This window comes from Macaca fascicularis, chromosome 9 (genome assembly GCF_037993035.2).
Source record: "Macaca fascicularis isolate 582-1 chromosome 9, T2T-MFA8v1.1".
Taxonomy (NCBI): domain Eukaryota; kingdom Metazoa; phylum Chordata; class Mammalia; order Primates; family Cercopithecidae; genus Macaca; species Macaca fascicularis.
In genome coordinates, this window is record NC_088383.1 from 102,706,696 (window position 1) to 103,161,127 (window position 454,432).

The following is a 454,432-nucleotide window of genomic DNA, read 5'->3' on the forward strand; positions in this document are numbered from 1 at the left end:
CAAACATTTGTTTACCTGTGATGTGCCAGGCTCTGAGCAGGCGGTGGTTAATGTTTTCTCATCTAACCCGCCCTGAGTCTCCATGAGTTGGGGATCACTGGCTTGCTTTGTTTTACAAATGAGGAAACTGAGGCTCAGAGATGTTAAAAATTACCTCAGCTAGGATTATACAGGTAATAGATAAAATCTATGGAACTCCAAGGAGATCCTGGGAAACAAGTCACCCTTACAAAATAATCCTGTAAAATACTTCTTAGTATTTTATTATTATTTTAAAGATAAAAAAGAGTTGACTGTAAACTACTTATATGTACTGGTCACAAACAATGGAACCAGCTCTTGGTATTGGAGAAAACAAATCAGTAAGTAAATAAACAAGCCTGGAAATTGAAGAAAAAGTACGATGAAAGAATAAATCTTAGAAAACAGCAGGAACTAAGGGGTTCAGAGACTCTTAATAGAAACAAATAAGCATTACCCTTCAAGATAAGTAGGTTTGATGATTTTCAGCCATTTTAAAACTTTTCCTACTCTACTCCATTCAAATTTCAGACAGTGAATATTGGAATGATTTAGTTTGGGACTTCCGCCCATGCCTTGGTCAAGGGAGGGACACTTGACATGTATGCTGGATCTATGTTATTTCTGATTGGAGGTGAGTGTTGGTTTTCGTAAGCGAAAGTTGGGTGTTGTTATCAGGAGAAGAGAGTGGAGAGGCCAAGCGGGCAAAACAACAGATGTCCATGAACCTGATGCCAGGAATGTGGCCTCTCCATCCCCTTGGAGGGATCTATGACATGGGCTTGAGGCTAGGGGCAGATATAAACCATGAATAGAAATAAAGATAAACCCTGGATCAAAGCTATAGCCCAGGCCAGGAAGGGGCAGGCCTGAGCCAGGGGAGATGGATGACAGAGAGGGCACTTGGAGTTCTGAGGGGTGAGCAGCTGTATTTTCTGATCTGCACTTCATCTAGCCGCCGGCACTGAGAATGCACCACATGGTCAGTAGAATGGAATGTAGGGCAGACACCAGCCCCTCAGAAGCACACAGAAACCTGATACAGTGGCTTCAGCCGGATGCCTAATTCCCTGTGGTGTCCAACGTACGGAAATACGAGGCTGGTCAGGCCAGGTCAGAGGGTAAGACCAGCCAAGTGAGAGTTATCAGGGCCAAACTGCACCTTTAGGTGAGACCAGGGAGGTTAGCCGAGGCACTGAGAAACTGCCGCATTCTCTTTCTCAAGCGGAGGCTGACCCAGCTAGCAGCAGAGAGGGGTCCTTGTCGGGGTAGAAAGTGCTGGTACCGGAGAGGGTAGAGGAAACTCCTGTGATAGACACATGAAGTACAGTCTCATTTGGAGCCAACAGCTGGGCCAAAGAAGCAATATGAGCTGCCAGATACAAGAGGTCAGTTTGAGACTGTGGTCAAGAATGAGGCAAGAGACCAGGAGCTTTGATCAGAAACAGGTCTAGAAACACAGTGGGAAGTAGGATGGCTTGAGAAAGTTCAGCATACAAACTGAACAGCCCAAGAGACCAAAGCCTTGTTCTCGCTGGGTGCTGGTCACATGACAGGGGGCCAGGCAACCAATCAGACCACTTAATAGTATAGAGCTGGGCTGGAAAAAAATAGGTCTACCTGGGCACCTTGTCCAGAGAGGACATCCACTGAAGTGAACTGCAGGCAGGAAACAGAGGTCTGAAGGGGAGAAGCCAGGGTCCTAGAGTCAGAGAACCAGCCAGGTGGGCACTAGCCAGTAAGATAGATCTCTGCTCCCAGTGCAGATACCCGTCGAGGGAGGACACCGGGTCGCTGGACTTGGTTATGTTTATTCAGTGTGAGCCATTGTCTAATTGGGCAAGTGTCAATGCTTAAAAGTGAGATGATGTTTTCGTCAAACAGTGGTTCTCAGCCATGGGTCACATTGGAATCACCTGAGATTTATTTGCTGTTGTTTTGTTTTAAAATGGGAGTGTCACTAGGTTGCCTCAGCCTCCCAAGTAGCTGGGATTATAAGTGCCACATCCAGCTTTCACCTGGGATATAAACAGCTTCCTTGGCTCCACTGGTGAGTGTAATTTATTTAGACTGAGGTGCAGCTTGGACTTTAGAAGGTCTGAAAAGCTCCTCCGGTGATTCCGATGAGCAGTCAGAGCTGAGAAGGGCTGTACTAGAGCATTGGGTCCCAGTGAGCATTCATCTGGACATTGGCCCAGCAGGCTTTTGTTGAAAACTAGGTTTCTCATCCAAAAAAAAAAAATTAGAGAAGTAATACATAAAGTGTAATTTTTTTTTTTTTATTTGGAGACTTCACTAATTCTGAGAAGTTATTCAGTAAAACAGCTTTTCCTCCACTTTATTTATTAAGGTAACATTTACATCCAGATTTGAAGCTTATGGTTCAATTAATTTCAGCAAATACATACACCCAATAGTTGGGGAACCTAGATGCAGAATACGGAAGTTCTTGTCCTGGCTTTGCAAGTTTTCTGTAAATTGAAAATTATGTACATCAAAATTAGAAGTTAAAAAAAATACACTTGTATTACCATCACCTAAATTAAGAGAGAGAACATTTCCATTACACCACAAAGCTCCTGGTATTCCTCTGTAGTTACCCCAAGACCTTCCCTAGAGGCAATTATTCTAAATGATTTCTGTCACCGTAGCTTAGTTTCACATATTCTTATAGTAAATACTAGTTTGTGCCTGCTTCTTTCCTTTGATACAATGTTTCTGTTGTTTTGTGAATCACACTAGTTCATGTACACTGTGTGAACTAGTAGTTCATTCCCATTATAAATAAAGCTGCTATGAACATTCTTTATACCAGTATTTTTGTGGACATACTCTTTTATTCCTCTTGGGTGCAGCAAGGTTTTCACTCTGTGTGTGTGTGTGTGTGTGTGTGTGTGTGTGTGTGTGTATCAGATAATATATATAAATATACAGATGCTGAGAAGTTCAACTCAGAGTGGAATTATTGCTACCAGTAGCTATCTGTTTAGTGGCAAACTCTTTTCCAAAGTGGTCATACCACTTTATATTCCTGCTATCAATGTATCACAGCCAGTTCATATATTTTCTGATGCTTGGCATTTACATCTTATTTAGTCTCATTGCAGTTGATGTGAAGTGGTACTATATCATGGTTTTAATTGCACGTTCTTGATTACTGTTAATGTTAAGCACCATTTCATGTACTTATTGAGTGTTTATATATTTTTTATGTCAAGTATCTCTTCAAGCCTTTTGCCTGATCTTTTTTAGTTTTGTCTTTTTTATTATTAAGTTGTAGTTCTTTATATATTCTGGTATCACTACTTTGATGTGAGTACTTTGTCAGATATATGTATTGTGAATATTTCCTCATAGTCTATGAATTGCCTTTCATTTTAACTATTTCTTTAAAAAAGGAAAGCTACGTCTTTTGATTAATGTTTTTAATTTTGTTGAAGTCAAATTTGTCCTTTTTTGATGTCCTAAGAAATCTTTGCGTACCTCATGGTCATGAAAATATTTTCCTACATTTTCTTCTAGAGGCTTGATAGATTTAACTTCCACATTTAGGTTGATCACTCGTCAAACAATTGATTTTGTATTCTATATGATTGTTTAACATAGAATTTCCCAAACATTTCTGGCCATAAAATCTATTTCCCTATATAGCACCTATCTCCAGTCCAAGAAACTAACATAATGTACACTGAGAAATGACTGTTTTGTTAGAGGAATCAGTGTAACTAAATATGTCCGGATACCATCAAATCCATTAGCTACAATCTGGGCCCAATGAACAAGCCACAAAAGGCAGTAAGTTAAAAAGAGGTTGTAGTAGACTTTGACATACCTGGGAGAGAACTCTTTTCAATTGAGCTTAAAACCCATAAATATTCAAAATGTGGAAAATTAACAACTATCAACTAACTTTTCTATGAACAAACTAGGCCCTGATCAATAAGATGAATACCTTATTTGTAAGCCCTTGGGAGATGAAGACTATGCTTCATTCATCTCTCTTTCTCTCAGCACCCAAAACAGTTCTGCAAATACATTTGCAGTTGAAATCCAATATTTTATAAAGGATACACATTAAAATGTTAAATTATTCTTTTGATGGTGAGACTACAGGTTACTTTTATGTCCATTATTTTCGTCTTTATTTTGTATTTCAACAATGATTGCACTATATACGGTTTACTAAACAGATCAACAGATAAATATGTATCATTTTACTGTACTCTGTATCTTTTTTGCATTTTATATTTAAAAGTGAGCTTTGTTTATAAGAAAATAAACAAGGAAAACTGCTTAACATTCTAATGGGAAATCACCTTTAAGTTGTAAAATGAACTTCCTTTAAATTTTAAAAAGATTTAATTTAAAAATACCTCTTGGGAAAGACTATTAAGTTTCCATTAGGAGAAAAGAGAGAAGATTTAGTCTCATCATTTCTTAAATATTCTTCAATTAAGTAATTTAACATTAACAATAAGACCTTGGAGGTTGTGCTTGAATTTGAGAAACTAATAATTGATGGGACTAATGACCAGGAGCCAGGATGTATGTTATGCAAATGCCTATAGGCAGCAACAGCAGATAAGAAAAAACATAACTGAAAGCTTTATAAAATGGGCGTGAGGTATTGTTTACTGGTGGATGAGAACAGCTGAATATTTGGTCTGCTGCTTCAAAATCTAATTTACCTTGAAACATCAAATACTTAGCTTCTAAATTGATGGTTGAAGAATACCAAAAGAAGTAGCTCATTAAAATTCCCCCATCTCAAGGAATTCCTTTAAAAAACTGAGAATTTGTTTTTACATTTTTATAATCTACAGTGGCTCTAACCAAGGATAACCAAATCAGGGACCAGTGTATTTTTTGTGTTTAATCTGTCACTGAAACTGTTGTGTCTTTTCAAATATTATTAGATTTGTGGGATTTGTTTGTTTGTTTTTGAGACAGAGTCTTACTCTGTTGCCCAGGCTGGAGTGCAGTGGCATGATCTTAGCTCACTGCAACCTCCGCCTCCCAGGTTCAAGTGATTCTTGTGCCTCAGCCTCCCGAGTAGCTGGGATTACAGGTGTGAGCCACCACACCTGGCCTGTGTTTGCTTTTTTGTTTAGACAGTTCATCCTTTACTTATACTAACTACAAACCCCTGCACTCTCAGACAACACAGTAGAGAGAGAGTGTTCACAGTAAAACGTCTGTTAATAAGGATTCTATGACACAGGACAACTCATCACCATAAACGAAAATTTTACAGCTACATGTGAGAGGATTTCTTTTCGCCTCAGAATGTGAAGCAGTTTTCTTTACTTATTTTCTTATAAACAAAGCACACTTTTAAATCTACAATGAAAAAAACACATAACATGCAGTAAAATGATATGTGTTTATCTGTTGTTTTGTTTTGTAAACTGTATGTAGTGCAGTCATTGTTGGGATACCTAAGTGGTTGCTATTTATTGTTTTGATTAACATGAAAAATGAAAAGAGAGAATACTTTTAGATCTGAAAGGAGCATTGCAGATGACAGACTTCAGTAATTGCTCCAGTAGACTGCAAAGGGCTAGTTTTACAGCAAGAAACTGGATAACCTGGCTAAATGTTTCATTCATATGACCCATCGGATTAGGGGTGGGCTGGTTGGGATCTGCTGGGCCTGGAGTTAATTTCTCCCTCATTGCCTCAGAGGATGACAGAACAACCTCTTCAAGCCCTGTGCTCTGCTGTGGAATTTGTGATCCTGCCCCTCAGGTCAAAGCTATCTCAAAATGGCAAGAATAGCAGCAGTACTGAGTGAGGCGTTCAAAAGGAGGAGAGCTGGCTGGCCCAGGCTGCTGGTGTGAGAGAGAGATGAAGATGTTCTTGTCAAAAGCCCAGCTAGGATCCTTTCAAATTTTATTATCATAAATGCCCTGCATACAGCCATCCTGCTTTCATCCAGTGGAGTGGGTGGGAAGCAGAGAATCAGGAAGAAACGAGAACACTCAGGACCTGGAGAGTGAGGAGGGCTTCAGTACAGGATATACTTTCTCTGGATCTCAGATCTCAAAGTGATCTAGGGCCCATAATCCCTGAGTCCTCGTTTGGGTTCAACAAACTGACCTGAGGGATCCATATAAGTGTCTTCTAAATTTTTTTGAATACTCTGAAAAAAATACTCTCTAGACTCACACAACATTTCTAACACCAAATGTGGGGCATGGGGGGTTCCCCACATGAAGCAAGTCTCCCGACATGGGGGTGGGGTGAGGCGGAGCAGGGGAGGGACTGGGGTCCTACAATTTAATTCAATCCTGACACTATGTACTGGACGGGTAGCCTCAGATCCCACAAGTGAAAAGTCTCAGTCCCACAGACTGCCCCTACTTCAGATGCCAGATGAAAGTCCGGGCCTTCCTTACTTCTGACCAATCCTCTATAAACCGAGGGTTTCTAAGACCCCCTCCCCTCAGGTTTGGTAATTTGCTAGAATAGTTCAGAACTCAGGGAAACACTTTGCTTACATTTATTAGTCTATTTTACAGGCTATAGCTCAGGAACAGCCCGATGGAAGAGATGCACAGGGCAAGGTATGGGGTACAAAGTGAGGAGTGCAGAGCTTCCATGCCTTCTCCAGGTGCCCACCCTCCCATCACCTCCATGTGTTCACCTACCTGGAAATTCATCAAATCTTGTTGTTTGAGAGTTTTTAACAGTTTGAATTCCATTCCTCATCCCCTCCCGAAAGGTAGGTGAATTGGGCTGAAAGTCCCAAGTTTCTATAATCTTCTGGTGACTGGCCCCATCCTGACACTATCTGGGCCCCACTCTAAATTCCCTCATTAGCATAAACTCAGGCATGTTCAAAAGGGGCTCCTTGCGAAGAATCAAAGATACTCCTGTCATTCAGGAAATTCCAAGGGCTTTACGAGCTCTGAGCCAAGAACTGGGACAAAGACCAAACATATTTCTTTTCACACTACAAACACTTTTTTTGATGATGGAACATTTTTGCTTTCAGGGAATACATCTGAATTTTGGAAATAGCCAAGCCCATTCAATTCTAATCAAGCTGGACCAATGATGGCTTTCATTTGGATAGCGTGTTTCATTTCACAAGGTGTTATCACAATGCCTTGTATTATTTAATCTTCAGGACAACTCCTGGAGCAGGTACAGTCATGCACCACACAATGACATTTCAGTCAGTGATAAACCACATATGTGACAGTGGTGCCATAAGATTATAATGGAGCTGAAAAATTCTTGTCACCTAGTATTTACTATACTATACTTTTTATCATTATTTTAAAGTATACTCCGTCTACTCATTATGTTTTTTTAGAACTGTAAAATAGCCTCAGGCAGGTCCTTCAGGAGGCTTCGACAAGAAGGCATTGCTATCACAGGAGACGACAGCTCCATGCATTTTCCTGTCCCTGAAGAGCTTCCAGTGAGTCGAGATATGGAGGTGGAAGACAGTGATATTGATGATTCTGACCCTGGTAGGTTAGTGTGTGTGTTTGTGTCTTGGTTTTTAACAAAAAAGTTTAAAAGGTAAATAAAATAAAAAACAATAAAAATAGAAAAAAGGCTTACAGAATGTATTACTCTGTTCTCAATGCTGCTAATAAAGACATACCAGCGACTGGGTAATGTATAAAAGAAAGAGGTTTAATTGACTCACAGTTCCACATGGCTGAGGAGGCCTCACAATCATGGCGGAAGGCGAATGAGGAGCAAAGTCTTGTCTTACATGGGGGTGGCAGGAGAGCTTAGGCAGGGGAACTCCCATTTATAAAAGCATCGGAGCCTGTGAGACTTCTTCACTACCATGAGAACAGTATGGGGGAAATTGCCCTGATGATTCAATTATCTCTACCTCGCCCCGCCCTTGACACGTGGGGATTATTACCATTCAAGGTGAGATTGGGGTGGGAATGCAAAGCCTAACCATATCACAGAATAAGGATATAAAGAAAATATTTTGTACAACTGTACAATGTGTTTGTGTTTTAAGCTGTGTGATTATAAGAGTTAAAAAGTTAATAAAATAAATATTTATAAAGTAAAAAAACTATAGTAAGCTAAGCTGAATTTATTACTGAAGAAAGGAATTTTTAAAAATAAATTTAGTGTAGCCTAAGTGTATAGTGTTTATAGTCTACCATAGTGTACAGTCATGTCCTAGGCCTTCACATTCACTCACCACTCACTCACTGACTCACCCAGAGCAACTTCTAGTCCTGCAGGCTCCATTCATGATACATGCCCTATTCAGATGTACCATTTTGTATTGATTATACATATTTTTACTGCACCTTTTCTATACTGAGATATGTTTAGATACACAAACACCACTTATCATTGTGCTACAATTGCCTACAGTATTCAGAACATGCTGTACAGGTTTGTAGCCCAGAAGCAATAGGCTATACCATCTAGCCTAAGTGTTTGGTAGGCTATACCATCTAGGCTGTGTAAGTAAACTCTATGATGTTCACACAACAATGAAGTCACCTAACAATGTGTTTCTCAGAACACATCCCTGTCGTTAAGCGACACATGAGTGTACTTTCATCTCAAATTGAGGGAGGAAAGTAAGGTTAGGAGCAGTTAAGGGATATGCAGAGTACAAGACGAGTAGGTGGCAGAGGTTAAACTTGAATACAGATCTTCTGAATCAACATCCAATGCTCATTACCCTTTATCAGAGGTTGTATTTTATAATTTTAATTAGAAAAATATGAAGCACCACTATTAGGGCAGTGAAACTAATATTCATCCATACTGCATAATCTTGTGCCAAAGGCAATTCCTAAAGAGAATTTCCAAAACATTTTAAGCAATGGCATCCTCATTAGCATGAGTGTGTGGTCTTCTAAAAAATAAATGAATGGTGTTCCTATATTTCCAGATACGTGGTTGGATTTTAAAGTCTCATTATTTCAATGTCACAACTGGTAAGACTTTAAAATGCTTACTGTATTAGCTTCCATAAAAAAACCATTATGCAGGAAAATATATTGAAGGCATAAGTGATTTAACAGCTGCAAAAGGGAAAATTGCAAAGAATACCTAATGAATATTAACATAACATAAAACCAGACTTGTGGGCTACTTTATTTTTATCTAGGAAAAGAAAAAATGTTAGCATAATACTGATACCTACATATATAGAGAAGAATTTCATCATACTTGGAGGTTATAAGCTAGAATTTCCTCTTATAAATAAATATGAGAGAGACGTTCTCTAATTCACTTTTCCCCACATTTTTTGGTTTTGGGTCATTCGTTCCATTATAGCTTTCTTTTAGGTGCAGTGACTACATGTATGAAATAAGCCTACAAGAGTGTTATATCAAGATAAAAGGGTCATATATGTGCCATAATTGGTCATCGAATGACTTGACACTGATGTGTTAGAACAGTTCAAAGTCAATTGTTAAATATCAGGAAATTTTGTGAGCCAATCGTGGAGCATTTACCCAATGGAAATCAGTAAACACGACACACCAGGGGTTCCCCTCACTCCCACCCAAGCCAGTTTACCAGCACCCTGCTGACTTGAGGTGGGAGTAACAGTGGAGGGAGGTTGCTATTTACAACTTTACAAATGTTGGAAACCACAAATTGAGATTTCTCTGTACCGGCAGAGAAGACCAAAGATTATGCCAGTGTCTCTGGTTACTTTGGATTTAATTTATAAATAGAGTTTTACTAAAGCTGGGACAATAAGGCTGCATTTAAGGACATTTCCATTGTGCCAAACCAACACTGGGAGTTACAAAAAAAATCCAAAATCTTCGCAGTGGATCGTTTAATTTACCTTCTGCTTAAAATAATGTAAGGTGGCCACTATACTTATATAGTTGGAAAGAAAAAGGAAAGTTAAGACTATAGATATACACTTTCTCTTTAAGAAAGAGAAATGAATTTTAGACATATATTTTTGGACAAGCAGACACTAAATGGATGATCTCTTAGGAGAGTAGAGATGGGATTAATGGGAATGTTTATTAATGTCCAAATTTTCTTTGTTGCTTTTAAAAAAAAAAAAGTGGTGTTTAATTTTCTGTTTTCTTTTCTTTTCTTTTTTTTTTTTTTTGAGACACGGTCTTGGCAAGATCATAGTTCACCACAGCCTCCATCTCCCAGGCTCAAGTGATCCTCCCACCTCAGCCTCCCAAGTAGCTGGGACTACAGGCTCATGCCACCATGTTCAACTAATTTTTTTACTTTTAGCAGAGATAAGGTCTCGCCATGTTGCCCACGTTGGTCTCAAACTCCTGAGCTCAAGCAGTCCTCCAGCCTCAGTCTCGCCAAGTGCTGAGATTACAGGCATGAGCCGCTGCACCAGCCAGCATTTAATATTCTTATAACTAAATAGTATTTTTAAAAGAAAGAAAAGAACCAAATAATATCAGATAAATGTGGTCATACTGACCATTTGGTAATGACTGAAAACTTTTCCAATTGATCATTTCCATTCTCATTCTTCTAGTCTCAACCTATTTTTCATTTCTTAATTGACTTGACTTTTCTTCAGAGATAAATGGGTTTGTTTCTTGTTGAACTCAGGATTTTCAGTTATTGTGCTTGGTTCAAAATGCTTTAAAATTAGTCCCTGCATTGCATTGAGAGACATATCAACTGAACTCTAAGGAGTGGTGAGGTCTTGCAAGCCCACCACTGCTTTCATTTGTTTGCAAACCCATGGGACTCCTATTTCCAAGTGCTGGCAGCAGACAGAGCTGGCAAAATTTTGTTCTGACAGACTACTTTGTTCTTTTCAAGGAAAGTTTGTCAGTGGAAAGTATGTCAGGAGAGGAGCTTCTGGAGAACTCCAGCATCAAGGGCACTGGGTTGTTATTTCTGGCTTGGCTGTAGAATGAACCCTGGGACTTTGGACAAGTCACTTAATCTTTTAAAGCCTTACCTGAAAATAGGAACAATACCGTGATTCTGTGACTCAAAGATACACATTTTCCCTGCATTTTATTATTCTCGAAATGGAATGTGTCTAAATAAATTTACCAGCTTCCAGGCCCAGTATGGATACCCCAGTATGAGACATAAGTGACATTTGTGAATGTAGGTGAACTTGGAGTGTTACACAGAAGGTATCTGTTTGTTTGATATCACATGAGATGAGTGATTTGCATTGATAGCATCACACATGTTTATTTGTATTTCATGTTAAATAAGTCAAAATTTACATTTATTCTAATCAAAGCAAATCTTTGTCTCTAGAGGACTGAAGAAATATTTTCCTATTAACAAGCAACAGCCTCTAATAACTGTTATTAAATTGATAGTCCTCAACTGATGACGTGTTATAATCAAGGAAAAGGGAAAATAATACCAGCAGGTTAATGTTGAAGATTCAATAAGATTAAGCTCATAAAATGCTTAGCATAGTGCCTGGTGCATAGGAAGCACTCAAGAAATATCATCATCATTGTCATCATCATCATCACCACCATACTTTATAACACATTAGTCAGCAATCGCTTTCCATAGCCATATTTCATTCACAACCGCTGTGTAAGGAAGGCAGTAAATTCTGATGCACCTTGTGACACTGGGTAAGTCACTTAGTCTGAATTGGTGGTTCTCAACTTTTGCTGAATTTCAGAATTACCTTGAGAGCTTTTGAAAAATATCAGTACCTGAGTCCCAGGCCAATTAAATTAGAATCTTTAGTGGTTGGGTCCAGGTATCTGACAAGTTATGAAAGCTTCCTGGTGATTCTAATGTGTATTATTTTATGTTAGTGGTTCTCAACACTAGCTGCACATGAGAGATCACACAACTCAGATGAAGGGGGCAGATTTAGGCATCGGGATTTCTTTTCTAAGTAGTGGATCCCAAACATCAGAAACATCTGGGGCACTTGTAATTTAATCCAAATTCATGTGCTCCAGTCCCCCCAAATTTTATTTAAGTCTGGGCCTACAATCTGTATTTTTAACAAGTTCCTCCATTTTTTATGTAAGTCTGGCCCTACAATCTGTATTTTTAATAAGTTCCCCTGTTTTCTCTGGTACAGAGTTTAAGAATTGCCAGTCTGATAAGCCTCCGACTGGTGGTGATGGTTGCCAGTCTGACAAGGCCCCACCTCCAACACTGGGGATCATATTTTGATGTGATATTTGGAGGGGGAAAATATCCAAACTATATCAGAGACTGTTCATTCAGCAAGCACTATAATGTTGTTTACCTGAAGCACCCTACGCTGTACCTGGCACACAGGAGATGCCCAGTGAATATTTTTGAATGAATGAAATGCCTGCTGTATTAGGGTTCTCTTAGAGGGACAGAACGAATAGGATATGTATATATCTATATCTATATCTATATATGAGTTTATTAAGTATTAACTCACACAATCACAAGGCCCCACAATAGGCTGTCTGCAAGCTGAGGAGCAAAGAGAGCCAGTCTGAATCCCCTTACTGGAGAACTTGGAGTCCAATGTTCAAGGGCAAGAAGCATCCAGCAGGGGAGAAACATGTAGGCTGGGAGGCTAGACCCATCTCTTCCTTTCATGTTTTTCTGCCTGCTTTATATTCACTGGAAGCTGATTAGATTGTGCCCACCAGTTTAAGGGTAGATGTGCCTTCCCCAGCCCACTGACTCCAATGTTAATCTCTTTTGGCAACACCCAAACAGACACACCCAGGACTAACACTTTGTATCCCTCAATCCAATCAAGTTGACACTCAGTATTAACCATCACACCTGCTATAAGCCAGGTATGATACCAGGTCCTGGGGATACAGAGATCAATATAATAGGTCAGTTTCTGAACAAATCATCTGACAAGGGACTCCAAATTATTTTTTAAAAAGATAGTAATGGAGTACAGCAGCTCACGTAATAGGAAGATGCAAAACTGAATTGGGTGAACACTAGAGGAGGAGTTCTGAGGAAAGCACTACTGAGACTGCAGATGAGGGGGATCAGGAAAGACATCCAAGCAGGCTAACACAAGCCAAGTCTAGAAGGACCAGCAGAGAGTCAGTCTGGCACAGAAGTGAGGTGTGAATGTTCCAGCTGAGCAACAGCCTGGACCAGGCACAGAAGCATGACCATCACCATGGTTTTGTGAAACCAACAGAAGATGAACATGCTAACTGTTGGTGGGTAGAGAGACCACAGGACCAGCATGTCCAGGGCTGGAGTGGGAAGGAATCTACATTTTCCCCTCCTTCCAGCACATAGGTTCGCTGAGTGCTCAAGAGCCGTGGTCTTCTGGTATAGATGTCACTGAATGGCAGGAACACTAGACAGGAGAGTGAAGGCCCCTGTTCTCAGCTTCAAGGAAAATTTCTGATTCATTTTTGTTCTTTAGGGCCAAGTTCAAGCTTCTGCAAAGACTGGGTGTTCCCCAAATGCTTCAGACAGACTGGCAGGGCAGCGACACAGACAGCCAAAATTGTGAACAGGCTCCCCAATTGTTCCGGGGACTTGCTGTTCTCCAGCCCTTTCCCCTGAGGGCCTCTGGAGGCTGGGGTGTGCAGGCCTGGTATTATCTGCCTCAACTGAAATAGATTTTCTGGCATATAAAGAGAGGCCACGAAGGAAGACATATACCCAGCTACATGGGTGTGTATCCCTAGATGCATTTTTACCCTTGAAGTCAAGATCGGATATTTCTGACTGCTTTTCACAAAGCTAAACTTGGACAAAAACTGCATGTAAACACATTAGTTTCCCCAAATCACTGTCTTTCATCATCTAACAATTAGATTACAATTTATTGGTTTCCAGAATTAGATTAAAGCAGTCGGTAGACAATTAGACTTATTAAAATAATATCTGCTAAAAGGAAAGCTTCCAAGTTGGTTTGAACTCTGAATTATTCAAAATATAACATCCACATCTTTTCCCTGACCTCCCTTTTCTAATCCTATTAAACTCTGTCTTAATTTTGTATACAGTTTATTCATCTTGATCAGAAGCTTAATAGACTAAACCCGAATTACTATGTTTAAGATACATGGCTCTTAAGGGGACTAAAACTTGTTTTCTTCCTTAGATTTAAAATAAAGTCAATTTCAACTTAATTGGCTAATTTCAAGAGCTTTATTTTTCTTCTTTCCTGGGGAGGGCAAGTGTGTTTCAACTGTAAAGTAAACAAAAGCAATTCTCTTTCATTAAGAAAGTGTAAGGTTAACAAAATTAAAGCCCCCACATCTGGGTGAATTGGTCTCTCAGAACAAACCAACTATTTCTACATGATAACAATAGTTTGCAAGTGGTTGTTTGGTTGTTTTGGCGCCTCCCCATGTATAGTAACAAGCAAATATAATAACTTGAAGAAATAAATGGTGCATAAATATGTCTAGAAAGGAGAGAATCATTTAGTGAGTTCAAATCCCAGCTCTAGCCTCATCAGAAAACCTCAAGAAAAGTCACTAAAATGTCTAGATCTCCCTTTCCTCACTTTTACATGGGGAATGAAAGTACCTATGTTGAAAGTTAATTAGTGGTTGCTAAGGGCTGGGAGAGGCGGGATGGTGAGTGACTGCTAGAGAATGTTGGCGTTTCTCTTTCAGGGTGATGAAATGTTTTTGAATTAGATAGTGGTGATGGCTGCACACCTTGTCCTGCATCCTAGGAAACTCCTTAGTCTCAGGCAAACCAGGACAGTTGAACACTCTAAGCCAGTTGTTTTTATTCAGGGTTCATGGACTATAAGAGACCCATTTGAGTTCAGTATTATCAAGCATGGCCATTGGACTGTCTTATGCAGTAGCTCTCACACTTTAGCCTACATCAGAATCAGCTGGAGGTCTTCTTAAAACACAGGTTACTGGATCCAACCTCCAGAGTTTCTAATTCAGTAGTTCTGAGGTGGGGCCTGAGAACTGGTGTTTCAAACAAGTTCCCAAGTAATACTAATGCCGCTGGTTCTGAGACCATACTTTGAGAAGTGCTGGTGTATGCGTTTAAAAATAGATAACATTGGGAAAAGGCCTTATGCAAATAAATAAATAATAAAATTGAAAAAAATTGATATCTTATGGGCAAAGAAATAAATTGTACCTGAACAGAATTTAAATTTCAGCTGCCATGATGAGCAAGGGTGAAATTCCACAAGTATTTCAGTTTATCTGAGCTACCCAAATTGGTGTTAAGGTGGAAATATTGTGGAGGAAGATATGTTAATAGTTGTGCTAAGAAAATAAGCTTGCATGTTTAGCCAATAAACAGTAAAATGAGTTTATTTGAGTTAATCTTTATTTATTCATTTTTATTTATTATTATTTTTTTGAGACAGAGTCTCGCTCTATCAGCCAGGCTGGCGTGCAGTGCCGCAATCTTGGCTCACTGCAAGCTCCGCCTCCCGAGTTCACACCATTCTCCTGTCTCAGCCTCCAGAGCAGCTGCAACTACAGGCACCTGCCACCACACCAGGCTAATTTTTCGTATTTTTAATAGAGACAGGGTTTCACCGTGTTAGCCAGGATGGTCTCGATCTCCTGATCTTGTGATCTACCCTCCTCAGCCTCCCAAAGTGCTGGGATTATAGGCATGAGCCACTGTGCCCGGCCGAGCTAATCTTTAATATAGTAATATAGTAATATGAGATGTAAATTCCTGAAAGATATGTTATATTTCCAAAACTTTTTTGTTTTGAGACGGAGTCTTGCTCTGTAGCCCAGGCTGGAGTGCAGTGGTGTGATCTTGGCTCGCTGCAACCTCCACCTCCTGGGTTCAAGCGATTCTCCTGCCTCAGCCTCCTGCCTCAGCCTCCCAAATAGCTGGGACTACAGGTGCGTGCTACCACTCCTAGCTAATTTTTGTATTTTTAGTAGAGATGGAGTTTCACCATGTTGGTTAGGCTGGTCTCGAACTCCTGACCTCAAATGACATGCCCTTCTTGGCCTCCCAGAGTGCTGGGATTACAGGCGTGAGCCACTGTGTGTCCAGTCTTATTTACACTTTTATTTTCAAAGTTGAAATCACATTCTTTTTTTTGAAAGAATGAAACAATAGCCATAAGCTTTTTTTTTGGAAGTCTTAAAACCCATGTTCAATGCTTGCATAATACTCCATCCAGTGGTGGAGCAAAATTTCCTAAACCTAACCCTTATTACTAGACATTTAGATTGTTTTCATTTTCAATTTTCCGGACTTTTTTTTTTTCCTTTTTCAACCTAATTCCTTGAAAAGAATCCTCAGGACAATGCCTGCCTCAGCCAGCATGGAAGTGTTCCTGTGTTTGATAAACATGGCTGCACGCTGGCCCGTGCAGGCTGAGCCGTGGTCATGCCACTGGTAATTCACTGTACCAGCTTCCTCATGACCTTGGCAGCACTGGATGTTATTTCAAAACACAAACTACAGTGAGGTGGGAGGAACTGGTTTAATAAGCAGAAAATGTTTGTTTTTCTTGAACTGTTTACTTTTCTATTATTACTTTCCCCAACTTATTTGGAAAATTTTTAAGCTGACAGAGAAATTGAGTCTCATATCCTCTTCACCGAGATGCAATTGTTAATATTTTGCCGTATGTGCTTTCTTTATCTTAATACACACACACAACTTTTTGCTGAGCCATTTGAAAGTTGCAAACATGACACTTCACCCCTAAATACCCCAACATGAGTCCTCTACATAATCCAAATAACCATCATCAAACACCGCATACACAATAAATTTAACATTGATACAAAATAGTATCTATTATGGAGTACATATGCAGATTTCCCTAATAATCCCAAAATATCTTATACAGCTGTTTTTTAAAATCTAGGATTCAATCAAGATTCACACGTAGCATTTGTTCGTCACATCTCTTCACTCTCTTTTGGCCTAGAAAACTGCACTGATGTATGTATTTATTTTTGAGACAGGGTCTCGCTCTGTCACCTAGGCTGGTGTGCAATGGCGCTATCTTGGCTCACTACAACTTCTGCCTCCCAGGTTCGAGCAATTCTCGTGCCTTAGCCTCCTGAGTAGCTGGGACTACAGGCATATGCTACCACGCCCAGCTAATTTTTGTATTCTTAGTAGAGAAGGGGTTTTGCCATGTTGGCCAGGCTGGTCTTGAACTCCTGGCCTCAAGTGATCCACCTGCCTCAGCCTCCCAAATGGCTGGGATTACAGGTGTGAGCCACCATGCCCGGCCTCCTGGTGTATTCTTAACTCTTTCATAACACTGAATGTTTTTGAAGAGTACTGTCCAATTGTTTTATGATATATCCCACATTCTGGATTTGCCACATCATATTTTCTTAACTAAATTTAAGTCAAACATTTTTGGTCAAGAACACTGCATATGTGATGATGTGTACTTCCCATTGCACCCCATCAAGAGGCACACGATGTCAGGTTGTCCAATTACTAGCAGGGCTGAATTTTATCACTGGGTTAAAGCAGTGTCTGCTGTAAAAGCATATTTTCCTTTTGTAATTAATCAGTAGTGTGTGGGGGTGGGAACTGAAGACTGTGAACATCATGTTCCCCAACATTTCACTCAGAGGATTTTGGGTCCATTGATGATTCTTCCTAATTAGTTATTACATTGTTGGCTACAAAGTGATGATTTCTAATTTAATTATGATTCCTTTTTATATATTAGCAGATATTCTTCTGTATAAGTCAGCTATATTCCCCTTTTAAAATATCTGGACTTCTGGCCTCATGAACTCATGGATTCTCTTTTAGATACAGTATTATAATCCATTAACACTGCTATTCTTTTTGAAGCTCAGATTGTCCAAACTTTGGCCAATAAAAGCTCCTTTAGTGCTGCATTGGTGATATAATGGTGAGTGTAGCTGCCTTCCAATAAAAGCGCCTTCAGGCTGGCTCCTGTGTCCTTTTGACACGTCCTCATTAGTCTTTCAGCAATTCTTCACTTTTCAGCAGACTAAGATATTCCAGGCTCTGCTTCTACTTTCACTACCCTAGATCTGGAATGAGCAATTTCTCCAAGGAAACCTGGTTCCTTTTTGTGGGAAATCGTATTTATTAATAGTAACCAAGGTCTGGGTGGTGGTTATGCTCATTGCTACTGAGTACCATTGCTTCTAGTCCTTGTCTGGAAAGAGCTAAACGTGTGTGTGTGTGTGTTTGTGTGTGTGTGTGTGTGTCTGTCTGTCTGTCTGTCTGTGTGCAGCTATTTATAAAATAGTGACTTCACACTGATACCTCCAATTCCCTTCAATTCAATATAATGTCATAAGGTTCTTCCTTACCTTCCCGTACTCCACATTTGTATTTCCCTTTTACCACAGTGAGAGTCCTGGATCCCTAAAATACCAATATATTTACTCTTTCATACAGTATACATGAAATAGCTTCATAATTAGCATGCCAATAATACGCCAAAATAAAACCTACTAAGTAAAATTCAATATTTTCTTGAAGCTTTTTTTGGTCTGTAGAATATATCCTCCAATCCCAACTGAAATGAGCAAAGATAAATAAAAATTAAAAAATTAAACAGATGGAATATATCCTACAAAAGGCATACTATTGGATTGTTATATTCAAAAGTTTCTTGGATTATTTCTTGTGTGCGGGTATATGATCAATTTAATATCTATTTGCATTTATTTGTATCAGTTTGTATTCATTTTTATGGTTTGCTCTTTCCACCACTGTAATTTTATTTTTTTGAAAATGTAGACCATGTATGTGGTTCAAAGGTGAAAAACTATATATAAAGTATGATACACTGTTATACTGGTGGCTGTCAATGAGCCGTGCCTTCTGGTATTCACGCCTTGTGTAGTCTCCTCTCCCACTGATACTAGAATGACCATGGGACTTGCTTTGGTCAATGAGACATAAGTAAATATAACTGAGTAGAGGCTTGATTAGCTCTTGCATTGAGGCTTGTCTTCTGGGAACGCTCCCTCTTGGAGCCCAGCTGTCAACTGTAGAGAATCCAGGCTATTCTTCAGGAGACAGAGGCTGGGTAGAGAGATCTGGGAGAATGAGACAGCATGTGGAGAGAGGCCAAGGGGAGGAGAACTGAGTTACCCCAGCTGAAGTTCCAGCTGCAGACAGCCCATGAATGATTCCAGCTGACACCACGTGGAGCAAAAGCACCACCCCACAATGGTGAGAAATTATAGTCATTAAGGCACTAAATTTGGGATAGTTTGTTGCATTGTAATAGATAAGTAAAACAAAAGATACACTCAAATGAGTGCAACCTCATCTATTTCAATTGGATATTGTTGCATTAAAAACTACCCTAAGGCCAGGTGCAGTGGCACACGCCTGTAATCCCAGCACTTTGGGAGGCAGAGGTGGGTGGATCATGAGGTCAGGAGATAGAGACCATCGTGGCCAACATGGTGAAACCCTGTCTCTCTTAAAAGTACAAAAAAAAAAAAAAAAAAAATTAGCCAGGCATGGTGGTATACACTTGTAGTCCCAGCTACTCAGGAGGCTGAGACAGAAGAATCTCTTGAACCCGGAGGCAGAGGTTGCAGTAAGCCAAGATCGCACCACTGCACTCCAGCCTGGGAGACAGAATGAGACTCCAACTCAAAATAAAAAAACAAAAATAAACTATCCCGAAACTTAGAGGTTTAAATCAATAATTAATTGTTACTACATCTCATTATTAATGGGTCAAGAATGCAGTAAGAGTACAGCAGGAAAGCCTTGACTCTGTTCTACAATTTCTGAGGCCGCAGCTGGGATTCTCTGAGCCCTGGATGCTAAAGAGCTGGGTGCTGTTTGGTATCTCTCTCTCTCTGTCTCTATATCATCATCCCTCAGTATCCACAGGGGACTGGTTCCAGTACCCCCATGGATATCAAATTCTGAGGATACTCAAGTCACTGATTATATAAAATGGCATAGTATACCAGCCTGGCCAACGTGGTGAAACCCCTTCTCTACAAAAATACAAAAATTAGCTGGGCGTGGTGATGCATGCCTGTAATCCCAGCTACTCAGGAGGCTAAAGCAGAAGAATCCCTTTAACCCGGGAAGTGTAGGTTACAGTGAACTGAGATCATACCATCGCACTCCAGGCTGGGTAACAGAGTGAGACTACATCTCAAATAAACAAACAAAAATGGCATAGTATTTGCAGGTAACCTATGCGCATCCTTTGTTATAATTTAAATCCTCTCTATGTTCCTTCTAATACCTAATACTATGTAAATAGTTGTTACACTGTATTTTTTTAATTTATATTTTTCCTTTTTCCTCAAATATTTTCAATCCAAGGTTGGCTGAATCCACAGACAGGGAATAGCTTCTCCACACAACTATCTTAAGCTTTCTCCCAGCATGGCAACTTCATCCTCATTACTTCTCACATGATATTTCAGGGCTCAAAGAGCAAGTGTTCAAAGAGACAAGAAGTAGCAGCTCTCTTTTTCTTAAGGCTCTAACCTGAAAACTGGCGGCGTCACTTCCACTGTATTCTGTTAGTGAAAGCAGTCGCAGAATCTAGCTATATTCAAGGGCCAGGAACATAGACCCCACATTTTGATGAGAAGATATCAAAGAATTTATGGCCATCCTTAATGTGCTGCACTGTCCCCTATCCCTTCTTTTTCATTTCATTCTCTCCTTCCTTACAGGGCACTTAAAAAAATTTAAACCCACAAGTTTTGTTTCCCTTTTTCTCCCTTTGCAACAGATAACATTATTTAACTATTTTCTTGTACATTGCTTTTTTTCTAGACAGCTTTATTGAGGTATTGTTGTCGCACAATGCACTATGCATATAAAAATGTACAATTTGATAAAATTTTACTTGTGCATATATCTGTGCATCACCAACACAATCAAGATAATGAACAGCTCCATCACCCCCAAAGGTTTCTGTTTGTAATCTTTCCCTCCTACCCCTTTCCACCCTCTCCCCAGGCAACCCTGATCTCCTTTCTATCACTATACATTAGTTTACACTTTCTAGAATTATATATCAATGCAATAACCCTGTATATACTCTTTTTATGGTGGTTCTTTTGTGAGGTCTGGCTTCTTAGACTCAGCATCATTATTTTGAGCTGCAACCACATCGTTGCATATATCACTAGTTTGTTCCTTTTCATTGTTGAATAGTATTTCATTGTATGGCTATATCTCAATTTGTTATCCAATCATCTGTTAATTGGAGTTCAGGTTGTTTCCAGTTTGGAGTTTGTCTTAGCTGCTATGGTAAAATACCATAGCCTGGGTAGCTGAAACAAAACAAACTTATTTCTCGCAGATCTGGAGGCTGAGAAGTTCAAGGTTAAGGTACTGGCTGGCTGATTTCGCTTCTGGTGAGGACCCTCCTCCTGGCTTGCGGATAGCTGCCTTCTCACTGTGTCTTCACATCAGAGAGGGAGAGAGAGAGACAGAGAGAGAGTGAGCATACACATGCTGTCATCTTTTCTCTTATAAAAAAACTAATCCCATCACGAAGACCCCATCCTCACAACCTCACGTGAAACTAATTACCTCCCAAAGGCTGCACCTGTGAATACCATAACACTGGGGGTTAGGGATTTAACATATGAATTTTGGGGGAACACAGGTTTTTGGTTCATAACAAGGCTATTGCAAATAAGGGCCTGAGGGAGCTGGTTTGTCCCTTCTGCCATGTGAGGACACCTAGACTGTCCATGTAGGAGGAGGAGGGCCCTCATCAGACATCACATCTGCATGTACATTGATCTTGGACTTTCCAGCCACCTGAACTGTGAGCAATAAATTCCTGTTGTTTATAAATTACCCAGTTTAAGGTATTTTGTTATGGCAGTCTGAATAGACTAAGACAATGGCTTTGGCTAACAGAGGTGGTAAGAAATGAACATCATCTCTGCAGCACATAGGTGAGCCTCACTGTTTGTTTCCTGGTGGCTCTTGAGTCTTGAAACCCATCACTGACCAATAAGTGCATGTATGGGTTATGTGAAGCCTACCTATGTATTTCTCAAGTGTCCATGGTCAGATTAGAAACTCATGGGTTAACGGAAGTATCTAGTCGGAGTAGCAGCTCTGTGTTGGCTGACTTACCAAACCGTGTTTACTTAATATAGATGAATAATGAAAAACTTTAATGAACTGTGGCAGCACCTCCAGCTTCTAATAGATCTGAGCATGACTGCTCTTCCAATAGTGAAATTATGCTCAGAGTTCAGACAAAATTGCATTAACTGCTGCTTCCATGTTCTCAATAAAAAACAGAAGCAGGAGTCACATTCCCATTTATAAAAGTAATACTTTTCTATACTGTAGTAAAGGCTGCAGAAATGTGTCTGGCTAGACCTCAAGAAATGATTCCTCCTGGAGTTACCATGGTCAAGGGCGGATCCTTGACTTTGAGGGGTCAGAGATTTAATGTGGTCAGTTGACCTGAAGCCACCCAGGGACAGAAGGAGGCTCCTGTCCTAACTGAGGGTATATCTGGCCCAAAGCAGAGGCCACATTGGTGTATCCCTGTGGGAGCCAGAGTCTGAGAGGATGTTGTGAGGTGTCAGACAGCTTAACTGATATGACACAATCAGTGCCAGGGAACTCAGGAGGAAGGTGGGTGATTGCAAAGACCAGACAGTATAGTTATTAACTCCATGGAGCAACTTCCTAAGTTCGAATCCTGATTCTGTTACTAGCTGGGGTAAATTACTTAATCTTTCTGTACCTACATTAAGTGAGTAAAAATCTATGAAGTACATAAAATAGTGCCTGGCACTTCGCATTATTATATGATAGTAATTACTTAGTTAAGGGATGAACAAAGACGAGGTAAGTCAGGACAGTTACCTTATCAGATTGGAAAAAAAAGAAAATGGTATTTTACAAAGGAAGGCCCAAGACTCCCTGGTTAAGGTCTGTCTGAATAGTGGCCCCCTAATAACATCCACATGCTGACCTCCAGAACCTGTCACTATGTTTCCCTAGGTTGCAAAAGGGACTTTGCATATCTGTTTAAGTTACAGATCTTGAGATGGAGAGTTTATCCTACATTGTCCAGGAAGCCTGAAGCTCATCACAAGGGTCTTTATAAAGGGAGACAGAAGGGTCAGAGGAGGAACTGTTTCAACCAAAGCAAAGATCAGATTGACTGAGGCCAAGAGCCAAGACATGCAGACAACCTCGAGGCTGGAAAAGGTAAGGAAATGGATGCTCCCCTACAGCCTCCTGAAGGAACCAGTCCTGATGGTATCTTCACTTGAGCCCACTAAGATTGAACTTGGACTTTTTTTCTCACTCTGTCGCCCAGGTTGGAGTGCAGTGGCGTGATTGGCTCACTGCAAGCTCTACCTCCTGGGTTCACACCATTTTCCTGCCTCAGCCTCCCGAGTAGCTGGGACTATAGGTGCCTGCCACCACGCCCAGCTAATTTTTTGTATTTTTAGTAGAGACGGGGTTTCACCATGTTCACCAAGATGGTCTCGATCTCCTGACCTTGTGATCTGCCCGCCTCGGCCTCCCAAAGTGCTGGGATTACAGGCGTGAGCCACCGCACCCGGCCAAGTTATGTGTTTTTAAGGATTAGCGGAACTATTTAAAAATATACTACAATTAGTCCTTTTGAAATGTTAGTAATAGCATTCTTTCTCAATTTTCTAAATCAAGATTTTGATTTGTTTAATTGGGAGTAGACTTGTATTGTGCCGTATCTTTAAACTGTAGATTCCACTTACGATCTTCACTCATTTATACATTCATTCTTCCAACCCCTCTTTGTGGAGATGCCATTTAGTGCCAGCCTCTATCCTAGGAGCTAGGAAAACAGCATGATAATGAAAGGAGCCAGAGAATAAACAAATACTCAGGAAAATATGTCAGGCTGTTAAAAAGGCTATGAAGAAACTAAAATAGGGTGATGTGGTAAAATTGAAATAAGCTTTAAAAACTCATTACTGATTTCCTTGTGGTGATCCACACATTGGGAAGGTGTCTTGAGAAATGCCTTTCCATCTGTGAAACCCTTAGTGTAGCTCAAAGAGAGAATCTGGGTGGAGCCTGGAGTGTTTTCTTCCCCTATAACTCTGAAGATTAACTTATTTATCCCGTCGAAAGTAAAAGAAGAGAGTGTTAAAAGACTCTCACACAGCAGACACACAGTAAATATTTATTTTTATTATTCCTTATTTGTTATTGCCCAGCCCTCTGTGGTGGTCTCAGTTCACTGGGCAAGTAAAGTTACAAATACACAGCAATTAGTCTCACTTATCGGGGCAATGGTCTGCTCCAAGTATTCGTGTTTAGAAGGCAGAGGGTTGGAAGGGAACACTGAGAAGTGTTCGTTCCTCAGAGGAAGTTTGCTGCACACAGTCACCTGCCTGGCCCCAGGATGTCTGCCTGGTATGTATGAGCTGCTCGGCAGAAAAGGCATCCAGTGTCCCCCCAGCATGGCACAGGGGAGACACGGTCCCATGACTGCGGAAGCCCTTCAAGTCCCTTGTCTTCAAGTACAAGTAGGGAGCTTTCCATATATGAACTCACTGTTTGCTACCTTAGTCCTAAAGACCCTTCTCCTGGCTGCTCACTCTTCCATTTTGGTTCTTGTCCCCAACTTTGCAATTGACCTTCAGGACCACTTTCACAGCAATGGCCTTGGATCTTGCAGCAACAGTTCTTGTTCTCCACCCTAGCTGTGCTGTTGCCTCACAGGTCAGATAAATCCCCACTCTGAGTTCATGTCAACCCTTCCGAAGCAGTTTTTTTTTCCAGGGACTGCTCAAGTGAACAGCCTCCCAGCTTCCGCGCTTTCCCTATCCCATTTTATGAGCTTGAAAACTAAACATTCAGAGTGTATCTCAGACAAATTAGCCAAAGGCAGTATAGTAGTAGAGGTTAACCATGCAAGTTTAAAGCATAACTTTGAAAAGGAGATCTTCCACTTAGTAGCTATTAAAAATTGGGAAAATGACCCTCTCTAAGGCTCTACCTTCTCATCTATAAAATGGGGCTAATGATTCAATGATTCAGTGAGATGATGTCCAAGGCCTGGCACACAGTAACTAAATGTGAGCCACCACTGCTGCCTCTCCTCGTCCTTTAGCTCAGGTTGACTCAGTGGCATCATGTGACCTTAAAGCATTTAAGGGTGCCTAATTTTCCACTAGAGCATAGTGAAACATAAAACATAAAGCACAAACTTCATAAATCTTGATTATAAGAGCGGGATCCTACTTCTTGAAAATCAAAATGGAAAAACATGGGATGGTGTGGTTCAGGTAAAAGATGACACAGTGACTTTATGGTGGTCACTTATTTAGTAGATGTGAAAGGTTACAAGTGGCAGAAAGAGTCTGATCCAAGGCTTGACCTCAGAACACTCTGAGAAAATGTGTAAAGAAGGTAGTGCATGGCTGAGAGAAAGAAATGGAGAGTAAGCCTGGAAAGATAAGAAGAGGAAGGTGTGGAGAGCCTTGAATGCCAGGGTGAACAGCAAGTCATGAAAATGCTGGGCTATGGGCTTTAGAGATCCATGGGCTCGGTGTGAATTCTCATTCCACATCATACTAAGTAAGGTAATGGTGTTCAAATTTTTTTGATGATGACACACACTAAGAAAAATGTTTTACATTGTGTTCCAGGACACATGCCCACATATACACAAATGCACACACACCTGTGAATCAAAGGTGAATGAAATAGTTTTTATCCTAAGTATGCATGACATATTCTGATATTTTCTCTTCCACTTCATTTCTTAAAGCTGCTAGCTATGGACACGAAATTGATCTCACTGTCCATTAATGGGCTGTATCTCACAGGTGAATTAGATAATCTTGGGAAAACTACTTCCTGGCTGGAAGTAGTTGGTGGCTCATGCCTGTAATCCCAGCATTTTGGGAGGCCAACATGGAAGGATCGCTTGAGCCCGGGAGTTTGGGACCAGCCTGGGCAATAGTGTGGGACCCCATCTCTACCAAAAATTTAAAAATTAGCCAGGCATGGTGGAGCATCTCTATCAAAAGTAAAAAAATTAGCCAGGCATAGTCCCAGCTATTTGGGAGGCTTAGGTGGGAGGATCAATTGAGCTCAGGAGGTCAAGGCTGCAGAGAGCTATGATCACACCACTGCACTCCAGTCTGGGCCACAGAGTAAGACCCTGTCTCAAAAAAAAAAAAAAAAAAACAAAAAAAAGGAAAGAAAGAAAAAAGAAAAAACACTTCCTAGCTCTGAACTTTAGATTCCTTATCTATGAAGAAGAGGTAATGCCACTCTGATAGAGCTGAGGACTAAATAAAACAGCTCTTAAAGCACCTGACACAGAGCTTGACACATAGTGTATATTCAGTACATACAGTGGAAAATATTTTTGCCAATTTATTGATGGGGATGAAGAGAAGGATTTTGAACAGTCAAAAGTTCCTGGAAATTTTTAGTATGGTGATTAGGAAACACTGTGCAGTGACATTAACTGGATGAGGAGACAGGATAAGGCTAACTAGGGGACATTTTAAGGTTTTATTGCATGGTTTCAGTTTTGCTTTTATTTTCAGACTATAAAAAATCATAATAGCTCATTACACAGTTTGGTTTCTGTATTTTTAATTGTTTGATGCCTTAATATACAAAGGTTTTAATTATTTATGTATTTTAAACTTTCAACGTCTTCCTATTGCTTTAGACTTGGAAAGCCCCTCCCCACTATTAGAAAAGTTAAATATTCACCTTCATTTTGTTTTACTTGTTTATGTTAATGATTTTATTTTAACATTTAGCTATTAATTCTTCTGAAATTTATTTAATGTATATATGCATAAGGTGAAGTTCTTACTTGATATTTTTCCAAATAACTAGCCAATTTCCCCATGCCATTGTTTAATAATCTATCCCTTTCCAATTGCCTTGTCCTATATTATCATGTATTACATCCATGTGTATTATATACATATCCAGTTATGTGTATATTTGGATCAACTTTTTGATTATTTTGTTCGGTTTATTCTTGCAGTCATATCATATGTTTTTTGTTTTTGTCGAATTGTGCAAGTTTTCAAACATATAGCAAAATACAGAAAGTAATTAACACTATGTGCCGAACTCCCAGAATTAACAAATAATTAGCATATGTGGTTCAGATATTTTTAAATTAATAAACTTTATCTTTTAATAAAGTGTAAAATAGAATAGTCTTAAGTTCATAGCAAAATTGAGTAGAAGGTACAGAGATTTCTCATATACTGCCTGCCCCCACACATGCATAACCTCCTTCACTAGAAATATCCACCTCCATAGCTCTGGAGGCTGAGGCAGGAGGATCACTTGAGCACAGTGTTTGAGGCTGCAGTGACCTATGATAGGGCCACCGCACTCCAGCCTCAGCAACAGAGCAAGACCCCATCTCTAAAAAAGAAAAAAATCCCCCACTAGAGTCCTACACAATGAACCTACGTTGATACATCATTATCACCCAAAGGCCATAGTTTATATTAGGGTTCACTCTTGGTGCTGTACATCATATGAGTTTTGACAAGTATATAATGACATGTATCCACTATTATAGTATCTTACAGTAGTTTCACTGCCCTAAAAATCCTCTGTGCTCTGCCTATTCACCCCTCCCCTGCCCCGAATCCCTGGCAACCACTGATCTTCTTGCTGTCTTCATAGTTTTGCCTTTTCCAGAATGTCATATAGTTGGGATCATACAGTATGTAGTCTTCCAGGCTGGCTTCCTTCACTTAGCAATGTGTATTTAAGGTTCCTCCATGTCTTTTCATGGCTTAATAGTTAAAACTTTTTTTTTTAGCACTAATATTTCATTGTATGAATGTGCCACAGTGTATTTATCCATTCACCTGTTGAAGGACGTCTGGGTTGCTTCTAAGTTTTGACAATTATGAATAAAGCTGCTATAAATATCTATAATTTATAATGGACATAATTTTTGAATTATAAATATCTATGTGTGAGTTTTTTTGTGGACATTAATTTTTGATTTATATGAATAGTCTGATTGCTTGTTCATATGGTAAGAGCGTGTTTAATTTTATAAGAAACTGGCAAACCATCTTCCAAAGTGGTTGTACCATTTTGCATTTTTATCGGCAATGAATGAGAGTTTCTGTTGCTGCACATCTTCATCAGCATTTGGTGTTGTCATTGTTTAGGATTTTGGCCGTTCTAGTAGGTGTATAGTGGTATCTCATTGTTATTTCAAATTTGCAATTCCCTAATGACATATGATGTTGAGTATCTTTTCACATGCTTATTTGCCATCTATATGTCTTCTCTGGCAAGGTGTCTGTTCAGGTCTTTTGTGCATTTTAAAATCAGGTTGTTCATTTTATTATCGTTGGTTTTAAGAGTTCTTTGTATACTTTGGATAACAGTCCTTTATCAGATGTATCTTTTGAAAATATTTTCTCCTAGTCTATGGGTTGTTTTCTCATTCTCTTGACATTATCTTTCCCAAAGCAGAAGTTTTTAATTTTAATGAAGTCCAGCTTCAGATATTTTTAAAGACCAAGAATCACTACAGATATAATTGAGGTAATTTTGTACCTTTTCTCACTCTCTTTTATTTCCTTACTCATCTAGAGGTGAATCACTGTCATGAAGCTCATGAGCGCACGTACCATTCATGTTTTTACACTTATATTTCATATATACCCATGAACCAGATAAAATCTTATTTTGTTTATTTTTAAAGTTTACAGCCGTGACTGGCCAGGCATGGTGGCTCACACCTATACTCCCAGTGCTTTGTGAGGCCAAGAAAGGAGGATTGTGTGAGTCCACAAGTTCAAGAACAGTCTGGGCAACATAGCGAGACCTGTCTTTACAAAAACTTTAAAAATTACCTAGGTGTGGTGGTGCATGCCTGTAGAGGTTGAGGCAGGAGGATCCCTTGAGCCCAGGAGTTAGAGGCTACAGTGAGCTATGATCATGCCACTGCACTCCAGGCTGGGTGACAGAGAGAGACCCTGTCTCTAAAAATAACATAATTAATTTTAACTAATTAATTAAAATGTATGCAATGGCATTATACTGTGCATATTATTCTGCAACTTTTTCAACATTATATTTTTGAAATATATCCATGTTGATACTTATACATCTAATTCATCTACTTAAAATGCAATTGCATTGCGTTCTATCATGAGTAAACAAAAAAGGGTATTAATTCATTCCTCAATAGATGGACATTCAGACTTGTTTCAATCTGTTGGTTTTTGTTTTGGCAATTACCAACAAAGCTGCAAAGGACTTATAGTACACCTCTTTATGCATATATGTAGACATTGAATACAGACACAGAAGTGGAACTGGAGTTTGTAGTATAAGAATCTCTTCAGTTTTACTAGATATTGCCTAACTGTTCTTCAGAGTGGTTTGCCAATTTACACTCCCACCAACAGTATATTAATTCCCATATTTTTTAATTCTAGCATTTGTTCTTGCCAGACTTGAAATTCTGTGTGTGTGCTGGGGGGAGGAAGGGGGCGTGGCTAAGTAGCTGGTGTAAAAAGCCATCTCATTGAACAATTTTTAATTTGTTTTTCCCAGATTATAAATGAAGTTAAACATGCTTTGATATGTTTATATAATTTGCTCATTTTCCATTTTTCCTACTTCCATTCTTTAAGGATACGGATGATTTATCTGTTATGCATGTTGCAACTTTCTTCTCTTGATTTTGGATTTTTTTTAACTTTGTTAATAATGCTTATGGTTATACAAGTTATATGGTTAAAGCCAAATTTGCCGATTTTCTCTTATTCATTAGAGTTTTAAAAATCATTAAGAACTCCTTTTCTCCCCTGAGACTACAGAGATAATATCTTATATTTTTGTCTAGAAGTTCTAAAGCTTGTATTTTGGTAGAGTATGTCTCCTTCCTTTATCCACTGTGCAAGAGTGGCTCTTGTATATCAGACCTCAAAGAAAACTAAACAGTCCTTTGGGCACCCAGGGAAAAGATCACATCATCTAAAAGAAGAAATAAATTAAGGTTGGCCTCAGATACCTCTCTCTTTCTCTTTTTTTTTTTTCTGATACAGGGTCTCACTTTGTCACCCAAGCTGGAGTGCAGTGACACTATCATGGCTTACTACGGCCTTGACTTTCTGGGTCAGGTAATCTCCTACCTCAGCCTCCCAAGTAGCTGGGACTACAGGGATGCGCCACCACGCCCTGCTAGGTTTTTGTTGTTGTTGTTGTTTGTTTGTTTGTATTTCTTGTAAAGACTGGGTTTCGCCATATGGCCCAGGGGGGTCTCAAACTCCTGGGCTCAAGTGATCTGCCCACCTCAGCCTCCCAAAGTGCTGGGATTATAGGTGTGAGCCACCATGCCTGGCCCTCAGTTCTCTCTTAAATACATGAAGAAAGGATACCAAATACACCGAAGCCTAAACAGGTGTGGGAATGTCCCTAGCGAGGACACCCCAGCCTCCACTGGACACTCGCTGCCACCACACGGGCTCTTCCAGTGGACAGTCACTGGTGGTGCTGAAATGTTATCTCTGTGCCCACCTTATTGTCTTTCTTTTATAACATTGTTTTAACTAATCATTTATTTTTTAAGTTTTTAAAAATTTTTCAGTCATGTTTTTAAAAATGCTTAATATGGAAATTTTTTAACAAAAGCAAAAATAGAATTTCATTATAATGAAATTCAATGTAGTCACCTTAGTTTCAGCAAACTAACTTGCATTTTCTAGTGAGTTTTTAAAAATCCCATTGGGATTTTGTTGAATGTTAGATATTAATTTAATAGAAACTGGCATTTTTAATCTTTAGGTCTTTCTATGAAGGTATATTGTATCTCTCCCTATTTATTCAAATCTCCCTAATTTCTCCAAATTAATCATATACACACACAAGTATATACATCATTATGATTATTCCTAATTTCCATTTTTAAATTTCTGTTGCTACCATTGCTTATATGTTTTAGTGTTTTGGTTGAAGTATCCCAATATATTGCTAAGTAGATAGCAGTGTTGTGTAGAAAAGCTGTTGATATTTGAATATTTGTCTGTATCTAGGCTCTATACCAAGCTCTCATTAATTCTGAGTATTTTTTAAATAATTGTCTTGGATTATCTTAGGTGCATAATCACATTTTCTGCATGTAATTATAATTTTATTTCCCCCTTTTCAGGAGGTATATTTCTATTTTCTGTTTTGTGTCTTACTATATTGAATAAAACATTCAGACTATATTGAATAATAGTTATAATTGGGCATTTTTGTCTGGCATTAATTTTAATATGTTTGCCTCTAAGTAGTTCACCATTTGTATGGTGATGGCTATTATTTGTAATTTTATTACGAGCATGCACTTCTATTATTTGTTTTAATAAGGCTTTGAAAATCAGGAAGAAAGTGATATTTAATTTTATGAAATGTCTTTCAGTTGTTTGACAATTTGATTCTTTGATTTATTGGTAATAATTCTTTTATTAATAGATTAGCTAATATTCAACTATCTTTAAAACGTGTGATATATCTTAATTGGTCAGAGTAGTAGATTTTATAGTGTGTTACTGAATTCGGCTTGATTGTACTATAAGATTTTCATGTCTAGACTCATAAATGATCAGGATTTATGGTAGCACTTTTTGTGCTATGTTTGCTATTAATACGTTCTGGAATCAGGTTTATGTCACTTCTTAAAAGAATTTTGAAATATATTTTTTTCTTTGGGAAATATTTTATAAGCATTTTATTTATGTCAATTGAAAGTTTGGAAGAACCAAATGGTAAAATTATCTGGCCCATGGGCAGCATTTCACAGCAAGAATTCCGTGCAATGCTTTATAAATTAGGGAATTTCTGGATTAAATGCAGTTTAATCACTTACTCTGGAACTTCTCAGAGTTATGTCATTGTACCTTGTAAACCTCCAGCATATTCAAATTTATTTGGCCACAGAGTTCCTTTATATTGATGAACTAGTATTGGGTGAAAATACTTCAGGTACACCACAGTAGAGCTTTTTTTTGGTGAGGATTCTTTGATAAATACTTCATTAGATTATGTCAGTACTTGTTACTGCTGTTTTCTCAGTATCTTGCATAGAGTCACTCAGTAAATATTTAATTAATGAGTTAAATATTTTCATTTATTTCACTGATTATTGGGCCAGTGTTCTCAGGTGAAAGCAACAGAAAGTAATTTAGGCTGGAAAGCAATTTCTTAAAGGAATTTGAGTAGCCTGGAGACAGACTTCCAAGAACAATTCCTCAAGCCACGTCCTAGACACTGAAAGTATATTTTAGCACTGTTACCAGGAGCTCTTTCTTCTGGAGTCTCCTGCTACCAGCCCTGAAGCCGGAAGCCCTGGCACCAAAAATCCAGCTTTATGGTTGCTCTCAAAAGCTCATGAGTGTCTTTGCTGTCATTCTCAACAGCAAAATGTATTTTGTACATTTTCAAATTGTTCACTTTTTTTTTTTTTTTTTTTTTTTTTTTTTGAGACAGAGTCTCACTCTGTCACCCAGGCTGGAATACAGTGGCATGATCTTGGCTCACTGCAACCTCTCCCACCCAGGTTCAAGCGATTCTCCTGCCTCAGCCCCCTGAATAGCTGGGATTACAGGTACCTGCCACTGTGCCTGGCTCATTTTTGTGGTTTTAGTAGAGACAGGGTTTCACCATATCAGTCAGGCTGGTCTTGAACTCCTGACCTCGTGATTCACCCGCTTCCGCCTCCCAAAGTGCTGGGATTACAGGCATGAGCCACCACGCCTGGCCTGTTCATTTCTTTAGTGGGTCACGCTTATAATCCCAGCACTTTGGGAGGCCAAGGCTGGCGGTTCATTTGAGGTCAGGAGTTCGAGACCAGCCTGGCCAACATGGTGAAACCCCCATCTCTACTAAAAAGAAATACAAAAAATTAGCCAGGCTGATGGTGGGCACCTGTAATCCCAGCTACTCAGGAGGCTGAGGCAGGAAAATTGCTTGAACCTGGGAGGCAGAGGTTGCAGTGAGCTGAGATCATGCCACTGCACTCCAGCCTGGGCAACAGAACAAGACTCCATCTCAAAATAATAATAATAATAAATATATATATTTTTTCTCCATATCTATATCTATATATCTCTATATATATCAATATCTATAACTATCTATCTACATATATATATATAGAGAGAGAGAGAGAGAGAATTTATTTGGGCTAAAAGTTTGAGGACTGCTACTGGGGAGCATAAACTCAAATTGCCCTGAATATACACTTTGATTAGCAGCAGTTACAAGTCCAAATACTTCAGTTCTGAATTTAAATTTCGCATGGGTATGCCTGGCTGATGGTGCTGGGTAATCTGTCACTATCTTAGCTGCAGAGAAGGCTGGGCAAATGTAGTTAATGGCTAATAACTTGAGAAAACAAAATTATAAAAAATTCTCCAAACCCAGCAATAATGTTAAAAAAATACATATTTTTCTATTTCTTGGATCAATTGTGATAAAAATTCTCAGAATATTATACATTCATCCAGATTTTAAAACTTCATTAGCTTAGACTTTATTTTAGTATACTTTTATAATTGAAGTGTTACATATCTATGCAGAATTCTCTTTTTCTTTTATAATTTTGCAAGTGCTCTTATTTTTGGTTATATATTCTGGAAGTGTTATTCTTTTTTAATGCTCACATCACTCCCCATCCTCCTCCTTGCCCCTGCCAAAAAAAAAAAAAAAAAAAAAAGCATTTTATGTTTTTTCGAAGAACCAGCTCTTGGATTTATCTTCTAGTTGGTTAAGGCTTTCATCTTTTCTATTTTTGTTTTATTTTTTTCTTAGAATTGTTTTGGTGTTTTTAATTTAAATTTTCAGTTCGTATATTTTTGCTTTCTTGTTTAGTAATAAAAAATATTTGAGATACACATTTGCTGTTGATTACTGTTTGACCATATTTCATTAATTTGGATTATGCAATATTTTCATTTTGTTATGTTCCAAAACACCTCTAATTATAATTTGGGTTTCCTTTGTGATCCAATAATTATTTAGGAGACTGTGTCTTAATTGTCGAGCAGCTGATGCTTTTTGGTTTTAAATGTTTAGTATTAATTTCTAGTTTTCTTGCATTTTAGTCAGAGAATATGGCCTATATATTTCTTGGAATTCCTTGAGATTTTCTGAACCCATTTTTGTAAATGTTCATGAAACTTGGAAGAGAAAATATATTATCTCTGTGTAGACTGTAAAGGTTATAAAGAGTTTAGATGTTGTTTCTTCACTTTTTTTTTCTTTTTTGAGATGGAGTCTGTTGCCCAGGCTGGAGTACAGTGGTGTTATCTCCTCTCACTGCAACCTCCGCCTCCCAGGTTCAAGTGATTCTCCTGCCTCAGCCTCCCGAATAGCTGGGACTGCAGGTGTGTGCCACCAAGCCCGGCTAATTTTTGTATTTTTAGTATAGGTGGGGTTTCACCATGTTGGCCAGGCTAGTCTCCAACTTCTGACCTCAAGTGAACCGCCAGCCTTGGCCTCCCAAAGTGCTGGGATTACAGGCATAAGCCGCTGTGCCCAGCCCACTTTTTTGTTATATTAGTAAAAATCTACGCTAAAATCATGAACAAATTCAGGCCAAAAAGTTAGTTATAAAAGCATGTGGCATGAACAAGACCCATTAGCAGGAGAGGTAGCTATTTCAAGGTAAAAAGAGAGATCCGAAGGACATCAGAAGGGCGGGAGGGTAGGCGGAAAAGATAAGCAGAAGGGAGAAAGAAAGAATAGAAATGCGGATTATAGATGCTCAGGAGCACAGGTTTGGGACCCATTTCACAAACACTGGGCTCTGGTTGATGGAGTCATTCTTTTATACACTGCATGCAACGTCTTTGTCAGGGTGAGATAGATACAGCATAGGGTGAGAAGCTGCTTCTGGAAAATAAGGCTAAAAAAAAAAAAAAGACATGTCAGACTAAGAATGGAAGCAGAAGGGAATATTGTGGTCAGTGAAGGGAATTTCAGAAGGGAGACCCTAGAGGGCTCAGGTATGACCTCACTTGCAAACTCTCCGCTGAGTTTGAATAGAAATAAGAGCACTGAGGCAAGAGGTTCCCAGATTGACTGAGAACCTATCATTTTGCAGGTCCGGTTTTCCAGGCTAAGATACACTGTGCACAAGTCCCTGCTCTCATGGAAGACACTACATGTTCTCAATATGGTAGGGGGCAGGGAGGTAGAACTCCTTTACAATAAAGCCAGAAACAGCCTGGAGAGGAAGCTAAGAGATAGGATGTTGGTAAGTCTTCAGTGAAGACAGGAAGAAAGTGGAATATGCAAGTGTCCTAAGTTTTGAAAGCAGAAAGACTTTCCTGGGAAGGCCATGGGAAAAGTGGCGGTGGGGCAGCAAGAGCTAGGCAGCCCTTCCTCTTTCTACCTTCATAGCTAGCTTTCCCTGTAGAAGACTCAAGGAACGATGTGGTGTTGGGGTCAGCAAGGTGAACTCAGTGTGGAAGAAGCTATTTCAGATGTCCAGGGAAGGCTGGGGTAAGTAGATGGCTCTAGGACCAGATTAAGTTCAAATCTAGGTATCTGTGTAAACTTGGGCAAGTTATTTAACCTTTCTGAGCTTCTGATTTCCTTATCTTTAAAATAGAAATGATAACAGTGTCTACTCGTAGGTTTTTGTGAAGATACATACAACAAATTGTTGTACAAAACTTTTAGCACAGTGTGTTGTAAACCTCACCTTTAGCTATGAGGATTCTAACCATCCTCATGTCTTCACTTTCTTCCTTTCCTGGTTTAATGTTATCGTCAATCACTATAAACAGTCCCTTGCATGTATCCTAAGCCCTTGACCCTTTCTTGCCTTGTTAACAACCCTACTTAAATCCAACTCTCCATTGTTTCTTTTCCTGTACCTATGCAGCTAAACCTGGCAGAAGAAAAATGTACAATCATTGTGACTGGGCTCACTGTACGCTGGTGAGCATTTAATACCTGGCATTGCATTTCCCTATTCCATTTGCTCTCTCACTTTCCTAGATGATTACTTCATACCTTTTCTCTTAAACCTTCTGCATGTCCTACCCCATTCTCACTCTCACCTGATGACTTTGTTTACCATTTCATTGTGAAAATACAGGCAAACAGAAGAATACTTTCACGAACTTCAACTAACTCTACCTACCTCCCAACATTCATTCCTATTGTTCCAATTATGAAAGCTATGTAAGGAACTATCCCAAAACTTATGACCTAAAAGACTGACCATTTATTTGGCTCAAAACCCAGAAATTTGGGCAGGGCATGGCAGGGATAGCTTTGATCTGCTCTACTTACTATTGCTGGGCTGGCTTGAAGGTTAGTGACTAGAATCCCTTGAAGTCACATTCACCCACATGTTCAAGGTTGATGCTGGTTGTCAGCTGGGATCATACATGCCTCCCCAGGTCTGGGCTTCCTTACAACATGGCGTCTGAGTTCTTGGGTGAGAGTTTTGAAGCAAGATAGGCAAACAAAAGCTGTCTCAATTTCCATTACATAGGTACTCTAGTCACAAAACATCACTTCTACGTCATTCTATTGTCTCTGACATAGAATTGTCAGAGGGGCTGTCCATATTCAAGAGAAGGGGAATTAGACTTCACCTGATATCAATGGCGAGGTTCTAGAAGAGGATGTGGGACTGGAAATATAGCTGCATCTACTTTTGAAAAATACTTTCTGTATTCTCTCCTGTTTCTTTAAATAAACTGCATTTTGGCTACTGAGAACACCACAAAACCTTAAAAACTGCATATAGAGAAGTCTCCACACCTGAGGCCAGGAGTTCAAGACCAGCCTGGGCAACATAGCAAGACATCATCTCTACTAAAAATTTTTTTTTAATTAGCTGGGCATGGTTGTGCTTGCCTGTGGTCCTAGCTACTCAGGAGGCTGAGGAGGGAGGATCGCTTGAGCCCAAGAGTTCTAGGTTACAGTGAGCTATGATCACACTACTGCACTCTAGCCTGGCTGACAGAGCAAGACCCTATCTCGAAAAGAAAAACAAGAAGTTTCTAATGTGTATGCTTTGGAATTCCAGTGTAGCTAAAACATTTTTTAAAAATTGTGCTTTTATAATATTTCATTATGGCTCCTTGAAACAATCTGAGCTAGTCCCACCTTTTGCTGACAGCAACTCTGAACCAGGTATTACAATAAGATTCCTGAATGTTTCAAGAAGAAAAAACGGTCTGTCAAAAGATTGACAAGATTTTTGGAATATTCAAAGGAGTTTATAGCCTTTAAATACCATAAGTCTAAATGAAAATAAAGATCTTAGTTTTATTTGTTTAAGTAATAAACCTTTACATGTTCTAAGTGTTTCATATACACTGGCTCATTTAATCCTCATAATGACACTGAGGGGTACTGTATTAGTCTGTTCTCACACTGCTAATAAAGGCATACCCAAGACTGGATAATTTATAAAGAAAAAGAGATTTAATGGAATCACAGTTCCATGTGGCTGGGGAGGCCTCACAATCATGGCAGAAGGCAAGGAGGAACAAAGTCACAGCTTACGTGGCAGCAGATAAGAGAGATACAGCATGTGCAGGAAAACTCCACTTTATAAAACCATCAGATCTTGTGAGACTTACTCACTATCACGACAACAACACGGGAAAGGCCCATCCACATGCTTAAGTACCTCCCACCAGGTCCCTCCCACGACATGTGGGAATTATGGGAGCTACAATTTGAGATTTGGGTAGGGAGACAGCCAAACCATATCAGGTAGGTACAATTTACCTAGAGGAAAATGAGGCACAGTGAAGTAAGTAACCTGTCCGAGGATTTACAGCTTGGGGGTGGATCTGAGCGTCCAACTCAAGTGGTCCTACACCAAATTCTGTTCCCCTAACACCGGCTGCACTGAGAGAGGATGTTTAGGATCATCTTTCCCTGCTTTGCTTACTATTCCCTTGGGACCCTCACTTCTAACCATGCCATACAGGTAGAGGTACCTACTGCTTTAACAAGCTGGTTGTTTTTCATCAACCTCAACTGCCTTAGGACATCTAACCTCACATACAAGACAACTCTAGGAAGCGTGTTTTTGACTCTCTGCTCACCGTCTGAACACACTAGTCTATTTGCAGACAGCTAGTAAGTCCAGCACAGTTTGATACAGTGACTTCGAAAGGGAGGAAACGGCAACTGGAAAAGCTAAGGTCTGGCTTGTTCCTTCAGTCCTTCTTTGGCCTTTGTGCTACCCAGATGTCTGTTGGCAAATTCCTCTGTTTGACGATCAGCAGCTGTTTAACAAAGATCAATGCATTAGTCAATGGCGCCCACACTGACTACTCAGTTCCCAACCTAATGGTTTGTTTATGAATGGGTTAACTGATGGCTGGCTTGTTGAGTGTGGCAAAGCGCCAATCCTTCTTCTGTAATATGTGCAGTAGAGGGTGTGGGGCCTCCTGTTGGCAGCCACCACCATGAAGTCAGAGACCACTGCCCCCACCTCCTTTCTGAAAATTACAGGATAGGGGAGGCAGAAAGAAAGAGGGAAGATGGTTCCGTTTCTTAAAATAATTTTACTACTTAAATTCCCTAATCTCTATGCTTATCATGTATTTAAATCAATTTCCATTGACTAGAGACCGTTATGTAATGTAATAAGCTCAAAAGACATGTGTGCTTTCTTCTGAAATTTCAAACATAGATGCACTCTATTGAAATAAAGTCTCCACAGCATTGTTTCTTGGGGCTGCTGCTGTTGTCTATGCAGAATGGTCTTGTATAAAGAGATGCATAACTTAGTTTACTGAAGCTGAATTTTCCATGGAAATTATCCAGTGCTTTCCCAATTCTCAGGCGCTTTATCTGACAGTCTTTCTTCCTCTAGATAATGGCTGGCAGCAGCCCACAGAGTGGAGGTTAGATGGTGCACTTCTGAAAAAGTCTTGAATGGAGCCATTGTTCCCCTGAGATGGTCTGTGTGTTTCACTGAACAGAGAGCAGGGTGTAAAAAAGGCACCTTGTGTGCAACTGTTGGCGAGGTTGGGGAGTGAATTAAAATCTCCAGAAAGTCTGGGCAGTGCTGTTCAGAGGAGCAGTGAACACTCTGGAAGTACTGTTAGCTCAGACATTCCAATGCGGTGAGGCAGCCTCGGGGACACGACTTCCCTCCAGTCTCATTTAGAGAGGGAGCCATGGGGCGAGCAAAGGACACTGATCTGGACCTGCTCTCTTTGCAAAGATTTGAGGAAGGCGCCCCTTTCTAGGGATGGGGCCACAATGATTATCACACTTGGATAACTTTCCTGCACAACAGACCTAGATTTGCCTTGCTTACTAATCACGCAATGACTCATTTGAAGGATTCAATGTTAACCGCTTGTGCATCTACCGGTTTGTAGCTATCTATTCCCACGTGCCAAATAAAAAAAAAAGTCTTTGGGGGTGCCAGGTGATGGATGAAGTTTGATATTATTCGGTCATTAAATGAATAATAAAACCATAATATAATACTGTATATTAAATAAATAGCCTACCTTGTTTATTGTCAGTGATTCTACCTGTGTCCTTAGCCCTTTATTTACTTGTTCAGGATAACATAGCCTCAGGGATTGAGTGAATTACCACTTCTCATTGTCCTAGTGGTAAAATCCCAAGATCTCAAGGAACAAAGAATTTCTTTAGAGCCCTCTGCAGAGACCTTTCTGAAATCAGCTCTCCAGGGAGGCAGTCATGTTAGTTTTCATTAAAGTCCTAGTGGTGAGAAAACAGCAAGACAGTTTAAGGACCAGACAGGCAGATTTTTCTTAACAGCAGGATTCTTTGGGCCTCCTGTGCATTCTTGCTCCAACCTCTCCTGTGTTCTGGAGCATCCAAGAAGGGGAGATCACTTTTAAGAGGGACCAGAAAGAAAGGGTCAAACATGAGCAGGAGGAAAGTGTGTGGGAGGAGGCGGTGATGCTCCGGGTAGAAGGCTCAGCTTAAGTTCAGGTACAGAGCTGGAGTGGGAGAGACATTCTGTTGGGTGATCCTTATTAGCCAGGGCATGCTGGGTTACTATAGCCATGAGGAGTTAGTCTGGAGGGCAACAGGGAGCCAATGAATGTTTCTGCATAGATTAAAGTTGTAAAAGAGGAAGAATAATACAGAGGTGGTTTGAAGAATTGATATGGTCCAAGGGAGAGGACAGTCGGAGGCGATATGGGCCACAGGAATGGGTCCTGATCAGATGTAGGAGAAGAGGTCAGGCCTAGGGAAGGGTCTTCCATTAGAACAGGTAGAGGCAGGAGGAACAGGTTTAAGGGAAAGGGAGGAGGATGATGATTTGATTTTTTTTCAGGTCCTAGGCTCTCGTAAGACTCATAAAAGCCGCTCCAGCGGCTAAGGAGGTTCTGTGCAGAGCCTATGGTTTCTAGCTGTTAAGATCTTCAGGTGTGCTTGAGCAATGAAAGAGTACTGGATTAGGAGTCCGCAGGCCTGGATGGCCCCGCATTACCAGCAAAAGGAGTATTTCCGGAGCCTGGCACAACGCTGGGCACATTGATGGGGCTCAATGAATATGTATTAAATGAACGAGTGACAGAACAGATTCGAGACTTGGTGCTGCCATCTACTACAGAGACCTTGATCGTGTCATTTATCTGCCGTGAGACTCAGTTTCCATATCTGTCAACCAGGGATGGTTCCCTGGGGTAGTGTGAGAGTACATTCCCGCCGCCTGAGGTGTGCAGAGTTCCCGCCCTTCCCGGAGCCGCGCGCCCCAAGAGCGCTCTCTCTGGCTCCCGCCAGAAAGGATGGCTCCTAGGGGCCAGGGTCAGGGGTCTGGGAAGGGGTCGTGCCGCCAGCCGCTAGCTCTGGGGAGGCGGCCGGGTCCTCGCTCCGCGCCCGCCTTCCCCGCACGGCGGGAGCCGGGGGCGGGCCCGGCACAGGCCGCTCCCCCGGCCGCTCGGCCGCCCGCGGCGGCGCTAGCGGCCTCTCACCCGGGGCGGGCGAGTTCTGGGAAAGCCCGGCCCAGGGCGGGGGCCCCGCTGCCGCCCGCGCAGCCGCCGCCGTCCGGGCAGCGCGCACAGCTCCGCGGGCGCGGACTGGGAACTGCGCGGGTCCACACGGTAACGCTGGGCAACGTGGGCAACGCGGCGGGCGGCGGGAGGGGCAGCGGCGGCGCGCCCGGGCTCTGCCTCCCGGGCTCTGCCTCTCGGGCACTTGCCTGGCTCCTGCGCGTTCCTGGGCATCGGCTCTGCAGCTGACACACAGTAGCGGGGACACCCGGCGCCGCTAGCGACAGGCGCGCGGACGGCGGGTCCCAGAGGGACTTAGCGCTTGGGGACGCCGGCGAAACTCGCCAGGAGCGAAGAGGTGAGGAAGCGACTCTGTAACTCGGTTCCTGAGGACTGGAGAAGGGGAAGGATGGGCTCATTCTCTCCCAAGGCAGTCGACCCGCCGAAGGGAGCAGCCCGACCCCGCGTACCTGGCGGAAGAGTGTCCTCGCCCTCCCGGGGGACCCGAGGCGGGTGGTACCCCAGGGCATGCAGGCCGCCCTCGCAGGGGCTAAAAGACACCCTGCCAGTACCTTCACTCCAGACGTCTGCCTCAGGTCACCCCTCCGTGTTGTGAGTGCGGTGTGGAGGGGCCAGTGCAAAGAAAATCATAAGCTCTTTTTGTGGCAGTGCTTAGCAGCAGTATTTCAAGGAAAGTGCTCAAGAGATTGTTCCTGGAGAGATTTGTGTACATCAAGTCCTAGAAAATACAATATTGGACCTGGTCCCGCTCTAACTGGTAACTAGAAGAATAGCTAGCTTTTCCTTCAAGTCCTTTAATGCCACAGTAATAAATAACACTAGAGCAAGAGGTCTTCTGTCGTGGCGAATGTTAGGTGCACAGCGTAAATTTGTGGGAGCTTTCGCCCCCTTGCTTTGTATTGAAGCCATGAGACACTTGGTTCAGCCGACTTAACCAACTATTCAGTGTAAGACTCATTTAGTGATTAATCAGTATCATTTTAAATAGTGAGTTCCCTGAATACATGTTAAGTAGGATTCACTTAAAACTTTTCACTCTTCGAAAAGTTATTTGCACGAAGGTCATAATTTCAGTTGCATTATGCAAAATTTGCCTGTAGGTCTTTTAGATCTCTGCAGGATTGGTGTGTTTTCATATTTCTTATACCCCCGAAGAGGTAAGGCAGGGCCACTGCCACAGAATGGGCGCTACTGTGGCCAAGAATGCTTGACCCCCCTAGGGAGAATTTTTGAGAGCCTGACTTGGGAGGTGGAAGCAGGTGACCCCATCGATGCTTGTACAGGTGCCCAGTTGTCATTGAGGAGAGAGGTGGACTAACTCTAGGTTACTGCATGCATCTATGTCTTCATGAATACTTTTCTGAAGAATGTCTCATGGTGTAGTCTTCTAAACCATATGATGGCACATCTTCTCCCACATCCACCACTCTAAAGTCTAACCATCCTTCAAACTGTGTTTTGCTGGTGTTGTGCGGCTTTTCCTGAAACAGCCAAACTCCGCCTGCTCTGATTCCTGCAGGATTTTTTCTCCAGGGCCCTTTCTGCTCTCCACCTTCTGAGAGTTATTTATGTAGATGTCTCATTTTCCCTACTAAAGGTATTTGCTGTGGCTTTCATGGCAAAATGCTTGCACCTAGAAGACTCTTTAGAGATAATTGTGGGCCAGTATTAAATCTTAAGATTTTGGTTTTACAACATAAATATCTACTTTGGAGAAGGAGACAATATAATTGAAAGGAGCTAGAGGAATGTATAATGTTTACCATTAACACTATCCTTTATTTACAGCCCCATGGGGGAAATTCCTTTTATACCTGGGAGCCTTGTCTAATAATCATCTTTGGTTCATGCCTTGGGACCAGGTAAGAGGTGAGATTGAACTGGAGGGACATTCTTCCAGTCCTCTTAGTAACATAAACTCCTGGGATGTGCTCCAAGTTTGACCTGTCATTAAAAATTCCATACTCCAGTGGGTTAGAAGCTAGATTCCAATGAAGGCAGCTGGTTTTCTTTTTCTATTTACAACCGTTCTTAGTCACATTCTTCGCTGGGCTTTTGTTGTATACTCAAAAAAAAAAAAAATCGTTTGATGTGCAATTTGTTACCTGTAACTTTCTAAATGAATAAAAGAAGATTGAAAAACTACTGTGTATGGTGGAAGAGTTTTCTAAAGTAGGCAGCAGGGGATGTTTCCCATGCCTGGGCAAGAGGAGGGATTTGCACAGAGTGAGGCTGTGCTGCACGTGTGTGCGCGTGCATGTGTGTTCCACACGCCTGGCTGACAGGTGTCTATACAGGACAGTTGCTATGGTCCTAATGCCTTCTCTCTCTGCTGGAACTACTTCTGCGGTGGAAGAACAACAAAACAGAGCTTCTGGGTTCAGAAGCAGAGAAAAAGCCAAAAGCAGTAGAAGCAGCTTAGAGTGTGAATTTGTTTGCTGAAGTTGCTTTCCTCCCAACGTTCAGTTGAGATGTGTGGCATTGAGCAAGTAGGGGTTTGGTTGAGGGGAGGGAAGACAGGTGATTGGGGAGTATGGTGCTTCTGGAGGAGGGCTGGAAGGTTCTGATAGGGTTTTAGGGAAGCGTGTGATTTAATTATGTAAGGCCCAAAGAGGAGAGTTGGAGATGGAGGAGTAGGGAATGAAGAAAGAGAGGAAGAAGATATCAAAGATGCATTTTGTTATAGGCCGACCATGTGGCCTACAAAGAAGGGCAGAACTCTTTCTAGCGTCTTGTGTTCCTCTCTGCTCCCTGGATGCAGAATGCAGGGTTTTTACGGAGGCTATAATTCATCTGTGTTATGGCTTGAATAGATTTTTATGGGCCAGATTGGGAACCAAGCCCTTGGAGGCTGCATTGTCCAATATGGTAGTCACTAGCCACATATGGCTATTTACATTTGAATTGAAATTAGTTAAATGAAATTAACCAGCCATATTTCAAGTGCTTGAAAGCTACATGCAGCTAGTGGCTACTGTATTGGACAGTGCAGATATAGAACATTTTCACCATCTCAGAAAATCCTTCCCTAGAGGATTGTTTCAAAGGGGTAATACCTATTAATCTCCAAAGTGTACTGGTTTCCAAATGAAATTTAGTCATAACTTTAAAGCTTCCAAATTTTACATGAAAATAATAGAAGTGGTTGTTGGTAACACTATGGTGCCTACTACATGCCAGGCACCACTCCAAGCACTTTTATCAATTAACTCATTTAATTTTTATATATTAGGCAGTCAGTGTGAGAGATCTTATCCCTTACCTGTATTTCCAAAATCAAAAAAGCTCTGAAAACTGTGGTTTTCATAAATTTGGCTACAAAACTTGGTCTGAACTGATGTGAGGTTATGACAGTCTTTATTTTTCTCACTTGGTGAGAACTACATGTACATTTTTACTTCAGAAATTATGGGCATGTTTTATTTGCTGCAGATACCATTGGAGGTGTTATGTAATATATGGCATATGCACTTTTACCGTTACAAAATCCATAAAGCTGCTGAATCACAGTTGGCTGGCTGCTCAGAATTTGGATTAGGGAGTGTGGACTTCCATGATTATGCCCATTTTGAAGATGGGAAAACTGAAGCGACGAAAGGTCAAGTGACTTGTGTAAAGTCACAGCAAGGAAGTGCTAGTGTCAGGAACCACTCAAAGTGGGCTGTCTCCAGAGTCTGTTCTCTTGACCACTGTGCTAGCCTACATTAACCTCTGGGTTCATGACCCAAAACAAATAACCGTCTTTTTTTGTTTGTTTGTTTTTTGTTTTTGGCTAGGTGAAACCTAATAGCTTTAACTCAGCTCATTAGAAAGTTTCACATAGTGATCTGGCTAAATTGTTTAGCAGTTGAGGTTTTGAAATGCTGTGGATGGTTCAACCACCGTAATAGATGTGCTTAGCAATTGTTTAGCTTGCCCCTTTCCACCCTGTGTCAGCCACACTTGCTTTTGAGCATTCACTGTGTAAGAACTGGTAGGAAAAGAGGTGGGTGCTGGTGAAACCATTGGGCTCCTGTTGAAATCTTTGGCACCTGGGGACTTACATATTCATAACTGTTGTGGCGTGGAGGGTGGCCGGCAGTTTGGTCCTAGTGTAGATCAACTGTTACAGGCGGGGGCCATTTGGTGGACTACCAGGATTGTAAGCCTTCCTGGCATGTTTTCAGAGGGTCTGCATCAATCTGACTCAGTCGGAAGTCTTTCTAGGGAAACTGTGAATTCCTCTTTTCTTGTGGGAGTTTGACTGGAACTGCAATACTGGTCTGGGGGCAAGAATGGACTTTTCATTTCCCCTCCCCAAGTAATGGGAAGCCCCAGTGATCGCTTCTTAGATTTTTAGTCCAAACCTGCCTTTGAAGAAATTATTGAGTAACCCCAAGGTTTCTCCTTTGAGTAGGAGGAGATGTTCTAGACATTTGACCTTTTGTGTGTAGTTTAGCATGGCCTCTGCAGGACCCCCTGTCTCTTTGCAGCCAGGGGCATGTGTACCTCTTGTGGCACAATCTCTGAGGCCCTTAATGATCCTTCCCCACCCAACTCCCCGAATCCAGTTATCATGGCTTAAGGTATGGAGCCTGGACACTCTATTTGTCAAATTCAAGATTCTCTAGAATCAAATTTCCCTGGGGTTTACATAGTACAACCTTGGAGGAGCAACTGACCTTTGCGTAAAATAGCAATAGTAATTGTACAGGGTTGCTTTGAGGCCACAGTGAGATAGTTCACCTAAAACACTTTGCATGGAGACAGACACCTCCTGAGTGCTCAAAATTAGCTACTAATATTAGCTAACTAGCATTAAGAAACTAATGTTTCTTCCCCCAGGGCTCCTCAAGTCTTTCCAGTCTGCAATGTTAGGCTTTGGGGAGGTGTAGATGATAGGCTAGATCATGATCTCCCAAAGATGTCCAAGTCTGAATGCCTGGAACCTGTGAATATGTTAGTTTACATGACAAAAGGGACTTTTACAGATGTGATTAAATTAAAGCTCTTGAGATGATCCCGGATGATCTGGGTGGGCTCTGACTAATCTCGAGTATACTTAGAAGAGGGAGACAGGAGTGATGTGAGGAAGGGGTCATGAGCCAAGCCTCTAGAAGCTGGAAAAGGAGAGAAAATGAGTTCTTTCCTAGAGCCTCTGGAAGGAATGTAGCCCTACTAACCCATTTTAGACTTCTGACCTCCAGAACTGTAGGGTAGCACATTGCTATTATTTAAACTACTAAGTTTGTGGTCATTTGTCACAGCAGCTGTAGGAAACTAATACAGCATAGAAGAATAAAGAGGAAGCAGTCAGAGTGAGAAGAAAGCTATAAAAATCAGAGAATGATAATAGCTAGCATTTAGTGAGAGCTTTGTACTAGGTATTGTTCTAAGCACTTTATAGGTACTAACTTGTTTAATCCCCACAATCACTTTCTAGGTAGGTACTTTTGTTATCTGCATGTCACAGATGAGGAAACTGAGGCACTGAGAGGTTAACTAACTTGCCCAATGTCACACAGCTAGTATGCAGCAGATCTGGGATGTGAGTCCAAGCATTCTGGCACTCTTAACTGTCACCCAAACTACTCCCAAAGGCAGGCATTTCTGGCTGTTGAGTCTGACGCTATCAGCCACTGAACGGTACGTGACTGTTCGTGGGGAAAATGCAATGTTGGAATTGGAGAGAAAGAGGGCAATGTAGTTGTTTGTTTCTTCCCCAGAACACTGGTTATTGAAATACTCGTAAGTTTTCACTGTTGCCATCTCCTAGACTGCATCTGGACAGCCTGAAGCTGTGGGAGCGGTTCCTGGGCTGGCCTCCCTCTCGCTCCCACCTCTGTTCCTACAGCCGCCTTGCTCACCACAGACCGCTGGCCCCGGCGCCCTGTTGGCTCTGCTTCCGCCTCTGCCTGTTTATTGGATTTGCCTCATTCCTGACTCTCTGCTCCAGCCCGGAATTCCACCACCTCTGGGCCCTCCAGTGCTCAGACTTGAGCTGGTTAGTGTCAGTGCCCAGATTGGAATGGCCCTCTGTGACTGCCAGTGAGGGATTATTTTGCCTTTTTCCTTTGATTATGCTGGCTGTTGTTAGTGTTCTAGCTGGGCTGCTTTTGTCTCTCAAGCACATAATTCAGAGTGATATTGGTTTGGAGCAGGGGTTTTCAAACTGTGTTCCAGGAGTGTTTGGGGCCTCTGCAGGGTGAGGGAGATGCTGGGGAATGAAGATCTCAGTCGTTTACTTCGGCTTCTACTGAGTAGTCCTGCTCTTATTTGTCTTATATACTGGTGCTCTGTTTTAGATTTTGCGTGAAACAGGGGCTCTATTGTTACATAAAGAGACAAGTTTGAGAAGAACTAAATAGACTTGCCATAGACTTGGATGTACAAGAAATATAACTCTGTATTTTCCCTCATTTCATTTTATAAGTTTGGGATCTGGAGTCAGGTTGCTTAGGTTCATTTATATCCTGCCTCTACCACTCATAATCTTCATGACCTTGTGCAAGATACTTGGCCTATTTGGGCTTAATCATCCTCATTTACATTATAGAGGGGTTACAGTAGTACCTACCAAATAGGTTTTGTAAGAATTAAATGAAATAACTCATGTCGGAGGCTTAGAACTGTACATGGTCTAGAATAAGAATTCTAACAAATATTAGCTTCTTTGATAATTTTTATTGTTGCTACTGAGTCTCCCAGTTGAATGGCAGGAAAAGAATTTAGCCTCCTATCTTCATGGGGTTCCCTTCTACTGCTCTCTGAGTGGTGTTGCAGCAGCAGGTCTTACTTCCTCTCTCCCTGGCTGCCACTGAAATAGCCACTGTCCTTGTCTGTGGGTGATTTCATATACAGTGCCACTGAGCTGCCTCTCATGGGTGCAGCAGCCACAGCGCCCTGAAGTCTCTGAGGTCTCATTGCCTTCTGCCAGGAAGCGAGGTTCCTTCTGCTTTCGGGACTTACAAGACGTTTTGTCTTTTCTACCCTGACTACCAGCCAGTAGGAGTTGGAATAGGGGCAAGGGTCAGAGTAAAGCTCCAGTCTCCTCCCTATTTCTGCTCAATATTGGGTCTATGATACAGATTTAATGCCCTTTAACCCTTTCCTCTGTGCTCTTAGGGTTTAAGTTTTTAAAACAAAAGCCAAAAAGGCTCACGGGTCTGCTCCCAGCCCCCCATATCCCTCCTCTGAAGCAGTGAGTACAGGGCTACTTGCTTGAATGGGGGAGGAAGAAGATATCTGGAGAAAATAAAACAAAACATAGATAGGGTGCCTAATCTTGACAGGGCTATTAGTCAAACAGTACTGGCCAGTGTCATCAGTGATGTTTGCCCAAAACCTCTTATCTCTTCTTAGTAGTGGCATCACTGCTGGCTGTGTGGTTGTATGGTAACCTCCAGGAAGTGTGCTCCATTTGTAAAAATAATGAAAGGTGTCCTTTAGAGGGGCTGATGATGGGTGCACACAAGTTCAGAGCTATAACAAAACTCAGCTAGCATTTGTGTATTTTCATTGCTTTATAGGACTAGCCACATAATAATAATAAAACAGTAAGGCTGCTATATTCAGAATTAAGGAAGAGGCAGATATAAGGAGAGACTCTGTTTTGATGACTTCACTTTAGGTTTAAACTATATAATATTACTGACTATGGAAAATCTGGAGAATGGAAAAAAATCATTTGGGAAAAAAACGTGACGAAGTACATGCTATACAAATCTGGGATTAAAATATCACATAACATGGCTTAATTTGGATATCACAGGAGTTGTTTCAAGTTACTGTCATTTCTAAAGAAAGTTTCGATTCATTTGTTGTTATTAATAACACAAACTCAGATTTCATTGATTGAGCATGTTTTTCACATATGAAATGTTTCCCTGGAAGAACTTAAGCCCTCTCTAGTAGCCTGTTTTGTCAATCTCAGAAAAGTGGATAAAATTCACAAAAGCTAAATACTCTGGGCATGAAATTGTATTCCTTTTCCCTCTACAAAGGCAGAGTGAATTTGGATGACAGAGCAGAGCTTGAGCAGTTTGGGTAACTGCCGGGGTCTGAGTGGATTCACTTCTCTACTACTCAGCAGGCTAATTTGCTTCTAACCCAGTTTGGCTTACTGTGCTTGAGGTTTTTCTTTCATCATGGCTTGGGCACTGTTTTAAAATTTACAGTGGTAGGGATTGGTAAATCTAGAGGTAGTTGTGAAAAAAACATGCTCAATTATTATTTGAATCTAAGAGAAGAAGGCAGGAACTGTTGAGCTATGCGTAGAAGCTATATAAGTTTGCAAAAAGAACTCCAAAAATCAATTTCCTGCACCGTCAGTGCAACACAGACATCAGACAACCTTGCATGCTCTCTTGTGACACTCTTGGATCTAGGCTTTTGACTGCCTTTTGCTGGCTGAGAATGGTCCGGGTGTCTCTAATGCCAAGTCATGGGATGGCTGACAACAGGTGGAGGGTGTTCCTGTTGCAGGCAGGCAAGCCTAGATCAAATTAGTCAGAGAAGTTAGGAGAGTGTGCTCATTTCTCGCCATGCTATGTATTTCTAATGAACTATCACTGTCTAAGTGGTCAGATATAAAATATATCACCTATTTAGGAGATATTCGTTTTTAAAAAAATCTTTAATCCAAAACCTAAGTTTGCTTTAACAACTAAAATTCTATATTTTATCTTAAATTATTAATACAGACATACTTCTGTTTATATTTGTTTATTAATTTTTGGTTATGTGCTGTTATCCAATACTTAAAATTGAGGGGAAGAAAGGAGAAGGGTCCAAGCTTGGCCCTCTTGCTTTTGGAGGAGTTGAAGGTACCTGTCTCCTAAGAGACTGATGGATTTGTCCTAAGCTACCTAGCTGGGGAGCGGTAGAACAGGGACTTTTGTTTTTTTGAATAAAATTGGGATCACATGGTAAATACATCATACCCAATTTTGGATCCTAGATTCCTTGCTTAACATTCTATCATGAAGATTGTCAACTTTAAGTAATGAGATTCAGAAAATATGATTAAGTATAGAGTTTATTTGAGCACAAATCTTGCAGATGACCACTCGAGGAATACCCGTTCTGAAATGAATGGGGTCAGTGGTCCATAGTGGAGAAGTTCTATGTCTTACTCATTGTTTTCTAAAGGTTTTATATTTTTTTATTTAATCAACTTAACTTTTTAGTAGATTCTCCTGCACTCTTTAGGTAAGGAATTGTATTACCCACAAATAATGATTACTTCTCTTTTAAATCAGAAATTCCAGAACATTAATAACTGAGTGAGGATAATAGACTGTTTTGTTTTATTCCTGATTTTAATGGAAATGCTTTTCATACTTTCTAGAAGGCATAATGTTGGCTTTTGGTTTAAAATAGTTTAAATTACTTTGAAGAAGTAGTTTTGTATTCCTGGGTTTAAGCAAAAGATGAAAGGGAGTTGAACTTTATCAAATGCCAAAAAGGTAATCTTTGAGATGATTTTATGCTTTTTCGCATTTGACCTACTGATGTGTTCTATCAGGTTCACAAATTTCCCATCATTAAACCATGTTTGCAATCCTGCTGTGGCAGTTCATTGTCTGTTTGTTAATCAGTTGTATCTCTAAAATAGAGATATTAATCTAGAAGCCACTTAGATTTTACTTTGAACTTAAAAAATTAGCTCTACTTTAGCCATGGTCATCAAAGGCAAGAATTAAAATTAGCTTGCTGCTCCTGAGTGTGCATAGATTGAATTCCTGGAGACCCCGTGTGCTTTCCTAAGAGTGACAGGTGCAGCTTCAGATGTGGTAAGGAGCTAACACTGTTTATGTGGGCGAGTATAAGGAGAATGAAGTGTGCACCATGGATTGGGTAATTGGGGCTTGTGCTCTTCTAAGAAGTTTTGGTGTTAAATCAAGGGTAGCCTCTAAAATGGCCTTTCTGTGAGATGAAAATGAAATGCCTTTTTAAAAAAATTATAAGCTGGGCACGGTGACTCATGCCTGTAATCCCAGCACTTTGGGAGGCTGAGGCAAGTGGATCACAAGGTCAGGAGTTCAAGACCAGCCTGACCAAGGTGGTGAAACCGTCTCTACTAACAATACAAAAGTTAGCCGGGCATGGTGGTGGGCGCCTGTAATCCCAGCTACTTGGGAGGCTGAGGCAGGAAATTCCTTGAAGCCAGGAGGCGGAGGTTGCAGTGAGCCGAGATTGTATCACTGTACTCCAGCCTGGGCGACAAAGTGAGACTCCATCTGAAAAAAAAAAAAAAAAATTGTAAGCAAGGATGCTCTCATTTCTTTGTGTTCCTCTCAAGACAGGCAGAATTGGAACTCTACCATCAGATGGATAGACACCATCCTTAAGGATTCTGGACACGCAGTGTGGACTTCCTTTTCTGGAGTAAAACATTAAATAGCAGAGCAGTAAACCTGCAAGATGAAGCTTGATCCAAATCATGACCTTAGAATCTAGTAATAGTCTAATTCAATGTCAAGTTTTAGTTTAGGTGAAAGCTAAGGGGGGAGAAAGTGTTCCTAAGGCAAATAGAAAGGAAAATAGAAAGCAGGTATAAAACGTAAATGTCAAATACTTTAAGTTTGCATTTGACAGCACCTATGTGACTCAGAAACTGACCCAAAGATTTAGCTACTGTGTGGGTGTCTTTATGGAGAAAGTGAGGAGAATCTGAGCCCAAGATGTAAGAAGGTGGTTGGTTGCCTTCTTCACATTCTTGTTACTTATGTGTTACCCCTCATCCTTGTCTCCTTTTTGCCCACAATTTTGGACTTTTTTTCAGCCATCTTTTCTTATCCGTTCATCACTGATCCATTCAGCAGTTATTTGGAGTCACTTTCCTGTGTTAGGCACTATGCTGGCTGGTGGGGGCAATAGTGAGCAAGGTCCCCATAGCAACTGCCCACCTGAGTTTACCTGAGCCAGATGACCATGCAGGTGAGGACCTGACACTTTCGGACATTTGTGAAACACGATATTGCTCACTCTCTGTTTCTCAGGGTTTCAGACATTTATTTATTTATGGAAGGATAGAACAAAGCATTATAAGTGAGGAATCATTTGTAAGTTGTAAATTTTGACAATGTTTTGTTAAAGGGGCTTAGTTAAAACTCTGTAACTTCACTCATGGGAAAGAGGCTTTTGTTGCTGTTACCTGGTGTTTTCTTTTGCTAAACATTTCCATCCTCATTCCTTCCTTTTTGAAGAAATTTATTTTTAATTTGAAGAATTAGCACATTGCAAGGAATCAAACTAGAATGTACAAGGAGAGGCAGCAAATGCTCACCTTGTGACCAGTTCTATTCAGTGGGAAGACTCAGCAAAAACTTGGGAGGATGCCCAGGACATTGGTTACTCTTGTATTGAGGAAGCCATTCAGGTTAATCTGGAGTAACTAGTTCACATAAATGCTCTACTATTGATTTATGGCTTTGTTACTCGTTTTGAAATGAAGGACTTTTGTTTGTTCTGTAAATGGAATGTTTACTGCATTCCTTGTTCTATATCTAGGATTTGCCATCAAAGATGTTTCAGTTAGTTAGAAAGACATGGCGCAAATACCTGAACTTCTCAGCATCTTTACCAAGAAATGTCTGGTAAGGACATCCACCTCTGTGAGTGCAGTTGCACCTCTACACCAATGATTCCACGCCTCTCCACAGTCTACTTCTCACTTCTGAGCTCCAAAGCTGCATATCGGGTTGGCTGGGTAGCATCTCCCCAAAACTCATGTCCCAAACTGAATGCGTCTTTTCCTAAACCCATTTCTCCTGTGATCTCCCATCGTGAATAGAACCTTAATCAAACCACTTGCTGAGACCAAAACCCTCACCTGATTGAGTCTGTGGTTTCTTAGCACTGAAGGCCTCACCTTCCCAGTCATGACACGCTGCTGCCTTCACTTCTAATGTTTGTCTTTCCCAATAGAGTGTGTGCCCTATGAAGCCAAGGCCAGGGACTTTTGCTGGTTGTTCATTTCTATTATCTCCAGCCCTCACACAATATTGAACATGTGATAAAGGTCTCAAGAAGTACATGCTGATAGATTGAACAAATGGGAATTCCTGTCCATTCTGACTCCTAAATATCTCTCGAATCAGGCATACCCAGGTTTGATCCAGCTTTGCTGTTTTCTAACTGGGTGGACCTTGATGAAGCTATTCTTAAGAAATTATTTTTAGATAATTTCTGATTTACAGATTAAGCTATTTTTAATCTCTCTATGCCTCAGTTTCTGAATCTGTAAAATGGACGTAATCACAGCGCTTACTTCATGGGGTTGTGGTGAGGATTAAATGAAATAGAGCATGTAAAACTTATTACTGTGTTTGACATGTAGTGTAATCTATTATTATGAAGACAAGTTTGGAGCTAGAATGTGAAAGACGTTCAGTGCAGATTAAGAGACATGTGCTTTATCTTTTAGAAGGTAAGGATCCAGCAAAGGTTTCTACTGTGTGGTGGAAAAACCGTGAGCTATGGAATCAACAGACAAGTTCAAATGACAAGTCTACCATTTAATAACTGTGAGACTTTTTCACATGTTTACCTAGCCATTCTCAGCCTCAGTTTCAAAGACTCTAAAATTTGGGGTAACGATACCTCCTACAAGGGGATTGTTGTAAGGTATAAATGAGATGGTGTCAAAAACATGCAACGATACCTTTTTTTTTTTTTTAATTTACTTTCTTTAGTACTAAGCTCTAGGTTTCCTTGGAAACAGATCTGTAGTCAGAACCTTGTTCTTGTCTCAGCTCACTTTAACGTTTTTTATCAGATACTTGGAGAAGGCATAAAGCCATATTTCCCAAATTGGCAAATGACTCAAAGCTGGGAACATAGCTAATACAATAGGTGATGGAATGAAGGCTCAAAATGACTGTGGCAGGCTGGAATGTTGATCCTTTACCAAATGGGACATCTAGTTAATGGGTCAAAGCAGTTAAGAACAGGGAGACCACTTAGGGTGATTCTCCTAGTCCTGATGATGTATGGAAAGGATCTGAATTGAGGTGGTATCAGTGGCAACACAGGGAGTTATTAGTTGGAAAGAACCTTTTCAAAAACTCATTAGAATGTGACAGCTAATTGGATACTTGGGGGTGGGTGTGTTGATAAAGAGGACTACGGAGAACTACAGATGATTAGGAAGTTTCCTTTCTGGGTTTCTAGGGGAAAAAAGAGGTGCCCGTTCAAAGGAAGTAGAAAGTTAGGCAGAAGAGCTGAATTAGGGAGAGGGGGATGACAGGAGTCTAGTTTTGTACATCATGTGTTGGCTCTACTGAAGAGGAAGTTGGAAAGTCAGGACTGTAGCTCCAAGGAAAGGCTGTGTCTGGAAAGAGGCATTTGGAAGTCATCCACATAGAGGTGATAGTTGAATCTGTGGGTGGGAGGGGAGGGGATGGCCAAGGAGTGGCTGGTGCTATTCAGAATCATTAGCATTGTTGGCTCTAACTTTAGATAAGCAGTGTAAACAAACCCTTGCCCAAGTGGGAACTAGTTCCACTGCCTTTCTGGTGCTAGTATGTAAGTCATTAAAGCAAAGTTCTACAGGATAAAAAGAATCTGATAACAATTTCAAGTTTAAAAAATTATATTTTTAATTACTGAAGTGATATGCAAATACATTCTCTCTCTCTCTCTCTCTCTCTCTTTTTTTTTTTTTGCTACTGGTGTTTCCAGAAGAGTGAATGCATTCTTGTTTCTAAATATTGTAAACTACATATAGGATAAAAGCCCTGTTAGTCCCCATCAAAGCCTTTCTTGTTTTTGAAGTTATTTGGTCTGGTGGGTATTCTTACAGACTTTTTTCTATGTATTTACATAGTTACACATGTGCACATGCACATAAAGATATATTTTTGTTTTTGTACGTGGTTTTCTTTTGTTTTCTATAAATGAGCTCATACTATGTTTTGTTCGGTTTATTTTTATTTTTAATAATACAGCCAGTCATGGTGGCTTATGCTGTAATCCCAGCACTTTGGCAGGCCAAAGTGGGAGGATTGCTTGAGGCCAGGAGTTCGAGGCTGGCCTGGGCAACATAGTGAAACCCCCATCTCTACACACACACACAAAAAAAAAAGAAAGAAAAATTATCTGGACATGGTGGCACACACCTATAGTCCTAACTACATGAGAGGCTGAGGTAGGAGGATTGCTTGAGCCTGGGAGTTTGAGGCTGCAGTGAGCGGTGATTGTGCCACTGCACTCCAGACTAGACAACAGAGTGAGACACTGTCTCAAAACAAAACAAAACAAAAAAAGTAACAATATACTCTGAAAATCTTTCCAGGTAACTTTATCTGGATCTAAGTCACAAAAACAATAAAACCTGTTTTCTGGGTACAAATGTACCATATTTTACTTTGTTTGTTTTTGACATGGAGTTTCGCTCCTTTGCCCAGGCTGGAGTGCAATGGCATGATCTCAGCTCACTGCAACCTCCGCCTCCCTGGTTCAGGCAATTCTTCTGCCTTAGCCTGCTGAGTAACTGGGATTACAGGTGCGTGCCACCACACCTGGCTAAGTTTTGCATTTTTAATAAAGACAGGGTTTCACTACATTGGCCAGGCTGATCTTGAACTCCTGACCTCAAGTGCTCTGCCCGCCTCGGCCTCCCAAAGTGCTGGGATTACAGGCATGAGCCATCACACCTGGTGAACGTATGATGTTTTATTTAATCATTCCACTATTGTTAGAATATACCTTGCATCTCTCCATCCTACAGGAATTTACTTCTAGGAGACTGCTGAAGTACCCCAGAGGCTGGAATACTTTGGTAAATAGTAAGCCAGGAGGTAACAAGCTATCTGGGGCAACGAGAGGCACATAAGAAGAAAGGAAGTAGAAAATGCTGCTTCTTAATGTTGCTGCCATGGCTTAGAGGAAGGAGACCTATTCTTTTTGGGGACTCGGAAGTAGATGAGAGAGGCTGAGCCATGTGCATGCTTTTTGCAGGGCGGAAACATGGGTGGATGCTAGAGGTGAACTCTCAGTACTGCTCCTTACTGCCGAGGAGGAGCCAGCATGTCACATGGCAAGAGCGGGGGCAAGAGACAGAGAAGGGGGAGGTCTCAGACTCTTTCAAACAACCAGATCTCATGTGAACTAATGGAGTAAGAACTCACTCATCACCAAGGGGATGGCACTAAGCCATTCATGAGGGATCCACCCTCATGATCTAAACACCTTCCACTAGGTCCCACCTCTAATATTGGAGGTCACAATTCAACATGGGATTTGGAGGGCACAAACATCCAAACTATGTCATTCTGCCCTTGGCCCCCCAAATCTCATGTTCTTCTTATATTGCAAAATATAATCATCCCTTCCTAATAGTCCTTAAAGTTTTAACTCATTCCACCATCAAGTACAAATTCCTAAGCCTCATCTAAGACTCATCTCCTTCTGCCTATGAGTCTGTAAGATCAAAACAAGTTATTTACTTCCAATATACAATTGTGGTACAGGCATTTGGTAAGCATTCCCATTCCAAAAGGGAGAAATTGGCCCAAAGAAAGGGGCAAGAGGCCCCAAGCAAGTCTGAAACCAAACAGGGCAGGCATTAAACCTTAAGGCTCCAATATAATCCTTGACTCCATGTCCCACATTCAGAGCACACTGGTGCTTTATGGCTTTGCAGGGTGCAGTACCTGTGGCTGCTGTCACAGGTTGGAGTCTGGTGTCTGTAGCTTTTCCAGGCTTGAAGAGTTTAAGTTGCTGGTGGCTCTACCATTCTGGGGTCTGGAGGGTGGCAGCCAGCTTTCCACTGCTCCACTAGGTATGAAACACTTTGTGGGGCTCCCACTCTGCATTTCCTTTAGCACTGCCCTAGTAGAGTCTCTTTATGTGGGGGCCCTGCCTCTATGGCAGGCTTCTGCCTGGGCACCCAGACTTTCTGATACATCCTCTGAAATCTAGGGTGAAGCTGCCGGCCTGTGTCACACTTGCATCCTGTGCACCTGCACACTTAACACTGCATGGAAGCCACCAGGGCATATGGCAATTTGTACTCTCAGAAGAGGCAGCCTGAGCTGTACATGGAATCTTTTCAGCCACAGCTGGAGCTAGGGCAGCCGTGTCCTGAGGCTAAACATGGCAGGAGTGTCCAGAGTCTGGCCTCTGAAACCATTCTTACCTCATTAGCCTCTGAGCCTGTGATGGGAGGGGCAGCTTGGAAGATCTGAAATGCTTCAAGGCCTTTTTCCTGTTGTCTAGGATATTAGCACTTGGCTCTCGTTTAGTCAGGCCATTGTCTTTAGCAAGTGGTTGCTCTGCAGCCCTTTTTAATTGCTCCCCTGAAAACAGGCTTTTCTTTTGTACCACAATGCCAGGCTGTGAATTTTCCCAACTTTTATACTCTGCTTCCCTTTTAAATATAAGTTCCAACTTTAAGTCATTCCTTAGACTAATCACACCTGATTGCAGGCTATTAGAAGCAGTCAGGCTACCTCTTGAATGCTTTGCTGCTTAGAAATTTCTTCTGCCAGATATCCCAAGTCATCATTCTTAAGTTCAAACTTTCACAGATCCCAAGGACTTGGACACAATGGAGCCAAGTTCTTTGCTAGGGTATAACAAAGTGACCTTCACTGCAGTTCCAGTAACTTCCTAATTTCCGTCTGAGACCTCATCAGCCTTGACTTTGCTGCCCATATTTCTATCAGCATTTTGGTCATGACCATTTAACCAGTCTGTCTAAGAAGTAGCAAACTTTCCCCCATCTTTCTTTTTCTGAGCCCTCCAACTCTTCCAACCTCTGCCCATTCCCCATTTCCAAAGCCACTTCCATATTTTCAGGTATTTTTATAGCAATGCCCCAGTCCTCAGTACTGATTTTCTGTGTTACTCATTCTTGCATTGCTATAAAGAAATGCCTGAGGCTGGGTTACTTATAAAGAAAAGAAGTTTAATTGGCTCACAGTTCTGCAGGCTATACCAGTATGGCACTGGCATCTGCTTGGCTTTTACTGAGGCTTTGGAGTTTTTACTTATGCTGGAAGGTGAAGTGGAAGCAGGCATGTCACTTTACCAAAGAGCAAGCAAAAGACAGAGAAGGGGGGAGGTTCCAGACTCGTTTTTTTTTTTCTTTTTTCATTTCTTTCTTTTTTTTTTTTTTTTTTTTTTTTTTTGAGATGGAGTCTTGCTCTGTCGCCCAGTCTGGAGTGCAGTGGCGTGATTGTGGCTCACTGCAACCTCCCGGGTTCACGCCATTCTCCTGCCTCAGCCTCCCGAGTAGCTGGGACTACAGGCGCCCGCCACCACGCCCAGCTATTTTTTTGTATTTTTAGTAGAGACAGGGTTTCACCATGTTAGGACGGTCTCGATCTCCTGGCCTCGTGATCCGCCCGCCTCAGTCTCCCAAAGTGCTGGGATTACAGGTTTGAGCCACCGTGCCCAGCAGTTCCAGACTCTTTTAAACAACCAGATCTTGTGTGAACTAACTGAGTGAGAACTCATCAATCACCATCACGAAGGAGATGGCACTAAACCGTTCAATAGAGAATACACCCCATAATTCAGTATCTCCCACTAGGCCGCTCCACCTCCAACATTGGAGGTCACATTTCAACATGAGATTTGGAGGGGACAAACATCAAACATCCAAACCATATCACCTCTTATGACAGGGAAGCCACTTGCTGTGCTTAACCACAACAGGACCCTCTCAGTGCGATTAAGCTGGAAGAGCTGGAGGCTATAGGGAGGAATGGGAAAAGTGAGTGTGCTAATGAGATAAGGATTTTCACCTCTGTCCCCAGGTCCTGACCAAAGCTGGAGTGATTGATTTGGGGAGGGGTGGGTTGGATTTGAAAACATTTTTCTTTTTACAAATATTATCCAAATGAATATACAAAGTTTAAAATTCTTATTTGGCAGCCCCTGAAACTATAACCCCAGGTGAGCAACTGTTAGCCTCTTCATTTCCTTTTTTTAAGTGCATGGGATTGAGGCAGCTCCAGTGTCAGCGACAGCAGGGAAAAGAAATGGAAGGACCCTCTTCTCTCTCCTCTCTCCCTCTCTACCTCTGGTTTTCCTGCCTTTCATGCTCTGAATCATATCATACCAGGTGAGCTAATTTTGGGCATAAGCATTTTACTAAAACCCCAGGGCTCTACTCCTTCTGTTCATTTCTGCTGCCTTCACTCAGGGCTCAGAAGAGTTTCCATGTTGGGCTAACTGCAGCACCTCTCTGTCAGCACTGATGTATCAGCTGCCCTGCCCTGCCAGGTGTTAAGGAAGCTGCCCCGTCCCGGGGTGAGACTGCCTGGTGCACAACTTCCTAGGCAACTGTGAATCAGTGACATGGCCAATGTTTTCCAGCATGTGAGCCTGGGAATTTCTTCCCTTGATACCTCTCTCCAGTTCCCCAGGTCTCACCCCTCCGCACTCAAGTCCTCCTGTTTGCAGCACAGGGAACTCTGGTTTATCTTTTGATGCCTCTAGTTTCAGTCACATGCCTATGGAATTCTGCCCAGGATGAGCCCATTCATTGGTCCAGTAGCCAATAGAGCAAGTCAAGCTTGGCTGGGAGTAGAAACAGGTGACACTCAAAAGACAAACTAGACTTCCCTGTGCTCAAACAGGGAGGAGTTGAGTTTGGAGGGGTGAGGCTTAGGGAAACTGGAGAGAGGTATCAAGGGAAGGAATTCCCAGCCTCACATGCCGGAAGACATCGGCCACGTCACTAATTCATGATTGCCTGAGAAGTTGTGCATCAGGCAGTCTCACCCTGGACAGTACAGCTTCCTCATCACCTGGCAGGGCAGGGCAGCACAGCAGCTACATCAGTGCTGACAGAGGTGCTGCAGTTAGCCCACAGTGGGAGAGTGGCTGCTGCCCACCTCTCCAGGTACATCTTCTGGTCCCCTTCCCTCCCCTGCACCCCAACCTTTTCACAACACACTAGATACTCCAGCAATAAATACCCAAAGCTTTCACTACTTGGAACTCCCTAAACTCTGTGTAGTCTTTCTATTCTGTGTCTTACCTTGGCCACTCACTCTTCCCCAACCCCTCTTTCCCCTATCCTTTATACTTTAAATTCATTTAGGCATCAATCACTCTAGAAAGCCTTCGTTGACTAGTGTAGGCCATATTTACCACACTGATTTTGAGTTTTCTGTTTAGTAACTGTCTCCCCCACTGCACTGTGACAATCTCAGTCACCTCTCTCTCTATCCTTGGGACTGAGCCCAGGACCTGCAATATACCAGCAACTCACTCAATTCATACTTGTGTAGCCCAACTAAACCAAGGCAGGAAGCATCTTTGTGTTCTTCCCGTAAGTTTGCCCTCCTGGCAGATCCCTGACTTCATAAGTATCATCTTGTTATTTGAGCCCCGTAGTGAGAAAACTCTCTGAGAGGCCTCACCTTGTAATAATTTGGTTGCATTCTGTTTGAATGGTCTGCAGAGTGGAGCATTGTCATTTTTAGATTCCAGACAAATCTCCACCTAAGAGGAGTGGAGAAGGGAGGAGGGAGCACATCACTATGCCAAGGTCACAGAAGGAGGCCTTGTAAGGCACTCAGGGTTTTGTGAACCGCCCCACTCTGTGCCAAGCACAATAATAACCCTACCATGTATGTGACACCTTTCCTTTTGCAACACTTTGGTGTATCTGATCTCATTTGACCCTTCCTAGAAATCACCTTGTGAGGTAGAAAGAACCCTTTATACAAAAGAAAACAAATGAGACTGATTCATTTATTTATTCTACAAATACTTATTGGGTTCCCACTATGTCTCAAGTGAGGCCTTGAGAATGGGCAGTAAACACAAGTAGCACATTCTCAGCTCTCAGGAAGTTCTGGTTCTAGTCCGGGGAGGCAAACAAGTTACTGGTGTGGAAATAAGTAATAAGTATTTCCAGTGGTGGTGCATGCTCAAACGACAACCAGGCAGAGTAATATTATAGAAAGTAACGGGTGTGGAGGAGGGGCTGCTTTCAAGCAGGCAAAGCCTTTCTAAGGAGATGATATTTGAGCCAAAATCAGAATGGCCTGAAGTACTAGTAGGTGATCCCCGGGGGAGCTGACACTGGAAACCTGAAGAAGGCTCTTTCCCTACCATCCTTTGGGCTCCTCTCTTCCCTCTGTCCCATATCCGTGGACATCTATGGGTTATGTTAGGGACTGGACATTGGTTTGTTTCACGGTGGGCAGGCAGGGGATGAGGCGTGATGCAGTATCTTGGGAACTCGTACAAGCACAGCCCTGTCCCCTCAATCTGAGTGTACACAGCCAGCTCAAAACTGAAGAGGGACCACACAGGGCCAACTGTGCTTCACCTTTTGCCTTTTAGTAGTCCCTTTCTCAAGTGATCCCTTAGGATTAAACTTCACTTCTCTCTGGGTCAACAGGAGGGCGTGTCAGAGACACCTTCCCTAAGGCAGCTGAGAGGTTAGGATCCTGCCATCTTAGAAATTGTTTTAAAATATACATAACAAAATGGATCATCTTAACCATTTTAAAGTGTACAGGTCAGGTGGAGTGGCTCAAGCCTGTAATCTCAGCACTTTGGGAGGCTGAGGCAGGAGGATTGCTTGAGGCCAAGAGTTTAAGACCAACCTGAGCAACATAGAGAAATCCTGTCTCTAAAAAAAAAAAAAAATTAAAAAAAAAAATTAGCTGGGTGTGGTGGTGCATGTCTGTAGTCCCAGCTGAATGAGATCATGTCTCTAAAAAATAAAAAATAAAGTGTACAGTTCCGTGGCATTAAGTACATTCACATTGTTTTGCAATTGTCACCATTGCCTCTCTCCCAAGCTTTCTCATCATTCTAAGCTGAAGCTCCATACCCATTAAACAATAACTTCCTGCCATTTTTAAAGCCCTGATGGATCATGGGTAATTAGCAAATTTTACAAAAGCCTCTGCTCTGATGTGTAGGATCCTCTTATGCTCAATGCAATATCTTTAAATATATGCTGAAGACAAGAATCACCTAGCAATGAGGTGATAGGAGAGGTGCCTGCTAAAAATGCAGATCTCTCATCCCCTTCCTGAATCAAAATCTCTTGGGTTCCACCCTAGTAAGGATAGTTTTACCAAGTCCCTGCCATGATTCTGATGCTGATATAAATGTGAGAATCACTAGCCTCAACCTCATGGGAAGAAAAAGTGAGGAAGACTATTAGCCAGGGTGGATGGGTTAACTCACAGAAAAGGCTTGTATGGGGAGGCAGCTGCCTGGATTTGAATCTTCACTTCACCAGTGGCTCACTGTATGACTTAATCTCTCAAAACCTCAGTTTTCTTATCTCTAAATTGGAAATTGTCATCTTGGTACATACCTCACCGCAGTTCCTGTGAAGATTGAATAAAATTATACACACGAGGTGCTCAAAACAGGGCATGGAGTCAAACAGAGGTCTTGATATAGTATGGGGCTGCTGTGTGCAAGGTAGTTATGTTTTCCTCAGGAGTTATGGGTAAAGTGAATCAAATTTTACTACCTCAAAGCTGCTTTATCTTAGCTGTCATCCAGTGCAGGAAAGCAACCAAGGTTATTAGGATAGAAAAAAAAAAAAATGGCAGTAGCAACTGAAAGGGTAGAATGCTTTTCTTGAAAAATCTTTTCAGAGTTGGATTCAGATAGAGAAGTTCCTGAGATGAATGATTAAGGGACTAGTAATATGCATTGCATCTATTGTTTAGCTGTGGGAAATAGTAAAGAAAACAAGGGATTGGCGCCTGAACCAGATGCTTAGCACAGACCCACTGGGAACAGGGCAGTCAGGGTTGTTTAAAGAATATTCTGGATGATTGGTGCCCCAGTCGTTTGAGAGTAAGGCTTATAGACGCTGGTCAGAAAAGCTTCCTGAATAGAACGTGGCTCAGCAGAAAGGAAGGTAATGGGGCCTTGGCAATGATAAACAGGACTCAGAAAAGGGAATGAATAGGCCAGGTTCAGGGAATAGGGGGCTAGTGCACCCTGACTGAAATGAGTGTCAGACTAGTGGGTTGGAGAGGCTAGTGTTGATCAGAGCAGCCTCAAACCCAGCTCTATTTGGCTGAATGAAATATAAACTATCACCTAACTCTAGTAAATTTCCCTTTGATAAATATCAATTAGGCCAATTAGAGTAGTTTTATGGGCCATTTTTACTTGGTGCCTACTACATAGTAGGTGTTAAAATTTATTTGTTGAATGAGTGAATGAATCATACCCGTTGGTTGATCAGCCGTTAGAGGAAACATTGAGCAATCTGGAAGCCACTATATGTCCAAGGATGTGTTTACAAATACATAAAACAGCTGAGAGTATGTGTGGTTTCAAGGGGCAAGGCAGTATGATTTTCCATGATCGCCTCCTTTTAAAACATAACATTTAGAACTTTGGGAAAGAGATTGCTGCTATTTATGTAGGTTTTATTATGTCCAGAAATTATTCCTTTAGACAGTATAATATCATTATGTATTATTATATTTAGACAATATTACTAGGTTGAGTGTCCCTTATCTGAAATACTTGGGACCAGAAGTGTTTCAGATTTTGGACTTTTTTGTATTTTGGAATATTTGCATTATACATAATGAGCTATCTTGGGGATAGGACCTAAAACATTAAATTCATTTATGTTTCATACATACCTTATATGTATAGTCCAAAGGTAATTTTATATAATATTCAGAATAATTTTGTGCATAAAGCAAAGTTTTGACTGCAGTTTGACTCTGACCGTAACATGATATCCGGTATGGAATTTTCCACTTGTGGTGTCATGTCAGCACTCAAAAAGTTTCAGATTTGTAAGCATTTTTGGATTTCAGGTTTGCAAGTTAGGGATGCTTAACCTGTGTTTTGTCTAATGAAGCAGGATAAAAACAGTATCTAGTGTAATTTCAATTCTGTAAAAGATCTGTACTTATGGGGAAAAAGCTGGAAGGAAGTTATAACAAAATTAGAATTTACTGATGGTATCATTTCTTTTGTTTATCAGCCCTTTTCTCAAATTTTCCTCAGTAAATGTGTAAGTATGTATTGCTTTTATAATCAGAAAAATATATAATAGCGTGTTTTATTTGTTAAGAAGTTAGTGTAGAATGTGGTACAGCACTTTGGCCAAAGCTTGCTTTGTTTTTTTAATCCCTGGTACCCATAAAATCACAACGGATATTTGAAATGATGACATAATGCTATAAAAAAATGAACTATACTTAACATGCTTCCTATGCTAGTCAAGTCTAATACTACCCGTGTTCTGTGATGCAGTTGATTTGCTGAGGAGCCCACACCATTCAGGTCCTGGGATGTGCTTCATCCCCTACACCTGCATTTCCCTCCACCTTCCTGGGTAGCCCCACCCTCAACCCGCTTCAGAGCCTCAGAAATGGCCTGAAGGCTGGTAGGGGACAGGTCAGAGCCACCCTTCTTGCTTCAGACTGTGGACTCTGAAAACAGTTCTGTCTGTTTTATTTGGGGTTACACCATCCAGAAAAATAGCAAAAGTGCTACAGTATTGGCCTGCAGATTAAACACTTTAAAAAACAAAAACTAACGCTGAAACTTGTTTGCTTCATTTTTTCTTTCCAATTAGGTAAGATGTGTAATATTGTGTCCTTCCTTTGGATGATGAATTCTCAGTGGTAAATCAGAGGCACAGCTAAAATGAACTTTGAGTTTTAACGAGGTGTTCTATTTGCATTTTTAACTCTATCCAAAATAAGCCATTAGAATGACATCAAGTGTTTGAGTCAGCTGTTGCCTTGGGGCATCCACCCAGAATTTGATGTCATTGATGGGCATCCGTGAGAATAAGGAATAGTTTTTAAGCTTGTTAACTGGAGGGCTACTGAAGGCCTTCAATTGGTGTCGGTGTTGATTATAATACAAATATAAAAAAGAAAATGGCTAGAAATCACCATCTTATATGACATAATACTTACACATTAAGTGTATATGGATTTAAAATGCTTTCCATCTGCTACGGCTTTGTGGGGGAATCTCTGTGAGACTGGAGAGTTATTTAGTCTGGAAAATGTTTTGCTTGGTGTAATGATAAAATGTAGGCTAGACATCAGATGTAGGGGATCCAGATATGAGGGGATCATCAGACACAGGAGATCCAGACAGGAGGCACAGCCTGAAGAAAAGAGTTGCAGAAGCCGAATCATATCTTCTTTTGATTAAATCGGGATCATTTTACTGAGAGACTGTAACGTAAGAATGTGTGAGGGTGGTAGAGTGGTTCTATTATGTTTATCTCGTCCAGAGTGAGTTTTCATCTTATGAGTTTTTAATTCTTTTGAAGACAATTACCTTAATTAAGGAATGACTTGTAGAGTGCTGGTTTGAAAAAACATTTAGCAAACAGGTGTGTTGATGTTGCCTGTCAATTAATTTAAAATTGCTTATAATACGAGCTTGAGTTACCCCAGCTAATTGGAGGCAACTGGCTGCTTGAGGAAGCTTGTTGTGTTTTTGATGCATGGATGTGTCATGCAATGTGTTCAAGGAAGCATCTCAGGGCCCTTCCCACTTTTCTTTTCCTTCTCGTTGCCACGCTTCCGAAATGTACTATCCTACTTTGACCTGCTATGAGAACTTTCCTGGGCTTGCCCAGGATAGTTCTACTGCTTTTGCTGATAGAGGCTACTCTGCCCTTGCTAAACAGAGGGCAAGGCCAACCCACGACCTTCCATCCCAGCTCCAATAAATGACTGTGATTCCCTCTCTGTTCTGTTTTCTCCTGACTTTACTTCCCAGGGCAGGTCCTCTTCTACAGACTATGACATTCTCTGGAAAGTCTTCACTGATGACTTGAGTTCGTGCTGATTTCTACCATCTCTATCTGCACTTTTGATCTGTTGCACAATTAGTATGCTTACAATTGAATGATTCTCTCACTTTTTCACTACCTGAACCATACTATTGAGTATTTTGTGGTATTAGTTCATATCCTAATTTTTTTCTTTATGACTCTGTAGTAAGTAATGATTTCCTTATGGGAGGGATTCTGTCTTTCTCTTCTTGTGAACTCATCTGGTACCTTTCTCATGTGCTAAGCACCCAGTAAACTTGTAGAAATTTTAAGAATCATTTAGCTGCCGGCACTGGATGAGATAAGGAAAATGATCACATATAACATACAATAATATCCTACACAAAACAGTAAGTGTACAGATATTTGAGCCTTTATTATTATAGTGCTGAAGGGGTGATTTAAAAGAAATGGACATAGTCCTATATCAGGAAATAATATTTGATGACTCTGGAGAGGTTTTTATAATGGTAAGAATAAAAGGTACTACTTTTCGAGAGATTGCTATTTCATAGGATCATTATGAGAATTACATGAGAAACTATTATTTTCCCCCATTTTACAGATATGAAAACTAAGCCTCAGCAAGGTTGAGTTGCCTAAGATAAACCTGTTAAGTGGTGAAGGCGGGATATGAAGCCAGACAGATTGATTCTGCCATTCCGGTGCTATGTATTCATTTGAGATTTTCAGCATCAGATCTGTACAGTTGAGAAGGTTGTTTGCTGCTCAGAGGTGCCCAGCTAAAGGAGCAAATGGGATTGAAATGCAGCCTGTGGTCCAGTTGAAAAGTTGATATGATATGGGTGGTAAAGTATACATCTGTATAGCCACCACCTCAATCAAGAGAGAACATTTCCAATATTTCTCAAAAAGTGGCTTTGGGATATGTTACAGTCTTTCCAGTCCACCCTCCTCATCACCCACCCTGCTTCCAGCAATAACTGATCCAGTTGTATCTCCATAGCTTGATTTTGCATGTTTTAGAGCAGCACTGTCCCATAGAACTTTATGCGATGATGAAAATGTTCTATGTATCTACACTGTCCATTATGTTTACCACTAGCCACATGTGACTCTTAGAACACTTGAAATGTGGCTAGCACAATGGAAGAACTGAATTTTAAAATTCTACTTAATTTATTTAATTTAAATTTAGATAACTGTGTGTGGCTAGTGCCTACGGTATTAGACAGCACAGGTCTAAACTTCAAATAAATGGATGCATTCAGTGTGTGGCTTCTTTCATGCAATGTGATGTTTTTGAGATTCATCCATGTTTGTTACATAATGAAAATCATTCCTTTTATTGCTGAGTAGAATTTAGTTTTATGAATATACTACAAGTTATTTATTTGTCTGCTGGTAGACTTTTGGATTGTTTTCAGTTTGGGGCTATTGTGAATAAAGTTGTTATAAACATTTTTGTACAAGTCTGCTTATGGATGTATGCTTTTACTTTTCTTCTAAGAGTAGAGTTTTTGGATTGTGAAATGTATTTAAGTATATGCTTACTTTATAAGAAACTGCCAAAGTGTTTTCCAAAGTGGCTGTACCACTTTATATTCTGACCAGCAATGTTGCAGTTGCTCCCTGTTTTTACCAACTTTGGTATGGCTGGTCATTTTAATTTTAGCTAGTCTAGTGGGTGTGAAGTACTATCTCATTGTGATTTTAATTGCTATTTTCCTGATGACTAGTGATATTGATTATCTTTTCGAGTACTTCTAGACCATTTGTACTTCTTCTTCAATAAAGTGCTTATTCAAACCTTTGTCCATTTAAAAAAATACAGTAATTTGTCTTCTTATGATTTATAGGGATTCTTTGTGTATTCTGGATGTAAATCCCTCGTTAGATGTTTGTATTACAAATTTTTTTTAATCATTCTATGGCTTGCCTTTTGAAGAGGAGATGTTTTTAATTTTGATTAATTCAGTTTACCATTTTTTTCTTCTGTGATTTGTATTCAGCCTAAGAAGTTTCTGTTTACTCCAATACTGTGAAAATTTTCTCTTATGTTTTCTTTTAGAAGTTTTATAATTTTATCTTTTATGTGTTGGACTATTATCTATTTTGAGTTAATTATTGTGTGTGGTGTGAGATAGGGGTTGAGGTTCATTTTTTTTTTTCATGAAGAAGTTTTTTGATCCATCACAATATGGTTGTAAGCTGTTTGCATTTATTATTTTGTGGGAAATGTCTGTTCAAGTCTTCTGCACATTTCTTTAAAACTTGGGTTGTTTGCTTATTATTGAGCAGTAATAGTTTTTTTTATTGTTGTTTGTTTCTGTTTTTGAGACAGAGTCTCACTCTGTTACCCACACTGGGGTACAGTAGCATAATCTTGGCTCACTGCAGTTTCCACCTCCTGGCTTCAAGTGATTCTTGTGCCTCAGCCTCCCGAGTAGCTGGGATTACAGGTGTGCACCACCATACCCCACTAATTTTTTGTATTTTTAGTAGAGATGAGGTTTTGCTGTGTTGGCCAGGCTGGTCTTGAACTCCTGGCCTCAAGTGATCCACTCATCTCAGTCTCCCAAAGTGATGGGATTACAGGCTATGAGCCATTGCACCTGCCAATAACAGTTTCTTATATTTTCAAATACAAGAACCTTTTTCGGTATGTGTACTGTGAATATTTTCTCCCAGTCTGTGTCTTTTTCCTTCTTAATTTTTTTTTTTTGAAGACCAGAAGTTTTAAATTTTGATTAAGTTCATTTTATTGTGTTTTTAATGGTTAGTGCTTTTAGTGTCTTAAGCAAATTTTCTGTATCCCAAGGTCTTGAATATTTTTTCTGTTTCCTTCTAGAAATTTTTGTTGTTTTATATTTTATATTCTGGCCTATATCTATTATGAATTAATATTTGTGCATGGTATGACATGGGGGTTGATGTTCATTTCTGTTGTTATTTGAATCCAGCACCATTTAGTGACTGCCCTTTCCCCACTGAATTACATTTGCACCTTTGTTGACAACTCAATTGACAATATATATGTAAATCTATTTCTAGACTATATTCTATTTCGTTGATATAAATTTCTATCCTTATGCCAGTATCACATTGTAAAGATTATTGTAGCTTTGTAGTATCTTGAAATTAGTGCCGACAGCATTAGACACCACAGGTCTAAACTTCAAATAAATGGATGCATTCAGTGTCTGGCTTCTTTCATGCAATGTGATGTTTTTGAGATTCATCCATGTTTGTTACATAATGGAAATCATTCCTTTTATTGCTGAGTAGAAGTTAGTTTTATGAATATACTACAAGTTATTTATTTGTCTGCTGGTAGGTTAACTTCTCCAATTTTTCTCTCTTCTAAAAATTATTCTGACTATTCTAAAGCCTTTATGTTTTCCACAAATTTGCTAGATTGTTTCAAGATTTTTCAATTTGAAAAATTAGTTGATATAGTTCACGATGTTAACCTATTAAAAGAGGAAAAATCATATTATCTCACTAAATGCAGAAGAATATTGGGAAATCCTCATTTGTGATAAAAATTTTCAGCAACTTCAGTTTAGTAAAGGGCATTTATTAAGACACCTACAGCTAATATATTAAATAGTGATGTATTGAATATTTTCCCCATATGAATGAGAACAAAGTAAAGATATATGCTCTTAGTACTTAGCATCATAATTGAAGATTCTAGCTACTAGAGTAAGGCAAGAAAAAGAAATAAAAGATATACCTTTGGAAAGAAAGAAGTACAACTTTATTTGAAGATGAGATGATTGTCTATGTAGAAAATTTTAAGTCACCTAAAAAATATTTGCTAGAAGTAATAATTGAATTTAACAAGGATACAATTTATGATGTCTATAAACAACAATTGTATTTCTGTGTATTAGCAACAAACAACTGAAAAATAACATTTAAGATAATTTTATTTACAAGACCACCACTAACATAAAATATTTAGGAACAAACTTAAAAGATGTGTAGACCTCTATACAGATAAGTAAAAAACATTGCTTAGGTAAATTAAAGAAGATATGTATATATGCATATGTATATGTGTGTATTCATATGTCTATGTGTATATATGCATATATTTTTTCTTTGCATATATATAAATATATATGTAAATCTATGTAGAGAGAGAAAGATAGCAGAAAGTGTACTAGCACTGGCTAACTATATTATAGAGTAGAAGCCTCAATATAGTTAAGATGTTATTTTTTCCAAAATTGATATACTGATTTAAGTCAATCTTATCAGAGTCTGTATAGGTCCCCCTTCTTTTTAAGAAATTGATTTTCTTACTGATCAAGGTAAATGGTTTGGATTTATCACACTAGATAATATGGAACTCTGTTCCTTCTCAGGTAAAGTGATGTGATGAAAATCGTATTTGGAGAAGATTTTTCTGAAAATTATATGGAATGGATTCAAACAGGAGGAAGTTAGTTTCAGAGACTTGAAGGCCTTAAGTAATCCAGATCTTAATGAACAAGGATTGGGCTCATATAGCCATGGAAGGAAAGCAGCGGGTCAAATGTTTATTGAGACTAACTATATGTCTTGGTATAGTTGGAAATGGAAATGGAAATGGAAATGTAAAGTGTAGTGTATTTATAAAACTCTTTCAGTTTAAAGATGCGTGTTCTTCAGGGGCTCTCAATCCATAAGGGGGCCCTATATAATCAATAGTTACAAAATAATGTGCCATGTCGTGATGTGGTAGTGGAAGGTAGGAAGAGCTACAGGAAACAGATGATAGCAATTAATGCGGACAGGTGGGTGTCAGGGAGGGCTGCAGAACAAAGATGGCATTTAAGCTGAATGATGGAGTCAACAGAGTTAGAAAATAGTGGGAAGGGAAATGCACAGAGGCATTAAGTGCTAGGCTGATTCAATAAATTGCACAAAATCCAATGTGACTGCTTAACTCTTCTTTGGGGATTGGCCAGAGATGAAGCTGGAAAAAATAGACTAGAATTGACTTTTGGTGGGTCTAGTGCCATCTAAAATCTTCTGTTGCCCACTTTTCTCTCTTTTCGTATCATCAAAGATGTGCATCTCTGTGTTTGTGCGTGCCTGCACACACACATAACTCCAGAATCTTGACATTGTTATACAACGAAGGAGAGGGAGTCCTATGAGCATCACAACATCACAATTCTATCCACTTCCACTCTTGGCTTAAAGTTACATTCTACTAACATCAATGACCCATATTTCTGGGATAGATGTGATGATTTGCACGCTGATTAGAGACTGTCTTTACAGGGAAGATTTCCTTTCCTTGTGAGTTTTGCAATTGGGAATTAACCTGTTATGGACAAACTTTTTTGTGATCCTCTATTTTACTGTATTGGCAGCCTTGTCAATGTATTAGTTCAAAAATATTTGTGTAGCCTTCTCATCTACTTATTAGTCAACTCCTGATATCTAATATACACAAAGTATAAAGATTAGGGTATCTGGGTTTTCTGGGTCTGAAGCCTCACATTCCAGATTCAGAAACTTTTCTAATAAAGGGAGTTAAAGGCCCAAAGGGTTAAATCTTTGTGGTCTTGGAAAAGAACTCAGATGAGTACACCAGTGCCTTTAGGGAATGTTTTAAGAGGTTTGTTTCCTTGTGAGTTATGGAATTTTCATCATAATAGTTCAGAGAAAGGAGGTCAGGAGGGAGTGGAGCAGCAGATATTCGGGAGAAGAAAAAGCGAAGACTGACTCATATTATGTAGGGTTTGCATGTGGGTGTATACAAACTTAAATCCATGTGCACCATGTGCACGTGATAAGGGAAAAGGGAGGAAAGGATTGCTTAAGCAAAATGTTTTCTTTAATCTGTTTGCTGAGTGGGCCTTGGAGAAGAGAATGCATAAGAAAATAACTGACCAATGGTTGGTTGATTGTTATATACAGATACTCAAAGGGACTCTATAAAACTCTAAAGAAGCAAATAGGGATATTAAATTCTATTACCAGCTTTGGCAGTTACTTTAGTGTATCTTTTCCATGATGGTGAAATTACTGAGTAACTTTTACTGTCTTTGATTGGATGAAATATTCTTCTGAGGACTTCAGATGAATTCATGGTTATGCATTGTGTTTTCCTACTTTATCTTTTGTTACATCGTTCCCTTTATCTAAAGTCTCCTTTCCTTTCCATGGATACAGGTAATTACTACTTTACTATAAAGTCCCAGCTCAAATACCCTATCATTAGACTTTACTGATCTCTTGGTTCATAGCCATCTTACCTTCTAAACTGTATAGAATTCAACAGGCGCTTAACCAATAGACAGTTGACTGACAAATTAGTTTTTGTTATTGTTAAGCCACACCTCCTTTAAACATCTATAATATGCTTGTATTTCATATTTTTCTAACTTAACTATTCTTTAGAATTCCGTCTGGCTTAAGAGGATAAAATTGGAAACTTTCTAGGAATTAGTGAATATAACTTTCCCACCAATGCAGGAATTTTCTATAGAGGTTTCTTGTTATGTCATTCTTCTGTACTCTTGGACAAGTCATTCAAGCATTCAGAGCCTTATTCATAAAATAGGTATGATAATAGTACCATCCCCACCTTTTTAGTTTTAGTTAGGAAAATATTTAGATGTGAGTGACAGAAAACCCAAGACAATGGTGGCTTAAACAAGATAGAATTTTATTTTTCCCTCCCCTAAATCCCGAAAACAGGCAGTCAGATTTCTGTCTTGTTTTTTTTTTTTTCTATGCATGACATTCATTCTCATGTTCACCTCACAACCTAAGATGGCTGCTTCAGCTCTGGCCATCATGCCTTTCTTCCAACCAGCAGCAGAAGAAAGAGGGGCAGGAAAAGGTCACACTCTGTTCCGTCAAGCATTCTTTCCGGAAATTGCAAACCACTTTGTGTATATCTCATCAGCTGTAACTTAGTCCCATGGCCACATCTAGCTGTAAAGGAAGCCAATAAAGAAATATCCATATGCTTAGGTCAAATTCAGAGGTTCTACTACTGAGGGAATAAGAACAGATTTTGGAGGGAAATTAGGAGTCTCCGCCACCCTACTGATAATGTTGTTGTAAAGATTAAATGAGATAATACATATTCTGTGCTTAGAACATATGTGATAGATAATACACGCTCACCATTAGGTCATTGTTTTTATAATTACCTGTGGTAGACAGTCATCCATTTTCACTCTGTCATTCTAAATTCTCTCTGTTTATTTGTTCAGCATATATTGAGCATCCCTGATGCTGAATAATGTGCCTTTGTTTAAATCTATCAGTAACTGAAAGAAGACCATCATCCAAGATAGCTCATCCTTTGTTGAAAAGCTCTAAAAGTTCGGGAATTCTTTATCGGACTGATCCAAAGCTTACCTCCCTTATAATTTATGTCTTAGCCCTGATCTTACCTTTTGAAACAATATGAGATGAGCCCATTTCCTCATCTCAATTCTTCAAATAAATAAAGATGGCTATCAAGCCTCCCACATAGTTTTCTTGCTCTAACCATGCATTTCATTAATTCGTTATTTATCTAGTACATGGGCTGGCAAACTTTTCTGTAAAGAGCCAGATGGCAAATATTTTCGGCTTTGTAGACCATATGGTGTTTGTCACCACTTTTCAGCTCTACTATTAAAATGCAAAAGCAGCCACAGACATGACATAAATAAATAGATGTGGCTGTGTTCCAATAAAATTTCATTTACAAAAACAGATGGCTCACCAGATTTGGAACTCAGAATGTAGTTTTCCAGCCCTTGATTTAGCCCATGAAAACATCCATCAGCAGGATTATTCCTGGCCCATGGTCCCCTCTCCTGAAGCTGGAAACTTACCCTGTCACTCCTGATTCTGCTTATACCTTTCATTTCTTTTTCTTGTCTTAATGCTTTGGCTAGAATTTCCAGCAATTCCTGCATCTCCGTAGATCTACTTCCTGGTCAGTCATTTCTTTAGTCATAGTCTTTAGCCTATCCCCAAATACCTCAAGATTGGACATACTATCTTGACAAGTACCCTCTTGTTCTGCCATATTTTTAGCCCACACATCCTTTGACCTCTCCCAGGCTAGCACTTATCCAATTTCCCCCACAAACCTGTTCACACTAAGAAAAGAAGAATCCCTTTTTCCATCTTTTTCTTCTTCAAACCCACTAGACTATGATCTTCATTCAGTGCTTCAGGTTTTCTTTAGCCAACAGTCTAATGCCACTGTAACTCTAACCCTAACCTAACCCAGCCAGCTTCCCTTAAAAACAACCTAGAACTGACCAAGAGTCAGTAAATAGAAAGTTAAGTTAACAGTTATTGATGGATTGGCTGCTGCTGACATATTTTTTATATATATATATATGTATTTCATCTCAATATTATAGATGTGGAAAGTATATCTCAAAATTGATAATTTAACCAGCTCAGGATCATGCAGCTTAGATTTAAGGAGTTGATCCCCGATATAGAACTGAAATTAAAATTGGAGTGGACCTAGTCAAGGGAGTGTGTGCATCTAGTACAGTAAATTCAATGCCATGTCACTGATACAACAGAGCTGCCGAACCTTGGTTGTTCTTTCTTACCATAATATTTCAAGGCATAGAATAATAAGCATTTGCCTTGAATTTTTGGATTTCAAAGTATTTCCTTCACAACCTGATGGAGTAGGTGATTTAATTTCTATTTTACAGGAGAAGAAATCAAACCCCAAAGTGGTTAAAATTTTTACCTGAGATACCAGACCCCAATGTCTGACTATTTCTTTTTATGACTGCCCACATTTGCTCTTCCCTGAAAACTCCACCCCACCTCTTTATCTAACTACTTCCTACTTATCTTTTGAAACTCAACTCAGTTGTCTTTTTCTGAAGGAAACCCTCTCTGGAAATCACTCCCACCTCATCAGCACTATCTGCTTTAGATGTTCTTCCTCTGTGTTAATGCAGATTATAGCTTTATTTACACTGTACTTTGGTGACTTATCAGCTGGTATGGAAATCCAGGACAAGATCCCTGCCTTATTTAATTTTGTACTCAGCAAATATTTGCTAAATAAAGGAATGGTCTGAAATTGAACCAAGTCTAGTGCTCTAAAAAGTCTGCTCCCTGTAATGTTGCTCATCCGTGATTCATGAGAGTAAACTGGAGGCAAAGCAAAGACCATTGCTTTGATGTCTGTGTATATCCTCAGCCTTCCAGAGACAAAGCCACATATAAGATAGCCTTCTCGGCTGGGCTCAGTGGCTCATGCCTGTAATCCCAGCACTTTGGGAGGCCAATGTGGGTGGATCACGAGGTCAGGAGATCAAAACCAGCCTGGCTAACATGGGGAAACCCTGTCTCTACTAAAAATACAAAAAATTAACCGGGCGTGGTGGCACATGCCTGTAGTCCCAGCTACTCGGGAGACTGAGGCAGGAGAATCACTTGAACCCATGAAGTGGAGGTTGTAGTAAGCCAAGATCACACCACTACACTCCAGCCTGGCAACAGAGGGAGACTCTGTCTCAAAAAAAAAAAAAAAAAAAAAAAAAAAAAAAAAAAAAAAAAAAGGGTTCTCCCAGCAGCCATGGGTCTTCATAGCTGGATGACTTCAGAAACCCAAACCATAGGGCTTCAGACTAGATGGAAAATAAAGCATCATAATCTATGGTTAAGAGAAGAGATTCTGTAATCAGTCTTCTTGGATTTGAATCCTGTCTCAATCATTTTCCAGTGGAGGGATCTTTGGCAATTCACTTAACTTTTCTGTGCTTTGGTTTCTAATCTTTCGAATGTGGATAGCAGAAATTAGTTGTATTAGTTATCCATCACTGTGTAACATATTGGCCCAAAACGTAGTGGGTCAAAGCAATAAACATTTATCATCTCACAGTTTCTGTGGTCAGGAATTTAGGACAAGGTTTATCTGTCTGAGGGTCTGTCATGTGGTTGCAGTCAAGATATAGGTTGCAGGTACAATCATCTGAAGTCTTGACTACAGCTGGAGGATCCACTTCCAAGATGGCTCACTCACATGGGTGTTGTCAAGAGTCCTCCATACTTGCCATGGGGATCTCTCCTTACAATATGGCAGCAGATTACCCTCAGAGCATGCAAGAGAGGAGTAGCAAGAAGGCAGCTCCAATGATTTTCATGACTGATTCTCAGTAGTCATGTACTGTTCCTTCTACCATATTCCATACGTTAGAGGGAAGCCACTAAATATAACCCACATTCAAAGAGTGGGGAATTAGGCTCCTCCTTGTGAAGAGAGGAGTGTCAAAGAATTTGTGGACATATGGTAAAACCATCATGCTATCTTGTAGTGTTGAGTGAGAAGTATACAAGATAATAATTGCAAAGTGGCCAGGCACAGTGGCTCACACCTGTAATTCCAGCAGTTTGGGAGGCTAAGGTGAGAGGATCGCTTGAGCCCAGAAGTTCAAGACCAGACTGGGCAACATGGTGAATCCCTGTCTTTACAAAAAATACAAAAATTAGCCAAGCACAGTGCTATAGTCTCAGCTACTTGGGAGGCTGAGGTGAGAGGACCACTTGAACCCAGGCTGGTTTTAAAATATGCCCAGAAATTCTTTGATACTTCTCCCTTCAAAAGGTGGACCCTAATTCCCCTCCCCTTGAATGTGGGTTATACTTAGTAATTCCCACTAACATATAGAATATGATAGAAGGAACAGTATATGACTGCTGAATCCAGGAGGCAGAGGTTGCAGTGAGCAGTGATTGTGCCACTGCACTTCAGCCTGGTAACAGAACGAGACTCTGTCTCAAAATTATGGTGATGATGATAATTATAATTATAATAATAACAATAATTGCAAAGTCCTTAGAACAGGACCTAAGCATCACCAAAAATGTTTTCCCCTTCTCCTATTTTGAATTACTTACCTCATGGGTAAGAAAGGACATATTAGCTGTCAATCTGAAGGCTTTGGCCTGAAAATCTCTTTAAAAAATAGAACAAATATTTGAATTCAAGTTAATGCCATATGCCATTAAAATTGTCTGTATAATTCTTGACTGAAAAGTTGTTCATAGTATGCTTTGAATTTTTAAAAGCAGGTACAGAACAGAATGACCAATATTATCTGGTATTTGCATAGTTATATACATATACCTCTATGTATGTTGATGCATAGGGAGTGTTCTGGAAGGAGGTTTCTTAAAGTATTGATAATAGTTACTGCTGTGTGGTAGGATTTGTTAGGGTGTTGAGCTAGGACACTGCTGCTCTGTTTGGGCTGGTTTATTCCCTATAAAGAATATGATTTCTAGACTTTCCAGTGATTTTTCAGTGTAGTTATAGAGATATGCATATACTGGGAGCCTCTCACCTGAGAGGCTGTGTTTGTGCTTGAGGGAACACATATAGAAGGGAATAAGGGATAGTTGATGACTCTTTGGGACAAGGGGGTATGGGAGAAGCAAGGGGAAGAAAGACTTCTATTGTCAAAGAGCAGAGGCAAGGCAAAGCTGGTGCTGACAGCAGTGTGACTGCTGATTAGTTGTCTCGGGAACAACTGCTTTACCTGCAAAGGAATGATATGATCATGATGGGTACCCTCTAGTCCCATAGTGCCTTGTATATCCTTTATAATTGTGTTTCCACATTGGATAGAAATTTGTTCAATTCCCTCTCTCTATTAATAGAGTTACAAGCAGTGCAGGCTTGTTAGTGATAAATTATTTCAGCCTTATATGCCTGGAAAAGTTTTTACTTAATTTTCATTTGCAGAAGATATTTTTGCTGGGTGTAGAATTTGAAGTTGACAGTAGTTTTTCTTTCAGTACTTTAAACATTTACTCCACTCTCTTCTGGATTGCATTGTTTCTGATTAAAAGTCTGCTGTCATTCTTATTTTTGTGCCTCTTTGCTTAATATGCCTTATTTCTCTAGCTTCCTTGGCCTCCCTGAAGTCTCAACTTTTTCTCTTCTACTCAGGTAAATTGTTGGATTTTACCTGAGTTTCCTTTCCCTGCCTTGTCACCTGGAAACTTTCTAAGCAGTAAACTAGGGCATTTATAGGGCTTACTTCATTGTTTTTTCTTTTTCTTTTTCTTTTTTTTTTTTTTGAGACAGAGTCTAGCTCTGTTGCTCAGGCTGGAGTGCAGTGGTGTGATCTCTGCCCACTGCAAGCTCCGCCTCCCAGGTTCATGACTCTCCTGCCTCAGCCTCCTGAGTAGCTGGGACTACAGGCGCCCGCCACCATGCCAGCTAATTTTTTGTATTTTTAGTAGATACAGGGTTTCACCATGTTAGCCAGGATGGTCTCAATCTCCTGACCTCGTGATCTGCCTGCCTTGGCCTCCCAAAGTGCTGGGATTACAGGTGTAAGCCACTGCGCCTGGCCCATTTTTTTTCTTCTTTCAGAGATCAATGTCTGTGTTACCTGTTGTTCAATATCTGGAAACCATTGTTTTTTTTTCTGATTTTCTTTTTAGTTATTTAAAGTGGATGAATAAATCTTGCCCTTGTTACTCCATTTTGGCTGGAAGCAGAAGTTCTGAAATATTAAATCAAAAAATAAATGCCAAAAACATAAAAACCAACTTCTGATTGCAAAAAAAAAAAAACAACCTTTTTTGTCTGTATCTTAGGATAGTGAGATCATGTTTTTAAAAAAACTCACTGAGTGCCACAGTGTTTGACATTATCTCTTTTCTTACAGGAAACAGGAATCATTCAAACTGAATTTTAAAATCATTGCAAATCAGTGATGGATCAGAAGTTGCAGAGTGCAATCCCGAGTAAAAGTCTTCAAAAATTTTTGCTTCAGGTAACAGAGGAAGGAAAATTGATCTACCACCTTAAAACCCTGATCTAGAAAAAATATATATTCATGATAGAAAGTTACAACTGAGAAAATTTATTTGCCTCTCAATGCTCCTGAATGAAAGGAATTATCCCTTTGTTCCTTGGGAGGACTTGTGTATCTGAGATTGTTGTAATAATCAATAATTTTATTAAAACCTTGACATGATCATCAGGGAGGAGAAATAGAGCAATAGTCAAAACCTGTGTGTAGTCCAAGATGACTTCTGAAGAAATTACAGCTTCTGTTCTCATACCTGTGACTCAGAGAAAAGTGGTTTCTGCCCAGTCAGCTGCAGATGAAAGTAGTGAAAAGGTCTCAGACATCAATATTTCAAAAGCACATACTGTCAGACAAAGTGGGGAGACTTCTCATACCATCTCACGACTGAACAAACTTAAAGAAGAACCTTCTGGAAGCAACTTGCCAAAGATTCTCTCAATAACAAGGGAGAAAATAGTGAGTGATGAGAACAGTAATGAAAAATGCTGGGAGAAAAGCATGCCAGATTCTGTGAAAAACCTTAACATTAACTGCAACAACATATTGAGAAACCATCAGCATGGCCTTCCTCAAAGACAGTTTTATGAAATGTACAACTCTGTTGTTGAGGAAGACCTGTGTTTAGAAACTGGAATTCTGTCTCCACTGGAAAGAAAGGTGTTCCCTGGAATTCAACTGGAACTAGACAGACCTTCCATGGGCATTAATCCTTTAGGAAATCAGTCAGCAATCATAGAGACAGGCAGAGCAGACCCTGACAGCAGCACGGCAGTATTTCATTTTCATTATGAAGTTGACAGAAGAATGTCAGACACTTTCTGTACCCTATCAGAAAACTTAATTTTAGACGATTGTGGAAATTGTGTACCACTACCTGGGGGTGAGGAGAAGCAAAAGGAAAACTACATGGCATATACCTGTAAACTGATGGAATTGGCCAAAAATTGTGATAATAAGAATGAACAGCTGCAGTGTGATCATTGTGACACCTTGAATGATAAATACTTTTGCTTTGAAGGCTCTTGCCAGAAGGTGGACATGGTATATTCAAGTCATAGTTTTTGTAAGGAAGATTTTACTGACAGTCAAACTGCCAAGACCTTTTTGAGCCATTTTGAGGACTTCCCTGATAATTGTGAAGATGTAGAAGAAGATGCTTTTAAAAGCAAAAAGGAGCGGTCCACTTTGTTAGTCAGGAGATTCTGTAAAAATGACAGAGAAGTTAAGAAATCTGTGTATACCGGAACAAGAGCAATTGTGAGGACTCTGCCTTCTGGCCACATTGGGCTGATTGCATGGAGTTACATAGATCAGAAGAGAAATGGTCCCTTACTGCCTTGTGGGAGAGTAATGGAACCCCTATCAACAGTGGAGATAAAGCAAGGTGGGAGCCGACGTCTGTCAGAAGCCCAGTGGTATCCTGTAAGCATTTGAGTTTCTTTTTCATTTCTTTAAACTTGCTTTTTTAAAAAAAATCCAACTTTCAATAGTCTTAATTCATGAGAAATTTTAAGATCTGTCAAATTATGATTCTTAGGGTAAGCATTTGTAGTTATTAAAAACATATACTCCAATTGATAGCTATCAAGATTGAGTTGATACTGCAACAACATAAAAGTATGTCAGAAAATATTGGAGGAATTAGAGAGATTTCCTGGTAGTGGAAAAATGGCTCAATTTGTTGATTATCTGTTTGTGTTCTTTTGAGATAAATGCCTGGGTCCTCTTCTATGGTGTAGTTCATTATTGTTTTTAGGTTTCTAGACCTGATGGAACTTAATTCTGATTTTTTACATTTTCCAACTAATGGCCCCACTTCCTTTCCTCTTAAACTTTTTTATGCTATGGATTGCTTTGGGAAAGTAATGAAACCTACGGATTCAGAATAATGTTTTTAATAGAAATAGAAATCATCATAGAGGACAAGTTATGTTGATACACATATATCAAGATTTTAAAAAAATTAACATGGCAATTTAGGTGCTTCTTTATTAATACATTAAATAATAATATCTAGTTATGTGATAACTGTCATAATTTCAAAATAGAATTGGCCCACTCTATCCTTAGTTTCTATATCCACAGATTCAACCAACTGGATATTGAAAATATTTTTGTAGGAAACAAAAAATAATAATATAACAATAAAAAATAACACAAAATTTAAAAACCAATACACTGTAACACTATTTACATAGTGTAAGGTATTTTAAGTAATCTAGAAAAGATTTAAAGTATACAGGAAATGCAGGTATGTTATATGCAAATACTAGGCCATCTTTTTTTATTTATTTCTTTTTTATTATAGTTTATGTTCTAGGGTACATGTGCACAATGTACAGGTTTGTTACATATGTACACATTTGCCATGTTTGTTTGCTGCACCCATCAACTGGTCATTTACATTAGGTATTTCTCCTAATGCTATCCCTCCCCCATCCCCCCACCCCACAACAGGTCCCAGTGTGTGATGTTCCTCTTCCTGTGTCCAAGTGATCTCATTGTTCAGTTCCCACCTATGAGTGAGAACATGCGGTGTTTGGTTTTCTGTTCTTGCGATAGTTTGCTGAGAATGATGGTTTCCAGCTGCATCCACGTCCCTACAAACGACATGAATTCATCCTTTTTTATGGCTGCTTAGTATTCCATGATGTATATGTGCCACATTTTCTTAATCCAGTCTGTCATTGATGGACATTTGGGTTGGTTCCAAGTCTTTGCTATTGTGAATAGTGCCGCAATAAATATACGTGTGCATGTGTCTTTATAGCAGCATGATTTATAATCCTTTGGGTATATCCCCAGTATGGGATGGCTGGGTCATATGGTATTTCTAGTTCTAGATTCTTGAGGAATCGCCACACTGTCTTCCACATTGGTTAAACTAGTATACAGTCCCACCAACAGTGTAAAAGTGTTCCTATTTCTCCACATCCTCTCCAGGACCTATTGTTTCCTGATTTTTTAATGATAGCCATTCTAACTGATGTGAGAAAGTATCTCATTGTAGTTTTGATTTGCATTTCTTTGATGGCTAGTGATGATGAGCATTTTTTCATGTGTCTCTTGGCTGTATAAATGTCTTCTTTTGAGAAGTGTCTGTTCATTTCCTTTGCCCACTTTTTGATGGGGTTGTTTATTTTTTTCTTGTAAATTTGTTTGAGTTCTTTGTAGGTTCTGGATATTAGCCCTTTGCAGATGAGTAGATTGCAAAAATTTTCTCCCATTCTGTAGGTTGCCTGTTCACTCTGATGGTAGTTTCTTTTGCTGTGCAGAAGCTCTTTAGTTTAATTAGATCCCATTTGTCAATTTTGGCTTTTGTTGCCATTGCTTTTGGTGTTTTAGATATGAAGTTCTTGCCCATGCCTATGTCCTGAATAGTATTGCCTAGGTTTTCTTCTAGGGTTTTTATGGTTTTAGGTCTAACATTTAAGTATCTAATCCATCTTGAATTAATATTTGTATAAGGAGTGAGGAAGGGATCCAGTTTCAGCTTTCTACTTATGGCTAGCCAATTTTCCCAGCACCATTTATTAAATAGGGAATCCTTTCCCCATTTCTTGTTTTTGTCAGGTTTGTCAAAGATCAGATGGTTGTAGATGTGTGGTATTATTTCTGAGGGCTCTATTCTGTTCCGTTGGTCTATATCTCTGTTGTGGTACCAGTACCATGCTGTTTTGGTTACTGTACCCTTGTAGTATAGTTTGAAATCAGGTAGCATGATGCCTCCAGCTTTGTTCTTTTGACTTAGGATTGTCTTGGCAATGTGGGCTCTTTTTCAGTTCCATATGAACTTTAAAGTAATTTTTTCCAATTCTGTGAAGAAAGTCATTGGTAGCTTAATGGGGATGGCATTGAATCTATAAATTACCTTGGGCAGTATGGCCATTTTCATGATATTGATTCTTCCTATCCATGAGCATGGAATGTTCTTCCATTTGTTTGTCCTCTTTTATTTCACTGAGCAGTGGTTTGTAGTTCTCCTTGAAGAGGTCCTTCACATCCCTTGTACGTTGGATTCCTAGGTATTTTATTCTCTTTGAAGCTATTGTGAATGGGAGTTCATTGGTTATTTGGCTCTCTGTTTGTCTATTATTGGTGTATAAGAATGCTTGTGATTTTTGCACATTGATTTTGTGTCCTGAGACTTTGCTGAAATTGCTTATCAGCTTGAGGAGATTTTGGGCTGAGATGATGGGGTTTTCTAAATATACAATCATGTCATCTGCAAACAGGGATAATTTGACTTCCTTTTGTACTAATTGAATACCCTTTATTTCTTTCTCTTGCCCGATTGCCCTGGCCAGAACTTCCAACACTATGTTGAATAGGAGTGATGAGAGAGGGCATCCCTGTCTTGTGCCAGTTTTCAAAGGGAATGCTTCCAGTTTTTGCCCATTCAGTATGATATTGGCTGTGGGTTTGTCATAAATAGCTCTTATTATTTTGAGGTACATTCCATCAATACCAAATTTATTGAGAGTTTTTAGCATGAAGGGCTGTTGAATTTTGTCAAAGGCCTTTTCTGCATCTATTGAGATAATCGTGTGGTTTTTGTCTTTGGTTCTTTTTATATGCTGGATTACGTTTATTGATTTGCATATGTTGAACCAGTCTTGCATCCCAGGGATGAAGCTGACTGGATCATGGTGGAAAAGATTTTTGATCTGCTGCTGGATTCGGTTTGCCAGTGTTTTGTTGAGGATTTTTGCATCAATGTTCATCAGGGATATTGGTCTAAAATTCTCTTTTTTTGTCGTATCTCTGCCAGGCTTTGGTATCAGGATGATGTTGGCCCATAAAATGAGTTAGGGAGGATTCCCTCTTTTTCTATTGATTGGAATAATTTCAGATCAATATTCAGAATGGTACCAGCTCCTTCTTGTACCTCTGGTGGAATTCAGCTGTGAATCCGTCTGGTCCTTGACTTTTTTTGGTTGGTAGACAATTAATTATGGCCTCAATTTCAGAGCCTGCTATTGGTCTACTCAGGGATTCAGCCATCTTACATAAGGGACTTGAGCATCCTTGAACTTTGGTATTCGAGGGGGTAGGTGGCAGTTCTGGAACCAGTTCCTCTCAGATACTGAGGGATAATTGTAGTGATGAATATAAGTCCTTGTATTCATAAGTATAGATTGTATACTTTTGTGTATATTGGATTATGTATATATACTTGTGTATATATTGCCTGAAATTTTCTCAATTTTAGCACTGTAAATTCCACATCCTGGAAAACCATTCAGACCAAACCAGGGCAGTTGGTCACCCTAAATATCAATAACAGTTTAGGACATCTGTCACAACTGTAATAGGATATGGAAATATCTGTGACTTCTATTGGTAACAAGATCACAGTTACTATTACTGCTACTGAAGGTTGTTGCCTATTTTCAGAATTAAAGGAAGTGCTAAATTTCCTTTGAGATTAATGAAAATAATGAATCATTTTTTTTTCCTCAACCAGATTTTCAGGTCCTCTGAATTCTGTACATGGTCTCCCCTCTGTAAGAATCCTGCTCTAGAAATACACATGGTCAGGCTGCCTGCCCTCAGACCTTATCTGTACATCTGAGGACAGTGCCATATGCCATCTTGGATTTTTTTATCCTGAAAACTCTTGCTTCCTTCAGTCATTCTCTATATGAAACTGTTTCTAGAACTCTCACATTCCAATTCTTCACAAGTCCTTTAAAACCTGGCCCTAGATATAAGCACCTGGTCTGGAGAAACATCCTTTTTATTGAAATATAAGTGCTATATTTTTACTTTCATCATCATCATTATTGTATTTAGTCTGTTCTCATGATGCTAATAAAGACATACCCAAGACTGGGTAATTTACAGAGAAACAGAGGTTCAATAGACTCAGTTCCACATGGTTGGGGAAGCCAAACAGTCATGGTGGAAGGCAGAGGAGGAGCAAAGACATGTCTTACATGGTGGCAGGCAAGAAATCATGTGCAGGGGAACTCCCATGTAGGAAACCATCATATCTTATGAGACTTATTCACTACCATGAGAAAACTATGGGGGAAACTGCCCCCATGATTCAATTATCTCCACCTGACCCTGCCCTTGACACATGGGGATTATTACAATTCAAGGTGAGATTTGGGTGGGGACACAGCCCAACCATATGAGTCATCAGTCAGCGTAACTAACATTTATTGAGCATTCAACAAATGCCAGATATTGAGCTAAATAATTTACATATTCCACGTTGTACAGTCATCTTAACTACCTTATGATTTTGGTATGATAATTAACCCTATTGTATTGCTAACCAAACTGATTTCCTGGGAAATTATGTACCTCATCCAAGGTTACTTAGCTAGTAAGTGAAATAACTAAGATTTAATCCAGGCAGCTGACACTCTTAAGTAGTTTCTTAAGATCCAGACAGGAATAAAATTCAGAGGAAGCTTTTAAAAGAATGGGAGAATTCTGTTCATTTCAGCATCTGTTGATTGAGTGATCCCATTCACTGATGCTCATAGCATCTCAGACTTGGCCATGTTAGATATGGTGATTGTAACCCTGCTTACACATCACAGTCACTGTCCAGACCCCTCCCCAGGCCCTTTGAATCAGAATCACCGGGGTAGGGCACAGCGTGAGTATTTTTTTCAAAGTTCTTTTGGTGATTCTATAGATTCTATGGAGTTGAGAACCATTGGCTAGGAGTTTAAACAGAGTTCTTTGCTTTTTGATCAGGACATTTCAGGAATATTTGCCCTTCCCTAAAATCCCTGACATTGCTTGGGTTCTTAGGAACATTTGGGCTGACCTGGGAACCTGCCTGAAAAGTGAAAGCCCACAGGTTCTTCTCTATACAGTTGACCACTCACCCCGTCCAGTGTCTAGGATGTGTTTCTGTGTCTCTTGACCTGATTCCACATGAAACCTGAATCACAGACAAGGAGCCTGTCACCAGCATGCCTGTCCTGCTCAACACTAGATGACTTGCACAGCATCTCCCTGCCATGAAACTGCTGCTGAGAGCAACATGTCATCTTAGTTAAAAATGCAGTGGTTTAAAAAATCATGTACACTCGAACATTAAGAGCACAATCAAAATTTAAATATAGCAAAGTGAATGGAAATAGATTGCTTTAGAACCTTTATCATGGTTTCCCTATGAGGGTTGTGAATCGGGTGTAAATTTCAGAACAATTTTTGGTATGCCCATACTCTTCTCCAGTTTTTCGTTTTCTATAGCCCTGCTGCTATTTCTTCTGAACTTGTTCACTGATCCTCAGCTCAAACCTGCCATTGTTCATCAAAGGCCCTGTGATGGTTAATTTCTAATTAAAAAGGACCAAAGGGATGATGCAAATTGTCTCTTCCCTGCTTCTTAGTCTCTGGAGGCTGGGAGAGGTTGCCACACCTCTGTCAGAGTAGACTCCAGGAACTTTTATCCCCTTGGTCTGAGCAGGCTTGGAGGAGGTTATTGGCATTTTTATTAACCATTAAGATGCAGCTGGGGAATAGGCTGGTTGTCCTGCCCTTTCTTAAGGGGGATTTCTAAAGGGGGGCCCTTTCTGAATATTCAAACCACATCATATCAGGAATGAATCAGTATTTTCTAAGGTATGGTATTCTGTATATCTTGTTTTTTAGTTTAGAAACTGGTAGAAATTCTCAAAAGTTGTACAGGTGGATTATAACTAGTTTCCCCCAGCTCCTATCAATTACTTTCTTCAAAGATGCAGATCTTAATGATATGCTCCTTTTCCTATGTTTTCATTATTTCGTATGTGTCCATTCTAGTTCCTCAATCAGATTGTAAGTCGATTAAGGGCAAGAAATAGGTTCTGCATTTTTTCACTCATATTGCAAGCATAATGCCAAGTACATAGAGAATAAAGGCAATATCATGTTTAGAAATAGTCTCTGGAGTCAGTTGACTTGAATTTAAATTGTGACCCTCACTCCATCACTGACTGGCCATGTGAATTCTGGTACACGGTTTGACCTTTGTTCCTAATTACCCTTTTTAAAAACTGAGAATAATGGTGTTATTGTGGCTTTAAATGAGATGCTACTCACCACACAGTTCTAGCAAGGAGTGAGTGCTGCTCTGCTCACTCTGGCCATTGTGGATATGCTTTGTCGAGAACACATTTCCACCACCTTCTGCTGTTTGTCTTCTCACTCAGGGATGTTTACAGTGGTATGAATTTGAATTCATGCTTCTCAATCTATAGTGTGGTGGTTTGAACAATCCTTCCCACACATTTAAAGAATGTGCTATCTGTCCAATTAATTCCTTGACCCTCGCATTAAACATGTTTTTTTCTAGGATGCCTTGGTCAGAATGACCCATTTAATTTATATTTGCACAGCTGTGTAGAGAAGAATGGATTCGAATAGAAAACATTAATGAAGATTAATGCTTGCTGACATACTAACTACTGGTATCCTCCTTCTCCTCCTCATAAGAAATTAAAACCCTATCCCTTATCCAGTTACAGTCATACTCCCTCTCTCCTGCTCTGAAATAAGACAGGATATTTTGATGGGTGGCTAAAGTCCCCAGGTTAAAGATTGGTTAGGGGTGTTTTTCCTTTTAAAAAAAAATTCTCAATCTGCCTGAATTTTGAGGAGTTTAGATACATATAGTTATCTTGAATGTGAAGTACAAGAAGTTTCTGCTTCTGCCTTGCTGGAATTGCTCATGTAACCCGAGCTCCACATGCACTCAGAGAATGTGAAGGTGCCAGGGCAGAAATTCCACTGGCTCCTGTATTATCACTTCACTTATTTCCCTTCTTTGTTCCACAAGAAGATTTACTGTACAAGAATATGTATGACAAAATAGAAAAAAAAACTCAGATAAAATAAAGAGTAAAAAACAAAGAATAAAAATGAAAAGTAAAGAATGAATAAAAAAATTTTAAATCAGTCTAGAAAAGCTATAATTTAAAAAGGAAGGTCAAAAGTAGCTTCTGTATTGCTGCTTCTTATTTTACTTTCTTCCTTTTAAAATGTGCCTTTCTTCTTCATACTTCACTCTCAAGAACAGAAAATTAAACCTAAGAGGCAATTATTTTTTGAGTGTTTCACAAAAATACCTTTGTTGGTATACATGTCCTTGATTCTAAATTTTGTCTCTTTCAAATTGAAGAGACCTGAACCTTAGGGGAGAGCCAATGTCTGTTACATGTAAAGGGGCCAACCAGTAATAAATTCATCTTCTAAGTGGTAGTTTTTATGGATGATAAAATATCCATCAAGCCACACTGTTCAATGTTGTCAGGGATTGCTGTTGAGATAGCAACATGTCTTGTTTTCTGGTCTGGAAATTTGGTTGCCCTGGAGCTAGGATACAGTTTGGACCTTGAGATAATTAAAATTTCGTGGGGTGCTTAGGCTTAGCTGGAAGCCTGTGCTTGGTGAATTGCCAGGCTGCCCCTTTCATCACAAAGGGTAGTGCTGGGTTGATGACATGGGTATAGGATGATGCTGGTCCCTTCCTGTTGAGCACAGTGAAAGGGAATCCAGCTTCCTCTCAGCTCCTGTGCAGTTTCGTCACGTCTAGTGCCTCAGTGGAAAATATGATGACTGTCAGAGTCCAGCTTTGTGATGATTGGACTGCTTTCCCTTATTAGCTGCATGGTGCACTATGGGATAAATGTCCCCCTGCATATCTGTAGTTATACCAGCCCTTTGGCTAAGATTTGGTAAGAGCGGGAGTGAAAAACCTTGACTCTGGATTCCAGTGTAAGGTAAATGCACTGTGGCCACTGTTATTCTCATAGTAGTCTTGGGACAGTATCAGCATTAGGATTATTATTATTTTTCTTTTCCCTAGATGTCCTACACAATGGGAATTGGCAGCTGGAGAGGCCCCATCCCTGAAATTGGGCCATGGTAGTATGTGGCCTGAAAAGAATTAGATCCAATGGGCGAGGATAAAACCATCTGGTGAAACCCTAATCTGCTCTACAACCTGTATTTTACAGAGTGGGGACTCAAGCTGCCCTCTGAATGACCTCTGAAAAGTCATGAGTCATAGAAGTGGCCCCGTCTGAGCTTAATGGAGTCCTGGGGTTAGAGAGGAGGTTTATCACCCTGTTGCCCAAATGATTCAGCATTCAAGGATTTGAAGCATCAGTGGGGGGGCAGGTGCACCCACTGACCCCCATGACTAGACTAACTGGTGGCTCAGACAGGGTCCTCTCTCAAAAGCTGTTCTCAGACAGCAGGGCTGGGCTTATTTTCTGGCACCATGACAGCCAATGGTGCCCCTTTCAGTGGTTCTTTATTCTAGTGGCTTGCCTGAACACATTCAGAGCCTCATATTAAATATGGGTCTTCTAGAGCTCAGGCACCAGAACCCTGAACCCCTAACCCCAAGGCTCAGTCCCCTACAAAGAACCCCAAACCCTTCCTTCTTGTTTAGGCCATCACTTCTCAAACCCTCAGAAAGCTCAGCAGAAAACCCCCTCAGCCTTCAGCAACACAAAGTCATGCTCTCATCTTTTAAGGATAGGGAAAGCCAGTCCTTTGAAACACAATAGCAGATTTCCTTGAAGGGGAGGAGAAATGCTTTGGTTTCTTCTTATTTTTTTTGTAACAGCTTTATTGACATATAATTCACATACCATACAATTCACCCAGTTAAATTATACAATTCAGTAGTTTTAAATATGTTCACAGATATATGCAGGCATCACTATAGTCAATTTTAGAACATTTTCATCATCTCAAAAGGCAACCCTGTTTCTTTTAGCTACTCCATCGCCCCATCCTGTGCCTCTCTCCCAGCCCTAAGCAATCACTAATCCACTTTCTGTCTCTATAGATTTCTCTATTCTGGATGTTTATATGAATGGACTTTTATAGTGTTTGGTCTTGTGACTGGCTTCTTTCACTTAGCATAATCTTTTCAAGGTTAAAGTTTCATTTATACTGTAGCATGAATCAGTACTTCATACTTTTCACTGCTGAATAATATTTCATTGTATGATTATGCCCCATTTTATTGATCTATTCATAAATTGTTGGACATTGACTTGTTTCCACTTTTGGATTATTATGAATAATACTGCTGTGAGCATTCTAGCAGAAGTTTTTGTGTGGATAAAATTTCCATTGCTTTTGGATAAATACCGAGGATTGGAATTGCTGGGTCACTTGATAACTCTGTTTAATCTTTTCAGCAATGGCCAGACTGTTTTCCAAAACAGCTGCACATTTTACGTTCCCACCAGCAATGTAAAAGTGTTCTGGTTTCTCCATATCTTTTTTTTTTTTTTCCTGGAGACACAGTCTTGCTCTGTTGCCCAGGCTGGAGTGCAGTGCCACGATCTGGACTCACTGCAACCTCCGCCTCCTGGGTTCAAGCAATTCTCCTGCCTCAGCTTCCCGAGTATTTGGGATTACAGGTGAGTGCCACCACGCCCTGCTAATTTTTATATTTTTAGTAGAGACAGGGTGTCGCCATATTGGCCAGGCTGGTCTCAAACTCCTGACCTCAGGTGATCCACCCACTTTGGCCTCCCAAAGTGGTGGAATTACAGGTGTGAGCCACTGCACCCAGCCCAATTTCTCCACATCTTGAACAATGTTTCTTATTGTCTGTCTTTTGGTTATAGCCATCCTAGTGGGTATAAACTGATATTTCATTGTTTTGATTTGCATCTTCCTGAAGGCAAATGATGCTGAACATCCTTTCATGTGCTCTTAGCCATAGGTGAAATTCTTTGCTCATTTTTAAATTGAGGTGTCTTTTATATTTTTGATATATATTCTGGATATAAGTTCATTATCAGATATATGATTTGCAAAATAGATTTAGATATATGTATAGGTATAGATATATGAATGAAGATAAAGTGGCAAAGGAGGTTTACACTTTTATTTACAGTGGAGATTGTTAAACATGTCCCTTGGACATTCATCTCCTTCTCAATGTTTCTCACATTATTCTACCAGCAACAACTTTCAAATATGATTAAAATATATATATTTTTTGTAGTGGCAAGATCTTGCTGTGTTGCCCAGGCTAGTCTCCAACTTCTGGCCTCAAATGATCCTCCTGCCTCAGCCTCGGAAAGTACTGGGATTACAGGCATGCGCCACTGTGCCTGGCCCCAAATATGATTTTAAAAATTTTCCAACTTCTCCAGATTCTCCCAAACTCCAGTCCACATAGCTTTTCTTTTTTTTCCCTCCTCCCTTTCTGCCTAAATGTTATTATCTAAATTGTTTTTCTTATTATCCAAACTCTGCACCCCAGTACAGTGGCTGGGAATGAGATTGTCAGTCCACAACCTTGGGCACAAGGATATCATCCAACACAGTGATGGTTAAGGAAGAGGTCGCCACATCACAATAATGCACTCTGTTATGCACAGGTACAAGCAGGGCCATCACTAGGGTGAGATGAGTGTCTCACCCTTGTGCACCTTCTCTCAGGGTCTCAGAAGTGCCACCCATATACTTCTTAGTGAGTGCCTCCTTAAATTGTGAGTGCTAGGCAGCTCTCTTGTCTCACTCTAGTCCCAGCCTTGGTACAAGGGCCTAAGGGAGTCCATGGTTTAGAAATGAATACCATCTTCCTAGTTCAGGAATGACCTTGACTGAACCCTCATATACATCAATACAGATATTTGTAAAATAAAAGCTAAGAGTGGCTTCTGCATTTTTAAATGGTTGAAAAAATCAAAAGAAGAATACTATTTCATGACATGAAAATTATATAGAATGGAAATTTTATTGTTCATTAATAAGGGTTATGGAACACAGCCACACTCATTCTTTTATGTATTGTCTGTTGGTGCTTTTACCCTCTAATGGCAAAGTTAAATAGCTGCCAGACACTGTGTGACCTGCAGAAACTAAAATATTTGTTATCTTGTCCTTTACATGAAACCTTTGCCTATCCTTGGCTTAGAACATTCCTCGCTACCTGGCTAACTCCTATTCAGGTTTCAGGCCTGAGCTTAGTTTCACATTCTCTTGGTGGTTTTCTCCGCCAGCCCCCAACTCGCATCCTGGACCCTAGGCCAGAGTTTCTGACAGTCAGTGCTCAATATGTATTTCTCAAATGAATCTTTGAATTATAAATGAAGAAGGACGGTTTCCACCCACTTCTGCTGTCTCCTTCTTTCCTTCTTCAGAACCACTGCAGGCTTGTTAGCTGTCCTCCCCTTGACCCTCAGAGCTTGGAACTAGTTCTTTTGTGCAATACCTGTAGGACAGAATCAGGATTTTCCATTGAAATTTAAAAGGGTCTTTTTCAGTCCTGCAAACCCAGAAATCCATGCTTGTCATCTCCCCAGACTTGGCCTGAAAGGTCATGTTTTCATCTCCTTGTCCCTGGCTCCCCATTTCATCTGACTGTTAGAACCCTTGAGAAAGTTTCTGGATCCTTTTTGCTTCCAAGGGATCACCTGAGACTGCTGTGTGCTTCAGTGGGCCAAGAAGGAAAGATGCCCCGCGATCTCAAGACCCCAGAGCTCTGTCTCTGCTCTTCAGAACCCCCAGTGCTTCCTAGAGAGCGTTTTCCCCATGGACTGGAGGGAGTCTAGCTTCTGTCAGTGGGAGTTCGGGGATGGGCGTGATGGTGAAGGGATAGGGACAGCATGCTGTCGTTATAAGTTGGGGAGATCATTTCATTCCTGGGTGTTGGAAGTTGTTTGTCTAGTTCCTTCAAGCCATTTGACACCAATACTCTTGACAATAGACCTGAAACGGCACCCGTCTCTTCTAAAAAGATCCAGGTGCCAAATCCAGCTCTGCCAATGGCTGTTTGTGTGACTTGAGCAAATCACTTTAGGGCCGAGAATTTTAGGTGTTTTTCAGTATTAAAAAAAGAGGGAGGACAGACATGTATTCATTGTCTGCTATATGTCAGACACTGTGTCTATAATTTGCATATAGTAATTTAACAGATTATAAATTATATACTTCCTCTTAAGTCTAAAATTGTACCAGTCTGTGGCTTCCTGATTTAAATCCTGACCCTGAGTTTCAGGTTGAGTGAATATTCTACCTCCCCCAGCAATGCCTCCGTGAGGTTTGATTTGGAATGAGTCTTGTGACTCACTCCCTGACACTCTGTGTAGTAGAAGGGCAGAGGATTTGGCTAAGCCTGGAAATGTCTGTAGAAGTAAGATGGTAAGTACTGGCTGGATGCTCACTGTGTCTTATACTGGGCTTCCCAGATGTCTTGTCTTTTATCTTCTCTTTCCTTTCATTCTCATGGCGACTGTCTATGAGGTTAAACACCCCCATTTCATTGGTCACTGTGTGACCAATGTCACACTGTGTCAGCACTTGAACCCAGGTCTGGCGACGTCTAAAGTCCATGCTCATAACTGCTCCTAAGTTCCTCTGGAAGATTCTGATGCAACTTACCCCTATAACTTGGCAGAAATTCTGTTCTCTTATTAAATGTGCAAATGTTGAGCTGGATAAGTCCCTGAGCTCTTTTTTTTTCTTCAAATGCGAACTGGGTGTGACTTTTGGATGAAATGGGAGATGCAGGGAACAATACCAATTCTTAATGCGAGGGGTGTGTTGTCTATTGAACTGGCTGAGATTTATTTTTTATGACTCAGCCTGCTAGGAGGAGAAAACCAAGCCCCAAGGTTTGAATGTTTTATGGAATTGCTATAATTTAGAAGTACAGTTAAGAAGTTTTATAAGTAAGTAAGCAAGAACAAAGTCCAAAGCAAACTGCACACATCTTGAGTCAGAACCTATAGCTTATTCACTCTCATGCTGAGATACCCAAAACTACTGGGAACATATGTTAGTATTTTTCCATTTTAATTTAGTTTTCTGTGATCTCCCAGGGTTCTGACCAACTGACCTAAGTATGAAAGACATGACTCAGTACCATTTCTTTCCATAGTCACACCATTAAAATGAAGTTTTCACCTACTTCACAAGGTTGTGAGGCGGGAGGAAAAAAAATCTAAGCATGTTGTATATTAAAGTGCTTGGAAAACACTATTTAAACCTCCCTGCAAGTATAACTTTTCTCCCCTTACTCCATGCTCTAAAGGATTCAGAGTGAGGCACCCAGAGGAAAAACAGACACAAAACTACAGAGGAGGCAACAAAACAAAACCAGAGGCAGCCTGTTTTCCTTTCATAAAGGCTGCAAGCGCAGAGTCGAACCCGCTATGGAAACCCGACGCTTTGGTTTCCCTTTCAGGGTGCTGGCATGAATGAATAATAACTTCATTTTCAACTTGAGGTTAGATAACTTTTATCACCAACACCCACTTCATTTTCTCCCTATGTTTTAATAGAATAAGGAATAGGGAATCAATTTGTTGGTAGACCATGTTGAGTAGCTTAGCTTCAGAAAGATTTAGCACCAAATTGTAAATGGTGACACTTTAATAGCAACTGTGATGTGCATTGGGAGCCAGCCTGTGGGAGTTTGGCAGTTGGAAAGCCCCATAGCTTCATTTTTTCCAGATTTTTGTACCCTTCCATCAGATAGTAACTCCTTAGCCTTGAGAAACTCTCTTCCAGGACAAGGGGAAAGTTTATTTGAGTTTGAATTCTAAATTGTTTAATAGCAAATGCATTATTTGTCTCTTTAATGAGACCAAGAAAATGGCCTCAGACCCTGGTTGAACCAGCCAGTTCTCCTTTTGATGGCCACAAACCAAATATGGGCAGTGTAATGATGGTATGACTCTGGCCTGACTAATATTTTTGTGAGGAGAATGCCATTATTATGGTGACCATATTTTCCAAATAAAAAATTGGGAACTTTTTATTCAGAGGAAAGAGGGGCAGAATATTTGAAATTGAGACTGACCCAGGAAATCCAGAATGAATGGTCTTGGTAGCTATTGATCACAGCATAAAGGAAAAAGAATGTGAATGAACCAGTGCAAATCTAATTGGTTGCTAGAAAAGTCAGGAGCCTCAAAATGAATGACTTGCTAGTAGTGGCAAAGAACCACTATCTACATGTAAAGACAACACATTAGATGCCCAGATAATCCAGTGACTTGTTTTTCTCAGAGTTTTCATTTTTCTATATTTTTTCCAAGTACATTTAGCAGCTACCATGTTTTGGAAATGTGAAAGTAATGAAATAGATTTATTTTAAACTCCAGGTCTTGCTCAGCTAAATAAGGGTTGTCCCTTTCCAAGGAATCACCTTGAAAGGTTGCCCCCACTTTCCATTTATGCTGCCATTATGCACAATGTCTCAACCCTTGGATTGAGATTTTTAGAAACAATCCATTCAAGCATCCTGACTAGTGCTGGTTTGGGTCCATACTGACATGTGATTATAAAGGACAGAATTGGTTTTATTGGAGATCTTAAAAACTGAATGGAGGTGAAAGGAGGTGTCTGGAAATATTTTAAGCAAAGGTAAAACTACATGTTTTGTATACAAAACACAAACTTGAACACAGACTTGGCCATTGCTTCGCAGTCCTGGCCATGGCTCTCTTCAGTGTTGATGGACAGTTCAGAGGCACTCACAAACTCAGAATGCAGCTTTGGTTTGTACTGAGCCTCGTGGGCACAAAGCTCATGCCAAAGGGCAGTTTGGAATTTAGCCCTATCTCCTCCACCTTCTTTGGCTAGATGCCCTTCTACAGGGCACAACATGCCCAGCCCTGTATGGTCATGCTAGCTAGTAGCACATGGAACAGAAGCAGAAGAGCTTCTGAAACCCAAAACTTCGATTGTTTTTTTCTTGGATTCATACATTATGTGCTCAGAATAGTGGAGTCCGTTGAGTTCCAATGGCCTAAAATATGAAGACATTAAATTAATTCAGGTGAATGGTTTTCTACATGAATATAAAATAATTATTTGGTAACTTTATGAACTATAGATTCTTGAACTGGCTCACCTTTTAAAAAAATTTTTTTTATTATTATTATTTTTTCTTTAGAGACAGGGTCTTGTTCAGTCTCTAGGCTGAAGTATAGTGGTACAATAATAGCTCACTGCAGTCTGGAGCTCCTGGGCTCAAGCAGTCCTCCTGCCTCAGCCTCCTGAGAAGCTAGGATTATAGATGCATACCACCATGCCCAGATAATTTTTAAAAAAATTTTTCTAGAGACTACATCTTGCTTTGTTGCCCAGGTTGGCCTCAAGTAATCCTCTTGCCTCAGCCTCCTGAGAAGCTGGGAATACGGGCTCGTGCCACCACACCTGGCTAATTAAAAAAAAAAAAAAAATATATATATATATATATTTTTGTAGAGGTGGGGTCTCACGTTGTTGCCCAGGTTTGTCTCAAGCTCCTGGCCTCAAGCGATCTTTCCTCCTTGACCTCTCAAAGTGTTGGGATTACAGGCACGAGCCGTGGTGTCTGGCCTGGCCCATCTTCTCTAATCATGTTCAGCCCCTTGGTTTATGGATAACTGGCCAAGGCACTAGAGAGGTGAAGTTACTTGAACAGGTCTACATAGCTAATGATGGAAGATCCAGAACTGGAATCAAGGTCTCTATAGACTCTCTCTCCTCACCTCTAAAATAGTATAAAGATACATTTCTGATACAAATAACTGTGTCACCTAGTAGGTTCTCTGTTGATGTTGGCAGATTCTGAACCCTAATGCCTTTACAGTTCCTGGGATGCACAGTTTCCTGAAACACAGCACCAGCCCTGGAAGAGTTCATGGTGGGATAGTGGAGGCAGACATGTCTGTCTCATTTATTTCATCCTCTTCCCAGGCTGTAAATAACCTTGGTTGGTGCATAGTTTATCAGGTTTGTCCTGCCTTCTCTGATCCATTCCGGTCTTCCTGGATGATCCTGTCTTCATTTCTTTAAGAAACTGGCACATCTTGTTGCAATAACATTGTCAATTCTTTAAGTGCTCAGAGATGCCCTTTTAATTTGGATGTAGCCAGGTTTTGTGAGTTCATTTCTCCCTTTAGTCTAGTTTCTTTCCATCCTTCACTTGGCAGGTAGTTCTCTCTGGTTAATGAGTGTGAGTGCTTCAAAGCATACAGAGCAGCCATGGGATCCCTCCCAGTCTCTCAGGAGGATATTTCCCGTTGTTCTTTTTCTTTTATTTGTGAGAAGCAGAGCCAAATGCAAGACACTGAGCCCAGCAGGAGGGGCCAGACCTGGCCCAGGAAGAGCCAGTATGGTCTGGGCTGCAAGGAATTGAGCCAGGAATCCCAGGCTCATAAAACATCAGCACTGCAAGGGCCTTAGAGACCATCGGGTCCAACCCTTCATTTTCAGAATAGGCAACTGAGGCTCAAAGAGACAATGGCCTTTCACATGTCCAGTCAGGCATCAGTTTCAGAGCCAGGCCTGGAGCCCAGGTTGTTCTCAGATCAACTTTCCTGCCCTGTGCCAGGATGCCAAATGCTACTTCTGACCCATTGGGCGTGGAGCTGAACTGATCAAATTATAACATCTAAGTAATCGAGGGCTTGGGGCTCCATAATGATTAAGGGTATGAGGTTAGAGGTATGCCTAGTTTCAAATTCTGACCCTGCACTTACTATTTATAGCTTGGAGGCTTAATGCAAGTTACTTACCCTCTCTCTGTCTCTATTTATTTCTAAATAGTTGTACTTGCCTCTTAGAGTTGTTGTAAAGATTAGTAGACTTTTATATGTTAAATGTTAACATAAGTTAACAAACATGTTACAAATTTTTCAGTATTTAGAACAGTAGCTGACACTATGTACCTGTTGTTGTTTCCTTTTATTCTTTTTTAAAATTTTGTTATTTTTTATAAATAACCTTTTTAAAAATAAATAACCTTTTAAAAAATAAAAAGCCAAATTTAGCAGTGGATTTTGTATATCAACTTTAGTGACACAGTTAATAAGTTCTGATAACCCACTACCATTGGACCAGCCTTCTCTGATTCCTGTCTTGATTTTTAACCACAATGCTATATTACCTCCAGGTAAATAAAGATTTTTCTCTAGGGACCCTGACAGAATAGCTGTAAAACATGGGATACTGTCTGTTAAGTGCTATATGAGTGGCAGGCGGATTTGGGTAGTCTTAGAAGGCTTCATGGGAGACGTGGGATATTAGTTCTGCCAGGGGCCAAAATTGCTTGTCTCCCTACCAGTGAGAAGGCAAAGTGTTCTGCCATAAGAAAATTCATCACCATTTTCTTTCACAGGAGTCCGTGGGACTTATTCCAAAAATAATATTGATTTCTGAGGCCCTTTTGCCATTTTGTTTTAGCCAGTTCTTTTCCTCCCCCCTTTTATGACTTCATATAAAATTTAAAGGAATATAATTACTCTCAATAGAATTGAAATTTTCCTGTTTTGTTTTCAAAGCATCTATTGTAAAAATTGCCTTCTATACTTTGCAGAAATTGTTGCCAGCATCTGTTGATGTGAGGCAAAGGGGACCAATGTATTTATTTTTATTTGGTTTTTTGTTTATATAGTTGGTCATTTTCAGTAGTGAGATAAGCACCGATGAACTTAACAGCCAAGAGTAAAACTAGAACCTTGATAAACCCTATGCCTAGCCGTGTGGTTCCCCCTTCTTGGCCACCCTAAACCTCTGCCTGTCCCTCCCTTCCCAGGTACCATCTTCCTTAATTCTGTTTCTGTCATTCCCTTACTTTCCTTTTTATACAGTGTTATTGCATCTACATGTATTCTTAAGAACTGTACATTTTTAATAAATGCCACTGAATTGTACACTTCAAAATGGTGATTACTATGTGAATTCACATCAATAAAAAACTATAGATTTTAAATTTTAGTTGTTTTGAAGTTTATATAAAGGTATACTATGTACAATCTTTTGGGACTTATTTTACACTGTATTATATTCCTAAGATTATTTTATACTTTTGTAGGTTGCTGTAGTTCATTTGTTTTGATTGCTGTATTATATTCCTGTATGTGAATATATCATACTTTACTGGTGCATTCTCCAGTTGATAGACATTTTAAGTGTTTCTATGTTTTTGGTATTTTAAACAATCCACCCATGAATATTTTTGATGTTCTTTGTTATATGTGTACAAAATTTTCTCTTGGATATATCCCTAGAAGGCAAACTGTTGAAACACAGGGTATGTGAATGTTCAAATTTAGGAGATAGTAGTAAACTGTTTTCTAAAGTGGTTGCAACAGTTTACACACCCCCCAACCCCTGCCACCATGATGTACAAAATAGTCTTTGGATCTACATTTTCTCTAATAATTTATATGTTTAAACTTGTTATTTTGCCAATCAAATGGATTAAAAATATTTATCTGTTTAATTTTGCATTTTCCTGATCACTGATGATGTTTACCATATTGTCGTGTTTTAAATGGCCATGTAGTTTTTTTGTGTGTAAAATGCCCATTTTCTGTTGGGTTCCTTGTGCTTCTTTATTGATTTGTAGGATTTATTAAATCTCTCTCTCTCTATATATATATCTATATATCTATATATAATACATTTATATATTTAATATAGTATATATATTATATGTGTGTGTATATATATATATAGAGAGAGAGAGAGACAGAGTCTTACTCTGTTACCCATGCTAGAGTGCAGTGGCAGGATCATGGCTTATTACAGTCTCAAACTTTTGTGTTCAAAAGATCCTCCCCACTTCAGCCTCCCAAGTAGCTGGGACTACAGGCATGCATGCCTGGCTATTTTTTTTTAAATTATTTTTTGTAGGGATGGGGTCTCACTCTGTTGCCTAGGCTGGTCTTGAACTCCTGAGCTCAAGCTATGCTCCTGCCTCAGCCTCCCAGACTACTGGGATTACAGGCATGAGTCAGTGTGCCTGGCCAGATATATTCTTAATATTATCTTTTTTTGTTTGTGTATATTGTTAATACTTTCTCCTAGATTTAAATTGTCTTCGCTTTTTTTGTAAGATTTTGAATAAACACAATTCTTAAATTTTATAGTCAAATTTATTAAAGTTTAATGATCACTGCTTTTTGTTTATTAAATGTTTTCTCTCTACCTAAAGTCTAAGATACTCACTTATATTTTTCTGCTAGAAGCTTTAAAGTTTTATTTTTGACATCTAATTCCCTAACCCATTTAAATCTTTGATTTTGTATATGGTGTGAGGTAGGGAGGAGTCCATTGTCATTTTCTGTGTCAGTATCCATTTTCCAGCTCTAATCCGACATGTCACCTCTGTCATATACCAAAATTCCATGCATGCGTGGGCCTTCTCTGAGCCGTTTAATTTAGTTCATTGGTTAATTTATCCATCACTGTGCCAGTAACATTAGGAAGTCCTAACAACTTTTTTAAAGAAGTGTCTTTACTATTCTTGGCCCTTTAGTTACCCTGTCTGTCTGTCTGTCTGTCTGTCTCTCTCTCTCTCATAATTATTGTTGAAGTATAACACATCCACAGAAAAATACACAAATCACACAAGGTGTACAGGTCAATGTATTTCACAAAGTAAACACAGATTTAACCAGCACCCAAGCCAACAAATGGAATATTGGCACCCCAGAAGCCTTCGTTGTATCTCCTTTAAGTGTCCCTTTCCTTCCCACAAAACAAACTAGTATTGTCTTCTAACACCATTCGCTTGGCCTATTTTTAAACATAATATAAAAGAATTCATAGTTGGTACATTTTGTATGTCTTCTTTTACCCAACGTTATATCTGTAAGATTCATCCATGTTGCTGCATGTAGTTATAGTTTGTGCATTCTCATTGCTATTTCCCATTTCATTTCATGAATATTCCACTCTTTATTCATTCCCCTGTTAACAGTCATTTGGTTTGTTCACAATTTGGGGCTACTATGAATAGTGCTAGTCTGCTTCCTACCAGCCTTTAAGTCCTTGCCTGAGCTAGTTACCTCTTCTTGTCATGTCTCTATTTATTACACATATTAGTCCGTTTTCACACTGCTATAGAGATACTACTGGAGACTGGGTAATTTATAAACAAAGGAGGTTTAATTGACTCACAGTTCCACATGGCTGGGGAGGCCTTAGGAAACTTGCAATCATGGCGGAAGGGGAAGAGGCACCTTCTTCACAAGGTGGCAGGGGAGAGAGAAAGCATGCGAAGGAGGAACTGTCAAACACTTATAAAACCGTCAGATCTCATGAGAACTTATTCACTACCATGAGAACAGCATGGGGGAAACTTCCCCCATGATTCAATCTCCAGTCATCTCCCACCAGAACCCTCCCTCAACAGGTGGGGTCTATGGGGATTACAGTTAGAGATGAGATTTGGGTGGGGACACAGAGCCAAACTATATCACTCCCCTACTTAAGATCCTGGCCATTTTACAAAACCTAAGTAAGTACATCCCATCCCTTTTGTGAAGAACTCTTAGACTACCCTAATCTACCAAGTTCTTCCCTGTCAGGGTGTCTAACCTTGTAGCTTATGAGTTGAACTATAAGTGTAATACTTGGAAGGTTTTTTTGCAAAAAATAAAAATTAAGAAAAAAACAAAAAAATAATTTTCTAGCACATATGAATTAAGAAAAGTTTTTCCTAAACATGTAAACACTGGGTTTACTTGTAGTCATATGCAAGGAAAGGAGGGAAGAAACAGCTTCCAAGAGTTTGTTCAATTCAAAGAGGTGATTGACATAACCAACTTCCATTTCATCTTTCTTCAGAAGAAAGTGTAGGCTAGGTTCACAGCATGAAGTGATGGAGAAAATGATCAAGATTGTTGACTTACATGGTTCTGCTCCTAACTCTGGCCAGTTTATGGGATGGGATACTTGTAAGAGCTGAAGCAGAGTATTAATATTTAGTTTATGAAGCTGTCAGATCACTAGGCAATGGAAACTTGAAAAGGTCTCCTCAACTACTTTTTCAGATTAAGGATTTTGGGGTACCAAAAAGCCATGTGACTTAGTAGTGGTTTGAAATGCATCATTTTCTTACCTATGGGACAAGATATCTGAATACACTGAATTAGAAAATGTTAAGATAAAAGCAAAATTCAAGCCAAACAAATAAGACTTTCAGAGTTACTTAGAAGAAATGGAAATTGCAGAAGAGATTTGCAGTTTGCATGTGTAAGAACCATGCATGAAGATTTTGCCAGCTGCTCCGGTCTAGTTAGATGATTAAACATCTGCTTCATCATTGAAGCTCATTGTAAAAGAAACTGATCCATCTAAAAAAGAAGCCATGCCCATCCAAAGGATACATCATGCAAATAATTTTGTAGATAAGTATATGCATCCCAAAACTAGCCGGAAATTTCTGATTATGTGGTCAAACACTTGGCAATGTTGGAGGCCAGTGGGCATTGTAAAATTACTGCTAAGATTGAAACTTAAAGTGGCTGTTAGTAAAATAGGCCTGGATTCAGAATTGAAATGTGCTGGAACTGAATATAGTCCACAGTTTCTAAACCTGCTAAACATCAGTATTCTCATCAATGTGATTAAAATTGAACAGTGACAAGTACACACCTACATACCTACTTGTGATCATGTTACTCACTACTTGGATGCCTTCATTTGTATTTGTTTAATCTTACCTAACTTGGCTTTCAACTTAAAACTACAAAAGTAATACACTCTCCTTGTAAAGAAAAATCGGTGTATAAAACGTTTAAAGTGACCTCTTCTTCTCCAATTTCTCCTACCAGGTGAACAAACAGTTCATTGGTTCTGGTTTCACACTTTCCCATGAATTCTGTCTAGGTTTTCAGCTTCTTCAGGGCATGAATTTCTTATTTAATTTTGTAATCCTTTTTATGCAGAATAGTGCTTTGCACAAAACAAGTTCTCAGTACATAACTTATTTGACTAATGATTGATCGAATAAGGATTGGAGGGGAGAATGCCCACATGGAAACCTACAGGCATGTAACCAAGCCAAAAAGCAATGTTTTCATAGTTCAATTCAGTTGCATTTGACAAGAAGTATTACTAATAACCTTTAAAGGAGCACTCTAGTTGCTACTTTTCTACTTCCTCCTTCCCCCTAAATACCAACTCACAAAGAGATAATAAACAAATCTTCGAGAAAAGGGAAGTGTGAGTCCCTCCTCCCTACTTCAGTACCCTTCTTAGAGTAAGGGACATGAGGCAGGAGAGCCTGGGGAAGACAGGAGAGGTGTCCTCGCAGTAGATAAATCTGTTTCTTTGTATTACCTGACTGTAAAATTTGCTGTGGAGCATTTTTATTGGTAATTTCTTTTGCAGATGTTTCTGGAGAAAGTTGAAATTATGCTGGTAAAAGCATATCTAGACTCCACATTGCGAATTTAAACATAATGTATTTTATTTCCTTAAGCAAAAAAGGAACTATTTTTCCCCTCCTTCTTTTCTTTCTTTCTTTTTTTAGCAAAAAAAAAGGAATGAGGAAAGTCCAAAGTTTTTTTTCCTATTTGGACTGAAAAATTAATTATTGCTTTGGGAATAAAGGTAGTGAGCATCATATCTCATTTCTAGTTAACTAGTAGTTCCCTTTATATACAAAGAGCAATTACTTTTGAAGACTAAAAAAATATATAGTCTTAAGGTGTGCTTCATATTATTTCCCCATGGTTTCATTTTTATTGTATTATCCTCTGACTCCATGACAAAATGTTTATTTGGTGCTTGCAAATTGAAAAAATCTGGAGTGGAATAAGCCACTTGCCGTTTCTGATTAATTGCCTTGGATATGCTTTTAAATCCTCCTGCTGAACCTGAAGCGTACTGTCCCAAATAACGCTTTTTGAAGAGAAAACTTTTGGAATGCCCTTCATTTCTTTGAGTTTTCATAAGAGTGGAATGTGTTATACAGGCGGCCTAGTGAGCAGTTAAGAGCTGGGCTCTGGAAGGAGTCCCGGCTCCACTGTTAACTAGCAGTGGAGCCTTCAGCAATTTACTTAATCTCTCTAAGCCTCAGTTTTTCTCACCTGTATAATGAGAATCATGAAAATAACATCTAATCTAGAGAGTCATGAGGATTGGGTATCTGAAAAAGCAACATGGCACATATAAATTGTTCAATAGATTTTAGCTGCTGCTATTGTCATTATGATCTCTATGACTACTAATCATAAGAATGAATTGTGAAGATCTTTAGTACAGGAATGTGCTCTTTATGTCTGAGCAAATATTTTGCACATTGCCACAGTCTTTATTTGTTAGCACGCATGACATTTTTACTTTGCTATGTGGTCATTTATAGTCGGTTGCCCCTCCTAGATTGTAAGCCTCCTGGCCGAAGGGAGCAGCTCTTCTAGATTAGCCTTTGCATGCTCCGGTAGACTCAGAATGCCTTGCATTTAGCAGGTCCTCAAGAAAGGTTTATTGAATGCACTGGGAAGTTATAGGTGGAGGGCTGGGATCCAGCTTGCTCCAGAATGAGGTCTCTGTCTCAGAAATGTCCTCACAGCAGTTGAATAAGGGCCAGGACTAGGGTTTGGGATTTCACATTTCAACCAGGAATTGGAGCTGCCAAGATGCTAGTCACAATAGTGAGAGCCAGCCTTCCAGTCGCTGAATGAAGTTGAAAAGTAGAACAGATTTGGAAAACAGAAGTTATTTCATTTTTCAGGGTGGCCAGATTAGTTTTTCTTCATTTTTTAAAATTGTATATTTTAAATTATTAAAAAGTAAATGGTTCAGAACTTGAGATTCAGATTTGTAAACTGCCGGAATCCAGGTTGAAGAAACAGGCAGTAAGAGTGTCAGTAGAAATTATCAAATCATCAAGGGAAAAATGCAAGCCTGAGAGTCTCCTGACATAATTAAGGAAGTGAGTCTTACAACTTGAGGGATGGGAACAGGCAACTCCCCGAGCTTCAGCTGCAGATGAAGTCAGCGCTGCTGATCTTCCCACCAATGAGAATGAAATTAAACCTCAGCAAGTCAAAACAATGCAAGTTCTGCGTACAGTTCTGTAAACAAAGAGGTGACAGATCCTCCCTGCTAAGCCCTGGGCTCCAGGAAGGGTTTGGAGAAAGAGAAACCCACATTCGGGCCAACTTCACAGTTACTCCTCTTCCCCTCTGATGGCCAGTGCTATCTTTACCCGAGCTCATCTTTACTGAATCTTCCATTTCTTTATTCCCCCCAAACCTCTGCTTTTCAGTGAAATCAAACTATGATTGCAGTTAGGAATTCCAGATGTCCCCACTGTCATTCTCAAACACAACAGTGTTTAATAATGTTGACCAGATAGATACCTTCTGTATGTCCAGCACTGTATAGGAAGGCTGTTTGATTATGACCTCTGTCTACCCCATGATGCATTCTTACTTTTGAAGCCCTTCTCCATACCCTATAAGCCATTTAAAATATAACTTTGCTTTATGTTTTTGAAGGAATTTTTATAATTTTGAGGTCTTCTTAACAATAATTTATTTGGTTCCTGTGATTTCAATTGTGTTAAGTTTCCAACCAACCAGGTAGAGTGAACTTGTGGTTAAGTAGCTCACATAAATGTTACCTTTAGGGGGAATTTCGTTTGTTAATCTTGATACTGTTGTTTTCCTTTAATATTTTAGCTAATAAGTTATTTCTTTGGTTCTTAATCACAGGCCCTTATGATTGTTATCTCTATGAGTACTTTAATGAACAAGACAAAGCAGATCTGATTTTTGCTGTGGTGGAGCTTATGGTCTAGTGGGGCCTTCCTTCTGTCACGGCAATTAAAGACACATCGCTAAGTGCAAAAAGACGTCACATGGAAAGATGGAGAGCCCTCATTTCTCTAGTCTTTTAATACAGCAGAAAAGAAACAGTACATAATGTGGTGGTCTGCTTGGTAAAGGAGTCTGATTAGCTATTTAACCAAACCTATTTTCTCTTCCTCTTCAGCGCCCAGCTAGACCATATTTCCAGACTCCCTCGCAGTTGGATGCATCCATGTGCCTGAATTTTGGCCACTGGAATATGGAAAGAAGTGAAGTACACCATGTTCTAGGCCTAGTCAATCCTATGCCCTCCCTCTTCCCATCAGCCTGCTGGAAGGGAAGGATTGGAGTTTCTGGAATAGATGGCGGGCAAGATCTAAGAAGCCTGCTTCCTGAATCTGAGCACCTCCAGGTGACTCAGAGAACAAGAACTAAACTACTTTGTGAAGCCTCTGGGAGAGTTCAGGGTTTATCTCTTATAGTTGTTCGAATTAATAACATTCCCTCAGTCATTAATAACATTCCCTTATAGTGCTTTGCATCTGTTGGGGTGGACAGATACAAAGTAATCACCCAAATTATTTAGGCAAAAGAAAAATGCCCTGTTCCGGCCAGGTGCAGTGACTCACGTCTGTAATCCCAGCACTTTGGGAGGCCAAGGCAGGCGGATCATGAGTTCAGGAGATCAAGACCATCCTGGCTAACACCATGAAACCCCATCTCTACTAAAAGTACAAAAAATTAGCTGGGTGTGGTGGCAGACGCCTGTAGTCCAGCTATTTGGGAAGCTGAGGCAGGAGAATGGCGTGAACTGGGAGGCGGAGCTTGCAATGAGTGACAGAGCGAGACTCCCATCTTAAAAAAAAAAAAAGACAAACGCCCTGTTCAGTAAGACAATACAAGGGCAAGCCTAAATAGATTATAGAGTCGCTTTTAAGAAGTTGAAATTTCAACTGTGATCTGAAAGAGGAAAATGAATTATTTTATTATAAAGGAGGCAGTATAATAATGAAGATAATAATTGGTCCCATATGATAGAGTTGTTCTAAGGATTAAGTTAATGTTATGTTTTAAATAAGCTAATATTAATTATGTATATTAATAAATTAATCAAATGCACAGAACATTGCCTAAATTGTAAATGTTTATTATTTTTGTTGTCTGACTTTTATTTTTTGGAGATGGAGTCTCGCTCTGTCACTTGGACTAGAGTTCAGTGACGCGATCTCCGCTCACTGCAGCCTCCGCGCTGCCACCCATCCTCCCCCACCCCCCCCCACCCCGTTCAAGTGATTCTCCGGCCTCTGCCTCCCGAGTAGCTGGGATTACAGGCACCCACTGTCACACTCGGCTAATATTTTGTATTTTTAGTAGCGTCGGGGTTTCACCATGTTGGCCAGGCTGGTGTCAAACTCCTGACCTCAAGTGATCTGCTCGTCTTGGCCTCCCAAAGTTCTGGGATTACAGGAGTGAATCACCGTGCCCAGTTATTGTCTTACTTTTGAGTTGTACTTCCTAGGTTTAAGTCCCAGCTCTGCCTCCTACTTGTTGTAACCTTGGGTAGGGTACTTAATCTCTCTGATTCTCATTTCTTCACCCATAAAGTATTGATGGTAATGGTACGTACTTTGCAGAGTTATTTATGGATCCTTCCTCAGGGCCCAACGTAATATGTAACAAATTTATGGCCTTTTCACTTGAAGTTGTTTTAGGCTCCATAGAGATACTCCAAGATCCCTGTTCAGAGAGACCTTGCTGTCATAGGCACAAGGATTAAATAACCATTCAAGGCATTGTGTAATTTCATGTGAATAAGAGTGCTTGTATCACTGTTGTGGTCATACGTCAATCTGAATGATCAAAGGACCTTTGACTCCCTTCTGAGGTGCTGCTCAGTTGAATAGTCTACATGCCAGTAGATTACTGTAGTATGGCTATTCTATGGATATCTGTAGAGCAAGATCATCTTTTTTAGCAAACCCTTTTCTGTGTCAGTTGGTTTGAATTCTCTAAAAACTAGAGATTTATTATTTTGGTTTCATTTTAAAAATGCAGCCTCTTGTGTTTAAATTTATACAAATTACTCTTAGATTTAGTCCATTTTTAAAAGAGGATTGAAAAAAAGAGAGAGTTGGATTAGATAAGTGGTTTTCAGATGGGGTTGGAAGAGCCCCTAGAATTTATGGTTCTCTTTGTCAAACACCATGTAATATAAAATAAATAACAGTACAATTATGTACTAAAGTACATACCTTATTATTCTTTTAAAGTAATTGATTTTTCAGATTTTAATATGTTGTGTCTCTATTCAAAAAAATTAAAAATACAAAAGAGAGAAAAAAATCTGTAATCCAACCACTAAAGGATGCTTAGTGTTAATATTTGGTAAATTTTCTTTCAATTTTCATTTTATGCATATATTTTTTTTCCCACAAAATTTGAGTCTTACCAAATATAATGCTTTTTTTCTTAGCCTTTAAAAAATAATGACATTAGTGAGATAACTCACATAATATAAAAAATTCACCCCTTTTAAAGTGTACAATTCAGTGATTTAATTTAGCATATTCATGGAGTTGTACAATCACAATCGTAATTAATTTTAGAATATTTTCATCATGCCAAAGAGAAACTCCATACCCATTAGCGGTCACCCCCATCCTCTCCTTTCCCCCCACCCGCCAGTCCCTGGTAACTGGTAATCTGTTTTTTGTCTTTATGGATTTGCCTATTCTGGACATTTCATATATGGAATCACACAATGTTTGGCCTTTTGTGACGGGCATTTTTCACTTAGTGTAATGTTTCTAAAGTTCATCATGTTACAGCATATGTTAGTACTTCACTACTTTTTATGGCTGAATACTACCCGGTTGTGTGGATATACCACTTTTTATGTATCCATTCATCAGGTGATAGACATTTGGATTGTTTCCACCTTTTGACTGTTAAGAACAGTGCTTCTGTGAACATTCATATGCAAATTTTTGTGTGGATATATGTTTTCAATTCTCCTTTTATATATACATCTAGGAGTAGAAATGCTGGGTCATTTGGTAATTCCATGTTTAATATTTTGAGAAATTACCAAACAATTTTTTAAAAATGGCTGCACTTCTTCATTTTTATAGGCTGTTTTTTCATCTACCGTAATATCATGATCATTTATATATGTCATTAAATTTTCTTTGAAAAAATTTATTTTCCTTAAAATGCTCATGACAGATTATGAAAATATGTTTAATAACTGACCTACAGTCCGTCATATGGTTATGCAAGCAAATTAATCATTTTCCTAATTTTGGACATTTTACATTATTATTATAAACAATGATACAATGACATTTGTATGCATGTCTATTTCTTTAGAGTATGTAGAGGTGTAGTTATGGGGTCAAAGGGTATAGACATATTTAATATCCTTGATACTTTGATGCCACACTTTTCTTCCAGAAGAATTATCAACCTATACTTCCACAAAACTGTGTCCTTTGCTAACTTTTCTAAAGAGAACTTAACAAAAACTTATATGTATTAGTTCTGTTACTGTATAACAAATGACCTCAAGTGTAGTGGCTTTAAACAATAGAAATCTATCATCTCAGTCTCTGTAGAACAGAAATCTGGCATGGTGTGGCTGTAATCTTTGCTCGGGGCTAAAATCAAGGTGTCAGCTGGGGTTGCACTTCTCACTCGGGGCTGGGATCTTCTTCCAAGCTCACTTGTTGGCAGGGTTCATTTCCTTCTCCTACTTTCTATTCATTAAGTTATGTTCTTTTTCTGTGAATTAGGAAAAGGTACACTTTTATTCTATTCACCTTTAGTAGTTAAATACCTATGCTCTGCAGGCATGACATCTGAGAACCAGTGAACTAGATTAATTTTAAGAACCTTCTAGGTATCATATTTTCAGTTTGTTAGCTATGTGGCCGTCTTTTTGCAATAGAAACCCAACCTTAACTGAATTGCTGGTCCTTCAGGGGGACTCCTACAATTAACAATGTCAAAGAGACATTTTTTAAATGGAGAGTTAACATTTCTTTTGCTTGTTACTGCATGTTGAAATACTTTTTTAAATTATCAAGTGCTCCATAAACATTAGCTGTCATTGTTGTTGGCATGTATATTTTGGGGGAGTAGTGTGCAGTCTCACTCTCATCCCCTTTTAGGATTGTGCCTGTCTCAGAATTAGAAATGTCAACAGCAGAGATACCAATAATGATAACAACCTTTCACAAGTGTGTTCTGTGGAACTCTAGCCCTGCAAAGTATTTTCTTGAGCAAAGCATTCCATGATAATCAAGTTTGGGAAACATCATATTTCATATTCCTATTCCTTCCACACCCCTCTGAAAAGTCATAGGCGTATGAAAAAATTTGTTTTAATTAGTAGAGCAAGTTTTCCTTGACCATGGAATGAGCATGCTGTGCGCAATGCTGACTTATGCGTCTCCCTCCCTTCATTGGTCAGGTTAAGCAGAGTTGACTGGGTCATCTAAATGCTGGGTGATGATTAAGAGCTCAAAGTCCTGGGTTCTGGTGTCCTAGAGCAAATCACCTAATTTGTCTAGGATGCTAATTCACCCTTGGTAAAATGATGATGGGGAATTAATTACACATTTTAAAGCCTCAGTTCTAACATTATGGGATTCTATCATTTATTACAAAAGTATAAAGGAAAAATTTCTCATAAACACAACCTTGCAAAAAATAAAATAATAACAAAAACCATGGCAAAACCAAAAAATAAAAATCATCTGTTGGACCTCTCAGGAGTGATTGGATCGTGAGAATCTTTACTCATGAATTTTTGCATAGTCACATAGTGTAGACACACGTACCTGTGGGCATATAGTTTGTGATGTTCTGTCTAAAATTTAGAGGTAAAGTGAAAGTTTTACTTCTAAATTTTACTAGATGCATTGAGATCTGGAGGGGCAATGAGGCAGACAAATGGAACTGGTCAGGCACGCACATGGGAAGTGGGACTGAGAAAATCACGGTTGCTTTGCATATCAGAAATATGTGTGTTACATGCTAATCTTATTTACTCATGCACTAATGCACTGGGCAGGTACCTCTCTACTCCATTTAACATAACTTCTACCTTGTTTGAGGGTAAATTTATTAGTGTTTCAAAACATCTGACATTTATACTACTTTTCTAGCCCTATTCTATTTCTCTTTTAGTGAATGTAGTGAGTGGTTCCTGTTTCAACCCAAGCACTTGGCATTCACGTCTTGCTTGCTCCTTGGTGGCTTCTGTTTGTTAGTTTCTATTGTGGCTTTTGAAGAAAGTACCTGGGTTTGATTAAATTTGGTGCACTCTTGGATTATATCAAATTACAGTGGAAGTGTTATTCGTGTTTTTTGTTTGCTGTCTTAAAAAGGCAGCTAAAAACAATATCCACACGGACAGGTCTTTAACTTTCATGATTTTGATGGTGTGTGGTATGTAGGTCAGGATTAGGTGATGTGAGAGGCAGTGTGGCTTTTCATTAAGGCTTGCTACATACTGGTCTTGGTCAAGTTTTTTGTTTTTTGTTTTTTTTGGTCTAAGCTTCTGCTCTTTAAGCTGTGTAATGGAGATACTCATGCTACTTATTTCATTATGTGTTCTAAGACTTCAGTGAGGTGATACATGGATACTGTGCTAAAGGCACACAGTTCTTGGTATCAAGTAAGTATTCAATACATTGGGAATACTATTTTTATTATTATTGGAAACGGAATTATGTGAGGCCCACAACTGATAGAACTGGTTAGAAATTTTAATTTGTATAGAAAAGAGTAAAGATATGAAAAATAAAAGAGAGGGTGGGAAGCAAGCTTAGCTTGCTCTAAATGTCTGTTTCTTAGTTTTGTGAGCTTGGCAAGACTTTACTTCCCTGTGCCTTGAATGAGTACTCTTGTGGCTTGCCTTACAAAAAAATTCCAAGGATTAGTGAATTTATATTGAACTCCTAGACTCTCTGATTGCAAAGTAGGAAATATTTTTTGCAGCTGTGATACATTAACGTTAGCATGAACCCAGGCACAATTACTGGACTTAGGTATTTTTTTCTGCTGTTATTTAACTTTTTTTTTCTTTTCTTTTTTTGAGGGAGAATCTCACTGTGTCACTCAGGCTAGAGTGCAGTGGTATGATCAAAGCTCACTGCAGCCTCAACCTCCCAGGCTCAAGTGGTCCTCCTACCTCATCCTCCCAAGTAGCTGGGACTACAGGCGCATGTCACCACACCCAACTAATTTTTGTATTTTTTGTAGAGATGGGGTTTTGCCATGTTGCCCAGCCTGGTCGCGAACTCCAGGGCTCAAGCGATCATCCACCCACATCGGCCTCCCAAAATGCTGGGATTACAGGTGTAAGCCACCACGCTTATCCTGCCCTTATTTAACTTATGAAGCCTTTCAGCATTTCTTAGTGTCCATACTGAGACTAAGCAGGTACTGTACTGCCTCCCAGGGGTTCAGCGAGGAGGAAACTGTGGGGCAAGGGCACTGGATGCTCAGCATGTCAGGTTTCGAGCAAAACCTGCTTTTTTGTTGTATTTTGTTTCTTTCTGATCAGAGCGAAATTTCCACAAAACTTCCTTCTCACTTAGACAAAGCTCAGGAAACCAGTTGTGTAAGAAGATTATAACAGGATGTACTGCAACTGAAGCTCTTCTATTGGAGATGTAAAGATTAGCTTAAGCAGGTAATCAAATGACAGTTCCCCAGGAGTCCATGGAAATGGAAAAGACAATAGCAAACTCATACTATGAATCTGTGGATGGGGACTGAAATGTACTAAGGGCCAGGCCCTTAAGGAAGGTGTCCAGGACAAATGAGAAGCTCCTTGATGGTTTTTCATTAACATTACACCAAACAATAACCAGACTTTCTTATGATGTCTATACCATTAGCCAAAGAGAAACTGACTTTTATACTTACATGATCAAGAAGATAACTCACTGTCTAGGCATGGCTCATGCCTGTAGTCCCAACGCTTTAGGAGGCTGAGGCGAGTGGATGACTTGTCAGGCCAGGAGTTTGAGACCAGCCTGGGCAGCATAGTGCAACCTTGTTTTTACTAAAAAAGAATTAATAAAAGAAAGAAAGAAAAGAAAGAGAGAAAGAGAGAAAGAAAGGAAAGGAAGAAAGAAAGAGAGAGAGAGCGAGAAAGAAAGAAAGGAAGGAAGGAAGGAAGGAAGGAAGGAAGGAAGGAAGGAAAGAAGGAAAGGAAGGAAGGAAGGAAGGAAGGAAGGAAGGAAGGAAGGAAGGAAGGAGTTAATCCTTAGGATTTCCTGTCTACTTTTTGTTCAGGCAAGTAAGGAAGTGAGAGTTTTATCCAATGTACTTAAATTGTAGCACACTGAAAGCTCAAGTGCAGAAACTAGTTTTTGCTGTTACATGCCTCTCATGACACCATTTGGAGGGACAGCTCATGGGAGGAGTCAGCAACCCGAGTTAGACCAAAAACCCCTGAGCCAAACTGCCTGAGATTGAATCCAAGCTTGACCTCTTCCAACTGTGTGCCGTTGGGCAAGTTTCTTGACCTCTTTGTGTCTCAGTTTCCAAATCTTTAAAATGGAAGAACAGCAGTATCTATCTCAGAGTTATAAGGATTAAAAGGATTAATAAATGTATAATGTTAAGAACACTACTTGATGTACATAGTAAGCACTAGATGCGAGTTAGCTACTATTATTTTGATAGCTTGGTGATTACAGGTGTTGGTACTGGACTCAGATGGCCTGAATTTGTATCCTTGCTCTCTTACTTGTGAGCTGGCTTCACACAGTTACCTAACTTTTTAGTCTTTATATTCGTTAAATGGTTAGACTTCTTCCTTATTCTTTTTTCATTTTTGGAGGGGGGATCTCATGATGTTGCCCAGATTGGAGTGCAGTGGCTATTCACAGATGTAATCTTAGTACACTACAGGCTTAAACTCCTGGGCTCAAGCAATCCTCCTGCCTCAGTCTCCCAAGTAGCTGGGACTGCAGTTGCACTCTAGTCTGCCCAACTCAAATGGTTAGACTTTTTGTGCCTATTTTATTGGACTTATGTGAGAATTAAATGAGAATTTGCAGAGCACTTCATAATTCACACCATGTCTGGTATATATTAAACATTCAATAAGTGTTAGTTATTGGTTTCTTGTTTTTTTGTGTGTTTTTTGTTTTTTAGATTTCAGAGATAACACAATTAGCCCTCAAGCAGAATATTGGAAAATCTGAGAGTAACAACTTTTGGGGGCTTATCTCCACCTTCCATTGCTGGAAGATTGTTCCCAGATTTGTGTGCTAGCCACTGAACGACATAGTCAACTGTTGTCTTTCTGAGTTCACCCTCCAGAACATGGTGTTCTGTAGCAGATCTTGGCAACACATCAGGTTCCAGGAAAGTACATGAATCATGATGGGACCCTTTAATCTGTACCTCTGAACTTCATAAAAAACATGTGATTCTATTAGCAGATCCCTAGCTAAGTTCCATCTTCCATGCTGTTCTTACATCCTTTCATCTCCTCTGTTCGCCCACTGGCACCCACTTTCCATTGCTTTCTCAACACTTCGCTGGTCTCCATGTCCAAGCCTCTCTTCCTGCTGGCTTTGACCCAATCTCCAATCCTTTCCCACCTGGACTCCTCTCCCACATGCTCCCTTCCCAATGCCTCTTCTTCCCATTCTTCAGAACACCTCCTATGCTATGCACAAGCTCTGTGTACTTCTGCCTCACTCACCACTCTCCTTCCTACTCTTTTCCTTTATGGTGCTTTTGTTTTTAACTGAAGACATCACATACTCTGCTGTCTTCCCACTTGGAAGTCCCACCTTCTTCTATGGGAAAGGGGGGAGGATTTTAGTTCCTCATCGCTCTGTGCTGAGAGTGGATGATTGAACTGTCACCTTCTCCCTAACTCTCATGGGATGTTCATGTCATTTTCTGAGGCCCTTGCTATGGCATTGCCACATCTCGTTTCCACCATCCTAGATGGAATATTGACAACAGAGCCTGGCACATAGTAGGCATTCTAATATGTACCATGTGAACATAATAAATGAGTGAGTGAATAATTGATTCTTCCTAAAACGTTTTAGCAGCTGCCACACTTCTTTTTGCCTATCCTAAGCACATTTTCTTGTTCTTATTTATTGATTCACTGAATAAACATTTATAGAGATGCTAGGTATGGCTTGCCTCTGGGAGTACAGTGGCAAACATGATGTGGTTCTTCTCTTGGAGCATGCCATTTAGTGAAGGGAAGATATATTACATACATAAATTAATTACAGTTGTGAGAAGTATTTGAAGAAAAAAATGCAGGGTTTTATGGGGCCTAACATGTGGGTGATAAGGGTAGCCAGTGAGGGCTTTTGTTAGGGAGTGAGGTTCAAATCTGTACTTGGGAGGCACTAGTAATTAGTTAAAGTCAAGGAGGGTGGAGAAGGAGGAAAAGGAAAGAGAAAGAGTGTTTCAGGCAGAGCAAGTTGCATGTACAAAGGTCCTGAGGAGTGAAGGAGCATGGTACACATTGAAAGAGCTGAAAGAGGACCAGAGATGCAGGGGCAGGAATCGGGGGAGCAGGTGAGGGTACTGAGAGGTGGATAGGGGTCAGGCCTAGGGGCTTCAGCACTCATTTTGTTAACCTTGATATTTCTTAACATCATGGCTGTCCACTGTGTACAAAGGACTTTTGCTCTCCATGTTTTTACACATTATACATTTCTATCCCTGTAAAAACTCTTTGTCTTACCTTCAACTCAGAGTGATCACAATGGTGAGTTTGGAAACAAATTAGTCATAATAAATCAGGATAGTTGGACAATTAAGAACATGAGCTTTGTCCAGACCCGGGGGCTCAGGCCTATAATTCTAGCACTTTGGGAGGCTGAGGTAGGTGGATCACTTGAGCCCAGGAGTTCAAGACCAGCCCAGGCAACATGGCAAAACCCTCTCTCTACAAAAAAATTAGCTGGGCATAGTAGTGCACACTGTAGCCCCAACTACTCAGGAGGCTGAGATGGGAGAATCGCTTGATCCCAGGAGGTGGAGGTTGCAGTGAGCCGAGATTGTACCACTGCATTTCAGCCTGGGTGACAGAGCGAGACTCTGTCTCAAAAATAATAATTAAAAAAAAGAGCATGAGCCTTGCAGAGGCAAAGCTGGGTTTCAGGTCCTAGCCTCGTCACCTTGCTGCTAGGTGATCCTGGGCAGGTTTGACCTGTCTGAGCTTTCCTCTGAAAATGAGGACAATAATCTTTACCATATGGATTTGATAAGATTAAATAAACAAATGTGGTAAAAGTGCTGAGTACAGAACTTGGGTTGCATGAATTGTTCATTACATGGCTGTGCTTATTGAAGGTCAGGGAGCATTCAGAGTCCCTGTGCAGTAAGAAACAGAGTAGCCCAAGCCTTTTTTCAGCTGTGTCCCACCTTTTCCTGGCAGAGCCCTGAGCAATAACTGGGGTGGGAGTTCAGGTTTATTGATGTTTTATTCTGTGACTGCTTTCTTAGGGTATGAGCCAAAGACTTTTTCTCATTCTTTGTTCTAAACTCAAGAGTATTTGGCACCAAGTTTAGTCCTAGCCTTTGTTTCTCACTCCTTAGGGAAACTATCTATTCTTCCTGTTAGCTTGTGTCTGCCTCCTCCTATTTTTACTGTCTCTGGCTCTCACATCACCTAAGCCTGACTCCCCATATTTTTATTTCCCACCCCAGCTTCTCACCCAACTCCTGCCTTCACCTGTCCTGGATTCTGGACCTTTGTATCCCCTGGTCACTGGAACCTGATTGTCTTTGTTTCAACTATCCACCAATCTAGTCCCAGACTCTTGGATTGTACTGGATTGGTGTTACCATTTATTCCTTTTCTTCCCTTTAACCTCTCGGCTCTGGAGCCACAGCTCATGTCTGACACTTGCTTTATGGAGAAACTTAAACCTTGTTTTCCAATCTTAGACCCAGAATTATGGCCAATCTTCTCTTGGCCTTATGTGCTATGTGCAAAACCTTATGCTGTTGCTGCTTTTATTTCTTCCTGGATGAGAAAGACATGACCTGTGGATTCTCATCATGAATTCTACAAGCCTCATTCTGCTGTACTTTAGTCAGATTCCAGGCATGAGGCTTATTGCATCGTATTTGCCTACCCCCATGAAATTATGAAATCTCTGCAGACAGCAGTTGTCCTTAATTATCTTTGTGTCTCCAGTATTTTGTTCAGGGCCTGTAATACAAAAGAAGGCCTTTAATTAATGGTTTTCAATATTAATTGGAAATTGTCACTCTGCCAGAAAAGACAAGGTCAACCCACAGCATCAGGGAGGAGCAGGACCATTGGCTGTTAGAGGGCAGCAGGGACCTTGGAATAATTCCAGAAATGGTATCTCAGCATCAAGTTATTTGGGGGAATGTCCCATGGTCATCTGACAGAGTCAGTGAGGTGACCAACCTCTCTGCTTGGGGAAGACTTTCTAGATAACCATTAAGGCACAAAAATTAAATTGCTGTGTTTATAGCCTTTCCCCCTCCTTTAACCTGTTAAGGATAAGTATGTGTTTGCTTTGTCAGTGTCCTCTCTTTAAAGAGGCAGTATTTTGGCTAGCTGAGAGAGAGAAGCTAAGTTCATCTATAGAACAATCTATACTCTCAAGGGGAGAAGAAGAGGCACAAAAATCACAAAGATCTATGTGGAGACAGCAAACTTGGGGGAGGTCATTTTGCAGGAGAGTATTCTGCAGCAGCTAAAGGATGACAAGGAATTGGAGAGGAAAGGGAAAGGGTGAATAGGCCCCTCTGATGTTCTCTAGCAAAAGGAAATAAAAGATTTAGCTTGGGAATTAGCTTTCTCTATCTTTTTCATTGTTCTGTCCCTTGCACCAGGTACAATGCTTGGCACATAGATAGCTCTCAGTTAATATTTATTCAATTAATTCCTTAAATAATGTTTGTGGCTGTTGGAATTGTATCCTTCAACAAATGATGCTGCCCAGACTACAAGACCTATACATAGTCACATGATTCACAGTGTTATGGGGCTTGGAGCATGATCTTTTGAGACCCTAACTCTGGTATGGTGGAAGTATTAATGGAGAGGCAAGGTAACGTGTACCAGCTCACTCCCAACTTCACAGGGAAGTGGCCATGCCCTTCTGTGCGTTAGTTCAGGACCAAGGACAGCATTCCTTGGATGTTCCCCTCACATTTTAATGCAGTTATTCCCATGCTTGTGTGTGATTTCAACATCCTGGGCCCCTTGTCTTTCCATTACACCTGCTCTGCAGCTTCCCAACTGGGATCAATCCAATACTGACTTCTCCACTTCTAGATATAGAGTGCTAAGTACTTCTGGAGAGAAATGACAAAACTAAACTTTTGGATGACACATAATTTCATGGTCTGTTATCTCAGCTCCACCAAGCAGTCCTAAAATGTCCCTTGTAATCACTTGTACCCTATGCCCACAATAGTATTCCAAACCTGCATCACTCCATCTATTCGCATCATTGCCTTTCTGTTCCGTCTCCATATATGACTTTGCCTCCTATTTCCAGGAGGAATTGAGGTTACAAGGTGTGAATTCCTTCAACTTCCTTTTTACACTCACTTTGCTTTCTTTGTTCACCCTTAAAGGAAAAGGTGTCCCTTGGCCTCTTCAAAACAAAACCCCCATCTCTGCTTCTGATTTTCCTCCCCAACCCTCAGGTCCTCTAGGACCAGACCCTGTCACCTCAGATATTCTCCCCTTCTTCTTGATCTCTGCTGGATCTTCCCAATATACTGGTTAGTGACCTGGACAACCATGAAATCCTGTCATAATCACAAGAACTTCTTATATAAAGATAGAGATTTGGGGACCCTATTTCTAGCTGACTGAATCAGAGTGTTTGGAGGTGGGACCTGGAATCTACATATTTAAACAGGATTCCTGGTTCAGAAAGCACCATTAAAAGCTCTGCCTTTACTCTTGCTGCCCCCAAACATCCTCCACCCAGGAGTCAGAAAGACTTCTTCATAATGCAAATCTGATCATCTCGTTCATTGCTTGTTAAAAGCCAGAGGTTTTGTTTTCTTTAAATAAGTTCAAGGCAGGGCACATGGCACATCAAACTGGACAATATGAAGAGAGTTTAATGCTGGTGATATTTACAAAAGTGTGGCAGGATGTGGGACACAAATGAGGCCTGAGCAACACCCCAGGGCTAGCAGCAATGGGCCTGAAGGGAGAAGGGGAGGGAGCAGTTATTTGTGCAATGAGAGAGGGCTGCTTGGCCAGATGTGAAATTAGTGGAAAGCGGCATCTAGCCTGCAGCAAGTGGCAGGAAAGTACAGAGTAAAAGAAATACTCCTCCCTCTGCTTCCTCCTTCTGAACCTGGGTTAGTGCTGGCCATTGGGTGAGGATAAGGGAGACTGTGGTACTGTGTTTACAGGCTAGCCTCCAGCCTCCAAAGCATGGAGCAGGTGGAGAAGGGAGGAGTATGGGTCTTGGGAAGGGGAACATGCAAACAGAAGTTACATACCATGGTTTCTAATCAGCGCTCCTAAGATAGGGGCTGAACCCTCATGTTGGCATATAATGCCCTCTTCCAGCAGGCTTTGTCCTCCTGCCTTGCACCCACCCCTGTAACCTCTATGCAGACTGTCAGGCTCTGCCAGTCTCAGGCTGTTTCCTTGCTCACATCTGTTTCATCTCTTTGCTCGTGCAGTCTCCTATGTCTGAAATGCCCACTCTGCTTTTGTTCACCTAAAAACTCCCAAACTTCCTGCAAAACTTAACCCAAGTGACACTATCTCCATGAAGCCTGTCTTTAGCCTTCTCAGCAATAGAATTGGCCACTGCTTCCTTCGTGCTCCCATCATACTCCATGCTTCTCCACCATCGTAATAGCAGAGTTGACCCTCTGTTCTGCATCCTCAGATTCAAGCAATCACAGATATAAAATATTTGAGGGAAAAATAACAATTCAACAATAAAAAATAATACAAATAAAACAATGCAACATAGGAACTATTTACATAACATTTGCATTGTATGGTGTATTATAAGTAATCTAGAGATGATTTAAACTATACAAGAGGACATGTGTGGATTTTTGCGAATAGCCACTTTATATAAGGAACTTAAGCATTGTGGATTTGGGTATCTGAGGGGATCCTGGAACCAGTGTCCCATGGATACCGAGGAATGACTGTATTAACATGTATGGAATGCTTACTATATGCCTGGCACTCAGAAGTTTGCATGTGTTAACTAATTACATACTCACAATAACTATATTACCCCCATTTTACAGGTAAGGAAACTGAGGCACAGAGTGGTTTAGTAAGGTTTCACTGGATTACCAAGCTAATAATTAGTAGAGCCAGGATTTAGAGCCAGGCAGTCCGTTTAACAACTCTGCTATAAAGTTTCATGGCACTAGTACCACTCAACTGTATTAATTTGTTAAATGCCTATCTTCCCCTACTCAACCACAAACTCACCAAGGACAGGACGGTGTTTTATTTACCTCTTACTCACTACCCTCTTGCCCTGCCCCTGTGCTTAGCACGGAACTTGGCAAATAGGGAGTATCCAGTAGATGAATGAGGGAAATGAATGAGGAGTGAAAGAAAAGCAATCTTTTACAAACATTCCTTCTTTATGGTTGAGAAGGCTGCAACTCAGATAAGCTAAATGATTTGCCCTAAGTCCTAGCCTATGCTATAATTTCGATCCTGGTCTTCCCCACTACAATGCATGTCTTTTTACCCACCATATCAGGCTGCTTTCAAAAGGAACACAAAATTTTAATGCTATTCAATTGTCCCCAAATAAAAAATATGGCAAGCTGGCAAAATATTGGTTCAGTTCATGGAATTGAGGTCAAGATCCAAAGCAGAAACTCTACCTAGTGGCCAGGCATGGTGTTTCATGCCTGTAATTCCAGCACTTTGGGAGGCCAAAACAGGCAGATCACTTGAGGTCAGGAGTTCAAGACCAGCCTGGCCAACACAGTGAAAACCCATCTCTATTAAAAATACACACACACAAAAATTAACCAGGCGTGGTGGCACACACCTGTACTCAGGAGCCTGAGGCAGGAGAATCACTTGAACCTGGGAGGAAGAGGTTGCAGTGAGCAGAGAACACGCCACTCCCCTCCAGCCTGGGCAACAGAGTGAAACTCTGTCTAAACAAACAAACAAACAAACAAAACTCTACCCAGGAGTAAGAAGCTAGAGCTGGTGGGTGAGGCTAGGGATATGGAACAGAAAGAAAGTTCTAGGTCAGAATTCAGGTTAATATCCAAAGAGTTGGGGTTTAAGAACCACAGTTCTGGAAGCAGAGGACAGACATTTGCAGTGGAATAGTTTGACGGCATCTGAGACAACCCTGCCTCTCTTTGAAGCTATCACTTGAGCAAACAGAGGGTGGCCAGGATTTAAGGAGTATGTCTTCTGAGGAGCGGGGTGGGGTCTAACCAAAGCCAGGTCTATAGGACAGCTCTCTGGGGGCTCCAGTTCTGTTATTGGAAATAAAGTACTAGTTAACTCAGAGCTCCACTGGCAACTCCTAAAATGAATAGAGAAAGAGGAATTTCTCCTTTCTCATAGAAGCCTCCTTCCTTCCATTAAAAACTGTTTTAAAGCATGCTCATCAAGGTTGGCCACTCTCCAAGGAGTGAAGTAATGTGTTGTACCCTACAGCCACAGGCATATACCAGCCAGTGGTCAGCTGTCACTGTGAGGTACTGTCAGCCGATTTTAAAATTGAAAAATATATGCTGTGATAATGACTTATCATCTTATCTGAATTTTAAATAGTTAAGATGCCTGGCTTGGAGTAGTAATGTATGCAATCAATCAATAATCCCTTATTTTAAAACATAAAGAAGGAGGCATACATGTTCTTATTAATAGAGGATCCGTTTTTATCCTTGCCCCACAATGAGTAAATGTTCAGCGTATATGTTAAGAACATTAGTGTAAGGGGTCCCCAGATGTTTGCTATTCCACTCACTCAACCCACCCCTCTCTGATAGTGGCTCCATCCTAAGGAGAAAGAGATGGGCTTCCCTGTCTTTCCCAGGAATGCTCATCTCCCAGCACAGGCCAGTTTGTTCTTCCTAGTGCCTCTCAGATGGCCCCTTCTCTCTTTCCTTTATTACCTTCTCAGTCTAGACTCTTAATTGTTCAGTTACTGGGTCAATTGCCTCCAAGGCATTTTCAGCATGGAGATATGCTTTTTGAGCAAAACTTCCAAGCCTGTCCACAATTTGATGCCTCTACACATTGAACAATTTTCTTGACTTTTCCTGCTATTCACTTTAATTGGGGGATGTTTTCACCATGGTTCTTACAACAGAAGATCTGGGTTCATTGTTTTTTCTATGCCTTCAAGCCACGTTTCCCCAGCTTCCATCTTTCCCCAACATACATGCTCAATTCCCGTATCTCTTTTTTCTTCAAATCCTCCCCATCTCTAGGGCACTCTTTTGCCATGAAGCTTTTCTTGACTGTACTGGCCAACATTAATCCGCTTCTTCTGATGGCGACCTTGTACATGCCAGGCACCATGCTAGACACTTCATACCCAACCGCATGCTTAATCTTGCCAACAAATCTGGGAGGAGAGCTTCCCCTTTCACAGATGAACAAAGTGAAATTCAGGGAGGCTAAGCAGCTTGCTCAAGACCTGATAGCTAGTAAGTGCTGTGGCTGAGCCCTGATCCTGGAGTTACTGTGAAATTAACCCCTATTCCACCAAGACATAGCCATCCAGCTTGGGCCTGACCCATGCATGGACCAGAAGGGCTGGAAGGAGTGTCCTGCTCACACCCTGCTTCCCTGTCCCTCTCACACCATCCTGACTAGGGATAGTTTTCTCCAAGCCAGAGGCATCACTAAAGCTCTTCATTTTTTTTTCTCCTCTGGGAAGAGGAGTTCGTTACCTCACTTCTTACTCCCTGCACATTCCACCTCAGGTAGACGTTCCTGAAATATATGAACACATCTTAAGCCTCCTTTACTTTCTTTCTACCTTTGTCTAGTTACATAGAAGGTCTTCCTGGGTTTTGTGTGTGTTTGTGTTTGGTTTTCATTTTTTGTTTTGTTTTGTTTGAGTCACTTTCACTCTGTGGCCCAGGCTGGAGAGCAGTAGTGCAATCATAGTTCACTGCAGACTTGAAGTCCTGGGCTCAAGTGATCCTCCCGCTACTCATCCTCCCCAGTAGCTGGGACTACAGGTGCATGCCACCATGCCCAGCTAATTTTTTTTTTTTTTAATTTGTAGGGATGAGCTAGTTCTGTCTTGCCCAGGCTGGTTTCAGGCTGGTTTCAAACTCCTGGCCCCAAGTGATTCTCCCACCTCAGCCTCTGAAAGTGCTGGGAATACAGGGGTGAACCAGTGTGCCTAGCCTTCCTGTTTCTGTCCCCCTCACTGCTCCCCTCCCCCTCTATTTGTTATCACTCTTATTTGGTCCTCTCCTCTCTCTCAGTATTAACTCTTGTCTTCCCGTTTTTGTCTCTTTTAACCTTTCTCTTTCATTTCATTGCATTGAGGAGCTGAAAAACCCTGGATGGTGGTCGAGTAAGAGCTGCGCTCCAGGGCACTGTTCAGGAGGTGCAGCATCATTCTGCCTGCATTTGGCTCCCAGTTCTGTCAGTTTCTTACCTTAGACAAATGGCTAAAACTCTTTCTCATTTTTCCCATCTATAAAATGTGCATGAGAGAAGTTACTGAGGCTGAAGTGATACTCCTTTCATGTTTGGCTGTTGTTATTGTTTGCATTTGAATTTGAATGTTCTTGGACAGGGCCCATGGTCTCTACTCTTTACCTTTCCTGTTTCCACCACTTTGCCTGAATTACCCATTTCTTTTATTTGCTTGACTCCTATAGATATCTGAGTTTGTGACCTATATAGACAAAAGGGTAGGAACTCTTCAGAATGTCTCTTTAAAATTGCCATTTATTTCTTTATTCTCCTACAAATAGACCAGCTTATTTTCAAGCATCAATAGTGGCACTTACTTACATTATTTTTTGTTATGTTTCATCCCTAGAATTTCAATAAGAGTTTTCTGTCTTTGTTTCTCATGTAATGAAGAGGGTTAGATGAGTCTGACCCAATGGCACCAGGTGGCCTTCCTATTTGAGCTCTCACCGGAAGTGTCTACTCACACAGATGCACGGGTGAGCGACGTGGAGATCACTGAAGAGCCCGTGATGCTGATGGGGGAGAGGGCGTTCATCACCTTCCCTCTCAGTAACGGCTTGGGCCCCTCCTCTAGCGTTTCCAGCTACAGAGCCTCCTTTGTCAAGGAGCACAGGGTGTTTTCTTCCCCTCTCTGCCTCCTACTTCCTGCCCCATGGCGCACCATTTATCCTGGCTCCTGTCTTCATCCTTCCATATCCAGTTTCCCACCCCAAACTTCAAGCATTTTCTAGGAGTGTAACCGCTTCCCCCTCCCCTCCCCACCCCCTGCCCCGCTGCCAACCCCAGGCGGTTCATCATTGTTTCTCTTTAAATGAACGTTCTGGCACATACTTTTTTTTTCGTCATGTCATTACTTAGATTTTTATAGACTAGCATAGTATACTAATCAGCATTTATATTACCTTTTCCATGAGCAAACATGTTCTGAATTCCAAATAACCAACTTACTTTATAAACTTCTAAGTGTTACGTCTAAAGTTATATGGAGCTCAGTGAAGACTGGAAATTGTCAGGAATGGCTTCATGGAAAGTGGGGCTTGAGTTAGACCTGGAGGGGTCTGTAGAAGATCAGACAGAGAAATATTCCAGGTAGAAGGGTGAAGATACAGAAGCAGAATTGAGACAAGACAGTTAAAAGCAGTATGGAGGAGACAGCATTTTAGATTCAATAAATAGAAGCCGATCGATCAGTTTAGTTCATTTTCTCCTCCCTTCCACTTTAGGGTTTTAAGTGAAGAATGGCAATACTGGGCACATGTGCTATCCCCAGCCCACTGCACCCATGGCAGATGCTACTCATCATGACACTTGTTTTTCAGGAGTTTGTTACCGAAACACCAGAGGTTTGATTTAGGTCCTGCTGCTCCCACACAGAATGCCAATCACTGAATCAGCAAGCATTGCCAGGGAAGAAGGCTTTAATCAGTGCTGCAGTCAAGGAGATGGGAGATGAGGTTTCAAATCCAGCTCCTGGACTGACCAAAATTTATATAGCACAGAAGGCAGGAAAACAGGAATTAGGGAATTAATTATGGTGAATGAGGGATTTGGTGTCTCACTCTCTGGTTGTGGTGACCTAGTGAGTTTCAGTCCCTTGTCTGCGGGTTCAGTTCCTGAGGAAGGCACTCAGTTAAGACAAATACAAGTTTCAAGTGTTAAGGTGGAGGGTCAATTTTTATGTTTATTCAATGACCCATAAATATCGTTTCTATGGGAAAATTGGGTCAGTTTTAAGTTCAGACATGGCCTAAAAACTTTTCATAATGTATCATACCAAGCAATTATTTTTTCTTTTATCTTTTTTGTTTTTTGGGGTTTTTTTTGTGGTTTTTTTTGTAGACAGAGTCTCCCTCTGTAGCCAGGCTCACCGCAGCCTCAAACTCCTTGGCTCAAGTGATACTCCCAACATCAGCCTACTGAGTAGCTGGAACCACAGATATGCACCACCACACCTGGCTAATTTCTATTTTTTATTTTTTTGTAGAGACATGGTCTCCCTGTGTTGCCCAGGATGGTCTCAAACTCCTGAGCTCAAGCTGTCCTCCAAAGTGGTAGGACTATAGGTGTGAGCAATAACACAGGGCCCATCCCAAACAGTTCTACCAGTTGATCAGAGTTGACACGCAATGTGAAATCCATTTTCTTTTGTTTGTTTGTTTGTTTTTTCGTTTGCTTTTTTTAATTGTACTTTAAGTTCTAGGGTACATGAGCACAACGTGCAGGTTTGTTACATACGTACACACATGCCATGTTGGTGTACTGCACCCATTAACTCGTGATTTACATTAGGTATATCTCCTAATGCTATCCCTCCCCACTGCCCCCACCCCACGACAGGCCCCAGTGTGCGATGTTCCCCACCCTGTGTCCAAGTGTTCTCATTGTTCAGTTTCCACCTATGAGTGAGAACATGCAATGTTTGGTTTTCTGTCTTTGCGATGGTTTGCTGAGAATGACGGTTTCTGGCTTCATCCATGTCCCTACAAAGGACACAAACTCATCCTTTTTATGGCTGCATAGTATTCCATGGTGTATATGTGCCACATTTTCTTAATCCAGTCTATCACTGATGGACATTTGGGTTGGTTCCAAGTCTTTGCTATTGTGAATAGTGCCGCAGTAAACATACGTGTGCATGTGTCTTTATAGCAGCATGATTTATAATCCTTTGGCTATATCCCCAGTAATGGGATGGCTGGGTCAAAAGGTATTTCTAGTTCTAGATCGTTGAGGAATCACCACACTGTCTTCCACAATGGTTGAACTAGTTTACAGTCCCACCAACAGCGTAAAAGTGTTCCCATTTCTCCACATCCTCTGCAGCACCTGTTGTTTCCTGACTTTTTAATGATCGCCATTGTAACTGGTGTGAGATGGTATCTCATTGTGGTTTAGATTTGCATTTCTCTGATGGCCATGATGATGAGCATTTTTTCATGTGTCTGTTGGCTGCATAAATGTCTTCTTTTGAGAAGTGTCTGTTCATATATCCTTTGCCACTTTTCGATGGGGTTGTTTGATTTTTTCTTGTAAATTTGTTTGAGTTCTTTGTAGATTCTGGATATTAGCCGTTTGTCAGATGGGTAGATTGTAAAAATTTTCTCCCATTCTGTAGGTTGCCTGTTCACTCTGATGGTAGTTTCTTTTGCTGTGCAGAAGCTCTTTAGTTTAATTAGATCCCATTTGTCAATTTTGGCTTTTATTGCCATTGCTTTTGGCGTTTTAGTCATGAAGTCCTTGCCCATGCCTATGTCCTGAATGGTATTGCCTAGGTTTTCTTCGAGGGTTTTTATGGTTTTAGGTCTAACATTTAAGTCTTTAATCCATCTTGAATTAATTTTTGTATAAGGTGTAAGGAAGGGATCCAGTTTCAGCTTTCTACTTATGGCTACCCAGTTTTCCCAGCACCATTTATTAAATGGGGAATCCTTTCCCCATTTCTTGTTTTTGTCAGGTTTGTCAAAGATCAGATGGTTGTAGATGTATGGTATTATTTCTGAGGGCTCTATTCTGTTCCATTGGTCTGTATCTCTGTTTTGGCACCAGTACTATGCTGTTTTGGTTACTGTACCCTTGTACTGTAGTTTGAAGTCATGTAGCATGATGCCTCCAACTTTGTTCTTTTGGCTTAGGATTATCTTGGCAATGTAGGCTCTTTTTCGGTTCCATATGAACTTTAAAGTAGTCTTTTCCAATTCTGTGAAGAAAGTCATTGGTAGCTTAATGGGGATGGCATTGAATCTATAAATTACCTTGGGCAGTATGGCCATTTTCACAATATTGATTTTTCCTATCCATGAGCGTGGAATGTCCTCCCATTTGTTTGTGTCCTCTTTTATTTCGCTAAGCAGTGTTTTGTAGTTCTCCTTGAAGAGGTCCTTTACATCCCTTGTTAGTTGGATTCCTAGGTATTTTATTCTCTTTGAAGCAATTGTGAATGGGAGTTCACTCATGATTTGGCTCTCTGTTTGTCTGTTATTGGTGTATAAGAATGCTTGTGATTTTTGCACATTGATTTTGTATTCTGAGACTTTGCTGAAGTTGCTTATCAGCTTAAGGAGATTTTGGGCTGAGACGATGGGGTTTTCAAAATATACAATCATGTCATTTGCAAACGGATAGTTTGACTTCCTTTTGTCCTAATTGAATACCTTTTATTTCTTTCTCTTGCCTGATTGCCCTGGCCAGAACTTCCAACACTATGTTGAATAGGAGTGGTGAGGGAGGGCATCCCTGTCTTGTGCCAGTTTTTAAAGGAATGCTTTCAGTTTTTGCCCATTCAGTATGATATTAGCTGTGGGTTTGTCATAAATAGCTCTTATTAATTTGAAATATGTCCCATCAATACCTAGTTTGTTGAAAGTTTTTAGCACGAAGGGCTGTTGAATTATGTTGAAGGCCTTTTCTGCATCTATTGAGATAATCATGTGGCTTTTGTCTTTGATTCTGTTTATATGATGGATCATGTTTATTGATTTGCATATGTTGAACCAGCCTTGCATCCCAGGGATGAAGCCAACTTGATCGTGGTGGATAAGCTTTTTGATGTGCTGCTGGATACGGTTTCCCAGTATTTTATTGCATCAATGTTCATCAGGGGTATTGGTCTAAAATTCTCTTTTTTTGTTGTATCTCTGCCAGGCTTTGGTATCAGGATGATGTTGGCCTCATACAATGAGTTAGGGAGGATTCCCTCTTTTTCTATTGATTGGAAGAGTTTCAGAAGGAATGGTACCAGCTGCTCTTTGTACCTCTGGTAGAATTCGGCTGTGAATCCATCTGGTCCTGGACTTTTTTTGGTTGGTAGGCTATTAATTATTGCCTCAATTTCAGAACCTGTTATTGGTCTATTCAGGGATTCAACTCCTCCCTCCTAGTCTTGGGAGGGTGTATATGTCTAGGAATTCATCCATTTCTTCTAGATTTTCTAGTTTATTTGCATAGAGGTATTTACAGTGTTCTCTGATGGTGGTTTGTATTTCTGTGGGGTCGGTGGTGATATCCCCTTTATCATTTTTTATTGTGTCTATTTGATTCTTCTCTCTTTTCTTCTTTATTAGTCTTGCTAGCGGTCTGTCAATTTTGTTGATCTTTTCAAAAAACCAGCTCCTAGATTCATTGATTTTTTTGAAGGGTGTTTTGTGTCTCTATCTCCTTCAGTTCTGCTTTGATCTTAGTTATTTCTTGCCTTCTGCTAGCTTTTGAATGTGTTTGCTCTTGCTTCTCTAGTTCTTTTAATTGTGATGTTAGGGTGTCAATTTTAGATCTTTCCTGCTTTCTCTTATGGGCATTTAGTGCTATAAATTTCCCTCTACACACGACTTTAAATGTGTTCCAGAGACTGTGGTATGTTGTGTCTTTTCCTTTCCATGTTTAGTGCTTCCTTCAGGAAGGCTTGTAAGGTAGGCCTGGTGGTGACAAAATCTCTCAGCATTTGTTTGTCTGTAAAGGATTTTATTTCTCCTTCACTTATGAAGCTTAGTTTGGCTGGATATGTAATTCTGGATTGACAATTATTTTCTTTAAGAGTGTTGAATATTGGCCCCCACTCTTCTGGCTTGTAGAGTTTCTGCCGAGAGATCCGCTGTTAGTCTGATGGGCTTCCCTTTGTGGGTAACCCGACCTTCCTCTCTGGCTGCCCTTAACATTTTTTTCCTTCATTTCAACTTTGGTGAATCTGACAATTATGTGTCTTGGAGTTGCTCTTCTCGAGGGGTATCTTTGTGGTGTTCTCTGTATTTCCTGAATTTGAATGTTGGTCTGCCTCACTAGGTTGCTGAAGTTCTCCTGGATTATATCCTGAAGAATGTTTTCCAACTTGGTTTCATTCTCCCTGTCACTTTCGGGTACACCAATCGGACGTAGATTTGGTCTTTTCACATAGTCCCATATTTCTTGGAGGCTTTGTTCATTTCTTTTTACTCTTTTTTCTCTAAACTTCTCTTCTCACTTCATTTCATTTATTTGATCTTCAATCATTGATACCCTTTCTTCCATTTGATCAAGTCAGCTACTGAAGCTTGTGCATGCATCACATAATTCTCGTGCCATGGTTTTCAGTTCCATCAGGTCATTTAAGGACTTCTCTACACTGTTAATCTAGTTAACCATTCATCTAATCTTTTTTCAAGGTTTTTAACTTCTTTGCAATGGGTTTGGACATCCTCCTTTAGCTGGGAGAAGTTTGTTATTACCGATCGTCTGAAGCCTTCTTCTCGCAACTCGTCAAAGTCATTCCCCGTCCAGGTTTGTTCCACTGCTGGCAAGGAGCTGCAATCCTTTGGAGGAGAAGAGGCACTCTGATTTTTAGAACTTTCGGCTTTTCTGCTCTGGTTTCTCCCCATCTTTGTGGTTTTATCTACTTTTGGTCTTTGATTATGGTGATGTACACATGGGGTTTTGGTGTGGATGTCCTTTCTGTTAGTTAGTTTTCCTTCTAACAGTCAAGATCCTCAGCTGCAGGTCTGTTGGAGTTTGCTGGAGGTCCACTTCATACCGTTTGCCTGGGTATCACCAGTGGAGGCTGCAGAACAGTAAATGTTGCTACCTGATCCTTCCTCTGGAAGCTTCATCTCAGAGGGACATCTGGCTGTGTGAGGTGTCAGTCAGCCCCTACTGGGAGGTGTCTCCCAGTTAGGCTACTCGGGGGTCAGGGACCCACTTGAGGAGGCAGTCTGTCCGTTCTCAGACCTGAAACTCCGTGCTGGGATAAGTACTACTCTCTTCAGAGCTGTCAGACAGGGACGTTTAAGTCTGCAGAAGTTTCTGCTGCCTTTTGTTCAGCTATGCCCTGCCCCCAGAGGTGGAGTCTATAGAGGCAGGCAGGCTCCTTGAGCTGCGGTGGGCTTCACGCAGTTGGAGCTTCCAGGCTGCTTTGTTTACCTACTCAAGCCTCAGCAATGGCGGATGCCCCTCCCCCAGCCTTGCTGCCACCTTGCAGTTAGATCTCAGACTGCTGTGCTAGCAGTGAGTGAGGCTCCGTGGGCATGGGACCCTCTGAGCCAGGCACAGGATATAATCTCCTGGTGTGCCGTTTGCTAAGGCCGTTGGAAAAGTGCAGTATTAGGGTGGGAGTGTCCCAATTTTCCAGGTACCTTCTGTCACAGCTTCCCTTTGCTGGGAAAGGGAATTCCCAATCCCTTGCACTTCCTGGGTGAGGCGATGCCCCACCCTGCTCCGTGGGCTGCACCCACTGTCTGACAAACCCCAGTGAGATGAACGTGGTACCTCAATTGGAAATGCAGAAATCACCCGTCTTCTGCATTGCTCACGCTGGGAGCTGCAGACTGGAGCTGTTCCTATTTGGCCATCTTGGAACCTACCCCCGTGAAATCCATTTTCTATTCACGTCCTGAGTTTAGTCAATCTGGAGATTTTTATAAATGGAACTGCTTTATGAGTATCTTTTTTAAGTCAGAAATGTAAACAGCCATTTATAACAACATTAATATAATTACTCAAATGCTACATGATACTGTCTTGCCAGAACATACATTCATAGTGATAAACCAAAACCCTCTTAACAATGCTTAAATATATTTGCTTTTAAAAGGTGTCATTGGTCCAGTTACTAATGATATTAATTGCTTTATTTCCTCAAATCCCAATTTTGCACGATCCATTTTCCAGAGCTTAGTATTGATTTTTTAAAGAATAATTGGTATAATATTAAGTGAGACAGCCATGTCAATCAATTATAGTCCTCTCATCAAATGGACAATTTATGCCTTGCAAGCATGGGTCTACACATAATGTTTTCTACAATGTCAGTAGGATTTCATGTGACTGGGGTTCTGCTCTTGCCTTTTTGGATTCCCTTCTCTGCCTGCCTTCTTCCCCTTCTCTTCTTGGCTTTAATTATTATCTTTCACGAACTAGCACAGGAATTACCTTTCTGTGAGATCTTTCCGGAATCCCCACATTTAACGTCACAATTAGTCTCTCTCTTCTCTCAGTTCCATAGCACTTTGTTTTTGAACCTTTAGCAGAATGACTAGTCGGGGACATGCCCATGTCCCCAGCTAGACTTGGAGCTCCTTGAGGGCAGTACGTGTCTTTTCACCTTCTTCTCCTCTCCATTAATGCAAAGTAGGTGGCAGATGCATCCTTTCCGAATGATTGACATCAATAAGACATCAAAAAAATATTGGGCTAGTAGAATTTTCATTTTGTTTGAACAGGTTAATGTCCATGTTGATTTACTTGAGAACACATAATTGGTGTAAAATTAGGTGACAAATTTGTAAATGTGGCTTTAGGGAGTCATTCACATTGGAAGATTGAATTCTACTGCTGACTTCTACTGACTAAACTGCTGGCATTCTGTTCTTTACAGTAAAAGTGACATTGGGTGAAAGCATTGGTATTGGTGTCTAGCTGTTTTGAGCGGAGGCTACCTTTGTTTGAGTGAAGGGAATATTTGGATCATCTGAGTGGAAATATGCATGTCATGAGACAAATATGCTGGCATTTCTGTTATGACAACAGATGATATCCTCTTCCTGAGTAACTTGGGAAAGGCAGGGAGTTTGGGGAGGCCTGCAGCATGACCTGGGTCACATTCAGAATGCGTTCTGCTGTTCAGAGTTTCCTTGCTCTTGAGTATCACCGTTTGCCTCAGTTTTTCAGATGGAAAATGGGTGGAAGTCAGTGGAATTATTGTGTAATAAAAACAGCTAATGTTTATTTCCTATGCATCAAGTACCATACGAATACATGAGCTCGTTTAATCCTGACAACAGCCCTGTGAGGTGGTACTATTAGGATCCCCACTTTACAGGAGAGGAAATGGCATCTTGGAGAGGTTAAGTGATGTGCTCAAGGCCAACTGCTAGTCAGTGGAAAAGTCTGAGACCCAAATTCATCTTTCTGACCATTGGGCCTGTGTATGTGTGTGTGCGTGTGTGTGTGTGTGTGTGTGTGTGTGTGTGTGTGTGTGTTTTACCTCCATGCTAAGCTGCTTCTGCGATCGCTCTGGAGAGCCTCATAAAAGAACTAAATAAATCAAAGGGGCATGGGATATCCTTCTTAGGGAGAAGAGTGTTTAGTAGGAGGTTATTATATGTTTTCTTGAGGAAATTCTCGGCCTAGAGTAAAGACAGATGGTATAAAAACTGTACCGTGGTTGATTTGATTGACACCTCAAGATGTTTTGAATCTAGTTACACTTACATTACCGTCAGGTGATTTCTGAGATGTTGCTTCATTGCAGTACAAGTTCAGAGGACAAAGGTCTTCCACGGTTGGAGGGGTCAGTGTGAATGGAGCATTGGAGGTTGTGCTGCCTTTTCTGAGCTGTGCGTGGTTGTCTTTTTTCCTGCCAGTAGGTGGAAATAGAACTGAATCTTTCAGCACTTGCTCTTTCAGCTGAATACTGGCAGTATTGGAGCTTCCAGGCTGCTTTGTTGATTATGGTGACGTACACATGGGGTTTGTTGATTTTAATTTCTGCCGTGAAGGAAAAAAATAAAAAACCTCAGGAGATGTTTGGAGTGTTCAGTTGGAGGACTGTTACTCTGCAGACTGGAATACTTCCAGTCTGATGGTCAGATAATGGTTTCAGCCTCCTAGAAGGCCAGGGTGCTGGAAGCAGCTGCTGGCAGCCGTGGGTGTCCCATGAGCTCTGCTGGACACCCACCTCGAGGGGGGCTTTTCCTATCCTGACCACACATCCTTTTACTCCTCCTGTCCCACCCATTTAAACCTTTGTCTTTACTGTCAAATTGTGTATCATGTTTATTTTCAGAAACTACATTTCTGAAATTAAAATCTACCAAGCTGAAACAGCACATAAATGGATAAAGTACAAGAGGAAAGCCTCCCACAGTTCCCCCACCTTCTCATTGTATTAACATACGTTTTTTGCATACCTATCCAGACTTTTTCTATAACATAAACAACTATATATCTCATCAAAATAAAACTGGCATTATGTAACAAATGTTGTTCTATGTCTTGCTTTTTGCACTTTTGAGTGTATCGGGGCTGCCCGTGAATGTGATTAGCTCTGGTGTTTCCCAGCTGGGGGCAGTTTGGCCCCCAAGGTGACACTTGGCAATGTCTGGAGACATTTTCAGTTGTCAACAACTGGAGTGATGAGATGCTACTGGCATCTAGTGGGTAGAGACCAGAGATGTTGCTAAATATTCCACAAGGCACAGGACAGCACCTCACAAAGCATTATCCAGCCCCTAATGTTTAGTACTGAGGTTGAGAAACCCTTTGCTAGGTAACCTCATTCTTTGCAATGGCGCACTGTATTCTATAGTGTGAATTTCTCATCCTGTGTTAATGTTTTCCTACAGGCAGTCACGTAAGGTTGTTTCCAACTCATCTCACCTATAATCCCAGCCCTTTGGGAGGCCGAGGTGAGAGAATCACTTAAGGCCAGTGGTTTGAGACCAGCCCAGGCAACACAGTGAGACCCCAAGTCTGCCAAAAAAAAAAATTAGCTGGGTGTGATGGTGCGCATCTGTAGTACTAGCTACTCTAGAGACTGAGGCGGGAGGATCACTTGAGCCCAGGAGTTCAAGGCTATAGTGAACTATGATTGTGCCACTGTACTGCAGCCTGGGTGACCGAGCAAGACCCTGTTTCAAAAAAACAACAAAACAAACAAACAAAAAAACCAGTATTGGAATAAATATTGGTTTACATCTTTGTGCACTTTGAGATTTTGTTTCCATGAGATAAAGACACAAAATTAAAATATCTGAGGATAGGGACTTTATTTTAAAAGTAAAAAGTGCTATTTTACACCCAGAATCCCTAATTCACAGTTCCAAAAAGCAAAAGACCTAAAAACAAAGTTTAAAAATTAACAGCAAACTCAGAATTTGGTGGCAAAACCTTACTTGAACTTGTGTGAGGCTAGTCTTTATTTATTACATTTAATGTGAATATTTAGACATCTGTTGCAGAAATCTTTGTTTGATTATGGGATACTGTCTCAGTCTCTGATGATGTAGTTACATAATATGGCACCTTATTGACTTTTTAAAAATATCTGAATTGAATTCCAAAGCTCTTTCAGCTTTTTGGCAAACATTGCTATCTGATAGATTTGTTTGCATTAGAATGGCAGCCTCAGGAATTTAATATTATAGTGATGTGCAGCATTTAGTCCTTAATAATTCTTATATGTTGAAATGAGCAGGTTGTGTGACTTCAGTGATTTTGTTTTCAGCATCTATAACCCCCTTTTAAAGGTGATTTTAGTCCTATAAAGAAAAATTGCATGTTTTCAGGTCACAATTTTTGCCTTGTGCTTTTCCATACAAATTAGCCCCTCAGAAAACATGAAGCATGGTCTTGAAAATCACTTTTTGCTCATTCTTTTTTTTTTTTTTTTTTTTTTTTTTTTTTGAGACAGAGTCTCGCTCTGTCACCCAGGCTAGAATGTAATGGTGCAATCTTGGCTCACTGCAGCCTCTGCCTCCCAGGTTCAAGCAGTTCTCTGCCTCAGCCTCCTGAGTAGCTGGGATTACAGGTGCCCACCACCAGGCCCTTATAATTTTTGTATTTTTAGTAGAGATGAGTTTTACCATCTTGGCCAGGCTGGTCTTGAACTCCTGACCTCATGATCCACCCACCTTGGCCTCCCAAAGTGCTGGGATTATAGGCGTGAGCCACCATGCCTGGCCTGCTCATTCTTTAAAAGACTGGCAATAGCTAAAACATTTTGCATGCTTGCTCTGTTTCATGCTTAGTAAACATTACCAAATCTGAGCTCCACAACAATACTTGTAGGAGGTAGTCTTTTTATCTTAGTTTATCTGCAGGGAATGGGCTTCTGGAAGTTGAGGATGTGTGCAGAGTAACATCTGGGAAGAGGCAGAACCCAAATCTGCAGTTGTATGTGCTACATCCCTCCCCGGTGTAATTAGAATTCACTTTCCCCCATGTGGACAGAGTTTTAATATTTCTATTAAATTGTAATTAAATTAATTAAATTGTAATTGGTAGCCATGCTTTTTCTCTCAAGGGGCTACAGTTGGACTTGACAGCAAATAGGCAAATGTCACACTTGAGTCAAGTGGATGTTTTCATCACAACATTAAGAGAAAGCATTGGAGCAAATCTGAGGTCACAAAGCTCTCCCACCAAAGAACTAAGCATTATTTGAAATGAGGAAACATTAATGTCCTCCCTGGAGCCTGGAATTGACATGAAATTAGGGAAAAGCATCGAGTTATATTTATTTCTTTTGGTTTAATCCCAAGAAGATGTCGGTTTTCATTATGAAAGGGGAGGGAAACATCACACACCAGGGCCTGTCGTGGGTTGGGGGGCTAAGGGAGGGATAGCATTAGGAGAAATACATAACGTAGATGACAGGTTGATGGGTGCAGCAAACCACCATGGCATGTGTATACCTATGTAATAAAACTGCACGTTCTGCACATGTATCCCAGAACTTAAAGTGTAATTTTAAAAAAGAAATTCAATTTAATGTAAAAAAAATTTAAAAACATATTATCTTCTATTATTTACAGCAGAGCCAATTCAAGAACCCCCAGGAAAAATTCTTGCCCCAAGCCAACTGGAATTTCTGACTCCTGAATTTTTTGTGTGTGACAAGCTTAGCCTGGGGTAAAGTCCAGGAAGGATGCTTCTATGTTGGTTTTTTAGCTGTTGCTGACATGATTCCCTTTGCTGCCTCCTAGCTCTCGAGGTTTCTCCAAAAAGCATATGCAAGAAATTTTCATATTCCTTCCTTGGAGGAGTTTCTGATGTTTCTTCTCCACTGTGTCCTCTGCAACTCAATCTACTGATTTGTTTTAACATTTCAAGTTTATAGCTGATTTTACTATTGTGATGGGGAATCCCAGGGTATGAACTGTGTGCAAGCCAGTTAACTACTCCTGTTATTTCTTGGCTTGGTAGGCTTTTATTGTTACTTTCAGCTGTCTTTCAGCTTTTTACCCACGGTCCTTCACCTTTGATGAGTTCTCTCTGGTTCTTTGGTCTTTGAGAAAGACCTAAGTACACTCCCCTTAGTCCCTCATTTTAATGCCCATTCTCACAGCACCCCTGAACCTTGAGGTGTCTTTAGGTTCTGCATGAACACCTCACAGGTCGAAACTCCTCTCTGCCTCAGGCCCTTTGTATGTGCTAGTCCCTCTGTCTGGGACACACTTTCGTAGCTACCAGCCGCTTTTTACCCGGTTGTTAACTTCAATTTATGTTCTAAAGGAAGCCTTCCTAGACCACCACACCCCTTCTCCTAGCTAAGATCAGCTATTAGTTGTGATTATTTCATAAGTCAGTCTCTACCATGAGATTGGATATGCTGTTAGCCCAGGGACCAAGTAAAATGTTTCAGTGCGATAACTATTTGTGCAGTGAATGAACAAATGCGGCTTGTACTTCTCTGGATTCCCTGTCAGCCTCTCTGCTTTTAGACTTTATTTTCCAGACCTACATTTTTACTAAAATACGTATGTTTCCTCACATCATTCACTGGCCCCGTTCCCCAGCCTTTACACTGTTCCCATTCTAGGCCCAGCCTGCGCTCTCAAAAACAGACTTATTAAGGCACTTCTCTATTCTGTTGTTTCTTAATATCAACAAGTTGTTTCAGAGATAGTTTGTTTGCTTGTGTTTATTTATTACGGATATTTCAAGAATACGAGGAAAGCACAAGGAGCTTATGACAAATAGCCACGTACCCACTGCCCAGACTTGCAGGTGGAAACATTTGCCATGTTTGCTTCAAAGAAATAAAATGTTACAGAAACAGTTGAGGCTCCCACTCTCTCCTCTCCCTTCAGAGCTAACCACTGTGTGGACAATTGCCAGATGAATTGTTGGAATACCTGCAAATGAAAGTAAATAGGAAACTTGACATTTTGGCTAGATTATGGGTGGGAAATGTTATCTCACTCTTGTTTTTTTAAATATTTAACTGATTTCTAGTAAAGTTGAGCATTTTTAATGTTTGTTGGCTATCTGGGCTGCTTCGATGAATTACATGTTTATATCTTTTTCTGTTTTATCTATTTGCCATTTTTCTATTTATTTATCTTTCTTCTTGGTTTGTAAAGATCTCTGTATATTTGGAGTATTCTGTTGCCTGTAATATGTGTTACAAATACCAACTTCTAATCCATAACTTTTCATTTAGTTTTGTTTATATTATCATGTGTTGTGTAGAAATTTTAAATGTCTTTGTGATCTGATGAACATTTTTCTTTAAGATTTCTGCTTTTTATATTTTAGGAAACCCTTATGCTGAGATTGTGAAGGTATTCTCATCAAAATGTTTTAAATGTTTTGTTTTTTACATTTTAACCTTTCATTTGGAATTTATTTTTGTAATTAGGTAGAAATCTAATTTATTTTAACCAAGCTGCAGTATGCAGTTGAGTATATTTATTCTTTTGCTTATCTTTATACCACTGGCTTGTTTTTCATGTCTTATTACACTGCCTAGTACTTCTAGTATGGTATTAAATAGACATGTCATCAGGCATTTGCTAAACCTTGTTTAACTTGATTACATGAATAATCAATAATGTAGGTCTATATCAGCTTTATAGATGAGGTGACCGAAGCTTACAGTAGTTAAGTAACCTTTCCAGAATCATACAGCTAGGAGGTAAATAACAGAGCCTGGGGTCAAACCCCAGTCTCAGTGACTTCAGAGTCTAACTGCCTATACTGCCTCTTGGTCTCAGATGACTTGGGGGAAAGGTATCCCCTTCCACCTTGCCTGCTTGTGCAGGCATGAAATTTTACTGAAGTGATGCCAGAGAAGCACTTCCAGTGTGTCTGGAGAAAACTAATAGACTTTGTTTAATTTAGACCTGCCAAGAGGAGATTAAAGAACCTTATAAGTATGAAACAGTTCTTATTCCAGATAATATAAGCATTCACTCAGGTAATATAATCACATCTCAGTGGAACTTCAGCTATAGGGAGTAGATCTTCATAGTAAGTTAACATTCTGAGGAATATTAACAAGTAACTGCAATGCCTTCCTTCCCAGCCTCTCTCTATGAAAAACCTGAGGCACCTTACAAAGATTGGCCTAAAACAAGGTGAAATAAGAAGATGAGAAAATTAGGACAAAGAGAAATAAATATGGTAAAACAGAAAATAATTCTTGCCTTAGTGTCATTGGCTAGAGTTTGGCCACAACATAATCCTAAGCTTCCTAGCAACTGAAGCAAAGAAAACCTGTCCAGCTCTACAATTCACAGTGGGCACGAGATGAAAATAGAATGGTTGCTAGGGGGATACGCAGTGCTTCCTGCTCCTGAGACTGGAGAGAAAATTGCTCTTTGGCCTCCAGAGAGGGACCCTGTGCAATCACAGGGACAGTGCTTACAGCATCTTCTCAGTGGTGGGAGTGCACCTCATGGGACTGCATTCCCCTACTTTACCTCAAGCTCCTTGAGGGGTGAGCACCATATCTATTGTGTTCTTCATCATATATCAGGGCCCACCACAGTGTCTGAGACATAATAGGTGCTCATAATGTATTTTTGAATGAATGAATGTTATTTGTAATTTCTATCAATAAAAGCCAGTGGGTGGATACAAGATCACTACACAAAAATTAGTAATTTTTTCCATAAACTAGCAATGAACAATCTGCAAATAAAATTTCTAAAGATTCTACTTATAATATCATCAAAACAATAAAATACTTAAGAGTAAATTTATCAAAAGAGATGTAAGACGTATTCACTGAAAACTACAGGACATTATAGAAAAACCAATGGCAAAACATTTGAACAAATTCATTAAAAGCAATTCTATGTGAAGTAACACTACAGAGATTTCTAGGTATGTGGCTTTCTGATGATCTGACTTGATCAAAAGGTGTAATTTTAAATTTTAAGAGGAATATTTAAGCTGAACATCGTTTTGGCCGTTCTCTATGATTATTTCTTTTTGCAACCAAGCTCCTGGTAAGAAGGAATCATAGAGAATTGGAGTTTGCATTCTCTGTTTGCATTGCATCAGATTCTTGGTCAAGAATCTGAATGTTGCCAATAAACGGTGCTGTTAGGAATTAAGTTGAGCCCATAATGTATGGTACCATAATTACTTTGTGAATTGGAAAGGTGTGTATTGGATAAAATAACATCAGGGTGTGTGTGAAAAATGGGACGTTGCCTCAAATGTTTAGCAGTACCTAATTAAAGACCCTTAATATTACTGATTCCAATAATTAATCTGTATTCTGATGTCTAAATATGTCTGTCGTTTTCATCAGCCCATTTTTCTTGGGTCCACAGCATATGCTTGCCAGTTCCCCAAACAAGTCTATGAAGGAGGCACTGTTATCATCTCCTTTTACAGAAGAGAAAACTGAGGGCTAGGGAAGATAAGCCATTTGCCTAGGGTTCCACCCTAGCATGTGACGGACCAGAACCTGCACCCAGCACACCCATTTGCCCTGCTGTGCAGCCCTTCTCATTTCTGGCCTGAAGATAGCCAACATCAGTTTTCTCTGATTCGCTACAAGTATTTTTCCTGTTTGGTATAGTGTGTGCTTGGACTTCGGAGGCTTCATTTTGATGTTGTGCTCAGTATGCCACAATTAAAGAATTATCCTAATTTTAAGATCATCTTTCCAGAGAGTCTCTCAGAAATTCAGGATAACCAAGTACAGTCTGAATGACATTTGCCAAGTGTTGGCCTCGGAAAATTTATTGCTTCAACAGGGGCCTGTTGCCAGTAACGATTAGCCGACTTTTTTCTTGCCTAGCAAAGACGTTCATTCTGTGAAGGTAACTGAGAGTTTGTAGTTAAGATCTTGGACTCTGGACTCAGTGGACACGGTTCAAGTTCTGGCTTAATAATAGAACCTTCCACATAGTATTATTGGGAGGATTAAAGGAGGCTATCACGTAGGGCACTTAGCACCATGGGGTGCTTAGAAAGCTTTTAAGAATGGTAGCTGCTAGAACATACAATCCTTTAAAGCTGGACTTCGGGGTAAGGAGTGCGCTTCGGCAACCAGCAGTAGCTGCCAACAGTTTAGATTGAGAGTGGCTCCATGCAGCCAAGCCTCCTAAAGCCACCTGGAAGCTCTCCAGTCTGGACTTTGAAAATTTAAATATTTTTCAAATTTCTTTTTGACCCAGTTTAAAGAAAAGGGATTCCACAGTGTGAGAGGGGCTGCCATAGCTTTGCCATTTCCCCTGAGGAAGGGCCTGAGGGAAGCTTCCTTTTGTTGGTGGAAGAAATGAGGGGAGAGGGCAAGAGTTTGGGGTAGGGAAGAACTGGACTGGAAGCTGAGTCTGGTCCTCTTTAGTCTGCCTCTTCAGGCCCCCATCCCAGCCACCTGTTCTTCTTCTGTAAAACCAGGGGGCTAGACTAAGAGGCCCTTCCTGTGCTGACATTCTGTGAAACCATAAACACTTGCCTTGAGCTACAGTTTAATGTGAGCCCTCAGGGCCGTTGTAAGTCATGTCTCTGCATCTTTCATGTGAGTCAAGAGGTGGCTTTGTCTTTTATCTTGTCTGGTGTCCATACATCCCAGCTTTAAATTCCTCTTAAAATTTGGAGCCAGGGAAAATTTCTCTTGCTGCTTGAATCTTCACACTGTTTCTGATTGGACAATGCCAATGATACACCTCAGGGTATTTCTGTTATTGTTTCATTTGCCAAGATTCTCAGAGCTAAATGCAGTGACCAGCAATTGTGGCTTCCCTCAAACAAGTCAGGTCTCAAAACCTGTCTTAAAACTGAATGTTGTTGTTTAATTTTATGTACTTTAATGGAGAAGCCACATCAAATCAATTTGTGGCATTAAACAGGATAAATCACCCATGCAGAATGACATAGTAAATAAATGCAGAAATGCATGAATACCCCCCCTCACTGTCAGCTACACCCATCATCTGGCCCCTTCTCCGCTCCTAGTGAGTATGAAATTACAACAACAGTAACAAATAAAATGTATAAAGGACCTACGCTGGACCAGTCACTGTTCTAAGTGGTTTTTATATATTTTCTCTTTCAACAATCTTGTGTTTGGGGGTACTATTATTGTATTTATTTTAAAATGAGGATAGGCAGGATTTGGGGGGACATTAGACCCCACAAAATTCCTTTGGCCTCGGGGGTCCTAGTGGCAGGGTGGCTTTGCCCCATCTGGTACTGGCTTGTTTATGTGGCTAACTAGTAAGCTAACCAAAGTCAAACAACCAAGAGAAAGACAAGGAGGAGGAGGGGAGAATTGATGACCATAGAAGGCAGGAAAACCCTCTCTGGCTTCTGACTATCCTGAGATCTACTCTGAACTCCGGTACTGACTTGAGGAATCTGTGGAGTCCCAGAGGCAGTCCGTATTTTGGAATGTGTATGGAGGTAGAGCTGTGCTTGGAGGAGTCATCCTGAGTTCCTGCAGACGGGTCTGTTAGGAGGCCAGCTGGGCTGCAGGGTGTTCCACATGTCCATTGAGGCACCCTGCCTACCTGATGAGTCTGTAGAAATATTCCCCAGGGGTTGCCTGACTTCCAGGGCTGGCACTAAAGGAGGAACTAGTCAGCCCATTTGACCACAAATCCTAAACAGTTCCCATGGAATATTCAGTGCTCTGCACTTACTTCTCTTAGCCCTGAATGCCAGAACGGCCACTAGCAGGGGCAGGATGGGAAACTGCAGTGGCCTGTCACAAGCAGGCTGATCACCCAGGGCCTGGCCTGGAAGACAGACTGGGTAAGTATAGTCTTAATTTGGCCACTGTGCTCAACTGGCAATGTGCCCACAGTCAATATGCAGATGTCTAGATGTGGCCAAGTAGTAAGACAATTTTAAGAAACAAATAGTTGAGAATTTGCATGTTCAAAAGTATCTCTTAGTCACCCCCCGTGCCTAGTATGATGCCAGATCCTGGGGGTACAGCAGCAAGCAAGCTCACTGGGGACCTGCTGATTGGGAGCTCACAGCGAGCAGGCAGGCATGTGATTATTCCACAGGCCATGACTTCTGGTGTGGTTAAGTGCTGTGCTGGGGAAGCCTTGTGTTTTGGAATCGCTTTGGGTGGCTCTTTCTTTTATCTGGAGATGGTATCATTGCTTGAAACATTTTTGGAACTGCCCTTTAGGAATTGCCTTTGGAGCTGATTTGGGTCACACAGGAAAATCTATCTCACTTTTATTTTATAGCCACACCTAGCTTGTGACCAAAAATGGTATTGCCCAGCTTGACGACCCATTTTATATTCCAGTCTTGGCTCTGACTTTCTTGTGAGCCAAAATTACATCCACCCTGTAAAGATGGATATTTATGACCACTGAGCATATTAGCAGTAATTTTGATAATTTTGAAGCAATTTCTCACTTGCCCAAGCTTCCATTGTCCTTTATATCTCTGTTGTAAACACTGTCCAATCTCTCTTGCAACTGAATTACCTCCTCCTGCCTGTGTTTTCCCCACTAGGGTGGGGGCATTGGAGGATAGGCCCATATGTCTACACTCTCTACAGTGCCCAGCACGGAGCAGATGTTCAAAATGTGTATTTATTATAATTGAATGTATGGGTTGAATTGAAAGGAATCCAAGAGGTGTCTCAGGATTGCTCTGAGTAACAGGAGCACTGTTGGAATGATGGGCAGCCCAGTGGGCTGCGGAATCTCACAGGTCTTGCTCCAATCCCTATTTGTCCCCTTGAGCAGCTGTGTGGCCCTATGCAAATCATTCATTCCCTCAGATCCTTCATTTCCTCATCTGTGGAATAGAGGTAATAATACTTGCCTTACTCGGGCTATTATAAGGACAAGTGGAATATTCACATAGTGCCCTAAGCATAGTGCCTAAATGGAGGTGATTAGTATTCTTATAATATTGGAGCAAATTCTCATTTGGATGCATAATTCTGATTTAAAAAACTAACTTACCCAGAAGTCACATTATTTAAAATCATTTGCTGGCCAAGCACAGTGGCTCATGCCTGTAATCCCAGCACTTTGGGAGGCCAAGGCGTGAGGATTACTTGAGCCCGGGAGTTCAAGACCAGCCTGGGAAACATAGTGAGACCCTGTGGCTATAAATTTTTTTAAAAAATTAGCCAGGTGTAGTGGCTTGCACCTGTGGTCCTAGCTACTTAGGAGGCTGAGGTGGGAAAATCACTTGAGCTTGGGAGATCGAGTCTGCAGTGAGCTGTGATCACGCCACTGCACTCCAGCCTGGATGACAGAGTGAGACCCTGTCTCAAAAAAAAAAAAAAAAGAAAGAAAGAAAAGAAAAAGAAAAATCATGTATCATAGAAAATGTATTCTGCAAGGAACCCTAGAGCCCATCTAAGTCCAACCTCCTAATTTTCTTTTTCTTTTGTAGAGAGAGGGTCTTGCTCTGACATCCAGGCTGGAGTGCAGTGGTGCGATCACAGCTTTAACCTCAAACTCCTGGGCTCAAGTTATCCTCCTACCTCAGCCTGTCAAGTAGCTGAGACTACAGGCACACACCACCACACCCAGCTAATTTTAATTTTTGTAGAGGCAGGGGTGGGGGGGGTCTCACCATGTTGCCCAGGAAGGTCTTGAACTCCTGAGCTCAAGCCATCCTCCCACCTCATCCTCCCAAAGTGTTGGGATTACAGGCATGAGCCACCTTGCCTGGCCCCAACCTCCTAATATTAATGAGATTCAAAATGGGAAATGGACTGACTAAAGTCATTGGTTCATGGCAGAACTGGGCCAGGCCAGAGCTGTTTTCATGTGATGTTTGGTACTTACCCCTACATTTGGAGGTCCCACCTTCCTTGCAAGGGCCTTGCATTTAGGCTAAGAGCTCTGGATACTGGCACTTCTGGACAATGGTAGCTAAGAATTTAGGATATGCACTTGGGGAGCCACAACACATGCTTTGCACACCCTTTTGCAGCAACACTTTGTCCCTCTGTGGAGTGCTGAGCATGCTGTGGTTGTGTATCTCACAAAGCTGGCATAAGCAATACAAATTGGTGGTTAGGAAGCATGCCCGACAAACCTGGTACCATTACTTACCAGCTTACCACTGCTTGACCTCTCTGAGCTTCACCTTCTTCACCTGTAGCATAGGAACAATAATGGTATCCACCCATAGGATTGTTGTGAGGGTTAAATGAGATAATGCATGAAAGTGCTTACACATTGCCTGGCACAGGATAAACACTTCTTAAAATTTACTGTTATGATCTGTAATACATCCAAACCAAATATTCTGCCTCTGGCATCTCCACTAGTCTCAAGCTAACCTCTAATCTGCCATGAAGCCTTACCTGGTCTCTCTTCCAAGCAGGTGCTGTTGACAGACTTTTACCCCTCCCTTCACCCCGCCCCTCACCCAACAGTAACATGACCTCTCACATCTGTTTCACCCCAACCGTGGACCACAAGATCCTAAAGTAATCAATAGCAGTTGCCCATCAATATATAGGGCTAGGAACTCCTGGGTTTTCTTGTTCATCATCAGTTATAGGAAGAAAAATTGACCGCTGGCTTAAACAAGTACTGCCTCTCTTAGAAGTTGTCTTGACTTTGAAGGCACTTAAACCTTTGGGAGGCTCTGCTATTCTGCAGCGTGGCAGGTGCCCACATGCCTGGATGGCTGCCTTCTTTTGTTATTCCCTTGATACTGGGTTCTTCGCACATGCATACACTTTGAGTTCTATTTGCTACCCTTTTTTAAAACCTTGACTTAAACAATGAGTAATTGGGAAGTTCTGAATTTCTATTTGGAAAACAAATTGATGAGATCAGAAAAATCCAAGTAATCCTAAATTTACAGAAGCCAGATTACTAAAACCCAAGGGCATTTTTTTAAATGTAGAAAAGTTGTATTTCACAGAGGTTTTTGCAATGCCCTGACTCTGGATTGCAGCCCTCCCTCGATTCTGGGTATTACATCATTTCATTTCAGCTAATGTAAACACTCATCACCCTGCATGTTGCAGGATTTTTCACTACGATTTGAATTGGGCTTCATTCAGTGGGTCGTTGTGGTGATTAATGGTTTCAGAAGGAAGTGCAGCAGGAAGAGACTTTGCAGGAATGGAAGAGGTGAGGCAGCTCCATGTGAGATTCTGCAAAAGGATTAAGATTTGGCACCAGGCTTGGTTTCTGTGCAGCCTCTTAGGCAGAGAGCCCCAGGAGAGGGAAACAGGCTGTCAGCTGTGCCTTTGCACGCTCTCAGCTGCCTTGAAGGTTGGTTGGCTCTTCCCGCTCTCTGGGGTACCCAATTTTACCTTGTTAAAGGATGGATGTGGATGCTGGAGGCTTAAAGAAGACCAGGTAAGGGTTCTTGTTGTCTAAGAAATCTCCCAGCGTTCTTAATGCATGGAATCCTGGGGACTGTTTCTTTACTAGCACCATCGTGCAGTGTTAGCCAAAATACAATTCCTCTGAGACATTTTACAAAGAGGATCAGAGAAGTTTCTTTCCTTGTTAAGAAAGTTTCTAAAACGTTTTAACCCAAAATGCTTAACTATAGAGATACAAATAATTTTTCTTGCTGTGCATTTCAGCTTTGAGATTTTTTTTTTTTTTTGGCATGTTAATCTACAAGATCTCTATAGGTATCCTGAGAGTTTATTAGATGTTGGTTTTCATTCCTTTTGCAATGGCTTATGGTATATTGTGTATTAACATTTAATGGGATGAAAACTTCTCACTCATTATATTCTTCAGGATACTTGCTTTTGAATAAGTTGCTCTTCTTTTTGCAGATTTGGTTTGTTGCTTTCTTTTTCACCTTTTGGCTTTTGTGATTATAATACTAGTAAGGAATATCCTGAAGTAGAACTAATTTCTAAGAGGAAAAAACTATACTCAGGATTTAAATGCAAACATTTGATAGCATCCCTGATTAAAATGGACTACATGTTTTTTGGTGTTTCAAATATGCTTTTTAAAAAATATTCAGTGTAAATGTCCATAGTTTGTGGGAAAGGTAATGCAGTTTATCTGAGTGGTCATTTACTTACAAACATTAAAAGGATATTAGACCTTTGATAAGATTAGCTGAAGAAGAGGTCATTGAAAGGAGTAGTTTTCTGCTAACCACCAACTCAATTCCAAATTCTGTTTCTTTTCTTTAAAAAAATGGAGTTAAAAATAACCCAGAATAAAACTTGAAAACTGTTTTGTTTCTCTGTATTTGGCTAACTTCATCGCAAAGTACTGTGTTTAAGGAATTCAAGCTATGAAGACTACTCTTGAAATGGTTCACATAATTCTATCTGTGAATTTCCATAATCCTTTTCAAGAGCATATGATATTTTATGAGTATTAGGGTTAAAATTTTCAATTAAGTGTTCATTCCTTCTACAACCCTGAGAGATGGATAACAACCCTCAGAAAAATAACATGAGAAATTGTGTCAGTGTCCTGACACAGGCTCAGTTTTCCTGTACAAAGTAGTGTGGAAAGGGAACATTTGGCATATCTCCTTCCTTATGGAAGGTGTGGGGTGTCTTGGTAGAAGTGAATGTCTGTGGTTGTTGTGATAGATGGATAGATGCAGGGACTCCTGGTCACTTTAATTTATTGGAAATTAAATGTTTTCATTAGACGTAGGGGACTCTGACTTTCCAGCTTTGGTTGAGTGAGACAAGGTCTATGCACCCAGTGATTCTTCTTGTTTTTGTTCAGTGAGCCCTTTCAGTCCATGTCGTCCTGTTTTTCTTTTTGGAAACAGACTGGCAGCAGTCTCTTGCGTTTTGTATTACTTTAATCTAGCATTTTAACCATTGTATTTTCTTTTAGTGGGATGGCTAATAATAAGGTTGGCTTAAGCCTCAATTTGAGAAGGTGTGAGAGTAGCTGTAATCTTTAGGAAAAGAAAATCATTCCAAGAGTTAAAACATGCAGACTCTTAATTGTGCTGTGTCCATTCTCCTATTTTGGGGGAATCTAGACAAGCTATTGTTACAAATGCTTTTCCTAAAATGTTTTCAGAAGACCGAAACAAAATAGAATTTTTTGTCAATGTATTACATTATCCTCATTCTGTCTTCTTTCTCCTCATCTGTCATTTTGGACAGAGGGAAAATTGTTCAGGTAAACAATTGAGGAACAATTGCCAGGAACATCTGGGAACAGTTGCCATGAATTATCTTTTCCTTCTTAATGTGATCTTGATGAAGGTTTTACTTGTTTACTCTTTTTATTTCTATTAAAATGGTAAGACATGTGCATGGTTGAAAAAAATTCAAACAGTATAAAAAGGGTAAACAATGAAAAGCCTCCTCCATGGCGTCTTAACACTCAGTTCTTCCCTCAGCAGTAAACGATGCTTTAGACCCGTGCTTTTCAAACTTCCGTATGCATAAGCAACACCTGCAGAGTTGGTTACAGCACAATTTCTTAGGCTCTTTGGGGTGCGAGGAGTAGATTGAGAGGGGAGAGAAAGATATCTATAGTTCATTATATAGCTATAGTCTATAGTACCTAAGAGACAGGTGGAATTTGAGTATTCTAGTGACAGCAGGAGACAGGGGTACAAAGAAAAAAAGACTGTTGAGTTTAAGAATTGAAAATGCTCTTGAGACAGTTGTCAGTGAAGAGTAAGAAGCCACGGTCATGAAATAGAGTATTAGAGTAGTGAAGAAATCCAAGGAGCGTCAGCATAAAAATGCCATCGGGAGAGGCCCAGTGGGTGGAAATAGGGAAATAGTCCATAGTTAATGGAAAATATAGCAATAGAAGGGGGTTATGGGCCACCTGACAAGGATAATGAGATTGAGCTGGAAACTGGAATAGGACTGGCCAAGCTAAAAAAAAAAATCAGGCCAATTAGCAATAATGAGAGTGTTTATTCACTTGTAGATTGGCAAAATACCTCCCTGGAATGAATTAGGACAAATGATCACTTCCTGTGCTAATGATTTTATAGCAGAAAAGAAAAAGAAATACCGTAGAAGGTACAGGGAGGTGTCTGTGTGTTAGCCACTGTAATTTAATAACCCTAAGAAATGTAAGATTAATGGCCTGATGCAAGGAACGGAAAACCAAGATAATGTATAACTGATGAGAATTTTTAAAGCATGAATAGTAATTATGAAAAATAGCAAGCCTCAAGGATCTTGTCAATTAATTTTTTTAAAAGGTTAACTACCAAACACCTTTTCGGAAACACAAGATATGACAAGATTCTAAACATCTTTTTGAGAGGCACAGGTGAGAAGAACTAGGTTTTTTTCCCTACCCCACCTTCTTTGTCCAATAAAGTAAGAATCAACAGCCAACGCTAAACACTTTCTTTGTGGCAGGTATTGTGTGAAATCCTTTATGTGCCTTAATTTATTTTGCCCTTATAGCTCTGGAGGTTGGGATCATAATTATTATTTACAGATACAGTGCAAAGAGGATTGCTCACGGAAGAGCATATTCCTTCATAAGGAAGGGACATCTTTGAAAAAAATAGGAAGTTCAGTTGGAAAACCAGAGAAACGTACCTAGAAAGCCCGGTAAAAAGGTTCACACAATTTAAGGAGCATTCTATAAGAAACTGACATTAAAGCAAAAATAAGAGAGACTTTTATAGGAATCGAAGTGAAGGAGCCAGGCAAAAATAAGGAAGAGACTTCATAAGGAAGGGACATCTTTGAAAAAAATAGGAAGTTCAGTTGGAAAACCAGAGAAACCCACCTAGAAAGCCCGGTAAAAAGGCTCACACATAATTTAAGGAGCATTCTATAAGAAACTGACATTAAAGCAAAATAGGAGAGACTTTTTATAGGAATCAAAGTGAAGCAACCAGGCAAAGAGCCAGCAGAACCTTTGCAGATGCTCAGAATACTCCTGGGGCGATAGAAAAAGGAGCCAGCAGACACAATAAATTATTTGCCTTAGTCTTTTCAGAAAAATATATCAAAATCATCTTTAGAAGCAGAGGTACTAGATCAAATGGTAGTAAATGAACAGAATGTTCTAGACTGAGTTGACAAACTGGATATGGATAAATCACAGGGACAGGTTGGCCTTCATCCAAGAGTTCTAAAGGAATTCAAGGGTGAAATCATGGGGCTGTTGTTAAAAGCAACTAATTTTTACTTTCGAAAGTCTAGCAACCCCCTAAACCTTGGTTGCCTGGTAAAATTGCCCAGCTCCATCTCCCTGCAGTACATTATTTAAACATAAATTATAATATGTATGTAAAATATAAAATATAATAAATCAAACAATATGTTTTCAATAACTGTGATTTTGAATTCCCAAACCATGTCACATCACTGTTTTGAAAGTCTTTGTGAACGTTTCATTCTTGAAATTACTGAGCATTACCAGCCCCTTAGAATCATGTAAAATAAGCTTATCATAATTCGTGTGAACTCAGTAGCAAAAGCACAAAGAAACAAATGGGCAGAGACTCAGTTTCAAGAAAGGATTCATCATACAACGTTACTTCACTAAAGGGGGAAAAGAATCCTGCAGCCTCAGAAACAGACACTCAGTGTCCGTTAGTTAAATAAATGCCACGTGAAGGATTTGAAAACTAATGAGCTTTTGAGCTCCTAGCTGCACAGTCCCACTGCCCAATTTGCCTGGTGGTCTGGCCCTGCTCTCATTTGTCTCAGGCCTTCTTCTATTTCTTGAGGTCTTGACTCCGCCTAGCCCTGCAGCCCAGGTGCTCTGTTCTCTGCTTTACTGCAGGTGGCCCTAGTTTTCTATCACCCATGACCTGCACTCTGTGTCGTACAGTAGAATAATGATGAGGGCCTGGGTAAGACAGAATTGGTGCTGGGTAAGACAGAGAGCCAAGTACAGGTTGTCAGGATCAAAAGCTAGCAGTAAACCAGAGATGTGGAATGGAGATGGTCATTCAGTCATTTAATCGGTATTTCTTTTGAGCTCCTAGAATGTACCGGGCATTGTACTGGGGATATAAATATGAACAAGGTAGCCACCGTGATAAAGAGAAACCAGTAAACAATTACAGTAGAGCAAGATTTCTCAATCTGGACACTAGGTTGACATCCAACTATTTCCTAGAGGCAAAATTGCCCCTGTTTGAGAACCACTGTGGGAGAGTATGATAGGTGCGTGAATGGAGAAAGAATAGGCCCATTATGGGAGATCACAGCAGGGCTTCCTAATGCAGACCTGGAGGTGAAGGAAGAATGCCTAGAGGAAGTCATATCCTACAAGGCATCTGCAGGGTGAGTAGCCCTCACTTGGAAGTTGGAAGAGGACAGTCAAGGAAGGGAAAGGCTAGACCTGGAGACCAGAGGGAGGAAACCCTGGGTCAGCCATGGGTAGCTACCATGGGTAGCTACTCTTACCAGTGGTGGATGCTCCTTTTGGTGCTAGCCTTATCAGTCCCCAAGGGCCAGAGTTTCACACCCGGCATCTGACAGCATGCTTTCGGAGGCCGTGCTCATGCGCATAGCTGCCACTAGATGAGGAGTGATGTTGGTTTAGAGACCCTTAGGCTTTGTGGTCTTCGGTGCAAAAGGGAAGGAAATCAGTATCTAATTCCATAGAAGTAGAATTCTCACGAAATTACTCCTTTCAGCCCCAATGCCTATTTTTGATTAGCTAAAACTAAGTTCGTTTGACCAAGATTAAAAATTTATTAGCAAAAAAACTTACATGGCTACTCCACAAACTGTTTCCAACTGCTGGTAACTGCAGACCGTTTTGGCAACTGTGTAACAAAGAATACATTGTAATCATCCTTAAAATACCTCCCTTTTCCCTCTATTTGCTCTATACCTGGCTCCTTTCTAGAGAGAGACTGGTCTGTATTTCTACCAGCAAAGGCCCGTTGGCCACATGCTGGGTCAGCCCCAGGACTCATGCAATGACAGGCACATTCAGGAAAGATGCGCTTTGTGTCTTCACATGGTAGGATCCCCTCTGCAGCATGTCTTTTCCTCTTGGCTCCTTGATCCCCTTGTCCCTCAGGGGCCCTTCAGTTTCTTTCTTTCTTTCTTGTTTTTAATTGTTTTGCTTTGGTTTTGGTTTTGAGACAGGATCTCTCTCTGTCACCCAGGCTGGAGTGCAGTGTCACAATCTTGGCTCACTGTAACCTCCGCCTCCCAGGTTCAAGCGATCCTCTCACCTCAGCCTCCTGAGTAGCGGGGACTACAGGCATGCACCACCGCGCCTGGCTAATTTTTGTAGAAATGAGGTTTCATTGTGTTGCCCAGGCTGGAAATTTCTTAAAAACAATGATTGACATTGAGCACTTGCTTGTGTCACCAGCCACAGGGCTGCATGGGAGAGGAGAGAGAGACACTAAAAGGTAGGGGAAAAGAAAATTACTAAGCCTAGCACCATACTAGCCACTTCAAGTAAGCTATTTCCCTTAATACTCCCAGAAAACCCTTAATGGGTGGTGTCTTCCTCACTTTACAGATGAGGACCAGGCCTGATTTTATACAGCTATAAAGGGGTACAGGTGGGATCTGAGCCCTTTGTCAGACCCCGAAGCCCATGTTCCTTCTACTTCTGTGTTCTGGGGGAACTATCCAGGCCAGTGGGCCTTTTTGTGGCCCAGCTCCCAGGCCATTAGGACAATATCATCAGGGTCTTCAGGCTACAAGGCAGATCTGGACTTGAGGGAGACTGTCATCTTCAGCTGTTGTTGGGGGCTTCTTGTGATCTACATACATCCTTATTTGGGCCATCGCTTCATTGCCCATTCCCAGATTGCTGAGATGGCTTCAAAAGCAAGGACCCCAGTTCTCCTTACCCTCACAGCTGTCCTGCTGCCTGTTCCTAGGGCATGATGGAATGATGTTAAAGATTCCAGAACCAGAATTTAGGAAATCTGGAGACTAGGTACCACTACCTTCCACTTGCTAACACACTGAAGACCAAGCAACAAGTAAATCTGTTGCTTATCCAACAGATGCTTTTGCAAAATGATAAACCAGTTATATTAGTCCATTCTCACCCTGCTAATAAAGACATACTGAAGACTAGGTAATTTATAAAGGAAAGAGATTTAAGTGACTCACAGTTCCGAAGGGCTGGGGAGGCCTCATGAAACTTAATCATAGCAGAAGGGGAAGCAAACATGTCCTTCACCTGGTGGCAGCAAGGAGAAGTGCCAAGCAAAAGGGGGAAAAGCCCTTTATAAAACCATCAGATCTCATGAGAAATCACTCACTATCATGAGAACAGCATGAGGGTGACTGCCCCCATGATTCAATTACCTCCCACCAGGTCCCTCCCACGACATGTAGGGATTATAGGAACTACAATTCAAGATGAGATTTGAGTGGGGACACAACCAAACCATATCACCAACTATAAACCCTACCTGATTGTCTCAACTGGTTGCCCTGGGCATGAAATCACATAATGGTTATGAAGACAGGCTGAAAAGATGCACAATTTACCATCGTAAAGAGATACTGTGTCAACAATAAAGGGGAAAAGTTCCTCATTGAATTGGCTTATAGGAGAGACATGTTTGTTAAGCAAAGGGATGAAGGTGACTCCATAAGAAGGTGAGTTCCAGAGAGAAACATTCATATCAGCGAGTCTGACTTCTGCATCAGGCTAGCAATTGGAACTTGTAATAAAGGGAAACTTTCTATACTTAGGTAATATGACATTTTGGGCACACGGCATTGTGACTTCTATGAAGGAAAGTACCAAGAAGGTTATAACTGAAAGAATCACACTGATTACCCAACTACCCCTCTCCTTTAACTGATGATGAAACTGAGGACCAGAGACATGGATGGGTAGACCAAGTTCATGTGTAGTCAGAGCTAAAGCTAAGGTTACTCGACCTATAAATAGAGGTTTGTTTACACTGTGTATGTGGGAGAAGGGAAACCATAAAATCTCTTTTATTTAGATTTTACTTGAAAATTATCTTTGTAAGGAGATTATGTCTCCCTCCAGAGGCTCTTAAAGATTTGGTCATCATGGACTGCAGGTATGCTGTGCTGAAAAGATTAGGACCTGTGCTGAAGAAAGCACCACATAGGCACACATCAAGGGGAAAAAAAATGATTTTTTTTCACAGAATTTATTCATTAATAAATCTATTCTTTCATTCAACCAATATTTACTTGCACCCACAACAGTGTGCCAAGCATGATGCTAAGTGCCGGGATATAGGGGTAGACAGACAAGCCTCTTTCCCTTTGAGCTTCCAGTCTAACTGTGACCAGATTTATTCTGAAATGATTAAGGAAGGTATTCAGTGAGCTATGAAAGGTGGTAAGGTGGAGCTTAACCATAAGAACTCCTGAGCATCCTATTTGATACAGGGATTTAACAAATGGGTTTCAGAATGAGTGATTCCAAGTAAAAGCATTAAGCTTGGTGGTCTAGTGTTTTGGAAAGTTCGGCTGTTTGCACAGAAAGGAAAAAGGTTGAAATAAGGGAACCCACCAGGAGCCTGCTGCCATAGTCCAAGTATGTGGTGCTGAGGTTTAGCCAGAGCTGGAGCAGTCAGAATGGAGAGGAAAGGTGTCATCTGAGTCATGCTCCAAAGCAGCATTGGCTGCCTGGCCTAGGGGTTGAAGGAGAGCAAAGAGACTAAGGTGGTGCCGAGGTTTCTGATCTACAGCAGCAGACAGGAGATAGAGATGAGATTATGGAGACAGTGTGCATATTTGGGGGAAAGTGACAAGGTCAGTTTGAAGCAGCCTGATTCAGAAGGGACCGGGGAATGGCCCAGGTGAGCTGTCCTCGCAACAGCTGCTTAGCCCTCACTTGGACAAGTACATTTAGGAACCTTAGGAAGAGAATGACTTTTCATGTCGTCAAGGAGACTGAACTCTCGTGGAAGACAAGTAGTTGCAGAACAAAACGGAAGATTGCTGGCGATTCACCATTCCTTCCTTTTTTAACAAAAACTTCTTATTGTGTAAATTTTTAAACAAACAGAAATACAGAGAATAGTATAATGGCCCCCTATGCACCCATCACCTAGCTTCAACATTTATAAACATTGCCGATACTGTTTTATCAATCTCCCCCCAGGAGTATTTCCTCTCTACCTTGCTGAAGTATTTAAATCCTAGATTTTATATCACTTCATGCATAAATACTTCATGGTATATTTTTAATAAATAGAGACTTTATAAAAAAGGAATGCAATATTATCATACCTAAATAAATATTTCCAAATTACGATTTAATGACAAGCCTATATTCAGACTTCCCTGGTTGTCTTTAAAATGGCTTTTAATATTTGGTTTTTGGAACAGGAATCAGATGAGGTCCAAATATTACATTTGACTGATATTTCTTATGAATCTTTTCATCTCTAATAGATTATCTCTTTTTATTCTCTCTTTTATACACTCTTTACTTACTGAAGAATCTGTGGTGATGGACCTGTAAGACATTCAGCTTTCTTTGGAACACCTTGAGTTAGTGTTTGAGGCTTAATTCTTATGAGTACAATAAGCATAAAATTGTTAGGTAGTTCTGGAATGACCTATCTTGTATTCCTTCTGTTTTAGGATTCTCAGTCCTCCATAGCTGGTTCTAGGGAGCTGAGTGCAAGGCTGTGCAAGGGCAGCAAGGATTTTCTTTACTAACGGCATATTGAGAACACAGCACAAGCGAGGCCATGCCAGGCCATCTGGGAAATACAGGCAAAGTAGAAGTGCCTTTGCTTGGCTCCGAGGAGCTTATCACGAATTTGGAAGAAAGAAGATTGCCTGAAACTAACAGATTAACACAGGCAGCTCAGTGTTGGGAAGTCAAGTAAAGCTACACTTGGCTCCAACCCCAGCCTTGACTCTTTAACAGCTGGGTGTTGGTGAGCAAGTCATTTTATATTTCTGAACCTAATTCCTCTTCTTTAAAATAGCAAGGAAAAACTCTGCCTACTTCAGGATTATATGAAAAGCAGGCAGCATGGGCCCTGGAGTTAGACTTTAAGCCCTGCTTCCTTCTGATATTAAGTACCTGCAGTCATGGGCTACTTTACTCCATGCCAGTCCTGTGCTCAGTACTTCATACACATTACCTCAGTTTAGGCCTCTCAGCAACCCTGTTTTACAGATCACAAAACTGAGGCTTAGAGAAGCAGTTTCTGTACATTTACCTACTTAGTGAATTAGGATTTAAATGCAGACAAAGTCGAAGCTCAAATGTTAAACTGCCAAGATATATTATTTCTCTCAAATACATATGTCAAGGTTCAATATTCTTGTTTATAAGGAGGGAGCTATCGTATAGACTTTATGGAATTACTATGGAAATTAAATAAGACAAAAGGTACCCAACAGATAACAAATGCACAAAAGTATTTGTTTTCATGGTTGTTATTATATCAATGGTTGAACAAGTCTGTAAAACATGAAATTGTACAGAACCATCTATAAACACAATAGGAATATGGAAAATGGAGACATTAACTTGCATTGAGGCACTTATGGTGAGAGAGGGGGCAGGGAGGATCCAGTGGGTCTTTGGTTATCACAGGAGATAAAAGCACATTCTAGGATGGGAGAGCAGCCCAAGCAGGGAGACTACATGAATGGGGTGTTAAAAATACCCTCTTTAAACTTCCTATTTGTCCAGTTAATGCCACTGAGGTTTTAATGGTCAGGGAGAACACACAGGTACACCCCTGGCGCCGTTAAGAAGACTGAGTGGGAAATTACAAAAAGAGGCTGTAATGAAGAGCCTGGTGCTCTGGTGGGTCTCAGCACAACCTCTGTTTGGTCCTATGGTCTCAGCAAGTTACCAAACTTCTTTGCATCTCGCTGTTTCTTTCTAGGTAAAATGGAGATCATAAAGGACTTAATGATATAGGCTATCTAGGGATGTTTGGGGAATTAGATGAAATAATATGGGGAAAGATAGTGCCGGAAAGACCCAGGGCAGAAACGAAGAGAAGTCAAGAACTTAAGTCCTTCCATTCCCACATCTATGTCACCTTCCCTGCTTCTATTGGGGTTGCAGTCTTCCCTACCCCTTCACCCTCCCCATCTCAGGGGTACCACAGAGTTAGGCTGCTAAAGTGACAAAGTGAAAATGTTCTCAGGGGCTCCCTGCTTTCTGCAGAAAGAGGATCCTGGCTAATACATGTGAGAATCAAGAGGAGAGAGGTTGGATGTGCTCATCTAGGCTGGCTACTTGCTTTTGCTCCCCAAATTTTCTTAAGAAGTTTATTCCCAATTTCTTGGAAAATTTAGAGGAGGGATATTTGGTGTAAAGCAATGACATCATTGGTCTTTGGGATGTTGATTGCATCTCTTTTGGGGAAAGAGAAAGCAGGGAAGGTGACGCAGAGGTGGGAATGGAAGAACTTCAGTTCTTGACTTCTCTTGGTTCTTCCATGGGTCTTCCTGCAGGTAAGAGAGATTTTCAAGTCACTAACACTTTGTTGTGAGTTAATTGTGTCTGCTCTTCCTCATACTGTGTGCAGACCACTATGGAAGATGGATGCAAACAGGAATGACCTGTTGTAAGACTGGTGAGCAATACCAGCTTGGGAGGGTATACAAGTTTCTGCAGGGGCCGCAGGGGAGGGTTCCCTGTCTGGAATTGGAGGCTCAGAAGGGGCTTCCTCCAGGAAGCATTTAGAGAAGGAGTGTGACTTAGCTGTAGTTACCACAAAGAGGGAACAGCATTTGCAGAAGCCTAGAAGTGAAAGAGAGGAGTGAGTCCACGATGGGTTGGGGACCCCTGTGGGGAGCTATTTCTGCAGATTCACAGGCCCCTCAGAGCTCTCCACAGAGGAAATATGGTCATTGTTTGTCAGAAGCCCTGCTGAGGCGGCATGAGGCTTATGAGGAAATGGGGCATGAGACAGCGAGGTGATAGAAGAGTACTTCCTAGCAGTCTCTCACCTGCGCACCTCACCCATGTGTGCACAGCACACAGCTCACCCCTTGGGGCTTCAGTGTTTTCATGAATGAAATGAGGACTAACGAAGTCCTTTCAGTTCCTCAGCTCTTTGGCTCTCTGAAAATATTTTTAAAGCTGAGGAAAAAAAAATCAAGTAATACTGAAAACAGATTTCAGTCCTTATTAGGTTGCAAAATGGAAACAGAGACAGAACCTGGTATTGAGAAAGAATTCAAAGAAGCATTTAAGAAGAGGCATCTTTGATATTGAGTAGATAAAGAATTTATGGCAATTTTAGTCTACACTGGGCTTGAGTTTCCAACAAACAAGAAATAAATCAAAGGAGAAACCTGAGGAAGAGGAGAAAACCCCCCCAGAAGCAAGTGGGCATTTGAAAACAAGTGACTCAGGTGACCTCCTGTCGGTGGGATGAGCTACTCAGTAAAGACAGGGCCTGTGGCTGGCGTGGGGAGACATGCCAGAGTGATGGTGGCAGCAGGTGTGAGTCAGAGAGGCTGAGCTCTCTGGAGGGGCTGGCTTGCCTTTGCCTGGAGGGAGATGGGGGCAAAGGTTGTGGGCACAGAAGGATGTTGCCCCCTGCTCTGTGTGGAGGCACTGAAGGGGTCTGGCCTGGAAGGCCATTTGTACAGCTGAGTGAATGCCACCTGGGCTGGGCAGAACTGGCATCTCTTGTGCGGTGGTGGGCATGTGATAGGAGACATGTACCCAGGACATGTACCCAGAGTTGCCTGGGGACCTCTGGGGCTATGGGTCAGAACCACTCGGAGGAGTGGGGCTGCAGACGGGAGGCTCTCTGCTCTGCCTGCTGAGAAGTCAGATTCGGACAGGGAAACTGAGACAGGGAGGCAAATGGGTTTTCTCTCCTTGGCATTATAACGTGAGCCAGATGCATTGAATCAGGCATCAGCATTGTCACATCGGTAGTGACAATAAGCATCTGTTCTATGCCAAGCATTAGGCTCTGCCCATTATCTACATTATTCCCAGACCTCACAACAACCTGTCTAGGGGGCATTGTTTTTAATCCCCATTTTACCCCATATTCCAGTGAGCCCGAGAAACATTGAGCCTTAAAACTAGTGCATTGTGGCCGGGCGCGGTGGCTCAAGCCTGTAATCCCAGCACTTTGGGAGGCCGAGACGGGTGGATCACGAGGTCAGGAGATCGAGACCATCCTGGCGAACACGGTGAAACCCCGTCTCTACTAAAAAATACAAAAAACTAGCCGGGCGAGGTGGCGGGTGCCTGTAGTCCCAGCTACTCGGGAGGCTGAGGCAGGAGAATGGCGTAAACCCGGGAGGCGGAGCTTGCAGTGAGCTGAGATCCGGCCACTGCACTCCAGCCTGGGCGACAGAGCCAGACTCCATCTCAAAAAAAAAAAAAAAAACAAAAACTAGTGCATTGCAGAGATGGGGAACCACACCCAAGTGTACCTGTTTCTCTTACATGAGAGAGACATAGTCTAAGTTGTGTTTTCCAATCCCAAGCAGTTGTACCAATGCTGTACTCACAGTAATGTAAAACATAAGCAACATTGAGTATTATTGTTTTTAAGTTTTCACTTTAATAAATGTAAAAATGATACTTTTGTCCCCTTTTGCATTTTGTTGATAACTAGTGAAAGTGAACAACGTGTCTGCCATCTGCCTCCTGGGTGGATTATCTTCTTGGCTTTGCCCATTGCTAGGCAACTCATGTCATGTCACACATGAGGACAATATGGTCCAGTGTGTTTGAGTGACCTGACCAAGGTCACACAGCTGCTTATCAGAGGGGCCTAGGCCAGAACTTGTGCCAGCGCCTCTTCCATGGCTATCCTGTCTGCATCCTCCATACCCCAGCCCCGGGCTGCACTCCCAGCTTCTCATCTTGGTGCCATGGCAGGTGGTATGAGAAGCCCACCCATTCCCAGGGGCTATCCAGCAGGAAGACACAATAGGACAGGCAGCTCTTTGACGAAAGCATCCCAATGTGAAATCCTTCTACAAAAAGCCCTGGAATCTCTTCTGATGAATAATAGGTAACCACTGAGGCATAGTTTAAAATAGTTTGGTTTGTTTTGAAATTTTTTAAAAATACAAAGGAGAAAAATGGTGGAGGAGGCAGATGGCATGTTTTAAAAGAGTTACTGCTGGAGATTTTAAAAGCCAATATAAAAACTAGCTAATAAACTGTCCATCACAATCTAAAGATAGATATACCTAAAATTTCACTGGAGCACTTGAGGACGAGAACAGCTGTTACTGTGAATCTACTGTTTATTAGGCACTGACTGTCAGGCATCATGCTGAGTTTCTGAGTATTCTCACTTATTCTTCACAACCACCTGATGAGACAGATACTGTTATTGTCATTATCACCATTTTACAGATAGGCAAACTGAGGCTTATTTTTACAAGTGGCAAAGCTGGGGCTTGAACCTTGGGCCTGACTCCAGTGTTTGTGCTATTAATTACTGATGCTACCAGACACCCTGAGGAAGCATCTAAGCCAGGGGAGTGGCAGCAGCCCTCTGACCTGCAAGAGAGCAATCCTTGTAAAAACACATTATCCCAGCCACTTTGAATAATAGTTCTTGATCCAGAAAAAAGCACCCAAAAGACCACTTTTCAAGATCCTTCCCTTCTTTTAGATGAACATCAGTGCCATGTTTCAGTTTCAGTAATTGAGGCTCAAGAAATTGGCTGTACAAACCACCGTGGCACTTGTGTACCTATGTAACAAAACAGCATGCTCTGCACATGTACCCCAGAACTTAAAGTATAATAAAAAAAAAAAAAAAAGAAAGAAATTTGCCGTAGGCGACTCTAAGTGTTGAGCTGAAATGACCCAAACTCAAGCATCTTGCCTCCTCCCAGGAGGGCTTCTATCCTTATCCGCACTGTGTGTTGTGCATGCACATGCACACACAATGCAACTCACACACCAAAACAGCTAAGAATAAAATGGGTTTGAATAACTCAAGCAAACAGTTGGTTGAAATTACAGACTCCAAGGCGAGTAGGCAGCAGGCCAGGACATTCTCATTGCATGTCTACCAATAAACTATCTCCTTTTTAAAGAGAAATGTCATTCTGATTTCAGCCATCCTTGCAGGAGGTTTTTCAGTGTAAATTCCTCTTGGCCTTCCTAAGTAAAAATGAAGAACAGCTGATCCTTGTCTTGTCCAATGTATGGTTTTCCCTGGAACTTTTATGAGCTGAGTGGGATGAGCAAGAGAGGAAGTGTTCTTTAAGAGAGTCAATGTGCTGCCACTCTCAGCTGCCTGGTGTTGCCTCTAGCAACTAAGATTTATTTTACAAACACGTATATGGTCCTTATTGTACAGCAGGCACTGCTCAAAGCAGTGTACAAATAGTAACATCCTCTTCACAACCCTATGAAGGGGAAAGTGAGGCAGAAAGGAGCTAATTAACTGGCCCAAAGTCACATCGCTAGAGTGGCAGGTGGGATCAGGGCTCAGGTAGCTTGCCTTTGGTGTGCATTACTCGTGGTTAATAGTGTTGCCAATTTCTTCTCACATAGAGTTGATTATCTTCATGCTTTTTTTCTCACGCAGAGGTTAAGCCTGAAGTTCACATATTCCATGACCCTGGGGAGAAAAAGAAACCTAACTACAATAAGCAATGGGAAATGAGTCAGAGCCTGTTGACTTTGATGATTGATTTTGTGAGAACGATTTGTCAAATGAATGAACAAATGAATGATGGCCTTTTGCAGCTTCTGTTTGCCACTTTGATATTCCATGATTTATTTCTTTTGATCTTCTAAGCCATCTAATTTAAATACCCACAAATTCAGATATTATGATTTTTCTTTTTTTTGAGACGGAGTCTTGCTCAGTCGCCCAGGCTGGAGTGCAGTGGCGCGATCTCGGCTCACTGCAAGTTCCACCTCCCAGGTTCACGCCATTCTCCTGCTTCAGCCTCCTGAGTAGCTGGGACTACAGGTGCCCGCCACCACACCTGGCTAATTATTTTGTATTTTTAGTAGAGATGGGGTTTCACCGTGTTAGCCAGGATGGTCTCAATCTCCTAACCTCATGATCTACCCGCCTCAGCCTCCCAAAGTGCTGGGATTACAGGCATGAGCCACCGCACCCAGCCCAGATATTACGATTTATATTTGGCCTCAGTCCCCTGTCTGTATCTGGCACAGTGGACTCAACTACAATTCACCTCTTGTGCATTTGACCTCTCACTCTAAAAATAAGGGCCAGATGAATGTTCATATTCCTTATAGAACAGATGATGGTTTTACTAGATGAGTGTGGTTTATACTTTAGAACAGCAGCTGCACATATGGAATGAAATTATTTGAGTAACCTATTTTCAAACCTTGACACATACATTTGGCTTAAAATTCAACATGCGCTTTCTTAAAAAGGAAGCAAATGTAAACAGTCTTCTCATACATTCTCCTGCACATCTGAATCCTATGTTTTATTTATTGGTTTCTCTTTTGAGTCTGGAATATAATCAGTTGGAAACGAGAAAGAAAGCCCCGTTCATTCACCTCTTTGTGATGCCATGAAAATGACAGAATGTTCGAGCTGATGAGGGCCCTGGAAATAATCAGAGGAGACCCTCTTATTTTATAGAAGGATTCTCAGGCCCAGAGAAGTGCAGTTTGCCTGGTTCCTCCAGTCAAAGGTGGTGAACATGGGCTTGGAACCAGGTTGCCTGACTCTAGGCCAACTGAGTTGGACAGTGTTGAGGTAAACTCTGAAAAGCTGGTGTTCAGGGGTTCTCCTGCCCACCACAGCTCCCCACCTGACCCCTCCAACCTCGGTCAACACCCAGATACCAGGGATCACCTGTCTGTTATCTCAGACCAGAGATATCTCTTCAAGCTTCAGGCCTGTATTCCCTTTGTGTATCAGGCACTTATCACCACTCATCCAAACAATACATTGACTGATAGCGCCTCCCCGTCTTCCTGATCATCTCTCCCAAACACACACTCACACAAAACACTTTTAAGGCACAGACCCGTTGTTCTCAAAAAGCAGTCTTGATTACCTTGTCCTTTTCTAAAATGTTGCCATTGTCCACTTCACTCACTCCCACTCTTGTATCCTAGTTTCGATGTTGGCACACGGAAAGCACTCAATAAATATGTCTTGAATGAATGAAAGTCTCCTCATTTCCTGCTAAAGAATTAATCTGCATTTCTTAGCTTGGTGGTAAAGGCCCTTTATCATCTGGCACTAATCTTTTCCCATTTTGCTCCCTTCCTCCCTTCTGTTCTCTGCTAATTAAACAACCGAATAGCTGTTTTTTAAGGTAAAAATGTATTGTGTACCAATAAACACTCAACTTATTGAGTGTTTATGTCAAGCCTTTTTTAACCTTTTTATGAGTGTTAACTCATTTAATTCACACAACAAACCTATAAGGTTGGTACTATCATTATTACCATTTTACAAATAAGGCAACTGAGCCACAGGTTAAGTTACCTCTCTGTGATCACACTTTTAAGACGAGGCAGAGCTGGGATTCAAATTCAGGAAGTGTGGCTTCACATCCCACGCATGTAGCCACTATGCCATGGCTAGCTTTCCTGTTGCTTTATTTTTAGTTAAAAACTTCAACGGTCTGGAAGTATATAAAAAGTAACAATTTTTCACCCACTTCAAAAAGAATTTAGATAATCAATGTGTGTTCTTCCAGATGGTTTTCTTATGTTAACTAGTATATTTACATAATTTTAAAACCAAAATTATACATACTACAACATGCCTTTTAAATTTACTATATTTTTGAGATCTTTCCATAAATATTGCTACGCATATCTCTTACATATATCACTGCCTCATTATTTTTCATTGTTCCCTAGTATACTCTTGTACGGATACACCCCATAATTTATTTTTTCAGTCCCTGTTGATGAACACTTCAGCTATTCCCAAGATTTTTCCCTTAGGAACAATGCTGGAGTGAGCATCTTTATATATCTATGTGTGTAATGCTAAATATTTCTGTAATTCAGATTCCTAGAAATGTGATTGCTGAGTCTGGGGGTATACACACTTAAAACTGTGATAGATACTGATAAATGGCCCCCTCAAAATGCTGTCCTCCCACAAATAATGTCTTGCAGTTTGCCAATTTATCCTCCCACAAATAGTATCTTGCAGTTTGCCAATTTATCCTCCCACAAATAGTGTCTTGCAGTTTGCCATGATTCCCTTTTCCTCTGCACACACATTCAGGAATTGAATGCTTCTGTCTTAACTGTTCCAGTCCTTTCCTCTCTGGGAGCTCATACTCTCTGCTTGTCTTGCCTTTATGCCTCTCTTTTTGCACAATGAATGTATTTTTTCTTCCCATGCTGCTCCATAATATCGAATCCTCCTTATTCACTCAGTGGTGCTCATGTTGTCTCTGTCTCTGTCTGTCTGTCTCTCTCTCTCCCACACACCCCTTTCTCCTTCCCCCTCCCCTCTACCTCCTTGGTTATATAAAACCGTAGTGGTTTCTTTGATACAATATTCACAGCAAGGCGTCTCAGAGGCTACCTAGAGAAGAGTGAGTTCTGATTGTTCCTGGCAGTGGTGACGCTTTATGTGGTGCCAATTGGGTTGATATTTGTAGCGTCAGTATTCGGCTGTGTTGTTAAAGATGACCCCATTTTGTACCCATTATTTAGGGCACAGCAGCGAGCGTGATTAAGAAAGGAACAAAGAGTTTTAAAGGAAAGCAAAACTGGAGAAGAGCCTTTAAATGATGAAGGAGATGAGAAAAAGGAAGGTAAAGGCAAGATGTTGCTGAACTCCTCCTTCATGCCACCCCCCTAGCTTGGTGCTTTACATACATTATTGCATTTAATCCCCCAGTGAGAACAGACTAAACAGATTAGAAATGGTCTGTCTAGAAGACAGGAGGAGGATGTGAACAAAGTTTCTAAAGTCATAAATAGTTCTAGTGTAAAACTACAAAGATACCCCTTGAAGTTACAGCAGAGTGAGTTTAGGACAAGAGAAAGGTAGTAAGTAGTACTTCCAAATGGGGCTAGTAAACAGTGGACTCTGTAGCCAGAAGTGTGAACAGATGGACAATTTAAATAGCTTTTAAAAAAGGTTTTAGACGACTGCATGGTAATTCATTGCTACTGGATTTCCAATTAGAGTTAGGATGCTTGGAGTCTTTAGCCATTCATATTGAGGTCAAGGAGTCTAACGGTATGTACAGCCCTGTAGTCCATGAAGGCATCTGGGGGAGCAGAAGAGATGACATTCGGGGCTTCCATCATCCCTCTTTAAACCAGAATCTCTCTACTTCTTATCTGTTGAAAGTTCTGGGCTGCTACATGAGATTTCCTTTGTGAGGGACAAAAAAAAAAAATTGTTATTTTTTTTTAAAGTCTACAAACCATTGCATTAGTTGTTTGACTCCACTATTGGAGACAAGTGCTGGGCTGGATGGACTGTAGATCTAACCGACGGAAGGAAATTTCACTCACAGACCAAGGCTCCACCATTGCTTCTCTCAATTCCATAGTACAAGCGAGAGTCTGACAGCCTTGTAGCTCAGCCCTGACCTCAGTGGGGTGAGGACTCAGTGAGGTGAGAGAAGGCAAGGGCAGCAGCAAGAACTGCTCCTGTTTGTGAAAGAACATCCCAGTCCATTGGTAAGGCCTCCTGGCCCCATTCCACCCTATCACAAGCAAGGTGGGAGCTCCCCTGCAGCCAGTGCCCCCAGGTGCCTTGCCTACTGTGTGCCTTTGAAGGAAGAGTCAGGGAGGCCAGGAGCCTCAGCCTCTGCTCTGGCTCACAGGTTCTGTGCTGTCACTGAGGTACTTACTTCACCCCTACTCTTGCCTGGTCTTTCCTTTGAGCTTTGATTCAGAAGACAGTGGTTGAAGTCTCTGCTTACCTAACATTTTGCAGCCGTAAGATTCTCTAGCACTCTCAACCTCTTTCTAACCCATGTCTCATCTGTGTTTCTGTAACAACTCCTACTAATCAGGCTGTTAGGAGGACTGACTGAGATAATGCAAGCTAAACACTTTTCAGGGTGCCTGCTGCGTGGTAAAGCCTCAGTAAATGGTAGTATTGGTGGTGGTAGTTGGGTCATTTTTATACCCCCTCTACCCCTTGCTTCCCTGCTGATATCCTGGTTCCTAACCCTGTGACTTGGAGGGACTTGGGCTTCTGCCATGATACCTGCTTCTGAGCCAGTAATCCCTGACCCTGACATCTTCCTGCTGCCTTCCAGTCCCACGGCTCACTCATCAATACTGATTTTCTGTCCCTGATTGTACCTGCAGTGACATCACAAAGCACAATACATTATACACAATGATACCCAGTAACAGCCCTCTTTGTATGTTACTGCATTTAGAAAAGTACTGTGTCTTTTAAGAGCACTTCACATATGTCATTTCATATTTGATAGTCTTCCTTTTCTGCAATCGAAATGTAGAAATATCAATGATTTGTCCTAAGCTGCAGGCTTGCTAGTGGCCTAAGGTGCGGGCTTGCTAGTGGTATAGACAGGCAGAAACCTAGGTCCTCTGAATCCCAACTTCTTGTTACCATTTCCTGCCATCCTTTGAGTTTATGTATTTAGATATATTGGCCTTTGCTTTGATTTATATAAACTTGTAGGTTTCCCTGTGAATCTGGGAGCAGGATGAAGGTAAGAGTTTAACTTCTGCTTTGCAGTTATAGTGTAGTCAGCTGCTAAAATGTAAGAATACTATCTAGGTGTTAATGAAAAAAATATTATGTGTTAATGAAAAAAATATTATATTTGACCATTTTTGTTTCAAAATGTTCTGGACTTATCTCAATAAACAGCTGTTAAGATGTTTATCAAATTTATTGCATTCCCCAAAATCTAAATACCTGAGATAAAGAGAAAATGGGACCCACTTGAGGTTAGGAGTTTGAGACCAGCCTGGCCAACATGGTAAAACCCCATCTTTACTAAAAATACAAAAATTAGCCAGGCATGGTGGCACGCACCTATTGTTCCAGCTACTTGGGAGGCTGAGGCAGGAGAATTGCTTGAACCTGGGAGGCAGAGGTTACAGTGAGCCAAGATTGTGCCACTGTACTCCAGCCTGGGTGACAGAGCAAGACTCTGTCTCAAAGGAGAAAATATGGCCAAAAAATTAAGTTAAATAAAGCTAAACTGCCTTAATAAACAGAAAATGGCATAGGCTTGTAAGAAAGGTATTCTACATAAAATATTTTGCCTCTGCAACCAGCAAATTAAAGACGTAGCAGTTTTGTCTCTCTGTGCCAAAAATCACAAGAACTTTTATTCTTGTTCTCATGATCCACTGCAATGTTCTCTAGTCAGAAAGCTCTGGGATGGTTTTTTTTTTTTTTTTAATTTTTTTAATTTTTTTCTGGCTCTTTTGATGTTCCTCAGACAAAGACTCTTGAGGTTGCAGATTTGATGTATGTTTTTACCAGTGCAGAGATGGGGTTCAGGGGGACATTCCACATGGGCTTTGATGTTAGAATCCTTTGGCAAATCCTGTTTGCCTTTCAAAATGATATCAGAATGATAGACCTTTTCCTTTTTCTCTTTTTTTTTTTTTTTTGAGATGGAGTCTCACTCTGTTGCCCAGGCTGGAGTGCAGTGGTGCAATCTCGGCTCACTGCAAGCTCCGCTTCCTGAGTTCACAGCGTTCTCCTGCCTCAGCCTTCTGAGTAGCTGGGACTACAGGCACACGGCCGAATTTCTTGTATTTTCAGTAGAGACGGGGTTTCACCAAGTTGGCCAGGATGGTCTCGATCTCCTGACCTCGTGATCCACCTGCCTCAGCCTCCCAAAGTGCTGGGATTACAGGCATGAGCCACCGCGTCCGGCCAAGGATAGACCTTTTCTAAGGGTTGTCAAGGAAATAACCTCATGCGCAGAAAAAGTTTTATGCACAAATATGTGTATCATAACAGCTTTACAATAGTGAAAACCTGGAAACAAATTAACAGTAATAAGAGAATGGTTACTTACACTGTTGTTAAATCATGAGGAGGAATCTCACATAGAATTAAAAGTGAGGTCTAAATAACTTTGCAGTAATACAGAGAAAAGCTTGGTTAATACATTATGTAGAAAAAGATTATAAATTGTGTGTTATATGACATCACAACTATGGAAAACTACACAGTGGTAGTGATATCACAGGTGATCTTTTGCTTTTCTTTATTTTCCAGTTTTTCTGTAATGAGCATGAATTTTGAAAATTGGAATGGGAAAAGGGTGTTTTACTGGAAACAGAAGCATCATCCTTCTCTGTTGGTAATTTTCAGCTTGATTTGGTTTGTAGTGCTGCAGAAAGTGCTTTTGATTTCTCTGGAACAGTGTTTCTCAACCTCAGCTAGTTGTGGGAGCAGCCCTGTGCACTGGACAATGTTTAGCAGCATCATTGGCCTCAACGCACAAGATGCCTGTAGCATGCATGCCCTCAGTTGTGACAGCCAAAAATATCTCCACACATTGCCAAATGTCCCCGGTGTGGGTGGTCGTGATAAAATAATGTCTGGTTGAGAAGTGCTGTAGAATCATGCACTGATACATCCCAAATACCCACTCTCTGGGAGACCCAGCAAGAGGTGGTAGTGGGTATTCAGTTGTACACAGTAATGGAGTATGTAGAAATCTAGAAATTCATCCACTCATTCATGAGACATTTGTTTTCCAGAAAGGTGTCTGGCATGAGAAAATTGCGGCAATAGGAAGCAGGGTTCCTTCCAGCTGTAGGGTGGGATTCAGTGGGAGGAATTCAGCCCCTTGCAGGCAGAGGTAGAGTGAAGAAAGGGCCTGGCAAGAAACAAGGCTCATTAGCACTGAGACACCAGCAGTTTTGGTCACAAAAGGAGGTGGAAGCCAAATTCCCAGCCTGAGATGGGAATGAAAGCAGAAATGCAGTTGACTAGACATTGTGGAGCCTGCACCAGAGAACTAAAGCTCCTTAAATTCCTCCTGACAGGGAACAGGATTGTCCTCAGAGCCTAGGGCAGCCCTCAGCTTGCTGGTGGAAGGAATGGGGTCTTGGATAAGGAATTGGAAGAGTGGGTGACTAGAGAGCCCCTGCAAAGCACTGCCCACTCAGTAGTGATACTGTGAAGGGCCGTGGGTCTAGACTGAGACATTTATACTTGGTTCTGGAAGAGAGGAAAGAAACCAAACCAGTTTTCCTATAGGAAAGATCTCTAGAAGTAGATCAAAGAATGTACACTTTTTGAATTTTGATGGATAGTACTCAGTTGCCTTTCTAAATGCCAGTATAATGATCAATGGATTGGGTATAATTTTGGCATTTTATAGTGCTTGAATAATAAGTTTATTATTTTAAATGTTTGCAGTGCTGCGGAAGGTTTATAAAGGTTTATGGCTGTTGCAGTTTTGCTTTCATGACCTGTTGTTGATCGTATCTTTGATTTATGTGAGGCCTAGACAGGAACAGAATCCCTAATCATGAAATTTTTCCTATGGGAAAATATATCTTGCTTTATGACAATCTACTTTATGACGTGCTTTCCAGAAATAATGTGTGGCAAAATGTAGAGGTCATCTATAAAGTTTGTGTTTGTTTTATCTGTTGTGAATTTCCATGATTTTTGTCCCCCTTTGATGGCTAATTTATTTTCCATCCTCTATTAGAGATATATATTTAATAAAATTTAAAATGTTCTTTTTTTAAAATGCATGAAGCACAAGGAAGGTGAATGGGTGATTAATAAGATAGTGATTCAGATTGAATATTAAATGTATCTCATTTCATGAAATAAATGCATTCAGTTAGGTTGAATGATATGAAATTTTCATTTTTCTAGGTCAAAAACAGTCAAGTATCAGCAATTTTATATGGCTCAGTGTAATAGTAATGTTGGCTATAAAGAAAATTTTTGTGAAATGAATATTCTGTTTTTTATTGCTTTCTTAAAAATTCTGAGGTTCATTTCCCTGAAGACAGAGTTGAAAACTTTGGCTGTGTATCATTCTGGGCATGGCTGGAATTCAACAAATTATTCTTGCTTTGAACGATTGTTTCCATTGGAACAAGAGTTCCCAACGAACCCTGGCTGCTCATAGAATCACTGGGGAAACTTTAAAAGATATAATCCATGGCTCCAAACAGATAAATCAGTACATTGGATATGGTATGCAGTGGGGCAGGGCTCAGGCCTCAGTATTTTTTTGTTCCCCAGGTGACTCTAAGGTGCAGCCAGTTTGAGAACCACTGCACTAGCATTTCATTTTAAGGAGTCTCAATGGAGCTTTTGTATACCTTAGAAAAACACAATGCCTTTGTTCCTCACCTACTTCTCTATCTTGCTTTGGACCAATAAGGTCCTAAAGATGAAACGTGAAAAAAATATATTTAACTTGATCAACCCCGTGCTTTGGTTGTCATTCAACAGAACATTTCTTGGCTAGCTACTATGTGCCTGGTCCTAGGGCTGGGGATTTTGATGAAACAGATGAATGCTGAGTTAAAGAAGAATTTTGCCTCTTAAAAAAGCCAGAAGTTTATATGAAATGTCCCAAACAGGCAAATCTATAGCGATAGAAGGTACATTCATGGTGGTTGCCTAGGGCTAGTGAGGATGGGAAAATAGGGAGTGACTTTAAACGGGTATGAGACTTACCTTGGAGGTGAAAAAAGGGCCTAAAATTGATTGTGGTGTAACTATATTAAAAACTATTGGCCGGGCGCGGTGGCTCAAGCCTGTAATCCCAGCACTTTGGGAGGCTGAGACGGGTGGATCACGAGGTCAGGAGATCGAGACCATCCTGGCTAACACGGTGAAACCCCGTCTCTACTAAAAAAATACAAAAAAATAGCCGGGCGAGGTGGTGGGCGCCTGTAGTCCCAGCTACTCGGGAGGCTGAGGCAGGAGAATGGCGTGAACCCGGAAGGCAGAGCTTGCAGTGAGCTGAGATCCGGCCACTGCACTCCAGCCTGGGCGACAGAGCAAGACTCCGTCTCAAAAAAAAACCAAAACAAACAAAAAAAAACTATTGACTTGTATACTTTAAATGAGTGAATTGTATGGAATGTGAATTATATCTCAATAAAGCTGCTGTTTAAAAGAAAAAAAAAGCCAAGAGTTCCTTTCGGCACGAGGACTTCACACTGAATAAGTAAATTAGGAACAGCAGAGAGGAAACTCAGTACTGTACACCCATTCCTTTCAAAACTAATAGACAATAAAATGGGGAAAATAACTGAGGGCAAAATTGAGTAAATCCTGGTTGGAGATGTTTAATTATCACCTGTATTCCAAATAGCACCTGAGTGTTCAGAGGGTGGATGGGCTGGGAGCCGTCGGTGAGAGAAAGACAAGAACTTTCATAGAACTTACTGTGTGCCAGGCACTATGCTAAGTGCTTTGCATGTATTCATTCATTCAGTTATCACACAGCTATCCCCGTTTTACTATTTTGAAATGGAAGCACAGAGAAGTAACTGCCCTAAGGTCATATAGTAGTTAAGCAGTGACATTAAGACTGCCTTAAAGAGTGGAAGTATTCTAACAGCAATGCAACAGTGTGGGAATGGGAGTGGCAGTGGGCAGGGAAGCTTGGGCTTGTTGAGGGGATGGATAGTTGTCACAATGTGTTCAACTAGGGTAATAATGGAGGAGGGGGTAGAAGGGTGGACAGTGAGGGGTTACTGAGGAACTCCCTTGACCATGCTAAGGAAACAAAATGCAGCAGATGGGCATCGTTGAAGATAACTGAATCAAAGCAAGGCTTAAGAAGTCCAAGTTCAGTTTTCTAAATGCACAGATATATGCATGTCTGAATGAGTGTCTCTCTGGGTCTGTTCCCTGGGTCTCACTATGACCTGGGCTCTGGGAAGAAGTTAGTAAGAGAAGTCACAGGGACCTAGGGAAATTGAAAAGCCTCCATAGGACCTGCCTTAGAACCTTACATTCTTTGAATGGTTGCGAAGTCGTGGCCCAAGGCGACTAGCCCAAAATGCTCAGAACATTTGGCATCAAACCTAGACTAGAAGGTAAACCTCTAGAGGGGAAGGAAAAGTCTATTGTCCCCTAACCTCCTCACTTCCCCCAAAGTGAAGCAAATTGGGCTCCCCAGCTTTTCTTTTCCTTCTCAGTGAGACAGATGAGCACAGACAATAACTGTGCAGGGGCAGAGGAGGAGGGAGGGACATTGGAGACTGTGTCCACCCAGGCTTTCAGGCTAACAGTCTGATCTCTAAGCCAAATGCTGCACTTCAGAGCCAGCAACTTTTCGTCCCCACGAATACATTCTCCTTGACCTTTCGACGTTTGCTTTGTCCTCTCAGGGCTCAGTTCATTCATGAAGATTTTTCCAAGATCTGTCCCTGTTCTAACTTCCTTTTATGCTTGGATTTTTATACCAAGCCTCATAGCACCTCCCATGTAGGTAGCGTTTCCTACTATTATAATCTCCACATTACCCCCAAATAATCAAGAGTTCACAGTATAGCTGTTCTTTTCTTATTGTGTTGTGCCCTAGACCTCACAATAGGTTAATCCTCTTATGCCCTATGTTTTTTTTGTTGTTGTTGTTCTTGCACGATTCTAGGTGCCAGTAGCCATTCATGTCCCAAAGAAGTCAGCCTGTTCCCAGTGCCTCTGGCTTCCTCTTGACTCCTGGAGTCCCAGCTGCCTGAATCTCTCTCTTCTCACTTATTATTTCCTGCCTCGTGTTAACTTTCCCTCTTACCTGCCTGCCTTCCAGCCATCCTTGGTCATGTGAGAGACACTCAATGAAACAGGAATGAGTCACAGATTAATCAGCAAGCACTTTATAGGGCCATGATGCAGGGTGATAACTGGTCTGATGACAGACACTGGGGAGAACAGCGGGCATCTCCGGGACATACTCATCTTTGGGACTTGCTCATCTCTGACCTGCTGCCCTCGATCCTTCCTCCTGCTCCTTCTTCTCTCCATCCTTTGTGTCAAAATTCTATCTTTCTGTCTTTCTGTGATTCTGTCCTCATCGCCTTCCTCTCCTGCCACAGATACCCCTGAGTTCCTTAACTACTCACAATTTAGATCTCATTTATCCTTTTATTTGCTCTATCTATAGAACTTGGCTTTTCTTGTTTTCTGTGTCTTGTGTCTGAATATAATAATGATGTTTAACATTCTGTGCATGGCCTCTGACTGATTTTGGAAATGGGGAAAGGATCCATGGCATTGGTAGGAAAAGGTTGCCAAGTCTGCCTTAAGAATTTAGGAATGGCAGGGTGTGGTGGCTCACGCCTGTAATCCCAGCACTTTGGGAGGCTGAGGCACGTGGATCACCTGAGGTTAGGAGTTCAAGACCAGCCTGGCCAACATGGTGAAACCCCATATCTACTAAAAATACAAAAATTAGCTGGGAGTGGTGGCAGGTCCCTGTAGTCCCAGCTACTCAGGAGGCTGAGGCAGGAGAATTGCTTAAACCTGGGAGGCAGAGGTTGCCGTGAGCCAAGATCGCACCACTGCACTCCAGCCTGGGTGACAGAGTGAGACTCTGTCTCAAAAAAAAAAAAAAAAAAAAAAAAATTAAGAAAATTTGCAGGGTAAAACATAAAAGAGCTGATGATGAAACCTGTTGGGTGAACTGATGAAACCCCAAATTTACCCAGCCAGTAATGGCCATGCCCTTCACCTTCCAAAAGAAGTGCATTTGCTTCTCCCTGGCCTCATGTTAAAGAATTGAAAAGGAGCAATTTGGAGAGAGGGCAATAAAAGAAAAGACAAAGAGCTTCTGCTATTATTCCTACATCTCTGACTTCCCACAGCCTGTTTTTCAGCTGTTCCCTGTCCACTCCCAGGACCTCTGCCTCCTGTCTTATAGTGTATCATGATCTCCACTGAATAATAGATAAGCAACGTTGAGTCATCTGATATGTTCATCCCTGGATGTGGACTTTCTCCTCCAGTCATGAGCACAACAAATAGAGCTCTCTTCCTCTCTCTTTCACTCTCATGAAGTGAATGGCTAAGCAAGGTTGGGACTCTTGTGATGAGACCAGAAGATCTTGAGAAGAGTATGAGGAACGAGCTTCCCAGTGAATAAAAGGTGACAAGACTTTTGGGCCATGAGTGACAGAACCCTCCAGCTGAATCCTCATTTGCTGCTGAAAAGGTACCTTATTCAAAGTAGCTACAGAAGTGATTTAAACAGAGATGTGGCCCCCGCAAAAGCCCTTTTCTTCCAGCTCAGCATCACATTCACTGTCTTCTTTGGCTCCTACCAGCTCTGCTGGGAGTGAGACTCAATGACCTTTCCCTTCCCTGTAGCCTACCCAGCCCACAGATTCTTGCCAAACACTTGTTGCACTGATTTCATTTGTCCCCTGTCTTTGACATTACTGGCAATGTCCAGTATATGCAGATGCCAAAGACCAGCTAAAATCAGTTCAAGGAATATTTCAGGAGTTCCACCTGTATACAATACAATATACAATGAATCACTAGATCATGGTGGGTACAAAAGAGAGAAAATCCTTGGAACACCCATAAGCAGTTGATCCCAGTGGGTTGGTTATAGCTGTAGTTAGTATATACATTGCTGTTGACACTGCCTTTAATTATGTGTAGTCACATCTGCATTGTGTCCTTTATGAGGTCTTAGAAAATAATGAATGCACCCAATTGTTTAGGGCTCCCACATAGTGAAGGACAACATTATTTCAAATTACTGCAAGAAGTCCAGGGTATCTGGAGACAGGGAAAGCTCTTAAGTCTACTTTTTGTACAATAGAGCTTCATACCATTATTCTATATATAATCTTTTCACCAAAACACTGTCGCCTGATTGTTTCAACAAAAGACCTCTTTGTTTTGATAGCCAAGAAAAACCTTAAGCTCAGTAGAGACATGAGAACAAGCTTTTCAAATTACAAAATGTAAGTGCTAAAACCATATTTTTAGAATGTAAATTGGAAGATTTTTTTAAAAAGTTTTGTTAACTTTAAAAGAAGTTACAGTTTTTTTAAACTCAAGTTTTTAACCTAAGTTTTTTTTAAGTTTTAAAATTTTGATTAATTTAGCATTTTTTTCTTTTTTCTTTTTTATTTTTTATTTTTATTTTTATTTTTTTAATTTATTTATTATTATTATACTTTAAGTTGTAGGGTACATGTGCATAACGTGCAGGTTTGTTACATATGTATACTTGTGCCTTGTTGCTGTGCTGCACCCATCAACTCGTCATTTACATCAGGTATAACTCCCAATGCAATCCCTCCCCCCTCCCCCCTCCCCCTTCCCCCCTCCCCCCTCCCCATGATAGGCCCCGGTGTGTGATGTTCCCCTTCCTGAGTCCGAGTGATCTCATTGTTCAGTTCCCACCTATGAGTGAGAACATGCGGTGTTTGGTTTTCTGTTCTTGTGATAGTTTGCTAAGAATGATGGTTTCCAGCTGCATCCATGTCCCTACAAAGGACACAAACTCATCCTTTTTGATGGCTGCATAGTATTCCATGGTGTATATGTGCCACATTTTCTTAATCCAATCTGTAACTGATGGACATTTGGGTTGATTCCAAGTCTTTGCTATTGTGAATAGTGCCGCAATAAACATACGTGTGCATGTGTCTTTATAGCAGCATAATTTATAATCCTTTGGGTATATACCCAGTAATGGGATGGCTGGGTCATATGGTACATCTAGTTCTAGATCCTTGAGGAATCGCCATACTGTTTTCCATAATGGTTGAACTAGTTTACAATCCCACCAACAGTGTAAAAGTGTTCCTATTTCTCCACATCCTCTCCAGCACCTGTTGTTTCCTGACTTTTTAATGATCGCCATTCTAACTGGTGTGAGATGGTATCTCATTGTGGTTTTGATTTGCATTTCTCTGATGGCCAGTGATGATGAGCATTTTTTCATGTGTCTGTTGGCTGTATGAATGTCTTCTTTTGAGAAATGTCTGTTCATATCCTTTGCCCACTTTTTGATGGGGTTGTTTGTTTTTTTCTTGTAAATTTGTTTGAGTTCTTTGTAGGTTCTGGATATTAGCCCTTTGTCAGATGAGTAGATTGCAAAAATTTTCTCCCATTCTGTAGGTTGCCTGTTCACTCTGATGGTAGTTTCTTTTGCTGTGCAGAAGCTCTTTAGTTTAATGAGATCCCATTTGTCAATTTTGGCTTTTGCTGCCGTTGCTTTTGGTGTTTTAGACATGAAGTCTTTGCCCATGCCTATGTCCTGAATGGTACTACCTAGGTTTTCCTCTAGGATTTTTATGGTATTAGGTCTAACATTTAAGTCTCTAATCCATCTTGAATTAATTTTCGTATAAGGAGTAAGGAAAGGATCCAGTTTCAGCTTTCTACTTACGGCTAGCCAATTTTCCCAGCACCATTTATTAAATAGGGAATCCTTTCCCCATTTCTTGTTTCTCTCAGGTTTGTCAAAGATCAGATGGCTGTAGATGTGTGGTATTATTTCTGAGGACTCTGTTCTGTTCCATTGGTCTATATCTCTGTTTTGGTACCAGTACCATGCTGTTTTGGTTACTGTAGCTTTGTAGTATAGTTTGAAGTCAGGTAGCGTGATGCCTCCAGCTTTGTTCTTTTGACTTAGGATTGTCTTGGAGATGCGGGCTCTTTTTTGGTTCCATATGAACTTTAAAGCAGTTTTTTCCAATTCCGTGAAGAAACTCGTTGGTAGCTTGATGGGGATGGCATTGAATCTATAAATAACCTTGGGCAGTATGGCCATTTTCACGATATTGATTCTTCCTATCCATGAGCATGGTATGTTCTTCCATTTGTTTGTGTCCTCTTTGATTTCACTGAGCAGTGGTTTGTAGTTCTCCTTGAAGAGGTCCTTTACATCCCTTGTAAGTTGGATTCCTAGGTATTTGATTCTCTTTGAAGCAATTGTGAATGGAAGTTCATTCCTGATTTGGCTCTCTGTTTGTCTGTTACTGGTGTATAAGAATGCTTGTGATTTTTGCACATTAATTTTGTATCCTGAGACTTTGCTGAAATTGCTTATCAGCTTAAGGAGATTTTGGGCTGAGACAATGGGGTTTTCTAAATATACAATCATGTCATCTGCAAACAGGGACAATTTGACTTCTTCTTTTCCTAACTGAATACCCTTGATTTCTTTCTCTTGCCTAATTGCCCTAGCCAGAACTTCCAACACTATGTTGAATAGGAGTGGTGAGAGAGGGCATCCCTGTCTTGTGCCAGTTTTCAAAAGGAATTTTTCCAGTTTTTGCCCATTCAGTATGATATTGGCTGTGGGTTTGTCATAGATAGCTCTTATTATTTTGAGGTACGTTCCATCAATACCGAATTTATTGAGCGTTTTTAGCATGAAGGGCTGTTGAATTTTGTCAAAAGCCTTTTCTGCATCTATTGAGATAATCATGTGGTTCTTGTCTTTGGTTCTGTTTATATGCTGGATTATGTTTATTGATTTGCGAATGTTGAACCAGCCTTGCATCCCAGGGATGAAGCCCACTTGATCATGGTGGATAAGCTTTTTGATGTGTTGCTGAACCCGGTTTGCCAGTATTTTATTGAGGATTTTTGCATCGATGTTCATCAGGGATATTGGTCTAAAATTCTCTTTTTTTGTTGTGTCTCTGCCAGGCTTTGGTATCAGAATGATGTTGGCCTCATAAAATGAGTTAGGGAGGATTCCCTCTTTTTCTATTGATTGGAATAGTTTCAGAAGGAATGGTACCAACTCCTCCTTGTACCTCTGGTAGAATTCAGCTGTGAATCCATCTGGTCCTGGACTTTTTTTGGTTGGTAGGCTATTAATTATTGCCTCAATTTCAGAGCCTACTATTGGTCTATTCAGGGATTCAACTTCTTCCTGGTTTAGTCTTGGAAGAGTGTAAGTGTCCAGGAAATTATCCATTTCTTCTAGATTTTCCAGTTTATTTGCGTAGAGGTGTTTATAGTATTCTCTGATGGTAGTTTGTATTTCTGTGGGGTCGGTGGTGATATCCCCTTTATCATTTTTAATTGCGTCGATTTGATTCTTCTCTCTTTTCTTCTTTATTAGTCTGGCTAGTGGTCTGTCAATTTTGTTGATCTTTTCAAAAAACCAACTCCTAGATTCATTGATTTTTTGGAGAGTTTTTTGTGTCTCTATCTCCTTCAGTTCTGCTCTGATCTTAGTTATTTCTTGCCTTCTGCTAGCTTTCGAATGTGTTTGCTCTTGCTTCTCTAGCTCTTTTAATTGTGATGTTAGAGTGTCAATTTTAGATCTTTCCTGCTTTCTCTTGTGGGCATTTAGTGCTATAAATTTCCCTCTACACACTGCTTTAAATGTGTCCCAGAGATTCTGGTATGTTGTATCTTTGTTCTCATTGGTTTCAAAGAACATCTTTATTTCTGCCTTCATTTCGTTATGTACCCAGTAGTCATTCAGGAGCAGGTTGTTCAGTTTCCATGTAGTTGAGCGGTTTTGATTGAGTTTCTTAGTCCTGAGTTCTAGTTTGATTGCACTGTGGTCTGAGAGACAGTTTGTTATAATTTCTGTTCTTGTACATTTGCTGAGGAGTGCTTTACTTCCAATTACGTGGTCAATTTTGGAGTAAGTACGATGTGGTGCTGAGAAGAATGTATATTCTGTTGATTTGGGGTGGAGAGTTCTGTAGATGTCTATTAGGTCTGCTTGCTGCAGAGATGAGTTCAATTCCTGGATATCCTTGTTAACTTTCTGTCTCGTTGATCTGTCTAATGTTGACAGTGGAGTGTTGAAGTCTCCCATTATTATTGTATGGGAGTCTAAGTCTCTTTGTAAGTCTCTAAGGACTTGCTTTATGAATCTGGGTGCTCCTGTATTGTGTGCGTATATATTTAGGATAGTTAGCTCTTCCTGTTGAATTGATCCCTTTACCATTATGTAATGGCCTTCTTTGTCTCTTTTGATCTTTGATGGTTTAAAGTCTGTTTTATCAGAGACTAGTATAGCAACCCCCGCTTTTTTTTGTTCTCCATTTGCTTGGTAAATCTTCCTCCATCCCTTTATTTTGAGCCTATGTATGTCTCTGCGTGTGAGATGGGTCTCCTGAATACAGCAGACTGATGGGTCTTGACTCTTTATCCAGTTTGCCAGTCTGTGTCTTTTCATTGGAGCATTTAGTCCATTTACATTTAAGGTTAAGATTGTTATGTGTGAACTTGATCCTGCCATTATGATATTAACTGGTTATTTTGGTCGTTAGTTGATGCAGTTTCTTCCTAGCCTCGATGGTCTTTACATTTTGGCATGTTTTTGCAATGGCTGGTACCGGTTGTTCCTTTCCATGTTGAGTGCTTCCTTCAGGATCTCTTGTAAGGCAGGCCTAGTGGTGACAAAATCTCTAAGCATTTGCTTATCTGTAAAGGATTTTATTTCTCCTTCACTTATGAAACTTAGTTTGGCTGGATATGAAATTCTGGGTTTAAAATTCTTTTCTTTAAGAATGTTGAATATTGGCCCCCACTCTCTTCTGGCTTGGAGAGTTTCTGCCGAGAGATCTGCTGTTAGTCTGATGGGCTTCCCTTTGTGGGTAACCCGACCTTTCTCTCTGGCTGCTCTTAAGATTTTTTCCTTCATTTCAACTTTGGTGAATCTGGCAATTATGTGTCTTGGAGTTGCTCTTCTCGAGGAGTATCTTTGTGGCGTTCTCTGTATTTCCTGGATTTGAATGTTGGCCTGCCCTACTAGGTTGGGGAAGTTCTCCTGGATGATATCCTGAAGAGTGTTTTCCAACTTGGTTCCATTTTCCCCCTCACTTTCAGGCACCCCAATCAGACGTAGATTTGGTCTTTTTACATAATCCCATACTTCTTGCAGGCTTTGTTCATTTCTTTTTCTTCTTTTTTCTTTTGGTTTCTCTTCTCGCTTCATTTCATTCATTTGATCCTCAATCGCTGATACTCTTTCTTCCAGTTGATCGAGTCGGTTACTGAAGCTTGTGCATTTGTCACGTATTTCTCGTGTCATGGTTTTCATCTCTTTCATTTCGTTTAGGACCTTCTCTGCATAAAAATATGGAACGCTTCACGAATTTGCGTGTCATCCTTGCGCAGGGGCCATGCTAATCTTCTCTGTATCGTTCCAATTTTAGTATATGTGCTGCCGAAGCGAGCACCTTTTTTCTTTTTTAATGATTTCCATGGAGTTCTTTGACATGCAGCTCAGGGTGACCATATCTTTCTTATCTGACTATAGGGTAGGCCCAGGTAAGCTGGAAGGTGATAAGTTTCCCATACTCCTGAGCCCCCTGAAAGTCAAATATATTGTGTTAGATGCTCAACGTCTCAGGATAATCCTAGCCCTGAACGTAGGCTGATACAGTTTGGCTCTGTGTCCCCACCCAAATCTTATCCTGTAGCTCCCATAATTCCCATGTGTTGTGGGAGGGACCCAGTGAGAGATGACTGAATCATGGGGGCAGGTCTTTCTTCTGCTGTTCTCATGAGAGTGAATGGGTCTCATAAGATTTGATGGTTTTAAAAATGGGAGTTTCTCTGCACAAGCTCTCTCTTTGCCTGCTGCCATCCATATATGATGTGACTTGCTCCTCCTTGCCTTCTGCCATGATTGTGAGGCCTCCCCAGTCATGTGGAACTGTAAGTCCAATAAACCTCTTTCTTTCACAAATTGCCCAGTGTTGGGTATGTCTTTATTAGCACCCTGAAAACGCACTAATACATATGCTCTGCTACACACACATAGCTGAGAGTCTCTATAACAGGACAGAGGTAGTCCATCTGGGGATAGATTGAAAGTCCCTGAGTCATCCTATGAACTTGAGTGCAATTTTAATGCCATGACCTGTCCATTTTTTTGTAACCTCTTTGAAGGCTTACCTTTCCAGTGCTATCTTACAAAAGTGGAGAGAAAGGTGACATTTCCTATAAGATGTTCCATCTCTTTTCAGATCTATACCTCCAACTAGACAGCATAAGTCCTAAGTCCTCACCCACCCTGTGGGATGCTTCTGAAAGTTGTTACTTACCTTGTGAGTACAAATGAAGTAGATGTTCTCTCTCCTATTCCAGGCTGGTAGGTAATGTGTACTTTGTCCTTTCTCATTGGTTTTTGTTAATAAAAGGAAACTACCAAGCTATAAGAAATCTTAGAAGTCATCATCTTGGTTCCATTGGTGCCTTAAGAGAAGAGGCTGTGTCTTGTTTGAGGTTACAGCTTCAATACTTAGCACAATACCTCTGGAAGGCAATGGACGTCCTCAGGCATAGGAGATACAACCCTCCAGCTTGTATGCATGTCCATACAGCTTGCATAGGTAGTTTGCTTAGGAAATGTTTGTGAACAGAAATGGTTCTGGCCTAGAATTGCATCTACTTATAAGGACTCAAAAGGTTCCTGTTTATCTCCTCAAACTCACTGCTCAATCTCTTAGCTTCACCTATATGGAAACTGTTTTGCACACACTGTTCCCTTTGCTTAGAACATTTCCCCCTCTCTTACCCTTCCTCAACTTTGCCCTAGCTGACTCTTACTGTCTTTAGGTTGTGTCTTAGATGTTACCTCCTAGAAGAACTTTCCATGGCCTTCTAAGACCCTCCTCTGTGTATCTGAAACACTGTATGCCCACACCACTGTAGAATTTTATGCTGTAATAACATTGCCCATTATCTTGCTTACCTTCCCTGATGCTCAGTAACTTTCTTAAAGACAACAAGCTGTTTTATTCATTATTTTATCTCTGGCTACTAGCAACCTATTTTGCACAAAATAGACATTCAGTAAATATTTGTTGACTGAATGAATGAATGAACAAAGTCCAAACAAGGAATATATTCTTAGGCATAGATGGCTTATCTTTCAGAAATTAAAGTGCAGCTACTTTGTGTCTGCATTGAATGCCAGTCCAAGCTTCTCAGAGGATTCCTCTGGATAGGCACCCCAGTGTGGGGCCTAGCTGTTGCTTAGGGCCTCCCAGGGCTGGCCTTTCCCTGGGTGTAGGGCCCAGGATTTTCCCCACTAGGCTGGGCTTTCCTACTATTATCTACTGTTACTCAACTCCTCCATCCTGTCTGGGAGACTCAACAATTCTTCTTTCAGGCTTCATGTCCTCCTGACCTGCCTAAACTTGATGACAACTCTAGCTCCTGGGAATCTTGTGATCTGTATTCACCCACCACTACCTATTTCACTTGCTCTGCCTCAGGTGTGTTCACTAACAGGTTGTTGAGTATGGCTCTACCCTTGGATGAAACTTGAAGGTCTGTACTGCTTGTCTTAAACAGCTTTCATTCTTATTGGTAGGCATGAGGCTCTGCAGCTGCTCAATTAATCAGGACCAGAAGCCAACTTATGTTGGGTCCTGTCTCTGAGAGTAAGTCCACATTGGCTCAACTACTGAGTTCGTGATCCTTGGGGGATTTGGGGAGGAATGTCCCTAACTCCTCTCTGGTGGTCATTCACTTGGGTCCCCTTGGAAGAGAAACCTTTAAAAATTAAATCACTGAAGTTTTCCAGTAGAAGAAATACAATGCATTCAATAAGGATAAATAACTGTCTGCTAATAATTAGAGGAGGATCTCTGCTTGCAGACCCTACTAATTCACACTCTGTCCTCATTCTCATCCCCTCCCTTTGCCCATGGAAGTGATGCTCAAAGGATCAAGATCAAAAGGCAGTGGAAAGAAATGAAGGATGCAGGAGAAAGATGGACATTGGGAATAAAGGGAAGAGACAGAGGGATGGTGAGGAAGGTAGGAAGATCAGGACAGAGCAAGAAACAACAGGATGAGATTCAAAAGAAAGCAACATGGGGAATATGCAAGTGGTGAGGGCTCAGAAATTTTAATAATGAAGAAACCATAGGGACCAAAAGGAAATTGAAGAAAGCTCCTGGAGCAACCTAGAGAGACAGAAGAGAGCAGAGAAGTGAGTGAAAGGAATAAACCTGGGATGAGAGAGAGGATCTGCACTGTAACTCTGATATTGACCAAGAGGATTGACAACCTCACTTTTGTTAAATGCCACATACATGCCAAGCGCTGTGCTGAGGCTTCGCATTTATTATAGCATAGTGGGCTCACTACCCCAGAATGGAATCCAGAGTTGGGCTGTTTATGGAGCTGTGCACCAGAAAACACTTAGATGTCTACACATAAGTTCACATTCAGGAGACTAGGAGAGGGTTGTTCTCTCCACCTCCAGTCTCAGCCCGGGAGGGCAGAGCCTGGCCAGCCACAGAGCCCAGTCCAGGTACTTCAACAAGGAGAGCTGAGTGGAAGAACAGAAGCGAACTTATCCCTGAGCATAGGAGGGGCTCCATCACCTTCAGAATGCTAGCAAATAGTTAGGAGGGGTGAAGGTGGATGGTGGTGGCTTTTGGGGGTAGGAAGTTACCTGAGGTCCTCAGGCCAGCAGGCACGGCCTTGGAGATCTAAAGATTCAGGTATTAATGCTATTATGACCATTTGGGTATTCAGGGCTGGTGAAACTAGAAACAGAACTCACAGATTTCTTATCTCTTTGAATTCTTGTTTATAACAACGCTATTATATCTCCATTAAAGAAACACTAGTTACTTCCCCCATGCTACTGGATGGTGGCACTACGTACAACATGATCAGTGTGACACAAAGACCATACTCTTTCCACTCTACCCTAAGGCATCTCATTAGAGATGGCATCTCTGCTGTCCCATCTCTGCTATCCCATGTCTGGTTGTCAGAGCAATATGTTCTGGGAGGTCAGCCTCAGCCTCAGGCCATCTTTAGGCAGACAGGAAGTTAAGAGAAGGGAGATGCAGTGCTGGTCCAGAAGCAATGACCAAGGCAGAAAGGGGCCTGGGGAGCCGTGAAGATAGAGGCCACACTGGACATTTCCAGCTGGGCAGAGAGAGGAAGGCTGGAAACCAGGAAAAGTTGAGCAGGAGTTCAGCCAGTGGAGGCTTGGGGCACAGGAAGCAAAAAGCCTGGTCCTATAGGTTGGCATTGGTCCCCTCCACCTGTTGGGGACATGCAGAAGCCTGGAGCCACAAGACGTCAGGAACTTTCCATCCCTTTCAGCTTCACACATGCACAGCTTAGTGAGAACATTACCCTTGATCCTCTGAGCCAGGGATCACAGTCTATGGGATTTGTGAAAATTTGGTTTTGTCTTTCAGGGAATTTGTCCCCATGTGATTCATTAATTGACCCATTGCTCCTTAGAGCTGCAAGGAGCCTGGTAGTTCAGGCCATTAAGTCCCTTCTGTAGGCCTAATTCATGGCCTGACATCACAATCCTAACAACATAATCCATTTGTCCTGATTTGATTTTTTCTTTTCGAGAGGCTCCCTTGGCAGCCAGGATTTCTCATTATGATATGATTCATCCATATGGTAATTACCATTAGAATTAGTATCTCCAATGTGATTCATCTTTGGAAATATTAAGCTGGAAGCATCACTTACAGAAAGGCCTGCTCCATTTACAGCCATGGGGAATTTCTGCAGAGATGCTCCTTCATCCAGCTAGCATTTGTTGACTTTTGCCCCGTACTGGATTCTGAACTAGGGTCCTTGAGGTGTATAGAGATGAATAGGCCCTAGGCTGTGCCCTCAGTAGCTTCCATTCTAGAAGGGAGATGATAGGGACGTAAGTGCTTGTCAGATGGATGGTACAGTCGGAGATGAAAGGTAACATTTTCTCCTTAAAGTCTAGGATACAGGTTTTCAAACTCTAGCAGGAATCAAAATCACCTGAAGGGCTTGCTAAAACGCAGATTGCTGGGTCCCAGCCCAGAGTTTTTGGTTCGGTAGGCCTGTGATGGAGCCCAAGAATTTGCAGTTCTGACAAATTCCTGGGTGAGGAGGATGATGCTGGTCTGGGGACCACACTTTGAGGAACATAGCTCTAAGTCTTCTATTATTTCTCCACTGTGCCCTTTCTTCATTGCTTGCGGCGTGCTAAGCAGCACCCTGTGCTGGGGACAAAATGTTTATTAAAGCTTGGTCCCTGTCCTGGTGGGGACATAATAGGAGAGTAAACAGTGATTTCTGTACTTCACAGGAAGTACCACTAGAGCTTTGCTTAAGGTGTCATTGGATCACCAAAAAGAAAATGATTATTTCTTGCTGGAACCCAGGGAATGCCACATGGAGGAGGGAAAATTTTAATAAAAGGGATATGGATTGGAAGAAGTTGTATGGAAAGGCATTTGCAGCTGTGAAATTCACAAATTTTCAAATGTCCTGGGGCTTCCTCTAACTCCTGAGATGTTCCCCTGAAGTGGCAAAGGTTCAGCTTACTTCCCATAGAAACCTCTGGCACAGTTCTGGTTAATTGGCCTGGTTTTCGCAAAGCTTTTATTTTTGACTTTCTGGGGTTCTGTGTCAGTGTCTCGCTCATGCATGGTGTGAATACTCTCAGTAGAATGGAATTCTCTGCACAGGCATTTGAATGGAATGTGGAATCATGAGCAGAGGAAACGACAGCCTGCTACCAAAATTCTCCTCCCCATCCCTGCCATTTAAGTCTCCAAGCCACTCCAACTACCCCCTCCGACAGCCTCACTGTTTTTGTTGACTCTTCAGGAAATTCGACAGTTCTTATATCATTGCATTTTGTTTATCTACAGACACCCATCAGACATGAAACTTCTACTATATTCAACCTTTTAGAACACTGCTTGTAGATTCCAAAGTTAGAAAAGAGGCTCATGAGACTAGTAAAGGGGTTTCCAAAGCATAGTGCAGAGCTCTTACACTTTGTGCCGTGAGAGGCATTGTTACCGCCTATTAACTCACAGGTGACACCGTTAAAATAAATGTCATTGTTTTTCTAGCTCAGGGCACTTTAAGAACCACATTATGAGGAGGATAAGGGTCCTATTAGAAGCACATATATAGTCACTATTGAGAAATGGCCGCTGATACTGAAGGAGAATAGTAATAAGAGAGAGGGAACAGGAGAAGCTAATGTATTAGAGAATAATGATCATCAAAATAATCATCAAAATTAAGTTTAATTATACCCTCCATCTGCCACTCAAGAAGGGACTGGGTATGATGGAGGGTAAAATTCCAGCACTTTGGGAGGCTGGAGGTGGGAGGCTGCTTGAGCTCAGGAGTTTGAGACCAGCATGGGCAACATAGTAAGACCCCATCTCTACAAATAATATAAAATTAGCCTGGCATAGTGGTGGTGCCTGTAGTCCCAGCTACTCAGGAGGCTGAGGTGGGAAGATCACTTGAGCCCAAGAGGTCAAGGCTGCAGTGAGCTGTGATTCTGCCACTGCACTCCAGCCTGGGCAACAGAGTGAGACCTTGTCTCAGAAAAAGAAAGAAAGAAGGAAAGAGAGAGAGAAAGAAGGAAAGAAAGAGCAAGGAAGTATGGATTATAGAACAGTAACACTGAAAGGGACTTTGGAGATAATAACTGGCCAGCCTCTTCATGATAAAGATAAGAAAACTGGGGCAAAGGGTGGGTTATGAGGAAGAGGGTTTCAGTTATTTGCCCAGTATTATACAATTACACAGTACAGACTGTGGGTCTCTCCAGGGCAGTCTGTCTTTTTTCTTTCTAAAATCATTGTTCTCCAGCATCTACCATAGTCGATGTAACTGCACTCAATGTTTATTTAAATTGATTGAGCAGAGTCAATACATGAATCCATATCTTGGTTTCTTTTAAGCCCCATGATCCTTTCAAATGATCAATTTCATGAAAAATTAGTAGGGAGAATAGATCAGATTAAGTCCTTTGACTCTAAGCCAATCAGCAAATGATAATGGAATATTGTTAAACTATTGGTGAATTTCTCAGAAATGGCCAAGTTTGGTTAGTCGAAATTAAATCCTCATTTGGCTACAGCTATTCTGAATACTTTGTAAAGATTTTATGCCATTTTGTATGATTTATGTTATCTAGTTTTCAGCAGGTACAGGTGACAATGCAATTCGCCTGTCGTTCAAATGAATCCAATATATTCAGGGCCAAAAAAACAGAGAATTCTAGCCAAGTTTTTGGTGAAGACATAGAATTGAGAAATTCATTTATTCACTCAAGAACTGTTCGTTGAGAACTTATAATGCCAAACACTGTTCTAGACCCTGCAGATACAGCAGTGAAAAAAGAAAATCTCATGAAGCTGAAATTCTAGTGGAAGGAACAGACAACAAACAAACAAAAAGTGATGGAGGGATTGTGACTACAATTACCCCTTTCTTGAAAGTGCTTCCTTTGACATCTGTATTAGGATTCTCTGTTTGGTTTGGTAGTTAACAGCACTGGCTTAGAGATGGAGAGTCTTGATGTTAAGTCCTAGCTGTGTGCACATTAGTGCCTTATTTTTAAATGCTGATAACAGTAGAACCTCTTCATAGAGCTCTTCTGTGGTTTAATTGAAATCATGTCCCACTACTCAGGGCCTAGTTCATTTTAAGCATTCAACAAATGATGTAATTATTATTATTATTATTATTGAGTCAATGGACCTCTAAGTAACACACTTTCTTCCTGTTGAAAGATTTCAGAAGATATGCCATCAGATCTTAGAACCTCATGATTTTTCATAAGTGATCTCAAAAAGATAGCTTCTGAAACAGAGCAAGTACAAAATGACTCCCCTTGACAATACCCTTTTTGACTTTAGTAGAAGTCAAGTCAAGAAAAAGCTCTGGCTATTCCAAGGAGCTTTCCTTCTGGGTGAGTGCTGTGGATGTGGTGTGTCTGGTTGCTTCACGCCTTTTAGTGCATGCAAGTCTTTGCCTTTGTCTCCATCTGAATTACCCCAACTCTCTTCAGCCTCAGTATGCTTGTTTTCTTTTGTTTTGGAACTGAACTCCACATCCCAGTACTGGCTTCTACATGGCATCCCTCTTTCATGAGTCACGAGGAACTGCAAATGCCTTTTTAAGTGTTTATGCAAGTGTTATCTAAGCATTGCTTGCTTTTCTCTAAGTCACTTTATCATGTCAAATCATTTTGCCCAAACCACTCCAGGCCACAGCACCTACCATAATGGGAGGAGCATAATCCCATGGAAAGGATCCATTAACAGTTTGCAACAATGATCTATATAGCTCTCTATATAAAGCCTAAATCTCTAAAAACTTGGCAATGACCAAATATAAAAATTTTGACTCCTTTCCTTTCCTCCCAATGACTTCAGCAAGTCCTGTAGAAATATATCTTGACAGTATATAATAGCCTACAATTTTTTACTAATTTATTTGGTCTACTTGTTTATTGTCTGCCTTTCCCATGAAAATGAAGCTCATCTTGCTCACTGGTAGAACCCCAGCAGCTGGACTTAGCACAATGTATGTGCTCAGTAAATATAAATCACTTGTTGAATAAATGAATGCTCACATAGCTGTCTAGCAAGTGTGGATGCCATGTTGTGATGTGTTGGATTTTGTTTCAAAAAAGATATTGGCCTGTGTAGGGCACTAGTCTGTCTAGTTTTCAGCACTTTCCATCACCATAATAACCTTGAGTTTCTCTCATTTGTGACTGTATAATTTAAAACTATAAATCTCCACATAAAGGAAGCATATTTGGTTATTCATTAGACTTAACTTGACTATTTTCAAAAGTAATTGAGAGTGACCACGAAAGGAATTATCATGAATAAAAACAATAACAACAGCATTGTAAACATCACCTAAACCTCTTGCCAAGATCACCCCTAACAGTGTGATCTTTATCCCACTGTTGGGCTTTGAGTGTGACAATGGATAGTGCAATGGATAAAGCTGGACCACAGAGTTAGAGAAATCTGGGTTTCTATCCTGGCATAGCCTCTTACTAGGTGTGTAAGGCTGACTGTATTTCTCTACTTCTCTAGGCTTACTTTCCCATCTACAAAATGAATCAACTTTATAGATTAGTGTGTGGATTCAATTGTTATGTAATTAAAATTCTTATTATGGTTCCAAACACATCATCATTGTGTCAGTTAACTTCTGCTGTGTGGCAAAGCACTCCCAAAACCTACTGACTTTTCACAACAATCATTTATTTAGTCCACGATTCTGTAAATTGGTTGGGTAGTTCTAGTCTGGATCAACTGATCTCTGCTGGGCTTTCTCATGCATCTGTGGCAGCAGTTGGACTGGTAAGTGGATGATATAAGAGCTAGGATGGTTTCACTATGTGTCTGGCTGTTGGCAAGTTATCAGCCAAGGTGACAGGGGTGACTGGGCCATGGTCTTTCATCCTCCTGCAATCTAGTTCAGGCTTCTTCACATGGCAGTTGTTGCAGAGTGCCCAAAAGCAACAAGAGAGAGCAAGCTCCAATGTACAGGTATTTTTCAAGACTGCTTGCATCATATTTGCTAAATTTCCATTAGTTAAGGAAATCACAGTTCCAGCCCAGTGTCAGTGAAGGAAATAATTCGTGGCCATTTTTGTAGCCTGCCACAATCCTCCTCATCCTCACTGTCATCATATAAACCAGTATTTGTTGAGCATTTACTAAGTGTCAGATGCTGTTCTAATCATACTACATTTATCAAAGCTTGTAATTCTAGCCACAACCTTATGAAGCAGATACTATTATATCCTATATTGGAGAAAAGGAAACTGAGGCACAGAATGGCAAAGCAACTTACCCAAGGTCACACAGCTGGGAAGCATGGGCGCTGGAATTCAAACCAATGCTCCAGAGCCATACTTGTAATGACTGTTCTCTACTGTCTCTTCTTCATACGCTATGTGTGGGCTTTTCCATGATTTCTTCTTTTTTATAAGTGAGTGATCTAGGAAGAGATGATACCTTGATTTTTTTTTTTTTTTTTTTTTTGAGATTGAGTCTCACTCTGTCGCCAGGCTGGAGTGCAGTGGTGCAATCTCGGCTCACTGCAACCTTCGCCTCCTGGGTTCAAGCGATTCTCATGCCTCGGCCTCCCGAGTAACTGGGATTACAGGCACATGCCACCACACCCAGCTAATTTTTGTATTTTTAGTAGAGACGGGGTTTCATCATGTTGGTCAGGCTGGTCTTGATCTTCTGACCTCGTGATCCACCCAACTCGTCCTCCCAATGTGCTAAGATTACAGGTGTGAGCCACTGTGCCTGGTCAATAACTTGATTTTGACAGGTTCCCTGAACATTGCCATATCTATCACCACTTTGTCGACACTTCAGCATTTTTCCAACAAAGCACCTTGAGTTTTTCTCATCCAGGATTGGTGTGACTGGGATGCGTTATTCCAGATCTTGGTAGTAACTTTTGACCTCTTCCTGGTTCTTTGTGGTGAGGGTATTGGCAATGGTAACGGCAGTTCAGAGCTTCATTCGTAGAGCACTTCATCTTTTATTTCTTTTTTTTTTTTTTTTTTTTTTTTGAGACGGAGTCTCGCTCTGTCACCCAGGCTGGAGTGCAGTGGCCGGATCTCAGCTCACTGCAAGCTCCGCCCCCCGGGTTTACGCCATTCTCCTGCCTCAGCCTCCCAAGTAGCTGGGACTACAGGTGCCCACCACCTCGCCCGGCTAGTTTTTTGTATTTTTTTTTAGTAGAGACAGGGTTTCACCGTGTTGGCCAGGATGGTCTCGATCTCCTGACCTCGTGATCCGCCCGTCTCGGCCTCCCAAAGTGCTGGGATTACAGGCTTGAGCCACTGCGCCCGGCCAATCTTTTATTTCTTCAGACAAGTTTGGGGGCTTGGAAACATGTGGCTGAAAACAATGTTGAAATATTACTTAATATATACATAGCATTTATATATGTTTATTAATAGTTTCTCGGAGGTGATTTACAATACCTTTTGATATCAGAGACTATGGCTTTCTCTCTATCCTCAGCAACTAGCACAGGCAAGAGCACACAGAGGACACACTGGAGGAGCTCAGTACATGTTTGTTGTAAATATCTACATCCATATCTGTATTTTATTAAGACAGGGTAACAAACACATATACACACATATACTAATGGTGACCAGATATTGGCCAGGTGTGATCACTAAAGAATGGTGGACACTGGCATCCAGTAAAGAACTCATGCCCCATCTAGCCATTTGATACCATGTAGGAATGCTCAGTGTTACCAGATTGTTTCATTATTCAGGAGATGCTGGAACTTCAGATGTATATGTAAAACTTTTCTGAATGTAAACAGTGTATGTCAGATGAAACAGGTCTGTTGCCTGAATCTGGCCCATGGTCAATTGATTTGTGACTTCCCTACATTAGGCACTTGTTGGCACCTTTCTATTGCATTATAACTGTCCTGAAGGCCCGAGGTGGAAGGGGAGACACAGAATAAGGCAGAGATGGAACAGTGAGATGACAAGAGATGAAAGACTTTGAGAAGGATGGATGATTGCCTATTTCAGAGATTCTGCAGAGGTCAAAGAAATGGGAATAAGAAAAGGCTATTAGATTAAAGCAAATTAATTATTTGGCACAGCACTACATCTACAGGCTGTGTTCTTTTAAAAAATGATCAAATAACATGGGAAATACTCAGTTAAGCAAATGAAAATAATTTCTTTACTCTGACCCTTCTAATTGTCTTTAATATTCTATTATGCAATGTAAATCTCCAAAAGGAGAAGAGATTTACTGAGATTTTTTAAACTTTCATGATTAAGGAGTCCTTAGGTCATACAATCCCTTGTATATAGAATGCTTTGAGGAAAGCACCTTGGAAAAGCTGGATAAGAGACTGAATGAGTCATTGGGAATCTATGGAGGCCTGATGTGGAGACTGGAATGCACATGGCAGTGAGCAAATGCACAATGAGCCAGCAAAGCAGCTTGGCAAGTAAAGAAAGTAGGCCAACCTATCAGGAACTAGGAATTGCCAGCTTAGTAATCTTTTTAAGACAAAACCGTTTTAGCATCATTGCTGAAAACAAACCAGCAAAAAAACAAAACAAAACAAAACAAAACAAAACAAAAAAACACAAAAAAAACCATCAAGGGGTGCCCTCCTCTGATGGGTGAAAGCTCTTTGCTTTAACAATCCAGGTCTCGTTTATCAGGCCAACTGACCTTTCTCATTCCCCAGTTGTTCCCTGGCCTTTCTCATTCCCCAGTTGTTTCCTACGCTCACTCCCTGCTCTAAACACTCTACTCCACTGGCTGTCCTTATTGCTTGCATGGTGAGTTGTCTCCCCACCTGCTCCGGTTAGAGACATGCCTGCTTTCCAAGGCACAAGTGAAACCCTCCTTTCCCTATTAAGCCTTCCTTAGCCATCAAGCTGCCAGTCAGTTCTTTTCCTTACACAACTGGAGCAGTTACTTCTGAAGGACTTGCATGGGACTTACTGTGTTGGAGACAGCCTGTATGATTTGGAGCCAAGAGAATAAAACTGCGTCTTGAGATCTGCAGCTCTCTACCCGCACTTGTCCTCACAGTACACCCAAATAAGATTAGCATAATATTGCCCAGAAACACAGAAGAGCAAGGGCATAACTCCAATCACATTGCATTTCATAGATTGTGGTCTATAGTTATACAACCACCTATTATTCACTGAGGGTAAAAGAGTGTATTCTCTTTTATAGACTTGCTCAACACTAAAAACCATCATTTCTAGACACTAGGCTGAGTATATTACATCTTTATCTTGGTGAATCTCACAGGCTCCCTAAGAAGAGTGTTATTATCCCCATTTTACAGAGGAGGGAGATGTCTTGAAACATTCAACTCAGCTTGTTCACACTTACGACCAGCTCGCTATCTGGTGAAGGTAGAGTCAGGTGTACAACCTCATGTACCTGACCCCAAACCTGGGCTCTTTCTGTCCCAGCACACCATCTCCATGGCCATGCTGGCCACTGGAAATTTAATGACAGAGAATTAAAGGTAAGAATCACACTGTGCCTTCAAGTGGCAAATATATACCACTAGACAGAGGAAGACAGACAAAATCTAGTTAGGGTCTACACAGTTTGAATATCACAGAACTCAGTGCATTCTGGGGTATCACAAGGACCTAGCACAGCTCAAGAGAGGCCCTCTTGAGTGAGATTTGGAGGTTGCAACATTATGGGGGCACATGCATGGCCCGCAGGGCAGTGAGAGTCTTCTACTCCCTGGCCATTCGTCAATGTCACCGAAGGAGGTGACCTTCATTTCCACCCTACTCTAAGCTCGTGGCTTTTCTTTGTGTCTCCTTTACTAGACTGTGGACTCTGAGGAGAGGAACTATTTTATTTATCCAGCCCCGTCACAGTTTCTGGTATATAAGCAGTAACTATTTGTTGGTTTGATGAATGAATGACAAGTCAGCCAAGGCAAGGTGCTCAAGGTGACCCGATAGAGACAGCACAATGTATACAACCTTATTCCCCCATCAGAGAACTGGATTACCTCACTGCATGTTATGTGTCTCCCCTGTTTGTTTATACACTATCCAGAAGTCTCTGGCTTCTCAGAATGCTTGACAAATTCCAAGTCCTCCCTTCAATAACGTCAAACCTTATAATTTTCAGGCCTCATCGAAGATTGTGAAATCCTGCAGCAGCACAGGAGGTGTGTGCTGCCCCTTGCACTTTCCCCACATCTTCTGACACAGTACCTTGCACAGAGCAGGGTCTATACACATGCACATTGAATGACTGCATTGAAATAGATTGGAGGCATGGTTAGGAACCTGTCCTAACAGTGCAATCTTGTTGAGAAAATGCTTGGTGAATTCAGGTGATAAAGGGAGAAGAAACCAGGATAGTGACAGTGACATAGATGGGGCAAAAAGAGTGAGCAGGATCTGTCAACATTGGATATGGGAGGTGGGGGAGGAGGAAGAGAAAAAATGATTCAAATACTTCGATCTCAGCTGACAGTTTGAAGGATTATGCCCAAGGGGGAAATAGGGAAGTTCTCTTTCCCCATAACCCTCTCATCCTCACTTCAGTTTAAGCATGGAGAAAAGATTTCCCATAAAAGTCAGGCTGAAACACTCCGTGGAGGGAGACAGACCCGGGACAGTCATTCAGGAGTGTCCAGGAAAACAAGAAGGAAAGGTTTGCCCTCATCTCTCTGCAGAAGAGCTTTGCTCTGCTGAGGAGGAGAAATTTGAGCTGAATGTATTTTTGGTTGGTATGACTTGTAAGTTCTCTGTTTGATAGCAGAGTTGTTTGAATGACCTATTTTATAACTACACAGAGCTTTTCCAAATAGTTGGTGTCTGTAGAATGTTCAGGTTAATGCATGAGCCCAGTGCTCAGAGTGTTTGCACTTGGAGCATCTGAGCCTTCTTTCTTAATAAGTCATCTTGGCATTTTGTCAACAAGTTAATTTGCTTTCCTAAGAAACTAGATTAATACTTCCTGTACTTTGTGCTATTCACAGATCTACAATGCAGTGAGAAGAGGAGAAGAAACAGAAAATACAGTTGGATCTCTACTCCATTTCTTCACCAAGCTCCCAGCCTCCGAGACAGCCCATGGAAGAATAAGTGTTGGTCCATGCTTAAAGCAATGTGTCCGAGACACTGTATATGAGTATCGCGCCACCCTCCAAAGGACTTCAATATCGCAGTACATCACCGGTTCTCTCCTAGAAGCAACCACATCTTTGGGAGCAAGAAGTGGCCTTCTCAGTACTTTTGGAGGATCCACTGGACGAATGATGCTGAAAGGTAATGCCTGAAATTTCACTTTTAACTTTTTATCTTTGACTAGAGAGAAGGATCTAAGTTAAGATTTATGCATTCCTGATGGAAAATTGAGTTCACTTTTCAGTGACTTTAAGTAAAAGTCACTCCTTTAAGAGAATATAAAAAGGTGCTCCCTTCTTAAAATCCCCTAAGGTATCAACATTCCAAATAGTAATCATTAAGATTTTGAAACTTTTTTTCAAATGAAGTAAATGGTTAAAATGCTATCTTTAATTTTTTTTTTAATGATTCAGGCAGGTAGTTTCTCCTAGTGGTAGTTTATGTCAAATGTCAATTACTATGATAAGATGCTAGGAAATAAATATGGTCAAGCAGTCATATTGAAAACCCACTGTGGTTGGGAGCAGAGTGAGATATAGATCTCCTTCATACACAGAATTGATAGGTCTCCATTGACCAGAAGAGCCAAAGGCCATCTTCCAGCTACTCCCATCTTAAAGGACAAGATAGGCAGGCATCCCACTGAAAAATGAAAACCAATGGAAAGTGGGATCCCTTGGCATTTGAACTTCCCAGCTACTTCCCACGAGCAGCAGACAGGCAGGTCAGAAATGGCAGTGCATCAAAGAACCTCAGAAACTTGTACACGGCACTTCTGTCATAAGCTGCTTGGCAGCCTTCCCTGGCAGGAAGCTGCCAACCAGACAGGGACCATGCAAAGCAGCATTCCATTGCCTGGGGGTTGCTAGAACTCAATCTGACAGCAGCTATTGTCCCTCCATGACAAGTCCTGAGACCCAAAGCCAGCAGGCCAGTGATCTTTCTCCTTGATCCTCAGCCTTCTCCATTCCTACCGCCATACGCACCCCTAGACAGGCCTAAGAGGAATATCATAACCTCCTTGTGTACTATGTTGGGTGCCAAGTTGGTTTGTTTTCTGTAGTCGCCCAAACTTCAGGGGATTGGTTATAAATGAATGAAGAATAACAGAAGATGTGGGAACACTAATCCAAGAAACTAATGGCTTCATGTTTTTCAGCCATTCAACACATTTTTTGAGCCCCTATTAGATGTTAGGTGCTGGAAAGGGAACAAAACATAATTCCTGCCCTCATGGAGTTTATAGTCTCTAGGTGGTAAGCTGTTTTCCCTACACACAGGATTCAAGGTTTCTCCCCTCTGATGTGGCTCCTAGAGAGTGCCAAGCCTGCGTTCTTCATCATACTCCTCTCAGGAAGTTGGGCTGAGATTGGCATGTGGAATTGGCATTGTTTTAATGCTTGTGATTATATGCCAGGGCCTTATCCCATGAGTTAATTAACATGTGTTGATTAAACCCCTCAACCCCTCCCATTTGGTTTTCAAAGTGTTTTTTTAAATTATTATTATTATACTTTAAGTTCTAGGGTACATGTGCACAACGTGCAGGTTTCTTACATATGTATACATGTGCCATGTTGGTGTGCTACACCCATTAACTCATCATTTACATTAGGTATATCTCCTAATGCTATCCCTCCCCCCTCCTCCCCACAATAGGACCTGCTGTGTGATGTTCCCCTTCCTGTGTCCAAGTGATCTCATTGTTCAATACCCACCTATGAGTGAGAACATGCGGTACTTGGTTTTCTGTTCTTGCGATAGTTTGCTGAGAATGATGGTTTCCAGCTGCATCCATGACCCTACAAAGGACACGAACTCATCCTTTTTTATGGCTGCATAGTATTCCATGGTGTATATGTGCCACATTTTCTTAATCCAGTCTGTCACTGATGTACATTTGGGTTGATTCCAAGTCTTTGCTATTGTGAATAGTGTCGCAATAAACATACGTGTGCTTGTGTCTTTATAGCAGCATGACTTATAATCCTTTGGGTATATCCCCAGTAATGGGATGGCTGGATCAAAAGGTATTTCTAGTTCTAGATCCTTGAGGAATCGCCACACTGTCTTCCACAATGGTTGAACTAGTTTACAGTCCCACCAACAGTGGAAAAGTGTTCCTATTTCTCCACATCCTCTCCAGCACCTGTTGTTTCCTGACTTTTTAATGATTGCCATTCTAACTGGTGTGGGATGGTATCTCATTGTGGTTTTGATTTGCATTTCTCTGATGGCCAGTGATGATGAGCATTTTTTCATGTGTCTGTTGGCTGTATAAATGTCTTCTTTTGAGAAGTGTCTGTTGATATCCTTTGCCTACTTTTTGATGGGGTTGTTTGTTTTTTTCCTGTAAATTTGGTTAGTTCTTTATAGGTTCTGGATATTAGCCCTTTGTCAGATGAGTAGTTTGCAAAAATTTTCTCCCATTCTGTAGGTTGCCTGTTCACTCTGATGGTAGTTTCTTTTGCTGTGCAGAAGCTCTTTAGTTTAATGAGATCCCATTTGTCAATTTTGGCTTTTGTTGCCGTTGCTTTTGGTGTTTTAGACATGAAGTCCTTGCCCATGCCTATGTCCTGAATGGTATTACCTAGGTTTTCTTCTAGGGTTTTTATGGTTTTAGGTCTAACATTTAAGTCTTTAATCCATCTTGAATTAATTTTCGTATAAGGAGTTAGAAAGGATCCAGTTTCAGCTTTCTACTTATGGCTAGCCAATTTTCCCAGCACCATTTATTAAATAGGGAATCCTTTCCCCATTTCTTGTTTTTGTCAGATTTGTCAAAGATCAGATGGCTATAGATGTGTGGTATTATTTCTGAGGGCTCTGTTCTATTCCATTGGTCTATATCTCTGTGTGGTACCAGTACCGTGCTGTTTTGGTTACTGTAGCCTTGTAATATAGTTTGAAGTCAGGTAGCATGATGCCTCCAGCTTTATTCTTTTGGCTTAGGATTGTCTTGGCAATGCGGGGTCTTTTTTGGTTCCATATGAGCTTTAAAGCAGTTTTTTCCAATTCTGTGAAGAAAGTCATTGGTAGCTTAATGGGGATGGCATTGAATCTATAAATTATCTTGGGCAGTATGGCCATTTTCACAATATTGATTCTTCGTATCCAGGAGCATGGTATGTTCTTCCATTTGTTTGTGTCCTCTTTTATTTCACTGAGCAGAGGTTTGTAGTTCTCCTTGAAGAGGTCCTTTACATCTCTTGTAAGTTGGATTCCTAAGTATTTTATTCTCTTTGAAGCTATTGTGAATGGGAGTTCATTCAAGATTTGGCTCTCTGTTTGTGTCTGTTACTGGTGTATAAGAATGCTTGTGATTTTTGCACATTGATTTTGTGTCCTGAGACTTTGCTGAAGTTTCTTATCAGCTTAAGGAGATTTTGGGCTGAGACAATGGGGTTTTCTAAATATACAATCATGTCATCTGCAAACAGGGACAATTTGACTTCTTTTCCTAACTGAATACCCTTTATTTCTTTCTCTTGCCTGATTGCCCTGGCCAGAACTTCCAACACTATGTTGAATAGGAGTGGTGAGAGAGGGCATCCCTGTCTCGTGCCAGTTTTCAAAGGGAATGCTTCCAGTTTTTGCCCATTCAGTATGATATTGGCTGTGGGTTTGTCATAAATAGCTCTTATTATTTTGAGATACATTCCATCAATACCGAATTTATTGAGCGTTTTTAGCATGAAGGGCTGTTGAGTTTTGTCGAAGGCCTTTTCTGCATCTATTGAGATAATCATGTGGTTTTTGTCTTTGGTTCTGTTTATATGCTGGATTACGTTTATTGATTTGCATATGTTGAACCAGCCTTGCATCCCAGGGATGAAGCCCACTTGATCATGGTGGATAAGCTTTTTGATGTGCTGCTGGAGTCATTTTGCCAGTATTTTATTGAGGATTTTTGCATCGATGTTCATCAGGGATATTGGTCTAAAATTCTCTTTTTTTGTTGTATCTCTGTCAGGCTTTGGTATCAGGATGATATTGGCCTCGTAAAATGAGTTAGGGAGAATTCCCTCTTTTTCTATTGATTGGAATTTCAGAAGGAATGGTACCAACTCCTCCTTGTACTTCTGGTAGAATTTGGCTGTGAATCCATCTGGTTCTGGACTTTTTTTTGATTGGTAGGCTATTAATTATTGCCTCAATTTCAGAGCCTGCTATTGGTCTATTCAGGGATTCAACTTCTTCCTGGTTTAGTCTTGGGAGAGTGTGAGTGTCCAGGAAATTATCGATTTCTTCTAGATTTTCTAATTTATTTGCATAGAGGTGTTTATAGTATTCTCTGATGGTAGTTTGTATTTCTGTGGGGCGGTGATGATATCTCCTTTATCATTTTTTATTGCATCTATTTGATTCTTCTTTTCTTCTTTATTAGTCTTGCTAGTGGTCTATCAATTTTGTTGATCTTTTCAATAAACCAGCTCCTGAATTCATTGATTTTTTTGGAGGGTTTTTTGTGTCTGTATCTCCTTCAGTTCTGCTCTGATCTTAGCTATTTCTTGCCTTCTGCCAGCTTTTGAATGTTTTTGCTCTTGCTTCTCTAGTTCTTTTAATTGTGATGTTAGAGTGTCAATTTTAGATCTTTCCTGCTTTCTCTTAGGGGCATTTAGTGCTATAAATTTCCCTCTATACACTGCTTTAAATGTGTCCCAGAGATTCTAGTATGTTGTATCTTTGTTCTCATTGGTTTCAAAGAACATCTTTATTTCTGCCTTCATTTCGTTAGGTACTCAGTAGTCATTCAGGAGCAGGTTGTTCAGTTTCCACATAGTTGAGCAGTTTTGATTGAGTTTCTTAGTCCTGAGTTCTAGTTTGATTGCACTGTGGTCTGAGAGACAGTTTGTTATAATTTCTGTTCTTTGACATTTGCTGAGGAGTGCTTTACTTCCAACTATGTGGTCAATTTTGGAATAAGTGCGATGTGGTGCTGAGAAGAATGTATATTCTGTTGATTTGGGGTGGAGAGTTCTGTAGATGTCTATTAGGTCTGCTTGGTGCAGAGTTGAGTTCAATTCCTGGATATCCTTGTTAACTTTCTGTCTCATTGATCTGTCTAATGTTGACAGTGGGGTATTAAAGTCTCCCATTATTATTGTATGGGAATCTAAGTCTGTTTGTAAGTCTCTAAGTACTTGCTTTATGAATCTGGGTGCTCCTGTATTGGGTGCATATATATTTATGCACCTTCCTGATGTTAGCTCTTCCTGATGTATTGATCCCTTTACCATTATGTAATGGCCTTCTTTGTCTCTTTTGATCTTTGATGGTTTAAAGTCTGTTTTATCAGAGACTAGGATTGCAACTCCTGCTTTTTTTTGTTTTCCATTTGCTTGGTAGATCTTCCTCCATCCCTTTATTTTGAGCCTCTTTGTGTCTCTGCATGTGAGATGGGTCTCCTGAATACAGCAAACTGACGGGTCTTGACTCTTTATCCAATTTGCCAGTCTGTGTCTTTTAATTGGACCATTTAGTCCATTTACATTTAAGGTTAATATTGTTATGTGTGAACTTGATCCTGTCATTATGATATTAGCTGGTTATTTTGCTCGCTAGTTGATGCAGTTTCTTCCTAGCATCGATGGACTTTACATTTTGACATGTTTTTGCAATGGCTGGTACCTGTTGTTCCTTTCCACATTTAGTGCTTCCTTCAGGATCTCTTGTAGGGCAGGCCTGGTGGTGACAAAATCTCTAAGCATTTGCTTGTCTGTAAAGGATTTTATTTCTCCTTCACTTATGAAACTTAGTTTGGCTGGATATTAAATTCTGGGTTGAAAATTCTTTCCTTTAAGAATGTTGAATATTGGCCCCCACTCTATTCTGGCTTGGAGAGTTTCTGCTGAGAGATCTGTTGTTAGTCTGATGGGTTTCCCTTTGTGTGTAACCCGACCTTTCTCTCTGGTTTCCCTTAACATTTTTTCCTTCATTTCTACTTTGGTGAATCTGACTATTATGTGTCTTGGAGTTGCTCTTCTCGAGGAGTATCTTTGTGGCCTTCTCTGTATTTCCTGAATTTGAATGTTGGCCTGCCTTACTAGGTTGGGGAAGTTCTCCTGGATGATATCCTGCAGACTGTTTTCCAACTGGGTTCCATTTTCCCCATCACCTTCAGTCACACCAATGAGACGTAGATTTCACATAATCCCATATTTCTTGCAGGCTTTGTTCATTTCTTTTTACTCTTTTTTCTCTACACTTCTTGCTTTTTTTCATTAATTTGATCTTCAATCGCTGATACTCTTTCTTCCAGTTGATTGAGTCGGTTACTGAAGCTTGGGCATTTGTCACGGAGTTCTATTGTTATGGTTTTCATCTCTATCAGTTCTTTTAAGATCTTTTCTGCATTGATTGTTCTAGTTATCCATTCATCCATTCTTTTTTCAAGGTTTTTAGTTTCTTTGCGCTGGTTATGTATTTCCTCCTTTAGCTCTGAGAAATTCGATCGACTGAAGCCTTCTTCTCTCAACTCATCAAAGTCATTCTCCATCCAGCTTTGTTCCGTTGCTGGTGATGAGCTGCATTCCTTTGGAGGGGGAGATGCACTCTGATTTTTTGAATTTCCAGCTTTTCTGCACTGCTTTTTCCCCATCTTTGTAGTTTTATCTGCCTTTGGTCTTTGATGATGGTGACGTACTGATGGGGTTTTGGTGTGGGTGTCCTTTCTGTTTGTGAGTTTTCCTTCTAACAGTCAGGACCCTCAGCTGTAGGTCTGTTGGAGTTTGCTTGAGGTCCACTCCAGACCCTGTCTGCCTGGGTATCAGCAGCAGAGGCTGCAGAAGATAGAATATTGCTGAACAGTGAGTGTTGCTGTTTGATTCTTGCTCTGGAAGCTTCATCTCAGGGGTGTATCCTGCCTTAAGAGGTGTGAGATGTCGGTCTGTACCCAGTGGGGCATGTCTCCCAGTTAGGCTACTCAGGGGTCAGGGACCCACTTGAGCAGGCAGTCTGTCCGTTCTCAGATCTCAACCTCCGTGCTGGGAGATCCACTGCTCTCTTCAAAGCTGTCAGACGGGGCATTTACCTCTGCCGAGGTTTCTGCTGCTTTTTGTTTAGCTGTGCCCTGTCTCCAGAGGAGGAGACTACAGAGACAGGCCGGCCTCATTGAACTGCAGTGGGCTCCACCCAATTCGAGCTTCCCGGTGGCTTTGTTTACCTACTTAAGCCTCAGCGATGGCGGGCTCCCCTCCCCCAGCCTTGCTGCCACCTTACAGTTAGATCTCAGACTGCTGTGCTAGCAATGAGGGAGGCTCTGTGGGCATCGGACCCTCTGGGCCAGGTGTGGGATATAATCTCCTGGTATGCCATTTGCTAAGACCCTTGGTAAAGCGCAGTATTAGGGTGGGAGTTACCCAAATTTCCAGGTTTGAGTGTCTCAATTTCCTTTGGCTAGGAAAAGGAATTCCCTTCCCCCTTGCGCTTCCCACGTGAGGCAATGCCTCGCCCTGCTTCAGCTCTTGCTGGCCAGGCTGCACCGGTGGACCAGCACCAACTGTCCGACACACCCCATGAGTTGAACCTGTACCTCAGTTGAAAATGCAGAAGTCACCCATCTTCTGTGTTGCTCACACTGGGAGCTGGAGGCTGGAGCTGTTCCTATTTGGCCATCTTGGGTGCACCCCCCCCCTTTTTTTTTTTCTGAGATACAGTCTTACTCTTTCACCCAGGCTGGAGTGCCAATGATCTTGGCTCACTGCAGCCTCTGCCTCCTAAGTTCAAGTGATTCTCGTGCCTCAGCCTCCCAAATAGCTGAGACCACAGACACACGCCACCTTGCCTGGCTAATTTTTGTATTTTTAGTAGAGACAGGGTTTTGCCATGTTGACCAGGCTAGTCTCAGACTTCTGATGTCAGGTGATCTGCCCATCTCAGCTTCTCAAAATGCTGGGATTATAGGTGTGCGCCACTGCATGTGGCCTCAAAGTCTTTATGTGCCTCAGTTAAACATATTTCTTTAACAATCAGTGGAATAAAATGCATTAAAAAACCAGATGGGTTTCTCACCACAAACAGTGATATGTAAAGCATATGTTAGTTAGCTCAACTGAACCATTCCACAAGGTATACATATTTCAAAACATCATGTTTTACATGACAAATATATACAGTTTTTATTTACTCATTTTGTGGTCAGTAGTGTGTAGGTGTTATGGGGGAACCTAATGAAGTGTAAGTCAGTTTACTTGCCTTTAAGGTGTTCATCCTCTTAATGAGGAGGCCAGATTTTCATGCACCAAGTAATCAAATAATAATATAGGAAACTGCAGAGAAATAAGTGCCAAATAATGTGGAAGTGGCTCCTAAGTGTACAAAGAGTTTGGATAGCAATTTAATGTTCTATATGAGAAATGGCTTGGCCTGAAATATGAAACCTCAAACAAATAAAAGTCAGTAAAAGCCACATTCTTTCTTCTACATGAATTGTTAAGAAACAAATCTCCAGGCTGCCCAACCAAGGCAGGCATACCTCCAATCTTCCACAGATCTGTGAAGAGAAATGAGGCTGCTGGTGTGTGCATCTGTGGCCCTGATCGTAATTTGACTTCAATTGTATTTGCACTTCCCTGTTCGAAATAGAGCCTCATAGATCAATATTTCTGGCTCTGACACTCACCAGACTGTCAGCTAATGTGTTATCTTTAAATTGGTGTTTTATGCAAGAGTTGGAAGCTTTTTTATCTTTTTGTTTTGCAGCTCTTTGATGATTTCTGAGAACCCTCTAGAAACTCCTGCTGAATAATACAATTAGCTGGCTGCCTTCTGCTCCAAGCTTATTTCTGTAGTTGTGATTTACTCTCTTGTAAACCTTTTTCAATTTCAGCATCCTCTCCCATTTGGTTTTCAAAGTCTTTCCGTGCCTCAGTTAAACATATTCCTTTAACATGCAGTGGAAGAAAATGCATTAGAAAACCAGATGCATTTCTCACCACCAAAAATGATAAGCATGTGAGGTAAAGCATATGTTAGTTAGCTCAATTGAATCATTCCACAATGTGTACATATTACAAAACATCATGTTGTACATGACAAATATATATAATTTATATTTGTCAACTTAAAAAAATAAGTAAAAAAAAAGAGAGAGAGATGGGTCTTCAAGGTCAAAGAGTGTTTACAGAATCTGTAGGATCAGCATATTTGTTAGTGGGTCTTGAACTCTGATGGCCATGTACTCTGCCAGGGGATCAGGAGAACATGCAGCTGCTGTGATGTGGTTGTCAGCTTTTTTTCTTCTTCAGTATGTGTCCTGTGGCATAGATTTGGCCAACAACTTTTATCTATTGGGGAATATATAATACACTCTTAGTCTTCAGTTTATAAATGGGTTATATTCTACAGGTTCATTTCCCAGGAGCGATATAGAGCTTAGAACACTTTCCTGGATAAGCAGTATTAAATGTTGTGATTTGGTTCCCAGACTCTAGACCTCAAAAACCTCTGTAACCCATAACACAGTTGTAATCTGCACATTTCCCATGAAATAAAGAGGAAAACAGTATTATTGGAATACTGAGCATTAGCCTCAAAGAAAAAGCAATACAAGTGAGTTAGAAGACATTCCTTGTTGAAGAGCAATAATTTTATTAAAGATGAGTAAAGAGTTAAAACTTTTATGGAGATTTCAAAAAGGACTTTTAGCCATTTCTGAGATTTTAGACATTGACAGCTGTAGCTTTTATTATGGCTAATTACACTTCAAAACTTGTACCTATATGAAAGAGTCATAGAATTACCCCAGTAACTTTTTCCCTAATGTTTTTTAACGAGTTGCTTATAAATGGTATGAAGGGTAGAAGGAGGTAGCACAAGATTTAAATTTTTTCCTCAGAGATAAGAAAAAAGAATAAGTTCAAAAGAATAACCTCTTCCATAAGAGAAACCATGTTTGAAGTGGATTACATGGAATTTGTAAAGGTAGAGAAAAAGGAACAGGGAAAGACAAATGCTGTATGATTTCACTTTTATGAAGTACTTGGGGTAGTCAAAAATCATAGAGACCTTAAGTAGAAAGGTGGTTACCAGGGGATGAGGAAGGGGAATGGGAATGGGGAGTTAGTGTTTAAGGGCTATAGAGTTTCTCTTTTGCCAGATGAAGAGTTCTGGAGCTTACTGGTGGTGATAGTTGCACAGCAATATGAATTTACTTAATACCACTGAATTGTACCCTTAAAAATGTTGAGATAGTAAATTTTATGTTGTATGTATTTTTTCATAAGAAGAAATAATTGGGGAAAAGGGAATGTTGTGTAGGTCTTTCATCCCCCTCCCTAGTCTATTAGGATGTAAGAAAGAACCAAAGTGCTCCTCTTCTGGAAGTGGTTATGATTATGAGATGGGGGTCGCAGTCGCCTATACTAGGAGAGACTAGAAGAAAATGTCCAACAAGTTGATCGTTATTCACAAGTCAAGAATTGGTAACTCAAGGCTAGCTTGTCCAGAATTCTACAGCCATGAGGCTTTATGGATTGATACAGAAGGTCAACAATCGGAACACAAACATGCCTGCTTTTCTGCCTTCAGTGCCACCAAAGGTCATCTGCCTATAAAGCTGAAAGTTTGCCAATTAACGAGAGACACTTTCTTATAACGAAGCATTGATCCACAAAGGTATGCCCTTATCATAATGGCGTGCTGTCTCAAAGTGGAAAAATAGAGCACCTTTACCTTTCAGTCAGGGACTTCCACTAGTTTGATACATTAAGATCCTTCCGGTCGGGTGTGGTGGCTCACGCCTGTAATCCCAGCACTTTGGGAGGCCTAGGCAGGCAGACCATGAGGTCAGGAGATCAAGACCATCCTGGCTAACATGGTGAAACCCTCTCTCTACTAAAAATACAAAAACATTAGCCAGGCATGGTGGCGGGCGCCTGTAGTCCCAGTTACTCGGGAGGCTGAGGCAGGAGAATGGCGTAAACCCAGGAGGCGGAGCTTGCAGTGAGCCGAGATCGCACCACTGCACTCCAGCCTGGGCGACAGAGCAAGACTCCATCTCAAAAAAATAAATAAATAAATAAATCCTTCCACTTCCTGTCCCTGTGTCCCTTTCCCTCTCTCCATTAATCTTGTTAGAATCTCAGGACTAACACCTTACAGCAGTGGCAGTCAAAAAAATTATTGACTTCAATAATTAGGAAGAAATTTTCAAAGTTATCACCTGCTTTTTCTTTTCTTTTAATGTTTTACCTACTGAAAATTGTAAAAACAAGATAAAGTTAAAAGGGAGAGAGAAAATTGAGATAACTGATGGTAATGTGAAGTACTAAAAATGGCAAAATTAGAAAAATACAGTGATGACAAGAGGATTTTTCATATAAGGCAGCAAAGTGTTTTCAAATGTGCGTATTGTACCAGCCAACATAATAAATAGAGTGTGTTAAACTCAATTTTTCCTTCTCAAATTGTTGCTGAGTAAAGCACATAAGTTAAAGGATTAAGTATTACATATATCCAGGACAAAACATGGTTATTCTTATTTAAATTGTGTGATAGAGGGGAGGGCAGATGGACCTGCTGAGGCCAGCAAGACATCTGCCATCTTTCTGACAGACGGAGGCCAGCAAGATAGTGCGGACACAGGGTGCCAGGAGGAAAGTCTGTTACTACCATGATGAGGATGTTGGACAAGACCACCCAATGAAGCTTTACCAATTCCGCATAAGTCATAATTTGCTGTTCAACTACAGTCTCCAATGAAAAATGAAGATCTATTGCCCTCACGAAGCCGATGCTGAGGAGAAGACCAAGTACCACAGTGATGACTGCATTAAATCCTTGTACTCCATTCATCCAGATAACATGTCTGAGTACAGCCAGCAGGCACAGAGATTCAACATTGGTGAGGACTGTCCAGTATTTGATGGCCTCTTTGAGTTTTGTCAGTTGTCTGTTGGCGGCTCTGTGGCAAGTTCTGTGAAACTTAATTAGCAGCAGACAGACATCACCATGAACCAGACTGAACCATGCAAAGAAGTCTGAGGCATCTGGCTTCTGTTATGTCAGTGATACAGTCTTGGCCCTACTGGACCTGCTAGAGAATCACCAGGGGGTGCTGCATATTAACCTTGATATTCCATGGTGCATATTGTGCGTATTGACCTTCCATGCCATGGTGATGGCATGGAAGAGGCCTTCTATGCCACAGACTGGGTCATGACTGTGTCCTGAGCCAGGACATAAATGAGGAGAGTACTGTGTCATAAATGAGGAGTACTTCCAAGAACTGGGGACCTATGGGATATTAGGGCTGAAAAAGGCAAGTATTATGCTATTAACTACCCACTCTGAGATGGGATTGATAATGAATCCTGTGAAGCCATTTCAAGCCAGATACGTCCGAAGTAAAGGAGATATTCCAGCCTAGTGCTGTGGTCATACAGCGTGACTCAGACTCCATCTGGGGATCAGTTAGGTTGCTTCAATCTGAACATCAAAGGGCATGTCAAGTGTGTGGAATTTGTTATGAGCTTCATCTTGCTGATGCTGATGCTGGGAGGAGGTGTTACATCATTCGTGATGTCACCTGGTGCTGAACATAGGAAACAACTGTGGCCCTGGGTGCAGAGATCCATAATGAGTTCCCATATAATGACTACTTCAAATACTTTGGAACAAGTTTCAAGCTTCATATCAGTCTTTCCAATATAACTAACCAGATCAGTAATGATGCCTGGAGAAGATCAAACAGCAACTGTCTGGGAACCCGAGAATGCTGCCCCACACTCCTAGGACCCAAATGTGGGCTCTTGCTAGGATGTAACCCCTGAGGAGAGTGACAACAAGGATGAAGACTCTGACAAGTGCATCTCCATCTGTTCCTCTGACAAACAAATTGCCTGTGAGGCCAGGCACGGTGGCTCACGCCTGTAATCCCAGCACTTTGGGAGGCTGAGGCGGCGGATCACGAGGTCAGGAGATCGGGACCATGGTGAAACCCCATCTCTACTAAAAGTACAAAAAATTAGCCGGGCATGGTGGTGGGTGCCTGTAGTCCCAGCTACTTGGGAGGCTGAGGCAGGAGAATGACGTGAACCGGGAGGCAGAGTTTGCAGTGAGCCGAGATCGCGCCACTGCACTCCAGCCTGGGCGACAGCGAGACTCCGTCTCAAAAAAAAAGAAAAAAGAAAAAAGAAAAATTGCCTGTGAGGCCAGGCATGATGGCTCACACTTGTAATCCCAGCACTTTAGGAGACTGAGGCAAGTGGATCACCTGAGGTCAGGAGTTCAAGGCCAAACTGGTCAACATGGTGAAACCACGTCTCTACTAAAAATACAAAAGTTAGCTGTGCATGGTGGTGGGGGCCTGTAATCCCAGCTACTCAGGAGGCTAAGGCAGGAGAATCACTTGAACCTGGGAGGCAGAGGTTGCAGTGAGCCGAGATTGTGCCACTACACTCCAGCCTTCGTGATAGAGCGAGACTCCATCTCAAAAAACAAACAAAACACAAATTGTCTGTGAGGACGAATTCTCCGACTCTGATGAAGAGGGAGAGGGTGGCTGCAAGAATTCTTCCAACTTCAAAAAAGCCAAGAAGCTCTAAACAGGATGAAAGAGAGAAAGACCCAGAAGAGAAGAAGTCACAGCAGAGGAGAAAACGAAGGAGAAGAAGCCAGAGGCCAAAGGGTCCCAGGAAGAGGTCAAGTTGGCTGAGCAGGCCTTTCCAGCTCTGGCTTCTTGTTGGGTCCTCCAACTTAGATTTTATATTTTCTATTTCTCTATTTATATTTTCTATTTATATTTCTCTAGACTATTAGTCTATTTTCTATTTCTCTAGGCTATTAGTCAGTTTTCTATTTATTTATTTTTTATTATACTTTAAGTTCTAGGGTACATGTGCACAATGTGCAGGTTTGTTGCGTATGTATACATGTGCCATGTTGGTGTGCTGCACCCATTAACTCATCATTTACATTAGGTGTATCTCCTAATGCTATCCCTCCTCACTGCCCCCACCCTACAACAGGCCCCGGTGTGTGATGTTCCCCACCCTGTGTCCAAGTGTTCTCATTGTTCAATTCCCAACTATGAGTGAGAACATGCAGTGTTTGGTTTTCTGTTCTTGTGATAGTTTGCTGAGAATGATGGTTTCTGGCTTCATCCATGTCCCTACAAAGGACATGAACTCATCCTTTTTTATGGCTGCATAGTATTCCATGGTATATATGTGCCACATTTTCTTAATCTAGTCTATCATTGATGGACATTTGGGTTGGTTCCAAGTCTTTTTTATTGTGAATAGTGCCACAGTAAACATACGTGTGCATGTGTCTTTATAGCAGCATGATTTATAATCCTTTGTGTATGTATCCAGTAATGGGATGGCTGGGTCAAATGTTATTTCTAGTTCTAGATCGTTGAGGAATTGCCACACTGTTTTCCACAATGGTTGAACTAGTTTACAGTCCCACCAACAGTGTAAAAGTGTTCTTATTTGTCCACATCCTCTGTAACACCTGTTGTTTCCTGACTTTTTAATGATTGCCATTCTAACTGGTGTGAGATGGTATCTCATTGTGGTTTTGATTTGTGACTATTAGTCAATTTTTATTTACTAAATATAAATATCTTGGGGACTAGAGTGAAAGACAGAAACCAGGGTCCTGAACCCAAGGCAGCTGTGCTGGGTGAGCTCTTCCTGGAGCTGCCTTGCCCCACTTTCCTCCCCAGTTCTTAACTTTGAACCATAAAGGGAGCCAGGTCTGGGTGGAAGGGATACTTATAGGTAGCCATATAGTAGTTTTGGAAAGGTGTCCTTATTCGCATTCTAGAAGGGGTGGCTGGATCTCCAAGGACCCTCTGTTCTTTCCAGGTTCCTAAGGTAATATTAGATGCTTTTAGATTGGTTCTGTTCTCACACCTCTCCACTGGCCTCGAGTAAGCCAAGAGGCTCACACTGCCTGCCTTCTGTGTTCTTCCAATTCTGCAGGTGCAGATTGGTCGTCTAGTTTCCTTTTTTGGATGCTATTTTCTTTTTGTGAGACTTTGTAATAAAATGGTACATTTCTATTTTTAAAAATAATAATACATTAGATATTAGAAAAGAAAACTCAACTGTTCATTTTTAACCAGTCTGAGTGTATGGTATGTATGTCTGTAGACTATATTTAACTATATTAAAGTTATTTATCATATGTAGGCTATAAATAGAATATTGATATGAAAACAAAAATATCTTACAGATACAATATTTTTATTTGAAAATAGGGAATATTTTATTTCAGATACAAAAGTCTACCAGCACTTTGAGAGGTTGAGGCGAGCAGATCACTTGAGGTCCGAAGTTTGAGACCAGCCTGGCCAACATGATGAAACCCCATCTCTACTGAAAAAAAAAATTAGCCGGGTGGTGGCATACACCTGTAGTCCTAGCTACTTAGGAGGCTGTGGCACAAGAATTGCTTGAACCCGGGAGAATGAGTTTGCAATGAGCCAAGAACACACCACTGTACTCCAGCCTGGGCCACACAGTGAGACTCCATCAAGTTTTCAACTTATTTTCTTTCACTACAATAAGTTTGTGTACTCTATTTGTATCTTTCTCTGAAGTTAGTAGCTTTGAATAAAAAACAAGAAGTTGTAGGAATACATACACACACATTTGAACTACATGACTATACCTCATAAATAATTTAGTTTATAAAGGTTGGCTTAGTTGACTTCCTCATAATCAAAACAATTACCCTTTACATGCCTACCAGGCAAGGAAGGCATGTGCATAGCTCTAATTCCAAGATTTGTTTATTTACAGAAATACCCTGACTTGTTAGTATTGTGACCTTGAAATTATTTTCTTGGTATTTAAAAGTATGCTTTAATGTAATATTGGGTGTGTTTCTGTACCAGTTAATCAACTAAAAAGTATTCATTAGCTGCTCACTGTGGCCTAGTGCTATGGCACCTATGGGAAGAATGGAGAAGATCATATCTGGAAGTCTTCAACTTCTAAGATAATATTTCTCATTCCAGAGAAAATGTAGTATTAGGTTTCAGGTCTACTGAAGTAGCCCTTACCATCTAAAGAGAATTCATAAAGTGCTAGACTGCTAAGTTAAAGGTGGTATGAGTAGCTCATAGGGCCAGAAAGCTTGGTAGGCACAGGACAAAAACCTGTTTTAGGACCACAGGTGATCAAGTATCATCCAGGAGTGTGACACTACACCCGGTGTAACCTAAGAATATGACTCCATACCAGTTGTGACCAAGGAATGTGACTCCGTCACCAGGTGTGACCTGAACATAGCACTCCATTCCTAGGTGTGAATACATCCATTTTGAGCTGGGAGATTGATTCCATTTAATTATCTTATGTGCCCTAATTTTGCTCCAAGAAGCTAGTTTTTGAAAGGAACAAATTATGGCCTAATTCTCCATAAAGTTTTTTCACCAAAAAGAGAGAGACAGGGAGAAGGAGAGGGAGGAGAAGGAGAAGGGAAGGTGGAGGGAAGGCTAAGGGAAGGCTAAGGGAAGGAGAAAGGAAGGGAGAAAAGGAGGGAGGGAGGAAAGAAAGAAGGAAGGAAAGAAGATAGGAGGGAGGGAAGGAAGGGAAGAAGGAAGGAAGGGAGGAAGGAAGGAAGGGAGTGGGGGAAGGAGGGAGGGAGGGAGGGGAAGGAAAGAAGGAAGATCGGGTAATTGAAAGTTAGTTAAATCCTAATCAATGAAGTCAGAAAGATGACTGGTGAGGATAGCAACACCAGACAGACACTTGGGGTTTACATATTTGAGCTGGTTATAAAAATGTCAAGTCCTGATTACAGAGACTCAGAATGGACCATATTGCAGAAATTTGTTTGCAAAACAGTTATTTGAAACGCTGTATCCAGAAAAACAACCATTAGATTCCAAAGCTTCCCTCCAAAACTTACTGAATATTTAACTAAAACAATAGTTCTTAAAAATGCCAAAGAATAGATGGAGACTCTGCAGAAGTGGTTACCTCCAAGAGAGGCCTTTGAATGTGAGCATCGTTGTGTTTTGGATTTGAGTCTTGACTTCAACACTGGGTCATCCTATTCAGGTGATTGTACTTCTAGGCTTCAGTTTCTGCATCTGCAAAATGGGAATAAAAGCAACAACTTCAGAGAGTTGTTTTGAGTAATAAGTGTGACAATGTATATAAAGAACTTAGGCCAAGTGGCTCAGGCCTGTAATCCCTGTACTCTGGGAGGCAAAGGCAAGAAGATCACTTTAGGCCAGGAGTGCCAGACCAGTCTAGGTAACATGGAGAGATGCTGTCTCTACAAAAAAAAAAAAAAAAAGCCAGATGTGGTGGTGTGTGCCTGTGGTCCCAGCTATCCAGAAGGCTGAGGCTGTAGAATCACTCTAGTCCAGGAATTTGAAGCTGCAGTACACTATGATCCTGCCACTGCACTCTGCCTGGCCTGGGTGATGGAGTGAGACTCTCTCTCTACAAAAAGTTTAAAAATTAAAAATAAAAAAATAGCTTGGCATAGTATCTGGTACCTAATGTATGTTCAACCAATCTTACAATGATGATGGTCATGCTGGGGCTGATGATGGTGATGATGATGGTAGTAATGCGGATTGCCACCACCACCTTGAAATGCCAGCCTTTCACTGTTCTTGATTCAAAGACTCTGCTGTTAGCTCAGTTGTAGATGTACAAGACAAGACAAGTACCCTCCAGGTTTCCCTGGCTGTGGGCCTAGAGCACTAGCAACTCCTGGGACACCTGAGAGGAGGTACCTAGTGGCTGGAGGCCACACCTGTGTAACTCCTTTAGTGAGATTTTCCTTAGTTCCCATGCATTAGGCCACTGATTCATTTAATCATTTGACCAATATTTGTTGAATATCTACTATGTGCCAAGGATATAACAGCAAACAAAATACAGTCTTTACTTTCAACGGATTTACCCACTAATGGAGGAAATGGACGATAAACATGCAAATGTTAAGATAGTATAAATGTTATAATTGAAATAAGCACAGGATATAGGGCCCCAGAGGGAAGTTCCTATACCATCTTCAGTGACATCTGAGGTTTCTACAACCATTTAAGTACCTGGAGAAATGTAAACAGGTATTTAACCAGGGAAAACAAGCCCTGACCTATATTATGAAAATTCTATTGTTTTTACTTAATTATCTGCTGATGTCATCTCTATTTTATTCCCTCCAAAGTAGAAAGGTGCTAAGCATTTACTCCTGGTATTGAGAGCCTTATCTAAAAATCTATGACTGGGACAACATTTAGTGTTCCAGTTAAAATGTGTATATTGTAATGAAGATGACTTACTCATTACAATAAAATTAAAGGAGATTTTTTTTTTCAGTACATGACACTTATACTTTTGAGTGTTTCTAAATTGTTTATTGTTTTTAAAGAATAAGCCTCATTTTAATGAGCTATGAAAATTCTTGCTCTTGGGAAAATTTATAGTACATAATGAAATGCTTATAATCTGTTTATAATAACATGTGGGTCAGTAGCAAATATTTAAGAGGACAAAAAAGAGAAGATCTCACCATAGTCTGAGTCATAATTTAAACTTCTACTGGAATTGAGTCTTCAAACCAAGAAATAGTGAATAAATTAGTACAGTTAAAATAATAAAAAGATATTTTTAAGGGTGTTTAGATTTTGGTAGACTAAATTCTAATTACAGATATTATGCTATCATCAGGAAAGTCTAACATGTTTTGTCAACTGGAAGTATATATTTGGTATTTTGTCTTTTTAACTTCATATTTCATTGTGGCAACAAACTTTAAAAGAAATTTTCTATAATGTTAAAGTCACAAGTGATTCCTTGAACAAATGTATGCTCAAACACCACTAAGGATCTACCTTTGAATTTTACAGTCACCAGAAACATCCTGTGTGACAGTAGCAGGTATTTTGTCCCTGTTTATACTCAGAGACACATTTTGGCATCAATAAGCAGACTCATCTAAAATCCATTTCAAATCGATATTGTTGTGGATGATCTGGGAACATGGAGGGTAGGAGAGAGTATAACAAGTTTCAGAGACCCTAGCAACTCACAAGATCTGGGCAGATAGACTACCAAGTCTAGAATCAAAATCCTTAACTAGGGTTGACCAGCTTGTATGAGCAAAGCCAGTATTTGGTCCTAAGCCTCTCTGATTCCCAAAGCCATGTTCTTAACTACTAGGAAACACTCCAGTATTATCTCCCACTCAGGAATCCTGTGTACTGACTTATACCAGGGGTGTGTGTGTGTGTGTGTGTGTGTGTGTGTGTGTGTGTGTATACACAGAATATAACATGAAACCTTAGATTTGAATGGAGGTCCATTTGACTACAGAATTGATCATTTTCCCACATACCTGTTGCCCCCTTGCCCTAGCGACCTCCGATGATTTTGGAGATGTCTGTGGAAATGATATCCTTCCATTCTTTGATATAGACACCTATGAGGGTAGTTGGGAGTCTTCCCCCTGATGGTTACATATTCATAGCACAGTCAATAAATGGGAAAAGAAGCAGCTCCTATTAGCTGATGGGCCAAATAGAACATATTTCACTCTGCAAAAGAAGCCATTGATTGGACCCAGGCAGAGAAGTGGTCAAATCAATGGTAACTAAGAGAAGAGGGTCTGGAAGAGTGTCTGGGCAGAAGCAATCATATGTGCAAAGGCCCAGTAGCAGCAGGGAGTATGGCAAGTTTGAAGTCTGGGTGGAGAGTGGTGAGCTGGAGGGTTCCTTATGCCAATAAAGTCTGGAGAAGTCGGAATGACAAGCACTAACAGGTATTTGGGCACTCGCTGTGAGCTGGGCACTGTGACAAGTGTTTTTAAAGTATTATCTAATTTAAGCCTTATATTTTTGCTTATGAAAAAGAGAGAGAGGCAAAACAGAGAGAGGCAAAACAAACTGCCAGGTAACACAGGCTCTTGCAAAGGGCTCTAGAAGCAATGGGAAGCCATCAGAGAGTTTTAAGCAGAAGTAGTGACACAATAAGACTTATATTTCAAAAGGATGATTCTCATCAAAATAAAGCAGGGATGCCCCCACAGGCACCACCCCTTCCAGCCCTCATTGTACCCCAAATTAAAATATTTACATTTGAAATAGTCATGGATATTGAACTTGAAAATAAATGATTATTCCGAAATAAAGACCGAGATGGTGTTAGATGAATTGCTCTTTAATTGTTTTGAGGAGTTGGAGAAAGGAATAATGGCTAGTAACCTAGCTCTCTCTACTTTCTGGGAACTGTATTTCAAGAAGCTGGACTTTGAAGGAAGCTTGTGGTGTAAACTACAAAGGGGAATTAAGACCTGTCCCCTCTAGGCCCAGGTGGACTGGTAATGCTCCCCCTACCCCATGCCACACTCACTAATGACTATGAGTCATAGCAGTGTTTTACTTACACTGCAGGAACACAAATTCCTTCTTCATGGGCCAAATCCAAGCCATGTGTGTTTTTCTTTGACAGCTGCAGTACTTTAAAAATTGGGAATCTTGCATTAAAATGTTCTGGCTTCTCTGGCAACCCTGGGCCACTCTTCACCCTTGGCCCATGGGCTGACACTGACCCATGCTAACCCCCGCAAGATGAGACACACCAGCTCTTTACCACACACCTGGCCCCACCTCCAGGTAGTGTCCCACTCAGCTCTAGCCTCATTTACCTGCTTGGTCCTGCAGGCATCTCCATTTTGGACCCTGGAGTTGTATTCTGAGATTCACACAAGCTTTGGGGCACTTCAGTTCAAGGATTTATGAGGCTGAACTGGGAGTTGGGACAAAAGGGAGAAGGGCTGTAAACACAGACAGGTCATCTGTGAACAGCCATCTGGCTGGGTTCTTCCTGGGAAATACAGGAAGCATTCCAAGCAGGGAAAGCAAGTAAGATAGTGCCAAGGAGAGAATGTGTGCAGCAACTGTAAGACAATGAAGAAATGATGCAGTAGACATAGTGAGAGGTAAGGTTCATTTGGTAGCTGTGGTTACAATTTGGAGAATGAGGGTGAAAATTTGAACCTAAAGCATTAGAGAGCATTGCAGACCCTTAAGCAGGTTGAATTTTGAACTGTAGCACATTAGGACCAATAACCTGGAAGCACCCTCTATAGGAAGGAGAATGGCACTTACAAACCTGAATGCTTTTCCCTGGATTAGGAATTGGGTGCACTCAAAATAGAGGGCCAGAAGCCAGCATGGGCCCACTTAGTTTTCATTGGCACGAGACACTGGTTACAGTAAAAGGACTAGTCTTGAAAATTTAGCATCACCGGGAGAAAAATGAAATGTAATAAAAATTAGAGTCGGTTAAGAACAGAGGCATTTTTACTACGACACAGCACCATTGTAAAAAATCTCCCGCCTTGTGCCAAGGGTCCGTGCTGCTAAACTCCTCCCCCGAGTCAGTGCATTGGAGTGCTCTCAGCGCAGTCGGCACAGCCAGAGCAACTGGGAGCGAGGCCTTCTCCAGGCTTACGTAAAACATAGATCTTGCCCAAATGTGGAAAACCTTTAGGGACATGAAAACCATTAGGGATTCGTAGCCCTGACTTGAACCAAGCAGAATAAACAAACCCCTGACCAAATTGGAACTCACTGGACGCCTTTCAGAGTTATCCAAGGGGAAAGGCTGGAGGCCTCAAGGGTCTTTGAGTGGGTTAATGTCTTGTTTTGGCTGCCTAGCTCAAGTCTGATGACGCTTTATCTGTACTTTCCTTTGTTCTTTTCTCAAATGTCTTAACGCCTCAGTGGCAAATCCACAAATTGATTGTGTTTTGAACCTATAACATATGCCACACTATATTTTCCCTGCTAATGGGATAGTAAAGCCCAAGTTAGACCTTTTGTTACAAAAGATTCAGGAACTGGACTGGAAAGGTTCCAGATAGCATTCACATTTTCCATGGACAGGGTCTTGGTAAGTTCCCAACCTTATTTCTGTTTTAAATATCCTTTGTCACTCTTTCCAGCCTCATCATTTAGTTTTCTATACGCATAATGTAGAGAAACATTGTGTCTCCCCCAACAGTTAAGTGACATCATTTTCAGACTCTTTTTCTCCCAGTTTTTTTTTTTTTTTTTTTTTTTTTTACGTTGAGGAGGCAGAGCCAGGCATGGTGGCTCACACCTGTAATCCCAGCACTTGGGGAAGTTGAGGCAGGTGGATCACCTGAGGTCAGGAGTGTGAGAACAGCCTGGCCAACATGGCAAAACTCTGTCTCTAATAAAACTACAAAAATCAGCCAGGTGTGGTGGCAGGGGCCTGTAATCCCAGCTACTTGGGAGGCTGAGGCAGGAGAATCACTTGAACCCAGGAGGTGGAGGTTGCAGTGAGCCAAGATGGCACCACTGCACTCCAGCCTGGGCAACAGAGGGACACCTTGCAAAAAAAAAAAAAAGAAAGAAAGAAAGAAAGGAGAGAGAGAGAGAGAGAAAGAAAGGAGAGAGAGGAAGGGAGGGAGAGAGAGAGGGGGAGAGAGAAAGAAAGAAAGGGAAGGAAGGAAGGAAGGGAGGGAGGGAAGGAAGGAAAGAATAAGAAAGAAAGAGAAAGAAAAGAAAGAAAGAAGGAAAGAAAGAGAAAGAAAGACAGAAAGAAAAGAAAGAAAAAGAAAGAAAGAAAGAAAGAAAGAAAGAGAAAGAAAGAAAGAAAGAAAGAAAAATTTGGGGAGGCAGATTAGAGATTAGAGAATTATGAATGTTCATTCATCCAATAAATAGTCAATTGAGTGCCTGCCGTGGACTGGACGCTATGCTAGGCACTATATTGTGACAGTGGAGGGGACTGGATTGAAGAAGAATGAAATAATACCCTGGATCCCTGATATTCACAGTCTGTTACAGATGGAGATGGGCATAGAGATGGGAAACCAAAGCACAGAGCACCAAGAACCAAGCCCTAGATGGTCACAAATCCATATCTCACAGAAGCGTGATCTGAACTATCATGGAGCTCTTACCCTGCCTCTAGTCTACCTGCAGGAAATATAATAGAATGTAGCACAATATAGGAAACATTTGCAGAATGCCTGCCACCCCTGTTCTAGCTAGGGATGAAAAAAATAAAATGAAGCACTGTTCTTAATTCTAGGAGTTGATTTTGCTTAACAGAGAGACAGACATGAACCAGTGGTTACATTGCAGCATGATACACAAAAGGCAAAGAATGATGATTAAGAATGTGGAGTTTGATGACAGATAGACCTAAGTCCCAGATCAACCACATAGAAACTTCATGATCTGGGGCAAGTTACTTAACTCCTCTCTTCTAAATTTCATCATCTTATCTGTAAAATAGGACAATGCAGACACTTGCCTCAGGTAATTATAATGGGATAAAAAGTAAATTAATGAATATAAAGTGATTAGAACACTGTCCAAAGAAAGTGGAGATAGAGCAAAGAAGGCACTCAGAAATGGCAAGAACAAAGGCTTAGCTGCAGGATGTGTCTCAGGATGGGAGCTGGAGGGGTCAGGTTTGGCAGGAGAGGGGAACATGCAGGGGGCCTTGAGAAATGGAGCTGGAACCGGCATCTTGGTTTGCAGGTGTACTGGGCCCTAGGTCAGAGCAAATCTTGGGAGGATAGGGATCCAGGACAGCAGCTACTCCCAACTCTTGCCTTCAAGGTTCATTACTTCCATTCACACGTGGCCCTTATCACTATTCCAAGGTGTATCAGCCACAATCAGTTCTCACCTTCCCTGGAAGTTCTCTCTGGTCTTCCTCCCTAGCTCAGTTGGATCATGCACAGGCAAATAAATCCCTTTTCTCCTTCTCTAGCTCAACCATGAGAAAGTTGGAATTTTTTAATGCAAAATTTTCCTTTCCAAGGCGAAGAGAGAAAGGATGGAAGGAAGAGAGGGTAGGAAAAGGGACTATAGGAAGTGGAAGGAAAGGGAAAAGGAAGGAAAGGATATATAGACACACAGAAACACAGAAACAGATACGTTCAGCAAAGCATAGACGTCATACCTCATTTATCAAAAGTGGGTCACAGATCAGCCTTGCCAATGGATTCCACTTGTAGGACCTCCAGTGCTTATTCTCTTCCTTACTTCTGCCCTGAATGTCTGCACTTGGAGAGATTAAACCAGTTGTCTGAGAAGAGTTGGCTACCATGGCTGCCATGTCTATTCCAGAACTTTCTAACCTCTCACACAGCACCCCAAGTCTTTAATCCCCTTGGCCCTGTTCGTTCCACTCTACCTTGACACTGGTTATAGTAAAAGGACTAGTCCTGAAGATTTAGCATCACTGGGAGAAAAATGAAATGTAATGAAAATTAGAGTCAGTTAAGAATGGAGGCATTTTTACTATGACACAGCACCGCTGTAAAAAATCTACCCATGTGTGCCAAGGGGTCCACGCTGCTAAACTCCTCCCCTGAGTCAGTGCATTTGAGCACTCTTGGCACAGTCCGCATAGCCAGAGCAGCCCAAGATTTTGACTTCAAAATCTTGGTGTGGTCAGTTCACACAGGCTACTTGAATCAGTCTTTGAGCCTTGACTGATCTGAGCCAATCAAGTTCACAGAAAACTGACTTCTAAACCCAAATGCCATTTCTTAATTTCTGAGAGCTACATGCAGCTCAGTTGCTGCAGGTAATAAAAACAACAGCAATAATGACTGCGTTTTATTCATGCACTACATGTCATAAACTGTTCTAAGTGCTTTACCAGCATCAACCCTCTTGCAACTAAAAGTGTGGGCCCAGAACCATCAGAATCTCAAGCCTCACCTGAGACTTCGGGTCAGAAACTGCGTTTTTTACACTTGATCTTAGCCAAAAGGCTGAGAAGTGATAGAAACTGCGCTTTTAAAAATAAAATTCCCAGATAAAAACCTAGGTTCTAGTTCTGGCTATACAACCTTAATCTTTCCTCCTCTGCCTTCTGTCTTTGAGTCCCTTGGTCTCATTCAGTTTCAAGGTCAACTTTAAAATCCCCCAATTCCCATCCATTGAGAAAATGTTTGAAGATTCTCTTTGGCGCCCAGAGTCCATATTCAACAATGATAAAACCCACTCAGAGTGACCAGAAGGAAGTTCTGGTTGATGGTTTTTCCTTCAGAGACAGCAGGGGCTGGGCAATCGGGTCCCTTCAGGTGAAGGGACTACAGAGTAATTAGATATGATTCACCTGCTGTCTCAAAGTAGTATCTTCTTGTATTTTTTATATTTATATCTGTAACTGTAGACAAAAAGGAAATTGCCCTGAAAGAAATAACTGGCCAGTGAGTAATTAGGACTCCAACGGAGTGAACGAGCCACCTGTCTTATGTGTATAAATGACCTATTTCCCCCCGTTGCTAACTTTCATGTGCTTATAAACAAGTAGATGTTAACACACTCCCGGTGTATATGACAACCTACGTGGAGGTCATGCAGAAACACGCGGGCCTTCCATTACGGCCCCACCGCTGTGCTGAGTGTTGTATGCGTGTCTTCTGTACTTCTCAAAACAACCTGGCAGGGTGGAATTATATCCTCATTTCAAAGATGGGAAAACTGAGACTTAGGGGCTAAGTTTATGCCCCTACAATTTCAATTATTTAAGAAGCAGACTGAGGAGAGAGAAGACAGCTGGTGACTTCAGATCCTTTGTTGTCCTGAACCCCAAACTTTCCAGCCTCAGTCTACAAGCCCAAGGCCCTGTGGTTAGGCTTAGTAGGTTCCCTTGTTTTAGCAGACTGTTTGAAGAAGATGTAGTGATCCCAGTCCACTTCCACTCAGAGGCACACCAAAGTATTTGTTCCAGCCACATAGGATAGTTTACCTGTGAGGAGTTTAGGGAAATTCATTTCCGCTATCTCATCTGTGAAGAGTTTAGGGAAATTGATATCCTGCTGTATCATCTCCTATCTTCCATGATGTTTTGCAGTCCTTCTAGCTGGGAGTTCACAGGACGTTGACCAGATGGCCTGCTATTCTGAGTGATTAACTAGAGGGTTGAGCATCTAGGGAGTATCTAAGCAAGGATTTGAACTTGAGTACATCCCACTTCAAAGCCCATGCCTCTGAGCACTCTCCTTTATATGATATGGAGCCCTGGGGAGGCCTCTGGTTGGAGGAAGCATGTGCAGTGAATGAAGGTGCCTGGGACTCTCAGGCCTGCAGCCCTGATTTGCGCAGTGAGAGCTGGCAGCAGTCCAGTGGGCATGGGGGTTCACAGATACCAGGTTCCAGCAGTCTGAGCTGTCCATGGTCAGCTGTGGGGGCCAACACCTCTTTTGTCTATATTGCTCAGGCTCTCCAGAGAGAGGCCAGCAGCTGTTCCTCCATGTCCTATAACTGTTTTATACCAAATCAGAAAGAAACTGACCTCAGGAGGTAAATTTGAGGTCTCCCCCAGACCTGTATCATTCATGTGCGTTTTTTTTACGTGTCTCATTGGGCTGGCCTCCATCCTCCCACCTCCCACTGCCATCATGGAAATCATCTCTGACAAGGCCAAACAGCCTATCTAATCCCCTGGACTTTGGCCAATAGTGGGTTCCATAAGGACTCCCCTTGGTCTTTCACAGCATAGGACAATCAGGAGCTTGTTGCAAATACTCACTTGGGTGGAAGTCAAGGGAAAGCAATGAGAATATACATGAAGGGACCAATTCTCAAGACAATTGGTGGGCAAATGGACGCAAACTTAGCCCAAGACATGAAAGAATAACAAATACCTCCAAGATTTTGGTCCTGGGGAAATGAAGGTTGTGCTATAAAAAGAACATGAAAAGTTAGATCCAGTTTGGATATCTTGACTTTGAGATGCTGGGACATTCAAGTAGAATGCCAACAGAGGCATTAGGATTTTATTGGGGCGAGAGGTCAAAACCAGAGTCACACATTTATAAGCCATGTGCTTAACTGCGATGGTTACAGCTTGAGGTGAGCTTTCTTAGGATGAGAGAGTGGTGTGCAAAGGACTGAGAACTTTCAGGCTGAAAGGCTGCAAGGGGGCCAGAAATGAGCACCATGGCTGGAGAGTTAAGAAGAAAGCCACAATAAGGTAGTGTCCTGAGCCAAGACTCAAAGAAGGTCCTTGGAGTTGGGCTTAAAGTTGTAGTTTCCCAAGCCCCCTCCACAAAACAACTCTGTGGTGATTTTAACACACCCAGTCATAGTATCCCAAAATGAATCACTAGACACTTTGGCATAGTCGTTTTGTTCCTATGAGAAGTGGGTTCGACTGGCTAGCCATATAAAAAAGAATGGGACTGGACCCCCTACCTCTCACCATATACAAAAATTAACTCAAGATGGATTAAAGACTTAAATGTAAGACCTCAAACTGTATAAGTCCTAGAAGAAAACCTAGGAAAAGCTCTCTGGATGTTGGCCTAGGCAAAAAATTTATGACTAAGTCCTCAAAAGCAAATGCAACAAAAACAAAAATAGACAAATAGGACTTAATTAAACTAAAGAGCTTCTGGACAGCAGAAGTGGGTTTGACTTTGTCAATAAAGATTTTCTACTTAAATCATCAAACGTAGCTTAAAAACTTATTAACTGCATAGTTAAATATAAAACAGTTCCTATACAACCTTGTTTATTGCTAGATTAGATACATCGCATAGGTGGAATCCACATAGTAAGTACACAATGAGTACTAAATGTGTAATAGCATTTGCTCAACAAGTGGAACGCTGCAAATCTATGACCTTCTAGGTTTTGGTCCCGTTTCAGTCGAAAAGGGAAAATGAACAATTATGAGTTCCCTCATAATTTAAACTCTGGTACCCAAACTACAGCAAATGGTTAAAAGCCTGGGCTTTGGAGTCACCCGCATGTGATTCAGAATTCTGGCCTCATTAGTTAACTACCTGTGAATATTTGGACAAGTTACTTAACATCTCTGAGTTTCCTCATCTATAAAATGGAATACTAATTGTACATCAGCCACGGAGTTGCTGATAGAATTGAATAAGATACTTAAATAAGAATTTTCAAGTAATATACTTAGATAGCTAAGCAGCACATTCTGTAAATGTTAGCAAATAATTTTATCAGTATCATTATTACTGCTGCCTTTTATAGGGGAAAAAAATTCCAAGTCCATATGTGTTTTTCTCATTAACTTAAGTGACTTGACCTACCCAAAGTCTGGTACAGGTTATTTCTACAATAGTATGTTCAAAATCAGAAATATCATGCACTGATTTTAGGTCATAGAGCTATTTTAATTGATACTCGTATCATCAAAGGTTGAAAATGTGATTATAATAACAAACAACAATAAAAGGTGGATGTTCAACATTACTTTCAAAATATATATAGATTTTCTTTCTTTGAAACAAACATAATTTTTAAAAATATCAGATTGTTTATGATATGAAGTCATGGTTACAGTCACGTTGCAATTTACCATCTGTTCTTGTCCAAAATACAGGTCCAAGTTAGAGCCAGAATTGCAAAACGACAGTAAATGTCTGTTGGTCTTGTACAAAGCTCTTCTCAGTTAGACCATACTTAAACATGGAATATATTCATATAGAAATGAATGTAGAGTTAAACATGAAAATCAATCAATGCGATATATCACATTACTAGAACAATGGACAAAAACCACATGGACATCTCAATAGACATAGAAAACCCATTTCACAAAATCCAACATCTTTTTATGAAAAAAACACTCAACAAAATAGAAATAGAAAGGAACTTCCCCAACCTGATAAAGTGCATCTATGCAAAGCTCACAGCTAACATCACACATACTGGTGAAAGACTAAAAACTTTCCACCTAAGGTCAAGAACCAAAAATGATGTACTGTCAGTTCTAGCCAGGGCAGTTAGACCTAAACGAATGGAAAGACATCCTGTATTCATGAAATGGAAGATTTAGCATTGTTTGAGTGGCAATATATTTGCAAAGCAATCTGTAGATTAAGTACAATCTGTATAGAATTCAACCTGTCTTTTTTGCAGGAATAAACAGGGAACCCAGAATAGCCAAAATAATTTTTTTTAAGATTTCTCATTTCAAAACTTACTACAGAGCTGTAGTAACCAAAATATTGTGATACAGGCATAAAGACAGACATAAAGACCGATGGAATAGAACACAGAGCCCAAAAATAAACCCTAACATATATGGTCAAATAATTTTCAACAAAGACGCCGAAACCATTCGGTGGGGAAGGAACAAGCCTTCCAGTAAATGGTGCTGGGGAAACTGGATATTCACATGCCAAACAATGAAGTTGGACCCTTACCTTGCACCATGTATAAAAGTTAACTCAGAATGAATCAAAGACCTACACAGAAGACCTAGAACTATAAAATTCATAGAAAATGTAGAGGAAAAGCTTCACGATATTGGGTCTGGCAATGATTTGGATATATACCAAAGGTACAGGTAAGAAACGAAAAAAATAGATAAATTGGAATTAAAAACTTTTCTGCATCAAAGGACACTATCAACAGAGTAAAAAGGCAACCTACAGAATGGGAGAAAATATTTGCAAATCACATCTATAATAAGAGATTAATAGCCAGAATATATAGAGAACTAAAATTCAACAACAGAAAACCCAACAACACAATTCAAAAATGGGCAAAGGACTTGAATAGGCGTTTCTCTAAAGAAAATGTACAAATGGCCATTAAGCACATAAAAAGATGCACAGCATCATTAGTCATTAGGAACATTAACATCAAAACCACAAAGTACAGGACGGGCATGGTGACTTATGCCTCTAATCCCAACACTTTAGGAGGCCAAGGTGGGAAGATTGCTTGAGGCCAGGAGTTCAAGCCCAGCCTAGTCAACATTGCAAGACCCCTGTCTCTCTATATATATCTATATATATTTATATTTATTTATCTATTTATATAAATATATATAACTATATATTTAAAACTATATATTTATATATATTTCAAATTATATACTTAATATTATATATATTTAAAACTATATATATATATTTAAAACTATAAGGTACCACTTTACCCACTAGGATAGATAATTGGGAAAAAAAGTAAAAAGAAAACTAGTGTTGACAAGGATGTGGGGAAATTGAAGCCCCAAACATTGCTGGTGGGAACTTAAATTGGTACAACCCCTGTAGGAAACAATTGGAATGTCTTCCAAATGCTAAACATAGGAGTTACCATATGATCCAACAATCCACTGCTAGTTATATGTCCAAGAGAAGTGAAAATATACATTCACACAAAAATTTTATCCAAATGCTCATAACAACATTATTCATAACAGCCCAAAAATGTGAACAATCTAAATGTCCATCAACTGATGAATAAACAAAATGTGGTGTATACATACAATGGAATATTATTCAGTTATTAAAAAGAAATGAAATAGTCATACATATTACAACACTGATAAACCTTTAAATCATTATGCTGAGGGAAAGAAGCCAGACACAAAAGGCCACATATTCTGTGATCTCATTATATGAAATGTCCAGCATGGGGCAAATCCTTAGGGATAGAAGGTAGACTGGTAGTTGTCAGGGCCTGGGTGAGAGGGACTGGGGGAATGGAGTGATGGCCAACATATACAGGCTAACATGTTTTAGGAGGTGATCTACATTCTGAAATTGATTATGGTGATAGTTACATAACTCTGAATATACTAAAAACCACTGAATTGTACACTTTATTTTTTTTGTTCTTGTTTTTAAAAAAATACAGAATGCTTCACAAATGTATATGTCATCCTTGCGCAGGGGCCATGCTAATCTTCTCTGTATCATTCCAATTTTAGTATATATGCTGCTGAAGTGAGCACAAATTGTATACTTCAAACTATACACTTTAGAAAGTCAAAAAAAAAAAAAAAAAGAGAGAGACAGGGTCTCACTCTGTCGCCCAGGCTGGAGTGCGGTGGCGCAATCATAGCCCACTGCAGTCTCAAACTCCTGGGCTCAGGTGCCCCTCCCACCCCAGCCTCTCAAAGTGCTGGGATTATAGATGCGAGCTACTGTGCCCAGCCTAGAAAATAAATGTTACGGCATGTGAATTATATCTCAGTTTAAAAAAAGAATGGACATAAATAGCTCAGCAGTGTTTTAGCATGAAAGAATTTAACTCTGAGAATGTTCTGACATCTTGATGGGGTGTGATAATAATGCCACAGTGGAAGGGATGTGAATATTAACAGAAAAAAAAAAAAACTGTTTCCTCTACACTCACACTTCCGACACCAAATGTGTGGGGGTTTTCCACACCAACAATCTATTCTCCGTCTCTCCTGACACCGACTGGGTGTTTTATAACACAATTCTGACATTTTCCACCCGGAGCTAGCATCAGACACCACGGGTTAAGTAGGGGCTCAGTGCCACAGGACTGCTCCCACGTCAGACACCAATCACAAGTCCTGGGCCTTTGGTATTTCTGACCAAATTGGCTACAAATGGGGGTCTTCATGACTCTCTTCTGAGGTTCAATCATTTGCTCTAATGGGCTCATAGAACTCAGGGAAACACTTTACTTACTTTACCAGTTTATGATAAAGGACGCAAATGAACAGCCAGATGAAGGGGTGCATAGAGCAACGTGTGGGGAAAGAGGTGTGGAGATTCCATACCCTCTCTGGATGACCACCTTCCCAGCACCTCCTTGTGTTCATTCACCCAGAAGCTCTGTGTACCTCATAGTTGAGGAATTTTTATTGAGGCTTCATCACCTCAGCGTGATTAATTTAGTCAGTCTTCAGTTCCTTTCCCCTCCCCAGAGGATGGTGGGTGGGGCTTAAAGTTTCAAGCTTGTAATCATGCCTTGGTTTTTCTGGTGCGCAGCCCTCATCTTGAAGCTATCCAGGAGCCCACCAAGAGTTACCTCATTAGAACAAAAGACACTCCTATCACTAGGAAACTCTAAGGGATTTAGGACCATAGATGAGGGAAAAAAGATGCTCCTGGAGTTTTAGGAGCCCTATGCCAGGAACTGGGAGCAGAGACCATATATATATATCTTTTTTTTTATTTTATTGTGTCACACATATTCTTTTCATAGAGGGAAGAGCTGAAGAGTTAAGAACAGCCTTTTTTGGTGTTTTGGGGGAGCGGGGTCTTTTTTCAATGGGGGGATTCATTAGTACAGTGTGTGGCAAGATGATACAGACATTTCTTTTTATAAGAGTAAGTGAGGTATCACTTGGGATCTTAAAAAATATTTTCTTTTTATTATTGTGGGCACCACACCAAAGGGTGCAAGTTGCAGGTTATAAAAACAAAGCAAAAGTTTCCGTAGCCTGAAATGGTTGGAAATATGACTGAGTCTCCTCGTTAAGCTTCTAAGATGAAAGGCTCCAGAATTCCTTCTTCCTCTTGCAAATGTTAAATTAATGATGATAATAAGATGACTGATTATTGAGGGCTGAATATGTAGTAAACATTTACATGCATTTTCTTGTTTTAATTTCCCCATCATCACTGTGACATACCCATAGTTGTTTAGAACATATCCAAGGTCATGAAGCAAATCAGCAACTGAGCTGGGCTGCGATCACACATATTAGTCCCAAGATCCCACTCTACTTCTACTCTGGGGGATCTGCCCCCAGGAGCTTACAGCACCTGAGATCCTAACCACACCAGTAAGGGAGGCAGTGGAGTATGGAGACAATGCCCTGGACTGGGAGTCAGGGTTCCCAAGTTCTGGTCCACCTTTGCCACTAATCAGCTCTGTGACCCTGGGCAAGAAGCTTGGGCAAGAAGCTCAGAGGCATGGTTTTCTGATGTGTAAAGTGTGGAAAATTCATCCCAGCTCTCCCTGTAGTTCCTTCCAATTCAGGCATTCAGCCCGAGTCCTGCCTCTTTCACCCTCTGATTGTCATTTGTGTACTGAGACTAAAAGGAAGAAAACCTTCGAGTCAGTGTAGGCTGGTGATTTCAAGATGCTGGACTTTGGTGTTGGACCGATGTGGCACTGGTTCCATTACTTATCTCAGTGTGATGTTGAGCAAGTTCTTTAATTGTGTCCCCATCTGCTAATGGGAATAATAACAGCATGGGGTGCTGTGCTGTCTACATAGAGTGGTTGTGAGGATAGAGTGAGATCTTGGTAGAGAGTTTTAATGCAATTCCTGGCACATTGTAAGTACTGGGATGTTATATTATTATATGTTAAATAATATTATAATTTATTTATGATGATGGTTGTTGATTGTTACAAAACAGAGACACAGAATCCTTTCAGAATAATTAGTGTAGTTTAAATAGTTCACCCAGGTCAGACTTTGGAGCTCAGATTGCCTGCTTAGGCTGAATTTTGAAACCATTCCATATCTAGAAGGTCAGCCATACCTCAAGACTCTGCTGCTGGGTAAGAGGGCATCAGATTGTCACCAAAAACACTCCAGAGTTCCTCCTCTTGTAAACTTTGAGTCAGTGATGCCATCTTCCCCTATATGAGACAACATACTATTACAACTTACCATATGAATTTTGACTCACATATTCTTTTTTACCCAATGTAATCAGAAATAGATGAGTGATCAGTGAGTATTGATAAAACAGTTAGTTAATGTGCTATAAAAGGAATAGATGAGAAAATGCTGCTCCCTGGAAATTTCCCCATGCGGGTAGGGAATTTTTCTCTTTCAATGTTATTTAACATAGTAAGCACAGATAAAGTTATATTTACAAGATTGTTTATCACAGTGTTGTTATAATGGTAAAAAGATGTAAATATAACATAAAGAGCCATCAAAAATCTAATATTACAAGAATAGCCTCAGAGTTGGGGGAAAAGTGCATTATAGAGTTTTTTTAAGCTAGAAAAGAATGTGTTCTCTGATCCTAATTTTATGAATATTGCGTGTATTTATAGATAAATATGAAATGCAACAACAAAAGTATTAGCAGAGATTACCTCTGGGTATAAGATTCTTATTTTAAATTTTCTTTTTTTTTTTTTTTTTTTTTGAGATGGAGTTTCGCTCTCGTTGCCCAGGCTGGAGTGCAATGGCGCAATCTCGGCTCACCACAACCTCCGCCTCCCGGGTTTAAGCGATTCTCCCGCCTCAGCGTCCCGCAAATTTTCTTCTTTATACTTCTTTATATTTTCTACGTTTTGCACAGTGAGCAAAAGTTGTTTTTTTGTTAATGAAGATTCTATCAACTTTTTTCTTTTTGCTGTAAGGCTCTTCTGTCTGGTAGATTGTTTCATCTAAATATGTCTTAACTCTCAGTCTGAATATATTGGTTTTTTTTTCTCTTTTAAGTACTGACTTAGAAGTAATATGCTTCATTGATTTTGTGAGCTCATCTTTTTCATGTAATGTTCAGGACAAGCCAGACACATTTGTTGCAAGATTGATTTTGTTACTTTGAAAACCAATAACAGATAATAAGATAAAATCACCAATTAACTAACCTTTTTCTAAACCCATCGCTTCCCTGTTGAAAGCAATTTTCAGCTCTTCCTGAGATTTAGTGTATTTAAGTCAGCTCTGAATCTTCTATAAGAAGAAATCAATGTTCTTCTCTCTCTGTCTTATTTTATGTAATTAGAATTGCACCACTAAAGGACTATTAAATGTACAATTGAGAATCTAATACTTTTAAAAAGTCTACAAAATTAATTCAAAGCAAAGGAAAATGGATAGAGTAGATAAAATAAGTTTTTCCTACTTTCTTCTCTAGTTGTAACTTAAAATAACTTTAAAAAAAACAATATTACCATATATATTGGAAAAAAAATCTGAACAGGCCAAAAGCTGAGCCAGTTTTTTGAGCATGAGAAGATTGAGATTTTGTTGCCTTGAATTTTTTGGATATCATTTTGATTTTTTTTTTTTTTTTTTTTTGAGACGGAGTCTCACTCTGTTGCCCAGGCTGGAATGCAGTGGTGTCATCTCAGCTTACTGCAACCTCTGCCTCCTGGGTTCAAGTGATTCTTGTGCCTCAGCCTCCCAAGTAGCTGGGATTACAGGTGCCCACCACCTCGCCTGGCCTCTTTTTGTATTTTTAGTAGAGACGGGATTTCACCATGTTGGCAAGGCTGGTCTCCACCTCCTGACATCAGGTGATCCACCCTCCTCAGCCTCCCAAAGTGCTGGGATTACAGGTGTGAGCCACTGTGCACGGCCCATTTTGATCTATTTTTAAAAGTACTGTCATATGTGCATTACAAAAAAGTTGAGCAAAACAGAACTGTGTAAGAGATACACTATTATTTGGTGTGCACTGGACAGGGTATGCAACATGTACCTATATTTACAAAATTATCTTTCCCCTCAATAGGATAAGATTCCATTGTTCTCAACTTGCTTCTTTGTCCTCAATATTTTGTGAAATAAATTCAATTTCAGTACATATAAATTTACCTCACTTGGTCTATATTTTTGCAAGAGTTTCTGTTGGATAATATTGTAGAAGCAAGATTTCTAGTACAAAGAATAGACAGGCTTAAAATTTTGTTTTGCCTCTCAAGAAAGCTTGTACCCATTTCACCCCCCCTCATATGGAATGGGAATGAAAGATAAAGTTTCTGACACATAGGCACATGGAGATTCTCCCAGGTTTTGATAGGATATAATTGAAAATCACGATCAGAAGGTTGCTCAGCTGGCTTGGGGAGGAGATGCCTTCTAAAGTCAGAATCCTGTAAGGTATTCCTACCTAACTCTTCAACTCCATTCTCTACCCAGAAGAGAAAAAACCTGTGTGTGTGTGTGTGTGTGTGTGTGTGTGTGTGTGTGTGTGTAGAAATATGTCTCCTCTGCAAAGGATGCCTCAAAATGCTGAGTGTAACAGAGGGCAGATTTTTGGAGTCAGAGCTGCAATTAAATTTCAGCCCTGTCTCTCAATAGCAGGGTGTCTTTAAGCAAAATGTTTAACGTTTCTGACCTGTATTTTATCGTCTGTAGCAGGGAGATAATCACAACACCATACAGGGTTCACTGTGAGAATTAAATGTGTTACTTAACACAAAGGGCTAATAAATGGTGAGGACTAAGAGCTCAATTAATGGCTACCATTGAGACTTGAGAAAGGGTGATGATGACCAAGCCAAGGGCACCTTGGAGGGTAGAGTTTTGCCCACTTTTGCAGAAAACGTGAGACAATCACTAACAGTCTAGTTAAGATATGCTATGTGGGCCAGGCACAGTAGCTCACACCTGTAATCCTAGCATTTTGGGAGGCCGAGGCCGGTGGATCACCTGAGGGCAGGAGTTCAAGACCAGCCTGGCGAAACCCTGTCTCTACTAAAAAATGCGAATATTAGCTGGCATGGTGACACATGCCTGTAATCCTGGCTACTTGGGAGACTGAGGCTGGAGAATCGCTTGAACCCGGGAGGCAGAGGTTCATGCCACTGTACTCTAGCCTGGGCGACATAGCAAGACATCGTCTCAAAAAAAAAAAAAAAAAAAAGATATGCTATGTAACACTACAGCTTCCCCACCCACATCCTGGAACCCTGTTTGATTTTCACCATAACAATTTTATCATTTTCTCATATGCATCATTACTCATTTACTGTGCTTATTGTTTATCTCCTTTCTTAGGTGTTCCATATGAACAAAACTTTGTTCTTGTTCACTAAATTTCAACATTAGGATAGCTGAAAACAAAGCCTGGCACATAGTAGGCATCCTTTTTTTTTTTTTTGAGACAGAGTCTTGCTCTGTCGCCCAGGCTGGAGGGCAGTGGCGCGATCTCCGCTCATTGTAAGCTCCGCCGCCTCCCGGGTTCACGCCATTCTCCTGCCTCAGCCTCCTGAGAAGCTGGGACTACAGGCGCCCGCCACCACGCCGGGCTAATTTTTTTTTTTTTTTTTTTTTTTTTGTATTTTTAGTACAGACAGGGTTTCACCGTGTTTGCCAGGATGGTCTCAATCTCCTGACCTTGTGATCCACCCACTTTGGCCTCCCAAAGTGCTGGGATTACAGGCGTGAGCCACCATGCCTGGCCCATAGTAGGCACTCTTAATGAATGAATTTCTCCTTAACATTTCTGAAACCCATTCAGATGTATTGGCAGCTAATAATGCCAGCCCTTGGACACTGAGCATGCCCAGAATAACCCAGGCTCAGCTTGGGATAACACAGAGGACTGGGCCAGAAGCTAGAAACTTCAGGTTCTCTCTTAGCTTTTGCCAGTTCTGGGGCTGACCACTCACAAGCTGGATTTTTGGGCAATTCATGTAACAACTGAACTCAAGTTTTATTTAAAAAAACAAAACAAACAAACAAAAAACCCTAAAATTAGCAATGGCTACCTGTCATGACTCCCTTACATTATGCAGGATTCTGTGAGATTATCTTATAAACTCTGGATTTTCATCTGGGGCATAGCAAGAAAAAATGCTTTTAATTTTCATAGGGACCAAAAAGTAAAAAATAAATAAAAGAAAGAAAGAAATGGGAAATGGCAGGTTTTGCTGGACTCTAGCCCAAGCCCAAGGCTCTTGGGGGGATCAGGATCTGAACAAGCATTTTTAGAAACTACTAACCCTGAGGGAAGGGGTTCCCCAAAGGCACTGTACCCCAAGGCATTAGGTGGAAAATGCTCGTCAAATTTAGAGGCTTATGCCTTGGCCCTACCTAGTATTTCTGGGCTCTGCAATTTGTGGATAGCTTCTGGGAATGGCAGCTTATAACTGAGGTCAGAGCCTGGCTATCACCTGCATGGACAGAGAGGAGAGGGGAGGGGAAGGGAAGGGAGGGCTCTGTGTGGTGGCAAGAGGGCTCTATAGCGGTGCTGCAGCTTCTCAGAGCAGTATCCCTCAAGCAAAGACTTGGACTGGAATTCCCCTCCCTCAAGGTGGAATGATATCTAGGTTGACCCGGAGACCCAAAACTCTAGGCTGCATATGTGTTTTCATCCTCCCATCACCCCCATCTGCCTGTTTCTTCATGAGCCACACCTGTTCTCTAGTGCCTTCTAGAAAATAAAGCTTCCTTCCTGGTTTTCTACAGTGATGCTCCATCTCTCTTAGTATAGCATTCAGCCATGGGAAATAATTTACAAATTCCTAAATAATCCACAATCTCTCCCCTGCTTCTGTCTTTACATAGGATTCCAGCCACATGGCGAAGTAAGCCTCCTTGGAACCACCAACCTCACAAACTCCTTATGCTTCATTTCCCCCAATGAGAATCTCTGAGTATGATGAGAAGCATTCTGAAGACACTGTAATCCCCATGTAAATGATATAGAGACAGACAACAAGGTTGAGGATGTGCTATGTGCTATGATACTATATTCCCCCTCGTGGGAATTATTAATGGCTTTGAGAAGTCCTGCAGTTAAAAAAAAAAAAGCCTGTTTAACTTTGTTTAACCCAGTAGTTCCCTAAATTACTAACTAAGAAACTGTACTTTGCATAAATTGAGTGTGACACACTTTGGAAAATACTGATTTAAAGTATAGGAACATTCGTGTGAACTCATGGGGAGGAAAGGAGAGTGTGCTTCTGAGTTTCTGAGTTTCTATGTGCTACGCATTATCACATAGTTGTAGTGGTTCAAGTGATGGTTCCAGACTGACCAAGGAAGGAAACTGTTTACCCTCTTGGTCAAATCTTTAACTTTGGAGTTTGAAGAGGTTATTTTATCAGATCACTCCAAGTAAACTAACACAGTAATTGATTTATTCTGAATTAAATCACTTGAGATGCATCTATAAACCAGAATGCCAATGTGGCAATATCCTGAGTGATCAGGAACATGAGCTCTTGAGTCAAATAGATCCCGCTCAAATCCCAGCTCTCTGACTTACTGCTTATATGACCATATGTGAGCCTTAGCTCTCTTATGAATAAAATATGGACAATAATACTATCTATGTCCTGAATTAATCTATATAAAGCACTTGGAACAGGAAACTTTATTTTTGAGCAGAGAATCAGAATGTGAAGTTACTGTGTCTCATAGTAAATATTTCTAGGCTGTGACAGTATCTAAAGATACAGTCTTCAATATGGTTTGACTCTTGTCCCCACCCAAATCTCATCTCAAATTGTAATCCCCCCTTGTCAGAGTAGGGGCCTGGTGGGAGATAATTGGATCATGGGGGCAGATTTCTCCCTTGCTGTTCTTGTGATAGTGAGTGAGTTCTCATGAGACCTGATGGTTTTAAAGTGTGGCACTTCCCCCCACCCTCGTCCTCTCTCTCTCTCCTGCCACCATGTAAGATGTGCCTTGCTTCGCCTTCACCTTCTGCCATGATTGTAAGTTTCCTGAGGGCTCCCCCGCCATGCAGAACTGTGACTCAATTAAACCTCTTTCCTTTATAAATTATTCAGTCTCCAGTAGTTCTTTCAAGCAGTGTGAAAAGGGACTAATACAGCCTTACTCTTCTGTAGAATAACTTTTTTTTGTTTTTTTGAGACGGAGTTTCACTCTTGTTGCCCAGGCTGGCGTGTGATGATGCACCCTCCGCCGCCTGGATTCAAGTGATTCTCCTGTCTCAACCTCCTGAGTAGCTGGGATTACAGGTGCTCACTGACATGCCTGGCTAATTTTTTGTATTTTTAGTAGAGACAGGGTTTCATCATGTTTGCCAGGCTGGCCTCAAACTCCTGGCGTCAAGTGATCTGCCAGCCTCGGCCTCCCAAAGTGCTAGGATTACAAGAGTGAGCCGCCATGCCTGGCCTAGAATAACTATTAACTGAAGAATATGGGACTGAGAGTAAACAATGAGGTGGGTAATTTTATTCACCAGAAACTTCTTAAAAAGAAAAGAGCCACAGTGTCCAGCGGGCTTTATGAACTTCGCTTCATGGATGATGAGGAAGGACCAGGGGTCCTAGAACTATTCAGTTTTTAATCCATCTTCCAGTGGCCCACGTTGTTAGAGAGCAAGGCTCAGAGGTGAGTTTCAGCTGAGCACTAGGGCAATGTGTCATGTGAAGAGGAAACAGGACATAATAAGGAGAGCTCAACAAGGATGAGGGAAAGTGGGAAGTGTTTTTTTGGTTTGTTTTTTTTTATTAAATTATTATTATTTATTATTATTATTATACTTTAAGTTCTAGGGTACATGTGCACAACGTGCAGGTTTGTTACATATGTATACACGTGCCATGTTGGTGTGCTGCACCCATTAGCTCGTCATTTACATTAGGTATATCTCCTAATGCTATCCCTCCTCTCTCCCACCTCCCCACAATAGGACCCAGTGTGTGGTGTTCCCCTTCCTGTGTCCAAGTGATCTCATTGTTCAATTCCCACCTATGAGTGAGAACATGCGGTATTTAGTTTTCTGTTCTTGCGATAGTTTGCTGAGAATGATGGTTTCCAGCTGCATCCATGTCCCTACAAAGGATACGAACTCATCCTTTTTTATGGCTGCATAGTATTCCATGGTGTAGTGTTTTTAACAGCTGCTAAAAGTATGGAACTTTTAAAAGTAAGAAACAAAGAATTATGCCCCAAGAAGACTTCTGGGATGTTTTTCATGGTACATGATATGAAATCCCTGAGTAATCCAGCTTTAAGGAAACCTACATGAAAGGTCAACATTGTTTCAAAGCTTCTAGCATTCAATTTGTGTTCCTTTGAGTGTGATGTTATACTTATAGGGAGATACATGCTTATATTGGGACTGCCAGATTTATTAGGGTTACAATGACCAGGTTTCTTTCTATTCTTTAATTTATTTGGGTCTCTCTTATTGCTGTTTCCCACCAGTCACTAGACTTGTCATTCATTGTAACAGCATGTGATTCATACCTCAAGATATATTGCAGTTTCCCATATGACATCCTTTTTTTTTTTTTTTTTTTTTTTTTGAGACGGAGTCTCGCTCTGTCGCCCAGGCTGGAGTGCAGTGGCCGGATCTCGGCTCACTACAAGCTCCGCCTCCCGGGTTCCCGCCATTCTCCTGCCTCAGCCTCCCGGGTAGCTGGGACTACAGGCGCCCGCCACCTCGCCCGGCTAGTTTTTTGTATTTTTTAGTAGAGACGGGGTTTCACCGTGTTAGCCAGGATGGTCTTGATCTCCTGACCTCGTGATCCGCCCGTCTCGGCCTCCCAAAGTGCTGGGATTACAGGCTTGAGCCACCGCGCCCGGCCATGACATCTTATCTTACATTATTTGCATATTATATTACATTATCTCTTCTCTTATATATTAGAGAAGTGACTAGAGTTATTTTTATTTCCTCTGCAGAGTGCTATAGTTTGAGATCATGTCTTAGAGTTGGTTACTTCTGAGAAGAGTTCCTATATTTGGCTAATTCCATTGTATATAAATTATCAGTATCTAGGAATTTCAGTTGGCCTCTTTCATCAAGTCACATTCAGATTCAATTTTCAGGAAATGTAGTCAGTTTCTAAACTATTCAGAAAGTTGGGGAGGGAGGCCATGTAGGGTAGATTTAAGCATCAACTTGATTTTAATTTTTTTTTTTTTTTTTTTTTTTTTTTTTGAGGTGGAGTCTCGCTCTGTCGCCCAGGCTGGAGTGCAGTGGCCGGATCTCAGCTCACTGCAAGCTCCGCCTCCCGGGTTCCCGCCATTCTCCTGCCTCAGCCTCCCGAGTAGCTGGGACTACAGGTGCCGCCACCACGCCCGGCTAATTTTTTGTGTTTTTAGTAGAGACGGGGTTTCGCCGTGTTAGCCAGGATGGTCTCGATCTCCTGACCTCATGATCCGCCCGTCTCGGCCTCCCAAAGTGCTGGGATTACAGGCTTGAGCCACCGCGCCCGGCCGATTTTAATGTTTTTTTAATATAAGCTTAGATAAAACCAAATATAATTTGATAGTCCCCATTTTTTGCTGCAGAAGATTTTTGGTAATTTGGTCCAAAAAATGTATTAAAATGCTTAGAGTCAACCAGAACCAACCTGGTTTCCATTTTTCTGTCCCATATCCTCAATGGTTTAGTAATTTGGACAGAGAGGATGGCCTGATTTTTTGATCAGAAGATATAGTGACCATACTCATGGAAGAAGGAATTAGGGACTGTGGGCTACCTGGTGTAGAAGGTACATAGTGAAGGGAAAGATAGAGAGGATTTGGAGTTTAAAGTATAAGGGATGTCCTATTTGTTAGTTTTTAAGGAAAAAGGAAACTGAACATTTGGGTATGCAAAGAAGTCAGTAGAAAGCGAGGGATTAAAGGTGGAGATAACCACTGAAGCAAGTTCTGGAAGAGACAAAGGTAGATTTAATCACAAACCTGGGTGGGCCTTGCAGAGGAGGAAGCACATGCCATTCTCAGGTAAGCAGAAGATGGAGAAAATGTAAGGCATCTGAATTGAAGGAGTTTCTGACATGACCTACACTATCATAGTTAAGAAACAGTTGAAAGACTGTAAGGAAAGCAAACGCAGGTTTGGGAGTGTAAGAAGAATAGAAAAGAGGATAGTGAGTTGTTTAGGAAAAAATAAATAAGTTTGTGTCAACTTTGAGCCACACTGAGGGCCTAGCTGAAGTTAGATAACAGGAATTAGCAACAGCCCCATCACTAAGTAGCATACTTGTCAGTGTCATCATACAGCAGCCCAGAAGCCAAGGAATGGGTGGTTTGAGTCTGCCCAGCATTGGGGATTGGGATGTGCCTGGGGTGGAAAGTCAAGTTGTCTTCTTTGGGAATCTCTGGCTGGTGAGTGCCATCTAAAATGCTTATCGTGGCACCGGACCAAGGCCAAAGAACTAGAAGTTTGCTGAGGACAGAGAAGTTTTACTAGAGAGAATAGAAGGGAAGAAAGAAGTCAAATTCAAGGATGATGACTTCAGAGTTTAATAATACAGACATGAAGCAGTTTGGAGTTATAATTCCAAAGTTTTCTGCAATGGAGATTTAGAAAAGAGTCAGAGAATACTGAGGTCTGAATGTGAAGGAAGTCATCCTTACGAACTTTGCTGTTAGCCAGTGTCCAGGCTGGATGACAGGTATTTCCAGGAAGAGAATGAGTGACATGAATATGTGACATTTCCCCAACTTAGGTGATCACAAAATTGTTTTTTCTTGCAAATGCCAGTATTCCAGAGATCATACTTTGGAAAACTCTGTTCTAGGGCTCATCATAGACTTTCCGTTTGTCGAATGAATGAGTTACAGGTAAGAAGTTAAGAGGCAGCCTGGGAGGGTGTCAAAGAGAAGGCAAGTGTGGTGTCTCTAATTACAGGAATCATTTTGAGCCTAGGCATCCCCCACTCTGGGAGTTCCATCTCGTGCACTGCCACCTTCTCTGCTGCATCTCTCTGTCACCTTCTTGCTACCAGTTGTGGGCCAGGAGTAAGATTTATTTATTTAGATACATCTCCTTATTACCTATTCCTTTCTTATGTCGGTAGATGGTTCTGTTCTTGCAAACCCCCAAATAGATATCAATGAAATCAAAGTCACTCTTTGGGGGTGAAGGGTTGGCAGAGAATACCGTGACATTTTGAAACCTTTTGTCCAGAGAGTCTCTGGGTCCCCAGGTGTCCTGCCCATTTACACATAATATGCATATACATATTCCTCACCCCACAGCCTTCTTTCCTCTTCTATTTAAGTTGGCTATGCTTATACTCACCCTCATTTCATGTCACTCTGATGGTAGTTAGCAAAGGAGGATAAGGAGGCAAATGGTGTTTTACAAAGTGTAGTAAACTGGTTGGGGAATGATGTGCTAGATTAATGCTGCTTCTGAAAATGGAAAAAAAACAACCCTACCACCACCACCACCGCCACCGCCACTCCACCCCCACCTCATTAGGTGACTAGAAGACGGACAGGACAAATATCAGAAAGGCCTTTGTAACAAGAAAGAAAAATAGTACAGAACTCTTCACTAAGCAGGGGATTTGGTTAAAGAACATAGAAGATTTGAAATGGCTCTCAAGTAAATATCTGTTGCAGGGGACACCAGATTTGGTGTAACCACGGCTTCTGTTGCTTTGTTTTAGAACGCCAGCCAGGCCCCTCTGTGGCCAATTCCAACACCCTCCCTTCAAGTTCAGCTGGGATCAGCAAGGAGCTGATCGATCTGCAGCCTCTCATCCAGTTCCCAGAGGAAGTCGCCAGCATCCTGATGGAGCAGGAGCAGAGTATTTACCGCAGGGTCTTGCCGGTCGACTACCTTTGCTTCTTAACACGGGACTTGGGCACTCCCGAATGCCAGAGGTCCCTGCCCTGCCTCAAAGCATCCATCTCAGCGTCAATTCTTACCACTCAGAATGGAGAGCACAATGCCCTTGAAGATCTGGTGATGAGGTTTAATGAGGTAAGAAGCCAGTTTTTGATGTCTTGGTATTTGACTCACCCAGAAGTGATTTTCAAGCATACCTCCCCTTCTAGGTTTGTCTGTTCCTGATGTGTCTCATTTCACTCTGTCTTGCCACTTCCATGATGGCTGTTTTTCTTTCCAGGCAAAGAGACAGACATCACATTGCAATCCTTCCTCTCACTGTTCCCCAACTTGCCCTTAAGCCTAATTGATCTCAACTCCATTCCATAGCATTACCCAGTCCACCAATCCTAGTCCCTTTGGGCACCCAGAATGCCAATCTCCAACCCCTTCCTCTCCCCCACCAACCTCTCATTCCCAAAGGTGCTTTTAAAACCACATGTCTCAATTTTGAGTCTTGACAGCATGATCCCTGACCACATTCGTATAACCAACCCCTGACCCCCTTCTATTATTAGGACTCCCTCAGCAGAAACACCTAGGTCAGCAGAGCAGGCAGCAACCAGGGGGCAATTCACTGAGGGACAGTGAATCACCTTGGTTCTCTCTCTGCATTCCATGAAGATCCTCAGCCCCAGAATGTCACTCCAAAGCCTCTGAGGCTACATCAGAAGCTAGTTCTGAAGAAGACAGGTGTGACTGGAGTCTGGGAATACTTAGGACAAAGTCATTGTGTGGGGGTCTAGGGACTCACTGGGAGATCAAGAGCCACTGGCTGACATCCCTATGGCCCTGGGGCAGGGAAGAGCGGCAGGAAGGAGCAGGGAGTCTCCATGAAGTGCTGGGGTCTGGCCGACTGCACTCTTGGGCTTAGAAGGCACTTTCTCTTAGTAATGTAACCCACACCCAGAGTTTTCTATTCTACATTTTATGTTTTAGACTTAATTTCTTTTGTTTTGTGTATTCAGTCACAGAATTTTCATCAGTATGTTTGTTGGTTGTTAGTTGGCTGAACACAGATACAGTAGTTGCCTATTTTGGTCATTTAATAAACTCTACCTAATGCTGACAGGATATTCCTATTCTGAATTATATATATCTCTGATTGACTGAGGATCTGTCAGCCTTTGTTACTTAAGCACTTTCTGGCCAGGTGCGGTGGCTCATGCCTGTAATCCCGGTGCTTTAGGCAGGAGGATCGCTTGAGGCTGGGAGTTCAAAACCAGACTGAGCAAAATAGCAAGACCTTGTCCATACAAATTTAAAAAATTAGCTGGGCATGGTGGTGCACGCCTGTAGTCTCAGCTACTGTGGAGGTTGAGACCAGAGGATCCCTTAGCCCAGAAGGTTAGAGGCTTCAGTGAGCTAGGATCATGTCATTGTACCCAGCCTGGGTGACAGAGCGAGACACCATCTTTAGAAAAAAACACAAAACATTTTCTAACTGTAGCTCACTTTGCAGCCTCCATAGCTGGCAAATCAAAATCCTGATGATGGTTGTAAATGTCAGCGACCATGATAAGGCCCATGAATACAGCAAGTGTAAGAGGCTGAGCTCAAGCGGTTCTGTATCCAGACATGTCCTGAACACCAGTCTATCTGGCACTATTGTGCTAACCATTTTATATGTACCACTTACTTGCTCCTTACAACAACCTTGGGAGACAGATATTGTCATAAGCCCCGTCTTATCAATGGGAAACTGAAGTATGTGGAGATGAAGTGATTTTCCCAAGATTACACAAGTGGTAGGTGGCGATTTTGGTTTAATCCCACATAGTCAGGCCCTGAAGCCTGGGCTTCAAACGACTATAGGATGCTGCTTCCCACCTGCAGCAGGATTGCATTGGCGGGTGGTGCCTGCTAAAACTGCAGATTCCTGGTTCCACCCCAAACTGAGTAACACAGAATCTCTGACAGAATCTCTGGGAGTCCACATGAGAGCTTGCAAACCTCACTGCCCCGAAGTTGTTTTTAAAAATAAATCTCCTGATGTTCTTGATTTTCCTTACTGATAAAAATGGGATGGAAAAATGAAAGTTCCAGTAAACTGAGTGATTTTATTAGTGGATTTCACTGTATTTCATGAATTATTTTAAACTTCCAGATCTACCCACTCTCACATCCTTAGGATCCTATCTTGTCTTTATTTTTAAATTTCCCCCTGAACTTAAAAGTGAATTGCCAAAACTGCTAAAATCTAATTTTAAATTAAACTTGGATTTCTTCCATTCACTTCCATAACCTTGGGAATCAAAGACAAATTAGTGATTTCACTAATTCAGAGTTAGTGATGATATGACCTACAGCTGGGTAGAGGCAGACTTTGGACTATCTCTGAAAATAGTTTAGCTAAGCAACTTCAGAACGTAAACAAGATTTCTGGGAAAACACTTAAACTACTTAAGAGAACAGTCTGTTTCAAGTATTCTCAAGCATCTATTTTCATACAAATTATGGGTATGCTGATTAAAAATCAGTCTTACATAGGCAGATCCCAAATGATCTCTACTAGACATGACTGGAATAGCTAATTTCTAGTTCTTTTGTATACCATCAAAAGAGAATTTTCCAATTCAGATTTTTCACCTATTTTGAATGGCCTTGCCTTCAAATTAGCATGGCTTTACAGACCGTAAAGAAAAGGAAGAAATGGAGTGTGCGTTTATTTAATAGATGCTCTGGACTGGACATTTTTACATTTTTTAAAATCTCATTCAATTCTTATGACAGTTGTCATCATCCCTGTCTTGCAGAAGAAGAAAGTGAAGCTTAGGCAACAAAATAAATAATGATAGTGTTGGATTATGGCCCATAGAGTAAAATAAATATTTTTGAATCCATACTGATACAAATAAATCAGTGTGGTGGGGTTGGGGAGTAGGGACAGCAATTACTTATAGAAAAATTTCAATTAATAAATGCAGAAAGAATGAGAAAAATAGAAAGTCATCATTAGAACACTACAGTAATAACTGTCGCAGGCAAGAACCACTGATGAATTCTAAAATTATTGGGCAAAAGTAAGTTTGATGAGTAATAGGATATTTGCAAATAGTCTCAAAGCATCTCTCCACAAGGTATTTATTAATACAAAGGGAAAATAGAACCCGGTAGACATTGGCTTGACCAAGTGATCAAGGCTAACATGATTAGTAATCAGACGTATCAACATATGCCTCCTGATATGGTGCCCTGAGAAAGGCAGGACTTCATCTCTATGGTATTCTTGCCAAAAACACACTACATAAATCTAGTAATGAAAAAAATATGAGGCAACTCTAAATTGAAAGACATTCTACTCTTCAAAAAGCAGCAACGTCATAAAAGGTAAGAAAAAATTGAGGAACTGTTAAAGGCTAGAGGAGACCAGGAGACGTAACAACTAAATGCAGTGTGGGATCCTAGTGGATCTTGGACTAGAAAAAGACATTAATGGAAAAACTGGAGAAACTCTGAGGCTTATAGTTTAGTTAGTATGATTGTATCAATGTTAGTTCCCTGGTTTTGACAATTGTGCTATGATTATGAAAGATACTAACATTAGAGGAAGCTGAGTGAAGGGTGTACAAGAACTCTCTGTACTGTCTTTTGGAACTTTTCTGTAAATCTAAAATTACTTCAAAATAGAAAAAAAATTGTAAGCAGTGAGCTCAGAGAGATTGAGTCACTTGTCTAAGTAGCTGAGTGGATATCAGAATCCAGATCTTTCTTCAAAGTCTATCTCTTCTCACCCAGCTGCTTCTCTCTTGTTAAATTATCAGGTTCAAGTCTATAGTAAAACCTGGCTTGCTAATTGAGAATTTAATTAGACTTGGGTCTCCTTTCCCTCTTCCCTCTCTATCTTTCTACTCCTTTTCTAAATCTCCTGTGTGTCTATCCTTTTTCTACTTCTCTTTCTGTTTCTGTTTTTATCCAGTTCCCCATTATCTAGGTTCCTGCCATCACTCCCTCATTCATTCATTCATCATTCACTCAAGACATTTATTTATTTGAATTTTTTAGTTTTAATTTTTGTGGGTACATAGTAGGTGTATATATTTATGGGATATAGAGGATATTTTGGTACAGGCATACAATGTGTAATTACAACAGAGTAATTAGGGTATCCATCATCTCAAGCACTTATCCATGTATTAAAAAAACCCAATTACACTCCTTTTGTTATTTTTAAATGTACAGTTAAATTATTATCGACTATAGTCACTCTTTTGTACTATCAAATACTAGATCTTACATTTTTTTCTAACTATTGTATGTACCCATTAACTATACCCACTTCCTCCCTCACTCTCCTCTACTACCTTTCTCACCCTGTGGTAACCATCCTTCTACTTTCTGTCTCCATGAGTTCAGTTGTTTTAATTTTCAGCTGCCACAAGTAAGTGAGAACACACAGAGGTTATCTTTTTGTGCCTAGCTTATTTCACTTAACATAAGGACCTTTAATTCAATTCATGTTGTTGCAAACGACAGGATCTCATTCTTTTTTATGGCCGAATTATATATATATGTGCTACATTTTCTTATCTATTCATCTTGTTGATGGACACTTAGGTTGCTTCCAAATCTTGGCTATTGTGAACAGTGCTGAAATAAACATGGGAGTCCAGATATCTCTTCGATAGATTGGTTTTCTTTCTTTGGGGTATATACCTAGAGGTGGGATTGCTAGATCACTGAAGACATGCTTATTGGCTGGGCACAGTAGCTCACACCTATAATCCCAGCACTTTGGGAGGCCAAGGCAGGCAGATGGCTTGAGCCCAGGAGTTTGAGACCAGCCTGGGGAACATAGCAAAACCCCATCTCTACAAAAATTACAAAAAATTAGCCAGGCATCGTGGTGCATGCCTGTGGTCCCAGCTATGTGGGAGGCTGAGGTGGGAGGATTGTCTGAGCCTGGGAGGTCGAGGCTGCAGTGAGCCGAGATTGTACTACTGCGCTTCAGCCTGAGCGACAGAGTGAGTCCCTGTCTCAAAAAACAGACACATTGAGCACCTACTGTTCTCTAGTCTTCTCTTTTTTTTCCATTGGCGTGTCAAACATAATTTTTAAAACTAAGAAATTAGCAGTATATGGTGAAAATTGACGTTATGAGCCCATACTTTGTTCTGCCAAAATTGGATACACAAAGTAAATGCACTTTCCTCAGCGGAAAGAAGATGTATATTCCTTGGAACATGATAGTATCTTAAAGACAAGACAGGGAATATTAGCTCCATTGCAGGTGCTAGTCACTTGGGGTGGGGGAAGTGAATGCATTTACTCATGCATCCATTCAGTTAATCCAGCGCTTCTTAGAAGCAGTGTACTGTGGCAGATATGCACTCAGGAAAGTAAATAGAAGTCTGCCAGAAGCTACCAGACATGGACACAAATATCTACCAAAAAAGGCAGAAAGTAAGTGCAGTGAGAGTGGCACCAACAGAGAAGGCTGAGGTGTCCAGGTGGGTGACAAGATCTCATTCTGCTGAGCCCTGGAGTCTGGCGCTGGGTCTTGAGAGATGGGAGGAACAGAGGGGGACGTTCATAGGAAGTGGAAGGCAGTCCAGACAAGAAGACAATCAGACAGTTTTTGTCATGAGCAAGACTCATGATTTAGGGAGGCAGCTTGTTCCCGATTGCCCCCAGAACCACGCTTATGAGCTAGAAGTTTTCTATATTCTAACAACTCTCTACACAATGACTTAACTGTAATGCGGGAAAAAGGAAGAAAATTCCTAATGCTTTTCGGGCAGTTTTGCGTAATGTTTATTCTTAGGAAAGCATGGTTAAAATGCAACTCAAAGTACGACCATGAAATTACTGAAAAGGTGCAGCTTACATTAATGAAAGCCTGGAGATAAAAACATTTAAAATCAGTTTGGATTGTGGCTTGGAAGCAATGTTTCCTCCCCATTCCCCCTTCTCCTGCCCTATTAGACTCTGGTGCACACACTAGAGAAACTTCTTAAAGGCAGTCTCTCTTTATCCTTGAAAAGAAACAGAAGCACAAGGAGGGGTCAGTCCTCAGGCAGAGCTAGTCAAGATCTGTGTTGAGGGTAGGCTTCATCCTGCTTTGCTTAGTTTGGGAGACAGGTCTTCCCGAACTTTCTTAATCTGAACACCTTTCTGTAGTCATATTCCTGATCTAAAGCTCGCAGAAGCTAGTGTTCTTTCTCTCTCCTTTCAGGTGGAGCAGACTAACTTCTTGACCACCCACGAAATCTCTCACTTTGACAGCCTCAAGTTGTATTGTTCTTTTTTCCCCTCCTCGTCTTCCTGCATCTAGCTTACCCTCATTCCTTTTGATCCTACTTTTTAAAAATTCCTCTTAAAATAAATTCCCAAACCTTTTATCTTTTCTAGAGGAAATGCAGAGGCATTTTTATAGACAATTTTACCGAAAAGATTACATACTTTAGTGCATGCAGGTGAGAAGAGAGGAGAGGCAAATCGAGATTGCAGGGCATCCTTCTTCCCTTCGCTTCCTCTCCCCGCTTTCCTGAGAAGCACCTTGGTGGAACGTGGAGGGAGGGGGAGGATCCTGGCATCACAGTTCTGAGTCACTAGCTCTCAAACCTCATATCTCCTTAATATGGCCTTTGGTATTGTGTTGTTCACCAATGATGATTTTGGGGGTTGGAACCCTTCATTGCATCTACAGCTGGTCCTTGGGATCGATCACCCGAGTAAATTTTTGACTCCATAACCTGTCACCACCCACACCAATTCCAGGCACTCTTTTGTGTAACAGACAGTTGATATCTCTGGCTGGAAAGTGATTTTCAAGGGGCCATATGCAGGTTCACTTTTTTCTATGTCCTAAGAGAGCAGTTTTTGCTTGTCGGGTGGTTCTTGGCAACACCATTCAGCAGGGCTCCTTTTTCAGATCAGCTGGTCTGGGCGCAGGTCGTGAGCCCTAGATTGAGACCCCCAGTTCTACTGAGACCCCAGCAGACTCTACAAGGCTTCCACCTGCCTCTGCCCTGGGTGTCTTTTCCCCTCCCCCATTCTTTGTGGTCAACCTGAGCATTCGTCAGCTAGCTTCCCTGTACCACACAAACTTGGGCAGCCCAAAGTGACAATTAGTTGCTGCTTGTTCCTTCTGTCTGGTAGGTTTCACCAGATGCCAATTCAACAGTTTAAAGGCCATCCTCTCTATAAAGAATGCCAAGGTGCAGCTTAACTTCCTGGTAAAGAGTAGTAAGAATAAATAAACCATCTGGTCAAAGAAGAGCCGTTTGAGCTTTCAGCCAGAATTCCTTATGTACTTCATAGCAATGATGATCACTTTGGCAGATTCCAGTATCTAAAAGCCCATCTGGTGATAGCCGGGAAAGACCATTTCAGCACAGTAAACAGAAAGCATAGCATATTATAATGATGTGAGGCAGTGTCATGTCCAAATAGGTTCTTTCACCTGAAATGTTTTAGAAAAAATATTGGTTTTGAATTTGTATATTGAACCATGTTTAGAAACATCTCTATCAAAGTTTTCCCCCTCTTTTATAAAAGCAGACAGCAGAGCAAACCATCTGTTCAGGGCTGCTTTACAAACTTCCTTCCTCAAATCTGAACACTCACAGGATAAACTGCTGACAAAATCCCCCTCAGGGTAAGGGAAATTTCAGCTCACTTTGGAAAATCACATTTTTCCTTGACAAAGCACATCTCCCTCTGAGAGCAGATGTTGTATTCTTTCCCTGGAACGTTTCACTGCCCATTCCAGGAGTAACAGATACTTTACTCCAGACATTTCTCTACTAAAAACAATACAGTAGGCAAATAAATACAGAGACTCAGCTGTGCAGGGTGGCATCCTAAGCACAAGGTTATTTGTAGGTGGCACTTCCATCCTGGAGCTGACTGACAACAAATCATGTCTCATGGTTCCTGGCAGTCAGTACCCACACAGGGCTTTCCTCACCCAGAGTAACACATAGGGCTGAGAAATAAGAGGGGCACGGAGGCTTGACATCATTCAGGTGCCACTCTGGAGTCAGGCTGCCTGGCTTCTGATACACCATTCCCAGCTGTACAACCTCAAGCCAGATACCTAAGCCTTCATCTTTATCTTATTTTGATTTTAGTTTTGTTTATTTTTTTTTTTTTTGAGACAGGGTCTCTGTTTCCCAGGCTGGAGTGCAGTGGCTGATCTTTGCTCAGTGCAGCCTCAACCTCTCAGGCTCAAGCAATCCTCCCACCTCAGCCTCCCAAATAGTTGGGACTACAGGTGCACACCACCTCGCCCGGCTAATTTTTGTATTTTTAGTAGAGATGGGATTGCACCATGTTGTCCAGGCTGGTCTTGAACTCCTGAGCTCCAGAGATCCACCTGCCTTGGCCTCCCAACGTGCTGGGATTTTAGGCAAGTGCCACCAGCCTAATCTCTCATCTTTAAATGGGGCCAATAATATGCCTACCCCAAATGCTTTATGTGAGTAAAAGAACATGTCAAATAAATGACATGTTTAAAGCACTTATTAGGGACCAAAGACACAGTAGTGGTGTGATGTTAGTTACAAAAACAAAAAGCAAAAAAACAAAACAAAAAAACTACTAACATAATTGCCTTATTAGAATAACTAATGATAATAAATTCCATTTTTTATTATTGTGATCACCCCCACTTAACAGATGAGAAAACTGAGGCACAGAGAGACTAAGTGAATGACCTGTGGTTTCAGAGCTGACAATTGAACCCAGGTGTTCTGGCTTCCAGAGCCAGCATTCCTGGCTCATCTGCTTGGTACTTTTGAATCAAAAGCTGAGGGACCTTCTTTCCACCACTCGATTCTCTTACTCTAAATGAAACCATTTTCCTCGCAATAGGATTCAGAATTTTTTTATGATTTCGATATGTGTAAAAATGTTGACCTGTTTGTTGATTTTAACCTATCTGCTAACTTCCTGATACTGTAAATACAGCATCTTCTTTTAACTGGGAGACTGTGGCCATTGAAATGGGGAGGACAACAACATCTCAATGTCTGAAAATATTAGAGCATGGGGGATAATTTATCTTTTCCACAGCACCAGGCAGAAGGCAGATTTCAGATTTTTGGCTTTTCAAGTCCCTTCTTGGCTCTGAGGTTTCCTTAAGTGTGAAATGCCTGAGAAAGATTGCCCCCCAAATCTAAAGGAGTTTACTTATATTCCTCTCTTGACCATGTCATTTCTACTATATTTTTCCTCCTCTCTCTCTGTTCATTTCTATTTTACATGAAACCTACACGCTTAGCAGTGATGGCGCTGTGGTTTGAATGTGTTTACTCCAAAACTCAGGTGTTGCCACTGTGATGGGATTAAGAGTTGGGACCTCTAAGAGGTGATTAGGCCGTGAGGGCTCCTCCGTCATCAATGGGATTAAGGCCCTTGTAAAAGAGACTTCATGCAGCATTCAGCTTACTTGCCCTTTCACCTTCTGCCACGTGAGGACACAGTGTCCCCTTCAGAGGATGCAACTCTCACCAAACAACCAAAATTGTTAGCACCTTGTGGAGCTCCCAGGCTCCAGAACTATGAGAAAATAAATTTCCACTCTTTATACATTACACAGTCTGTGGTATTCTGTTATAGCAGCACAAAATGGACTAACACAGATAGCTTTGAAATTCAAAATCTTAAGTCCTACCTGTGCTCCCAGTTGGGGCAGCAGGAGGAGGCAGTCAGAAGGGGTTGCCTTGCACCTTGTCAGGCAGAACTGGCACACCTGCACTCATTCTTCAGCCGTCTAATGTGACTTCCTTGAACAGTAGTTCTCACTGATCAGCAGAATGAAGACAATGGGAATCAGAATAGTTTTAAAATGCGCACATGTCCGTAGCCCACCCGCAAGAAATTCTGCCTCCGTGGATGCAAGGTGGGGCCTAGGCATTTATAATTTTAAAAAACTCCATGAAGGCCAGGCTTAGTGGCTCACTCCTATAATCCTAGTAGTTATCTGAGGCAGGAGGGTTGCTTGAGTCCAGGAGTTCAAGACCAACCAGGAGTTCAAGACCAACATAGCAAGATCCTGTATCTATAAAAAATTTAAAAATTGACAGGGCATGGTGGTGCATACCTGTAGTTCCAGCGACTGGGGAGGCTGAGGTGGGAGGATCATTTGGGCCCAGGAGTTGAGGCTGCAGTGAGCTAGGTTGATGCCACTATACTCCAGTCTGAATGATAGAGTGAGACCCTTTCTCTAAAATTTAAAATAACAAAAAGGAAAAAACATAGCTTCACGAGATAACCCTGATGCCACCAACACAGCAACAGTTGAGAATCACTGCTCTAGAACATCAGTCACAGCAGCACTCAAAGAGAACAAAGCTGTATCCCAAAGCAAATAGGAGGAAAATGTCCTTCTTCCTTTTCTTTCTATATTTTTTTTTCATTTTTTGCTCATAGTACTGCAATGGAGGACTTCATTTTGAAACAGGAGGAAAATGGCTTCTATCTTTGGGGTCATCCATTAGTGCAGATAATTGAGAATTGTTCAAAGTACATTTAAATAAATGTAATGGCTTGTTTTCCCTCCCTTCATTTCTTTTTTTTTTTTTTTTTTTTGAGACAGAATCTCACTGTGTCACCCAGGCTGGAGTGCAATGGTGCAATCTCGGCTCACTACAACCTCCGCCTCCCAGGTTCAAGCAATTCTCATGCTTCACCCTCCCAAGTAGGTGGGATCACAGATGTGCACCACCACACTTGGATAATTTTTGTATTTTTTTTTAGTAGAGACAGGGTTTCACCATGTTGGCCAGGGTGGTCTTAAACTTCTGGCCTCAAGCAATCCACCTGCCTTGGCCTCCCAAAATGCTGGGCTTACAAGCATGAGCCACCATGCCCAGCCCATCTTCATTTCTTTTCTTTCTTCTTTCCTTCATTCCTTCCTTTTCTTCTTTCCTTTCTTGCTTTCTTTTCTTTCTGTATTTTTTTTTTCATTTTTTGCTCTTAGTACTACAAAATGGAGGACGTGATTTTGAACCCTTTAACATTTAGACTATGTCATTACTATAATAGGCTATCTTCATTCTCAGTTCTCCTTCTTAAAGCTCACATTGTGTCTCCAGGATTTAACTGGCCCAGAAAGTTAACTGTCAAAGCCATTGACTTATTAGAGAGCTGTTTAATTCTGTTTTAAAGCAGATATCAGTTAACACCTCTGTCTTGAGACTGGTAGAAACAATAATGGGTCCAGTGGAAATCAACAAATAGATGAATAAGAATTTTGACCTATGCGAGCAGTATTGTTACTATTAGAAATAATAAACATGACCCAGAGAAGCAGTGCAGCAGTGCTTCCAGGCCCTTGCCGTCTCACTTAAATGACCCTGAACACTGTGGGAAAGACCAGGTCAGCTTTAGTCAGAGACTGGGATTTTGAGCCTCTTTCCAGGACGGCATTAGCTGACCCTATTAGGATGTTTAATTCTGCTCTTTGAAAAACCACTCTTAGAGATTTTTGCTGCACATGTGAAAGCCAAGGAGAAATGTATTTATGCTTTACTGAGGATCTGCATTTGCCCAAAAATTTAAACATTCATTAATCCAACTGCTTTCTCTATGCCTCCCCTTGGCTTTTTTCATTCAACAAGACTTTCAGTACTAACTTTTGTACTAAATGCTGTTTGTGCACGGGGAATATGGCACAGAACAACACAGACAAAGCTCCTGCCCCACTGAGCTTACATTCTAGTCATGTCTAAAAGACATCTCAAATATGGCCAAAATAGAATTAACTTCTCCCTCCCCACCATTCACATACCATCCAGGACCTTCCCCCCTCAACCAATGCTGCTGCCCTCCCCATCTCAGTGAGCAGCTTCAGTGTCAACCCAGGTGTTCAGGCCATCAACCAGAGTTTGATTGATTTACTCTTTCCTCATACCCTGACATCTAAACTGTACTAGGCTATTCTTGCATTGCTATAGAGAGATACCTGAGGCTGGGTAATGTATAAAGAAAAGAGGTTTAATTGGCTCATGCTTCTATGGGCTTTACAGGAAATGTGGAGCTGGCATCCACTTCTGGTGAGGCCTCAGAGCTCTTACTTATGGTGAGAGGTGAAATAGGAGCAGGCACGTCATGGGGCGAGAATGAGAGTGAGAGAGAGAAAAGGGGGATGTCCCAGACTCTTTTAAAACAACCAGCTCTTGAGTGAACTAAGTAAGTGAGAACTTACTCATCACCAAGGGGACGGCACTAAGCTATTCATAAGGGATCCACCCCATGATCCAGTGCCTCTCACGAGGCCCCAACATCGGGGATCACATTTCAACATGAGATTTGAACAGGGCAAACATCCAAACCATAGCATAAACTATCAGCAAGTTTCATTTGCAGTACTTGCAAAATACCCCCTGAATTGGCCCACTCCTTAGTGTTTCATCTGCTAAGCTAGGTTGAAACCAGCCACCATTGCACTTATCTCCAGAACTGCTTTCATGCTGACAAATGCTATAATCCATTCTCCACCCAACAACTGGAGTGATCGTTTATAAGCATAAAGGTAACTCCCCTGCTAAGTGTCGCTTCAATGGCTCCCCTTTGCATTTGAAATAAAATCCAAAATAACAAGACCCTGCATAGTTTTGCTCCTGCCTACTTCTCCAACCTAACTTTATTTATTTGTTTATTTAGAGATGGGGTTTTGCTCTTGCTGCCCAGGGTGGAGTGCAATGGCATGATGTCAGCTCACTGCAACCTCCACCTCCTGGGTTCAAGTGATTCTCCTGCCTCAGCCTCTCTAGTCACTGGGATTACAGGCACCTGCCACCATTCCCAGCTAATTTTTGTATTTTTAGTAGAGACAGGCTTTCAGCATGTTGGCCAGGCTGGTCTCAAACTCCTCTCCTTAGGTGATCTGCCTGCCCCAGCCTCCCAAAGTGCTGGGATTATAGGCATGAGCCAGCACTTCTGGCCCTCCAACCTAACTTTATACACCCACCCCTCTCTCTGGCTCTGTTTTAGCCACACAACCTTTCATTCTGTTCCCTGGACATGCCAAGTTAGTTTTCTGTACACAGCCTCTGCAGTTGTTGTTGCCTCTGCAAAAGACCTTCTTTCTCAGATCATATCATAGCTACTGCCTTCTCTTGGTCATGTCTTAGCTCAAAAGCCAGGGAACTTGACTTGCTTTTTTTTTTTTTTTTCCTATCTCCTTAGACTAGAAACTTTTCTAACTTGTTCATTGCTATATCTCTTGTTTTTATGCCTGGTACCAACTATATAGTAGATGTGTAATAGTATTTTATGAATAATGCTAATTAGCGTACATAATTATCCTATTAGGTACTGTTAGAAATACAAAGAAAAGTAAGCCATGGGTCATTTTGTTCAAGGAATTTACAATCTAGTTCAAGGCATACAAGACATAAAATATTGAATAAATATACACATAAGGGGATAAAGCAATGCCAAGCATGAACTATTGTGTAAGAGATCGTAGTTAGAGAAGTGCTGTGAGTTAGTAGAAAGAGGAAAGAGTATAATTCTATCATTAAGTCTGGACATACAGCCAAGGTGGCTCACACCTGTAATACCAGCATTTTGAGAGGCTGAGGCAGATCACCTGAGGTCAGGAGTTTGACACCAGTCTGGCTAATAGGGTGAAACCCCATCTCTACTAAAAGTACAAAAAATTAGCCAGGCATGGTGGTGCGTGCCTGTAATCCCAGCTACTTGGGAAGCTGAGGCAGAAGAATCACTTGAACCCAGAAGGCAGAGGTTGCAGTGAACCAAGTTTGTGCCACTGCACTCCAGCCTGGGCCACAAGAGTGAAACTCCACCTAAAAAGAAAAAAACAAAAATGTCTGGGCATGAACATGGGGATCTGCCACTTACTGTGGGACCCTGGGCAAGTGAGTGATTTAAAAAACAGAATTCAGCTTCATATTTCTCATCTATAAAGCGGGATAATTTAATTAATTTCGCATGGTTATGGGGACACTTAAACAAGATAACATATATAAAATCACCAAGTACAGGATAGGTTCTCAATAAATGGTAACTAGTGTGATTTGTGCAGAATGAGAGATAAAGATTGTGCATGCCGTGAGATTTGAAGAGGGAGATCACAAGGGCACATCTCCGTTGAGGATGACCAAAGACTTCAGAGCTTTGGAGATTGGGAAGGCTTTTGTCAGGCACAGCTCGAACTTTCGCACTGATGAAGTTTTGGAGGTAATGTGGACTCATGTCATTCACCAAATATAAGAATCCCTTCCTTGCAGCTTCTTGCCCAGCTTTTGCTAAAAACTTTTGAAGATGGGCTTCACTCCATTTCAACAAACTCATTGTGAGGATGCAGCTTGATTTGTTTTAACAGTCTTTCTTAAAACAGACTGAATTCTTTCTCCTTACAGATTCCACTTGTCAGTCCCCAGGGGGAATAGTAAAAATTATGTCTTCCTTTGGTTTGGTTCTCTTGAAGCTGGACATTCCCCATATCTTCAGAACTTACATCATTTGGCAAAATGTAAAAATGAGGCTCCCTCATCTGTTCTGAACAGTGAGTCTCTTCCTTCTCTCAATTGGGTAATTATCCTGCTCTTAATTCTGCTAAATTAATTGCTTTTCTCTATTAGCTCTAATTATTAGCCCAGATGATGATCAGCTATAACTGCTAGACTTTTATCATAAAAAGATCAGCCATCAAGCTGATCTTTTCTCTGCATAGGTTGTTTTGTTTATTATTTTCTCACGTGGGCATAGTATTTTATATTTAAGTCTACTAAATTTTAATTTTGGGGCATTGAGGCCTATCAAAATAATTTTGAATCTTCATTCAGCTTTGTATTGAAGTAACTAACACTCCAGATTTTTTTCATATTCAGATTTGATAAATAAGTGTCATGTATATTTGTTCAAATTGTTGGTAAAAATGTCAAGTCAAATAGGAATTAATAGAAAGCCTATGGCATGTCACTAGAGACTATTCATCAGGTTGGCCTAACAAAACATTTTTTCAATTAGATGTGAGTCTCCTTAACTCTACAATCATCCAACAAATGTTTCTGCATTTTATGTCTCCTCTGTGAAACCACTTCCTAAAACCAAGATACATAGTTGATATGCAAGTCAAATTATCCTATCAAAAGGGAAAAAAATTTAATTCGACAATTAGCTACTTGAGGATGTCTAATTTATCTCGCATTCATTGATATGATGGTGATGATGGAGAGAGTGATGATGGAGCTGCTGTGAATCCCGTGCCTTGCACTGGGCACTGGGCCAAACACTTTACAACCCTAATCTCATTTAGCTTTTACACAACCCTGAAAGGTGGGAGCCATGGCTTTATTTTACAAATAACAAAACTGAGAGAGAGGCTACAGAAAAATTAAGACATGGGGCTAAAAAAATGATAATAATTAATAAGTAATGAAAGGCTATAGAATTTGCCCAATATCGCATAGGTTGAAAGTGGCTAAGCCAAGATGAAACATATACATATATAAGTATATACACACATTACTGCATCTAGTTGCAATGTAAGTACTTGTCATAGGAAAGATCATGAATAAAGAAACATGGGCATAAAATTCTGGTTTGTTGGAAGGGAGTTTAGGGGTAACCAAGTGAGGGCAGGGCAGCATCTCCCAACATGATATGGGATGTCAGTATTCATTCTGTTAAAAACAGTGCCCCATCATCTAACACATAAGCCACATGCTAGGAAAGCAATGATAAGTAAGTTGTTTCACTGCAGGACTTCTCATGGATTTATTATGTTGATGTACATGGTGCCTGCCCCAGAATGAGTTTTTCATAAAAATACTTGGGTACTGGATACCTGATGGCTCGGTACCCACTACTGAGTGTACTTTGGGAAACTGTAGTAGAGGAGGTGGGTCTGGGTCTTAATGCCTCAGCCTCCCCAAGCAGCTTGGCCACAGATTCCTCAAGGGCCAGAGAAGGAGCAGGGAAAGGATGAGGACTCAGCCACAGGTCAAAGCAGGACAGATGCTGTGGGTGATGAGTCTGGATCCCTCCTGCCCTGGCACATGGACTTACAAGGTGAGATCTTAATCCCATGATTCAGATTCCATAAGCCTCACACGAACACAAGTTTCGTTCCTTTTCATCACACCTCATACTTTGAAAGTTAGACAGACATTAAAGTTGTATGTAAATCATTAGGGTGGAAAACATGCCGGACTGGCCCTAGACAAAAATGCAGCCAAGAAGTTTGTCGACATTTCCAGCCCCTAAAACCCCCTCTTCTCTTCTCCATCTGCCTGCCCTGGTCCCTAGGTACCCACAGCTACCATGGAACCCACTTGCCCCCTTCCCTAGGTACTCACAGCTACCATGAGGTCCCAATTCCCTTAAACCACATCTCTCCCACCCCCCAGCACCATAATTCATGTTATAGTGGTCTTGTTATGAGTCATTTCGTAATTTGTAAAATATTCTCCTTAATGAAAAGTAAAATTTGTCTTGTATTTGTGATAGTTCTCTATTTGGGTCAATTAAGTATACAAATGCAACGAATATTCCCTATAAGTAGAGAGAATAAAAACCTGTATATTTATAATCCTTTAATAATTCCTAGGAAGTTCTCTATTGCTATATAAAATATGTTTTCTTAATTTTTAGCTATAGAAACCAACAACCAATCTTAGGGAAAAAACTTAAAGTATACTTAAATTTAAACCATTTGTCAACTAATGTGCACATTTACACCACAACTTTACACTTAAGCAGAGCCCTTCACATACATTATGACATTAACCCTTACACAGCCACTCTGTGTGGCTCTGGGACTCCAGCCTATCCTTCTGACTCCACGTCCTGGGCTCCTACTGTCCATCACTGCTGCCTTTCACTCCTGCAGCCTGCATAGCTTGGTTTGGTTTGTTTGTTTGTTTGTTTGTTTTGTTTTGTTTTGTTTTTCAGATGGAGCTTTGCTCTTGTTGTCCAGGCTGGAGCACAATGGCACAATCTTGGCTCACTGTAACCTCCACCTCCTGTGTTCAAACAATTCCCCTGCCCCAGCCTCACAAGTAGCTGGGACTACAGGCATGTGTCACCACTCTCAGCTAATTTTTTGAATTTAGTAGAGATGGGGTTTCACCATGTTGGTCGGGCTGGCCTCAAACTCCTGACCTCAGGTGATCCACCTGCCTCGGCCTCCCAAAGTGCCGGTATTACAGGCGTGAGCCGTCATCCCCAGCCCTGTATAGCATTTTGATAGACATTCCTAGAGTAGTTTTTCTTAAGAATTGTTCTACAGAACCCTGGTTTCTCAACATGCTCAGTAGGAGAAAGAAAAAAAAAAATTTGTGGTCTAGTGAATTTCAAATACCCTTTTGCAGCTCTTTCCACTTGTGTATTGATAGTCACCATGCATGTTAGTATACTGAAGGCTGAAGAAGTCCAGCAATAAAGACACTTTTAACTCACCAGCATTTCTCAAATGTACTTAACCTGGAACTTTATTTTCCTAATCTTTCTCCAGTTTTCCAAAACACACTGGTCTTGAAACTACTAAAGACTATATATGGATATAGATATATAATATTAATATATTACATATTTAGTGTATATTATATAATATATAGTGCACATACATATAATATATATTATATATATATATATTAAATATATATAAAGGAAAAAAGATTCACCTGTGAAATATTTAAATTACCTGGCAGTTGACATATATTCCAGTATCCCTTCCCTCCTCTCTCACCCCAGGATAAGGACCCCAGGCAAGTGAGGGCTGGACAGTTCTAAGGTGGGTCAAATAAATGAATAAAAAGGTATAGATGCCAGGAAGATGTCTCAAGTGAGAGACCCAGTTTGCTCAAGCATATTCTGGGCAGGATCCTGCATGATGGACTGAAGACCTGGGTGCAGGAAGATCCATCAGGAGAGAGTTGCAGTAAACAACAGAAGATGACAAGGGACCTGATTTAGGATGATGGTGAGAATATAAGGGGAAAATGGCTCCCAGATGCCTAGAAGAAAGAATCCCAGTAATTCAGTGACTGTTCAAATAGGGAGGATGAAGGAGAAGGAGGGGTCAAGACTGAATTCAGGCTTTCCGAGCGTGGCTTTCGGAATAAGTGGAGCACCCATGACATCATTTTGGGTTACAAAGACCAGCCAAAGAGGTCAAGAGCATGTGCTTTGATTCAGACACTCAAGGGTTCAAATCCTAACCCTGTTACTTATTATCAGTGTATTTGGCCAAATTACTTCTCTGAGCCTATTTCTGCAACTATAAAAGGGAACTAAGAGTAGTTTCTTCATAGATTGTTGTAAAGGTTTAGTAAGAATGTATCCAAGCTGAGTGCAGTGGCTCACGTCTATAATCCCAGCGGGTGGATTGCTTGAGCTCCCAAGTTCAAGACCAGCCTGGGCAACATGGTGAAACCCCATCTCTACAAAAAATACAGAAGTTACAGGCATGGTAGTGCACGCCTGTGATCCCAGCTCCTCAGGAGGCTGAGGTGGGAGGATGGCTTGTGTCCAGGAGGCAGAGGTTGCAGTGAGCCAAGATGGTGCCACTGCACTCCAGTCTGGCTGATAGAGCCCAACCTTGTCTCAAAATTAAATTAATTAATTAATTTTTTTAAAAAAGATAATGAATCTTGGCTGGGCATGGTGGCTCATGCCTGTAATTTCAGTGCTTTGGGAGGCTGAGGCAAAAGGATTGCTTCAGACTAGCAGTTCAAGATCAGCCTGGGCAAAACGGCAAGACCTTGTCTCTACAAATTTAAAAACTAACTGGGCATTGTGTCACATGCCTGTAGTACCAGCTGCTGGGGAGGCTGAGACAGGAAGATCACTTGAGCCCAGTAATAAGAGGCAGCAGTAAGCTACAATTGTTCCACTGTACTCCAGCCTGGCTGCCAGAGTGACACCATAACTCAAACAACAACAACAACAACAAAAGATAATGAATCCTTAGTTCAGGATAGTGCCTGGCACATAGTAGGTGTTCAACAAGTGCTAATTGCTATTTCCATCGTGACTATTATCATCATCATTGTCATCATGTAGGTTTTAGGGTGAGAGTAAAGTATCATCTTTAAATGGATGCCTACTAGGCAGTGCAAGGCGGGAGCATGGAGCTCGTGTGCTAGATTGGTGATGCAGATACAATTTTGGAATAATTGTCGTAGAAGGATGAGCAAGCCATGAGAATCTGTTTTCTAAGACATAAAGTGTGAGGGAGATCACAGGCTTCAAGGATCAAGCTTTGGTAACACCCCTGTCATGGCAGATCATAAAAGGATCCAGTGAGAAGGATCATGTGGGCAACACAAGATAATCAGGCAAGTGTGGGTGATGAGAAATTAAGGGGCCCCAGCCTCATAGGGTGACTAAAAGAAAAAAGAAAAACCAATGGAGAAAAATGTTAAAGATGATTATCACATTACCCTGAGCCAGGGAAGCTGAGAAGTACATTAACAGAGCATTCAGAATAGCACAATGGCAAACATCGTGCAATGGCATAACATTACTCTCCTCTCCCGAAAGTGGGCACACTTGGATTGACATTTGCAGGAGAATTTCACCAGAGCAGAGAGGACCCCTCCTGCCCCAAACAAAAAGACCATGTTGTACAACAGTAAAAAAACTTAGCCGGACGCGGTGGCTCACGCCTGTAATCCCAGCACTTTGGGAGGCCGAGGTGGGCAGATCTCGAGGTCAGGAGATCGAGACCATCCTGGCTAACACAGTGACACCCCGTCTCTACTAAAAAATGCAAAAATTAGCCTGGCGTGGTGGTGGGCACCTGTAGTCCTAGCTACTCGGAAGGCTGAGGCAGGAGAATGGCGTGAATCCGGGAGGTGGAAGTTGCAGTGAGCCAAGATCGTGCCACTGCACTCCAGCCTGGGCGACAGAGCGAGACTCCATTTCAAAAAAAAAAAAAAGAAAAGAAAAGAAAAAGAAACTTGGGCTGGATAGGCACAGGGGCTCATGTCTGTGATCCCAGCACTTTGGGAGGCCAAGGCAGGAGGATCACTTGTGTCCAGGAGTTCAAGACGAGCCTGGGCAACATAGCGAGACCCTGTCTCTAAAAATAATAAAAAATTATCCAGGTGTGGTGGTCCGTGCCTGTAGTCCCAGCTATTCAGGGAGCCTGAGGTGGGAGGATCACTTGAGTGCAGGAGGTTGAGGCTGCAGTGAGCTGAGATCGTGCCACTGCACTCCAGCCTGGGCCACAGAGTGAGACCCTATCTCAGAAAAAAAAAAAAAAAGATAAGGAAAAAAAGAAACTTGGGCTTCCTACATAGGAGACTTCCAAAGTGGTCAAAACAGGTACATTTCAATATTTTAAGGGTTGCCATAAAGATGAAGTTGAGTTATATGTTGTGTCTTTAGCAGGCAAAACTAGGTCTAGTCATTTCATCTCAGCCTTAGAACAGGCTGCCTGTTGAAGTAGTGAATTTCTTATAACTGGAGAAATTTCACACAGAGCCCAGCTGGCCAGCTGCAAAGCTTTGAAGAAACCCCTGGTTTTAGCTGCGAGGATGACCTACATCAAACCAAATCCTTCCTATCACCTGTTTTTGCACATCCTGTGAGCTAATAATGGTTTTTACATTTTTAACAGTTTTTAAAATTTTAATTGTAAATTGACATTATAATTATATATATATATGGAGTGCAAAGTGATGTTATAATAGATGTGAACAAGGTGGAATGATTACATCAAGCTAATTGACATATCCATCTCCTCAAGTACTTTACACTGTTATGGTGAGAACTTTTTAAAGTGTATTTTATTTTTATAATTTCAACTTTTATTTTAAATTCAGTGGATGTATGTACAGGTTTGTTCCATGGGTGTGTTGTATGACACTTGAGGTTTGGGGTACAAATGATCCTGTCACCCAGGTAGTGAGCATAGTACCCAATAGGTAGTTTTTCAGCCTTTGCATGCCTCCCGCTCTTCCCCTTCTATTAGTTTCCAATGTCTACTGTTGCCATCTTTATGTCCATGTGAACCCAGTGTTTAGCTCCCACTTATAAGTGAGAACATGCAGTATTTGGTTTTCTGTTCCTGCATTGGCTCACTTAGGATAATAGCCTCCAGCTGCATCTATGTTGCTGCAGAGGACGTGATTTCATTCTTTTTTATGGCTGTGTAGTATTCCATGGTATATATGTATATCCCATCCACTGTTGATCCACTGTTGATGCATCCTAACTTGATTGCATGTTTTGCTATTGTAAATAGTGCTGCAATTAACATGCAAGTGCATGTGTCTTTTTTCTCTTTGGGAATATACCCAGTAATGAGATTGCTGGGTCAAATAGTAGTTCTGTTTTAAGTTCCTTGAGAAGTCTCTAAACTACTTTTCACAGTGGCTAAACTAATTTACATTCTCACCAACAATGTAGTGTTCCCTTTTCTCCATAGCCTCACAAGCATCTCATTTTTTAACAATTTTAAAAAATCAGTTTACGGCTATCCCATCTGGAACGCACTCGCTCTCATCTGATCTTGGAAAAACTAAAAGGATGCTATTTTGCAATAGGTGAAAATTATATGAAGCTCAAATTTCGTGCCCATAAATACAATTTTATTATAGCACAGCTATGCTCATTTATGTGTTGGCTACAGCTGCTTTTGTGCTACAGTGTCAGAGCTAAGTAGTTGCAACAAAGATCAAATGGCTCACAAAGCCTAAAATACTTATCATCTGGCCCTTTACAGAAAAAGTTTGCCAACTCCTGATTAAGATCTTCCAATGGCCTCTTTTGAACTGGAAGATTCTGTGAGGAAGAAAAGTTTTAGCCTGAGATTTGGATAGGAGGTCATGGATCACTTGGAGACCGCCAACACAATAGCCTGCAGGGACAGCAAACTAGGGTGCAGTGGTGAGAAAATGTAGGTAATGGATTAGGCAATGCCTGTTGGAGAAGACTCACAGCAAACAAAGGTGAAAGCCTGGATGGGGGCTCCTCAGATCAGCACAGTATGGGGAGGTATTTTGGGAGATGGGATGACATGTAGAAGTTTGTGGCAGAAGGGATATATAAAAGCTTTTCTTGTGTTTGATGAACCCAGTGGTATACTCAGTATCTGCTTTATTTTACAGCATGGTTTAATATATCTCTTGTCATATCTCTCAGCAAGAGGGATTTTCTGAATGTTCTTGTTTATAGAATGTGCAGAAAATTTTTGCACAGAGAGTCATGCTTTTGTTGGCAAAAGAAAGTGAGCACTTGCTGATTTTCTGGCAATCCTAACAAAAATACTGAGGTGTATTTATACTCTGGGGGCCCAAACCAATTTCAAAATGACAGTGCTCAGCTCCATCATCATCCCAGCTTTCCTCTTCAGACTCTACTGGGTTTAACAACTTTGTCAAATCCCTTCCTCTGAAATCCACTTCTGCAAGTAAGTTGAAACTAATTCTCTCTACTGTCATATAAACACCAGGCGGGCTTCCCTGCTGGGTGCTCAATAGCTTGGTCACCAACCAATGGATGAGATAAGCAGGCTAAAGTCACAGAAAGTGTGGTATGAAATTGTCTTTTTTTAAGCATTTTTTATTACATTTTACAGTGTGATTTCTTTATTAACATCTCTTAACAGTCAAAAGATGTTTGCTTCACACTGTTTTAAAGTATAATGGTATTCAAGTGGAATTTCAAGCTAGATACAGAAACTTAGTTACTGTTCTTACTCCAAACAAGGCAAGATTAGGGAGTCAAATACAATTGACTTTTTGTTATCTATGCCAATTAGAGAACCAGATATCCTGCTAATAAAATTCCATCCAGAACCAAATGTCTTACTTTGCCTAGTTTCTGCCATCCTCTTCATGGGGAATTACGCAACAACTATTAACAAATGGTTACATTCATTCATTTGCTTTTCACATTCATTCTTTGTCCCTCTGGCAATACTAAGAGATAGCTCTCTGCTCTTAATTTTTTAGTAGCTCTTCACTGCTGACCAGGTGGTGTCCAGGCATTTTAACCACATTCAAGGCTTGTCTCTGCAATGTGGCTGTCCTGTTTTCTCCCCATTAATCGCTTCATGCCCCTTTTACATCTGTCGACCTGGATGATTCACTGTTGGATTGTGCAGGAAGAGGCAAAGACTCTGCACAATTCCAGAGGGCGCTGTTCACACAGTGCACAAGACAGTAGCCCTGGGTAAGAGCGCTGGCTCAGGTTTGAATTCAAATCCAAGGCTCACTGCTTACTTTCTGTGTGACTCCAGGCAAGTTTCCTAACTATTGTATTCCTCAGTCTCTTCATCTGTAAAGTGGTGCTTATAACATTGATCTATATATAGGGATGTTGCAAGAATTAAAAGACAATTTGAGGAAATGTGTTTACCAAGGTGATTGAACCTGAATCAAGCACTCAATGACTAACGATGATGATAATAATTCTAGGCAGCTAATAGCTTGGAATGACTTACTTTTAGAACAGATAAGAAAATTTTCCTTGCTTCCAATACTATCATATTTTAAACTCCATTTAGAGGCTATCAAGAAGTTTGGGGGAAACAGGGGCCACCATTTTGAACTCCTTGAATGATTACGAAGGTGGTAGATAGTGGTGCTGATATTAGGGTTGGTTCTATTGTCTTTATCTGGATTTGTAGACTATAGAAACTTTATCTAAAGTAAAGTTTTCTCAACACTCTTTAACCCAGAATGTAAAAGAATAAAACCTCGTATCCACATTTAATATGATTTGAAACTTCAAAATAGATTCGCTAGCATGAATAAAAGCACTTAGAATGCTGAATATGCACTTTAGAAACATCACATGTTCTCCCTCCTCTAGCTACCCTGCTGTCCAAGACTGTCATCAGCTCCTCCCAAGCTGAGAGTCACTGCCTTAGAGAGAAGGGGCAATGGGCAGGTCCAGATTTCTAACAGGGCTCTTCCAGTTCTCAGAGTTGGTGATTTGGGGACTAAGTGCCCAAACCCTGGAGATCCAGTCCTTCTCCAAACAAGAAAGAAGTCCCTGTGCAAAGAGACATGAGAGATGAAATAGAAACAGAAGTTTGGATCTAGGAATGTCACCCTAAGAGTTAGGGGCTCCTTTTTTTTTCTTTTTTTTTTTAAGAGGAATGATATGACACAACTCATGTTGTAGGAGGATAACACTTCACATTGGTGGTTTCCTTTCTCTGGGATGTTGAAGCTAATAGAAAAAGATCATGACGTTCATGTAACTCCCTGAAGATTCTGAAGACTTCTTTCTTAGAAATCCTTGAGAAAGCAATACTTGCCCACCTGCTTGTAATAGTTTTAGGACTATTAGGTAATGCTAGTAGTTATCTCTAATAGTTAGATAACTCTGGAGTATGAGTATGAAATCCTGACTTTTGGGAATTTCTTTGATATCTGTACTATAAATCTAAAAGAGGTCAGGGGAACTTTGAACAGGATTATGAGTCTAGGCCTTTTGTTCTGTCTCTAACCAGCTGTGTCATATTGATCAAATCTTTCAGCCCCTCTAAACATCAGTTTCTGCCCCATAAGATAAGGAATTAGGCCAGATGATACCTAATGCTCCTTAGATTTTAAACTCTGGAGTTTGAACTCTCAGTTTGAATCCCGGCTGCATTGTTTATATGATCTACAACAAGTTACTAAGTCTTTCTCTGCCTTCCTTTGCCAGCCTGTCAAATGATGATAGTATTTCCTTCTAGTTAGGGTTGTTGTGATCAATAAAAGTCGTCTATTGCTATTATAATCTTCTGATACTTAATGTATAAGGTGCATTGTAAGTAATACTGAATCCAAAGTAACCTATATACACTACCGCCTTGCTATACGCCTTCACTGTGGGCTCAGGGGCTTGCCTTCTGTAGGGTGAGGGTTACAGTGAGGGTTTTGCTGTTGCTATACCCTATATATTATAGCATAAAGTGTTCTCTTCTTCATTCCCTTGAGATAATGATTTCCTGTCTGATCTACCCTCAGCCTGATTGTCACAGCTGGGCAGTGCCCTCAGAGAAGAAGCAACTGTAGCCCCAGCTAAGAATTGGGGGAGAGCCTTTTAAAATGGGAGAGTAGGATCTATAAGCTGCCTTTCAGGTGCGAGACTTAGAGAGGGCCAGGCATGGTGGCTCATGCCTGTAATTCCAGCACTTTGGGAAGCCAAGTCAAGAGGATCACTTGAAGCCAGGAGTTCAAAACCAGCCTGGGCTTTGCTGACCCATCTCTAAAATAAATAAATTTAAATAAATTTAAAAATAAAAAAAGACTTTGAGAGAAAGGACCCCACTCAGGTATAATGAGGTGGTCTCACCAGCCCAGAACCCCCAATCCCCACCCCTTCTAGATGTGTTGCTAGAAGTAGAGAAAGCATTGTACTTTCTACACAACACATCTTTTTGATTTGCCTGTTGCTTTCTGTTTGATCTTTGTAACAGTTTTATTGAGATATAATTCACGTACTGTATAATACATACATTTAAAGTATACAGTTCAGTGGTTTTTTTCACATATTTATAGACTTGTATAATCATCACCATAAATCAATTTTAGGATATGGTCATCACCCCAAAAAGAAACCACATACCCACTAGCAGCCACTCCCTATTCCTCCCTAACCACAGCCCCTGGAAAACACTGATCTCATTTCTATCTCAATGGATTTGCCTATTCTGGATATTTTGAATAAATGGAATCACACAATATGTGGCCTTTTGTCTCTGGCATGTTTCACTTAAGATACTGTTTTCAAGGTTCATCAGCATTGTAGCATGAATCCGTACTTCATTTCTTTTATGGCTGGATAATATTTCATTATGTACGTATACCACATATTGTTTATTGGTATAAATAATGATGGACATTTGAATTGTGTATACTTTTTGGCCATTACAAATAGTGCTGCTATGAAATTCAAGTAAAAATTTTTGAGCATGTGTTTTTATTTATCTTGGGTATGTACGTAGGACGGGAATTGCTGGGTCATAAAACTCAATGTTTAGCATTTTGAGGAACTGCCAGACTGCTCCAAAATGGCTGCACCATTTGACATTCCCACCAACAATGTATGAGGGTTCTGATTTATCCACAATTCTATCAACACTTGCGAGTCTCTGTCTTTTCTATTACAGCCATCCTAGTAGGTATGAAGTGATACCTCATAGTTTTGATTTCATTTTCCTAAATAGCTAATGATGTTGAGTATCTTTTCACGTGCTTACATTTGTATATCTTCTTTGGATAAATCTCTGTTCAGATATTTTCTGGCAATATTTCTGACAATGAAGCATGACATTAAGATATAATCTAATTCTTGGCTGGGTGCAGTGGCTCACACCTGTAATCCTGGCACTTTGGGAGGCCGAGGCAAGTGGATCACCTGAGGTCAGGAGTTCAAGACCAGCCTGGCCAACCTGGTGAAACCCCACCTCTACTAAAAATACAAAAATGAGCTGGGCATGGTGGCAGGAGCCTGTAATCCCAGCTACATGGGAGACCGAGGCAGGAGAATCAGTTGAACCCGGGAGGCAGAGGTTGCAGTGAGCCGAAATCGTGCCATTGCACTCCAGCCCAGGCGACAGAGCAAGAGTCCATCTCAAAAAAAAAAAAAAAAAAATTAAGAATATGTGCAGGGTAGAACATAAAAGAGCTGATGATGAAACCTGTTGGATGAACTGATGAACACCCCCCCCCACCAAAAAAAAAAAAGATATAATGTCATTCTTTATAGATTGGCTGTTGTCATTCTAAGTCTTTGAATATGAATGTGTATGCTAGGTAGGGGAAGTAAGAGCCCACTTCCAAGTATGAACAAGAAGAGAGGGATCAGCACTTAGGGTTCCCAGTCTGTCTGGGATTATGTGTATAAATAAGGTAGAGAGAAAATCAGTTTTTTCCTGGATATGTGTTCATTTTCAACAGACGAAGTCTGGACTGGAAAGTAGAAGATCTAGGCTCAATTCCTGCTTCTATTTGGCAACTATGAATAAGTTGCTTAATAGGTAATTAGCTTCTTTGAATCTTTCTTTTCACCCTCCCCTTTTCAGTTATCTTCTTTCCTTTTTAAAATTTAAGTATAATTTACATACAATAGAATTTGCCCTTTTGGCATGCAGTTTGAACTTTGACAATGCATACTGTTGTGTAATGACCACCAGTATCAGGATAGAGAATATCATTACAAAGGGATGATACTGATCCCATTGTAGCTCAAATGAATGAGCTTTTTCATCCCAAAAGTTCCTTTTGCCTCCTTTGTAGTCATTCCTCCCCTACCTCAAACATCTGGGATCCGATTTCTATTTTTATCCTTTTTGTCTTTGACAGAATGTAGTAGAAATAAAATTTTACAGTAGGTGGTCTTTTGAGCATGGCTTTCTTCATTTAGAATGATGCATTAGAAATCCCTCAGCTAGGCATGGTGGTGCACACCTGTTAATCCAGCATTTTAGGAGGCCAAGGTGGGAGTATTGCTTGAGCTCAGGAATTTGAGACCAGCCTGGGCAAAACCTCATGTCAAAACCTCTTGTCTACAAAAAATACAAAAATTATCCAGGCATGGTGGCATGCACCTGTAGTCCCAGCTTCTTGGGAGGCTGAGGTAGGAGGATCACTTGAGCCCAGGAGGTTGAGGCTGCAGTGAGCCAAAGTCACACCAGTGCACTCCAGCCTGGGTGACAGTGAGACCCTGTCTCAAAAAACAAGAAAAATGAAATCCTTCAATGTTACTGTATGTGTCAATAATTTGTTCTGAGTAGCATGTCATTATATGAATCTACCATAGTTTATTTATCCATTTACCAGTTGAAGGACATTCATTTTCAGCTTTTATGCCATTATTAATTGGCCACTAAAAACATTCCCAAATAGATGAATGTAGGTTTTTTCTTGGGTAGATACTAAATTATTTTACAGAGTGTTATGTGAAGTGACTGTGTCATTTGCATTCACAGCAACAATGTGTGAACATTCCAGTTGCTCCACATCCACACCAGCCCTTGTGAAAAATCTCCGTTTCTTCATTTGTAAATGGGACAGCAGTCCCTACCCTACCACTCACTCAGGATTGTTGTAAAGATAGAAATAGAAGTAAGGCGGTGCAGCAGAAGTGCTTTGTGAACCATAAAGTGCTATACCCAAGTAAGAAATGCTGCCACTTAGGCTGATAGAGATCATGCTCACTTCCATGCAAAACTTGTTTCCCACATGAGCTAAATGTTTCATTTTTTCCCCTACATCTTGGCAAAATGAGTTATAACAAGTCTTAGACAGCAAGAAGTTTTGCCTTAGATGCATTGTGGAGTTTGTTTTGGCTCCAGTTTTTGAACTTTTCACAGAAATGAATAAATGACCAAGATGTAAATCATCAAGCGTGAGTCAGTTTTGTCAAGAAAAATGACCCTGTGTGATGAAAGTCGGCAGGAATGGAGTCAGCATGACAGTGTGACATGCTGTGGGAAAAATAAAGACAGCCCTAACCAGGCAGTGTCCCCAGGGTAAGGCACTGAGGATGACTGCACAGCAGCAAAGAGGGCTAATATGCTCCACTATGGTGAGTGTGGGAGGGTTGGTGATAAAACTGACAAAGCACTAATTTCAACTTTTTTCAAATTTAAAAATCACTGTTTTCCATGTTAGAAACTAAAAGGTGTAAGAAACAAGCCAGAAGTTACCTCCTTAACATCAGAATGGACTAATTCTTAGTGTGTTACAAAGATGGTTACATACAGAAATATCTATAGATACACGTATATACACGGGTTAGTATAACATACATATATTCCCTTGCTCTGTCATCTGAGAGGGCGTACAAACAACTGACATCCCAGTAGCAACAAGGACACCTTGTGCTCAGATCTTGGTTTCTAAAACCATTCTCCAATTAAAAGGAACCAGGGCTGCTTGGAGAAATGGCTGGTTGTAGGACTAAGGCAGAAGATATACAGGCTGAGCCTGGAGCATCTGGTAGTGCCAGGCAGTAAGGAGGTACTTGAACAGAAACACAAGTGATGGGGTGTGTCAAAGAGACAAACCAAACTGAAAGAGCTCCCAATGGCCAAAGCTGGAGCAACATGCAAGACAAAGTAAAGGAGAAATATATTATAACCAAAAGTATAAAATAAATATTCTTGACTCTATACTGATATGATTGAATAAATAAATGGTGGAGAATAAATGAAACAGAATAGACAAATCTGTGCAAAAGAATTCCCAATAACTCATAAATACTCCACCCTCTAGGAGGTGGAGCCTAACTCCCTACTCGTTAAAGTATGACCTATGCATATTGACTTCCTTCCAAGAAGTACAGTAGGGAAAGGGAGTAAAAATTAGTAACTTTACAGTGAGGAAAGCTGAGAAATATGACCTCAGCCAGGTGATCAAGGTCAACATCAACAGGGACACATCCTGTTAATAGTGTGTGCCCTGGATATGATGTGATGGGAATTGCACTTGACCTCCGTGGTCTTCCTCCCACAAAACCTTAAACCAGTCTAACCATGAGAAAAATAGTCGTCAAATCCCAAGTTAAGGGCATTCTACCAAATACATGACCAATAATTCTCAAAAATGTCAAGGTCATTAAAAATAAGGCAAGCCTAAGAAACTGTTACAGCCAAGAGGAGCCTAAAGAGGCCTGATGACTGAAGGTGACGTGGGATCCTGGAACAGAAAAAGGACATTAGGTAAAAACTGAGACATAACCAATAAAGTTAATTTAGTTCATAGTCATGCATCAATATTATTTTCTTAATTGTGACAAATGTATCATGCTAACCTAAGACATTAATACACAGGGACTTGGGTGCCAAGAATATGGGAATTCTCTGTACTATTCTTGCTATTTTTCTGTAAATCTAAAAATATTCTAGTTGCTCCACATCCATACCGGCCCTTGTCAAAAAATCTCCATTTCTTCATTTGTAAATGAGACAGCCGTCCCTACCCTACCACTCACTCAGGATTGTGGTACAGATAGAAATAGAAGTGAGGCGGTGTAGCAGAAGTTCTTTGTGAACCATAAAGTGCTATACCCAAGTAAGAAATGCTGCCACTTAGGTTGCAGCATTTGCTCCACTGAAAAAATATTCTCTGAAGAATTTCAGTTTAATCTTAATGAAGTTTTTAATGTTTTTGAGCGGAGTCTCACTCTGTCGCCCATGCTGGAGTGCAGTGGTGCGATCTCGGCTCACTGCGAGCTCCGCCTCCTGGGTTCACGCCATTCTCCTGCCTCAGCCTCCTGAGTAGCTGAGACCACAGGCACCCGCCACCAAGCCTGGCTAATTTTTTTGGTATTTTTAGTAGAGATGGGGTTTCACCGTGTTAGTCAGGATGGTCTCGATCTCCTGACCTCATGATCCGCCTGCCTCAGCCTCCCAAAGTGCTGGGATTACAGGCATGAGCCACCGCATCCAGCCTAACATGTTATTTTAAAGGTTGTATGACAATGAATTATGTGAGTCCCAAGTGAAACATTTATTACAATTTTTTAAAATTGCTCTTCATTGAGATACCCAGTGAAAAAGATGACCATATTTTGGGGGCATTTCCTTCCTAAGACTTAAATAAATATGGAGAATGAATTGGCAAAAAATAAAAATCTAGCAGATAATCATTCAAAATATGAGGCACAAAATCAGAGGCCACTCTTTCTGCCAAGTTAAAGACAAAATCCAGCTTGGTTTTAGGATTTTTTGTGTGTGTGTGTGTGGTTATTTTGTTTTGCTTTTCGAATTAACAAATAAGAGCAAGGGTACAAATAGCATCAACTTACAGATGTTATAGAACAACATGTGTTTAATGTGACTGCCACGTGTAGAATATATCCACATGATAAATGGCTGAACTATCTAGCTCCATCAATCAAGACTTTTTACACAAAGGAAAACTCCCATATTCCTTTTATCATCTTTATTTATTCCTGGCTGCAATTACCCTTCCCTCTACCCCACCCCCGCCAAGATAATAGTGATGCCTTTAAAGGATATGTAGCAGTTTATTCTTTCATTGCTTTCTAGAGAGCTTCTTGTAACAGAAAGTTTCTGGCAAGATGTTTTTACTTTCAGACCCGGATCATTGTCTATGACAAAACTGAGCCAAGAACTTTACCACCACCTCCCATAGAAGCTGACACTACCCCGACTCCTAATTCACAAGGCTCAGGGCTGCCAACCGCATTTGTCAGGGTTTCTTCTCCTTGAGCTGTGCCTAGGTTCTTTGCCCCATTATTACTCTATGGAGGCACCTTATCATGTTGTATGCTCAGTTGGCCATTTATGTCTTGATGACAATGTGAGGAAACCTTGGCCCCTTGGCTGCAAGGTGTGTAAATGCGGCAGAGTTAGACAATGACCAGATACAGAGTTTATTCATTGATTTGATTCATCCTGACCTAAGTGTGGCTCATCACAGTTTCATTCTGAAAACTGACATCTCTGCAGCTACTTCAGCCCCAGGGGGTTAAGTCTGTCCTCTGCTAAAAGTACCAGCACCTGTTCAGTACGTTCTATAACTACTGTATCCTCTCGGATTCTTCTTTGTGATTCTTTCCTGGTTGGTTATTTAATTGGTTACATGAAATAGTTATTGTCTGACTTCAATAGTTGCTCTAACCTGACTTAGGTGATAATAGCTACAATTAGTTGAACACTTCTGCAAGCCAGCATGGTGCTATGTGCTTCACGCGTATGTGAAGCCTTTTTAAATACTCTGCACACTCCTTAGGTCATTCTCAATTTACAGGATTTGGAAAACTTAGAACTTAGAAAACATGTCTGAGCTCTGGTAAGTAGGAGAACTAGAATTCAGGGAAGTTTCTGTGCCTCCAAAGCCCCTATACACAGTGGTGCTGCAGATGGATCATGGCTCTGTCACATTCTGCTCCCAACTGTGACCCCCTCCTCCATGGCTCTTATGAACTCCTATCAGATCACCCTGCATATTTATCCAAGTTAGCATTCCTGGACCCATCTTTACATTTGCTACATATTTCCATGCAAGGAAGCATAAAAGTCCGAACAGGAACTTTTACTTCATATTCATGTTTTAAGCAGAAATTATTCGTTTAAAATCCAGCTGACCAAACTTGGTTTGAGATTATAAACTATCATGTTGTAAACTTTGAAATATAGAGTTCTTCAACTTGCCTTAAACTCAATGTTTTTTTCTTTTTGATGACCTCACACTTCTCAAGAAAAATGCAATACTCAGGAACACCTTCATTCCCAAAGATATTTCATCCATGTCCCCTTTATTATATCTGAACTCCTGAATGGGTTAGATAGGTTGCTGGGGTTGAGCCTACATAAGCAGAAATACAAAGAGGTGAGAACATCTCTCTCTCCTTCCTGGACTCTGCTGGCCTTGTGCATTGATGATGATGAAGAAAAGAGCAAATAGGCCACAGACTTGGCTTCCCTTTCCAAGAGCAGGACATAAAGGAAAACATGCTGAGTGAATATCCACAACCTGTGAAGGCAGAAAAAATATTAGTCTCTAATTTGAAACAGCATCAGGTAATGGAAAGGGCAGGAACCCTCAGATTTTAGTATGAAAGTTTCTTCTAACTAGTCGTTTGTGGCTGATAGCAAAGGCAACCTCTCAGGGCCTTCTTCTCCTTACCTGTAAATTGTAAAATATCAGCATTGGACTCTTTGTTAATACATTTATTTATGTCTCTTTGTATTTGCAAAAAATAAAAAAAAAATTGGGGGAAGGTTTTTTAAATGGTAGAATAAAAAAGCTAGAATAGTGCCAGAAAGAATGCCTAGGCAAAGGAAACATGCTTCCATTGACAAAAAAGTTGGGCAGAGATTCCTGGCAGCCTAGGCAAAAAGGGTGATATGATAGATTATATCATTCTCATTATCTGAAAAAGAAAAGGAGTTGGAGGAGCAGGTAAAAGAAGAGGAAGGAGAGAAAGAAGGCAAAAAGCATCAGCACATCCAATCATCAGAAACTCCAAGCTACCTTCTAGAACTCTGGAAAGAATTAGAAAATGATGTGTCCTGGCCGGGTGCAGTGGCTCACGCCTGTAATCCCAGCACTTTGGGAGGCCGAGGCGGGTGGATCACGAGGTCAGGGGTTTGAGATCATCCTGGCCAAGATGGTGAAACTGCATCTCTACTAAAAATACAAAAAATTAGCCAGGCGTGGTGGCAGGTGCCTGTAATCCCAGCTACTTGGGAAGCTGAGGCAGAGAATTGCTTGAACCCAGGAGGTGGAGGTTGCAGTGAGCCGAGATCGCACCACTGCCCTCCAGACTGGGTGACAAAGTAAAACTCCATCTCAAAAAAAAGGAAGAAAGAAAATGATGTGTCCCGTAGAAAATGGTGGTATCTTAAAGAACAGTTTTGAGGGCAGAAACATTGGCAAAAGCATTTTCCTTTTGGCCATATTTTGTATTGGTCATTAATAAAAAGACATAATTCAAAAGCATGACTCTCTGAAGATATGATATGGGGAGCTAAAGTAATCCAGTTCAGGTATGTTGCTCACTGACAGTCTTACTTGGCATAAGGATAGAGCTTAGAAAATCTAAAGAATGAATACCTGGCATGACCTTTAGAATATTTTTCTTGAATATCAATTGCCTTAGCCAAGCTTTTGACAAATGTGACATGCTACAGACAGCTGAAAATTGAGATTCCTTGCAAGTCCTTTAATATGCAAAAGTAATCTTGGTTTGTGAAATTTCTCCCTTCCACTACCTTTCCATTCCCCAGGGGACTCTCACCTGTCTACCTGCAGAGAGGGCCAAGAAATTTTATTATTATGGTAATAATAGTGGGGAAGAAGGGAGAGGGAGGGGATTTCATCTCCTACCGTAGAGAATGTTATAATATTGGATCTTTGTTTTACAAGTGTGTATTACTTTCAATATTAAAGATTAAACCAAAGACTGGTGGAGGTGGGGAGGAAGAGAGAGAATGAAAATAAAGTACAGCTGCATGTGAATAAAATAAAGTTATGCACATGAAGCCATGGGGCAGCCCTGTCACTTAGACATTTCTCTACAAATATTTGTTGAATGACTAAACAAATAGAACATGGAAAAGAGGACCAGCTGGCAAGAGTCGGAAGGCAGAAGTTGCCAACTGGCCACCTCAACTAGGAAACAAATGGATGGTGGCCTCTTTAAAACACTTTGTTGTGTTCATGGCAACATCCTAATGCCCTTTCCAGGATGAGCAGCCCCAAAATGCATCTGCAGATCTCTAAATGGTTCGTCTGTCAACTAGAATTATGTGTCAGAGGCAGGCTGCCAAAAACCACTCTTTTGATCCAGGATAATTGGAAGTGAGGTCTTCCTCCTGTCGTCAGTTGGCCACCACTTTTGGTCACTTCTTGAGGCCTCTCCTTTGGAATATCCTTTGTTTGCTCTTTCAGTCATTCTTCTAGAAATATTGACTGAGTGCCCACTGTGTGCCATGCACTGTTTAGGCTCTAGGGATCCAGCAATGAAAAAAACAAATAAAAATCCCTACCCACATGGAGCTTCCATTGCAGTTAGATGGAGACGGATAAGAGAAATAAGATAAATTTACGGTATGATAAGTGCCAGGGAGGAAAATAAAGCAAGGCAGAGCGATGGGAAGTGTTGGGGAGGAGTAGTCCTTGCAACCTCAAGTCGAGTGGTGAGGGAAAGCCTTACTGAGAAGCTGGTATTTGAGTAACGAAGAGAGGGTTGAGGGAATGAGCTATCTGGACACGTGAAGGAAGAACATTCTAGGCAGAGGGAACCATAAGTGCTGGTGCCCTGTGTAAAGCGTGTCTGGCATATTCAAGGAACAGGAAGAGGGTCAGTGTGACTGAGGTGGGGTAAGCTGTGCAGGACATGAAAGGAAGTGGCAGGAGAGGAGGCCAGAGGACCCAATCTGTAAAGTTTGTAGGTCATTGTAAGTGCTTTCAATTTTACCCACAATGGTATGGGAAGTCACTGAAAGTTGTGATTAAATTGCATGTGTCCTTTTCTGACTTGTTTCTGTCATTCAGCCCAGTTGATATATGTACTGTGGTTGATACTCTTCCATTGCTCTCTCTTATTCTACTGGGTACAGCTTGGCCCTGTGGGTGGTTTTGGCCACGCATCCACCGTGGACAGTGGACAAATCTCTAAGGTCAAACATTTGAAACTACTATCAGCAAATAGCAAAGTAGTTGGTAAAGCCTGTCTTCTCTTGTTTAGAGCTTGAGGGGTTGGAACAGGCCAGGGGTGTTGACATGCTGCTCCGAGGAGCCCTAGGGAATATTCCTTGAACCTCACTTTTTCCCCAGCCTCTCTTTATTCCAGACCAGCTCTTAATCAGTGTTGTACTGAAAGTGTTCCCATAAAGCCTCCAGGCCCCCAAATTTGAAACCATTTAAATAAGAGACCTCTAAAGTTCTTTACAACTTTAAAGTACAGCTGTCACATACATGCACACACAAACATACAATATGTTTAAAATGTTTTGATGTTTATTTTTTCACTAGTAAATGCTTTAATAAAAGGTCAAATTTACTTTCACAATTATAAACTTATTAACCATTGTATGTAGCTCAAATGTAAGACACTAGTGAACAATTTACAAAGAACAAGCAATTTTCCCATCTTCCATTCCCTCTTCCCTTTGTTTCCCAGCATGGAGGGCAGCCCTGGCTGATGTGGGGAGGGATGTGGGAGCTGCACAGAAGCACATCAGTGACACGTCAGGAGCATGCCCCCAGCATGCAAGGATGCAGAGTAGAGAAGGGGACACACAGCTGGGAGACAGAAGGGAAGGCCCAAATGGTTGGGACATTGGTTACTGTGAGCAGATAACTAAATTGATGAGTAAATAAGCAAATATATTTAGGATAACTATATAAAAGCCAGGCTTCTTACTATTGGAAATGCTACTTACAAACACAAAAAGGAAAAAGGCTAGAAAGAACTTTGAGATGTTAAATTTGAAATGTAGATTTCGTTATGAATGTATGCTATTATAATCTATATACACAGATAAATAAGGGAATAGTTACGTGTGTGTGTGTGTGTGTGTGTGTGTGTGTGTGTGTGTGTGTGTGTGTGTAGACTTTTTTTTCAAGCTCTGTCTGCCTAGGAAACCTCAAAGCAATGGCACTCCAGTAGCAATGAGCACATTAAGCACACAGATATTGGATTCTAAATACCATTCTTTACTTAAGAGAAACCAGGGCTTCTTGGAGGAAATTGCTGATTCCGTGGCTGGGGAAGGGAAACTTAAAGATAAACCTGAAATATCTTGTTTTGCCAGAAACCAAGGAAATGTTCCAATGATGGTGGAAACATATCAAAAGGACTAGGTGCCACTTTGGGATCATTTAAGCTTCAAAATAAATAGAGTAATGGATTCCAATAGAGTGAAAAAAATTATAATCCATTTGACTATGCCAATTTAAGTGAATATGTGAACAAATAAATGGAAGACAAGGGACTGCTCTTTCTTATTGAAGAATGAAACTAATAAATATAGAAATCATGAAGGAAATATAAATCACCATTTGGTAGCTGTCATAGAGGTGGCTGATTCTGGTGGTATTTATCAATGAAGGCAGGTAGTAGAGGGTATGTCAATTGTAGGATATTAGTGCATTCCTAGAATAGTGCCTCACAAATACTAATAAATTACCAGAGGGAAAATGGTAACCATGTGGCAGAGACACCTGGCAGACACCAACCTGACCAGGTGATCAAGATTGACATCACCAGTGGTGCAAAGGCTCCACATCTTGTACCCTCTGGGGTGATGCACCAAGCAGAGCCCAACTTCATTCTGAGTATTTCTGCCAGGACAGCATCACCTAAGTCTGGTCATGAAACCTCAGATAGACCCAGGCTGAGGGCCGTCCTACAGAATGTAAGGCCTGTAATCTTTGAAATTACATAAAGACATGAAAGACAGGGAACAGCAGAGGAACTATTCCAGATTGCAAGAGACAGAAAAGAACAAAATGCAAAGCGTGGTCTTCCGACCAGCACATCAGTGTCATCTGGGAATTTATTGAAACTGCAGAATCTTCTGCTCCTACCCCCACCCACTGAATCATAATCTGCATTTTAATAAGATCCCCATGCACATTTAAGGTTGTAAATAGCCAGGGCCCTAAATCAGTGATTCCCAAACACAAGGCTTTATTAGAATCACTTAGGAAAACTTGATGTAAGGACAGATTCCTACTCCCCTCCCCAGATCTACTGAATCAGACACTAAACTGTGGAGCCTACAATGGGATATTTTGAAGAAACTCTCCCAGGTGGTTCTGAAACCAAGCTACATCTAAGAATCACTGGGCTCTAAATAGTATTGACATATGCATAAGTGACCAAAGTGGGGCTCATTGCACGTGGGCCTCAAAACACAGGTTGGAGAACCAAACTAATCATCACAATTCCTGCTCCAAGTACCAAGACACGACCCCAAACTAATACTTCAGTCCAGGGGTGGAATGTAAATAAATATTGCTGATTCACATTTCAGAAGTTTTCTAGAACATTTAAGTGGATTTGAAAAATACTGTTTAAAGGATTGTTTGTACAAACATGATACTCTTTCCACTCCTTGTTTGGCGTAGAGTTTAATCAGATTTAAAATGGTGAGAGTTCTGTGTAAGGTTGTGTGTTTCTTTTCTTCCAGGGCACGTAAAACAGGACATCTGGGTTTTATCATTAAAATACTAAAACATGTCCAGCATTTTTAGGAAATCTAGGCCTGAGTTTATGTGCTACAGGTGTTGGGGTATATTTGACAGAACACTGGAGTCTAGTAACTTAGAGTTCAAAGGAAAATTATACGTATGCCTGCCAGTTTTGTTTCAGGTAATACTTGATGAAAACATTTAAGTTTTGATTTTTCCAGCACTTTGAAAAATAGGAGAAAATAGAAATAAATCTTCTAGTCCATCTTATATGCAAATAGTTTTCAGATATTCTTTGTTTTATATACTCAGCTTTCATCAACTCATAGCAAAATTTGCTTTGCAGATGTCAATTTGCCTATAGTACCTCATGGGCATAAAAATATCATTTACAAATTTCTTACCTCTTCCAAAAAAGACATAAAAGCATAGAATTCCAAGCATGAGGTTGGCTATAATGTAGGTATGTTCTATGAATGAATGTAAGAAATAATGCTATCCAACACAGAGACTGGGGAGCGACTAAGTGGTGGAACAGCAAGGGACATGTAATAAGACACTTCAAAAACTGTAATTTCCAAATTCAAAGAAACACTACAATTCAATGCAGATCCCTCACAAAATCAAATGCCATTATCTAGAAATCATTGACTGTGTGCCTATTAATATTAGTAAAATTGGCTAACCTTTCAACTGTGGGCTTAAGTATGTAAAAGCACTTTCATATTATGTCCTTTAGTCCCACAGTTCTGTAAGGTAGGTGTTGCTCATAGCCTGCTTTCAACTGAAGGGCATAGAAGAGAGATTAAGTAATTGACTCAGTGTCACACAATTGGTGATACTAGAGCTGAGACTTGCAGCCAGCACCTCTGACTTCACACCTGGCCTACCCTACACATCTAGTACAGAATATTTGTCCAGTCAACAGACCAAAAACATGATCTTTTTTTTTATGGCTTTGGTTTTGTTTGTTGTTTTTTTGTTTGTTGTTTGTTATTGGTATAAGATGTCATGTTTTAAGATTTCAATGGGTTTTTTATTTTTATTTTTTTACTTTTCTGTTTCTATTATCTATGCCATAAGCACTTCCCAAGTAAATGTTTCTTGAAAGAGATTTCTTGAGCCAGATGTACAATGACTTTACTCCTCTGAGGTTAAAAGTCACCCTTTCTTTGCAAAAAAAAGCAAGGCTGGTATTTGGCCCCCATTCCCTCTGAGGATCTTTGTGACCCCTAAATTATCAGACCCCTAGGCTCCCAAACAGATCTGTCACTTTTGCAGGAACTGTCAACACACCCCTGAACTTTTTAAACTGACCACCCTGAAGAAAAGAAGCAGGCTTTAACTTGAGCTTGCTCACCAAAATCACTCAAGTCCTGCCAGCTGCATGGCCCCAGTCTCCAAAATAAATCCCCTTCCTCTGCTGGTCTGAGGTTCACTTCAGCCTCCCCACGTCCTAGGCTTTCAATTCCTGTGACTTTTAACCTTGGCTTTGTGCCTGTTGAGCTGTTAATCAGGGTCTCCAGCCCATAATCAGCAGCTGGTGAGCAGCTGCTCCCTCCTTTCCTAAAACAGATCCTAGCCAGAATTTTCCCTGAAGGGTTCTTCCTGCCAGCTTCCTCTCTTCTAGGAAGCAGAGAAAGTTTTCTTCCTTTGGTTTCTCCCTCTCTGGCCATTCCTAATGAAGACAAATAGCAATGGCGCCATTATTTCTCCTGTTTTCCTTATTGGGGCCTCCCTTCTAGAATTCTTCCCCAAACCTCCATTCTCCTCTGCCCTTTCCCTTCTGTAGCCCAGTCTGCAGGGCACAGCTGGTGGTACATTCTGGCTGAAGCTAGAGGGGAAAAGTTCAAGGCCAGCATATCTGAAATTCTGCAGACAAGTCTGCTGCCACTGCCATCTCTTGGACTCCGTTCAGCCTGCTGAGAGCTGTGTTGTGGGAGGCCCTAGGCTGGACACCCTTGTTTTCATGGCCTGGACTCTTCTCCCTTTTGTTCCTTGGCTTTTGCCTAACTGGGACCCACTGCCCGCATCTCTTAGGCCATCTGAGGTTAGTGCTCTAGTAATTGCTGCTGCTCCCAGCTCTCCTTGTCTTCCTTATCTGCCACTTCTTCACCTAGTGAGCCTGCCTATGAAGGCCCACACAGGGAGGGCAGGTGGCGATGTATCAGTCTGTCTTCACAGAGATGAAAAACTCAGCAAGTTATGACTGTAGGGTGTCCCGAGGTGACATCTGGGCTCTAGCCTCAGCATTACCACTCACTAACTGGGTGACTTTTGCAAGTCACCTAACATCTCTGGTTCTCTGTTTCTTCATCTATCAAATAAGAGAAATGGACTAAATAATATCTAAAGTCTTTTCCAATTCAAACATTCTACAGTCCATTGATTCATTCATTGTTTCATTATGTAGTAGAACCACATAGCTAAAAGTTGGTCAGCTGTCTGGATTATTCCTTCATGACAGCCTTGGCTATGAAATAACAGTTGGCCTTCATCTCCTCACTTTGGAGTCTAAAGAAAAATCTTCCTTCGTGTCTTGGTTTTAGAGTTCCTCCAATGACATATTGATTCTGGATTTATGACACCAATTATAAAACCCTACGCTGCTGTTTCTATTTCTACCTCCTATAACTCACCCACCCCAAGCGGTTTCTAGAGAAGGAGGTCTGTATTTTTGGTTTGGCCAGGTGCAGGTAGAAGATCTCCTGAACTACTGGTGGAGACAAGCCGCTGCTACATCCACTTCAGGCTGAAAGAGCCCAGAGAGACCCCTGTCAATATTGCAGGGTTCTTCTAAATGTTAATTAATGTTCCTTTGGAAAGAAATTACATGGTCAAAAGAACTTGAGAAATATTGAATATTAGCTGCTGCTTAAAGGTTTATCGTGCATATTAGCATATTAAAGGCTCCAAAAATCCTGCCCTTAAAAACCTTTTTTTTATTTATTTATTTAGGAGACGGAGTCTCCCTCTGTCACCCAGGCTGGAGTGCAAGTGCAGTGACGTGATCTCGGCTCACTGCAACCTCCGCCTCCCAAGTTCAAATGATTCTCCTGCCTCAGCCTCCCAAGTAGCTGGGATTACATGTGCATGCCACCACATCTGGCTAATTTTTGTATTTTTAATAGAGATGGAGTTTCACTCTGTTGGCCAGTCTGGTCTCAAACTCCTGACCTCAGTGATCCACCCACCTCGGCCTCCCAAAATGCTTATCCTAGAATTTCCTGAAGTTATATGGCTCCAGACACTTTCTTCACAAAATATTTAATACTTAACATCTGGGTAGAACATGTCCCCTGAAACACAGCTTGGGAAACATTACCACAAAACATTGCTGATCTGTTTCTGTCTGGGGTCTTCGGAGCAGAAAGAGATAACAACAGTTTCCAGAATATTTATTGAGCATCTACTTTGTGCAGAACATGTGGGAATAATTCAAAATTGGCAGATCAATCTGCTCATCAAGATTTCAAAATGAAATGCTGCAGAGGGTTGCCACATATGAATAAGCAGGCCAGTCAACAAACAAGACAAATTAAGTACCAAGTGTAGCTTGGAAGTACTGCAGCCAGGCTGCTGGTCCCTTGTTTGACTCCCCGAATTGAATTCCATGCTCTAAGCTGTCAATCTCAAGTTCCTTTGCTTTGCTCCACCAGGGCGGTTACCACTCCCCAGTTACATGATCTCATTGCAGGACATCCACTGTTTATATCTTAGGTAGTTGGTGGGGCACATCCAGTAATTTTATCCTGTGCTGGACACCCTAGAATTTTTGCCTTTCATGTACAGCTCTGTTAGTTTTTACTCAGAATTGGAGTCTGTTCTTTGCCTGGAAAAGATGATGAACTTTTCAAAAAGCAAGAAAGATGTTGAAACGGCCAGTGTCATGTGATGTGGTTTAATCCCAGCCCATCAAATGTTATAACCACAGTCCAGAGTACCTGATGTTTCCTGGACAAAGGCCCCGGGTTCTCAGGGTGGCTGCCCTTTTAGAAGCTGTCTATGACTCACAGCTATTTTTCCAGGACTTCCCCACCTACCAAGCCATGTCCCTGTGTCCCTACCTCCTCAGAGAGCCCTGACCCAGATCCCTTCCTCTTCTGCTTCCCATCCTTCACTGCCAACTTTCCTTGGATGTTCTATTGATATGTTCTTTCTGAACATTTGTCTTGCCCCTTTTCCTCTGCCTCTGCTTTCTGACTTCTTTAAAAGAAATGAAGGATCATTCTTTTGGAGAATCTAATCCTTGGAAAGTCCCTCCCTGCTAAACAGTGAAGGGAAGCTGACCTTGTAATAAAAAGGCCAACATTGTTTCCACAAGTGCCACATCTTGAAGAAGGAGCTGCTTATTATTTTTTAATTATCAATATTAGTTGACATTTATTGAGCACATACTACTCCTCTCCAAGCACCGGAGCTCTTCATATTTATCATCCCTTTTATTACTTTATAAATATAAAGAGACTTTATATTTATCATCCCTTTTATTGGGCACCACACTCCTTATGATACAGGGCATTTTATTATCCCCATCTTATGAGTGAGGAAATAGAGTCTCAGGGTAGGTAGGAAACTTGCTCAAGGTCACAGAAACAGTCAAGGCAGAGCCAAGAAATGAACCTACATTCCTTTGGCTCCAAATCCTGTGTTTTTCTGTTTCACAGCACAAGTGACATGAGTGAGAGGTGTTTGACAACATCTTCTTTTGAGTTATGCATAAAACATTGCAGCCAACTCCACATTGGTGCTGCCCTTCCCAGAAGACTATCCAAGCGCCTTACTTGCCCAGGGCATCTGGGGACTGCAGTACAGGAAGCAAGGCAGGATCATTTACCCTAGAGCTCACAGCCCCAGAGCTGCCTGCTTGATCTTCACCCTGAGGACAGTGATTACATACACTCTTCTCCCCACTGGAACAGAGAAGCTGAAAAGATTAGAATCCCAGTTTTCATCAGATTTATTCCCTTATGTGTTTCATTCACAGATGCTCACCCAACACATCTGTACTGTACAGACTGCTGATTTAATTATCTTCTTCTTAATGGTCTGTTCTATCTACCAGTGTCCAGTGGGGCCAGGATGAATTGATCTTGATGGGATGCCAATATCCTTTGTTTGTTCGCACAGATTTGTTTTCAGTGGAACGTACGCCAACACAGGCACACCATTTTATTCCCTTCCGCTCTATCCTTCCTGCTCCATCATTAGTGTTGGCTGGTTGTCGGTCTCCTTCTACTTGCTCACCATTCACATTCTAATTGGTGAAAATTTGCATTTCACCACAAGTGAAAAAATGACTTGCCAGGCTCACTTTTGCTTGCCAGTGACAGGCGCACACCTGCCCGAAGACCAAAAGTGAATCATAGCCTGGTCTCCAAACATCGTGGCCCTGCTCAGTAGCCCTGGATGACAACCTTCACCTGTCCCCTTTTCCCAAGCAGTGTGGCCTATGGCCAGTGGCTTCCCTATCCAGGGGACTTGAGTAATCCATGTTCTGTCCTTCACTCAGAGAACCTCAAAATGGGTCCAGCCCATTCCAGTGCAGATGAGAAACCCACCACACTCTCACTCTCTGCTGGCCAATCATCTCAGGGAAAATGGAGCCTTCCAGTCATAGACCAAACTGCCCGTAGGTCTTCTACGTCATGGCTCCCCTGGTTGCCTTCCCCAGCAACACTAGCCTTCTGAGCCTCTTGGGTGAAGATCAAGCAGGCAGCTCTTGGGCTGTGAGCTCCAGGGTAAATGATCCTGCCTTACTTCCTGTACGGCAGTTCCCAGATACCCTGGGCAAGTAAGGAGCTTGGACAGTCTTCTGGGAAGGGCAGCACCAATGTGGAGTTGGCTGCAATGTATTATGCATAACTCAAAACAAGATGTTGTCAAACACCTCTCACTTATGTCACTTATGCTGGGAAACAGAGGACTAAAACGATGCCTGCATCCAAGGGGCTCCATCTGCAGTGGCAAAGTCCAGGGGGATAGTGGTCACAGTGCAGTATAATAAGTGCAGCAGGAAGGTTACATTAGCACAGAGGACCCATTAACTGTCTGAGGGTTCAGGGATGACTTCCTAGAGGACATGACATCTGGGCTACTTGGAAGCTAATTGGATGTGGGAATGGAAGGTGAAGGAGTTAAGGACTGGAAACAGGATGGGCTTTGGGTCCTCCAGGTAAAAATGTCCAGTTCATTCTTGGAGATACAAGATAAGAGCTAGACATTTGGAGCCAGCAGCAGAGAGAGGATGGGTAAAGCAAGTTAAGTGAAGGAAAACATGTATGGAGAGGATGTAGCATAGGAAGAGATTTGAGAAGGGCCAAAACAGAGCAAGGCATGGTAGCACACACCTGTAGTCCCAACTACTGGAGAGGCTGTGGTGGGAGGATCACCTGAACCCAGGAATTCCAGGCTTCAGTGAGCTATGATCATGCCACTGCACTCCAGCCTGGGTGACAGTGAGACCCTAACTCAAATAAAATGAAATAGGCCAAGACAGAGCCACAAGAAACACAGGATGCAAAAACCAATTCATGGCAGCAGAGTACATGGGCTCTGGGGCTGGGCTGTCTGGGTTGGAATCCCACCTTCACCACTTTAATTAGCTTTATGATCTTAGGCAAGTGACTGCTTCAATTTCATTTCTAAAATGCAGATGATAAGGACATATACCTCATAGGCTTGTTGTAGGATTAAATGAATTAATACATGTTAAGTAGACTCTGTAAAAGCATTTGGTGTCACTGTTATTTCGCTGATGTCAGACAAGGGCAAACCCAGCCTCTGATAGAGTCAGCACTGCCCAGTTGAGATCTCCTCGGTGAGGAGAGGTAAAGGAGCACCCGCCATAGGAGGCAGATCAGAGCTGAGGAGGGACAGGTCATGCTGGGGAGTGCAGATGCCACCACCTCCTGGGAGGGTAGGGATTGTGTTTGTCTTGCTCATCATGTGCTCCAGTGCCCACTGGAGTGTGAGCTCTGGAGGGTAGACACTCAGGAATGATTTGCTGAACAGCATGTATTTGTTGAAGTTCCCTGACTTAGCTGGAGTGAAGGGGCTGCAGGGAGCAGGCACTCCAGAGGTGGCAGCAGCTTGGGATGAGGTTTACTAGGGGTTATACCCTGACTTTCTGGCCTCTGCCTGGGATACCTAGCTGTCTGGGTGAGTGAGCTGCAGGGACGGAATCTCTCACAGGCCTTCTCCCACACATTCTTCTCTAATTCAGAAGGACCCTGTCCTAGTCTGCATGTCATCGAAAACTTAACATTTTAGATACACGACAGAATAGGAACATTTGTAAGTAACTGGCCAGCACCAATGCCGCATTCTCTGTGACTTCTCAGAATGCTGGAATTCTGTTTCTAAACGGAATGAGACTCGGCTGCATCATTCTGTTTCTGGAGCTAAGCTCCACACAGTGTTTGCTGAGGCATTTCTTTGCCCAGTAGATCAGGGTGGCTGTCTGGGGAGCAAAGCTTTAAAAATTTAAAGGCCTGTGCTTTTACATTACCATACTCTACTACCTTCCGTTCCTCTTTTATGTAGATTACACTCAACAGTAAATTAGACTGTTTGCTAATTTACTGTTGAGTCTAATCTTCATAAAAGAGAAAATGAAAGGTAGTAGCATGGTAATTTAAAAGCACAAGCTTTTGATTTGGCTCATTCCTACTTTCCAGGTGTGTAACCTTGGGCAAACTAGTTTACTCACTCTGAATCTCACCTTCCTCAACTGTAAAATGGCAACAGTATTAGTACCAGCCTTGTAAAACTGAAAGGATAGGATAGGAAAGGATAGGATAGGATAGGATAGGGTAGGGTAGGGTAGGGTAGGGTAGGGTAGGGTAGGGTAGGGTAGGGTAGGGTAGGGTAGGATAGGATAGGATAGGATAGGATAGGATAGGATAGGATAGGATAGGATAGGATAGGATAGGATAGGATAGGATAGGATAGGATAGGATAGGATAGGATAGGATAAGCAGGGATGAAATAACCAGGACCCTATTCTAGGGCCATCAATTAATACTATTACAAAAGGGGAGACTATGCATGAGATGAGGCTTACTTCTGAACAGCATTTAATAATTGGCTTCACAAGGAAGGATCCATTCAATTCAATTAAATATGGTGAGAGAGAAGAGGATAACACATTCTGCATAGCTGTTGGCAATTCTCCAAATTCTATTTAACTGGAAATGGTATTTGCAAACCTCAGTGAAAATATTTTCCCTAGTTGATTTTAAAACACTAAATAACTCTAGTGAATTTAGAACCCAATTTCTGAGTATAGTATTTAGGGATTTACAGTTGAAGAATTTGAGAATAATCAACTATCTCTTGCAAACTGTAGGCAAGCCATTCTGCAAACAACAGAAAGATGTCCAGAATAATATGTTCTCTACCCTCAAGGAGGTGACAATTTAGAGAAAATGGACATATACACAACTGGTTTAATTGCAAAACAGAGTATGCTTCTTACTTTTCTTATACTTGCTTTAACTGCTCCCACTCTCATGCCTAGCATAGTTCCAGGCAAATTCACAGGCACGCAGTAACTGTTTGTGGAAAAAATAGGCATTACTACAGAGATTTAAATAAAGTGCTTTGGGAGGGCAACTGGGACCAAGAAGTGGTAGAAGAACCGGACTTCTAAAGATGACAGCATATAAATGGTAAAGTAATTATCCAATTATTATATCAATAATACTTTATATATAATTTTTATATATAATTATAAAAATACAATTTTATATATAATTACAAAAAATAATTATCCAATTATTTATAAAAATTTAATTATAATTTTATTATATACTTAAATATAATTAAAATATAATTGATTATAAGTATTATATAAAATTAACAATTTATTATATATAAAATTAACAATTTTATACAGAATTATAAAAATTATTATCCAATTATTATATCAATAATACCATTATTTAATTACTTGCTTATGTTATTTTCCCCCATGAGATGCCAAGTTATCAACGGGCAGATATCATGTCTGTCTTGTTTACTAGCGCCTAGCACAGTGCATACTATATAGTGGATACTCACTAAGTGTTTATTAGAAGAGGAGGATCACCTCAAGTCAAGATATATTTGTCAAGGTTCTTTTTTCAGTTATGAGTTAACAGCAACTCAACTCAAAGCTACTCAGACAAAACAGGAAATTGGTGTATGTGTATGGAGTCATCAGAGGGCTTCAGGGATGGCTGGATCTAAGAACCCAACCAATGTTTCTAAAATCTATCTTCATCTTTTCTTGGTGTTGCCTTCCTTCTCAGGCAGGCTTTCCTGATATTATAGCAAAGACAGCTGTCAACAGCTCCAGGCTCATATCTTTACAGTTTAGGATTCCAACAAAAAGGTTGTCTCTTTCCTGATAGCTTCAGTAAAAGACTCAAGAAGGGCTTTAGTTGGCTGGTTGAGGTCATATGACAATCTTTGAACAAATCACTGAGGTCAGGCTTGCAGGAAGGAGTATGGTCAGCCTTATGTAATCTGTACAGATTAAGAAGTTAGAGAGCTAAAACAAAACCCCCTACACAAGGCATCAGATTGAAAAATGGCATAGAGCCTAGGAATAGGCAAAGAATAGAAAATGATACACATGGTACAATTGGATTGCTATCTGGATAAGTGGTAGATGACAGTAAAAAATTAATACTGGAGATGTAAATTTAGAGCAAATAGTGCCATCCTTGAAAGCCAAAAAGAGATTTGGAGTTTGTTCTGAAGACAATTGTGATGTAGTTTAGGGGTAAGGGGAGAGTATAATCTGAGCTATGTTTGAGGCTCTGAAAAAGCTCCCTTTGGGTACTTGCCTTTTCCCCTCTGTATTTCTCCTAAGCAAAGAGTCATCAGTGGAACCATGCCAAGCAGAGCGAGGAGTTCAAGAGACTCTTCTGCACCCACTTCATGTCAAGGAGGATGCCTGGGTGTGGGAAACATGCTGGCTGCTGTATCCTCAGCACTGAGATCCTGGCATGAATGAACCATGGCCTGCACCTTTAAGGAGCTTATGATTGGAAGAATTTGGTCTAAGACAACAGTTTATACACACACACACATACACACACACACACACACACACACACACACATATGTAGCCAAGCACAGTGGCATGCACCTGTAGTACCAGCTTCTTGGGAGGCTGAGGCAGGAGTTTGAGTCCATCCTGGGCAACATAGGGAGACTCCATTTATAAAAAGAAATAAAAGCTTAAAAACTAATCATATATATATGATTGGGCTATTATAATGAAAACATGCTGTTTTATTCCTAGCAAGGAGCCAGGGAAGCCTTGGGAGAAGAGGTAACATTTGAGTTATCCTTCTCTTAGGAGGGGACTGTGATTGGGGCACAAACCCTTAGGGCAGTCACAGATTCTTCCTGGTCCAGCCTGTTAGGAAGTGGGATTTAGAGATTCCAGTCTTCAGGATTTCTTGTCCTGTTACCTGGAATTCAGCATCTCTACAACAGTACTAGCAGCAGCAGAGCAGTCACAGTAGTGAACATCCGTCAAGCCCTTAACTGCACACTAAGCATCATGCTGAGATCTTTAGATATACTCTCCAACTGCACCCTCACAACAATGTTGGGAGGTAAACAGTATGCCCATTTTACTGAAAAGGGAATCAGGGCTCAGAGCAGTTAGACGCTTTGCCTCAGGGGCACGCACAGGAAACAGTGGGGCTGGGAGTGTAGGCAGGTCCACCCATCTCCAGCACCGGGCTCCGCCACTACTCTGTGCTGCCTCCCTGCAGCTTCCCCTTGTTCCAGATGGGTTACAGTCTCAGTCTCAGGTACAGTTAACAGGCGAGGCCAGAGAGGTGATTTATAGTTTTGTACTGGTACTACAGAAATGATGCCTGAGCTCTGACTCAAGGCCCTGGGGTGCAGAAAAAGGTCACTGAGCCCCTGGGTGAGTTTTCAAACTCCAGTGCATATAAGACTCACCAGGGAGTTTATCTAAAAATGCAAATTATTGATATCTGGCCTTAAGAGAGTCTGATTTATCAGTCTGAGTGAGGCCTTGGAATCTACATTTGAACAAACACCCAAACACCACCCCCAGCGCTTCTGATGTCAGTGTTCCACATTTGAGAAGCACTGCCTATGCAGGGGTGTGTGTGTGTGTGTGTGTGTGTGTGTGTGTGTGTGTGTGTGTGTGTGTGACTGTGCATGCACACATGTGCATGTTGTGTATGTGTACATGCCCACATGTGCTAGTCAAGATGTTTTAGTAAAGCTCTATGGAGGATAGGCATGGATGTGCACTACACATAAACTACTTGAAAGTAGCTTTGTCGTAGCCAGGTGTGGTGGCTCACGCCTGTAATCCCAGCACTTTGGGAGGCCCAGGTGGGTGGATCACCTGAGGTCGGGAGTTCAAGACCAGCCTGACCAACATGGAGAAACCCCGTCTTTACTAAAAATACAAAATTAGCCAGGCGTGGTGGTGCATGCCTGTAATTCCAGCTGCTCGGGAGGCTGAGACAGGAGAATCACTTGAACCCAGGAGGCAGAGGTTGCAGTGAGCAAGATTGCGCCATTGCACTACAGCTGGGCAACAAGAGGGAAGCTCTGTCTAAAAAAAAAAAAAGAAAGAAAGAAAGTAGCTCTGTCTAGACTTTCATTGTATTTTGTAGACTTTACCATTTGAGTTCAACCTTTGCAGTTAGAGTGACCAGATACCCATTACAAATGATCATCTCTATGAAAACGTCTGCTTGGCATATTCAAGAAACTTTTTGGCAGAATGTCATTTGTCTCCTTTTTCTGGACCTGGGAACGGCACTGGGAAGTGTTCAGGCCTTTTCCCAAATATAATCCCTGAGCGTTTGGAAGCTGAGAATCCTCCCTGCCCACGGCCTCCTGGGACTCTGGATGGCCTGCCTGTCTGCCAGAGACACTGAGCAACTCCATGCTGGAAATGTGGGAAAGATGGTCCCTGTCCTGGAGGTCTAAGGGTCTGCTGGGGGAGACAGAACAGACCCATGTGAAAGAGTCAGGCGCACAAATATAACAAAAATAAACCAGATGCAAAACCGTGCAGTGGTGAGAATCCAAGTGAAACTTTGGACTCAAGGTCCTACGTTAAGTCGAAGAGAAATAGGAAGAAATGGAATGGAAGGTGCGAACCATGAGAAAAGCCTCCCTAAAAAAGCTAAGTTTCATTCATTCATTCATTCATATGTTCACTCCTTTGCCGACTCTTGTTTAAACTCACTGAGGGCAGATCCTGACAGGTCACCGACACTGCTGCTTACCCTTGAGCATAGCAGATCCAGCATCTGCCTTCATGAGGATCACAGCACTAAATGTGCGCCAGGGTCAGGGTGATGTGGGGGCACCACAGAGCACACAGTGAGTGGACACACTCCAGGTGGGAAGTCAAGGAAGTTCTGCTCAAGAAAACGATGTTTTTATCAGACTCCTGAAGGCAGCCTCACCCTTTCCTTTAGGGGACCAGGGCGCGAGTACAAGGGAGGCCCCAGCATGTTGGCCTTCCCACCTTCTCTTCCCATCCTGGCTTGTGTGCCAGAGTGTGGATACCTCAGGCCTCATGTTCAAACCCTGTCCACACATCACCCCCACCCCCACTGCCCTCTGGCCTGGCTTTAGGCCTAGGGGTTACAATCTACCCTCTGAAGGACTGATCCAAATCAACAGCCCTTGCAGACCAGCAGTGGGCTTGGTGCTGTTTGGACAGGGAATTTGGGAGGCCTGGGTTTACAAGGGATAAATTATCTAGAAGTGAGTGTGCAGCCTGTGGACAGGCACGTCCCCTCCACCCCATAGACTTCTTACTCTATGGGGAGGGCACAGCTGGATGACAGCCAGTGTGGAGCCTTCTGAAGCCTAGGGTCCAGGGCAGGATCCTGATGGCATGGTCTCAGGACAGTGCTGCCTAAAGGATGAGTAGGGTTAGATGAGTAAAATGACAGGCCATGTGTGGTGGCTCATCTGTAATCCCAATGCTATGGAAGCGGAAGTGGGAGGATCACTTGAGGCCAGGAGTTCAAGATCAGCCTGGGTAATATAGTGATACTGCATCTCTACAAAATAAATAAATAAATAAATAAATTTTTTAAATTTAGAAAAAATGAATCTGGGCTGATGGGGAGCCTTCCTGCAGAAGGAACAACCAGTTCAAGATTCCTGAGATGTTAAAAAGCCTAGTTTACCTCCCTAAAAGGAGGGATGTAGGGGAGAAGTGAGGTGGTTGGAGAATGGACAGGGGCCTGGTGGGCCAAAGTAAAGATTTGGCTTCACAGAGGACACAAGTAAGACATGGTGGACCAGAGAAAGGTCATTTTGAATGATGCAAGAACATTCCTTCCAAACTGAGTGTGTGTGACACCAATAAGGTATTTGATGTGAGGAGAGGGAGCAAACTGTTCTGTTTTGCTAAGCCTAAGAGTACTGAGAAAAGCAAAAGGAAGGAAAAAAAGATATTGTGGGAGGGTCAGTTGTGGAGGAGTTGTGGGCATGGTCCAGGGGGTTATGATGTCAGGATTAGCCCAGCACCTTCTGGGAGAGGTGCTTAAAGAATTGGGCTGGGGGCCAGATTCTCTCCTGATTCTGTGCTTGCTGTTGAAATAAGCAAAATAATCTGCTACCGTTAGCACCTTTCTGCTCTACTAGCACTCTGTATGCCTAAACCATAGTACTTTATATTTATATTTATATAAATTTATATAAATTATATAAATTTATATATAAATTATATTTATATAAATTTATATTTATATTTATATAAATTATATAGAACTTTTGTTTTTCTATGTGATTGCAGTGTCCTGAAATTCTTTCTGGATTGACAACACATCCCATTTTCCATCTAGTAAATGTGACCACCTTTTATGCTTTGGTTAACATTTTGACATTTGTCACTGAATCTTCATTTCCTTTTTTGTCATTTATTATTTTATAATTAGTGGTGACCCTCTCACCACTTAATGCTTATAAAGTTATGAATACATCAGACCATAATAAGAATTGTCCATGAGGCTTGTAAGCAGATGTTGGGTGTGTGTGTGTCTGTGTGTGTATGTTTATGATAACAGTGCTTACATAATCTCAACAACGAGGGCCCTGGGGACTCATACTCGGCAACGGAACAGTTGGTTTAAATTAGGTTTCCATGTGAAATATGGTATCGCTATTTTTTTCCTCACGTTGTGGGAAAGTATATGGAAAATGATTTGACTGATAGGAAATAAATCTGGATGAGTGATCAGGATTGTGACACAAACCAAGTGGTGGTCTCCACCTGCCCTGTGAAGCAGACCTCTCCAGGGGGAGGTGAGTTAACCCTTTCCAGCCACTGGACTAGTAAGTCAATGCATGGTATCAGAACAGCCTGAAAGAATGACGACTTTCCAGAGACCCTGATTTGCCATCAATTTCAACCAGTAAGGAGCTAAAGCCATGGAGACAATATGGCCAGAGGCCTCAACAACTAATGAGTTGGGTGGCTTTGAGAAACTGTTTTTTTAATTTTCAGGATCTCGTTTTTATTTGTGAGACCTGTTTGAATTTCCAACTCAAAGAGTCAGTAGGGTTGTGATGCTAAGTGTTTGCTGATGGTTTCATATTGTAGGATAGGGCTCATCAAAACCCAGTCAGGCTAAAGGAAGAATCAGATGGAATCACCAATGACTCAGTTTCTGTTAGCAAAATAATTTCTTGCTCTAGTGAGCCGGGGTTTCACAAAGGTGACTTGTAACCAAGGAACCAAGTGAGAGGACAGGCATGGAGACCATGAGCAAGGGGTTACTCGTAGCTGCGGGAGAGGGGTCAGCACTGGGAATCCCAGACAGTTCCTGGGATGATGTGGACCAGGGTTTGTCCCAAGGGTCTGATTCCAGACCTGTTCTCCTGATGCCACCCGAGGGCCCAGTGAAGTCCAGAACAGATGGAGGGCAGAGGCATATGCTGGGAGCCCACTAGGCTCAGGACTGGGCTTGGGGGTGGCAGGTAGCCCAGCACGTTTTACTTCAGTCTGTTTCAGAAGGGAAGAGGAAGATTATTAATTACTCCAGTGCCTCTGGCTCATACCAGAGAATAGACCTGTTTTATTACTAAAACTCCCTGTTGGTCTGATTTTCCTGTTTGTTTCTATGTAGGGATAGGAAAGAGGTGTGAGCAACCATTCATTTTGTTTTTTCATCTCTTTGCGCTTATTTTGGACTCTTCTCAGCATTTTCTCCTTTTATTCCTGCTCTGCCTTCACATGTGCAGCTCCAAACTGAGTGCTTAGGAGGACCTACCCAGAGCCAAGTCCGAAAAAACTCACCTTTCGGCCGGGCACGGTGGCTCACACCTGTAATCCCAGCACTTTGGGAGACTGAGGTGGGTGGATCACTTGCGGTCAGGAGTTCAAGACCAGCCTGGCCAACATGGTGAAACCCCATCTCTACTAAAAATATAAAAATTAGCCAGGCATGGTGGCGGGCCCTGTAATCCCAGTTACTCAAAGTTGCAGTGAGCCAAGATCATACCATTGCACTCCAGCCTGGGCGACAGAGCAACACTCCGTCTAAAAAAAAAGAAAAGAAAGAAAGAAACTGTCAACTTTCATCAGATGAAAGAGCACTGAGCTGGGAGCTCTACTTTTGATATCAACAAGAATTGTGACCTTGAAAAGTCACTTCTCCCATGAGCCGTGGATTCTCGATCTGGAAAAATGGGGTTGCACTGCCCTCTGTGGTTGCTGCCAGCACTCAATGCCATTAATTCTTATCATTTTATCCACTTATACGCGGTATGCTATTGACCTTGAGCTCTTATTTCCTGCAGTTGTCATGGGTCACCATAAACTCTCTGTTCTGGCCTCTCTCACTTAGGCCAGAGAAAAGTGTCGCTGCTCAGGCTTCAGCGCTGATGCTGAACCAAGCAGAGCTAGTAGGGCCATGTGAAGTCAAGACCAAGACTTTGGTTCTGTTAACAATCAAGTTTATCAACCCACATGCTAGTCAGGATAGAGAAGGTAACTTAGGTGGACACCAGCATCCAAGCACAAAAGAAAAGGTGGCAGCAAAAAAATCTTAGATCAGAAGAAGATGATTTAGAGGCTGCATATCATAAGGGGAGGGCGTAGACATGGATCATTTTAAAATATTATCCTCCAGTCTGTGTAGCAGGAAAAACAAATTGCATTAGAAGAACTTTAAGTCCAGAACTGGAGAACATTAGAGTTTGTGTAAACACATCAGGCATTTGTGAGTGGTTGATAGTGCAACCTCTGGAGCAGACACCCTAAGTTCAAACCTAGGCTTTGCTACCGTCAGTGTGGTTGAAGACCTTACACACATCCCTGAGGACAATAACAGTCCCTGACTCTTAGAATTGTTGTGAGAGATAAGTGAGGTAATATAGGTAAAGTGCTTAGAATGGTTCCTGGCACATAATAAGTGCTCTATAAATATTTGTTCATATTACTTTGTCATTTGAGGAGCATAATAGATAAGGCATTTGTAAAAGATCGTTTAAAAATGTTTTTATTTTTCATTTGATATTATGTATTTTAATACTTAGTAAATGTCTTTAATTGATGGGTTAAGTACATTTCATTTTAATGTCCATCAGTCAAATATCTTTCGATCAAAATTATCCTTAGGCCTTATTTTCTTATAGTCTCAAGACATTTTTTCGATCAAAGGATTTTATGAATTGCCTTTTTTAGCCTTCTTGTTTTAAAGAAAATAAAGAGAGAGTTACAAGAGATTAAGGACCTATAGGTCTTTCATTTCCTAATACCAAATTAGTATTTTTAGAAAAACAAAGAATACTTTTGGGAAAAAAAATGCCAAACTTCTAGGACATAATTCCCGTGAATGTCTCTGTGTGTTTTCTAGGTGAGCTCCTGGGTGACGTGGCTGATCCTCACGGCAGGCTCCATGGAGGAGAAGCGAGAAGTCTTTTCATATTTGGTGCATGTGGCCAAGTGCTGCTGGAACATGGGCAACTACAACGCTGTCATGGAGTTCTTGGCTGGCCTCAGGTATAGTCAGTGGGGAATACGGTTATCTTGGCACAGTTGCTTCTCATCACCTAAATGGCTCTGAGTTAATTGTCCATGGAGTCACCTTTACCCAAGCCAGGTAATTGGAAATTATTATCTTGGGAAATGTATTATCTTCTTTCAGCACCAAAGGCCCTGTCCCCTCAAAGATGCTGCAGAATTCAGCCCCTGTGGGCCAGTCACAATCCTACTTCACTGGATCTGCTGTGATTCTGTGTTCTTGGCCAACCCAAGTGAAATTACTTGGTTGCATAACCCATCAACCCCACCATTGACTATTCCCCTTCCTGTCCTATAAACCCCACTGTTACCTGTCTCTTTTCAGGCCTGCCTTATGTAGTGTTCCAGTGCTGTATGCTATAGACCACCAACTGCCCTTAGTAATTACAGTGGCTAGCATTGACAACAGGCCTCCAATAATGCTTGCTCTCATTATTATCAAACACTTTATGTCAAGTATGGGCTATGCACATTCCCTATATTGTATCTTTTAATTCTCAAAACAGGTTTATCAGGTAGATACTATTATTATTCCCACATTATACAAAAGAGGAAGCTAAGGTTAAGAGAAATTAAGTCATTCACCCAAGGTCACCTGGCATTGCTGGGAATGCAGGCAACCTTGATTTCGGAGCCTATGATCTTGACCACTATGATATCCTGCTCTTATGCCTTTTCCATCAAGCTAATAACAAAATCACCATCCTGTTCATCAAGTCGCCTGCTTTATCCCCTTTTAGCCTCAGTTACCTGGCATAAAGTAACTATTCTTACTCCTATGGGAGGCAGCATGGTATGTGAGGAAGAAAAGCATGAGTTCTTAAGTCAGAATCACAGGGAATCAAATCCTGGTTCCCCCAAGGAATAGCTGTGTGATCCAGGCAAGCTACTTGACTTCATTGAGCCTCAGTTATTTTGTCTGCAAAATGGGGATAATACTAAAAAGCACCTACATGTTTAGGTAGAATTCAGTGAAATAATATAAAGTATTTGACACCTGTGCCTGGTGTATGGTAAGGCCTCATAAAGAGCAGTTATTGTTATTATTATTGTTATTGCTTCCTGAGATTCACCATCCTCATGAGGGTTCTCACTACAAATGAATTTTACTTCAAAACATTACTGAGATTTTTCTTTGATTCTCCAGGTCCCTATGTAGGGATTCTGGGTTGGGGGAGGAGATGACAGCTCCCAGAGTTCTAATTTTTTTTTTTTTTTTGTCCTTTTCAACTTTCTTAACTAAGAGTAAACCCAAATGATCATGTCCCTGACATTTAAGATAGTCATACAAATGCATAAGGCATGGCTCAAAAGAAGGAAAAAGTGGAAAAAAAAAAAAAGCCTTGGAGAATAGAAGGCTGTATCCAGATGATTTTGATTCTCTTTGTGATCAATTATCTATAAAGAAAACATGTAGGCTGGGCACGGTGGCTCACACCTGTAATCCCCGCACTTTGGGAGGCTAAGGTGGGTAGATCACCTGAGGTCAGGAGTTCAAGACCAACCTGGCCAACATGGTAAAACACCATCTCTACTAAAAATACAAAAATTAGCTGGGCGTGGTAGCAGGTGCCTATAATCCCAGCTACTCAGGAGGCTGAGGCAGGAGAATCACTTGAACCCAGGAGGCGGAGGTCACAGTGAGCAGAGATCGTGCCATTGCACTCCAGTCTGGGCAATAAGAGGGAAACTCTGTCTCAGAAAACAAAAAAGAAAAAAGAAAATGTGTATTACATTTCTTTTAAGAAAATAATTATCATATTTTGATAAAGTTATTTTATTTTAATGATGCTTATCATTCTGTGTCTGGCAAGTTGGTGCTGGCTGTTGGCCAGGGACCTCGCTTCCTGACCCCACAACATGACTGTCATTACAGCACAGTGACTGGCTCCTTCCGAAGTGAACAATCCAAGAGAGGGAGGCAGAGGCTGTGATGCGAGCCTCAGGAATCACACACAGTCACTCCTGCCATATTGTACTGATCACGTAGGACCAGCATGGACTCCTTGTGGGTAGGGACTGCACAAAGCCACAAAATCAGGAGGTGTGGACCATGGGAGGCCGTCTTGGAGGCCGGCTGCCACATACCATGTTCTAGATTCTCTTATTACAAGAATGGCCTCAGAATGACCTATGGAGGTCATACATGAATGGGACTGTAAGATTCAGCTGAGTTTAAATCCAAAATCCAAGAAGACCATAAAGTCTGGTGATTTCCCTAAATGAGGAATAATCTCAAACCAGGACAGACCTCAACACTGATCCCAATGCATTTTGGCTCATACCCCAGATCCACTGCTGCCTAGTTTCATGCTCCTGTGTTTGGCTTAAAACTAAACTGATCTTTACAGATAAATAGGTGAAAGTACCAGGTATAATAGGTTTTTTGTTGACAGCTATTCTGTACACAGGAGATAAGTGGCCAGATACCGTTACGTTGCAATGATTATGGAGGCAGAGCTTATGTGTGCATTTTTAGGCTTGAAAGTGTTTAGGTTCCAAGCAATTAACTATTATCAACATAATAGAGATTATTTTATTTTATTTTATTTTATTTTATTTTTTGAGACAGTTTCGCTCTTGTTGCCCAGGCTGGAGTGCAATGGCATGATCTCGGCTCACTGCAACCTCCGCCTGCCAGGTTCAAGCAATTCTCCTGCCTCAGCCTCCCAAGTAGCTGGGATTACAGGCATACACCACCACGCCCAGCTAATTTTGTATTTTTTTTTTTTTTTTTAGTAGAGATGGGGTTTCTCCCTATTGGTCAGGCTGCTCTCGAACTCCCAACCTCGGGTGATCCGCCCACCTCGGCCACCCAAAGTGCTGGGATTACAGGTGTGAGCCACCGCGCCCGGCCGATTTTTTTTATTTTTTAAGCAATTAAATGGGAAGAGAAAGCATACTTGTTGTTAAGTGACTTTGGTTTTTTATAGACATTGTACATTTTGCCTCCTCTAAATTCTTAGCTCTTTTAAGCCACTAGTAAGAAGTACAAAGATTTACAATCAAGAATATTTACTTAGTTATTGTGCCAGTTTAAAATAACCCAAGTGAACAACATAGGAAAATAGTTAAAGGAAATAATACGCTGCATCCAGATAATGGAATAGTAAATAGCCATCAAAAATGATGTTTGTAAACAAAACATTTTTTTTTTGAAACGGAGTCTCACTCTGTTGCCCAGGCTGGAGTGCAATGGTGCAATCTTGGCTCACTGCAACCTCCACCTCCCATGTTTGAGCAATTCTTCTGCCTCACCCACCCAAGTAGCTGGGATTACAGGCACCTGCCACCACACCCTGCTAATTTTTTTGTATTTTTACTAGAGACGGAATTTCAACATGTTGGCCAGACTGATCTTGAACTCCTGACCTCAAGTGATCCACACGCCTCAGCCTCCCAAAGTGCTAGGATTACAGGCATGAGGTAAAAAAACAAATTTTTAAGAGATAAGATCTTACTCTATCACCCAGGCTGGAGTGCAGGGGCAGGATCATAGCTCACTGTAACCTCTTACCCTGGGCTTAAGCAATCCTCCCACTTTGGCTTCCAAGTAGCTAGGTCTACAAGGAGTGTACAAGCACAATAGCTATTTTTTAAATTTTTTTAAGAAATGGAGTCTTTCTGCATTTCCTAGGTTGGTCTGGAGCTCCTGGCTTCAAGTGATCTCCCCTGCCTCAGCCTCCCAAAGTGCTGAGATTATAGGCATGAGCCACTGCACCTGGCCTGAAAAGTTTTTATATCATTGGAAAGCAGGTGACACATAATACATGAATCTATCTGGGAACAAAGCTCTCTATCCTGAATAACCTCAGCAATATTTATATACCCATATAGATAAGAATAAGATAAATACTGGAAGGAATGTCTGTGTATGGTAGAATTATAAGTGGGTTTGCTATATTTTTGATATTTTCTAGATTTTCTACAATGAGTATCTAGTATCTTTATAATCATAAAGGTGAATAAAAGATTTTAAAATAGTGTCAATTCTCAATTCAACAATGAAGAATTGATCTTTGCTGAAGTTTGCCCTTTGCCCCCAAGTGAACCATAACTACTCCATTACTCACACAATAAGAAACCAGTGAGAACCATGTCTCATTCATTCACTTCATTTGTTTTTACCCCCACTTCATTCCCCAAAAAAGAATTCTCACTGTCTTATAAGAATCCAGTTATAGGACAAGCTGGATTTAGTAGGATGAAATCATAGTATGCTTTTACTTTTCTGATCTGATTGCCTTTCAAAGCTTCCAACCGGCTCTCCCTCCCCCGACCCTGGATTATGCTACATTGAGAGATCCTGTAGCTTTTCCAGTCACTTTCCCAATTAACACACAATCTCATTCTCCTGTGCTCTTGAACATGAATGAGTCTTGCAAACTTAAGGCTGTTTAAAAAAACAAAAAACAAGTTGTTTAAGACAGGGATCCCCAGCCTTTTTAGCACCAGAGACCAGTTTCATGGAAGACAATTTTTCCACAGACTGGGGATGTGGGGGTGGGGGAAAATGGTTTTTGGATGAAACTGTTCCCCCTCAGATCATCAGGCATTAGATTCTCATGAGGAGCATGCAACCTAGATCCCTTACATGCGCAGTTCACAGTAGGGTTTGCGCTCCTATGAGAATCTAATGCCGCTGCTAATCTGACAGCAGGCAGAGCTCAAGCTGTAAAGCTTGCTCACCCACTGCTCATCTCCTGCTGTGCGGCCCAGTTCCTAACAGGCCATGAACCGGTACTGGTCTGCGGCCCAGGGGCTGGGGACCCTCGGTCTAAGAGTATCTACCATGTGATACTATTTACATAAAGTTTAAAAATACACAATTCTGTAACTTGCTTGGTGATAGATGCATATGTTGAAAAAGTACGAAGAATTTTAAGGAAAGGAGAACCCCAAAGTCCCAGTGGTGGTCCTGTCTGGTGAGGGAAGAATAGAGTATGTGCTCTTGGAGGAATACACTAGGGCCTCAACCACATCGTTGATGTTTGATTTTTTTAAACTGAGAGATTGGCACGTGGGTGTTTGTCATGTTGTACTTCTTTATGTCTTTGGATGTCTTATATATTACACAGTGATTTTGTAATCCAGTTAATCTAAATCAAAATTTTAATATCTCATTCAATATATATCTTCTTCCTTTCTCTGTGTTTCACAACACAAGCAGTCTCAGAGACTTGTAGTAGTGGGGAAGATATAATTTGTCTTTTTTTCTTACTTTTCCCTGCAACTGGATGTCTACAGAAAAAAAGTGGACAGGAGAGGAGAGGGGAAAGGATGGGGATAGAGGGAGCACAGAGTCTTACTTGACGGGGCAGTTGTGCTGGCCTTGGTGCCCTCACAGAGACCAATGGAGGGTGCTTTTAGGTTTTCTTACTAGTTACTCTCTCTAATTTTTTCCACCTCCCCACTGCAGCATTACCTAGCAAAATGCAGTGTACCCTCTGGTCAACCTCTTATTCCTCACCGCCCCCCCCAGGTCCTGTCCTCACAGGCCCTTTCTGCTAGGGTCTCATCTTTTGGCAGGCAGACCCTTCAGGACAGCTCCAGCCCCACCTCTTTGCACAGTATCCCCTTCTGACTCACAGGAAATAGTCAGCACATTGCCCTCCCAACTGTGCAAGCACAGGACATATCTACTGGAAACTTTTCTCTCCCTTTGCCATCAGGCAGCCCCAGCTAGCCTCAAATCTTTAGGCAAGATTCATGCACCAGTTCTTGTGATCCACAGACTGCCCAGGACACAGGTCAGTGTCCCCATGGAATTCACTTGGGGTGACCTTGTCCTCTTACAGAAAGGTGAGCCCTCCCACAATTGCCCCCAGAGAAATATTCCCAAGCTATCTGCTCAGATCCACTTTCTCTGCATGGGCCAAAGGAGAGTGGGAGACCACTCTGGGCAAAGCAGTTCAGGTAACACCTTGTGAGGGCCTCTCTTTAAAAGGTGTGGTGCACTGTCACCTGTGGGTCTCAGCAGGAGTTTCAGAATAGGGAAAGTCCCACTTAACATCCTGTTATGCAAATAATACTTTACAACAAGGTCCCCAAAAATGAGCTGGTGGCTTCATGTCAAAGCTTGATTCAGTAAAAATCAATTCTATGGAAGAGGTGAAAACAATAGGCTTCATGTTGATCACTAAGGGGCTGGATTAATCCAAGAGTAATATTTAAAAGATCAAGAGGACCAGATGGGCCAGGTTTCCCCAGGCAGTCCTCCTCCACCAATATCTGTACAAACCATATTACCCTCTACTTTCCCTCTTTGGCCATAGCTGCCAGAAAAACGCAAACCTACATTCAGTGCCCAGCTTCTATAACTAACATATCCCATATCCCTATTTGTGTTTGTATCTGTCCTATTTAATTTTTAGTTTCAATTTACAAAAGTATTATTCATATTATCTGGGGAAGTAGGTGGGGATAGGAACCCTACACAAATATTAACAAGTAAAGAACTCTTGGGGCGGGGCGTGGTGGCCTGTAATCCCAGCACTTTGAGAGGCTGAGGCACTTGGGTCACCTGAGGTCAGGAGTTCGAGACCAGCCTGGCCAACATGGCAAAACCCCATCTCTACTAAAAATACAAAAATTAGCCGGGCATGGTGGTGCATGCCTGTAATCCCAGCTACTGGGGAGGCAGAGGCAGGAGAATTACTTGAACCCAGTGAGCCGAGATCACGCCACTGCACTCCAGCCTGGGCCAACAGAGTGAGACTCCACCAAAAAAAAAAAAACTTGGTAAAGAGAATGAATTTGTATGGAATTTAGGCTCCTTGCTGTAAACTATATTATTTCTTCTTCAGTCTAAAAAACGTCATTTACTCGCAATAGGTCAAGAAAAGTTTTAAAAATGTGGCAGTTTATGGACCAGTCTGATATTGAGACCATGAGGAGCCTGAAGGATGCTATGGCCCAGCATGAGTCCTCTTGTGAGTACAGAAAGGTGGTGACACGTGCCCTGCACATCCCTGGCTGTAAGGTGGTTCCGTTCTGTGGAGTGTTTCTTAAGGAGCTCTGTGAAGTGCTTGACGGCGCCTCTGGCCTCATGAAGATATGCCCGCGGTACAATTCCCAAGAAGAAACTTTAGAGGTAAGGCCTTTCACAATCATCCTGGCCTGAAGAGCCACTGTTGCTGGCTGTCTCATCAGGCCCTGTCTGTGCTCACCAAAGAAATGATCGCTGATTGAACACAAGGTTAATAATTGTTATATTGTTTCTGGGTAGCACATAGATCCTTGGAAGTTCTGTGGAAAAGAATGTGTGGGACTAGCACTGTATGGGACATAGTATTGTGAAATTAGTTTTAATGTATTAGGTTTAATGTGTAAGTACAAGTCAAAAAGGGCGTTGTTTTCTGGTGGTTTTTAAAGATTGACAGGTTTTTCTTATTGGGTGGGAATGTCTGGATGCAGGAGATAAAGAAAGTCAAATGACAGTATTAAGTTTTCCACATCAGTGGAAGAAAAACCTGCTTTATTTTCATCCTTTGTGGGAAGATGCTAGAGAGCCTGAAGATGCATGTAGAGACAAGTTCCAGGCTCCTGATCCCCAGAGCCTCGTTCCTCCCAGGTTCATTGCCTCCTGTTCCTGATTCCCAGAGCAGAAGGGATAGTGTGAGCTTTGACCCAAGGCATTGGGCATTGGAGAGACGGAGAATTGAGAAACTGGAGGGAAAAGATAAGGAAACCTCTCTCTAAGGTGTTTAAAAATGAAAGAAGTTACTAAAATGGAAAGAAGCTTATGGAGATTTTGAGAAGTCCCTTACCTGGGACCAAACCCAAATCTAGGATTATTCCTGCCATGATGACAGAACCTACTACTGACGTTTCTCACACACACACACACACACACACACACACACACACACACACACAGAGTCATGTACACGCCTTCTCCATGGAGTGGGAAGACTCTCTTCAACCTTCAGCCTCTTCTGTGTCACCTGGGAGCAAAGGCATCACCTGATATCAGGAAGACTTAAGAACCCCTGACAGGTACAGGCAACACCACCGCATCTCTCTGGGTTATGAGCTAGGATAAAAGGGCAAGAAATGGAGGAGAATGCTTAAAGGAAGCCTCCCAGGCCACACCCCTCCAGCTTCCTCACGGCTTAAGAAGAGGGAACTCCGCATCTCTTATCCCAGACACAGCTCTCACCTCTGATGGGAGAAGCTTCCTGATCAACTGTACAAACAATAAGAGCTTAAAGAGCTCAAAAACTAGGAAGAAGCCGCTGTGTTATTATACAACACATGAGCAATAAAGCAAAACATCACCCCTTCTCAGTGTTTTGCTTGGGCCCAGTCATTTTATCTGGTTCCGTAGAATAGCATACTTTACTCATGGTTTTTCTCAATTCTCACTATAAGGATAAAATAACCATGCCCTTCCTCTGCAAATTGGCTAACCTTCTCCTTAGGGAGCCCTGAAATAATATTGTTTTTTGTGTTTTAAATTTGAAGTGGAGTGTCGATTCCTAGAGGGATTAAAGTTGTCTCAGTGGAAACAAGGGTGAATTTTGATATTTCATGTGGTGAAACGAAAAAATGTTTTTCCTGGAGGCTCTTGTTTTCTTTCCCATAAAATAGGCACAAATGCCATTATTTATTACGTTATGATTTCTTTTCCCTAGCCAAGTAGGTTATCCAGGCACATTAAGTTGCAATAGCAAATTCTCGATATATTTTTCTGTAGTTTGTAGCAGATTACAGTGGACAAGATAATTTCTTACAACGAGTGGGACAAAATGGCTTAAAGAATTCGGAGAAGGAGTCCACTGTCAACAGCATCTTTCAGGTCATCCGGAGCTGCAGTCGAAGTCTGGAGACAGACGAGGAGGACAGCCCCAGTGAAGGGAACAGCTCCAGGAAAAGTTCCTTGAAGGATAAAAGCCGATGGCAGTAAGTTTTACACGTTAAAAGTGAGGAATGCTCATGTCTTCTTTTTTCCTGTTGATGAGTTCTTTCCTACTTCAGCTTAGTTTCAGATGGACACCTCATCAAAACCTGCCACTTTTATCATTAAGCCACACTTCTTTATCTTCAAACTTTACCAATTCCAAATTCAAATATACTTCTCTCATTTTGCTGCTTTGTTCTAAAATTACTGCTCATAATTTAACTTCTTACCATCTATTACCCCTTTAAAAAAAAAAAAAAAAAAAAAAAAAAAACAAGCAAACAAACCTAGAGCTATCCTGCCATTTCTAAGAATTCAACACATTAAATTTCAGGAGGAGAGCTGTGATCTTTTATTTCCTAGTTTTTGTAACAGTGGTTTTTTTAATTCTTGGGTGGGGTACTGGGGTGGGTATTAAGATACTTTTAAATCAAATCTACTGACTTAGTTAGGTCTGGGTGATATCTAGAAATCAGTATTTTTACCTCTCCCAACCTCTGGGTGATTCTAAGTCGAGGGTTAATAATCTCACTTTGAGAAACGCTGCTCTGTAAGTTGAGGTAAAATTAACCCTACACACACAAGGCATCTGCAGGTTTTTTAATTGTTCAGTAATTCCAGTTGTTCAGAGATTGTTTCAAAGATTTTTCACTTAACAGGTTGCTAACATTAGTGGCAATCTATACATAGAGAGAAGACCTCTACAAATAAGCACATCTGCACAGAAAGCCTCTCAGAGTCATTTAAGTTCTTAATCTCTCTCTCTCTCTCAGCATCTATGTATATATCTATTTCTTCCAATAAAAGATTTTGTAGATGCTTTTAAGAATAAATATGAATAATTGAGGATATTAAAGAAAAATAAGAATAGGAGAAAATAAAACATACAAAAATGTATGTTATATAGTCTATAGAGTGACTACATTTTGTTCTGAGATTCCTAGCAGTAACAGGAAAGAGGAAATCACAATTCTTTATAAGTTTCACAATATTTGTAAGAAAAATTAAACAGATGTTTGGGAGAAAAATGCCTTTTCCTCGTACTGTATCTGGCTGAAATTCCTTCCTTAAACCCTATCAGATAGAAATAGATAAAATAATGAATTTCATATGGCTTTTTTTACAATAACCTTCATCTGGGGCTGTGTGTGTGTTTGTGCGTGTGTGTATGTCATTTGACCTTTCTAAAATACCTTCAGGACTGCCACTTTTACTGAGTGTCAGACCCCTAGACTATCCTTTCCTTTCCCTTGGAGTTCCTTCAAGTGGTAACTTTCTTGCATCATTTTCACCTGTTATGAAATTGTTGTCTCTAATTTTCTCCACAGTCTCTTGTCTTCTTCCTAATCATTTTATCTTCTACATCCTAAGAACATTTCTCTTCCACTGTCCATTTTCCAAACCCTGCTGCGAGCACTCTTAGAAGGGGAGAAAAACACAAAAATGCAAATATTTCTTTTATAAAACCTGTGAAGTCATATTGAAATCCTCACTTTGAAACTTGTGTACTTAAGTGCCAGTGATAGCTTCCTTACCTCAAGTGACTGCTACTCTGAAAGGAACCTCAACACACAAGATAGGTGGTAGGACTGTTTAATGGAATTCACCAAAACCAGATCAGCAAGCACTACTTCTGTGGCCATTTGCCGGGACTTGGGAATCCATTCCTGATTGAGAGCCCCATGTTAAAATGTCCAGTGCAGGGTTATGTCTGCCAAAGACGTGCAGATTGAAAAGCCCATAGGAGCTGTGCTTTGTTGATCTGACTGAAACAGAGACTCTACAAACAGCAACCTCTAGCCCCTGTTCACTTGGCAACCACCAGCCCTGAGAAAACTACAGCAAAGAAAGAAGGGACAATCTCATGGTCCTTTGGTTTACCCCACCTACAGGGTGCTCTTATAATTCTTCACAAACCTCACAGCTACTTCTGCCAGAAAACCACTAGAAACACTCATAGAAACCTCAAAAACTGATTATAAAAAGTTCAAGATTTCTTTTTGCTGGGCCCAGTGGCTTAGGCCTGTAATCCCAGCCCTTTGGGAGGCCAAGGCAGGTAGATCACCTGAGCCCAGGAATTCAAGAGCAGCCTGGGCAACATGGTGAAACCCTGTCTCTACAACAACAACAACAAAACAAACTTCAAGGTCTCGGCAGGGAGGGAATTGAGCTGAAAAAATCTTGAAATGTCAATGGGGTCTTCAAGTAGGCTTATCTGACTTCTTTACAGATGAAGAAGTTGTGCCTAGCGAGCTGAAGTCACTTGTCTGACTAATAAACAGTAGAGCTGGGTCATGAGCCTCACCATTTGTTCAGTCACAGGGGAGGATCCTTTGTCCTGCAATGTTTAAGGCATTTCTTTTGATTGTAGAGGGGCTAACCTCAGCCTCTTTTTATGTCTAACTCCTGAAGATTAGGAACATCTGAATTCTGAAAGCATTGCAATTACATTTCATATGAATTATAATGCTCATTAATAATTACTTTTTTGTTTATGAGCCTAAAGAATAAATAAGCTATGCATTTGTATGTTTAAAAACATACAAAGGCATGGAGACCTCAGAGTAGCATGCGGCACCATTGTTGGGAAATAGAAATGAGGAGTATGAAGGTGTGTAGAGAAGAGTATAGAGTCATATAGGAGCTGCAAGTTCTTATTGTCGTCATTTTCAATATTGTTGACCCTCTTTGGCATGCTGCACCTTAAGAAGGATTTGTACATTTGGAGAAATGAGATATAAGTAGATGATGACAGAAACCTACAATGGAGGCTGCTTGAGCTGATTAAGAACTCAAACCTTCCAGTCACATTGCTTGGGACTGAATTTTGACACCACCTCTTACTATTTCTGTCACCTAGGTAGGTAGCTGAATCTTACTAAGCCTCAGTTTTGTCATCTGTAAACCGGAAATGACAATACTACTTGATAGGGTTTTTGTGAGGATTATGTGAGAGATGCATATAAATTAAGCAAAATGCATGGCACACTCTAAGTGCCAATATAAATGGTGCCTATCATGATTAATGTGTGCATCACACCTTTAAAATGCCAAGCTGAAGTTCTGGTTTGGTTGTGCCTCCAGCCAAAATCTCATCTTGAATTGTAATCCCTATAATCCCCACGTGTCAAGGGAGAGACCAGGTGGAGGTAATTGAATCATGGGGGCGGTTTCTCCCATGTGTTTTCAGGATAGTGAGTTCTCAGGAGATCTGATGGTTTTATAAGTGTGTGGTTGTTCCTCCTGCATTCATTCTCCTTCCTGCCACCTTGTGAAGAAGGTGCCTTGCTTTCCCTTCACCGTCCACCGTGATTGTAAGTTTCCTGAGGCCTCCACAGCCATGCTGAACTGTGAGTTAATTAGACCTCTTTCCTTCATAAATTACCCAGTCTCGGGCAGTTCTTTATAACAGTGTGAAAATGGACTAATACAGGGGGCTCCAGCACTTAGGTGTGGACACCCTTGGTAGCAGTCAACATTTCAGAAGAACCCTCAGTCATCCTCCTCTCCCTTACTGCAAAGAGGTCTTTTCTGTGTCCTTCTATCGCAATAGCCTCATTAGAGACGCGCCTGGACGATAATCCAACCCCACAGGGATAGGAAAAAAAGAAAGCTAAGCAGAATATCTGAGAAAATATAATAGTTACCAGGATTAACCACACACACACAAGTATGCATGTGGATGTCCCAAATCATAAAATGATAGGAAATCAGTTATTCTCCACGGGGAAAGATGCAGGCAGGCCTCAGCCTTACCAATGCCCAACTCACAACATCCTTTATCTGTACCAGCTGCCTCAGCCCAGCCCAGATTTTCATACAGTCTCACTCCCCGGCTTTGCTGGGGATACCTGGGATTCTGTATTTGTCTCTCTCTCTACTTCTCTGGCCAACACCTCAGACCCATCTTGTGTCTGTGATTTGTAACAAAGGCCATTTTCCCACTACCTGCACAACTTTCACCTTAGGCTTGTTTCTCACTTAAATCCCAACTTGAAACTTGGACTCTATTTTTACAGAGAATCTCCATTTGTATGGATGGCTTTGTTCTATAATACTAACTTAGTAAACTCAAGCCAGACAACAATATTAGCAATATTTAAGATGCTAACGTTTATTGAGAGCCTATGTTTAAGCAAACACTGCCCTAAATTCTTTCCATATATTAAATTATTTAATCTTCATGACAGTTCCATTTTACTCTCATAGGTAGCAGGGCCAGGATTTCAATTCAGGCAGGCTGGTTCCAAAACCCACAGACTACTTAGATATAATAAGAGAATGCTTATAGTCAAGGAAGGTGCTAGGTTAATTAAAAGCAAGAATTTTCCAGAAGAGAGCATTAAAAACACTAGATTTTATTAGAGAGAACAGCTGTAGCAGGATCCTTTGGAAAGGACATAGGTTTACTTCTATCTTAAAAAATTAAATTAGGCTTGTTTATCACATGGTGATTCATGTTCAAGGGATTATGTTAAATTTGCAGGAAGCAAACGAACCCTTACAAAGAAAATATTTAACCAGGTTAACAAATACCTGTCAATCACCCAGTGTAAAATTTTCATCAGGGAAATTAGACAAGTGTTTATCTGTCTATGGTTTCTAACTGAAGGATACCATGGAAGATTTTTAGGAGTAGGATAAAAACCTTTCTTCTATTTTTACTCCTTGGTCCTCTCCTTAAGTCATACAACCTGAGTTTGATAAGGTATTTTCTTTGCTGGTAAACCACATCTTTGATCTTCGGTTAACATTATATAGTTCCTCAATAAGTCTTAACATTCCACCTTATCCCTTCTTGTAAACTCACAGGAAATTATCTTCTAAGAGAATCAGACACAAAATTGCATAACATTCACTATATCATCTAAGAGACAAAAGCTACTAGTTTCCTGCTTGAAATGAACTTATTTCATTACGAACAATTGTCAATTTTATTTTGAGCATTAGTCCCTGGAAGATTGCTTTTTAATGGAATTATTACCATCTGGCATTAGTTCTTTTTTGCATTCTAAAATAAAAACTGACTCCAAGAAAGACAGCGTCCCCTCTCTCCCAGCTTACCTCATCTCTGAGCAGCAGAAACAGGCTCCAGAAAAGCCTTATAATTTTTCTTTCCAGACACTGTTTTTTTTATAATGCTTGTAGTAGTTCACTGGAACATGCTTGACTTAACTCAGAACTTAAATTACATGGAATATGGAAAACACCATTTATCTTGTTAGATTAAAATCAGAAGTTCTATGTCCAAATTTACATGTTGTATTTTAATGGGTACTAACACTCACCAATTGAATCCTTTTTGCTCTTAAAACAACAAGAAGTAGGACATGGAGAATGTGGAAATGGTCCCGGAAGAAAGCCCCTTGGCCGGGCGTGGTGGCTCACCCCTACAATCCCAGCACTTTGGGAGGCCGAGGCAGGTGGATCACAAGGTCAGGAGTTCAAGACCAGCCTGGCCAAGATGGTGAAACCCCGTCTCTACTAAAAATACAAAAATTAGCTGGGTGTGGTGGCGGGTACCTGTAATCCCAGCTACTGGGGAGGCTGAGGCAGGAGAATCACTTGAACCCGGGAGGCGGAAGTTGCAGTGAGCTGAGATTATGCCACTGCACTCCAGCCTGGGCAACAGAGCAAGACTCCTTCTCCAAAAAGAAAAAAAAGAAAGCCCCTCTAGAGGAACGGCTGGGCCGAGATAGCCTAGAGAAGAGAAAGTGAGAAAGGAAAAGTGCAAGGAATTGGTCTTCCTATATTTAATGAGTATACTTTACCAAGACAGGTGCTGTGCTAAGTGCTTTCCAACTGTTATTTTATTTGATCTTCACCATTATTCTATGAGATGAGCATTGTCTTTTTGCCATCTAATAGTGAGGCTCAGAGAGGTTGAGTGTTTTAATGAGGTCACACAGCAAACAGGTGGTGATGTTTAATATTAAACCCAGGATGACTGCAGCAGGCATATATGAAGCCATTGTGTACAAGGACATAAGTATTGGTTTTCCAGTGTTACCGAGAGCAATTTCAGAGGGATGGAGCTAAATAAGACACAAATGATTTTTTTATTTCACTTTTTATGAAGTGAATGAAGTAATATTAATTCATAATATGAAGTAACATTAGGAAAAGAGTATAAAATATCATGTAACCCCAGATCTTGGTGGTGGTGGTTGTTGTTGTGGTTGTTGTTGTTGTTGTTTTGACAGAGTCTTGTTCTGTTGCCCAGGCTGGAATCCAGTGGCACAATGCCAGCTCACTGCTCACTACAAGCTCAGCCTCCTGGGTTCAAGCAATTCTTGTGCCTCAGCCTCCCAAGTAACTGGGAGTACAGGTGCCTGCCACCACGCCCAGCTAATTTTTGTATTTTTAGTAGAGATGGGGTTTCACCATGTTGGCCAGGCTGGTCTTGAACTCCTGGCCTCAAGAGGGTCACCTGTTTTGGCCTCCCAAAGTGCTGGGATTACAGGTGTGAGTCACTGCACCCGGACCAGATCTTGGTTTCTAATACCATTCTTCAAGAAAGGGAGGCAAGGTTTCTCCTACAGTGGTTGATTCTAGGACTGGGGCAGAAAATATACAAGATGAGCCTGGAGAATCTTGTTGTAGTAAGGAAGTGCTCAAAAGAAACACAGTGATGGGAGCTGTGAAAGGAATGCAAGAGCCAACAGGAAGAGTTCCCAATGGCCACAACAATAAAATAAATAAAGTGATATCACATTATCAATCACCCAAAGTTTTAATATTCATGAGGTCATACTGATATAAGTAAATGATATGTGTAAATGATAAATAAACTAACAAATGGGGGAGAAGAGATCCATCTTCTGTGCAAAAGAATTTCCAATAACTTAGGTAGATTCTTCACCTTCAAGGAAGTGCAACATAACTCCCCACGCCTTAAGAGTGAGCTGGGCATGGCGACTTTTTTCCGAAGAGTAGAGTATGGAAATGAGTTAATAATAGTAGTAGTAACTGTACAGTGGCACATGACACACAGGTCCTCAGCCAGGTGATCAGTGTCAGTATCACCAGGGAGAAGTCATGTTGGTAGTGGGTGCCCTCAACACGATGTGATAAGAATGACACTTTACCTCTATGGTCTTCCTTCCCCAAATCCATAACCTGCATCTACTTATGGGAAAAATATCAGCCAAGTCCTAATTGAGGGACCTTCCACAAAATACCTGAGCAGTACTCCTCCAAACTGTCAAGAGCACCTAAAACAAGGAGAGACTGTCATCGCCTAAGGAGACCTGACAAGTAAATGTAACGGGAGATCCTGGAAGAGAAAAGGGACACTAGGTAAAAACTAAGAAAATCTGAATAAAATGTGGACCTTAATTAGTAATAATGTGTTAGGATTTGTTCACGAATTATGACACATATCCCAGACTAATATAAGATATTAATAGGGACATTTTTGTGTGAGGCATATGTTCTTTGGAATTTTCTATAAGTCTAAAACTATCCTAAAATTAAAAGTTTATTGAAACAATGTATTTGAATAATTATCAAGTGACTGAGTATAACTAGCACCCAGGGTTAGAACATTGCCAGCACCCCTAAACTACTTATTTCCCTTCCCAATTATTACCAGCTTCCCCCTAGAGAAAACTATTATAAGTTTTACAATAACATCTTGTTTTTCTTTGTAGTTTTTCTACTAATATGCATTCCTAAATAGTATAGTAGTTTCACCTGGTTTTGTAATTGACATTTACATAAATGTATGTATTTATGTATCACAAATACATATCATATACATTCTTGTGTGTCTTGCTTACAATTTGTGTTATTCCATGTAGTTAGCTATTGCTTATTCATTTTCATTGCTGTACAGAATGACATTGCATGAATACACCAAAATCTAGGCATATATTTTATTGTTGTTGGACTTTTGGTTATTTCTTGTATGGGGCTCTGAAATGGATTTTGTCACCATCAGATTTGTGAGACACTAAAATTCAATATTTCTGGTAGACTTTTTTTTAAAAGAATATCCACGTGTGGGGCAAGGAGGTAGAACCTGCTGTTTGAAAGCAAGAATGATAATCTTGTTCAGGGACAACAATCTAAACTGAGGAGTGTCAACAAGCCCCATGATACTGTCGTTGCCTCATCAAGAGGCAGTAGGTGGCCCAAGTGTCTCCTGAGCATGAGAGCCTTCCTTCCTGGAGACACATGGACCAGCCTATGTACCAGCTCCTTCACAATTCTACTCACTACCTTGCTAGTGATGTCTGTGGACCAAACAGCAGAAACCTTGATCTTACTAACAACTTCCTATGCTTTGAAAAGAATGAGACTCTTGGACAGGTTCCTGCCAAGGTGGCCAGGTAAAAAAGAAGCAATCTCTTGCCTTCACTGCTCCTTGGTTCTCTTGGCTCAAATAATCCAGGTTCCTGACTCAGTGGAAGGAACGTGCTAAATTTTCTATGCAGACTAGCCTTTTCTGTGTACACCTACGCACACACACAGTAGAAATCTAACGTTGAGTCCAAGAGAACTGTTTTACTTATCTGGCCACCGTGATCATATTTCCCAAGGAGTGTCCTTTTTAAATTTCATTTATTTTTATTTTTTGAGACAGGGTCTTGCTCTATTGCCCAGGCTGGAGTGCAACAGTGCCATCACAGCTCACTACAGACTCCACCTCCCAGGCTCCAGCAATCCTCCCACCTCAGCCTCTTGAATAGCTGGGACTACAGGCATGCCACCATACTCAGCCAATGTTTGTATTTTTTGTAGAGCTATGATCTTACCACGTTACCCAGCCTGGTCTCAAACTTCTGGGCTCAAGCAATCTGCCTACTTTCTTTCAAAGGAGTATCTTTGAACTAATTGTATTTTATTTTTAACAGAGGTACTTCTCGGCCAGCCGGTTAAGTCTTGTTTTTACCTATTTTAGCCCCAGTATATTCAGATCATGACTTTTGTTTATGATTTAATTGAAGGCAAACAAGCCTAACAATGAAAATCCCAGGCTATGAAGTTAGACCAAAACCTTACCTTGGCTTGGTCTCTTCTGAGGTGGGTTACCTTCAGCAAATTACTTTCCCTTTCTGAACCTCAGTTTCCTCACAGGTAGAAAAAGAATAATAAAACTTACCTTGCAAGTAGATTGGATTTAGTACAAAAAATGTACATAAAGTATTTAACACAGTTCCTGACACAAGAGGGAAAACTAATACATAATAAAGATTATTGTTGTTGAGAATAAAAATACAGTAACTCGTCTAGTAGTTGTTTTCTTATGCTTATGGTCAGATACCTTGCTAACGATAAGAATACAGTTATAAAGAATATTAGAATACAGTTATAAAAAGTTACTCGAAATTTTTTTTTTTCCTCTGTCACCCAGGCTGGGGTGCAGTGGCACGATCACAGCTCACTGCAAGCTCCACCTCCCAGGTTCAAGCAACTCTCCTGCCTCAGCCTCTCAAGTAGCTGGGACTACAGGCATATGCCACCATGCCTGACTGATTTTTGTATTTTTAGTAGAGATAGGGTTTCACCATGTTGGCCAGGCTGGTCTTGAACTACTGGCCTCAAGTGGTCCACCCTCCTTGGCCTCCCAAAGTGCTGGGATTACAGGAATGAGCCACCACACCCAGCCTCGGTTATTAAAAGTTACTATGTGCTATTTAGTATTTTGTATTTCCTATGCTAATTTGAATTCATAGTGGGATGAAAAACGAAGTCTAGTGTCAGTGAAAATGGCTTTGGGTTGTTCTCACTTTTGATTATAGGACAAACCAAATTGCTGTTTCTTTCCTTCAGGTTTATAATTGGAGATTTGTTGGATTCAGACAATGATATCTTTGAGCAATCCAAAGAATACGACTCTCATGGTTCAGAGGACTCACAGAAGGCCTTCGACCATGGAACGGAGCTCATCCCATGGTATGTGCTGTCCATCCAAGCCGATGTGCACCAGTTCCTGCTGCAGGGTGCCACGGTCATCCACTACGACCAGGACACACACCTCTCTGCCCGCTGCTTCCTCCAGCTTCAGCCTGACAATAGCACCTTGACCTGGGTAAAGCCCACAACTGCCTCCCCAGCCAGCACTAAAGCAAAACTTGGTGTACTTAATAACACAGCTGAGCCTGGAAAATTCCCACTACTGGGCAATGCTGGATTAAGTGGCCTGACGGAAGGGGTCTTGGATCTTTTTGCAGTGAAGGCTGTATACATGGGCCACCCTGGCATTGATATACACACTGTGTGTGTTCAAAACAAACTGGGTAGCATGTTCCTGTCAGAGACTGGTGTGACACTGCTCTATGGGCTTCAGACCACGGACAATAGATTATTGCACTTCGTGGCACCAAAGCACACAGCTAAAATGCTCTTCAGCGGATTGTTGGAACTCACTAGAGCTGTGAGAAAGATGAGGAAATTCCCTGACCAAAGACAGCAGTGGCTGCGGAAACAGTACGTCAGCCTCTATCAGGTAAGGGGCACAGCCATCCCTCTTTCCTCACTAGCGTAATACTCAAGAGCACACACTTGGTGACCAGACCACCAAGTTCATGCTCCCAGCTCTGACAGTTACTACCTGTGGTGACCTTAGGCAGTTTTTACTTAACCTCTTGGTACCCGGATCCCCTTTTCTATAAAATGAAAATAATAACACCTGCTCACAGGGTGGCTGTGAGAATTAATTGAGGCAATGACTCACGCCTGTAATCCCAGCATTTGGGAGGCCGAGATGGGCAGATCACCCAAGGTCAGGAGTTCAAGACCGGCCTGGCCAATGTGGTGAAAACCCGTCTCTACTAAAAATACAAAATTTGCCGGGCATGGTGGCACACGCCTGTAATCCCAGCTACTCAGTAGGCTGAGGCAGGAGAATCGCTGGAACCCAGGAGGCAGAGGTTGCGGTGAGCCAAGATCGCACCACTGCACTCCAGCCTGGGTGATAGAGCGAGACTCTCTCAGAGAAAAAAAAAAGTTAATATGTGTAAAGCCACAGTATAATTCGTATGTATGAAGAATAGTGTCTGCACTCATAGGTGGTCCTATTTGTATTTTGTATGAAATACATTTTACTTAGATTTTATAGTAAGTGAAAATGCTTATGTTAGCTGGTTTCTTTGCAGATGGGAGAACTACAATGACCCTGGCCACTGTTTTTATTTTATATTATATTTGTATATATTATATTACATAAAAATAGTCCCAGGGTCATTGTAGTTCTCCCATTTGCAAAGAAACCAGTTAATATAAGCATTTTCACTTACTCAAGGTTCAATGGAAAGCATTGTTATCTGAATACTTTTATTATTAGTTAGTGACTAGCTGATACATTGAAAACTGTCCCTATCAAAATTAAAATCCTGGTTCATTTCCTAACATGCTATGTGACTTTTGGAGAGTTCTTTAACTTACTGCGTACTGCTGCCTAATTGTAGAGGTGAGGGGTTAATTTCTTTAAGGTTGAAAGAAATTTTCCCAAATGTGGGATAATTCTTATGTGGAGTTCTTCTTTACTAGGTTTGTAGGGGCAGCAGCCCTTAGTGGGCAGTTTGTCACAGTCAGCTGCTTACATTGAGTGAGTTAGTCTTTCATTAACCCTATGTTATCAGGTACTCTAGCACTATAGTTTAGGGTGGCAACAGGGCTGGGCTGAATGAGATAGAAGAGACACAGGCATAACCAGAGTAGCATCCTTTGGAGAAAAGAGGGTACAGATTGTTTGGAAATTGAGTCTTAAACTCCACAAGCAGGTGACACTTGAAGTGTCATTCTCAAATGAGTTGTATCAAAGTATTCAGTTTTTCTTTGCTATGCTTTTCTATCTTCACGGCAAAAAGAAATATCTTTTGTATTGTCACAGAACAAATAGAACTACCACTTGAACTACTCAAATGGCTGATTTCATGTACTTGTCACAGTTCGAATACATTTCTGACAATTAAAAACATTTGTTGCCCCAGGAAATTAGACAAGGCACATGTAATGACCCTTCTTTCTTCTTTCCCTACGCCCATGCCGTGATTATGAGTAGAGACCATATCCTGAGTGACTAACTTGATTAATTAATAAGCAGATAGTCCTATGTACACAATTATCCTAATGTTACACAGCACAAAGCCAGTTTTAGTTAACTCATCTAAAATGGAAAACAAAATACCTGACCGTGTGTAGTGGCTCACGCCTGTAATCACAGCACTTTGGGAGGCTGAGGAGGTAGATCATCTGAGGTCAGGAGTTCGAGACCAGCCTGGCCAACATGGCAAAATCCCACCTCTACTAAAAATATAAAAAATTAGTCATGCACCTGTAATCCCAGCTACTAATGAGGCTGAGGCAGGAGAATCACTTGAGCCCGGGAGGTGGAGGTTGCAGTGAGCCAAGATAATGCCACTGCACTCCAGCCTGGGTGACAGAGCAAGACTCTGTCTCAAAAAGAAAAAAAAAAAAGAAAGAAAACAAAATACCTGCTTCCTGTGTAGTCCACAGGGAGCTTTCAGTGCACTCAGCTGGGAAAGAAAGAAAAAAGTCTTCAGGAGCTACTGTGAATATCAATTTTTAATTACAATTATTCCTTGGCCTTCTAGAATCAGGAAAATTCATCAAACATGGACATAGACCAGTGTTTAAGCTTAATTACAATTCCTGTCACAGTCTGTGTAGTTTAGTTGTTCCATTTGTCTCCTTCTCAAGCTTGTAGCATAGGTCACTGAATTAATACAGAAGAGGTACTTGGTTTCTCATTTACCCTAGCACTCTTCAGCTTTTACTGAAGGAGGCACCAGCTGAGACCACGAACAGTAGATTAAGAGGTAAAAGCTGCTGCTGGAACAGAGACAGAAGTGACCTACAGAAGACTCAGTCCTACCCAGCTGCAAACACAGCTCCACCCTCCCCTACCACCCCTGCACAGAACCAAGATGTTGCAGCGTAGAGGCAAAGCAGCTCATACTCCTCAACCACTTCTGAAATATAGGTGATGTTATTCCTTGACACTGCTCTCTCTACATGAGCCATTTATGAAGTTGGGCAACATGCCTTAGAAACAGATACTCAAGATTTCTTTCAAAAGAAAAAAGTGGGAAAGACCAATGGACTGATCATTTTCTCATCATATAAACCAGTTCCCAAATTGACTCGGGGATCACCAAGAAGATGCTAACTTAGTACTTAGAGAACAAAAGATCAAATCTTTTGTTAATGTTTAATATCTGTATTGGTGATTTATAATACCTCTTAGAAAATTAAATTCTCTCAGATGCCCTAAAGTTAAAAAAAAAAAACTATTTAAATTTATCTATAAGCTAAAGAAATTTGTGAAACACTGGGTTTTTCCAAACTTCTGTTAACAGCTCTATAAGGGGATTTTTAAATCTCTAGCTTGGGAAGTGCTTATATAGAAAATAATCTTTCTGACATTAGAATTTCCTTATGTGGTAAATGTAAGTGGAGTTACTTTCAAATACTACAAGTATTTGAGTACTACTGATGGAAGTAGTAACAAGAGATAACACAAAAGACAAGAAGAAGTAATAACATTTGTAGAGAAGCCTAGGAAAAATACAGGAAAATCCAAGAAAGTAAACTGTGCAGAGACGTTGATGTGATGTGGGGTGTAGAGGAAAGACCAATATCTTGAGCTTTGGCCCAAGGTTGTCATGGACAGAACTGATGGCCCATAATCCTGGGTATTTGGAAGGAGCTGTGGGAGGCTAAGAAAGTTAAATATGGGATTACCAGGTAAATATCTTTGGTTATAAGCAAAAAACAGATTCTGGCTATCTTTATGGGGGGAAAAAGAGATTTATTTAAAGGATACAGGTTGGTTTAATGGTCTTCAAAATGTCACACACAAAGATATGCCAAGAGGTAACAGTGCATGGATATATTTTAAAGAATCTATTTTCTAATCTTCAACTTTCACATAAACTGTTTTCTCCACTGCACTCCAGCCTGGGCAAGAGTGCAAGATTCCGTCTCAAAAAAAGAAAAAACAAAAAGAAAAAAGAAACAAACAAAAACAAAAAAAACCGTTTTCTAAAATTGAACATGTGCCTTCACTTATGGTAGTCCATCTCCCACATTAAAAAAAGAAGGTAGGCCGGGTGCGGTGGCTCAGAGCTGTAATCCCAGAACTTTGGGAGGCTGAAGCGGGTGGATCACTTGAGGCCAGGGGTTCGAGACCAGCCTGACCAACATGGTGAAACCCCATCTCTACTAATGCAAAAATTAGCTGGGTGTGGTGGTATACACCTGTAATCCTAGATACTTGGGAGCTGAGGCAGGAGAGGCCAGGAGGCAGAGGTTGCAGTGAGCCAAGATCACGCCACTGCACTCTAGCCTGGGCAACAGAGGGAGACTCCACCTCCAAGAAAAAAAAAAGAAGAAAGTATATCCTTCATCTATCCCAAACAAGTTTATTATTTTGTGTAAAACAAAAGTAAGATTAAAACTACATTTTACTTCTCAGAAAGCTTCCTTTAAAAACTAAACAGAGGCATCCTTCCTTTTCCTGACCTAAACATATTTCTGTTAGTGGTAAAGTTTGACCCATATTGGGATGTTCTGAAATTAGAAAAATCAAAGCAGTAGAGGTTAATGGTGCCAATTATTTTACATGTAAACTATAATGGGCCTATTAAGCTTTTAAAGATGTGTTGGTTAAAATCCATAAATAAAAGTGTTACTCTTCTTTCAGATTCAGAGTATGTTATTCAAAATGGTAGTTAAAACCTATCCATTAGGTTTCATTCATGAAATGTTTATTCCAACTTGGAGTCACTCCCAGTGACTTGTTAGCAGGGACTCTCTTCAGCAGGCCTCCAGCAGGTGGACTGATCTCCAACCATTTTCATTCTCTCCATCACTGCATTCAAGAACCCTGCTCCAGGAAGGGGATTCTGATTGGCTTATTGGGATGATGTGCCAATCATTGGTCAAAGGAGGATATTTCAGCTTGATTGGCACACCTATCGAGACTATATCCAGTGGAGAAGAGACAGTTAAAGTAAAATTGGGGTATGGTTAGAAAAGGGAGAAACAGATCATGGACAGGCATAAGTCACAATGTTCCTCTATAAGAGGTAACCAAAAGGTTTCTTTGTCAAGTACCCAAGTTATTCAGCATCCTGGGATCCATAACAGGATGCAGGAAGTGGGAATGCACAAGTCATAAAATCAGTTATTAAACATTAGGCTGAAGGAGCAAGCACACACACACACACACACACAGACACACACACACAAAGCTTCTTTGTTCTTTGCATATGATCTGCAACAAAGCAAAATCTATCTATAAGCACTTTTTTGGAACTGCAAAGGAGAGCCAGCCTTAAATGTTTTTGAAGAGTAAAGACAGTACATTGAAATTAATTTTTAAAGAGCCCTCTTATACAATGCATGAAATATCAATATCATCTTTAGCTCATAGGCAACTTTTTGTGGTTTTATTAACTGACTTATGGGGAGAATCACTGACAATTGTTTAATTAATAGATCCCTGTTGTTACTTACAGGATGTTACACAGAGTTGCCTTAGTAGCTACTGTGAACCATTGCCTGCCCTTTGTGTTGCTGCTGCTCACAGCATCCTAATATGTATGGTGTTCTGAGTCCCATGGGCGCCGTATCTTTGGATTTCAGCCACTCAAAGGGATGGCAGCCCAGCTATTTTAGGAGCTCCCTGGGGCCCTTCAAAGGGAATTTCATGCATGTCACACACCCTGTATTTCAAGTCAGACAGTCCCAAGCATCAAACTGGGTGAAAACCTACCTGGCAATAATGGACAAATACAACTTGATTTTACTTAGATTGATACCCTGCCCCACTCCCTTCCAAGATCTCCAAGGACCTAATTTGCAAAGTAAGTCTAAATGAATTTTCCTACAGTGGTAGTTCTGCAATTTAACCTCTATAAATGGGATGGGAAGTTTTTGTTCCCCAGTTGATATATTAAAGCATGTCACTGGAACTCAGCAGGGATGTGACCAAGACAACAGGGGACATGATGAAATTCCTGACAGAGAATCTTGTGAGTTAGAAAACAGGGCCACTTGGGTGGCCAGATCATTATTCTTCTGTGGCCATCTGTGCTCTTCCACCTCTTGGAATTTTCTGGGAGACATTAATGTGTTTACTTCCCCATTGCTTGGTGCTTCCTATTGTATTCACCATGTGGTTCTTTCACAGGAGGATGGACGGTATGAAGGCCCAACTTTGGCTCATGCTGTGGAGTTGTTTGGTGGCAGACGATGGAGTGCTCGAAACCCCAGCCCCGGCACATCTGCAAAGAATGCTGAGAAGCCCAGTATGCAGAGAAACAACACCCTGGGCATAAGCACTACCAAGAAAAAGAAGAAAATCCTCATGAGGGTAGAGTGTTGTTCGTTTATTAAGCATCAAACCCATCTTCCAGGACCATTGTATGGTGAACATCGCCATAAACCACTTTAGGTTGTTTGGGTTGAGGACAAAGTCGGGTATAAAACAAAAGATACCAGGGATTAACACACACCTCCTTGGTGCCATGCTAGTGCCAGGAACAGCAGGGAAAAGACAAGGTCCACAAAAGAACATAGACATGTAAACAAATACAGTGCAAGCTAAAAAGAGACATTGTCGAGTCATCCAGAGTGCTATGGGGACAGAGAGAAGGAAAATAGAGAGCTGAGGGGCAGGCACAGAGGGCTCCACAGAGCAACTGACATGCAGGTCTTGAAGAACGTGTAGGATTTTACCAAGCAAACAACATAGGAGAAAGTATCCCCAGCAGAGGAGACAGCATAGAGGCATAAAAGACAGCTTGTTCAAGGAAGCACATGCTGTTCTGGATGGCCAGAGCATGAGCACTCTGCGTGCAAGGAAGGGCTAGAAGAGAACAGAGATCACAGAGGCCCCAAATACTGTGTGTAGAACACAATGTAAAGTATATTAGCACTATATATTATGAACTATATAATATGAAATATCACTATGAAGTGATAATATAGTTGCTTCATGGCTATTCGTTAGTCTGTTTGTGTTGCTATAAAGAAATACCTGAGGCTGGGTAATTTATAAAGGAAAGAAGTTTAATTGACTCACAGTTCTGCAGGTGTACAGGAGGCATGGTGCAGCATCTGCTTCCGGTGAGAGCCTCAGGAAGCTTACAGTCATGGCAGAAGGTGAAGCGGGAGCCAGCGCATGACATGGCAAGAGCGGGAGCAAGAGAGAAGGGGAGAGGTGCCACACACTTTTTTTTTTTTCCTCTTAGAAGCAGGGTCTTGCTCTGTCACCCAGGCTGGAGTGCAGTGGTGTGATCATGGCTCACTGCAGCTTCGAACTCCTGGGCTCATGCTGTTCTCCTGCCTCAGCCTCCTAAGTATCTGGAACCACAGGTGTGCACCACCATGCCTGGCTAATTTTATTATTTTTTATAGGGACGGGGTCTCACTATGATGCCCAGGCTGGTCTCGAACTCCAGGCCTTAAGTAATCCTACTGTCTCAGCCTCCCAAAGTGTTGGTATTACAGGCATGAGCCACCAAACCCAGCCTACACACTTTTAAATAACTAGACCTTGTGCGAAGTCAAACCTAGAACTCACTCGTCACCAAGGGAATGGTCCTCAGCCATTTATGAGGAATCCACCCCTATGATCCAAACACTTCCACTAGGCCCCACTTCTAACATTGGGAATTACATTTCAACATGAGATTTGAAGGGGACAAACATCCAAACCATATCATCTATCTAGAAAAAGTGCCACTCTCTTTGCTTGTGGGAGGCTTTGATGCTCATATCAAACTTCACTGCTTCACAGTTTTTTCTGTACACAGAGGTTCCAGAGGTTGTGTGCCGCCTCTTGTCTGCCTCCCTCCCCTGAGGAGTACTGCTGTGTAGTAAAGAACAAATGAAATAATATGACATGAGAATACTCGGTCAGCCTTAACGTAGGTCTTTACCGGTTTTACCAGGGGGAGGCAGTATTGAAGGTGGGTAGGTCAGAAAATAGAGACCTACGTGAACTAAAGCAGTGATGGGAGAGAAATACAGACGTGGAACCATTGTGAGCTTTGTGTTCCCAGGGTGAGAGTGGAGAGGCAACTGACGACGAGATGGCAACCCGAAAGGCCAAGATGCACAAAGAGTGTCGAAGCCGGAGTGGTTCTGATCCTCAAGACATTAATGAACAAGAAGAATCAGGTAAAGCGGCATGTTTACATCTGAGATTTTTGTTTTTTAATTTTTATGGGGAAAAAAGTATACATTTGGTTTTAAATTGTGATTTAAGTATTGCAAGCATTTCTAACAAAACTCTTTGTTCTAACCAGACAATGAAACCTAAGAGGTGCTTCTGCAAGCATAGTATACTTGGAATAAAATCCCCGTTAATTAACTTGCCATTACTGACAGGGAATAGTAGATATACATGGTATAATTTGATGGATTAGACCAGTGATTCTCAACCTTGCCTGCATATTAGAGCTTTTAAGAAAATCTGGGGCCGGGTGCGGTGGCTCACGCCTGTAATCCCAGCACTTTGGGAGGCCGAAGCGGGTGGATCACCTGAGGTCAGGAGTTCGAGACCAGCCTGGCCAACATGGTGAAACTCCGTCTCTACTAAAAATACACAAAATTAGCTAGGCGTGGTGGTGTGCGCCTGTAATCCCAGCTACTTGGGAGACTGAGGCAGGAGAATTGCTTGGACCTGGGAGGTAGAGGTTGCAGTGAGCCGAGATCACGCCACTGCACTCCAGTCTGGGTGGCAGAGCGAGACTCCATCACAAAAAAAAAAAGAAAAAGAAAAAGAAAAAGAAAATCTGGTTCCTCTGTCCACATCCAAGAATAACTGATTCAGATATTCTCTGGCTGGAAGCTGGACATCTATTTATTTTTGAAGCTTCCCAGATGGTTCTAACATGTAACCCCACCAGATTAGCCCATTCATAAAAATATTTTGGTGCTGCTTGTATAGCAACCAGCTGCATAGGTTGATTTGCTCAGATATCCGGAAGCCTCTCTGGTTTGCATTTGGTTCTGAGGGAAACTATAATCTGAGTCATTGTCTCTTTTCTGTCTTTCATCCTCACAGAGGCGAATACCATCGCTAGCCCGCCAAACCCCCTCCCTTCCAGAAGAGCCCACTCTTTGACCACAGCTGGGTCCCCCAACTTGGCTGCCGGGACGTCATCTCCCATCAGGCCAGTGTCCTCCCCTGTGCTGCCTTCTTCAAACAAGAGCCCGTCCAGGTGGGGCCTTAACATGATAAAACAGAAGGACCCTTCACATTATCCCAGTGGTGTGGAAGGGCATATCTTTACAGTTGTCTATGGAAAGACTGTTTCACATTTTGACGTATAGTTGAACTGAAAACTGAAAAATCCCAAAATGTTAAATGATCCTAGTTTTCCCAGTTTTGTACTCCTACCTTCTCATATTACTTCAAAGGTAACAAAACCCAAGCCATGATTCTCCAAATCTGTACTATCCAGTACACTAGCCACTAACTAGATGTGGGTATTTAAATTCAAATGTAAATTAATTAAAATTAAAGAAAATTTAAAATTCACTTCCTCAGTCACAGTAGTGATATTTCAAGTGCTCCATGGCCACAAGTAGCTGATGGTTACTATCCCAAAGAGTGTAGATAGAGAACATTTCTTTTTATCATTGCAGAAAGTTCTGTTGGATAGCACTGCTCTAAATGAAGAAGAGAGAATAGATTGTTTTCATGTAAGCTATTCGGCCCCTTTGCTAATCGATGAAATATATTTAATACTTTTCTCATATGTAAGTTACACATGTCTAGAGGAATGAATTCAAGTATCACAGCCAGTTGGATATGTTTAAGTATAATTCTAAAGCTGTTATAATCAATTATAAGTTCCATGCAAATTACCTATTTGAAACAATATCTACCCTCTCAGAAGAAGAAATGATATTAAAATGGCAGACTTCCAAAGGGAACCAGAATGCTGCTCCATCTCCCTGTATCCCACATTAAAGTTTAAGAAATGTGGAGGTTCCAGACAGAACCAAGCTAAAACAGGAACTCTTCACTTTATTACACACATACACACACTCTCTCTCCCTCTCTCTCTCTCTCTCTCTCTTTCTCTCTTTCTCTCTCTCTCCCTCTCCCTCTCTCCACCCCTCCTCCCTCCCTCTCTCTCTCTCTTTCTCCTTTTCTCTCTCTTTCTCTTGGAAGCTTGTTATTGATAAGAATCCTGGCTGGGCACGGTGGCTCTCACGTGTAATCCTAGCACTTTGGGAGGTCAGGGGAGGAGGATCACTTGAGCCCCCCAGGAATTTGAGACCAGCCTGAGCAACAGAGATCCCATCTCTACGAAAAATAAAACAATTAGCAGGATGTGGTGGTCCTCATCTGTGGTCCCAGCTACTCAGGAGGCCGAGGTGGTAGTTTCACTTGAGCCTGGGAAGTTCTGGCTGCAGTGAGCCATGATCATGCCATTGCACTCTAGCCTAGATAACAGAGTGAGAGCTTGTCTCAAAAAAAAAAAAAAAAAGAAGAAAAAGAAAGAAAGGAAAAAGAAAAAAAGAAAAAAGAATCCTACAGTAAATTATCTTTTAAATAAAAATTCTTTCACAATGTGAGCTATGAACTTATAATTTATGCTTTACACATTCACATTCTACAATGGGTGAGCATGTGTCAAGGTTATATGGGAATTTTTTGTACCACTCTTGCAACTTTTATGTACATTTAGATTCATAGCAAAACTAAAAGTTAAAAAAATCAGAATCCTGTTTATTATACTTTTAGCCTGTGTAATATCCTGGGTAAATATCTAGGAACCTGGATTAAATGGCATTTCCCGTTTATTTCAGTCATTCATGAGCAGGAAAAGAAAGGACAGAGTAAGGGAGGAAAATCTTTTAAAAAGAGAAATTGACATGCCAGATGCAAGATCAGAAGGCCAACCCCAGGAGGACAGGGATCAGCACCCACTCAAGTGTTTTAAAACAGAAAGAAAACACAAGGCAGGAGAGGAAAAATCAGCTGAATGCTGTTAAGGGGGAAAGCTAGACTGAATCCTAAGTCTGGTAGTGGAAAGAGTGGACAAACAGTTTCCTAGAATCAAAGGGAGATGGGTTCCTACAGACACTAGCTGGACCTGCAACCAGAAAGAAGCAAGACAGGACATTTACTTCTTTAGCTACAAATAATGAAGTCACCATTTTCCTCTTCCTGCACCTCTACCCTATGTTTCCTGCACTACACTGGGGATCAACAACCTACAACCTATGCCTATGAAATTCTATAAAGTTATCAATTTGTAGTGCTCTTTCATTACTGAAGGCGACCTTCAGATGTCAGCACAAATTAATTTTCCATGAGTGAACATTGTTAGCAGGGTTGAGAGTCACTTCAACAGACTATATATTTTATGTTTATATTCTTAAATATATAGTTTTTAGATTATATATTTAATATACCTAAAGTAGACTTTATGATATTCTCTATACTTTCTTATATATTTGAAATATTTCAAAAAAACTTTTAAAATCCAAGACAAAAAAAATAGATCCTGTTCATTAATTTGACTACAAACCATAATCAAAACATCTCTCATAAAAAATGTTGTGAAACAGGAAGACTGTTCTGACTGAGTTGACTGATATTTCTACATTGAATAGATGCAGCCTTGGAAGGTGCAAATATAATCCTAGGCAGAGCTGGGTTTTTTCCATTCTTTTTAAAATTTTTTAAAATTAGAGACAGTGCCTCACTATGTTGGCCAGGCTGGTCTTGAACTCCTGGGGTCAAGCAATCTTCCCACCTCAGCATCCCAAAGTGCTGAGATTGTAAGCATGAGCCACCGCACCCAGCCCTTTCCATTCTTAACATTTTTCCGACTCACATTTTCCATTAATATTTAAAAGCTCTTCTCTGTTTTCATCTAAGGACTGGTTAAGAAAGGAATCACAATACACTCAAAAGTTTCTTCTTAAATGTGATTCTATAACTTAGAATATAGAAAAGAACGTGCATTATTTCCCATAGATTAAGAGTGAGTAATTTGGGGCTCTTTTTTAAGAAGACATCTTCAAAAACTTTTATTTTGCCCATTGATCTGCAATTTCAAAGAACTGTTTTGATTAATAGAGGAATATTAACCTCAGCCCTGGGCCCTTATTAAATAGACTAGAAACACGTTTTCTTTTTCATATACAACATGTTTTATTTCCTCTGATACAATATAGATTAAGAGAAATGAAAAGAGTATCAGAAAATAGCTTCAATCTTAAATAACTTGCACTCATTGTTTTGCTCATATGGCGAATTGGAGCAACTCTGGTGGGACAAAATCACAACAGTGGCCTGCCCTTGTGCCCATGAAGGCCTTGTCTTTGTTGCAGTGCTTGGAGCAGTAGTAGCTGGCACGGGCGGATCAAAGGCGGCATGAAGGGATTTCAGAGCTTCATGGTTTCAGACAGCAACATGAGTTTTGTTGAATTTGTTGAGCTGTTCAAATCGTTCAGGTACAGTGTATGTTTCCTTCTTATTCTTTCTTGGGCCCCCCACTTCTATAAAGATACTCAATGAGAGGTGTTTTCCATTCCCCATTCAGTGTCAGGAGCCGCAAGGACCTGAAGGATCTGTTTGATGTCTATGCAGTGCCCTGCAGCCGATCTGGATCCGAGTCAGCCCCGCTCTACACCAACTTGATGATTGATGAAAACACCAGCGATCTTCAGCCTGACCTAGGTTTGTTGAACATTTTAGGATTTCCCTTTGGGACCAATCTGTCTAAAACTTAAGGTCAGAGGTCCAATCACACAAACTCTGATCCTGTCCCACATAGTGTGCTATTACTGCTGTGTAGGAAACACTTAAGAGAATTTTTTTTTTTTTTTTTTTTTTTGAGACAGAGTCTCGCTCCATTGCCCAGGCTGGAGTGCGGTGGTGCAATCTCGGCTCACTGCTACCTCTGCCTCCTGAGTTCAATCTATTCTCCTGCCTCAGCCTCCGAGTAGCTGGGACTACAGGCATGGGCCACCACGCCTGGCTAATTTTTTGTATTTTTAATAGAGATGGAGTTTCACCGTGTTAGCCAGAATGGTCTCGATCTCCTGACCTCATGATCTGTCACCTCATCCTCCCAAAGTGCTGGGATTACAGGTGTGAGCCACCATGCCCAGCCAACACTTAGAGAATTATTTTAAGGTGTCATCTGGTGTCATGGGAGCAGGTGCTACTGGCATTTTGAGCAAAGAAATTCATCATTGTGTGGTTCTGCCCATGTATTTCAGGATATTTAACCAATAAAGCCCTCCAGTCATTCTGACAACCAAAAACCCTTTCCCGACTACATTAGTCCATTTTCACGCTGCTGATAAAGACATACCCGAGACTGGGTAATTTATAAGGAAAAAGAGGTTTAATGGACTCACAGTTCCACGTGGCTGAGGAGGCCTCACAATCATGGAAGAAGATGAAAGGCATGTCTCACATGGCAGCAGACAAGATAACTTGTGCAGGAAAAACTCCCCTTTATAAAACCATCATATCTCATGAGACTTATTTGCTATCACGAGAACATTTTCGCATGGGAAAGACCTGCCCCCATGATTCAGCTGCCTCCCACCAGGTCCCTTCCACAACACAGAATTGTGGGAGCTACAATTCAAAATGAGATTTGGATGGGTACACAGCCAAACCATATCACTGACCATTTCCAAATGTCTGCTAAGTATGTGGTGTGTGTCACAGTGGAGAACCCCAGTCTCTTTCCTACCTACAGACAGATGTGTATTCAATCTCAGGGCAGTAGTCTCCTGACCTTTGGCAAGGAGAGTCTTTAGTGCCTTCCACAGGGTACTTTTGTCTGAATGATTGTCCAGGATATATTTCCTACTGTGTAAACCAGAATGTCTCATTCTTCTATCCCACTCACCACCACCACCATTACTGTCACCACCCATGCATTTTTCTAACCACCCATGCATTTTCAGCCTATCATTTTCCTCCTCTGTTCTTCCTGGAAACCATAAACACAAATAGAAAAAACAAAAACCTTTCCTCTTTTATGCAGTTGCTTCATAATTATTTGTAAGTTTATGTTGTCCTTGAGCTGAGACTATTAACTATTGTTCAGCTTTAGTTGTAAAATCTCCATAACCATGGATTAGTCAAGTAGTTACATTTTTCAAAAATTATTAGACTTTATTTTTTGTTTTATTATTTTTGCTTTCATTTTATTTATCATTTTCATGTATTTTTTATTATTTAAAAATGTTATTTTAAAATGTTATTTTAAAATAATGTAATTTTTTGTAGAGACAGGGTCTTGCTCTGTTGACCAGGCTGCTCTCAAACCCCTAGCCTAAAGCAAGCCTCCTGCCTCAGTTTCCCAAAGTGCAGGGATCTTAGGCATGAGCCTCCATGCCCAGTCTAGACTTTATTTTTAGAGCAATTTTAGGTTTATGGGAAAATGAGTGGAAAGTACAGAGTTTCAATATACTCTCTTCTGCTGTCCCACACGGACTTTCTTCTGTTAGTAATATCTGGCATTAGTGTGGTATATTTGTTACAATGAGTTAATATTGATACATTATGATGAACTGAAGTCCATAGTTAACATTAGGATTCACTCTTTGTGTTGTGCATTCTATGGGTTTTGACAAATGTGTAATGACCTGTATCCACCATTACAGTATCATACAGGATAGTTTCACTGCCCTGAAAGTTCTTTGTGCTCCACTTTTCCATCCCCCCACATCCTCCCTCCAAGTCCCTGGCAACCACTGCTCTTTTTATTATCTCCATAGTTTTGCCTTTTCCAGAATATCATATGGTTGGAATCACACAGTACATAGTGTTTTCAGGCTGGCATCTTTCACTTAGCAATATGCATTTAAGTTTCCTTCCTCCATGGCTTTTTGTAGCTTGGTAGCCCATTTCTTTTTACCCTGGATAATATTCCATTTTGTGGAGGTACTACAGTTTGTTTGTCCATTCACCTACTGAGGTATATCTTGGTTTCTTCCAAGTTTTAGCAATTATGAATAAAGCTGCTATAAACATTTGTATTCAGGTTTTTGTGTGGGCTTAAGTTTTTCCATCATTTGGGTAAATACCTAAGAGTGCAATTGCTGGATCATATGGTAAGCCTATGTTTAGCTCCATAAGAAACTGCCAGACTGTCTTCCAAAGTGGCTAAAATTAAAATGGCCATACCAAAGTTGGTGTGAATGTGAAGCAATTGGAACATTGCAGGTGGGAATGTAAAATGGTACAACCACTTTGGAAGATAGTGTGGCAGTTTCTTACTAAGCTAAACATAGTCTTTCCATGTGACCAGCAATTACACTACTTGGTATTTACCCAAACAAGTTGAAAATTTATATTCACACAAAAATCTGCACACAAATGCTTACAGTTACACTTCTAAATTACAGTAAAACTGTAATTTTAAGGGTATGTCTTCAATCTCTACGAACATAAAAATGTGCAAGTAGTTACTCCCTAAAACCAAAGCCTGAATTTGGCCTGAAGTCCCCAACTGAACCTTTTTCTTTTCCTTTTTTTTTTTTTTTGAGACAGGATCTTACCCTGTTGCCCAGGCTAGAGTGCAGTGGTGTAATCTTGGCTCACTGCAACCACCGCCTCCCGGGTTCAAGCAATTCTCGTGCCTCAGCCTCCCGAGTGGCTGGGACTGCAGGTGCACACCACCATGCCTGGCTAATTTTTGTATTTCTAGTAGAGACGAGGATTCACCATGTTGGCCAGGCTGGTCTCAAGCTCCAGACCTCAGGTGATCCACCTGCCTCAGCCTCCCAAAGTGCTGGGATTACGGTCATGAACCACCATGCCCAGCCCTTAGTTACCTTTATTTATTCATTGATTTGTTTTTTATTCCTATCACTATGTGAATCCAGGAATAAACACTTCTTTGATGGCTTATTTAGGTACATTAGTAAAGAGCTTCTCCATTTTAATAACTCCACACCATTATCTCCAAAATAAACTTTGCAAAAGATGCTGGCTATCTTGTCCGTGTACTGTGGTGATTCTGTTTCAGATCTGTTGACCAGAAATGTCTCAGATTTGGGGTTGTTCATCAAGAGTAAACAGCAGCTATCGGACAACCAGAGGCAGATATCTGATGCCATTGCTGCTGCAAGCATCGTGACAAATGGCACTGGGATTGAGAGCACATCTCTGGGCATTTTCGGGGTGGGCATACTTCAGCTCAACGATTTCCTCGTGAATTGCCAAGGAGAACACTGCACTTATGATGAAATCCTCAGCATCATCCAGGTTCGTGCCTGTTTTGTGTGTGCATGTGTGTGTGATGCCTCTGCCATTCTAATAATTTGCTGCTAAATGTTTACTCTTTCTATACTTCTTTCCAAAGCCTTTAAATCTGGGACAGAAATAGAGTTTTGCTTTTTCTGTTTTTTTGAGATGGAGTCTCGCTCTGTTGCCTGGCTGAAGTGCAGTGGTGCGATCTTGGCTTACTACAACCTCCACCTCCCAGGTTCAAGCAATTCTCCTGCCTCAGCCTTCTGAGTAGCTGGGACTACAGGTGCATGCCACCATGCCCAGCTAATTTTTGTATTTTTAGTAGAGATGGGGTTTCACCATGTTGGCCAGGATGGTCTCAATCTCTTAACCTCGTGATCTGCCCACCTTGGCCTCCCAAAGTGCTGGGATTACAGGTGTGAGCCACTGCGCCCGACCTTTTTTGTTTTGTTTTTTAAACAAAATACCAAGTATGGGCTGGGTTTCATGGCTCACGCCTGTAATCCCAGCACTCTGGGAGGCTGAGGTCAGTGGATCACTTGAGGCCAGGAGTTCAAGACCAGTCTGGCCAACATGATGAAACTCCATCTCTACTAAACATACAAAAATCAGCCAGGGCCGTGCATGGTGGCTCACACCTTTAATACTAGCACTTTGAGAGGCTGAGGCAGGTGGCTCACCTGAGATCAGGAGTTCAAGACCAGTCTGGCCAACATGGTGAAACCGCATCTCTACTAAAAATACAAAAATTAGCCAGGTGTGGTGGTGCATGCCTGTATTCCCAGCTACCCGGGAGAGTGGAGCAGGAGAATCACTGGAACACGAGGCGGAGATTGCAGTGAGCTGAGATCACACCACTGCACTTCAGCCTTGGCAACAGAGCGAGACCCCGTCTAAAAAAAAAAAAAATCAGCCAGGCATGGTGGTCCATGCCTATAATCCCAGCTACTTGGGAGGCTGAGACACGAGAATCACTTGAGCCCCAGAGGCAGAGGTTGCAGTGAGCTGAGATGGCACCACTGCACACCAGTCTGGGTAACAGAGCAAAACCCTGTCTCAAAAAACAAAAAACAAGTATGTAAGTGTTCTTTAATATATAATTAACATAGGTCCCAGGCTTTCTCTAACTCAGTAACTATTATAAGGAGTCGGTACATAATTTTTTCTTGTTATTCTAGAACATGCAACAGATTTAGTCTAAGTTTTCAACCTCATTAGTCATTAAATGAATATGTACTAGTTCCTACTATGCTGGCTCAGTTTTAGGAGGTGGGAATATAGCAGACAATAAGGTAAAAGTTCTGGCCCTCAATGCCGCTTACATTCTAGTGGGTGAGGCAGACAACAAAGATACCATGTAATTTCAGGTAATAATGGGGTAGGGGAAAAACTGAGTCAAGTGAGGAAATAGAATGATACAGGAGGAGGGCTGAGGAGAGTAAGCAAAGGCCACTTGGAAGAGGTGGCATTTGAACTGAGCCCTAAGTCAGTAACCGGTTTGAAGGTCTCAGGAAAGAGCATTCCCCACAGGGAGCCACAAGGTCAAAGACCAAGACAGCAGCAAGCTGGGGGTTTATGAGGAACCACAAAAGGCTGGTGTACTGTGAGCTGCACAAGCCAGGCAGAGAATGGCAGGCATGGTGTCAGACAGATGTACAAGGGCCCAGTCATCCAGGCCTTTTAGAGCATGATAAGGAGGTTGGCTTTAGTCCATGTGAAATGGGATACCACTGAAATTTTTGAGCAGGGGAGTAACACGATTTGATTTTTTTTGTTTGTTTGTTTGTTTGTTTGTTTGTTTGTTTGAGACAGTCTCGCTCTGTCACCCAGGCTGGAGGGCAGTGGCACGATCTTGGCTCACTGCAACCTCTGCCTCCCAGGTTCAAGCAATTCTCCTGCCTCAGCCTCCCAAGTAGTTGGGATTACAGGCACGCACCACCATGCCCAGCTAATTTTTGCATTTTTACTAGAGATGGGATTTCACCATGTTGGCCAGGCTGATCTCGAACTCCTGACTTCATGATCTGCCCACCTCAGCCTCCCAAAGTGCTGGGATTATAGGCGCGAGCCAGCACGCCTGGCTGATTCACTTTTTTTGAGGTTACTCTGAGCCAGGCATGGTGGCACAAACCTGTAGTCCCAGCTACTCAGGAAGCTGAGGCAGAAGAATTGCCTGAGCCCGGAAGTTTGAGGCCATGCTGGGCAATATAGCAAGACTCTGTCTCTAAAAAAAAATTTTAGGTGGTTACCTTGGCCTCATTGTAAACTGTGCTGGTGAAGGAACAGACGCAGAGAGACTGCTTAGGAAGCTATCATAGTAACCAGCAATAGCTGGTGAAGGTTTACACTACAGGGTGTCAGCAGAGAGGAGTGGTGTGGCTCGATGCAACAAATGAGTCTAGGTTTCAGCCTCCCTTATCACCTGACTGGGTATCAGTGTATTAGTTGTTCAGCAGTTGGATTTGATCACTGAAAATGCTAAAATTGTGAGATTACTATCACACTGTTGAGTGCTCATTATAATATTACTAAATGCAGTCATGGCACTAAGTGCTCTATGTGAATCATCTCAGTTCGCCTCTCACCAACTTTATGGTAACTGCTATTATTATCCCCATTTTCACCTGGACAAACTGATACACTTTGTTTTCATAGAAATCAGCCTTGTTCTTTTCTCATTCTCTCCTTTTTTCTATTAAATAAATATGCTTAGTATAATAAATGTTTTCTTTTGGACTAAAAACCGCTTCTTACCACTACATTACTAAATTAGTTCAAATATTTGGTTTAGATGTTTCCTGATGAAAACAGAACAGCTTTAAAAAATGATGTGGTGGTTTCTTTCCCCCTCTTAGTTTCCTTAACCTAAATAACACTTTTTTTTTAATCCCTTGCAGAAGTTTGAGCCTAACATCAGTATGTGTCATCAGGGACTAATGTCATTTGAAGGGTTTGCAAGGTAACTTTTAAAATATCTTTTGCCCATCTTTTAAGAGTAGTATGCATTTTTCCCATGCAGTCTTAAGAAAATTTGTTTCACCTAGGTTTCTGATGGATAAAGAAAATTTTGCCTCAAAAAATGATGAGTCACAGGAGAACATTAAAGAACTGCAGCTACCCCTCTCATACTATTACATCGAATCTTCGCACAATACCTACCTCACGGGCCATCAGCTCAAAGGAGAATCCTCGGTAGAACTCTACAGCCAGGTACAGGGAATGCCACTTGGAATGTGGTTTTTATTAAGCCTAATTATTTACTTAACCCCCAAAGTCACAAAAGCCTGGCCCCAGACTCCTTTGAAGAGCTTATAGAGTAAGCTGTTCCGTGTCAAATGTGAGGAACCACGATGTGTGGGAAACTGGCTGTACTACAGCAGTCGTCTTCTTTACTTCTTTTGTTTTGTTTTGTTTTCCCCCGTCTATACTTAACCTTTATTCTAGGCCAAAATGAAAGTGTTTGTTTGAGACTCATAGCTTTTAGATCCTAGTTAGTCTGACCTACTCCCACTAAAATTAGATTTTCCCATGGGAAAATTATCTAATCTGTTCTCTAACTGCTAAATAATATATTGTAGTGGGAAAGCATAGTAGAAAATGCAACTTTCTATGTACTTATTCCCAAAATATTGTTTGTTTTGCTTTTCAGTTTGTTAAATAATCAATCTAGCCCTATGGTAACCAAAAAAAAAAATTTTTTTCAGAAAAAAATCTGCACAGACTGTAGGCACTGTCCCTACACATTAAATTCATGAGAATGTTCTTTGAAACTCAGTAGGCTCTCTAGACTAGAAAAAGTCCATCCTTTTTACCTAAACATCCAACTTGCAACGATCTGCGTGTCCATTGCCTCTCTGCTGTACCGTCTGCAGCTTCCTCATCTATTCTGCCTTTTTTCTTAACTCTTTCAAGAAGGGTCAATTCGGTTGGAGCTAGGCAGGGAATATAAGTGTGTCATTGTGTGCGCACGTGGGTCCAGGTTTGAAAATCACAGGTGTATTGTTTACATAACCCCAGCAACAGTGAGGTTTCTTTGTTCTCCAGATTCGTGCAGATATTCCTCATAGCATGGGGCAATTTTTTTATCTCAAAGCTTGTGTAGCGGGAATATGTATTTTAAACTCTATTTTCTAAGGAACCTTTATTATGAATGAAACTGTGTCCTTAGCGTAGTGATTTTCAAAACAGGAGTTCTGTCATGGGGCCTCAGTCCCCGACACTGAGATGAGGGAGCCAGAGAGTAGGAGGGGTACCATCTGCCCCACTTCAGGTAACGTACTACTCTTCTACACACTTTACATATTGGCCCTCCATTTGCACACAGAAAAGTTAAAAGAAGTTTGAAATCCATTATTCTATAGGAATGAAATTAAATATACATATAAATACAGCTACTTATATATATTTCATATACACACATACATAGGTATATACATACATATACGTGTGTGTACATATATGTGTAAGTGCATATATGCATATCTATGTATATCTATGTACTTATATGTATGCACATTTATCCCAGGAAAATAAACAAGGACCAGTGTCCTGGCTTTAATCCCTACTTCATTCCTGTTTGACTTCAAACAGATTTTAAACCTCTTAACATCACACCCCAAGGAGAGACTATCACAGCTTTTGAGTAAGGCACAAGAACCCCTCAAATACACTCACAGATGGGATGAAACCTAGTATGCAGGTAGATCCCTCTTACTTCGTTTCTAACCCCTCTCCACTCTTCCTTGGCCCTTCCTAATTACCTTTTAACATTACTCCATGGGGCAGATGGGAAGTGAGGATAAGCCCTGTTCTTCTCATCTAGAATTTCCAGCCCAGGTTTTCCTCTTCTAGCCATATGTGGAGATCTAAGGTCACACAGACTTTGGTGAAGACCTTTAGTCCATCCATGCTGAAAAGCCACCTCATCTGTTGCCAGTTGCTGAACATTACTCCCAGTCTGGCAGGGGTGCCACAGAGATAAGCAGCTTGGTGTTCCAGCCACCATTTTACATAGCAATTTCCAGCCCAAGACACTGCCCCTCTAGATACTCTAGCTGCTGAAAGAAGCAGATAGCCTTGAGATTCTAGGCCACCCACTATGCTGTAAGATAGGAAGAATATAGCACATATCTCATACAAAACTGTGAAAATGAGAATCATTCCACTACCTGAGCTTAGTTGCAGAAACTCTAGTGGCCACTAAGCCCCAGTAATGGATTGCTGTCACATAGACATAATTATGTGCGTTCTAAAATCAGTGGGTTTACAGATCTATCAATTTATTGGCTTGGGTCACTATTCCAGTATGTAATAATTTTTTAAGATGATGTACAGATAGAGCTATGGAGGAAGAAGGTGCTTCAAGCAAACTTTACAGAGTTGCAACCCAAGCATATGTATTGAGCTCTGCTTCCCACTTCAGATCCAGGATAACAAATAGGTATCAACTCATCTGATTCTTTGGTAGTGTTTTCTGGAGCACTTTAATAAAGAGATTGTGAGCTAACATATTAAAGCTTAAAGGACTAGTGTGCCTAGCTTGATTACTCATGTCTGCTGTGGGTATGGGAGGAAGGAACCATTTATGGATTATTTGCCATCTCTGCTCTAGTTGCTATTCTGGAATTAGATAGCCAGGCAAATCCTTGATAACTCTTTGCTTCTACTCATCTTACATGTTATGCATTCACAGCAAAGTTGTTTAATTGTGGTTTAATTTGGGTCTTAATGGAAGTGATTTTATCTTAATTGGCTTGCTGTAAATGTTTAGCCAGTTCATTAAAGACTCAGTGGCATTATTTTCTCTGGGCTGTGGCATTAGCATTTTCACCTCCATTGATGTCTACCCAGATAGAGCACTTGCCTGGCTCTCTAATTTGAAGATTTCAAGAGGCCAAAGTTGCTAGGAAAATGGCCATATGGTTTTGCTATCAAATTTTACTTTCCTTTAATATTCAGCTCTGGTAAACACTCTTTCTACCTTAATCTGTTCCCTTCCTTTCCCACTCCAGATTAATTGTGGCCTTTGGTGAAAATGCCGTGTTTGTTTTAGACCATGTGCCCTTCTGCTTTAGTCCTGAGTGTGAACACTGCCTGATATGTAGAACTACATGCTAGGTTTAGTTTGAGGCTTTATTTCTAGGTGCTCACCTGGGGTGGATTCACTCATTGATCACACAGGTCCTCTTGCAAGGCTGTCGAAGTGTAGAATTGGACTGCTGGGATGGAGACGATGGGATGCCCATCATTTATCATGGACATACACTGACAACCAAGATCCCCTTCAAGGTAATCCTTCATAACTTTCTTTAAATCAAATCACAAAGAGACATTATCTTCATTTGTCTCTCTTTTTTTTTTTTTTTTTTTTTTTGTCTTTTTTTTTTTTTGAGACAGGGTCTTGATCTGTTATCCAGGCTGGAGTGCAGTGGTCCCATCTTGGCTCACTGTAACCTTCGACTCCCAGGTTCAAGAGATTCTCCTGCCTCAGCCTCCCAAGTAGCTGGGATTACAAGTGCATACCATCAAGCCCAGCCAATTTTTGTATTTCTAGTAGAGACGGGGTTTCAACATGTTGGCCAGGCTGGTCTCAAACTCCTGACCTCAAGTGATCCGCCTGCCTCACCCTCCCAAAGTGCTGGGATTACAGGTGTGAGCCACTGCGCCTGGCCTTCATTCTTCATTTAAATCAGTGACTTGACCAAATTACACTTTAGGTCAAGGGTCTTTATGCTGGGTCTAAATGAAGACTTCCCAAAAGTGTTTGCTGTATCATGTGGAATGTGCACATGTTCATTTTTCTGGAGTTAATCTAGAACTCTCATTAGACTCCCCATTCAACCAAAGTTAGTAACCATTACCTTACACTAGTTAGCATGTAATAATATTGTTGCAATTTTTATATATATTGCGTATATATATACTCTCTATATATACTGTATATATAATATATACACAATATATTGTATATATACTGTATATGTATTATATATACACAATATATTGTTTATATACTGTATATATACTCTACATAGAGTATATATATATATACAGAGAGTATATGTATATAGATTTGTTAAATTCAATATGATAGTTGTTCCTTATAGTATATGAACAATACTCACTATAAACAGTTTAATGTCTTTCTACAAAATAGTCTTATCCTCATCCTTCATTTGAAAATACAAAAACCGCCTTTGGTCAGAGTCTGCTGCATGTAACAATTGAGATGCTTTCCGTGGCTATGAATACCCTGCCTTCTGACCACCTTGACAGAAATCTGGACTCTAATGAGCTGTTTTGGCTCTCATAGGAAGTGGTTGAAGCCATTGATCGCAGTGCCTTCATCAACTCTGACCTGCCAATCATCATATCGATTGAGAACCACTGTTCATTGCCTCAGCAACGAAAAATGGCAGAAATTTTCAAGGTGAGCTCTCAATGAAAAGACAGAACAGTATGTTGGCCCTTGTCTTGCAATTGTCATTGGGTTTTTTTGTTTTGTTTTGTTTTGTTTTGAGACAGAGTCTCGCTCTCTCACCTAGCCTGGAGTGCAGTGGTGCAGTCTCGGCTCGCTGCAAACTCTGCCTCTGAGGTTCAAGCGATTCTCCTGCCTCAGCCTCCCAAGTAGCTGGAATCACTGGTGTGCACCCCCATGCCTGGCTAATTTTTGTATTTTTAGTAGAGATGAGGTTTCGCCATGTTGACCAGGCTGCTGTGGAACTCCTGGCTTCAAGTGATCCACCCACCCTGGCCTCCCAAAGTGCTGGGATTATAGGCATGAGGCACTGCACCCAGCCATCATTAGGTTTTACATGAGGGCTTTGTGGACCATGCCTCAATTAGACCTTGGCCGTGAAGCATATAAAGTTAGGGTCCCACAAACCTGAGACATCGGGCTGTTCTCAGAGCCTGGGCCCTCTCTGGGATGGTCCCTCTTTTCAGCTGAGCTGTAGTGATATAAGCATTACTCTCTGGTCTCCTTACCCTTTCCAGAAAGCCTTAGGAGATTAGGATAGACCAACTCTCCAACACTTCGGTACCACAAGTCAGGGATGCCAGGATGTCATCTGTCAATTGTATGTGGAAAAGCTGAAAATATCTCAGGGCAAGTAAGTCAAATCTTGTAGAAGATCTTCTTATACCACAGTACAAAGATCCAAGTTAGCAAAGAGCTTAGACTGGCCAGAACAGTTGCTGTGTTAACAGTCAGCCCTTCCTTATATAGGGGATTGATAATGCACCCAGATTTAGGAGCAGATATTCCCTTATACTTCCCCCTTCCTCTAACAGTAGAGGCATTTGTGGAAATGTGGCTCTCAGTGGGAAGGAGGGGCACTAACAAAATGTCCCAAATATCAATGCCAACAAAACTAATTAACTTTTCATATTGTTCTGGCCTAAGCTTTGATTTTTTTTTTTCCAACTAAAAAATAACTTGAAGCCAGGCCCAGTGGCTCACACCTGTAATCCTAGCGCTTTGGGAGGCCAAGGCGGGTGGATCGCCTGAGCTCAGGAGTTGGAGACCAGCCTGGGCAACAATGGAGTTGATATAAGCATTGTGTCTGCCTTCCCTCCACCCACCTCCTTGACAGACACACATTCTGCTTTGGAGATCCATGCCCAAAATCTTTGTGAGAATTGTGTCTGTGATTCTTCACACTATGTGGGGGCAAATTCTACCTATGTCTTTCATCCTTGTCCCTACTCCCTACCCCCTCCAAAGTTTCTATCCTTTTGACTTGACTTCATCTGAAACTAACCTTATTCTACAAACAACAGCCTCTAACTGATTCTCTGTTTTCTTATTTAATACATCAGACCACAGAATATTTTCCTAAATAGTTAGAACTGACGCCAGCTGCAGAGTGGCCTCGACTTCTCCTCCTGTCCTTCTAAACACCTCCCTTCTTTTCAGGAAGAAACTATGAAGGGGGCGGGAGCAGGGGACAGCTTCTTTCCTCGTTCCTCTTCCTAAGACTTTTTAAATAATTCAATCAATCTAAAATATCTACTATATTTATGAAGTGTACATATATTTATCAATTACAGATAAAAGGCATTGATTTTATGTTTTCCTTCATTCTTTTTAGACTGTGTTTGGAGAAAAGCTGGTGGCTAAATTCTTATTTGAGACTGATTTCTCAGATGATCCAATGCTTCCTTCACCTGACCAACTCAGAAGGAAAGTGCTTCTTAAAAACAAGAAACTAAAAGCCCATCAGACGCCAGTGGATATCTTAAAGCAAAAGGTACTCCCCTCTTGTTAAACTGGTTATGAAAAGGCAGTGTGCCTAGAACAAAGAAAAATAATCATTCTAACCTTTCAGATGACCTGCTTGTTTACTAGTTTTTCAAGACTGACTTTCCTTAGATGATAAATTTGATTTTGGGCTTTTCATTTCATAGACCAATAAATTCTCTCATCTCACTCACCCAAGATTTAATTTGTGGAATTGTTCCCACATAGGATATACCTCCGTTATTTAATTTATTCCGAGTAGGATGAAGTGTGACTGTTGTGCCTGAAACTGAGCTTTGGGGGTTGTCCATCCCATAATGACTGCTTTAGTCCCCTTTAGGGAGAGGCCTCTTAGGGGAGCCCTTGGCATGGAGCCTGTAGTAGAAGCCCAATAGCCATAGCCCTGTGATCCCAGCCTATCACTAGTTTGTGCTGCTTGGGCCCAGATCTCGACAACAGAGATCTGGGTCCAAGCACAACAAACCCACCTGCGTAGGAGACCCTCAGCCCAAAGGTCTGTGAAAAACCTCAGGTCCAGAACACAGAGTTATTTACCAGGCTGCACCCACTTATCCCACAGGATGACAGCTGGCAAAACTATTTGTCCTACTTAGGAGGGCACTGTTGGTTCTAAAACATCACTTTGGAAACTAGCCCACTTGCTCTCAGGCTGACCTGTTTTTCAAAGAGTACAGGCACATAGATGCTAAACATACAGAAACCAATTACTTTACAAACATCCGAACTTGCATACTCCCTTGAAGTGTTTGTGTACTCTGAAGGTATACGTGACCCAATTTGAAGATCACCCACGACTCTGGGCCAAAAGTTGCAAAATCAGCCACCTTCAGGGGCTAAGCAGGAAACATCAGTGTGAGGAGCCAGCTGGATACAGGACAGCTGGAAGTGGTGAGGACAGGAGTGGAGGGTGTACGCCCCATCAATGAACAGCTCTAATTCAATTATTTTTAAAACACTGCACCAGCCAAACCAGTCAGGTCTGGAGGTGAAGTCAGCCCCAAGGGCCACCAGTTGGAGACCTCCACTGGGTCGACATCCAGATCTGCACTTCCAAAGCTGCTCCAGGTGACCTGGCCTTTGCTTGAGTTTCAGAGGCCATGGCACCTATGCTGATGGCCTTGTTACTAAGTTATTTAAATGTTAGCATGTATACTCTACCTGACCTTCCTCAAATGCCACATCAGTGACTGACCACCCAGCAGAAGAAAAAGCACTTCTAGAAAGAAAAACACTTTCTTCTAGAGCCCTGTTCGTCTGTGCTATTTTCTTTATCCAACAATTCCTGCCCGGTCCTCACTGCCAAGCAGATAAAGCTGCTAACCACACATACCACTATGGTCTTCAAGATAAATGTGAATGTCTTTGCCTTTTCCATTCTGTGCACAGTCATTTGCAGTTACTTATAAGGCTTTCATTCCACTAATGAACAGAAGTCTTTTTTATGTTGAGCCCAAATCTTCCTTCCTGTTCCTCCTTCTCATTGGCCCTCCCTCTTCTCTCTGCAGCTGTACAGACTAATTTTATATTTAGAAAGCTATCATGTGTTTCCCCACCAGCTTTTCTTCTCCAAGCTAAAAATTCTTGTTGTGCCAACTGTTCCTGACAGGATATGTTTGCTAAGACTCTTTACTTACCATTAAGAATATCGTAGATATTCTTAAATTTGTGGATATTCTTGAATTTGTCAATCTTAAAATGCGATTTCCAGAACTAAGTCAGTATTCTAGGTAGTATATTACAGCACAAGATCAGTGAAACCATCACCTCCCCTAATTTGAACTTTAAACCTTTGTTAATGCAGCCTCAGACTGTCTTCCTTTCAAAAATTCTTGGCCAGCCGCTGTGGCTCGCCCCTGTAATTCCAGCACTTTGAGAGGCCAGGGGAGGTGGATTGCTTGAATCTAGGAGTTCAGGACCAGCATGGGCAACATATCACATCCCCATCTCTACAAAAAATATAAAAATTAGCCGAGCATGGTGGCATGTGCCTGTATTCCCAGCTACTGGAGAGGCTGAGGCAGGAGGATCACCTGAGCCTGGGAGGCCAAGGCTGCAATGAGCCATGATTGTGCCACTGCATACAAGTCTGGGCCACAGAGTGAGACCCTGACTCAAAAAAAAAAAAAAAAAAAAAAAAAACAGATTTAGCACACCCCGGGCTCATGTTGAGCTTGTAGAAAACAAAATCATTCGATTATTTTCATATAGACTGTTCTTATGCCCAGTGTTCCCATTTTTCCAGATTAACAATGAATTTTAACCTTTTGTATATGGGAGCCTCGTATTTATTTTTGCTCTTCTTGGTTTCGGTATATTATTACATCCTACAAGGTTCTTTGTGTATTTTGTTTCTGTCATCTGGTACATTTATTAGCAATTTCTCAAACTGTGTCTTCATCCCAAGTTGCCCTTGAGTCAGCCAGCCACGTGAGAGGCCTGTGCCCTTCTTAAAGAACCCCCCTGGCATTTGATGATTGTTGCTCTTGTCTGGTGCTCTCCTCTCTGGTAGCCCGCATTTCCCAGAGGGTGCTTCAACGTCTTTATTGATTTCTTTATTTATAAAATAGAAAACTGAAGCCTGGCCACTTGTGTGACTTTCTCAAGGCCAACCAGCTCACAGCAGTAGAGCTTAGTCTCGGTCTTTAGAGAAGCCCTTTTCAAAGGTGATACAGAAGTCAGAATACTTTAATAAGAATAGTTGCTGGAGCACTTTGAAAAACAGATTCTAAGGTCACGAATCTGACTAAGTCAGAATTGCCAGAAGAAAGGCCTGCTCATCTGTTTATAAAAAAAATAATTCCTTAAGTCACCATGGTGTCTGCAGAAAAAATAATAGCAATAATAATTCTTATTATCCTGAAAGTTTGAGAAACACGATTTATCTGCTATTTTTCCCACAAAGTGAATTATCTTATCCAAAAAAGCTAAGGAGGTTACTGTGCAGTCAATTTGTTCTTAGTAGATCCATTCTAACTCTTGCAAATCACCTCTTTATTTTCTAAGTTCTCGCAAACCAAGTGATTAATACCCCATCATGAAATTTTGTCAACTATCACCTTGACACTGCCCACAGTATAATGTCCACAACTTACTTGTTCCTCATTTTGGACAAATGGGACAACATAATCCCTATTTCCAGTTTTCTGAGACTGCGACCTTTCATGATGACTTCCCAGGGGATACCAGCAATGATTCCACAGTCGTATGTGTAAGGCCTTTCTGTTTTCTGGTAGATCATGGGTCTAGACCTAGTGATCTGACCTCAAATAAACCAGGTGAATGCCCAGAGCTCCATGGGCTCTGACCTACCCCCTAACATAGAAGGCCTGCGTCATTTCCATACAAAGAACACACCCTCAGCAAGGATGGATTGACTCAGCAGGATTTCTGAAGCCCTCCACCTGCCTCTGGCTTGTACTGAGATGCATCCTGAGGTCTCCTAACTATACCCCACCATGATCCTCCAGGATTCTGACATTGCTCTCCTGAATTTGAACCAAAAAAACTCAAACAGTTCACCCTAGATGACAGGCACTGTGGCTAGGTACTGGGGAAACAGAGAATTGTAAGACATTGCTCCTGCTTAGCCCTATGAGGGCCAGTCTCCTCATCTGACCCATACCTCCAACCCCAACCTATATCCGAGTTACTTTTATTCAGGGGCTGAGGTCTCATTTTTCTACCCTAGAATAAGTAGGATACTGTGTAGAAGGGTCCCAGCTATTGGCTGTTCATTGGGCTACCTCTCCCATGCTTCTCCTTGAGCATCTCAGGGGCCTTGGCACTCTACTTTCAGACACTGCTATTCGTGGTTCTTTGAGCGGTGTCCTTCTCCCATACAGTACTCACGTTTCCCTGCCAGTGGGTCTGTCCAGCCCTTGGCCTCATCATTCCCATGACTTGGCGCTACCTTGAGTGCTCACTAAGTCAAGGCCCTTCTCTTATCAGCGATAAAGAGACCTGCATTTGTGGCTCACTTGTGCCTACAACAGATTTCCCAAAGTTTTGAAGAACACTAATCCTATGAGAGACTCTGAGAAGAGAAAGACGGGGGAAAAGAAATTCCCTGGTTAAGTAAGCATGGAAAATGTTTATTTGAGACTGATTTCACTGGAGATCTTTGAAGATGCACTGGAGATCTTTGAAGACTCGTGATGCCCTTTAGCGTATTAAATGAAGGCTGTGTGAAACCCTGTAGTAGGAATGTGTTCAGGTTTGGTTAAGCTGCTGTTTCCAGGCATTCAATGTATTTTGCGGTTCCTGTAATTGTCAGTTTTTCCATAACACCTAATAATACCCACAGAACTCCATAAAACCCACTTTGAGAAATCTCAGCCTAGACAATATCCAGTTATCTGGAATGGACTGCTTTGTAATACATTTCATATGGATATGAACACAGCCTAAATTGTATCTTCCTTATGTATACATATTCATTATAAAGGTAATATACCCACATTTCAAAAATTTAGGGACTAGAGAATTATTTTAAAACATACATAATTCCAGGGTCAAACACAACTATATTACACAAGTTCTTAACCTTGGTAATATCCACAAATGGAATTTAGGGAGTCTATAAATATAAATGGAAAAAAATACATCTTTATTTTCACTAACCTCTAGCTGAAATTTAGCATTTCCTCTGATTATAAATGGGAATAAACTACAGTAATATAGACAATACCTATTGTCACCAATCGAAATGGCAACTTTTTCATTATACTTCACAGTTGTCGCTAATATCTCCAAGAATTATTTATGCTCAATTTATATTTTCAAAAATGTTACTTAACCTACTACTATGCTTTCTACTGTGTTAATAAAAAAACACATATATTCTAATAGCACAAATTTGTTCCTATAACATGTGATCACTGTATTCAACAGTATTTCCTTTGTAACCGTTTCATTTTATACATTTAAAACATCATTCCGAGAAGGGATCCTATCTCACCAGACAACCAGAGAAGTCTGTGACACAAAAACAAGTGAAGAACCCCTGCCGTATTAACATTTAATATCTAGCACTTTATGACTGTCATTTTATATAATTGCACTTTAAATACATAAAACAAAGAATACAGAATTATGTGTATATTTAGTATATATATTTACATGAATAGCTATTTTCTGTATGCACACACATACATTATATAGAGTATATGTTAACACACATGTATGCACACATATGCAGAATTGTATATGTATGTGTGCATATACAATATTCTATATAATATATTCAATGCATAAATATTGAATAAAAGAATTTGTTGAACAAAAGAATTTGTTCAATTCCTTTGTTCAATAAATATATAACAATTATTTTTTCATGTCTTTCTCTCCAGCAGACAACCACTGCTTACTGACCCCGTTCCTCTATTGTTGAACTTCTAGGTTGTTTCCTGCATTTAGTTCATGCAAGTAACATTTCCTATATTTCAGATGATTTTCTTAAGCTAGGTTGGTTCCCAGACCTGTACTGATGCTTATCACTTCACAGTAATTCCAGTAAACGTGGAGTATGTGACCTCCCTGGCTGCACACATCAAGTTTCCTAAAGTTTCTAGGCCTGTTTTGTTCATCTGATTTACGGTTCAGAAAGCCTTTTGAAAAAAATTTTATTTAAACCAACAACAATTCTTTTGGCCTCTTTGTCCACAGGGATTCTAACATTGTTCTCAAGGTCAGGGGCCTGTAGATAGTATTTTAAGAAGGGGAAAAAATGGTTTCTTAACAGAGACATACTTTTGAAAAACTGATGGGTGACTCACTTCTTCAGTCATTTGGGATTGGTGCTGGTTCTCCGAATCACCAAAACTTTCTCTTGGAGGGGTTGTCCCGGGAACCTGGCTAGCTGAGCACCACACACGGTCTTCTGGAGATTGTGTATAAAAGCTCCAGGACTCTTCCTGCAGGAATGCTGAAGTTCACCCAAGTGTTGACATTGTGTTTCAAGTGAATCTAGATGTTTTTCCTCCTCTCCCAAATGTATCAAAATAGGTTAAGCTACTTTTAATGATTGTGTTAAACATCAGGGGTAGTTTTGAAGGTTATAAATGAATTCAGCAGCTTGGCATCTGCAGTTTACAATTATTGCTATTTTACAGGCTCATCAGTTAGCATCTATGCAAGCGCAGGCTTATAATGGTGGGAATGCCAACCCCCCACCTGCCAATAATGAGGAAGAGGAAGATGAGGAGGACGAATATGATTATGACTATGAATCCCTTTCTGATGGTAAGAGAAACAGATCCCTCTGCTGTGCACAGGAAAATTCTTGGATGATTTTCCACCTTTTTCTTTCTAAAATAAGTCTAGAGCTCCAAAGACCAATACTACAGATGGTTGTAATACTGTACAGGAGTTTCTGAATTCAGTCACTTAGCAAGGACTGAGGAAGGAAGGGAATTCTGTTAGCCACCACTTAAGGAAAGAAGAGGCAGGTGGGGAAGTTACAGGGAGTCATTCCTATGACAAGTTTCTAAAGGAAGAGATGGAATTGCAGCAGAGAAACCCTATTTTCACCCTTTAGCTTCTAGTGTGTCTGGTACTTTTGGCGGGAATCGTAGACTGAGGCTGCATCCTTTCTCCTGCACCATCAGCAGGGGGCAGCATCACGGCTCTGTGCTCTCCGTTCCTTTCACACTCTTGCTCTGGCATTCTAGCAGGGAAAAGAAAGGAGCCTCATTTCCCCTCCCTCCGTTTTCGTACCACTAAGCCAACAAGATCTTTCCTTCTGGCCCCAACCAAAGAGAAAAAACATGGGTAATACTAATGACACAATACAAAAAAGCCACATGAATTGATGTTAACTACAGATTACTAGCGAAGGATTCTTCTCACATGAGAATTAGGTTTTCAGTGTGTTTCATTTGCGTTAAACATTTGTTAGAGATTGCAGAATGTTTACTCAGGTACCTTTGCTGATAGTAGACTGTTTCATTTTGGTGATGTCTGAAAGACAACAATATAATAATAAGAAAATGCCAAGGTTCCTATTTCTGTAAACATTATATAGTAGAATATATTGTTTCTATGTAGAATAATTGTTTTGCTAAATATGCAGATATGCCCAGACCAGAAACCATTTACCATTAAGTCGTCTCAAGCATTAAGACAACTGAGCCTCCTCCAAATATCTACGCCTCAGCAGAAATTTGAATTGTCTCCAATCATAGTTCAGTTTTGTGAGCCTCCATCACTGGTTATGCTGCAGTGTCTGTCTGCCCCCAAATATAATACCAAACTACATCATTTAGTATTTGTCCTTAGTAATAGTTGATTGCTCCATACCACCAATTAAAAGCCAGTTTGCTACACCTGAAACCCCATGAGCTAATATGAGGTACATATCTCATCAGATAGTAAGAGAAAAAAAAATTAAAAGGAGTCAAGACAATTTATCTGCAAAGTCATGGGAATGTGAATTTTTTTTATTAACTTATTCTTCCCCATGGATTTCTTCCCCATTACAGTTGCAGTAATGCCCCATAGAAGAACAAATTGATTCAGATATGAAATGAAAAGCACACTTAAGAAATCAACTAATCTAGATGTCATATGCCCCTATAAGTAGTTAGTCCACTAGAAAACAAATTTGCTCTTTTATAAATTGCTCCTGTGGTTTTTCTGTACTTCTGAGAACAGGGAAGGAAAAGACTTTTTAGAAATTATTATACTGTAGATTTCACATAAAGAAATAACAAAAAATTATTATAGATGGTTTTGATTTGCAAATAACAAAATGAACAGGTAAGAGAAGGATTTTCTGATTTATTTTCATTTGGGACAGTAAAATTTAGTCCTATACCACTGAATTTCTAAGATAAGTTACGTGCATTTTTAACAATCCACATATACAAAGGTGGGGTGTCATTGGAAAAGGGGACCACGCAAGGCTCTGTTCCAATAGACTGTGAGACCTGGGGCAATGTCTTCACCACTTTAGGCCTTAGTTGCCTCAGATACGTAATGAAAAGGTTCTGCGAAGTGTTTGGTGATGTTCTTCCTCTACTTCCAGCACTAACATCTATAATGTATGACCGCTTAAGCCCACTACCACTACATGAGTATTTCCCCCTTCACTGAAAGATCCCTCTGACTGGATGATTCTCAAACAGGCCTTGTAGTTATGCTGTGACTTATGCAGGCCTTGTAGTTCTGCTTGTTGAAGCTTGTCCAATTAAGGCTTCCATATGTGACTATTAAATGCCTTACTAGCCATATGCCTTTGATTATTGTTGTGACCATCTCCACTTTCTCCAGCAGGGATAGAGAACAGAAATCTACCTGCTGTGGGAAGCACCATTACCAGCCTGTTAGGGGGCCTCAAAGGTTTCCTAGCTTCTTGTAATAATGTGTCCTTTTGAGAATCAGATGAGAGCTGTCACCTTTGAAAAATAAAACGTGCTCTCAAAATTCTGCACAACTGCAAGAGTTTCACAAGTTTCCTGAGACCCTCATAGGCATCCTAGATTAGGAACCCATCTCTAAAGTCAGGGTGCCCAGTTTATCTCTGTGGCATCTCTTCTCCTTGGTTTTCATGCCGATTAAATAAAGGAATTAATCTAACACCATTTGGGCTATAAAAATGAGATAATGCCTAGCCACAGAATTATTGCAAGTAAACCCTAAGGAAGTTGCAAACGAGAGTTATTTATTTGAGAAATTGTAACTCTGCCTTTTGGGTAATAAATTCTTAATACTTTTTCCCAACCTTGTCGTTTACCTTGTGTCTAGTTTTGAACATACACTGCAGACAAATTTGAATTTATGACTTAACATAGACATATTCTATGACAATGACAGCACAATTCCAAGAAATTAATCTGTTTCTGTACGTTTGAAATGAAGTCATATTGGGAATATTACAATAGTCAGTAACTGAAAATATGTAACATGAATGTGTCAGCCTTGGCATGATTCACATTAGTAATGTTTACATTTCGTTTACTGCTAGTCCTTGCATCGTTCAACAGTCAAAATATTAAATCTATAGAGCATTTCTTGTTTCATTTATTTATAATCTAAGCTGCTGTTATTTGTGCTTTGCTTCATACCTTTGTTTAATTTATCTGGTGTTTGTCTTAATTTTCTCCTTCCTTTACCCCTTTCTGATTCTGTTTTTCTGTAGCAGATGTCCTTACTGCCTCCCCTGCTCCTAACGGTCAGGAAGGTAAATGCCATTTGAACGGGGCATTTTAACTGCATGGACGTCAGCATTCTGTTTCCAATTTCTTGGGCCCGGTTAGCATGACATTGTGATACTTCCGTGAATACAAATGTAATGCAATGATTTATCTCATTTACTTCTTGTCAGCCTGCATGGCCCTGATTTGGTATAAGGTCCTTTTGGTCTAATCATTTGTGCTCTGATGATGCGATACTAAATCTTAGTGAGAAATTAGCTTTCTTGTTTTTCATTTTAAAAAGTCATCATCACGATACACCTCTAATACCCTTAGAGTCATTCCGAGTAGAAAAGCAAAAACAGAGCAAAATATAAGATTATATCTCATGATATGATATTTAGATATCTTTTATTTTCTGTTATGATTATCACTTAGTAAATTAATAACAATCATGAAAACTTTGCTTTTTAATTATAATTGTAAAAACTTTGCACTACACCCAATAATAAGTCTTTCCCCCCAGGTTTTGGCATTTCTCAAGGTAAAAGAAGTAAATAGCTTCATTTCAAAGTGACAGTGATTAAATCATGTATGTACCTTCTAGAAGTGCTTCAGCCACTAAATCCTTCCCAAACGTGTATGCTGTCAGCTTCTTGACATGGGATATCTTCCATAATATTTGCATAGTTCCAATTATCTGTATGAAAATTGGCATCTTCATTTAGATTATGTCAATATGCCAGATTATTTTGAATCATTTAAATTATAAGCGACAAAAACTACTGGTAAATAAATCAATTAAATTGAAAATAACTGCATCAACCCAATTTTTACAGTTAGGCTTCAAGCCATCATTTTGTTAACATACTATATAGTTAGAGCCTCATTCTTATAGATAAGTACAAGTATCTGGATGTCCTCACATGATGCACATGTAGCTCTTAAGTGAAGCATTGGTTCTTTTTCACTGAAGCCTGCTAACTTATTTTCAGACAACATTCTGGAAGACAGACCTGAAAATAAATCATGTAATGACAAGCTTCAGTTTGAGTATAGTGAAGAAATCCCCAAGAGGATAAAGAAGGCAGATAACTCTGCTTGCAACAAAGGAAAGGTGGGTGAATGGTTTCTGTTAAATGACACTTGGACCATGTGGTACTCTTGTCAGTTTCAGATGGGATCCACTTCCTCCCTATCCCTCCCTTTCACCTTTCCCCTCACTTTCCCTTAGATGCCAAAGTTCACTTGGTGGTATTAAGAGACACCCACCTTCCATTTATGGAAAGTTAGTCATTGATTCATCCAGCCAGTACCTACTGATGGTGTATGTGTGGCAGGTACTGAAGCGGCACAGGAGGTGGTTTAGTGATGGAGGCAGACATGTCAACTTTGCTGAAGATTAGTGCATAGAGCAGTGATTATACTGTGTTATCAGAGAATCAAGGACAGGCTCTAAGGGAATATGAGGTTTGAGAAGGAAGATTTGGCTAAACAGACAAAAACAGAACATTCAGGCCAAGAGGACAGCCAGGTATGTCCAGGGAATTGCAAGAAGTGTTAAAGGCATTTGGGATGACCAAGAAGATAAACAGGGGCCAGACAGCAGAGGAATGACACTGAGAATAGGAAGATAAATGTGATGCCCAGATCCTACCCTCAAGTGCCTCACGGTTTATAGATTCTGAGCAAATCTTTAGATGCAGTTGCAGTGACATTGTTGGACAATGGAATTATATGTCAAAAATTTGAGCCACAGAAGATACATAGTCAATCCTCTATTTAACAAAGATTTATTGACCATTCCACATGTAAGACAGTGGACCATGCACTGAGGGATGAATTAGACTCACTTCCTGCCCTCAGAAAGCTTTTACTCTAGGAAAGCTGTTGAGACATGTGTATGGATAATTACCATGCAAGGGGAAATACAGTAATAACACCAGAGGAGGACAGATAAAAGAGCTTTGGGAACTCAGAGGTGAGTGGCATATACCTTCCATGTAAAATGGTATCATTTTTCCCTTACCAGGTTTATGATATGGAACTGGGAGAAGAATTTTATCTTGATCAGAATAAAAAGGAAAGCAGACAGATTGCACCAGAGCTTTCTGACCTTGTAATCTATTGTCAAGCAGTAAAATTTCCAGGTAAGATAAGGCAATATCATCTATAACATTTAAAGATACCAAATGTTAAAAATATGCCATTTATTTAATTGGCATTGTGAACACTCTCAAAATAACTAAATTGTGTTGCTGAAATCATTGTTATAATACCTCCTAAATATCTTTATTATTATAATTTGCCTTGATGCTCATGAAGAAAAATACCATAAAATATTCATTTTCCAGGTCACACAATGTCTTTTTATAATAGTTAATAATTATAAAAATAATAATACTCATAATTTCTCATTGCTAAAATGTATTAAATACTTAAGTACTAGGATTTGTGCTGTTTACATACATCTCCTTTACTGTTCATAATGATTCTACAAGGTAGGCAGTATTATCTCCATTTTAAAATAAAGTCTGAGAGAGATGAAGTAATTTGCCCCAAATTTCAGAGTATATCAGCCAAGATTCTTTGGTTTGAAAGTGGCAAAGGGAACTTTATTGACTCATGTACTTAAAAATGAAGACACACAGGTTTCAGGTAATGCTTAACCAAGGCACATGCTTTCTCTCTCCTCATTTCTCATTCCTCCTCCATCATGTTGGCTTTCTCACCTTTATTCCCTTCTGGTTGCAAGATGACTGCAGCAGGCTAGCACTACATGCTTCAGTTTCAGCTTCAGTGTAAGAGTCTCCTCCAGAACTTCCCGCAGAAGTGTCATTGTTTCTCATTGGGTCCTTTACCCAAGCCTTAACCAATCACTGTCTCCAGGGGGATGCAGTGCTCTGATAGTCTGGAGCCTATGTCACATGCTCCACTCTGAACTGGGTAGCAAGGCCCCACCCAAACCACAAGGACCAAGGATGGGGTTGAAGTGGAAGAAGAGATTTCCCCCAACTGACCGTTTTTAGAAATACAGTGGACTTAGGCTGATGAACCACTTTCCAAAAACAGTGTCCTTTTCAATTAATGAATGGTACACCTACGGCTCTGAAGCCTATCTGTCTCCAAAGTCCTGCCCTTACCTGTTATACTGCCTGGCTTCTCTTGTTTCCGGCTGTTTTCAATGAGCATACTCAATTATGTGTCCCACAAATGGGGCACCAGGGGGTGGAAGACAAACAAGAAAGTCCATAAGTACATGGAACTCAGAAAAATTCATCTCCTCATACTAGGAAAAAGGATCCTCTGGAATAAAATTTCTGAGAACAGGAAAGTGGCTGAGATAGGAGGATCAGTCTAAATGTTAGTAAACAGGGTATATAGACTTGCCCTCATCTTTTCAAGATGGGCTGAACTCAGGTGCCTCCCAGAGCATATCTTAAGCACCCGGTCTCACACTGTGCCTGACAAATGGGCCAGAGGCATTGGGCTATTTAAAAGTTAGGTAAACTGGGTGTGGTGGTGTGGGCCTGTAGTCCCAGCTAACAGGGAGGCTGAGCAGAAGAAATGCTTGAGTCTAGGAGTTCAAGTCCAGCCTGGGCAACACATATAGCAAGATCTCATCTCTAAAAAATAATAATAATTAAATTTTTTAAATCACAGTTAGGTAATAGTGAGTGACCTTTTCACACACCAGACTAAAAAACGTCATATTATTTAATGATATAAAAAATCATATATGTCATGATTTTAAAATCATTTTAATTGTAAGTTTTCTCCTATAAACTGTTTTTAGACTGTTGGCAGCTGCTACTGCTTGTCTGCTAGTAAATCCTGTTGAGGAGGATATGAATCAATAAGTGGCCAGCAAAGATTTCAAAGAAATGCAGGAACCTGGTCATTTAAGTTTAATTTCACAGACCATGACCTCGTGGCATATAAGTACAATATTACCATTATTTGCAACTGGCAAAAATCTTTTTCTGATGGAGCAAAACCCTTTACCTGTCAAAGAGCCTGGAGGCTGGCACGTCCTTCATTGCAGGAACAAGGATGAGCGCCACTCTGTTCAAGAATCATACCCACTGCAGCTCTTATTCTTTATAAATGCAGCGAATGCCACACTCGGACCCTTCCACTGGCTTTGTCTGTTCTTCTCAAGCACTGAGTAAATAAGGAGCACAGATTCCCAAAGATATTTGAAGTCAGTGTGGAAGACAAAGTCTCTGTGCCAGTAGAGAATCGTGGAAGGACCAAGAGGTCATTTGGTAGAGCTTCTAAGCATGTGGTTGTTCGGCTTATTTTAAAAATTCCAAGTATGTTATTTTTTAAAAGTGTTCACATAGCGTACATTTCTTCATAGGTATAGTGTATTTTCGTTTTCTTTAGAAAAATGAAATTTTTTACATTTTTTCCCCAATTTTATTTCCTGTCTCAAAATAGCTAAATTGGATTGCCAGAATTATTGTTATAATACCTTCTAAATATTTCTTGTCATAATCATGTGTTTGATGCACATGAGGAAAATAAATTGCTCATGTTCCTATGCCATTCATTTTAATTTTGCTACATTATCAATTTCAGCATATGTCACCTTTCGTCATCCTAAGTCCCTTCTTACAAACCATATGCAAAAAAAAAAAAAAAAAACCCTTCATTGCAATGAGGCACTCAACAATCATGTGGTATGAGGCCCACAGAAAGGAAGGAACTTTCCTACCATCAGAAGCTAGTTCAGTGGCAGGGCAAGAGCCAGATCTCCTGGCAGCTCCCAGGACTGCTCTTTGCACCACACTATGGAAGTAGTTGAGTTTTTTTGACCTGCTTTCTCTTAGGGTTTGTTTCTCAGTTGCATTTAGTACTTCTATTGTCCTGGGGTTTTTTTTCTCCTTCTAATAGGAAAAAAAAAAAGGATATGGTATTTTTATTTTATGACCCCACCTACCTAGTTTCCAATATCTTCCCACAAGCTCCCCTGCATCCCCCGCTCTCCTCAGGGACCTAGCTACACTGCCGTCTTTCTAGTGCCAGGCCGTTGCTCAGAGTGTTCTCAACCTTGCCTGGCCTGCCTTCCCCCCTTGGCCCCGTTCCAAATTCCAAGGACGGGGTCCTTGTAAAGTATCTGAGACTTCTCAACTCATTGTGACATCTCCTTTCTGGAGCTCCTTCATTTATGGGCGTATTTTTGGGTACTTCCTAGATACGCAATTGTTCCACAGTTAGGAGTACAACCTTGTTCTTTTATTTTGAGTTTTTTTATTTTGACAGCTTTAGTGGTACAAATAGTTTCTGGTTACATGGATGAATTGTATAGTGATGAAGTCTGGGATTTTAGTGCACCTGTCACCCAAGTCGTGTAAGTCGTACCCAACAGGTAGTTTTTCATCCCTCACCTCCCTCCCACTCTCATTCTGAGTCTCCAATGTCCATTATACTGCTCTGTATACCTTGACATACCCATAGCTTAAAAGAGTACAACTCTGTAAGAGAAAAATTATTCAGTGGTGACAAGATCATCAGATAAGATCATGGGTCGAGACCTGGGCTCTTGGCTACCACACTCTGTGATTTGGCCAAGGCAAATCTTCTCTTTGAGCCTTTGTCACTCAAAAGTGGAGTTTACTAGAATCCTTATTTACTACATTTGCTGAAATCTCCAGAATCACCCAGGTCTCTTGATTAACATACCCAGTCTCAGGCCTCTCTACCAGGGATTTACATTTGGAAGGCACTGGGAGGTCCTGGTCCCTGGGTTTCTAAGGCAGGCAAGTCAGGAGCAGGCAGAGCCAGATGATCTGGAAGTCTGATTCTGAGGGGGATTTTGCCTCATTCTCCTTTGAATCCACCACACAGCCCACAGAGCAGGCGCCCAGGGATTCCATGGTGAGGCTTGACCGGAAGATTCTGTGACTTCCAGGGTTCATTTTTATTCCTACACTGAAGGAGCCACATGGAGAGAGCCTTGCAAATGTCAGTCCATTCCCTGGATACACACTGTCATTTTCTCAGCACTGAGAGACAAGCTTTGTTCATCAAATAGTGGTTTGCTAACAAGCCATTTGAATGACAAAAGTAGAACCCTGCTGCCTTGGACAGCTCTGGGCTAGCTGGGTGTGGGTCCCTGGCACTGAATGTTGCCATTCCCCACAGAGAGCCTTGGCCGTCCCCCATGGCTGTTCTGGGTTACTCAGATCCACAGTAGTGCTGCAGGTTGGAACATCTTGGAGGGCAAAGGGATGCATTTCAGGAAATGAGAGGGCTCGGAACAGAGCTTTCAGGAGAATATCAACCAACACACCATTGAGAGGTAGCCCTGTTCACTGAAACTTAATTACCCTCGGTGCCTCCCAAAATCTTGCAAAATCAGTGAAGACAGCTTTTTGGGCCTACAGTGACTGGGTAAGATGAGGCCCAGCTGTACCCTGCAGAGCATGGCAGGCAAGGCACTCAGGAAGGAAAAGTAACCGTGTGACCCTGAGTGGCTCTCGGACTGTCCCCAGTCTCAGCTTCTCTCCTGATTTTAGCAGTGCCAATATGTTGAATCCTCTGATGTGTCCGGAAAAGCATCCAGAAGAAAGCCTAGCACTGATTATATTTACACTAACGCATCACTTAATCATAGAGAGACATTCTGAGAAATGCTTCATTAGATTATTTGGTCGTTGCGAAACATCATAGAGTGAACTTAGACAAAGCTGCAGTGTAGCCTACTACACACCTAGGCTAGATGGTGGAGCCGATTGCTCCTAGGCTACCAGCCTGTACAGCATGTTACTGTACTGAATACTGTAGGTAAGTGTAACACAATGAGAAGTATTTGTGCATGCAAACATACCTAAAAAGACAAGGTACAGTAAAACTATGACATGAAAGATTTAAAATGGTACATCTGTATAGGGCACTTATCATGAATGAAGCTTGCAGGCCTGGAAGTTGCTCTAGGTGGGTCGGTGAGTGAATGTGAAGACTTGGGACATTACTGTACATGACTATCAACTTTATAAACACTCTACACTAGGTTACACTACATTTATAAATAAAAAATTTTTCTTCAAAAATAAATTAACCTTAGCTTACTGTAACTTTTTATTTTATAAATTTTTATTTTTTTAACTTTTTGACTGTTTTGTAATCACACTTAGCTTAAAACACACACACATTGTATAATTGTATAAAAATATTTTCTTTCTTTTTTTATTTTTCTTTTTTAATTAGAGACCTGGCCTTCCTCTGTCATCCAGGCTGGAGTGCAGTGGTGGAATCATGGCTCACTGTAACCTTGAACTCCTGGGCTCAAGTGATCCTCCCACCCTAGTCTTCTGAGTAGCTGGGACTACAGGCACGTGCCACCAATACCTGGCTAATTTTTTTTTTTTTTTTTAAGAGACAAGGGTCTCACTATGTTGCCCAGGCTGATCTCCTGGACTGATCTGCCTAGGCCTCCCAAAGTACTGGAAATACAGGCATGAGCCATCGTACCCAGCCATTTTCTTTCTTTCTTTTTTTTTTTTTTTTTTTTTTTCCATTCTGTGACTCTAGCCAAAGACATTTTCTTTCTTTATTCTATAAGATTTTCTCTATTTTTAATTTTTTACTTCATTTTATTTTTTTTTTTACTTTTTAAATGTTTTTACTAAAAACTGAGATACAAGCACCCACATAAGCCTCAGTCTACACAGAGTCAAGTCACCAATATCAGTGTCTTCCACTTCCACATCTTGTCCTACTGAAGGTCTTCAGGGACAATAACAAGCATGGAGCTGTCATCTCCTGTGATAACAATGCTTTCTTCTGGAATACTTCCTGAAGGACCTGCCTGAGGCTGTTTTATATATATATACACACACACTAATGTAGAAGGAGTATACTCTAAAATAATGATAAAAAGTATAGTATAGTCAATATATAAACCAGTAACATATTTATTATTATCAAGTATGTTCTGTACATAATTGTATGTACTAGACTTCTATATGACTGGCAGTGCAGCAGATTTGTTTACACCAATCTAATCACGAACACTTGAGTAATGTGTTATGCTATCATGTTAGGACAGCAGAAGGTGACAGGAATTTTTCAGCTCCAGTACAATCTTAAATGGGACCACCATCATATACGTGGTCCATTGACCTAAATGTTGTTTTGTGGCTAATGACTGTACATCGCTTGTCTAGTTAGGGAGTTGATTTCAAAGCTTCCAGACAAATTAGGATTTCTGAAGGAAGATGCCATCATATGCACTGGAGTCAATTTATTCTTTTTTTTTAAGTATTTTTTTTCTTTTTAGAGACAGAGTCTTGCTAAGTTGCCCAGGTTGGCCTCAGACTCCTGGCTCAAGTGATTCTCCTGCCTCAGCCTCCCAAGTCGCTGGGACTACTGGTGTGCACCACTGCATCTGGTTCTGGAGTTGGTTTATTCCTAAATACCTAGATGGCTTCTGCTCAAACTTCTGTCTTGAAGCTTTAGTCACGTCAGATGTTCCAACATCTATATCTAAAATAAGCTTTCTCATTCACAATCGTAAGGGAAAACACAGATGAAAGGAAGACCCTAAAATTAACTAGAGACTCAGCTGAGGAAGGGAGGCAGCCACCAGGCTAACCGTGTGGATTTAAATCCCAGCTCTGTCTCTCCATGACCTTGACTTGAACAGTTATGTATGATAGCTGCTCTGCACCTGGGATTCCCTATCTATAAAAGGGGTGTAACAGTCCTAACCTAAAGGATTGCTGTAAAAATTAGCAATAAAGTATCTAGTGTGATTAGCACATCGTCTGGAACATGGCGAGTGGATCACTTGAGGTCAGGAGTTTGAGATCAGCCTGGACAACATGGGGAAATGCGTCTCTACTAAAAATACAAAACTTAGCCAGGTGTAGTGGTGCACACCTGTAATCCCAGTTTTCTGGAAATGTCGTTATTGGTAAGTGAGCCAACAGGGTAGTTGAAGGTTCTTTGTTGCTTCTTCATTATTTTTCTGGACTCCTTCTCACAATTCAAAATCCTTCCCCTTTTTTGATCACTCAGCCCTTGTTTACATTCTTCCCCTCCCCATCCCAAAAGAATAACCAGGCTCTTCACTGAGATACCCACATAGTGGTAGAAGATATTGACATGTGGCAGGATACATGCAAAACTCCAGAATGAACAGAGCCCCTCCCCCCAGCCCCCTCATCAGTTTTACTTGGGAGAAAATCCATTATTAAGTAATCGTGTCAAGAGTAAAATGTACACAAATATTAAGATCAAGGCATGAGAACTCAATAGTCTAAGTTTGTGCATGTTTGCTATTGTGAATACTTTGGAGGAGAAAAAACACCTTAAAAGCCCCACGTTAAGCTATAATAAAAGCTACTATGAACTGAGCACTTCCCTGAACAAGACACACTACTCTATTATCTTGTTTATTCCTAACCACAGCCCATTTATGGATGAGGGAGTGATGTAGAGAGAGGTTAAGTATCTTGTGTGAGGTTGCCCTGCTAAGAACAGATTTTAAACCCAGCTGTCTCACTCCAAAGTGTGTGCTCTTAAATGCCATTCTATCTTGTCTCTGATGACGTTCTTGGAAGGTGTGTTATCATCTGAAAAAGGACCTCCTGAATGCTGCTTCAGCTTAGGGAATTACTCTCCAAAAGTACAATTATGACAGTGGGAACAATTTGAAGGCAATTCTGGCTTCACTGCTGCCTTCAGCTCGCTCTTTTTACATTGGAGCCAGGTCTATGTGGTGTGCATTCATTTCCTCATTCAGCAAATATGTATTCAGTTCCTGCTCTGCACCAGGCACTGTGCCAGGCATGAAGGATCCAGGGAGTGGTTAGACCAGGAGTGAGAAAGAGAAGCCATGCAACATCATTATCGCCATATTTCCCATTTAATCTTCAGACTAACCCTATGAGCGAGTTCCTATCATTACACACATTTTGTAGATAAGGAAACTGAGGAACAAAGAAGGAGGTGTTAAGTCAAGGCTAATACCAGTAGGAATTGAACCTAGACAACATGACACTAAAACTCAAGGAATAACCATTCCTTCATCTCTCCAAATTAAATAATTAGCCCCTGATGATTTCTAGCCACAGCACCTTCTTTCCATGCAGTTTTTCAAACTGCAGTTTTTCAAACTCTTTCTGATGCACAATCAGCTAAGTGTGTGTGTGATTTTGTGGTCATTCTACGATAAGCATGCAGTTCTTGTTGCATTTGCCTATAGAGATTTGTAAAACTTTGCTTTAATTGCCTACAGTGCTATTATTAACAGAACAAAAACTGCTAGTAGGGTTTCTGTACTAGGTTCCAAGGGAGTAGTAGGACTTCAAAATAAACATTAACGGGGATGGAAAATGTTGAGTTGCCTTGCTTGTAGTTTTTGGCTTATTTATTTTCATTTTATGGGAACAGGACTGTCAACTCTAAATGCATCTGGCTCTAACAGAGGAAAGGAAAGGAAAAGCAGGAAGTCCATTTTTGGCAACAATCCGGGCAGAATGAGCCCAGGGGAGACAGCATCATTTAACAAAACATCTGGAAAAAGTAAAGTCACTTTCTTACAATATCTTTGCTTGATTCTGCATGCTAGATGATTTAGATATTTTACCGTCTAAGCACTTCCTTTGAATTTTTAAATTCTTTTTCCATGAACGTCAATATTGTCTTAGTATAAATTTTTGTAATTGCTAATTTACACTTTTAACGTACTAAAAACAGCATTTCAGGTTTGGCACAGTGGCTCGTGCCTGTAATCCCAGCACTTTTGGAGGCCAAGGCGGGTGGATCACTTGAGGTCAGGAGTTCGAGACCAGCCTGGACAACATGATGAAATGCCGTCTCTACTAAAAATACAAAAATTAGCCGGGTGTGTTAGTGCACACCTGTAATCCTAGCTACTAGGGAGGTTGAGGCAAGAGAATCACTTGAGCCCAGAAGGCAGAGGTTGCAGTGAGCCGAGATCGTACCACTGTACCCCAGCCTGGGCGACAGAACAAGATTCTGTCTCAAAAAAAATTTAAAAATTAAAAATAAAAATAACATTTCACTGAAGATATTTGAGCAGTGTTTACCTCATGAGTTAAAATTAGAGGCACCTTGGAACATTCTAGTGGTTTCTTGGAACTGTTCTCTTCACCATTATAACTCCAGAAATATATGGCTATTTTATTTCTAGTTACTTTTTATTATGAAAGTAATAAATTCTCATAGTTAAAAACTCAAACAATACAGAGTATTATTAAAATTCCTTTCAACTCAATGTCCTGGTACTATTCTCCAGAGGTAACCACTGTTAAGTTTATTATGTTTTGTTCAAGAAAAATAAGATCCTTTTTAAGGTAATCCAAATAGGATACAGGCCTACTTCAGAGATATTGCAGGTTTGGTTCCAGACCACTACAATTAAGTGAATATCACAATAAAGTGAGTCACATTAATTTTTTGGTTTCCTAGTACATACAAAAGTTATGTCTACACTATACCATAGTCTATTAAGTATGCAATAGCATTATGTCTAAAAAATGTACATACTTCAATAGAAAATACTTTATTGATACAAAATGCTAACAATCATCTGAGCGTTTAGCAAGTTGTAATCTTTTTGCTGGTGGAGGGTGTTGCCTTGATGTTGATGGCTGCTGATTCATCAGGGGGGTGATTGCTGAAGGCTGGGGTGTCTGGCAGTTTCTTACAAGAAGGCAACAGTGAAGTTTGCCACATCATCCGACTCTTCCTTTTACAAAAGATTTCTCTGTATCATGCAATGCTGTTTGATAGCATTTTACTCATGGTAGAACTTTCAAAATTGGAGTCAGACCTCAAACCCTGCTGCTGCTTTGTCAACTAAATGTATGAAATATTCTAAATCGTTTGTTGTCATGTCAACGATGTTCACAGGATCTCCACCAATAGTAGATTCCATCTCAAGAAACCACTTTCTTTGCTCATCCATTAAGAAGCAACTCCTTATCCATTCAAGTTTTATCATGACATTGTAGGAATTCAGTCACTTCTGCAGGCTACACTTCCAGTTCTCTTGCTGTTTCCACCATATCTGCAGTTACTCCCTCACTGAGGTTTTAAACCCCTCCAAGTGATCCATGAAGTTTGGAATTAACTTCTCCCAAACTTCTGTTAATGTTGTTCTTTTGACCTCCTCCCATGAATCATGAATGCTCTTAAGGGCGTCTAGAATGGTGAATTCTTTCTAGGAGGTTTTCATTTTATTTTCACCAGATCCATCAGAGGAATCACAACTTATGGAATCTTTAGCCTTATGAAATTTATTTCTTAAATAAGACTTAAAAGTTCAAATTACTCCTTGTCCATGGGCTGCAGACTGGATACTGTGTTAGCAGACACGAAAAATCACGCTGTAAACAGATGTGCTGTCATCTAGGCTTTGTTGTTCCACTTACAGAACACAGGCAGAGTAGATTTAGCATGATTCTTAAGGGCCCTAGGATTTTCAGAATGGTCCATGAGCATTGGCTTCAACTTCAAGTCATCAGCTGCATTAGCCCCTAACAAGAGAGACAGCCTTTTCTTCGAAGCCAGGCCTTGACTTATCTTCTCTAGCTATGAAAGTCCTAGGTGGCGTCTTCTTCTAATAGAAGCCTGTTTCATTTACATTAAAAATCTGTTGTTTGGCCAGGCGTGGTGGCTCACGCCTGTAATCCCAACACTTTGGGAGGCCGAGGCGGGCGGATCACAAGGTCAGGAGATTGAGACCATCCTGGTTAACACGGTGAAACCCCGTCTCTACTCAAAATACAAAAAAAATTAGCTGGACATGGTGGTGGGCGCCTGTAGTCCCAGCTACTCAGGAGGCTGAGGCAGGAGAATGGCGTGAACCTGGGAGGTGGAGCTTGCAGTGAGCCGAGATCGCGCCACTGCACTCCAGCCTGGGCGACAGAGTGAGATGCCATCTCAAAAAAAAAAAAAAAAAAAAAAAAAAGATCTGTTGTTTAATGTAGCCACCTTCATCAGTGATCTCAGCTGGATCTCACGAATAACTTGTTGGAGTTCTCCATCAGTACTTGCTGATTTTTTGTTATGGAGATGACTTCTTTCCTTAAACCTCATGAACCAACCTCTGCTAGCTTCCAACTTTTCTTCTGCAGCTTCCTCACTTCTCTCAACCTTCATAAAACAGAAGAGAGTTCAGGGCCTTACTCTCAATTAGGCTTTGGCTTAAAATACGTTGTGGCTGGTTTAGTCTTCTATCCAGACCACTAAAACTTTCTCCATATCACTAATAAGACTGTTTGGCTTCCTTATCTTTTGTGTGTTCACTGGAGTAGCACTTTTAGTTTCTTTCAAGAACTTTTCCTTTTCATTCATAACTTAGCTAACTGTTTATCACAAGATGCCTAATTTTTGACCTGTCTTGGCCTTTGACATGCCTTCCTCACTAAGCTTAATTATTTCTAGCTTTTTATTTCTTTCTTTTTTTTGAGGTGGAGTCTTGCTCTGTTGCCCAGGCTGGAATGCAGTGGCGCAATCTCAGCTCACTGCAGCCTCCACCTCCAGGGTTCAAGTGATTCTCCTGTCTCAGCCTCCCGAGTAGCTGGGATTACAGGTGCGTCTGCCTGGCTAATTTTTGTATTTTTAGTAGAGACAGGGTTTCACCATGTTAGCCAGGCTGGTCTCGAACTCTTGACCTCTGGTGATCCACCCGCCTCAGCCTCCCTAAGTGCTGGGATTATAGGGATGAGCCACCGTGGCCAGCCTAGCTTTTGATTTCAAGTGAGAAACGTGTGATTCTCCCTTTCACTTGAACATTTAGAGGCCATTGAAGGGTTATTAATTGGCCTTATGTCAGTATTGTTGTGTCTCAGGGAATAGCGAGGCACGAGGAGAGGGAGAGAGATGGGTGAAGGACTGGTGGGTAGAGCAGTCAGAGCATGCACATTCGTCAATTAAGTTTACCATCTAATGGGTATGGTTCATGGCACCCCAAAACAATTACAATAAAACATCAAAGATCCCTCATCACAGATCACCATAACAGATATATAATAATGTTAAAAAGTTTGAAATTTTGCAAGAATTACTAAAATGTGACACAGAGACACAAAGTGAGTGCAGTGCATGCTGTTGGGAAAATTGCACCAATAAACTTGCTGGAGGCAGGGCTGCCCCAAACTTTAAATGTGTTTAAAAAAAAAAAAAAAAAAGGCGCAGTATCTGCAAAGTGCAATAAAACAAAGCACAATAAAACAAGGTATGCCTGTATAACCAAACATACGTGTGTAACCTTTATACTTGCTGTAACTTTTCACATAATTTTCTGTATATATAGCTTCGTTATTCTCTTTAATGCCTGTGTGGTGGTCCACTGCACGGATATACTGTCATTTATTTAATCACTTCTTCACTGATACATTTGAGTTGCTTCTTGGTTTGATTGGATTTTGTTATTTCCTATGAAAAACAATGCTGGCGTGAATATCTTTAGACATATATTGTTTATTTGTGCAAATATACCACAACTCAGATGAAGTACTGAGGCAAAGGACTTCCAGGCTTTTTAATTTAAACTGATGTTGCTACATTCATTTTGTTTCGTTTCTTGTGGGGTTTTTTTTGTTTGGTTTTATTTTATTTTTTACTTTTTGTAGAGATGGGCTCTCACCATGTTGCCCAGGCTGGTCTTGAACTTCTGGGCTCAAGCGATCCTCCCACCCTGACCTCCCAAAGTGCTGGGATTATAGGAATGAGCCAGCACACTCAGCCACCACACTCATTTTAAAACTAAGTAGCCACCATGTTTTTTCAAAGTGGCAAGCTAACTCACAAGTAAAATCCAAGAGGTATTCTGATGTGGTTTATATGCTATGACTGTTTAGTGGGATGTTGTTCAAGGTTTATCTTACTAAAATATTTAAAGTTTTCTACACTAATCTGTGGCTAATTTCTTGGGGGGTTTAGGTTCCTGTGAAGGCATTCGACAGACCTGGGAGGAATCTTCTTCCCCTCTCAACCCAACCACGTCCCTCAGTGCTATCATTAGAACTCCTAAATGTTATCATATCTCGTCGCTGAATGAAAATGCCGCCAAACGTCTGTGTCGCAGGTATTCTCAGAAACTGATCCAGCATACCGCCTGTCAGCTGCTGAGAACTTACCCTGCTGCCACTCGCATCGACTCCTCCAACCCGAACCCCATCATGTTCTGGCTCCATGGGATACAGCTCGTGGCACTCAACTACCAGACCGATGGTAAGGGGCCTGCACGCTCACCTCTCTCCTTTGCATCTTACATTTCAGTAAATGCAGTTTGACAACATTTTTTCAAATGAGCAAGATTCCAGACTGGGGCACACCGTATGTGAGAGTAAAAATATGATGGAAAACAGAAGTGAATTTGATACTGAATTGTGCCTCTCATGTTTCAGATTAAGGTGATAGAAAAGAACCTTGAAGAACCTTGAAGGGGCCTGTAAGGTCTCCTGGTCCTGCCCCTTTTTTAATGCAGTTTTTCAAACACCAAGCTGCTCTTGACAGAGCCGTGCCTGGTTTATGTTTAAAGCTCTTTTTGGAGCAGGGATTTCCTAACACCGCCTAGTTAACCTGTCTCACTACGCAGTTGTTCTTGTAGTCAAAAAGTAATGTCGCTCCAGCCACTTTGCAAATTAAAACCATTTTAGCTTCTTATCCTTTTGGAATTGAGATGGAGAATAATGGTCAGTGCCCCAGGAGTAGCTAACAAAAGGAAAACAAGTATGTGAAGTACATGAACAGAGTAGGTAGTGATCATGTTTCTCCATAGTCAATGAGACTCTGATATGAGGCCTAACACTCCAGAGTAGAAGCTGCCGTTGATTGCACGCTCACTGTGCATTAGGCAGTACACTGAATTCTTGACCCCCTATTATCTGATTTAGTCTTCACAACAGCTCTGAAGTTGTGTACCTTTATGATCGCCATTTCTCAGATGAGCAAACCAAGGCACAAATTGGTTAATTTGTTGAAGGTAGGATGACTTGTACTAAAAAATTCAAGGAGTCTGGAAGTTTAAAAGAGAAAGAATTTTGTTTCCAATTGGTTATGGGGGAGGAAAGGAGCTACAGAAGGTGAGGAAAGAGTAGAAAAATGTTTCCTTAAAACTCATTCATAAACCACAGTTTTTCCTTTGAACAGTCAAGCAGCAGGCAGCTGTTATCATTCATGTCCCGTGAACTGAATCCAGTCTCATCTAACCATGCTGAACCACAAACCACAGTATGGCCTTGTCTCCAGCTGAGGTCAAACCACAGCTTTAGCTCTGGGACCAGCTAGCTACCTGGCACTGGTGCCAACACCACCCATTGGTGGATGACCCCAAAGACATATGATTAGAGATATTGGTCACGTTTCTGCCCTTGTTATATGTGCTTCTTTCAGTTAAAATTAAATAAGATGATGCCAGTGAAGTACCATATTTAGCATAGTGCCTGGCACATAGAGAGCATTCTACAAAGGTTAACTATCATTGAGTGTGTTTGATAAGTTATGAAAACAGTATGATTTGGGCTCACAAATGGAAATAATCGTGAAATACTTCCGAAGTTGTAAAAATTTTATTTTCTATTTCTGTTCATTCTTTTCTGAGTGGCTTGTGGGTTCGCATCTCTAGCCCTGTCTGTAGTCCTGTGTCCACCTGGTGCCATTGGTTGTTATACCGGCATATTTTAAGTAAACTGAAGTCACTATCAAAAGATTTTCTCAAGGAAATGGAAGTGCATTTGGTTTTAGATGTGCCCTTTCTCCAGAAGTGCCAGGACTGGTGTAGACACACTGGCTCCACTGATGGCAAAAGGGAGCCACAGGTGAAGGGGACACAGGGAGCTGCCACTCCGTGGGTTACCCTGCTGTCCAGAAGTACAGACTAACGCTGCCTGTCCTCCACTCGCCCTTAAAGGCTTTGCCTCTATTCCAAATCAAGTTGGGATTGAGAGTACATCTTTAAGCCATCCCAATCAAATGGCTGTGCTGGGTGGTTCCTCCTCAAATTTCTCTGCATAATCTTCCAAACCGGGAAAAGGTGCTATCACATAACCTCTCTCCATTCAATGTGCTGATTAAACATCTCCCCATGTTGGACAAAGTACAAGCAACATGGAGTATCAGTGTGTTCATCTGTAAAAATGGTCTTCATTTCTGCAAACTGGGGGTAGAGCCTGATTTCATATTAATACTTTGCACACAGTAGTTGCTCAGTAAATGCTTGCTACTCTCAGTTGAGGCAGATTATCTCCATCAGCCCCACTGCAATATGAACATGTGGTTCTTGATTTTTGGTCAAGATCTTTTCCAAGTATTTACTTCTCTGAATTGCAAATTCAAACAGATAGATAAGGCCAGGTGCAGTGGCTCACACCTGTAATCCCAGCACTTTGGGAGGCTGAGGTGGGTGGATCACTTCCGGCCAGGAGTTCGAGGCCAGCCTAGCCAGCGTGGTGAAACCCCACCTCTACTAAAAATATTAAAAAAAAAAAAATAGTGGGGCTTGGTGGTGTACACCTGTAGTCTCAGCTACTTGGAAGGCTGAGCGGGAAGCAGAGGTTGCAGTGTATCAATATTGCGCCACTGCATTCCAGCCTGGGTGACAGAGCGAGACCCTGTCTCAAAAAATACATAGATGGGGTCGGGCATGACGGCTCATGCCTGTAATCCCAGCACTTTGGGAGGCCAAGGCAGGTGAATCACCTGAGGTCAGGAGATTGAGACCAGCCTGGCCAACATGATGAAACCCCATCTGTACTAAAAGACAAAAACTAGCCAGGCATGGTAGCACATGCCTGTAGTCCCAGCTACTCAGGAGGCTAAGGCAAAAGAATCGCTTGAACCCAGGAGGCAAAGATTGCAGTCGGCTGAGATCGCACCACTGCACTCCAGCCTGGGCGACAAAGCGAGACACTATCTCAAAAAAAAAAGAAAAAGAAATATAGATAGATAGATAGATCCAATAGATTGATAAGAGTCAACAACTGAAGCATCATTTTTCAATTGTTGAAAAGAATTTCCAGGCTAGGAAGTGCTTGATTTTCCATGAAGCATCCCAACCAAATAGCAGAGAAACCCTCCCAGGGCCAACCTCCCAAGAGGTTTCATGGATCTTCTGCTCTGCGACTTCCTGGATTTCAGAGGATTCTAATGTTCCAAGTGGGTGTCCGTGGACTTAGGGCCATCCCTTCCCAAGCTTTCTGCTGGTTCCATCAACTCCAAGGAGGTCTGAAGTGATCTGGAACTAGGAGTTTCCCAGATCAATACTCAATAAAACCAACTCTTGAGTTTAGAAACTGACCTGAGGCTGGTATGCAAACCCCTGGTTATTGCTGGCAACAGACCCTCTAAGTTCTTTGCATCTGAGGCAGAACAGTACCTTACCATGTGTAAACATGCAACCCTAGTCAAAAGAAAAACCTCTTTTCTTAAAGAATTTATTAAGCTTTTTTGAATGACAGACTTTTCCAGTCCTCATATATAAGGATAAACATTATGTGAATGGTGTCTACATAATGCAGAGTATTTTAATGAGTAGAAGACCATCAAGGCAATGGTATGCTTGATCTACCACTATGTGCATTGTTTCAGAGGTGTAGCAGGGTTACACTGATTTGTGCATACTCTTTCACTTGGTTGGAATGATGATTTTTAAACTATAGCCCCAGATGAAGTTCTGGGACCATGTCCAGGGGACAGTAAGAGGGCTAGATTTGAGGTCCCACCTTTATTTCAAACTGTGGCTCTACGTGGATCTCTTTTACATGTTAGGTCACCAAGTTAGATTTCAGTTAAGAAACTGAGCATTAGGGGAAAGAGCTGATGCATGCCGGGCTTAATACTTAGGGAATGAGTTGATAGGTGCAGCAAACCACCATGGCACATGTTTACCTATGTAACAAACCTGCACATCCTGCATATGTACCCCTGAAGTTAAAACAGCAAAATAAAATAATTTTTTAAAAGCTTCAAAGTTTTAATAATAGCTTTAGAGTTTTGGCTTTACAGCTTTAAAGTTTTGGAAAACTATTAGGATAGACACGGTGCTACTGAAGTCACTTGAGATTGATGTCATGATCACAGAAAAATATAGTTACTGTTTATTGAGCACCTTGTATATGCCAAATCTCATTTACTGTATCCACACCCCTATAAGATGTACATTATATGGCTCAGTAGTTAAGAATGGGAACAATGGGTTAGGCCATCTGGGCTCGATTTATAATGTCCACCACTTACTAGTTATGTTCCTTGGGTGTTTTCGCTTTTTGTGCTTCAGTTTCCTCATCCATAAAAATGGAGATACTAAAAGGATCTGCTTCATAGATTATTGGGAGATACCTGATACATATAACGTGCTTAGAATGGTGTCTGGTCCTTAGTAAGAGTGCAGAGTGTGAGCTGCCATTGCTGTTGTTAGTACTATGTATCCATTTCACCTTTACCCACCCCATATGAGCTAGTTGGCTTCACCCTCTTTGCTACCCTCACCATGTCTGTGTTCCTCTGTCACGAAGTAGCCTAAGAAGAGAATTTTCTCCCAGTGCAGGTGAGGCAGCAGGGCCACAATGAACCAGTCACATCAGGACTGGCAGGGGCCTGAGAGATGAGGTCCTCTGCACTCATTTTACAGATAAGGAGCTTTCATATGTCTAAGACACCTTACACCAGGAATTCCTGAACACAATACTGGCCAACCCCACAGACATGGAAACATTTTACAGACGAGACAAGTAGAGGCCAACTTTTCATTGCCCCAAGGTGCCTACTGAACTTTGCCTTGATGTGGTCCATGTACAAAGTTCATTCTTGCACGTGGAAGGAATCTATCAGAGGGAATATTCATCAGGTGCATCTCATCAACTTTTTGCTCATTTGGGTAACTTTTATACAGACTTGTGCCATCAGGTGAGCATTTGAGTAAGAGCCTAGAAACAGTGCAGGAATCCAATTGTTCATCAAAGTACTGTGCCAAATAAAATTTGGCAACACAAAACTCAAAGCTTCTGTGAAGGTTCCTGACGTTTATGACTGAGGGGATTGTGGACATGATGTGAATCAGATGTGATTTTTTTTTCCATGTTTACAATTTTTTAAAAAGAAGTAGATGTATTGTAATTTATGGGATGAAATTAAGATTTCAAGGAAAAGCATGTTTTTCTGTCTATTCTCCTATTCTTTCTTGTATAATTAAGATTCTTATCTTACATTTGAAATAGCAAGAATTGTCCATACAATTGTCTGCATGGTTTAGAGATAAGCCATTATTCCTTTCTAAAATTTAGTATCAAATAAGGTACAGTTGCCCCTCCATATCCTTGGGTTCCACATCTGTGGATTCAACCAGCTGTGGATTGAAAATATTCATTAGAAAAATGAATGGTCGCATCTGCACTGAACATATACAGCCTTGTTTCGTTTTTTTTTCCCCTAAACAATACAGTATGGCAACCATTTACGTAGCATTTACATTGGATTAGGTATTATAAGTAATCTAGAGATGATTTTAAGTATACAGAAGAGGGAGCATACATTCAGGGCAACTTGAATCTATGCTCCCAGGGGAAAAAAAAGAAAAAGTGTACAGAAGGATGGTATAGGTTATAATGCAAATTCTACACCATCTATATCACAGACCTGAGCATCTGTGGACCTTGGTACCTTCTCGTCCTGCAACCAATCCCCCATGGCCAACTGTATTTCACAAGATTTTTCAGACAGATGTAGCAAATATTTGCAAAGGCGCTTTTAAGTGGTGGAACCTAGTTTGGAGTGGCAACACAGGGCAATCCATAGACTGTAAGCCCCAGAGAGACAGGAATTTTTCTCTTATTACCTGCTGTATCTGATGCCTCACACAACTTGGCATATAGTAGGCATTTATCAATCTGTGGGACGAATGGGTGATTATCTCTTTTTCATGCTGGAGCTTAGGGAAAATTGATGCAAAGTTCTTTTGAACTTTAAATTTATTAGATGATACTTAAGTGACAAAGTAACATGCTATATTGGCTTTTTGTTGTTGTTGTTTTACAGATCTCCCTTTACATTTAAATGCTGCAATGTTTGAGGCAAATGGTGGTTGTGGTTATGTTTTGAAACCTCCAGTTCTGTGGGACAAGAACTGCCCGATGTATCAGAAGTTTTCTCCACTGGAAAGAGATTTGGACAGCATGGATCCTGTAGTCTATTCTTTAACTGTAAGTACAGCCCCTAGAGAAAGAACTTAAGGTTGGCTTTAAGCCTTTCTGAAAATGAACTGGTTTTGAATTCAAGGCATTGGAAAGCTGTCATGTCACAATTTTGGTCATACAGATTTAGTTCCCAGAATAATGTATTTATCTCCCAGGAAGCAGTAGCTATGGCTAGGCAAGCTGTTGCCAGACACTGTGTTTGTCAGAGCCCAGGAGCAGGACTTATGAGGTCCCTGCTTCACCTGATGTACTGATGATGGTAACTCTGTCTTCCAGGGCCCACAGAATCATAACTATGAGTATAGCCCATGAAAGTTGCGCTTTTTGTTATATCAGCTCATGTTAAGCTCCAAAGCTCTAAGATCAGACAAACTTGCGTCAATATATAAATACAATTAAGTATATTTCCTCGTTATAATTTAACCTTTATCATTCATGGGCCTTTCCTTATTCCTTTTCACCTAATTAACTTATTGTCAAAACTCCATAGGCTCTTCTTAAAAACAGAGACCTGGCCAGGTGTGATTGCTCACACCTGTAATCCCAACAATTTGGGAGGCCCAGGTGGGTAGATCGCTTTGAGCTCAAGAGTTTGAGACCAGCCGGGGCAACATGGTGAAACCCTGTTTCTACAAAAAATAACAAAAAAAATTAGCCAGGTATGGTGGCTCATGCCTGTAGTCCCAGCTATTCGGGAGTCTGAGGCTGGAGAATCACTTGAGTCCAGAAAGCAGAGGTTGCAATGAGCCAAGATTACACCACTGCACTCCAGCCTGGGTGACAGAGTGAGACACTGTTTCAACAAAACAAAACAACAACAGAGACCTGGTCATCTCTTTCCACCTTTAGATCTTGTCTCTCTCCCTCCACAGGAAGAATGTCAGGCAGCCCTCCAAGTACGACACCCCCAAACCCCTTGGATAACCCCATTCACAGACTTTCCTACCACCCAAACTGCTTTTTCTCTTTCCCTAAGACAGCAGGACAGAAGCCCCTTTCCTATTTGTTTTCGTTTTTTTTTTAGCTAGGGGCGAGGGTAGTTTTATCTGTTTACAGAAAGCTGTGAATTAATTCCTAACATGTCTGCAACTTGCTCCAAAATGAAACTGATCAAGAAAATGGTTTTGAAGTTATGAAACATATTCCTATGACATTTTGAACAGAATATTAGTAACAAATTTATTATTATATTGAGTAAAGTCATCTTTTGTGAGAAATTTAACTTCATCTTGTTTGGTTTTTTAAGATAGTTGAACATTTTGATAGTTGAAAGGTTACAGTTAAGTGAATGATGTTGACAAAATAGGCTTTTCACATGACTCCAGTCATGTGATTACCCAGTTACAATCACTTACTTTTTTTTTTTTTTTTTTTTTTTTTTTGAGATGGAGTCTTGCTCTGTCACCAGGCTGGAGTGCAGTGGTGTGATCTCAGCTCACTGCAACCTCTGCTTCCTGGGTTCAAGCGATTCCCCTGCCTCAGCCTCCCTAATAGCTGGGACTACAGGTGCGCACCACCATGCCCAGCTAATATTTCGTATTTTAGTAGAGATGGGGTTTTACCAAGTTGGCCAGAATGGTCTCGATCTCCTGACCTCGTGATCTGCTCACCTCAGCCTCCCAAAGTGCTGGGATTACAGGCGTGAGCCACTGCTCCCGGCCCTACAATCACTTACTTTTTAAACAGTTTTATTCATCATTCACTTTGTCCATTCCAGTGTTCTTGGGATTCCTTTGCAGAGGGAAGCGGTGAGGTATAGAGGTTGTCTTTCGTTTTTATCCTCAGTGACTTTGATCCCTTTTGTCTCTCTCACTCTAGATTGTCTCTGGTCAGAATGTGTGCCCCAGTAACAGCACGGGAAGCCCGTGCATTGAAGTCGACGTCCTGGGCATGCCTCTGGACAGCTGCCATTTCCGCACAAAGCCCATCCATCGAAACACCCTGAACCCCATGTGGAACGAGCAGTTTCTGTTCCGCGTTCACTTCGAAGATCTTGTATTTCTTCGTTTTGCAGTTGTGGAAAACAACAGTTCAGCGGTAACTGCTCAGAGAATCATTCCACTGAAAGCTTTAAAACGAGGTAGAATAAAATTGTCTAAATGTTAATCATTGTTGTAGCTTGACGATGGATGCCAGAATTGCCTTATACTCTTCTCTCTTCTTTTGTGTTTGACATTTTCCTATAAAGAAGTTGAAATAAGAAGCAAAAGGAAATACAGATTGGAGCACTTTTGAAGCACGTCTCAAAAGAAATTTTTCTTTTACATTTTTTAAGAATCTGCGGTTATTAACAATATCCCTTGTAAAGTGCAGCCTCACCCACGCCTGCTGATGTTGGGAGCAGTGGTTGTTGCACTCACATTTCCACAGTTTTCTTCCTAAATACTACCCACAGCGCTGCTGGCAGTTTGAAAGCAGGGATTGAAATAGAGGAAACAGAGATGTCGGAGGGGTCGGGTGTGGTGGTGGCCTAAGTGACCGCGTGGTTGGAGTCGGTGCCTGGCAGAAGTCCAGTTTTGGAAGCTGGGACTGGTTTTCAGGTGCAGGAAGAGGGTAATGAAGAATTCTGGGCAAAGGCTAGAGCTGTTGGCTTGTGGATTGGCTTTGCTGTGGCACTCTGATAAATTTCAGCCTGTGCATCATTTTTTTGTTTTGTTTTGTTTTGTTTTGTTTTGTTTTTGAGATGGAGTCTGGCTCTGTCGCCCAGGCTGGAGTGCAGTGGCGCGATTGACAGTTTCCCTTTCTAACATGCTCCCAGGTGCGCTGGCTCTGATGGTCTCCTTTGAGCACCAATGTTCTAAGTACGCACTTCCTCTCCCAGCCACACTCAAGCTGCCATCCTCGGAGCTCACAAACACATTACAGTTTCCTACTTTGTGTTCTTTTCCTGTTTCTCTTCTCTGTGCAAGTAGCCTGTGGTCATTTAATTAGTCAATACCACAGACTAGGTGGCTTGAACCACAGGAATGTATTTCCTCACAGTCTTAAGGCTGGAAGTCTAGATCAGGGTGTTGGCAGGATTGGTTTCTTCTGGGGTGTCTCCCCTTGGCTTGCAGATGGTCACCTGCTCACTGTGTGCTCACACAGTCAGCCCTCTGTGTTGTCTGTGTCCTAATCCCCTCTTCTCATAAGGACACCAGTCCCACTGGATTAAGGCCCACCTGAAGGAACCCATTTTAACTTGATTACCTCCTTAAAGGCCTTCTCTTCAAATATAGCCACATTCAGAGGTACTGAGGGTTAGGACTTCTACACAGGAATGGGGAGTATGGGGTCAGGGGGACACCCATAACTGTTATTACAGAAATGTGAGAAAGTACATAGAAACAAAAACAATTATCTCTAATTATCCATTTTTCCATCTCTCCAACACAGTCACTTTTGGTGTATAAGTCTTGCAGGCTTTGTTTCTCCTCCCATGTATATAACATATGAGCATACAGATACATTTTTAACAAATAGGCTTTCTACTAATCTTCATGTTTTGTAACTTACTGGTTTTCACTTACTAATGTATATAGTGAGCAACCGTTCATGTTAATAACTATACATGTACATTACCACTTTTACCAGTTGTGTATTCCATTTTATACTTACACTTACAGTCATACCATAATTTATAACCAATCTCCCATGGTGGGAATATTCTGTTATCACTAAAGCTGCTCTAAGGTAGAACATTCGAACAGGGACTGTTAGTGATCAGGTTTTCCTACTAGATCAGGTTTTGTCTGAGTTTAAGGTTTTCCGTTTGAGTCTAAGTTGGAAACAGTACTTGAACAAATTAATTGCCATTGGGTAGCTCAGGGGGCAGCACTCTCCTGGCGAAAAGGCGCCTGTTGGTTGCAAGCCTGTTGCCATCCCTGCCCATTTTAAGGTCTTCTTTCTACCTGTCATTTACTGACCTCCAGGAGCATCTTCTTTTCGGTAGCGCATGGTTAACAAGCTTTTGCCAATTCTGTATTACTCCAGGCTATCGACATCTTCAGCTGCGAAACCTTCACAATGAAGTCTTGGAGATCTCTAGTTTATTCATTAACAGCAGAAGGATGGAAGAAAATTCCTCTGGCAGTCCCATGTCAGCCTCTTCGGTAATGAAGTTCTGTTTCACTCAGCATATTTATGGGGATTGCTACACTGAAGGTGGGCTTTTTGTGGCTCAGCAAAGTGGTTGGTGTGAGTTATGAATTAGGTAGCTATGGAAATTAATAACAGTAATGGCTGACACTTGGCACTTAGCAAGCGCTTTATATATATACTAACTCAGTCCTCTCAATAACGTCAGGCAGTAGCTATTAGTATCATCTCCATTTTACAGATGAGGAAGGTAGAGCTCAGTACATCTGAGGGCACACAGCTAGCAAGCAGCAGTCCAGGATTTACACCCAAGTTCTAGTAACAAAGCCCATGTATTATAGTGTCTATCAGAGAAGTGAGCCAAATACAATAAAGTGGGGAAGAGGTTTATTAAGCAAAGCCTAGTAGGAAGCATTTCCAATACTTCCAGAAACTTTAGGTTAAACCAGGAAAATCTTTTGCTCCTTCAGCAGTCCAGGGGCAAATGTCACAGGCAGAGCAAGGCTGGAGAGAGCAATAGGCTCCGCTGGCGACGCATAACTTGCACCTCAGTGCTTGGGGGATGCAGAATCTGCACCCTTGAGAATGGAAGAAGGACACTGTAGAAAGTGCCACAGTTGCAGAATCTGCTTTTTTTTTCCAGAGACAGTGTGTCTCTGTCGCCCAGTGTCACTCTGTCACCCAGGTTGGAGTGCAGTGGTGCCATCCTAGCTCACTGCAGCCTCGACCTTCCTGGCTCAATCTATTCTCCCACCTCAGCCTCCTGAGTAGATGGGACTACAGGCATGTGCCACTATGCCCAGCTAATTTCTTCTTCTGTAGAGATGGGGTCTCACTATATTGCCCAGGTTGGTTTTAAACTCCTGGACTCAAGTGATCCTCCCGCCTTGGCCTCCCAAAATGCTGGGATTACAGGCATGAGCTACCGCACCTGACCAGAATCTGCATTTTAACAAGTGCCCCACGGAAACTCAGTGCCCACTAAAGTTTGAAGACACTTAGACCAGGGCCCCCTCACTAATGCAGGATGGTTTAGTTAGGTAAGAAACTGGGCTGAGTGCAGCGGCTCATGCCTCTAATCCCAACACTTTGGGAGGCCAAGGCAGAAGGATAGCTTGAGTCCAGGAGTTCAAGATCAGCTTGGGAAAGACCCCATCTCTATTAAAAAAAAAAAAAAAAGTGTTTCAATTGGGCATAGTGTCAAGCACCTGTAGTCCCAGCTACCTGGGAGGCTGAGGCAGGAGGACTGCTTGAGCCCAGGAGTTTGAGGCTACAGTGAGCTATGACCATACCACTGCACTCCAGCATGGACAACAGAATGAGATCCTGTCTCTAAAAAGGTATATTTAAAACAACTACTTTAATTAACTGGCTAATTCCATTATGCTGCTTCTTTAAATTAAACATACATTTTAAAAGTGTGTCCATTGGTTACCCCCATTACATGTTTAACAACGTGATTACTTTTGTGTCAATCTCAGACTCAACATAGTCCTAACAATCTTTGGAAAGGCACCTTCTGTGCTCACAATGGCACTGGCCATGACAGCTTCCACTGCTACTTTCTGCTTTCTTCTCTGCCCTTCTTTTGCCCTCACCACTATCAGTTTTGACTCCCGCTGTCCCTGCCCTTGTTTGCTTAGGTGTTCCTCCTGTTTCCCTTCTTCACTCCACAGCAACCTTGAATGTGTATTTGTATCCCCTGGGGAGCTTTAAAAACTCCATGTGCACAGGCCACGCCCCGCACCAGTTAAACCAGCGTCTCTGCAGTGGGCCCCAGGCATCAGTTTTTTTAAGGATCATCAGGTGATTGCACCATGTGTCCAAGGTTTAGAACAGCACTTTGGCCAACGTGGAGGGAGGTGTGGCTTCCACCTTGTGCAGAGGATTGACAAGAAGGGCAGGGCCGCTTGGTACAAAGAGCAGGAATCAGATGCTTTCAGAAAGGCAGAGCAGGGCCAAATACCCAGTTCTAAGCTGGGTGACCTCAATATCTGTTACAGCTGAAGATTCCACAGATGCCACAGATGAGCTGTTTTTACTCACAACACTTCTGACACCAAAAATGTGGTATCTTTTCCAACTCTCTGACAACAGCTGGGTGTCCTACATTTCAGTTCAATTCTAACACTATCCATCTAGAGTTGGTGTCAGATCCCACACGTTGAGGGCTCAGTCCCGCAAGACTACTCCTACTTCAGATGCCAGTCACAAGTCCCAGGTTGTCACCAGGACTTCTGACCAAACAGCTATAAATTCAGAGGATCCCTATAAATCCTCAGATTCAATAATTGGCTAGAATGACACAGAACTCATGAGAGTGCTTTGCTTATTATCACCAGTTGATCAGAACAGATGCACCTCAGGAGCAGCCTCATGGAAGGATGCACAGAACAAGGTATGGGAGGAGGAGTGCAGAGCTTCCATGTCCTCTCCAGGCCACCCTCCCAGAACCTTGATGCGTTCAGCAACCTGAAAGCTCTCGGAACCCCATCATTTAGGGTTTTTATGGAGGTTTCATGACCTAGGCATGATTGGTTCAATCACTGGCCACTGGTGATTAGTTCAGTCTTCAGCCCCCTCCCCTCCTTGAGGTCTGGCAGCAGGGCTGAGGGTTCCACCCCTCTAATCATGCCTTGGTCTTTCTCAGCCACCAGTCATCTCAGTAGCAACAAAAGACACTCTTTTCACTCCAGAGATTTCAAAGGTTTTAGGAGCTGTGTGCCAAGAACTGGGGACAAAGACCAAATATGTATTTTTTTGTTATATCACACCTTGCCATCCTTGGGGCTCCTGGGCAGCCATATATGGATATATGCTTGGTAAATATGCATTTGACCATGGAGAGCATCACTCTCCATTGCTGAAGCCAATAACTGTAGGTCATCCTGGCCTTCTTCCCCGTTTAAGACTTGATCATTCTATTTCCTTAGTGTCTTTCACATCCATTCATCTTGGTCTGTCCTTATTGCCTTGGCCCTGGTTCATTCTCACCTGGCTTGTGGTAGAGTCTTCCTAATTGGTCTCATTTCCTCCGGGTTTGCCCCTCTGTCTGTCTGCATCTAGGGCCTCCCAAACAGATCTATCTAAATATGATCGTGTCTCTCCTCTGTGAAAAACCCTCCATCAGTTCTCTGTTGCTTTCAGGGTATAGTTTATACCAGAAGTCACAAATTCACATGCCAGGAGGGTCCCAAGAAGATGATGTGCAGGCATGGACCTGGGCTGAGCACAGACTCTTAGAAAGCAGAGAGCTCCTGGGTCATTTAGAGGGGCAGCTGTCACCTAGCTCTCAGATCTAGCTGCTTGTTGCCTTGTGATGTCGTCAGATCTTTTGGTTTTTCAAGAGAATCAGGACATCTGGGGTTTTGTAAATGTTGGCAACTATTTAATCTTTTTAATTAATAGTATAGTGCGCTAAATGATACAATTAGAATGTGTGCATTTTATAGTATGACAATTATACTTCAGTAAAACTGATCTTTTAAAAATCGCATTGTACAAGCATAACAAAGTTAACCTCTCCCCCCCACCCCAAATAAAAATAAAGTACATGCTAAAAATACACTTCAGCCCTCAGATCCTCATTTTGCCAGTTTCAGTCTAAATTTTCGCCAGTTAGGCGAAGCCCTGAGTGGCTGTGCTTTTGCGTACATCCCCAGCCTTTCTCCCTCCAACAAGTTAGTTGTAGAACTTGATGTTCCCAGAATGCCCTGCTGTAGGCGACTTCTAAGTCTTTGTACACGTTACATCGATTTGGGGTTCTCTCGTCTCATTCTTCATCTGCTAAATTACACTATGTCTTTCAAGATTTGGTTCAGATACCGTTTTCAGAAAGCCCTCCCTGGTTTCTCCCAGACCTCTTCTAGGCCACTTCCTCTGGGTTTGCAAGGAATGTGCCGTGCTCCTTACAACTGCCTACATTTCCCTCTAGCTGTCTCATTCACCTGGAAGCCCTTGGCAGGGATAGTGTCCCATTTGCCACTGATTTTCTAGGGACAGGCATAATGTCTGATTCACTATAAGCCTTCCACAAATTACTTATTTTGAATGAATGAATATATCTTAATACACAAAATGCCCAAAGAATTAAGTTACGTACTTACCCAGCTCTTTCTAACAGATATATTTTTGCATTATAATGATTCATGTGCCTGAATGGTGTACTCTGTAAGGGCAGAACGTTTCATTATTATCATCCTAATTTCTAGCCCAGTACCCTGAAGAGAGATGGAACTCAATAGATACTGTGGAACATCAGTTAATAAGTAAGAACTAATGTACATTTCAGATAATATCAGCCTCTAATTGTGATGGAAAGATATACCGTAATTTAAAATAAATTGATATTTTGGTGATATGCTTATGAAATACCCTCACTAAATGATTGAGGAAGAGGTAGCATTGCCCCTTCTACCACATTAAGATGCACTGGGCTACAAATGGACTCTCATCTTTTGCATTTATATGTTGCTATCCATACTTCTAAGTACTAGCACTTCTGTATCAAATAGAGCTTAGAAATATGTGATTAAGGATGAATGATCAGCCATGTGATCTTCTTGACAGATGTTTACTACAGAAGAAAGAAAATGTTTGCAGACTCACAGAGTCACGGTGCATGGGGTCCCAGGGCCAGAGCCCTTTACTGTTTTCACTATTAATGGAGGCACCAAGGCAAAGCAACTTCTGCAGCAAGTAAGTCCCCTGAGCCATGGTTGAGAGAATGCAAAATCTAAGATGTATGGATGTACGTGTGTGTATAAATGCCTGTGTGTGTAAACACATACAGATGCACATAAATGCGCAAAAGTCCATGTTGATGATATGCCTTTTGATTATTTGGAAATGTGTTGTTCAACGTCGAGATCCTCTCCAAGAATCATCTGATGAATCTTGGTACCACTAGACAAACTACCTTAACCTGTAGAGAAGATTTTTTAATTATTCTTAAGCTATATAAAATACTAGGCTCTAGAATGGTAAAGACCAGAATGAGTGGCCTTCCAACCATATATACGCTTTCGCCCTAAGCCTGGACATGGCCTAGTCTTCCTTCTTCACGCAGAGATTAGTAATCAGTGAGAATTTGCACATTAGGTGAATGGAATCTTCTTGTCATCCGAGGAGTTGAATCGAATTCTTAGAGCTTCAGGATGGGCCACATGGGCCAAGAAGACATTTCCTGCCCCTCCGGCCTAAGGCCTTCCTTTGCATGTGGAGCAGCCGCCTTGCTCCCCTCCCCTGGCACCTGACCTTGGCATTTGAGGTCCTCTCCTTTTGGTGGTAGCAAGAGGCATGGAGACCCTGAAGCCTGTTAACCCAAGCCCTGTAGCAGAACTGGCCTAAGCCTCCTTACGCTGTGCCACCTCTGCCCTAGATCCCCCTCCAAAGGATCTTTGGGGTCCCCATCCATGGGGGGACTTCTAAGAGTGAGAGCCAGGGACACAGAGCAGCATCTAAAGAGGGAGGGGCATGTCCTCCAAAGGGCGAGACAGGACCCATGCATAATTCCTTTTTTTTTTCCACACTAGAAGCTCTACCCTTGCTTGGTACGGTGGCCTAAAATCCTTGCAGATGATTTTATCCTTAACCCATTTCAGAATTCCTTCTCGGTGCGGCCGGGCGCAGCGGCACTTGTTACTAAAGACTAGCAGGGAAAGGCATAAAGAATAGGCAGAGGCCGGGCGGGGTGGCTCACGCCTGTAATCCCAGCACTTTGGGAGGCTGAGGCAGGCGGATCACGAGGTCAAGAGATGGAGACCATCCTGGCCAACATGGTGAAACCCCATCTCTACTAAAAATACAAATACTAGGTGTGGTGGTGCACATCTGTCGTCCCAGCTACTTGGGAAGCTGAGGCAGGAGAATCATTTGAACCTGGGAGGCAGAGGTTGCAGTGAGCCAAGATCGTACCACGGCATTCCAGCCTGGGTGACAGAGCGAGACTCTGCTTCAAAAACATAAAAAAGAATTCCTGGCCGGGCGCAGTGGCTCAAGCCTGTAATCCCAGCACTTTGGGAGGCCGAGGCGGGTGGATCACGAGGTCAGGAGATCGAGACCATCCTGGCTAACATGGTGAAACCCCGTCTCTACTAAAAATACAAAAAAAACTAGCCGGGCGTGGTGGCGGGCGCCTGTAGTCCCAGCTACTCGGAGGCTGAGGCAGGAGAATGGCATGAACCTGGGAGGCGGAGCTTGCAGTGAGCCGAGATCGCGCCACTGCACTCCAGCCTGGGTGACACAGCGCGAGACTCCGTCTCAAAAAAGAAAAAAAAAAAAAAAAAAAAAAAAAAAGAATTCCTTCTCCTGAATAGGGGTAGACTAAAGGAAGCAATGACCAAGGGAATGGCCCTTGAGCTCCCTCTGAAGTTAGGGTGTATGATGAAATGTGGCTGGGATTGTAACATTTGGAGGAATTAAAAACCAACTGAACAATTACAAACAATAAGTGTTAATAAATGGCTCTGTCCTTTAAGGGCACATCTCTAGACAGGCTAACGTTCTGTCCAACATTTTATAACTGACTTAAATAGAGAAAACAGCTCAGATGTCACATTTCATAGATTATCAAACAGAAGCTATTGCCAACGGTTTTGGTTTTGTTTTAATACATCAGTCCATGTACTTCAGTGTCCACTATCACAAAGCACTGCTGAAGTTTCGTAAAGTAAAAGAAAACTTTCCAAGAGCCACCCATAGCAGTCCATTGCTTTATTGTCACCCATGCAAATCAGCACACAGATGTAAAGCAGGACTGAGCAGGGGGTGATGCTGGCCCTCTTGTGGAGGTGGTCCAGAAGCTTTACATCCTGAATTATCCCTGCAGTATTTGCCTTGGCCCCCTTTTGAGTCAACAGCATTGCATCCATTATAGACCAAGGGCTGGGGCAGAGAGATTTGAGTCTTCCTGAGAACCTTCACTTCCACCGCCCTCAGTCCATCACATTCTGCTTTTCCTCCTGGCGAGATGTGTTCACTCTGGGCTTTGCCTTATTGGCAGGGGCCTGAGGAGAAGGGTGTTTGCTTAATCCAGGCCAGATGGTGGCAGCTTTCTCTCATTACCAAGCTACTTCTCACAGGAAGGCAACCAAGGGAGTTTCTTTGCTGCGACTGACCTTTACTCCCTTCAAGTTCAGCCTTTTGTAGTAACCTGTACAATATGAGTGAGAAAGAATACATTGGTAAAACTATAATGCCTGTAATCCCAGCACTTTGGGAGACTAAGGCAGGCAGATCACTTGAGGTCAGGAATTTGAGACCAGCCTGGCCAACATGGTGAAACCCCGTCTCCACTAAAACTACAAAAATTAGCCAGGCATGATGGTGCACGCCTGTAATCCCAGCTACTCAGGAGGCTGAGGCACGAGAATCACTTGAGCCTGGAGGCAGAGGTTGCAGTGAGCCAAGATTGCACCACTGTACTCCAGCCTGGGCGACAGAGGGAGACTCTGTCTCCAAAAAAAAAAAAAGAAAGTAACTATAATGATGGCTCATCTATTGAGTTCTCATAACATACCCATGTTATGATTTATGCTTCAACCATAAAACAAAATTAAGATTGCTACTACTACTATTTCCATTGTGTAGACTGGAAAACGGCCTCCAAGGGATTAAGTATTTTACCCAATAATTCATAGCTAACAAGTATTAAAGGACGACCTCAGACTCAGGTCTGTCTGGTTCCAGAGCTTTGTCTCAGCTGTCCTGTTTGACCGCATACAGCCAACAAAGAAAACAAGCGCTTTAAGCACACTGTCAGTTTATTTAAAGAAGAATTCCCAGGAACTTAGACCACATGAGAACCTCGCCCTACAAACCTTCCATGAGAAGATGACCGAGTATTTCCAATGTGAGAAAAAGAGATTGTCTTAGTAAATACTAAACTAGGTTATTTGCCCTCGGTCCTGTGTTGCAAGATTACAAAGGGCTAAGTTCATGGAATGAGAAACCTAAAATTTTTAATTCACTAGGAGCTCTCATTCCAGCAGTGGGAAAAATAGTTATGCTGTCTGGGGATTATGAATAAGTTGTGCCGTTGCCCGGAGTGAACATAAACAATCCATTCTGAACATAAGAGAATTCTTAGATCTTCCAAAAAGAATTATGCAATACTCTGGAGTAAATTTCACTTATAAATTGCATAGCAAACCTATCTGAACACCATGAAAATCGATTTGTTTTGAATTTAAGTTTTTTCCTCACTCCTCAGTTTGCCTTCACTTTTTCTTTAGATTCTGACAACTGAACAAGACATCAAACCTGTTACCACAGACTATTTTTTGATGGAAGAAAAATATTTTATATCTAAAGAAAAGAATGAATGCAGGAAACAACCATTCCAGAGAGCCATTGGTCCAGAAGAGGAGATCGTGCAAATTTTAAGCAGCTGGTTTCCAGAAGAGGGATATGTGGGCAGGATTCTCTTAAAAACCCAGCAGGAAGTAAGTGTGTCTGGTGCAGCCTACACAGTAACAACTCATTATGTGATTAGCCAGTTACCACTCACCGCCTCCCTGACCTTCAGAATTTCTTCTAATTGCAACTTGGTTTACATTCTTAAGTAAATGCGGATGAACAGTTTTCTTCTTCTGCACATATTCAGAATATTATCTCTAAGGTACAGAAATTCAATCTAAGAAACATCCCTTAGGCCGGGCAGAGTGGCTCACGCCTGTAATCCCAGCACTTTGGGAGGCCGAGGTGGGCGGATCACTAGAGGTCAGTAGTTCGAGACCAGCCTGGCCAACATGGTGAAACCCCATCTCTACTAAAAATACAAAAATTAGCCAGGCGTGGTGGCAGGCTTCTGTAATCCCAGCTGCTCATGAGGGAGGCTGAGTCAGGAGAATTGCTTGAACCCGAGAGGCAGAGGTTGCTGAGAGCGTGCCATTGTGCTCCAGCCTGGGTGACAGAATAAGACTCCATCTCAAAAAAAAAAGGTTTCTCATGCAAAGAAACTATTCCATTTTAAAAATAAATAAAAACATCCCTTATAAGATAAAGGAAGCAAAGATTCCTTATGCATGTCATCAGCTATGGATCAGTATTTTATTTCTACGTGTGGAAAGACATTGTTGTAAGCGTCACATTACTGTATAATGCAAAACCTGCAGGTATTTTCTATTTTGGGGTCGATTGATTTCCAGTTGGTGCCTGCTGAAGTTTTAGCTAATAGAAGCTTCCGTGCTTATAAGTAAAACAATAATATTTCTTTGAAAATATTCCAGAACTTCATACAAAGTAAGAATAATCTCTTGGCCTGAGTCAGAATTAGTAACCATTTGTATTACATGTGCTAAGATCCCCATGATCATTCCCAGGAAGGAAAGGATGTACCAATGCCATGCTGACTCCAAACTGATTGGCTCCTATTTGACTTAATTGATGAAGCACTTATTTTTTTTCTGAATTAGCAGAGAAAACGCTACTAACTTAAAAATGACATATAAGGTCATTTCTCTAGCATAGACAATCATGCCTCGTGACGTGTTGATAATCAAGCAGTCGGGTCTGTTCAACAATTTGATTACATAAATATTTATTGAGCACCTAATATGTGCCAAGCCCTGTTCTGGGCACATGATCTGCTCCTTTGGGGCATGTGATAGTGCTTGCCTGATAGAAGATCCCTCAGGCCCATGCTTGCCAGGGCACAGTGAAGATAATAGCCAATGTTCACCATTATGTGTTACTTTTCACTTTCTAGTCACAGTGAACATGATCTGAAGCTCTACAGAGCTCTAGCATCACCTCAAGAGCCCAGAGCCACTGCCTTCTTTCCCTGACCTTGCCTAAGATGATGAAAGGACACTTCATTTAAGCAAAAAATGTAATTGTCTCCCCAGCCTTCTCTCCCTATTAAGACACACTAATTGCTAAGACAGAGACCAGGCAACCCTAATAATAATTGCTTTATGATAAAATATCAGAGGGCTTAGCTATACTTTTGAAGCCATCTTTAATGTCTAAATTTTTTTCCTGTTCTTAAATTGTCTTGCCTTATTAATTAGCTACATGTAAAAAGTATCCTCTAAGTGGTGTCAGTGAATCAGTAAAATTTTAAACCTCATATTTGCATACAATTTAGTGTTGAAAGCCCTCAAACAGTATGTTGAATGATATAACAGAAACCATTTTACACTTAAAGAAATAGATTCAGAGAGGTGAAATCATGACAGGGTTAGAAGTAGAAACAATTCAAGTCTATGGCTTCCAGGTCAGTGTTCTTTCCGCCATCCTGTGCTACCCAGGCTGAAATTGTGTCCATCCTTGTGGATCACCCACACTCAGCACCTTGGGAGGAGCAGGAGGCAGTGGGTGGGCTAGAGAGAAGATGGGCTGGCTGCTGAGTGTCACAGGAAGCTTCATTATATGCTCAGAGGAACTGGGAAGGGGAAGGACACCCAAATGCAATTTAAATGTGTATGACAAGCTGGGTGCGGTGGGTCACGACTGTAATCCCAGCACTTTGGGAAGCCAAGGCGGGTGGATCACCTGAGGTCAGGAGTTCGAGACCAGCCTGGCCAACGTGGTGAAACCCCATCTCTACTAAAAGTACAAACATTAGCAAGGCGTGGTGGCAAGCACCTGTAGTCCCAGCTAGTCAGGAGGCTGAGGCAGGAGAATCACTTGAACCCAGGAGGCAGAGGTTGCAGTGAGCCAAGATCACACCACTGCATTCCAGCCTGAGTGACAGAGCAAGACTTCATCTTTAAAATAAAAAAAAAAAAAAAGTATATGACAACAGGCAGTAGAGACCTCAGGAATATGCTTCCAAAAGGCTGGTAAAAGAATGCATTTTGAAGAAAAAGGGGCATAAGTCAGAAGGGAAAGCTAACAAGCTTTTTTTCTGATGAGTAAAATATGGCAAGTTCTCCTTTATATGCCTTTGTTAGGAAATTTTTGAAATGACTGAAATATTATATCTCAAAAGATAATAAATGTAGTGTATCTAGGTTTACCTGGTGCATAGTGATACCCAAATAATATCCGCCGATTGAATAAATGAATTCAGTACTTACTAAATGCAAGAGGGTAGGTACTACTAGAGGAGATAGATTTGGGCTATAAGTATTTCCATTTATTTTATCCCATGGAACTAATAAGACATATAAGCGGTTTGCCCACATATGAAAATTCTGCAATTGCTATCTGTGACCTCTGATCTCTCCTGCCTGCCTTTTATAATTTTCTTGTCTCCTGGGCTTTCAGGCTGTCGGGTACCACATCTTCCTGTGGTCAATGTGTCCTCTTCTGTTACTGGGTTTGAAACTGGGTAAACCAGGACTCTGTCACAATGAACAGGCCACCTAACTTCTGTAAAGCACACTGCCCTAATTTGTAAAATCTATATAGAAACTACCCTACTTGACTCAAAGAAATTATCATGAGATTCATGTCAAACATGTAGACAGACAATGTGTGCAACAATGCTTAGTAAAAAGGGATATAAGCGAGAGCTATTGTTATTTCGTTCATAACCTGTGGCTTCCAACTAATGTGGCTAGAAACACCTTAAAATAAGCTCTGAGGGAGGCTCAAAGGTGCTCTCTTAAAAGTAAAGCTTAATGCATCATTGTTGGGACATTTTATGTGGCAACTTTTTGGTTTTCTCTGATTTCTTGCCTCCTGGTTTGGGGGACACAGATTATAAATTATGTCACGTGAATTACCTCTAAATCTTGCCCTCTGACTGGTTAAATATATTATGATCAATGCAATGACATATTATTAAGCAAGTTGTAAAACAGTATACATAGGATACAATCTCATTTAATGCAAGAAGAGACAATAGCTCGTCTCTTCCATTATATAATGGAGTATTCATTCATTGGAAAAAATTGGAAAAAATTCAAATGGATTTTTTCACTCATTGAAAAAAGTTAAAATAGATTATATATCTTTATTTATTTAACAAAAAATCATGTAACTAAAGGGCCATGACTGCAAAGGTAATTAAATGATTGGGGCAAGCTTCAGGAGCCAGTGCTTTCTGGACCTGGTTACAGTTTTGGCGCCACCTGGTGGCAGTTATCTATTCTGACTTTAATCAATGGGTACAATTCTAGTTGAAACTTCCAGGAGAGTGACAGCAACTCATGGATTCTTCTGGTTAGCTAGCACCATTTCAGTAGCCTGGTGTGGAGAGATGAGGCTACATTTCTGGGGATAAGGGGGTTTTCCTGCCAAGTCCTCACTTGCTGAGATGAGGCTGACTACTGTTTACTCACTTTGCCTCTCCTTCCCCTTTATTAAGTCTCCCTCTTGCAAAAGTTAACTAAGTTATCCTCATTTGAAAATGGGGCGGACAAAGAACAGCAGCTGCTTGACAATCACATTATATCTAAATTCACATAATTCAAGGGTGTTGCTTTACACAGTCACATACACAAAAATACATTTGAACATCCACAGCAAATGTTTAAAAGGATGTATTACCTAATGACAGTGGGGTATTTTGTGGAGATTAAGGTGGGAGAAGGAGAAAAGATGAGAATGGGAAAAGTTTGGTTTTTCTTGATACACTTCTGTACTGTTTGAAAATTTTTAATAAGATACATCTATCTGTAGATACATAATTTTGGTGAAAAGCCAATTAATCTAATTCTCATAATTACTGTGAATTTTGTCAAAATTTGTTTCAATGTGGCTTACCTCCAGCCATTCATTCAGCCTTGTCACTGCAGTTTTCTTCACCCAACCTGTCAATTTCATGGTTTACATTTCAGATGTCTAGCATTTCTGAAATGCTCAACGTCTGTGGAAATGGGTGGGCTTTCTTTTAAATGCAGTTTACTGTGTTCTTATTTGGCTTTTGCTACTTGGCAAAATGGTATATTGCCTTTCTACAAATTTATCTACAGTCAACTCGGACTCTCAAAATCCACAGGTAGGCTGGGCACAGTGGCTCACACTGTAATCCCAGCACTTTGGGAGGCTGAGGTGGGCAGATGACAAGGTCAGGAGTTCAAGACCAGCCTGGCCAGCATGGTGAAACCCTGTCTCTATTAAAAACACAAAAATTAGGCATGGTGGCACACACCTGTAATCCCAGCTACTCAGGAGGCTGAGGCAGGAGAACTGCTTGAACCCAGGAGGCAGAGGCTGCAGTGAGCCAAGATCGTGCCACTGCACTCCAGCCAGGGCAACAGAGCAAGACTCCATCTCAAAAAAATAAAAAATAAAAATCCACAGCTAATAGGAGCAGATAAATTGGCTTGTTATGGATCTGTCAACATCATCAGAAGCACAGTAGTTTCTTCCTCTCAGAAGACACGTATATCCTTTTAGAACAGTTTATGAAATAACAACATAGTATATGAGATACTAAGCTAAGAAGTTTCTACATCACCAAGATACAAGCTCAGATTTTTGCTAGATGTGTCTTTCTTTATTCTGCATAAACCTATTATTTACTCATATTTTTTTTTAAACATAGAACCTAGAAGAGAAAAACATTGTTCAAGATGACAAAGAGGTGATCTTGAGCTCAGAGGAGGAGAGTTTCTTTGTCCAAGTGCATGATGTTTCTCCAGAGCAACCTCGAACAGTCATCAAAGCACCCCGCGTCAGCACCGCACAGGATGTCATTCAGCAGGTAAAAGCCTCTCCCTTCCTCAACTCAGTCCTTTCCTCAGCATAAATTACTGAAACAAATGTCTGTGCACTGACGGCTCATTTTATGAGTGAAGTTCCTGAACAACAGGGACCTCAAAGGGGAGTGTGTGCCTCTTAAGGCTGGGAAATTGCCTCATGTGGTAGCTCATGCTTGTAATCCCAGTTTTAGGAGGCTGAGGCAGGAGGATCACTTGGGCACAGGAGTTGGAGGCTGCAATGAGCTATGCAAGCCTGGATGACAGAGTCAGGCCCTGTCTCTAATTTTAAAAAATGACCGACCCAGTGGCTCACACCTGTAATCCCAGCAGTTTGGGAGGCTGAGGTGAGCAGATCACTTGAGCTCATGAATTTGAGACCAGCATGGCTGACATGGCGAAACCCTGTCTTTACAAAAAGTACAAAAATTGCTGGACACGGTGGCTCACGCCTGAAATCCCAACACTTTGGGAGGCTGAGACGGGTGGATCACCTGAGGTCAGGAGTTCGAGACCAGCCTGGCCAACATGGTGAAACCCCATCTCTACTAAAAATACAAAAACTAGCTGGGCCAGGTGGCAGGTGCCTGTAATCCCAGCTACTTGGAAGGCGGAGGTAGGAGAATTGCTTGAACCCGGGAGGGAGAGGTTACAGTGAGCCAAGATCGCGCCATTGTACTTCAGCCTGGGCAGCAAGAGCTAGACTTTGTCTAAAAAAAAAAAAAAGTACAGAAATTAGCCAGGCATGGTAGTATGCACCTGTAGTCCCTGCTACTCAGGAGGCTGCGGCAGGAGGTTCGCTTGAGCCCAGGAGGCAGAGGTTGCAATGAGCCAAAATCGTGCCACTTTACTCCAGCCTGGTCTTAAAATAAAAACAAATTTAAAAATTTTTAAAGCTTGGAAATATTAATTCAGTCCTTCAGCAGACACTTAGTGTCTACAGTGAGTCTGGATCTCTATAGAGCATTGATAATAATGGATTCAGGAAGTGGCTCTGCAGTGACAATGTCATGGTCCCAGAAATACCTGAGCCAGTACCTACTGACTATCTCTCAAGGATCCTACAGAGGACAAGTGGGAGGCCTACTCTGATCCTCTCCCCTCCTCTAAAGCATGCTTCTCTGAGAGTTTACACGGTTTCAGAGAGGTTTGCTTCCTTCATAGCCTTGTTAGGGTAGGCATTCATCAAACACCTATCTGAAGGTGTACAACACGATTAAGAGCACAGACCCTAGATCAAGCTGTGTTAGGTTCAAATCCCAGCTCTACTTCTTACTGAGACCTGGAGTAAGAGCTCAGATCTGTGCCTTCGTTAGTGTGCTGGTAAACCAGCTCTTTGTAATGTGAAAGAAAAAGAAAAGCCCTTATTTATTTATTTTGTGTAAATGCCCCTACCATATCTGATTTCATCAGCCTATTCCCATTGGCTCCAGCGAAACACATAGACAATATGGAGACAGTATAATAGTACTTTCCTTGAAGATTAAGTATATGTAAGATGTTTAATACAATGCCTAGCAAATGGTGAACATTACTTAAGGGTTACTTGCTGTTCTTATTGTATGATAACTTGGTTAATATTAGCCTTCTTATTCAGTTGACTGAATTCCAAAGGGCCCAGACTTACGTTTCTTTAATTTATCTTTGTCTCCCCTAAAAGGACTGCACAGTATCTGGGGCATAGTTGGCCCTCACTAAACATTTTATGAATTAATAAATGCATCAATGAAAGACATTCTTATATTAAACGAAAAGAGAGATCAGTTGACTTCTAAAATTCTTTCAACATCCAAGACTCTGATAGAGATAGCCCAGCGGGGCAGAGAGGCTCCCGAAGAGCAAGATTCTATTCCTCACAGGCTGACTTTCATGTCTATGAGCTTTGGTACATGCAGAAAATCTGATTCAGACCTTTGTTACTATTATAGCTGTGTATATCCTGGAATCTGCTTAACCTGTGTTAAGTTTAAGCTTCCTCGTCTGAAATTCGGGATAACACCTAAATCATAGACTATTGGGAAGCTAAATGAGGTGATGTGGGAAACTGCATTATAAGCTACAAGTATACAACTGCAAAATGAACTGGATGAGACGATCTGGAAGATTCCCTTCATCTCTAGTTCTGGGCCATTTTTCCACCTTAAAGTTTCATATAGAATGAATGCCAATGTTGGAGATTCTGTATCTTTATTCAGTTGATCATAACTTACCTTTCAGACCTTATGCAAAGCCAAATATTCCTACAGCATCCTGAGCAACCCCAATCCGAGTGACTATGTGCTTCTGGAAGAGGTGGTGAAAGACACTACCAACAAGAAGTCTACCACACCCAAGTCCTCTCAGCGGGTCCTTCTGGATCAAGAGTGTGTGTTTCAAGCCCAAAGCAAGTGGAAAGGTGCAGGAAAATTCATCCTTAAGCTAAAGGAGCAGGTGCAGGTAAAGTTTAAAGTTATTTGTCTCTGTTCATAAGTTATCTGATACTCATAATCACACTGTAGCCAGATCTGGAAGCTGGTGAAATTTAAGAGAAACTTCCTGAGTCAAGGAATGGAGTTAGGAGAAAATTGTTTGGCTTTGTTTTCACTGTATGGAAAAACATGTGGCCGAACTTGCGGTTAAGCAGTCCTAGAGGGGAGCTCCTCAGCCCTACTCTCCAAAGCTCTAGAGAGAAGAGGAAGGCACTCTTCTGAAATAGGGTCATGAGACTGAGGAACCTGAGTTTAACCTAATACCAATGGAAAGTTCTTTGTTCCCACAGGCATCTCGAGAAGACAAAAAGAAAGGCATTTCTTTTGCAAGTGAACTCAAGAAGCTCACCAAGTCAACTAAACAGCCCCGAGGACTTACATCACCTTCTCAGCTCTTGACCTCAGAAAGTATCCAAACCAAGGAGGAGAAACCTGTGGGTGGCTTGTCCTCCAGTGACACAATGGATTACCGACAGTGACTAAGGGCAGCATGTTTAACCCAGGTATAGTAAGTCATTGCACCATCCTGGAACAGGGCTTAACTTAAACTACTTTGTAAGGCATAATTAGTACGATGTCGTTTATCTTTTCCAACAGGAGGATGCCCCTCGAAGGCAGGTAGGCATAGGACCTTAAAACAGGAAAAGGACTCTGAAGATATGTGTAACGTGATGTTCTACTGAGCACTGCCTACAAAGAAAACAGGAAAGAGGCCGGGCGCGGTGGCTCACGCCTGTAATCCCAGCACTTTGGGAGGCCGAGGCAGGTGGATCACCTGAGGTCAGTTCAAGACCAGCCTGACCAACATGGCGAAACCCCGTCTCTACTAAAAATACAAAATTAGCTGGGCATGGTGGTGTATGCCTGTAATCCCCGGTACTCAGGAGGCTGAGGCAGGAGAATCGCTTGAACTTGGAAGGCGGAGGTTGCGGTGAGCTGAAATCACATCATTGCACTCCAGCCTGGGCAACAGGAGCGAAACTCCATCTCAAAAAATAATAATAATAATAATATATATATATATATATGTGTGTGTAATGTAACTTGAGCTTTTGTAATTTTAGACCTTCTTACTTTGTAGATAAGCAAAGGTCCCAAGAAGTCAACTTGCTCAAAGTACTATGACAGCCTTATTTCATCAGACAACTGTCTTCATTATTAATAACTGACAGGAACATTCTTCAAGGCCTCTATGGACCATCCAGCTTTTATTCTTTTGGATTTCTAGTTTTATTGCTGCTCTAATTTAGGTTTGATGTAGCCTCAACAACCTCATCTCCTTCTGCCTCAATTAAACAATAATCTGGCAACCAGGATATGGTTAAAAAGAAAGCAAAATAACATAACAGCCTCAATCTTGAAAATGCAGTAAATTTACTGCTTGATAGTCACATAAACTTCATTTTATCTTAAATTACTTACATGAGACCTGAATAAAAGCATGCGAGGGTACCAATGTTTCTCCTTTTCACTTAGTTTCCTAATGAACCTAAGGGTTCATTAAAGCCAGCTTTTCACCTGTTCCATGGTAGTTCGCAGATTTAAAATTCCCAAGATCAACAGCACAGTGAAAGCATTGCTGCTTACGTCACAGAGCTTCACCATCTGCCTTTATGACAATGAGGACCTTCTCATACAAAACTGCCAAACTGCAGAAACTCACTATTAAAGAACTCAGTGATGCCTCTTAACAGAGCCAGATTTGACTTACAACAGCCCAAAAGAAGGCCCAATACATCGAGACCATGTTTCCACATTTAAAGAGCAACTCCTAAAATAGCTGGTGTCCTATATTACACTCTGCAGTGGTCAAAATTTTAAATATTGCTTTCCATATCCAGCAGTTAGCATCAAATCATAGGTGTGATATTATACACGCCTCTGTAACTTCTGTAATGAGGTGAAATTACACTAAAGCTGGCAAATTGGTCATATACTGGTCTACATAGAAAGAGCCCTCTATGTGCTACAAGATTACTTCTTAAGTACAGAAGAATACAACTCCATTAGAAATTTGACTTAAAAATAATATGCCTACTGTAAGGAACATTGCTAACTGCTTATATTTTAGGAGACTAGGGGAGGGTGATTGATAGTGATTTAGATGATTGCCTTTAGATTCTATTGTCCTGTAGCAAGTATTTATTTTTTCTGACCAACGGACTCACATGACATTCTTTTTTCTTCTTCTAAGCAAGCAGATATTTAGAATCATTCTGTTGACTTCACAACTTTGCTTAAAGCTGGGGAAGGCTCGGCCGGGCGCAGTGGCTCACGCCTGTAATCCCAGCACTTTGGGAGGCCGAGGCAGGCGAATCACGAGGTCAAGAGATTGAGACCATCCTGGCCAACATGGTGAAACCCTGTCTCTACTAAAAACACAACAATTAGCTGGGCGTGGTGGTGCATGCTGGTAGTCCCAGCTACTTGGGAAGCTGAGGCAGGAGAATCGCTTGAACCCGAGAGGCGGAGGTTGCAGTGAGCCGAGATTGCGCCACTGCACTCCAGCCTAGCGACAGAACGAGACTTCGTCTCAAGACAAAACAAAAGCTAGGGAGGCTTCTCTTATAAGTCACTGGTGCATCTATGTGAATTGACATCCCACGTTATGACCTCCTTTACAATGGTCTTTTCAAGAAAGAGCACTTGTAAAAGAAAATAAGAAAAGAAGGGCTCATAAGAAAACAAGTTTAGGGTTTAGGGCCAGGTGCAGTGGCTCATGTCTGTAATCTCAGCACTGTGGGAGGCTGAGGTGTGTGGATCACTTGAGGTCAGGCGTTCGAGACCAGCCTGGCCAACGTGGTGAAGCCCCGTCTCTACCAAAAAATAGAAAATTCCTGTAGTCCCAGCTATGCAGGAGGCTGAGGCAGGAGAATTGCTTGAACTTTGGAGGCACAGGTCCAGCCAGACGAGAGGGAGAGCAAGCGAAAATAAAGAAGTTTAGTATTTTTGCCACTTTCTAGGAACATAGTATTTCATATTTGTTCTAAAATGATCCCTTTTAAAGTTTCAATAATCTACCAATTTTTTTTTTTTTTTTTTTTTTTTTTTTTTTTTTTTTTTTTCACGTCAAAGCTGTTTTATTATCATTCATATTATTTCATAGAAAAAGGAATGCAGCAAACGATCAGGGTTGTACATAAAAAAAATCCAGGTTTTTAGAGGTCGCATTATTTACATCTGGGAGCAGGGCTGTCCCAGCATCAGGCGCAGCAGTTGCACTTGTCCGACGCCCCTTTGCAGATGCAGCCCTGGGCACACTTGGCACAGCCCACAGGGCAGCAGGAGCAGCAGCTTTTCTTGCAGGAGGTGCATTTGCACTCTTTGCACTTGCAGGAGCCGGCGCAGGTGCAGGAGTCACCGGCGACGCAAGAGCAGTTGGGATCCATGGCGAGTTGAAGAGGCGGCTGGAGTCAATCTACCAATTTTTAAATAAGAATGTATTCATCTTATTATCTGAAGTAGTTAGTTGAAGGAATTCCACCTTAAAGTTGAACAGTTTATTTGAATGTGATTTTTTTTAAAAAAAAAGAAAACTTTCTAAAGAATGTGAAATATGTCTAAGGCAGAAATAACCTAATGTTCTACTTCCTAGAAACATCATGTTCTAACATTGTGAGTATAGAGGAAACAGTCTCTTCCCCAAACCTAGCCACTAGAGCTGTGGCTGGAAAACTCTGAACCCTTGCTATACCGTGTTTGTTTCTTCATTTTCAATATTCTAATAAGCCTCTGTATACAACATTACAGGTGAAGATCTTCCAGCAAGAAAAAGAGTGAACATGGTGGAAAAAAATATAATTTACTTATTTTCATCAGACTTAAACTGGAAATTGATGATTTCTGAACTGAAGTCTTCACACATGTGAGATCCATGCTGAGGAGAAGCAAAATGGCACAGGGCGAGTTGCCACCAACCAATTTACGGATGAATGAAGCAATGAAGCCTAGGGGACTGCCACTTTATAAATGTCAGCAGTTGGAAAAATCATCACGAATTGACTTAGAGCAAGGGTCAGCAAGCTTGTCTGTAAAGGGCCAAATAGTAAATATTTTAGGGCTGGGGGCCATAAAATATGTTGCAACCACCCAGTTCTGCTGTTGTAGTGCAAAAGCAGCCACAGACAACACATACATGAAGGAACGTGGCTGTATTCCAATAAAACTTTATTTATGGACACTGAAATTGGAATTTCATATTTTTCACATGTCACAAATATTCTTGTTTTGACTTTTTTCCAACCATTTAAAAACGTGAAAACTATTCTTAGTTCAGGGCCATACAAAAACAGGTGGCAGGCTAGATTTGGCCCAAGGACCTTAATTTCCCAACACAACTAGGAGAACTGGGAACAAGGGGCACAAAGATCTGAAAACAAGAAAGGAAGTTTAGCCATACATTTTATGGCTGAGAATGGAAGCTTTGGAGCATTTCAAGTGTAAATATGTCCTATAATGTAAGAGTCATTAAAATTCAATTTAGTTCCTGTATTGTGTACCACAATGCACTCTTTAGGATTTTTTTATATATAGAAATAATATTGGGGTTTTTTTTTTAAGGTTATTGCTTATTCAGTTAATAGGGTTGCTTTAAAAAAGGTTATTGCTTAATCACAGATTACTCATTTTTGGTTTTCAAAATTAGAATGATGTATAATTTAATATCTGCTAAATTGCAATGTCTTAACAAGAAACCTAACAATTTGTTAAAGCAAAAGTAGATTGAGTTGGTGTTTAAGGTAAATTTATTTATTTTACAAGGGTTGTACTGACACTGTACTTATATATTTATTATACATCGCTCTTGATATTGCCATGGATTAGAAGCATTAGTAGTTCTTGGTACTTGAAGACAAACTTCTAAAAAGAAAATATATGCTCTGAACATCTGAAATGGGCTAGACTTTCAAGTAAAATCGCTTCATTTCTGATTAACTGAAGAGCTATTGATCCAAGTCATACTTGCCGTTTAATGTAAATTATTTTTAAATTTTGCTGTACAAAACCATCAAGTAAGTGTAAAGGATTCTTCATATTCTTGGTATGAAGCAAATTATGAGTTTTAAACATGAAATATGTATTCCTCTAAAGTAAAACCCAAACTTTTATCTTTCCATTGGTACCTCTGAATTTTAAGACTTTTCTTCAAATTACAAAACACTAAAATTCCTAAACTTCACTTTGAGGAATTTTTTTAACCAATTATAAAAATAAAACCATCCCCATGTGTTTCTTGCATATTCTAAAAACAGAAGTGTTAAAAATACACCACACAGGCTGGGCACAGTGGCTCACGCCTGTAACTCTAGCACTTTGGGAGGCCAAGGCAGGCGGATCAGGACAGAGAACGAGGCCATCCTGGCCAACATGGTGAATCCCGATCTCGACTAAAAATACAAAAATTAGCAGGGCGTGGTGGCGCGTGCCCGTAATCCCAGCTACTCGGGAGGCTGAGGCAGGAGAATCATTTGAACCTGGGAGGTGGAGGTTGCAGTGAGCCAAGATAGCACCACTAACTCCAGCCTGGCAACAGAGCAAGACTGTCTCAAAAAAAAAAAAAAAAAAAAATACACCACACAGCTTTCATGTCATTGAAAGTTCTTACTGGGTCAAAGCCTTAAGGCTAGAACTACTATTTTCTTGTCAACAGAATGCAGGCTATTCCAGTTTGATGTAATCTATACAATAGTACAGGTTTAAGACAAATAAGTCTGTAACAAATGCACAATGCTGCTCCATTTAAAAAATATTCCGGAAACACTTTTTATCAAGCCTCTATAAGTGAACATACCAGTTTGCCCTACCACGTGTTGAAAACTGAGTTACTGGTCTAAGTGGCTAGAGGTCAAATGAAAACTGTGCAGAGTAACAAGATGAAAAGACTGGTCTCTTTAGGTTTATCATTTGGTTCTGATGCTTTCTAAGCGCTGCCCCACTCCTCCTCCATGACCTTTAACACAGGTGTCTATTTTACAACATAAATCTGAGACTGAAGTTGAGACCAGATTGTTTAGCAAGTGAGAGAATTCAGCCTACTGCCTAGGTTGCATCCCAACTTAGTTGTTTATCACATTTTGAGGTGCAAGTACATACTTCATTGTATTTGATCTTTGGGATTATAGAAAGAACACATTGTTTTAAAATGTAAAGAGTTGGCCGGGCACGGTGGCTCATGCCTATAATCCCAACACTTTGGGAGGTTGAGGTGGGTGGGATCACCTGAGGTCAGGAGTTCGAGGTCAACATGGTGAAACCCTGTCTCTACTAAAAATACAAAAATTAGCTGGGCGTAGTGGTGGTCACGTACAATCCCAGCTATTGGGGAGGGTGAGGCAGGAGAGAATTGCCTGAACTCAAGAGGCAGAGGTTGCAGTGAGTGGAGACTGCGCCACTGCACTCCAGCCTGGGTGAAAGAGCAGACTCCATCTCAAAAAAAAAAAAGAGTCGGCTGGGCGCGGTGGCTCAAGCCTGTAATCCCAGCACTTTGGGAGGTCGAGACGGGTGGATCACGAGGTCAGGAGATCGAGACCATCCTGGCTAACACAGTGAAACCCCGTCTCTACTAAAAAATACAAAAAACTAGCCGGGCGAGGTGGCGGGTGCCTGTAGTCCCAGCTACTCAGGAGGCTGAGGCAGGAGAATGGCGTGAACCTGGGAGGCGGAGCTTGCAGTGAGCTGAGATCCGGCCACTGCACTCCAGCCTGGGCGACAGAGCAAGACTCCGTCTCAAAAAAAAAAAAAAAAAAAAAGAGTCTAGTCTACTATTACACACAAATGGCCAGCATAACCTGATGTTGGCCAAAAATATTAAAGTTTTATTTAAAGCTTTATCTGAATTACACAGCTATATTGGTATGCCAAGTAAAAGAAATTATCCTAAATAACCACTATGACTATACCCATTACCATTTCACACTTTTTAGGCTACCAGAAATCTGGGTAGCAAACTCTTATCATTAAAGTTGATGTGCACAAGAATCTAAATATGCAAGTTGGGTTCATTACAATATTTTAAGACGCATCACTAAAAGTGAAGAGAAAGGAGCATGAATTCTGTCACTCTGTTCAGTGATGCCAAATGTGTAGGAAGTAATGATCCTATCTGGGTAGAAAGTGCCCTTTGAGGGGTAAAGCTTCTTTTCATGTCATCGTTAGCAAGTAAAAGTTGTTTACAGATTCTCCAGTTGGGAGTAAATATGAAGTCTAGACTCAACAAAAGTTGAGTTACAAGTTACTTGTTTTTAATCAAACTTGCTTTCATAAAGGCCACCCATCTCAATGGCTCTGGAGACATTGGCAGCTCATTAATGAAAGTGGGCCCTCTATGATATGTACCAATTTACCTTTTGCTAACTACATCTTCCCCTTCCTTTCTTCTCTCCTCTTCCAGTATCTCTATAGACTTCTGTCCTCTGCCCAGAGACCCACAGGCCTTGCTTAATTCTGAAAAGCAATCAGGGCTTGCTTACTGGCCCAATAAAATTGAATTAACTCTAAAATACAAAGCTCCACATCTATGCTCCCATGCCAATAAAGAAGAGTAGGATTTTCCTGGCTGGTGTCTTTGATCTTATATTGGCAGCCTACAGGGAAAGTGCTCTCACGGTGAAAGTCTCTGACCCCTTTTCAGTTGCTTATATATCAGTAGTGAGGCCAGAAAAGATATATCTGGGACCCCAAAAAAGTTAGAAAGAAAAGGGAGATTGCCTCTTACACAGAGTCTAGACTTGGGTCAATATTCCCCATGATCCACTGTTAATAATTTATGCGTTCTCTGCCATCTCTATGTTCAGCTTCCTAAAAGCAATCCATAGCTGATGGCTATGGATTCTGACATAGGAATACCTGAAATGAGTCCCTTTGAAACACATACTGAGTCTCCATGATTACCAAGCTATTCTTTTTTTTTTGAGGCAGAGTCTCACTCTGCTGCCCAGGCTGGAGTGCAGTGGTACGATCTCGGCTCACCACAACCTCCACCTCCCAGGTTCAAGCGATTCTCCTGCCTCAGCCTCCCAAGTAGCTGGGACTACAGGCATGCACCACCATGTCCAGCTAACTTTTTTTTAGTAGAGATGGGGTTTCACTATATTGGCAAGGCTAGTCTTGAACTCCTGACCTTATGATCCACCTGCCTCAGCCTCCCAAAGTGCTGGGATTACAGGTGTGAGCCACCGCACCTGGCCTACCTATTCTTATACATCTCTTAGATTCAAAACATACTGTGCACAAGCCTGCCACCAAACAGTCCTCTGAAACCTTCCCTATTACAGATGACATAGGTCTCTAAACTTTTGACACAAGTAATTCTAACACTAAATTGGGTACTGTCACATTTTTCAAAAGCGCTATGTGAATGATTTGACTCAACATGGAAGACTGAGGCTATGTCTTACACTCATTATTTTCCACCCCACTCTTAAGTGCCAGCATAGTGCTAAGCACACAGTAGGTGCTCATTATTTGTCTAGTTAAAAAAAAAATTAAGGCTGTAGCTTAATATAGCCTCAGGATATGTGCATGCCTGTGTGTTTGTGTGTGTGTGCGTGTGTGTGTGATTACTCATAACTACATTTAGTTCTAAAAATAAAATTAATCAATATAAGCTTATATAAGTTAATGCACAAATATATTTCCTCAAATTCGCATAGGATACTCAAATATAGATGTATAATTTTGTGGTCCCACTGTGATTCTCCATATGTATAACAAGAAAATTAAAGGCATAATACAGCTGTGAAATAGCTGATGAGTTTCTATTTTAAGCTGATTTTTCACCAGAAGTATAGTTTCTGCTGCCAAACTAAAGTATAAATGTATTTGTATATGTTTGGAAAATAAATGATTTGTGACATGTATTGGTCACTTGTGCTCTGATGGGGATAGACCCTTTGGTTATCCACATATTTATCACATTCCTGGACTTTGTTTTATATCTAAAAGGTGGACTAAAAGCAAATATTCATATGCTGAATCATACCTTTCTCATTAAATAATCAAGCCTTAAAAAATGTGACCTCAGAACCACTTTTAAAATCATATACAATATGCTAAAAGACTAACATACACTGTTAAGCTCATATCCTCTCACTCTGCTGGAATAGTAAAGGAATTTTCCACTTTAGTTTACTTTATGCAAAAAAAGAGCTCTAAGCTCCAGAGTAAAGTAACTGGCTGCTATGACTTTGAAACAGTAAGAGATCTCTTTAGTTGGACTGCTGTGCTTTTTTTAAAAAATTCTCATATCACAAGAACAGGAAGCAGAAACAAATGGCTGCTTTATTCAACTATTCACAATACAGAATATTTGTAACTTAGTCACTGAAACACGCATTTCTTAGGCCACTCTTAGAATATGGGAATAGCTGTTACATAAAATACTGTTTTATAATTACGTTAAGAAGAAAAAGCATTTTACCTGTTCCAAGAGGGGGAAAAAAGCTCCTCATTGAGTATCCTTTGTCCCTAGAATAGAATGGTGAAGTCTTGGGCCTGGTTCTTCTACCGTAGAGCGATTCTTCCCCAGTCACCCTCCAGGGAATGACAGAAAATGTGAAGAACTTCAGAGACTAGAATCATATTCAAACTTTCCTTGAAAGTAGCTATAATGAACACTAATACCTTTTTTAAAAGGCCAAATTAGGTAACTTAAGTGGATCATCCAGCAAAAGCCAATGAACCTGAATACCGGCTGTTTTTTTCTTTTCTCAAAAATCTTCATAAAAATATATTAACTCAAATTTAGAATGCTTCTCATTTCCATCCACAGTATTGCAATGAAAATATTTAAAGAGTATTTAGTTATAAAAAGTAGCTAAATGTCTTCTCATGGTCTTGATTTTTCTGTGCTCTCTGCCCTAATTTTAATATAGCAACTGCACTTCAGTAAGATCCAGTCCAAAGATCTTTTTAAAAAACTATAATGCACGTGAAGCTTTTAAAAGGCAGCATCATTAAGAAAGTAATTTCCAAATACTGGGGAGAAAAAAGGCTTTGACCTCCTTGATGAAATGCCATATTCAGAATAGGGGCAGAACCCCGTGCCATGCCAAGGGTCATTCTTCCTCCTCTTCCTAGTCATTCTTAGGAAGCTTTCCTTGTATAAAAAGAAAAAGTCCTAAGTTAACAACTCATCTTTATGTACATCTGCACACACAAGTGTACAAGAAAGTCCACTGACTTCATTCCTCTACTAGTGTAGTGATGTTTTCAAATATTTTGTGAAATCCAGAGGCAATTCAGTAGCAACTTCACTGGAGTATCTTTTGATTAGTTGATTTAAATCTTCATTCAAAAATGAATCCCCCTGTAAAACTTTACCCTGGGAAAATATTTAAAGTATGAGTTAGAAATTACTTATGCTATAAGCTAAAGTCAACCTGTGAACAAAGTTGAAAATGGCAACAGCTGACACCAACACATGCAACACAATGACAGATGCTTGGTAAGTCTTGGACATATCCTATATTGAATGAAACAGTTTCATGACCATCTCTGTAGAATTTCAACCTCAAATATCCATCCTATGATGAACTCCTAAACATTAAAAATAAAAATAAAAATAAACTGCCTATAAAATAACTAAGCAAACTGGAGTTAGAGTTATTGAGATACATTGGTTTCTATCTCTTCTTTTAAAAAAATGAAAAATATCCCATACCTTTATTTTGGGGTTTGAAGATTCAACAGGAGGATTGAATGTCATTTCTGCCATGCTATACGCCTCAAAAAGTTCAGCAGCAGATCTAAATCACAAACACAAATGTAAAGATACCACCACATCTGTGTAACTCAAAAATAATTAGATTATACTCAGAGAATGATTCATTCTTAACCCATTTATTAAGGTATAAGATAGTCCTGCTTTTGAAACTAACCAACCAACCCAGTCACTTAACAAATTCTAAATTCCCACGTAATGTCAACATTATCCAACTAAATCCACCTCAGAGAGGTTTGGTATACATTAGCAATACAGGCATAGACTCCAGAGAGAAAGCTAAGCTGAAGAACTTCAGTTCAGTGTGATCAAATCCCAACCCACTGATAATGCAACTGAGTCTATCTTAGTCATGGGAGCCAGAGGACTGAAGCATGGAGTCATTCTCCATAGACTTAGAACACAGCTCAACTCTTTGCTACTGGCCTGGATAAAAAACAAGGAAAGGCCATTCAGGACAGAATACATGTCTATACCCATGGCGTGTAAATGAACCCTTAATGACTTGGAATTAGCTCACACTCTCCAAAACAGATAGGCAAGGGCCTACGAGGGTAGCAATTAGGCTCACATCCCAATACCCATTCTCCAGAAGCCCACTATGAGTCTCCTTTCTTAAGCCTTTGGGATAAGCCCATTCCTCATGCTTCTCCACAAAGGAAACATCTTTCCTTAGCAAAACTGCTAAGGAAAACATGTCATATAACGATTATGAAGAGTGACAAAGAATTGTTTTCTTCTTTTTTCCTCTTTTAAAAAACAAGGCTGTTGGGGTGAAGACTGGGGACAGGTGAGAAGTGTGAGGGAAGAAAAAGTAAATGGCCATTTTATTTAATAAGGACAAAAGTTATCTCCACCCTACTCAGAAGGAAAGCGTTCATGGAAAACTGCAGAGCTCTTGCCTCATGTAGAGGAGGCAGCAAATGACTGACTACTGTCATGTAAAATACAAGCCAATGTCACCAAACCTCCCAGTATTTCAAGAAAAGCAGGAAATGTGAATTTCAGATGAATTCTTTCAATATTTAAAAGACAGCAACTAATTTGATTTTTTTCAAACTCTTGAGGCCAGAAAAATCAGCCTGGCCCAAAGGTCACCAATCTGAGATCTCTGAATTATAGAAACCAATGGGCTTGCAAAAGGAAAAAACCTACAGCAAGATATTAATTCTGGGTAATAAGTACACTGTAAGGTGCTGTAGTTTGAATGTGTCCCCTCCAAAATTCAGACATGGAAACTTAACAGTCAGTGTGATGGTATTAAGTGGTGAAAGCTTTAAGAGATGAAAGCCATGAATGGGATTAACCCATTTATGCCTACTACTGTCCTAAGCTTGTAGGAGTTATTTATATCCTACTGCTCAAGGTCATCACCCAAGGTCTGATTTTTCACACACAAAAAAATTTGCCACCTCTGGCATAAATGGGTTAAAGTCTTTATAGAAGAGGCTTCATGAACTTAAGCTGTGGCCCTGCTCCCCTTCTGTCCTGTCTGCCATGTGAGGGTGTAGGGTTCCTCCCCTCCAGAAGACACAGCAACAAGACGCCACCTCAGAAGCAGAGAGGCGCCCTCATCAGTCAACCAAACCTACCAGCACCCTGATCTTCAACTTCCAGCCTCCAAAATTGTGAGAAAATAAATTTCTGTTCTTTTTTTTCAGACAGAGTTTCGCTCTTGTTGCCCAGGCTGGAGTGCGATGGCGAGATCTCGACTCACTGCAACCTCCACCTCCCTGGTTCAAGCAATTCTCCTGCCTCAGCTTCCCAAGTAGCTGGGACTATAGGAACCCACCACCACGCCTGGCTGATTTTTGTATTTTTAGTAGAGATGTGGTTTCACCATGTTGGCCAGGCTAGTCCTAAACTCCTGACCTCAGGTGATCCACCCGCCTCGGCCTCCCAAAGTGCTGGGATTACAGGTGTGAGCCACCGAGACTGGCCCTCTGTTGTTTATAAATTACCCGGTCTTAGGCATTTTTTATGGCACCATAAATGGACTGAGGGATTTTTTATACCATTTTCTCTCTTTCTCTGTATAACTGAAGTATTTCCTGTCTGTATGTAAAAAAAGGTAATTACTGGCTGGGCGCAGTAGCTCATGTCTGTAATCCCAGCACTGTAGGAGGCCACGGTGGGCAGATTACCTGAGGTCAGGAGTTCGAGACCAGCCTGGCCAGCATGGTGAAATCCCATCTCTACAAAAATTACAAAAATTAGCCGAGCATGGTGGCGGGTGCCTGTAATCCCAGCTACTCGGGAAGCTGAGGCAGGAGAATCATTTGAACCCGGGAGGCGGAGGTTGCAGTGAGCCAAAATCGCGCCATTGCACTCCAGCCTGGGTGACAGAGCGAGACTTCCTCTCAAAAAAATAAAAAAAGTAACTATTATTTTTTCACCTTTCTGCACTTGTGAAAATTTTCTAAATCAACAGTTCAGGGAAAAGAAGATTCTTTTAGGAGGACTTTTTCCTCATCTGGGTGTGAGGTGGGTGCTGGAAGTACCCATCCAAGCTGCTTACAGGTCAGAAGGTAGTCTGCAAGGGCCAAAAAAAGAAACAGCTGCCCTTCTGGATGGCAGTGTTCCAAAGCACCTCTTTTCTTCCCTATCCTCACTGTTTTTTTTCTCCTCTTCTTGCCCTAACAGGACCATTCAGAAAAAAAAAAAAAAAAGAGACAGCAAGAAAGCAAGGAAACTTAATTTGGTTGACTTGTGTTTTATCTTCACATGAAGCACCTATAGCCATAGATTATTCATTGTTGAACCTGAGTGATGGGGGGCATATGGACATTCACTATACCATTCTACTCTCCTGTATGTGTGAAACTTTTCATGATTAAAAAAATGTTTTTCAAGTTGAATGACATAAGAAGAAAAAAAATGTTTTAAGTGATTAACAAAATCATAGCATGTTTTCTTTCAGAACAATTCAGGAATATGAAGCAAGACCAACCCAGATACCCAACTGGCACTTTACATTGTGTAATATATTACTTTATAAAACAGACTTCTCATAGTAAGTGGCTACCAGCTGAATTTTGTAGTTTTAGAATAAGGCAATGCTAAATATTACCTTCGACTCAACTCTGGTTTGAGTGCTCCAGAGCCTTCAGAAGGTGCTCCAGCGATCAGGTGGGCTGCAAATCTCTGCACTATGGGATGATAATGCCTCTGAAGGGGAAACAGGACAATCACATTTTGCACAGGTCAGTCCTTTACAAAAAAACACTAGCCACAGCAAAGATTTTCTTAAATGAAAGTACACCAAATTTTTTTTTCATCACCTATGTACAGTATATGTAATTCATTAGAAGCACATAGCCACAGAAATATTATCTTTGCTCATAGGATTAAAACACAAATCAAGTTACCAGTGAAGTAGTTTATCTTGCTTTTACAATATAAATAGAAAAATCAAAAAGCAATTCCTCTTTCCGAGTGAAAAAAGTTAATTTACAACAGGTTACCTGCCACTTCTATTTTCTACAAGTCTCACTCTAATGTTGTCCACACTGTAGGATCACTGTATAGGTGAAACCATCTTGAAACAGGGCTTACTAAAGTCTCCTAGGATAGGACTCAACAGAAATGCACCTGCTAACAAATCCTCTGAAGAGTGTTAGGGAAAGATTTCAATAAAGGGAAAGATTTCAGTAAATCTTCCACAACCTCACCCCACAGAACTGACAGTTTTCTGCTTCCTTAGAAAATGTACCTCAACAGCTTAAAAAATAGTAAGAGCAAAGTAAAATGTAGCATACTAACACAGGAATTCTAAAAAAAAGCAGCCCCAGAACAAAATATAATTAAGTACTCTGGCAATAACAACTATTTGAAGAAAAACTGGAAAACAATTGTTCACACACATCCCCAAAAAGAAAAAAACGAGGGCCACTCTTACCCGCAGAGCGTGTAGTTCCCACAGAGCAGTGTTCTGAGCATTGCAGTATTCAGGCTCATCCAGTTCAGGAAGGAAAACTCCACTTCCCTGAGATTCACTGTCAAGCAGTAGATCTGTTTTGGGGAAAGTCTGCAAAAATGTCACATAAAAAGAATTGGTTAAATTAACATTGTTAATGTAAAAGGTGTTACTGGTTTGTAGTTGTATTTGCATTTAAATTTATAGTTGTATAAGAAGAGCTTTAGCTCTTTAGGTGTAAAGTGTTTACACCTAGTTTTAATAAAAAACAATTTTAAGTTTATATCGTAAGAACAAAAGTTGCAAAAAAAATTTTATCTTTGTCTTTAAAATGTTATCTTGCAAAAGAAAACAATATTCTTTTCACCTTGCAATCCCACTTTTAGAAATCTGATAGAAATAATTACATCAGATAAATACAAAAAGATATTCACTATAGCATCATTTGTAATAGCAAAAAAAGAAATAACCTATATCAAGAGAAACAGAAAAACCAGACTGCCTACATTTGAATATCACTTCTACCACTGACTGGCACTGCTACTCAAGACAAGACACTTAACCTCTCCGGACCTCAGTTTTCCCACATGTAAAACAGGAAGAAGAATAGTAGCTACCTCAGAGTTATGAAAATTAAATTTTTGTAAGGCATAACAGTGGAAGGCACATAGTCAGAACTATGTGTTTGTTAAGCAAAGAACTAAATAAACCTTACATAGACATTAAAGAGATAAGAGTAGTGACATTATGTGTTTACCACGATTAAAATGCTAAGGTTAAAAAAGTGGTAGAATATATAGCATAATCCTCTTTCCATTAAAATACAAAGTTGTGTTGTTTCTATGTGTATGTGTTTATATATGAACTTTAAAAGACTGCTGGAAAAATACCCACCAAATGATAAATGGACACCCAGCTAATGACACTCTGAGAAGTGTCAATAGGTACAAAATGCTTTTTTTCAATTTCATGTAATTCTTTTGTCACCTGATTTTGTTACAAGTGTGAATTACTTCTGTAATTGAAATAATATAAAAAGGGGGAAAGACATGCATCAAACAAAAAAAATCACTGCATTATAAGAACTTAGCTCTGTTCATTTGTGTCACTACTTACATGCATTAATATTCTGGTAGTTGCTAAAATGCCAATACTTGAATTTGGAAGAACATGAAGAGCAAGGGTACAAAGGCGTTTGATGAAGGCAAGAGCTCGCTGCTGAGAAACTTGCTTTCTGCGCTTAGTTAGCATGACATCAAGGCACTGGAGTACAATCTCAACACCTTCATTGGTAGCACCTAAAACAGCAGACATATCCCTCAGAGCTGTTCTCATTACTTTTCCATTATGCAACTGGACTGAACTTCAGATAAACCCAAGATAAACTTTTGTACCTGTCCCAAACCATTTCTCTAATCAATGAGGTAGTGCTATATTGCTAAGGAGATACAGCGGGCTATACTTACTGCATCTCCAGTCAATTCCAGAAGCTCTTTCTCCAAGTCTTACGTAAGATTAAATACAGATGCATGGCACTGGCAAGTCAGCATTTTATGTACCTGTTCCTATTTCTCATTTGTCTACAATGACTGGTCATAACATATTCTTAAAACATAAATACATATAAAAGAAACATTATCTAAACATACATACCTGCATGTAATTTGAATAGTGTTTTGTAGAGGTGTGTGTAGAATTTCATTGGATCAATATTCAGAACATCACCTTTCAAATGACAATAAACACCAATTAGGTATGTTGTAGCATTCAAAGGTAAGGCAAACAAAACTTAAGATTAAGAAAATATCTTACCTTGTCCAGAAAGAATATGAAAAGCAGTCTGGACACAGTGAAGACTTTCTTGATAGCTTAGGTCCTTAAAAAAAAGGGGGGGGGTGAGGGGGGATGGAATATTAAGAATGATAATTACCATTTATATCTTTTAAAAAGGCCTTTAAGGCCAGGAGCAATGACTCATGACTGTAATCCCAGCAATTTGGGAGGCTGAGGCAAGCAGATCATTTGAGCCCAGGAGTTCCAGACCAGCTTGAGCAACATGGCAAAAACCCATCTCTACAAAAAATAGAAAAATCAGCCAGGTATGGTGCCACACACCTGTAGTCCCAGCTACTCAAGAGGCTGAAGTGGGAGGATCGCCTGAGCCCCGGGAGGTCGAGGCTGCAGTGAGTTGTGGTTGCACCACTGCACTCCAGCCTGGGCAACTGAGTGAGACCCTACCTCAAAAAAGAAGAAAAAGACCTGCAAAGGTTAGCTTTAAGATAACCTAGTATGAGGCAGATTGACAGGGTGACTATAGTTTACAATAATCTATTATCTATTTCAAAATAGCTAGGAGGGAAGAATTTGAATGGTTGTCACATAAAGACACATATTTAAGGTGACTGATATCCCAAGTAAAATCTTTACAAACTATATTATACAAATATATTTAATTATCACATACACCCTGAAACCATGTACATCTATTATGCATCAGTTAAAAAACAAAGAAAACAGGTCAGGCAACTCTCCTGTTTAAAACTCTCCAATGTTTGAAAACGTTCTACATCTTGATTATGGTGGTAATCATATGATCATAGGCCTTTGTCAAAATTCATAAACTGTACATCTAAAAGGGGTGAGTTTTACTGTATACAAAATATATCTCAATAAACCTGACAAATTTTTAAAATAGTAATTACCATTTATATCTTTTAAAAAGTAATTTGTTACTACTTACACCAGACTCGATGAGAGTATGAAGAACTACTAACAGATCATCAAAAAATTCCACATTTATAAGGTGAGCAAACCTGGAATCAAACAAAACTTAATCAATGAACTAAAAGCAGAAATAAAGCTGGTAGAAATTAAGCTTGACTCTAAAACTGTATTTTTAATATTCTTTATTTCAAAATGTTAGCTATGAAAGAGACGGCAATTATTGATACTTTTCATTAATTCAGATTGGCCTAGTCAACAATTCATGCACCATTGAACACTAAACTCAGTAGAAACATATAAGGCATTGAACAAACCAAAAATATTTCAAAAATCCTTCTGCACTGAGAAAGAAATTACCAGAAGCAAACAACTTCCTGAGGAAAAGTTTACTAGGTATCCAGCAGGACCAGCTCTAAGACAACAGGTGGTGGGAAGAGAGACGAGGAAAGATTCTGCTGCTTCCAAGAATATGGACCTTATGACAGCTTTAAGGATAAAATGGAAAGAATACTGGATCCTTAATTACCTGCATGATCCTGGGTAACTCACTTCACTGTCCCAGGTCTCTATTTGTAGAAATAACTGAGACCACACAAGAGGGTAAAAAGGAATCATATGAGCTGCTAAATTTGAGAGTTACTCCATATACTATATTAGACACTGAAGTAGGTTAAAGTCAGGATATCTCTTCAATATTAGTGAGGAGTCTTTGATCTATGTAAATCGTAGAAGAATAAAAGACCTTATGAGTGATATATTCCATGCGTATTAGTACAACTTTTTGGAGAAGCAATTTGGCAATTATTTATCAAAATTTAAAATGAGCATACCCTCTGATCTGGCAATACATGCACACATGTGCATGAAGATATACACATACACACACACACACACACACACACGTGCGCAAGTATTTCCAGTGCAAATAGGGGACTGACCAAATAAAGTACAATATATCTATAAAATGGAGTATTATAAATTTTTTTTTTTTTTTGAGATGGAGTATTGCTCTGTCGCCCAGGCTGGAGTGCAGTGGTGCCGTCTCAGCTCACTGTAAGCTCTGCCTCCTGGGTTCACGCCATTCTCCTGCCTCAGCCTCCCAAGTAGCTGGGACTACAGGCGCCCACCACCACGCCCAGCTAATTTTTTGTATTTTTTTAGTAGAGATAGGGTTTCACCGTGTTAGCCAGGATGGTCTCGATCTCCTGACCTTGTGATCCACCCGCCTCGGCCTGGTATTATAAATTTTTAAAAAATTAAGTGATATATACGTGATAAGGGAGAGGTACCAAAAGTAACTGTTTACAAAACCAAAAAAAAAGCAAGTTACAGGACACTAAACATAGCATGATTCCATTTGCATGAAAGATGGCAGGCAGGCGGGGTGCGATGGCTCATGCCTGTAATCCCAGTACTTTGGGAGGCCAAGGCGGATGGATCACCTGAGGTCAGGAGTTCGAGACCAGCCAGGCCAACCTGAGGAAACCCCATCTTTACTAAAACTACAGAAATTAGCCAGGTGTGATGGCACATGCCTATAGTCTCAGCTACTCGGGAGGCTGAGGCAAGTGACTGCTTGAACCTGGGATATGGAGGCTGTAGTCAGCTCAGATTACATCATTGAACTCCAGCCTGGGCAACAGAGCAAGACACTATCTCCAAAAAAAAAAAAATGATGGCAGATGGCATGCAGACAGACTACATACATATATAGGGGGGGAGCTTGCAATTTTAAATTGTATATTGTTTTGCATTTTTAAATTTTAAATGTTTTAAATGAGCATATATTATTTTTTAAACTGTTTTAAATAAAGGAATTAGTCATTAAAAAACAAATAGCTGGGTCGAGCATGGTGGCTCACACCTATAATCCTAGCACTCTGTGAGGCCAAGGCTGGAGGATGACTCACTCAGGAGTTCAAGATCAGCCTGGGCAATATGGTGAGAGCTTGTCTCGATTTAAAAACAAAAACATCAGGTCCTACACAATGTAGTAATAATCCCTTCTCTGATTAGCCTCTTTGAAGATTTTCAACCACAAGGACCATATCACCATATAAGGAAATGCATACCATTGCCAAATAGCTCCAGTCATTAGAAAGTAATTTCTTATGATGAACAGAACTTGCCTTTTCTATATCTTCTAGCCATCAGTTCTATTTCCAACTCTATTCCTAAAGCTGTGCTGCCCAACAATGGTAGCCACTAGCCACATGTGGCTATTAGGTACTTAAAATGTAGCTAGTCCAAATTAAGACACAAGCATAAAATAAGTGTTCGAAAACATGTGATGAAAAAACACCAAACATCCCATTAATGTTTAATATTGTGTTAAAATACTTTAGATAAATCCAGTAAAATATATAAAAATTAATTTCATGTGTTTTTTGCCTTTTTAATGTGGCTAATAGAAAATTTTAAATTATATATGTAAGTTCACATCATATTTTTACCAAATAGCAATGTTCTACAGGATACCACCTCAAAAAATTGTGGAACGCTATCATGACAACCACAACCCTTACTCTAGCTCACATCCTGACAAGGCCATTAGTGCTGAGTGAATACACAGAAAGATCTATCTTAGCAGAAACAGATTACACAGAACTAGAGAAATGATGTACAGCCAGGTTAAAATAGACTTAAGAGTCATCGACATGATCCACTCAAACTATGACGATAGGCAATTGACTACACAGTGCAGAAAGAGTCAAGAACTGAGAGATTTAACCTTAGGAACACCTCGAATTTAATAGGCAGGAGTTGGTAAAGGAGATTTTAAAAATAAAAGGTTTGAGATGAGAAAATCAAAAAAGCTCACTGTTATGAATAGCTTCAAGGAAAGGATGGTGACAAACAGAAAGGAATGAGAACTGAGGATAACGGGCCATCATTAGGGAACCCTCTAAAATTCTTTGGTCTTTCCTGTTTAGAAAGAATCTAAAAGATTTCAACCTACACAGCCCTTACTTGGCAAGACCTTCTAGAACTGCTGGCAGGAGAGGTGACCTCTGGGCCTTCTTCAATATTCTGAAGTAGGTTACAAACACAATATTCAGAGTCTCTGTGTGCTGGCAGAGGAGACAGACAAAATGACTTTAGGATACCCTGGTATGGTTTCTACTGAGCAAGCATAACTACGACTTCAACAGGTTAAACTTCTTTTTCCCTACCCATGCCTCCCCACAACGCAATCTTTGAAATTTTTAACAAAACAGAACGAAGACATACATTCTGTGACTTCATAAAACTAGCACTGATCACATCATAGTTTTCCACACACCACAAAAGTCACACATCTAAGCCTCATGAAAGAAACCAAAATTACACAGCTACAAGCTGAAACAATAAATTTCTAGTTTAAACAACTTAACATTAAAAGCATAACAGAATATGAAACTGCCTACCAGTTTAAGTTTTTTCTCAGCACTCTCTGAAGCTTCTGCCTCTCGAAGCTCTCGCTCTAGTTTCTCTTCTGCTTTCTTCCACTGAAAATAGATTGAAAAAAAAAAAATCTAAGAGTATATACCACAGAGTGAAAAAAGCAGAGGCAGAATACGTAAATGTCATAAAACACATACAGTAATACCACATATTGTCTATGAATGCAAATATAAACAAAAGTAGAGAAACATGGACTGGAAGTATACACAAACCAAATTAAAGATGGTGTCTCCTGGGAAGAAAGCAGAAGAATGAAATTGGAGACAGAAAAGAAATTCCTACTCTCTAACGTACAGTTTCTCTCTTTTCCAGGAAAAAAACTAAAGTAAATCTATTAATATTTGCTCACTCTAAATAGTAGGTATCTGGGATATGCTATCATTTTCTGTAATTAAAGTTCTTCAAATGAAAGGAAAGAACATGTTGAGCCCAAAATAGTTAAATCACCTATAACTTGGAAGCCAGTCACCAACAATACTTCCCTAACATATTTACATACAATGCATCAAACCAGATACTATAAAGAAATTCAATAAAATATCCTTTTTCTTCTACTTCCTAATGCTGTAAGAGCAGTAAATGATAATTTCTAAGCTGCCTGAGGCACAGGGAACTGAGAAATTGTTTCCTTCTCTCATGAGAAGTTGTTAAAGAGCTGCCATGTTCTTACTGGTCTTTGTTTCCCCACCACATCTATAAACATGCTCTTCCTAACAGAGCTATCCAACCTGCATTAGGATAGTATGATATAAATAGTTAAAATATTTATCTTCTTTTGTTCACAATTATTAAGTCTATTTTGATATTTCCATCATGTTTTCAAACTTAGACCCATTCAAACATGAATATCCCGAGATTACTTTTGTTTTTAAAAGCAACTTGATCACTCTAATAAACTGTTTAGAAATGTTCTGAGCTGTGATAACAGTAATAGTGATGATGGTGGTGGTAGTAAAAACTAATGTTTATAAAACCTGCCAAGTGTTTTATAAGCATCATCTCATTTAAACTGCACGATTACCTGCAAGGTAGGTACTATTAGCCCCATTTCTCAAAAAAAAAAAAAAAAAAAAGTTTCCAAACTTTCAGTAAATAAACAAGGGGCTGAAATTTCAACCCAAGTTTAAAATACAAACCAATAAAGAAACAAGATTCAATTAACAGAAACTCACTTTGCTGCCAACTTCATGTGAATGCATCTTTTCTGTTAAGTAAGGAATCTGTGTATCACAACTCTAAATTGATCTAAAAAGCCAAAGGATAAAAGCCAGCATGGCAAAAATATCTTTTCATCTATTGCTCTCCTTGCCAATCATTATCAGTTAAAATTGATTTAAGAAAACATTTTTTTGCAGTAACTGGGAAAGATAAAATTCTCTAAATGATATATTTCAAAACTTGTATATTTATGATTTAACTGATTTTTACCTGTGACTATAAGTTTAAGATCAAATAAACAGAAAAATTTAAATGAAACAAAAGGGGAAATAAGTCAAACCTTTCTCTGCATTCTTGATAGAGATTTTCTCTTTTCTTTGAAAGTCATAAATTTTTTTGGTTTATTAATGTCTTCTGTATCTTTTTTCACTTCTACTTCCTTGATTCTTAGGCATAAAAATGTTTTTAACATCTAATATTGAAAAAAAACACAAATATACAGCTTAATATTTATATTGCCCTCAAAAACTTTACACAGAAAAGTACTTGACAGTGTTATTTCCCTCATTCAAGAAAAAAAACCTTCAAGCATCTTTTATAACATTTTACACCAAGTTCTTTTATCTGTATGCTATATTCAATAACTTGTGTCTACGGAAGGACAGGAGCAAATACACAAAAAGGACACTAGCAAATACTAGCTAAATATACAAAACTTTCTTTGCAGTTTAATGAGTATGAGGAAGAGAGAACACATGCCAAGAGGATGACAAAGAGAAAATAGGCCAGAAAAAGGTTTGGACCACTATGGGAGAAGAAGATACACAAACTGCTGGGCTCTATCGCCAGAGTTTCTGATTCAGTAGGTCTGAGTTGAGCCCCAGAATTTGCATTCTAATTCCCAGCTGATGCTGGTTCGGGGACGAAAATAAAAATTATTGCTTTATGCCACTCAAAAATTCAGAAACTAATTTAGAAACTGGTGTTTTTGTGTGATACAGCAAACTTCTCATACTCAAACACTAAGAACAAAAGGGGTTTAAAACGCTACTTTCTCTGGATGAAATCACCCTACCGACCTCCTGCAGGCACAGAAGCATTCCTGGAAAAAACCTTGAGAAATACAGGTTTGTATTATTTTGATGTTCCAATATGCACATCTGGAAGAAAGCTGAGTTTTTGAGATTAGAGGACTAAAAGCACAGAACGAAACAAGGAATAACTAAAGGCATAAAGAGTGAACCTGAAGTCATTCTAGGTATCAGAAAGATCAACTCTGAATATTCTGTAGGTACTGTATGTGCTCAAAATATCACCTACCAAGGAAAAGTAACTCCAAGTCAAAGGATGTGTTTTTATTCTAGCATCACGAAAGTTAAAGAGTTCTCCTATGGCTGAGTTTCATGTTTAAGCCTTATCTGATTGCTCTACAGTTCTGACTAAAGATGCTAAATATGTTCTGTTACTTTCATTCAATGTTTGTAATTTTAGCAATTCAACTGAAATCAGTTTTAAGAAAATAAAAAGGGATCTGATGCCAAAGGAAAACTGTGAAATCCAGAAATAAAATGGTAGAACAGCTTAACACCCAAAACTGTATTACTAAAAACAAATTAAAATATCTAAGACCCCAATGAAGAAAACTATAAAATTTCACTTAGGAACATAAAAGTCTTAAACAAATGGCAAGATACAATATTCTTGAACAGAAAAAAATCAATTCTGTAAATATTTTAATTCATCCAGACTAATCAATACATTGAATCAATTCTAATCAGATTCTCTGTGTGGGCTATTTTGAGGGAAGGAAGTGAAAAATGGATTTTAAATTGCCTGGAGTAATATACTGAAATAAATAAGAATATTTTGGAGAAAAAAGAATAGTCATGTCTTTTATCAATCATACCCTTTCTGATAGTATTACGGTACCAGGTACCCAAATATACTATAGATATAACACAATAATTAAGCAGCATTTTATATCAGCAGAAAAAAATGGTGATGAAATAACTGGCTGTCAAATTATTTCAAATACATACATATTTAATATACATTAAACTATAAAATACATATTCATTACATACATTAAACACAGATATTAAATCTGTACTCATACCACACATATAAAGATGTCAAATGGCTTAAATATTTAAATATAAAAATTAAAATTAAAAATCTTAGAGAGACTCCGTAAATTGGGATTGAGGAGACTACGTGCATAACAAAAAATATATCTCCATATATAAGGCTCAATACAGAAGTAAAAGGCAGAGTAAAAAAGAGAAAAATCTGCAACATATGTAACAAAGAGTTAATATTCTTATTATGTAATACAAGCTCCACAGGCAGTTTTGTTTCTTTTGTTACTATTTTATTCCCAGGACCTAAAAAAAGTGCCTGGCACATAGCAGATATTTATTAAAATGAGTATGTACTAAAAACTCATCACAAGTCACTAAGACAATTTAAGAGAAAAATTGACGAATAATAAGCAGTCTGGTAGGTGAAAAGTTTATATATATATAAACTACCAGACTACCAAAGATTAAATAGTAACATTCTGAGCAGGTAGGAGGGAAATAACACTCCTAGCAGGAACACAGTGATTAAACGTTTTTGAACAACAGTTTGAGTTTGTAAACGTGATTACTGTTAGATCCAGCATCTACATTTTATAAGTTTAATTCACAAAATACTCACACAATATTAAAAAATAGTAAGGTCAAAATGTTCTCAACACTGACTGTGGCAGCAAAAATCTAGAAAAAACTCAGCTGTTCATCAATTAGGGCACACAATGGAATACTCTGGTAGGCACTAGAAAGAATGGGATAACCCTATATGTAAGTTCACAATATAGAAAATGAAAACTGTTCTGGAACAGTTTTCGAAGTACAAGCCGATTTTTTATTTTAAAATATAAGCAAGTATATATGACTATATCTGCATAGAAAAACACCTAGAAGGATAAATACCAAACTGTTAATAGTATCAAACATTTCAGGAGTTAACATGTTAAACACTTAAAGAGCTTGAATACTTTTTACTTCATATGCTTATAAGGAATAAATTCCTCATAACAACTGAAAGTCAACTTTGTAATTTAAAAACAAAATGCAAAGTAAAAAAAGAAAGGCTCACCTCTGGCCTAACTTCATAATTTCTGCCCTTCACAAAACCAGAAATCACTTTAATTACACCAAGAGAAGCTTGGCCTAATTTATCTTGCTTAAAGAGTTTCTTTACAGCTTCACAACACATTTCAGATATCTGAAAAATAAAATGTCACACTTAACCAGCGTTTCTCAACCTTAGCACTACTGACGTTTTGGGTAACAGAAATCTTTGTTGTAGGGGGACTGTCCTAGGATGTTTAATAGCCCCCGTGGACTTTCTCCACTAGATGCCAGTAGTTAAGACTATCTTCACCACAGTCATCACAACCAAAAATGTATGCAGACATTACCTAATGTTCCCTGGGGGACAAAACTGCTTCCTGTTGTGAACCACTAAACTTATGTTCAGATAAATTTCTTCAGAGAGAGTGTTTAATAAATTGATATTATTTTAGCAATAAATAACTTCAGAAGAATTTTGTAGGGGGAGAAAAATCACATGGTGCGTAATTTTCTTTTTTTTTTTTTTTTTGAGACAGAGTCTCGCTCTATTGCCCAGGTTGGAGTGCGGTGGTGCGATCTCAGCTCACCGCAAGCTCTGTCTCCCGGGTTCACACCATTCTCCTGCCTCAGCCTCCCAAGTAGCTGGGACTACAGGCACACACCACCATGCCCTGCTAATTTTTCGTATTTTTAGTAGAGATGGGGTTTTACCGTGTTAGACGGTATGGTCTCGATCTCCTGACCTCGTGATCTGCCTGCCTCGGCCTCCCAAAGTGCTGGGATTACAGGCGTGAGCCAACGCACCCGGCCCACATAGTATATAATTTTCTAAGGAGGACAGCAATAACCATTTATAGCAACTCACCGATTTTGACACGTCATTCATGAGAGGGACAATCAATACGATAATGTTGTTGTGAAAGTTAAAATGGGGTAGTGCCACCAACAGCTCACACAAGCTCTTCACAGCAACTTCTGCCAGTCCTTTGTATGCCTTTAAGGAAACTACATTACTTTTCTTCAGCTTCCTCTGCTTCCAATCTAATCAAAAGATAACTGTAGTTACTTTACTCATTGGTCAAAAGTTAAACTGGCTTTCTTTTACAAACAATGTACATTTTAACACACATAAACACACACACATCCATACCCCTTAAAAAAAGACTTCATACGCCAGGCATGATGACTCACACCTGTAATCCCAGCACTTTGGGAGGCCAAGGCGCGCAGATGACGAGGTCAGGAGATTGAGACCATCTTGACCAACAGGGTGAAACCCCATCACTACTAAAATCCAAAATAAAAAAATTAGCCAGGCATGGTGGGTGGCACGTGCCTGTAGTCCCAGCTATTCAGGAGGCTGAGGCAAGGGAATCACTTGAACCTGGGAGGCAGAGATTGCAGTGAGCTGAGATTGCACCACCGCACTCCAGCCTGGCAACAGAGCAAGACACTATCTCAAAAAAAAAAAAAAAGAAAGACTTCATAATGGCTTGATCAGCTTAGGAAAGGTCCAATATGGAGGCTACTAATTGCCACATATAGGATGCAACTGAGCATTTGAAATGCAGCTAGTCCAAATTAAGATATACTCTAATTATAAAATACAAACCAGATTTGAACTTAGTACTAAAAAAAACAGAGAATGTAAGACACTAATTTTTAAAACTGATTACATGTTGAAATGATAATCTGAATATATATAATGTTCTGTTAAAATTAATGTCATTGCTTTTTAGTGTGTCTGTATTTTTTTTAAATGACATATGTGGCTCATGTTATAGTTCTATCAGACAGAGATGGTTACACAAAGCTCCCAGCTTTCCAAACAGTTCAGAAATTCAGAAACAAAAGAAAAACTCCCAGGCTCTCTCACTGGAAAAACAAATGCTAATAGGGTGCCAGCTGGAACACCAGAACATAGAAGCAATATCCATACCACCCACCCCCACCCCACTATACTCTACTACCTTTATGCCCTTATTAGGCCAACAGGATTCAGTGGTCCTGTTCCAGCTGATAGCAATGGGTGATCCTTACTAAATAAGCTGGGTAAATGAGCCAATTAGGCCAAATGAAAGCACCTGGCCTAGGCAACCAACTATCTTCCCTATTCCTACCCCTATTTTTTCTATGTCCTTCCTTTTCTGAAGAAAAAGAGTTTAAGAGTTTATTTGGGATGCCAAATAATTGACTCATAAACCCATTTTCAAGGCATGCAAATATCCATTTCTAGTTATCCTTCTATTTATTTATTCATTTCTTTTGAGACAGGGTCTCACTCTATCGCCCAGACTACAGGGCAGTGGCATAATCATAGCTCACTGCAAGCTCAAACTTCTGGACTCAAGTCATCCTCTCAGCTCAGATCTCCAGTAGCTGGGGCTCTATAGGCCTAGGCCATCATGCCTAATTTTTTTTTTTTTTTTTTAGAGACAGGAGTCTCACTACATTCCTCAGGCTGGTCTCAAACTCCTGGCGTGGAGCAATACTCCTGGCTTGGAGCAATCCTCTTGCCTCGGTCTTCAAAAGCACTGGGGTTACAGGTGTGACCCACCACACCTGGCCTCTAGTTATCGTTCTTCCCTGACTACCATGCCTCCAAATAGAAAACAGCAGAATAAATCCCAACTGTTCATAACAATATATTTTGTTAAAAGCATTGTCAACAAAAATACAACTGCTTACTAAAAACTGCAGCAATAATACTAATAGTTGATAAAATATAGTATATAGCACATGCTAGGCACTGTTTTAAGCACCTCATATCTACAAACTCAGTTACTTCTTACAATAATCCTGGAAGGTGAGTGCTATAATTATTTCCATTTTATAGACAAAAACTGAGACACAGAAAGACTATGTAATTTTCCCATCACATAGGTAGTAAGTGGTGGAGCCAGGCTTTGACCCCTGGAAGTCTGACTCTAGACTCTGTTCCTGATCATACCTGCCTCTCACTACACAACACAGAACACTGTACAGAATTCACCTTCATGATCAAGGCTATGTATGCTACATACTTTTAAGATACATTTAATATACCTTTAACCATTTGTTCCAGATTTTCCAAATAAAATTTGTACTGGCTAACCAGGCCTTCTTCAAATTCTCTTAACTTCTGTGTTTCTTTTCGGGTCTGAAAAGACCAAAAAGGTCAATCATTTTTTAAAATCAGAATATTAAAACCCCAAAATTAGTATAAAATATGGTTGTCTAGTATACACCCAGTACTATTAAAAAAAAAATGCAGCAGTCGCTTAGGCCGGGTGCGGCAGCTCATGCCTGTAATCTCAGCACTTTGTGAGGCAGAGGCAGGTGGATCACCTGAGGTCAGGAGTTTGAGACAAGCCTGGCCAACGTGGAAAAACCCCGTCTCTACTACAAACACAAAAATTAGCTGGGCCTGGTGGCGCATGCCTGTGATCCCAGCTACTCAGGAGGCTGAGGCAGGAGAATCGCTTGAACCGGGAAGGCAGAGGTTGCAGTGAGCCAAGATCACGCCACTGCACTCCAGTTTGGGCGACGGAGTAAAACTCTGTCTCAAAAAAAAAGAGTCTATCTCTCCAAAACGTTCAGTTATTTTAGATAGTAATTATATCTAGCAATCTAGCATTACCTTAGTAGATTTTTCTGCTTCTGTGAGGGGCCGGATTTTATATGAAGGAGTAATATCTTTAAATAACTCCATCAGAGAAACAATTACTAGCTTTCGAACAGTAACAGCCACATCAGGATCTTGTTCCATCAGCATAGAACGTAATTCTTTCAATTTTTTAATCTGTTAAAGAAATAGCTTATAAAGCTAGAGAAATCATGGCAAAACAATTATGAACAAAAAACAGCCCCACATCCGGCAAAATAAGCGGAATTCACACGACTCCAAGTCTAGTCAAGCCTCACCAAACTCCAGACACTGCTCACTTTACCAAGAGATAAGTTGATAAAGTTACAAGGTAATTGTATTAGTCCATTCTTGTGTTGCTAGAAAGAAATGCCTGAGGCTGGGTAATTTACAAAGAAAAGAGGTTTATTATGGCTCATAGTTCTGCAGGCTATAGAGGAAGCTTGGTGCCAGCCTCTACTCCTAGTGAGGCCTCAGGAAACTTACGAACAAGGTAGAAGGCAAACCGGGAGCCAGCATGTCACAGGAAAGATAGGGGAGGTGCTAGGCTCTTTTAAACAACCAGCTCTCACATGAACTACCAGAGTAAGAAGTCACTTGTTACCACAAGGATGGCACCAAGCCATTCATGAGGGATCCACCCCTATGATCTAAACACCTCCCACCAGGCCCACTTCCAACATCAGAGATCACATTTCAACATAAGATTTGGAGGGGACACACATCCAAACTATATCAGTAATCATATTTTTGTTATATAGTTAGAAAAATATAGACCTTAAAAAACTAGTTTAAATTTATTATTTAGCTATTTTGGGAAATTCTTTTTAGCTGGATTTTCCTAAAGTACATGTCTCCTATTTTTCTAAAAACACTTTTCAAAATATACTAAAATGTTATATACATTAACCAAATATATCAATCATACACATGAATTAATCAGGAATTACATATAATATAGCCACATTAACTTTAGCTTCAAAGATAATTTCTATGGCATAATGCAAAAGGTGGTTTTGATTGCTTTGATAAACTACTATTGCCTGTGAGCATAGGTTCCTGAGTAGAAGATCTGGGTTCCAATTCAGTGGCTGTTAAAATCTGGAACAAATCACTTGGGTTTTTTAATGTTCAATTTTCCAGCTGTAAAATTAGATCAATCTCTTATGCCTATGGTTTTGTAATGATTGAGAGAATACAAATAAGAAATATTCCAAATCTCTCTTCCCTAATTCTGCTCTAGATCTTCCCCTCACTTTATTAGAAAAGGACAAACACTACTCTAAAGCATTCCCACATGAAATTTGTTTCCACAAATGTAAATCATTTGATACACAAATACTTGTTATAATAGTATGCCGGGGACACCAACGTAACAATAATAATAGTATCATTTTATATGACTTCATGTATATTTCATCATATAACCCTCACCACAAAGTTTTGAAAAAGATACTGTCCTTTTTTAGAGATGAAAGAGTCTTGGATAAATAACTTACCCAAAGTCTCACAGATAGTACTTATCAGGGCCAAGATTAAACCTCAGATTTCTCTAGTTCATGTGTTATAACCATCACTAACTCACCACTATACACATGGCACAATAACACTTTTAACTTTGGCTCTAGTTCACTTAAAATATTTTCAACTTACAAATATTCCTGAACTAATTCCATACACTTCCCTGTAGCGCGCTCGTTTTTAAAAACTCCACAGGTTAGTCAAGCAAATTTGCAAACAGGTTCCTCCTCCCTAATACAATTTTATAGACTTAAATATTTTTAGAGTTATAACATGTCCAATATTTTCATATAAGAAGATGAAGAGAATAAGATTCAGAGAATTTAAGTAACTTTTCTAGGATTACAAAAGAAATTAAGTCCAGACATAGCATTAAGCTAAGATTCTGTCGACTCTCTTACTCTAACCCAGCTACTATGTTTAGTTAATGCTTTTCCTTTTAGTGTATGCTTACAGGTAACAAGGGAATCTTAAAATATTAGGCATTTACACCATACCTAATATAAAAAGCCTAAAGAAATTAATGCCACCTACATTACTTTCTGGATCTGATAATATGGCAGATGCCAAGGCTGCAATATGCATCTTCTTCTCCTGTAATTTCTTCTTTCTCTTAATCAAATGTTCTTCTATGGTCAGCTCTTGAATAGGATCTTCAGTGATCTCTAAAACAGATTAGATGTTCCCTTACATATTCCTCTACTTACAAGTGTCCAAGAATCTTAATATTTTATAGTAATAATAATAATGATGATAGCTAAGAATTTTGCCTTTATTACTACACATCATCTCCTCAACAATACAGGTACTATCATTAGCCCCCTTTTATAGATGAGAAAACTGAAGCAAAGGAAGAGAAAATAACTTGGCTAAGCTCATAAACCAAAGGGAAACAGGAATCAAACTCAGGCAGTCTGATTCTAGAGCTTTTTTTTTTTTTTTTTTTTACAGACAGGGTCTCACTTGTTACCTAGGCTGGAATACAGTGGCACTATCACAGCTCACTGCAGCCTCCACCTCCCAGGCTCAAATAATCCTCCCACCTCAGCCTCCCCAGTAGCTGAGACCACAGCTGTGAGCCACTATATACAGCTGATTTTGGTATTTTTTGTGGAGATGGGGTTTCACCATGTGGCCCAGACTGGTCTCGAACTCCTGGGCTCAGGTGATCCTCCTGCCTCAGCCTCCCAAAGGGCTGGGATTACAGGCATGAGCCAGTGCAACCAGCTTAGATCTCATATTCTTAGCTTCTATGCTAATAAGCCCAAAATAATTCTTATTAATTAATGAATAGAATAATCTGATTTAGTCTCTTTTTAAGTACAGAATATTCTTCTTTGTTTTCAACACTATATATTACTTTACACAAACTAATACTTCGTAGTTTTGGGCTACAGAAAAACATGCCCGCCTTAAGAAATTCATAGGGAACTAGATTTAATCAACACTAGCATAATCTGTAATGGTTTTATGATGGGTGACTGCAAACAGTTAAACAGTTGACCTGTAATTCATTTTTGCTATTAATGAGGTCTGCTAAGCAAAAGTAAAATTTAACTAGATTGTTCTGTCACAAATTCCAAACTAATATAATTTCAAACAATAAAATGCATTATTTCAGTTCAATTTTGATTAAACTGTCCTAGATAACAGAAACTGACATTCAATTATATGAAACATACACAAGCATAATTGCGCTAAAAACAAACCAAAATGACTTCACACTACATAATCGCTTTTGTAATTTAAGGCTAAAAAGTTAACAGTTATTTGTATAAGTTAGTCTTTCTCTTACAATTAAAAGGAATTCAGAACAGTAATAATTAACAAGACACACTTCATGTATGCCTAGATACCACAAATATGATTGTGTAAAATTTTCCATAATTAAAAAAACAAAGAATCTATTCATAATTCCACAAGATGAAGCTTTCAAATGTGGAAAAATATTCAAAATGACCTTGAAATGAGCAGTACTCCAAAATGTACCTTCCAGATTTTATCTAAAATTAACTCACATTTACTATTAAGCAAAAAAACTACTTCTCAATTCACAATTTAGTAACTGTAAAGACATATTACCTTCCTCAAGTTCCCTCTCTTCTTCTTGATCCTCTTCATCTTTGTTACTATCAGTAACTATATGGAAAACATGTGTATTAAAACTGTGATATATACTTAAGTGGTAAAACTAAAGAAATGCTAGGAGGTGATTACAATAAAACTCAGGATAGCAATTACTTTTATGGGAAGAGAGCAATTAGTGATTGAGGTGAGCACAAGGGAGGTTTCTAGAAGCTAGTAGTAATTTTTTTTCTTGTCTGGATGGTAGTTTTATAGGTATGCACTTTGTTATAAACCACGTAATTTCACATCTTTGATATCTGAACTTTTCTGTTTTATTTCACATATGAAAGATACATTAAAAAAGAAAGCTAACCAAGAACAGTTAATATGCTCTAGTTTCAGAAACAACAAAATTTAGTGAAAAGAAAATCACCTGAACCTTGTAGCTTAAGTTGTCCTCACAGTACAAATTGATACCTGAGATAATCATCTATAATTCTGGCCCAAATCATCAAGCTTGCTATAAGACTAATTGAATATTTTGCAGATATGGGTAAAATCAAACTAAAATTAAATTTTGAGTGAAAAAAAAAACACGTTATATCAGTAAGGGGGTAAAAGTTCAACTAATATTACCAGCTTATTAAATTCACCTGGCTTCTCCCTAGTCTGTGGGATTATACCACTTTTATCTTTGATAGGAAGCAAATGAATCAGTTCCTTCTCTGGTGCAGTTTGCAGAGTTCTTGGTATTTTTTCATATTTATCTATAATGTGTTCATGCTTCCGTTTCTTCGCATGAACAGGCTCACTGCGGGGGAAAAAAAGATCAATTTTCAGTCTTAATAGATCTAAAAAGGTATCTAGAGACCTATCATTTCAAAAGTACAGAAAAATAAAGCACCAGCCAACTTTCAATAGGTATATGGATATTAGCACTTAGGCCAGTGTCTGGCACATAGCAGGCACTCAAACAGCAAATGAATAAATGAAATGGGTAAACAGCCTACCACACAGACTCTAACTCTGGCTACATCTAGTTTTCCCTCTAGATGCAAAATAAAGGTGAAAGTTACAGCAGATTCCTTCTCAAGAACAGTCCATAGAACCAAGTGTGACTCTTACTTTCCCAAAATATTTAGAGTATACCACAGACTTTGGAGTTAAAAAAAAGGTCCAAGTTTAAATTCCAGATACTTGTGACTGCAAGGAACCATCAGTTTCCTCTCTGGAAGTGGGAATAAGAACTACCTAGCAGGGTAATGAGGATTAAGTGAGATCATAGCCATAAAGAACTCAGAACTATTCTGCCAACACCTCAAAATGAGAACAGCATTCTTCCCCCATTCACTCTACTTCACTATTCAGACGCAAAAGAAAGATGTACATTAAATGAAATCAGCTTGTCTTATACATGAACCTCCTTTATTTAGGAAATAAGCTAAATAATAGTTTATTCTTTGTAAACATTGTGCTCAAAGGTAAACACCTTGAACCACCTAAGTGAAATTCAGAACCAAGTTTTTAACAGTATATGGATATGAATGATTATAACCCACATGAAGTATTACCTAGAAGAAAGATCTCTTGTTAGAAAAGATGCTCTTTGTCCTAAATCCTTCATTAACTGTAAGTCATCTTCATCCATCATATCTAAAGGAAGGGCTTCTTCTTCCTCTTCTTCCCTCTCAATCCTTTTACCTGCACCACACACACACAAAGAAAAATTAGAAACAAGTATCAGAGATATAGAACTCTCTGCATATTGGGTTTAAACAGGAAAAGTTTATGCTTTCTGAAGCAATCCTCCCACTCCAGCCTCCCAAAATGCTGGAATTACAGGCATGGGCCATGGCTCCCAGCTGAGCCCAGTGTTTCTAAATGGAAGCACTACTGACATGCTAGGCAAACAATTATTTATCATACTGGGGTGTTCTGAATCTGGAAAAATGCTAGCATCTCTGACTCCTGCAATCTAAATGCCAATAGCATTCTCAGGTTATTGTAACAACCAAAAACTAAATGTCTCCACACACTCTGAAATGCCTTTCAGGGCGTCGAGAGCCAATGACTTAGCCCCTCAGCTCCTTCTCATCTCCAATTACTTTCACTTCGTATTCCATTTCAGCCAGCCCCTCCAATGGCCACATTCCAAACCCTGGTGCTCACTTCTCTCTCTGACCACAAGCTTTTGTCCTTCCAGCTCCCATTCAGTTACTTCCACACTACTTCTTCCTTAACCAACTATATAACCTTTCAATCCACTGACCACTCCACTTTCTATCTACCAGTGTGTTCTGTCTTCACTCCCTCACTTAGATTGCAAGATTATCACTTCAACCACGCTCTTGCCAATATCCTCAACTATTTTTCTTTCAACACTTCAGGCACTCACATCTAACAAAATCCCAACTACAGATCATTCTAACTTCTCTTTCTGCTCACTCTGTGTCTTGTTCTCTTTCTCCATCTCCTTTTATTTTTTATTTTAAAAAAAAAAAAAAAGTCAGCTAAGTGCCAGGCACTGTTTGAAGTGCTGAGGATTCAAGTATGAATAAAACAATCTTAGCGTCTTTCCTAGTAGAACTTACAATTCTTCCTGACCCATTAAAACTCATAAATCTTGGCCGCGTGCAGTGGCTCACATCTGTAATCTTAGCACGCTAGGAGGCTGAGACGGGTGGATTGCTTGAGGCGGAGTTCAAAACCAGCCTGGCCAACATGGTGAAACCCCATCTCTACTAAAAATACAAAAAATTAGCCGGGCATGGTGGCGCATGCCTGTAATCCTAGCTACTTGGGAAGCTGAGGCAGGAGAATCACTTGAACCCAGCAGGCAGAGATTGCAGCGAGCAGAGATCATGCCACTGAACTCCAGCCTGGGCAACAAAAGCAAAACTCCGTCTCCAGAGAAAAAAAAATCTAGTAAATCTTGCTATAAAAATGTACACACTGCACAGAATGGCACTCCTATCTACTTTAAATGAGCCTTCCAAATTTAATAATCCCATTAAAAAATAGGCAAAAGATATGAATAGACACTTCTCAAAAGAAGACATACAAATGGCAAACAGGTATATGAAAAGGTGCTCAACATCACTGATGATCAGGGAAATGCAAATCAAAATTACAATGAGATATCATCTCATCCTAGTTAAAAAGGCTTTTATCCAAAGACAGGCAGTAACAATGCTGGCAAGGATACAGAGAAAAGGGAACCCTCATACGCTGCTGGTGGGAATGTAAATTAGCACAACCCCTATGGAGAAAAGTTTGGAAGTTCCTCAAAAAACTAAAACTAAAAACAGAACTACTATATAATCCTACGATCCCACCCACTGCTAGGCATGTATCCAAAAAAAGAAATCAGTATACCAAACAGATATCTGCACTCCCATGTTCATTCAGCACTATCCACAAGAGCCAAGATTTGGAAACAACCTAAGTGTTCATGAACAGATAAATGGATAAAGAAAACATGGGGCCGGGCGCGGTGGCTCATGCCTGTATTCCCAGCACTTTGTGAGGCCGAGGCAAGTGGATCACGAGGTCAGGAGATCGAGACAATCCTGGCCTGTCAACATGGTGAAACCCCGGCTCTACTACAAATACAAAAATTAGCTGGGCGTGGTGGCGCATGCCTGTAATCCCAGCTACTCGGGAGACTAAGGCAGGAGAAACACTTGAATCGGGGAGTCGGAGGTTGCAGTGAGCCGGAATCAAGCCACCACACTCCAGCCTGGCGACAGAGAGAGACTCCGTCTCAAACAACAAAAAAAGAAAGTATGGTACATGTACACAATGTAGTCTTATTCAGTCACAAAAAAGAATGAGATCCTGTGTGCAACAACAGCGATGAAACTGAGGCCATTATGCCAAGTTAAATAAGCCAGGCACAGAAAGACAAATTTCACATGTTCTCACTTACTTGTGGTGGCTAAAAATTAAAACAACTGAACTCATGAAGAGAGTAGAATGATGGTTACCATTGGCTGGGAAAGGCAGTTGGAGGAGATAGGAGTAGGGATTGTTAATGGGTACAAAAATACACTTAAGATAGAATAAGATCTAGTATTTGATAGGTAGGGTGGCTATAGTCAACGATAATTTACTGTATGTTTTAAAATAACTAAAAAAGTATAACTGAATTGTTTGTAACACAAAGATAAATGCTTAAGGTGATGGATACTACATTTACTCTGATGTGATTATTATGCATTGTATGCCTGTATCACAGTATCTCACGTATCCCATAAATATATACACCTACTATGTACTCACAAAATTAGGAAAAAAAAAAAAAAAACTTTAGCTGGGTGCAGAGGCTCACCCTTGCAATTCCAGCACTTTCAGAGGCTGAAGCAGGAGGATCGCCTGAGCCCAGGAGGTCAAGGTTGTAGTGAGCTATTTTTGCACACTGCACTCCAGCCTCAGTGACAGAACAAGACCTTGTCTATTTAAAAAAAAAAAAAAATTAATTAATTTTTAAAAAGATGGACCTGGGAAGACTGAATAGTTGCCTAATAACCTGATACAGTCAAATAAGAATACCCTAAAAGTACCAGTAAAGTTGTTGAACTAGCCTGACTCAAAAGTCATATTCCTTACATGTTTTGAGTACTTAAGAGTTTTTAGTTTTACAAAATAACCATGACAATTACAACTCAATTTCACCCCAAGTTTCCACATGAAAAGAAAGTCAGAAGTTTAGAAAAGAAGTGTACCTTGGCAATACTGTGAAGAATGAACCAGAGACAAGCAATGTTCTTACCTAACTGCTAGTGAATGGGAAAGTGGCAGCACTGGCACACTGCCTAACATTTATGCACAAGAGTACTTTCAGTTTGTTTTCCCAAGTACTGCATCTTCAGATCTGCTTTCCAGACAAACTAAAAACAGAAACTTGAATGAATACTGTACTGAAATGTGTTCTCATACTGACTGTGATAAAGCATACATGCTTTATAGCAGTCCTATAGGACTACTACCCTTACCCACTCTAGGAAGATCTGAGAACAAGAAAAGCGATTATTAGAAAGCAAAGTTATTTCCATGAAGAACACTTCAGAATAAATCAGTGGAAACCAGAGCACATGATGTTTTCACAATTACCTGGTCGCTTTTCCTTTGGGTTCTCCAATGGAATGGGTTTCTTAGACACAGCATCTTTCACCGCTTGCCTTAGTTTCCTCTGTTCTTTTCGGTACTTCTTGAGAGTGCTTTGTTGTTTAAATTGCTTATTTTTTAGCTTGTTTTCAAGTTTGACTTTACTAGTTTTTATTAACTTGCGAAAGCTTGGGATCTGTTTTTTATTTCTTCTCTAGAAAACAACAGAAAGAATACTGCATACCCACAAACTTATTTTTTAAATCAGCTTAAAGAGAACTGATTACAAATTTCATCAAACCAATTCCACAATTTTAACGTCCCACAGCCATGGACTTGCAGGTAAGAGCTAAAACCAAACGATGGCTTTAATCCTACAGAAGAGCACTACAGCATCAATTATTCAATCTGAGGTCTTTCTGTGACCCCAATCCACAGCAACTCAAAGGGCTGGCTCTACGACGCCCAAGCAGGTTAAGAACCACTGATCTAGTAGCGGAAAGTGGCTTCAAGGCTAGTTTAACACCTGTAGTTTAACACATTCAAAGCAAAATGCTGGCTGTCTTTAATAAAACTTAATTTACGATTTTGTCATTTACAAAGTGCTCCAACAAATCACCTCCAAATGCCTAGTTGAGTACTGACTGCTGTTATCCTCACATTACTGATGAAGCTGCCAAAAGGACCCATAAACTAAGGAGGGCAAAACTGAATTCGGATCTTTGGATTCCACTTCTCTTGCCGGTGACTCCTCATTCAGAAATCCCAAAGCTAGTCCTGAACCCCAGGACTACCTCTTATTTTCTGTTAGAACCAGGGCAAATCACTTGCTTTTCTGTCTCTTTACCCTTTATGCGTACCGTGATTCACATCATAAATTTGCTGAGGGCAGGAACCTGCTTCTCATTTGTGAAAAACAAGTTCGAAAGACGGTCTTGAAAAATTCCTTCGAAGTCTGAAATCCCACCGATGCAAAACTCCGTGCCTGTCTCTTCGTGATACCCTGAAGTCGTGCGCGCACACAGTGGGTAACCAAGGATGAGTTCGGTGTAAGGACGAGAAAGCCCCCAGTCTATGAACCACCGCCCCATAGACACGGGTGAAAACCTGCCTAAAAGTTAACTCAGGCAGTGACCCTATCACCCGGAGGGGCCCTAGGCTGCGGGGACCGGGCTTCCAAGGACACTTACCGCCTTCATCCTTAGGCCTTAAAGGAATGCCGGCCACACAAGTTCACCAGAAGCAGGGTTAATACAGAAATCCGAGAAATGACACACGTGCCGATGGCCCCGCACTTCCCAAGCCGGAAGCGAGCTTCAATCCCTCCCAATCCTCCGCCGCCGGAAGTGAGGGCGGGACTTCCGTAGGCAGGTTCGGGCTCGCGCCCTCTCGCGGTGATGGTCTTGCGGCTTTGGGCGGGTTGCGCCCCGGCGTGCGCGCGCAGACTGGAACGAGTGAAGGCTCTATGGTCGTCGGCGCCAAAGGCGAGAAGTTGGGCGGGAGAGCGCACTTTACAAAGTTCTTCGAGTGTGATTCTTTGACTCTTGTCCTATTTATTTCTTTTAAAACTTTGGGAAAATCGGGCTCCTCCTCTCAGAATGAGAGGACCTGGTTTTTTCAGTCACCTCACGGCATTTTGTGCCTCTCCTCACGTTGCTTATCTCATCCTGTTGTAGATACTGATTTTGGTAGTCTTTTTCCTCCATACAGTCCTGAGGGCAGAAAGAAGCTTATTTTTTTTGTGTAATGCCTGCCTCTCGATGGACCTTCTGGCCGTGTTTGTAGAACGGCGAAAAGGAATCATATAACTTGTAGAAAATGAATCATATAAACTTCTATTTTTGAGTATTTTCAAATAACAGGCTGCTCAAATTCAAGATGGGAGAGATTTAGCTTGGCAACAATTGCTTCAGCCTCGGTCACTAAAAAGTCTGTGATTCTTAGTGTTTTATTTTGCTTTTTTTTTTTTTTTGCTTTAATTTTAACTAGTCTGATAAAGAACTGTATCCGTGGCTGGGTGCGGTGGTTCACGCTTGTAATCCCAGCACTTTGGGAGGCCGAGGCGGGTGGATCACCTGAGGTCAGGAGTTCGAGACCAGCCTGGCCAACATGGTGAAACTCTGTCTCCACTAAAAATACAAAAGTCAGCCAGGCGTGGTGGCGTGCGCCTGTAACCCTAGCTACTCAGGAGGCTGAGGCAGGAGAATCGCTTGAACTGAGGAGGAGGGGGTTGCAGTGAACCGAGATCACACCGCTGCACTCCAGCCTGGGTGACAGAGCAAGACTGTCTCAAAAAAAAGAAAAACTATATCTGGAGTCTCGCTCCGTCGCCCAGGCTGGAGTGCAGTGGCACAATCTCGGCTCACTGCAAGCTCCGCCTCCCGGGTTCAAGCCATTCTCCTGTCTCAGCCTCCGGAGTAGCTGGGACTACAAGCGCCCACCACCACGCCCGGCTAATTTTTTTTTTTTTTTGTATTTTTAGTAGAGACGAGGTTTCACCGTGTTAGCCAGGATGATCTCGATCTCCTGACCTCGTGATCAGCCTCCCAAAATGCTGGGATAACAGGCGTGAGCCACCGCGCCTGGCCTAAAGTTGTTCATTTTTTACAGGAAGTTTTATGGATTGCAAGAATAAGAGTATCAAAATGCTTGTCTCTCAAGGCCTTTTTTTTTCTCAATAAATTTAAACATTCCACTTCAAGTTTTTTGTGGGTTTTTTTAAGTCTATGATTTTTGAGCATGACCCTGACACAGTCTGGCCTCACAGTCCTGAGCAGGTAGGAAAAGCCAGCAGTGCAACTAAGGGGTTCTGAGCCTCTTGGATAGTGTTGCTCTTAGACAGAGAAAAAAGTACCAATTTCCTGATCCCACCACAAAGACCACGAGGTCCATCTGGCACTCTTCTTTCAACCTTCCTTCCAACGTCTTCCTTGCTCCGTCTCCTTCCACACGGTGTCAGAAACAGCAGAGCCTGTCCGTCTGGTGTATTACTTCATCAAACAAGTGGAAAACATCAGCCTGCGCCCTTCCCGAGTGCCTGAATTCCCTCCCAAGCATATCAACATATCTACAGTCACTCCCATCCTTTCAGCCTTCCTTCTAGTCTCTCCAAAAGGATGAGGCATTCCCATTCCAGTTCAAAACCAACTCCTCCCAGCTTCATCAGATTCTTGTATCATTAATTATCCCTTCTTTCCCGTGTTATTTCCCTCTCTAATAGATCCTTCCCCTCAGCTTATAAACATATTCAAATATCTTCCATTTTTAAGATTTTTTTCTAATAAACTTATCTCCCTTTAATTGCTCTTTTGTATGCCTCTTTTCCTACTTGTCCCTACTTCCAGAAAAAGGTACTCTCTTTGCATCTCCACTTTCTCTTCTCTATTGTCATAGCCCAATCCTGTGCTGTGTATTTTTTTTTTTTCAATATAAAGATTGCCTTTTTTTTTTTTCTATTGCCCAGGCTGGAGTGCAGTGGCACCTCTCAGCTCACTACAGCCTCAACCTCCCAGGCTCAAGGGATCCTCCACTTCACCTTCCTGGATAGCTGAAACTACAGGCACACACGGCTAATTTACATTATTTGTAGAGTTTTGGTCTTAGCTATATTGCCTAGACTGGCCTCAAACTCCTGGGCTCAAACAGTCCTCCCACGCCAACCTCCCAAAGTGCTGGGATTACAGGTATGAGCCACCATGCCCAGCATGTGCTAGCTTTTTTAAGAACTGTGTCATACTCTTGGCCCATTTTAAGTTTACAATCAACTAAAGTCTCTGGATCATTTTAAAGCAATTGTTGCCAAGCTAAATCTCTCCCATCTTGAATTTGAGCAGCCTGTTATTTGAAAATACTCAAAAATGGAAGTTTATATGATTCCTTTTAATTCCATTTAATATTGCTGATTTCTTTTTTTTGTTTGTTTTTTGTTTTGAGACGGAGTCTCGCTCTGTCCCCCAGGCTGGAGTGCAGTGACGGGATCTCAGCTCACTTCAAGCTCCGCCTCCCGGGTTCACGCCATTCTCCTGCCTCAGCCTCCGGAGTAGCTAGGACTACAGGCGCCCACCACCACGCCAGGCTAATTTTTTGTATTTTTAGTAGAGACAGGGTTTCACCGTGATCCCGATCTCCTGACCTCGTGATCCACCGGCCTCGGCCTCCCAAAGTGCTGGGATTACAGGCGTGAGCCACCGCGCCCGGCATCTTGCTGGTTTCTTAATTCTGTGTGTCCACCTTTGTGTCATCTCCTCTTCACTCAATCCACTGCCAAGCCCCATTTGGACTCCAGATCCTCTTAGATCCCTTAGAACTTTCCTGGACAGGCCGGGCGCGGTGGCTCAAGCCTGTAATCCCAGCACTTTGGGAGGCCGAGACGGGCGGATCACGAGGTCAGGAGATCGAGACCATCCTGGCTAACACAGTGAAACCCTGTCTCTACTAAAAATACAAAAAACTAGCCGGGCGTGGTGGCGGGTGCCTGTAGTCCCAGCTACTCGGGAGGCTGAGGCCGGAGAATGGCGTAAACCCGGGAGGCGGAGCTTGCAGTGAGCTGAGATCCGGCCACTGCACTCCAGCCTGGGCGGCAGAGCGAGACTCCGTCTCAAAAAAAAAAAAAAAAAAAAAAAAAAAGAACTTTCCTGGACACTTGAGCTGATAAGGGTCACTGGGCTTTCCCAAACTGGTATTATAGGGATTGTACCTGGAGATTCCTGTTAGCACTTTTGGGAAGTCTGCTAAGAACTTACGTGGATTTGCCCATAACATTCCACTGAAACTGATCTAATTAAGGTCACCAAGAACCTCCAAATTGTTGTGAGTTTTTTCTAATTGTGTACAGAATTACATTACTTCTTTCTCATTTAACCTCACTAGATCTCTCTGCTGCCTTTGATGCTATGCATATCTCCCTTCACACATTAGAATGTTGATTCCCTTGGCTTTCCTATTAGCCTGTTTCCCAAGTTCTCCTCCTACCTCCATTTCTTCCTCCTTAGGCCTCTTCAATGTAGGTGACTCTCAGGGTTCTACTCTTGGCCCACTTGTCTACTACTCTTCTCGCTCTACTTGCTCTCCCAGCATGATTTCATCCATCTACCTATTACAAAGAGATTTTGTCCAGCCCATACTTCTTCCTCAAGCTTCATTCTTGTAGCCACCTGCCTCCTGGACAGCTCTACCTGCTAACCATGGGACTTCACATTACCATGTTCAAAAGAACTGTTTTTTTTTTCACTTGTACCTCTTCTAACATTCCCTATTTCTTTCTTTTACCTACAGCTAGAATCCCAAATACTCTGGAGATCTTTGTCAACAAGCCAGGGCTTTCTTGGCCATTTTCCAATATTATAATTAATCCATTTTCTATAAACAAACAGTTTTGAAAACTGTCACTAAGTGGACATGCAATAATAAGGATTCTTTTTTTCCAGTACCACAAGATAATTTACATAAGTCATAATAAGGGACTATGTGAATGTTTGCCCCTTTGTAATAAGTGTTTGGCAATAGAAGAAGCCCACACTTCAGTATCACAAATTAAAAAATAAACGTTGTAATTGGATGTTATCACTGTCAATCATCTTAGACATGAAAGAGGCAGGCAGGCTGCCCTACAGCTCACCCAAAGGGGACCTGTGGAAATTAGAAAAAGCTTCCATTTCCTTAAGACACTTCACTGTCATAGGCCAAAAAAATAAAAAAAAGTTTGCTATCTTTACAAATAAACTGTGAATGATGCCCCTAGAATTGTACAATATACAGTCCTCCCTTATATCGAAGTGCTTGGCTCTGCCTAGGCCTCTTTCTGTTTCCCTTGCTAAAATCCAGGGGAAACAAAAACAAAACAAAAATAAAATAAAATAAAATAAAATCTAGGGGAGGGAAGGAGTCTAGAATCTCTGTTCAGACCTTTGAGATAATGCAACAATTAAGGGAAAAAAAAAAAATAAGATCAGAGAGCTAAAAAAAAGTCACTGTAATATTTTAGTAATATTTAGATATTACTGTCCAGGCATTGTGGCTCCTGCCTGTAATCCCAGCACTCTGAGAGGCTAAGGCAGGAGGACTGTTTGAGGCCAGGTGTTCAAGGTTACTGTGAGCTATGAGGGTGCCACTGCACTCCAGCCTGGGCGACAGAGTGAGGCTATCGCAAAGAAAAAAGAAAAAGAAAAAGAAAAAGAAAAAAAAAGAATTTGAAAATACATGTATCATGGTCTCTACCTTTGAAAATGTTAAAATATTGTTGATAAATTGTGTGTGTGTGTGTGTGTGTGTGTGTATAGTTAAGAAAGATAATTATGAATGACCAAATAGAGAATAATAGAAAAGATCACATAGGTGCTAAAAACTAAAGAAAAGCTGCTTTAGAGGAAGTCATAGAGCAATGTATATCTAAATGAGACCAGCAGAAAGGACAAAGTTTAAGTAGATGGGATCATTTGTTCTAAGCAAGGTCACTCAGGTAGTGCAAATAATTTATATTGTGGTGCATCAGAAAATTAGGTTAAGATAGCTAATAATTATAATTAATTATTAAATTAAAATTATTATTTTTTTTTTTTTTGAGGCGGAGTCTCGCTCTGTCGCCCAGGCTGGAGTGCAGTGGCGCGATCTCGGCTCACTGCAAGCTCCACCTCCCGGGTTCCCGCCATTCTCCTGCCTCAGCCTCCCGAGTAGCTGGGACTACAGGCGCCGCCACCACGTCCGGCTAATTTTTTTGTATTTTTAGTGGAGACGGGGTTTCATTGTGTTAGCCAGGATGGTCTCGATCTCCTGACCTCGTGATCCGCCCGTCTCGGCCTCCCAAAGTGCTGGGATTACAGGCTTGAGCCACCGCGCCCGGCCTAAATTAAAATTATTAACCAAAAACCAAAATAATAACAAACATTAGAATAATGATGTAGCAGAATTTTTGTCCCACTGAACCCACAGCTTGAATCACCCCAAAAGCAGTGGCAGGCCAGGAATTTGTGGCTGCAGTGAGTTATGATCTCACCACTGCACTCCAGCCTGGGCAACAGAGCAAGACCCCATCTCAAAAACAAACAAAAGCAGGGAAGTTCCCACAAGGTTGTGTCCTAAACTGTCTGGAGATAAGGCCCTCATTTGGGATTCCATAGAAAGAAGCATTAAATGCCAGGGTAATCAACCCAAAACAATTGTTAGGAGAACTTATCTACAGAGTGCTATAGCAATCCTCATGATGGACAGCAAGTGAAAAGGGGTGTGGACCTAGGTATGTCCACAGTGAGGGGATCGGGGTAAGGAGTTTATACAAGGGTTTAAGGTATTTGACTCAGGGCCTGGGCCAGTACTTTCAGTGATTTGGGCAACAACCTAGCTACTTTTATCAGTACCTGGGACTGTTCAAGGCCCCACTTTGTGTTGAAGCCTGCTGGGATGAACACGCAGCTGGCTAAGTCACAGAGCAGTCAAGGCACTCTGATTTTTTGTTCAGGACACAGAAAGAAAGCCGCAAGGGGCTGTGGGGGAGGTCTCCTGGGGCCCTACACAAATGTTGGTGTCCCCTCTACATATCCTCAGCACTTCGTGTTCCATACATGCTGAAAAAGTCCTCTGAGCACTTGCAAATTTTCACTTAAGAACTTTTTCTGGACGCCTGTAGGGAAGGTCTGAAGTGCCACAGATTTTTCCACTGGAAGCATCCTTCAACCGACAAAAAACGGGAATTGAAGGATAACTATACCAATTGTGGTAGGCTGAAAAATGACTTCCAAATATATCAAGGCCAAGTCCCTGGAAACATGACTATTAACTTATACAGGCAAAGGTGTGATTAAGTTAAAGATTTTGAGATGAAGAGATTATCCAGGTGGGCAACTGCATGGATCCTTTTAAGAGACAGACAGGAGATTTCACACAGACAGACAAGAAGGCAATGTGACCACATAGGCAGAGATTGGAGTGATGCAGACAAGTCAAGGAATTCTGGCAGCCACCAGAAGGGGGAAGAGACAAGGAACAAACTTTCCCCTAGAGCTCAGTCCAGTGATACTAAGTTCAGACTTATAGCCTCTAGAAATGTGAGAGAATAAATTTCTGTGTTTTAAGCCACCGAATTTGTGATAATTTGTTACAGCAGCCATAGAAAACTAATATACCAATCAAATATAACAAACACATACCAATGTCCTTAATCCTCAGAGGTAGAACACCTCTAAGGCAGCACTCCCCAACCTTTTTGGCACGAGGGATGGGTTTTGAGGAAAACAATTTTTCCACAGATCGGGGTGGGGGATGGTTTCAGGAAGAAACTGTTCCACTTCACATCATCAGGCATTAGTTAGATTTTCATGAGGAGCGTCCCACCTAGATCCCTTGAATGTGCAATTCACAATTGATTTCAAGCTCCTATGAGAATCTCACGCCTCCACTGATCGGACAGGAGGCGAAGCTCAGGCAGTAACGTCACTCTCCTGCCGTTCACCTCCTGGTGTACAGCCCAGTTCCTAACAGGCCACGGACTGGTATAGGTCTGTGGTCCGGGGGTTGGGGACCCCTGCTCTGAGACATCTTCCACTTTGTCTCCCAAAGATTGAGTTATCCTATTCATCAGCACGCTCTATTAGTGTCCTTTGCTTCCCGGTCTCACAACCCCACCTGCTAGCAATGGTACCTGGACTCACCTTCAAAATAAACCATTTTTACACTCAAGTCTTTATGTATCTGTTTCCTTGAGCTGCCATAAAAAAGAACCAAAAATTGGGTGGGTTAAAACAACCAAAATTTATTCTCTCACAGCTCTGGAGGCAAGGTATCTAAAATCAAGATGTTGGCATTGTTTGTTTATGTTTAGGTCTCTGAGGAAGAATCTGTTCCATGCCTCTGTCCTGGATTCTGGTGACAACTGGCAATCCTTGGCAATCTTTGGCTTGTAGATGCATCAATTCAATCTCTGTCCCCATCTTTACATAGTATTCTCCCTGTGTCCCTGTATCTTCACATGTCTGTCTTCCCCTCTTATAAGGATACTAGTCATATTGGATCTTAATCCTTAGACCCACCCTAATGATCTCATCTTAACTTTATTACACCTGCAAAGACTTTTCCAAATAAGATCATATTCATAGTTACCAGGGATTAGGATTTCAACATATCTTTTTTTTTGGAGGGAGGACACGATTCAACTCAAGATCAAATTCAGAGGACCTCAGTGTACCACTTATTTAGGTATTTTTTATGTTTCCCTAGATATAAATCATTTCATTTTATCCTCAATAATCTTATGATATAAATATTAACTGTGTTTAATTTGTTTTTATTTAATTAATGACTTGCAGGATTAGATATTATAGTGTAGCCAAGTTTGTGTTTACACCAGGTGGGGAACGTAACAAGATGCCAGTCCCACTAGTGGGAGTAGTTTTCCAACAAAAAAAAGGGGTCAAGTACCTTAAGCTGTTGTCCTAATGTGCAATATTATAGTCAGGGAAAAATTAAAGAGGGATTTTCCTAGGGTTGTGATACACGTTCTTTCCTATTTAAGATGTTTGTTGATAAATTAAGCTAAGAAATGACATTTCCTGTTTCTTTACTTACATTGATTGTTCAGAGCCATTCTTCATTTATTCATTGTCTTTAAAAATCCCTAGAGAAGGAAAAGTGGATTCCATGCACAAAGTCATGTACAGTTTCTGATAGTCCTTTGAGCAGCAATAGTTTCTCACCCTCCACTCTGTACCAGACTCTGCTAGGAGCTCGCTGTGAAAGAATGTTCTGTAAAACAAGGATGTATTGTCTCTAGGTCTCCATTCCAAAGCTGCTGGGAAGTATAACTGAATGGGAATGAAACTCTCAAATAAACTAACATCTAAGGTATCATGTATATCATCCTCACACCTCCCACAATGCCAATCCTACTTATTTTATTTTTTAAATTTACGATTATTTATTATTTTTATTTTGAAACAAGCTCTTGCTCTGTTGCCCAGGCTGGACTGTAGCAGCTTAATCATGATTCACTGCAGCCTTGACTTCCTGGGCTCAAGTGATCCTCTTACTTCAGCCTCCAGAGTAGCTGGGACCATAGGTGCACACCACCATACCGTGCTGTTTACCTACTTATTTTATTAATAATACTCTGTGCTCCAGACCGAGTTGGTGGCTCACACCTATAATCCCAGCACTTTGGGAGGCCAAGGGAAGTGGATCACCTGAGGTCAGGAGTTCGAGACCAGCCTGGCCAATATGCTGAAACCCCATCTCTACTAAAAACACAAAAATTAGCCAGGCATGATGGCACACACCTATAATCCCAGCTACTCAGGAGGCTGAGGCATGAGAATCACTTGAACCTGGTAGGTGAAGGTTGCAGTGAGCCAAGATCGTGCCACTGCTCTCCAGCCTAGGCAACAGAGCAAGACCCCATCTCAAACAAACAAACAAACAAACAAACAAAAACTCTGTACTCCACCTATCACCAAAGTTCAAGTCCTGCCTGCCTTTGGTTACAAATTTGGAAATACTTGTGCATATACTCCGAAGACCTGCTTGGGTGGCATTTATGCTTCTGATTTCTTTCCTTCATTTTCCAAGCTGCTCTGCTGATCTTACTTAAAATTCACTTGGGCAAATAAATGGATAGGTAAGTAAAATCAGTGGATATCCATGAGACTGATGAGAAGTCTAACTGATCCAGAGTATCTACTCCAGCATCTGTCACACCAAAAAGAAGATAAGGGGGCCGGGTGCGGTGGCTCACGCCTGTAATCCTAGCACTTTGGGAGGCTGAGGCAGGTGGATCACAAGGTCAGGAGATCGAGACCATCCTGGCTAACACGGTGAAACCCCATCTCAACTAAAAATACAAAAAATTAGCCAGATATAGTGACGGGCGCCTGTAGTCCTAGCTACTCCGGAGGCTGAGGCAGGAGAATGGCATGAACCCGGGAGGTGGAGCTTGCAGTGAGCCGAGATCGCACCACTGCACTCCAGCCTGGGCAACAGAGCAAGACTCCATCTCAAAAAACAAAAAAGAAGAAGAAGAAGAAAAGGATCTGCCCCTAAGGAATCTCTTTCTTGAGCCCATTGGGGGAAAAAGACTTTCAAATATCCTAGTTAGGACTTTTTAACATCCAGGGAAGAAGAAAGGGAATTGCTAGTTTCTGGAGGTGGCAAAAAATGGGAAGTGGAGGAAAGGGAGTGAAAAAGATAGGCTCCAAAACCTAATATGATTTAGCGTGTCAGTTCTAGTAGGTATATGAGTTATCTATTGCTGTTTAAGAAACTGCCCTAAAACTTGACAACTTAAAATAATGATAAACATTATTACTTTTTCTATGGGTCTGGATTTTAGGAATGGCTTAGCAGGTTTGTTCTGGTTCTGGATGTTTTACAATCTAGATCTTGGTCAGGGCTGCAGTCACCTGAAGACTTTACCAAGGCTCAAGGATTAACCTCCAAGATGCTTCATTCATATGTCTATTGGAAAAAAAGCTTCAGCTTCTCACTATGTGAACCTCTCCGTGGGACTAATTGGGTGTCTTCATGACAAAGCAGCAGGCTTCCCCTAGAGCACGTTATCCAAGAGAGAGCAAGAGGAGAGCTCTAATACCTTTTAAGACCTAGTCTTGAAAGTCATTTCTGCTGTTCTATTTGTCATAAGTAAGTCACTTAATCTAAACCACACTCGATTGTAGCGGAATTGGGCTTCACCTCTTGAAAGAAAGAGTATCAAAGAACTGTGGACATATTTTAAAACCACCAGAGTGGGGTTCAATGAATATTTACTGAGCATCTATATTGGGACCTGGGTAGGCACTGGAATTTAAAAATAAACTATTTTCCTATCACTAAATAAATAGGAGTTTTTATGTAGGTAGACAAGAGGGCCAGTTTTAGAATACATGACATTACGGTTGGGTGCGGTGGCTCACGCCTATAATCCCAGCACTTTGGGAGGCCGGGTGGATGGATCAACAGGTCAGGAGTTCGAGACCAGCCTGGTCAAGATGGTGAAACCCCGTCTCTACTAAAAATACAAAAATTAGCCAGGTGTGGTGGAGAACACCTGTAATCCCAGCTACTCGGGAGGCTGAGGTGGGAGAGTGGCTTGAACCTGGGAGGCGAAGGCTGCAGTGAGCCAAGTTCGTGCCATTGCATTCCAATCTGGGTAACAAGAGCAAGACTCTGTCCCAAAAAAAAGAAAAAAAACCCATAACATTATAATGCTATAATAGGTTTAAAGCCAAAGGATCATGACGATGAGTTGTTTTTTTTTTTGTTTTTTTTTGTTTTTGTTTTTTTGAGACGGAGTCTCGCTCTGTCGCCCAGGCTGGAGTGCAGTGGCCAGATCTCAGCTCACTGCAAGCTCCACCTCCCGGGTTTACGCCATTCTGCCGCCTCAGCCTCCCGAGTAGCTGGGGCTACAGGCGCCCACCACCTCGCCCGGCTAGTATTTTGTATTTTTTTAGTAGAGACGGGGTTTCATCGTGTTAGCCAGGATGGTCTCGATCTCCTCACCTCGTGATCCGCCCGTCTCGGCCTCCCAAAGTGCTGTGATTACAGGCTTGAGCCACCGCGTCCGGCCGACGATGAGATTTAAGTCATGTATACCATAAGGAATTAGTTTTCTGCGGAGCAGAAGAGAAAGGTTATTTTTACCCTCTATGACTGCCCATTCATAAAACTTCACAGGACCTGAACTGAGAACTAAATACCAAAGTATAGAGATGGTGACTCACTCTATTTTATAACCCCCAAACCTAGTTAGTACTTTGTACCTAAGAATAATCAATAAATATTTAATGGTTTGTTTAATTGAATTTAACTAATGAATTAAGATGAATCCTAAGTATAGACCCATGTATCCCTATTAGATTGTTGCAGATTTCAAGGACTATGATTGTTCTGGGTGTTTTCTGTTACTTGTTTCTTTGACATGGTCAGTTCTTTTCTCTAGAGTTTAACGAAGTCAAAGAGGCACAAACTGGAGGACCATGGACTAAACTCTGTCAGTGAAATTGTTTATTTGGTTAAAACTCTGAGTGTGTGTGTGTGTGTGTGATTTTTTAACTGATTTTTGAATGCCTTTGGTTGGAGCATATGCTCAGTATGCACTCTGTGGTTCCCCATAGGCCCTGTTATTTTCTGTTCTCTAGTATCTGTCTGCCTTTTTAGTCCCTAAGGGCACTTGAGTGTGAGACCCACGCATCTAGAGTTTAAACCTCAGGATGACAGTATGTATTATTGGTCCAGCCTATTCTTACTCTCCATTCTATGGGTGAGTTGTTTCCTGTACATTTACTTTTAGCTTTAGGTCAAAAGTACTGTTTTCAAGTCCAGGCATGGTGACTCACACCTGCAATCTCAGGACTTTAGAAGGCTGAGAGGGACGGATCACTTGAGGTCAGGAGTTTGAGACCAGCCCGGCCAACATGGTGAAAACCCGTCTCTACTAAAAATAAATAAATGGCTGGGTGCGGTGGCTTATGCCTGTAATTCCAGCACTTTGGGAGGCTGAGGCGGGTGGAGTTCGAGACCAGCCTGACCAACATAGTGAAACCCTGTCTATTCTAAAAATACACAAATTAGATGGGTATGGTGGTGTGCACCTGTGATCCCAGCTACTTAGGAAGCTGAGGCAGGAGAATCGCTTGAACTCGGGAGGCGGAGGTTGCAGTGAGCTGAGATCTTGCACTCCAGCCTGGACGACAGAGCAAGACTCCATGTCAAAGAAAAGAAAAATAAATAAATAAATAAATAAATAAATAAATAAATAAGCCGGGCATTGTAGTGCATGCCTGTAATCCCAGGGAATTGAGTGGCTGACGCACCAGAATTGCTTGAAGTCAGGAGGAGGAGGTTGCAGTGAGCCAAGATTGTGCCACTACACTACAGCCTGGGTGACAGAGCAAGACTCTATCTCAAAGAAAAAAAAAAAAGTACTGTTTTCATATTTTCATAGTCATCTCCCTTTTCAGCTTGGCCAATATCTTCCTGCATTCTGCTATAGTTTTCTCTCTCTTCTTTCCTTTCCCTCCTACTTAGCACTCCTGGTGAATTTTCCCCCTTTCCTGCTTTTCTCAATGTCTGCATCCTAAATGGTTTCTGACAAAAAGCATGGACAAAGACTCAGCTTCTACTCATTTTAAAGATGGGGGCAATGGCCAGGCACAGTGGCTCACATCTGTAATCCCAGCTACTCAGGAGGCTGAGGCAGGAGAATCACCTGAACCCGGGAGGCGGAGGTTGCAGTGAGCCAAGATTGCACCATTGCACTCCAGCCTGGGCAACAAGAGCAAAACTCCATCTCTAAATAAATAAATAAATAAATAAATAAATAAATAAATAAATATGTGGGCAACAATGCTACAAGTGAGTAGAGATAATGTATGCAAAGTACCTGGCACACAAAAGGTGTGGTAAACCTGATAATCATTTTCCTCTTCTTTCTGGCTAATAATTTCAAGACCTTCTGTGAGGCTATTTGCACAGCCTTTCCATCTTGAATTTCTTTTCCTATCTCTTTAAAAAAATTCTTTTGTTTGATTGTTTTTTTGTTTTTTTGTTTTTTTTTGAGATGGAGTCTCGCTCTGTTGCCTAGGCTGGAGTGCAGTGGTGCGATCTTGGCTCACTGCAAGCTCTGCCTCCCAGGTTCACGCCATTCTTCTGCCTCAGCCTCCTGAGTAGCTGGGACTACAGGCGCCTGCCACCACGCCCGGCTAATTTTTTGTATTTTTAGTAGAGACAGGGTTTCACCGTGATCCCGATCTCCTGACCTCGTGATCCACCCGCCTCGGCCTCCCAAAGTGCTGGGATTACAGGCGTAAGCCACCGCACCTGGCCTGTTTGATTGTTTTTTAATGTTCATTGTGACTCATGGAATTGATTTCATGACTCACTAATGGGTCACATGCATAGTGTGAAAAACATTGAGATAGAGACATTTTGTGCCCTCTGTTGTGTTGGTGACTTGAGTATGTCTGCTTGATAAGGAAAGAAATTACTTGATCTGCTAGACTGATGGCTTGTACAGGAATTTCTTGAACCAGGAGGAATACATCTTAGAGTTTCATTCCTGATGCTTTTCGATGGGAAGAGGTTTTTTAAATTATTTTTTTATTTTTTATTTTTTGAGACAGGGTCTTGCTGTGTCACCCAGGCTGGAGTGCAGTGACACCATCCTAGCTCACTGTAGTCTCAACCTCCAGGGCTTAAGCGATCCTTTCGCCTCAGACTCCTGAGTAGATGGAACTACAGGAGGATAGGAAGCGTTTTTAAGAGTGCCAGTTATGGTCTGATCTACCAAGGATCCAATGAGGTCTTCCATGGCTAGGTCAACTATCAGGTTGGAGTTGATAATATATTTTTATAGAACTTTCTTGGCTGCTATAACCTGGCCAGGTCCAGCACCACAAGCCTTATATCTTGTGGTGGAGAAACAGTTCAACTCACACCCCTACCCCCATTCTCTGTGCAACACCACTCCATTTTCCTATGTGTACCCTTCTCAGTTCATTCATTTATACTTTTATGAAGTCATTTATGCAACAATTATGAATTGACCACTTACTCTATATCAGCCACTCTGTCAGGGTCTGAGAAAAAGAAAAGAGCCATTCCTGCTCTTGTTGAGCTTATGGTCTGTTAGTGGGAAGCAGATATAAATCAAAGAACCACATCAATAGATATAACATTTTTAAAAGTTTTAGTTGTAATTAATGTCCAAAAAAGACAGTATATAGTGTTATGACATATTATAATAAGGAAAAATGGCCTGGTCAAGGAGGTTACAGTAGGCTTTTCCACTTTTCCAGAAAAATAATGATTGAACTGAGATTGAGAAAAATAGGAGTCAACAGCGTGTGTGTGTGTGTGTGTGTGTGTGTGTGTGTGTGTGTGTGTGTGGTGGTGGTGATTAGAAATTTCTAATAGATAAAACAGCTTGTTCAAAGCCCTGTAATTAAAGGAAGCACAGCTCAGGGTTTGCTTCCTGCTTTCTTCCTCCCTCCCTCCCTACCTCCCTCCCTCTCTTCTTTCCTTCCTTCCTTCCTTCCTTCCTTCCTTCCTTCCTTCCTTCCTTCCTTCCTTCCTCCTTTCACCTTGAATTCAGAAAGTTAACAACTTTCTTAGTTTCTGACACATTATCATCAATGCAAAGACTCTCTTTTGCTTTTTGAAATTTATCTGTATATTCAGTTTTATCTCCTTTCAGCAATTCCATTCTCCTCTCTTTCATAGGCAACCATGTTAAGGCATTTAATATACATTTTGAAACATGTTCTTGTAAAAAAAAATGACTGTTTTGTATATATATTATTAATTTATGTCTATGATATTGTTTTATTAGTTTCATTTCTTTTTTTGCTTGGCACTATGTTTTTAATATTCGTCCAAGCTGCTCTTCGTATATCTAATCTGTTGTTTCTAGTTGCTCCTTAGTGCTCCAGGGTGGTTCATCTGCCACTTAGTATGTATTTACTCCAGTTTTGGATTGTCTGCATTTCCTTTTCACCTCAAACAACAAGAACTTCACTCACACACTGTAATGAACATCCTCCAACATGTCCTCACAGGGACCTGTGAGAAAATTCTTGAAGGGTATAACCAGGAGCACAACTGCTGGGTGATCGTTTATGCATGCACTTGACTAAATCATGCCAACTGGGCCTTATAAACCAAAAAGAGTATCTGGGAAAAGTCTCCATCAGTTTAGAGGTTTGTTTTGTCAAGGTTAAGAAAGTGTCTGGGGGAAAAAAAAATACAACCCACAGTAGAATCTGTGGCTTGCACTTTTTCCAAAAAGGGTTTTGAGGGATTCAGTTTTTAAAAAGGAGAAACCAGGCTGGATGGGGAAGGAGGAAACAAAACAAAAGGGGAGAGTAGAAAAAATTAGGTAAGTGGTTACAGTCTTTTAAGGCTTTGATTATTTCTCACTGAATCCACATGTTGTATGCGAAAAGGATGGAATGGAGGAACAGCCAATTCTGTATTTGTCTCATGCTCAGTAAATCTGCAGTTTATGTAAGACAAAGTAAACGTATAGTAGAGGAAGAAGTCAAATATGCATTCATCTTGGGGTTGGCAGTGGGACGACTTCTAGCCTCCTCTTGTCCTGTACACGTTAAGATAAGCCGGGTCCTGTTTTTGTTTATTTGTTTGTTTGTTTGTTTTGGAGACAGGGTCTCACTCTGTCACCCAAGTTGGAGTGAAGTGATATGATCATGGCTCACTGCAGCCTTGAACTCCTGGATGCTAGCAATCCTCCTACCTCAGCCTGCTAAGTAGCTGGGACTAGAGGGGTGCACCACCATGCTTGGCTAATTTTTTAAAATTATTTTTAGTAGAGACTAGGTTTTGCTGTGTTGCCCAAGCTGGTCTCTAACTCCTGGGCTCAAGCAACCGTCCTGCCTCGACCTCCCAAAGTGCTGGGATTACAGGCATGAGCCACCATGGATTACAGGCATGGTGAAACCCTGTCTCTACTAAAAATACAAAAATTAGCTGGGCGTGGTAGGGCATGCCTGTAATCTCAGCTGCTTGGGAGGCTAAGGCAGGAGAATTGCTTGAACCTGGGAGGTGCAGTGAGCAAAGATTTTGCCACTGCACTCCAGCCTGGTTGACAGAGCAAGACTCCGTCTCAAAAAAATAAAAATAAAATAAAATAAAAAGATAATCACTATCTTCTAATGGAAGTTTCTGTTGTCTTTTGCTAAACATCTAAAGTACTATAATATTATATTTTAGCCTATAATTTGTGCACTTATCCAAGATCACCTTTCAATTCTCAAATACTTCTTAGGATTATCTAGTCACTAAGGTGAACTGGAAGCTAGTTGGACCGAACACAAATTTTACTTAGTCTTGAACGAAGAAATATAAATGGCTAAGTAATGTCAGGGTAGGGAGGAGGTTTAGCTTCACTTGTAGTTTAAAAAAAAAAAAAGTAATTTAAAATAGTAAAGAGAAGTCCTTTTATAAAGTTGGGAAGTTTTCTAAAGTGATATAATTTATCTTTGGTGAGGATTCAGGAAGATGGGCACTTTCTTACAGTGCAGGGAGGGAACACACGATCTTTCTGAAAAGCAGTTTCACAGTGTGTATCAGGAGCCTTTAATTCACACAGAGAAACAGCATCGTAAAAAACTAAAGCCTTTAAAATGTATATTTAAGAAAGGAGTTACAGACAAGGAAGGGGAGAAGGCTAGAACTCCATGGTATTAGATTGAAATGGGGCTTATCAGTATAATCTCTCTCTCTCTCTCTACACCCACACATGCGCGCACACACACACACAAAGCAGACATACAGAAAGGCATATGGATATAGAAATAGATGTAAATGTGTGTGGTTATGTGTCTGTGTATATATCTCCACATCTGTCTCTTTTTATTTTTTGAGACGGAGTCTCACTCTATTGCCCAGGCTGGAGTACAGTGTCACGATCTCAGCTCACTGCAGCCTCCGCCTCCTGGGTTCAAGGGATTCTCCTGCCTCAGCCTCCCAAGTAGCTGGGACTATAGGCACACACCACCATGCCCGGCTAAATTTTTTGTGTGTGTATTTTTAGTAGAGACAGGGTTTCTTTTTTTTTTTTTTTTTTTTTTTGAGACGGAGTCTTGCTCTGTCACCCAGGCTGGAGTGCAGTGGCCGGATCTCAGCTCATTGCAAGCTCCGCCTCCCGGGTTTACGCCATTCTCCTGCCTCAGCCTCCCGAGTAGCTGGGACTACAGGCGCCCGCCACCTCGCCCGGCTATTTTTTTTGTATTTTTTAGTAGAGACGGGGTTTCACCGTGTTAGCCGGGATCGTCTCTCAATCTCCTGACCTCGTGATCCGCCCGTCTCGGCCTCCCAAAGTGCTGGGATTACAGGCTTGAGCCACCGCGCCCGGCCTGAGACAGGGTTTCACCATGTTGGCCAGTCTGGTCTCAAACTTTTGATCTCAAGGGATCTGCCCACTTCAGCCTCCAAAAGTGCTGGGATTACAGGCATGAGTCACTGTGCCTGGCCTACATATATCTCTTACCTCTATCTGCTGAGAGGGCCTAGAAGCAATGAGATTCCAGTATCAATGAGCATACTTAGTGCCCAGATTTTTTTTTAATCGTTTTTTTATTTTATTTTTTTGAAGATGACATCTTGCTATGTGTCCCAGGTTGACCTTGAGCTCCTGGGCTCAAGCAATCCTCCTGTTTCAGCCTCTGAAGTAGCCGAGACTACAGGCATGAGCCACTGCACCTGGTTTCCAAATCTGAATTTATAAATACCATTCTCCTATAGAAGGAATCAATGCTCTTTGGAAAAATGGCTCTTTCCAAGGCTGACGCAGGGAAAATACAGAAAGCAGCTGGAATATCTTGTGGTGCCAGAAAGTAGAAAGTTCCTTAAAAAAAAAAAAAAAAAAGGTTGAGAGGCTAGGTGCAATGGCTCCTTCCTGTGATTTCAGAACTTTGGGAGGCCGAGGCAAGAGGATTGCTTGAGCCCAGGAGTTCAAGACCAGCTGGGAGACAAAGTGAGACCCCGTCTGTACAAAAATAAAAATAAAAAAATTAGCCAGGCATGGTGGCATGCACCTGAGGTCCTAGCTATTCGGGAGGCTGAGGCAGGAGGATTACCTAAGTCCAGGAGTTCGAGGCTGCAGTGTGCCATGTTTGCACCATTGGACACCAGCCTGGGTGACAATAAGACTCTGTCTAAAAAAAAAAAGAAAGAGTATCTGTCAAAAAAGACTAGGAACAAACTTTAGGGGCTCTCAATGGACAAATAGAGGACAGTTTAGTACTGTATTTTAAGCAGGTAGAATAAAATGATAATCTATTAGTCTGTGCTGATATAAATAAATAATCAAATAAATAAACAGAGGAGAGAGGAAATCTCTTTCTTACCTGAGAATTCCAATTAAATGTAGAACAAATGATGGATATAGATGCCATTTGGCAAACATCATAGGGATAAATGTTTCAAGCATAAAAATTATGAGGAGAAACATAATTACATTGTCTTTAGGTGTTTCCTTATGTCCCTGCTACCATAACCTGTTTTGCCAGGATCCAAGCCCCCATTCCTTCTATAACCTCAAGATGATACATAAGCTTCTAAACTCCATTAGGGGATGGATAATCACTCTGTGTGTGTTTCTCCCTGTGTACATGTTAATAAAATTTATATGCCTTTTCTCCAATTAATCTGCCTTTTGTGAGGTGATTTTTCAGTGAAACTTCAGGAGACAGAGGAAAAGTTTTACGTTGGTCCCTAAAGTTTTGTGCTATGAGCGGGATCACCAAAGCGGATCTGTTCTTCCAGAAGCCACAGTGAAGGGAACCCAGGACTTGACAAGCCAGAAAAAAGGGTAAGAATTTCTTGCCAGTCAGGCTCCAGGCCTCTCTGTGGAATCTTGGTTGAGTGGATGGTAAAAATCGCTGTCTCTTTTTCCTCTGCAAAATTTTGATGAATAGGAGAGAAGGATTTGTGTGACTAGTCTTGGGTGTAGTGACTCTGGTATATTCTTTGGTTCTTTTGTTATGAATATTCATATTGTTTGATCCCTTTCCTCCAGAAATAGTTGTTTTTTTCCCCCTTTGTATTTGTCTTTCTGTGTTGTTCTTTTATAAAGAAGGGTACCAGATGAGGTTTCCGCTTGTCGTGTTTTATATCCTTGAGAGTTTGACTTGTGAGCAAGCACTCTCTCTTGATCTCCATCATCCAGGGAATGTGATTTTTCAGAGGACGTCAGGTGACCAGCCTGAAAATGGCTGGGAACTGAAGACTTTTTGTTCCAAATATGTCAAGCTCTTAGGAGAGTTTGTCTATCTTAGCCTATTCCTGGGAGTCAATGTTTTGTCAGAGATCTTCGGACTTGTTTCTTCACTTTCCACGAAAAGGCTATTGGACTGAGTCACTACTGGAATGAATACAACATTATAAATTAATCAGGCTGGGCGTGGTGGCTCACGCCTGTAATCGCAGCACTTTGGGAGGCCCAGATGGGCGGATCACTTGAGGTCAGGAGTTTGACACCAGCTTGGCCAATACGGTGAAACCCCGTCTCTACCAAAAATACACAAATTAACCGGGCGTGGTGGTGCATGCTTGTAATCTCAGCTACTTTGGAGGCTGAGGCATGATAATCACTTGGATCTGGGAGGCAGAGGTTGCAGTGAGCTGAGATGGTGCCACTGCATTCCAGCCTGGGCAACAGAGTGAGACTCTATCTCAAAGAAAAAAAAAAAAAAGAGGCCGGGCGCGGTGGCTCACACCTGTAATCCCAGCACTTTGGGAGGCCGAGGCGGGCGGATCACAAGGTCAGGAGATCAAGACCATGGTGAAACCCCGTCTCTACTAAAAATACAAAAAAAAAAAAAAAATTAACGGCACAGTGGCGGGCACCTGTAGTTCCAGCTACTCAGGAGGCTGAGGCAGGAGACTGGCATGAACCTGGGAGGCGGAGTTCATGGCTAGCCTTAGAAATTCTTTAGGCAGGGCTGGGCATGGTGGCTCACACCTGTAATCCCAGCACTTTGGGAGGCTGAGGCAGGTGGATCACCTGAGGTCAGGAGTTTGAGACCAGCCTGACCAACATGGTGAAACCCTGTCTCTACTCAGAAAATACAAAAATTAACTGGGTGTGGTGGCGGGCGCCTGTAGTCCCAGCTACTCAGGAGGCTGAGGCAGAAGAATGGCTTGAACCCGGGAAGTAGAGGTTGCAGTGAGCCGAGATCACGCCACTGCACTCCAGCCTCGGCAACAGAGAGAGATTCCATCTCAAAGAAGAAGTAGAGGAAAGAGAAGGAAGAGGAGGAGGAGAAGGAGAAGGAGAAGGAGAAGGAGAAGGAGAAGGAGAAGGAGAAGAAGAAGAAGAAGAGGAGGAGGAAGAAATTAGATAGGCCGGGTGTGGTGGCACATGCCTGTAATCTCAGCAGTTTGGGAGGCCGAGGTCAGTGAATCGATCGCTTTGAGGTCAGGAGTTCAAGACCAGCCTGGCCAACATGGTGAAACCCTGTCTCTACTGAAAATACAAAAATTACCCAGGAGTTGTGGTGGGCGCCTGTAATCCCAGCTACTCAGGAGGCTGAAGAAGGAGAATCTCTAGAAGCTGGGAGGCAGAGGTTGTAGTGAGCCGAGATCGTGCCACTGCACTCCAGCCTTGGCAACAGAGCAAGACTGTCTCATTAAAAAAAAAAAAAAAAAGGAAAAAAAAAAAGAAAGAAAGAAAAAGAAATTCTCTTGACAAAATTAAAGAGCACAGATCTGACCTAAAACAAAGCTAGAATCCTTTGTACACTCAGACGGCCTGTTTGTAATCTCTTGTGGGATTAACAATGGCTACAAGGGCTGCTCTGCCTTGTAGTCTAGTAGTTAAAATTCCACAGGTTCACTGCCACGGCCTAGGTTCAATTCCTAGTCAGGGAATCAGTCTCCTTTGGTTTGAAATTTGTGTGAGTTTTGACTTTTTGAGGAACCCATTTATTAATGATCCTTGTTCCTTCCATGGACAGCTTATGATTTCCTGTCAACTTCTGTCTATAGGAAGCACATGAGGCTTTTGGACCTTTGTGTGTAAATGATCAGCTAAGAAGCTGAGACCCTAGAGAATATAGAAATGTGGGTTATACCCTATTTGCAGATAGCAAAACTTTTCTTTCTTTGAGCTATCTTTTGGGTGGTTCTGGATCTTGTGAGGCATTGGGGAGGGTACCTTTGGAATAAAACAATTCAAAAGTCAGAAATATTAGCTATTCGTCCCAGCTAAAATCTAATAATGAGACTTTAAAATATTTTTTTGAAAAGAGCTCTATGGTTAGAAGTCAGCTTAATTAAAAGCTGATATTCAAGGCATATATATGTGTCTGAGAGTACATGTATATATGTGTATATATACACACACACACATATAGAGAGAGAGAGGTGTGCATAAAAGGACTTCCCGCTTTTTCTCTTTTAGGATCCTGTTTTGGTACTTTCTTTTCAGTTGACAGAAGCCCTCTTTAAAGAAAAAAAAATGCGCTTGGTCTCTCTTTTCACTTCTATTTACTTCTCCTCCTCCCTATTCTTTCTCTCTCTTTGCTGTCTTCAGTATCACATAAAAGGCTCTAGAGGGGGCCTCTAAGGACTCAGACGCCTTAAGGACAGAGAAAAAGGAACCACTCTCACCTTTGGAGGGTCCTCTGTTTTCCTTATGGAGTTTCAAGGGTCATAAACAGATTCCTCTCAGGTTTAAAGCTTGCCCTGTCATTTCTGCAGCTCTCAGCAGAGATGCATCCTAGAGTAGGTAGCTCCTCTATGCAGACAGGACCTTCCAAGAGGGTGAGTCCTCTCTGCAGCTGGTCATCTTGTCATCTGCTCAGCTCTGAGGTAGGGGCTTTTTTTTTTTTTTTTTCTGAGATGGAGTCTAACTCTGTTGCCCAGGCCGGAGTGCAGTGGCACAATCTCGGCTCACTGCAACCTCTGCCTCCCGAGTTCAAGCGATTCTTCTGCCTCAGCCTCCTGAGTAGCTGGGACAGGTACGTGCCACCATGCCCAGCTAATTTTTGTATTTTCAGTAGAGACGGGGTTTCACCATATTGGCTAGGCTGTTCTCGAACTCCTGACTTCATGATCTGCCCGCCTTGGCCTCCCAAAGTGCTGAGATTACAGGCGAGAGCCACTGTTGGGCCTAAGAGGGGAGGAAGTGCTCACCAATTGGTCCATGGGCGGCCATGGGAAGGCCGGGAAAAAGCACCACAAGTTCCTGCTCCCATCCGCGGGACTAGGCAACCCAGTCCCCAGCCTTCAGGCCCTCCCTTGCCTTAAAGTGGGGCCTCACGAGGACCCTTCCCCACTTCTGCTCAGAAAATCTGTCGGCCTCCTGCTGCTGTTCATGGTACCCAGGCTCCGCCCCACTTTGCTCCTAGGGCGCGCTGGAAGCAGGCACTTCGAAGTCTGGGAAGGCGGGGGACCTTCTCATGCTCCCAAGAGTGCAGGGATGCCTGAGCCTGCGGCTGTGGTTTGGGTGGCTGCAGCTGTGCCGAGGAGGGCAGGGCTCTTGCCTGCTCCTGGCCAAGAGCACAGGGAGGCTCCGATCTGCAGCCATAATTTGAGTTGTGGAGCAGGAGGCTGGGTCTGCAGCAGCGGTTTTGGTGGCTGCAGCGGGCACCTGGGGAGCTACTCCCACCCCAGCTCAGAAGGGGTGAGGCTCCCACTTGTCCCCAGCTCCTGCCGGCTCCATGGAGCATGTAGCCCTGGCTGAGCCTCTCTGCTGCTGTTGGCGTGATGGCAGTAGCAGGCTGTTTGGAGCGGCCGCTGCCATCAGTATGTTAAAATAATATGAAAAGCATTGTCAAAGAAGAAAAGGTTTTTAACTTCTTTTGAGTTATATTTGTATTAATATGTTATTAATATGTGTTGCAAAATTGTATGAGATTCCTAAAATTCTGATGGTCTTGGAATATGTTCTCAATTATGATGTTTATAATTATTGTTTTTTTTTTTATTAAAGTTGGGGTCTTGACCTATCATCCATGCTGGGGTGCAGTGGCATGATCATGGCTTACAGCAGCCTGGAACTACTGGGCTCAAGGATCCTCCTGCCTTAGCCTCCTGAGTAGTTGGGACTACAGGTAGGCACCACCATGCCTGGCTAAGAATTTTTTTTTTTTTTTTTTTTTTTTTTTTTTTTTTTTGAGACGGAGTCTGGCTCTGTCGCCCATTCTGGAGTGCAGTGGCACGATCTCGGCTTACTGCAAGCTCCGCCTCCTGGGTTCACGCCATTCTCGTGCCTCAGCCTCCCGAGTAGCTGGGACTACAGGCGCCCGCCACCGCGCCCGGCAAATGTTTTGTATTTTGTAGTAGAGATGGGGTTTCACCGTGTTAGCCAGGATGGTCTCGATCTCCTGACCTCGTGATCCACCCGCCTCGGCCTCCCAAAGTGCTGGGATTACAGGCGTGAGCCACCGCGCCCGGCCCGATTTTTTTTTTTAAATATTTTGTAGAGAAAGTGTCTCACTATGTTACCCAAGCTGGTCTTGAATCCTGGCCTTATGTGATCCCCCTGCCTCAATCTCCTGAGTTGCTGGGATTACAGGTGTCAGCCACTGCACCTAGCTCTAAATTGTTGTGTGCCACAGTAATAACCAAATTTGCTTGCTCAAAAGTAGATAGCTTCAGTCCAAAATTTGCTTCTTCTTCAAGAAAAGTCATGGAAAGGATTCTGATAAGTACTCTTCAATACAAGTTTCTCATAACTTTAGAGATCATACTATTAGACTAGGTTAAAAACAAAAACAAAAACAAAAACAAAAAACAGCCGGACGTGGTGGCTCATGCCTATAATCCCAGTACATTTGGAGGCTGAGGCGGGCAGATCACTTGAGGTCAGGAGTTTGAGACCAGCCTGGCCAACATGGTGAAACCCCGTCTCTACTGCAAACACAAAAATTAGCCAAGTGTGGTGGCAGGTTCCTGTAATCCCAGCTACTTGGGAGGCTGAGGCAGGAGAATCATTTGAACCTGGGAGGCAGAGGTTACAGTGGGCCAAGATTGCGCCACTGCACTCCAGCCTGGGTGACAGAGCAAGACTGTCTCAAGAAAAAAAAAAAAAAAAAGCCAATGTGTAGGCTGGGTGTGATGGCTCATACCTGTAATCCTAGCACTATGGGAGGCTGAGACAGGAAGATTGCTTGAGGCCAAATGTTTGAGACCAGCCTGAGTAACATAGAGACCCTATCTCTAGAAAGAAAAAAAAAAAAAGGTAAATGTGTTCATGAGGTTTGCTAACCCATCAAAAAGAACAAAAATTAATTACATGGGACTGAGCTAGTAAAAGACTAAAATAATTTAGCTAGGTGCGTAGGCTCACACCTCTGGGAGGCAGAGGTGGGTGGATCATTTGAGGTCAGGAATTTGAGACAAGTCTGGCCAACATGGTGAAACCCCATCTCTACAAAAAATACAAAAATTAGCTGGATGTGGTGGCAGGTTTCTGTAATCCCAGCTACTCAGGAGTCTGAAGCAGGAGAATCGCTTGAACCAGGGAGGCAGACATTGCAGTGAGCCAAGATGATGCCACTGGTGAGACTCCGTCTCCGTCTCTGATATAGTTTGGCTGTGTCCCCACCCAAATCTCATCGTGGTGAATTCCCATGGGTTGTGGGAGGGACCCAGTGGGGGGTAATTGAATCACAGGGGACGGAGTCTCACTCTGTCACCAGGCTGGAGTGCAGTGGCGCGATCTTGGCTCACTGCAACCTCCACCTCCCCAGTTCAAGCTATTCTCCTATCTCAGCCTCCCAAGTAGCTGGGGTTACAGGCACACACCACCATGCCCAGCTACTTTTTGTATTTTTAGTAGAGATGAGGTTTCACCATATTGGCCAGGATGGTCTCCATCTTATGATCTCGTGATCCACCCACCTTGGTCTCCCAAAGTGCTGGGATTACAGGCGTGAGCCACCACACCCAGCTGATCTAATGGTTTTATAAACAGGAGTTTCCCTGCAGGAGCCCTCTCTTTGCCTGCTGCCATCCATGTAAGACATGATTTGCTCCTCCTTGCCTTCTGCCATGATTGTGAGGCCTCCCCAGCCATGTGGAACTGTGAGACCATTAAACCTTTTTGCTGTATAAATTACCCAGTCTGGGGTATGTCTTTATTAGCAGTGTGAAAAGGGACTAACACAGTCTCAAAAAACAAAAAAGACTAAAATAATTTGTGTGACCTTTTTTGTTTAAAACATTACTGATTCTTTCTTGTTCTCAAGAGGTTAAAAAGCTTTTTTCTTTTCTTTTGAGCTACTTATAGCTTTTAGCAATTAAGAAAAGTATACTTTTGGAAACGAAATTAAAACATTTATCTTTCTCTCTACATGATCTCTCTAGAGTGTAGAAACTATTTGTGAATATTCTTGATTTATGGCAAAATAGTCACATATAAATTCAAGAAAAACCTGTTTTCCTTTGTAACAAGACACAATTAGAGGCACTGATTATTTTTCCAAAGCTTTGACTGGAATGATCGATTTTCAAATATTTGATTCTACAACAGCTGGGCGTGGTGTTATTAGATTCTAACCCTGTTCATTTTTTTTTCTGAGTTTTTATTATTTGCCTATCACTTAGACTAACTCTTAAATTATTTCCTGACTACAAGTCTGCAAACTAATGTTTCTACATTTTTCTTCCATTTTTCTGACTTGGATTCAATATAATTGCTACTACCTTTTTCCTGAGGCCCTACAAGCTGACACTCATACCTTGGGACATACAAACTACAAGTGCGAAAAATTTGTCAGATAACCATTGCCTACTTCCACTTTTACTAAATGTACATGAAGTCTAACATCTAGATACCTCAACTTACTGCCCTCCAGACTCCTAGAAAACTGGTTTATAGATTATTCAAAACATTAACCTTCATTTTTCTTCTGTTTAAAAGCCCATCTACATGCCACTTCCTAAAGTGAGATACAAATGTTTAATGGGGATGGCCTCTTCCCAGAAATGGCAGACAAGTTTAATGGAATCCTTTGCAAATCGATTATTGATTCAACTTTTTTCTTCAAAGTCACCAACTTAGCTTTTAGTGTGTGTACCTTCACACAGGATAATGTTGGGCCTTAGAAACCCCAGTACCCCAAAATATGGTGACTTGACACACTGAACTGAAGAAGTCTCAAGATCTCTCTAACCTCGCCTGCTCCCTCCTACCAACTCTCCCAAAGCCAAGATGAAATTTTTCTCTGAAGTTTCTTTATCTGCCTAAAATCCGGACCTCTCTCTAAAATAAAACTCATTTTTTCTTCCAGGATCATTCAAATTCCAAAGAAAACTATTTACAGATAACATCTAGTCCAGATTCATTCATTCTCCCTAGTAATTCTTTTTTGACCCTCAACAGAACTCAGCTTCTCCCTACTCCCATAACCTGTTTTGCCAAGTTTAAGCCCTCATTCTTTTTATATCTCAAGATGGTAACATTAATCAAATTTACATGACTTTTCTTTTAAGAAAGAGTATCTCCTCATGTATACATATTTCAAAACAACATGCCGTACCTAATAAATATGTACAATTTTGTCAATTAAAAATAAATAAATAAAAGTATTTCCTCATCAGATAATTACAAATGGCAAAAACAGTAAATTTACAGTGCAGAAACCTGACAGACAACATCTTAACTAAATTATCAAAGTTATTCCAATGGAATACAGGGGATACAAAAAACTTTTAAAAGTTAGTATCACCAGTATTGGGATAAATGAACATTATGTGCCTCCTGCTATGAAGCATTGAGTAGCATGCAACATCACTTCTGCAGTATTCTTACCAAAAATGCATTACCTGAATTTAATGATGAGGAAGCATTAAGTGGACAAAAATTGAAGGATATCTTACAAAATAATTGGCCAATCTTCTTCAAAAGTGTCAAGGTTATGCAGTATCAGCTAGATAAATTACAGAGATGAGTTCAAATTGAAACCTCAAAATGTGGAATTTCTTCTTCAACATGATTAAGATTTTCAAGATGTCAACAGCAGAATATTAAACTACATATGCAGGGTCCTGTGTGACTGTACAGATAGAATGTTCATAAAGCTGGCCCTGAGGTCATGGAAATTGCAGAAAGACCAAGAAACTGTCTTGCAGTGGAGGGTAGAAAGAAACATGAAAATGAAATGGAATGCTCGATCCTGCACCAGAAGGAGGACATTAGTGGAACAAAATGAAAACTTTTAATAAGATTGGTAGATTATATAATAGTTTTATATCAAAGTTAATTTCCTGATTTGTGTCATTGTATTGTAGCTAGGTTAGATGCATTAATTATTTGGGGAATCTGAATGAAGAGCACATGGAAATACTTGGTACTGTTTTGCAAGTTTTTTAAAGTCTGAAATTATTTCCAAATGAAAAATAAGTAATAAAATAAATGTGGGAGATCAGTGAGCATTCTAGGACCCACTGAAATCATCTTGAATATTGAACTTAAAGCTGGGTTTTGAATAAAGAATGAGATTTTAATGAACAGAAAGGAGATTCAACTGGGCATAAGAAGAAAACACGTAAAGCAATGCAAAGCCCTTGGCTTTTGAGTCTACTTTAAAAAATGTATGTTTGTATAATTTCCCCTATCAATTCCATTTCTAATAAACTTTCCTGAGAAAATAACGAAAGATATGCAAAATATTTATATAAACATGGAATTTCATTGCAACAGTGTTTATAACAGAAAACAATGATAACAATCAGAATGGCAAATAATAGGGGATTAGTTAAATAAAATTTATTTCATCCATAGAATGGGAAACAACACAGCAAACACAACAATGTGTTGTACAAATTTTTTACAACACATGTGTAAAAAATTATCCTATTAATGTTCAATTAATATTAACATTGATAATTTCTGGGTGATGGAATTGTGGCTATTTTGTTTTTTCCTTTTAAATTTTTTGTATTCTGTTCTATTGCACAGTGGCTTGCATTAACTTGTTATACTTTTGTAATAATAAAAATGAGCTGTCACTGTAAAAAACAAAAGAGAGATATTTAACTTATTTAGGTCTAGCACCCACTGTTTCTGAAAATAGTAACATTTAATAAATTTTAATCTTCCCCATCCTGAATATATTTTGCTTTCTTTTTCTTTACTTTATTTTTATATTTTTAGAGACAGGGTCTCTCTGTGTTGCCCAGGCTGGAGTGTAGTAGCTATTCACAGGATTCACAAGAGACATCATAGTGCACTGTAGCCTCCAACTTCTGGCAATCCTTCCTTCTCAGCCTCCCATGACTGAGATTAAAAGGGTACATCACCATGTCAGGCTTTCCTCACATTAAATTTACGCAAAAACTCTCATTTGATTATAGAAGTAACAACTACCTGCAGAATGCATCATTTTAAAAATAAGTCCATAATTTTTAAGTGTGGGCTTATAGGTGTTTTTTCCTCCAAATATAGCTTAATACCTTCCTGTAGTATAAACATATTTGCAACCCCTATTTCTTCATAGCTATGATATGCATTTGGAAATGCACTTCAGAGTTATCATCAATTTTTTTTTTTTTTTTTTTTTTTTTGAGATGAAGTCTTAATCTGTTGCCCAGGCTGGAGTGCAGTGGTGCGATCTTGGCTCACTGCAAGCCCCGCCTCCCGGGTTCACGCCATTCTCCTGCCTCAGCCTCCAGAGTAGCTGGGTCTACAGGTGCCCGCCACCACGCCCAGCTGATTTTTGTATTTTTAGTAGAGATGGGGTTTCATCATGTTGGTCAAGCTAGTCTTGAACTCCTGACCTCAGGCGATCTGCCTGCCTCAGTCTCCCAAAATGTTGGAATTACAGGTGTGAGCCACTGCATCCGGCCCAACCATTAATTTTTAAAATGTCATAAAAGGACAAGCCAGGTGTAGTGGTACCTGCCTGTTAATTCCAGCTATTTGGGAGGCTGAGCCAGAAGGCCTGCTTGAGCCTAGGAGTTCAGACCAACCTGGGTAACATAACAAGACTCAGTCTCTAAAGTCAAAATAATTTTTTAAAAATTTAAATTATAAAAGGAAAAGTGTAAAAAACACACAAAATCCATCATTTTCTTTTCGTGTCTATCTTTTTTTTATCTTTATCAAGCTAGATATGCAGTTTCATACATCATTGTTATTATGGTGTGCAATTGTGTATTTCTACTTTTTCTTATTATTTTGTAAAAAAAACTCCATATTTCTGCATTTTGTCATTTTAATTGTATTCATAATGTTTCATTGATATAGCTAGTTTTTCCTATACTTTCATATTATTGATTATTTAGGTAATTTCTAGTTTTTAACTCTTAAACTTTTTGCTATCAGCATCTTTTTTTTAATTTAATTTTTATTTTTTTGAGACGGAGTCCCGCTCTGTCGCCAGGCTGGAGTGCAGTGGCGCGATCTCGGCTTACTGCAACCTCCACCTCCCAGGTTCAATCATTTCTCCTGCCTCAGCCTCC

General features: G+C 41.0%; 3 protein-coding genes, 2 long non-coding RNA genes, 2 other non-coding genes and 1 pseudogene across 24 annotated transcripts; 3 read left to right on the plus strand and 5 right to left on the minus strand.

Moving 5' to 3' along the window:
* Positions 1 to 40,843: 40,843 nt before the first annotated feature.
* Positions 40,844 to 390,312, plus strand: PLCE1 (phospholipase C epsilon 1). Of its 14 annotated transcripts, XR_012417971.1 has the most exons (35): positions 40,844 to 41,208; positions 78,258 to 79,826; positions 192,567 to 192,855; positions 236,483 to 236,799; positions 291,122 to 291,267; positions 298,123 to 298,381; positions 299,987 to 300,192; positions 309,968 to 310,643; positions 316,356 to 316,538; positions 318,232 to 318,349; positions 319,239 to 319,395; positions 322,529 to 322,651; positions 322,741 to 322,877; positions 326,194 to 326,432; positions 329,315 to 329,376; positions 329,462 to 329,627; positions 332,598 to 332,705; positions 333,730 to 333,846; positions 335,510 to 335,668; positions 341,790 to 341,919; positions 344,816 to 344,857; positions 345,806 to 345,927; positions 346,843 to 346,960; positions 355,215 to 355,346; positions 359,736 to 360,026; positions 365,829 to 365,992; positions 367,805 to 368,066; positions 369,959 to 370,077; positions 374,633 to 374,761; positions 378,298 to 378,507; positions 383,505 to 383,663; positions 385,876 to 386,094; positions 386,417 to 386,629; positions 386,724 to 386,906; positions 389,877 to 390,312. XR_012417971.1 is itself a non-coding variant. In XM_005565986.5 (34 exons), the coding sequence occupies exons 2-33, from the start codon at positions 78,621 to 78,623 to the stop codon at positions 386,603 to 386,605; spliced, it is 6,954 nt and encodes a 2,317-aa protein (XP_005566043.3). In that variant the 5' UTR covers positions 40,844 to 41,208; positions 78,258 to 78,620; the 3' UTR covers positions 386,606 to 386,629; positions 389,877 to 390,312. The 14 variants fall into 14 exon arrangements, 12 of the variants coding, with proteins under 12 accessions (XP_005566043.3, XP_045217154.2, XP_005566046.3 ...); XR_012417972.1 differs by lacking the exon at positions 344,816 to 344,857; XM_005565986.5 differs by lacking the exon at positions 386,724 to 386,906.
* LOC135965161 (uncharacterized) lies at positions 154,806 to 164,616 on the minus strand. Its single transcript, XR_010578050.1, has 3 exons — positions 164,179 to 164,616; positions 159,846 to 159,983; positions 154,806 to 155,850 (listed from the first exon to the last, which is right to left on the minus strand). It is a non-coding gene; the product is annotated as an uncharacterized lncRNA (long non-coding RNA).
* Positions 178,335 to 178,441, minus strand: LOC135965226 (U6 spliceosomal RNA). Its single transcript, XR_010578152.1, has one exon. It is a non-coding gene; the product is annotated as a U6 spliceosomal RNA (small nuclear RNA).
* Positions 203,099 to 204,991, plus strand: LOC107130869 (histone deacetylase 1 pseudogene; annotated as a pseudogene).
* LOC123567047 (U6 spliceosomal RNA) lies at positions 223,312 to 223,418 on the minus strand. The gene has a single exon (XR_006689742.1). It is a non-coding gene; the product is annotated as a U6 spliceosomal RNA (small nuclear RNA).
* NOC3L (NOC3 like DNA replication regulator) lies at positions 376,648 to 424,844 on the minus strand. Of its 5 annotated transcripts, none has more exons than XR_280760.5 (22): positions 424,717 to 424,844; positions 423,533 to 423,740; positions 419,992 to 420,121; positions 419,074 to 419,231; positions 418,436 to 418,492; positions 416,888 to 417,018; positions 414,827 to 414,988; positions 414,253 to 414,346; positions 412,073 to 412,248; positions 411,230 to 411,358; positions 408,429 to 408,560; positions 406,894 to 406,974; positions 406,457 to 406,557; positions 403,503 to 403,575; positions 402,575 to 402,638; positions 402,416 to 402,487; positions 401,879 to 402,060; positions 400,745 to 400,873; positions 399,917 to 400,014; positions 396,787 to 396,871; positions 395,545 to 396,447; positions 376,648 to 377,216 (listed from the first exon to the last, which is right to left on the minus strand). XR_280760.5 is itself a non-coding variant. In XM_005565985.5 (21 exons), exons 1-21 carry the CDS (start codon positions 424,723 to 424,725, stop codon positions 396,319 to 396,321), a joined length of 2,400 nt encoding a protein of 799 aa, XP_005566042.3. In that variant the 5' UTR covers positions 424,726 to 424,844; the 3' UTR covers positions 395,383 to 396,318. The 5 variants fall into 5 exon arrangements, 1 of the variants encoding a protein (XP_005566042.3); XR_010578051.1 differs by lacking the exon at positions 376,648 to 377,216 and adding an exon at positions 388,246 to 389,010; XR_012417976.1 differs by lacking the exon at positions 376,648 to 377,216 and having other exon boundaries at positions 395,383 to 396,447; positions 406,446 to 406,557.
* On the minus strand, positions 389,147 to 389,535 carry LOC135965162 (metallothionein-2). Its single transcript, XM_065521159.2, has one exon. The coding sequence runs from the start codon at positions 389,513 to 389,515 to the stop codon at positions 389,330 to 389,332; it is 186 nt and encodes a 61-aa protein (XP_065377231.1). The 5' UTR covers positions 389,516 to 389,535; the 3' UTR covers positions 389,147 to 389,329.
* On the plus strand, positions 390,674 to 394,226 carry LOC141407716 (uncharacterized). Its single transcript, XR_012417978.1, has 2 exons — positions 390,674 to 392,569; positions 392,877 to 394,226. It is a non-coding gene; the product is annotated as an uncharacterized lncRNA (long non-coding RNA).
* Positions 424,845 to 454,432: the final 29,588 nt, after the last annotated feature.

Bases quoted from the DNA above. Each gene is read 5' to 3' on its own strand.
- NOC3L (XM_005565985.5), bottom strand. The intron at 400,874-401,878 runs GTAAGTAGTGAC...ACATTTTTGCAG, and splicing joins CTACCAGAATATTAATGCAT to ACTTTCCCCAAAACAGATCT. The intron at 396,872-399,916 runs GTAATATTTAGC...TTTGTGATTTAG, and splicing joins AAACCAGAGTTGAGTCGAAG to ATCTGCTGCTGAACTTTTTG.
- PLCE1 (XM_005565986.5), top strand. From the start codon at position 78,621: ATGACTTCTGAAGAAATTACAGCTTCTGTTCTCATACCTGTGACTCAG. The intron at 319,396-322,528 runs GTGGGGCCTTAA...TCTTTGTTGCAG, and splicing joins TCAAACAAGAGCCCGTCCAG to TGCTTGGAGCAGTAGTAGCT. The intron at 322,652-322,740 runs GTACAGTGTATG...TTCCCCATTCAG, and splicing joins GAGCTGTTCAAATCGTTCAG to TGTCAGGAGCCGCAAGGACC.
- LOC135965162 (XM_065521159.2), bottom strand. From the start codon at position 389,515: ATGGATCCCAACTGCTCTTGCGTCGCCGGTGACTCCTGCACCTGCGCC.